Genomic DNA, 576,716 nt, shown 5'->3' on the forward strand with positions numbered 1-576,716 from the left:
AGATTCCTAGACCAAAAGGAACCAGTGTTATCATCTAATATTACCTCCTGTATAATACACGCCATAGAACTTCCCCAGGCATCCTTCAGTTCCTTCTAACCATCCATAGTTGCAAGACAAAATCCTTGGCAGCATCCACTTCTTTTGCACACTATGTGACTTAAATCCATTTAGTGTTCATGTAGTTAGTTAATTTAGTATATTAGGCCTTGTCTACACTACATGGGAAATTCTATCTAAGCTGCACAATTTAAGTTACATGAATAGCGTAACTCAAATCAATGTAGCTTAGATCTACTTACCGCAGGGTCCACACTTTGTGATGTTGACAGGTGATGCTCTCCTATTAAATTTTTTTTTTTTTAAATTGGAGATATACCAATTTCCTAGAACTGGAAGGGACCTTAAAAGGTCATCAAGTCCAGCCCCCTGCCTTCACTAGCAGGACCAATTTTTTCCCCAGATCCTTAAGTGGCCCCTTCAAGGATTGAACTCACAACCCTAGGTTTAGCAGGCTAATGCTCAAACCACTGAGCCATCCCTCCCCCTACTCTTCTCAATCCAGTGGAGTGCAGGAGTCAACAGGAGAGCGATCTACGGTCGATTTAGCAGGTCTTTACTAGGCCCACTAAATCAACATCCAATTCACTGATCGCCACTCGTCAATCCCCCGGTAAGTGTAGACAAGCCCTGAGTCCAGATAGCTTGCAGAGTGAGTGCAAAATGCTACCAAATCAGAATGGTGGTGTTTCACACACAGCCTGCACAATTGTAAATGGTTACACAAGATGCAAGATAATGGAGAATCAGCCCTTTGTCTGTGCAATTAGGAAGTGTGTGTCTGTGTTTTACTTTTTGGGAAGTGTACATTTGCACATGTATGATTTACATGTGTGTGTTCATGCATGTAGTTTTGTGTATGTTTGTGTATACATAAGCATATTCTGTATGTTTGTCCCCAAATTGTACAAAAAATATTCTCACAGCTATCAAATGCTGTTAAGAGACATGTTCTTACAGTTTTGCACAAAATGCAACAATTTTTACTCTGACCTTGAAATTGTCCAGAAGACTCTTTCTTCTGAAGCATAACCATCATTTCAAAATACTAGTTCGTCCTTTATTTGGTGAATTTATCTTTGAGGAAATTGCCAATTTTATACAGAGAGTGGAAAGAGTGCAGAATTTTTGTTAGTAACAAAAGGCAATATTTGAGCCTGGATACAATTAATGTATATTCAAAAATTGTCTTTGCTTTCAAGGATTTTTATTCTATAAAAATACAGATAAGTAATTTTAGCTTCTCTCTCTCTCTCTCTCTCACACACACACACACACATATATTGCTTAATGAAGAAGAGAATCTAAGAGAGCTAATTTTTTACCAGCAGCCCTGAACTGTGATTTTATTTAACATTATTATGTAATTAGGAATGATCTGTCTTAAAAATCACACAAGAAAACCATGACTGTTTACTGTAAGGTTGCATAAGGCAACATGGCTAACCTGTAAAAATGGGATCTATTCCATGGTTCAGGGTCAGTTGTCCAGGATAGAGATTTTCACATGGGTGTAACCAGTGTTGTATGGAGTGGGGTGTTCTAGTGACCTTAGCCTGGGGTGCATAGCGCCTAAATACCTAAGGCAGTTAACTCTACTACATAGGAGGATACTTATCTTTATCCTTGACTGAAGACATAGGAGAAGAGCTCCCTGTCATGGGAGAGCATGATAGGGCTGTCAGATGAGGGGTGCTTTAGCATCCTTGCTGTATATAGAAGAGGAAATGTTTGGACATGCTCCACATGTGCCTGCTAAAGTTAAAAAGGTGTGTATGTTGGGAGTGGGTGCATCTAAACCATTCAACCCCCAGTCCTACCTTGGGTCAGTTATCCATTCTACCCACACAAATGCTACTGATTATATATAACAAAGATAAATGCTACATTGCAGTGCTGTGTTTATTAAATCACTGCATTTGTAGGGAATTCCTTGGCATTGTTTGTCTGTGATATAAATATTTTAAGTCTCTGTCGGTAACTGAAGCTTGTGTGTGTATATTACACAGCGTACTCCCTTATCCGGTTAAGAGAAGCAACAGATGCAAATTGTCTAAACAAACATTTTGTTTCTTCCCCCAGCTGGCTTGATCATCATCACTCCTTCTATCCCAGCCTCCTTTAGTAATTTTTGTTGAGCACATCGTTATTACAGGTGAAGACATTAGCTATGGTCTTCCCCAGTACTAAGAGAAGCTTTCACGAATTCAGCCAACAGTTCCATCCAGTCAAAACCAATGGGTACTCTTATTAAGTCCCCCTTCCTTGAAATTAATCCTAACTATTCATAAGAACAGCCATACTGGGTCAGACCAATGATCTATCTAGCCCAGTATCCTGTCTTCCAACAGTGGCCAATGCCAGGTGCTGCAGAGGGAATGAACAGAACAGGTAATCAAGTGATCCATCCCCTGTCCCCCATTCTCAGCTTCTGGAAAACAGAGTCTAGGGTCACTTCAGAGTATGGTTTTGCATCCTTGCCCATCCTGGCTAATAGCCATTAATGGACCTATCCTCCATTAAGTATTCTAGTTATTTTTTTAAACCTGTTATATTCCCGACCTTCACAACATTCTCTGGCAAAGAGTTTCACAGATTATCTGTGTGTTGTATGAAGAAATACTGCCTTTTGTTTGTTTCAAACCTGCTGCCTACTAATTTCATTGGGTGATCCCTAGTTCTTGTGTTATGAGAAGAAGTAAATAACACATTCTTATTTACTTTCTCCACACCAATCATGATTTTATAGACCTCTATCATATTCCCCCTTAGTCATCTCTTTTCCAAGCTGAAAAGTCCCAGTCTTATTAATCTCTCCCATGGCCGGTGGGTATAATAGGCCAGGGTAGGCTCTGCCTCCCCCGGCGCTACCGTGGCCACCAGATGCCTGGTTGCAGGGTTTAGCAGCCAAGTTTTTGCTTTATTATCACCAGGGCCGGCTCCAGACCCCAGCGCGCCAAGCGCGCGCTTGGGGCGGCGTGCAGCGGGAGGGCGGCAAGCGGCTCCGGTGGACCTCCCGCAGGCGTGCCTGCAGAGGGTCCGCTGGTCCTGCGGCTCCGGTGGACCTCCCGCAGATGTGCCTGCGGGAGGTCCACTGGAGCTGCGGGACCAGCGGACCCTCCGCAGGCACATCTGCAAGAGGTCCACCGGAGCCGCGGGACTGGCGACCGCCAGAGCGCCCCCCACGGTTCCTAGAGCCACCCCTGTTTATGACCCATGCAGGTTCCAGGGCAGCCAAAGAGGCACATACGACCTCCTCAGCCACCCCAGAACCTTCATGGGGCATATCAAAAGCATCTTCTAACAGACACTTTTCCCCTGGTGGTGTTTAGTTCAGGGACAGGAGGCACAGCATGGCTTTGGCAGGGGGGAGGCTCGAGGCTTCGGCTCACCTGGGCTCCTCCTGGCGGGGGTGGGGGTGAGAAGGCTCGGGGCTTCCGCAACTGGGGGTGGCTCTCCAGGTGGGGTGGGCTTGTGGCTTCGGCTGTGGGGTGAGGGTAGGGGGGCTTGGGGATCCGGCTGTGGAGAGGGTGTGGGCAGAAGGGGCAGAGCCAGGGGCTAGCCTACCCAAAGGGGGGCTCCACCCGCCACTCATGATCTCTCCTCATACAGAAGCTGTTCCATACGCGTAATCATTTTTGTTGCCCTTTTCTGTACCTTTTCCAATTCCAATATATCTTTTCTGAGATGGGGCAACCAGATATGCATGCAATATTCAAGATGTGGGCGTACCATGGATTTATACAGAGGCAATATGATATTTTCTGTCTTATCATTTATCCCTTTCTGAATGATTCCCAACATTCTGTTTGCTTTTTTGACTGCAGCTGCACATTGAGTAGATGTTTTCAGAGAACTATACACAATGACTCCAAGAACTCTTTCTTGAGTGGTAACAGCTAATTCAGACCCCATCATTTTATATGTATAATTGGGATTATGTTTTCCAATGTGCATTACTTTGCATTTATCAGCATTGAGTTTCATCTACCATTTTGTTGCCCAGTCACTCAGTTTCTTGAGATCCCTTTGTAATTCTTCAGAGTCTGCTTTGGACTTAACCATCTTGAGTAGTTTTGTATCATCTGAAAATTTTGCCACTGTTTACCCTTTTTTTCCAGATCATTTATGAATATGTTGAATAGGATTGGTCCCAGGTCAGACCCCTAGGGGACATCACTATTTACCTATCTCCATTCTGAAAACTGACCATTTATTCCTACCCTTTGTTTCCTATCTTTTAAACACAGTTACTAATCCATGAGAGGACCTTCCCTCTTATCCCATGACAACTTACTTTGCTTAAGAGCCTTTGGTGAGGGACCTTGTTAAAGGCTCTCTGAAAATCTAAGTACACTATATCCATTGGATCACCCTTGTCCACATACTTGTTGACCCCCTCAAAGAATTCTAGTAGATTGGTGTGGCATGATTTCCCTTTACAAAAAAACATGTTGACTTTTCCCCAACAAGTCACGTTCATCTGTGTGTCTGATAATTCTATTCTTTACTATAGTTTCAACCAGTTTGCCAGGTACTGATGGTAGGTTTACCGGTCTGTAATTGCCGTAATTGCCTTTGGAGCCTTTTTTAAAAGTTGGTGTCACATTAGCTATCCTCCGCTCCAAAAGAAACTAGGCTACCAGCATATTTAATAAATATAAAGTGTGACCATTTTTAAATTATGTTCCATTTATAAATAGTTTATAAAGTGTTATTAAATTATGAATAATGTTTTAATAAATGGTTTAGCAATCATTATAGAATCCAACATGTTAACACTGAAGAGCTCTCTTGAGCAATGACAGTTCTGGTTAGCTCTGGAAAACAGATTTCGAGACAATAGCAGAGGAAGAGAGCACAAGAGAACAAGCTGGCTTCAGACAGGGTTATTCCACCATGAATTCCATTCTCACGGTGCAAGAAGTTTGCAGAAGTGTCAACAATACATTTGCCCCCATACTTTACCTCTGTGAAGTATGAGACCCTTCAATAACAACATGTATATGAATGCAGTATTTCAAGCACGCCTGCTGTTTACATCAAGTTGCTTAGGAACATTTTTTAAAATATGAAAGCCTTGCCCGAAGTCCATTCAAAGGGAGGCAAGGTCCAGATCAGAAGAGGAGTATGGCAGGGCATGATTAGAATAACATTAGATTATGGCTGTACTAGAAGTAGTCTTCAAAGAGCTTGACTCATCAGACAAGGATGTAAACATTAATGGATTATGGCTGAACTATCTGTGATTTGCAGATGATAGCATAGAGAGCAATCAGGAAGAGAGATTTGTCTGAATCACAAGATGACAGAGGTCATTTCAAATGTACATGGTGCACAGGTACTCAATAGCCAAATTCAAGGTGATAGAGTCAAGTAAATGGAAGACTAGGTCTCTCTAAGTTAAATTGATCACAGAGACTGAATGAGATGTTAAAATAGAAAGAAGATTTAGTTCAGGTTGGGTGGCATTCAGCAGCCTAAAACAGTTTTTTGCAGGAAGGATGCCCCTTGCAGAAGTTGTACAGCACATGCATTCTGCCTGGTGTCACCCATGGTGCTGAAACTTGGACACTGAAAAAGAAAATGGAAAAGCCCTTGAAGAGAAGCCTAAGAGGAGGGGAGAAGGCAATGCTGGAGATCACATTGAAGGACTGGAAATCAAATGGGGGTTTAGCAATAAACATAGATATATGATGTCTTTATTTATTAAAAGGAAAGAAAGTGACAATTTGCTGGACACGTCGTGATATAGGCAGACAAAGCATGGTCCAAGAATGTTTTAGAATGGTGTCCTGTGGATTGCAAATGAAACAGTGTGTGGCCAGGAATTTGATGCAGAGATGAGCTGACAAAGTAGGAAGGAGTTGCTTGGAGGGGGAATGGTGCAGGATCAAAGAAAGTGATTCTTAAAAGGGGAGGTTATTGTCTAACAGTGAACTGCAAATGCCTGATTAAAGAAGAAAGTGCACTTGTATCCTTTGTTCTTTACATGCACATTTTCATACAAAGAATGTAGCACTTTAAACTTGAGTTTTTATAACTGTAAAGTAATTGGCTGGAAGAATAGTTTTTGAAGTTAGAGAATCCCAATTTAGCTTATTTGTACATCCTCTATACCTTGGACTATATCATTTTTATGTAGGTCTGATAGACCAGTTTAAGAAATGAAATAGAAGCCTTCTCACACCCATCATTAATTCCAGTTTCTGAATTTTAAGAAGGGGTCAATTCTTGAACCAAATTCAGGATAACAACAGAACACAGCTCTTCTTTTTCCAGTTTCTAAAGAATTTCCCTAATTCCCCTGTATAGCTCTTGCAGACTCAATCTAAGTAGAATCCTCCAAACCGCTCATGCCTGCAGTGATGAATCTGAAAGCAGATTTCCTGTAAAGCTCATCCATGCAACTAGCTTTTCTTCCTCTGGAGTTTTCTGCTGCATTATTCCAGAGGTGTGGCCTCTACCAGTGTTTCCAGAGGGCCAATGTGCCCCAGAAACATGAAATTAAGTAAGCCATGGGTGTTTCATAACATCTCAGTACATATGAAGGAATCTCAACTCTGACTAGCTGCTGAAGAAGTCCCCTCAAAGTTGTGATTAAGAGTAGGGGGTGGGGAGCACTGTAATGGTGGCTGCCTGAGCTGGGGCCAGGATTGAAAGGCCTTTAGAAGGGCAAAAATGGACAATGTGCCTGGAGGAGAAAAAACAATGAGGGACTGAGCAGGTGTGGGAAGTCCTATCAGTAATAAAGAGAGCCGTGGTGGTAGCCAAGGGAATGCCTGAGATAGCTGAAGAGATGCAGATCTCAGGCAGCCATTACAGAAACTGGACCAGTGCCAGCTGTTCATCTGGCAGTAAAACTAAGGCATGGAGGGCAATGGGAAATCCTGGAGGAGTATAGCCACTGGTGAGAATGGAAAGGGCCGAGGTAGGTCAGAGAAATGTCACAAGGAGACAACAATGCTTGGAGTTGGAATAGTCACAGGGACAGAAATGATTACTGGGACTGGAATGGCTGCCATTGAGAAAGCAGCAGAGGAAGCAGCACTCCTGATACTTATTGATACCAGAAGGGTGCAGCAACAGACCTGAGTGGTGCATTAATCCAGAGGAGCGGAGACTAATTGAAATACTCTGAGCTAAGGAACCAGAGGGGATGACCATGGCACTTGAAGATGACAGCAATAAAATGAAAGGTGGGCAGAGAGAGAGATCAAAGAGCCAGCAGTTTGGCATTGCAGGGTCTCTGCCTGAAGCTCAGAAAAAAGCTCTGTTTTAAAGTGTTGCAGAAAGAGGAGAAGCTAAAGATACTGGGAGCTGGGGGTGGAATTCTGTGATGGAGGATGAACCAAGATATGGAATTAGGAGAAGGCCCTGGAGAAGGCAGTAGAGAGCTGGAAAGGATGTCCAGAGTCTATTGCTCCAAAGGTAGAGATTTTGTACAAGCACTTGCTTTTGCTTCTTAGGCCCCCTCCTCCCCACTTTCTTGCTTCCTTCACTTAGGTTGAGGGTATCTTCCACATACCCAGTGAATCATGAAGAAGCTGATGGAGCTATATTACCTGGGTTTACTGGGAGAAGAAAACTGACTCCTTGGTAAAAAAGGGCATTGGTGCATAGGTTAAAAGATAGTGAAGCTCTGGGGCTTAGACACTGAGAAGTGTTCTCTGTGACCCCTTCTGTTCACTTATTTGCAAAGGTTATAACAGTTCCCAGAAACTCAGTGAGGAAAACTGTAGTCACTGTCTCATCCACCACAAGTCTCATGACATCAGCTATTACCGAGGATGACCAAAAAGGGTCATACCTGCAAAATAACGAAGAGGGGCTGGAATACTGTGTGTGAGGAGCTGCTCCCATATGTCTCTGGGTCACCCTATTCCCTCAACTAACCCTCCCATGTCAAGATATTGAAACTGGGGGATGGAGAGGCACAGAAGCAAGCCCTGTATGGTTCTAGCTCCATCAGAGATAGGGTGGTGGTCTCTACTGGGAAAAGAGAGGGAATGTGGTGGCAAAGAGAAAGTGGAGAAAAAGCAGAAAAGCCTCTAGATTAGCTAATGATATTAGCTATAATGCATAAATATAGACAGGCTTGGGGAACATGATGGGAGAGGTCCAGGGTACTTCCAGGCACATATTCTACCAGCAGGTGAGGGAAGGTGAGGTTTGAGGTAAAGGTGAACTGGAATTTGGGGACAGTTTAACAAACCAGGCTGCCCTCACTACAACTGACACTGTGGAACATTGTTTCATGGAACGTCCTTGGTGAAAGGAAGTCAGGGAAGGGCTTGTTAAGATAATGGCCCTTTCTATTTTGTTGGGGAAAATAGGGCCCAAATTCCTCTGATGTGAGAAATAAGGAGTGGGAAAGGGGATGCTTTATTCCTAATTAACATTTCTTTCCCATTCTTATGGAAGGCAAGGTGCAAGGTGTCTCTAGGTAAACATATTCTCACTTGTACTAGTCCTTAGGATGTAGTTCATCACACTCAGGATGAGGTCCCCATAGGACAGTAGGGGATGGACAGTGGGACTTGCCAGGTGTATTTTGTAGCTGGCGACATGTATGAACCCTACAGGGAACGTATGAACCTGCTCCCATTGAACAAAATGGAAGGTTTCCCATTGACTTCAGTGGAAGTAGGGTTTGGGCCTGTATAAAGTGGGAAGACAGTGTGTTCTACTCAGTGCATACGGTGCTGGACCTTAAACCAGCTGACCTGGATTCTAGTCCCAGCTTAGCCACTACTCTGCAGTGTGACCTTGGATGAGACATTTCACCTTTCTGGGCCTCTGTTTCTCCTCCTACTCAGGGTCTGTCTAATCTATTTAATTTAAATTCTCCGGGGCAGGGACTGTCTCACTGTGTTTGTACAGCACAACGAGGCCATGATCTCAACGGAGGCCTCTAGACATTATTGTAAGACAAGGGCCTTTTTTAATAGTTGAGCACTTTGGGTAAGTTACACTGTTTACCATCGCAACCTAAACTAAGTTAACACAATTTGTATAAGACTTACAAGATTTTTAACTTCATTGGTTGTACTAAGTCAGCCACCATTTCTTCACCCATAAATTTCACCTCTCTAAAATCCTCCTCCTCCATCTGCATTACAGGTTCATTCAAAATTTTTAAAATATAACTTGTATGCAAAAAATTAAAAGCAAAATCATCATGTGCACATAACCACATATGAAGCTGCAATAGTTGGCATAGAGAAATAATCTGCCTCTAGTCTCTGTGGAGAAGCAATACCAGTATTTTACAGAGATCTTAGTTTCTACAAACATCATGTCTCTAACAATAGTTCTACTCAATATTCCATCTCCCTTGCATGGTTCTCCTGGAATAGCTAAATAGAAGGATGAGTTTTCACTGTAGGAAAGTGTATTTCATGCACCTTCACAGTTTGTTTTTTTCCAGAAAGGTTTAACGTCAGGGTTATCTGCTCCAATATGGCAAGAAATGTACATTTTGCTTTTTGTATTTTGTAGGAATCTAGTGTTGTCACAAGAAGGTTTATTAACAGGCAGAACATAACCTTACAAATTTTGCATTCATATAAATTGACACAGGATTGTAACAGATGGGGTGTGTTTGGATTTGTTTTTTTTTAACAGCTCTGAGGAAGGTTCTCAGCTAAACTGTATTAGACTATCCATCAGCTCAAGGACTGAAAAGAAAAAAAAAATCCCATTCATTTACAGCTATAGCCATCCAAGTTAAAGCCCCTCTCACTTAACAGCAGCAAGTGGCAAACTTAAGGAAGCAATGGGTCATGGGAAAGGTCCCATTAGATCAGTGGGAGCACACACTAAACAAATACAGCCACATGGATGCACACATTTAAATACTGCCCAAGGGAATATGTGGACATATGTTCAGTGTGGCTGAGAGAAGCAGGCTTTAGGCCTCGAGAAAGCGGTGTTTAAAAAAAAAATTCCATCAATCAGTCCCTGGTCCTGTGAAGTATGAAGATGAAAACTGCAAAGGAAACATGTGCTCTGCTCTCTTCCCCAGCTGCCCCATTAAGCAGCACTGCCCTAGAGACGCTATGATTTCAATTCCAGGCCGCTTAGGCCAGGAGCAGAAAGAAAGAAAGAAAAAGGAGGCTAATATCACTTAGCTTTTCTCTGACCCATTCCCTGCCAATGCTAAGGCAATTTGCTTTACATTAGCCTCACTCTTTTCTAGGGAGCTTGCTGGGTTTATATGATAATGGTGAGGCTGCTAACACTGCAAAGCAAAAATAAAAAAAGAATCTCAAACATGAGAATCTCATAGCGCCCGACCCAGCTGGTGCCAACTAGAATTCGCCATGTGAGGTGATTGTGTCACTTGGGCATTGCCCCTCTTATGAAAATAAGGTAAAATCAAAGTAAAATAAATGTTTTTATCTCTCTATGTGCCACATGCAGCAGTCAATTTAACAGCATAGTGCTCTTCCCTGTTGCAGATCACAGCGCCATGCAGGGATGCTGTATAGGTGCAAATCCTACCTTTAGTGCAGTATTGATGGGGTTCTGCTGCACAAAGATGGGGGGGTAGAGATTATGGGAAGGGAGCAGAGGAGCATGGTCTGGAGCAAAAAAACAACAACAAAAACCCCACCTCTTACTGCACTCAGGGTGCAGAGCAGAAGCTCCCGATTCCCATTTACATCTGGATTCCACTGTTCAGGAGGGCAGCAGTGGGTCACCAGTTTGGCTTGAGTGCAGAAAGCCATCCTCTGAAGAAGCCTGGAGGGTGAGCTGGAGGACGGAATATGGGAGACAGTGGGATACTTGGCTGTCAGTGAAGAGCACAGGCTCTCAGAAGAATAAAAAATAATCATCTGGACCATGCGTGAACCTGGAGACTCATGCTACCCTCCCCACAGGTGCTGTACGACGTAGAGGTTGGTGTCACCCAGGGTATGATGCTTTACCAAGCACTTTCAAACTGCTCAGTCTGAGGGAAGAGAGGTGGTTTAGACGCTTATTTTCTCCACACCCCTTCGCCCATTCTTAGTTAGATGCTTGTGTATTTAGAAACAATAATCAATTGCTAGGACAATTCCATACAGCAACACACCATTTAAGCTCTTTGATTCCTAGACTCCACAGACATGGCCAGGCATGGGCCATGAGCCCCAGATAGTCTGTACACTGGCCCCACACAGAGTTGGGATAGCTGTGCCCTGTCCAAGGGTGCAGAAGAGGCCAGGCTCCAGGAAGCATTCTCCCTTCCTCAGGCATAGTGTCTCCAGGAGATCCCACTAGGGCAACGCCCCTCCTCTGTGCCACCCCCAGCACAACCAGAGCTTGCGAAGCCACAGTTTGGTGCATACACTTGTGTGTGTTGTCAATCATTTGCCAATCAACCTGAACCTAAAATGTACTTATGGTTAGAAAAGTGACTGGGGGGAAAATGGACTCTTCATACACCTCTGATCTACCCCGAGGGTGTATTCAAAATCAGATCTGTTTACTTTCATGACTAGAAATAAGCTTTTCCTCCTCATTCTGCAAAGCCAACACAGCAATGGGAAAGTAAAACGGATTCTGTTCTGACACGCATCAAATTCTAGTTTCAGAATCTTTATCACTGTCAAGGAGGTGGGAAACAGAGAGACCCAAATTTGGTTTTCTGATCCCCGATCGCGTTTTCAGGGCTGACAGTGGAAAAAAATATCCTTCTGTTTGTAAACTGAACACAGTGGAGATGGAATCTTTGAGAGACAGACAATGCACATGCAACACCCAATGTCATTTGTAGTGTCACTTTTTTAGGCTAACCCTGCCTGAGCGTCAGCACGAGCAGAGGTTTGTCCCACAATTGGGTAATATAATTTGAGCTGATTAACAGTGTATCAGTACTGGAAATCTGATACAAACACTCTTGTATTTGTTGTCTTTAATTCCACTGCCTTTTCTCTGGGATCCAACAACCAAAGTTCAGCTTGTTTTCCCCTGGAACACAATGTTTTTGCCTCTGGCTCCAATAAAGTGGAATTGTTTACCTACTCTGTGTTTCCAGATCCTGCAGCCCTAGTGACTTAAGAAAGAATGTGTGGTACATTGGCCAGATCCTTTTTGTTTTACTTCTTATAGCAACTGTGTTCTATTATATTTGTGGCAGATCAATCTATTTTATGCCAGGTAGGAAGAAAGAAGCCTAATCTGATTTGGATGTTCATTGAAAAACCTCCCAAAAGTTTGAATAAGCATCTTCTGTGTTTTTCCTGCAGGCTCACTCCAGTGCACACAACTCTGCTATAAGAGCTAATGTCAGATCTGATTCTGTAAAATCTGACAGGTGATTGAAATCGTACTAAGCCTGAACAGGACTGGAGTTTGCTGAGAAAACATGTGCTGCAATTTGTGATCACTAAGTACAAAGGTCAGATTTCTAGCTTTATGAGGCAATGGCTTGTGAGGAACATGGAGGAAGGGGGAAAATTCCAATGGCAAAAACCAGTGAGATAATGGAAAACAAAGAATATTTTTCACATACACATGTTCAGCTGTCCTCGTGCAACAAAGCTGTGATAGCTCCCTCCAGGGAAAGGGAACTGAAAATTGGTTTAAAAGGGTCAGGGAATAGAGATAGGTTCAGGAGTGTGTGAATTTGATGTTCCAGTGATCTCCGCCGGCAAGTCATCACAGAAGACTTCATCAAATCACCCTAGCAAGTTCCGCACAAGCAAGGAGCGTTCGTTTTAGAAGAAAGCCAGGATTTTTGCCAACCGGCAAACTGTTGCTGAAGGACACAAGGTGAGCAATCCCAGTTTTTTGGCATACATTGCCATGCCGTGCACACCTCCTGTTCAAGTCAATGAGAGCTAAATCCCCACATAACACAGAAAATGTAGGGTTTTGTGTTATTTGACATTCTCCCACTGAAAGAGGAGGGGATTTTTTGTAAAGTGGGAAGGGGAAATGTGCAAGTATTAGCTAGAGAAGATGTACTATATAGATCAGTATTGGACATTATTTACACACATTTATTGTTGATTACTGTAGTTTGAAATAAAATATTCTCAAAAAGTTGTAATACTGGTCTCAGGTAATTAGCTCTCTCAATTCAGGCACACAGCACTCCACCAGCCCCCTATTACCTACTCCCTCACACACAAACAAAAAGCTCTTCAAACAAAACAGAGAGAGAGAGGGAGAGAAGCCTGCATATTATGTCCCTCTTGATCTACAATATGGATCTGTTCCAATCTAGCAGGTAATTAAATGATGAGGCATCCTTTTTCATCCACATTTTATGTTCACAATCAGGTCTTTGGAGTATTTATGTAATTAAATCATGTGATTCCCCAGTAATGAAACTCTTAATTAGCAAAAATATAATTAAACCGGGTTTCTTAAAAACTGAATGTCACAGCACTTTCTAAGGTGGTTTGCTTTCCATACCATTGTGTTAAAATTGAAAAGAAAAAAAAAGGGCTGAAACTAGTTTTAAAAAGTACTCTGATAAATGACTTCTGTCATGCAAAAATCAGCAGAGTACAGCTTTTTAATTTTTGCAGAACAGAAAAAAAACAAGGCCCAAGCAGAGACCTTTGTATGGCAAGTTTCACTCCAGTGATTATTTAGAGTGAAACTACCTTTTCCTAGGCATGCCTATTAAAGCTTCCTGGCAGGGATCTGGCTATCAGAAGGGGAGCCGCTTCTGTCTTGGTTTCTCCCCCACTCAGATCCTCTTTGTGGCAATACACTGCCACCATCTCGCAGGCATCCTACGAGAAGCCCCAGGCAGCTGCTCCTGTCCCAGTGTCCATCCCCCTTCTCCCCCACCCCCACACCTTTAACAACTGTCTTCAGACTCTGCTCTGTTTATTGGTAACCTTATCCACCTGCCATTCACCATGGCTCTCTCCACGCTCCTCTTTTACATCATAGTATCTGTCCTCCTCCTTCCCCTCCCCACTGGCTCCATTTCCACATCCTTGTTACCTTCACCCCTCTACAGCTCCTACCAACAATACCTTCTCCCCTGCCCATCTCCATCCGATCTGTTCCCCTCCCCTGCACCAGCACAAAACCAGATCCCACACCCACACCCTCCTCCTCACCTCTGGTCACATTCGCCTCAATTCTGGTCCTCCCTACTAGTCCATCCTCTCCACCACACAGCCCTTTCCCTGCCACCCGCTCTGCCCTCTCATACCACCATTCCTAACCTCACACCCCTTCTCCACTGTCCTCCAATTCTCTTGCAGTCTTTGGACCACCCACTTGATCACTAAAAAGATCACAGCCATCAATGACATCTTCATAGCTGGCAGAGGCCTAAGTCCCTTTGTCTGACATTGCCTCTCCAGCTGCCCTCCCTTATGGAGGTCTCTCCTTCTCTCACACTCCACATCATGGATCAGACAGGGGTGTTTGGCTTCTCCTCTCCTGTTCCTGCTGCTTCCAATCTTCCCTCCTCCCCATTCCCACTCTTTCTCCTCTTTTGGACATCACTGCATCCAATATTTCTCTCCTCTCCCACTCCATGTTGCTGTCATCTATGGTCCACCCAACTCTTTCCCATCAACCTGCCTCCCCAATTTCAACTCCTGGATCTTTCTTCCTCACCTCACAATTTCCCACACCTGTCTTTGATGACTTCAGCTTCTATGCTGATGACTCATCTGACCCCTTCGCTGCACATTTACTCACCCGCAGCTCTTCATTTGACTGGCAGCCCTGGTTGAATTGTCCCACTCACCAAGAGAGCTGTTCATTTGACTTGATCTTCACCAAGGACTGCTCTCTCGCTCTCTCTCTCTCAACTCTCTGATGCTGAGAATTCCAAAAGACTCTAAGGAAGAACAATGTCCTGTTGACAAAAGCTCTCTAACATATCTTTTCTGAAATTTTATAATGATCTTGTGTCCTCAACCATGCCTGAAATGGCCCTTTGGTGTTCTCTTCCCCCATTTCAGCTTCATGGATCACCTTGTGCACAGGTGGCTTATGACTTTTGAAGTGGGAATGAAGAAGGATGGAGCCCCAGTAGCAGAGCTCTCTGGCTGAAGCTGATCGACTGTAACAAACTTTTTTTTTTAAATCTTGCATGTCATGGCTTTTCAGGAAGCAAAGAAACATTTCTTTGCCTCCATTATGTACAAAGTCTAGATCAGCGTATTTTGTTTCAGGTGGTGAACAGCTTGGAAAATCTAAGATGTTTTCATTTGATGGCTGATTCAAGTGCCTCCTCTTTTAAGGTAATTTCTTCATAACTTTGCAGATAAATCTTTCAGCTTTAGATGGAGCTGTCTGTTTCCTTGACAGCAGGGAAAATTCTTCAGAGGACAAATGCTGCTACTTCTGTGCTTTGTCACTCCCTGAGGTACTGTAATTGCTGGAAACCCTTCCTCCACAACCCATGCTCTGGATCCATATTTGTCCTGGCTTCGAGGAAGAGAGGAGCCCATTGTTGAAGATTATCAATGCCTCCTTGAGGACAGGTTGCTGGCTTATATACAGCCATTGCTCAAGAAACCATCATTTGATGGTGACAATCTATACATCATTGATATTCGCTGATTAATTGGACAAGCAAAGAGCAAAACCATTTGTCATGGCAAGTGTCTAGGAATATTGACCTTGCCTTGTAGACCTGTTGACTTCTTGCAAAATTAGACAGACATATTAAAAACACTTTTTGACTGAAGTTGGGAGTGAGGCCAGCATTTCATATGTGTCTCCTTTCCCACAAATGTGACATCTAGTTTTCTGGGAGTGTGATTTACTCCTTCTCATAACACAAGAACTAGAGGCAACCAAATGAAATTAAGAGGCAGCAGGTTTAAAACAAACAAAAGGAAGTATTTCTTCACACAACGTACAGTCAACCTGTGGAACTCTTTGCCAGAGCAGTTGTGAAGGCCAAGACTATACCAGGGCTTAAAAAAGAACTAGATAAGTTCATGGAGAATAGGTCCATTAATGGCTATTAGCCAGGATGGGCAGGGGTGCAAAACCATGCTCTGAAGTGTCCCTGTTTGTGATTGACTTGTGCTCCGGAGCACGGGTTTGTGACATATTAAAAATGTAATCTAAATTAACTTGAAATGTTCTTCTTATCCATTAAGTGTCTAAACCTTTTTTAGCAACAAAGAATCCTGTGGCACCTTATAGACTAACAGACGTTTAGCAGCATGAGCTTTCGTGGGTGAATACCCACTTCTTCGGATGCAAGTGGTGGAAATTTCCAGGGGCAGGTTTATATATGCAAGCAAGAAGCAAGCTAGAGATAACGAGGTTAGTTCAATCAGGGAGGATGAGGCCCTGTTCTAGCAGTTGAGGTGTGAAAACCAAGGGAGGAGAAACTGGTTCTGTAATTGGCAAGCCATTCACAGTCTTTGTTTAATCCTGAGCTGATGGTGTCAAATTTGCAGATGAACTGGAGCTCAGCAGTTTCTCTTTGAAGTCTGGTCCTGAAGTTTTTTTGCTGCAGGATGGCCACCTTAAGATCTGCTATTGTGTGGCCAGGAAGGTTGAAGTATTCTCCTACAGACGTGTACCCAGAAGCCTCCTACTGCAAGACAAACCCAAGAAAGAAACCAACAGGACTCCACTGGCCATCACATACAGTCCCCAGCTAAAACCCCTCCAGCGCATCATCAGGGATCTACAACCCATCCTGGAGAATGATCCCACACTTTCACAGGCCTTGGGTGGCAGGCCAGTCCTCGCCCACAGACAACCTGCCAACCTGAAGCATATTCTCACCAGTAACTGCACACCGCACCATAGTAACTCTAGCTCAGGAACCAACCCATGCAACAAACCTCGATGCCAACTCTGCCCACATATCTACACCAGCAACACCATCACAGGACCTAACCAGATCAGCCACACCATCACCGGTTCATTCACCTGCACGTCCACCAATGTAATATATGCCATCATATGCCAGCAATGCCCCTCTGCTATGTACATCGGCCAAACTGGACAGTCTCTAAGGAAAAGGATAAATGGACACAAATCAGATATTAGGAATGGCAATATACAAAAACCTGTAGGAGAACACTTCAACCTCCCTGGCCACACAATAGCAGATCTTAAGGTGGCCATCCTGCAGCAAAAAACTTCAGGACCAGACTTCAAAGAGAAACTGCTGAGCTCCAGTTCATCTGCAAATTTGACACCATCAGCTCAGGATTAAACAAAGACTGTGAATGGCTTGCCAATTACAGAACCAGTTTCTCCTCCCTTGGTTTTCACACCTCAACTGCTAGAACAGGGCCTCATCCTCCCTGATTGAACTAACCTCGTTATCTCTAGCTTGCTTCTTGCTTGCATATATAAACCTGCCCCTGGAAATTTCCACCACTTGCATCCGAAGAAGTGGGTATTCACCCACGAAAGCTCATGCTGCTAAACGTCTGTTAGTCTATAAGGTGCCACAGGATTCTTTGTTGCTTTTACAGATCCAGACTAACATGGCTACCCCTCTGATACTTTAAACCTTTTTTGAATCTGCCAAAGTTCTTGACTTCAGTGATCTTGGGACAATGAGTTCCACAAGTTAATTATGCACTGTGCCAATTTTTTTAATCAGTTTTACATATTTCCAATTTCATTGAATGTCCCTTTGCTTGAGGGCAAATAGGTGTGCCCAATTTCCCTTCTCTATACCATGGACCATTTTATTTACCTCTATGTCCTCTCCTTAACTAAACAGATCAAATTTTTCTACTTTCTTCTATGGAAATGTATAGATTCATAGATTATAAAGCCATGCGTCAAAGACATGTTGTTGCCCATCTCTGGACTTCCCATTTCTGCTATATCTTTTGAGACAGGGTGACCTGAACTGAACAGAGTACTCCAGGTGAGGTTATGCTATCCTGTTACAAAGGCACTGCCATATGCTCAGTATTGTTTTCTATCCTAATCTTCAATTTCCTCGATATCCTCTGTGAAGACTGATGCAAAGAAATAATTTAGTTGCTTGCAATGTCCTTGTCCCCCTTCATTGCTCCCATGACTCCCTGCTAATTCAGTGGACCCACCCATTCTTTCACAGACTTCCTACTTGTAATACACGTCAAGAATCTCTTATTATTTATTGTTATGGCACTGGTTATTTGTTCTTCAAGTTCCCGCAAAGCCTTCCTAGTTTCCATCTGAAAGTACACAGGTAGAATATATGCTCCTTATTACTGAATTTACGTGCTCTAGATTTCCATTTTCTGAAGATTATCTGTCCAGTCTGAATAATCTCCTGAGCCTTGTCATTTAGCCATACTAGTTTTGTCTTGCCTTCCATTATCCTTTTGCTTGTTTGTTTGTGTAGGGTTACACATGCTGTATAGCATTTTTAAGCAGCCTCCAAGTAGAATCTAAGGATTTTAATTTCCCACTTTGAGATTAAGGGACTTCTGACACAATGACAATATAGTATTAAATACCCACTTACCTAAAATATACCACATAAACGAATGACCCTTGGGGTTGCTATCCCTCCTGAAATTTGTAGAGCATTCCTTAATTCAACTTTGCTCTTGCCAGTTTATAGCATTGTGTCTCAACGCAACGGATGCCATTAATTTTGAGGCATCCAATATGAAAACAAACCCATTTTATTACATGGGGTTATGTGCAATGTTTTCTGGCAAAGAGGATGTCATGAATAGCTTTTTGAAGTCTAAATGTACAGTAACTGCCTTTAAATCACAAAATACTTGATCCTTATTGACAATTTCCACTTACAAATCTGAGCCCTTTCCATTAATCCTTTCCTCTATTGATTATTTCTTATAGTTCCTCTATCTTGATGTTGTATTTTACATGTGGAGTGACATCTAAGATTTTCTTCTCCACAGAGTCATAGATTCCAAGGCCAGAAGAGACCACTGTGATCATGTTGTCTGACCTCCTGCATAACACAAGCCATAGGACTTCTCTGGATTAATTCCTGTTTGAACTAGAGCAGTGGTTCTCAACCAGGGGTATATGTACACCTGGGGGTACTCAGAGGTCTTCCAGGTGGTACATCAACTCAGCTAGATATTTGTCTAGTTTTACAACAAGCTACATAAAAAGCACTAGTGAAGTCAGTACAAGCTAAGATTTCATACAATTACTTGTTTATACTGCTCTGTATACTATACACTGATAGGTAAGTACAATATTTATATTCCAATTGATTTATTTTATAATTATATGGTAAAAATGAAAAAGCAAGCAGTTTTTCAGTAACAGTGTGCTGTGACACTTTTTGTATTTGTATGTCTGATTTTGTAAGCAAATAATTTTTAAGTGAGGTGAAACTTAGGGGTATGCAAGACAAATCAGACTCTTGAAAGGAATGCAGTAGTCTGGAAAGGTTGAGAGCCACAGAACTAAAGCATATGTTTTAGAAAAACATACAGCCTTCATTTTAAAATTACCAATGATGGAGAATCTACCACAGCTCTTGCTAAGTTGTTCCAGTGGTTAAATATCCCCTCTGTTTAAAATAAAAAGAACAAGGAGTACTTGTGGCACCTTAGAGACTAACATGTGAGCTAAAGCCCACTTCATCAGATGAATGCAATGGAAAATACAGTAGGAAGATTAGATAGATAGATACACAGAGAGAGAGAGAGAGAACGAACATGAAAAAATGAGCGTTACCATACCAACTCTAATGAGACTAATTGATTAAGGTGGGCTATCATCAACAGGAGAAAGAAAAAAACTTCTGTAGGGATAATCAGGATGGCCCATTTCAAACAGTTGACAAGAAGGTGTGAGTAACAGTAGGGGGGAAATTAACATGGGAAAATAGTTTTTAGTTTGTGTAATGACTCATCCACTCCCAGTCTTTATTCAAGCCTAATTTAATGGTGTCCAGTTTGCAAATTAATTCTAGTTCTGCAGTTTCTCATTGGAGTCTGTTTTTGAAGTTTTTTGGTTGAATAATTGCAACTTTTAGGTCTGTAATTGAGTGACCAGGGAGGTTCAAGTGTTCTCCGACAGGTTTTTGAATGTTATAATTCTTGACGTCTGATTTGTGTCCATTTATTCTTTTGCATAGAGACTGTCCGGTTTGGCCAATGTACATGGCAGAGGGGCATTGCTGGCACATGATGGCATGTATCACATTGGTAGATGTGCAGGTGAACAAGCCTCTGATAGTGTGGCTGATGTGATTAGGTCCTATGATAGTATCTCCTAAATAGATATGTGGACAGAGTTGGCAATGGGCTTTGTTGCAAGGATAGGTTCCTGGGTTGGTGTTTTTGTTGGGTGGTTGCTGGTGAGTATTTGCTTCAGGTTGGGGGGCTGTCTAAGCGAGGACTGGCCTGTCTCCCAAGATCTGTGAGAGTGAGGGATCATCCTTCAGGATAGGTTGTAGATCCTTGATGATGCACTGGAAAGGTTTTAGTTGAGGGCTGAAGGTGACGGCTAGTGGCGTTCTGTTTCTTTCTTTCTTGGGCCTGTCCCGTAGTAGGTGACTTCTGGGTACCCTTCTGGCTCTGTCAATCTGTTTCTTCACTTCAGCAGGTGGGTACTGTTGTAAGAATGCTTGATATGCTGTTATCTGCTAAACCAAAGAGCCCTCTCATCAAAATTCTGTTTCCCCAGGTAGATACTTACAGTCTGATCAAACCACCCCTTAAACTTCTCTTTGTTAAGCTAAAGAGATTGAGCTTCTTGAGTCTTTCATTACAAGTGAGGCTATTTTTTTGAAAATTTGAATACATTTAACAGCAGAGGTGCAGGAAAGCAAGGATATGTCATGGAAAGAGAGAGATCAAGGGGCCCAGGGGCTGGGGGAAGGTTGGGTACAAGCCTACTTCACACTTACTCTGCAGTGGCGGCTCCTGTCCGGTGGGATTGGACCCAGCTTCCCACTCTGGGCATTGCAACCTGGCCCACATGGTCACAACGTCACTCAGGTTTGGCACATCCACCCCGCTATAGATGGAGACTGAGGGCTGAAGGGCCAAAATTGATTGGCATTGTGACCTAGCACTCAGGATTACAATGCCATTCACATCTACAGAAGGGCAGACGCACCAAATTTGAGAGGCTCTGCCATCACATAGGCCAGGTTGTAATGCTGCAGCGGGGAAAGGAGCTGCTGCTGCAGGAGTCATGGACTTTATTTAAATTCATAATTATGTGAACACTGATCTCCACCCCAAAAGTAACCTTAATTATAACAGATGTTCTCCAATCATTTAATCGGTCTCGTGGCTCTTTGTACCATCTCCAATTTTTCAACATCCTTTAAAAAATGTGGACATTAGAACTGTATGACATTAGAATACTGTATGCAGTATTCCAGTACTGGCGTCAAAAATGCTGTATACAGGAGGTAAAAACCTATCCCAGCTTCCATTCACTACTCCCATGTTCGTATGTCCAAGGATTGCATTAACCCTTTTTGCCACAGCATTACACTAAGAACATAACATAAGAACGGCCATACTGGGTCAGACCAAAGGTCCATCTAGCCCAGTATCTGTCTACCGACAGTGGCCAATGCCAGGTGCCCCAGAGGGAGTGAACCTAACAGGCAATGATCAAGTTATCTCTTCTCCTGCAATTCATCTCCATCCTCTGACAGAGGCTAGGGACACCATTCCTTACCCATCTTGGCTAATAGCCATTTATGGACTTAACCACCATGAATTTATTCAGATCTCTTTTAAATGCTGTTATACACTGGGAGCGCTTGTTGAGTTGTTAGTCCACTGTGACTCCTACATCCTTTTCAGAGTCACTCCTTTCCACGATACAGTCCCCCATTCTGTAGGAATGGCCTGCAGTCCTTGTTCCTAGATGTGTGACATTGCATTTGTTTGCATTAAACTTGTCTGGACCAGTTACTACTAAGCATTCCAGATCCCTCTGTATGACTCTTCTATCCCTCATTATTTACCATTCCACTCATCTTCGTGTCCTCTGCTAATTTTATCAGTGATTTTATATTTATTACCAGATCTTTGATAAAACAATTGAATAGCATTGGGCCTAGAGCTGATTCCTATGGAACTCCACTGGACACACTCCCCTCCAATAAGGATTCTGCATTGATAACTATTGTTTGATATCTGTCTGTTAGCCAGCTCTTAACCCATTTTGTGTGCTTAGTTGATATTGCCTAGTGCTAGTTTTTCAAACAGAACATCATGCAGTACTAAGTTAAACACCTTGCAAAATCTAAGGAGATTACCTCTGCACAATTGCTTTTTATTTACCATACTTTTAATTTCATCAGAAATGAAATTGGGTTTAACAAGACCTATCGTCCCTAAAATCATGTTGACAGGCATTAACTAAATAAAATCCCCTCATAATATTGATCTTCCTCCTTTATCTGCCCCAAGATCCTCTACCACAATAGAACTTTCTTCATTCACAATCCCTCTCTGATACGTTGGCTGCTTCTACTCATAACAGCCATCCTCCAACGACAACTGAATTCAGTCCAGTCCATTTCCTCTGCTCTGACTCAGTTAAACTGCCTGACCTGGAGAGTCCCTTTGTGTTTTAATCCATCTTGCCTACAGCTCCTTTGCTTTTCCTGTCTCACTTTCCACATGGTGTTAAGCATGTTCCAGTCCATTCTGCTTTTCCAGTGGATGCAAAGTACTTGTGGGCAGGGGTATTTCATTAGTGAAACACAGCTCTATTAAAAATGCCTGAGTTCAGGCTTGAGGGCATAGGCAGTACCAGGTGCTCAGGGAAGCTAGGTAGTGAGAGAGGTGAACTCACCTGGTGAGTAGGGCCTGTGGGTGAGAGCAGAGGAGAGGTATCAGGCAGCTGTAGCTTCTTTTATGCAAGGGATTCTCAGGTGTGTAGCTGAAACAGGGTAGGAAAGGGAGGAAGTTTGTCCGGGAGGGGGAAAATATTAGAACAGCTCCAAAACACTGGTGATAATCCTGTGCACTCTATCTATGGATCTCGAGTTGCCTTTCCAACACACCTGTGAGTTCGGGAGGTCTTATCACTGTTTTGTAGAGGAGGACACTGAAGCACAAAGAGATGAGCATGTGACTTACCTTAAGTCACCCAGGGAATCAGGGGCATGCACAAGGGGGGGCAAGCTGGAGCCTAACCCCCCCCCCATCCCCAATCAGTGGGGGCACAGAACTCCTCCAGGACCAGGGCAGGGAGAGGGAGCTCCTCCAGGAGTTGACTGCTCTTCTGGGGGGGGCCATGAGGCTGGGTGGAAAGGGGAGAGCCAGCTCCTCCAACTGTGTTGGGGGGGTGGGGCGGAGGGAGATGCCAGCTCCTCTGGCCATAGGGGGAGGGGCAACTTTTTATTCCTGTGCATGCCCCTGCAGGGAGTCTGCAGCCAAGCCAGGATAGACCCCAAGTCACCTGACTCCCAGTCCTAAACTTTAACAGCCAGACATTCCTCTCTCCCCTTAAAGGGTTTGGGTTTAGTTTGGTCACATACACAAAGGACAAGGTTCAAAACATTTCTCTTAGCATCAGTTTGCATAGCCCTGCTACTAAATCATTGGCTTACTGGTTATAAAGATACATTTATCTAGCCCCACTTCAAATCACACCCCAGAAGCCACACACAGACTAGTCTCTTACCCTTATCAGTTAGAGCATCTTTAGTAGTGGGAAGGTGCCTCAGAAACTCCTGCACCTGCTGAATTTCAGCCAATATACCCTAGCTGATTTTGAAGTACTACACCACCACTACTAGGAAAACCCCAGTCTGGGCAGAGTAACTATAGAAACTCCCACAATAATTACAGAGCTGGCATGGGGCTGCACAGAAATAGAGAGGAAGCCACATTTATGGTAGCCTGATAATCAATACCCAGGGAGCTAAAGAAAAGGAGGGGCACACCACAACTGCATAGCATGAGGGACTAATCTCTGCTGTCTGGACAAGTGCAGTATTTGCTGTAAAACCAATGGCAGCTGTGGTTTAGTCTCTGTACCACAGGGCGGGGGGGGAAATCATTTGGTTAAATATGCCAGTTACCACATTGCACCTGCTTTTGAGGTATGACCCAAGAGCAGTCTGATCAAGTCAGGAGTTACTTTTACCAGTGTGAAAAAAGGTAATTTATATTGACTTTGGTTTAAGGCTGGGTTTTTAATGTGTGAAGCAGCATATAGCACAAGACAGCTAGATCTGAGTGGAAGAGCAAACATAGCTATGGAAAAAGCAAACTATTCAAGCAATTCTGTTGTGCTCAATCCTCATGCTTCAGGACATAAGCTGATAACCAGGTAGAGTCAGGAAGATATAGACACCCTTATATCCTATTTAGTAGATTATTGAACAATTGGATGCATTATGGGTAGTTAACAGCTTCTCCTGAAGTAGTAAGCATTGGCCACTGTTTGAAACATACTAAACTACATGTGGGGTGTGTGTGTGTATATATATATATATATATATATATATATATATATATATATTAGGGCATGGCAGTTCCTATATCCACAAAATTACCAGCTAACTTCTAATTTCAGAATCTTCAATGCTGCTGCTCTCAGTGCAAAGCAGAAAGAAAAGGAGTTTTATTTGCAGACAGTAGGCAGAGATCATAGTGATGGTGCTCAGACAAATCTTGTTTTGACTTGTAAAAATAAAAAGTAACCCCCAAGACAATAACTTTACAGAGTCACTTTTCTGGCTGTGACCTTTCCCTCACAATGTTGATGACTGATTTTTATAAAATGGTAAATTGGTTATAACTGGGGATCAGACAGAGTGAAATCTCACTGCACACACCTTAATGGAATTCTACTGTTTCTTACCTATTCTACTCGCTATACTAAATTCTCCAATTCTATCTAAGATTTATGCTCCAAAGAAAGATTCCCACAACTTTTGATTTTCAAAAAAAAGAGTCTTACATCTTTCAAAAAGATCACAGTTTAGACACAGGCCAATGATTTACCCCTATCATCAGTCTCCAATTATATGCCCTTTACAGTCAGCCAATAGAAGTCCCAAATAAAAATCTCACTTATGACTGCCAAATTTTGGCACTGAAACTGAAACACAAAACAAACAAACAACCCTCCATCTGAAGATGACAAATCTGCCAGTACTACTAACCAAACTTAAAAGCCTGAGTTTTCAAGAAACCTAGCTACAAGGAGAGCCCAGACAGATGCACGATAGAGTGTAGTAGAAAATTAAAAATGGCAGCATGGGGGAAGGAGCACAAACAGCAAATATGGTGACATTTTTAGGTTTAAGAAATGGGGATGGTTAAAGGCTGCTACTAGCTTCCACAGACTAAATGGAACAGCCATTTCAGCAATGCTGTTTTACACCAGCTGAGAATCATATGGAAACAAGGATGCTAAAGACAAACTATCACTCAAGATGGCCAAAAATCTAGACATCCACTCCTCCTTTTAGCTTTGCCATTATATATGCATGAGTAAAAGGCAATAGTAAAGTTTTCCAGGCAAGGACATTATTTTCCTGCTGACTATGAAAACACCTACCTACCCAGCCAGCCCGCTGATGGTGCTACAAAGACAAAGAAGTTGCTTCTCAAGAAAAGAAATGTTCCTTTTTCATGGGGTAGCTGGCCTCTGTTTCGTACTGACAGTGTTCACAGTAATAGCTTATTTGTTTGTGTTCTAAACTGAAGTGTTGGGGTCACTAAATTCACCTGCATTTTGTACCTTTGCTTAGCTGTGTGGAACAACTCAACACAGAGTTATAATGACCCTGAGAAAGTAGGGAAAGTGGCATGTTTCCCCACAGCTGAACAGAGTAGATAATGCTTTAGCTGCTCTGCATTCTATTATTTTCCTACCCCCATATACCTAGGCTTATTCTCTTGTTTTTATTTTCTGAGACTTGCTTTCTTCCTCCTTAAGCTTCTCCTGCCATAGCCCTCTATTTGCCCTCTCATTCAGTGCCAAGACATTCTGGCTAATCTGATGTCCCTAGAACTATCACTCCTAACATGCCAGCCATTTCCTTGATCACCACCTCCACTCTTTATAACCTTTACTGGTCTATATGCTTTTTCAGCATGCAGCCCTCTCTGGTTACTCAAGTCATTTAAAAAAAAATTTACTTTTTTTTATTTTGCTACAGCACCTATCTTCCCACTGCAGTATTCTCTCTGCTACAAATCCCTTCCAAGCCTCCAGTGTTCTGTATTTATGTGCACCTGCCCAATTAGCACCTAATTAAGAAACACACCTGCAATGGCTTTACTTCTACCCACTGCATGACAGTCATTAACTCTCTATGGTACATTACATTAATGCCATCTTTTTCTCCTAATCTACTGTTATGATAAAAACAAAACAAAAAAAAAACACATTTAGCTGATAGTGAGCCAAATTCTAACCTCAATTACACTGTTGTATTCTGGAGTAGCTCCAATTTACACCTGAACAATTTCTAAGTTTCACTCTGGTGTAATTAAAATCAGAATAATGCCCTGTAGGACATATTATGGTCTTAGTTAAAACCATGCAAGCTGGCCCTGTGTGCCTTACTATTAATGGCATAATTAATGCCCAGTGAAAGACAAAGAGATGCTTTTAGGCAAACCAAGACACGCTTTTTTGAAATATTCTTTTTTTTTACTGAATTTTGAACCCTATCATACGTCTATTTTAAATGTATAAGTAATGCACAAGGACAATAGTCACATGTAGTTATCCTCACTGAAAAAATAAACATCTTCTTTTATTATAAACTTGTGTAAAATTTTAGGGGCCTCAAATTAAGGCTGCATTCAGAGCCCACTCTGATTTTTGGTGGTGTGCCTTCTAAGAGGTGATGTCTGAAGAAAAATTGTAACAGTGGAACCCAGAAGTTGCTCTACCTACCAGATCAGACCAAACCTACCATCTATCCTGCCTCCATCAGTGGCTCATGTTAGATGCTTCTGACAAGGGCAAACAAAGAGAAAAAACAACTCTCCCTCCCTTTGGGTCAGATCTCAGTACCCTTACACCAAGTTCCTTGCTCCCCAAATAGTTCCAATGAAATCAACAGGATTACCCCTGGAGTAAGGTGTACCTCAGTGTGAAAGTATCAGGATCTGTCCTATTGAAGTGAATGACAAACTTCCAGGTTCACAAAGGGACTGAGGCACCTAAACCCCACATTTAGGCTCCTAAATCCCAATTCTAGGTACCACTGTGAGCCACGAAAGCCCTGCCTGGCTGCCTCCTAACCCTGTAGGTGCCGAAACTCACTTTGGCACCTAAGTTTTCAGTGTAAGAGTTCCCTGGGTGCCTATGTTTCTGCCTCGGCATGTGCACGGCTGCCTCACTAGGTGTCTGGATGCCTATCTCTGACCTAACCCCCACTACAATCCACAAACCAGAGGCTGATGCAGGGGTGGGGGATAGACATTTCTGACCATGGTGCTACAGTCATGGGGCTCCCACTGCTCTCTCCTTCTGAAGCCGCTCCACTGTGTGTAAATAATTAAAAGCATCATTAGAGCCAATGGACTGGCCCTGGGGTCCCTCAACTGGGTGCCTTCACCACTAGACTATAGACTCATTCTCACCATATGGCTAAATGATTATTTATCCCATGTGAAACAGCACCAGCAGAAGAGTCTGAGGGAGCCCCATATTAGGGCATCCCATAGCTCAGTGATTAGCACATATCTCCAAGAAGTGGGAGAACCCTGTTCAAACCTCTTCTTCCTCAGGGGGGGAATTGAACCTGAGTCTCCCACTTTTTAAGCTAAGTGCTCTACCCACTAAACTCACCAGTCTAAATTCCCTCCCTCCTCAGGCCATTTTGTGTAGAGTTAAGCAGGCATCTAACTCATTCTCACAAGCAACACCTCAGTTGCCTGATTACAGGCAAAGGGTTCCTAGTTGTGGATCATTCAGCACTGCAACACTTCAGTCCCTTTGTGGATCTGGAATTCAGTGGTAACAGGATCAAGCTGAATGTCCCCAGCAAATTGCAACACAGTACCTCTGTGTCTCTCTATAGGCATTTATGCAGCACATATCATTGTATCTAAGCTAGGTATAGGAGAAATGCCTTCGACACTCCCATGGTAATCAGTTTCTGCCCTGAAGCAGGAGATTTGATTACCTTATCTTATCATGTAGAAATACAAATGTCATAAAACTAGCTGGCCCCTTTTGTGTTTTTAAATCCAGGCAGAGTATTTGATTCTATTTCTATGATGGCCCTGCAGCAATGAATTTTTCAGACTGACCCCACAGGCTACAGAGAAGCATGACCTTTTATTGGTTCTAAATTTGCCCAGTATTCATTTCATACAATACAAACACAAACAGGCTTCCAACGGCATGAACTAGAAACAAGCATTGTCACATTTTCTGATCACTATTTTTTATTCAGCATTAATGTTCAGACAGTTCTCCATGTTAGTCCTCAAATTCAGCAGTTCCCCAGACCCTAAGTCAGTGAGGGAACCAACGTTCTGTCACTAATTAGCTGTGTGGCCTTGGGAAAGTCACTAGGACTCCAATCCTACAAAGACTTACGCATGCACTTAACCTCACAGGCATGAGTGGACCCATTACAAGTTTACTACAGTGGGCCTGTTCACATGCTTGAAGTTAAGTATCTGCGTAGACTTTTGTAGGATATGGGCCTAAGCTACCCGCTTACCCCAAGAGGTGACCTGCCCACGTCGGGATTGAGGCACAATGGTGGGGCAGCGTAGGGACACTCGCACAGGGCTGTGCTGTCCCTGTCCTGTGGATAAACAGGGCACTTCATTGTCTGAAGCTGCCAAACCAGCAGCTTTCGGTTGCATTACATTTACACACACATACCCCTGTATAAAAAGAAGGAAAGAGAGAGACAGCTTTAAGAGGCATGCATCTGACCAAGTGAGTATTCACCCACGAAAGCTCATGCTCTAGTACATCTGTTAGTCTATAAGGTGCCACAGGACTCTTTGCTAGCTTTAAGATTAACACATGCTTGTCTTATCCTGAAACACTGATTTCTGCTCAGCCCCTGGTTAGTATTATTGGTTTGTTGTCACCATTAAAAACCAGTCTGGACCAATTAAAAGGGCATATGTAGGTAGGACACTGTGTTTTAGGACAGAAGGTGAAGCAGCACATCTGCTCTTATTAAAATCTGCACTTTATTCCATAGCACTGCCCCCCAAACACTGCAGCTTACAGTAAGGGTACTACAACACTCGGGAGCAGGACTGCAAAATACTCGGATATTTTTAAATCAGCACAGATCTTTAAAATGACTGCAGGCCAAATACAAATTCTCTTGTTCTGCCCTATCCTACATGTTGGGTTCATTTGAATAATCTCTCTCATCAGTCCCTCTAACACGGAAGGCAAGAGCAGTTTCTTCAGAAAATGAGAGGAAAACAAACCCTGTCCTAAAAATACCCAGCACTGCTTTTTATTTTAAAAAAATGGAAAAAGGCAGGAGCCGAGACAAAAGACAAGATTTGTCTTCAAATAGCAGCACTTAAATGCTAAGCTCCAGCCATGGCAGGTGTTTCCAATCCTTGATGAGCAGGTGCAGTAAACTGGCTATTGGGACTTGCGATGCCCTCCAGCCAGATTAGAGCATTCATTCAGAGAAAGAAAAGGAATGTGCAAAGCCATCAGGGATCTGGCCAAACACCGGGTGACTCTCAAGAAGGCCATTGCCTGTAAAGAGCCCAAGGCCAAAATAATCAGAGCCTCCTCTTTCGGTCCCTGCTTTGCATCTGTCATACCATCTCTCACAAAGAGTAAGGGCACTCGAGCTGGGCTAAACCAGTCACGTTTGCCTTGGGCATCTTTGCATGCAGCGCAAATCGAATTCAGAGAGAGTTACAAATACAATGTAAGGGCCCGATCCTGCAAACACTAAGTCCCAAGCAGTAGCGCTTACTGTGTACTATGGGCCAGATGTTTAAAGGAAGTTAGGTATTTAACTACCTTTAAAAAGCTGTCCCTGTGGGAAATTACTGTAGTAAACACTAGCCCCCATAGTAAGCGGCTCCAGGTCTGGGACTAAGCAGTGCCTAAACCTCCTGTGGGTGCTATATGAGAAGGAATAGTCAGGGGCAGCTCTACCTTTTTGGCCGCCCCAAGCAGTCATGCGCGGGAGGCGCCCCGAGCCGCGGGAGCAGCGGACCTCCCGCGGGCATGACTGCAGAGGGTCCACTGCGGACGGTTCACAGGTCTGGCGGCTCCGCTTGAGCTGCCGCAGGCATGCCTGCGAGGTCCAGCCGAGCCGCGGGACGACCGCCCCCTCCACAGTCATGCCTGCGGCAGGTCCGGTTCTCACAGGGCTCCGGTGGACCTCCCGCAGGCATGACTGCGGCAGGTCAGCCGGCCCAATCTGTCGCCACCCCCCCCCTCCCCGGGAAAGGGCCGCCCCACGCGCGTGCTTGCCGCGTTGGGGTCTGGAGCCGGCCCTGGGAATAGTAATCACAGTAACTCTTGTGATTTTATCATGTTGGGTGTTTTTCTTAAAGCCTCTAGAGGTATGTGATTTTTCGGGGGGGGCGGGGAACTCAGCTGTAAGTAAGTTTCTAACCTTCATGGTTGTGGAGAAAAGCTTGATAACATGAGTGTACCCTAAAAACTCAAAAGGCAAATAAAACACAGGGTTTATTTATTTGTTTTTAGATTTTTCTTTTTAAATGTAAGCCAATGTCCTGATTTTTCAGGGCCTGACTCCTGAGTTTTGAACTCTTGAGGTTGGCAGTACTGTATTCAAGCAATTATAGCACTAGAAATGTCACATTTACAAGGCATAAGGGTAAATGGGGACAAACAGGGGACAAGGACTTTGACAGAAAGTAAATGTTAGCATCAATTTGAGGCACTTTTCTTGCACAGATCTACCAGAGAGCACAGGCTGCTACTACACATACACATGGGCTGGTTCTCTTCTGACTTACAGAGGTTTAGTTCCACTGGCTGCAAAGGAGTTACTCCTGATTTACACCGGTGTGAGAATCAGGCCCTCAGAGACAGACACACATGAATATGTGCACTCTGGCCTTTCATGTGATTGATGTGTTGGTTGGAACTCAGGAGGTATTCTTAGCAATGAGAGAGGGAGACTTAAACTTTTCCTGGAACAATAGGCATTATCTTTCCAACTACATTTATAGAGAGGAGCTAGATTATAAATATCAAATAGATATTGTATTAGTGAAAATGCAGAAATAGGGGAGTGCAGAAACAAGAGATTGAAACAGAGCTGGTCTATGTTTTCTGTAAATATCTATATAGGTGATGGTTGTTTTTTTTTAAACCCATTCATTTGTTTTTCTAATATAGACATATGTAAATAGGGAATCAAGAAAATAGGTTTTGTAGGATTATGTTTTGTTTGCTTGCTTTACATTTTTAAGTGACTGTGAGCTGGCGAATAGGAAGTTTGATAATTTTGAAAAAACTTCTAACAAAATTTTAATTAAAAAAAAAGAGACAGATTGTTAAAATAGTTCCCAATTTTTGTATGCAGTGTTGTTGTCACTGTGTCAGTCCCAGGATATTAGAGAGAATAGGTGGGTGAGGTAATATCTTTTGCTGGATCAATTTCTGTTGGTGAGAGACACAAGCTTTTGAGTCACGCAGATCTCTTCTTCAGGTGCTCCGATGCTTGTAATGGACAGCTGAGGTCTGATTTCCTGAAACTGACCATAACGTGTCTAGTGTGATGATGTCATTACACTCCTGTGCAGCTACACCGTAGCTGCAAGCAACAGCATACTGGTGGCTTCCAGAGTCCCACTCTCAGACATGTACCTCAAACACACAGGCCGGGCTCTTGCACAAAAGAAAGATTCCAATTTTATACTTATCATAAGGCCTAAACAACAAACAAACAAAAACAGGACTTTCAGACCCAGGGTCTACATCTATCATGACTGGCTGACTTGAAGAAGAGCTCTGTGTGGCTCGAAAGCTTGTCTCTCTCACCAACAGAAGTTGGTCGAATAAAAGATATTACCTCACTCACCTTATCTCCCAATTTTTAATCAGCAGCTAACAGCCCATGTACCTAAGCTCTTTTTGTTTAGAGACTATATAACAACAGGACACGCAACCCCACCCTGCCAATCCCTCACCCTTGTTTTCGGAGGATTGTCTCTAGGAGCTAGTGAGTCTTCCAGTATCACTATCCGTTCATTCCTGGTCCCCTTTGTTAAAATGGCCAACAAGGGTATAGATTAATGCCGACTGTACCTAGGAGTTTTGTAATTCTGCCAACTCTCCAATAGTAACAAGACACAAACTACCAATTTATTCAATATAGTCTTTCTGGAAGTCCATGTATTAAATTCCATTACCAGTCCACCCAAGCCCTCCAATCCTGCAGAAATAGTGGTATTTTATCCTGCATGTGCGTGCTTCACACACGCTGCATTGTGGTTTGCAATGTCACTTTACTTTGCACTATCAGTGGAAGATGATGCCTTCACTGTGATTCATTGACTAGAAGAACACCAATCCATTAAAGTTACTAAGTAAAATGAACTATTCTTTTTTTCTTTTTTCCTGGTAGTTGGGCAATTAGGTGGGAAAGCACCCAGATGCTGCTAACGTTGTCAGATGTGTCCAAATTTCTCTCTGCCATCCAATCTCCCTATACAAAGCTATCTTAAACCTATCAGATCCATTCAGTGGAGGATTCTCCCTGTATACAGTAATCCTTCAGCTTCAGAGAGCCCCACGAGTAGCTTCTACGCCATTCCTCCCCTGCCGTGGAATTCATGTCCAGTGAAAAAGGGCCATGGCAAGGTTGTCCCTGCACCCCAACCATTCCCCAGTTCCCAGAACAGCCCTAGGGCTGCTAGGCAGCCAGCAGAGTTTAGAGCAACCTTTAGGCTGCTCTAATCTGCACTGAGAAACAAAGTGAGTGCTGAACTGGTCAGGGCCTAAAGCAGGGATTGGCAACCTTTGGCACGTGACCCATTAGGTTTGGAGCAGCAAACCATGGCCAGTGGGAGCTGCAATCGGCTGAACTTGCAGACACTGCAGGTAAACAAACCATCCCAGCCCACCAGCAGATTTCCCTGATGGGCTGCGTGCCAAAGGTTGCTGATCCCTGGCCTAAAGCCACCTTTGCCTGACCCTTCTCCTCAACTCACACACATAACTAGATCAATGAGTCTAGTCCTGTATACTGACTTGGTGAAGTCAGAGGAGAGTAAGGAATAGTGATTGCCCTGACATTATCACAGTCATATGGAAAATAGAACCTTGTCTTTGTATGTGTCTCTAGAGTAGATGATGGGAGAGACAAATGCATTTGATAAAAAGCTCCATAAAAGGCAGAGGTGACTGAAAATGTCTTGTATTTTCAGCTATCTGCTGTACCTTAGTGTAGTTCCACTGCAATGGGTGACAGTAAATGCATTGGCCAGGTTCCCTGGAAATTAAACTGACTCAGCATACATTCTAGAAGTCACCAAGTGAAAAATCAATTAATCAATGCATGGATCAATCCTTTCCATATGCACAGTTAACATCACTTCCCTCACCTCCTTTTCCACTGCTGTCCCCCAACTCCAGCTTTCAGTTCCTTGCACCCCACAAAGACTTATGTCAAGTAAAATATGCCAGAGGAAGCTTCACTCTCACGGTGCTGTTGTTTACTGATTGTAAACATAATTGTACAAAAACCAACAAAGAAATAAATCCACTGGCAAAGAGGCTGCATCTTCACACTCTCTGCCTGTCCACTCTATTGCTGCTGTCAGAGAAGACACCTCATTAACAGCTTGTAATGAGCATCAATAAACCATGTGCTGGTAAATAATAAATATATGCAGTTATCTGATATGGCAATTACAAGCACAGCTGACATCAGATTGCACAGCTCTGGAATATTATCATTGAATAAGATTTTAGTGGCACCTCATTTCCCCAAGCTTTCATCCTCTGCAGAGATCCTGTGTGCTATTCTTTTATTCTCATATAGAGCCTGCTGTCAAAGGTTAGCCCATGGAATAAATGGCACATTGTACACTAAACACTCTAGCAGGAAATGTGCTATTGTTTGTAATGTTAACCATGCCAGTATATATCAGTCTTCATCTAGGACTCGGTCCTGCAAAGCATTGAGCATGCTGGCCCTGATCCAGCAAAAAGATGAAACATGTGCTTAACTTTAAGCATATCCATAGCCCCATTTCTAGCGAGTAAAGTTAAGCACGGGCATAAGTCTTTGCAGTATCAGGGCCAAAGACCCCAGAAGTGACCTGCAAGCATTAATTCAGCTCCACAACACAGAGGCCTGGAAGAATGATTCTATTCATTTCACAACTGGGGAAACCAAGGCAGGGTAAAATGATGTGAAAGAGGGTGGTGCCGCTGGGAACGCAGAAGTTCTAAGCCCCACTCATTCTCAGCTACGGTTGTCTGTGCTTATTAATTCTCATTCATTTATACTTAATTTATAAATCCCACGTGAGACAAGTAAGTCTTAAAAATCAAACCTGAACTCTGACAGTAAAAACCACTGCAGACTCGCCTGATAATGAGTTGGAGTCTCAGTTTTGAATAGATATGGATTCAACAGGTGAAGTGTGTTTTTTAAGCTGATGAGGGCCCACTAACTAATATTTGTAAAGCACTTGTAGAATGTCAGGTGTTCTATCAGTATAGTACTACCCATGATCAGGAGTGCCGCCAGCTTTTTTGCTGCCCTAGGCGGCGGAAGATCCCGCTCCCGAAATGCCGCCCCCAACAGAGGCGGCGGAAGGTCCGGCCACCGCGGTCGCCGCCCCCCAAATGTTAGCGCCCTAGGCGACCACCTCCTAATGGGTTGGCCGGCCCTGCCCATGATTAATGTAGTATTATCATTGCCCAAATCCAGAGCCCTCTGCCTGGCCCGAGTAGCTGGGATGGGTGCTGAGCTAATATGTGCGGGACAGGGGCCAGCTCACCACTGGGTCTGAACAGGCAGTCCACTCCCAAGTGGCAGTGTAGCACTGTGGAGTCACTCTGTGGAACCTACTACAGCCCAATGGCTAGAGTAGCCACAACAGGCCTCCTATGTGCTCCCTCATGAAGGGTGAGATGGGAGGAACCATAGAGTAGCAGACACTCATGTCTCACCCCTTCCCAATCCTGCTCATGGCCTGCCTCCTCCCAGCCCTTGTGTGCTGCTGTGCTGTGGGCCCTCTATGGAGTCAAGCTCCACCTTCCACAGAGGGTCCTGGAATGGAGTTACTGTGCTGGCTGGGTCTGGTCATGTCTAGCCCCCTCTTCCCCAACCAAGTGTGGCCACTTTTCCGTTTGCATAGTGAAACTGCACCAGTTCTTCTGCCAAGAGGCCTGCAGTGGCTATGGAAGTAGGGGCTGAATTTGACCCTAAAAGCCAAAATACCCCAAAAGAGGCTCTTTTCACTAGCACTACCAGAACTGGCACACAGGGCCAGCACTGTGTGTCTCCTAAGAAAACCTGAACGTCTGAACTTTCTAAAGTTGGCTCATGAGTGGGAAAGAGTCTTTAAAAATTAATCACAGGCACAGCAACTTGCCCTTGCTCCCTGACAGAGACAGAGTCGGGGAGTAAAGAAAACTGGTTATCCTTGCAGCTGTCCGACCATACCAACCCCCAAGAATGGTCTGACATTGCACAAAGGGGATACCATTTTAGATGTCTTCACATCAGACACTAGTAATTCTACACTGTAATAAGAAGGTGGTTTGGGAGGAAAAATGAACAACCAACAGTGGGAATATCTCAGTCTTGCAGCAGTAGATAGCTGGAATCCCCTCTTTCTTTAACTCTTTGGGTGGGCAGCAGAGAAAGATTTGCTAGACCTACCCTGAGTTTATCAGGGCGTTACTAATTTTGAGATGTCCCTACCACCACATATCTTCAGTTGGGAAACCCTAATAAGTGCCGAGTTATGCATACTCCGAGAGCGCAACTGCCAAAGCAAAACAAAAAACAACCCTGGAATGCCGCCCCTGGAATTCTGCCACCCCCAGCATGTGCTTGATTTGCTGGTGCCTAGAGGTGGCCCTGCTGCTGAGTCCTCTGTATCCCAACCAGCTCTGGTCATGGAACCATGAATCAGCTACTTATCCACTCTGTGTCTTATCTGGTGTGGAACACAACCCAGCACCCACTGGTCACAATGGTTTCCAAATAAGCCACCATGCGAGCCCTGTAGTAGAGCAGTAGTTGCAGCACTAATGAAAGGCATTACCTTTTTCTGTGATCGCTCATAACTGTCATATATGCCACGTTTTACTTTCTGAGGGATTCGCTGAGTGTGATTCCAAAGCCCTGAGGATCAGCTAATTTCTCTGCCCCTCAAATTTACATCCAATCTCACTTCATGGTTCACTTAAAGGGCTGGTGCCAGATCCTCTAATCCAGCCAAGCTGCACTGGGAACAAGGCCATTGTGGGGGAGGACAGATGTGACTTTAAGCCACTTTTCCATGCCCTGGATTGTGGAGCTAGTGCGTGCCCAGGCCTGCACACCTAGAGCAGCCTCAGCAGCTGCAGGACCAAGCACCCAAAGTTCCAGCTCACTTCATCTGACTCAAACGTGGCTGGCCTCTGCAAGCTCAGATTTCCATCGGCACTGCCTGCATAGCCCTGAATGATTTTTCTTCAGCCTTAAAAGCAGTGTGTGGAGAAAGTGATTTAAGAGAAACTTAGGCCCTGAAAAAGCGTGATATGCTGCCACTGTGTTTGACAGGCCTGCAAATATTTCCTTTGAGACTTTCAGGAATTATTTATTATAGTAATTATTAATGAATCCGTAAATACTTTTATGATACCCAAAAGTGAATTTCACAGATACAGCCACTGTATCCCATTGCTACTAAGGAGCCAGGAAGGAAACTAAGCAAGTATGATGGGGAAGCAGTTGTATAAATCACTCACAACACCAAAGTGCAGCAGAGCAGGCTCAGAGTTTGCAGCATGAGCTAAAGTCAGCACCGAAGTCAGGAATTTGAGTGAGAGCTCTCATTTCCTCTGCTTCTGTGGGCTAAAGGTGGGCCTTTTGTGTTCCTTAAGAGTAGCTTTTTTGATTACTTGAATTAATCTTCCATAGTCAGACACCCCCGTTTCTGTTTGATCGCATCTCCTCTTAGCTCACTCACCAAGGACTCTTGAGTTCTAAGCATTAAGTTATGTCAATTTCCAAAGCCTCAACACTTTTTCAACAATTGCTTATTGCTGAGGACTTGTAACTGATCATTTCCTTATCGTACATATTCCTCTCTCTCTCTCTCTTTCTAGTTCGCTAGCTCCACAGGACTTGTCCAACTCCTCCTCCCAGCTCTCCCAGTAACCTTTACAGGAAAAAGCAGCCCATTAAATGTGAGGTGTTAACTGCTCTCCTGACCACATATTCCAAGATGTTTCCTGCTCATGTTTCAGGAGCAGCCTGCAATGCTGCAACCCCCACTGGGGCCATTCTGTCAGTCCAGGCATTTAATTAGCTAATTACAACCTGCTGACATGAATACACAGAATATGGTGTTCAAAGAGCAATTTTTTTTCAATTCATTTATTATTAACCCCCAGTAAACATCTGATATGCTCTTCCCCGAGGGGACTGAGTGGTAATTGGTCCCTTGAATGCTGAGTTCTCTTACTAATGGGCCCGAGCTGGAACCAAGTAGCACCATCTGTCAGTGTTTGCACATACATCCCCCTGTGCCTTTCACATTTGGGAAAAGACAAAAAAGGAAGAAGAAAAGTCTCAGACATATTTTGAATGTGGTCAGGCCCAATCTCCTTTGTGTAGCATTCATCACTCACATGTCTGTACCCTGCCCAGGAAGGATCATGCAGCGGTCAGTGGAAAAATCCCTTACAGGATAAGCTGGTTGGGTTGGCTTTTCTTTTTTAATTTCTTCCTTCCACATTCAATCATGCATCTGCATAGTGTTTGAGGTAAGCATGGAAATGACTCTTTGCTCAAGTGCTCTGACTGAAGAGGCGAGACAACAGCGGTGGGCATGTTATGTTTTCTGAAACAAAAATGCCTTAAAAGCACAAAGGGCGAGACAATGGAAACCAGGTGGAAAGTAGTAAGACAGCTGATTCCAAATGAAACTCCTTATCACTAAAGTGACCTGCCTGCACAAGAGCTGCCAAACTAGACTTGATTTATCCACATCTCAGATAATCATTAGTGCCTGGGAAAGGTTGTTATTGGTAGGGTGGTAGTGGTAGCATATACAGGACCCAGCTGAGATAAGGGGCCAGAAACTGCACACACAGAGAGAAAGACAGTCCCTGCCCTGAAGAGCTTACAGTCTAAATACACAAGGCAGACAAAGAGTGGAAAGGGAAACACAGGCATAAAGAGTGGAAGTAGCTAGTGGAGGGGTTCTCAAACGGGGTCATGACCCCTCAGAGGGTCGTGAGGTTATTACGTGTGGATCGCCAGCTGTCAGCCTCCACCCCCAACCCTGCTTCGCCTCTAGCATTTATAATAGTGTTAAATATATATTTATATAAAATTAACTTATAAGGGGGGGGTCACACTCAGAGGCTTGCTGTGTGAAAGGGGTCACGAATACAAAAGTAGTGCAAGGTCACGCAGCAGATCAGTGGATAAGCTGAAACTAGAACGCACCTCTCCTCACATCCACTGCAAGGGTCTCCCCACCAGACCATGGTGTCTCCTCACAGAAGCTCTGGAGCCTGTAGTCCAATAATTACCCACAGAACAAGGTTGGCTGGGTAAATGCTGCTGGAAAACTTCCAATAAAAATTGTTCCACATTTTTTAAAAGCATTCATTTGAGCGGTATTGACATTACTTTGGTATTTGCTTTCTATGAACATCCTAGAAAATAAGTGTATTGGCAAGAATGTTCCCCTAAACAAGGTAATATTGGAAAATATTTAGAGAAAGAAAACTTGGAAACATCTCTCTTGTAAACAGCCATGTATCTGCTTAACCTTATGCATGTGAGGAGTCACATTAAATTCAATGGGAATAAATACACTTGTAAAATTAAGCATGTGAATAATCTCACACATGCTTTAGAAGAGTTATCTGAGGAGATCCCTGAGCTACTAAGGTTGATATTTAGCAAATCTTGAAATGCTGGGGAAGTTCCAGTGGGCTGGAAAAAAAAGCTAAAGTTGTGCTGATATTTTAAAAGGATAAAGGGGATGACATGTGAAACTATAGCCTTGTTAGCTGGACGTCAGTCCCAGCAAAATCATGGAAAGACTAATATGGGACACAATCAGTAAAGAATTAATGAATTGTAGCATAATTAATGCCAATCAACATGGTTTTATGGAAAACAGGTCTTGCCAAACAAACCTGATAAATTTCTGTGACTTTTTTGACTTAATACCACGCCAAATTCTGATTAAAAAAATTAGCACTGTACTAAATCAATGTCACACATTAGATTAAATTGATTAAAAACTGGCTATAATGTACATCTCAATAAATAATTGTAAATAGGGAATCATCATCCAGTGGAGGTGTTTCTAATGGGTTGCACAAGGAACTGTTCTTTGCCCAAAGCTATTCAATATCTTTATCAATGATTGGGAAGAAAATATAAAACCACTGCTGGTGAAGTTGGTATATGACAAGGTCAGTTCTATGGAGTGACCTGGATTGCTTAGTAAGCTGGGCACACACATAACGTGTGTTTTAATATAGCCAAAGGCAAGGTCATGCATCTAGGAATGAAGAATGTATAGGATTGGAGAATATATTTTGGAAAGAAGTGACTCTGAAAGAGACTTAGGGTAATGATGGATAATGAACTTGAACATGAGTTCCCAGTGCACTGTGGCTAAGAAACATGAGCCATGGATGAATAAGCAGATGAATATGGAGTAGAAGTGGAGGGGTGGCATTACCGATATATAAAGCATTAATGAGGCCATTGCTGGAATACTCTGTTCAGTACTGGTATCTTACACTTTTAAAAGGATGATGACAACCTGGAAAGGGTTCAGAAAAGAGCCATAAGAATGATGCAAGGTTTGGAAAACCTCCCTTACAATGAGAGCTTAAGTAAAAGAAGTTCAATCTATTTAGTTTATCCAAGAGAAAGTTAAGAGGTGAATTGATTAGTTTTAAAATACTCATATGGGGAAAAAATTTCTGGTACTAGAAGGCTCTTTAATTTTGCAGACAAAAGTATAACAAGATCCAATGGCTGGAAGCTGAAACTAGACAAATTCACAGTAGACACCAGGCACACATTTTAACAGTGAAAGTAATTAACCATTGGAACAACTCAGGGAGGTGGTAGATTCTCTGTCACATGAAAATATCAGAAGACTAGATGTCTGTCTAAAACAGGGGTAGGCAACCTATGGCACGCGTGCCAAAGGCAGCACACGAGCTGATTTTCAGTGGCACTCACACTGCCTGGGTCCTGGCCACCGGTCTGGGGGGGCTCTGCATTTTAATTTAATTTTAAATGAAGCTTCTTAAACATTTTAAAAACCTTATTTACTTTACATACAACAATAGTTTAGTTATTTATTATAGACTTAGAGAAAGAGACCTTCTAAAAACATTAAAATGTATTACTGGCACACGAAACCTTAAATTAGAGTGAATAAATGAAGACCCGGCACACCACTTCTGAAAGGTTGCCGACCCCTGGTCTAAAAGATAAGCTGTAGCTCAACCAGAAGTTATGAGCTTGATGCAGGAATCACTTGGTGAAATTCTATGGCCTGTGTTATGTAAGAGAACAGACTATGTGATCATAATGGCGCCTTCTGGCCTTAAAACTTTATGAATCCAGGAACTTTTGTCCTCTTGCGAGAAACAGAAGTAGGGGCAATGGGTATCTGGTCTGGAGCACTGTGTCAGTGGTGTGAGCCAGAAGAGTCCCTATTGCCTTAAGGTGAAGCCAAGATGGGACACACTATATGGAAAAAGACTGTGAGGGGTGACCAGCATAGGGGATCACAGGTTACATATATCACAAAGGTTGCTTCAGTTCTCACAAGAATTTGCAAGGGTATTGTAATGAAAATTTACATCTGCCTTTTTTCTTAAATTTTGATTTACCAGAAACTCAGATTGTAGGAAAAACTAGCTTAGCCTGTAGATTTTCAGCAATGTCCTTCAGCAAAATATCACCAAACTCCAAAAGAAAGGGAAAGAGACTCTGGCAGTAGCAGTAAATACTTAGAATGAAAAAAAAAACCATAAAACTTGAGATGTAAAAAGAACAAGCCATCATCAGCCAGTTTCTTCAAAAGCAGGTCCCTGATTCTAGACAGCTTGGTCTGCTGCCATCTCATGCAGATTCTGGGGAGATGATTCGTCGTTATCAACAAGTCATCCTAGGGCTAGTCTACACTTACCAGCCGGGTCGACACGGTGAGTTCGACTTCTCGGAGTTCGAACTATCACGTCTAATGTGGACGCGATAGTTCGAACTCCGGAAGCGCCGCGGTCGACTCCGGAACTCCACCACTGCAAACGGCGGTGGTGGAGTTGACCTTGGAGCCGCAGACTTCGATTCCGCGGCGTCTGGACAGGTGAGTAGTTCAAACTAGGGTACTTCGAATTCAGCTACGCTATTCACGTAGCTGAATTTGCGTACCCTAGTTCGACCCCGCTTCTTAGTGTGGACCAGCCCCTATACAGAATGAGTCAAATGTGGACAACAAACAGGTAATGACATCTTCCCTGGACTCTCAACAAGAATGAGTGAAATTCAGGGTAATACAATCTCTGAAATCCAGGGTCCATAACCCTGGTGCAGAAATGGACACAATGCTCCCATGGATGAGATGCTGAAAAACTATTAACAAATGGGGGCCCGTGAGATTGGGCAGAGATTGTTAGGAATCTGCAGGCAGCCAGTGAAGAGAGCTTTATGGTCCCTTCTACTGCAATGTGCCAAACATTTAAGCACATTTAAAAACATGCTCATGTAACGGTAACTGTATCTTTTAGCTCTTTAAAATGTTTTGGGGCTACAGTCTATATGAAAGACAAAACTCAGACTAGCATTGTATTGTGGTGATACACTGACACTGTGAAAGACTCTCTAAAGGTTAGGAAAAATGTTGGATCTAGAAAAGCCCTGAAAAGGCCAGATGCTTATCTGAACCTTTTGCAGTCTGTCCCTCACTTCCCCACTACTTGGCTGCATTACTCTGAGCACAATCTGCCCTGCCTCCCTGCCATATCATATTTTTATATTTTGCTCAGTGCTACCTGAGATGACTTGGAATCTCAGAATCAGAGAGACCCAATGTGCCAAATTAAGATCCAGATCCAAACAACAAGGCTGTTCAGATCCGGAGTATCGGTCTGGCCCATTATAAAAACAGAATTAGCCACACACTTTAGATCCAGGCTCCAGATGTGAACTGCAGCAAAGTTCAGAGATGTTCACATTTTGGGGAGGGAGGGGGTTGAATCAGGCCCAACTCTACCTAGAAGAGGTAGGTTTAATGTTGATAAACAAGTCTGAATATGGTCAGGTACACCAATGATGCAGGCACCCCTTCTATTGGGAAACTCTTTTTAACCCTTGAGGATTAAGCAGGCAAGTCAGTGAAGGGAATGGTCTTTTCACCCTTGCACTGAATTTTTTTCTTGGTTCTTGTGCATTTTTTCCTGAGGGTCACAGTAAAATTCTCCTTTGAATGTTTTGGGCAAGCTGGCTACCACCCCTCCCATTTTGGCTCCAAATGCCGCTGTCAGCATAAGATGGGTCTTCTTTAATATCTAGCTGCAAAACTTTTCCACTGAATTGTCTCAATACATCAGGGAGCTCAGAAGTTCTATCCTTGCTGGTATTGCAAAAGTTCTTACATTTGTAGTTTAGATTTACTTCTGCAGATGTTCCACACTGTACTCTAGCATCCCACTATTTTTCACAAGCATTCCAGAACTACTTGCAAGAGAATCCTCAGTCCACTGCATGATTTACTTCCTTGGGCCAGGAATTTAGGGTGGTAATACTGCAGCACAAGTGATGTTTCTCAACCTATAAACCAGATCTACAGCATCCAGCTTGTCACCTGAACGGACTGCGTCCGTGCAGAGAGCAGGGTGCCAATTTTTAGAAAGCAGGGTTCTTACAGGTTTAAGGCAATACAGGGCTCTGAATGCATCTCACATGTGAACTCCATGACCCTGCCCCTTTCTGGGTGACAGCAGGTTTCAAAATCAAGATGACTAGGACAGTTCACACCCCTTCAAGCCATTGTTTCAGGCTGTCTGCAGACTCAAACAGGCTTCCGTAACACTTGGTTCACATTTTTGAGCTTTTCTTTGCATCCATCAGGGATAGAGCCTTTTTTTCCACGAAAGCTGAGATTCTGATTTCAGCATGTGACTTTAGGAGCTGGCCCCCTTGTCACAGGCTTATAATGCCCATGTCTTAATCAGGCCCCCAGTAGGTTCCTAATACAAGTGAATATTAAACAGTTCAGCAATTCTCTAGTTGTTTTCTGTAAGTCACATAATGGAGAGGCAGGCTGAGCCTTTCTGATGGAAAAACAAGTCTTTTCTTTTTCTTGCTGTTGCCTTTTTTATGTGGCATTATTCAAACAGGTTGGTGCCTGAAAACTGAGCTCATCATGGCAAGGGCAGTTTAAAAAAAATCATGAATTAGTTATTTTCTACCATGGCTGACTGTATCACTTATCAGCCCTTCAATAGGAGAGTTGGCGCTGCTCTCTTACCATGTGCACACTAATGGCTCGCTCCTCTATTATCTCCTTTGATCAGACACAGGTGGATGACAAGCCTTCTCCTTGTCTGTTGAAATAGGTGCCTGTTGTTGTCAGGGTGATTATATCTAATTACATCCTGGTTAATTATCAAACATGATTAATTATAACAAAGCCACTCTGCTCTGGAGATTGGTGCATCTTCCAGATGTCACACTCCTGTCTGTAGGGTGCAGTTCCCCAGACCTCTTTTCAGTGTGGACAAAGTCATCACTGAGAAATGCAAGTGCACATGATACACGCTAAACAGTCCAGTATTCTTTATTTCCCCCATCCCAGTCTTAGCGATGATCAGTCTAGATCACTTTCTGTGTAATTTGCACTGAAAATACAGGTGTCTTACATTTCTTTAAATGGTCCCATTCACTGATGTCAATGAAGTTGCACCTTCTTGTGCCAGGTCTGAATTTAGTCCTCTCTCTCTGTGTTCCCATTTGCTCTTGCACTTTCTATCTTTTTCTCTCACATAATCTCTGTCCAGCTTTCTCTCTCTCAGACAATCTCACCTCCTTAGTCCATTAACTCATGGTGTGTACAAGAGTACAGGAGGGAGAAAGATGTGTCAAAAGATATAGCAGATATATACATACCTGTCAAAAGATATATACATACCTGTCACCATCCCAAAACAATGTGGAAATCACCCTGAGCACAGGGGACAATGGGCGGTGGTTCATATAATACTGTAGGCCTCCATCCTGTTGGATTCAGACATGACCCTGTTGTTATGTGCATTGGTGATTTGCAGGCTTGATTTCTGAAATGCACCGTGCCTGGGAATGAAACTGCTTGCAATAAAAACAAAAGTATTTGTTAATGTAGAATGAAGGCACCTGCAACAGAAGCTACTGACGGCACATCATCCCAAAGCACCACATTCTTTACTGGCTTCTTGCTGAATACTGAATCAAATTCAGAGTGTCAGTCTCCATGGGGGTGACCACCTCACCCTGAGTGATCGCAACCTTCCACAATAGCTACATTCTCCTGTGAAATTGAACTATGGTCTCATACATGACACTTGAGGGCCGGAGGCAGAGCTGACCCAGGATCTGGGGAGTTCACTTCCAGAAGAGATCAGAATGACCATGAATCTCAGCAATCACAGAGCAGAGTGCAAAACCCACTTCTTCAACCTGGGCATCTCTCACTAACCCCACCAACAGCCCCATCTATAAAAATACAACATCAATTAAAACTGCAGAACGCAGGAGGAGAAACAAACACATGAACACTTCAAGCAAACCGTAAGGCGCTCACACACTGCAGTGAAGGTCACGGCATAGCCACTGGAGCTGGCTGAACATTTTCGACATTTCTCATTTTTCATTGACATTTCAGATTTTGATTAAAAAAATATGTTCATGACCATTTTTGCAAGTTTCCTTGCTAGATGGATACAGCACACTAAGCCCCAATAAGGTCTGGGGCAGGGTGAAGAAACTGTCACCAAAATGCACATGTGAATATGGAATAAGGAGGCAACCAGTGCAGTGGGATCTGGCCTCTGCTGCTGGCAGGTTTCCTTGGCAGTGTGCTGGGACAGTCATAGACAGTGCTTTGAAGTGCCAGACAGCTGTCTGCTGAGCTGAGGCTCTGTAAGTGAGGATCACGGGAGCCCCCCATCACCATATTGTTGCACAGTTGTCTTCTGTGTGTACCCATATGACCGCACTAATGACCTTTATGTCACCTTTCTCTGTTAGGGTCAATGACGTGCAAAGAGCCAGTATACCATTCTGCTGACTGCTAGTCAGTGACCTACCACTGTCTGTGGACACTGTACCGCTGGTCAATACTGCTTAGCAGGTCCACTGTTGCCAAAGTGGCCTCCCTGAGTATCAAATTTTCATCATGCCTTTAACAAATTGCCTAAAAACATACATTAGAACTACCATGCCCGGCTTTAACTGGCACCTCCACTGCAGGCTCTTCTAACTCACAGAAGAGGTTGGATGACTTGATACAGATGCTGTTTTCATTACCCATTAGTCCCCTGTTGGACATGATACTTTGCTTGTGCACGTCACTCAGACACTCCTACACAAGCTGGAGCAGCGCCACAGCTTTTCCATTTTCATGTGCATTGCTTGTCTTTCTCCAGGTCAATTCATAACTTGTGTCTCTTTCAGACTATTTGCACTGGGGGTGCCAATTTGTGCCTTGCAAAAAAATACTTAATTTCATATAACAGTTTACATAAAAGACAGAGTGCTTTGTTCTCCACCTTGGGATTTTACCTCATTGTGATCCCTGCTAAGGCTTCACTTTCCCACAGAATAAAGACCTCGAACTCAGAGGCTGCAAAGACCCATTTAAAGTGGGTGGGTGGGACATAGATTTGTTTCCCTACACCTGACCCTCCTCTTCCCCTTTCAGGCTCTCCCTTCCCCAGCAGATTTACACACACACACAGCCTATGAGCCCTACGTCTACCCCTTCCAAGTCTGAGTGAGTGTTGTTGTGACCAGGAACATGGGGTTGCAGCGCCACTCAGGTTTGGGTGGTGCTGCAAGCCTGTCCGCTAGGCCACAACGCCACTCACTTTAATTTGGCCTGAATGCCCTCTGTCATCACAGTGCCACTCAGGTTCGGCCTGGCCAAAAAGTGGTCAGGCCATGGTCTGGGTTCCCAACCCCACAGCTCCACAGCTTGAATTGCTTACTGACTAATTCCAGTATCATTCTGTCTGCCCTTTGCTGGAGCTTCTGCGTCTGTGTAATACCCCTGCAAGGAGGGGAAGAGAATAGAACTACAGAATACACAGATCATTAATATCACTCAGCTCTTATACAATTTCTTTTTACATTCTCCCTAGATATATATATATATAGGAATTGCCAGACTGGATCAGATCTGAGGTCCGTCTAGTCCTGTTTCTGACATTGCTCAGCACCAGATACCTAGAGGAAAGTACAAAAAACCCACAGTAGCAAGATGTTGGATAATCTACCCCCACTAAAGTCTCATCCGAATCTTTAATAGTTAGAGATTGTTTTAAAACCTGAAGTATTGATGTTTTTATCACTTCCAAAACTCTTTGTTTTCATTAACCTTTATAACTCTGGATATTCTTGTTGTCCATATAAATGCCCTATTTGAATCTTACCATATTCTTGGCATTAATGAAATCCAGTTGTAGTGAATTCCAAAAAATTGTTTCCCTTTATCAGTTTTGAATGTGCTACCTTTAATTTCATTGAATGCCCCCTAGTCCTTGTGTTATGAGATGGGGAGAACCGAAGTTCCCAATCCACCTTCTCTAGACCATTCAGTATTTTGCACATTTTTCTCACGTTTTCTCTTCCTCATCTCCTCTTTACGGTGAACAATCCAATCTTATCAATCTGTCTTCCTATGAGAATTTTTCTGTCCCCTTGATCCTTCTTCTCACCCTTCTCTGAACCTCCTCTAGTTATGCAATGATCCTGTGCAGATGCAATGACCAGTACTGCACACAGTACTGTATTCCAGATGAGTGTACCATTGATTTACATACGATATTAATAATTTATATTTTTCATGTTATTCTCCATCCTGTTCCTTATTTATCCTAACATCTTGGGTTTTGGGGGTGGTTTTTTGACTGGAGCTGCACACTGAGCACAGAGATCCTCAGTTCAGCTGTCCACAGTATTGCCCAGGTCCCTATCCTGAGTCAATGCAGTTAATTTAGATCCCTGAAAGGTGTCTGAGTAGTTCCATTTTTCCCTCTCCAACATGCAATACTTTGCCTTTAATCAAACTGAACTTCATTCACCATTGTGCCAACCATTTACCTAGTATGACTGAATCCCTCTGACATTTCTTAGTTCTCTCTGGACTTCAGTAACTCTGTATTACCTGAAAAATGGGCTTGTTCATGCCACCTTTTTCAGATCATTAATATTAAACAATACTGGACCTAATGCAGAACCATGAGGCACTCTGCTGTTAACCTTTTGCAATGATGAAAATTAGCCATTTATTCCTACTCTTTGATTCCTATCTCAAAGCCAGTTTACACATATGTACAGGACAGTTACGTAGCAAGGTGGTATAAAAAATAATGTTGTTGGCCCTCCCCAAAATCCTAAGGCTGGTCCCATGCATATGGATATGATTACAGTGCATCCAAAGATGGAAGTTCTCTTGAATTCTACTGTATTTAACCCACAAACATCCCCTTCTATTTCTCCATCAGGTTGGGCTTGCCAGTGGTTCTGTGAGCTCCAAGTGCCCATCCCTATGTATAACTGTGACGGGGTGTATCAGCCCCGCAGTGGTACAGCAGGGGTTAACCCTTCTCTCTTAGCTGAGGAGGCCATCCCCCTGCCCCCCCGACTCTGCTGGGCATGCTCCAACTGGAAGCAGGGTATAAAAGCCAGCAGAGCAGCTCAGTCTGGGCTGATCGCCAGTGGGGAAGGAGATGTATCACTAGCTCCTGAGGGAGGACTGCCTGCACTCCCAGATGCAGAGGCCAGCCGGTCGTACATGGGCCCGGACACACTGGCTTTTGATGGCACAGAGAGTGGAGAGACCAGAGAATTCCAGAGACGGACAATCCCAGAGATTCAGGTAGGAAGTAACCCAGGGAGATTTTGCTGGGAAATGGTCACAGAACTGGAGCAAGGCTCAGCATGTTTTGGTTGGAGCCTCGCTGAACTGGTGGCAGGTAACCCCACCACTGATAGGGCCCTGGGTTGGGACCCATTGGAGAGGGCGGGCCCGCGTCCCCCTATCCCAGCCACCACCCACCCCGGGATGGTGACACCACTCACCAGTATTATAGACTCTGGATACTAGGCTGCACTGCCCTGAGAGCAAGGGCCATACCATTGATTTGGGGTCACCTTGCACTGAGAGATTGACTCTGGCCATTGGGCTGCACTGCCCTGACAGGAAGGGCTGTAGTATTGACTCTGGCCATTGGGCCACACATCCCAGAGAACAAGAGCTGTATTACTGACTCTGACTGCTGTGCCGCACTACCCTGCCAGCAGGGGCCGTAGTACTGACTTTAGTCACTAGATCAGACTGCCCTGATAACAGGAACCATATCATTGACTCCGGCCATCAGGCCATATGGCCCTGATCACAAGGGTTGTTGGACTAAGGCCACAGGGCCATGCAGCCCTGAGACCAGGGGCTGCCCTACAGATGCAACAACAGGGTCAGAACGCCCCCACTCCCACCCCCAAAGGGTGACAGGTGTATCAACCCCACAACAATAACACCTCATTATTTTAAGGGAAGAACAGTGTGCAATGTGGCATTGCCCAACTGTGTCAGACCCAAATATGACAACACAGAGAAAGACAGGAGAGGTGCCAAGCATGAATTAAGTCTGCATTCTCTCAGAACAATACCGCCTAATACAGATGTGTCCTGGGGCATACAGAGCTATAGTGATAATTTCACAGAATTAATTTTCCCAAAATTAAAATGGTAACAACACAGAAAAGACGAGGCAAATTACCAACACTAATCAGTCTCCCTCTCTCTCTTCCCTTTCCCCTTGTATGATAATTATGATAATTAACAAGCTAACAAGCTTCTAGTAAAAACAGTTCCAGAATTTCAATGTATAATTAATATTTACATCCATAACAAGTTGTCATTTATAGTACATGTTGATTTTTTAAAAATCAACACTTTATACTCAGGAAAGAAAACCCTCCAGAGAACATGCACAAAAAAGGCAGCCTAAATTCAGATTTTGTGTCCTTATTATTTTATGTGGGGATTTTTTTTATGCCAGAACTTTAGCATCTGGGCTCCTTACAAAATACAAAGACACTCACACACATACAAAAAACATTATGCTACACAAAAAAGATATCCCCAACCTGTCTCAATTTCAGAACACGGCTGCATCCAAATGGGCCTCATGGTGTCAGGCATTGTAGCATATTGTCAAATGCCTGATCCTATCAAGGTACCTTACGTCATTCCTTGGTGACCAGGCTTGGGTGGACAGTCAGATGCAGGTTGCCAAGATAAGGACCCTTCACTAAATAAAGCTCTGCTGCCCATCCAGAAGTGTTCACCCCTAGGAACCAACAGCTGTGGTGTCCCAGCTGTGATGGGGTATAAGGTGAGAGGTAGGCTCTTTAATAAAATAGGGCCTGCAGTTCTTATTCCAGTGGATACCACAGTCAGATACCATGGTGTGGATGGATGGATAGATGGATCATTGGATGGATGGATAGATAAGATATGGACAGATGGATGATAATATCATCCCACAAGTGGCTAGGTGAAATACCACAAAGGGAATCTAAGCATGTCTAGCACCCATAGTGCAAATGAAAGCTTTCTTGTACCATCAGAGAGATATATAAGGGACAATCTTGATGACAGATGCTAATTCAGTAGAACTAAACCCTTTTTCATACCATGTCCCCAATTTCGGCCACTCACAAATGGTTCTCTTCAGAGGCATTCTATTTCCCATAACACCATGTCCTATGGGACTTCAAGGGAGTTGCTGCAGGAACTGGTGCAATGATTTATGGGGCACTCCTCGTTTCTGAGCAGCACTAGTTGCAAGTGATCGAGCAAATCTGTTTCAGCTGAAGACTAGATATAAACAATGGGAACAACGTCACCAGTCTACTAGCCCAGAATATTGCTGGCAAAAACCATTGCCTTTATTTGTTATTACTCATCCTGATATGTGCGTTGGCTGGTTAGCTAACTTGCAGAGTGAGCATTCCCTATAGTCACTATATTTTGCTTCATACAAACCACTCAAAAGGAGTAAAGTGGATTGCTCCCAGTAGGTTGGTCGGACCATGAGAGCGTCAAGTCATGACACAATATGGGAGATCTAAATTTAAAATCAGCAATGATTACATGACTCTAGCTCCCTCCAGTGGAGACCATGTGCTGCAGAGGTGATAAGCTTGGCTGCTGGCTAGTGAGCAGGGTGGAATACAAAGACAAAGAGAAAGAAAAATGAAGGCAGAAGAGAAATTTGAGACCTGGAAAATATAAATATAGAAGGGTGAAACTCTCTCTACAGCAGAGGGAATTAAAGACAGCAAAGGAGATGTTGGTGGCCATACCCTGGAGGTGAAACCCTGGGAGATGCTCAGGAGAAGGTTTAAGTTTTATTGTTATTTAAATTAATATTTTAAGGTAAATCACCAGACGGGGGGAAGTTGGAACTATATCCCGTGTGTGCCCTGTGCTAGGTTAAGAAAGGACTGTACAAGATTGAAAAAGTTTGGCTGTCTCTGTGTACTATGGCTATGCAATTGACCACAAAGGAACTTGAATTAATCAGAATATTTTGCAGCCATAGAGACATGCTCCCATTGAAACATGCACCCACTCCAAATCTCCATTTTCACAATACTTCACACAGAAAGTAAATAAGCCATTCTACTGTCATGTTTCTTCCAATCTACCTACCATAGAGACTCCTGATGATGGCTTTATGGCAGGGCCATTCTGGTGGTGTTTCCCAGGTGACAGACAACCTAGAATTAATACACTAGGATTCAGTTTTAAGATGCAAACCCTGTATCTTTGTTGTACACATCCAACCTGGATGGATGTCTACACACGTACTGATTAAACACTCACAAAGTGTCCAGCCCTAGGAAGAGCTGAGTATTGTATTTCTGCTAAAATGGATTCTTCAGGAGCTGTATCTACTGTGGTTGTTCTAATGTCCTGATCAGCACTGTGGGGAGGGGATCTTTCCAAAATGCTACATCTAGCATTTAAAGAATGATGATCAACATGAGTTTATGGGAAATGAATCAGAGTTTGCCAAAGTTTTTAACAGGGAGGGTAATTAACCATTGGAACAAGTTTCCAAGGATTTGTGGTGGATTCTCCATCACTGGAAATTTTTTAATCAAGAGTAAAATGATATGCTCAGGTTCAACCACAGCTACTGGGCGTGAAGTAGTAATTAATTCAGGAAGCCCAATGGCATGTGTTGTACAGGAGGTATACTAGATGATCACAACAGTCCCTTCTGGCCTTTTAAAACTACGAATCTCTAGTGATGGTACAATCTCTGGCACATTTTTCAGATACATAGGATCCAAAAGTGCTAGAGAGATTTTTCCAGTTATTCTTAGATGTATTCTTGTCTCCTTTGTTATTTTTCTGTTCCTTGAAAGAAACAGGAGTCATGATCAGAACCCAGCTGTTCCCCTCCTCAGTTTTGCCTCTTGCTAGATACATCACCTCAGGCTGTAGCCACTATCCTTCTAGTCAACGTCTGGTTGGAACTCCTTACAAGGCCTGTCAAAGGATTACTATTAAGGGGTGTGCAGTACAATCTCCCACCCCACTCCCAAAGAGTCAGATCAAATTGTCTCCATAGTCTTAGCCTCGTATTGACAAGGAGAGAACACATCTCCCAGTAGCATTGGAACGTGGCTCAGTTTATCTTTCCTTAACAACTGCTTTCTGGTAAAACACTACTTCCTGTTTCATATTTGATTCTTTAAAGCTCAATAATGCAGGGATATCTTGTAGCAGAGGCTATGCACACAAAGGCTTAGTGAGAAAGAAGTGTCCTTAGCTTCCAGCTGGACCCACTAACTCATACTTTAACAGGCGATGATTTTAAAGTTAACCTTTTTATGTCTCTGCTGCCACTGCTGACCGATATCAGGTTAATCTCTAGGCTTTGCCCCACAGTTTGCAATGCGACCTTTATAAACCTCTCTCTTTTTTGTAGCCAGGTAAAGGGGTGTGGATACTCTAGGAGACTGACCAATTCACAAGGGATGTATATTTCTGTTACTGATGCCATTTTAGCAGATGTGTATACATCAGGCTTTCTCTTTAACATCATGCCATAAAATCCCAGTGTGAGGCAACATTCTGTTCCTGTGAGTGTGAGGCAGGAGGTGTAGTGGAACAGAGCAGCAGTGACTCAGAGGAGAGTCCCAAAGACATTTGGCCTGCATGGGGCACAATGGGTCAGAAAGACTGGGAGGAACCATATGCGCTGTAGCACTTCTTGCATCGGCTCCCAAAGGGATCAGTGTGAGCTCCCACTAGTGCTTCTGCCAAAGACAGCAAGTGGGCTGAATGGAGCCAGGGGCCTGGCCACACTCCCAGGATAACTGACTGTGGTCCCGTGGGGCTGTGGAGCACTGCAGGGTGCTGGGTCAGGCCTCCCACCTAGCTCTGCAGGGAATTGCTCTAGGTCTGCATTCTGTAGTGTCTGTGCACAAGTACACTGAGGAAAAGAGGCCCCCTGGCAGTCTCCTGACAAGAGCATTCATGCAGGGCAGGCTAGAATTTTGTCCTCAGTTTGTAGGTGCCAGCGGTTAGTCAGTAGAAGACCTGATTATTTTATCCCTACACAAAAACTTGCTTCAGTGCAGAATAACAGAAAATACTCTACCCCTCCCCGCCTCCCACGTATATTTGTTTTCAATGAGCTAAATCTTTGAGGAAATCCTCTTGGTAAAGCTAGTTAATAAGATTAGATAAATGTCTTTGAAAGCAAAATGCTGATATAAAAATCAGAATAGCAGAGTGCCCAGAGCACCAGCTGGCTTTTCTTTCACTCATTCAAATGCAGCTGGAATGCCCCAGCCTGCTAACATTAAACCTGACAGTGATAAGCAATAAGCAGGGAAACAAGAGCAAGATGCTTCTGGAGGAATTTTCCCTTTGGTGAGAAAGGTGGATTAACTCTAATTCTCAAAGGCAGCTAAACCAAAACATTTGCCTAAATTCAGACATAATTTAAAAACTGATCTGGAAAAATGTGACAGCCCAAAGTAGCTGTGAAATAAGATCTTAAAGTCACAGCCAATGATTTTATTTAATGTTGAAGCTGACTTTTCTTTTAAAGGAAGGTAACTGTTGTACTGTACAATTCAGGGACCAGATTTATTAGATGTAATGATTAAAAGTTGTTTAGTTAAGGACACCAGGTGAGGGAAGGATATTGCAGGCTATGATAGCTCTGTGCACACAAAGGCACACAGTGCTAGGCAGCTTAACCTGCAGGGTGCTGTGTACACAGCAGGCTAAAGAGAGAAACATTAACTAAATCACAAGATTTGGATCATTTATCTTATCGTTGCATGGGGAATAGTTTATCTTTCAAGCAGGCACACCTGCTTTCCTTGTAAAACTTTACTCCTGCCATTCCTGAGAGCGTGTTATTGTTTCTTGTTCAAACATTCCACTGAAGGAATGGGATGGAGCGGTATATGTCAGTGCCGGACAGAGTAGGGCATTCTCCCCCCTCCCCCAACTGATTCTACGGGCATCAGTGCAGATCAGAAGTAGACAAGCTCCAGTACCCATTCAAGTTACCAGCACAAAGGATGGTGGACTGAAATCAAGAGACCTTTACAAAGGTCACAGAGACATTTTTTTCATTTAAGATTCTTACTGATTACATAAAGGGGACAAATAATATTTACATATTAGAGAGGAACCAATAGAGGGAATGTCCAGGGGCCAAAATCTGGATCCCTGTACTAAATCCTGAGCAAATAGGCAGGCAATAGTCAGAGGCAAGAGGAAATGGAAACCTCCTCTTCAGGGCAAAGAACACCAGTACAGCCACTGCTATGGGCAGAGGTAGTAGTTGTTGCACCATCGTACAGCGATTGTGGCCAGTGGCTCTCCATAGTCATGGACTAACTGCTCATGCTCCAGTGCACCCACAACCTCTCTGCCTGTCGCACTGCAGAAAGGGCTGCTACCTTGCAGCATGCAGGTTTGGTCCTGCTCCCTAGCCCTAATGCAGGGCAATCACAGTGGTTCTGTTAGGTGTATAGTGTCCTGCAAAATGGGATACAGGATCTGGCCCTCAGCAACTAACCTCAGTCTTAGCCCTCCAGTCACCCTTGTCTTTTAATCCCCTTTCAACCTGAGTCCACAGAGTGTGCACATGATGTCAAAGCGAGAGGGGCAAAGTAGTTCAGATGAAATGCAAACCACTGTGCCTTTCTCCACAGTCTTCTAGCCTTTCCCAATTTTTACAACCTTTTCTGAGATTCAGAATTGTTGCCCCATTTACCACAACTCCATACTGCCAAGATCTAGCCAAGAATGAGAGTGAAATTGCTAGTTCAGACTATGAGGAAGCTCTTGTGAGATTCCCAGCCTGGCTCTGTAGACTCAAGATGTTCCAGTAGGCATCCAGACCTTAGGGCATTTATCCAAACTCGGAATTCCACCACCTGTGTGAAGTCATCATATGATACAGACATGGGGCTAGATTAGCCACTCTGCTAGGAGACATGAAGGGTGTTCCAGGAGTGCTTCATCTCAGTATATAGGTAAATAGTTAGTTAATAGATAAGGTGCCAGTAGATGACACTCAAAAATATGCAGCAATGATCTTACATTTTGTAGGACCAGTAAAACTTGTTGTGCACTGCAGATGGCTTCCTCTGTGCAGCAGGACTTGGAGGGCCTAGTGGTTGTGTCAAAGAGGTTGTGTCTCTCTGTCAAAGAGGGATCATAACAGTGCCTGGTTCCTGACCTCAGGCTGGGAGTGTTTGGGCCTTCCCCTGTGTAAGGGCCTTTGCCCTTAAGTTTGGCATGGTAGGGAGACCCAGGCCATCCGTCTCCACCAGGTCCCAGCCCAGGACCCTGTGGTAAGTAACACTGGCAGATTCCTCCTCATAGAGAGCCTAAGTCTGTCACTCTGTGCTACTTCCTGCCTATGTGCTCCCTCAGTATGGGGAATGGCTTCTATAGTCCAAGCAGTCAATAGCTTCACAAACAAAGTTCTAAATGAGAAGGTTCCCTGCAAGACCTGCTAGATTTCAGAGTGGGTGGTGGTTAGAGAAGTCACTGCCTGAGGGCATTACCCACTCTGTGGTCTCCTCTCAGGCTCCACCTTCTGTCTGGCTTCCTAGAGAAGGATTCCTCTCTCCTGCAACATGTCCACCACCCTTTGCCTGGGCTTCTGAGCTCCTTTTAAACTGCTCCTCTAGTCAGAACATGCTCGGCAGGCTTGTAGGGGCAGAGCTACCTGGGCCCAGTATTGCCTTTTACCCCCTTTGGGCACAGGGTGGGGTTTGTATACCCCATCACAAGGTCCTTACATCAGCTCTTAACAGGGAGCATCAAAACAGCACAAATCCAAGCCAGACTGGGTGGTAAGCATGCAAAAGAAGAGCACACAAACCGAGGTGGCACCTCCTCCCTCCCTCCAAGTCTATGGACACTCTTCCATGCAAATACTAAACAGGGATCCACCGATTTCAGGGGGAAGTAGCTAGTCAGAAGAGGACAGAGTTAGGAGGTAAGGCTACTTTTTGGAGTATCCTCCCCAAGCAAACCGAGCAGCATTTCCCATGGGGGCAATTCTGCTAGTTTCAGTATTAACTCATTCTCTGTACTTTCGCTCCTTTCATGGATGAAGATAACATTTAGCCACCTGAGACAGAGCTAATGGCAGCCCAACTTCCAAGTCAGCTATGCCACTAGGAGAAAGTGGGGCACAGGGAGTGGCATGAAGGGGCAATCCCTCTGAGTGGATGTCCCCCCACCCCAATATCCACAGGCTGGGGACTGGATTCCTTGCAGATCCTTGGCATGGTCAGAGGGCCATGATCTTTGTTTTGACAGGTTCCCTCCAGAAGCAATATCTAGCATTGTCCATGGCCCTCAATTGCTGTATTTGCTCATTTTTCCACCTTCTGTTTTCTTTTTGCAAGGAAGCAGATGAAATCGTCCTAGGTATCTATAGAGCAGTACACCACCAAAGTTCCTTCATTTGACTTTAGCACAGTTCATGTAAAAGTTATTTTTCCTTAATCAAGGAAATAATATTGCTGAGAGGAGAGTTTGCTGCCTCATTTTTCCAAGAGACGTCTTTGTTCCTATGTGGGAAGTAGTCCATCAAATCCTAACGATAAGTGAATATGAGTCATAATTATTAATTTTTGTTGTTGTACCGTTAGTTATAACCTTGGAAGCCAAAACCAACTGCCAACCAATTGCTTTTCCACCTCTGCGGTCCTTCATACATTTTAACTGTGAGGGAAGTGTTATTTACCTCTTCACCTAACACAAGCACCGGGGGTCACATGATTAAATTAATAGGCAGCAGGTTTAAAACAAACAACAGAAAGTGCTATTTCACACAACGCACAGTCAGCCTTTGGAACTCGTTGCCAGAAGATGTTGGAAATGTTAAAAGTATAACTGGGTTCAAAAAAGAATTAGATAAGATCATGGAGGATAGGTCCACCAATGGCTATTAACCAAGATGGTCAGGGACATAGCCCCATGCTTTGGGTGTCCATAAATCTCCAGCTGCCGGAAGGAGACACTGGACAACAGGGGATGGATCACTCAGTAATTGCCCTGTTCTGTTCATTCCCTCTAAAGCATCTGGCATAGGGAACTGTCAGAAGACAAGATACTGGGCTAGATGGACTATTGGACTGACCCAGAATGGACATTTTTATGTTCTTTTAGGGATTGCCTCATTTTCAGCTGTTCTGTTGCTCATTTTCAGTAGTTCATTTTCAATGTACTTAGCCCTTCTCCTGTAATTTAGTGCTAGTGTGTGATGCTGACTAAAGTCCATAAAACAGACCGCTTGAGAAGCTGCAGTATAATCACCCCACCAATGTGCTTCTGTCTGTTCTGAAGAGACAAGCTGAGGGGCGAAAGGTGGTGGAGAGGACACTAGACAGAGAGTTAAAAGACCTCGGATCTATTCCTGACTATCCCACTGAACTCCTGTGTGACTTTGGGCAAGTTACATCAGCTCCATGCCTCCATTTCCCCTCGCACCCTATCTTTAGATAGTCTCTTTGGGACAAGGATAGTCTCTGGACATGAGTTTGTACAATGCCTAGCACAATGGGACTGTGATCTTCCATTCAGTTCAGATTATTATTTATAATCTCACTTGGGGCTTCTTGTCACTACTACGCTAATGCAAGTAATACATGATAATAATGCAGTCTCAATGTCCATTTAGTTCTTGCCCTCTCTCCTGAGATTGCCAACATCTCTCTTTCTTCAGTATAGTGGCTCAGTTCTAGGTAAGGGTCTGTCATTTTCTCTGGTTTAACAACTTCCATGCTATCTAATATACTTGTATATGGAGCATGCCGAAAACAATGTGCTTTGTACGCACGCAAATGACAAGACAGACTTGAGCCAAAAAAATAAAATAAAATACAAATCAGGTTAAATTGGCCAGTATTTCTTGTTCAAATAATGGATTTAAAATAAATAAATAAAGAAATGAAAATGTTGGATGGCAAAGCTTTAACGCTCACAATGTGATTCTACATGTCAAGCAACCATTGATTAATCTGAATGGAAATTAACACCAAACTGGAAGATAATTGTGCAGCAGCTACGTAAATCTTGGCACCAGAGCACAGGTGCTCGACCACATCTGCCATTGCATATAGTATATAGGCCATTACTCTTAACCAGAAAACACCCTGTCTACTTTTACAGCATAATACTCAAGAGGATACAGAAATGCTATCAATTTGATAGTCATCAGTTCTATAATTGTTCCATAGTCACCTCCCCGGAGATAGGTTTATTATCAGATTCATTTTTTGAGAGGAATAGATATTCCCAACTAGAGAGATAGCACACCCATTAAAATGACACACAGAATAACATAAATTAGAAACTGAATGTAATCCCCTGGATTGATGATTCCAAGGATGCATATTGTCCCTCTCATCCCCCTCTACCCGCCACCCCAGAGAAGAAAAATATTTTGAAAGAAAGTGTAAGGATTGCCTCCTTTTAATGGTCAATAGAGCTGTGAAGTAGAGGGACTTTCTCCTCTGATCCAGGTCCCTAATCATCAAGAAAATCATAAAGTGCAGTAACAGGGTTGACTCATAGGACATTATTAGTTTAGGAACCCTCGATGTTTTAGGAGGGGAGCCAGATTTATTTTACCTTCCTCTCCTGTCTCTTTTTCCCTCCTCTTTCCTCCTCTTCTTTTTTTTTTTTCTGTTTTTTTTTTGTACTATATAAACCAGAAGGCAGGGCATCCAGCTGCTTCCACAGCAGAACAATGTTTGGGCAGAGTCCATGTTGACACAAGTGCATTATATCCGGAAGGGTCAGCTGCATCTATTTTTTTTTCTTTCTTTGCAAACAGGGTAGGAATAAACTGTGCATCTCCGCAACCTCTCTACTGCTCCAAAATTAATGAACATGCCTAATTATCATCGCTCATCATTGAACTATCCAACATGTTGTAGGGTATTAGTATTCTTCCCATTAAAACTAATTAGTAACCCCCCTCTCTTAACACTAATTATGCATAAGATGTGCACTGAGGACAGGTTAGATAATATCTCTCCTTCCTATCTTCTGCTCTTTTGAACAAGTAATATTACTTCAGGGAAGGCTGAAACATGAGGATTCAGGCTAACAAACCCTAGCCTCCTACATAAGGACATCAGCAGGAATCAAACATGTGATCTGGAGCATCCCCAACTCAAGCTGCTAACAGCTTCGTCAAGGGAAACTCCTTCTGCTGTGAGTAAATAGCAAGTGGTGAGAGTGAGTGGGGCCAACCATTAGCGGGCAACACAATCACACACAGTAACCCAATGTATTACTCCAGGACCACAAAGAAGGAACTGAAGCAGGAAATTTGTCATTAACTAAGAGCAAGGCAGCCCCTGTGGCAGCAGAGTGGTGGCGAGCTCAGCTATTGCTGGTTTTACTTACACTGTTTTTTTACCCATTGTTGTTAAAAAAAATACTTTTAAAGAGCTTAATATAAGGGATTTTTAATATCATTAAATATATCTGGCACTCTAACAATGCCTTCTACCCATTTACAGGGAGAACCCAGACCCTGGAAACCTCTTGTATCTAAAAGTCAAGTTCCTCTGCAGCAAACTGGTAGGCCTGAGAGTTTCTACCTCCTGGATGCTAGAATTGTCCAAGCATACACCTTCTTTTCTAGAGCAGGGACATGAGGGAGCTGTCCATAACACCTGAAGCCTTCTGAGCCTCTGCTGAGGGCTAGGGAACCCCATCAGTGAGAACAGATGGGGAGAACCTGTGGCACTCTGACTTCTGCAGAACCCCCATTTGGACTCTGCAAGAGGAGCCCAAGTCCCCACTGGAAATGCCTAAGGAGACAGAGGGAGTGGAATGAGGGGGCAGAGAGTTGGTCCATGTCTGATGACTCCTCAGGGACATGGGCTGGAGAGCACTACCTACCTGAACCCCTCATGTTATCCATGCATTTTTTTCTTGTATAGTGGGGGGTACCCATGGACTTGGGATGCTCCACCTAATCCCCATTTGATAGAGGCCTTGCAGTCTTGGGCCTGGTCTACACTAGGAGTTTATGTCGAATTTAGCAGCATTAATTCGATTTAACCGTGCAACCGTCCACACCAGGAAGCTAATTAGTTCGACCTAGAGGGCTCTTTAGTTCGAATTCGGTACTCCACCCGGCGAGGAGTAGCGCTAAATTCGACATGGCTATGTCGAGTTAGCCTATGTGTGGACGGAAATCGACCTTAGTAGCTCCGGGAGCTATCCCACAGTGCACCACTGTGTTGACGCTCTGGACAGCAGTCCGAGCTCAGATGTTCTGATCAGCCATACAGGAAAAGCCCCGGGAAAATTTGAATTCCTTTTCCTGTCTGGCCATTTTGAATCTCAGTTCCTGGTTGGACATCGGGGCGAGCTCAGCAGCACCGGCAGCGATGCAGAGCTCTCCAGCAGAGGAGTCCATGCAATCTCAGAGTAGAAAGAGGGCCCCAGCATGGACTGACCGGGAAGTCTTGGATCTGATCGCTGTGTGGGGCGATGAGTCTGTGCTTTCGGAGCTGCGCTCCAAAAAACGGAATGCAAAGACCTACGAGAAGGTCTCCAAAGCCATGGCACTCAGAGGATACAGCCGGGATGCAACGCAGTGCCGTGTGAAAATCAAGGACCTGAGACAAGGCTACCAAAAAATCAAAGCGACAAACGGACGCTCCGGAGCCCAGCCCCAGACATGCCGCATCTACAAGGCACTGCATGCCATTCTCGGTGGGTCTGCCACCACTGCCCCACCAGTGACCGTGGACTCTGAGGATGGGATAGTGTCGACGGGCAGTTTCTCGGCGATGTTCACGGATGGGGAAGATGAGGAAGAGTTTGTGGAGGACGAGGCAGGCGACAGCGCTTACAATACTGCTTTCCCCGACAGCCAGGATCTCTTCATCAGCCTCACAGAGATCCCCTACCAACCCTCCCCGGCCGTTAACCCGGACTCTGAATCAGGGGAAGGATCAGTCGGTAAGTGCTATAAACATGTAAACATTTATTTTTTAAAAAACAGGAATAAAAACTATATGAAAAGAAGGTCAATACATATAGGGATCGAACAGAAATCCTCTTGGGACAGTTCCACGAAACTCTCGTAGAGGTACTCGAAAAGCCTCCGCAGGAGGTTCCTGGGGAGAGGTGCCTTATTGGGTGCTCCGTGGAAGCACACTCTTCCGCGCCAGGCCATCCTCAGGTACAGTGGGAGCATTGCCTCAACCAGCATGGCAGCATAGGGCCCTGGTCTGTGCAGGGATTCACGCAGCATGCGCTCTCTGTCTCTCCTAGTGACCCGCCTCAGGGTGATCTCGCTCCGCGACTGCTGCATCTAATTAGGGGAATTACTGTAATGTTACTATTGTGAATGCTTGACTTTTCCTTTGCATAACAATGACCGTCGTTTAACAGCCACGTGGTGGAGGCTGCAGAGGGAAAGCATCCAGGGATCTTTCCCGGGGACAGCCGCGAGGGGCTGGAACAGTGTCAGACTTTATGCTTTCCAGATTGCCTGCAGCAGGAGGGCACTGCTATCCATTAACTGTTAAGCAGCCTAAAGTTTACGGCTTACCAGGCCTGGCTACTACACGGATTCTGCTGTCCTGCCCCGCTTGTCCGATCTCCAGTGCAAGACCCCAGGCAATGAAAGCGAATGCCGAAAATTCGAACTTGTCCTGAGAGCACATGAGATAGGTGCCCTGTATGGTCTTGTTCACAGAAACTGAGTAGACTGTGTTCAGTGTTCGCAAACATGTATCTTTGCAAGGAAATCACTTCCTTTTTCCCATCACACAGCTGCGGCTCTTTCCCGAACTGCCCCGGCATCCCCCTCACAGAGGCTGGCGCAGATTAGGCGGCGAAAGAAAAAGACTCAGGACGAGATGTTCGCTGAACTGATGGCCTGCTCCAGAGCCGAGGCGGCCCAGCAGAGCCAGTGGAGGGAGACCCTCTCTCAGCAGCAGCGCTCACACAGCGTCGGGAGGACAGGTGGCGGCAGGAAGACCAGCAGGCAACTCAACGCTGCTTGGACTAATGAGGAGCAAGCGGACATGCTCCGGCGCCTTGTGGATGTTCTGCAGGACCGCAGGCAGGAGCAGAGAGCCCCCCTGAACTGTATCTGCAACTGCCCTCCCCACCACAAAGTCCTGTCCCCTCACCCAAAATCACAAGAAGGAGGGTGCTAGGGGCCGTGAAAACTGTCACTCCACCCCAGCAGAGCGCTCATGTACCAAACAGCTCTCATTCCCTAAAGTATGAGAACTGCTTCCCTTCCTGGCTCACCCAATCCCAAATCCCAGTTTCATCCCCCAACTGTGTAGTTGAGTATTAAAAATAGTTTGCTGTTCATTACTGTTTCCGTCATGTTTCTTTGCAGAAGACTTTGTGTGAAGGGGAGATAGGGGTTTGTTAATTGCATAGGACAGCCACCATTACCAGGGTACAGACATGGGGGCAGGATCAACAGCAGGTCACACACAGAGTGCAGTCACTAGGCACCCGGGTCACTCTGGGAGGTGTCTGCTGCCCCAGGTCAGTCTGGGAGGTGTATGCTGCCCCAGGGTCCGAGCGCCTGGCATCCACAAATGGCAAGGCAGGCTGCCCTTACCATGCCCTTCCACCCTAGCCATGAACCTCTCCGATGCCCTGAGCCCCAGCCAGAGCCATCATCCCCCTACACCTACTCACCCTTCCCACACACCCCTCAACCCTTCCTGCAAACCCACCCCTTCCTGCACACCCTCCTGTAACCGTCCTCCCCCCAGAGACCGCTGTAGGAGCAGGAGCCTGCCAGTCCTCGAGTGTAGAAGCGGTCTGTACATCACTGCACACCATACCCACCACAGTCTGCGTCCCTGTTTGAACCCTTTAACGCGAATTCGTTAGTAAAGAAAACTTTGTTAATTAAAAATGTTCCAATAACTTTATTTTTAAACGTCTGTTGGAAGGGGGGAAACCTGGTGAACGGGGTATGTAACCACTGAAAAAAGTGAATAGTAACTGAAACAGGAGCAGGTTCAGCTTCTCTGTAAAGAGACTGGACAGTCATAGGTTACCCTGCTCTCTGAGGAACCTAGCTTTCAAAGCCTCCCAGATGCACAGCGCTTCCCGCTGGGCTCTTCTAATGGCACGGGTGTCTGGCTGAGCGTAATCAGCAGCCAGGCGATTTGCCTCAACCTCCCATCCCGCCATAAAGGTCTTCCCCTTGCTCTCACAGAGATTGTGGAGCACACAGCAAGCTGCAATAACAATGGGGATATTGGTTTCGCTGAGATCCGAGCAAGTCAGTAAGCTCCTCCATCTCCCCTTGAGACGTCCGAAAGCACACTCCACCACCATTCTGCACTTGCTCGGCCGGTAGTTGAAGAGCTCCTTGTCACTGTCCAAGGCGCCTGTATAGGGCTTCATGAGCCAGGGCATTAGTGGGTAGGCTGGGTCCCCGAGGATCACTGTAGGCATCTCCACATCCCCAACAGTTATTTTGTGGTCCGGGAAGAAACTACCTTCCTGCAGGCGTCTAAACAGACCAGAGTTCCTGAAAACACGCGCGTCATGAACCTTGCCCGGCCACCCGACGTAGATGTTGGTAAAACGGCCCCTATGGTCCACCAGTGCTTGCAGCACCATTGAAAAGTAGCCCTTTCAGTTAATATACTGGCTGGCCTGGTGGGCCGGTCCCAGGATAGAGATGTGAGTGCCATCTATAGCCCCACCGCAGTTTGGGAATCCCATCGCGGCGAAGCCATCTATGACGACCTGGACGTTTCCCAGGGTCACTACCTTTGAGATCAGTAGGTCAACGATTGCGTGGGCTACTTGCATCACAGCAACCCCCACGGTAGATTTGCCCACGCCAAAGTGGTTCGCTACTGACCGGCAGCTGTCTGGCGTTGCAAATTTCCAGAGGGCTATGGCCACTCGCTTCTGCATACTCAGGGCTGCTCGCATCCGGGTGTCCTGGCGCTTCAGGGCAGGGGCCAGCAAGTCACACAGTTCAAGGAAAGTGCCCTTACGCATCCTGAAGTTTCGCAGCCACTGTGATTCATCCCAGACCTGCAACGCTATGCGGTCCCACCAGTCCATGCTTGTTTCCCGGGTCCAGAATCGCCGTCCCATAGCATGAACGTGACCCATTGCCACCATTGCCCGTGGCGCGGGATCCCATGCTTTGTGAGAGGTCTGTGCCACTCTCACACTTCATGTCCTCACCGCGCTGCCGGAGCCTCCTCGCCCAATTTCTCAGCAGCTGACTGTGGAAGAGGTGGACGATAAGGTGCGAGGAGTTGACAACGGCCATAAGTGCAGCGATGATCGCAGCGGGCTCCATTGTCGCAGTGCTGTGGCATCCGCACTGTCACTGACCAGAAAAGTGCGGTAACAGATTTCCCGCCGGCGCTTTCAGGGAGAGAGGGCGGGAGTGACGGTTGAATGACGACAGTTACCCAAAACCACCCTCGACATATTTTTCCCCCAGCAGGCATTGGGGGCTCTACCCAGCATTCCAATGGGAAGCGGGGACTGTGGGAACTGTGGGATAGCTGCCCAGAATGCACCGCTTCCAATGTCGACGCTTGCCCCATTAGTGTGGACTCACAAAGTCGAATTAGTGTCCTTAGTGTGGATACACAAATTCGAATTCATAAGGTCGAATCCACAAATTCGACCTAAGTTAAATCGAACTACTCTTGTAGTGTAGACATACCCTTGGTGTTGAAACTCACATTAAAGGACTATGCTAGTGAGAGCAGTTATACCAGTCCAGGTCCCCAAGTCCCATAACATGGCAATTCTCTCCTGTGCTCTGATTTAGAGACATCTTGGCAAACATACTGGCTTGCAGCCCAGGAAAGAGCTGGTGGCAGAAAAGGCCAATCTCTTACATATAGGCCATTGCAACAGTCAAAACATTTTGCCTGACCGCCTCGAAAATACCTTCATATTTTCAGCAGAAAGAGTATCCTCTCTGTCTCACCATGTAGGCAACAACTGTGATGGGAGGAGCTGTTCATACAAAGGGGTGCCAACCTTCCTTCTAGCATAGAGATTCATCTTCTGATGCAGAGATAGGGAGGAGCAGCCATTAACCCTAGTTTTGGGAAAACTTTAAACAGCATCAAAGTTGTCATAGTAAGAGAACAGGAAACCTCTTGAACTGTTCTGGATGTTCTAAAAAGGGCATATTTCTTCTACAACATACTGTAGGTGTTTCTGTTGCATTCTACTTTAGAGTACACTTTGGACAGTATTCTCAGAAGTGCCTGACTGATGTAGGAGCATAAGTCCCTTTGGTCTTTAATGGGACGACTATAAGGACACTTAGGCCTAAATCCACAGAGATACTTAGGCTCCTAACTTCCAGATTCCTTAATGCTGACTATAGGTTATATTTTATTAATTATCTGGCATTTGTTACAGATACAGTCAGGCTTAGAAAATGTTTATATTCAGTGATCATATGATTACATAAAAGCAAACTGCATTTAAAAAAAATACCACCACTAATTTTTCTAAACCAGTTCTTAGTATGTTTAATTTTATATAACTAGCCCGACTGCATCTTCGAGTTTCTAGAGTGGCACTGCAGCTCCAAAGACTTGTGCTTCTTTCCTTAGTGCCGGATCATAACAGTTGTCTGTTCTGTATAACACATGTTTACACAGTACATTTACTTCCTGTAGCTACAAAGAAAAGTTAATGAATAACCATTCCTGCACTTCAATTTTGCAGGGTTGTGGGCAGGATCAGTGCATGGGAAAAGAGTTAATGTTCAGCCTCTCTCTGGCACTTGAAAATGTGTGACTGAAGACTAATCCCTTACATAGAAAAGAAAACATGGGAAAAACTGGTGTTGGCTGGTTCTCCCATGCTTTGTTGTAGTAAAACTGTGAGATGCATATACATGGGAGTGGAACAGAAGAGGTATTCAGTGAAGAATACCAGAAGCCATGGACACCCCATGATAGGCAACACATTTGTTGCACTTGTGTACACTCCCTTAGCTTCTTTCCTCCAGAATAAACACATGGAGTCTCATCGTGCCAACTCTTACTACCAGGGATAGTCATCCTGCCAACACTTACTACCAGGTATAGTCCCATCGATTGAAGTCATGGAGGTGGGGAAGCTTTTCAGAAGCCTCCAGGCCTGACAAATTGGAGGTATTTTCATCCTAATCCATCTGTGATTAGAAGCCTGTATGCCAAAACTAATTCCATTTGATAACAGAACTTCATTTACTCTTGGGGTTTCAAAAAGAGATGTCCCAACTTGCTGTGGCACTCCTCCCAAGCATGGACCCTGCATGTTTAGAGTGGAAAAAATAATTTTAAATGGAAGAATTAGATGTTTTGTATGTAACTGTAAAAGCATTGCATAGCAACAAATATGCCAAGTAAACCACTGTGTTAGTTATGTTGTTCTATTTGCTTGAGTTATCTAAAATACCTCTTTCTAAAGCACTGAGTGAATTATGTAAACTTGAAAAGGCAGTACACATGAGGACCAATTCACTCTAAGGGAAATCTAAATAGAATGAGTCAGATGCTCAGCTAGTGTAAATTGTAATTGCTCCATTGCAGCCAATGGGAGCTAGGATATCTTACCCCAACCAAGGATCAGTGCCAGCATCTGTTCTATGGTTTATAAAAAATGGACAAATACCATATACAGACTAGGTGCACTAAACCAAGTTAAGACAAGAATATTTCCTGGTAGGAAGAGAAGGTCCCAATAGTTCTGAAAGGGGTTTGTATCACAGTGTAAAGAAATTGCTTTGTGCAGCTGCAATCCATGCTACCTACTTTTTAACTGCAACCTCAGTGCTACCCGTCATGGGCTTCAAAGGCCACACAATGAATACTTCTTAACAGGGTGGCATATAGGATAGCACATTTCAGTTCTTACTAACAGGTTGAAAAATCATTACTAGTAGCAACAAAGCTGAGATGCAAGAACACAATTTCATACCAAACAGATTCTTTAAAAAAACAAAACCTAATGTTTTCTTGAACACAGATTTATTTAGCTTTTGAGAATAAAGGATTAGTTTTGCTCATGATATAATTCTGACTAATGAAGAATAAACTGGAGTCATTTACTTTTACAATGTCACCAACATACAGTGTAGTTTTTTTATCACATCCCAAATTAGCTTGAATTGCAAAGCTAATAATTGAGCCAATAGAGCCTACTCTTGGAAATGTATTTGTTTTTCTCTGAAGATCTTAACTTTTGGCAAATTTCATAAATCTTGAATGCGTAGTTGTGAGCCTGATGCAACTATCAAATTACTAAAACACTATTTGTGATGCGCCTTTTTAGACAAGTCTTAAGGTTATTTAGAAATCTTTTGAAACGAAGATAGAAAAAACCCAAAATTTTAGCACAAGTGATGATCACAACACGACATTGCTATCTAGTAGATATTACTGCTAATGAGGTTTAGAGATAATGGAGTTTCTTTACTACCAGTCACGGGGAGCAGCTGAGAAAGAGATCTTAGGATGCAATATTATTTCAGTTAACAAATGCTGCCTCCAACTGTTTGCTGTAGTGAACAGCAGATTCCTTTAAAATTCAGTCAGACAATAAATATTGAAGGTAGAGCTGGTAGAATTACATGTTGCTAATAAATTACTGGAGAAATATATCTTTGCATAACAAAATAGCAGTCCCAATCCAAAAGAATTTACGATCTAAGTTTTTAAGCTTTGTCAGTCACTTATCCTTATTTGGGACTATTTGGTCATATGATATAATTTCTGCCCCTCATCCTCTCTCACAAGATTGGAGGATAACAAGTTAATAACAAATAGTGAATAATGAACAGCAAGTATTGTAGGGACTGGCTTTTTGTTATATGTTTGTACTGTGCCTAGCACAATGTGATCCTGATTGGGAACCTTTCGTGTTACTAGAATATATATAACATTTATATGACCGAAGGGTATGAACACTTGACTCAAACTGAATGCTTTCTATCACTTTTTTCAGTATTTGATCCTCAAAGTGTTAAACTTCTATTCCCATGCAAAAACTAAACAGTTTTGTGACTGGCAGCCACATTTATATTGAGACTTGTTCAGTTTTAATATATTTTATTATCTGAAACCTCCCCAACTGGGGGTAGGGAGAGGGAGAGTATCTTGCCCTATCTTGAAGGCAGTGGTCTGGGATGCTCTCATAGGTTTCTCTTCCATTTTTAGGATGGGATTTTCAAAAGCAGGTAAGGGACTGATTTTCTTAGGTGCTTTTGAAAATCCCCATCTTGTACCCATTTGTTACACTTTCTTTGGTATTTGGAGTCAAGCTCCTCAGGGCAGGGACTGTCTGTAATTCCATGTTTGTACAGTGCCTAGCATTGATGGCTATTCATTTTTCTTCAGTGATACACCTCTACCCCAATATAACGTGACCTGATATAATACGAATTCAGATATAAGGCAGTAAAGCAGCACTCCGGGGGGGCAGAGCTGCGCACTCTAGAGGATCAAAGCAAGTTCGATATAACGCGGTTTCACCTATAACACAGTAAGATTTTTTGGCTCCCAAGGACAGTGTTATATCGGGGTAGAGGTGTACTTATTAAATAGGAGTTATGGAAGGACTGCATGAGGAACAGCACTTATGTTAAGCCTATGAAATTATCTGTAAAGGTGCTTGGTAAAAAGCACATTTTCTTAAGTCAAGCTCTGCCTCTCACATTTGTTCAACACCAGCATGAATGTAAGGTCAAGGGAATTTCATAGCTCTAAAGACCAGGGGATTAGAACACTGGTCTATGAATAATCACTCTGATGCATTTTGTGCAATCCCAGGAATTTGAAAAATTACCCAACTTTGTAGCAAAATACAGAGCTGTATGAAGAGGATAGTAGATATTATGCATATCTAATTCTACCCAATTTTCAAACTCACAGCACAGCTTTTTACTCCTGACTAAAACAAATCTTTTCACATTTAAGCTTGAGAACATACTTTGTGAGCTACAGTGTTCTGAGCAACTTTGAAAATATGGCACTGTTAGTGGTATACAGGGAAGCTGTAGTGTTTTGAAAGTCTAGCCCCAGAAGTTATTTAGTTACAAAGTCAGAGTCAGAAAAAAAAAAATCCAGTGTGTTAATATACGCATACACCTTCTGAAGGCCTGCTGTTGTTTCTTCACCTTACTAAATGGTCAGAGCTGAAGTTCCTTCTCTTACCTCAAAGCCCAGCACACAAATTCCAAAGAAGTGTGGCTAGAAGATGGGCGAAGTGTAGGTAGTCATGGCAAAGAGCTAATTAGCATGTTCTTCAAAGCCCATTTGGCTCAAAGGACAGGCACCTGTGCTTTCAGGAAACTAGACTAAGAAAAATAAAACACTTTCTATTTACTCTACCATTCTCATTCTTAGCCTTGCAGAAACCATGAGCCACACATGCAGCCATGAGACCCAACGGAGTAAGGAATAAGTGAATGGCTGACTCAGAACTAGTTGCATTTTCCAAATGAGATCCAAGAATGTCTGTCTAGTGAAGGTCCTACTAGATGCTCCAGAGGTTGGAAGAATGAAGGAGGAGGGCTGTAGTTTGCCACATTCAGTACTGCAAAGTGGTATGCCTGCACCCAATGGCCAAAGTTTTCTCAGACAAGATGTGCAATGTGTAGGTACAACCTGTGTGCATCATTGTAGATAGTACGCCAACAATGATCAGAGAGTCTCTAAAATCTTTGTTATGCGAGTAATAACTACTTTTTATATTTAACAATGAAATGAAGGGACTAAGCCTAGTGGCTTGAACCAGTGTAATGTGAAGTTTCCCACTGCCTGACCCTAGTGGCCAGTTAGATCAGTGATCACAATTCTAACCTACACTATTCGCTGCAATTCTAGACCTGTCTTTTTACACCCATGCCACTAATTTTCGTTTCCTTCTTTGGAACATTCCTAATTTCTATGTCCTTTTGACTATGTGATAATGAAGAGTGAATGTTTAAATGCAAAATTATAAATACCACCTGAGAAATATACTGCTATAGGTACTGTTGAGGAAGAGGTATACTTGTATGTAGCAGGACTGACAAAGCTTGTGTCTCTTCCCTGGACAAACAATATATAAAATGCACAGGAACTAAAATGATAATTGATCCACTAGTTCTCCAACTGGGATTTTCAATGAAGGATCAATAACTCCTAAAAAAATGCAATTCAGATCTTTAATGGTGTTAGCCAGATCCCCCCCTTTGATTGAATTGTGAAAGAAACATTACTTTCTGGATGCACAGAATAATGACACACACTAGTGACAAAAGTTACCAGACAGCCAATGGAGATCTTCATACTTCTATACAACCTAGCAAATGGTTTTAGAATACAAAAGAAAAGGACATCTCTGGAGTGATCTTCAGACTAAACAAGTCAATCTTTTATTGTAATAAGCCTCTTACAGCACTAATATAAAAATACTAAAAAATGGTGACCTGACCAAGAGGCATTTATCTGTTTTACATCCTTTAGGAAAAAAAACATGGATTGATGTTAAAACGGTAGATGGCTTGTTTATTGAATTCATGCAGGCCCCTTTTTCTTTTTTTGGGGGGGGGGCAGAAGAGAGATTTATTTTCATAATTTTTTAAAAACAAAGATAAAAATGAGGTACGCAACATAAGGACATAATATCACCTTTAGGATCAAGATGAACATTTCTGTTTTCTGATTTTTCAATGTACAAAACCAAATTTCTACCCAAACTATGAATAATTAAAGATCGCTATTAGCAGATAAAATGAAAAATTAAACTAACCAAAAAAGGTACCATGACAGTGAGTGTAAAAAATACTCAATATTTATTGCTGAGAACACAAAAATGTTAGTATTTTTGCATGTAAACAGTTGCAAATTCTAGACACAAAAACTTTCTTAAAAAAAAAATCACACACCAAGGTTTGCCCATTTCTGTGCTAATATCAGCAAACAAGGATTTCAGGAAATGCTGTTAACTCAAAATGTTGTAATGTGGTTTTGTTGGTTTTTGTTGTTGTTGTGGGGAGCGGGGGATTTGTATAAGCGCATATGAGAGATAATGGGTCGCATGTGGCCATGGAAAGGACCAAATATTAGCTTCACCACACTGATAGCTTTTTTTCAGTTCAATATTTTTCCCAATACATTTATTTCAGTTGTTTTCCTGGTCATTTTCAGGTACACTATAAAAAAAATTAAAAAAATAAGTTTAAAGTACACATAGTATACTTAAATAATAGATACATTTCAAATCATTTTGAGGTCCATTGTGCACTTGACATTTTCAGGAAGTGCAATTATCCAACTCCAATCAGCAACACTGTCACTACGTGCCAAATTCTGCTTCCAAAGGCATTTTGATGGAAGCTGCACTCAAAGAAAGGAGTAGAAATATTCTAAGAATTTTGGCCACATTAAGTTTTGAGGCATTAAAAAAAAATAATTTTGAGATGTAACAGAAACCAATTGTTTTCAAGACAGCTTCACTTGTGTCGCTAGCTGCATTAATGTTAGCTTTCTCTCGCTGAAAGTCCTAATTTTTATCAAAGCTTTGTGCGTAAGCTCCATGGATTCATCCCATTTGTTTTTCTCCGGGCTTGTGTATGTCACCAAGTTCTCAGTATACTGCAAGATTGACTTTAGAAACCTACAAGAAATAAAAAAAAATATGAAAAAGTCATTCTTAAAAAGACTTTCTGAAAGGAAGACACACCAGACCTTGATGATGCCCAACTTGGGGCTGCTACTTTTTCCTGATTTCCAAGTCTCCCAACTTTCACATGATCATTGCTACATCACTTGTCCTTTACCAATGGCAAGGGTGGGTGGAGAGAAAAAGATAGGGACAAGCAATAATTTTCAGAATTGCAGTTCATAGTGGTGCACAAAAAATGCAATATTATGGGACTATAGAAATATAACAGTATATAGAGGAGTTCTCTCCTACAATTTCCTTTCTTTGGCAACCAAACACTTTACAATGCCTGTGATCTCCAATTAAGTGTAGAGTGGAAATAATGAAGTTGATTACATGCTAAAAATCAAAATAGTTTATTATGTATTATTAATTCTGGCCTTGAATGTGAGACTATCCTCCTATTTGGGCCAATGGGAAGTCTACTAAAAATTGAAACTGTGGCTAGCTGAACCACATGTTGTAAACAAAAGATATTTCAGTTAGCGAGCCCCTCACCAGTCCCCCAAATTGTTACTACAATGACAGGGGAAACAGACTGACTACCTGATGTACCACATGCTGTTAAACCGCAATTTCAATAAGGATACATAATGTAAACCAAAGGTGTTCAAAGGAGGGTGAAGAGAGTCTATATTATTCATTTATTTTAATTAAGCAAATACTATATACACTCACTTTATATACTGCTGATAATCACAAGGATTCTTCTCACAAACAGTATGGATGTTGATTAGTTCCAAAATAATCAACATTAAAATCAGCCGTAACACAGGAGACAGAAATTTAATACTAGAAATAAGCAGAAAATTGTAATAGAGGTTTTTTTTTAATACAAAACTGTTCTTCAGATTTCCTGTTCCACCCTAAAATGGGTATGGGGAGTGAAAGAAAGAATTCTGAAAGATTCATTAGTGAAAAATGGGGCAAAGATCATAGCTATGAAACTCCCGGCTACAGCACAGGAACAAATCTACATGGACACACCCCCAGACGCCCAACCAGGGGTATTCTATTCACTACACAAGAACCATAAACCTGGAAACCCTGGATGCCTCATCATCGCAGGCATCAGCAATCTTACAGCAGGATTATCTGGCTATCTGGACTCTCTCCTCAGACCCTACACTACCACCACTCCCAGCTATCTTCGAGATGCCACGGACTTCCTGAGGAAACTACAACGCATTGGTGATCTTCCTGAACACACCATCCTGGCCACTATGGACGTAGAAGCGCTTTACACCAATATTCCACATGAGGATGGACTACAAGCCGTCAGGAACAGTATCCCTGATGAGGCCACAGCACGCCTAGTGGCTGAGCTTTGAGACTTTGTCCTCACCCACAACTATTTCAGATTTGGGGACAACTTATACCTTCAAGTCAGTGGCACTGCTATGGGTACCCGCATGGCCCCACAGTATGCCAACATTTTTATGGCTGACTTAGAACAATGCTTCCTCAGCTCTTGTCCCCTAGTGCCCCTCCTCTACTTGTGCTACATTGATGACATCTTCATCATATGGACCCACGGAAAGGAGGCCCTTGAAGAATTCCACCTAGATTTCAACAATTTCCACCCCACCATCAACCTCAGCCTGGACCAGTCCACACAAGAGATCCACTTCCTGGACACTACAGTGCAAATAAGCGATGGTCACATAAACACCACCCTATACCGGAAACCTACTGACTGCTATACTTACCTACATGCCTCCAGCTTCCATCCAGGACACAACACATGATCCATTGTCTACAACCAAGCTCTAAGATACAACTGAATTTGCTCCAATCCCTCAGACAGAGACAAACACCTACAAGATCTTTATCAAGCATTCTTAAAACTACAATACCCACCTGGGGAAGTGAGGAAACAGATTGACAGAGCGAGACAGGTACCCAGAAATCACCTACTACAGGACAGGCCCAACAAGGAAAACAGAACACCACTGGCCATCATGTACAGCCCCCAGCTAAAACCTCTCCAGCGCATTAACAACGATCTACAACCTATCCTGGAAAACGATCCCTCACTCTCACAGACCTTGGGAGGCAGGCCAGTCCTCGCTTACAGATAACCCCCCAACCTGAAGCAAATACTCACCAGCAGCTACACACCGCACCACAGAAACACCAACCCAGGAACCAATACTCATAGCAAACTTGATTGCCTACTCTGTCCTCATATCTACTCTAGCAACACCATCAGAGGACCCAACCACATCAGCCACACCATCAAGGGCTCATTCACCTACACATCTACTAATATTATATATGCCATCATGTGCCAGCAATGCCTCTCTGCCATGTACATTGGCCAAACCGGACAGTCCCTATGTAAAAGAATAAATGGACATCAGGAATGGTAACATACAAAAGCCAATAGGTGAACACTTCAATCTCCCTGGACATTCTATAACAGATTTAAAAGTAACTATTCTTGGGGGGGGGGGGAACCTTCAGAAACAGACTTCAAAGAGAAACAGCAGAACTAAAATTCATTTGTAAATTTAACACCATTAATTTGGGCTTGAATAGGGCCTGGGAGTGGCTGGCTCATTACAAAAGCAGCTTTGCCTCTCCTGGAATTGACACCTCCTCATCTATTATTGGGAGTGGACGACATCCACCCTGATCGAATTGGCCCTGTCAACACTGGTTCTCCGCTTGTGAGGTATTCCCCAATGCCTGCATCTGTAACTTTCACTCCATGCATCTGAAGAAGTGAGGTTTTTTGCCCACGAAAGTTTATGCCCAAATAAATCTGTTAGTCTTTAAGGTGCCACCAGACTCCTTGTTGTTTTTATAGCTATGAACAATTTACAAGCAAGAAAAGCGCCATATATTTAAGTTTCCAGAGGAAAAAAAAAAGTGTCAAGATAGGGTTATGGTCAGTGCTGAATTTATAATGAAAGAGGTGCCAGGGCTCAAGCAAGTTTTTTACATTCATAACTGATGCGGCAAGCCCAGAGGTGCCCAGGGCTATGAACTGCCAAGCCTACAGGGACCGGGGCTTAGCCCTGGCAAAATTTAAGTACTGGTTATGGTTGAGAGTACATAATAATTTACATTAATACACATTTTTAGTGACACCATTAAATAAGCATATATATGACTCAGGCATTTGTAATCCCAGATAAAATTAAAATTATTTTTAACTTTTTAGAATTTTCATTTCCCTGACCTCACTCATATTTTTAAAGCTTAATTATAGACCCCAAGCAACACTGCTGGTTAGGTGTTACGTGAATGGAATCCTAGCCATTACCCCTGATCTGGGCCAGCATCCTACTCGATAAAATGAGGAGAGAAGCAGTGATAAGATGGGGATAACTGCTGTAATTCAGTTTTAACAGACTGGAAGTTTCACTTTTTTTCCTCCTTTCCTTTTTTAGTGTTTAGGTTCATCCAAGAGAACAAACTAAAAAAACCAAACATTTAAATTACCTTTTTATTTGGACCCTAATAATTCCAGGCCAGAATAGAGAAAAATGTTAAAGATACCCAAATAAATTATTCTCCTGTTTGAGTTTTACATGCATTAATATACTAGCATATAATGGAAATTAGGGAAGATTCTTAACTCTAAGTAGACCAATGACACACAAACCTAGTTAGCTTTAACATTTTAGAAACAGAATATGGAAGAGTACACATGCAGAGTAAAGGAAAGAAGTGTTCAGTTACTCTGATAAGTCCACTCTTAAATTACCCCTTCACCTCCAAAAAAAGGAAAAAAACATTAACTAACCTGTTTAACATTCGTAGATAGTTATGCCTCTGTCGCGAACGCAGTATCTTGTTTATCCACTTTTTGTATCTCATTTCAGTGCTAGCAATAACTTGATCTGACACTTGATGGCACTGTGTGCTTATCTTACGGAACACAACCAATATTTCCAGTACAGAACGTGGGCAGTACAGGGTACAAATGTGCGTACTACAGAGTTGAACCAGCAGCCTGTAAAACAGAAAATATTTCTGTTTCAGTTTTCGTTAGCAGGGTTTAAAAACTGAAAGATTTCACATCCATTCCAGTGTAGCCTGAGCTAAAAAAATTCTAATCCAGATGTTTTGGAAACAGATTTACTCAGTCTCCTCGTGACTCACCAAAACAAGAATCTTTAGCATGAGTGATTTGTATTCTCTCTCATTACTGTAAGTAATATCATATCACTAGAAGTTTGAAATGTTTCTCATTCCAGGCCAGAGCAGTAAAGAAATAATACCACAATATACAAAACTGGCCAAAAACAAACAAAATATATACGAATGAAACAGGAAGTGTCTGTTTTAAACCTCTCACTAATTATAGTTCAGTTCACAATACAAAAACAAAACAAAACACCATGAGCTAAATAGTAGCAGTATGCCAAGAACTAGTCTTAACATTTCACAGAATATAAATTGTAGTTTCAAAAAAACAAAAAACAAAAACAACAAAATCCTAACAAGCAAGATATTTTGCCATGCCAGACATAATGGTCGTAACTGTAAAAAATCTTAAACAGTATTAAGAAGCCTCCTACTTTAATGCTTTAAAAGGGATTTTACTGCTTGTGAAAAGTGACATTAACAGCAGTGGAAAACAAAAGTCTTCTAACTATAAATTATGTAAACTAAAGGCAACAGAAGAGCCATCTTCAACATGCTATCCTGCCCATAGGCAATGAGCCTGATGCAAATGAGAAGAGAAAGCTGCTTTGTTTTTAAATATATTATTTAAATCAATGGATTCTTTGAGACTGCCAGCAAAGATGCACTTCACATCAGTGGCATTGACGATTGTACTGATTTAGACACTTATCCTGTACAAACCAGGTTAAGTCCATCAGTTCATATTAACGAGCTCACTGAAGAGCCATCACGAGGAAATGACTGTAGGTCACTGCTTCAAATCCAGCCCAGGGCGGTAAAGAAAGATTCTAAGCAAACCCTTAAGCGGGGCTTTTTAAAAATGTGAAATGAAATAAGTTTCAAAATTGAAACTGAAGTAATGTGAGCTATATTTAGACCTCCCAAAATCTCAGAAACAAAAATATATAGCAAATCTCAGCTTCTACTTCAAACACTCAAGAAATGTAAGTTTGGCTAGTAGAGAAGTATGTAGAGGTAGATGAACACTTTAGTGTCATGCACACCTGTAACACCAACCACAGTGCTAAGACTAAAATTTCTAGTGCAGAGTGTTATACAGTACCATAAAGCAGATTGAAGGTAATTTAGTCAAGTTATTGTAATAAATTTCTTGTGCATCTGTAACTATTTTCCTTCCCCACTTCTGAAATACAAGCATGGTTGTTTCTTCAAGTTGCACTAGTGGCAAAGCAAAAAGATTACAACAGCTTTCTGAACCTCTCCCCTTCATTCTGGGGACAGTTCTCTGTTGAATCCTAAAGACTTTTAGACTGAGGAAACTACAGTACCATACAAATACACCTCTCCCCCGATATAACGCTGTCCTCGGGAGCCAAAAAATCTTACCGTGTTATAGGTGAAACTGCGTTATAACGAACGTACTTTGATCCGCAAGAGTGCGCAGTCCCCCCCGCCCCGAGCACTGCTTTACTGCGTTATATCCGAATTCATGTTATATTGGGGTAGAGGTATACATGCGATGGTTCCTTCAACAATGCTGCTCTATAGATAAGGGAAGGAACACTTGTCCAGTGAGCTCTCATTACTGCCCCACATTCCTTTTATTTCCAGAAGTAAATTGTATTAAGGCGTGGACTCAAGGGTGAGGGAACATTAAACTTACTTCTCACTTAGAAGATTATTCATTAGATCATCTAAAATGTAGCAATTCTGGGGCAAATGGTGTTGCAACTGAGAGAGGATTTCTGTAGTCAAAGAAATACAAGGACTACTTTCTGCACTTCTTTCCAACCTTAAAAACAAAGAGAAAAATTACTTTCAGAATCTTTCACAAAAATAAAGACGTGTGTACAGTTTACATCTTAACACAGTCAATTGAAGCAAAAGCTATTTTCTACATGCCCACTACTACCCTGTAATCCTTTGGCTCCTTTCCTTCCATTTTACAAGCAAATTCTTGGGTTCTCCATCTCGAAAGCAACGTCCTTTCAGTCTCTTCAGCCGCCCTATGCATCATCATCCCATCTCCTTACTTTCTTTTCCAGAATCCTGCAGCATGCTAAATACTTCCATTATGTACAGTCAGACTTCCTAGCTTCCATCTCCTCAGGTTCCCTGCCTTCTGTCCCTTCCATATCTCCAAAACTGCCTCATAAAAATCAATAATGGCTACCTCCATGTCAAGTTCAGGAGAATTTCTCATTCCTATTCTTCCTAATCTGTCTGTTTTTATAAGGTCTCCCATCACTGTGGTATCCAAGCTTCTACCATGAGAAGTGATTTAAAAAAATTTTTTTTGGTCTTCACAGCTAATTGCCTCTCCTTCATCCCTACTCCTCTTCAGTCCTCTGGGTTCCCTGTCTACTTTGCTAGCAGCTCCATCAATATCTTAGGGAAGAAGCAGCCACCAATCTGTTGGCATCCTTCAGGCTTCTGTTGCATTCTCTACTTGCATTATAGTCCTAGCAATATGATCATTTGCATAATTTCAGCTCTCACTATGCCAATGACATCAAAGTCTTGTTCTCCACTCTTACACGGCCTTGCAACTGTTTGAGACACCTACTCAAGCATTCCACAATCGTCTCAAACTCCGTTATTTCAAAACAGAAATAAATTCAATAGAAATCTCCATTTTTAGTTTAAATGAAGTTGCCACAGAATTCCAGGCTGCTGTACCAGATTGCTGTAATAGACAGGAAGTCCTGCTGCAGAATTGATGTCCCACTTGCTATGGAGAATACAGGGCCTTATAAGTATGGTTTCAAGGAATGATTTTTTTTAAATGGGTCAGGCATACCCTGGAATTTCTTGAATTTGCTCTTCAGGCACTATAGGAAGCTCAGGCCATGAACTAATGCTCTTCATACACTCCAGCACCTAGGAAGTCAAAATACACCTTAATAAAGCCAAACTTCAATATAAGATATAGCCCATATGAGAGACATTGCAACAGCAACACATTTTACTATTTTAATTTTTAAAAATCTTTGTATCTTGTAAGTCATTCGTTCAGTAGTTACAATTAAGGCATGTATGTTCAAGACATAAGGGTGGAAAGTCCTAAAATAAATGAAAAGTTCATGCCACAATATAAACTTAAATTGCAGCCATTTCTTACTTTCCCCATTGTTTAATATGAAAGAATTAATCAGTACTATTACTGTAATGTACTTCATATCCTCACTAACTTAAAAAGTTTGTATGAAGGAACTGTCTAATACAGACCCAACTCAATAAAGAGAGAGAGAGACTATCAAGCAGTTCAGTGGTTCTCATAATGCGATCTGCAGATTACTCTCAGGGCACTGTGCTCAGTGGGGCACCACTCCGTGCTTCTGTGGCAGGGGTGCCCCTCCTCCCACTGACTTGGTCCACTGCTGCTCGCTCCTCCTTCCCCGCATGGAGCTCCCCTGGCCAAGCTGCTTCAGACCAATTAAAACTACGATTAATCATGACTTTTTTTTTTAAATCTTGTGATGAATCACGATTAATTTTGTTAATCATTTGACACCTCTAATATATAGCAACATCTCCTACTAGTTTTAGTCTAATCCAGGACTTCTATGGTTTCCAAAAGCTTTGTGACCAACTGGAAAAAAAAAAAAAAAAAAAAAAAAAAGTCTCCCTAGGCAAAGGTAGCTGTAGAAGTCATAGAAATGTAGAGCTGGAAGGGACCTCAGGAGGTCACATAGTCCAGTCCCCAGCACCGAGGCAGGGCCAAGGACACCTAGATCATCCCTGGCAGGTATTTGTCTAACCTGTTCTTAAAAGTTTTCAGTGACAGGGATTCTACAATAACCTCTCTTGGGAAGCCTATTCCAGTACTTAATTATCCTTATGGTTAGAAAGCTTTTCCCCAATATCTAACTCGAGCCTCAATCAAGAAAAGAAAAACTGCATGGGTAGATAAAGTTTAACTTCCCTCAAAAGCCTAACAGTTATTCAGGACTATCAAAGCAAAAAGACAACAGTTAAACAATTTTTTAAAGATGTATGGAATGTTTACCCTCCCTGTCATATCTACATACCTGTTTCTTAAGTCGGGCAATTGGATGAAACCGAGAACGGTAGCAACTTGCACAGCTGATCAGTGGTTTAATGGCGGTGTGTTCCTAGTTTACAAAAATAAATGATAAAATATATACTAATTAGAAAAGAAAAAATAAACAGATCCTGATCCTGTAAAGACTTATGCACACGCTTAACTTTAGACATGAGACAGTCTCATTGACTTCAAAAAGGGACTAGTTATATATGTTCAATTAAATGTGTCAAAGTGAAGGATCAAGACACTAATTAGTATATTAGGTATTCAATAATTTTTTTTTAATCAATACAATTTTGTGTAAAAAAAAGCTCCAATCTCCACTGGAATAGGACATGTTGTACCTTGACGCCCTAGTAAAATGAGCTATACCTAATAAACGGAGGTTTGGCTCAGTAGAGCTTACATTAATATATTGAAATTAGGGAAAGTAATCCTAAATATCAATAGGAAATTGGGAGGAACGTGCTTATTGACCATTAACACTGAAATACATGTGTTGGTAGATAACACAACTGGACATGACTCAATACAGTACATGGCCAAAACCACATTTCCATTATTGTACCAAGTTCACATTCATAGTTGTATTTGGTCAGATTTTATCTCCATAACTGATTCAGCCACGCTTTAGTGTGGGCACTTTTAAGTACTTCAATGGAAGATACTGGTACACTGGAGGTAATTCAGAGTTGAGCTACCAGGGAGATAAACGGCAAGGTGGAGAGGACAAAACGATAGTCTTAAATTAAATATATACAGTTTAGGTAAAAAATTAAGCAGTGCAAGTAAAAGGGAAGAAACAAAATATTAACAAGGAGGGGTGAAAAGAACAAACCAGGTTCAATTCAGGAAGGGCAATATTGGGGACAGTTTATCTCTGTTTCATTTCAGTATTACAGAACAATGCTAGGAAAATATTTAAAGCTTAGTGTGGCACCCTCAAAAAGGTGCTGAGAGTTAAAAACAATTTAAAAAGGTGTAGCCCATAAATGGTTTTAAAATCATATTTGGCATCCAAATGATTATACATTGTTCCACTTGCACAATACCAGCTCCTACCTTAAGAGCTGTGAGCTCCTCCACTTCTGAAAATCTGCATAAAAGTGTAACTGAAAATGCAAGTATCTGATTGGCTATTTCTCTTGGAAACTCATTTAAGTTGATCTCTCCATGGCTTAAATGATCTCTTACACGTGGACCCTCTTGATGGTTCAAGAAATCCCAAAGGAATTCCTGTGGAGTCATGTGTGGACAAAACCTTAGTAAATAGCACAATTCTACAGAAACCCTAATAAGCATGCAATTCTTGGGGCACAAAAGGCACTTAGGCCCATATGAAATGGAGCATTTAGAGGGGCAAGAGGAACACCTCTTAAACCCCACTTCTTTAAAAAAAAGGCAATTCTCATTTTGGGAAAGGTCTGAGGAGAGGTAAAGGAAAAAAAGAAAAGAAACCATACCACCAACCCACAATCAACAAAAATAACTGAAAATGACTAAATTTAAGCAAAGACTCCTGAGTCTATGCTTTATAGCTCTGGCAGATAGAGTGGAATTGAGGGTCAGAAACAATGAAGTAGTCTGGCTGGTATGATTAAATGGAATAAAGTCAAGATGTTCATAATAAATAGCCACCTTTCTATAAAAAAAAAAAAGTTAATTCCTGCTGGCAGTGAGTTTCTTGATGCCAGGTAATAAAGCCAACTCCCTAAAAAAACAGATGTTCTCAAGTTAGGTTTCCTTTTCCACTTCAAAATTCTGTGCTGTTTTAGTTAATCTTATATTTATATGCCAAGTATTATTTTGCCTTATTCATACTGAAGCAGGATCAGGGGCATTGGACTGTAAGCTCCTGGGGATGTGATCTTCTTATGTCTAAAGAATCTATTACACTCTTAGCACTATCAATTATAAATGTATTGCTAAATAAAAAGCACTTAATACACTTACCATTGAAGGTTCTCCAAGAATTAGAGGAAGCTGATTGATCTCTTTGTCATTCAGCTGTTTTGTTAGCATCTAGAAAAAAAAGCATTTGAAATTGAAGACAATTTAATGTTGAACAAACCCAAAGTTATAAAGCTAAATGAAAAATACTGACTATAGTAATAAGCATCCATAACATTAAACTAGCACCAAATCTCCAACCCCTGTTTTATTAGCAGTGATGGACAATCTGGGATAACAAAATATTTTGGCTTTTGGAGAGTCAAATAGGAAAGAAATGGATTACTATAGGCTGTTTGCTTCGGTGTACATTTGCATTTATTTCAAACAGGTGATCCTATGCAGATAAAAGAGCATATTTTGTTTTTATTAGTGACAGAAAATAAAGCTGTTTACAAGAAATTAAGTTATTACCCACTCATCAAATAAGTAACAGGGACATACAAAATACTGCACTCTCCAGCTTTGGATTCTGTATTCCATTCTGTGGCAGCTTTTGGGACCAAGCTACTTTCCTGATTTTATGTACTGCAAAACCACTGTGCTTTGGAAATAGATCAATGTTTATGGGGTTAAAAAGAGGACTGAAAGAATTCTAGTTCATAGAAACTCTTGATTCCAAACAAACTTGCTGATCTTGGATCAAAAAAGTACAGTGTAAGTGCTGTATTTTAGTATGGTCACTACCAAATTAGTGGCTCCATGACTTTTCTTCCTTGAAGTAGAATACTGAATATTAACCTCCTATACCTTCCTAAAATATAACAAATCTCATTCAATATAGGCAAGAGAGAGTTTCAACAGTTTAATAAAAAAATTAAAAAAAAGTGTTCTACCACAACTGGGGAAAAATCATCATGTGTGTCCAACATGGTGGGAAAGGCTTTACTGACCATTAGTACTAAAAAGTGAGTGTATATATAGATAAAAACAATAATGGAGTCACAATGTAGATCAATACCAAACATTTCATGTTAGTCATGATCTCTCATTAAAGATTATAATTTATTGTTTGTATCAAGCCCCAAGGACTGGTGAGATAATATCCCTTCTTTGTACATCACTGCTTCAGAATACTGTGTACACTTTGGAGCACTTCAATGGAAAATAAATATTGATATGATGAGGGAAATTCAGAATTGGGATACCAAGAAGATAAAGGACTAGGAGGAAAATACAAAGAAGTGTACACTGAGGAGCTGCCAGGAGTTTATAGATGTTGTAGTGAGTCTTATTTTTCTGTCTCTGCCACCTCAGGTCTGTGAAATCTTTTCTCAACTTAAAGATAATTCCATGAACTTTTTGATTTTCAAAAGACTTCAGCCAGGTCCATTTGTATGATGATAGGCATTAGTATCTTTAAATTTATTTTAGTATATTTAATCATTTCATCTTTCTCTGTGCTTGAATTCTACAAACACTTTACTGTAAAGAAATAACACGTTCAAATATTCCAAAAGATTTTACAGATAACTTACCTCATCAAAAGTAGTATAAAAAGAAGATGACTACAATAGAAAAAAAAATCACAGTAATAATTCCATTTTCAGAAACAAAAAGTGGTGACACCAACTGCATTTACATTTTGAATTTTAATCTAATCACCATGACAAACCAGAGTTGCTATAAATCGGAATCATCCCTTTAAGGTAAGAAAAGAGGTAAGAAAAGAGGTAAAAACAGCATAAGCAGTTTTCCACTCTTAAGTTCTTACATTCAAGTGACAATGCTATACTGTTGTACTTTTCAAACCTCTGTAAACAAATGAGAGCTGTCATGTGACACTCTAAAAGGCATATCAGAGGTCTATAAAAAGATCAAACTATATTGTCCATTTAAAAGCTACTTGTTTAAGTATAATATTAAACTATTTTAGGACATGCTTGAAGCTTGTAATTAGTTATTATAAAGTTACCACGGTCACAAAAAAAACCTACCTCAGCAGTTAGCAGTCTATTTGGACACTTATTAACTGTGGTGAAGAGTAACCTAAGTCCAGTTTCCAGCTGAGGGAGTAACAGTATAACACAGTCAGCATACCTGCAAAATTAGTGGAATGCATGTAAGATTTTAGTTTTTTTCTTTAAACACACACTGATCTTTGTGGAGCTATAACTGTCCATAAGCACTTATTAAAATCTGTATTACAGTGGTACAAGATCAGGGTCAATTGTGCTGGGTGCTGTACAAACATACAATAAATGACAAACCCTGCCCAGAAAATAGCATATAACCTAAATAAAGACACGATGTGACAGGTTGGTGTAGCATGTAATGGGAAGGGAAGACAGACCTATCATTGCATATGATTACACAGATCCGCAAATGTGCAAAGTTTACAGATTTCAATTTTTTTTTCAATTAATTTATTATAATGCTTTGTTTTTTGGTCTCAATTTTCTGTAACTGTCATATAAACTCTTACGCGGACTTCAAAGTCTAGTTTAGAATTCTAGCGGTCACTTGTCTATTGAAGAGGTCGGCTATTCTCTCATACAAGGGTTTCACATAAAAAAGTGTACCGGTAATATTTAATTTTGACTTTATGCTGCATTCTAATGAAAACAGAGTTTAATGCAAATACAAGCAAAACTGAATGCCAGGTCCATGAATTGTACACTTGCATGAGGCCAGTCTAACACGTCTAGATGCCATTAATGCTTCTGGTTCATAAAGCTTTGCAAGCTAACAGATTATTCCACAAATAGTGGATGTCTACAGTAAAAAATCATTTTGAAACAAGGGAAAAAAAATGAAGGAAAATGTAATAGTGCAGTTTTGTTACCTGTGTTGCCTGAAAGCTGTTAGTGCAGCAACCCAAAATGGTAACATTGGCTTTAATACAAAACTGGATATCTTTGCTAGTTCCTCAGTTAAGGAAAGTGCTTCATGATTAATACCTACAAATCAGCAAAAACATTTGTTTAAATTAACAATATATACTGAAATGTAGAGAGTTAGACTTACTAAAGAGGAATTATTCAAAGCGCTTCATTCAAAAATACAAATTATTTCTGCTTAATCTGTAGAGAGATCTAACAGCTATTCAGTTATTTGGTTAAGCCTTTTAACGTCAACTAATAAAGCTGTACAGTTAAAAACATTTACGCTCAAAAATTGAGAAGACTGATAATAAGATGCATTACCGGTGAGCTGTTGTACAAGACAGACTAAAATAACGCATGTTTAAAAACTGGTTGCTGCCTATTGGCAAGACTAGCACTCCACAGCAAGATAGACCTGAGTTCTGTGGCACTATGGTGGAAGTTCTGCATCACCTTCAGATAAATTTATAAAGTGTAGGTTTTATTATTCATTTAATTTCATTAAGAGTCAGTATAGTAACCCCCGGTGATAGTTTAATATTAATTAAATTTTGTGCTGTCCCTACATTTTCATTTTTCTGTGTTCCTCAGATTGTCATTTTTAGGTTTCAGGAGTTGACAACTCATCACGATAAATGCTTCTCAAAGCCATTGTGTCAGGCAACCTGGACACACAGACATCACTGCATTACCTTTACTTAGGTTCACATTATGAAGCTTTTCTCTGTAACCATAAGGACTAGAAATAATTTCCTTTCTAAAAGAAAGCTTAGATTCTGAAGCACAATGATATGGCAAAGGACAAATTCAGAAGCAGCTTAGAATTTCATAATACAGGAGGGCTGAATGTTGGGCTGGATTTTGCCTTCAGAGGCCTCGTCTTGATTCCACCAGCAGAATGAGAGTCCATCTGGAAGTGGGTCAATGTAGCATAAAAGTGTCCATAACCCCCATTAAGCTGAAGGCCTTGGAGCATACTGGTACCACCCACAGAGTGGGAGGTGTTGCCCAAGGTGGGACATAGCTAGGGAATCCAAGAGCTTCCCCTCAGACAGCCTCTACTAGCCGGGTTTCTAGAGAATCCCAGCAAAATAAATAAATAAAAGATGCTCGTCTCTGGCAGAAGCTCCAGGATTGGCAATATACCTTGCCCTCCCTTAGGACTGAATCTCCAGTTGGGTGCAGAATGAAGCCCTTCACAAGCCTACGTGGGTGAATGAAACATTGACTCTGCAGAAAGTTAAAAACTTTGCAGAGGTAAAGTAGGAGATTCTTTATTACACAGTTTGTACTTTCATTATCGACAGATTAGAGCATGTACTACAACCCTTATAAAAAAGCTTAAACTTCATGGGCTTAAATGCCCAATTTATATTTATTTACACATTTATTTACACTCTATTAAGTGTATTAAAATATTTCTGCACTTTACTGTCTTCATTTAACAGCAGTACACACAGATGTCTTAATTAAGGGCTCAACCTAGAACTGTGGAACAGCCATTGTTTCCAACGGTAGTTTTGGATTTACAAAGAATTCAGGAGCCAATCTTAAAATGTTTATTGTTAACAATTAGATACTTGCCTGGAAAAATGTCCAACTCCTTTAAGTTAGTGAAGGCTATATAAGGTCGATGTACTAAAATGGTTTCAGTTTGCAATAGGTATATCTTTAGCAACTGGCCCAATCCTGCAGTTAAAATAAGCAGCATAGAGCAATATCTAGGGGAAATACCACAACATCACAATATGTTAGAAGAGAGAGATTGTACATATATTCCAGAAAAACTGATGTTTGTGGCACAGGGACATTCTGAAGAAATCTCCATGCACAAGATCTTGAGATCATTGCCTTTTTAAAACAACAGATCCAATCTCCCCTCTCTCCCCGTCACCTGAGTGCGACACCTAACATCTGATTGGGTTTTTTTTTAAATTCCTTATGTCTTCTTTCACCTACTTTCTAGCTGTGTCAGTTAGCTATTCGATCTACCCCATTCCCCTACCTTTTGCACTTGCTTATTCCCACCGCTGCTCTAACACACAAGGCATCAGGATTCCCAAAACAGCACTGACTCACTCACTTCCCTATCGGCACAATTAAATATTTTAAACTCAAAGTTTAACACCAAAGCAAAAACAGCTCCTGAATGAATTCCCCACTTGCCCAAACACAAAATGAAACTTGACTAGCCAACTGAGAGCTGGGAAAACCATTGGCCATGGCAGCGTTATTACAAAGCAACAGTTTTAAAAAATAAAATAGTGAAATGCTGCCTGCGCTCTGCTCTGCCTCCATTCAACCACAAATACAGATTCTGTTCACTAGTTTCATTTAGGGTTGAAATACTCAGTTGGAAGTAGATTGATGAAAAACAAGTGTTCAGAAAACCAATAGCCAGAAGACTGTGGAGGAAAATATACCCAGTTTTTAATTTCAAGAGAGAGCGATTGGTTATGCTGAATGTTCCTCTACAGCTTGCAGCCTGACAGGCAAAAAAAGAGACATTTGGAAACACTTCACTGGTAACTTACTTTGCAGGAATTTCTTGAGGGGAAGCAAATCCATGCCACAAAATGTTACGGAGATTTAGACCATATGGAGACCCAATGAATACTCTTAGCACATTCATCTAATTGGGATAGAGGATAATTACTACATAAGGTAATATATATTTCAACTTTTGTATGCCTTTCTACTGCTAGAAAATTTGAGACTATTTTAGCTGATATTAATATCGTCAAGGAGTGTCCTTAAGTTTAGCCCCATCAAGCTGATCGATCATGGATTACAACACAAGCCACAAAAATAATTCACTTGTGATGCATGGCACACTCTAAAAGAAGGGTTTTTCCCCCCCGTTTTGTTTGTACATTACTCAGTTTTTTATGTTAAAAAAAATAGGAGCAGCCAATCTATCACAAAAGTTACAAACTATGCTGGATCAGGATGAACAAACAAATTTTGCTCTATTTTCTAAAGAGTATAAATCGCCAGTAATTTCATATACATCAATACATTAATATAGCTGAAACAGCAGAACTTGGCCCAAGAGTTGGAACTTCTTTAGTCAGGCTGGATTTTCCAGATTCACAGCCACAAGAGGAAAAAAAAAAATCTCAAACTCTGCTGGTTGTTTATTTGTGAAACTTGGATTGCACATACTATCAAAACCCAAAGATCATCCTTATGAAATGTATTTTATATATTGGTTTAAACTACTGTATAAAGGCACAAACACACTAAACTTCTGAAGCAGTATCAAATAACTCATTTCTGTCTTTCCCACTGTCTATTTTTAGAAGTATAAGTTCTTTGAGCAGAAACTGTAACTTCTCTCCTGTTCACATAAAAAGCCTAGCATGATGTAAGCACTACCAGAAAAATACCATCCCCTTTTTTTGGCCAACTGCTCTGCATCACTATGAAAAATACTACTTCTGGGAACTTTAGAAGGCATTTCACAACAACATAGTGGCAAATTCTTTTAAAACTAAGCTGTTCTGATGTGACATCTTCTAGCTTGCATTGGACTATTATAGTTTGTAACTTTGCATTCTAGAAGCCATAGACCTAAAATGTTTAAAATTTCTGTAATGTCTGATGTTAATTTTTACACATGCAGATTTTTGGTTGGAGACTATACAGAATATAAGAGTATTGTACATATACTGTATCATCACCATAAAAACATATTTCCACTTAAGATTAAAATTTTAGCTAACATTCTTGCGCTATTCCCTCCCCCAGTCGACTACTTGTTGTATTAAGTAACATTTGGAAAGGTATTGCAACTGTGTACATACTACAATATTTACAAACTCTCGTTCAACTTAAGTTGTAGTTTGCTTGGAACCTAGACATCTTACAAAAGGACAATGCACCTCACATGCAGTAAGAACTGACTTCAAATACCATATACTCACCACAGATTGTCCAAAGACTGCAGCAAGCTCCTGAGATGCAAGCAAATCTCTTAAAAGGAATGGACAGTCCTTACCAACTAGTAAGAAAACCTAAAAAATTAAAGCAGGATATTGTGAAATAAAGATAGATGGATACGATATATTGGGACATAACTATTTCATTTCTACATCCTACTTAGTTCAACTAATAAAACATTTTTAAAAAACCCTCTACTTTGAAGTTTCATGAGATGATAAAAAGGACACATTGGAATAAGCAACTATCATGAATCAAATCATCTAAATGACAGAATCTTACATAGGTGGTTTCTCTGATTCCAGTGCCACTTTAATTCCAGTACTAGAAAGAAGATAGACAGACACTAACTAGAAATTAAGAGGTAAATTATTTCTACAAAGAGGCAAGAATTTGGTGAGGAAGAGGCATGGCAAGAAGCTTAGTGGAGAGACTGTAGGGTACAAAACAAGTGGTGGGGTGCGGAGAGGCCTCAACAGTGGGTTTAAGCCCATAATCCAATGGCATTTACTGGAAAAGGCTAAGTAAAGCTCATGAATTAGGACATGCATAGCAGATCCTCAACAGAGTCAAATGTAGTCACACAGTCCCATGAAGAGCCACTAACCATCTACAAATCAGATCATATGCCTAATTTATCATTTCTCCAATACTGGAAGCCAAGACTGGATTTTTGATGTAGTAAAGAAATTGAAGAATTCTTCAAACAGAGACCATCTTTTCTCTAGACATTATTCCAGGAATACAGGCCAGGAGTTGTGAACTTTTACTACTGAGAAATTAAATTTTAGGATACAAGGGCAAAAGCCGTGCAACAAAGGCAAATCATCCCTTGTTCTTAAAGGCCTCTTTGGCCAAAAGATAGAACAAAATCGTTCTAAACTAGTGGGCACCATAAAGGGAATTTGCATGAAAAGCAAAGCTAAAGGAGTAAAATTACTTCTGTTTCATGTAGAAATTGACTCTGCAAGCAGCCCAACACTCTACAGTACGCTATAAAATAAGAAACCTGGAGACAAGCTTCCAGTTAGTGAACAGATTTTATTTTCAGGCTCCCAAGGGTCATACAGAGAGAGAGGTTGGGGGGCTTTTAAATCAGAAAAAAAATGTTACTGTTCTAACATCCTTAACTAATTAGTCAGTCTCCTTTAACCTTGTAATTAGGTCAAAAACAGAAGTTACCAGCTGCCATCCAGATTTCAAGGCAGTATATGAGGCTTATATCTTATAGGCTGCCTTATCTATTAACATATACAACAGACTCCTAGTTTCAACTACAGTAAGATCTGCAAGCACATTTCTTAGCTTCTTAAACCAAAACTTCAGCACAACCTTAACTGTTTGCACTTACATCACCTAAGGCTCGCTCCAGACACGATGTTAGTTTCATTAAGCTAAGTGCAATTGCTGTAGCTTCCATGCTATCCAGTGCAGCAAACACTTCAAGGAGTAGCTGTGAGGTTAGAAGAGAGGGGAAAAGTTATGTTTCCCCACTATCAATGCACTAACATAAAAACTGAAGAAAGCTGTCAAACACATAAAAATACGATTAGCTGAAATGAAGTCTCCCAAGTGTTTCTCAGTGATTTCCCCCCCCCCCCGACTCTCATACAAATATATAAAGACTTCTCTGTCCATGAGACCAGATTGCAGAAAAAGTTGGCAAGATCATCACCTACAGAATCATTTTAACTCTGTTCATGCAGTACCCAGCCTTTGATTTCTGACACAGAAAAACAATTCAACAAAAGAAGGACCCTTACAGAGAAGCAAACAAACATATTAGGCTTCACAGAAAAGCAAAAAGACAGTCCTACTCATCCATTGGCACAGGCCAAACACATTTAGTAGATTTTTTGATTGTGATAACATGGATAAATTGTAGCATATTTCAGCATAGTTCTTATCCTATTACTTCATAGGTTGCCAATTAGTTTCAAATTCTGAAAGCTACAGAGGGTAATTTGCTTTGCTGTTTACTTTTGTGTAATCTGGTCCCAAACTCTTCAGACAGCTGCATCATTTAAAATATTTACCGCCAATATTAGTTTTCATACCTCCGTACAGTTTGTCCACTGGAACCACAATGAGTACTGAACTTCAAACTGTTCCATGGTCAGGGATTGTAGATGCAAATGAACAGATTCACATAAAGGTCCTAACAGCTGCACACTTTTTATATAATCCACATTTTGATCTTAAAATTAAAAATAAAAGGGTGGTCAGAGCAGTGAATTTCAAAAGGTCCACTGTCTCAAATCCTATGGAGAATGACACTTGTTCTCATCAGGCTATATGTTTTAAAAATCAAAAGTCCCTCTCACCCTACACAGATTATTCTGCCAGGACAACAGGACACTTGTAGAAGATGGAAAATGAAGGAAGGGTTACAATGGAAAACAAGACAAAAGTACCTATCCTAAATAAGGAAAGGTAAATTAAAAAAAAAAAGTTTTTAAGGTATATAAGCTAAAGGGATTTTTTTAAAGCCCTGTTCCAATGGAAGTTGGAAAAACTCATTCATATGAGAAAAAAAATACTTCCAGATACATGTCTTACCTAACAACCTGAAATACAGGTAGTTGCTTCTCTCTTTCCTACATACTCTAATGAGATTTCCTGTTTGACAGTTATCATGAATGTCATATTCTAATATTTTGCCTCTATGTTTTACAGATAAAAACCAACAACTTTAAATGGTGTGTTTCCCTAACATGGGCTCAGACAATTTCTTAGGTATCTAAACATTGTGTGCTTGCAAAATGCAGGAGTAGAAAGGGAGGCTGAGGTTGCAGAACCTAGTTTTAAGTGATTTCAGAAAGGTCACAGAGATGGGAATAGAACCCAGAACTCCCAGCCCCATGCCTTAACTGCAGGACCATCATTTTTGGAAGGCCAGTACATTCACCCATAAGTATAAAGTGGCAACGTGGCCAAGTGACCTGGAAGAGAGAAGTTGTATGTAACATGGCAATATATAAAGTTGCTCAACAAAATATTTGTTACAAAAATAAATGGTGCACAAGTTAAAGATGTACTTTAGAGGGCCGGGTAGAATATGTTTTATAATGCACTTGCCTATCATCTCTACCAACTCCACTACAGAGACAACTAATATTATCTTGCATAAATGACATGAGAAAATGAATCATAAAACCACCATATGAGTTGGTATAATTGGCAGCCTCTCAAACAGAGGCTGGAATTATAGCTATGCTGGGATTAGGATAGAAGTTTAGTGACAAAGCTGTACAGGTTGCCTGCTACAGGTCGTGCTGACCAGATTCCTAGCTCATGTAAGTTGGTGAAACTCCACTGACTTCAATGGAAAAATGTCTGAGGATATGGCCTAGTACATGTACTTTTTCTTAGCATTATATTATCTCTTCTCTTTAGGATGAAGTTAGCATCCATGGGGGAAAAATACCATGCCCTGAAAGCTGTACTCACATACGTAACTACTACTTAAGACTGAGGCAGACAACATAACTTCTCTCGTTTCTATCATCCCTAGAAGCAAGTGACATCATTTGTGCTGCAGCAGATTTGTCAAATGGAAATTCAGCAGGTTCACCTTGTCGCTCATTTTCCATTGTGGCTAAAGTATTATAAAATGCTTTAGAGAGAAATACTACCTCTATATAACTGGCCTAGGAATCAGCACAGCAGGGAGCAACAATCAAAGGGCAGGTGTCAGAGTGTTTTAGATTTCTTGCAAGAGGGGTATAAAGAAAAATAAGATCATCTGGGTGGGAAATCCATGAGAGGTGATTTTTAAACTTATTCTCTCTGTACCAATTGATTTTTCATCCAGCCACCATGATTTAAAAAAAAAAAAAAATCAGATAGTATTTAAAGTATATATTTTGTGTTTTGGTTTTTACCATTTCAATGGAGTTTTGTATTTACCCTCTTCCCCCAATAAAGATTTAAAGCTCTTTTTAAAAGTGAATTCTATAACACAACCTGTGACGCAGCTGTTGATGTACTATAATGCAATGTCCTAACCATGCTAGGTCTACCTCAAACTGCATTGTGTTTTTGCTTTCAGACACAACACACAATAGATCTAAAGCAAACACTGACCTGATTCACGGTAATGCACAAGCTCTGTGATTGTTCTCCAGCATACGTTACCATTTTCAGACACAATACTATTAACTGAATGGCTGTCTTTTATCTTAAATCCAAGTTTGCAAACCATATAATGCACTGCAGGGGAAAGACAGGTGGTGACTGGGTCAGCTAGTGACATCTGGAACACAAAACAAAGGGTACTTCCTGTTACCAGGTAAAAGAGTATAAAACATGAAAGTCACTACTTAGTGATACTATAATCTAAAGTATGTATTTACAATTGTGTTCAACATGGTGATCCAACTAAAGTCCATTCAATACTATAATCAAGGGCATCATTTCAGAAAAAAATTGGGGGAGGGAGAGAGAGCACGGTTGTGTCAGCATAGGAAAGTTATATGTGATTACATTATGCCCTGGCAGGGGCCAACAAGTGAAGCATATAGATATATGAAAAATCTGGGGGGAGGGCAAACCCCAAGTTCTAGGACAACAACTGCCCCCCTTCCCTCAATAGCAAAGGATTCTGTAATACAAGTTCCCACCACATATGTGAGAGCAACCTAAATAGGCAGAACAACACAGGATGGTGAGGTTGTAGAACTGGGGGTGGGGGGGGGAGGAGGAAAGCAGGGGGGCGCACACAAACTTTTTGGCCCGAGGGCTGCATCGGGTTTCGTAAATTATATGGAGGCCCAGGTAGGTGAGGGGAGTTGTGTCCCGGCCCCCACCTCCTATCTGCCCCCTCTAGGGTTCCTGCCCCATCCAACCTCCCCTGTTCCCTGATGGCCCTTCTGGGACCCCCTGCCCCATCCACACACCCCCACTCCCTGTCCCCTGACTGCCTCCAGAACCCCTGCCACCCCATCCAACCCCCGCTCCTTCCTGACTGCCCCCATTCAACCCATTTCCCCCCCCCCAACCACCATCCACACCTCCGCCCCCTGACCACCACCTTGAACTCCCCTTCCCTCTAGCCAACCCTGCCCTGCTCCCTGTCCTCTTACTGCACTGCCTGGAGCACCAGTGGCTGGCGGTGCTACAGCCAGGCCATGCTGCCGCCGCCACCACCCAGCATAGAGCACCGGGTCAGGCCGGGCTCTGCAGCTGCGCTGCCCCAGGAGCTCACAGCCCCACTACCCAGAGCATTGTGCCAGTGGCGGAGCAAGCGAGCTGAGGCTGCGAGGGAGGAGGGACAGCAAGGGAGAGGCCGGGGGTATTGTATCGACCAGGCAAGGTACTAACAAACTTCAACAGGACTTTATTTTTAAAGTGGAAACCTCTTTACCAAGCTGCTGCTGCACCCCCTGTAACTCTCACTCTGCCTCCTCAACTCCTTCGCCATCCTTCCTGTTTCCTATCCTTTCAGACTCCCAACAGCCAGTGCTCCCAGTTCTAATAATCACAAGCAACATCTAAACACCACAGGGGCTAGCCTCCTGGGCCAGGAGCTCAGGGGCTGGGCAGGATGGTCCCACAGGCCGTAGTTTGCCCACCCCTGTTGTAGAAGGAGAAAAAAGAAATAGTGTATTTGCTTCATCTTCTCACACTTCAGAATAGAACTCCTGAATGGGATCTTTCTTCTGTAAGGTGTGAAGAAAGGAGAATAAAGAAAAGAGCAACCATCCATTTCAACATCTCCTGCTTACCTCCTGGATTTCTGTGGGAATTAATACTGCTTGAAGCATTGTTTACAAGGGGTGAAACCATAGGCCCTGAAGTTCCATTGAGAAAACAAGTCTCTTGCAGGATTTACATGCTCCACAGTGAGGGAAGGGAATGACAAATTATATGCATAAACAGCTTCCAAACCGCTATAAACAGAAAAGTGAAATTATTCCAAAGCAGAAGTATAACTCCAATTAAGTTTAACTTAATAATGAAAGTGCTGAAACTTGTATTGAAGAGTGCACTGAACTATGAAAAATGAGCAGTATGACGGGAAATGAAGTAGTAAATATCCAAATGTCTACCCACAAGTGACCCACATACATTCAGGTTTTACCTGAAAACATATAGATTCACTTGTGATATTTATTTAGATACATCTGGTGCCTATTTTAAGTTCTAAACACCACACGCTTAAAAAAAAAAAATCTGTTTTTTAATCCAACAATTCAAATCCAAGCACACACTCTCTCTCTCTTAGTAGGCTCATCACAAGAAGAAATTAAAAATGCCCTCTTCTGAGCCCCAAGACTCCCACTACTAAGTATCTTATCATCCCCACATATCAACCCACATTTTCCCTAAGTGCTACAAAAACAGAAGTATTTTAATTAGGCTTTCAGAAGGCCTTTAGTAGCATCTTGTGAGAGACCTTGTCAAAGAAACTAGTCATGGACTCAGAAGAATAGTATTACCATGGATGAAAAATGACCAAGACAAAAAACAAAGTAGACAAATGGCCAATTTTCATCATGGCAATAGTTTACCAAGTTTCCATATTATGTCCAGTGTTGGTTAACATATTTATTATGTGGGAAAGGGGGAATAAGGAGTGAGAAAGCAAAGTCTGCAGATAACACAGAGTTAAAATCCAGAGATGACTGAGGAACTTCAGAGGGACTTCACCATACTAGGTAAATGGGAAACATGATGGTAGATGTTTCCACGCAAAAGAATAAATGGACACAAATCTGACATCAGGAATCATAACATTCAAAAACCAGTGGGAGAACGCTTCAACCTCTCTAGCCACTCAGTGACAGACTTGAAGGTGGCAATTTTGCAACAAAAAAACTTCAAAAACAGACTCCAAAGAGAAACTGCTGAACTCGAATTAATATGCAAACTAGATACAATTAACTGTGGCCTAAACAGAGACTGGGAATGGTTGGGTCATTACACTAATTGAATCTATTTCCCTATGTTAAGTTCTCCTCACACCTTCTATGAGCCATCTTAATTATCACTTCAAAAAGTTTTTTTTCCTCCTGCTGATGATAGCTCATCTCAATTGATTAGACTCTTCCTGTTGGTATGCATACTTCCACCTTTTCATGTTCTCTGTATGTATAAATATCTCCTGTCTGTGTGTTCCATTCTATGCATCCGAAGAAGTGAGATGTAACTCACGAAAGCTCATGCTAAAATAAATTTGTTAGTCTTTAAGGTGCCACAAGTACTCCTGTTCTTTTTGCGGATACAGACTAACACGGCTGCTACTCTGAAACCTGTCATGATGGCAGATGAATTTCAATGTTGACAAGAAGAACGTCATGTACATTGGCAGGAAAAGGATTCTGTAATATTTTAGTCTAATCCTGGTTACTGGGCTCAATGCAAGGATAAGTGGATTGGGTTTAGTGCTCCGTGATGTGCAGGTCAGACTAGATTATTAATACAATCTGGTGGTCCATTCTGGCCTTAAACTCTATAATCAGAGGCCTAGAAAAACTCTCCTATGAAGACATTGAAAAGATTAAGATAATTTCCTTTGGTAAGGAAATGAACAAAAGTGGGTCTGATAAAAATATATAAAATAATTAGTAGTGGTGAGAAACTACTAACTAGGAGCTATGTGAGAAAGACCCCACTACCAAAAGGAGACATTCCGGAAAGTGAAAGATGGCAAATTCAAAACTGATAATTAGATTGTGGAACTCACTGTCATGGGATATTGACTCTTACTAAATGTTTGGCCTTAAGAAAGATTGATAACAAAGAATACCGAGTCATAACAATTATTGCAAACAGTTCTAGATGGGATTAAAATCTCATGGTTCATATTTTAAATTGCTCTCTTGCTATTAGGATGAGATTTTCATGGGGACCCATTATTCCACATCTGCTTACTCAGGGCACTGCCCCCCACCCCCCGGCATCTGCTGCTGGCCACTCTCAGAGACAGGATACTGGACTATATGGACAATTAGTCTAATCCAATATGGCAATTCCTATAGTTCTAACTAAATCAGAGAGAAATGTGGCAAACATTTGATTTTGTTTGGGAACAGGGGCAACATTTTAAAATATTTATTAATTATAAAAATTAAACATACAAAACTATTGCCATACACTGTTTTACATATATTGTTTGAGAACTGTACTTACAATTAGTAAATCAACAGGAAACACACACAGGTGATAGAAGTTTACTATGCTGTATATTAACTTCATTATATTTTTCCCTTAGAGAGCCAGGCAATAACAGTTACCAGGCTGAATGATTTTCTGCACGTACTTTAAACAGTAAAAAGTCCACTTCTGCTTGTATAGAGAGTTCTTTCATGTCTGGAGAATAGTTTCAGATAGATGGCCCCTAGAAGTCCAGACTTTTAGTACTTGAAACTAGAATGGAAATTCACATATTGTGCATGGCCAGAAGGGAGAGTATCCAATAAAAATTCCTCCCTCATATAAGAAAAGAGTAAGGAATTGATGCAAGTTTATTTGTGGTTCCAGGCTTTTCTCTAGATGCTTAGGAAGTTATTTTCTCCCCACTCCTCTGTAGACAAAATTTAGGGCAAAGGCAGAAAGTAGCCTGTAAACACCTCCCACCTTGTTTAAAGGTACTTTTGTTCACTCTCATGTATGTGCTTGCCAAGAAAAACTTCTGCTCTTTTCTTTCTTCAGCCCTCCGTCCCAGCATATACCCCAATATATTCACCCCAGAGTTAACCCTGCTTACCCAAGTTTTAACCCAATACTCTTATGATTCATACACAAGAACTTTTTACTTGAGTTTGGAGGTGCTTTCTTCCCCAGCTAGCTAGCACAGCTGAGTTAGAGTCCAAGTTCTACTTTAACTCTGGCTGGAACCCATACACTTTAGAGTGAGGACAAGCAAAATCACAATAGTGCTGCTACTTATCCAATGCTTTCCCATAGTTCCCCCTGAAGGATAGACAAGTTTTCCCACAACTGACCGGGAAAGAATTCTAGAGCACCTTGTTACAAAGAACGATGGCATATGCCGCTGACACACACACTGGCAAGTCCAGAAAGAGCGAGGACACAGTAATTTGGGCATAGCTTTCCAGTGGTGATGCTCACACCCAGGTTAGGGTAAACTGGGCACAAATCACTCTACAGTGTAGATATACCTGGTAAAGCAGTAGGGAGTGGCTGCTTTATCCCAGTCATGCCAACTTTACTGGGCCTTCCACCAGTGCCACTTAATGTCCATCTGAATCTAAGGAAGGACAACCAAACAGACGATAGCACCTCCAAAGGTGTGTTGTTCTAAGAGTGACTCATTCCTTAAATGAGTACATGCATCCGACGAAGTGGGTATTCACCCACAAAAGCTCATACTCCAAAACGTCTGTTAGTCTATAAGGTGCCACAAGACTCTTTGCTGCTTTTACAGATCCAGCCTAACACGGCTACCCCTCTGATACTTCATTCCTTAAAGTAAGCGAGGAAGAAATAAAAGGGCCACTTCCTTGGAAAAGGACAGAATCCTTCAGTATAAGGATATAACTGACCAAAATTCCTCTAAACGTATGGTAAGTTCAGAAGTAATCTATACAGTGGTACTATATTTATTTTCCTGAAACATTAACTTTCTGAACTATTAGTTGACACACCGTTAAAAAGTGTATTTAGCAGACTACATTTTACCTTGTGCATTTTTCCTACACACATTTTATTCATTTTAAGTATATTAAAAATGAAAGCTGCTCCCTATGTTCACTTTAATGTAGTATTTAACAATGTAAATCAAAGTCCGGTTTTCTTGAAGTGACATATACTCCTCACCAAGTCAGGAGCTGCTATGTCTCAAACTAGCCCAGTTTAAGCATGACGGAGCTATCCCGATATGATACATCTTAGGGTTAGACTGTCAGTATCTCAAGGAGTTTAATGTCTGTTTCACCGACACCCAGAGCGCTGAAAAAACGCCTTAGCCACCAGCTACGAAACTAACCCCCGAGGGGGCCCCCGTCCCAGGGAGCGAGGTGGCGGCGCAGCACCGTTGTGGCCGGTGTCACATTGAGGCGCTCCACCCAATAGGGGGCTGAGCACGGCGACGGTTTCCTGGAGGCAGGGGCCGTTATCCCGGCAGCGAGGCTGACGGGGGGTGGCTCCAGCGCGTTACCCCCAGCGGGAAAGGGGCGTCGCTGAACTGCAGCTTCCCGCCCCCGCTCGGGACAGCCAGGGCGGAGGCACCGCCCGCCCCGGCCCGCGCGGAACCAACGCTCCGAAGAGGCGCCGCGCCTCCTCCCGTCCGGACCGCGCGCAGTTACCTCGCCTACTTCCGCCGTCTGACAGCCAGTGACGCTCTGCCGTCCGCGGCCTATGACGACATCACGGCACGTGCGGGAAAGCCTCACCCTGGCGCTGCCCATTGAGCGAGGGCTGCGCAGGGCGAAGCTGGAACTTCTTAGTGGCCGTTGAGTGGCGGTTGGGGGGAAGGCACCGAGCCCGGTCTCCTTCTTCGCAGGGGCGGGACGCCGCGCGTCAGGGTGGACGCGCCATGGACAAACACGCGAAGGCGTCGAAAGTACTTTCGGGGGGGAAGGGGGAGCGGCGTTTAAGCATGTTCGAGAAAGACAACGTGAGCAGCAGGCAGTGCGCAGGCGCGGATTGGGGAGCTGGGCCGCGGTCGGGGAGGGGGATTGCGCACGCGCTTGCACCGGAGTGGCGCAGGTCCTCGCGCTCTGAATGAACATCAGTTGCGATTTGCCTCCTGGGGCGGGGGGGGAGAGGAGAGGGAGTCAATGGGCGTCTCCTGCCTCTGAGCGCAGCGGGGTGGGCGGGGGCTGAGGTTCCTGCACGTGCCTGTCTGCCCAGCTTGCTTCCGGCCCTGCAAAATGTCATGGGCCCCTCCCTGCGGCAGGGAGCCTGGGCTGAGGCAGGGGTCAGTGCGCCCTGACCTCCACCGCCCCCGCTTCCCGCTGGCTGGTGTGTAGGCTGGTCCATTGCTCCTTCTCTTCTTAATTTAGATGCAGCCTTCAGAGTCATTACTGCTCATGGACTGTGCTTGGCTCCTGGTCGCAGGTTGTGACCTGATTCTGGCCAAGGGTTGGGATCCATACGCTGTCTGCTCTGCTTGATCAGTGTTAATCAAAACCTGGTCTTTTATAAGATCCTTCACACTGATCCCTCTCCTGCTGTGTCACCACCCTCTGGGACTTGACACACACTCATGCATCAGGTTGTACCTCACTCAGGAGAGGCCCTAGCCATTTTCCAAACCAGGGAGGAAAACACTATGCCTTCATCCCTGTCCCCACCCACCCCCAGCAGCAGAGCAAAAATGGGAGGGGGGAGGGGAGCAGTACAGCAGCTTGGCACCACTTGAAGTTGGCATCTAGGGCGGCTGCCCAAAAAAATCACCAGATTGGCCTTCAGAAATGTGATGACTTTAAAAAAAAATTATATTGTGTGGTTTTGTGGTCTCTTTTGTTTTTTATTTAAATCTGCGCATCCCCAGGATGTGTGCATGACTGTTAGTGTTGCCCACTGTCCCAAATATTTGGGGTGATCTTGGCCTATGTTGCAGGAACTCTCACTCCCATATCTGCCTGTCTCCTGCCCAGAAATTAATCCTGTCATGCAGTCTCTACCACCCCCCAGCCTCATATCCGCTCTTCCTAGGGTAATTCAGCTTAGGCTTGGGGGGTGCAACAGGATTCCACTTCCCATGCTGGGATGCGGGCAGCTCCAGGGTGGTCCTTATCCCCCTCTGCCCCTTCCTAGGCCAGGTGCTATAGTGGAGAGTGGGAAGAGGAGCAGAGGCACCATTCTGTCTGTTTCTCACAGGTGAAAGAAGCAGAATTGTGATGAACTGCTAGGTTCTTTGCTCCTTCCTGTGAGAATAGCAAGCCATGGTGAAGAGATTCTGTTGGCTTCTAGCAGGGCTGAACTTCACAAGGGGGCTGGAGGTCCTAATATTATTACAAGACAGGCTTCAGAACCCTCTGAAATATTGTGATAGTGATGATGAAATGCTAAGGGAAATTAGAGGGGCTATCAAAATAAATAACTCTAATAGTGGGGGATTTCAATTATCCCCATATTGACTGGGAACATGTCACCTCAGGACGAAATGCAGAGACAAAATTTCTCGATACTTTAAATGACTGCTTCTTGGAGCAGCTGGTACGGGAACCCACAAGGGGAGAGGCAATTCTAGATTTAGTCCGGAGTGGAGCGCAGGAGCTGGTCCAAGAGGTAATAATAACAGGACCGCTTGGAAATAGTGACCATAGTATAATAACATTTAACATCCCTGTGGTGGGAAGAACATCTCAACAGCCCAACACTGTGGCATTTAATTTAAAAAAGGGGAACTATGCAAAAATGAGGGGGTTAGTTAAACAGAAATTAAAAGGTACAGTGACTAAAGTGAAATCCCTGCAAGCTACATGGGTGCTTTTTAAAGACACCATAATAGAAGCCCAACTTCAATGTATACCCCAAATTAAGAAACACAGTAAAAGAACTAAAAAAGAGCCACCGTGGCTTAACAACCATGTAAAAGAAACTAGGGTTTGTAACCTGTCCTTTAAATCGGCTTCTGTACCCAATGACTGGAAGATAGCTAATGTAACGCCAATATTTAAAAAGGGCTCTAGAGGTGATCTCGGCAATTACAGACCGGTAAGTCTAATGTCGGTACCAGGCAAATTAGTCAAAACAATAGTAAAGAATAAAATTGTCAGACACATAGAAGAACATAAATTGTTGGGCAAAAGTCAACATGGTTTCTCTAAAGGGGAATCGTGTCTTACTAATCTATTAGAGTTCTTCGAAGGGGTCAACAAAATGGACAAGTGGGATCCAGTGGACATAGTGTACTTAGATTTCCAGAAAGCCTTTGACAAGGTCCCTCACCAAAAGCTCTTACGTAAATTAAGTTGTCATGGGATAAAAGGGAAGGTCCTTTCATGGATTGAGAACTGGTTAAAAGACAGGGAACAAAGGGTAAGAATTAATGGTAAATTCTCAGAATGGAGAGGGGTAACTAGTGGTGTTCCCCAAGGGTCAGTCCTAGGACCAATCCTATTCAACTTATTCATAAATGATCTGGAGAAAGGGGTAAAAAGTGTGCTGGCAAAGTTTGCAGATGATGCTAAACTGCTCAAGATAGTTAAGATCAGAGCAGACTGTGAAGAACTTCAAAAAGATCTCACAAAAACTAAGTGATTGGGCAATCAAATGGCAAATGAAATATAATGTGGATAAATGTAAAGTAATGCACATTGGAAAAAATAACCCCAACTATACATACAATATGATGGGGTCTAATTTAGCTACAACAAATCAGGAAAAAGATCTTGGAGTCATTGTGGATAGTTCTCTGAAGACATCCACGCAGTGTGCAGAGGCAGTCAAAAAAGCAAACAGGATGTTAGGAATCATTAAAAAGGGATAGAGAATAAGATGGAGAATATATTATTGCCCTTATATAAATTGATGGTACGCCCACATCTTGAATACTGCGTACAGATGTGGTCTCATCTCAAAAAATTTACTGGCACTAGAAAAGGTTCAGAGAAGGGCAACTAAAATGATTAGGGGTTTGGAGAGGGTCCCATATGAGGAGAGATTAAAGAGGCTAGGATTTTTCAGCTTGGAAAAGAGACTAAGGGAGGATATGATAGAGGTATATAAAATTATGAGTGATGTTGAGAAAGTGGATAAGGAAAAGTTATTTACTTATTCCCATAATACAAGAACTAGGGGTCACCAAATGAAATTAATAGGCAGCAGGTTTAAAACAAATAAAAGGAAGTAGTTCTTCACACAGCGCACAGGCAACTTGTGGAACTCTTTACCTGAGGTGGTTGTGAAGGCTAGGACTATAACAGCGTTTAAAAAAGAACTGGATAAATTCATGGAGGTTAAGTCCATTAATGGCTATTAGCCACGATGGGTAAGGAATGGTGTCCCTTGACTCTATTTGTCAGAGGGTGGAGATGGATGGCAGGAGAGAGATCACTTGATCATTACTTGTTAGGTTCACTCCCTCTGGGGCACCTGGCATTGGCCACTGTCGGTAAACAGGATACTGGGCTGGATGGACCTTTGGTCTGACCCAGTATGGCCGTTCTTATGTTCTTGTTACTCAAGAAAAGAATCACAAAAATTAACAATGCTGCAAGCTTCTCTCTTAAGCACCTCAATACCAGCTTCATTCAGTACTTACCCTTGAAGCATGAATCTTCCATAGATTCATAGGGATAGCTCAGTGGTTTGAGCATTGGCCTGCTAAACCTAGGGTTGTGAGTTCAATCCTTGAGGGGGCCACTTAGGGATCTGGAGCAAAAATTGGTCCTGCTAGTGAAGGCAGGTGGCTGGACTTGATGTCCTTTCAAGGTCCCTTCCAGTTCTAGGAGATTGGTATATCTCCAATTATTACCTTCACATTTACCTCACAATGGTACAGTGTCACTGGCTTGTCTTGGAACAAAAGTTCTCTGTGCTCTGGAATCTGTTTCCTGTGGTGATTCTGTTTTCCCAGCCAGTGAGGTTAGAATAGCTCCATACACAACAATGGACTGGTTCTAAATTGGGTCACGTACTTTTGAGAGATGCTCTGGAAGGGACCACACTTAAAATATAATGCAATCAGAGAAAATGATTGCTATAACATTTACTAACACTATTTACAATGCTAAAAGTATAGCAAATATGAAGTAAAATGGTATTAGTAATTGCATTACTAAAAACTACTAGGAGACTTATTTATGGCCATTGAAAAGGTTTTGGTACAGAGAATGATAAAGATAAGACTTAGTAAAACTGGCCCATGGCCAGAGATCTTTAAAAGACTTTAGTTCGCCTCCTCATTCAATGGCCCTTCCAGCATAAGGAGAATTTCTAACAATTTCCCAACATTGGTAACAATAGTTCAGCTCAATTGGTATTAGCATTGTTGGGAGCCTTAGTGTAGGCAGGCCGCTGGCTGCCACTGATATTTTTAACATTGCCTCATGTAACCTACTCAGAACATGTCTAATTGACATGTCATTAAAGATTTCTGTGACCCATCTACACTAGGATTCTCAACATTGCTAATTTTGGAATTGAAATAGTGGGAGATTTTTAGAAAATGTCTTTACCGTAGACAGGGCTGATTTGTGTAAGTGACTTCTCAGAGAAGAATCTGCATAGCTTCCTTTGATTTTATAATCCTAAATGTCCCCTATCCTTTCCTCTCTCCAAGGACTTAAATAAAAGTTTTTGTGAGCCCTTGACTGGACATCTTTATAGGTATTTTGAAAGTACTTAATCTCTTCAGCATATCTGTATGTCCTCCATATTCTTAGATATTTTCATTCACCTCTTAGCATCACAGCCTAGTAGCTGGGACACTTTCTGTTCAAGTGCTTGTTCCATTCTGCTGCCCAATTAAGCAGCTGATGACTCTACCTGCCCTAAACTATCCCTGCAACCAGAAATTGGAGCTAGGGACTGAGGAAACAGCAAAATTGATCTCAAAATAGTCTTTTTTGAACATGTTAAAAATTGAGCTTTACTATAAAAATGTGTTTTCAGAATAGCAACACCATTTGATTAAATTGTTCTTCAAAATATGTTGCACACATGTATTTCGCTCAGGTGTATGCATGCCCAGCACACCACAGCTGGAGAGTTTTCTGTAGTAGTACTGTTGGGAATGCATGTGACCCTGCACATCTTCGTGATCCCTCCTGAGACTATAAAAGGGCAGCAGCACCCTCCCCCCTCAACTCCTTCTCACCACCTGTGGCCCGATTTGGAGCTTCCCAGGCGGTTTACCTGGATGTTTTTTTCATCTGCATAGTTAGCTAGTTTAGCTTTCCCTTTATCTTTTAATAGTTAGCCATTAGTACCAATTAGTTAGTTTATTCTTTTCGTTTCAGTGCTAGGCACTGTTGCTATGTGGTGCTCTCTGGGCTTTAAGCACTGCCCATTTTCTGAAGTGTTTACACAATGCCTCCCGCCCTCCAGATGTGCTGCCTTTTGTGCCTCTGGGAGGGGCACATTAAGGAGAGGTACAGTATTTGCCACAGTTCAATAAAAGAACAGAGATTTGCTGCATCTCAAGCACCATCTGATAGAGCAAGCAATGAGGGGATCACTTGTCTTCTCACATGCTGGCTATCAGTGTGTGTGCAGTTGTCTTGGACAGATCCCCTGGACTCTTCTCCATGGAGAAAGGAGTTCTTCTCCAGAACCTTCCCAGAAAAAGACACATAAGTTAGACTGAGGTCACTCAAAGTTGATGAGTTCTTCAAAAAAGGACTCAGAACATCTTCTGCCTATAATGAGATCCTTGGAGGACTCATCCGATACCCAACATACAGCTGGACTGTCAACCTGTGACTCCCTGGCACCACATTGGGATGACTTTAGTAATGTACTATCGACTCTTTGACTTCTGCAGGACACCTGTTGAGTCTGGGATCAACACACATTGTTTCAGCGCTGACCTTTTTGGCACCGACAACCCCACAAGCTTATGACACAGCAAAGGATTTGCTTTGTCTCTCCCTTCCTGACTCTCCTGTGGTTCAGGAGATGATTGCTTTGTCAGCACCTCCTTTCGTACTGGGCCTGTCTTTGTCATCATCCCCAGTGCAGAAACTATTAGTTATATTGACTACTACCAGCTAAGAAGCATGGTGGGGGCTTGGCTCCTTCTCTGATGCCAACTTTGACACCAGGGCACATAGAGTCTGAAACAACACATTCTCAGCACTGGTACCTTTATGGTCATCTTCCTTGGTACTGACTCCACTTTCTACTTTGGTCCTGGCTATGGGGTCTTTCTCAGCACCACCTCAAGATGCTGTACTATCAACTTCTTGTGAAGCCTTTATGGTACTGACTACCATTCTTACTTCAGTACCAATGTTGTCCTCTTCACAATGGGTGAGATAATTCAAGTTGTCTACTAGTCCCATCAGGCTTTACACCCCCAATGCCTATTGACTATTTTGGTGACTCCTCACAGACTGGTTTGGAGTCTTCCAATAGTTCACCATCTCCTCCCAGGTACAGATGGTCTAGCAGGTAATCCAGATGCCCTGTGCTCTTCCCCAGGGCTGTTTTGGAGCCTCTGGGTTCTCTCATTTGTCCAGAGCCTGATCACTGGTCCAGACTAGAGGAAGATCTTCAGAGCACACAGTAACAAAGCTCCAGGAGTTGCCTGTTTTGGAGATACAGAAAGACACTGTTCTCCCTGCCCAGCCTGTGCATCAGGAGGAACTATTGCCTTTAAGAGTTGATTTTACCATAGGAGGATCCATCTGCTCCTGTTAATCTTTCTACCTCCTTGCCTGATAATTCTGTGATTCCAGACACTTCTCCAGTTCTAGATGACTATATGATCAGGAGCTTCTGAGAAGAATGCTTGCAGCTTTGGGCATTCAAGCAGACCTTTTGCAAGAAAACACAAGCTTTTGGACATTCTACAGGGTTCTGCCCCTGGTTGGGGAGCACTACCTATTAATAAGGCACTGCTAGAACTGGCATAGACCTTATGGCATACACCAGCCTTCTTAGCCCCTGTAGCTATGTGCATGGATAAATGCAAAGATGTGAGTGTTTTTATTCTCATTCTGCACCTAACTCTGTAGTATTGATGTCTGGCAATGAGAGATCATGACCAGGAAGACTTAAGTCAACTCCCAAAGGTAAAGAACCAGGAAACTTAATTTACTTGGGAGAAAAATTTACCACTCCTCCTTTCTTCAAATATTCATAGCAAATCAGCAGGTGGTTTTAGCTAAATATGATTTTGTAAGCTGAAATGCAATGTCTGAGTTTATTGAAAAATTATCTGAAAATTTTAGGGAGGAATTTAAGGCTTTCCTGCCAGAAAGTTACATTGTGACCAGGACTGACTGTACTTGACGCAGCCGATGCTTTTTCTAGAGTGGTGGCCTCTGCAATAACAATGAGGAGAGAGTTCTGGGCATAGCTAGTTTGTTGAATATCAATATCGAAGACTTTCCTTTTGATGGTTGTCCCTTTTTTTGGACAAAACAGATGAGATGTTACATTTATTTGAGGATTCACAAGCTGCCCGTAGCTCATTAGCAGTGTATAATCTAGCCCCCAGGAGACACCAGTACAGGGCTCAGCAGCAGCAACAGAAACTATTATAGACAGCATTTTTACCGTAAGACACAGACTTTTCAAAGAAAAAGCTCAAATCTCAACTAAGGAGGTCATCTAACTCAAGCATTGCATAGATAAGTGGGTCCTAAGCATTGTGGGACTGGAATATTCCATCCAGTTTCTTTCTTTTCCCCAACCTCATTCCTCTGCACACACCCCGTCTTTCTTCAGGGACTCTTCTTGCTAATCAGTGCTTCTTCAAAAGGTTGATACTTTGGTCCATCTGGAAACTGTAGAGGAAGTTCCCCTTCAGAGTTGTGGATAGAATTTTTCTTCACGATAGTTGCCCATTCCCAAGTCAAAGGGTGATCTGAGACCCATTCTAGATCTTTAGAATCTCCATAAGTCCATAAAAATACATAAGATTTCACATGGTCTCTCTAGAATTGATTATTCCTTCCTTAGGTCATAATGGCTGGTTTGCTGCCCTAGATTTATAGGACATTGTAATAGAGTTTATTCACTGCTAGCCACCCCGTCATGACTGGGTGTGGCATAGCAGCTCTTCACTAGGCGATTACCCCTGTTGATGGTCTCTCTGGTGCTGTGGTAGTTTTTCTGCCTGGTAGCTTGTCCAGTGACTCAACCCTTTGACTAGTCCACAGTCTTTAGTTTGGATCACAGTTGTCCCAAACTAAAAGTCCAAAAATGTCTTAACATTAAAATAGAATCTTCTGCCTTCTCTGGGGCTATTTCTCAGACTCTTTCCTGTTTGATTAGAGTCTCTCCCAGGCCTCCCTGCTTGGAGAGCTTTTCCAGTCTCTCCCCATTCCTGAAGAGCTTTTACCCTGTTGATTCAGGGCCCTGCAGGAGTCTCTCCTGATCACTGCAGTCTCTACAGATATAGTAGCAATTTTCTGGGCTTCCCCCTTTATATTGCAACTTACAGCTTTGAGTGTCCTGCCTGTATAGGAATCTTCCTGCAGCTCTGTCCTCATCTGGACTTTATCACTACTTAAGCCTGGCTCCTTTTACTGTAAGAATCTCCTGATTCCTCTCTAGTGGGGCCCATCTGTAATCAGGTTGACTTAGCCCCAGACTTAGCCACCCTATTACAGGTACCTACTTCCATGTGGTGGTTTTGACAAGTCATAGGAAGTTTCTAAAATTTCTGATAAAAGACCAACGTAAGTACTTCCTTTTGGCCGGTCATCGGCCCATGAGTATTCACCAAATGTGTGAGGGTAGTGCTGGAGTGTATACACCTGACCTAATATGCCAGGCTGTGCCTGCGCAGCCATCAGGGGCTGCTGAAGTCAGTCTATTGACTGATCAGATAGCCCTTAGACATGTTGGTCTGTGTACCTGTTGTGGTCCTGGCATCTTTGGAAGAATGGGTGGATCAGAACAATGTGTGCAGGGGCATTCCGTTCTCTTGTCCCCTTGCATCCAAAACATATCACCAATGCATCCCTGATAGGATGGGGTGCTCTCCTGGAGGGTTTACTAACCCAAGCTTTATGAACGGAACAAGAGAGTACCCTTCACATCAATGTGCTCGAACTTCAGGCAATTCACAAGGCCTGTTGCACTTTTCTCCCTCACATTAAGGGATTGTCAGTTCAGATTCTGACTGACACTACAGCTAGGATTTACTACCTAAACAGACAGGCAGGAGCAAGGTCCAGTCAACTTTGTCAAGAAGCTATGAAATAATGGGACTTACGCATCATGGATGACATTACTCTTATTGCCTCCCACTTACTAGGCTCCCAAGACCTCTTGGCTGATCATCTCAGCAGGAGATTTTCACAAAACCATGAGTGGTCTTGGAAGAACAGTGTGCTCAGAACCATTTTTCATGCCTGGCGTATCCAGTCAGTCAGACTATTTGCAACAAAAGACAACAGGAAATGCCATCAGTTTTAGTGTCAAGTGGGTCACAGCCCAGGCTTTTTGAGCCCTGCTTTTCTCCTTCAGTGGGGGCCAAGCCTCATGAACATATTACTCACCATTCCTCTCATCACACAGGTGATTTTTAAATTAAAACAAGACCATACCAAAATAATTGTATAGCTCCAGCACAGTTGTGACAGTGCTGGGTTCTCGGATCTTCACAGCCTCTATTTGACCTCCATTGACTCTGCCTTCATTTCCAGATCTACTGTCCCAAGAACAGTGAATTATTATACCCAGACCTGGACAGCCTGCGTCTTACAGCCTGGGTATTGAGGGGCTAGATTAGGCAGATAAAGATTGTTCATTGGCAGTTCAGGAAGTATTGCATAACACCAGAAACTAATCCACTTTATCTGTTTATTTAGCCAAGTGGAAGTGGTTTTCAGTCTGGTCTATTCCCCATGTTGTACCTGCAACAGAAGCTAGAATACAGGATATTTTATAGTACCTGTTACATCTGAAATCCTCAAGGCTTCCCTAGTTTCCCAGAGGGTCCATTAGGAACGATCTCAGCAATTCATCCATCAGCCCAGGACAGATCAGATTTTTCTAACCCAATAGTTTCCAGATTTTCAAAGAGGATTGTTCGGGTTTTCCCCCAGTGAAGGATGGGTAGTTGCCTTGGGATCTCCACATTGTGCTAGCTGTCCTAATGGGTCCTTATAAGGTTCCTTGAATCTCAGGGGCAGGGTGCCCCACTCAGCAGCAGTGGTGAATCAATGCTCATGCCAGGTGGGTCGATCAGGCATTCGGCTCCACAGCCGAGCAACTGGGCTTCATTTCAACAGCTGTTCTCCAATCCCACACCCCTTGAATAGAACTCCTTGACTTTACCATTCCAAGACCACTGTTTCAGTGGTTTGAGCATTGGCCTGCTAAACCCAGGGTTGTGAGCTCAATCCTTGAGGGGGACATTTAGGGATTGGTCCTGCTTTGAGCAGGGGGTTGGACTAGATGATCTCTTGAGGTCCCTTCCAACCTTAATATTCTATGATTCTAATATATACCCAAATAAATGTATATATCCACATTTACATTTTTGGCAGCTTAAAATGCTGCTGGAAAAAAGTTCAGATTAGTAAATGGAAGGACATTGTTTTCAGCTGAGCCCATGGAACTTTGGTTTCATGGCACCTCCTGGATGAACATAATGTCCAGATCTCATTTTTAGACAACAAACTCTCCTGTCAGTTACACAGATAACTACTATAACTAATACTATTTTGGTTCATGTTTTTTTTTACAAAACTAATACAATATGACAATACAGAGATTAGGAAGTCTAAAATTATTGCCCTATAAATTGTATGCAGTGTTGTAGCTGTGTCACTCCCAGGATATTAGAGAGACAAGGTGGGTGAGCTGTCACCTATTATTGGACCAACTTCTATTGGTGGAAGCTCAAAAACTTGTCTCCCTGCCCTATGAATTAATGTTTAGGGCTGGATTGCTCCCTTCCACAGTAAAATCCCTGAAGGGAATAAAGAGCGAAAAAAACTTGAGGTTCCCCTTGTGGAAAATTTCCTATTTTGTTTAATCAGAGGGTGGGATCTACTTCTCACTCACTGAAGAAGATGCAGGATCTGCTACTAAACCTTTTGAGTCCTGTGGATCCACATTGATGTTGAAGGATCAGTGGGAGGTCAGGGTCATCAGCATGAAGACCTTGTGTCTCAGTGTGAACTTTGTCCCCCTGGGCACCCCACATCCTTCTCCCTGGCTGTGGCTGCCCCTCATTCTTCTTAAAAAAAAGCTCCACACTTTGGAGAGGGCTTTGTGGGAAAGGTAATATAGTTCCAGACTATACAGATTTTTGGGGGAAACTCCCCTTAAACATCTGTAAAGCTACCTCATTGTCCTCCATGAAATCCCTCCTTAAAACTCTCCTTTGTCATGATGCCTACAAAAATGGTTAGCTGGTGTGTTGAGACCAGACCATTGCCTATCCTGCCCACTGTTATTGTCTCATGGATTCCTTGTGCTCCCTGGTTGTGCGTATTCACTTGTCTTTTTTTATATTTTGATTGTAATCTCTTTAGGGCGGGGACTGTCTTTTTGTTCTGTGTTTGTACAGCACCTAGCTCAATAGGGGTCCTGGTCTGTGACAGAAGGCTCCTAGGTGCTACTGCAGTAGAAATACTACTAATAATTACATTTCCTAAGGAATTGACAAGGGGTTAGTCTGGGGATGATGTGTGTCCCTCTTGACCCCATCGATCATGGGGCAGCCCACTCCCTGTTCCCTACCACCTCCTCAGAACAGATCCAAAACACATGTCTGTATGTCTATATCTCCATAGGACGGGGGGTTGATACCATAGTGGCAGCAGACCCACCTTCTGGGTAGGAGAGGTGAGACCTGCACATGGAGAATCCACTCTAATCATGGCTGGGGAAATGTCACTTTCTTACTCAACAAATCTGCTTTATCACTGTGTATACATTCAGGATCATATGCATTCATTGTAGTGACAAAAATATGCTTATATTACTTTTGACTCCTGGTAGAACTGCAAAGTCAACACACCTCTGGGAGACTGATTTTGATTCTATTTTGCCTCTGCATATTAGTATGATTACTTAAGTTTCAACTGTAGTGCCAAATTCTGTCCTCAGTTACTATTGAAGAGAGTGACATTATACTAGTGTAACTGAGGGCAGAATTTGTCTGTGCAGAATCTTTATTAATGATAAAGATGAATAAACAAAAATGATCACTTCTTCACCTTCAGATGCTGTAACAGGTTCCCCGGGGTGCAACCTGGAACTGGGGTATTGTTGAGCCCTCTGGCACCAACCTGGGCTCCCTCTCACACTGTGATGCTGTGACAAGCTGTAAACCTCACCAGGTACTGCACTTACACAGCCATCTACAGGCAAGGACACACCCAGCTGAGTAACATGAATGCTTCTAGCCATGAACTAACAATAGAGAGGCTCCAGCCAATTCCCCCAGCTCCTCAGCCTAGGACCTCAGGGCACTGGTCAGAAGCCTGACCAGTGTAAGTTTATTACCAGTCTGCCCCTCCCTCAATGCAGAGAGGACATGTTCTCCACATTGTACACTGTGCAGATTTCCCAAGCATTTCAGCCAAAACACACTGTTTAAGGTAAAATATAAACCAAAATCTAAGTGATTATAAGTTATAAGCGTACAGATCAAAGTTGGTTACCTAAGAAATAAAAGTAAAATCACAATCTGATAAACTAGATAGGATTTGAATCAAGCAGTGTCTCTCCCTGATGGTATAGTTCCTTAATACACAAGCTGGGATTCTCCTTTCCAGCCTGGGACCACCTCCCCAGTTCAGTCTTTGTCCTCCAGATGTGTTTCCGGGTGTTGAGTTGTGGGAGGGAGTGAGGCCAAGTGATGATGTCACTTCCCCTCTTTTATAATTTCTTCCAGCTTGCTGGAAAGATCCTTTGCTATGATGAGTCAAACAGTCTCCATTGTCTACGTGCTCTCTCTGAGAGGTCTCCATTGTATACAGTTCCTGGGGTAGTCCTTGTGAGTATGGATTCCCCTCAGAGGGCCATCATCAGTGTCTGGCTACTCCATTGTTATATCTGAAAGGCTCGTTGTAGGGGTGTTCCCAACCTCACAGCGTATTTCAGTATCACACATATAGCAAAACTTCATAACTTCCCATACAATGGTAGCATTTATAATCCAACAGGATATTCATGTTCAACAGATCAAGACTTCTACAATGATACCTCACAAGGTATACATTGTACAAAACATAATTATATGACAGTGGTGAATATGAAGGTTTCAGGGTGCTACTTTCAGGCACAGAGTGCCGCAGATCCAAAACTGAGCTTTTAGTTCTTGCAAATAGAAAAAAAAACCACATTTCTGCTTAAACACAACATATAGGCATCTCTGCAGTGCAGTTTGTACAGTAGTTTTTCAGAATATAATCACACAAAAGATCAATAAACAAATCAGTAGTAACGTTTATTATATTGGTATTGTATACAACATCATCAGTACTGAAAATTTTCTACTGGTAACACAGGTGTTTAGATAAGTAACTGGGAATATGCTTTCTAACACTTTTGAAGGATAGTAAAAATGATTTATTGACAGATTGATTGAAGGTTTCTTCTCCCCTGAGTGCCCAATTCTGCCTGCACTAAAGTCAACTGCAAAATTTGCATAGACTTCAGGGGAAGCAGAATCCGAGCTTAGGTGAGAGGATATAAACTTTGGCCCTTTTCCCAGAAGGAGCATCAGATAACTAGCACACTCCTCAATTATACATAACAGAGATGAACAATTCACAGTTTAGTTTTTTTCAGATATCTCCAAAGATGATCCCAAACAAAATTCAAGTCTTTCCCTCTAGCGATACCATTTTGAAGTGTCAGAAAACTTTCAACAATCAAATACCAAAGCATGAGACTAAGCTTTATTTTTTTCTTTTGTTTTAAAAAGTATGCACAGATCGTAAAAGAGAGACTGAGAAGTTCAAGCCATGAAGTTCACGGTACGGAACCAATGGATAATGAATCGTTTGCAGAGTTTGGGAAAAGTGAAATATTTACATTGAAGACTAGCATGGCAAAAATAAGATATGCCAATACATATAAAATGGAGCCATATAGGAAATTCCAGGCTCACTTAGTAAGAAACAAAGCTCAACATATACTAACGGTAGAGTAATATTTGTTTAAATTATCTGTATGTAAGATATTTAATTTTAGTGTAAATGTTAGGCCCCAGTCACTCAAAGACAGCCCTGGGGTTACTACAAAGTTACTATAAATTTAAGCATATCCATAAGTCCATCCACATGCTCATCACAGGCTCTATACTGTAAGATACTGAATGTCTTTTGCAGGGTGCTTGCTGAGCACCAACAGTGAAGGTGGAAGTTGAGGGTTTTCAGCTCTTTACGGGATTGGATCTCTTCTGTTACTAGATTAAAATGGGTCAGAGAACTATCCAAAATAAAATAAATAATAGGAAATTTTGGATTTATTGAATTTTATTCCCCTAATTGGTTCGGGTAACATTTCATGACATGAGAGCGAAGTATTCCTCTGGTGTTATTAACAACAGTCTGATTGCCGTATATGAAACCAAGTTAAATGGTATGAGGGACTCTGCTCTGGAGAATCTCCCCAGGCAGTCTATAGTTGCCAAAGAGCAGGGAAATTATACTATTTACCCTGAAAACTAAGAACTAATCCCATTGACTCTGTAGTGCAGGAGACGTGTTGTGGATATGCAGACCAATGCTCCCTAGGCTATTTTACATGAAATTGAGTCAAAAGGAAAAAAGTACACTTCTGTTCATTTCAAAGAAAATTAAAAAAATTTGTTAAAAATGTTTTAAAGTGAAATATTTCAATATTTTGATGGATAAAGTGTTTTGCAGTAAAAATGATTAACTTTTTATTTGGGGACGTTATCTATTGTTTACAAACATTCCTGTAGTTTACTTCCTTTTTCTTTATAGCTAAAAGTAAGATTTTTTTAGACAAAAGCTTGTTAGGATGGAGATTACAGGTTTTTTTTTAACTCTTTTGATAGCAGCGACTTCAAGAAACCAAGTATAATGGTGTGACTAGTATCGTCTTGTGTAATTCAATCTCAGAAGAAATATTAACAGCTGTCAAGGACATGGGCTTTGATCGCTATAAGTATGTAGTAACAGTCCTAATCTTGCAAAAGACTGGTCAGGCAATAAAAGTGAGTAGACAAATTAATTTACTCATAATATTTTCACAAAATGAGTTAGATGTTTGGGGCCCTATTGTGCCTCTTGGGCATACCACCACATTCAGGGTGGTCCAGATCTGCATTGCTTTAGGGTGAGCTATCCCTTGGAGCTCTGAGGTGCAGAGGAAGCTCAGCTGCTCTGTCTCACTTAATGGACTGCAGCATGTACACCTCACCATGGCTGACTAACACTGCTGGTCAATGTGAAGAGGACACAAGAGGTTTGCCTGAGTAAGTATTACAGATTTAGCTCCAGTGTATGTTTCAGTAGATATTATAAAAATGATAAGGAAAATCACTGAACAACATTTTTTGGCTACCAGATTTTCAGAGCTCTTAAGGTAAATTTTCTCTAAAGAAAAATGAAATGCATTTAATAAATAATAATAAAACATTCAGCTCCTTTTAATTTGCAGTTTTATATACATTCTTACTATTTTAAATAAATTAATATAAACTAGCTGTACCTCTATAATGCTACATATTCATTGTAAAGTTCTACTCTGAAAAATATTTCCTTCAGACTTGTGCTCTTTTAATCATTTATTAGTACTTTGTTCTTTTCTCCCCCATAGATCTCCAGCAGATGGGTCTGGGATGTTGCAAGGGACAACTGGGTTTCAGCTAAATGTGAAACAGAATCCTTCATTTCATTGGCTTTGATAATGGCTTGTTACTATGAGTAGTTTTGTAAAAGCAGCCTCTGTTAACAGCCATCACAATACTCTGTATAATTGTTCAAAAATCTTCATAAAGTTATAGTTATTTTAGAACACTTTCTTTTTTAAGTTAAAAACAGCTGATACATTGAAATGCACATAAATTTAAACAAATTTTACCAATTATTTTCTCTATATATTTTTAAATATATATGGGTGAGTGTGTACTGTATACATCTGTCATAATGCTGTGTTTATGAATTTATGAAAGGTGCTAAGAACACAATTTGCAAGGTGCTGAATGTGGCCTTGCGCATTCTAAAGGGTGGGGTTCCAACAAATTACAAGTGACAATTCCTTTCATAAAAGGGAAATATTCTGCACCTTGAGGTGACTCTGAAACAGAAAAGTAACATTGTATTTACTCTCAGTTGTTGTCATATTCATCAAATTCCACAGCAATAATCTCTTCAGAGATCTAGTAATAAGGGAAGCCACTGTAATGTGGCTTATTTTTAAAAGCTTTTCTTAGATTAAATACATTTTCCCCACTGTAACCAGTTGTTTTTTCTTATGCCTGTTAAACTCTCATTTTTGTATTTTGAAGTTTGGAACATTTCATTTAAGGTCTCAGTCCTGCTCCTGTTGAAGTCAGTGGGAGTGTTGTCACTGACTTCACTGATACCAGGATGGACCCCAAATTACAAACCATCAACTGTTTTATAATCCTTAGTCTAGAGGCTGATATATTGTATTTACTGGATTCAGTGACTTTTTTTCATTTTATCAGATTGGTTCCTAATGACATCAAAGCCAGAAGAGCTGTAAAATCCATTCAGTGACAACCTGAAATCTTAGGAGATGGATATGTAATTGACAGTTAATGACAACAATATATATATATATATATATATATATATATATATATATATATATGGCTAAGACAAAATTTGCCAAGTATTTATAAAGAATGTTAGAACTGCTGCTATATTAACCTAACAATGACTCAAATCTGCTATTATTTCATTGATATTGTTCAAACATAACAATTCAGAAGAAAATAAATAGTATTTGTTTTCAAAATAATACAGATCATGTTTAATTTTCTGTTAAAATGCCTGATGGCTTGGTAATGTAAGGTTGTAGTTAATGCCTTATACCACAAAGCAAGGGTGGCTTTAGTGTCAGGGTTCATGGGTTCAGTTGTACCTGTAGAAATCATCCTGCAGTGCTGGCTCTTGTCCCATGGGGCTGGGCCATATTCCCTGCTCTGGGCATTGTGACATGGTGCTGTGACCCTGTGTACCAGGTTACAATGCCCAGAGCAGGGAGCCATGCCCAGCCCTGTGGGCAGGAACTGCTGCTACTGGACAAGTGTAGTGCTGTCTTGCTCTTCAAGCCCCCTGCCTCCTCTCACCCAGGACTTCCCCTCCCCATTAGGGTTGTGGGGGCAGAGCATGCTGCTGTGAGTGGTCAGTACCCGTCCCCTCTTCAGTTTAGTATAGTGCATGCATTGAATCAGGAGGCTACATCCACCCCTGCTACAAAGCAAATACTCTTACACAGGCAAAGCATCAGAATGGAAATTTCACCTGGACATGGTAACAACTGGCTTCTTCAAGCTTAATAAACTTGGGCTCCAATCCAGTATTCATATGTGTAAATATACATATATAATGTATCATATATAAAGTTCATATCCTGCAAATGCTAACACACATAATAACTTTGCACATGTGAGTGGTCCCACAGAACTCAATGGAACTACTCCCATGAGTAAAGAAAGATACACATGCGCTTAAGACCTTGCAGAATGAGGGCCTTTTCTATAAGTAGGTTTGGCAGAATTCAGTTTTTTATAATTTTGATGGATAATATCACTGTTTATTTTTAAGCTTTTTTCTATTTGCATTTTCACAGTTGCACCCAATTATGGATTTTAAGCATTTTTTATTTGTATTGATTTACATTTTCACAGTTGCAGGAAATTATGGGTTGACAGAAAATAATTATTTAATAACGACAAATGTTGAGATTTAAAAAGTTCAAACTTTATAATTGTAAAAACACAAATTGTCAACATAACGTCAAAATATATAAAGTAAATATCCTTGAATCAAACTTAAGTTCTTAAGCACCATTTTTATTACTTTGCCTTTGTAAATTTCCATTATTGATGGAATTATTTTATGTCAGTTTGTGTGTGTACAGTGAAATCAACATTTACTGAGTAAAAATCTTTCAATGCTATCTATAAGGGTTTATCCATATTTTGTTCTTCATTTGAACAGCTTGAATGGTAATATAAGTCCTACGTTAACATGGAGGAGGTAATCCACCCTTTAATGACTGGAACTGATGTGAAGCTAGAATTCAAACTTTGTACAGTGTATGGCGGGACTATGTGTTCAATAGTTTCTCTATGCAAAACACTGTAGAACAAATTAGCTTCAAAGATTTTTTTTCATAGAAGTGTGGTTTTTTATGGAGAAGAAATTGTGCAGTATGTAAATATATAAAATGTCACTGGTTGACACTTTAATATTCTAAGGCTGTCACCTACTGTAACCTTATGTAATACTGATCCACCCAATCTTGGTGCACAAGTCAATTTCTTGATGTTAGTACATTTCAGTTATTCTTAAAGTTTCTATAAACTTTGAGGAAATGACTTTTTTTTATTTGTTTATGTGTGGCATGAATAAATACAGATTTACAGAGCCTAGCGTGCAAATTTATCGCAATAGATTACAGGGATAAATCATGCATCAAAGCCATGAAATGGGCTACAAATGCAATAAAAATAAGGTGTTCAAATATTTAAGAAATGGGGGAGGGGGCACGGCAGGGGAGGGGCCAAAGACGCTCCTTGCCTGGGGCATCATTTGGGCTAGGGCAGCCCTAAGTGGGGTCCCCTCTCCCACTTGGGCTGAGAGCAGGAGCCCCTCCTCCTGGGGCTGACAATGAGAGCCCCCAGCGGTCCCGGCTGAAAGCAGGAGCTCTGCCTTGCCAGGACTGACAGCCCTCCGGAGCCGGGCTGCCTGGGACTGACAGCAATTTCTAAGTCCACTGCAATTAAGCCTCACGCCTGATCTGGCAATAGAACTCTCGCATGTTAGGCGGGGGAGAACTGGGGCCCGAAGCAAACGAACCAAAATATCCGGACATTTGCGAGTTCTATCAGGAGAGCCCGAGGGAGGTTTAATTTTACTTGGAAATCGAGTCTCTGGCGATACATTCACGACTCCGAGAGTTGGCTTGTCTCGCGCCTGAGACTAGAAAAACCACCAGGGGCCAGTGGGGCTCTGCCGAGGCCAGGGCGCTCCCCGGGGAGCGGAATCGGGGGCTGACAAGAAGTGAGGCGAGGGGACGGCAGGCGGGGGCGGGGGCAGAGGCGAAGCAGGCTGGAGCACCGCGCGGGCGGAGACGCGGTGAGAAGGAGACTCAGGAACAGGCCCCCGGGAGACCCTGGCAGCGGGGCTGCGGGCGAGGGGCGCGCTCCGGGTCCGGCCGGCCGGCAGGTGGCGATACGGGGTAGTACGAGGCGGGCGTGACGCCGGGGACGCTGCGGCTTCTCGCCCCGCCCAGCGGAGGGAGCGGGCGGCGGCCATGGCGGCGGTTTTGTCCCCGCGGGTCTGTGACAGCGACCCGGCCACGCCGGGGGCCCAGTCGCTGAAGGTGAGAGAGGCCGGGCTGGGACCCCCCTCGTCGCGGCTCAGCGGGACTTTCGCAGGGAGCACCGGGGGGCGGCGGGGGCAGAGGGGGGCCCGCAGCGTGTGTGTGTCCGGGGGAGTCAGTCCTGCCCCCCCTCCCCGGTGTTATGGGGGGAGGTGACCCTGCGGGGCGGGGCGGGCAGCCCCTGAGGGAGAATAGGCTGCAGCTCTGCCCCCTCGCGTCCCCCCTGTGCCCCTGGCCCCTCTCCACGCCCCCAGACCCGGCCCGTCCCGGCCCCCAGTCCACGGGCCGTGCCTCAGACTGCGCTGGAGGGAGCCCCCTGCACCGGGCGCTGAGCTGAGCAAGTGCTGGGATACAGAGCCCTGGAGGCCTCTTCGAGTGAACGGGCTACAACAGCTCCTCGGCCTTCTCGCCAGAGGGACCAAGCACGGGTGGGGGGGATAGAGCTCCTGGGTCTCAACCAGGGTTGGGTTCCAGGCCCGAAAGATGCCCAGGTCCAAGGTCTGGGACTGGCCCTGTACAGTCCTGCAGCAGGCCGAAAACGGCACCCGTGGGCCAGGCTAATAGCTTTGCAAAGGGTCTGGGCTTTCCAGTGTTTCCACCATTTGTTTCCTGCTTCTCCCCTTCCCTCAAATTCAGGGGTGACTTTAGCAAATACTGTTTGAAAGTATCTTGGAAAACTCAAGTTTGCAAATGGTCTAAAGGATTGATATTCTTAATACATAGCACCTTTAATAATACACAAGAGGCTAAGTATTATCTCATTTGTATAGATGGGGAAACAAAGGTACATAGAAGATAAGTGACTTATAGTCACACAGGATGTGCATGGCAGAGCTGAGAGTAGATTCATATATTTTAAGTCCAGAAAAGACCATTTTGATCATCTGGTATCATTTGGTCTTCTGTGTAACCTAGGTCATAGGATTTCGGTGAATGAACTCCCTTTTCAAGTCTAATAGCTGTTGTTGAACTAGACCATCTCATCTGGAAAAAAATCCTGTGTTATGAGCTGGATGGAAATTTGTTTTGAGTTGAGTTTAAAACACCATTGAGATTGATAAGTGTAAATTCACCCTTCAGTTAACATAACTGTAAGCATATACCCCCAAATAAGAGAAAAGGAGTGTGTGCATGCACCCCAGAGCTTGTGCTGAGTATTGCTTTAGAGAGAGAGAGATAGTGTGTGTGTTTGTGTGTGTGTGGGGGGGGGGGGCGGCGGCGCAGGCAGAACAGATGGGAAAAACTGGAAAAGAGAGAGAGCGGCTGAAAGCATGGTGGCTGACCTGAAGAAACTGGGGACAGGTTTTTGGTTTGAGGTGCAGAATGAAAAGAGTGCACTTGGTGCGGTGGGCAAAAGAAGCTGTTTCCTCCTTTTTGATTTCTTCTTCATTCAGAGAGACAGATTTTTGTACCTTCTTTAGAAATAAACAAAACTGCATTGAAAAAATATCCATCACTAATTTCTGCTCCCATTTGGAACACCTTGAGGGCCCCAAACTTTGACTAGCTGCTCAGGTTGAAAAGGGGCAACATTCAATATAAAAGTTTCTGGTAATGGCTGATTTCCTGCTCTTAATTTTGCACTTCATTTCTAATCTGAATTTGATACACCTTTGTCTGCTAGATTGAATAATTCTTTTATCAAATTTTTGTTTCCCATGTAGGTACTTATAGACAGTCAACAAATAACCTCTTAATCTTTTTGATAAACTAAATAGATTGAGCCTCTTGAGTCTCATGGTGGAGGCATGTTTTCCAATCTTTTAATCATTCTCATGGCCCTTCTTTGACTCCTCTCCAATTTAGTTCTTTTAGCTACACCATGGCACTGTCAGCTCATGTTCAGCTATTACCCACCATGAACCTCAAGTCTTTTTTTCAGAATCACTGCTTCCCATGATAGAGTCCCCTGTCCGATCTGTATGACCTTGTGTTTGGCTGAAACACAGATCTATTCACTGTCAGCCCAGAGCCATGTCCTATGCATCACACTACATCCTTTTATCTCTTAGGCGATGTCTGCACTACGGACCTTATAGTGGCACAGCTGTACTGCTGCAGCTGCTCCGCTGTAAGGTCTCTAGTGTAGCTGCTCTGCCGGTGGGAGAGAGCTCTCCTGCCGACATAATTAAACCATCCCCAACGAGCTGTCCACACCAGTACTTTTCTCGGTGAAACTTCTTCAGTCAGGGAGGTGTGTTTTCACAGCCCTGACCAACAAAAGTTTTGCTAACAAAAGTGCTAGTGTAGACAAAGCCTTAGTCTCTAACTAGAAGTTTCTGAGATAGCAACTGCTGAAATCATTTTGGGATTAAAAATAATGAAAATGGAGAGGTGAGTAAATAACTCTTTCTCCTTTACTACTCTCAGGGTTCTCAGCAGCCATTTTTGGGGCAATGCCAAATCCAGCATTAGAAAGCATGAATCTAAAAATGAAAGCTTATGCTCAAATAAATTTGTTAGTCTCTAAGGTGCCATGAGTACTCCTGTTCTTTTTGTGGATAGACATCAGTTGTCGGTGTTGGGGGTCCCCTGCCACACTCTCAACTATTGTTGAAAATGGTGTGGTTATGGAGGAGATGGGCTAAAACAATGTTCAGCACAGTTACAGAAATTGTCAGTGTATTATGTCTGTGACCCTAGTATTTAATATGGTGACTCATTACCTCTGCGTTCTCCTTCATTGCTATTTATTTTAGTGCTGAAGCTACATGGCTGATACTCAGTGGTTCCTACTGACGTTTACAGGCTGAATAACAAACAAAACAGGATTTTGATCAACTAATATTATTTTTCCATAGAAATAGTTTTTGTAATAAAACCATAAGATCTGATGGTCTCACAAGTTTCTTTTTCTACTTCCCTATGTTCCTTTTCATGAAAACCACCTCTTTCTGACTCCATCAGCTTGAGACAGTCAATTTAAATTTTTTTTTAAATTGATCTAATTCCACCTGCTAAAAACTTCTTACTAATTTTTTTCCTAATTTAAAAGTTTTTTCTCTTCTTTTTTGCTATGTGAAGACCCACACAAGCAAAAGGGAGAAAAGACTAGACATAAAGAGTTGTCAAATAAACAAAGTAAAACAAAAACAGAGAGGAAGACAGACATGTTTTTTCTAATCTTTTGATTGTATTGATCTTACAAGTGTTATGTAGCTAAAGTAGGGAAAATTAGTTTATAGATCTCCATTGTCTCTGAAAATCCATATGTAAAGTGTTATATTTGAGATTAACATATTAATATAAGTGGAAAGACATTCACTAAACAAGGCCTAATAATTGTACCTGTCATTAATTAATAAACAAATACTAAGTGTAACTGTGGGCTTGACTGTTTTTGACAGGTTAGTTCTTCCATCAGTAATATTTCACAAATGTTATTAAACAAGATGAAGGCTTTTATTTTCTTCCAATGTGACACGGAGTTGCAGCTACTAAGATGGTATATGGCTGATATTCTGTGGTTCCTACATCTGTTTACAGGCTGAATAATAAACTATATGGGATTTCAATCAATTAATATTATAATAATCTTCATTTTTTAGATATAATTGACTTATTCAGTGGATATCCCAACAATAAGACCATTGGTTTCATTGGTCCTTCACTTTGGTAACACCTTAAAATTGTATATTTTTTTCATCCTCCCCCCTCCTCCCCCGTTTTAGGGCATGACCCTCAATTATGAGCAAATCTCATCACAACACACCTTCTAAATATCATCCTTTCTCTTGCCATAGGTCTCTTTAAATCTGACTGGGGAAAGGCACCACCGATAGAGTAACTTCACTTTTGTAACAACTCATTTTGAAGATGACTTCTGCCCTCCCTATATATTTCAACTCCACTGCATCAGTTTTTCTCCCTACATCTTTCTTCATGAAAAGCAGCTCTTTTGTAGTACAGTCAAACCCCACCATAATGCGCCCCGCCATAACGTGAAATCGCATAAACGCGATCGCAGGTTGGCTCCCCTTTAAGGTACAGTATAATACAGTATGGTACTGTACCAATGGTCCCCAAAGCTGCAGCCCTACACCTGCTGGGGACAGAGAATTGCGAGGCTGCTGGCCCCGGTGCTCTCTGTCCCCAGCAGGCACGGGGCCCCAGCTTCTCTCTGGCTTCTCCAAGGCTACGGGCGCCAGTGCTCTCTGTCCCTGGCAGGCGCAGGGTCACAGCTCCTCTTGAAGCGGGAGAGAAGCCGCGGCCCCGCACCTGCCGGGGACAGAGCACCGGCGGAGTTCTCTGTCCCTGACAGGCGGGGAGCCGCGGCTCCTCTTGAAGTGGGAGAGAAGCTGCGGCCCACCACCTGCCGGGGACAGAGAGCACTGGCGCCCGCAGCCCCGGAGTTCTCTGTCCCCGGCGGGGGGGAGAGGAGGGGGAGCGCAGCTCCTCTCCCCTGCTGGGGCACTAGGCACCAGAGGCACTAGGCGGTGCACCTCAATGCACCGCTTTGGGGACCACTGAAGACCTGACTGATTTGAAACCCCACTATACCGCGACCCCGCATTTAGCGCGATGGGATTTTTTGGACCCCGAAGGTCGCGGTATAGCGGGGTTTCACTGTACTATGTTTAAAGCTTTATGTAAACTAGACACAGCTTCTTTTATACTCACATCAGAGAAAATATATTTTTCTATTACTTTAACTCTGTTTATGCAAATCCTCTTTGTCACTGATGATACGTTCCTTGATTTGTAAGTACCCCTCTACCCCGATATAACGCGACCCGATATAACACAAATTCTGATATAATGCGGTAAAGCAGTGCTCTGGAGTGGGGGTAGGGGGCTGCATATTCTGGTGGATCAAAGCAAGTTTGATATAACATGGTTTCACCTATAACACAGTAAGATTTTTTTGGCTCCCAAGGACAGTGTTATATTGAGGTACAGGTGTATCAGTTATAGCAAAGGGTAATGTGTTGTTGCACTGCTCTTGGAGCAGCCCAGGAGGGATACAATATCTTTGAGAGTCATGGTCATGCTCCAAGTTTATTCACTGCTCAGGGGATTGAGTAAACTGTCCCAGATCTTTAGTAGATGATGTACAGACACAGTTACACCTGTAGGCATGTGGGTGCTGCTGGGCAGAGGCAAAGATCTGCCCACTTCCCACCCCTTCCTGCCCACCTGTGTGACAATGGGGGAAACATAGTGCCTCTGCAGAACCTGGTTCCCCATCTGTGCTGCTAAGCATGATGAGTAGCCAGCACAAGGGAGTAAGGAACTGTGCAAGCCAGCCCATGATTTGGCGCAGAGAACCCTTTTGAAATAGCACAGTACTTATAGGGAGCAAGTTTGTTCTAGTCACAGCCACCTTTCACAATCCCAAAATAGTTTATTACATCTTTGTGAGTCTTTACATTGTGATATCCTAATACATTAAGTACATGCAGGACTTCTTGGCTTTATTTTTAATGCTTGCTCTCCATGTTTATTTCAGGATGACACAGAAGAAAATTCAAATGATAGCAGCCAGCCATCAAAAAGACGACGTATGGGCTCGGGGGACAGTTCTCGAAGTTGTGAAACTTCTAGTCAAGATCTTGGGTAATATCACTTTACTGAGGTTTTATATTTTTAAAACACTATTTTGTTGTGTTTTTCCAGAAGTTTTAACATTAGCTCTTCTTTCTCTGCTTATATGTTGCTCATGCATTTCTCTGACCTCTGCAGTGCTGAGGCACGGTGAATTAAAGTGGCATGTGAGCAACTTCCTTGCTTCAACATTGCTTTTAATGTAGTGTAATGGCGTGTTCATTTAATGCAAATTATGCCAAAGTGCGCTTTGGTTATCATAAAGACTGACTTTACTTGTACATTTGATTTTTTTTTTTTTGCATTTTATAATTTTATGGCTTTTTAAATATCTATCTTTCAGTATGCATGCCTGTTTTCTTATTCTTACCTTGTCAAGGATTACACAGTCCTTGATTTCATGTCCAGTGAGTCATTGATAAATACTAGTTTTGTGAAACACTAGTAAAATGAAACACACTGAATGTGTGTAGTTTTGAGATGGGATAGGAGGATAAATTCTAAGGGACTGAACCAACTTTCTACAGGAATGTTGTGTTGACTTAAATGGGAATTAGATCAAGTTCTAGAAGCATGGCATTGTTAACTATTACTTTGAGTATTCTAACACTTTTTATGCAATGTATATTTTTTTAGCAAAATGTACTACTATTATTTCAAGCCCGTTGTTTTTGTGTTTAGCTTTAGCTACTTTCCTGCTGAAAATTTGATAGAATACAAATGGCCACCTGATGAAACTGGAGAATACTATATGCTTCAGGAGCAAGTCAGTGAATACTTGGGTGTGACCTCATTTAAACGAAAATATCCAGGTATCCAGGTTGAAAAGCGTGTGTAAAAAAATCTGTCGATTCAAATGTGTACAAGCTGGCAACTCTCCTCTTTTGGAATATAACATAGATCTTTCAGTTAAGAGGACATAGTCAAGATAAAAATCAAGATTACCCATTTTTCTTTCTCTGTTACTAATAAGTAGCTGAAAATCTGGGCTGAGATTTCAAAAGTGACTAGTGATTTTTGGGTGCCTATGTTGAAATTATGTAAAGGAGCCTGCTTTTCAGAGGATGGGGTGCTTAAGTGACTTCTGTTAATCTTGGCCTTAATTTATTTTTGAGTGTTTGTTGTTATTGGGAACTTTCTGAATTTTGCTCAACTTGGATAGTGAACTAGGTTGGTCAGTTTCAGTTTCCAGTTCTTGCACAATAGTGCACTACATTATTTCCAGGTGGAGGGAAAATATCAGAATACTCAGGGGGATCTGTGCTTCACTTATGTGAGAATTGATGACAGTCTGTCTTCTCCTGCATTAACTACTATAATCCTTACATTAGAATTTGTAAAACACTTTTCAAAACCTTACTTTCTGCCTTTACTATTTGTCAATGTCATTTTAATGCAATTTCTTGGAGGGAAATCTAATTTTTAAACTATTTATAAAAGAAACATTAACATCTTTTTCTATAGTAGTGTAGTACTTTTGTTTGGAATAATTTTGTGTCTGTTAAATGAATATCCCCTTAGATTACATTTTATTAATGTATTTTTTTTCAGACTTTCTATTATTATCCCTGGATTGTACTACTGCTAAACTAAATATTAACTAAAATAGACATTTTATTGTTCAGACTTCCTTTTTCAGCATGTGGAAAAGAAGTTGTAAACTAGTTTTTGGCCTAGTTTGAACTTCTTTTATGATGGATTTGGAAATGTATAACACTACACGGTTTTACTGCTGTTTTGTCCTCTCTTGGAGATTTAGAGAGACGAGATCTGTCTCATAAGGAAAAACTCTACCTCAGAGAACTAAATGTCATCACAGAGACTCAGTGTACTTTAGGTAAGAAAACAAAATGAATTTTCAGCTTTCTGATGCAGTTGGATTAGGCTAGAATATTTGATTCCTGCCTTAAAATGATAGAATCAAGTAATTTTTGACTAGACATTTAAATTGGTTTTGATTGCAATAAGGTTATTTATTTTACCTTTATAATGTAATGTAAAGTTAAGAATGTGTAACATTTTGAGTCTAAGGTCTTCAACAGATTACTAGATCTTTGTTATTTTTACCAGTTCTAATGACTTCATTTGCTAAAGGGGATATTTTATTAATGTAGGCCCTGCTTTTCCAAGCTGATCAAGAGAACCTCTGTGTCGGCATGAAGACCCATTGTCTTAGATGGGGCTTTGTGCAGCTCTAAAGGTCTGCCTATGTTGATCAGCTTGCAGGTTCGAGGTCATGTGAATTAGATTAAAGTACTTGAGTATATTCATATCAGAAGGAAAATCTTAATATTTTCTTCTTTCACTTATAATAAACATTAGGTTGGATTGACGTACTGATTGATTGTCTATCACAGTTCTATTCTCTTTGATATCACAAATCTGTGTAACACTGCATTCTCATTTGATACAGGAAGTTGACTGTTTTATAAAATCACTTTCATTGCTTCCCTGTATTCTGTATCTTTTGATTTGTCATTGGTTTATTTGACATATGACAGAATCTGTAAACAGAATAACAGCTGCATAATATTTTGGGCTGCTGATTTTCCCTAATCTTTTTTTTTTTAAAGCAAAACATGAGGCTTTAGACATACAGCTTCCATTAAATTCAATGAGAACCACACAGCTAACCCCCCTAAAATGTTTTGAAAATGGAGGAGTGGTTCATTTTAGAATTTTTTAAAAAGAGTGTTGTTGCAGCATAATTTCTATGTTCAGTGAAAGGTATTGTGTATGTTAGGCTGTCTGCTTTAATGGCAAACTTTATAGTAGACTACGGGTCAAAATGGTAAATGACTTAAAATTTGTTTTGCAATGTAGTGTTGTTAGTGTTTTTTATCTAATCTAGGTCTAACAGCCTTACGCAGTGATGAAGTGATTGATTTGATGATTAAAGAATATCCTGCCAAACACGCTGAGTATTCTGTAATACTGCAAGAAAAAGAACGCCAGCGAATAACAGATCATTATAAAGAGTACTCTGTAAGTAATCCCTCAGACTTTAATGAACCAGATCTAGAACATACTGGGCATGTGGATTAAGTTCCTTTTGTAATATCTGATTTTTCAAATTTGTCTTGTAAATTAATACAATTATTTTTATTTCAGCAAATGCAACAACAGAACACACAAAAAGTAGAAGCTAGTAAAGTTCCAGAATATATTAAGAAAGCTGCCAAGAAAGCTGCAGAGTTTAACAGCAATTTAAACCGGGAACGAATGGAAGAAAGAAGAGCCTATTTTGATTTACAGACACATGTAGGTTGACTTAAATTTATTGCTTGATAATGACAGGTAGCTCCTTGTTTATTATAGTAAAGATGTCAGTCTTTTTGGTGCTTTTTCGGAAAACATATTGTTGTAACCATTTTTTATCATAATATTGGATTAGAATTAATTTGGGTTAGAAATAAATAGATTTGAATATATACATTTTAAAAAGTTATTTTACCAAATAGAATAGAGCTTTCCACTTTAGTTTTTCTAATATCCTTTACATTAACTAATTGATTTCTCAAGCTGGAAAGACTTCCACGTGAGGAGGAAGCACTATTAGCACTACCTAGTTGAGACATGAGACAAATAAGTGTTGTGGTAGTAGTATATAAACTAGCATAAAGGAGGTCAGGTCATTTGGCTGCTCCTATTACCATTTCTCATAACACAAGAGTGTGGGGACACCTAATGAAATTAAAAGGCAAGAAATTTAAAATTGATAATTACTGATTGTCAAAAAGTTAGCTTGTGATAGTAAATTCTACAAATTATTCTTGATGCAAAAATTTTAGTAGTATTCTAGAAAGGTTTAGACATTTATTCATAAAAATATTTTATATAGTTCAACTGAAAGGATAAAAGTGTGTATCAGTCTTGCTTCAGAATTTAAGCCAAGCGCTACTTGCCAGAGAGCAGTTAAGCAGAAGCTTTCCCCATAGATAAATTATTGCATAATAGTCCATTTGAAGGTTTTAGACTTTTCTAATATTGGCCCCCGTCAGTGACAGGATAGTGGATCTGATCTTTTATGGCTGTTCCTGTGAGATTCTTTTTTGTATATGCTCATCATACCTGATGCTTTTGTACACAAAAGTCTGCTTTCAAAGTTAGAGTTCCTTGTTCTTACTACTCTCTACTATTATGCTGCTCTGGTAAAATTTCATTTTAAAGATGCTCAGTATGAAAACTAATTTATGTTTTACTTTATTTAGCAGCTTGTATGGTAATGTAAATGTAATAAAAGGGTGTCTTTTTTATTTTTCTATCTTATTACAGAGTCATAGTGCCATACAGGAGATTAGGTGTCCATTGTGTTAAATATAGGGCTGTCAAGCAATTAAAAAAAAATCGCTCTATTAAACAACATTAGAGTACCATTTATTTAAATATTTGTGGATGTTTTCTACATTTTCAAATATATTGATTTCAATTACAACACTGAATACAAAGTGTATAGTGCTCACTTTATATTTATTTTTGACTACAAATATTTGCACTGTAAAAAACAAAAATAGTATTCTTCATTTCACCTCATACAAGTAGTCTAGTGAAATCTCTTTATCATGAAAGTTGAACTTACAAATATAGAATTCTATATAAAAAATAACTGCATTCAGAAATAAAACAATGTAAAACTTTAGAGCCTACAAGTCCACTCAGTCCTACTTCAGCCAGTCGCTCAGACAACCAAATTTGGTTACAATTTAGATGAGATAATGCTGCCCGCTTTTGTTTACAATGTCACCTGAAAGTGAGAACAGGCATTCACATGGCACTGTTCTAGCCAGCATTGCAAGATATTTACATGCCAGATGCACTAAAGATTCATATGTCCCTTCATCCTTCAACCACCATTCCAGGGGATGTGCGTCCATGCTGATGATGGGTTCTGCTCGATACGATCCAAAGCAGAGCGGACTGTTGCATGTTCATTTTCATCATCTGAGTCAGATGCCACCAGCAGAAGGTTGATTTTCTTTTTTGGTGGTTTGGGTTCTATAGTTTCTGCATCTGATTGTTGCTTTTTTAAAACTTTTGAAAGCATGCTCCACACCTTGTCCCCCTCAGATTTTGGAAGGCACTTAAACCTTGGGTCCAGTGCTGTAGCTATTTTTAGAAATCTCACATTGGTATTTTCTTTGCGTTTTGTCAAATCTGCTGTGGAAGTGTTATTAAAACGAACATGTGCGGGGTCATCATTCGAGACTGCTGTAACATGAAATATATGGCAGAATGCAGGTAAAACAGAGCCAAAGACATACTGTTCTCCCCCACCGAGTTCAGTCACAAATTTAATTAACACATTATTTTTTAACGAGCATCATCAGCATGGAAGCATATCCTCTGGAATGGTGGCTGAAGCATAAAGAGGCATACGAATGTTTAGCATATCTGGCATGTAAATACCTTACAACGCTGGCTACAAAAGTGCCATGCGAAGCCTGTTCTCACTTTCAGGTGATGTAAATCAGAAGCAGGCAGCAGCATCTCCTGTAAATGTAAACAAACTTGTTTGTCTTAGCGATTGGCTGAACAAGAAGTAGGACTGAGTGAACTTGTAGGCTCTAAATTTTTACACTGTTTTGTTTTTGAGAGCAGTTATGTAACCAAAAAAAATCTGCATTTGTAAGTTACACTTTCAGTATAAAGAGATTGCACTACAGTGCTTGTCTGAGGTTAATTGAAAAATACTGTTTCTTTTGTTTATCATTTTTACAGTGCAAATATTTGCAATAAAAATAATATAAAGTGATCACTGTACACTTTGTATTCTATGTTGTAATAGAAATCAATATATTTGAAAATGTAGAAAAACATCCTAAAATATTTAATAAATTTAAATTGTTCTGTTTAGCAGTGCGATTAATCGCGATTAATTTTTTTGAGTTAGTTGCGTGAGTTAACTGTGATTGACAGCCCTAGTTAAATAGGCATTTATTATTTAGATTTTTATAGAATATTGTTTTGACAGTAGAACTATAAAATATGCTGTATATAATATACGCCCTTAAGTGCTGCAGTGAATCTGGGAAAAATCAGGTGACTGTTCCAGCATAATAAAGGCCGAGTTAAAAAATGTGGAAAAGACAAATGAATTAAAAAAAAAAAAAAAAAAAAGGTTGCTTGTGTGGAAAATGAGATCTTTGTTTTGTATTAAACAATACAGATTATCCAGGTGCCTCAAGGAAAATACAAAATATTACCTACAGAGAGAACAAAGGTTAGTCCTTATCCAGTGGCTCTCATACCAGGCCAGTTCCAGGAGTACTACAAAAGGTACTTAAAAATATATCATAGTTGCTGTCTATATTACATCTACTTGCTTGTATATCCCAGGAAACTAGCTGGGATGAGTAGTAGTGATAATACTTACAAAATAATTTTGAGTGAATTTTATGTCCATGAGGTATGTGAGTCTGACCGACCAAAAGACTGAAGTGGATTCTCCACTGAACAAGTTTGGCAGTGGCAGCAGCAGTGCAAGCTTCTCCACACTGCTGTCAGTGTGCCGCAGCCTTGTTCTAGAGCAGTGATGGGCACCCTGTGGCTCGCGGGCTGCATGCGGCCCGTCGGGGTAATCCGCTGGTGGACTGCGAGACAGTTTGTTTACATTGACCATCCACAGGCAAGGCCACAGGCTGCTGCGGGTGCCCGTGCCTGCAGACAGTCAATGTAAACAAACTGCCTCGCAGCCCACCAGCGGATTACCCTGACGGGCCACAGGTTGCCCACCACTGTTCTAGCGGGACTGATTTGACATGCAACAGAGAGTAGTTCACTCTCTGTGTCCATTCAGTACTAGGGCTCTACAGAGACTGTCAAGAGTATTTGTGGTATGTCTAAATTTTGTATTGCAGGCTTGTGGTCAAATGCTTTCTATGCAGCAATTTTGCATGAATGCAGAGAAACAGTTTTAGGAGGTAGTTTTTCTAAGACTGATCATTGCTAACAGCTAATTTTGATTGATTTTTGCATGGCCTAAGAATTTAAGTGAAATTGGATGTGTGAGAGAGGAGGGAAAGTTTTGATAAACGGACCCCTCTCCCTCCCAAAATGCCTATGCTTCACTGTGTATATAAGCTTTTAAAACCTCTGCCCTGTGGCACGTAGCCTTAATATGTTGTATTGCCCAAGATTAGCCTGGAAATGTTTTCTCCAGAAACTTCCATGTTATATGTAAGGGTTGACTCAATGTGCATCATCTCCAGAGTGAAGCAAATGGAGATGCAGCTTGATTTGGTTATTAGAACAGATAACTGGGAGCCAAGATTTTATTCCTGATTGCCGCTGGATTGCAGTGTGACCATAGGCAAGCCACGTATTCGCAGTAGGCCTCAGTTTCACCATTGGTAAAACAGGAATAGTGGTCACCTTGGTAAAGTGCTTTGAGATCCTCAGATCAAAGTTGCTATATAAATGCAAAATGATTTCCAAAAGGGTGTGGTTTTACAAAAAGGGTTATGTGCACACCTAATGCACCTGTACTTTCCATTCATCTTTTCTAATGCTGACTGAAAGTAAAGATCATTTAAGTGGAATAACTAATGCACAGCAGCCTTCTCAAGTATTTAGTTGCTAGGAATATAGAGTGTATATACCTGCACCATAGACTGTATGTTCCCAATGAAAAAACACTTAAAATGTTAGAAATTGAGGCAATATCTGAAGAATTATAACTTCATTAAAATGTTTGATAGTCTGTGACGTATTAATCCTGTGCCACAGATTTCACGTGCATTAATTTTTTCCCCCCATTTTGCTGAAACAAGCATGCTCATTTCTAAAGGAAGTACATTTCATAATTAACATGTGAAATGTGCACTAAATATAATTGGCATATTTTTGAAATTTCAATCCACATAATTCTGTGTCCCTTACTGCTTTCTTTTGGAGCCTAATTAATAATTGTGAAATGTGTTTTATATTTATATGTGTGTCCATATGGTATTTTATATAATATAAAATAAATAGCCTCTTGGGGATAATAAACATTACTTACTGGAGGTTTCAGTGTATGCATTGTTTGATCTTTGGTGAATATGTGGGTGTAAAATGTTTGGCATAATCCATGGAACAATCTCTTAGATTAACTGTCATAATCATCTTCCAACACAAATATAAATATAGTTAATGTATTAGTCCGCATTAAGATGCTGTTCTGTATTAATTTTGGTTAAAAATAGGGCTGTCAAATGATTAAAAAGATTAATCATGAGATTTAAAAAAAAAAGTCACAATTACTGGCAGTTTTAATTGCACTGTTAAACAATAATAGAATACCATTTATTTAAATATTTTTGGATGTTTTCTACATTTTCAAATATATTAATTTTAATTACAACACAATACAAAGTGTACAGTGCTCACTTTCTATTATTTTTATTACAAATATTTGCTCTGTAAGAAGATAAACAAAAGAAATAGTATTTTTCAATTCACCTCATACAAGTACTATAATGCAATCTCTTTATCATGAAACTGTAACCTACAAATATAGACTTATTATTTTTTTATTAAATAACTGCACTCAAAAGCAAAACAATGTAAAACTTTAGAGCCTACATGTCACTCAGTCCTACTTCTTGTTCAGCTAATAATTAAGACAAACAAGTTTGTTTACATTTATGGGAGATAATGCTGCCCACTTTTTATTTACAATGTCACCTGAAAGTGAAAAGAACAGGAGTACTTGTGGCACCTTAGAGACTAACAAATTTATTTGAACATAAGCTTTCGTGGGCTACAGCCCACTTCATCGGATGCTACAGCCCACGAAAGCTTATGCTCAAATAAATTTGTTAATCTCTAAGGCGCCACAAGTACTCCTGTTCTTTTTATGGATACAGACTAACACAGCTGCTACTCTGAAACCTGGAAGTGAGAACAGGGATTCGCATGACGCTGGTGTAGCCAGATATGCTGAACATTTGTACATGCTTCGATCACCATTCCAGAATACATGCTTCCATGCTGAAGACACTTGCTAAAAAAACTGTGATTAATCGTGCCTAATTTTTTAAATCTAATTAATTTGTTTTGTATAATCATTTGAGTTAACAGCCCTAGTTAAAAATAATTAAACCTATCCTGAGTCTGCCAACTAGAACAAAGCACCTTGAACCAACAAACATGTTAAATCTATCTCTGGGTATTTAGCAGAGTGTTGGTTCTACTTTTACTGTACTCATCTGGGCCCTGATGCTGCGTTAGTATCTGCTAGTATAATCTCTTTGGCTGTGCACATACCTGTTGACTTCAATGGAACTCTACAGTGGCAAAGGGAGTGCTGAATAACAGGTTCCAGTGCAGGATTGAAGTCTTAAAAAGTTCTTTTTCATGCAGCTCCATGTGATGTTGAATAATTTCCTAAAATTTGTCTCTGTGTGAATTCTCAAACAATTGGGGGATCTATTTAGTTGATTGCTCAGACACTAGGATTTCGAGCTTGTTCCAAAGCTCATTAAAATCAGTTGAAAGACTTCATTGTTTTCAGTGGGCTTTGGATCAGGCCTTCATCTATAACAGGGGTCTCAAACTCAAATGACCCCGAGGGCCGCATGAGGACTAGTGCATTGGCCTGAGGGCCGCATCACTGACACGCCCCCTTGCTGCCCCTGGCCCCACCCCCAATCCACCCCTTCCATGAGGCCCCGCCCCTGCCCTGTCTCTTCTCCACCTCCTCCCCTAAGCGCGCGGCTCCCCGCTCCTCCCCCCTCCCTTCTGGAAAGTGCTAAGCGCCACCAACAGCTGTTTGGTGGCTTGGCGGCGGGGCACTTAGGCGGCAGGTCCCAGAACAGAAGGGGCCCCCCACCGCCGAAGACCGGGCTGCGCTTCGGCGGCGCCGGGGCCCTCGTTTCCCCACCCCGGCCGGTCCCGCGTCCCACCCCGGCCCCGGCGGGACTCGCTCTCCCCACCCCTGGCCCGGCCCCGCGGGTCTCGCTTCCCGTCCCCCGGCCCGGCCCCGGCGGGTCCTGCTTCCCTTCCCCCCCCCCACGGCCCGCGGGTCCCGCTTCCCACCCAGGCCCGGCCCGGCCCCGGCGGGTCCCGCTCCCCCCCCCTTACCCGAGCGCGTCTCCGGCGAGGCCTGAGCTTCGTCCCGCTTCAGAGCCGCGTGGTGAGGGGGCGGAGCTGTGAGCTCCACGCCCAGCGAAGGCAGCTGCCCCACCCCCTCCCCACACCGCTCTGAGCGGGGCGGGGTTCAGGCCCCGTTGGAGCTCCCAGCCCCGCCCCCTCCCCACGCGACTCTGAGCGGGGCGGGGCTCAGGCCCCGTTGGAGCTCCCAGCCCCGCCCCCTCCCCACGCGACTCTGAGCGGGGCGGGGCTCAGGCCCCGTTGGAGCTCCCAGCCCCGCCCCCTCACCACGCGGCTCTGAGCGGAGCGGGGCTCAGAGGCCCCGGCGGAGACTCGGCGCTTGATGCGCTGAGGCTCCAGGAGAGGGGCGGAGGCGGGAGCCTCCGCTTTTCTCTTGGGGGCCCCTGCGGAGCCCAGGGCCCGGGGCAAATTGCCCCTTTTGCCCCCCCCTCTGGGCGGCCCTGCGGGAGCTCCGCGGGCCGCAGGGAAGAGCTCCGCGGGCCGCATGTTTGAGACCCCTGGTCTATAAGGTGTGAGGGAACATGCACCTTTTACTGGACTGAGTAGCTGAAGTGTTTTTTTAAAATGTAACCAAATATTGTTTAACATGGAGTAACATTTATGACCAAGGAGAAGAGATGTATTTGTGACCCAGATTTTCAGAATTGTGTACATAATTATAGTTCATGTGCACACAATTGTGGTAATGTTATATGCAATTAAAAATGGGCTTTCAGCTTATCCAGACTTTTCTTTATTTTTCACTGGCAATTAAGTGTTTTTATATTTTGTTGATGGTGTGTGTGGAAGTATATGGTAGTAAACAATTATTTCTTGATTTTAGATACTCCCCAGATGAACTTCGTTATTTGCCATTAAACACAGCCCTTTATGAACCACCTTTGGATCCAGAACTGCCTGCACTGGACAGTGATGGAGATTCGGATGATGCAGAAGAGGGTCGAGGGGACGACAAACGGAAAATCAAAGGCAATTCGGTGAGATAAATTGAAAAGTGATCTTTAACAAAAAAGAGATTCTCTTTCTTCCCCTTCCCTTTGGTCAGTGTCAGTAGTGGCTTCACTTGGATTTTTAACATCTGTGTCCAGTAGAGTTTAGGTTAAAGGAGACCTTTGAGGCAAAAGCAAAAAAAAAAAAAAAGTTTTGGTTTTACCATTTTAATGCTTCTTTTAGATGCCAAATTGGTAGCATATTTCAAACATGCGGTGGGCAATTTATCTGCTTTCTGGCCTGTATCTTTGAAAGACTTGATAGATGTTGAACATCCAGCATATTGGTAAATAGTTTGGTTTTGATAAGTCTTAAATTAAAACAATTTAGAACAAAGGTTAAATGCAGCTTCACCGGTTTTGCATCAGGATCCCGTGGAAAATACTGGAACCCTTGTGCTGTGATGCCAGTCTCTGTGTGAGACATATAGGCATAAAAGGTTACAATAAAACAGGCCATACCATATTTAAATTTCACCTGTGCTCCTGTAGATAGGAAGCCACTAACCCTTGTTGGCATTGGAGCTTAGAAAAGACTAGTTTCTCTCTCTCAAAAAAAGTTGTTTTTATTATAGGACAACTCGTCTGGCAATGTATCTGAAGGTGAATGCGCCAATGACAACCAGGAGGATTCTTTTCAGGGAAGACAAAAACCAAGAGACAAAAGTGCTACTCCAAGAAAAGATGGTTCCAAACGTTCTGTACTGTCCAAATCAGTTCCTGGGTACAAGGTAGAAGAAAAAAGCCCCTGACTCCGCTTCTTTACTGACCAGCCTCTCTCCCTGAAATATTTAACTTTGTTTTTCAAAAATATGGAAGTTCTGCTTGCTGTACTTCACTAGCTGCTCTCCTGTTGTGCTCTCAACTGTTTGCTTCTTTCCTTCCTTTTTTGGCTTTATTTCACTAGGGGTTTTTCTGTTACCCTGGCTATGGAGTGGCTTCTAATTCTGTGTCATAACTGATTTCTGGGCAATTACAGCAAAAAAAATGATGGCTGTTATAAAGAGAATTTTATATTTTCTTGACTGCTTTAATATAGCAGTCAGAATTACCTGTCAGTGTAAAACCAGCATTGAGTATTCGCTGTTTTTGTCCTAGTAGAAGTAGTTAGTATGGCAGCAGATCATGAGACCAGTGCTGTAAAACGCAGCAATATGGCTGAATATATTGTTATAACATGCACTTAAATAGGGCCTTTCATCCTGAAGGATCCCAAAGTATTAGACTATTTATAGGTTTTACTTCACTTACCGATAAGTGCAGCCACCTTTGGGGCGGAATGCAAAACTAACTACAGTTTAAGCAACACTACCCAAACACTTAGGACAGATATGGAGAATAATAATTTATCTAATTCATGTTACAAAAGGAATTTCTGTCGGCAGAATGTTCTTACTCACGCTAAAATTTGGCTATGATAATAAGGCACTTTAACATCTGTAAAGCAGTGATTACCAAACCCAGGATAGAATAATCAATACTAATAATGTAACACTTTCCCATTAGTCAAATGAGGATTAAATATATTTCAAGAGAAATTGGAGTTCATCTGCATGATTTAAATTTTAGTCTATGGAACTTTGTACAGGAACGGGGTCTTGATTGTACACCTTCAAAAATACGTGTGGTCCAATCCTGCTCCCATTGAATTCAGTAAGTTTGCCATTGTCTTCAGTGGGAGCAGGATCAGGCCCACTGTGTGGAAAGATGCTACAGTAAGGAAGGGTTTAAACCATAGTGATTGGGAGTGTTTTCCAAAAGATGCTGTTTTTAAAAAAAAAAAAAAAAAAAAAAAGCAAGAATTTTTTTCTGTGATGTCAAGATCGTATGTTTTGGGAAATCTTGCAGCAGCAAAGGTAATTGTGGGCTGTTAATGGTTTGAATTTTACAATTCAGGAATGTTTGCTAACAATCTAAATTTACTGTTGGTTGATAAAGAAGCTATACATCAAACTTAGAAGTTAGTCATCAACAAGAATTGGACAGCATCAGTTGATTGGAAAAGGTTTCTGTAGATTCTATAATTGCACAATACATATTTTTTGCAGTTTATAACAAAACTATCAAGCTTCGGCCATCTCTCCTCTTTTGAGGAGTTGTTTAAGATAGATGCAAATTATGGATAATTGAACTGTGTAATATAAATATCTTTTTATATATGTAACTTTGCGAATTGCTTATTACAGACCCAAACTCATGCCAATATTTTCAAGACTATGAAATCCAAAGATGAAGCTTGAAAAAGTGTTAGCTTTGTTTAACTTTATATTAGAGATTGTATGCGACTGGTCTGGCAGAAAAAGGAGCTTCATTTAGGTATGAAGACCACAAAGTACAGTATCTGTTTGTTAGTCTGCTCTGTCTAGTGGCCTTTTGAATACATAGAGAGAACGAATGAAACAGAACCATTTCTAAGGTTCTGAACTCCTAAATGTAGAGCTGTACAAGTAATGCAGTACTGCAGTTTGAAAATGGACCCAAATGGCTATTACCCATTAGTTTAAAACTACCGATTATGTTAGTAACAAAGCAATTAGTGCAAGCTAACTTGATAACTTACAGTGCCAAAATATTTGTATGGCACATGTCTTCACAACTTCAGTGTACCAAGCATTACTCAAAGGTGATGCATCAGGCTGTTGATACCTCAGAGGTGATACAGCTGTGCATTTTTTTTAAATGGGAATTTTAAAACATTTTTAATATGCCCCTTACATGAAATATCTTAAAACTGATTAGATGTGAACATTCTTGTTAGAGGTGGCCTACAAAAAGATTGAACAGATATTGATACACCAGAACGTACCTAAATATGAAGGCACTTTAAGCTGAAGGCTATAAACCGATCTTAAATGTCCCTTTAAATTCTGGGGGTTTTGGTAATATTTTTCCTCTGTATTATTCAGTTTGTCCACATTTTATAGGATAATCTTTAGGTTACATTTAATTAAAATTGAAGGATAATTGCTGCAACATCAACATATATAAGTGAATAGCTATAGTCGATACAGTATAAATGATACAATGGAATTCTCATATTTACTTCTGTTTTTAAGCAGGAAAACTGGTGTATTTTGTATGAAGCCATTTTTATTAAGTGTCAGCCTTTTAATTGATATATTATGGTTAGCATGTTTTATGTTTCGTTACATCACAAAGTGTAGTGCGTCTTGGATGTTGCTGCAATTGATGCAGGACTGGCTACTACATTGCACACACAGGGTTCTGTTCTCAGAGTTCAGGAGGTTTTTGCACATAATAAATCTGCCATGTGTTGAGCTACTAGGTCCCCAAAACATTTTGCTTTGGGTTCACTATATATGAAATTTAAATGCCTTGCCCACAGGCAGTAGGACCTCAGAGAAAACTCATGCTTGTCTGAGTGGTTGCAATGCTTGATTTGAGACTCTGAGCTGCAGCACAGCAGCATGGAAGTTAGTTACAGAGTCCCTCTGCCTCACCCTTCATCAAAATAAGATGAAGATGATTTGGAAAATAAAATGGTCAAATGGGATATTATGATTTCCCATACAGGATAGACAGATATTTTCGTAGTGTTCCCTAAAAGCCATTTAATTTCTTTAGGATGGTAGAACTTGAATTGCTTTGAAATGTGAATATCTTGCGTTTTGTTTGGTTTGTTTTTCTTTTCTTTTTTTTTCCCCTGTCTTTTTTTTTTTTTTTTTTTTTTTTGAGTGCTTCCATACCTTGGGGCTCTCTATGTTTTTAATATGCTGTGATTATTTCACATTTTCTAGTGAACACAAGTTAGTGGAGTGGAAGTAGAGGGAAGTATTAACAATAAATACACATAAGTCAGTGTCTAATTTTATAATTATATGTATCAAAGTATTAACTACACATACACTAACACAGGTACAGTAACCGAAAGTTAGTTCACTTTAGTTTCAGTGGAGTGAGAGGGAGTTTGCTGCTGTATATTATGGCAGTATAATATGAATAATTCATAGCTGAAATAGAATTTGGATTAGAGAAGTGCACTTGCTATTTTAGAGAGGTTTGTTTTACTTAGCTATAGGTAAAAGAACACAACAACCACCTTATTCTTAGAATGTAGCAGTAAGCAACAAGAGGGTAAATAAACACAGCAAGACTGAGGTTTAAGTATGTGCCACTATCCTTTTGTTGGGAAGAGCAGGGTATACAAGGTATATATGTAGGAGACATAGAATAGTTAGTTACCAGTAAGAATTTTCTATGTATGCTTTCACTTCCATGATATTTATTTTGTAGAGACATTTGTGAATGTTAGACTTCTTTTACAGTTTTACTATATTTATGTATAAAACAGGTTTGACTATGCTTTTTTAAAATAAATAAGCAAAAAAAGTCTTTATGAATGCCTCTGTCATCTTTTGAAAAGGAAGTTATATGTAAACATCCGGTGGGTTTTGTTTTATTGAAAACTCTTCAGGCCAGACAAGTTAAGCAGACTATAGCCACAAAAGGGGGTTTAGTAACGTCAAACATTTTCAAAGCAGGGCAATGAATTCTGACAGATTAAGAATTGCTGAAGACATTAATTATCTTGCTAAATGTTAGGAAAGAGCTGGCTGGTAAATAACATTTTTGTTTTAAAAGGGGCAGTATTGAATACTTTTTTCTTTTTAATAGCTTTATGTTCCCTGCCATTTTTATTAATACCATCTTAGGTTGAAAATAGTCTACCACTTTTGTTCTCTCTTTCATTTGGCAAGTTTTTTTTTTTTTTTTTAAATAGAGCAAGTCCCATTGTGACTATTTATCAGCAATCCCACAGTTCCTTAGGGAGTACGCTTTTAGTTCAAAATTCCTCCATTGACTAAAGGTTGCTTCTGTACAACAGAACTAAAATATCACTGAGACAGATTTTTAAAAATCTCTGGCAATAGTGGATTTTACATCATTAAGTGCTGTATTTGAATCCAAACCTTCATTAAGATGCAGTAGGTTGAAGTCTGACATTAAAGCTGTTTGAGTGGCCCTTTGATAAACAATTTGATACCTTAATTATATTTTTTCTTTTCCTCTAAGTAAAGCTACTGCTAGCTTATCTTTTGGGTTTGGTCACAAAATTACTACACAAATACTGGGAACCGCACAGCCAATTTAAGCACCTGGGATTTCTTTGCCTTAAATATATGTTATGAACACTCAGTTCCTTTCTTTCTCAGTTCACTCTCTCCTAGCAGTGTTGTAAATGTAGAATTGTAGTGCTTTCTATAGCAACAGCAATCATGACTTTGGATATAGAAGAAAGGAACAGTAAAACTCATTAAAGCAACACAACTAACTTGCCTATTAGACATTTTGGGAGCTTAAACAATACAAATTAAGTGTATTAAATTGTATCTTATTTTGTGGTACTAATTTTAAGCTTCCATTCAGATGGGTTAAGTAATTTTGCATTTCTTAAAGGATATTTATGTTTTCTTGTGTACATGGAAGCTTGTGAATTTGGAGATTCATATAAACATATTCTCCTATTCCTTCTATATTTGAACAAATTTGATTTAGCTTTAAAGGTATAATATAGTGTATGTTATTTGTATTCACTATTAAGGGAAGTGCTAGCTGACAAGCTTGCAGGAGGATCTAGCATACACTTTTGTTCTGGTTTCATTTTTTGTAAAATGATTTACATGTAGCTCACTGCACATACTCTAAATATCAAATTTGTATGCATTTTTCCTAAGATTTTAAAATAACCAGTGTTTGTCAATATCACCTTATGTCTTAAGAGTCACTTCAATCACAGAATACAATTTACATTAGTAATTTACAAAAGTTAAAATGGAGATACCTTAACAAATTTCCTGTTAAATCCATTATAAATTCTTCTGGGATGAATTTATAGCCCTCTTCTACCCTTCCAGCCAAAGGTCACTCCAAATGCTATATGTGGAATTTGTCTGAAGGGTAAGGAGTCCAACAAGAAAGGAAAGACTGAAGCACTTATACACTGCTCCCAATGTGACAACAGTGGTAAGTATCGATATACACTTTAACTGGAATGCTGGGAGTTTTAATTGCCACGTCTTACTACTTTCAGTGGAAATATTTTGTGTAATACTAAATTTGCATTCAAACATTTCAGTCTTCCTAGAAACTGACTTTTTCTCTTTAAAATTTCCTTAATTGTACTTAAGTATGTACTAGAACACATTCACTGCACTGAGTCTCTTAGGTGAGCTAAATTTGATTTTTGTAAAATAGCTATTAAGTTATACTAATTATTTTACAACTTCATTTCTAAAGGTGCTAGTAATAATATTGGTTTTAATCTAGGCCACCCTTCTTGTCTTGATATGACCATGGAGCTTGTTGCTATGATTAAGACCTACCCTTGGCAGTGTATGGAGTGTAAAACATGCATTATATGTGGGCAGCCTCACCATGAAGAAGAAATGATGTTCTGTGATGTATGTGACCGTGGTTATCATACCTTTTGTGTGGGGCTTGGTGCTATCCCTTCAGGTAATGAAACAGAAATTAGTCTTTAAGGGCTGGGGTTTTCTACTGTGTTACAAGATTATACTTCCATAGGGGTGTATGAATTAGTTGACTGTAAACATTAAGTAGCATCTACAGTGTAAGATGGCATTCACTGAATTATCCAAAACAGCAGAAATGAGTTTTTCTAAAAATTTTCTGTATATTTTAGTAATGTACAGAGTATAGGATTGGCAGCTTCACCATTTTACAACACTATGACTGTTCCTGTCAAAACTCGAGTAGCGCTATGGCTCAGAACCCCCCTTTTTCAGGATTCCCACAAGATATTGATTAGCTACCTACGTCCATAAATGAAGAAGGACGTATAAACTTTGCATTTCTCCCTATTGATAGTATAACCTTTGCATTGTTTTAGAAGCTTTAACAACAGTACAAATGCTTTATTAAAGTAGAAGAAAAAAGTGTGTGCTCCACTCCATCTGTGTAAATACACTTGACCCTTTTTTTACGTCACAACTTGCATCTTCAACTAAATAAACCCAGTAACATGCTTAAACTTTAAACTAAAACAAAGCTGGTGCCTTGCACTATGTGCAGTCATTTATACCTACTTTACATTAATATAAAAGATACTGATTTAGTAGCATTTTTCACTCATTTTGCTCCTTTGTAAATGACTGCACAAGGTGTAAGGCAGTGTAGAATCAGAATTAAAGAACTAGATCATTGACTGGAGTAGTCAGTCCGATTGTGTAATACTAAATCCATGTCGCAAAATACAGCTACTGTATTGATGCACGTACCCAGTAAGTTCTGCAATGCTAGCGTTGCTGTAACACTGATAGTCTTGAAAACATTGTGAGCTGCACTAGAGTTGACAGTTGTTCCATTACTGCTGAACTCTCTTCCATTCAAGTTGATTGATTTACACTAGGATCTACATAACTGAGCCATACTAAAGGTAGAACATAAGTAGAAGTAGTTAATATTCCTCTAAAGTAGTCAATCAACAAATTAAGATGCTTTGATCTAATGCACTCAATTTTCCTTGAGTCACAAGTGAAGTATGGGTAGTGTTTATTGTTATCTCAAAACCATCCTACAGTAGCACTGGAGCTTCTTAATTGTTGTGAAGCCCAGTCATGTGATCACAGTCAGTTTGAGATACAGTGAATATGTGGGAATGTATATACCACCACCTGTTCCTACCCAGTATTATTACTCTTATGTACTTACATTGTCTTCAAATTTAAAGGAAGAAATATTAACTTCTAGACATTGGTTTATGTTTTGCATGTTACCAGCACAGGTAGTGCAAAAATAAAAGTATTTACTCATCTTGTAAACTAGTCATGGGTTCTACAGTTAGTTAATATTTTTATTAATGTCAACTTTTCTTTCTTAGGTCGCTGGATTTGTGACTGTTGTCAAAAAGACCCCCCCACACCTAGACGAGGAGGAAGAAGGGGGAAAAACAGCAAAGAGGGCTAAAGGAATAATGTTTGCCTTCCAATACGATTAACTGCACAAATTGAAGTGATAAATTTGGTGCTATTTAACCAACCACTCTGTATATGGAACAAAACCACTTAAGCATCTTTTACCAAATAAAATTTTTATAATTTTGGCTATGAGTTTTCCTATGATGGCAGTAATTGAGCATGTATTCTGTCATAGCAGTTTAGATTGACAACTCAAATTGTTATTCAAGAGGGAAAACTTTCAAAATCTTCTCAAAGAGGCAGCTTATAGCAACACACTTGTATATGCCAATGTTGAATAGCAGTAACTTCTACATGGAGAGAAAGCTACACAAAAGTTTAGGTATTTGCATAGCACTCAATTTTATTCCCCATGATTCAATCAAAGCAAAGCATTCATTTACTTTTAAATAATCAGTGTTGCTTTAATTAAAAAAAAAAGCCATGACTTCGAAGCTTGTAGGAATAATACCTAAAAGTTTCAATGCATTGCCAGAAAATCCAGTTTCCTTTATTATGAACTAGTTTGTCCCTATAACTGAAAATAGCTTGCACCCCAAGAATTAAATGCATATAATTTTCATAAAGATGCATCAACAACCATAAAGAACAGATGATACTATGGAAGTGGCACTAAAATTGTGGTTACACTTAAGAAAAGGGGTATATATATGGAGAGAAACCTTTTCCTGCTTATGATAATGCAGGCTGGGTTGCTTTTAATGAGAAGTGACAATATTGCTTATATATATATTTACAGGTACAAAAATAACTGAATAACTGATTCATAATTCTTTCCCTGACTAGAAAGATCAGCCTCTGCCTGTAGAGAAAATAAAGATGGCAAACTTGATTCAGGTCATGATTTTTAAAAGTGATTAAGTGATTTTGGGTGCTTCAGTTTAAATGCGCAACTTGATACTTTAGAGAGAAGATTGAGAAAGCACTGACCACCTACATTTTGAAAAGTCAGGCTCCTTTAAATTGGATCTAACTAGGCACCTAAAATCACTTGACTTTAATATTTCCTGGTCTTTGTTACACTGCTTTCAAGTTCCAATGGTTGCCAGCATTTTAAAGTGCCACTTGCTCAAGATCTGGTCCCACTGCAAAGAGATTAGAAAATTAGTTCTTTATTTTAAATTGGATGAGGTTGTTAAAACCACCTTTCAGATTTTACAACTTTTTCTTTGTATAAAATTAAGTGTCACTTTAATAGAAAATACAGTGAATTATCAAGGTCCATTTTCTTATGCACCTGTTCAAAGTGATACATTTTAATAAGATTCCCTTTATTGTACATTCACTTTAACCCTGATTTATAAAGAAAACTATGCAAATACTGTGCTTTCTGCTCATTTTACTTCTGGAAGGTAGAAAGGGGGCTTCAATACAAAATTAAATATGGCTTTGCTTTTCCCCTCTTCAGCATAGAAAAAGTAACCTTCAGGTAACTTTACAAAAAAAGAGTACCAATGCTCACAGCAAGCCATTCATGTTCAATGTCATAGGCTATAAGTGCACTCTAGTCCAGTGTATGTCCAGTTGATTATTTTAAAAAAGAATTTCAAGTATTAGTTTCAAAATTCCAATGAGTATAGTCCAAAAAACAGATTCCTCATCCTGAGATTGATCTTCTGGTGAATGAGTACGCTTCTGGCTTGCCTCCATCTCTTCTGGGTTGTAGGAAGCCTCACCAAAGGGATAATCTACAATTGTTCTATCATAATATACTTTCATTTCAAACTCACTCTCCGAGTGAGAGGGATGACCATAGATTCCTATTCCCACTGGGCGGCGGAAGTGGGCTGGTACATAAACAACATCTTGGCCACATGTTACAGACTGTAACTCATATTCATCAAAACTGGGGTGAAGGGTCGTATCAGATACATACAAATCTGCATCGCCTTTTAAACTCTGCATCTGAAGTACTATCTTCCCATCATGATTTAGTCTCAAGTAGCTATAGTTTCCAGCTCCAATCTGACCTTGGACTACATGAAGAAGAATCCATTCATCAGGCACATCCTCTTCCTCAAAGCTATCACCCATAAGTAATGCTTGAGCTGCTAGAAGGATCACCAACGTTTTCTTCCAATGTGCTGCCATAACTCTTATGTTTGACATTAAAAGAACTCTTCCAACATCATGTGTTGTAAATACCCTGTTAATACAGAAGAAATAATTCAGGTTTCAATGTGGTCCACTTTTGGAAAAGATCTCTTGAATTCCTGTCTTTGAAGTACCCAAGTCCCTATAAAATTAACTTAAGTGAAATGTATTCTGAGATATTTTATATGGGACCAATAACTTATCAAAAATGTAAATGTGCTAATGTGAGGTTTAATATACTTGATTTGCTTAACTAGATAAAGCATAAACAGTTTTAAGTAGCAACTGCTCAGCAAACACATTAGCTTGCTGATGTGAACTTATAGTACTGGGTGAATATCTTATTTCAAATTAATAAACTTAACATGTAGGTGGGTGGAAATATATACCTTTTGTCAAAAAAAGGATAAGCTTCAGTAGTGATTTTATGGTTTGGAAAAAGTATTCAATTAAGGCCTTTGTGTTTGAAGAAGTGTAGCTTAGTTTGTATTAGAATAGTTTGGGGCATGTGTCATTTGGTTTTTCATCTAGCTTTAGTAGCATACTGAGGAACAGATCTGGATTTGTGTATAGAAATATATATGGGGACCCCTGCATATTGAGAATTATGATTGATTACATATTTAAGTAAACAAGTTAGTGGATCTATCAAAACATATAAATAGTTTAAGAAATCCTGGAGTTATCCAAATAAATAAAAACTGTTAATGTAACAGCTGAGTTTGTGTACATAAGTGAAATTCAAAGGTATGTTTCTCATAACAAATCCTGTCATACTGAATGTGAGAAGGCCATGTACAAAGTCTGTACAAAGAGGCAACATTTCAGTTCCAAGTCCCATGCCTGGTTTCAGAATATAAAGTTGACCATATCATTTTTTTTGCATTTAAAATTAAGTATTCTAAATCTACCAAGAGTGTCATGTTTCAGCCCCAAAATAAGTTTGTCACCACTCTTGATTTAGACTTTATCGCTTTCATAAAAAAACAAACAGTTATAGTTGAATATTAATGTAAGCAGTTATTTATATTATAGTAGTACCCAAAATGGACTAGGTGCTTTCCACTCATACAGGACAGAGTCCCTGTCTTCAAGAGATTTCAATCAAAGTTCTTGTGCAAATTTCACCTAGCTTTCTAAAAATTAAACATTTATAATTAAATTCGCTGGAAGGGCATATTGAGTGGGGTCCCACATAGATCAGTTCTGGGTCTGATTCTGTTCAATATCTTCACTGATGATTTAGATGATGGCAGAGAGGGTACACCTTTAAAGTTTGTGGATGACACCAAGCTGGGAAGGATTGTAAGTGCTTTGGAGGATAGGAATAAAATTCAAAATGATCTGGAGAAATGGTCTGACGTAAATAGGATGAACTTCAATAAGGACAAATGCAAAGTACCACACTTAGGAAGGAACAATCAGTTGCACGCATACAAAATGGGAAATGACTACCTAGGAAGGAGTACAGTACTGCAAAAGGTTCTGGGGGTCATAGTGGATCACAAACTAAATAGGAGTCAACAGTGTAACACTGCTGCAAAAAAAACCCAAATATTCTGGGATGTATTAGCAGGAGAGTTGTAAGCAAGACACAAGAAGTAATTCTGGTCTACGTCACGCTGATTTGGCCTCAACTGGAGTATTGTGTCCAGTTCTGGGGGGCCACGTTTTAGGAAAAATGCGGACAAGTTGAAGAAAGTCCAGAGAATAGCAACAAAAATGATTAAAGGTCTAGAAAACATGACCTGAGTGAAAATTGAAAAAATTGTTTATTCTAGAGAAGAGAAAACAGAGAGATCATGATAACAGTTTAAGTACATAAAAGGTTGTTACAAGGAGGAGGGAGAAAAATTGTTCTCCTTAGCCTCTGAAGCTAGGACAAAAAGCAGTGGGGTTAAACTGAAGCAATGGCAGTTTAGATTGGACATTAGGAAAAACTTCCTGTCCGGGTGGTTAAGCACTGGAATAAATTGCCCAAAGAGGTTGTGGAATCTCCATCATTGGAGATTTTTAAGAGCAGGTTAGACAAACACCTGTCAGGGATGGTATAGAAATAATACAATAGTCCTGCCATGAGTGCAGGGGACTGGCACAGATGAATTCTTAAGGTCTCTTCCAGTCCTATGATTCTATGATTTATATAGCCCTATAACTTGCAGAATGTTCTGCCCTAACGACTTTTACAATGTAAGGCCAAAATTTTCCCTCATGTACCTTTGCAAAAGAGCGAAAGATGGCACTTGACTGATGAGGCAGACAGTGGATTTGTGAAAAGTGATAAAGGACAGACTGTTTTAGGCAGAAAATTCATGCGTTGAGTACCTAATCCATTTTAATTTGAGAAAGTAGTGGGACATCCATGAGAAGATGAAACAGGGAAGAGATGGAGAAGTAAATGAGAGTATTAAGAGACCATGGGAACAACTGAGGCTGCACCTAGGGGGTCGCTGATGGGAGGATGAAAGAAAAGCTTGCAGAGGGGAGGAAGCCAAAGACACCTCCCCCAGGGAACATGCACTGGACTAGGAGGAGTGGGATCTACCCTGAAGAAGTAGGCAGTAGCCTGCGAGAACTAGGAAAGGCCAGACGAAGCCAGGGTCAGAGGGGGATATAAAAGCTAGACCTGGTGAGTGATACCTGAAGCAATGAAACCGTGACGATACCAAGGACATACCCGCTTTTCTCCGAAAACAAAAGCTTTCAGAGCGGGAGAACCTGCTTTCTGGTTAGCCCACAGGCACTCCCGGGGTTGAGGGAAGAGACGAACGAAACATACGACTGCCCCTGGTTTGCCAGCTCGCTTGACCTCGTTCTGTAGCTCTCGGCACACGCTGAACGGGGCCACGTTTCTCCCCGGCCCCGGGCACCTTCTCTGCTGCGCCCGTCGCCTCCCCGGGAACCTGGGTTCAGCTCTCGCCGGCGTCCCTCGGCTGGGATCGCCGCGGAGCCCAAGGGCCCCGCCCGGTCACGGAGCAGCGGCGATCGGACACCAGGCTCCGGTCGCTGCCTCTGACAGGCGCCAGGCCCGGCCCCGCTCGCCGCCTTAGCCGGGCTGGTCACGGCGGCGCTCACAGGCGCGGCCCCTCCCGAGGAAACAGCCTGAGCCCCGCGCAGGGACGGTCGCTCCCCCGGTCTTCCCGCCCGCCCTGGCCCCCCGCTCACCCCCAGGCCGAGCAGCTCCACCCGCCCCGCTGCCGGCCACCGCGCCGTGCTCCGCGGCGGAGACTCAGCCAGGCCGCGGGCCTCCTGCTCTCGCGAGAGAGCCTGTGTCCAAGGGCGGGCGGGCGATCGCGGTGGGAGGTGGCGCTGTGTTTACCCGCCTCCAGGCGTCCCCATGACAACCGGATGCCGTGAGAGCGTGGCCGCTATTCCGGGCAGCTGCCCCGCCCCCGGCAGACGGTGCTCAGCTGGTTGTGAACCGGAAGTGCAGGTGGCCCCACGGGGAGGAGGGGCAGCCACGCGCCGCGTCGCCCCCGCCCGCCCGGCGCCGGGATGGTGTCCCCCGTCCAGCCCCTGGCGCCGAGCTGGCCTGGCACAGCGGGACGTTCCGCACCTGGAGCTCCCGCGGCCTTGTGCTGCGTCCGGGCCACTCCCGCTCTGAGCCGGCCCCCCTTGCCCCTCTCGGAGCCCAGCCCCGGGTCAGCCCTACCCCCAGGGCGTCCCTGCACTTTGATCTTTGCCGTGGGTCAACGCAGATCAGAAAACAGGTGGTGTTACCACAAGACCGCCACACCCGTGGCAACGGGTCAAAGTTCAAATGTGGGTGCTTGAGATTAGATAACGAAGGCTCCGTGTAATGCACTTTCACTCACCTTGGTTCTCTCTCTGACGCCTACTGGGTGGACCACTATGAGATTCAGGGAGACAAGGTGGGTGAGGTAATAGCTTTCATTGGCCCAAACTCTGTAGGTTAGACAAGCTTTCAAGCACCACGGAGCCCTTCTTCAGGGCTGAGAAAAGAAGGCTCTGTGTCAGGTTTCAGAGTGGTAGCTGCATTAGTCTGTATCAGCAAAAAGAACAAGAAGTACTTGTGGCACCTTAGACACTAACAAATTTATTTGAGCATAAGCTTTCATGGGCTAAAACTCACTTTATTGGATGCATGCAATGGAAAATACAGTAGGAAGATATATATACACAGAGGACATGAAAAAATGGGTGTTGCCGTACCAACGGTACAAACGTAATTGATTACGAGAGTGATCAATTAAGGTGATCTATTAGCAGCAGGAGAAAAAAAAACTTTTGTAGTGATAATCAGGATGGCCTATTTCTGACAGTTGACAAGAAGGTGTGAGTACCATTATGGGGAAGAAATTAGCACGGGGAAATAGTTTTTACTTTGTGTAATGACCCATCTACTCCCAGTCTTTATTCAAGCCTAATTTAATGGTGTCCAGTTTGGAAATTAATTCCAATTCTGCAGTTTCTTGTTGGAGTCTGTTTTGGAAGTTTTTTTGTTGGAGTATTGTGACTTTGAGGTCTGTAATTGAGTGACCAGGGAGGTTGAAGTGTTCTCTGACTAGTTTTTTTAATGTTATAATTCTTGACATCTGATTTGTATTCATTTATTCTTTTGCATAGAGACTGTCCAGTTTGGCCAATGTATATGGCAGAGGGGCATTGCTGGCATTGTGTGGCTCCAAAGCTTGTGTCTCTTACCAACAGAAGTTAGTCAAATAAAATATATTATTTCACCCATCTTGTCTCTCTAATAGTCTGGGACCAACAGGGCTACAGCTACACTGCATATGAGATTTGTGACTCTGCTACTGTCTTCCTGCTAACAGACTTGGTCCTTTGGCTCAAGCAGGAGACAGTGGTGCTTCTAGATTTTTTGGACATCCCACCAGCAATCCCTGCAGATAACCTGACTGATCACCTAAATAAGCCCCAGATTTCCAGAGGTGCTGATGTGATGTCCATGTATATGGAAAGATTTATACATTTACATGTGGAGGCCCTTTGGTTTTCTTCATCTTCAAAGTTCTCTATAGATCGGCTTGAAAGTATTAGATTTTTATTGGTAAATGTTGATTTCACTGTACACATACAAACCAACAAAAATATTTCCATCAACAATAATTTACAGATATGCAAAGTAAGAAAATTGTATTAGTGTTTGATTTAAAATATTTACTGTGTATATTTTAATATATGATGTTGACAAATTGTTTTAACAGTTATAAAACTTTAACTTTTTGAATCTCAACATCTACTGTCATTAAATAATTATGGTTTGTCTCCCCCTATAACTTCCCACAATTATGAAAATTTAAATTAATAAAAGTCTAAAAAATACTTAAAAATAAACATCCATCAAAATTAGAAAAAAAATAAAAATTGAATTCTGCCAAGGCTATCTGCATCCAATTTACTGTTTGTATTAGAGGGAAATCCAAGTTAGCCTCCACCAGCTTACCACAAAGGATCTGATGCTTCAGCTTTTCTCCCCACAATCAGAATTCATCTCTTTTTCCAGTAGCAGGCAAACATTTTCTCTTCACTGCTGCTTATTTCAAATTCACAGAAAAGCCCAGGTGTTCTGCTCTACCTGTCCTATTCCTTGCCAGGGAGGGAGTTGCAGGAGCTGCTGTGCTCTCTGTCCCCTATATGGAGGGAGGGGGGAAAAGTGCTGGGAGTTGGGCAGAAGGATGAAGCTGAGGTTGGCCATGGGAGGCAGAACAGAAGAGGGGAAGAGGGAACAGTCTGCATCCTCATGGTGCTCTCATTAGGAGAACCAAGAGGATTCAGTGAGGGCGATTAGCTGCTCCACTCATTCTATTGCTTACCTGAAGCAGTGAGTGGAGCTCCTGACTCTATTGGCATCCTTTAATGGATAGAATAGTATGTCGGCTCAAGTGTGTGTGCTCTTGTAAACTCTAGTTGCTACAGCCTAAAGAGGAGATAAGCCCTACTACTCTACTGCGCATATGTGAATTTTTCATGGGTTACTACCCGTTATATAACAAAACTTATAGTTCTCATTCTGATGGCCCAGACACTGGTTTTACCCAAGTGTGACTTCACTGATTTCAATGGAATTACTACTGATTTCCTCCAGTGTAATTGAGAGATAAACCGGGCCCTAAATTATTTGTTTTCAACATATATAAATATTAGGTGTAATTTTATCATCCTTAGACATTAGCTAGTCCTTGAGGATGAACTGCCTACATCAATGTGCAGGCACAAAACCATGTGTTCCTGGCAGATCACAACTCACATATTGTTCCTGTTTGTTAATATAACATTAATTGTATAAAAATGGTCACATTTTTAGGTTTGATACAAGTGGTTTTAGTTACAAATATTTGTCCTTTGTTATTTCAATTTTAATGTAGATAATCAAATTTATAAAATTAAATTAGATATGTAAGAATGTCTAGAATACTTAGTGGCTTCTTATTAGGTACTAAGTGGTCTGCTGAAAGAATTATCTGTTTTTTTAAAGAATTTGCATTTCTCAATTCATTTGAGGCAAAGTGACAGTCATCTTCTTTAGATTATTTTCATAGTTTTTCAGTAAGGTATCAGACATTTAAAATGGACTAAAGTCAGTTAAGTGAATACATGTTACAGAAATAAAGACTTTAAATATATTTTTTGCTCTGTATCCAAATAAAGGTGAAAAAATCTGTTAGTAATGTTCCTGGACACTAAAGATTACAGAGTTGATGTAGCAAAGCATAAATATGTTTAAAATATATGCTGTAAATAAATAAGGATATGAAGCCTCTCACCTGTAGGTCACCTGTTTGCAACCAATTCTTTTTTCTATCTGATGATTTTTTGGTCACCTATGAGATAGGAGTCAATCTCAGTTCAGTTCAGAGTGACTGCTGCCCACATCATAAAAAGAGAGGCCATTATATAATTGGCACAATGTAGTGCCCTTGATGGCAGCTTTTAATCCCTACAGACAGTCTTTCCAGTTCAGGATGGAGGGATACTGATGGAGCAGCATGGGGAAGCTTGCACTGCCAGTGTTATCACTGTACCTTCATTGTGGGTGAACAGAAGACTTTGGTTGCCACGATTGTCAAACAAACATCTTTCATGAGCACTAAATGAAATGTGTGCTTGTTTTAATGTAAACGCCTTTTCACATCTGAAGTAATTAATTATATTGGGTCAGATTCTCAGCTGGAGTATATCCTTTAAGACAATGGAGTTAACTCCAGTTTACACCAGCTGAGGATCTGACCCATTATCTCAATGATATAAATAAAATAACTATTTCAGAGAATAATCTAATAAAATGTTAATCATGATCTTGCTATTGCTCCATCATATTATTGATACCTGTATTCCTTGTAAAGTTTCCCTATCTCCCTATATGAATCATAAATATGGAAAGGCATTGCCACTAGAGCACAGTTGCCATCAATATTTTTATCCTTAAATATTCTGTACAGTAATCATTTTGATATATCCATATGATTGAAGAAGATGATCTCTTTTTTCGTGTGCAGGAAGTCAGACTAGATGATCATAATGGTCCCTTCTGACTTTAAAGTCTATGAGTCTATGAAGGCCTGAGTCCAGCTGAACTTTCATTACTTTCCAAACCTTCTCTTTCTAGGAGTCACCCTAGCTGGTGCTGCAGTATGTTTTTTTTAAATGTATGGAATGGAGTAGTGAGGGAGGGGTTCAAAGACAATTGGCTTCATCCAAGGTTGACAATAATGTTTCTCCACTATGGGACAGTTCCTAAAAATTACTTTGGCTTTGCATTACCCACTGAAATCAATGGAAGTTGTAGATGCTCAGCAACTCTGGATTAGGTCCTAATGGCCTGAACTAAAATCCATTAAAATCAATGGAAAGACTCCCATTGACTTCATTGGGCGGTGGATCAGTTCCTCCCTGATTAAGTTAAACAATGTTATAGCTAAGGATACAATTTAGTCACTGGTATTTTTTAGTAAAAGTCATGGACAGGTCATCGGCAATAACCAAAAAGTCATGGGCTGGTGACCTGTCCATGATTTTTACTAAAAATACCCCTAACTAAATCTTTGGTGCTGGGGGGTGCTTCCGGGGATGCTACTGATCCTGGGGGGAGCACTCCGAGTCTGGACCCCGCTGCTGCTGAGGTGGTGGGCAACCTGGGGCCCTCCGGCTGCTGCTGCTGGGGAGGGGACAGCTTAGTATCCCCCAACCTCTGCTGCTGCTCCAGGCAGGGGGTGGCGGCCCTGGCCCTGCAGCCGCTGGGGTGTGTTTGTGTGCAGCCCGGGGTCCTCCGGCTGCCGTTGCTGCTGTGGGTGGGAGGTGGCCTAGGCCCCCGCTGCTGCTGCTAGGGGAGGAGTCATAGCCCAGGTCGCTGCTGCTGCTGCTCCCGGACTGCTGCTCTGGGGCAGCACATGGGACCAGCTACCTGGGGTCGCCCGAGCAGGGGCCTGTCTGCCTGGCCCCAGGGTCACCCCAGCTGCTTGGGCGGCCCTGGGGTCAGTCACACCAGCTACTGCAAAAGTCACTGAGGCCCTGGAAAATCATGGACTCCATGACTTCTGTGAAAGACTCGCAGCCTTAATCATAGCTAAAGAAAGTGAAAGGTGCAAGTAATATCAAATGGTAGGAAGGAATGGGAAGATGCTTGCTACCTAATATCATGCCTACAATAGCTACCCAAACCATATTTACATATGTTTCAAAATTAGCTCTTTATTTTTAGGTACTATGATTCTCTTGCCTAAAGGGCACATTTTAATTTGGATATGGGCGCTTATCTTAACTTGTTGGTGAATAAGCTGTCATAACATTCGTGGCTGCAGCAGTTACGTATGATTTCTTTGTTGTCATCACAATGCTGAAATAAAATGTTTTATCTGGTACTCTCACATGTGAGGCAAATGTAGAACTGAAATAGCAGCAATGTAAACTGTATTCTTACACATTTTTGACCCAAGTGAATGGGGTTCCAAATCTGTCCGGGCACTTTATAGCTGCTGCTCCAACAAGGATCTCATCTTGGTCTGCAAGTTCTGTCTAAGCCCTTTCTGGGCAACCTTCAGCTCTTGTTTTACACCTTATTGGCTTCTTATTAGGTACTAAGTGGTCTGCTGAAAGAATTATCTGTTTTTTTTAAAGAATTTGCATTTCTCAATTCATTTGAGGCAAAGTGACAGTCATCTTGTTTAGATTATTTTCATAGTTTTTCAGTAAGGTATCAGACATTTAAAATGGACTAAAGTCAGTTAAGTGAATACATGTTACAGAAATAAAGACTTTAAATATTTTTTTTTGCTCTGTATCCAAATAAAGGTGAAAAAATCTGTTAGTAATGTTCCTGGACACTAAAGATTACAGAGTTGATGTAGCAAAGCATAAATATGTTTAAAATAAGTTCTAAAAGGACCAGGTCTGGTCTGAGCATGAGCAGTGCTCTCACTGTCCAGAACAGAAAGAGAAGACTGAATTGAGGTTCAGGAGAGGGGACCTGGAGACCCCTGAAGGCACTGACTAAATCCCAGTGAATGCTCAGGGATGGTGAGGAAACTATGGCTGTGAACCAAGTACAGGTGTTTCTCATTTTGCATGACTCTGTATATCTCTTGTGGAGGCAAAATAAATGGTTAGTTTAGCAATCCTCCTGCAAAGGCTGTGTCTTCTTTGCCTCAACTACCACATCTCCCTGAAGGACAAACTGTGAATCAGAGCAGCACCCACAAAGGAGGAGTTCTGGGAAAGGCACAATTAATCTACTGGGGAGTCTTGTGGGGTTCAGGACTGGTCTTGAGGCTAAGGCCAAAGGAAGAGACTGTGAGGGGAGCATACCCAGGCCAAGGGGAGCTAGGAGCACATGGCTCCACTGAGTTCAAACCTAGGCACCCAGTGAGTGCCCGACAAAGGGCAGCTAGAGCAGGTCTGTGGTGTGCTATTGGGCACAGGCTGCTGAGTGCATAGCGGTGCAGTGTGTGTTGCTGTTCAGCTGTGTGGGTTTGGGGCTGTTGTCCGGAGGTCAGTGGGGGGTGCGTGCTGTAGCCATAGGGCGGCTGACTCTCCTGCTCTCCCCCCCCCACCGAGGGGCGAGCGGCAGGGAACCACTCAGGGCTCCTCCCTGCACCGGGCGTGGCCTCGCGCCCTCCCGCTACACCTGGCAGGGGGCCGGGAAAAGGCAGAGCGGTTCGGCGGCATCTCCGCTACCTGAGAAACCGGCCGGCCGGTGCGTTCTGCGCTGGGAGGCACCGCCCTGCTCGCGGCAGGTAGCGGGGGAGGGGGTAGAGCGACGAGAGATAGGAACAGCCTCGGCCTCTCCCCCCAGACTGTGAGTGTCTGCGCCCCCGGCGGAAGTGCACTATCGTTATCGGGCTGTGACGCGTCCTAACGGAACGAACACAGCCCCGCCCGGGGGGCGCTACTTGCCCGTCCGAGGGAATGCGTGAGGGCGTCGAACGGGGCGGTGACAGTGAGTGACGTAGTTGGTTTGCCCACGTGCCCTCAGTCTCCATGGAAACAGCGACACATGGCTATGCCGGGTTTAGCGCCTGTCGCTCTCCCAGCGGTGTGAGCTGCGCAGAGTCACCTGCCGCGGGGCCCGGACCTGGAGCCAACGTTAAACGTCAGTAGGGGAGCAGCGTTCCCCGCTCCCCGTGTGCACAAGGAGCCCTGGGGCCGGGCTGGCCACGGGAGAGAAACGCGCTGAGCGGGCTGGGCTACACCGGGCGTCGGTGAAACTCCTCCAGCCCCAAGCAATGCTCAGTCTCGCGCTGTGCCCGCTGCGGCACGTTAGCGGCGGGTGTCTGTTGGAAGCGCGCACCTGATGCGCCTGCTTTAATTTGGGCCCGAGTGTGAACCTCCCAGTCTGCAGGGTGAAATTGACCGGAGTGTGGCTGGGCGGCTCGAGTCCAGTCCAGCGATCGGCTCCCTTAAGCCTTGTTGTGAGCGTTTAAGTCAGGTATGTCTGAGCCTTGTGCTGGTCATAGGGGTGAATTATTGCACCCATGAAAAGGTCCCTTGAGTTTTAGGAGGACGCCTGTGAAATCTGTTCAGGTAAGTAAGGGCTTGCAGCGCTGGGAAGTAATCTACACAATCATTTGTAAAGAGTAAATCAAAACTAAAAATATTCGTTAAGGCTTTGGTTCTCAATCTCAACCCTTTTGGGCTCATGACCCACTGGTAAACCTGGATGGCCTGTGGCACCCAGTAAGTAGGTTTTGTGCCCTTCTTGCCCACCACCCAAAATCTGGTTTATTAAAGATTTCTTACCCAGGATATATAATATACACACTAATGTAATAAGTACACCATGTGTACGTAGCGGTGGCTTCTGTCCTACAGAGCTGTCTGGGCTTGGCTTGGCTTCCTACTTATTTTGACCTTTGGGGTTACAGCACTGCTCAGGCTTGGCCCAGTCCCCCTAATGAGGACCCAGCAGGGTCAAATTTGTGTGAGTGGTGTCGTGACCTGGTAGATGGGATTGCAATGCTACTTACACATTTGTCCCTGCTGATCCCCCATTATCATGATGGAGGGGCGGCTGGGTCAAACCTGTGGGTGCTGCAACACTTTGAATGGGGAGCCAAGCTTAGCTAGCTCTGTGGGACTGGAGCTACAGGATCTGCCTCTGTGAGGTTAGTATGAGGCAGGCTCTGTATCTTGCCAACTTTGTAATATTTAAAAACCGGACACTCCAACAGGAGTGCCGGAACCTCCCCATAAGAACAGCCATACTGGGTCAGACCAAAGGTCCATCTAGCCTAGTATCCTGTCTTCTAACAGTGGTCAATGCCAGGTACCCCAGCGGGAATAAACAAGTAATCATCAAGTGATCCATTCCCTGTCACTCATTCCCAGTTTCTGGCAAACAGAGGCTAGGGACACCATCCCTGTCCATCCTTGTTAATTGGTCCATCAGTGGCTATCTTCCATGAGTTTATCTAGTTCTTTTATTGAATCGTGTTATAGTCTTGGCCTTCACAACATCCTCTGGCAAAGAATTCCACAGGTTGACTGTGTGCTGTGTGAAGAAATACTTCCTTTTGTTTGTTTTAAATCTGCTGCCTATTAATTTCATTTGGTTCCCCCTAGTTCTTCTGTTATGAGTAGTAAATAACACTTCATTATTTATTTTTCTCCACACCAGTCACAATTTTATAGACCTCTATCGTATCCCCCTTTAGTTGTCTCTTTTCCAAGCTGAGAAGTCCCAGTCTTAATATCTCCTTATACAGAAGCTGTTCCATACCTCTAATAATGTTTGTTGTCCTTTTCTGAACCTTTTCCAATTTCAGTATATCTTTTTTGAGATGGGGTGACCACATCTGCACGTGACGCACTATTCAAGATGTAGCCGTACCATAGATTTAAACAGAAAATATCATATTATCTCTATATATCATCTATCCAGATATCTAACAGAGGGAGTTTGCCTGGGAGGAGTTCCCACAGATTTTTTTGTCTTTCAGGCTTCTATGAGCAGTAAATACAACATCTGAGGAGGTTTCAGAGTGATAGCTGTGTTAGTCTGTATCAGCAAAAACAATGAGGAGTCCTTGTGGCAACTTAGAGACTTAGAAGGAAGACAATATGGATAGTGATCAGCTGTTGTGACTTGCACAGGATGTGCCATATTTGTCCTTCTCCCAGAGGACAGAAGCGACTTGGTCTGTAATGCAAGTCTCCATATTGGAAGAGAAGGTTAAAGGACTAGAGGCCCAAGTATCAACCTTGTGTTGCATCAGAGAAACTGAAGACTTTCTGGATAGAAGTCAGCATTTGGTCCTGCAGGCACAGCATGCTGAAGCATCAGAGAGGGCAGTGCAGAATGGGGAAGAAAATTGGCAGCATGTGACCTCCAGAAGAAGAAAGAGGAGAACCCATGTACCCCCAATGCAGATAGAGGTAAGAAACTGTTTTCAGGCTCTCTGCACAGGTACTACAGCAGAGAATGGTTTGGAAGAGTCATCTGAGGGAAGGATCAGAAGGAGACCCCATTGACCAGAAGGCCTGGGATGCATTGCCTTAGAGATGGGGGTTCCACAACCACCACTCCCAAGAGGAGGAGACGGGTGATGATGATCAGGGACTCCCTCCTAAGGGTGATGGAGTCATCCATCTGCTGTCCAGACTGGGACTCTTGAGAAGTGTGCTGCTTGCCTGGAGCTAAAATTCAGGACGTGACTGAGTGTCTGCTGAGACTGATCAAGCCCTTGGACCGCTACCCCTTCCTACTTCACCAGTGATACTGCCAAAAATGACCTTGAGCAGGTCACTACAGACTACGTGGCTCTGGGAAGAAGGATAAAGAAGTTTGAGGCACAAGTCATGTTCTCGTCCATCCTCTGTGTTGAAGGAGAAGGTCCAGGTAGGGACCATCGAATTGTGGAGGTAAATGCGTGGTTGCGCAGGTGGTCTCGGAGAGAGAGCTTTGGATTCTTTGACCATGGGATGTTGTTCCAGGAAGAAGGATTGCTAGGAAGAGATGGGATCCACCTAACAAAGAGAGGGAAGAGCATCTTCACAGGCAGGCTTGCTAACCTAGTGAGGAGAGCTTTAAAGTAGGTTTGTGATGGAATGGAGACTTAAGCCTTGAGGTAAGTGGGGAAGTGGGATACTGGGAGGAAACACAAGTGGGAGGGTGCAACGGTGGAGGCCTCCTGATTCATACTGAGAAAGTAGGGCAATCGGCTAGCTATCTTAGGTGTGTGTACGTGAACGCAAGAAGCCTGGGAAACAAGCAGGAAGAATTGGAAGTCCTGGCACAGTCAAGGAACTATGATGTGATTGGAATAACAGAGACTTTGTGGGGTAACTCACATGACTGGAGCACTGTCATGGATGGGTATAAACTCTTCAGGAAGGACAGGCAGGGGAGAAAGGTTGAGTTGCACTGTATGTAAGAGAGCAGTATGATTGCTCAGAGCTCCAGTATGAAACCAGAGAAAAGTCTTGAGTCTTTGGGTTAAGTTTAGAAGTGAGAGCAACAAGGGTGATGTTGTGGTGGGCGTCTGCTAACAGCGTTTCTCAAACTGAGGTCTGCAGACCCCTGGGGGTCGTGAGAGTACTCCAGGGGGTCCATGGGCCCCGCTGACCAACTCCTCCCCCTTCCTCACAGTACCTCCTGCTCGCTGCTGAACAGCTGTTCCCTGGTGTGCAGGAGGCTCTGGTAGAGTTGCCTGCCTGGGGCTAAGGCAGGCTCCCTACCTGCCCTGGTTCTGTGTGGCTCCTGGAAGTGGCCGCTAGGTCCCTATGGCCCCTAGGCACATGGGCAGCCAGGGAGTCTCTGCGTCCTGCCCCCGCCCAAGTGCCAGCTCCACGGCTCCCATTGACCCAGGAACCGCGACCAGTGGGTGCTGCAGGGGCAGTGCCTGGGTGCGTGAGGGCAGCATGCGGAGCTTCACTGGCCGCCCATATAGCTAGGGGCCACAGAGACCTGGCAGCCGCTTCCTGGGAGACATGGTAAGCACCTCTGGGACCCCACACCCTGAACACCTTCCGTACCCCAACCCCCTGCCCCAGCCCAGAGTCCCCTCCCACACCTGAACTCTCTCCCAGAACCCGCATCCCAACCCTCAGCCCCAGCCCTGAGCCCGCTCCTGCACCCCAAACCTCTCATCCAGAGCCCACACCACCAGCGGGAGCCCACACCCCAACGGCCTACCCCAGCCCCCTCCCGCATCCAAAACTCCCTCCTGGAGTCCACATCCCCCCCACACCCCAGCCTAGTGAAAGTGAGTGAAGGTGGGGGAGAGTGAACAACAGAAGGAGGGAGGATGGAATGGGCAGGGGATAGGGCCTTGGAGAAGGGCAGGGCAGGGGATCCCTGAAAATTTTTAAATCAGAATGGGGGTCCTTGGGTTGCTAAAGTTTGAGAACCGCTAGACTGTAAGGTGGATAGAAAACTGGCTAGATTGTCGGGCTCAACAGGTAGTGATCAACGGCTCAATGTCTAGTTGGCAGCCGGTTTCAAGCGGAGTGCCCCAGGCGTGAGTCCTGGGGCCAGTTTTGTTCAACATCTTCATTAATGATCTGGATGATGGGATAGGTTGCACTCTCAGCAAGTTCATGGGTGACATTAAGCTGGGAGGAGAGGTAGATATGTTGGAGGGTAGGGATAGGGTCCAGAGGGGCCTAGACAAATTGGAGGATTGGGCCAAAAGAAATCTGATGAGGTTCAACAAGGACAAGTGCAGAGTCCTTCACTTAGGATGGAAGAATCCCATGCACTGCTACAGGCTGGGGACTGACTGTCTCAGCAGCAGTTCTGAAGAAAAGGACGTGGAGATTACAGTGGACGAGAAGCTGGATATGAGTCAACAGCGTGCCCTTGTTGCCAAGAAGGCTAACGGCATATTGGGCTGCATTAGTAGGAGCATTGCCAGCAGATAGAAGGAAGTGATGATTCCCCTCTATTCTGCACTGGTGAGGTCACATCTGGAGTATTGTGTCCAGTTTTTGGCTGCCAACTACAGAAAGGATGTGGACAAATTGGAGAGAGTCCAGTGGAGGGCAACAAAAATGATCAGGGGGCTGGGGCACAAGACTTACGAGGGAACTGGGTTTATTTAGTCTGCAGAAGAGAAGAATGAGGGGGGATTTGATAGTAGCCTTCAACTACTTGAAGGGGGGGTTCCAAAGAGAATGGATCTAGACTGTTCTCAGTGGTGGCAGATGACAGAACAAGGAGCAATGGTTTCAAATTGCAGTGAGGGAGGTCTAGGTTGGATATTAGGAAAAACTATTTCACTAGGAGGGTGGTGAAGCACTGGAATGGGTTACCTAGGGAAGTGGTGGAATCTCCATCCTTACAGGTTTTTAAGGCTCAGTTTGACAAAGCCCTGGCTGGGATGATTTAGTTGGGGTTGGTCTGGATTTAAGCAGGGAGCTGGACTAGGTGACCTCCTGAGGTCTCTTCCATCCCTAATCTTCTATGATTCTATCCCTTTCTTAGTGACTCTCAATGTTCTGTTCACTGTTTTGACTGCTGCTGCACATTGAGTGGATGTTTTCAGAGAACTATCCAGAATGACTCCAAGATCTTTCTTGAGTGGTAACAGCTAATTTAGACCCCATCATTTTACATGTATAGTTGGGATTATGTTTTCCAATGTGCATTACTTTGCATCTGCTACTCTGCTGCCCAATCACCCAGTTTTGAGAGATCCTTTTGTAGCTCTTCGCAGTCTGCCTGAGACGTAACTATCTTGAGTAGTTTTGTATCATCTGCAGATTTTTCCACCTCACAGTTTACCCCTTTTTCCAGATCATTTATGAATGTGTTGAATAGGAATGGTCCCAGTACAGCCCCCTGAAGGGACACCGCTGTTTACCTCTCTCCATTCAGAAAACTGACCGTTTATTTCTACTCTTTGTTTCCTATCTTTTAACCAGTTATGAAACCATGAGAGAACCTTCCCTCTTCTCCTATGACAGCTTACTTTGCATAAGAGCCTTGTCAAAGGCTTTCTGAAAATCTAAGTACACTATATCCACTGGACCCCCCCGGTCCACATGCTTGTTGACTCCCTCAAAGAATTCCAGTAGATTGGTGAGGCATAATTTCCCTTTACAAAAACCACGTTGACTATTCCCCAACAAATTATGTTCATCTATGTGTCTGACAATTTTGTTCTTTACTATAATTTCTACCAGTTTTCCCGGTACTGAAGTCAGGTTTACTGGCCTATAATTGCTGGGATTGCCTCTGGAGCCCTTTTTAAAAATTGGCATCACATTAGCTATCCTCCAGTCATTTGGTACAGAAGCTGATTTAAATGATTAGTTTACAGACTCTAGTTAATAGTGCTGCAATTTCACGTTTGAGTTTCTTCGGAACACTTGGGTGAATACCAAAAGGATGCCTTTTTGCCTCTCACTTATTTTGTTGTCTAGCCACGGTGGCACTTTTTTGGTTCTCTTACTATGTTTTTTAATTTGGGGTATACATTTCAGTTGAGCCTCTATTATGGTGTCTTTAAAAAGTTTCCATGCAGCTTGAAGGGATTTCACTTTTGGCACTGTACCTTTTAATTTCTGTTTCACTAACCTCATTTTTGTGTAGTTCTCTTTTCTGAAATTAAATGCCAGCTCTGCCTCCCCCTCCCCCCCAGACCCCACTCCACATTCGTTCCTCTTCCCTCCCCCCCCCCGTCATTCACTGCTCTCCCCCTCCCACCCCCCCGGGCCCGGGTTGGGAGGGAATCATTTGCAGAGCCGTGGCTGGGAGCTGCAGCCGCCTAACGCAGGTAGGAGCCAGCCCCGGGTGTGTAGGGACTGGTGCAGGTGATGACCCGGTGCCTCCCACACCCACAGTAACCATACTTTGGGTGTCTGGTCAGGAGATTTGACTGGACACTGTCAGGTCCCCTGTTTGACCAGACTTTCTGGTAAAAAAACCGGGCACCTGATCACCCTATCTGTACTTCTTCTCCCTCCCCACAGGCTTCCCAAGTAACCTTTTGATGCATTCTGATTACCCAATTCTGGGTCATGGTCCGCAGGTATATTATCTTATCTAACTTTGCATGCAGAACACTGTCAGATTTTTGGAATTGTTCTTGTAATATTGTCATTCCTTTACAAGACATCGCTAGGCACAATCCTGCAAGATGCAGAAAGCCTCTTTTGTAAAACTGAGTACTCTTTATCTCCAATTGTTCAGGGTATTTGGCACTTTCAGAATTAGGCACAGTGTCCAATAATCTGTCTCTGGGAGTATTCTATACTGGATGATTTGGAAGATGGCAAAATGGAAAAAACAAAAAAATCTTAATGAGAATTTAGTGCTATTCTAATGTGATGTTTATTTCAGATGTATTATGGAAAGCCCAGTGGACCTTTGTTTTACTGAAGAAGGATGTAGCCATGACATAGTTCTTGAGAAACAAGTGTTTAGATCCAAAGTGCCAGAGTCTCATGTTCAACTTGCTTGTAATCTACATTACTGTGCTTTTCCTTTGAATGGAAATGAGCTATGCATCTGGAATACTGGCGATAGCCCAGCTCATCATCAGGTAAAAATCAAAACTTGTGTGTTTTAGATTTTCAGTGTACTATTCTAAAGAGCACTAAAATGGGTGAAAAAAAGAAAAACGTTGGGTTTGGTACATCATGTTTTGCAGTGTAGGCTATTATCCTTACTAGACTCCACATTTTATATCTGGAATGTGGATAATTATTTGTTATTTTGGCAAGCAGGCAGTAAGCCATAATGCAGTTCAGTGAATGGGTTTTAATCGTTAACGAAACTTCAGTTTTGATGAATGAGCATTGCTAATTATTCAGATAAGTGTTAGCTATATATTTTTCCTCTTATTTGCTATGTCTTCATCATCATTGGAAATGACCTATGGACATAAAACATTTTTTATTTGCCAGCCATTGCACTTGGTAGGACATCACCATTCAATCACAGCACTGGCGTTTGGAAGTAAAATCAATCCACTTCTGGTCTGCTCTGCTTCTTGTGACTATGTGATAGTATGGAACCTGGATGAGTGCATAAAGAAAGCACTACAAGGTAAGGCATTTTTATAGAAAAGTTACTCTTGAGTAGCAAGTGGTAAATGCGACTTCTTAAGGCTAGACTCTGCCACCCTTCATCATGATGGAGTAGTACCTTATTCTCTGATTAGTCTTATAGGAATTACCATGGATCAGATCAGCAGTCTTTCTCCTGAGGGAGAGGTTCGCTAGAGTACGCAGGAGGATGTTACATTAATAGCAAAAGGAAAGGGTAGAAAGAGGGAAGATGCGAGTACTCAGCATAACAATGAGATGTTGAGAACAAAATTAATCAAGGAACCAAAGGACATGAAGAGAATAAATTCTTGAATTGCCTGTAGTCTGAACTGAATCCAAACCAATGCAGGGAGCCTGTGTAACAAACAAGAGGAATTGGAATTGCTCATTTATGAGCATAATTTCAATCTAGTTGGTGTTACTGAAACCTAATGGGATGATTCATGCTCATGGCATGTTTAACAAAAATGGCTAGAACCTATTTAGGAAGGTCCAAGTCAGCAAATGGGGGGAGGTGGGGAGGGAGGATGGCACTCTGTCAAAAATAGCATTACCTGTATGAGTTAATTTTTTCCAAGTTACAAGTATCTTGAATGCTTATGGATCAGTGTCCTAACAGACCTCCTCTTAACAGATAAAGAGGAACTGATCATAGAAATAAAAAATATTGGTACCTTAGGTACAAGGGATCATGACTTGATCACATTTATAATGTGCAAGCAAAATAAAGTCCAGACCGTGTGTCTGTGAATGATAATTGAGAGTCATTTAAGAACCCCTTACTGGATGCCCCAAAAGCCACAATCCTACAATCAAGGAAAAAGGCCATAATGGTTAAAAATGTCAATCTGGTACAGAGGGTAAGTGAATGCAACTATATGAAATAAAAAGTAATAACTGAAAGAAAGGGGAAGTTGATAACTTCAGATTTATAAATTGTGCTAGGAATTGTAGCAAATTGCTAAGGGTAGCAAAAGGACACAAGGAGACCTCTATAGCTAGCAAAATTAAGGACAATAAAAAGGAGTTTAAAAAATGTATTTAGGAAAAATAATCCTGACAATGGTATTGATTCATTACTAGATAGAAATGGCAGAATTATCAATAATAATGCAGAAAAGGCAGAAGTGTTTAATAAATATTCTGTTCTATATTTGGGGAGAAAAAATAGTGTCATAGTCTCATCATATGGTGATGCTAAAACTCTTTTCATTCCACTAGTATCTCTAGAGGATGTTAAACAGCAGCTATTAAAGTTTAGACTTTTTTTTTATAGCAGAAGGTCCAGATAACTTGCATCCAAGAGTTTTAAAAGAGCTTGGGCCATTAACATTGATTTCTATTAAGTCTTGGAACACCGGGGAAGTTCCAGAAGACTAAAAGAAAACTAATGTGCTAATTTTTAAAAATGGGTAATTATAGGCCTGTCTGCCTGATATTGAGCTCAGGCAAGATAATAGAGCAACTGATACAGGACTTGATTAATAAATAATTAAAGGAGGGTAATATAATGCAAATCAATACGTGTTTATGGAAAACAGCTGCTGTCAAACTAACTTGATATCCTTTTTGAGGGACAACAGGCCTGGTTGTTAAAGATAATAGGGTTGACGTAACGTAACTTAAGCTTCTGTAAGGTATATGATTTAGTACCACTCAACATTTTGATTAAAAGCTAAAATGATATAAAATGAACATGGTACACATTTAAATGGATTAAAACCTGGCTAACTGATTGGTCTCGCAGTGTAATCATAAATGCGGAATCATCATAGCGGGTGTTTCCAGTGGAGTCCCACAGGGATCAGTTCTGTACTTTTAAAAATATTTTTACCAATGACCTGGAAGAAAACATAAAATCACAATTGGAAAAAAGTCTGCAGATGATATAAAACTTGAAGGAGTGGAAAATAATGAAGAGAACCGGTCACTGATTCAGAGCGATTGGGGTTGTTTGATAAACTGGGCGCAAGCAAACAATATGTGTTTGAATGTGGCTAAATGTATATATCTAAAAACAAAGAATTTAGGCCATACTTTCAGGATGGAGCACTCTGTCCTAGGAAACAGTGACTGTGAAAAAGACTTGGGAGTCATGGTGAATAATCAGCTGAACATGAGGCCCTGTAAGATGTTATGGCCAAAACAGCTAATGCAATGCTGGGATGCAGAAACAGGGGAATCTTGAGTAGGAGTAGAAGAGGTTATTTTATCTCTGTGTTTGGTAATGATACAACTGCTGCTGGAAGATTGTATCCAGTTTTGGTGCCTGCAGTTAAAAAGGATGATGTTAACGTGGAGAGGGTTCAGAGAAGAGCCAAAGAATGAGCAAAGGATTGGAAAACACTCTATAAAAAGAGTCTGACTCAAAGAGCTGAATCTATTTATCCGAAAAAAGAAAAGGTTAAAGAGTGACTTGATTACAGTCTTAGAAATACCTACATGGGGAAACAAATCTTTAATAATGGGCCTTTCAATCTGACAGAGAGAGGAATAACATCATCCAGTGACTAGAAGCTGAAGCGAGACAAATTCAGACTGGACATAAGGCATAGGTTTTTAACAGTGAGAGTAATTAACCACTGGAGTAATTTACAAAATGTAGTACCCATTCAGTTACTAAATTTATAGTTATGCTTTAAATTTAATACTATATTGAAGTGTTTGAATTTTTGTTTTTATGACACGATACTAATCTTATAAAATTACTGTAGGATTAATGCCTCGAGGAATTGTTATAGGAACTCTTTTGGGAATGGTACTTTATGTACGATTTAGTCCAGATGACCAGGCTGTGGCAGTATGTGCTGGAAATCGGATATATATGTTAAATGCAAAGGTGAGTTGTCTTTTCTCTTGAAACTTAGATGTTGAAGATTCTAGAAACATGTTCACTTTCAAATTAAACCATACTAATTAAAAGCAACATGTTTTTCGAAAAACCTAATACATATTGAGCAAAAATATTCATCTGCTCATAAATTACAATTAGCATGGTTTAATGCTTGATATTAGTATATATCCTAGAAAAAAGACAATGTTAAGATGATGTTAAGGTTCAGAATATGTGTCAGTAACTTAAAGGTAGAAAACATTACAGGGATGTTGTAACTATTCCCAAATTAAGCATTATAAACTGAGGAAATTCAGAATTAAGGTTACACTTAAAAGATATCATCATAAAGCTGCCGCAGTTAGTACATTACTCGTGTGGCTACATATTAGGCTCCTTGTGTCGAGGATGCATGTGCTCGCCAGGCATGCTTTTGTCGATGCACAGTGTTGTGCATTGTGGATAGGTATCCCAGCGTGCAACTCATCATTATCCAGTGCAATGTCTTTTGGGAAGTTTTGGCAATGCGCAGTGGAGCAGAAACAAGTCGTGTATGGATGACTGGGAGCAAAGGGTCAACTTCCCAGCATGCAACTTTCTCCATCCCATAATGTCACCCATATCCCATAATTTTTGTGCTTTTTTTTTTTTAAATATCCCATGAACCTGCATGGCCCTCCTCGCTGTTGTCCATCTCTCACAGAAGCATGGAATCTACACAGCTCTGTACTGTTGTCATGAGCATAGCAAGCACTGGACACACAATCCTCAGGTATTTGCAAAGCAGCAAGAAGAAACAAATTAGTGGAAACAGGATGATTTCATGGAGGACAGACTGCTGTGGGACATGGTGAAAATTCAAACTTGTGGGGTGGCATTAATTCATGGAGCAGCTACAGACAGTGGAGATCTGCTTCTGGGCCCAAGAAACGAGTACTGACTCGTGGGATCACATTGTAATGCAGGCTTGGGATGATGAGCAGTGACTTCAGAACTTTTTGGCTGAGCAAGGTCACATTCCTGCATCAGTGTCACACTCACTCCACCTCTCCAGTACAGGGACATCAGAATAAGAGCAGCACTGATAGTGAAGATATGAGTGGCGATCTTACTGTGGAAGCTTGCAATGCTTGCTTGCTACCAGTTAGTGGGAAATCATTTTGGAGTTAGAAAATCGATTGTGCAGGCTGTTGACATGCAAGTATGTGGGGCCATTAGTCGCCTCCTTCTGTGCAGGACTGTGACTCTTGGCAATGTGCAGGATGTAGTGGATGGATTTTCAGCAATGGAGTTCTTGAACTGTGATGGAGTGATAGACAGCATACACATCCCTATTTTAGCAGCAGGCCACCTTGCCCCAGAGTGCATCAACAGAAAGAGCTACTTTTCTATGGTTATGCAAGTGATGGTGGATCACTGAGGATGCTTCACCAACGTTGGCTGGGCAGGAAAGATGTATGATGCTTGCCTCTTTAAGAGCACAGGACTGTTAAAGTTACAAGCAGGGACTTTCTTCCCCGACTGGTGAATTAATGTTGGTGATGTTGAAATGCCAATAGTGATCCTGGGGGCCCAGCCTAACCTTTGTTCCCGTGGTCACCTCAATGGCACCAGGAAAATATTCAACTACCAGCCCAGCAGATGTAGAATGACAATTGAATGTGCTTTTGGTAGATTGAAAAGACAATGACATTGTTTCTTCACAAGACTGGATGTCAGTGAGAGAAATAATCCCAGTGGTTATAGCTGCCTGTTGTGTCCTGCATAATATCTGTGAGGCAAAGGGGAAAAAATTGCCTCTGGGGTGGATGCAGAGGAAGGAGACTCAGTAAGTGCACAAAGGTGGAGCAGCTGTCTACTGAGCTTGAACAACCAGACACAAGGGCTATTAGAAAAGCTCATAAAATTCAGAGAGTCCTTTAAAGAGCACTTTAACAGAGAGCCACAGTAGTGTGTTGTGGTGGACTGTGTTCTACTTGGCCTTGCAGTTTTGGGGTCTGTTAGGAATTGTGTGGTGCTTGGTACACATCTATGACTATAACACTGTCAATGCTCCTATTGATTTTGTGGTGCTTGCTGTACATTTATGATTTGATTATTACGCTGTTTATTCCTGTTCCTGTGAATTGTCACTCTGTACAATAACAACTAAGTGAGTGCTTTCAGTACCACTTGGCACTTTGCAGCATATGTTGTGAACTAATGAAGATAAAATATTTTCCAAATAGAATTTTGAGTAACAAAACAACTGCCAAAAACAAAATTGTGCAATTTTAAAGCAAATACTTTAAAAAATTTAAGTTCTAGTCCATTAATTTATTAAGGGGAAAGAACATCCATGTGCATTTTGGCTGTACATACATCCAATTGTGATTCGTACAGGTCAGTGTATGCGAAGCTGTGGTTGTCCTTACTGTCCCCCAGTGACGAGTGGTAGGGGTAGGGATGTGGCCCCTAATACCGTATGGAATGTTGAAGGTGGTGGAAGTGCTGTAATGGGGTTCTGCATGGACTGGAAAGGTAGATGAGCCTGTGCTTGTTGAATCTGTGGGTCCACAAGAGTCTGCAGCATCTGTGTTTGCTTCCGGCAAAGCCCCATTATGTCTTGGTGCATCTCCTCCTTTTTTCCTTCAGGGACTCCAGGGCCTTTCTCCTGTCTTATTTCCTTCTCCATACAGTCTGCAATATTCATCCTCCAGGCCTTCTGTTCATGATCTGGTGCCGCAGTGGCTTGCAAGATCTCTCTGAACATGTCATCCTGAGTCCTATTCTTTCTCCTTGGGGGCTGGGAGGGATAGCTCAGTGGTTTGAGCATTGGCCTGCTAAACCCGGGTAGTGAGTTCAATCCTTGATGGGGCCATTTAGGGAACTGGGATAAAAATCTGTCTGGGGATTGGTCCTGCTTTGAGCAGGGGGTTGGACTAGATGACCTCCTGAGGTCCCTTCCAACCTTGATACTCTCTATGATTCCTTCTTATCTGGGTAAGACATGCTGCAGGTGCGGAGAGGGATCCCCTCAAGGGTGCAATGACGCAACTGCTAAAGTATCTTTGTCAGTGTAGTCACAACAGAAAGTGAAAGTTAAGATCCAGAACACCCTTCCCTTGCTCCCCTAAAGTTTTAAAGAAGACATGATTATTGACACTTGTCCTTCAAAGTGTTTATGCATGACACCACTTACAGTATCAGCCATGGTTAGTGTGGCCCACCAGGGGCAAGGGAAGTGAGTAGGGATTTGCTTAATTATCTGAAAGTATTTGTATAGGGCAATGGCACTGAATACTGGCACCGTTTTCCACATATGGTGGTGATTTTAGTCAATATATCACTTCTGAGAATAACAAGGGGACAAAAAGGACAGCTGCTGCTGGTGTCCCTTTCATGGATCCATAGGATTGGTGCTACACCCCATCTTTGAAACAGTCTGTAGGAGGAACTCTTTCTGTTTGCCAGACCCCCAAGGGGTCTCATTCTTCCTCCAGGATAGACCATACAGCCTCACCTCTAGGACTCCAGCACTCCTACTTCACACCATGAGTTCTGTTCAGCAAATCCAGCTGTGATAGGCTCCTGTTGGAGACTTGCACACTTCAGGGATTAATGCACCTCCTGAAGCGTTTGTAGTGACATTCAAACAGTGTTGCCAAAACAGTAGGGTTTATTAACTGGAACACGACATAGGAAGCCCTCTAGGTTAGCATAGAGAACTGAAGGTTAAAGCATAGCCCAAGTCTATTCTGGTTACCCCAGAGCCTAGCCATGCTGTAGTGAACCCAATTGTTCAAACTCTGTCTGTCTGTTTCTCAGTCTGACCTCTTTGGTCAGATCCCAGGTGAGAGCCCCCCTCCTTCCAGCAGCCAACCCTTATCCACCCACCTCCCCACTCCTTTGTTCTCAAGCTGGGGGCTGTTGCTCAATTTCGCTGCTGAGAGATGTAGAAATCTATCTCCTTTTGAGTTTCTGGTTGCTAGGTGTCCATTGTCGTCTTGGATTCTCCATTGATATGGGGTTGGCATCAATTCTAAAGGCACTTGGCCTATATGCCACTAGCTTGTTTACTGCAGTGGTGCCTGCCTAAGTTATCACAGACTGGCATGAGAAAGTTTCATACTGCGGAGGAAGAAATAAGGCTGCCATCCCTAGAAACCTTCAGGAGAGAATTGCAGAGTACTTCCATGGAAGTTTCATCAGGCTCTCTCAGGAGGATTCAAGGGACATTGCTATGTACATCAACAAACTACTCGGCATGTCCCCTTCCTCCCCCGGCCTGATTCTACAGGAGAGTAAAAGCAGATAACAATTCTACCTCTTTGTTGTACCACTACCTCTTCTAGTATGAGTAAATTAATGCAAAGTCAGTAGCTGTGTCCTGCTAAGTTGGGGGTGCCATCACTGTAATGGAAATAAACATATATATTTACCTGCAGTTCCTTCACTACAGTCCAATCAGTCCCGACAGTCGAGCACAGGTTAACTTGGCTTATAATGCTTGGTTTTGAGATAATTACAATGTCCCTATAATGTTTTTTACTCCACAGTTACTGATATTTATTCTCAACCATAACTTATTTTTAATACACAGCTTTTTATGTGGGAATTTCCTTATTTTTTTTAATTACTAAAAGTTTCATACACAAATGCTAAACAAAAAACCCAAAGATGAATGCTCCTATGCAGTATCTCTAAGGATCTGAGGATATATAGCAGGGGTCGCCAACCTTTCAGAAGTGGTGTGCCGAGTCTTCATTTATTCATTCTAATTTAAGATTTTGCATGCCAGTAATACATTTTAACCTGTTTAGAAGGTCTCTTTCTATAAGTCTATAATATATAACTAAACTATTGTTGTATGTAAAGTAAATAAAGTTTTTAAAATGTTTAAGACGCTTCCAGGGCTTTGGATCGGAGCCCAGAGCTGGAGCACAGAGCAGCTCTGGAGCAGTGGAGCTGCATGTTTTTGCCTGGAGCTGGAGTGGAGCCGGAGTATACCTCCAAAGCCCTGCAAGCTTAATTTAAAATTAAATTAAAATGCAGAGAGCCCCCGGACCGGTGGCCAGGACCCAGGCAGTGTGAGTGTCAGTGAAAATCATCTTGCGTGCCGCCTTTGGCACACATACCATAGGTTGCCTTCGCCTGATATATAGTATTGGTCTTAAATGATTTTTTTAATTTGAATTTTCCAGGGCAGATACACCATTACCACAAAGTAACTAGAGTGGATCAGCTGGTCACCAGAGAAGCATAAAGCAGCCAAAGCATACTAGTAAATCTTTCCCTTAATTTGCAATTGACTGAATGGCTTGCTGTATTAGTGAGACTGGTGCCTTGTTGCAGTTCTCTCAGGTGTGTTGCCTTAATGTACAGTGGAGTTGAGTCAATGGTTCCATGGGAACCTTTCAAACACTTATGATCAAGCTAGCATGCTGCCCAACTATCACTGCTCTTTAAAGATTCCATGTAATTTAGCAGTAAGAACTGTTGACACATGTCCAGTCTTCCTCATACTACAACCAATATAATCGTTACATGCAAATTAGCTGTACAGGAGATGGTGATTGGTTGAGGTACTTTTTATGTCACAGTGGCCTCTCTTAAGAGTTACTGAGTCTGTGTAGCTTATTTAATCATAGCAGTTAGGTACAACAATCATTAATAGTTTTGTTTAATTACAACCTGACTTCAAATATGCACAGGATTTCAATTAATTGTAACTATATGGAACGTTTCTGTCTGTTTTATTTAAGATATTTTTTGATAAAGAAAAACTGACTCAGATGCTACATTTCTTAAAGGACCCATTTTTAAATAGTTTTAAATCAAAGTAATAGATTTATTTGTAAATTCTCAGAAAAAATATTTTGTATTCAAAGAGTAAGTGTGGTAAGTTTGGCGAGGATACAGTGAATTTTTCATATGAAACAGAGGTTGAATCCCCAATTTAAGTGCAAAATAGAACTCAATTAAAGTTAATGGAATTGCAATGCCTCTATAACTTTTTGTTGTGACCTAGATTAACACTGGAAATAAATGGTAAACAATCATTACATGATTTTGAGAGCAGAATTGGTGCCAAGAAAAATATAACATAGTATCAGCCTTTAAGAAGTTGGGAGGGGGAACGGGAGGAAGGAAAAAAAAATACAGGCATGTTGATTTATTATCATTACTGGGGAAAACATTAGCACAAATAATAAGGGTGTGTAAATCCATTGAGGATAATAACATAGAAATTTATAGATGAACCTGAAAGCATTTTTATACGTTATTATGGTTGGAGAAGGAAATACAATAGACAGTGATTTTTGCCAGGGATACAATGCATTTTGGGATAAGAAAACAAGTGTAAGTGAAATAGTATAATGTGCCCCAGTCTGACATTCTTTTTGTAGTGGTATTTTTTAATTACTTAAGTCAGAACAAATGAAACTTTTATTTTGAAGTTTGATCTACTTTTCTTTCTTGTCCAACTAATTGCAGAATGAGGCTATATTAACTGAGTTGGAAGGCCATCTGGCTCCAGTGACTGCAGCTGAGTTTTGCACCTGGGAGAGAAATATGCTTATATCAGTCTCTGAAGACAGAAGCTTTAAGGTAAGGAAATTATACTCTACTTTTAACACATGTAGTCTATTTGGAGTAAAATGGGCATTTCCCCCTTATTTAACATAAGAATGGCCATACTGGGTCAGATCAGTGGTCCATCCAGCCCAGTATATGATCTTCTAACAGTGGCTGGTGCCAGATGCTTCAGAAGGAATTAATAGAACATGGCAATGTATTTAGACATCCTTCCCCTGTCGTCAAATCCAAGCTTCTGGCAGCCAGAGGTCTAGGGATGTCCAGAGCATGGGACTGAGCACCTGACCATCTTGGCTAATATCCATGGATGGACCTATCCTCCAGGAACTTTGTTTCCCTTCTTTATACTTTTTCCAATTCTAATATATCTTTTTTGATACGGGACGACTTGAAATGCACAAAGTATTGATGGTGTGGCATTATATTTTCTGTCTGATTATTGATACTTTCCCTAATGGATCCTAACATTCTGTTAGCTTTTTTGACTGCCATGGCAAATTGAGCAGATGTTTTCAGAGAACTATCCACAGTGACTGCAAGATCTCCGTCTTGAATGGAAACAGCTAATTTAGACCCGTCATTTTGTATGTGTAGTTGGAATTATGTTTTCTGATGTGCATTACTTAGCTTTTATCAACACTGATATTTAATCAAGATGATATAAAACACATACCCATTGATTCCCTGCTCCTTAGTTGAACTGGTTGGGAATTTCCATCAAAATGATTTTTTTGAAGGGAAAAAATGCAGTTTCCACAAAATCAGAATTTTCCATCAGCAAAATCTAAATGAAATATTTTGCGTCAGGTCAGTTTGACCCTAATTAAAATATTTCAGTGTTTAACTGAACAGAAAAGTTTGGTGTTGACTAGTGTGAAATGATGAAACTGCGTCTTCCTATGCTGCTGCAGTGCCTCATGGGAGTTTTAGTTTGGATGCTTCATATCCCCATTCACTCCTATGGGCAGGTTCCTTGGCCAGACTACATCTTCCATGATGCGCTGTGGTCTGCCCTTTGATCAAGTTACATGATGGGGAAATGTAGTCTGGCTGGGGAGCCCAACCCATAGGGAAAAATTTGAGCATGAGACTGGTTCCACGAGGTACTGTGTTACCTGAGGAAGATGCAGTTTAATGTCAAACTAACTCAAAACATAATGTTCCAAGTCAGTTAAACACACTGAAATAAAGTGTTTCAATGTAGGAATGTCAAAATGTTTCATTTCATTTTGACATTTCTGAATAAAATTCTTTTGTAACTTTTTTGTTCAGTGAACATTTTTGTTGTTTTGACTTATTATTCCAAATTTGGACAAAAACAAATGTTAAAATATTGGGATTTCATGCAGGATGGAAATTCTGATTTTTCATTCAGCTCTAGTCTTTAATTTATCTTGGTGAAAAAAGTGTGTGGGTATGGGTGTGGATGTGGTCCAGATCTTGTGGAAAGGAGTACATTATCAAGAAAATACATCTGCAGAAAAAAATCCCTGTAGTTGTTAGTTAGCTTTTATTTTGGTGTCCATGCACTGCAGTGCAGGGGTGAGCTCCGCACATAGTTCCAGGAAGGTGGCTTTGAACATGTGAAAGTTCCGCAGTCATTGTTCATCATCCCATATCTGCATCACAATCCGATCCCACCACTCAGTCCTTGTATCCTGAGCCCAATAGTAACGGTCCACCATATGAAGCTGCTTAGTGAATGACAACATCAATCTTGAATTGTTTCTTTCCTTGTCACACAGAAGGGCAGGTACCACAGATTCTTTTTCAGATTTGCAGCTCATGAAATACTGCAGGATGAGCCACATTGTGTTCATATTACTCATCACAAGACTGGAGTGTAGTCCAGTATCCATGCTTTCAGAGATGGCAGGTGCATAATTTACAAGGGCCAGTTGAAAAACAGTATGAAACATAGTCAGAAGCCCATGGAATGATGGGATGGAAAAAACTGTGTCATGGGATGGAGAGCCTGCCTCCAAGATGCACTGCGAACCATTCCCAGAACCCTTAGCCATAGGTGCTGAGTTTCTAATCTGCCAGGGGGTGCTCCACCCCTTCTCCCCCAATGCCCCACCCCATCCTGCTTCTTCCCACTCCTGTCCCGACCCGCCTCTTCCCCGCCCAGTTCCACCCCCTCTCCCGAGTGAGCTGCGCCCTCGCTCCTCCCCCCAGCGCCTCCAGAGCTGCAAAACAGCTGATCCATGGCAGGTGGTAGGTGCTGGGAGGGAGGAGGAGGCTCTGATCGGCGGGGCCTGCCAGAGGGCAAGAGGCGCTGGGGGGAGGGGGAGGTTCTGATAGGGGGGCTACCAGTGGGTGCTAAGCTCCCACCATTTTTTTTTCCTGTGGGTGCTCCAGCCCTGGAGCACCCATGCAGTTGGTGCCTATGCTCTTAGCAGCAGAAAGTGGCAATTTGCACAGTGGGATAAATGCCCATGGTGTTCTGCTCTCTCTGTTGGTGCTAGAGCACCACCTGTAGATGTGCTCCGCCAACACAAGGAGTGTTATGTGAACATGCAGAAGCGAGGTAATTACAGTGGTTTGTGATCATCGATGTGATTTAAGTTGACTTAGGCCATGTCTGCGCTACAAATGTAGGTCTGAAATGGAGCAATTGCTCAAGAGGCTTCAGTACAAGTTTATATTTTAAAAATTCATAATTTCTCCCTCCTAATTAAGTCTAACAAATACCTGTAGTGGCAAGTCTTTAATTGTTTTGAGACTGTACTTATATAAAAATAATACTCAAATATTGTAGCTGGAACACTAGCCACAGTTAAGGTTGAACAAGTTTTTCCATTCTAAGTCATTGTTTAGAATTAGTCATAACTTTCTTTTGCTTTTATGTTTTGGATTGAAATTTCCTAGGCTAGTTCTATACCTGAAGAGAATATTTTTTTTGAATGCTTGTAAAACTTTGGCCATTTCAAAGTATGATAACAGAGGAAAACACACTTTGTTCCATTATTAAAACATTCTTGTAACTTTTTGAACAGTTGTGAAATGGCTGGAGATAGCATTTAAATTAGACAAATTAAAAAAGCTGTCACTGAGGCCTGCTCTACACTAGAGAGTTAGGTTGATGTTAGGCACCTTATGTTGACCTAGTAATATCAGTATGCTACAATGTTTCTCCCGCAGACATCACTTGCCTGCTACATCGATTTTAATATCTCCGCCTCTGTGAGAGGCGAGTGCTTAAATTAGGTCGATGCAATGGCAGTGTAGACCCTGCATTGCTCACCTACCAACTGCCCAGTTGAGCATGCCAGCTATATGCTCCAAACTCGCTCCTGCCTGGACTGCACGGGAGGTGGTGGATCTCCTCGGTCCATGAGGAGAAGAGGCTGTGCAGGCACAGCTCCGATCCAGCCATAGAAATGTGAACATTTACGAGCAGATCACTCGGGGCATGGGGGAGAAGGGCTACAAGAGGGACCTGCAGCATGGCGTGTGAAAGCCAAGGAGGTGTGGCAGGTGTACCAAAAGGCAATGGAGGCAAGAAGTCACTCTGGTGTGGTGCTGCTGTAGGCTGAGCTATAGATTATGGATAGGGCTTCATGTCTGTCACAGAGGTCGTGGAATTCACGGATTCACTTAATACTCCATTCAGCTCCTCAATACTTGGGGCTTTCCATTAGGCCATTTATATGTTCAAAGTTCACAAGCCTGAAGCCTTATGCTAACTAAGGAGGCTAATGTCTTTCAGGATACATTTCCTGCCATCATTTCTGAATATAATAAAGCCCTATATGCTACAGTCCTCCCTTTGATAGGTTCGTTAACAATGACTTTATCACATAAGTTTAGAGTCTACCCCTTTGTTTAAAGCCATGCTTTTTACATAACACACTAGATACAAGTAGAGGAGAATTGCACCCTGCCAAATTAGTATATGTGTATATGTGCCTTTGTCATGTAACAAAATTTTGACCCTGTGACCCTGCACTTCATTTGACCAAATAATATATTTTTGATAATTGGTTATTACAATCCTGGACTTTTCAGTATCCAGTATTATTCACTATATGTCAGCCTTCTGATAAGAGCCTCTTACTTGGTTAGCCTGAAAGGCTACCAACGACGATAACGATGGATTCTGTTGGTACCTTCCTTCTGGCCACACAGCGGTGTGTTCATCTCAAACATATTGTATCTGCCAATGTACTGATACCCCTTTTCAGAACAACAGGCCATCGGTGGAATTTTCCCCATTTGGGTGATAAACTACCAGAGGAGGTACATTGATGGATTCATTGTAGACATTGTCTTTTTAAGAAGACCTATTGGATGGATGACCCCAAGTGACCAAACACATCCTTACCAGATTGAACACGACAAAGAGGCTTTGGATGGGAGACACAAGGTTTTGCCATGATGTAATCTTTGCTCACTAATTAAAACTCTTATTTAACTGTGTCACAGACCCCATACCTGATTGGTAGCAGTCTGGCATTACAAGCTTCCACAGAGCGGTCACCACTTACTTCTCTGCTGTCAGTGGAGCTCTCATTTTAGTGTCACTGCGCCAGAGGGCTGGGGTGAGCTCTTTTCACACTTCCAGGAAAGTGGCCTTGCGCATCCCAAAGTTCTGCAGCCAGTGTTCGCCATAACGATGTGATCCTACCAGTCAGTGCTTGTTTCTTTGGACAAGAACTGACACTCCACTGTGTTCAGCTGCTCCATGACTGCCAACAGCAACCAGGAATTGTTTCTTTCCATGGTTTCCAGCAGGGCTATTTGAAAAGAATTGTCATATTCTGCATGGTGACTCCTCTAGCGGCTCTGGAAATACTGCAGAATCAGGCGCGTGGTGTTTGCAATAGTGAAGAACTGCGCGGGATTCATGCTTCAGTAGAGATGGTGAATGCGCGGGTTTGATAGGCTTTTGAAAACAGGCACGAAATATGGGCTGTAGAACAGTGGGATAGCTACCCAAGGTAGCTCTCTGTATCAGTGAAAGCACTGCTGGTGATGATGTGCTCCACCGACACAAGGACCGTAGCATAGACATGCACAACCAACGTATTTTCTGTGGTGGCTGTGTGTTGACTTGACTTAACTGAGTCGACTTAATTTTTCCAGTGTAGACATGCCCCTGAGTGTTCTAGTGAAAATTGTTTTTTGATTTAGCTGAGTTCGGAAACTTTGAAAATTGCCTTTAGCAGTAAAATTTTAACCATAACGTGCTATGTCATTTCTTAAGGAAGCTTGTGACTTGCATTTGTGCATGGCTAGCTTAGGCTTTGTCAGCACCCAAAAGTTGTACTGGTTTTAACTAAATTGTTTTAGAAACTGGTTAAATGCTGCAAGTTCCTTGTGTGGCCACTCCGAAATCAGTTTGAAAGTCTTTATGTTGATTTAGATTAAGGTGATGAGGATCTGACATAAGTTAAATGATATAAAGCATTCTTAAACCCATTTAAATAGTGCTGTCCTCTTGTGTGGATAAAATTTATTTAATCAGTTTCTAAAATGATTTAGTTAAATTTGTCTACACACACGTTTTACCAGGCTTAAACTGTGTAGTGAACAAATGCATCTCATAAGCAGTATGTTGAACAGAACCCTGTCTAGTCACTGCCTTTTTTAATGTCTGTATTTCTCTAGATTCATCACTTGATGTAGATTTATAGTTTATCAGTTTGCAATGTTTTACTTTTTACTTCAGATATAATTTTTTCTTATAATTTTATTTTTCATAATTATCTAAATAAATATTTACATTTTAATGTATGTTTTTCCAAAGGTTTGGGACTATTGTACTGGATTGCTAATATACCAATCAGCAGTGTTAACAGGTATGGTTTTCTTTCTTTGTATGCCTGCCTTTGAAAGGAAAGCATCTTTCACACTAAGAAAAAAATGTGTCCACCTTTGTGGGTTGATATACTCAAAATAGCAGTTAGCCAGTAAGTACTAGGGCCTTAATTTGCAAATCTGAAGTCGGTGGGAACTACAGCATCCCTGAAAATATGGATTTAGTGACAAGTTAGAAATTTTTGGCCTACTTGCATAAAATATAACTTGCCTAACTAAAGGTATTGCATATGCACATTTTATCTGTGTTGGTATTAGTGACATGCTTGAATCAGTGCCGTCTCATTTAGTACATGTAGGTATTTTATGTTATACTAGTCCCCATTATATCTGAGCACCTTGTTCTTGTCATTCCTCAGATGCTATGTATGGCACAAAGGAATCTTCCCATTTTGTGTGCATACTGTAATAGCTTTTACATAAATGCTGTGTTAATATTTTCTTAGGAAAATCACAATACATAGCATTTCCATGTTATTTATGCTCATTTTTATTCTAATTAGGATACACACATGATGAAAAGAGCTATTTTTTGTTTTCTTTTACGATAATTTGAGAAGGCACATTAGCATGTGCTTATGGCCCATTGACTGAATTGGCACCATATTTTTAAATATAAAATCTGATTTATGTGTATTATAAAAATAACTCCATTTTTTTAACAGCATTTCCTTTGCTAAGTCTGTTCATTGATGAAGAAAATAAACAGATTATTACAGGATGTGCTGATGGGCAGGTGAGAATCAAGCAAATTCTGTAAATATTATTTTTTGTCAAAATATCAAAACATTTAGGAACATCCGGTGTATCAGGAAGTGTCACAATTTCTGTATTTGGAATTGTTACAAAGACAACTTTAATTAGCATAATTCACTGCTCTAAACCTTAATTTTGATTACCGATAGCATAGAACTGATCTTTAAAACTAAATGGAAAAACTTTTCTAAATACGTTGGTAAAGCTGTTTAAAATCACATATTGGTAATAGAATATACTGTGTATGCAGACTGAGAAGTTGCAAGTTTCTTTAAAATGAGGTGTGAAAATCAATTAATTTTTTTATTTATTGGCCAATCAGCATAACTTTCAGTCTAAGCTAGAAGTATATGGGCTGGGAATCCTTGCAAATTGAGATCTGTGGTAATCTGTAGTTTAGTCAATCTTTAAGATTGTTTGTTTTTAAAAAACATATTGCTATAGCCATAAAATGCTTTATTCACCCACTGCACCAGTTCAGAGGAGTGTGGAGAAAATGAAAAGCTAGACTGTTGTAGTGTCTAGAAAGAGTAAGCAATAAAGGACATATATGAGCCAATGAGATATCACATGCAAGTTTCCAAAGGTTTCTGTAACATTTTATAATCATTTCAAAAAGATGATGGGGGAGATTTTCAAAGGTACAAACAGCAGTTAGACACCTAACTTCCATTGAAAGTCAATGGGGATTAGGCGTCTAACTGCCTTCTGGCTTTGAAAATCTTTAATCACATGTTAAAACACGAATACATGTGATTGACTCTTTGTGTTATAAATTCTGCACTTGTGATGTTAAAATTTCCTAAAATCTGCTGTTTAAGCAATGAGATGCTCCATTGTGAGGGGTAAATAGTATTAATTTGTTATTTACGCTGATAAACTTGAGACAAAACACTAAATATTAACTCCACACTGTGCATGAGTGTTATCAGTATAAAAAAGCTGATGCTGTGACTGATTCTGTCCTCCTCCTTCAGCTTTGGATCTTCAGTTTGCTCAGTGGACACCAGTACCGTTGTGTGGTACATATAAACTTAAAGAAAGAGCGAGATAAATTCTACAGCAAAACCGGAAAATCTAGACAACAATTAGGTATTGTGATGTTTCTAGAACACTTTTCTATGTTATGCTTTAATTCATATTGTATGCTACTGAATGTATTCTCTTTATAACCACCATTAGTTGAATTCTGCCCTCAGATTTTCATGTACAACTCTCACTGTATTCAATAGGAGTTAAGCCCGTGTATCTAGGAGGACAAAGCTTGCCCTTTGTTTGTGTATATCAAATGCTGTACTTTGTGGATTAGATACTGTTCTGTTTGAAGTCAGTGAGAGGTTTACCAGAGGCTTCAAAGGAGAGCAGAACTGGGTCCTGTTGAGTTATTCATTGCATGTATAACTGGAATAAACATTTGTTAATTCCTCTGAAAGTTTTAAGCATCTTTATTTTTGCTATTTGCTTTTCCTCCCACATCAGTCTCTCTGCGGCATAGTGACTGTTTCCATCTGATAATGACAGGACTAGGTTTCTGAGACCAATCACTCTAAAATAGCAAAATAGAGTGGCGTTGTTCCAGAGAGGGATGAGGTGTTTCTAGTGTGCTGGCTCTGGTATTCCCATCTGCTAGAGCAAAGTCCTCTAAATGCGATCCCTCTTCATGCCAGTACGTTGTGCCACCACTGTGCTAACCTTTTTACTTCTTTATTCCATTTCAGTCACTTTTGATCCATTTCACTAGTCTGATAATAGTCTATGTCTATCTTCTTTAGATCAAATACAGAAGTTTTCTAAGCTGTACAGCACAAATGACATGAGACCAGAAGAAACAGTGGAAACAACATTGCCAGTCCTCAGAATTGAACACTGTGACCAATCAATAAATTTAGGCAAAGAAGAAAAGTTGTAAGTGCAATAAATTATCATTGACTATTTGGCTGAAAACCATGTCCAGCAATTTGATTTTGGCTCTCAAATTACTTTGACTGCAAGCTATTCTAATTTCATGATACAATAGTAACATTAATTGGTTCGTTCAGTGAGATGCAAGCTCTAGTAATTTATTCTTACTTAAGCAGAATATACAAAATTTACAAAATACAAAATTAGCTTCTACTCTGAAAAGTAATTTTTTTTTAAAGAGGTATTGTGAGATTCCATTTTTATGATCTCTCTGTTTCCAAATCAACAGTGCCCTGTTAGATGTAAAAAGTTCTTTTCTTTTTAATGTGCAATCTGCACTGCAAACTCATCTTGGAATCTAAGGTAAAAAAACACATTAATAAATAAAATAAAAACAACAACATTTAAAAAGCATCGATCGTGGCCACTTATAACAGTGGGCATCGTGGCGTCCATGGTCCAGGCTCCCACTAGCATCCCATGCTATCTGCCCCTCCCCCCCCAGTCCCAGCCCTATCCCATATCCCACCCAATGATGCCTGATCCCATTTTCGGGTTGAGATCATGGGTTCTCTTGGGTGGGGAAAAAATCCGCTCCTTGGGCATGTAAAGCTCGCCCCTCCATCCCTTTTCCCCCTTTTAACTGGGCACAAGCAGCAGACATTTTTTTGCCTTTTGAGCTTCATTGCCTTTGCTCATGGTGTTGTGATGCTTTGCTAGAGCCTTCTGTTCTGTCAGACTGAGCATGCAGTGCAGCGCTGCAGCAGTTGTGTGGCAGATGCGCATGCATTTGCAGCAGCTGCCATCATCCATAATGCATGCTATACCATTGCACCATCAGCTACCAGGTAAATTGGTACTAATCCATTTGCTGTCATGCATGCCTGTGCATTCATCCTTTTGCTGGGCGAAAAACTTGCTGGCTGCTCTTAGCCAAAGTCCATCCTCAAAATTCTAAATCTAAAAAAAGAATAATCCTCCCCTGATATAAAAAAGTCAGAAGTGCCTAGAAGAAGACAGAAGAAGAAGGAGAGAGAGACCAAGAGAGCCAGAACCAGAGTCCTGCAGTGTCACCAGGCCATTGTCATGTGCTGAGATGTGCTCCTTGCACACTGTGCTCCCCAGCCTTTTTTTCCACTTCACCTTCATTCCCCCCTGTAGCATTGTCCCCAATGGTGTGTGGAAGATAACATGTGTGATGTAATATAAGACACAAGAATAGATAGAATAGATGCAGCCTCCAGGATATGACAGTGGCAGCCTCCAGCCAGACAGAGGAGTGAGGAGTGTGGAGAGGAGGGGGAGGAGAGGAGGAGGAAGGGCCAGGGGCACTTCTTATCTTTCTCATTTCTTTAGGGGGGGGGGGTGGGGGCTGATGGAGCTCAGCCCCTGTTGCTATGATGATGGATGACAGCAAATCCTACCAGGAAAACCTACCAAAAACCAACCAGGCCCAGGACTGACTGACCGATGCTGATGTTACTAGCCGCATGGTTACCAGCACTGCCCACTGCCTGCCAGCTGATGGATGTGATGATGGCATTATTGCACCATCAGCCACCCATGGCGGGGGGGAGCCCATGTGTAAGGGAGGAGTGATGTGCTGTGCAGTCTGCACCATCCGCAGCATTGCAAACAGTGGTAAAGATACAAAAATAAACAGTCATTTTTTTTGACTTTGTTTGGGAAGTGTGTAAAATTGGGTGCGTGGCCTAAATTGCCCCCCTATGCACTTTTTTTGCTGTTTTGAGTTATTTGGAGCTCAGCCAAGAATGCAAATGCTTTTTTTCAGAATGCTTGGATTGAGTCTCCAGTCCAGAGCATGGTCCCATTTTTTTCTTCTTTTTTTTTTTTGTCACGCACGCTTGCGCCCGCGCGCGCTGCCTGCTCCCTGCCCTGCTATCTGTCTTTTCTAATTTTTTAAATTCTTTTCTGTTTTTTCTGATTCTGCCTGATAGCTGATATTGCCTGCCCTTACCGCCCATCCCATCCGTGTCCGCTCTGTCTTTTTTGCTTTTTTTTTTTTTTTGATTTGCATTTTGATCGCCCGGAGCCACGGAGGCTGGCTGGGCAACAAAAAAAAAAAAAAAAAAAGTTCTTTTCCTTTCTACTACCCCTGACCTGCTGACCCGAGTTTCCCATCAGGGTCCAGCTGCTGCTGCTGCTGCTGCGGATAGCCAGCCCGAGGATCAAGCCAATACCCACCCCACACCCTATATGTCCGATAATATACTATGTTTATACCGATCTCTCGTCTACTCCTCGGAGGACAGAGTTTTAAAGGCCATTAAAATAAATATATGGTGCCTCCTAGTGTGTGCGGTTGTGTTGTGGCGTCGGTTTTTTTTTCCGCTAAACCGGTTTAAACGCCTAGTGTAGACCAGGCTTAAAAGTCATGCTTGGTTCTTTCCTTCTCACGCATTGCTGACAGTGAGAAAAGTTCTCCAGGCCAAACGGTGCCCATGGCAACACTTGTATAATCTCATTGCTGTCAATGGGGCTGTAAAGGTGTAACTCACTGGCCTTGCAGTTGGACTCTATAAACTATTTTGTTGATGTACAAAAAGGAATAGAATCCAGCTGCCTCTCTGATAGTTCTGTTTTCTCTGCCGCGTTACCAGGAGTGAAAGTAAGCTTTTGCTAAATTTCATCTCTAAGGTTTGCAGCAAAGACTCTGAATACAGAGAGGGAGCACATCTGTGGAGTAAGAGGGTGCCTCCTGGACACAGTATGTAGAATTCAACCACACTTAAAGGGCCTGAGGCAAATTGGAAAAAGCAAGACAATAAGTAATAGTCAAGATTGCTACTCAGGTTCTCCCTGTTTATGCCAAAAATGTTCATGGGTCAGATCTGTTGTAACCTTATGTTTCACCTATGCTGCAGTACGTAGGAAAGGTCAAATTAAAGATGAAGAGGCAGCCTAACTTAATTTCTTCTGTCAGTTACAGTCATATTCTTAATGTTTGTAAGTGTAGCTTTTTATTTCATTACCTTTCTTTTTTTTAAAGAACTTTTCCATCGACATCCCACTGAAATTGATTGAAAGTGATTTAATTACTGCTGTGGTTGTACATTGATGTAATTTAGGTTGACTTAATTTTGTAGCGTAGACTTGCCCGGAGGGTATTAAGTTCTAACTAAGCTTGAGGTTTTTTTTATAAAAGAAGTCATATGCCTATTAAAGTCTAAATATATTAGGACAACACTGTAAGCTTTATCAACCAAACTCATGATAGTATCTCAAAACGATATCAGGCGTGACAATCCTATTTTCCATAAAACCGTGTTGACTGGCATTAATTATGCTACCATCCTTTAATTCAACTGTTAGTGTCCCATAGTGGACTTTCCATGATTTTTGCCTTGGATTGATGTCAGACTAATTTGCCTATGATTCCCTGGGTCGTCCCATTTTAAATATTACTATAACATTAGCTTTTTTCCAGTCCTCTTGAACTTATCCAATGTTCAACGATATGTTAAAATTGGCAATAATGATTCAGAGAGCTCTTTGGCTAATTCTTTTAACATTCTTGGGTATAAATTGTCCAGTCCTGCTGATTTAAAAATGCCATGGGAAAAGCATCTCTCTAGCCACAGGGCTTTGCCCTTGCCAAACTTCAAAGATCTGCAGTGAACAATGGAGGTATTACAGCTTCAAAACAAACAAACAAAAAACCCTTACAAGATTATTATTATTATTATTTATTATTTATTTTATTTTTAATGTTAGGCAATCTAAATATAGGGAGTTCTACCAGATTTCCCTATAAGAGCTAATATTACACAGTGGAGGTTTGTTTAGTTGTTGTATTACTTTCACTATACTGGTATAGTTGAAATGGTATAACTTCCCTAATGTGGATGCAGTGGGTAGGTCTATACTTGCAGCACATGCAAAATATAGACATTGCATGCCCAGCTAGAATGTATATAAACAGCAGTGTAGATGGTGAGGTATGGCTTAGGTGAGTAGAATGCCCTACACATCTGAACCTGAGGGTATGTATCCTACATAGCTCTCTATATGCCCAAGCAGTGCCTCCCAGGTCTAGCAGTGGAGTGTTACGTGCCTCCCCCATGCTGGAGCCTTTTCCCACTACTGGAGTCTTTCACGGTGGTGGGGAAAGGCTCCGGCAGCTCCTCGCTGCTAGAGCATTTCCTTATTGCCTCCCCCCTGTTGGAGCATTTCACTGCCACAGAGAGCTACACACTACAGTGAGTGAGGATACAGCCTGCATTTCACTGCGGTGTGTACATACACCACCACAAGTGTAGACAAGGTCACAGTTTTACCAGTATAAAAGCATATGTACCAGTATCGCATATTCTTGTGTGGGAAGGGGAATAAAGTATAGCAATATAAGACACCTTTATACTGTTATAACTGTGTCAATTAAACGGGTTGTACCATTATAACTGTTTCAGTTAAAAGAAAAAAATAATAAAATTACACTCCTAATGAAATAGCTAGACTGGTACAAAGATTGTTTGTGGACCAGGCCTAGGAGACCCCTGCCTCGTCTTTTATTGGTTGATATTCAGGTGACATTGTTCTGGGCATGTATATTGTTTTGAACATGTAAAATGTCTAACTCCCCTATGTAATATGAAAATTGCTGATTAAAGTAATCTATCATATTGAATATCAGGGTATTAAAAACTTCTTATAAAGATTGAGGGCCTAATTCTCCTCTCAAAATCTTTGTAAATCAAGAGTCTGTCAACTGAAGTAATGGAGTTTCACCAGCATGAAACTGGTATGAGATCAAAATCAAGTCCCATATGTACAGTGTTCACTTTTTATAACTGAATAACATAGCTGCTAATTTAAAATCATTTTTTAAAGTAGAAGTCCACACATGCTAAGGACTGAGCAGTAAAAGCATATTTTCTAGCTAGAACATGACAGAAGCATCAAAAACCACAAATAAAATGATATTTTCCTGCTCTAATACTTAAGACAGGATCTGACTGTTTTTAAAAAAGAGAAACTGTACATCTGTGGTGACAATTTGCATACCAAACATTAGTCTCGTGCTTTTCCATTTCTTCACTTCAACTCTTGAGCCCTTATTTCATAAGCAGTACTTAAAACATCTATTGATTTTTATATGGAATAAAATTTTTAAAAAATGTTGATCCGGGTGTTTGTTTATTTTGACGTCAGAACATTGTTAGTCTTTGTCATAAACAAGTTTTTATATTTTTCCTAAGCACATTTCTCATTCTTTGGGATTATTGCCTCGTAGTTCAATTATAGCTCTTTCCATAAGAGTAGTGGCTGAAATTGCAAAAGATCAGTCTGGTCCCTTGCCATCGAGTAGTGGATTTCATTTTATAAAATTTCCAGTGATACTGCCTTAACACACATGTGGACATTCTAGTTTTGTTCTAGCTTTGTTACGCTGGCATTTTCCTTAATTCATGCGAGTTCTCCTCTTCTTCTCATATCCTGATTATGTCCAAAGATATCTTTAGTTAAATTATCTTTGCTGGGTTCACGTTATAGGTGGGTAAAATTAAGGGTATATACAAATATGCATAGTGTTTGCATATATTCTTTTTATATAGAGATTTTACATTGTTCCTCGCAATTATTGCAAAATGCAATAATTTGAAAAAAAAAATTACATTTGTTTAGCACTGTCAAGTGGTGAAATTGTATTCTTTATTTTAAATTCCATTTTAAACCCAGTTTGGTGCTCTTACCGCCCCTCTACCACACACTCTGGTAGTGGCACAAGAAGGGGAATAAACAGAGAGCAAATGCTGATAATTTTTTTTTAAAATAGATAATAACAGGCCAGATTCAGTCATCCTTATTCGTGTTGAGTAGTATTTTACCGAACAAGTAGTCTCAGTAATTGGTGTTAGAACACCGTTCAGTCTTTCAAGTTCTTTCATGGTTGCCTTCTGTTTTTTCCTATAATTTTGAACTGGGTCTTGGAACATCATTTTTTTCCCCCTGACTTTATTACTAAATTTTCACTGATTACATCTTAGACTTTTAATTATTGAAGTATTGGAAAACTGTACAATCTTTTCTCAGCCTTCCTTTTAGGGTCTGATAGAAAACCCATTGATGTCAGTGGAAAGATTCCCTAAGCTGGTTGGCTCTGGATCAGATTCTTAATGAGTGGTGCTGAAGGAACTTATGGTTTACTCTGAAAAGCAAAAGGATAAGTGCAGATCTGACAAAGCACCCAGTCTGGAAGAAACACTGCTATTAAATCTTCAATTTCACGTGTAAAAATGTATGTTAGTGAGGAAGAGAGTGGTCCACAAAGATCCACCAAAAAGATGTGCATTTTGACTGCATTGCTTCGATATTATTGGAAGAATGAGAGAACCTGGAAAAGTTTGGGATTTTACTAAGAAGGGTTTGCAAAATATTTGAGAACTTTCTGCAGGAAAATATTTTCCCCATAGGGTATAGTTCTTGCCCCTATTTTATTTGGCTATTACAATGCAAATATGACAACTTTCTGTACTCCTTAATGGGTCTTGCATTTATTGTGGTTCACTAAAGTGTGTGCAGCAATATTAATACTTAAGAATTATTTGTAAATGTACGTTACATGTACATTGAAAATATCCTAAATATTAAGCAAAAGAATTCAGGAAATTTGGCAGAGCACCTTATAGTTGCTTGGTAAGAACAAATCATGACAGGATACTAGATACAGTATCTGATTTAGGGAGTAATGCCAGGACTATTGGTCACAGGATCAGTGGAGATCAGATAGGTTGTGTACTAGAAAACTGTGTGAAATAGAAACTGGTGGTTGCCTGCTGTTTTATTAACCTCTTATTAGTCTGACAGTAGCATTCACAAATGTCTATTAGGTAAACCTGTTTAGAAACTGAAATTCCTGTTGTGCGAGGAATTCCAAAATGTCTCTATATATTTTTAAGAATCAGAACAACAACAAAAAAAACCCAGACATTTTGAAACTTCCTGCAGAACGAAATCCCCTAATTTGGTTTTAAATAAATTGAAATGACATTTTGTTTTGACATTATCTACATTTTATTTCAATACTGTCAAAATCATTTGGTTTTGACTGTCAATTAGACTTTAGTTATATATGTTTATAATATAAAAGTCAAAATGTTTGAGTATTTTGACATGTCATAATATAAATGCTTATGATTATATTATATATTTTTATATAAATTGCTAACTGGTAATTAGTGCTGTAATGGCTACTTGGTATTCAAATTAGTAATTGATATTCTAATTGTTTTTAATTGGTACTTGGTTTGTTCAACCGGTATTCTACCTGGTCACTTGTAATGGGTCTAACTGGTATTTTGTTTAGTAATTGATAATTTTCTGTTATAGTTGGTATAATATAGAAAAACAGGGAGCTAGACAGCTAGAATTCTGGGGCAGCCTGCCTGCTAGGTGGGCAGCTGGGGTGCCGGGCAGCTGGGGAGCCAGGCAGCATGCCCACTAGGTAGGCAACTGGGGCGCAGGCTAGCTGGGGATCCTAATTTTCTGCCAACCTGCCTACTCAAGTGGGCAGGCCAGCTTGCCAGCCTATCTGGCTTCCACTGAATATGTTGACGGAACTGGCATGTTTCCCTGGAACATTTCAGTTCCATCAAATCAACATTTTCCAGTGGAAAATTTCTGACCGCTTCTACTCTTAGGATGTCACTCCACCAGATGAGAAACGGGCCAGTCATAGTAATCGGAGTAGGAGGAAGTCTTCAAAATGAAAATACATTAGTAGAAATCTTAGAAATACAAAAATATTACCACACTGTAACTGTTATATTTCAGAAATTGTAGTAAATGTTGATTCACCACCATAAAAGAAACAAATACTTTTTCCCATTCAACTTTTCTGTTCGCTTGTACTGTATTATGATTAGTTTGGCTTCTCTCTTTCAGAACCTAAACATTTTGAGCCATTACAGAAAATCATAAATATTTCTGTTCTTCTCAAAGCCTGTCAACTTTTTCTAATTTACTTGTATTTTCAAAAAAATCTCCATTTAACATTGTAATGCCCAGTTTCATTTTTTTGGGATGCAATTTTTCTTTGTTTCTGTGGTGGTGGAATGGGGAATAGATTGCTTGAACAAAGCAGTTTGTGTGTATCTTAAGTAAGAAAAAGGAAAACCTACAGATAACTCTTTTTCTTCTATTTACAATTAGTTTTCCTGCTGTAAATGCCAGATGTTTGTGGATAGGAAGCTCTACTGGTTTGTTCATAATTAACTTGGCAAACTTTGAATTAGAAGCTGTTTTACATTATAAAGGTACGATCACAAAATATTTACAATTTGATATGATTCATAAGTATTTATTTTTTTCCCTCTGATCTGATGTGAATGATATAAGTATTGGTATATAAAAATGGTTGCCAGGGCTCCTTATCAATATGTGGTGTTAATTCACATGCTGTCTCTTTTCCTAGTTGTGCTGATCAGTTGCACTAGCACACTGTTATGTAATGATTAGTAATGAATTTGCATCTAATTTTATAATTTATTTATGATTATTAGACATAAGGGCTTTGTTCATGTTGCACTTCTACTGATGTAAACTGGGAGTATCTTTACTGAAGACAATGGAGTTACACTGGTGTAAAATTAGTACAGAAGTGATTTGCACCCAATATTTTCTGATTTAATTTCCTGTTATAAAAGGGACAATACAATTTTACAATTTTTCTGGTAAAGATTACAGTGGCCTCACCATTAAATTTGCTGGATCATGCGCATTAATGAGGAAGGCAGTTAATGGGAAGGTAAGCACACAATTACTATGTTTGTTTAACAAGTTATTAAGTATTCAGTAACTTTCAGGCGAACAGTGCAAATACTGTTCAATTAGTTTTAAACTTCTCTGCTTTTATTTTCTAAAGTTTTGTGATCAAAATGTTGAAAGCATGCTGAATAAATTTTTGTTTTCCTTGCTGTGAATTGTATAGTACTCTTTACTGAAGGTGGTTGATGATTCTACTGTATAGTCAACGAGTAACTTTAAAATCCCCACCACATATATACTATTATTAGTAACAAAAATCTATTTAGATTTTTGTAGTTTTTGGTATGAACCTCAGACAGTTATGAGGTTCATACCAAATGAGGCAGGTGCAGGTGCTCTGGTGGGGAAGAAGATATAAGAAGTCTTTCTCTCTCTTTCCTAAGCAGGGCCAGCCCACAACATTTTGGCACCTGAGGTGGGGAGCTCAAATGATGCCCCCATACCCCCTCGCTTGAGCCAAAACTTTGAAAGGTCTCAATTCTGCCTATTCTACTCCTCTCCATGGTACTGCTCTGCTACCTACCCCAGTAAAGGAGAACTAACAACTTAAAATTTTTGAACAAGGCATTTTAAGTAACACTTAACTTTCAAATGCCTGAACAGCAAATGTAACTTTTTTTGTCTGCATAGTAAACACTGGCATTTTTATCTGTTTGAATAATCAAAGTGGTGCTTTCTGTGCCTTCTTGGTTGCAAAGATCTGAACTGCTTTCTGAAGGTCCACAGTCTGGGCCAGCTCATGCTCTATTGAGATGGTTGCAAGGCCGACCAGCCTCTCCTGTGTCATTGTGGAGTGTAGATGTGTTTTTATTAGCTTCAGCTTGGAGAAGCTGTGTTCTCCACTGGCAACTGTTACAGGAAGTGTTAGAAGTATGCGCAGAGCAACAAAAGCATTTGGAAAGAGGGTGGTCATCTTATTTGTGCACATATATTCCAGAACAGTCTCTGGAGTTGATCCTGCTGAAATGTATCTTGAAAGGGCCTTCAGTTCATCACCTAAATCACTCGCATCAATATTGCGCATGTCATCATGTGCCAACACTGTCTCTAGTGCCCTGCATTGCTGGTGTAGGTCTTCTTCAGGTATAGTGAGGAGTTTTGGAATATCATACAACATCCCAAATATACTGCTGTGTTCCTTGAGCTGCATGAAACATTCTTCAACTGACTGTATTGCACAATCTAGCACCTGGTTAAAGAATTCAACTTTGAATTGTTGTTTGGGGTCTCTTATGGGATTATCCTGTGCCTCATAATCAAAATGTCGTCTTTGGTGACTCTCTTGTATTCTTGCATGGGTGGGAAAATAGCTTCAGTGTGAAGTTCCTCTTCTGTGCACTCTGCAGAACGTTTTGAAATCCCTCATCTGACCGGTAAGACTGTAGGTATGACTTTGCTTTGTCCAGTTGTTCCATTGCTCCAGATATATCAAGGTCAACACCTTGGAATCTCTTGCTTACAACATTTATTTCAAACAGTATGTCATGCCACAACACTAAGCCACACAGAAATTTGAAGTTATGTATGTTTCTGGTGATTCCATTTCCCTCTGCCACTGTTCTCCCACGAACAGTTCCTGTCATAGCATTATCTTCTATAATGGCAATTATGGCATCATCTATCTTCCCAATTTGGTGTTTGATATGCTTTATCACCTCCACTCGACTTTCCCATCATGTGGCACTCAGTGGTTTCAGTGTCAGAGAGGATGTTCCCGGATGTTGCTTCAAAATTTGCCATTGATGAGTTGTTGCAGAGAAAAATACATAGATGCTTTGAATTACATTAAAAAATTCAGCAGCTTCACTAGAAGCAGATGCTGCATCACTGACCACCAAGTTCAATGAATGAGAACTGCATGGGACAAAAAAAGCTCAAGGGTTTAACTCTGGGATCCGTGTCTGCACTCCTCTGTTCTTTCCTCTCATGTTGGCACCATTATCGTAGCCCTGACCTCTCACGTCAGCTATCGCAATTCCCATATCTTCCAGCTTTTTAAGAAGCACATTTGTCATACCAACTCCTGTAGTATCATCAATGTCAATAAATTCTAGAAAATACTCTCTGACAATCACCATTGCAGGGACATTTTCACTAGGTTCTGTTGTTGTTACAAAATGCACCATTAAAGTCATTTATTTCATCTGGCTGATGTCAGGTGTGCAGTCCAGAATAACAGAGTAATATCTTGCTGACTTCAGATCTGCCACAATCTTCTGTTTGACTTTTGTTGCCCGTAACTGTATGATCTCATTTTGGATTGTTTTTCCAAAGTAGTGGTGTGTGTACATTTCTTGGGTGGTGACTCTTCTTAGATACTCCTGGAGTACAGCATCAAATTCAGCCATCAGCTCCACAATTTTAAGGAAGTTTCCATTGTTTGGCACATACAGCTGATCTGAAGTGCCACGCAGTACTAGGTTTTGGGTAGCAAGCATTCTCACAATGGCAATGAGCCTTTTCAGAACATTTTGCCAGTAAAGAGACTCTGATGCAATCTTCTTTTGATGCTGATCATCTATGGTGGCCTTTAACCTTAGTCTCATATCAAGCTCTTTCCACCTATGGAATGCTCTCTGGTGATTTACTGTCTTCTCATGGCATGCCAGATTTCTAGCCACATTTTTCCAGTGATTTGTTCCTGGAGAACCCAATGTGGCTGGAACGTTAGACTGGAACAGTTTGCAACAAAAACAGTATGCAGCATTCTGGGTTTTTGAGTACATAAGCCATGGCCTCTCCACTTTGTCACCATTGGGGATTTCACACCAGTAATGTGTTGGATGGAAACTTCTATTTTCATTGTCTTTGGGGAACATGAAGTTTTTCACTTGCTGTGGCCCATGCAGTACAAGGAAGTCCCTCAGGTTACTGTTCAAGCGGGTCCACAGTCCTGGATCATCTAGACTTAAGGAACTAAACTCAGCAGCAGCTGTTTCTTGCACCTCCACCACGCTCTTCTCTGATCTACACTTTTCTTCAGGAATTTGCATGGTTACATCCATTTGAGATGGAGATATGAATGTTGCAGTAGCTGCCAGGTCACCTGCATTCTGACTAACTGGAAGATCAGGCATCTCCTCACCATTCACATCCTCAATGGGGCTGGAAGGCTCCCCGTGAACATCTGTGTCTATGTATCTCAGGAAAGCTCCTTCCTGCTTAGATAGAAAAGCTTCCTTTGCTTTCTTTCTTTTTCTGAATGCTGCCCCAGAAGGGTGTTTTCGTCTTTCACTCATGACTGCTGTTCTGTGCCAGCTATAGTGGCTCTCAACACTCAGTTGAAGGGGACAAATAAGCAGGCTGGTAGCAAGGCCTGAGTGAGGGACGATATCATCAGTGTTTTAAGGGCCTCGCTAGCTTCTGCTACTTCAGTTGACTGCCTGTTCTCCTCAAGTGGGTTCAGGGAAGCAGCAGGAAACAGGAAGCAAACTGAGAAGCTGGTGTTAATCAGGCCAGGCTCCTGGGGGTGCTAGAGAGGTACATAAGAGGCTCCTCCTCTCTCTCCCTGCAGCTCCTGCTGCTTTCTGTTATTCCCTCTCACCTTTTCTCCTGCCTGCCTGTTGTGTCTCTTGTGCCCTCCTTCCTCCAGCACAGCTCTCCACCATATCTGTGCATCTAGAGCAGAAAGAATACATATGCACCAGCAGCAGACACAATTTTCTACACTCTGGGTCCTAGTGGCGCCGCCGTCCCCCCCACCCCCCAGTCTGACACCTGATGCGGCCGCCTCAGTTCGCCTCATGGTAAGGCCAGCCCTGTTCCCAAGCAAGCTGCAGGGCAGGATTCCTCCCAATCCTTTTGAGAAAGCTCTGAAAGTTATTTGATAGTGTGGCAGCTTGTGCACCACATCAAGAAAGCATGACCTGTTACTTAGGGCATGTGAGTTTTTCCTGCTGGTATGGCCTATTTGCTGCAGTGCTTGTTGCCCACAGGACTGTGAGCTGAGCCAAGGGCCTTATTCCTACTTAAAAACAAGAGCGTTTTTGTTTTAAAGATGACTTCTGCTCACTCATCCCTTCAGCCCAGGATCTTGATATAAATTGACTTCCTTGAAGACCTGAGGAATTTCCTCCTAGATACACTTCCTTTTCATGCTACTTTTGTGGTATCAGGATTGTAGAGGGAGTTAGAGTTCACACTTCACCCCAGGTATGCAGGCCAGTTTGTGAAGCAATTAAGTTCCTTAACCAGTTTGAACATATGTTTAGGAAGACAATGCTGCCCTCCTGAGTACTGTTTAACCCTTTGTTAGATGGATTAGATCCACCCGAATAAAATCAGTTACTGGTTTATGAGCAGTTTTCGGAATGGCATTGAATAATCCCCCACTTTCTGCTGTCAATAATGTTTATCTAGAGTTATAGCTTAATTTGAAGTGAGGGGAATGTTACATCATGGTCTTGTCACTGCAGGTTTTCTGCTTGCTTACTTCGATGTTTGAAAATACGATTGCTTTGCTGGAGATTAACCTTGCTGCTTTGATGAGATCTCAGCAGAGTGATTTTCTCTTATGTGGAAAGGAGAAGAGGCTTTCAGTTATTGCAAGGTATGGGATGGTTTCAAATATTTGATGGTTCTAGTAGTGTTCCCATAGGTGCTCCACTTCAGATGTGTTTATAGTCCATGAACCTTTGATCAGAGATTTTTTGTTGTAGAGCCCGTTTGGCCCATGCGTGCACCCTACACATCCTCTTGCTCGGCACTAAGACTACATAGGGCTGTGCAGTCAAACCACCCTGAGTTCCTTCTCTGCTGCTTTGTCCTGAGACAGATTGTTAGTGTGCTTTTTCTGTTCAAAACTACAAACTAATTACCCATCCTACTTACCTATACCTAATGAGCTAACTAGCTTGTTTTTTGAAGGGTTAGTCTCAATTCCTTCCCCCCTTCTCCTGAGGAGAAGGGGAGAAACCTTCTCAGATCACTGTTGCTCTGGAGTATGCCAGGCTCTCTAGGCTTCAAACGGTGCCTCTCTTGCCAAAAAGCTCTACCGGTCAGTGCATCCGCTACTTGGAGGAGTCTTATGTCCCTCAAAAGTGCTCTGTTTGCTCTGCTTTCCTAGCTCTGCCTGTAAAGAATTGAAAGATGAGACACTGACTCTTAATGGTGGAACATTCTCTCCATTCAGTATCAGATCCAGACCAAGACCTTCCTCCGGCCATCAGTTATAAGATTGGGGTACTCCATCCATTTTTGCTCCCTTCCTGCTGTCCTCTCCCCTCATCCCCTGTTGCTCATCAGGGACCCCTCTCACGAGTCATTCCTAAATCAGGAAGTTGACTCCCTTCTGCATATAGGAGCGATAGAAAAGTTCCAGTTCAGCACAGAGGGGAGGGGGCTTCTAATCCAACTGTTTCCTGGTCCTGAAAAAAACGGGGGATGGAGACCGGTTTTAAATCTAAGACTCCTAAATAACTTTTTGAAATCTCAAAAATTCAAGATGGTGACTCTCACAGTGATAATTCCATCATTGTAACTGGGGTATTGGTTGTCGACCCTTGATGTTCAGGACACCTATTTTCATATCACCATTCATCCATCTCACAAGCGATTCCTTTGCTTTTTGATGATCAAGATCACTATCAGTATTGAGTGCTCTCATTTGGTCTCTTTTCTGCCCCCAGGGTGTTCTGGAAGATGTTAGCAGGGGTTGCAGCTTACCTCGAACAACTGGGGATAACTATATGTCTGTGTCCTGAACATCAACATAGGTGTCCTGAACATCAAGGGTCTAGATGACTGGGTATTCAAGGACCAATCTTCAGTGAGGTTCTTTCTGCTGTAAGGATGGCAAGGTCCCTGTTCTGTGAGCTAGGATTGCAGATCAACATCAAGAAATCTATTTTGACCCTGGTGCAATGGGTAGAGTTTATAGGGGCCTCCTTAGATGCAATATCAGTCAGGGCTTACCTGCCCACTGTCAGGTTCCTGATGTTAACAGCTTTAATCTCAAAGATTCAAATCAGCCCACAGACATCAATAAGAAATTTTCTTCAACTGCTCAGACACATGGCAGGATGTACCTTTGTGACACTTTGTGCCAGGCTACACCTTCAATGTTTCCAGGGCTGGCTCAGGACTGTTTATACTCCAAACACAGTCTGAGCAAGCTGGTGTTGGTCCCTTGTCAAGTTTGTGATTGTCTCGGTTGGTGGAAAGACCCAAACAAGGTCTGTGTGGGAGTTTCAGGACTACAAGTGAGAGTTGGACTCTCAGATACTCAATCAAATCTTTGACTTGAGGAGTTCCAGATATAGATCATTGCCAACAAGAAGTGCAAATGACTTTGTTTGGCGGGAAGGGTGCTTAGACTATCTCTCACTGGGAGATGCCTTTCTTGTTCTGTGGACAAGAGGCTGTCTCTGATACCTGTGCTTCTGAGGGTGGTAAACAAAATCAAGCATGATAATGGCAAGATCATAGTAATAGTTCTGACATGGCCCAGACAGACCTAATTCACCTAACTGTTTGTCAGGCAACGGCTCCTCTGTCCATTCCTCCTCTTCTCTCTCATGAAGCAAGTCGGCTGTTTCACCCTAACCCGAGGATCCTTCATCTCAAAGATTGGCTTCTCAATGGTTCATGGGAATAGAGACTTCATGTTCTGAGGAGGTACAACAGGTATTATTGAACAGTAGAAAAGATTCCATGAGATATACTTAACTTCACAAGTTGAAGAGGTTCAGCATTTGGTGTGTTCAGAGACATTTTCCACCTGCTCACTCATCCTTCTCAATATTTTGGACTACCTTACAGAGTTTAAAAAGACAAAATTATGTACAAGTTCTATCAGGGTACACCTAGCAATTATAACAGCCTCTCATTCTTCAGTTGAAGGATTTCAGTTTTCGCTCATCCCACAACTGAGAGGTTTCTCAGAGGATTGCAGAACCTTGTCACTCAAGTTAAGGAACCCACTCTAATTTGGGATTTGAATCTGTACTTAAATGCCTTATTAATCTTCCCTTTTGATTCAGTGGCTACCTCTTCCCTTATTAATTCTTCTACGAAGATGGCCGAAGGGTTGGAGAAATAGGGGCTCCAATGGCGGGCCCTCTGTTTATAGTATTTTTCAAGAACAAAGTTTCCTTATGTCCCCGTCTTAAATTTTAATCAAGGTGTCATATGAGCTTCATATTAATCAACTCGTACATCTTCCCATCTTTTCCCCAAAACCTTGTCAGTCCAGGGAGGATGCTTCATTACAAATGTTGGATGTTAGGAAGGCATTAGCCATTTTTCTGGGCGGAATCAGGTAATTTAGGAATTCACTCAGACAGTTTGTGTCCATTGCAGTTAGGTCTGAAGGTTCAGTTTTCACCCAGAGTCTCTTGACTGGGAAACTTCTGATTGTGCTGTATCATGTTACAGATCATCTGACATTCAGCCTCCTTCTAGGGATTTGGTCCATTCCATGAGCTCTCTCTCTAACTCTATGGCCTTGCTCAAATGTATTCCTATTCTGGACATTTTCAAGGCTCCAACTTGAACTTCAGTATATACCCAATATACCCAATATGTTCCTTTTCCAGACATTATGCTGTAGTCCAGTCTTCAAGATTGGATGCTGCCTTTGGGAATGCAGTCTTATCGGTCTTGGATGTGGCGCTGAAGCCCCATCCTCAACCTGAGACTACTGCTCAGTAGTCACCTGAAGTGAAGCCCCCTGAAGAAGGAGAGGTTACTCACCCTGTGCAGTAACTGGAGTTCTTTGAGATGTGTGTCCCCACGGGGGTTCCGCTACGTGCCTCCTTCCCCTTTTGCTTCAGCGATTCCATTGAGGACTTTGCGGTTGAGAAGGAACTGAGGGCATTTTGACTGTAAAGCCCTTTATAGCTTCAGTCCAGGGCACAAGGATGTGTAGGGCAAATGTGTGGGCCGAACAGGTGGTACTACCAAATATCTCAGCTCAGAGGCGCATGGGGTGTAAACACACCTGAAATGGAGTGCCTGTGGGGGAGACACATCTGGAAGAACTCCAGTTACTGCACAGGGTGAGTAACCTCTCATTTTTTCTCAGTGTACAGAACTATGGATTTGTATTCTAAATCTGAAACACACAGATTAAAAAACATTAGAGATTCTATTGTTCCATGATCACATCTTATTAATTTACTCATTTGCCTATCACTGTAAAATGCTGTAGTTTAGCTAATATGTGGGTGAAATCCTGAAGTCCTTGGCAGACCTTCTGCTGGCTTCAGTAGGGCCAGCATTTCACCCATACTGTCTTTGGACTCTGCTCATTTATTTGAATGCTAACTGAAATGAATTGGGTTTTTTAAAAAAAATCTTAGAGCAAGAGCAGGCAAACTTTCTGGCCTGAGAGCCGCATTGGGTTTCGTAAATTGTATGGAGGGCCGATTAGGGGAGGGGGTCCTGGCCCGGCCCCCACCTCCTATCTGCCCCCCTCCCTGGGACTCCTGCCCCATCCAACCCCCCTGTTACCTAATGGCCCCTCTGGGACCCCTGCCCCATCCACACCCCCTGCTCTCATTCCTGATGCGCCCCCCCTGGGACCCCTCCCCGTCCAACCACCCCTTCTCCCTGTCCTGTGACTGCCCCTGGAACCTCTGCCCCTGACTGCCCCCTGCTGCCCCATCCAACCCCACTCCTTCCTGACTGCCCCTGGGATCCCTGCCCCCATTCAACCCCCTGTTCCACCCCCAACCACCATCCACCCCCCTGCTCCCTGCCCCCTTACTGTGCTGCCTGGAGTACCGGTGGCTGGCGGCACTACAGCTGCGCCGTTCGGCTGAAGCCGGGCCACGCCGCCGCCGCCGCCACCACCACACAGCACAAAGCACTGGGTCAGGCTGGGCTCTGCAGCTGCGCTGCCCCAGTAGCGCGCTGCCCCAGGAGCTCACAGCCCCGCCACCCAGAGCATTGCACTGGCGGTGGAGCGAGCAAGCTCAGGCTGCAGGGGAGGGTGACAACAGGGGAGGAGCTGGGGGTGAGCCTCCTGGGCCAGGAGCTTGGGGGCCAGGCAGGGCAGCCCTGCAGGCCATAGTTTGCCCACCCCTGTCTTAGAGTAATGTTTTGGGAGTCCTAATCTTAGGCCAGGTTTGGCTGTGCCTGTGTGGTCCTTGTAACACCATACATTTGGGGTAGACTTAGCATTTTGCAAAGTGCAAATTTAAAGAATGCACAGTTGACTAATTGGTATTTCTCTGTCTCTATCTGATAGCCAAAAATATAACTTATAGTATCCTATTCTAATATGAAGATCGTATTGTGACAGGTCAGATCACAGAAAACCCCTTGGGAACTGACAACTGATGTGCTGGGATGAGCCAGGCACGCTAGCCTGCTACAAACACAGACCCAGGTCTGAACAACTTCCCCCAAAAGCTACAGGCTTAACTGAAAACAGCTTAAGAAGTGTTCCTGTCTCCAGCACTCAGATGCCCAGCTCCCAATGGTGTTCAAACCCCAAATAAATCTGTTTTACCCTGTATTAAGCTTATCCAGGATAAACTCATAAATTGTTCACCCTCTATAACACCGTTAGAGAGAGATGCACAGCTGTTTGACCCCTCCCCCCCAGGTATTAATACATACTCTGGGTTAATTAATAAGTTAAAAAGTGATTTTATTAAATACAAAAAGTAGAATGAGTGGTTCCAAGTAATAACAGACAGAACAAAGTGAATTACTAAGCAAAATAAAATAAAACACACAAGTCTACTCCTAATACAGTAAGAAGATGAATACAGATAAAATCTCACGCTCAGAGATGTTCCAATAAGCCTCTTTTACAAACTAGCCTCCTTCTAGTCTGGGTCTAGCAATCACTCACACCCCGGTAGTTACTGTCCTTTGTTCCAGTTTCTTTCAGGTATCCTTGGGGTGGAGAGGCTGTCTCTTGAGCCAGCTGAAGGCAAAATGGCGGGGTCTCCTAAAGGCTTAAATAGACTTCTCTTGTGGGTGGAGACCCTGTCCTCTCTCCTATGCAGAATCCAGCTCCAAGATGGAGTTTTGGAGTCACATGGGCAAGTCACATGTCCATGCATGACTCAGTTCCTTACAAGTGGCAGCCATTACTTACATGCTACCTTGAACGCCACCAGGTACACTTCTTATGTGGATTGGAATCTTCCAAGGTTCCCTTGTCTGTTAAGTGCTTCTTGATTGGGCACTTAACTTGCAAATTACTTTCTTAAGAAGCTGACCAAATGCCTTACTAAGGCTACTTAAAATCAAACAAGCACATAGCCAATATTCATAACTTCAAGTACAAAAATGATACATGCATACAAATAGGATGAATATATTCAGTAGATCATAACCTTTGCAGAGATATGTTACATGGCATATGTAGCATAAAACATATTCCAGTTATGTCATATATACATTCATAAGCATATTTCCATAAAGCATTATGGGGTGCAATATCACATGTATCTAATCAATTTTGTTGATTTTTATCTTTAGTTGCTCTCTGTTGCCAAATTCTCCATTGTGTACTGAGTCTTTCAAGAAGGAAAGCTGCAAACCTACCAATAAAAAAAAACTTGGTAAGTGTAAACCAATCTTAAGGTGAACACTCAACATACAAATTCTTCATAATATTACCTCGTATAGCTAACTAGTGCTATATCTAGTCAATATATTATTTTCGTTGTCAACTTGTAAGTTGCATTATATTTTCAATTCTATGCTTTATTTAGTGCTACTTTCCTTCCTTAAAATGTAGTATAAGTGGTGTTCTTTAAAAAATTAAACTTTTGAGAACTTTCTGTAGTGAATGTGGAACCTTTGATTATGTGTCATGGCATTCACACCAAGGAGTTAGATAAAAAACATGAAATACTGTTGCTGGCAGATTGCAACATAACACTATTTTATTCCTTGGAATGATAACTTGCAAGATCCCAAGAACAGAGAGACAAAGCAGGCTGGTTCCTAAAACAGAGAGCACAACTCACCTCACCTACTCTAGTTGTCTGCTTGCAAAATTGACTGCTTTTGGGTCTAGTTTTGTACACTTTCCTACAGAGTGGTCTAGTCTACAAGTAGGATGAGGACCCCACCTTGAAATTTGAAGTGAGAGTCTACAATTTAACAGAGTTTTCAGTGCACCACACCTTTTCAGTTTGCACATGTGATTCAAGTTAGTTAGTTTGCTCTTTTTCCAAGGAGATTTACTATAATTTTCAGTATTGTCTTCTTTAAATTTGTATGTATTTATGGTCAGTTTTCTGGTCCTCCTCTTGAATGAGTTGTCTTTTGACAACATTTTTAATGAAAGCAAACCCCATGCAAATGCAGAGCTTACTTGATTGTAAAGATTTCAACTGGTCTACTTCCAATACCCGTAGTAACATATGTAACATAGGATTGTTGGGGCTGCTAGGCTCCCCACTATGTTGCAGGATGCCTCTCATTCCCCAAAGCTCTGTCTGAAGTGGGAATCCTAGCAGCTCTTAGAGCTCCAGCTGGGGAACCAAAGGCTAGCAGACTTTCTGCTGTGGAGCAGCTCAGTGAAATCAACATTCTTGTCATTTTCATGGCTGCTATTCAGTGAATGGCAGTCATAAAATTGACAGGAATGTCAGTTTCACATTTTGTTTCAGGAACACTATAGTGTTTATGAAATGAAGTTTTTGAGAATCTCTGGTTCAATGGGAAATGTTGCTTGCATTCCAAATCAGAATGAAAGCATATTAATAAATACTGAAATACCCAAGTTTTGGCTGGCTGTAGTCACATATGCACTTTAAAGGGTTAAATTTGGCTCACTATCTTTTTTTTGAGTTGACAACATATACAAAATATTTAACTTCGCATTATAAAAATAGTTTTAAGTATTTCAAAATGGTTTTCTGTAAGTCTGCCATCAGTTGTACCCCTGTATTTGGTTACACCCATATAATAATCTTGACTTGGGTGGGCTCCACACATTTTACTGAGAGCAGAATTGGTGCTCTATGCAAATTTTAAACTGTAATATAGTAGCTAGTTAGTAGCTGCTTTATAGTGATTTAATTTCCACGCCTTGACTTCTGTGATTGTTCAGAAATATGTTGGTAAAAGTTTCTCTTTTGGAAAAAAAAAATTCACATGGGAAATGAACATACACAACCACAAAAATGTCACCTTCTATTCTTATAGAAGCACACAAGAGACAACTGTAATGAAATAGGCAACTAAAAAGGAAATGATATTTATGCACTATACTGTTCAAATGTCTTTAAAATTGAGTCAGTTATGCAAAGAAATATTAATAGAAATTATCAATTTTAAAATAATGTAATCATATTACTATTTATAATGACCTTTTAGACAGTAACTTTATGAGGACTCAGACCACATAAAATATCCCATACTTAGTATTAATTTATGATCATATAGTAAAGCTTCCATTATTGGAACTCTAGTTTGAAATACATGTTTTACAAAGTTGGTCATATGGCTAATTGTTCAATTGTTCTGCCAGTTGTTGTTTTAAGTTTTTGCTGTTGCTTCTAATATACTGTACAGAATCATTATTCTTGTACTTCAGGTGTTACTGCTTGTCCCCTTTTGGAATGTTTTTCTATTTAAGATGACAATCAGTTAGTTTATTTTATGTTTAATTTGTACACAATAATTGTCAGTTACTGTAATTCTCAGAAGTTGAACATGCAGACATTATGAAATTCATTTCTTACAAAGGAACACATGTTCAGATGCATTCTTCTATTTTAATAACACAACTTCCAATCCAAGAGAACAAACGCCCACTTTTGATTAATAGGACATACTAAAAGTGTATAATAATATTGTTCAGATGAGGTTGACGTAAGTTTGACCTTTGTGGAATTGATCATTTAAAAAAAATAATTCTGTTAACACTTAATACACTCTCCGAAACATTTTACAGCAACTGGCAAACCATTATTCCAGAACACATTGATACCTGTATGAAGTATTTAAGATGCTTATGACAGGACTCGTGAAACAAAGTTTATATAAAATATTTGGACAACTTGTGCTTTGTACTGGAAGTATTTTTATAATTAATTAATAGTGCTTGTGGTATATCTCTTATAGTTACTCTCTGAATTTATTATACTATTTACGCTGCTATTGGTGTTCTGCATCGATGTAGTTACAGTTTAATACAGTAAGAGTAAGAATTTTTGACAAATATAACATGGTAACAATTCTGGAGGTTTAAAATAGGCTACATTTTCTGATATAGTGAAATCACTGGTTCTGTGTCAGTGTTGTTAAACTGCTCCTGAGCTGAAAATTAGAGTTACCACATGATCCAAAGTTCTTTAAATAGAGGTTTGTAGAAAGTAGGTAACTGCTGAAATGGCATTTGAAGTTAGAGCAGAAGTTATATGTGTCTTAAAAGGCCGAATTCTGTTTCCAGCATCACATATGGTGCTCATTAACTCAATTGGGAGCTGTGTGTGTAGCTGGGGCAGATGTAACCCTAAAGAGTGTAATCCATGTCAGTTCATGAACAGGCGTTAGAAGAAACCAGTCACTCTTCCTTCTCAACTGGAGGAAAAGTGGTGCAAAAATAGCTGTTGGAACTAGTGTATGAGAAATGCAGAAGAAAAAAATATCTAAAGTAGTACAGAGTACATGAATCAACCAGATGAGATAACAGTGGAAAGGAGAACTATTCTGTCTTTGGATAATTGGGTCATCAAAAAAACCCATGTATGATTAAGCCGTTTGCTATTGTATGGGGGATGTATTTGTTGAACCTTGTCATAACATCATAGGACAAAATTGGGATGCCTTTTGTCTCCCATCATTGTATAATTATATATTGCTCAGACTTGTAGTCTATAGAGTTTCTAATAGTCAATAGCATTTGTAATGGAGATGTAAGACATCTGCTTAGGGAGGCTGTTATGTATATAATTTCCCTTTGACTTTAGTGGGAGCAGGTTCATGTGCATTCTTTAAAGTAGACTGATGTCTTACTTTCAGTTAGCTCCATAGCTCTCTGCGAAGAGTGCTTTGTGTGAGCTGTATAATGCTGTCAGGATAGTGAATCCAGCTATGTCTGTGTTCATAATCATTGGCAACTTATGACTTTTGTAGAACATCATCCAAGCAAAGTATATCAGGCTGTCCAGTATATCCTTCAAGAGGGACTAGAGATGAAGGCATAATTTGTATGGTTTGCCCTCACACTTCTAGCAAAAGATCACTGATTTGCCTTGTGACATGAACCCCCTAAGACTCACGAACAGTGTATTAACCTGCTGCCAGATAATATTCTTCCCTGTGCAGGGCTGGTGCAACCATTTAGGCAACCTAGGCGGTCACCTAGGGGGCTGGCATTTGGGGGGGCGCCATTTTCTTCGGCAGCGACCACAGTGGCCGGATCTTCGGCCGCCCTGGTCTCCACCGGCATTTAGGCGGAGGGCGTTGGGGCAGGGGAGTGTGGGGAGGGCCACCTGCAGCAAGTAAGGGGGGCGGCACGCAGGGGAACTCTCCTCCCCAGCTCACCCCTGCCCCGCCTCCTCCCCGAGCACGTCATGGCTGCTTCACTTCTCCCGCCTCCCAGGCTTGTGGTGCCTAAGCTGATTGGCTCCGCAAGCCTGGGAGGCGGGAGAAGTGAAGCAGCCACGGCGTGCTCGTGCTCGTGGGTGGAGCAGGGGTGAGCTGGGGTGGGGTGGGGTGCCTAAGGGCAGAGGGTGGGGAGCTGCCACAAGGGGGGCGCCTCAGGGCGGAAGGGGGGAGCTGCCGCGGGGGTGGGGCAGGGAGGGCGCAAGGTGGAAGTTTCGCATAGGGTACGAAACATCCTTGCACTGGCCCTGTACCTATGAATTTCATCTAGGAGGGGGAGACAGGCTGCTTTTAAGTAAAAGCATCTCATTACTTAAAGTTTTTCAGATACTCGAAGAAAAATTTTGTCATCTCATTGTCCCAGTTGTATAGAGGAGGTGCAGCTACCTCCACAGATATGGCAATTTCTGCAGTATCCTTGGGAGATCTTATTGAGTTCAGATAGCTTTGGAGACCATTGTATTATAAATTCAAACCTTATGTACTATTGTGGGATTGTATATTACTTGTCTAGGGCAGTGATTCTCAAACTTGGTTTGTGGCTTGTTCAGGGTAAGCCCCTGGTGGGCCATGATATGCTTTGTTTACCTGAGCGTAAGCAGGTACGGCCACTCGCAGCTTCCAGTGGCTGCGGTTTGCCGCAGGGCTACAAAACTATAAATCTTCCTGCAATTGAAGGCTTTTATGGAAGCTGGTATCAGAGATACCTATGATCACTTTCAAGTGAATGCTGTAGAAAGTGAAATATTAAATCTAATATTTTATAAAAATTTTTATCTGATCTTTAGCATTTGTTATTTTATTGATTTGTCACATAAACAGCAATATGTAAACAGAAATATAAATTGTATTTTCTCAACTGTCCAGTTACTGATATTCTAGACAGTTAATTTGACCTATCTTCCATAATCATTCTAAATATTTAAAATTGGATAATGTATAACAATTTATATATAAGGAGACAGCAAGTGTTCCATTATCTTAAAGAAATAATTTCCCTCTGACTTGAATTATGGAAATGTAATGTTTAAGAAAATTCTCTACTAAAAGTTCAAGCTATTTTAATGCAGGTACGAAGAGCACAATGAAAGACCAGTCACTGGTTTTCCACAGTAAAATTAAGTCATCAGGTTACACAACAGCACCACAGTGAGTAGAAATGCTATTAAATATATTTTATATGGATGTAATATTACTGTACCTTGTTTCCTTTTTTATTGTATAGAAATACCTTCTGGCAACTGTGGAATAAATGATGAATTGAAAATAAAATAATGGTACAAAATACAGATAAATAGGCTGCTAACGATGTGTTAGAAATTAAATACAGTTTATGAGCAATCTATTGATACTTAATAATACCTCATTTAATCAATAGGGATAGACACATGCAACTTTCATTCGCCGTACTCAGGGGTGAAAGTAACTCTGAAAACTTACTGGTCTGGGGGCCTCGAGCAGAAGGGGTGGGGCTGAGGGAAGTTGGCATCCCCTGGCCCGCACCGCCCAGGGCTCCAGTGACGATTTAAAGGGCCCAGGGCTCTGGCCGCTGCCCTCCCCCCCTCCCCCCATTGGTAGTCCTGCTGGTAGGGACCCGACAGGGCCGCTGACGGGGGAGGGGGGCAACTGGGGGGGCACAAAATAGGCATCAACGTTAAAGCGCTGCCGAGGAAGTGCTTTAAGCAGGGCCCTTGCTTTAAAGTCAGTTGGGTATGAGCCAGTACCAGCGGCCACTTTTTACCGGTATACTGTACCAGCGCACTTTAACCCCTGCTGTACTTCTCTTGCTTCTTTCCTTCTTTTCCACTCGATGACATTCTCTCTCTCTCCTTCAACATGTACTTTTGGTTTCTGTTTTTCTCTGTTAAGTCTATTTAATAAAGAGTGTGCTATAATTCCTTCTTTCCTTTCTTTCTTGTATATGGTTCTTGCTCTCTTACCATCTTTCTCTCTCCTTCCCCTAATTCTCTTTGCTTCTGCCAAGGGAACCAACATCTTTTCCACTCCTCTACACAGCTGAGAGGCAGCTTAAAGGGAATGAGGGAGGAGCACCAGGTGGTGGTAGTAGGGTAACACTGACAGATCCCAGTCGTCAGCAGGTAGGATCGAACCTGGGACTTCTGAAGCTTAATGCATGAGCCTCTACTGCATAAGCTAAAAGCCACTTGGCTCTTAGCTAAGGCTGTAGCAGACTCATTAATCTCGAAGGATCTCGGTGCCACTAGAGGGGACACCACACCCAAGAGGTTTGTGGGTTACAGTAGCACTGCAGAAGCAACTTCCCCGTGGTGCCTGACAGTGCAGGAAGCCCATTAAGGCTGCCCACAGTAGCACTCGGACAACTCAGTTCAAGTTCGTCTGCAGCTATCTTCAGTAATAGCCAGTGCAAAACCTGCCAGTGCTAAACTACTCCTCTGCTGCTGCTTCACAATTGAGGAGATAGTAGGAGGGGAGGTAGCCATCAGGCCTAACACCGATTGTTTCATGTGATAGCATCAGTTTATGCCTAGGGCAACCCTTGCTTTGGGTAAAAAACGGAGGTAGGTTAGAGATGTCATTAGGGCTTCTTTCTCTCTCTCCCCCATTTTCATCAGATGCCAAGTCCTTTAACCTTAAAGGTTATCTTGTTTATATTTCAGGGCACAAGTGTGCCCTTCTCAGACACTTTTGACCATCAACTAGAATCTGTACTCACTGGCACCTACTCATGACAACTACCATTTCCCCCTAGTTTTTCTGTATGGGCAGTAATTTAACTAACATGACATGTTTTAGCCCCATAAAGATTTTTGTGCTCATGTCACAATGTGACCATCCAGGTTAAATAAGTGACTAAGTTAGGTTGCCTGCATGTAACTGAGAGTAGAATTTAGGCCAGTAAAAGTCACTCAGTGTTAAGGTTTGTGTTAAGGTTAGCTCACAAAACATTTATATCCACGCTGGGTGTAAGTTGTACATAAATGTGCAAGATTCTTAGATCCCAGAGCCAATTACGTATGTGCGTGCATGTGTGTAAATATGTGTGTATTGTGTGTGAGTGTATAATATTTGTGTGGATATTCATAAATATGAACAGTTGTGGTAAGATGAAGGAGGAATTATGCTACAATTGTATGGGCCACCAGTTTGGGTCCTTGAAAGAGACTTGGAGAGAAGGGTAACATTGTTTGATTTGGGCTAGGAGGGCTTATGGTTGCTCTGTGAGATGATTGATTGGGGCTGGGAACAATCATATGTGCTAGAAACTTCCATCTCCTATTGGCAACTTTTTCATGTCATCTCCAAATTTGTAGAATGAGCTCTATCCACTTGGTACAGTGACATCCTACCAACTACTTGTGTAAAAAGGCTGCTGTTCAGAAGTAGATATCTCAGGCCTTTATGTTCTTCAAAGTGTAGCACCCATCAAGTGTGTTATTACAAGCAATATTTGGGAGTGAACTAGAAAGTAAGATGATTACAGGGATCTATTCTTCTGTTGTTATGTGTACATATTTCTCACTGTCACTAAAGGAACAACTGTGTGTATGAAGAAGAAAAGAGAATCACTGTTATTTTAAATAAAACACTTATTCCTGAACAATGTTTCAGAAGTGCCTTTATATAGGTATAGCAAAGCCTGTTTTCTTCTTCGCAGAATGACCATGTTTTCTCCAAAGACTAACTTGAAGAAAAATAACAAGATATCCGAGTGGAAGAGCAGTTGCAAACGGTAGGTAATTCAGTGGATTCATTAAAAAAATATTGAAATGATGATAAATAAATGTTTTACTTGAAAAGGTATTTTGTAGATGCCTACCTCATCTATTGGACATTTTTAAATTGGGTATATGATTTGAACTAAAATGCTTCTTAGGTTTGCTATGAGATGCATTTTTTCTGATGTACAGCAGGAAAACTGCTAAATGTTGTACTCTAAAGACATTTTAGGTTACATTCATTAATCTTAAGTAAGTTTTATGTACAAAAGATAACATTTATGTTCTATTTTTAAAATGATGCATTTAACTTAAAAAAGCATATTGGTGCTAAATGTGTTTGGAACCATATTCCCATAAAATGTTTTTAATGTGTAGTTACAGTCTGAAAAGTTACTTAATATGGCTTCATGAGGTTCTGTGCTTATTGTAGCTCAGATGTGTTCAGTTTACAAGTGAAAATATATTTGGCCTGATTCACCACTATGGTACTCCAGTTCTACGCCTGTGTCAGTCCACTGAAATCAAAACTTTTTCCCTCTCGTAAACATATGCAGTCCCATTGACTATAATGAAGCTGCACAGATTTTAGTTAGGGTGGAATTTGACCTGTAGAACCATCATCACTGGCAATGATACACAATCCAGGTCTCAGTGTGATCTTAAAGAGTTGACAGTTTTATGCTGAGTTGTGAAATGGATGTACCACACCCATTTGATCCTAACTGCCAGCCCTGTAAATTCACCCTGGGATCTGGCTTATGCATGTTGCAAAAGCAAAAAATTAAGTGTGACAGTAGTGGTTGCTCTTAGCTTTTCTCTTTTATTAGCATTTCTGAAATGTATAATAGCGTAGTGCTAGATGGTGCACTCCTTAATCACTTTGGAAAGCATTTAGATGAATAGTACTATTGATTTTAAGAAAGACTTGTATAATCTAGTATAGTATCTAATTCCCACTCTGTTGACTCTGTGGTACTAACGAGTAAAAACAAAACAGTTTTTATTTGTGACTGAAATAAGCAGATACAACCCACCAAGAGTATATATATGTTGAGTAAGAAAGTGTTTTTACATCTTCACTTTTCAGAGTAGAACCATATTTTAAGGCACTGTCCTATGTAATTTTGTTATCAGCAAGAAATAATACAACAAACTGATTTTATTTTTTTGGTGTGGGTATCTGAAAAAAGACTTGAACTTGGAATTAATTCATTATTAGGCTACCTGACCAAGGCTGCCATTATAACACTTAACTAGCACATCCATCATACTGTCTGTAAACTGGAAAATACTGGTTCATCTTGAAAGAATTAGTGGTTATTTTTTAATTGGCAAGCAGAATAATGTAAAGATATGCATATGAGAGTCCTAATTCCTGATAACTTTTGCATAATGACTGGTAAATTATTGACATTGATGCAAACAGATACCATACTTGTAACCTTCCTTTCTGATGTTAGTCCGATTCTTCAGTGGGATGTATGAAGGTGAACTTCAGCATCTGCAAGGGGTGCCTCTGAGATTTTGTGCAGGTGCAAGTGTCTGCATGTCTACATCTTATTGCAGGACCAGGGCCTAAAGTGTTATTTCAGTGGTTTTTCTGACCTTTGGCAGGGAACAGTATTCTGCAGATGCTTATTGTGGCTCTGTGGTTTAGCTAAGGCTGAGCTGAGTTTTGCATTAAAAGTACGGATTCACCCTCTGTTTATGTATAGGCTTTGAAGGATTAGATTTTTATTGGCAGATGTTAATAAATACAAACTGAGTAAAAATATTTCAATTGATGATCATTAAAATTCACACATAGGCAAAGTAAGTAAAGTGCTGCTCGAGAACATAGTGGAGTTTGATTTAAGGATATTTACTTTGTATATTTTGACATGTGATGTTGACCATTTGTGTTACTGTTATGAAGATTTAATTTTTTGAGTTTCAACATCTGCTGTCATTAAATAACTATTGTTTGATTCCACCCCACCGTAATTTCCAGTAACTATGAACATTTAAATAATTAAAAATTGAAAAAAATGCTTAAAAATATAAATATCCATCAAAATAATCATGCTGCCAAGTCTAGTTATGTATGGAGAATAACATATCTTCACCTGCTTATATCACATAGTTTTTTGAATGCAGAATGGATTTTCTGAGAATTTACAAGGAAATCCATTAATTAGTTTGAGTTAAATGGATTTAAAAATGGGTTCTTTAAGAAATTTAATACTAGGTGTTCTGAATGAACTCAGTAATGGAATACCAGAGTATTCAAACTTCCCATATAGTTAAAATTATGGAAGTTTTGTGGACAGGCTATATTTGAAAAGATCAAGTTGTAATTCAGTTAAATTACTGTGCATCCAATTGTTATGAACATAGACAGCAGCAGATCAACAGCTCATGTCACTCTTAACTGGGACCATTGTGACTGCAAAGGTAAGTCAAACAATCATAACCCTTCCTTTACAGCCAATTTCCATTCTACAGTGCTATTAGTTGTGGTGAGTCAGGGGTATGAGAGAGATTTAGATCATGGCATGTAAAGAGCTCTCCTTGACAGGTCAGTTGGTCCAGTTGTAACTTTTTTTTTTAAAGATTCCCTGACCCCATGCTACCATCCCCATGACCCTGTGGTCTTGACTCCGCTATGTACTAAGGCAGTAATATTACAGGAGCTGCAGCAAGCAGCTGTAAACCTAGCTTAACTGGTCAGTATGCTTTGGCTGCTCTAGAGGAGTGTGAAGCACTCATAGCATACCAGTGAATCTGACTGTAAAAGTTAAAATAAATAAAATGATCTAATTTAGGGTTGATATTGCATATCTTCAAATCATTAGAAGTACTTGCTTGGTAGCATTCTCTTTAGGATTCTTGTTTATTGTTAATATATACAAATTTTAATATTTCAAAAAAAAATTCCCAGACAAAACTGTTATGATGGAGTTAAGGCTGAGAATAAATATCAATATCTTAAGGGAAAGAAACACGGCTGCTACTCTGAAACCTATAAGAAATACTATAATTACCCCCAAAATCCAGCATTATAAACCCAGGAAATTCAGAGTTAAGCTTAACTTTAAAAAGAAATCCAAACATGTCAATGTATGGAATACACAGTTAAGGCACTCAAAGAACCTTAATTCTTCCCTGTAATGACACCATAAGGGGAAAATATGAAGAAAAAAATTCCAAATAATTTTAATTTGGAACCAGAAGCACTAATATGCATCAATCATAATTGTACAGTTATTGCTTGTTGTGACTACAGGGCAGAATTTAGGTTGTCTGCATACTTCGTGTATTTGCACAACTTCATATTTAGGATTTTTTTAAGTTAACAATAACTCATAATGTACTGGGTTTCAATGCTTGGTTATTGTGGTAATTAAAACATCCCAGTTATGTTTTTTACCCTTAAGTTACTGATATCTATTCTGACTCAACTTTTTCTTACCACAAGTTTTGTCTGGGAATCTAAAAAAGAGGGAACATGTATCGATGAATTATACTTTTAATTTACTCTAACTGTAATAGAAATGTTTAGCATGTAAAGTGAAAATGTACTGTTCTTATGATATTTAACTATGTTTTCCTTAATTTTTTTTTTAAAGAAAAAATAAAGAATATCTATTGGAAAATTCTCCTCCAACTAAATCTGAGAGACAGATATCAGTAGCTAATAAACCAACTTCTATTTGCTGTATTCAGTATTCAGGTATGTATGACCACTGAGATATACTATTGTCCCTGACATCCAGGAATTAAAATAAGGGATGTGGTTTATTTAGGCATCAGCTTTACTTATCTGGGAACTGTCTAGTAATACTTTGTATAGTGTTTGGGTCATTTTTCCTTCCTTAATTGTCTGCACCCGGCGGATGGTTGCCATCAGCCTCTTGCTGGGACCCCAGATCTTCCTTCCTATGAGGGTTGAGGGGTTGGGAAAGGAGGTTGTCTCCTCACTCTACGAGACATTAGCTCAGCTTCTTTAGGGAGATGCCTTCCTCTAAGTTCATTTCCAATTCCAGGTATCAAGGAACTGGATCCCTTTAAAATGAATACCTTCACTGGACATCTGTTTGGGGTAAAAAGGGGTGTTTTAAGGTGTTGAGCACCAAGTAATTATCACAAAGATTACTAAAGATGTATAGTCTAGAGAAACAAGATAGAGTTAGTCAGATCTTGATAATTTTATCTCTTACAGTTCAGGAATGTGTCTCCCACTATTTTAGACTAAGAGGGGACACCACAATTAGAGACAAGCAAAATAATCACAGTTATTAATTATGGCTATTTTATTAAAGAAAGGAAAATTAAACATCAAAAAGACTGAACAAAGCAGAACACAAGCTATAAAGAATGCAGCTGAAATAACCAATCTCTTCTCTATGTCTCTGTGGAGAGCTTTCAACAGAGATTACACCTTGAGTGGGCCCACTTTGGTTTGGACACTCTTCTCGTAAGATAAAACCAAAGTATATTATTCCCCAAATCAGCAGAGAGTCCTGTCTTGGTGTATCAGAGATAGCTAAAACAATTTATAGATGGGCAAAGGAATTTTGTCTAAGGGTTGGTGGATCCTGTCATGGATAATTTAAATAATTTTATAAATCGGTAGACATAAATAATCTTAATTAAATCTTATATGAAACTAAAAAGTATTTAATTCAAATACATGAAAGAAGCCATTCAAGGAGTGATCTTCAGACTGTCAAATTAATTAATATTCAGAATCTATATTCAGATTGAATCCCACCATTTATCTCTTATTAGCAAGGTTGGTTGATATTCCTTCTCCAGGAATATGTAGTCAAAACGATTTGCTATTTAACAGGAGAATGCTTTTGGGAAGATTAGATTTCATAGCTGGTGGGGTAGGTGTATCACAGCATGGATTTGACCTCAAGCTAGGAATGTCTCTTTCCTTTTTTATTCATTAATTTATTTTGGTTTCTGGTTTGCAAACTTTTTTTATACTAATTTACAGTGGGATTTCACATTTTAAGCCCTAAACCATCTTTGCTCTTTCAGAAATATTATTTGGGTTAACCAGTTTTCCCATCCCGCCCCGCTACATCCAGGAAAACATTAAAAGGCTTGATCCTGCCAACATTTGTACACATGAATAACTTTACTCAGATGAGAAGTGCCACAGAACTTCTTAGTGACATTTGCAGGATTAGGCTGTAAAGCTATGGTGGGGTGGACTTGTGCCCATTTGCTTCAGAAGTTATCAGAATACCGACAAAGGAGTCTTGGTGCTCTCATAAGAATGTTTATTTTTTATTCTGGTACCCTAGAAAGGGGGATGTGACATTTATACATAGATACATAGTAATTTTTATAAATCAGGAAGTAGATAAATGTGACTGCTAAATATTTCTGTAACTTTTGTTTAGGATTTTTTGTTTCAATATGTGACATTCTGCCATGTAATGAATGATATTCTCCCCCCCCCCACACATCTTAACTGATTTCCGTAGAAAGGGAAAATGGTAACCAAGTTAGGTGAAAGCTGATTATATATTATGTGCTGTAACATGTTTTTCCCTCTTTCTGATATATTTATGATTTAAAAAAACCCCTATTATATTAGACACACACTCCTCACAACCCATAAATCTGTAGGGAATCTTTTTACAGGGGATGGAGAGCTGTTAGCTTGTGGCCTAGCTGACAAATCTTTACTGGTATTCAATTCCAATCTGACAGGAACACCAGCTGTTTTTTCAGGTAAACTGTTTGTAAATATAGTTTATATGGAGTGGTGCGTTTTCAGTTTAAATAAACTTGTACATTAATTAAAAGATTCCATTCTTGTCACTATATGAAGAATTAAAAAAAAATCTACTACTTCTGAGTGAAGATATAGTAAACTTGTATGTCTGGTTAATATTATTCCAGGCTTGAGTTGGCTTGTGTTTTTCCAGAGTTCCTCAGATCACTGTGAAGATAAACAATAGAAATGTATGACAGGTTTCAGAGTGGTAGCAGTGTTTGTCTGTATCAGCAAAAAGAATGAAGAGTACTTGTGGCACGTGGTACCATGGAGACTAACAAATTTATTTGGGCATAAGCTTTCGTGGACTAAATCCCACTTCATCAGATGCATGGAATGGAAAATACAGTAGGAATCACACACACACACACACACACACACACACACACACACACACACACACACACACACACACACACACACACACACACACACACACACCATGAAAAGATAGGGGTTGCCATACCAACTCTAATGAGACAAATCAATTAAGGTGGGCTATTGTCAGCAGGAGAAAAAACTTTTGTAGTGCTTTGCTAATTTTTGTGCATGTTTTGCTAGCTTCTCCAAATTCTATTTATTATAGGCAACGCTTGATCCTCTGGATCATGGTGTATCCATAAAAGGTCTAGCCAGGTTCCTTATGAGTCAGCTTATGGCTGACAAACCCTATTCTAGAGCGATACTGTTTGTTACAAATTTCACAGATCCATGTCTTGTCTAAGTTGGAGTCCAAGATTACAGTACACTGTGTTCTTCTTTCTCACTTTGCTTCCATCCTCTGGATCAAAGCCGCTTCATGTTGAGCTGCACCCAGTGCCAGATATTCCCTCCAGATTGGACAGGATTCTGCATGCTCCTCCCAGCTTTCTACATTGATGTTGAACAACTTCATATCACTTTTGCACACATTTTGGTACTGCCATAAAGGGGCAGCCCTGCTTTCTAGAGCTGTCTTGAATCTCTTTTTGTAAAAAATATTCTTGGGGATACAGTCTCCTCCCATTCTCCTGACATGACCAAATCATTGGAACCTCCTCCTCTTGTTAGTACAATAGAACCTCAAAGATACAAGCACCAGAGTTCTGGACTTACTGGTCACCGGCTTCAGCCCCGCGGCTCCGTTTCTGGTTTCAGCCTTGTGGGGGGGCGCCAGGACTTGGGGCTTCAGCCCGCAGCCTCATTCCAGGCTTCTTCCCTGCAGGGGGTGCCAGTTTCAGCCCCAGCACTCCCCCCATAGCTAAAGCCCTGAGTCCCAGCATGCCCGCCTCCCCTGGCTGAAAGTGGGAGTGGAAACATGGGGTGACCCGAGTCCTGGCACCCCCCTGGGGCAGAAGCTGGGAACGGAGCGGTGAGGCTGAAGCCTCAGCACTCCCCCCAGCTCTAAAGCCCTGAGCCCTGGTGCTCCTGAGGGTCAGAAGCCCTGACCCCCTCTCTCTCTGTGGCTGCCCCCCCTCCAGTTGCTAAAGTCCATAACGTCTTGTTTGGAGTTATGGAGATTTCAGAGTTACGGACAATCTCCATTCTGGAGGTGTCTGTAACTCTGAGGTTCTACTGTTGTTTACTGTAAGTGTCAGTCCTGCATGCTCTAGCATTTCTGTGTTTGGTATTTTGTCTTCCCACTTTATTTTCAGGATCTTGCACAAGTATCTCATGGAAGCTATTCCAATTCTGTTAGTCAATTCAGTCTGAAGGTCAAGATTCCTACTGATCATAGAACCCAAGTAGCAAAAGCTGTTGACAACGCCAAGAGATTTACTCTCCAGAGTGATGTCAGGTAGCAGTGAATCAGTGTTAGAAAGTCATTAAGTTTTCACTTACATATTTCTGTTTTTGTGATTTTTTTTTTAATTTAAAGGGTTTTTCCTTTCCAATAAAACATTAGATACCATGCAGTTATGCTAAAAACTATGGAATAGGATTTTTTTAATAGTATGCTCCCCTCTTTCTTAAAAACAAGCATTGTCTATAAAGCAAAAGACCAAATAGATATGTTCTTTAAGTCTAGATTGCAGCCGTAACCTCTAATCTAGTGTACACCGAATAATCCCTCTTCATGCTAATTTAAAAGCCTTCTCAAAGGCATATGTATGTTTGTAGTGGAATGGTGCTAGCACCATAATTACAGTTGTGCCAGAATTTTCATTAAAAAATAAGCTTTGATAGGAGGGGGTGTTGTTTCTAACAGAAGGCATTTGTATCTGATGTTTCTTGTCCTCGCTTTTAAGATGATGTAGTCTATTACCTTATTGTATTGTTACAGCTGTCTTTGCCCCATCAATGTTCTCAGCCTTCACCACCTGCCAGTTTACTTCTTACACAAATATTTTTTCTCTTTATCCCTTTCCAGCCTTTATATATGACACACACTGAAAAGATTTGCAAATCTTATCTATCTTCAAATCCTTTCTTAAGATGCATTCAGAACATTGCTATTTGATAATAGCTAGGCAGATGGCAAACTACACTGTGGGCATAGTTAGTCTACCCAAAAATGTGCTTGTTATTGTTTATCCTGTGGCATATGCCTATCTGTGTTATTTACTTCAGCTTTTTATCATTAATCTAGACTGTGAATGCCTTTTGTGCTGGGATGATCTCTTAAATACGTTTATAAAGCCTCTAGTAAAATAGGGCCTGAATCCCTGCTTAGAGCATCTATGTGCTACTGAAATATAAATAATAATAAATAATTAAACATTTCAACTGTATAGCACCAGATCTGTGGTGTTGGTTTTTTTTTTTTTTCCTCCCTTCCCTTCTGCACATTTCAGAATATCAGGAAATCCTGTATTGATTTCCTACTTACTTTCTAACAACTGTGCTGCTATTTGGAGCATCAGATGAATGTTTATAACTTTTTTTGTCATAGGCACTAATTCTCATTGAGAATGCAAATTCATGGCAAGTTTGAACTTCAATTAAAAAAAAAAAAAGGCGGCGGCGGCAGCAGCAGCAGCTAAGTTATTTGAGTGCCAAGAAAGCATCTGGACATATTTTTTGACTGGTCGAAAACACCTTTTTGTACTACATCATTATGGAGGAGCATTACAGCCCCTATATATCAAAATCTGGTTAACTGGAACTCCTTGTTCAAATTAAACTTGTTTTTATCTCCTGTGGTTGGACTACATTCCTATTCAAATTTACCTATAGGTGCCACAGCATTTAGAGCAAGGCGAAGAGTATGCTGGTCAGCTTTAAAAGGGTTACAGGTAGCATGGCTCTTTTGAAGCCAATCACTCTACAAAGCCAGCTATCATGCTATTCAATGTGCCTCAGGATTGGGGAGCCCTGAATGAAGACTCTTTTGAAGCCAGTTGTCCTCTTCTTTACTGTGCTCTGGGGTTCAGGGACCTAAATTGCAGAAAATGTAAGTGTCCTGGATAGCTCCTGCAGTTTTCCAAACCTCAGATTTTCCTAAGGTTTCTCATGTGCCCTGCCATTTTTGGGAAATGGGAGTCGTGGTTTACTGTATTTTTTACTTTTTACACAGATAACTCAAGTACCTGAATAGAACTTTACAAAATTTTAAAAACTAAACAATATAAAACCCCTCCTTTGTTCTGAGAATAAGTACTGGCTTTGAAATTTTACCTGAAGGGGTATGATTGGTTTGGGTATGGAAGTTGTTGCACTGTGATATGGACATAAAATGGAAGTGTCTTCTCTACCTTAATTATTGTGTTGATTTATTATACAAATAATAAAGCAAACAAAACTCAAGATATACAGTATTAGGCAGTTGATAGGTGAAGATGTTATGAGTCCCTGACCTGAAAAGTTTACAATCTAAATACTATAATTTATAAACCAGTTTATATTGATACACTTTATCATTGAAAACCTTAACTACAGTTTTCTCTTGTTACATGCTACAACAGTACAACACCACAAGGTGATTAAAGTAATGTAAAGATCTGTTCCAGGAAGAACTGCAGTTGACTGAATTATAAAAATGTGCACGAGGGGGCAGCATAGGAACTTTAAATGTCAACTGAAATTCAACACATTTCTTATAGGGAAATAAGATTAACAAAACATGATAATTGGCTTTTACGTAACATTTTTCTTTGAATTGTATGCAGTTATTAGCAGGACAAATATATTCTAAATTAGAAATGATCAATTAACTAATCGATTTCTGTATAGTGTGTCTGAATTTTGAACTGCTGTCTTCATAGTAGCTCACTCTTATTTTAACAGCCTCAAACCAAACTAAAAAGGCTGCTTCTTCCATAAACTGTTTGTTGATGAGGGGTTATAGCTCTTGTAAACTACGATCTGCAATCAATAACTATCTCTTTTATGAAATATTTTCTTAATAGTTAGCAGCTGCTGTAGGACTGTGTCTACAGTGGAAGCCACTTATTTCCTTGTGGTTACAATAACAAATTGCTAGCAATAAAAATATAAAATTGTACCATGGTAAGGCCTACATCTTCTCAGAGTTGGAATCTGGAAACCATTTAATAGTATTTAAATGGATATTTTGCCTTCAGGTCAAATTCCATTAAAATATGATACATATACCTAACTATTCATGGTTCTTTTCTTTGATGTAGTATTGCCTATATGCTTTAGTAAAGAAATTTCCTTGAAGGTAAAACTCAAGTCTCCTTTCTGTTGACTTCACAAAGTTAGATTTAGGACTACCGTAATCTGTAGGTGAGGGAAGTTCTTTTGTAATTGTTGATCTTGGTGGTGGTGGTGGTGGTGGTAGAATCAAACCTTGTCTGACAAAGTATCTGGTAGCACTTCAGATGGCTGAGGCAAATGCAAGGGTGCCTAAACCATTTTACAACCATCTTCCAATGCCACACTCCTCCAGGTCACAGATACTGTGCCTTCTTGACCTACTCCTTTCAACTGTCCTCCTAACAGCCCTGTTGACTTCAGCTGGAATTTTTGACACTCAGCACCTCTGATAATCAGGTTCCAAACACCTTATATTAAGCATCCAAACAATGAGGTTCACAACATTTTGAAAATGGAGGCCCTTTGCTTCTAAGCTTTCCATTATTTGGATAACTTTGTAAAAGAGATCCTGATTCAGAGCCCGAAGACCGTAAATGACAATGGAAGTATCACCCTCGAAGAGTTAGAGTTCTTTTTAGGCTGGGACCTTTCATCAGCAAAACTCTTACAGGTCCTAGTGGAACTGCAAAGGTTCAGGAAAGGGAATCAACCATACTACTTATACTCTGGTTTCAGTACTGTACGTTTGGTGGTGTTCAACCTTTTGCTGGAGATAGGGGTGAGTCCTAAGGGTAAGTGGTCATAGAGGCTGATTAATCAGAGAATAGCATTCTCTGACTTTGGAAGCCTGACATTAAAAAGGTTCATTGCAGTTCTGTTTTCTGGGGAAGTTTTGTGCTACAATTTGACTAATATTAGTCTGATCCACTGCTAAATTACCTATCTGAACGGGTTGATTTTAAGCAAACAAACTGTACAGTCTCTTATTTTAGCAACATATTCTGCAAGATTAATTATATATTGGCAATAGTATATTTACAGGCAATTCAGTGTTTCTCATTCACCAAATGAAATTAATAGGCAGCAGGTTTAAAACAAATAAAAGGAAGTTCTTCTTCACGCAGCGCACAGTCAACTTGTGGAACTCCTTACCTGAGGAGGTTGTGAAGGCTAGGACTATAACAATGTTTAAAAGGGGACTGGATAAATTCATGGTGGCTAAGTCCATAAATGGCTATTAGCCAGAATGGGTAAAAATGGTGTCCCTAGCCTCTGTTCGTCAGAGGATGGAGATGGATGGCAGGAGAGAGATCACTTGATCATTGCCTGTTAGATTCACTCCCTCTGGGGCACCTGGCATTGGCCACTGTCGGTAGACAGATACTGGGCTAGATGGACCTTTGGTCTGACCCAGTACGGCCTTTCTTATGTTCTTATTTGCATTTTTCTCTTTAGACACATCACAGTGAAGACCCAATGTCTGAAGCAAATCTATTTTTATTTTTTTTTAAATCAACCCTTGCACAATATGACAATGTGTTGACTCACCCATACCAAAACAATTACTTCATATGACCTGGCTTCACATGCATATTTATGTGGCCAGAGGATTTTCTACAAATGTACCTAATATCAAGAGCTAAAATTGTAAACCTGATTTTCAGTGAGACAAATAAAACTGCTGTTGATCTTATGGAACAAATTGAATCAAACTTCAGAAAGTATTTTATGTTCCAAGACAAATTACCTTTATGAGCTTTTTGAAAATCCTAATGGTATTTTATTTTAAATGCAAAAGAAGTCTGTAGTCTTTAAAAGATAAATCATCAAACTGGTACAATAACCAAGACTTGCTGTAGGCGAAAACTCTGCTCTGCTTAGTTTATCATTATCTCACAAGTAAAGATCTCCAAATGCCCCATTGTTGCTAACGTATATAGAGGCTTGAAAGGATTTCATTTTTATTTTTTCATTAGGTTTGATGGACAGTGGTTTTTACATAGAAGTACTTCTTTAGCGTTAATTGACATTGATATTGCAGGAATTTAAAAATATTCAGATACTAGTTCAAATTTTGAGTAAATAAAAATGACCATGTAAAAATCAACTATGTAATAAAATCAGGAATAAAACATGTATTATTTTATATTATTTTCTCGCTAATTCCCTCATAGCATTGGCAGCAAAATGTGCGCCAGTTGTATAAAATGGAAAAGTAAAAAAATTGTTACAATACTTTTTTAACGTGAATTTGGATTATTAATGAAAGACATTTTTCATCTGTTTTTAGGTGGAGAGAAAAATCAGCAAGGATTGATGTTTACTGATTGAAATCAAACTCTTTGAAGCCTATATCTAAAAACTATTTTTAAAATACTGAATAATTATATCCAATCAATATGTTATCTCTGGATGAATGTGAGAAATAGATTTTCTGATATTTCCATTATTATTTTTGTTAGGTCATGATGGTGCAATTAACTCTGTTGGCTGGAGTCATGACAAGAGGTGGTTAGTTTCTGCATCAGAAGACAGAACATTAAGGATCTGGTCAGTCCGCAATACAGAACCTGCCCTATTTCTGGTAATGAGTAACTCATGTCAGTTAGACACATAGTAGGTCCTGTTCTGCATATTATCAGTACCCAAAACTCTTTTGTTGGGAGCCCAGCTTAGGACACACAGTGCTTGACTCAGTATTACCAACTTCAAGAGATGAAAAATCACAAGTCAGACTACCAAAAATCATCAGATTGGCCCAAAAAATAAAAAGAGATTTAAAATAAAAAAAGATGATATTGGGTTTTTTAGGTTAGTCTCTGGATTTTTGAACTCCCCCTGTCCATCCCCAGGGTGTGTGCATGTGACAATTAGTGTTGCCCACTCTCCCACATGTACTGGATAAGGTGATTTTGGCCCCTGTTTGCAGGAGCTCTCACCCCCACATCTGCCACTCTCCTGCCCAGCAATTAATCCAGCCCCCTCTAAGTTCAGTTCCCTAGCCTCCATCATCATCACCCCATCAGTTCAGGCCCCCTGCCCCACCAACCTCAGTTCATCATCCCAGCACTCACCCCATCTGCCCAGAACCCACCATCAGTACAGCCTCCCCACCTCATCAGCCCCCATCCTCTTCACTTCAGCCCCCGTACAGCTCCCAGGCCATAGTTCAGCCCTTCCAGCCTCACTTCTGGTCCTCTTAGGGTTCTTCACCCTCCTCAGGCCCGGGGTGGCTGTAGTGGGGTCCTCTCTCCCACTTCCCAGGCTGGCAGGGGAGCAGCTTCCCAGAGCAGACTGTCACTCATTTCTAAGTAAAATTAAGCCTCACTCATGATCTTGGTGATAGAACTCTACATCAGGATTTTTTTTCCAGCCATGGCTGATCATGAGAGAGGCTTAATTTTACTTAGAAAGCATGTCTCTCGGGATAAATTTTGTAAGAGTTGGCATGTTGTCTGACTTTGAATTGCTGCGTACTTACAGCTCTGACACCAGTGAGAACGATGGGTACACAGCACCTTTGCAAGTCAGGCCTTGCATGTCTCAAGTTATATAACCAAAAATTGAGGCACCCAAACTTCTGAAAGTTTTGGCTTTACTCACTATATAATTCTTCATACTTTTATTGGCTCTAGTCTGAAATAGCATGTTTAATTTCAGTCTATCCCTGAATTCTGATTTAAAAAAATGGAAGTTTAATATGTTAAACCAGATTATATTAGATTTAACTGAATACAGATGTTATTAACGTGGTGCCAACTAATTTAAACCAAAAAAAAAGAGTAGACCTTGGGATGAGTAAGTATTGAGAATGAAAAAGGCATATCTTTACTCAGTTAACCTGTTATATCTTAGTGCTATAAGTTTCTTGGAAAAATTATATAGTATAGATTCTACTAATAATTATTCACTTTGCATTTCAGGGCAAGGAGATGTTCCATAAATCTATACGCTTTGCACAGTTTTATTACATAGATACATTTATATTGCTGTGTTGTGGAGCTGAATTTCGTCTGTTAAGTTACTATCTTGACACGAGCAAGGATGACCTAAAACGGTTGGTAAACATTTCCATTAATGGAACAGTGGAAGTATTCTATCAGTAGGTGCTTTGTATTATTTTAACAAAAGTAATCTTACATATATCTTTGTCCGGGCATCACAGAATGAAAATGAATCATGTCCCAAAGTTTTTTTGATCAAGAATGTATTATCAGAGGCAAAGATTACTACTACTATTGTCGTTAAACTCCTAAAACTGCTCCTTACATTCTGTTGCCTCGCTGAAATATGTATTTATGCCTTAATTACTTCTCTTTACAGTTATTGCAACTAACTTTTTTATGGTCTTCCTTAAATATTTTCTGAACTTCAGAGGTAGCCAAAATTCATTTGCCAGAGCAGGAAAGCAACCATATCACTTTCACTGGCTTTCTGTCAACACATACAATTCAAATATTGTTTTCTTAGTCTTGAAACTTCTGCATGGATTTCCTCCATTCTGCTATAGGCCTGTTCTACTATATATACCTACTCCTCCCCCATTACCCTGTTTTTCTAGTTCTTGCCTTCTCTTAGTCCTTTTCCCAAGTCTCCCCACTGTTACAGGTCATTCTCTCACTTGAACTGACCCAATTATATGGAAATGCCACTGACTTCCTGTTAATCTTTTAATTTACAACTGAAAGTTCACACCCTCCCAATCTCCCATTACTGCATGTTTCTGTTTTCCGTTCACTGTTGCTAGTTTACAGCAACATTTTTGTGCATCCGTATAATTCAAAAATTTCATCTTTGATCTTTATGGTTTTTATACCACCACTATTCTGCAATTTCCTTTCTATTATTTTTCCTTTCTATTTTTTTAAACTTTTTAAAAAATATTTAGGCAAACTGCTCTTTTTTTTTAAAAAAAAAACCTTTAAGATAATTTATTTTCTTTTATACTGGTACTGTAGATTTTGGGGCGGGGATAGGAAAGAATTAAGGGCAAAAGAGTATGGATATAGTGCTTACTACTGTGAGTTAATAGTAAGCACGTAAGCTCCTAAATTGGGGAAACTGTCATAACTTCATTGGTCCTGTGGCCTTTCTGTAAAATGGGGGTAATACTCCTTACCTACCTTTTGTAAGTCCATTTTTGATCCTCAAATGAGATGCTATAGAAATTCCAATCCTGATGTTTCAGATCCAAATGACTACAGCTTTTTTTTCTAATTCTAAGCTTGTTTAATGAATTGATTTTCTCAGTATTTTTGTGGACTTACTCAGACGCTACAAAGCAATTATGTTGTAGGATAACTGTACGATATCTAGATATCTCTATTTTTGTTCAAATATTTTCCTCTTGATGCTGCAGGAATCCATTAAATCAGTATCACTTAATAGCTAACTCCCAGCACCATGCCATTAGTTTCCTTGGGTTATTTTTTGTAGTGCTAAAAAGGACAAACTTGAAATTGTTGACATTATTAAAAAACCCTAAAATTATTCTGAGGGCCAGTTGTTGTTGTTTTTTTTAAAAAGGTATTTTTAAAAAGTTTAATTTGCTTTGACATTTTCTTTATGGCTTCCCTCCAGTCCATTTTCTGGCATTTTTACTTTTATAAAGCACAGTGTCACTTCTTTTGTTTCTCACAACTCTCACTCCATGCTCTGAGTTTGGAAAAATGCTTGTTGGATCAGATTCAAGAAGTCTAGAAGGAACCATAAAGAATGCTTTAATCCCTTAATTAGAAGAGCATGGTAATGCAGTCTGGATGGCCAATGGATTCTCTCATTTTTTTTAGAGATAAAGACAATACAATAATAAATAGTAATAACAATCTTAATACTTTTCCCATTCTGTGGGGCCTTCCAAACAAGGGTGTCAAAGAGTTCTGCAAGCGTTAAAGAATAAATACCCACTTCACAGGGATATTGTGATAAGTATTTTTTAAATGTGAGAAGTGAGGCAGAGAGAGCCTTCTTTGCAAATGTCACACAAGAGGTTTGTTGCAATCCTAGGAGTAGAATCCAGATGGCTTGACTACTGCATCTATGATTAAATGCAAAATCATCCTTTTCTCAACAACTTCCTTTACACTCTCTCATGTTACGATTTAGTTAAATATCCTCATGTCAGCATACATAACTGCTGGTAAAAGCAGTGAAAATTCGCTATCTTCCATTAATTTTAATTTGTTTTCAGATTGTGATGCTTCACATCCTTACGTGCATTCAGTCCATTTAAAGAACGTGAAGCAGACAAAACTCTTTGCAGTCAGCCTGACATACCTTTTTAACAAGGGAATCAACAGTATGTAAGGAATTCAAAATGAGATAAAAACACTATTCAAATGACTGTGGACTATTAATTTGTATATCAATTATTTTAGCACTTATTCATAGTAACAGTATGTACCTAATAAGTGAACAAACTATGGAACATGTTCTCTGACATTTTAAAATGTCAAGCTGTATTAGAGAGAAGGTGGGTGAGGTAATATCTTTTACTGGACCAACTTCTGTTGGTGGAAGAGACAAGCTTTTGAGCTTCACAAACTTAACAGAAGTTCATCCAATAAAAGATATTATCTCACCCACCTTGTCTCTCTCGTTCTGGGACCAACATGATTACAACAACACTGAAAACAAGCTGTACCAGCACATGCTGTACATGGGTAGGCAGAATTCCATGCTAAGTGTTTCAAGCTAAGAATCAGAGAGGTAGCCGTGTTAGTCTGGTTCTGTAAAAGCAGCAAAGAATCCTGTGGCACCTTATAGACTAACAGACGTTTTGCAGCATGAGCTTTCGTGGGTGAATACCCACTTCGTCAGATGCAAGAGTGGAAATTTCCAGGGGCAGGTAAATATAAGCAAGCAAGAAGCAAGCTAGAGATAACGAGGTTAGATCAATCAGGGAGGATGAGGCCCTGTTCTAGCAGTTGAGGTGTGAAAACCAAGGGAGGAGAAACTGGTTCTGTAGTTGGCAAGCCATTCAGAGTCTTTGTTTAATCCTAAACTGATGGTGTCAAATTTGCAAATGAACTGAAGCTCAGCAGTTTCTCTTAGAAGTCTGGTCCTAAAGTTTTTTTGCTGGAGGATGGCCACCTTAAGATCTGCTATTGTGTGGCCGGGGAGGTTGAAAAACTAAGAGAAACTGCTGAGGTTCAGTTCATTTGCAAATTTGACACCATCAGTTTAGGATTAAACAAAGACTCTGAATGGCTTGCCAACTACAGAACCAGTTTCTCCTCCCTTGGTTTTCACACCTCAACTGCTAGAACAGGGCCTCATCCTCCCTGATTGATCTAACCTCGTTATCTCTAGCTTGCTTCTTGCTTGCTTATATTTACCTGCCCTTGGAAATTTCCACTCTTGCATCTGACGAAGTGGGTATTCACCCACGAAAGCTCATGCTGCAAAACGTCTGTTAGTCTATAAGGTGCCACAGGATTCTTTGCTGTTTTCAAGCTAAGAAAAGTCCTTAAAATGCTGATAAATAGCAAAATGTTGAGTTCAGGTACTTCAGAAGAGTTTATGTTCAACAGGATACCCAGGGGATCACATGGAGTTTTACTGCACAAAAATAAGCTTGTTCTAGCTCTCTACACAGTGCTTATTAGGGTTTGTTGTTATTCAGTACATCAGATTTCTGACTAGCTTGGTAATAGTGCTTAATATTGGTAAATCCAATCCTCCCTTTTGTCATGGCCTTTGTAAAGTTGATTGCTTAACCCTGGATTCCATTTTTCCCCACGTGAATTTGTTTACTATGGATTGCCATTGATTGGATTGGCAAGAGACTTCCTGAAACTAAAACTGAAAGTGTTTGAAAGATGCACTTGTTAAAAATCTAAGCAGTCATCCATGCTAGTAGATAATGCAACATCAAACAGAAAAGATTTAAAACTAGAAGGGCCAAGCAAGTCACTAAATTTGAATATGCAGAGAGATAGCTAAGAATGCATCCCTCTAACGCAGAGAGATGCAGGGCTCTGTTACTAGTCATGTAGGTAATGAAACAGAAGATACTGAAAGGAAAGTCTCTCTTGAGTTAATGGAACATTCAAGAGATGTCTCTGCATGTTCATTTGATGACATTTCAGATTATATCACCAGGAGGCCTGTACCTGATAAAAATATTGAGAGTTTTACATCTGCAGAAAATGGAGAGGGCCTACAGTTGTATTCAAAAGTGAATAGCAAAACTCTGTGGGTGCTGGGTCTAATGATGTAAACCACATGGCACCCAAGAAGTGATGGCAGTGTTTTTTAATCAAAGCAGTGCTAGACCCAGTCACATGCTGAGAGATCTAGGGAAGAAGAAAGCTCCATGAGTGCCTTTGGGGGTGTGAATTGGAGCACAGGCCTCCCACCCTCTCCAAGGTGCTTGAGGGTGAGACCTAACAAACCAGGACTGTGAGATTCAGTTAGACTTGGTTGTGAAATATCTGAATGTAAGTGATAGGCCAAACTATGAAGTGATGCACACAGACTCAGAGCTTTTCCGTTTTACACCCCAGTCTGAGTTCTCTTCACAAGATAAGGAGTTCAATTTACGTGTGTGTGTGTGTGTGTGCGTGTGTGTGTAAAATCCTTTAAAAATATAAAACATCATGTTATTGACTGGGCTAGTTTGAATATGGCTGCCATCTAACCACAGATAGTGTGTGATGATGTGTTCATGGGCATCTCCAAAATAAAGTTTGAAGCAGAGAGGAGGTTGTAAAACGAATTATTATGTAATCAAACATTTTGGTCTAAAAGCTGAAATATACTGCTCAAATATACACTGAAATGCAAGTACAATATTTATATTCCAATTGATTTATAATTATATGGTAAAAATGAGAAAGTAAGACATTTTTCAGTAATAGTGTGCTGTGACACTTCTGTATTTTTTATTTTCTGATTTTGTAAGCAAGTAGTTTTTAAGTGAGGTGAGACTGGGGGTATGCAAGACAAATGAGACTCCTGAAAGGGGTACAGTAGTCTGGAAAGGTTGAGAGCCACTGGTCTACACTACACAGGTTGACATAATGCAGCTTATGTTGACCTAATTATGTTAGTGTCTACACTACAGCCTTCCTCCCGCCAATGTAAGAGCCCTACTACACTGACATAACTCCACCTCCATGAGAGGTGTAAGGCTTATGTTGGTGTAGTTAGGATGATACAGTGTCTGTGTAGATTGGCTGTTGGCAGGAGATGTGAAAGTGATAAGAAAGCCGGGCATCTAAAGCCCAGCTGTCCCCCACTCCCCTGGAGAGCTGGGTGGCTGGATCCCGCTCCTGGTTGGAGCCAGGGCAAGAATGGACCCTGCCAGGAGCTGGGGCAAGAAGCCCGGGCAGCTGGACCCGACTCTTGGCTGGGAACCCAGACAAGAATGGACCCTGCTCTCAGTTGGCAGTCAGGGTGAGACGTCTGAGCAGCTGGACCCCTCTCCCAGCAGGGAACGGGAAGTAGAGGGGGAGGGCAGCCTGCCAGGAGCCTGTGGGGTAGCCAGGCTTCCAGCAGGAAGCTGCCAGAGGAGCTGAGAGACTGGGCTCTCAATTCCCCACACTGCCCCTCGTAGGTTAGTGGAAATGCTCCTGGTGAAGATGTGCACCACTGACCCAAGGAGGGTAGTGTGGACATGCACCACCGCAGTAATTACTGCAGTGGCTGTAAGTTGACCTAATATAGGTCAACTTATGTTTCTAGTGTAGACATACCCTAAGAGGCTGGGGTATGTGGTGGCAGTAAGCTTTAAGCCATGTTTGCGTCATCCTAATCCTGGGCTGCTCTGAGGGGACCATGGTGGCATAATTTAGACCAGTCCTGGGGGGTTCAATTTAAATTATGACAGCATCCCAGGTTGCCTTAAGGGCTGCAGCATTGTGTGCTTGTGATGTGCCTTCTGGCTGTCTTCCACAGTGCCTCCAACAGGTGTATCCTCCCTAAACTTCAACCAAGGCTTTTCGGGCTCCTTTACACCTCTGTGACTGTTTCACCAAACACAAAGTGGGCAGAATGGTGGGAGGTTCTTACTGTTGGACTTAGTTTTAATTTCCTCTGCTCAGTTGTGATGCTGAAACAGAAATATTTTTTCTTTCCTTTTAATGAATTCTTATCCTGCTCTAGGATTATCAGGTGAATAAATTTTTAAATAAAAACACAAAACATTTTGTTCCAAATAAAATACGTATCACTTCCAGAATACCCCTTACTTTATGCAAGGAATACTAAGCTCCTGTGGATCCTTTCTATCTGCTAACTGCAGTCAGTTTTCTGAAGTCACCTCCTCTTTCGTAGTCATATCCCTCATTTTGTATAATCTTCCTTTCCATCTGCAGTCAAGCACTAAAAGGTTTCCTTTCCTTTACTCCTCACAATTGCACTCTGTCATTCCAACCTCCTCATCCCTCCAATCAGTGCTCTGACTAACTCTCCACAAAATCCTATACACCATCACAGCCATTCTTCCCAGAGCAAAGCTAGCATTCTGTCTCTGAAAGTGGAGAGGAAAATATTATATATGGTTCTTCTGTCTGACCACAGTGCCTTCTGAATGTGCTAGGGCCTCTCATTTGGGATGGATTCTTTTCTTTTCTTTTCAATTAACTTCTGTTGCTTTCCCTTCCAATTGTTGGGGAAAGAGTATTCTACTCTTCGAGCCTGATCCAATTCTCATTGGAGTTAATGGAAAGACTCCCATTGATTTCAGTGGGATTTGGAACAGGTCCTTAGTGGGTTATCTCAATTGATTGTTCATGCATGTTGGGGAGGGAAGATATCTGTGCCTGTTTCTCCAGACTCAACTCATGGGATTTGTTGCTTCATGTTTACCACTCTGTCTCATGGAGTACTGAATTCACCTGTGAGCAGTTTTTTACCTGAACCATGGCAGAGCAAACAGAGTGCCTGTTGCTAAAACTTGAAATCTTTTGTCTTAACCCAGTCTGCATTTGGATACATTATGAGACCTCAACCAATTTTTTAAAAAAAACGTTTCAGAATAGATCTCTAGTACCGTGCCGAGGGTCAAACAAGGTAGGGTTTGTTTGTTTTCTCATCCATTTTCTCTTCTCCCTCATACGCAGCACGTGAAAAGCAGCACCATACCTAGTGATATTTCTACTTTCATAATCATTATAATTGGAAGATTTACTCTTAACACCTTCTGGATGGAAGGCTGAATTATTTTGATTTTAAGTAGGTGGAAAGTTGAACATCAGTCCATTAGATCAAAAAGTACTCATGCCTATGTTACGTGTATACATGTTTTTTCCTACTATGAGTCTTCCAACTAAATTGTTCTTTACTGGAAATTTTATATTACTGTGGCTTTGTCTGGTAATAAAAAGGGGATCTTGGCTTCCAACTGTTTCACTAGAAGTTTACTTTTGGTCATAAATTATGACTCTTTTTGCTAAATAGTTCATTTAATTTCATATCTTTTGCAGATATAAACAGAAGAGCATTTGCAAATCAGTACAGAAATTCCCCATGGCTTCTACTGTGGAGATTACTAGCCTTTCAGCAATAAATGATTTCTACTCTTGTATCCTGGGTCGTGGATAATTATTGTTTCTGTACGGTATTTTAGGCTGAATGGCATGGAAATATTCAAGATAAAAAGTTGACATGAACTCTATAGCTAGTATCTTTTTCTACAATTATAATACTAATGTAATTGTTTCATAGTAGTCTTGTTGGACTCCAGCCTAGCATATTAATGTATTTAAATTGTAAATTCTTTGAGGCAGGGACTGTTTTATAATATTATATGTTTGTATATAGCAACTAGCACAGTGAGGCCCTGCTCCATGACTGGAATCCCTAGGAATGACCGCCAAATAAATCAATAATACTTTGAGTAAAATTATTTTTATATTTTTATGAAAGAATTGTTGCCTTAAAAATGTCAGATTCCAAGGCCACAAGGGACCTCTATGAGCATTTAATCTGACCTCCTGTATAACACAGGCCATAGAACTTCCCCATAATAATTCTTAGAGCAGATCTTTTAGAAATATATCCAATCTTGAGTCAAAAATTGTCAGTGATTGATAATCCACCATGACCCTTAGTAAATTATTTCACTGGTTAATTACCCTTAATTTATGTGGACTCAGGAATATTTTACTTATAATCTGATTTCTGACACTGACCTTGCTTAAATCACTTCACAACTGCTTCAGCTTTCCCATCTGTAAAATGGCAGTAATAATACTTCACTACCTCACTGTGGTATTGTGAGAATTAATTTGATGTTTTTAAAATGTTTGGAGGCAACTTCCCCTCCCCCAAAATACTATATAAATGCTGCTATTATATATGCCTGTATAGTGATGTATTCTACAGATCCTATTAGCAAGAATTTAGGATGACCATTTTATGCTTGGCAAAGACACAAGTGAATAATCCTATTCCACACACATGTAGTACTGTATTTAAAAAATCAATTTTCTTGCAGGCTGCTGACATACTTTGGCCTATTTGCTAGTAAGAATCTGGCTGTTGAAATACTTAAGGAGCTTGTTTCAATTGAAGTAGGTATATATTTGTGCCTATTTTTGATCAGTATGGGTATTCTGGTTATGGAAATTTAGTATACTTGATTCATAAATGTAATTTATAAACTAGATCTTGTTAAAACATAGGTATTTTTTTTGCTCTTGTCTCCATTGGATCTGTTTGTGTTGTTTGAACTTTAACTCACAGAGGTTACAGATATTATACTTGCAGCTGGTAGCAACCGAACATTAGAAGTTTTTGACCTCAATGCAGGCTGCAGTGCAGCAGTGATACCAGATGCTCATTCTAGATCAGTCCACCAGATCTGTCAAAATAAGGTAGGTATTTTATTGATTTTTTTTTTAATATTAACATACTCAATAAGGAGCATTCAGAAAACATTAGGTGATTTAAAAAACTTGCTATCTCTCCTGTGCAATGTATTTAGTGTACAATAAGATCAAAAGGCTAGATCGTCACAGCCTTTACTTAGCTGCAAAGAGGAGTAACCAAGATATTCTCTTGCTTCATACTCGGCCCTGCTCAGGTGCACGACAGTGCTCCTCTTCTTACTCAGGGTAGATTGTAACATTACAGTCTAGTCTAACATGAGCTATTTACAGCAACCAAACTCCAAAATTCATTTTCGATGTCACAATGATTTTATAGCTTTCTATTATCCCTATTTGATTTTCTCATTTAGCTTTGCAATACCCTGTTCAATGAAGCTTCTTAAGAGTCTTCCAAATCTATTTATTTCAAAACATTTTAATGCAGATGGATTACATTTACATTGTGTGTGTTTTTTTTATGAGACCCAGATAGATTTTGTGATAGAGGGAACAACTTGAATTAATAGTCTTTTGCTAAGGGCAGTGAAGATAGGTCTGAGTTTCCCATCATTTTCCAGATTATTTGTGCATCCTTAAAATCTATGCTGCCCCGAGCCAAAGTGGTCAGTGAGTTGTAATGAAAGGTACTCCCTACCTTCAGGGCTAAGTATCCTTCCAATTTTCTGCTGCCAACACAGTACTGAGTTAGGCTATGTACACACTACAGCTTAAGTTGGTATAAATTATATCACTCAGGGGAGTGAATAAGCCTCCTTTTGAGTGACATAAATTACACCAACCTAAGTGCCGGTGTGGACAGGGCTACATGAGTGTGAGAGTTTCAGCCACCGACATAGCCTCCACAGCTCTCAGGGGCTGGAGTAATTAAGGCCACAGGAGAGTTCTCTCCCATCGGCTTAGAGCGCCTGCACTAGTAGTGCTACAGTGGTGCAGCTGCAAGCTCTGTAGTATATTTAGCCTTAGTCTCTGCTCTGCTCCTCTCTGTACTAATCTGCTGTTGTGAATACTGGGCCAGCTAAAAGCTTCAACTAAATGTTCGCCTAAATAATAGCAGATTATTACTTTTTTAAAGGTCCAAGCAAGGGTGAAAGTAACTTAAAGGACTTACCGGTACTCCAGAGTCCTTAGGAGGGGCGGGACCTCAGCCGGAAGAAGTGTGGCCTCTACCGGAAGAGGCGGGGCCTTTAAATCCCCAGGCACTTTAAATCAGGATTTAAAGGCCCCGGGGCTGTGGTAGCAGCAGCTGGAGCCCCGGGCCCTTTAAATCACCCCCAGAGCTACCAGCTGCAGAGACGGCTGGGAGCCCTGGGGGTGATTTAAAGGGCCTGGGGCTCCAGCTGCTGCTACCGCAGCGGAGCCCCAGGTCCTTTAAATCACCATGGGAGGGGGCTCCCGGCTTTCCGCTATCCTGGGGCCCCAGCCTCTGGCGGAGCTTTAAAGGGCCCGGGGCTCCAATGCAGTAGTGGCAGTTGGGAGCCCCTGGCCCTTTAAATCACCGCCAGAGCCCTGCCGCCGCTACCCCAGGGCTCCAGCAGTGGGGCTCGAGTGGCGATTTAAAGGGCCCTGGAGGGTAGCGTCAGTGGGAGCCCCAAGCCCTTTAAATTGCTGCCAGGGGAAGCCCATCCGCCCTGATACAGCGCACCGGTTCTTGCCAGTACCCCATACCAGGGCGTACCGGCTTACTTTTACCTCTGGGTCCAAGCTTTTTGTTATTTTGAAGAGTTCTTGTAACAAAACACAACTGCCCATTTTTACAGATACAATAGTTGTCAGTGAGGTTTGAACCATAGACCTTCAGTGCCAAAAGCACCACTTGAACTAAAGGAGAACTTTTACCCAGGAGACAGCAGTAAACTGTATGGCACTGGTCACCAAAGACATCACATACACAGAGGTGATTATATACACATACCTCCTACACTCTGCTGGCTCCCTGTTCTATTATGGGCTCAGTTCAAGTGCCTGATCCTCATTTTCAAAGCCCTTACGCAAAGGCAATTAGTCTATCTACTGGATAGGAAGATGTGGCCCTTCAGGGATACTTCTTTGGGGCCAGAGTAGAGCAGTTTCATTGCAGGTAGTCTGTGATGGTGGAACCCCTTACTACAAGAAATCTGGATATGCCTGACATTTGGAAACAATGCAAAACCCATCTTTTGGGGGAAGGCCTTCCTCCAGTGATGCGGAAAGAATGACCCAGTGACATTTAGTTACCTGTTTAAAAGCAAAACCTGAACCAACCTAAAATCCCTCTGTTTGTGAATAGAAATAGCTACAGAAGCAGACATGTCAGTGGAGGTGTCTGCAAACTGCGTATGTGTGGGAACTGAACTAGTGCCTTGTTCGGTTTCTTGTCCTAAGAAACCAAGTTTAGTTGGGAGTTGGTGGATGGAGGCAAGTAAGTGAGGGAACAGAGCTTTGGAGACTAAGGAAGCATTAATCTTCATCTGCTTTTCCCTCACTGTGAGCCCAGCATCACTTTTGGGACATTTGCAGACCTCACTGTCCATTACAAAAATAATTTTTTCTAATTTAGTTTTTGTAATGGAAAGTAGTCATTGGATCACAAACTGCATCAGAAAGTCAACTGAGTTCATGGAGACTGGAGAAGAGAAAAGGGACCTTACAGGTCCTGGGAACATGAAAAGAAGGAAGTGTTTGATTTATTTTTTTTAATTTATTTATAATATGTATAGCCAAAATTGGGGAGAGAAGATGGTAATTTTCTTTTCCCTACTTTCTCTCTTCTTTCTTCTAGGAAATACTTTTCCTAGTGGAAGGATATTTTAAATAATGCCTCTCCCTCAAGTTGTTTTTTAAAACAATTTTTTATAATAATGAAATGTGGAATAACTGAGACATAGTCTAATAAAAGTAATCAAGTTTGGGGTGTATATTTAGTAGGCTATTGGCATAATTCTCCGATGATTGATTATAGTCACTCTGCATTCAGTCTACCACCACACAATCCAGTCAAGTCACACACTGATGATGATATTAATTCACGCAATAGAGTAGCTTATTTCTACATTAGGCTCCAACTTCTCATTTGCATTTATGCTTCAGCACATGAACTTTCAAATTTATAGTTGGATCAGAGGATTTGGGATTTTTCATTTTTTTAAGAGTTTTGATTCCCTTATAAAACTACAAAGTTTCCTATATAATCTATAACTGAGCATCTTATTGTATTACACTTCAGCGTTTAGAATATTGTTCTAATGTGATCACTTGATATATATATTTTTTTCAACTGTTTTGGTTGTCAGACTGAAAAATCTACATTACACATTATTTTGAATGACTTTATGAATATTTTGTCAGATAAACAAAACCAGGCATGAGCAATGTTGTGAATAAGAGTTTACTAATGTTTTTCCTTAATTTTCTTCCAGAAGTGAGTGATTTAATAAAACAAAGATAATTTTAAATTAATATAGCCCTCCTTCAGTTCTGTGAGTTAATAGTTTAGTACATGTTCTCTGCCATGTACAGCTGGTGTTTGTTTGTCAATATTATGAGTTAAACATTTTTTTCAAGGATTCCTCTTGTGTGACTTGATACTGCTTATTGGATTTAGGATCATTACAGCCCAAATGTAATTACCATAGTGGAAAATAGTTTCAGTAATTTTATTACAAACCCCACTCCTCCAGTTTTCCTCTATTACTTATAACTAAGGCTGCGTTTTAGTTATGGGTATTTAGTAAAAGTCATGGACAGGTCACGGGCAGTAAAAAAAATTAATGTCCATGACCTATCCATGACTTATACTATATACCCCTAACTAAAACTTGGGCTGGGGCACCATAGGGGTGGGGCAGGTGGTGGCGCCCAACCCCTGACCTCTGCTGGTACTGGAGGATTGGGGGGTGGGTGGCGCTTGGCCTGGGAGGTGCTGGGGGGTGTGCGCGGCGGGGCTGGCAGGTTACCACCCAGCTCTGATTGGCGTTTCCCTGCAGCTCCTAAGGGAGGGGCGGTCAGGGGAGCTCTGTGCGCTGCTCCCACCACAAGTGCCACCTCCCATTGGCTGAGAAGCACAGCCAATGGGACTTATGAGGGGTGTCACCTGCGGGTGTGTGCAGTGCATAGAGCCCCCTGGCCCCTCCGCCTAGTAGCTGCAAGGACATGCCAGTGGGAGACAGGGAGCCCCTCCCCAGGTAAGCACCGCCCCACACCCCAACCCTCTGCCCCAGCCTTGACCCCCCTCCCACACATCCAAACTGCTGCTGCTGACCAGGGGCTGCTCACCTCGGGCAGTCCCTGATCTAGCACTAGCCACTGAAGAAGTCATGGAGATTGTGGAAAGTCACAGAATCTGTAACTTCCGTGACAGCCTCGCAGCCTTACTTATAACACAAGTATAAGAACTGATCTTGGTCTGAAACTTCACATGGAAGAGTCAGAGGAGAAAAATGTTTTCAAATCTGATTTAAATAAATTCAGCTGTTTGTTTCTGTGCTAAAGTTGTCTTTTTATGGTTTCTGGTTTTTTGCACTCCCATAAATCACCATTTTTAAATGAAATTTTATAAGCAGTTACTTCATAATCTGGATTTACCAGATTTTTCTATTTTATAGTATTTAAAAACAGTGGCATAGGACTAGATTATCCTCTCCTATGTTTGCTACAGGGAGAATTCAGGCTTCATAAATCACACTGGAAGGGCCCAGAATCTGTCAGATGAAGGGAAATTTATCTGCTAAATAGCATCATTCTTTAAACTCTGAAGTCCGCTGTCATGATTACAGGGCTAGCTGCACCTCTGTGCCCTTTGTGGTCTGAGCGCACACCCTCAAGTATTAGGACTCTTGTCTTTTATTTCCCCGGGGGTTGAATTTTCATAATTCTCCCACTCCTAAACCTGGGCTACAGTATCCTGTGGAAAGAACAGGAAAGAAAATTTATGCTCAAATAAATATGTTAGTCTCTAAGGTGCCACAAGTACTCCTGTTCTTTTTGCGGATACAGACTAACACGGCTGCTACTCTGGGTACGTCTACACTACGGGACTATTCCGAATTTGCATAAACCGGTTTTGTAAAACAGATTTTATAAAATCGATTGCGCGCGGCCACACTAAGCACATTAATTCGGTGGTGTGCGTCCACGGTCCGAGGCTAGCGTCGGCTTCTGGAGCGTTGCACTGTGGGTAGCTATTCCCTAGCTATCCCATAGTTCCCGCAGCCTCCCCCGCCGCCCCTTAGAACTTCCGGGTTGAGATCCCAGTGCCTGATGGGGCAAAAATCATTGTCGCGGGTGGTTCTGGGTAAATGTCGTTAGTCACTCCTTCCTCTGGGAAAGCAACGGCAGACAAGCATTTTGCGCCTTTTTCCCCTGGATTGCCCTGGCAGATGCCATAGCATGGCAATCATGGAGCTTGTTTTGCCTTTTGTGACTCTCACCGTATGTGTACTAGATGCCGCTCACAGAGGCGATTCAGCAGCGCTACACAGAAGCATGCTTTTGCTTTTGTATGACAGCAGAGATGGTTACCAGCCATATTGCACCATCCAAACCCTTCCATAAATTGGAACTAAGATGATCATGGCTACCAGTCCTTTTGTACCATTTGCTGCTGTCATAAGTGCCCTGGCTGCTCTTAGCCAGGGCGCAAAAAAATTGGGAATGACTCCCTGAGTCAATCCCTCCTTTTTGGTATCTAAAAATAGAATCAGTCCTGCCTAGAATATAGGCAAGTGTACTAGATAACCACTGTATCATAGAACCAGAGAGCACAGCTGCTCTGTGTCAGATCCTGCAGAAATTATGATCTGTATGCTATTCACAGGGGGTGCTCCTGTAACAACACCACCTGTTCATTCCGTTCTTACCCCAGCCTTCCTGGGCTACCATACCATTGTCCCCCCACTTGTGTGATGAAGTAATAAAGAATGCAGGAATAAGACATGGTGACTTGTTAGTGAGAAATGAGTGGAAGGCAGCCTCCAGCTGCTATGATAGTCCAGACAGGACATTAAGCAGTGTGTAGGAGAGAAGCCCAGCATCCCTCTGCTAGTCCAGGGGCAACTGAATCTTTTCTTTACACATGAAGGGTGGGGGCTGATGGAGCTCAGCCCCCTGTTGCTATGATGACGATGGTTACCAGCCATATTGCACCATCCACCACCAGAAAAAATTAGGGCCAGGCGCCCTTGATCGACCTGACGGATGCTAGTCAGCATGGTTACTGCCCCATGTGCCAATAGGCTGATGACGAGGACGGTTACCAGTCCTTTTGTACCATCAGCCACCCATGGCAGGGGGGGAGTGATGATGTTGGTGTTGACGGCTGCAGCATCGTGTCTATCTGCAGCATTCAGTAAAGATAGGGTGACATGTAAAAGAGTCAGAGGATTGTTTTCCCTTTCGCTTCTGGGGGTGTGTGTGGGGGGTGAGTAGATTGCCAAGCTATGCCCTGACCCACTGCGGACACTGTGTTTGACCCTAGAAGCATTTGGAGCTCAGCCAAGAATGCAAATACTTTTCGGAGGCTGCAGGAACTGTGGGATAGCTTTAGTCCTCCAGTCCATGAGCGTCCATTTGATTCTTTGACTTTCCGTTACGCTTGTCACGCTGCAGTGCGCTGAGTCCCTGCTATAGCATCTGTCTGGAGATTTTTAAAAAAGGATTCTGAATTTCATCTTCTGTAACGGAGTGCTGATAGAACGGATTTGCCTGCCCTTACAGCGATCACATCCGCATGGTCCGTGCTGGAGCTCTTTTTTTATTTTGATTTCGGACTGCATCGCCACCCGTGCTGATCGGAGCTCCACGCTGGGCAAACAGGAAATATTCAAAAGTTCGCGGGGCTTTTCCTGTCTACCTGACCACTGCATCCGAGTTCAGATTGCGGTCCAGAGCGGTCACTGGTGCACTGTGGGATAGCTCCCGGAGGCCAATGCCGTCAATCAGCGTCCACACTAACCCTAATCCGATATGTTAATACCGATACTAGCGTTACTCCTCTCGTTAGGGAGGAGTACAGAAACCGGTTTAAAGAGCCATTAAAATCGATATAAGGTGCCTCCTAGTGTGGACGGTTGTGGCGTTAAATCGGTTTTACGCTCCTAAAACCGGTTTAAACGCCTAGTGTAGACCAGGCTTCTGAAACCTGTCAGTAGCCTGTGGGTCAACCATGCTTATTTGGAAAGTTAGACTGAGTTCTGGCATCTAAAGTTCTTCCCATCGTGAGTATATGGCCAGTGATGTACAGTGACAAAACAAACTATTGTTTATTTTGCAGGCAGAACAAATCTTTGAGAGAAAAAGGTTTTTAAAACTACAAAGAGTCTATATGCATATCTGTCTTACCTAAAGTCTTAACATCCTCTGGTCATGACCTAGACAGGCCTAGCTTCTTCAGACACTCCCATCAAGGTCCTTTGTCTCAGCCTACTGTTACCTTACTTGAGTGAGAGTGTCCTTTTTAACATGCTTCTTCTGTATTCCCAGGCTTTGACCCTTCTGGTCAAAGCTAGTCCTATAGGCCTAGCAGGAAATCAAGCAGGGTCTTCAGAGCCAATGGATTGTCCCTTAGCAAATTTCAAATGTGTGCTGCGTGGTGGCTTATTTTGAGCCATTCAGTTTTCCCAGGCAGCTCTCTATTGACTTGACTTAAACATCCCAGTAACCAGGTCCATATACAGTATTGATAAATTATCACAGAGAAGCTCCAGATCAGTGAGATTCTTCCACATTAACTTGACATTTGGGTTCTACAATTTTAGGAGGGTTTCACTGAGTAAAGGTAGTGGTTAGGTGTGGCATGACTAAGCTACATTGGATCATCATAACCTGGCAAACTTGCAGGGAAGCATCAGCAGGAAAAAAATCATTCTCATGGATTCATATTCTTTGCTGGCAAGCTTCCATGGAAAGGGTATTAAAGGTGAAGAGCTGTACCATGGGTTAATGTGGAGGAACCCATCCCTCCCTGTAAATGTTTTTCAGACTTTTTTCCAGCCCTGAGATTTTCAGGATCTCTCCATGGAGTTTAGGTCAGTTTTGGGGCTGCAAGGTAACACTCATTGTTCACTCCATAGACAGCCAATTCTGCTCACACCCCTTACTGGATGATTTTTTAGAAATATATGGAATTTTCACAGTCTCTCTTGCTGTGAAGGGGGATTCCTCAGAAGGGACCCTAAATTATTCTGACCCTAAATTACTTATTTTAGGAAAATATCAAAAATCCTCTTACAGTGCGTTTGATCATGGTGTGAGTGCTTGAATACAGCAGCCAAAGTGTTAAGGAGAATCTGAATCTTACAGCCGAATCTACAAAAAATATTTTGTAGTCAGACTTGATAGAGAAACTGACTTCTTATGTCAACAGTCCCTAGATGGATGAAAACTGGACTCTGAAGTGAACTCAGTTATACTGAGAATCAACAGTTTATGGTTTATTTTTTTAATATCAATCTCATGAGATCTTATTTAAATTCACATAAGTAAGTGTGTTAAAGAAACTCATGTGTAATCCTCCCTATTATTGGAAGGTTGAGTTAAATGATGGGTGAGCTTATGTACTATACATGCTGCAATGTCTAGCACATTGGGGTAGATTAAGGATAGCTTTTCATCCTTATTTCTGAATGTCTTTGCTTCTGTGGGTTTAAAATAGTTCCTCAGTGCTACTTTCACATAACTTTTTGTGATTATCTGGAGATGTGGTCTGGTAAAATCCTTAAGTATGCTAAACTCCTTCAGTATTATTTGTAACACATACATGCTTAGACTTTTTCTGGCTTCTCTTTTTGCCCTGTCAGCTGAGTGACTTCAGGTTACTTCAGCAGAGAACACTTTAAAGCTGTGGACAAGTATTCATTTGGGAGAAAAATTAGAGGCACAAAGGCAGACTGTGGTATAGCAAAGAAAACTGAGCTTGTTTTATGGAAAATTGTAAATTAAGCTTCTAAATCAACTTTTTCAGTTACATAAAATACATTAATACTTAAAACTAAACAACTCAGTGGAAAAAGAAGTTATGAAGTCAACTATTTAGTTATCTATGTGTATATTTTAGGGAAAAGTTCTTATAAGAGAGGAATCCTGTACTCGGGAAAATAGCAGGGACCAGGAAATCACTAAAGAAGTTTTTTTGGTAGTGTGCCTACTACCATGTGCATGTTTGCTTATTTATTATGTAGATGCATCACATTATTGTTATGGTTCTGGACCAGTGTAGATGAGCAGCTATTCAGAGTTTGATAGACAGAGCCCTTAGGTTCTTCTTCGAGTGATTGCTCCTATGCATTCCAGTTAGGTGTGCGCGCCGTGCGTGCACGGCATCTCGGAACTTTTTTACCCTAGCAACACCGGCGGGCCGGCTGGCACCCCCTGGAGTGGCACTGCTATGGCGCGAGTTATATACCCCAGCCGGCCCGTCCGCTCCTCAGTTCCTTCTTACCGCCCGTGACGGCCAGTTGGAACTGTGGAGTGCTCTTTGTCCTCCACGACCCTAGCTCTCGCTTCTTGTTTGTACATAGTTAGTTTAGTGATTAGTTTTACAGTTAGTTAGTTAGATAGTTAGTGTTAATAGATAAGGTAAAAGGGGGGGGTTCCCCTTTTGCCTCACCCGGTGCGGGCTCATGCCCAAAGCACCGGGCTTTAAGCCCTGCGCTGCGTGCCAGAGGCCTATGCCCGTCGGAGACCCGCACGACGCCTGCCTCCGTTGCCTGGGCGAAGGGCATAGAACAGATAAGTGTTCGCTCTGTTCTACATTTAAACCGCGGACTCGAAAAGAGCGGGATATCCGCTTGAAGCAGCTCTTGATGGAAGCGTCGCTCCAGCCACCGGCACCATCCGCGCCGGCACCGCGAGCTTCCTCGGTACAGAGCGCACCGGCGGCACCGAGCCGTTCCGGCTCCGCGGCACCGCAGCCTCAGAAAGCGGCTACAAAGTCTCGGCACCGCTCGCTTTCGCCTTCGAAGAAACATAGGCTGGCGAAGGCACTGGCGCAGGCTCGCGCTGAGGACTCGGTGAAAGCGGTTGCGCCGCCTGCGGCCCCCGCGGTGACCGTGCACAAGCCGTGCACCGGACCTTTGACTCCGGCGCCGCCAGGCCCGTCGAGTCTGGCGCCGCCACGCTCCCCGGTACCGTCCGTGGTTGAGTCCCGGCTGCCGTCAACGCCGGAGACATTCTTTTCCGTGCGGGAGCTGATTCAGCTCATAGAGGCACCGAGCCTCCGGCCCCCGGCACCGCCGGTGCGGGCTGTTGTGTCGGCAGGAAAGCCGGCCAGAATGACCCGGCCACCGTCTCTGGACAGGCGACATGGACGACACACCCGGTCCCGGTCTCGTTCCCGGTCCTACGGCAGGTCTCCATCCCGTCGCTCGCGATCTCGGCACCACTCGCCATCGCGGTACCGATCGCCGTCGAAACGTCGGTCGCAGTCCCGGTACCGCTCGTCATCGCGGTACCGGTCATGCTCCCGGCGCCGCACGAGGTCCAGGTCACCATCGCGTCGGCACCGCCAGAGGTTGCCGTCCCGGCACCGTGACTCGCGCTCCCGGCACCGGAGGTCTCAATCCCAGTCGAGCTCCCGGCACCGGTCGAGCTCCCGGCACCGTGATGGACGTCACTCCCGGTCGCCATCCCGGTACCGAGCGGACCAGCATCGCTCTTCGCTGCCATCCGGGGCCGGACTACCTCACTCCGCAGCGCACTCCGTCAGCGCCTCGGCACCTCCATGGCCATCCCGTCCCGCGTCGGTCGCTTCTGGGATGGAGGGCTACGGACTCCTGCCACCCACCCCGCAGGGCCATCCTCAAGGGGCACAGCCGTGGGGCTTCTGGGTTCCATGGGCCCAGTATGAGGCGCAGGGGGTGCCCTTCCCCCCAAGACCCCTCGCGTCCGAGCGCAGGGTTCCAGCGGCGACAATCAGCCGACCGGCCCCTTCGCCGCCTGCTGCGGATGCTATACCACCTGAACCCCAGGGGCATGCGCAGCCCGACGCCCCCGACGAGCACGAGGCGGATCCCTCTTCGGAGGCGGTCATCCAGATCAACAGAGCCAGATGTGTACCCAGAAGCCTCCTACTGCAAGACAAACCCAAGAAAGAAACCAACAGGACTCCACTGGCCATCACATACAGTCCCCAGCTCAAACCCCTCCAACGCATCATCAGGGATCTACAACCCATCCTGGACAATGATCCCAGACTTTCACAGGCCTTGGGTGGCAGGCCAGTCCTCGCCCACAGACAACCTGCCAACCTGAAGCATATTCTCACCAACAACTGCACACCGCACCATAGTAACTCTAGCTCAGGAACCAACCCATGCAACAAACCTCGATGCCAACTCTGCCCACATATCTACACCAGCAACACCATCACAGGACCTAACCAGATCAGCCACACCATCACCGGTTCATTCACCTGCACGTCCACCAATGTAATATATGCCATCATATGCCAGCAATGCCCCTCTGCTATGTACATCGGCCAAACTGGACAGTCTCTAAGGAAAAGGATAAATGGACACAAATCAGACATTAGGAATGGCAATATACAAAAACCTGTAGGAGAACACTTCAACCTCCCTGGCCACACAATAGCAGATTTTAAGGTGGCCATCCTACAGCAAAAAAACTTTAGGACCAGACTTCAAAGAGAAACTGCTGCGCTCCAGTTCATCTGCAAATTTAACACCATCATCTTAGGACTAAACAAAGACTGTGAATGGCTTGCCAATTACAGAACCAGTTTCTCCTCCCTTGGTTTTCACACCTCAGCTGCTGGAACAGGGCCCCATCCTCCCTGATTGATCTAACCTCGTTATCTCTAGCTTGCTTCTTGCTTGCTTATATATACACACCTGCCCCTGGAAATTTCCACTGCTTGCATCCGAAGAAGTGGGTATTCACCCACGAAAGCTCATGCTGCAAAACGTCTGTTAGTCTATAAGGTGCCACAGGATTCTTTGCTGCTTCTATAGAACCAGACTAACACGGCTACCCCTTTGATACTTGACTCCTCTGTTGGTTAGCAACCTTCTAAATTAAGCACTAGTAACCTGCTTCAATATTGATTGAAGTTGGTGGGTACTGGATCAGGGTGTGGTTTTAGTCCTCTACACCTAGAAGTAATATTCAAACCTCTTCTGCTCATGAGCAGAGGATTAGCAAGGTGTGGTATGCATGTGGAAAGTAAGCATGAATGAGGAGACATGAGTTCAAATTCATTTCTCAGCATGCAAATAAAGCATTTATCTATGCATTCCCATTTTTGGCCTTACTCCTAGTTACTAGGTGAGACTAACCTTGTAACCACATAAAAGTACTTTCAAAAATACAAGGCCAGATAATTCCCCTGTGTTCCGTGTCTTACACATCAATTTTTGACATGCTGTTATGTGCATCACTTAACATGTGCTGTGCAATATTCAGCATTTTGGCCCCGATTCAACAAACTTCTTACGCATAGGTGTAACTTTAAGTATGTGAGAAGTCCCTCTGAAGTCAATGGGTCCTATAGCCTCATGGGGACTGTACTATCACTTGAACAAACACATGAAAAATGCAGTTCACAGTAATGTGCCCAAATATAATAGTGCCAGTAAATGTGAAAGTAGATCATTTTTAACCATTGGCTAAATAGATTTTCCTTGCTGGACTTGTGCACTCTTCTGTGCAGATCTAAGAGTGTTCATTCATTCATGGAAGCAATATATTCTGATAGAGAACTCCAGTTTCTGGTAGGTAAGCTGGCATTCTTTGATTAGACACAGGCACCTGGATGTAGTGTTTCCTTTAAAAAAAAAAAAAAGGCAATGCAAAATTAGTCTTGTATGGTGTCTTTAGAAAATACTTCACACAGGCTTACAGTTTGAAAATATAAGCAGCATATGCAGGACTTTATTCAGCAGTGGTAGTAACAACATCTAATAATGGCTGGACATCATAATTCTGTGTCAGGAACACTAGAATATTGGAGAATAGAGAAAAGTTTAAGAGAGTTAGGAGTTAGATTTAAAGGGACATAGTGTTAACAAGCCATAGAGAAGAGAGATGGTTTGAAAAGGGCTTGTCTGATTTTTTTTCTGCTACCTTGCACATTGTGAAATCATTTACACCTGTGTAAAGTAAGTGTGAATTGGGTGTAATACACTACCAAATGACTATATAAGATGCAAGGCAACGGAAAAAATAAGGTCTTATGTGTCTGCCCTGAATTATGGACAGGGGGGAGAGCTTGGACCTAAAATCAATTACCCAGGTTCAGAAATGGAAGGAGGACAGAATTAAAACTAGTGGAATTCAATGAGTTCAGTGAATAGTCTAGAGAATAGGAAGAGATGAGACTGAAGCACAAGGGACATGATGCTGAAAAGGCCCTTGGAGGCTACCAGGGAGATTTTGCAGTGAGTACAGAAATGGACAAGAAGTTAGTGAAGATTTGAAGAGAGGGTTGTGGGACAGGGTGGAATTAGATTTTCCTGTTTCCAGTTATCAGTTGAAAAGAGCTGATGTATTTTGGCCATATTGCAGTTTGGAGATATGAAATAATGTTACAACACCCAAGACAATTGTTGGCTCCATACTCCAGTTGACTTCTGTGATACTGTTAAATCAGCAGCATAGTGCATGTTGGAGCATCCTATGAAGCAGGAGATGGGGATTCTCAGTTTAAGGAGAATTGTACAAGAAAGAGAAGGTGGGGAGGCAATTACAAGTCTATTAAGTGAATGCTGGATGCCTCATTTAACCTTGCCATTTGGGGAATTAATTTGTATTTCTAGAGTTATCATTACTCTATCTGGAGATCACTTTTATGGCAGTGCTCAGTATCCATTGACTAAATATTGGAGTATTTCCCAGTTGTACTCCAGCTCTTGTGAAGAACAGAAGATTCTTGGCAGCTGTTGTATGCAGCCAATTCAAGAACTTGAATGGGTGGTGAGGGGAGTTGCACTGTTTAGTTTTAGTTTCCTGGTAACAAGATTTGTAGCTAGCAAAAAAAGACGAAGGTTTGTCAATATGGATGTTTACAAATGAGAGGAGTTAGACTGGATTTAATTATTTAAAGACATGAAGCCAAATTCAGTCCTGGTGTGAACGAGTGTAACTTCTATTGAAGGCAATGGAAATTACACCAACTTATGCCAGGGCTGAGTTTGGTCCATTGTTTGGTATTGGCCTATCCCTGTATTATAGGGTTTAGCTCTGTAGAGGTGGTTAATCCCTGCATTTTATTTTTTCTTCTATTTCTTTGTTTGCATGTTGATGTAAGTTCTGTTTATAACCCCAAACAAACACCATAACTAAGTTGAAAGTTGCTAAGATATTCCTTGCTTGTTTTGCATTTATATAAAAACATATTTAGTCATTCTATGGCTGTTACACTCTTAGATGGATTATACTTTGGTGGAGAACATTAACATATGTCACCTTTGTATGATTGACCCATCTACAGTGTTTCTCTGAGGCAGAATGTAAAGTATTCAACCCAAGGGCTTGGCAGCATGATAATTCCTTGTGGAAGGGGGCAGGGAGGAGGGAGTTTTATGGTTTGCTGACCCCTACTATGTATAAAGTTTTTGTGGAAAATGGAAAATATGGTCTGAACCTCTCAATAAGGCAGTGTGAGATGCGAAAGTATTCCTGTTCTCACTGCCAGCAGCTGGTATGCTGATCATGTGTTCCATAATTCTTAGCAAGGAGAGCCAAGAGAGGTTCTCTAATGACTACACACTCAGTGGGGTGTTCCATAATTTCTAGCATGAGCTGTTGCTAAGGAACCTCAAGTGTTTCCTTAGCTTCTTTATTAAAAGTTATTTTGCTCAGTGTGTTAGTTCCTGCCAATGGGAGTAGCTGTTTCCCTGTTCTTGTTGCCTTATTAAGGGCTGTTGGTCAGGCTGCAACCTGTCTCTTTGTGTGAAGACCGTGGAAGGACTGTAGTATGGATTTGCTTACAACAGATACTTCCTCCAATTCTAAATTTAGCAAGGGGTACATTTCAGGAAGAGGGTTTTAGAGAGGTGGTCTTGAAGGTTCATGTTCTGAAGAACCTGGAGGGTATGGTGTGTGGCAAACTCATGTGAAGTACATACAAATTGAACCCTGACGGTGTTGCAAAGCCCCAGTTTTATATTTCAGCTCAACGTAGGTAATGTCTGTGTAGATTTTAACTGAATGCATGAAATCTCTAAACACCTGAAGTGCTGCCATCTGAAAGAAATTTCATATGTTACAGGGATCAGCTTTTAGCACTCAGCCGCTTGAAGCTTACAATCTTTTCATGACCACAGCCACTGGTGATGGCATCAAACTGTGGGATTTGAGAACACTGAGGTAAGGCCGGATTACTTACATTAGAACTAAAAATTCAGATATTATCCTTATTCAGAGTCTTCATACTTTCTTAAACAAGTGAGGTATAATTTGTTAATATCTGTACTATGCTCTGAAGATATAAGGCACATGCTAACTATTATATGAAGAAAATGGCTAGCCAGCAGTAGCTACAGTAAACTCAAAAGTAGTTGTTTTTTTTTCTTTATAGTAAATATGCAGGACCTGATGCGTCTCTTCGTTACATAAGTGGTTTTTCTACTATTCCAGTATAAAACTAGTATAATGGAATGCGGAATCAGGCTTGCAATCTTGAGCTTTTTTTTTTTTCTTTTAAAGGATAATCTCAGATTGTTTAGAATATTAACTATTTATACAAAATAAAAGTTACATTTTAGCCCTTGGTTGCCCAGGGAAAGCTCACTAAAGTAGAAGCCATTGAACAGTCAACATTTGTCAACTATTGCCACATATTTACCTCAGATATCACTTATTTCAAATATAAAATAGTATATTGTGCTATGGCAATGACAGTGTTTCCAAAACATCGTGCCAGCCTACCTGTTGTAACAGATCACCATATGAGCTGGTGTTTAAAATGGGAATGGACTTTTATGTAACTAAATTATTATTATGAATCATGTATACTCAGCCAGAAATGTATGTGGTGCTTTCTAAAACCAGACTTCCCCTCCTCCAAAATACAATCTAGCACAAGAAAAGATCTCCTGCTGCCTCTCCCGCAAAAAAATCCCAAACCAAATAAAAAAAAAAGAGGAGGGACAGCGGTTCAGAAAAGGGAAGATTTGGGGAGATCTCTGTTGAGGAGGGTTAGGTAGGAAATATTTCTAAAAGAAAAGGGTTTTAGAGAACTGATTTGAAAGAGAGGGGAGGTGTATGGGTTTTAAGTGATATTCTTGGTTTTCTTGTTTTTGTTTTTATTAAATGTAATGCATGCATTGATTATTAGTTTGGTTTTTTTATTAAGGAATACTTGAAGTTATTTTCAGTTATTTTCACTTTTTTTGTTTGTAAAAGATCTGTTAAGCCCATAGAAGGGCATGTAAGGTCTTGCCAAAATATGGCGCCTTATTACCCACACCAATGTCAAAAAGTAATAAAACTGGAGACTTCTGTGGTTGGAAACTATTATGTTCCTATGTTTTTGTAATCAGCTGGTCTAACTACTATTCTAGAAGAGTAATAAATGAGTTGAGAACTTTTCACAGATCACTTACCTGCCTTTTCCTTTTTAAAATATTAATATAAGCAAAGCTGGTGAATGGTAAAGTAGTTAAAAATAAAAGCTGGGTAATCAATTAAATGTGTCCTGGGGGGAAGGGAATAATTTATTTATGTTCTTGCTTCTTGTTTAGTTTGGCAGGGTCATTATATTCACTGAGTTCATATGGCTAAATTAAAAAAAATTAAAGCAGGTCATTTGTGGCCCATATTTAAAGTACCTGTCTGTAAATATGAACTATAATGCTCACTGGCAGTGACTGTTGCAGTGAAGTTGCAAAAAAGATTGTGTTATCCCCAGCTTTTCACTAGCTTATAACCTTCTAAAATGTTCTCCTGTTCAGATGACATTTTCTGTCCTTGCTCTGCTCACAAATGGAATTTTCTGGAAAAATTGAGTTTTTAGTCTTTTTTTAGTTCACGCAAGGAAGAAAATAGTTTACTCTCCCCTTTCTACCTACTCCAGTAGGTGTTATTCACATAGAGAATTAAAAAATGGCTGAGTTGAGTGTTCTGATTGATCATGGAAGAAGTCTGCGGTAAAGGGGCATTGAACTGTTATGCACTTTACAAATTTTTGGTTTTATGTCCATAAAGCTCATAGTACACAAAACACATGGATTTCCCTCATTTTTTTTCTGTATGAGTGTTACTTTGAACATGTCTCTAACGTATACATTCTTGACCTGGTTTTTCTTGCTTACACCACTAATCCATCTCAACATTTGCATTCCTTTGGAACAGATCATTTACTCAAAGTTTCGTCTTTGTTGCCCAACACTCAATGCAATATATTAAAACTGGATGTACCACTGTTTTATAGATTTTCCCCTTTTAATCGTACTGGTATTTTCTGTCACACTTTTTGATGGGCAAAAAGTGTTTTAAAGACATCCTGAAAGCCAACATGAAGAACATTTATATTGATATAAAACTCATGGGAAACCCAAGCCCTCAACTGACCAAAATGGAAAAGGACCTTGTGGCAAGGATCCCAGTATTTCGAGATCCAAGGAAGACAACAGGAAACGGAGAAATGGGAAAGGAGGAAAGAATGCATTGCAGCCTGAGTCAACAATCTAGGTCTACCCCTTCCACCGGGAAATGTCTGCCCCAACTGTGAAAAGATCTGTGGATCCTGAATTGGTCTCATTAGCCACCTCTGGATCTGCCAGTGATAACTGGCTATCATTTTATGGAAGACAATCATCAAACTCTGAGGGATTACCAGCGATTTTCCTGACACATATTACACCACTTAACGTCCCTCTGTTTGAGCCCAGCGTTAATTATCCTAGCTCTAATTTCATCCTCCATTACCCCAGATTCTGGAACCCAGATACTTGAAACTTTTGCATTTTCAGTATTTATCTGCCCTTCTAGTTCCAAGGATAATTTTTCAGTGTTCACATTATTGAAATGCCATACCATATACTATTTTTTCTCTGTTTATTTTGACCCGATGTCTCTCCAACACATGTCTCCATTTATCAAGATCCTCTTCTAGACTGTCTTTCTGCTCACTGCATAGAATATCATCTGAAGACAGCATTCACCAAGGTGCCTCTTTCTGTATGTTCCTTGTCAGGGTATCCAGGACAAGGATAAAGAAGAAAGGCTCATTGCTGATCTCTGATGCATGCCCATCTTTACTAGCAGTTCATCTGTTTCACCACTAGAAGTTCTCACTATTGACATTGCATCTACATGCATGGCTTGAACAAGCCACACACAAAGTTTTGGTACCACTTTCTCCCTCAGACACCACCATATGACTTCTGGTGGAACCAGGGGTGGCTCTAGGCATTTTGCCGCCCCAAGCACGGCAGGCAGGCTGCCTTTGGCAGCTTGCCTGCGGAGGGTCCGCTGGTCCCGTGGCTATGGCGGACCTCCCGCAGGCCTGCGGGAGGTCCGCCAAAGCCGCAGGACCAGCGGACCCTCCGCAGGCAAGCCGCCGAAGGCAGCCTGCCTGCTGCCCTTGCAGTGCCGGCAGAGCGCCCCCCGTGGCTTGCTGCCCCAAGCACGCGCTTGGCGTGCTCGGGCCTGGAGCCACCCCTGGGTGGAACTCAGTCAAAGGTCTTTTCCAAATCAGTGAACACCATGTGAATATTTTTCCTTTTCTCTCTAAATTTTTCCACTAACTGCTTCAGTGCAAAAATAGCATGTAAATGGGGAAATATACTGTAAGTCTTCATCAGTATGAATAGTGTACTGGAAATGCAGTAATAATTAACGCAACAATAGATCTTTCGCTACCACTCATTTTTGCTTTGTCTGATAGATTTTAAGCGTCTATATAATTATATATAATATATGTTCACAAATCAATGTGACATGTATGCCACAATGTATATCCAATATCCCAATGAGAAAAAGAATTCTGCTATTGTGCATAAACTAAATTGGTACTCTGCATACAGAAAGTTTCTGTATAAGAATGTTTTAATGCTGGTACATTGTTTTGGTGATTCTAGAGGCTACAGCTTGCTGTGAAGACCACAGATTTAATCTTGGCACATAATATTTCAGAAACGTCATTCAAGCCGAATTTAGACATATCAAGTTTAAAAGCAATTCACAAATTAATAGTTAAGGTAGGAAAGTGCAGTCCATTGACTGTGCTGTTTCGACATACAGTAGTTGTAGAGAACTATACACTGCATGTTGTGAAGTAGCAGTACAGAAATTGGCACACAGTGTCCAGAACTCACATAAGAGAGAGAGGAGTTTTGGAGCTTCCTGAGTCAAATGAAGTTGGACCCTTTATGTGTATTAACATTAGCAGAGAATTTAAGCACTGGGCTTGAGTCAAATTGGTCTACTAAACTGTGGCTGGAATATTTGCTGATTGGGTGATCCTAGATTTAAATTTACAGGAGTGTTTTTGTCTCTATCCCAGAAAATTTAAATCTCAAACGGAAAAATTCAAGTTGGTAACTTTACATTCTAACTTTCCAGTTAGAAAACTGGAAAGTTAGAACTTTACATTCTAACTTTCCAGTGTTTCAGATTTATGTTAGTAGATTACTGTATTCCTTTAACATCAATTACTCCTATCTGCCTGCAAAAATGATATTGAAGATTTAATTTCTAGTACTGTATTGGTAACTAGGCAGATATTGATCTGAATTTAGCAAAACTTCACAAAAATAAGTGATTGTAACTACCAACTCTGCAGCTGGTTTAAAAAACTACTTTTTAGCCAGCGTTAATTCAGTTTATTTTAATTCCCTTAAAGGTGTGAACGTCGATTTGAAGGACATATTAACCGCTGCCACCCATGTGGAATAGCTGTCACTCCCTGTGGGCAATTCATAGCCTGTGGATCAGAAGATAAAAGCGTGCGTAATAATATTTTATGACTTTTATTGCAAACTATAGAGCTGCTTCTAATATATGCACAAAAAGTGTCCTTTCATGCATTCTTCTGGGGCCTTAGATAAGAGCAGAAAAACTGAGATCTTGTGTGCGCTCTTTGAATACCAGGGATCCTATTTCACATTCATCAGACTCTGGGCTTCCCCTCATGGTGTTGGCCAAAATGTCGTCGTCTTTTTACTGTTCTGTAAGGCGCTGTGTGCCTGTTGGCTGCATTTTCATTTGGTTGAAGAGAGAGAGAGAGTGAGAGAGTGTCTGTATTAGTTTGAGCACTTTGAGCCTTTGAGATAAACTTTTACTTACCTTTGAAAAATAGTAGATATGTTTTGGATTCCAGATACCTGAAAGAGCATACATATCTGATTCTTGACATCATAAAGATGTATACATTGCATCTGACATACAGTGCATTTTCTTGCATGGCAGAGAAAATAATTTTCTTTTAAATAGTTCACATTCCATCATTTCTCCTTGAAAATGCAACAGACTCTCAGAATTCAGAACAGTTTTTAAAGGCTAATTTATTACATTTTATGCAATGCACGATTCAGAGTTCTCACCACCACTAACAGTGGCTGACACATAGTGCCAGTTATGGCAATTCCTGTGATGTGCATATCTGAACAATAGGAACTGTGTAGAAATTACAAATTCATTTTGCGTAGATTGCCAAACTGCCTTCAAGTGGTGATGACTTTTATTAATGGGTTGGAGATGACGCAGTGACCTAGATGAAAAATGAGAAGGCATTTAGCTGTACTTAGATCCTGTTGGAAATGAATCCCAATGTACAAGTTCAGTTGAGGGTGTTCTTGTTTAAAGATGGTTTCTCTTTTCTCATTGGCTGGTACCATCAGACCCTACTGTCACGTATAATTACTTCTGGTATATGTGCATTTGTTTTAGATGTAGCAGACACTCTCAAATAAAAGCAGACTATAATTTGTACAAGTATTCAAATAATGTAAATTTTGATAGGCTATGCGTTTCTTTGCATAATTTTGACTATACCCTTATGCTTGATAGCAGCCCTTGCTCCATTTCATCACTGATTCACTAGAGGGTAGTTACTTTCCAGCTGGTGATATATACTTTGGGTACTCTGCACCATGTAGGATCAGGTTTCTATTGAACATAAATCTCCTCAAAGCATTTTGGTAGGGAATCTGTTTTACTTTCATCTATACTCTATAAAAAGCAACAAAGAGTCCTGTGGTTAGGCTAAGGTGCCACAGGACTCTTTGTCGCTTTTCGCAGCTCCAGACTAACACGGCTACCCCTCTGATACTATACTTTTTATCGTTAACTCTTTAAGGCTATATGAGTAGGATGAGCAAACATTGATCTTAAATTCAGAAGCAAAAGTAACTGCAATAGCAGACTGTTGTTGAAACCCTGGCTCCTAACACCATATGCAGGCAAGTGTTTTGGTGCCTGGACGATCTGTAGTAATTAAGGTTCTGTTGATATTTCTGTTTTTCAAAATGTTCTTTGAAAAAAAAAAGTCATTTTCAGAAAAGAGGGGCTTTTCCCCTTTAAGATGAAATATAATTTAAATTGGTGCTTTGAAGTTTCAACTGTATGCTCTTGATTTATATATGATATGTAAATTATTCATTGAGACTGATAACTAAGGCCCATGATAGGTAGTATAAAAATACATATGACCAGATTGTAAACCCTGTTCTGCTCCCTTTCTGCCTCAAGTCCTGTTGGGATACTGCTGATATGGGAGAGTCCCCAGTAGGTGTGGAGTCAGCTGAGTTAGCTTCTATGCCTCTCTCCTCACCCTTTGGTGCTAGGGGGGATTTGTTGTGGGTGGTGAGTAAAAGTGGTTAGAGCATGATGCGTTATTCATTCCAGCTACCACAGCTGGCATATGGTCTTTATGGGACTCTGCCAGCTAGTGCATTTCAGTGCAGCCCCTGGGTTGCTCTAATTTGCATCTGGCTCTGGACAGAGAATCATTGAGCTGTTTAGCTTGTTGTCTTTCAACTGGCACTCCTACTCCTATGGTTCTGCTTTACTCATAGGCCAATTGCTAAGAGGTCTTGAATAGGTCAGGAGCCATGAATACAGTGTTATAGCATGCTTTCTCAAGTATAATTTGATATTAGGAAACCTGAATCATTACATCAGGTTTTTAAAAAAAATCATTCATCATATTCTAGGAGTAACAGCAAATGTTTGATGTGCACCTTATTCCTTAACTTTATTATAACCCACTGTTTACTGCAACTCACATTGTTAACAACATAGATCATTGGATAGTGGGATATAAATACTATATATGATGTTTGGCACATTACAGAAACTTGTTAATATCTGTGTGCTTGAGACTGAAAATAAATTAGGGGCTAATCAGTGAAATCTCTGAAAACACTTCAGCTCTTAGCGCTGTTTGTTCATTGCCCGTACATTTATACTTCTATGTTTGACTTAAATCAGTCCCAGCACTGGAATTTTGGATATTAATATTATTGCATTATGTGGGTTTAGATATCATTCATCATTTTTTGTTGAACCAGTTTTTCTTGACGATTCAGAAAGTTTAGAACTCCATTATTTGATTTTTACCAAAGGATCTGAAACTATCCAGTCTAGTAGGATAATATTTTAGTTTTTATCCTTTTAGGAGGACTTCTTTAAAATGTTGAAAGTTAATAAACTTTATAATTTGTACTGTTCTTTTTAAATTTAAAAACAAATCAAAGCACTTGACATTCCAGACATATTGTCAAAGCTAATAACATCCCGACGGTTGTATCGAGCTGTAACTGAAACAGGTTTTCAGAATATCTAAAGCCAGCTACTCTTATAGTCCATATTCTACACTTGAGCATCTGCAGAAGCTGAGGAAATTTTTGTAAGGGTGTAAGAAATACAGCAACATGGGCAAAGACCTTATCTTCAAGCACTGGATTCTGGAAAGAAGTTTATGTAACTTTTTTCTCTGCCCAACAAGTCAGTAATGATGATGTATCTTAAAGCCATCTGTGATTCCATTTATCAAGCACAGTGCTTGCACCTCTTCTTTGAACAAATGTGAACTGAATTTGAAACCAAACGAGCCACTACTGTAATATAATTGAGACATTAATCTTAAACTGTCTTTGTATTCACTTTAAGAGAAGTGTTTGACAAGGAAGAAAATGTGTTGGCAACATTGATTTAAAAGCAAAATTGAAACCATATTTCCACGGGGTGCAGAAACAGATCACTGAATCATGTTACTATAAACAAAGAATTGCAGATGCTATCCTCCTTTCCCCCTTCTTATGAAGTATGTTAGACCTATTTTTTGCTAAGAACAACTCACCACAGCTCCTGTTTGGTTTGAGCAAGAGCTCTGTTTCCTTTTGACTCACTTGGCAGAACTATTACTAGTTAATGATGAGGATTCCAGTGCAGTGGTGTGGAAGCTGTACATGCAGGAGGTCCAGCCCATGGGATGAGGGCCTCTGCTAATTGACCATGTCCTGTCAGAATAAATGCTCTCTGGTGTCAGACAGCAGTTGATAGTGAAGGCAGGATCAGTTCTAACAGAAAAGTTTCCATAGCATGAAAAATATAAGTTCCAGTAACCAGATGCCTGTAGCATCCTGGTCCTGAATTTAGTTAGAATCATGTCCAGTGATTATAGAGCACGCTAAACCAGAAATGTTAATTTTAAAACAGCCTTTTTACTTATGGCTGTCAATTTGATTTTTGTAAATAAATAAATGGATGTGGTAATTTCTTTCAGACCAATCAAATGGATCATTGCAAGTCTCTAAATAGAAAACAATTAAGGGTATGAACCAAAAGCTCCAACCAGTATCAGTGCTCCATTTTGCTGAACTCTGTATAAAAACATTTGCAGAAACATTTGGTGCCCAAAGAGATCACAATCTAAAAGAAGAAGAAAAATCTGAAGTGTATGGGAAATAACTATTTTTAAGCACACATTTCTGAATGCATGTGTGTCCTGGCTTCATTTTCTTATACTGTATTTAATGAGGTTTTAGTTAGCTGACTGGTTTAATTATACAAGAAATTATTTCCGTCAGGTTTCTTTTTCTTTGAATATCTTTGAGTAAATTCCAAGATTGCAGAAATAAAGTGGGGAATGTAGAAATAAAGATTTAGGTCTTTAATTATATTTAGATTCGTTTTTTCCAGGTCTCTTTGAACTATAGAATTTAGGGGGCACAATTTGGCCTCAGTCCTGAAATGCAGCCTGGTAGCATACACCCCTGTGCCCACATGGAGTCTTAGACTCCAGTGGGACTTTGCCTGATTGCAGTGGTTTACATTGACTGCACTGAAGGACTGGAGCTGTTTTTTAGCATGAATGGTTTCAACCTTAATGACCATTATAATTATGTACATGTTGTTGTGTAAAAAGTTCTAGTCGCTTTTTGCATTTTCACTGTGTATTTTACTGTGCTAAAGGATTGCTTATGGTAATGTAGTTTTAAACATGTTCCAAGCAGAGAATCAAATTTTGGGTGCTCCAGAGTTGAGGGTGCAAAATTGGAGAGTGTGTGGAGCCCGTTCTTCCCACTCCAGTGATCATGAACAGGAGGCAGTCATAATACAGCTGCCCACACACCTTGTTCTAGCATCACTATCAGCATGCAGCAGTCCCGACAGAGGGAATTTGTGCAGACTGCTGGTGTAAACATATTTATGATCCCAACACCTTTCCCATCAGCTTGTGGTTGGAGGGCTGTGGTAATGAGAGTGCACGTGATGCTGGAGCCATTATCCGTGTTCTTGGTCTTTATGGGCATAATGCCTCCAGCCACTACCGTGCCTATAACACACATCTTCCCACCACCTAATGCAAGCCTGGCTCTAAGAGTCATAACTTTAGCCAAATTTGTTTCAGACATAAAATTCTGGCTTTGGCATAACATAAAACCTATAGTTTCTTGAAAGCTGACATGTTTAAGCCTAAATGACTACTGAAGTTGCTGTTTTATAGAACTTTAGTTCTAACAACCTGGACATTTTAGTGATGTGCCAACACACATTTACGTGGTTATAATCCTTTTACCCAGCTATAAATCCGGTGCTGTCTCAAAGGTTTCCCCAAATGGATTAGCTTCAAACTGGTAACATAAATTCATTAGTGTTATTGTGTGATGTTTGCTATCTTTGTCTTATGTAATAAAATTCAAAAACCGTTTTATTTTTGTATGCTCTTTCACCAAAGTGTATAACTTTCTAGATATGTATTACTTATATTATCAGTACGTCTTTGTGAAACAATATAATGCTGACTGACTGCTAATTTCATCATCTACTTAACCATATGGTAGCAGTATTTTGGTTCTAAGAATACATACTCTAAAGAAGTCTTTCATTTTGAATAGTTTTTAAATTACTTTTCTTGTATTTCCTCCTTCCACCCCCAATTGGATTTGACATTTACAATACATAGCTATTTTAATAATTCATCATTCAACTTGGGGAATGAATTTTAGCTATAATAAAGTGTTGAGTGCTATTCAGCATTTATCTCCTGAGACTGTCTCCTTGTGAGGAAGGATAGTCCACGGGTTAGAGCACTAGCTTGGGCAATAGAATATCTGGGTTCAATTTTTGCTCTGCCACAAGCATCCTATGTGACCCTAGGCAAATCACTTAATCTATCTGTGCTTCTTCTCCATCTGTACAATGGGAATAATACCTGGGCTAAATACATTCTATAGAGTGTGAGAGACTTATACTACTGTGATACCTAATGCAGATAGAACACCACTCCTAGGCCAATCTCAAATGCATCTATTTAAAGCAGGGGTTCTCAAACTGGGGGTTGGGACCACTCGGGGTTGTGAGGTTATTACATGGGGGGGTCGCCAGCTGTCAGCCTCCACAAAAAACCCTGTGTTTCATCCAGCATTTATAATGGGGTGTTAAATATATAAAAATGTGTTTTTAATTTATGAGGGGGGGTCCGCACTCAGAGACTTGCTATGTAAAAGGGATCACCAGTACAAAAGTTTTGAGAACCACTGATCTAAAGTATATGTATACTTTCTGCCAGGTGGTGACAGCAGCAACAAGGGTCAATATCCAGGGGTTTCTCTTAATATTACAAAACAGAACTGTCTTGAGCCCCATCCAGAAATCTAGAAAAACTAAACACTACACCGGGCACCTGTAAAAGGCAATACTTCCCTACCTGCAAGCACTGAATCTGTGTATAACAAAATAAAACTTTTATTAAGACGAGAGGTAACACAGCATTAATTTGGGAGAACACAACAATGATTCAAAAGCATGTATACAATAAGTAAACACCTACCCCCACAGAATCTTGGGCACATTTTGCCTTAATTTCCCACCTTGCAATATGAAAGTCCAGTGGACAAGTGTCCCTTCAGTATGCCACTCTCCTTTTCCTGCTTTTGCACCCTGCTCACGGTTTGTTAGGTTAGGGTCTAGGTGTGCATTCGGGTGGGTTCACCTCCAACTCCTGAGGGGAAGTGTGTGTGCTCAAGTGATGTTTCCACCTCTGTTCACCGCTGTCATTGCGGCTGTTGGCTGCAATGCTATGTTCTGAGGTTCCACCACCTAACCCAGTTCTTAGTGATTTAACTAGTTATCAGGGAACCTCACTGCTGCTGCCTCCTCTTCATTTTTTCACCATAATTCTATCCCCACACCAAGACTAAGACTCAGCCCCCTAGATCAGCTTATCAGTGATTACAGCGCTAGTCGTCATTAACAAGAAACGAGGATTCTCAATTGAGCCTAATCAACTGTTTGTAAACATTGGAGGGAAAAGGTCCTATGGCATCTAGGACCCTTTAAACAGAGTTCACACCACCATGTAGAAACACCTATTCCCATCCTTTCTGTTGTTCAGATGGGACTGGCATCACTCCCGCCCCCGCACAGTGAGGATCAATTGAGGGTGATTTCTCAATTAGGGCATATTAAGTACAGTTCTTCTGCCTTTTAGTCATACAGTAAAAATAACATTGTATTATCCCTGTGTCCAAGACTTAGGTGAATTTTAACCAAAAACAGTCAAAATTGATCACTTTGGCAAAGCAGGTCTGTCTGCTGATCACCTAGAAGAAACAATAGGTGTGTCTATACAAATGTGGTCTGTTCCTGAGGTCTTTTTCCCCACTTCATCAGTAGATAGCAGGAGAGAGCTCATTCAGACCACTGGCTTACTGAAGACATACAATATTGTCTGACTATATAATGGCTCCTTAAGAACCCGGATGGCCTTCCTGTGGACTGCAGAGACATGAGAAATGACTTTTTTCTTCATGAAGTCCCTTGTCACTAAGACGGAGAAACCCTTGGCACAGATCTCTACGATAAATAGCCTGTAAGTGCCAGAAGCAATTCAGCTTGCTTTTTTTTGGTTTTGTTTTTGTTTTGTTTGGGAAGGATATTTCTCTTTCAGCACTGAGATCTGGGTATATAATAATCTGTGAATGTTGGCACTCCATTTTTCCAGTTTGTAGGGCTTTGAAGGACAGTTTTCTGTCTATATATTATTCACTAAAAGTTCCATTCTGTATAGTAATTGGAAGATTTAGAGGTAGATTTTCTCCGATTCTGTCTTCTTCCTTTCTGGTTACAAGTGGCCTGATCTAACTCCCGTTCAAGGTCAGTAGAAGGACTGCTATTGGCTCGAGTGGAGCTGGATCAGTCTCAAAGTGCTTTGCTATTTTTCTTTTCTTTCTAGAATGAAAGGGATGTTGCTTAATGCATTTTACTATGCTCAGTCTGCTAGAAAAATTCTAACATACACATTGTTCCAGAATCCCAAATGTTTGGTTTTTTTCCCTTAGAGATCAGAATGATTTCTGGCTAATGGTTGGTACTATTTCTGTTAGTTGTTGGTCAACATTTTGCCTTCTTCTGTTTTTAAGATTTGTATTTCAAGTATCTCAATATTCTTCCATTACACTTAGCATGTAAAGGATTTTAACTTTTTGCTTTTTGCAATTTAACTCTCTAACCATAAATAGACTGACAGTGTCCCTCTTCTTTGACGTTTGGTTGACTGAAGTTACTCCATCAATACCAGAGCAACATACCTGTTAAAAATGTCCCTCTCAAATTCTCATAATTACAGAAAATTGCTTAAAGTTGGTTTACTGTGGGTTTTTTGTTGTTGTTGTGGGGTTTTTGTGTTTTTTTTTTTGGTGGGGGATGAAGTGCATCTAAAGTATTTCCTGTTAACGTAAGGTTTAAAATTTATTTATTTTTATTGGCTAAATACCTACTCATGTTGTCTCTTACACACTTGAGTGGTTGCTACCATTTGGGTGACATTGGTGAATACAAACATCTGTTTTTAGTAGCCATCTCTTTCATTTAAGATTGAAATGTTTCTTTAGTAATTTGGAGTTCTGATATCTGAGGTAATCATTTTAATCACCACCTCAGCTACTTCATGATGACAGAATATGAATGGACAGAAGTGTCAGAATAGTTGTGAATATCACACTGTAGATTGGATCCCCAACCCTAAAATCTTTGGAACAAGAAACAAAGGCCCGAGTTCATCAAAAGCATACCATCCAGATTCTTTTCATTTTTCCATCTCTAACAAAATAATTGCAGAGAAAAGATGGTCTTGTGGGTACGCACTGCATTGAGACTTGAGAGATTTGGGTTAGTTTCCTGGCTCTTCTATAGACTTCCTGTGTCATGTTGGGAAAGTTAGTTAATTTCTCTGTGCTTTAGTTCCCATGTGTAATATTGGGATAATGATACTTCTTCTCTCTCACCCCTTGTCCATCTTATCTGTTTAGATTGTAAATTCTTAGACGTAGGGTCTGTCTCCTACTAAATGTTATCATGGCGCTAAGCACAGTGAGACCCCAGTCTCAGTCGGAGTGTCTAAACACAATCATAATACAAAGTAATTGGCCAAATAAAGTCAGGCCAAACCCTCAACTTGATGGCGTTTCTCTATTTCTCTGTCTGTAACATGATAATTTTTGAAGACTACATCTGATCAATTCCAAAATTTCAAGGAATGTTCTAGCTGTCTGAGAAGAACCTTATTGATTTGGTGATCATCAAAAAAACATGATTTCCACTAAAATCAGAAAAGAGTTAATGGAAAATTTGCAAGCAGCTCTACCCTAATCCCTAATCTTCACCCTGTATCCCACTCTCCCATCGCCCACTCCTAAACCTCTTGGCTGTTCCAGTTTTCCTCCCCAACCTGCCCGGAGCTCTGCCCCCCATTTCTCCCCTACCAAGGTCCTCCATTCTTCCCCCTTCCATTCTTCTGGTGATCCCATATGTCAACATACTTTTCACTAGGAGGATGGTGAAGCACTGGAATGGGTTACCTAGGGAGCTGGTGGAATCTCCATTCTTAGAGGTTTTTAAGTCCCAGCTTGACAAAGCCCTGGCTGGGATGATTTAGTGGGTGTTGGTCCTGCTTTGAGCAGGGGATTGGACTAGATGACTTCCTGAGGTCTCTTCCAACCCTAATATTCTATGATTCTATGAACACTGCACTGCTCTTTGTGTCCCCCTACATCCCTCTTTTTAACACCAAGAAGCTGCCCAGTTGAAAGACCTTACATCTGTATTTCCTAATTTTTTGACCTTGCCAGTTACAGTCCTGTCTTGAACCTTTTCAGTTCAGGGTAATGTTTTTTTTAAAGAAGTTTGCATTGGGACAACTCCAGCTTCCTCTAGATCTCTCTGGTTTCTTGGATCCCTATCCATTTGGGTTTGGACATCATTTATGGTACAGAGATGGCATTAATACCCTTGATTCATATATTTCTGGTGACTGACAGAAGTCAAATGTCTATAAGAATTTTATTTGCACTATCAGAAGTTGACTTAATATTGTTGACTATGATGTAATGTTGACTTTTTCATGCAGGATTTGGCAGGGTTGGTGGGATTTTTCTTTGGGGCAAAATTCCTTTCTCTCTCCAAAAAAAATCTGGGGGTCATACTATGGAATTGTTCTTTGGCCTGAAGTCCTCACATCTGGAGTCCCTCAGAGTTCCATTCTATCACTCTTCCAGTATAACGTGTATGGGAGGCTGCTGTAGAGAATCTGAGGCATTTTGGGTTGCAGTGTTATGGGTATGCCAATGATACTCTGACGATAAATGCAGTCTAGGAAGTTCAGGTTCTGTGCCTTTTTTCAGTGGATATTACACAGAGATCTGGATAAAAATGAGATTGTTGAGGATTACCGTGGAAAGGATGGTGGTACTGGTTGATAGATGGAAGAACTGAGGGGGATTGATGGGGATTGTGATGGCCCCATTCCATATATTGGTACAATAAATCTGTTTCTTGCAAAGGAAGGATCACATGCTTGGTTTACTTTTCTACTCCTGACTCTTTGGTTTCCCAGAGAGCAGTGATGGTTTCTAGTACTTTTATGCATCCGGTGTTAGCTAAGAGATTGCTATGTTTCCTTACTAATATGAACCAGGCCTTTGCCACCTCCACATAGAGTTTAGAAGCAGCACAATCTTTTATGATGACTCAAATCTTCAGTTAATTCAGAATGCAATGGTTCACTTGCTCAGTGGAAATGGGTGAGCAGAAGCACAATACACCTGTGCTGCCTGGCTTACTGTTCGATTCTAGGTCAGTTCAAGTTTTTGGCTTAATCTGTGATGCTTTCTGCAGTTGAGGCCTGGCCACCATGGACACTGCACCTTGTTGCATACCACTATGATAGCTGAGAAGTTCGTGTTGGCGGGAAGAAGGGTGTACTTCCCTAGCTAATGTGGAAATTCCCTTTTCTGTTGATCCCACAGGATATGTCTATGTTGCACCACAGCTGACTCATGCCAGCTGACTCAGGCTAAGGGGCTGTTTAATTGCTATGTAGACATTTGGGCTTGGGCTGGAATCCAGGCTCTAGGACTGTGCAAAGTAGGAGAGTCCCAGAGCTCCGGCTGCAGCCAGAGCCCAAAGGTCTACACTGCAATTAAACAGCACCTTAGCGTGAGTGCTAGTCAGCTGGCATGGGCCAGCCACAGGTGTCTAATTACAGTGTAGACCAGGGGTCGGCAACCTTTCAGAAGTGGTGTGCCGAGTCTTCAGTTATTCACTCTGATTTAAGGTTTCGCGTGCCAGTAATACATTTTAACATTTTTTGAAGGTCTCTTTCTATAAGTCTATAATGTATAACTAAACTATTGTATGTAAAGTAAATAATGTTTTTTAAATGTTTAAGAAGCTTCATTTAAAATTAAATTAAAATGCAGAGCCCCCCAGACCGGTGGCCAGAACCCGGGCAGTGTGAGTGCCAGTGAAAATCAGCTTGTGTGCCGCCTTCGGCACGCGTGCCATAGGTTGCCTACCCCTGGTGTAGACATACCTTCAGAGCTCAAGTTTGTGAGTCAGCAGAGCACAAAGCAAAGGTTAACTTTTAAGCATTAACTAATTGTAAAAGTTTGGCTGAAAAGTATATACAACTCATCTCTTAACTAAGGAATCTTTCTTACAGAGAAAGGGCCCAGTTTCAAATGTGGACACAGTGGGTATCATATCAACACTTATGCATGTTAAATGGTTATGCACATAATTACCCATTTTTAATGCCAAGTTATATTATTATTTGGACACTTTTTCATTTGAAAATAAAGCTTAAGTTTGCAGACTGTGTTAAAAAAGAAACATCAGATATTATATTTACCTTAAAGAGCTATGTCATCAGTTGCAGAATTTTATTGAGTTTCATTGCTAGGTATCATCTGTATTTCTAATAATAAACTGCATTATAGTCTCAAACATATTGTGGAAAGGGAAAATCCTGATTTTGAAGCTTTCCTAGGGCAAATTCTTTTCTCTGTGTTAAGTGTTCTAGGTTTCCTGTTACTGAGTCAACTTCAGTATACAAAACAGGAAATAGAATTACTGTATTACTACAATTTTATATTATGGAAAATGAGAGAGAATCTCAGCAGCAGCCAGGAAAGAGGCATTTGCAGGAAACAAAATTTAAAATTTCCTAGATCTTAGCCTAACCACATAGTCCCTCAGGAGAGAGACGGTGGACTTGAGGAGAGTTTTCCAAGAAGAAAACATTAAAACATTAGTTCTGTACTTTGCCAAGCTTAGGAAATATTATAAAAGTAAAACATTTATACTTTTAAAACCACTGCCTAGATACAGCAGTGATTGGTGCAATATAATTCGTATAGGTAGACAGATAAAACTTATATTTGAGGCCTCAAAATTGGCTATCGACTGCTAACTAAAGTAAGGGAAGAAAATGAATCATAAGCTTCTGAGAGAGGAGATTGACAGAAACAAAACTGGAGTTTAAGAGTTCTGCTTATAAATTTTTATTCTCTTGGAAATTTGAAGAACTTTAGCTAGAAATGTATGCTGTGCTGCTCACTTTAAGTATATTGTGGTTTTAGAGATGTTACTGGTTTTGGTGATATTCTTCGGTTATAAGGGGTATTAATTATTTTTTATTTTTCCTATTATGGTTGTACCGACAGAGCTCAAGCAAGGATTAGGGGTTAAGATGACCAGACAGCAAATGTGAAGAATGGGAACGGGGGTGGGGGGTAATAGGAGCCTATATAAGAAAAAGACCCAAAAATCAGGACTGTCCCTATAAAATCTGAACATCTGGTAACCCTAATTAGGGTCCCTTTGTAGGAGGCATTAGTTTAGCAAATAACACAAAGGCTCTGCACTAAACACCTCTAAAACTGTAAGGGATTTTTAAAGCATGCCTACTTTATTTGGTCAGTGTTCTGGTGACATGTCTGATTAGATTGACACTTCCCTCGCCACACCAAAATGTGGACATGTATATAGGAGATCTGGGGACTACAGAATGTGAAGCTGTGCTTATATAGGGTGACCAGATAGCAACTGTGAAAAAATGGGATAGAGGGTGGGGGGTAATAGGTGCCTATATAAGAAAAAGTCCCCAAAAACGGGATTGTCCCTTTAAAACCGGGACATCTGGTCACCCTATGCTTATAGATACTGATGAAATTTGTTTTATTATGCATGGAGCTGGCAGTGACACTTATGATTAAGGTTGCTGAACACTTTCAACTATAACTCCTATAAGGGTCTGGAACCTGGGGTTGTGGTAACTGATGCCTCTGTGTCACCAATGGGAGCCAAGTGAAGCAGCATCCAGTGCTTACTGCAGCAGTAGGCACTGCAGGAAGTACCACTTAAAGAGGCCAGAGTGACAGAACCCAGGGGATGCCTGATTGGGCCACACCAACAATTGAAACCAGGAAGCTGCCCCAGGGAGCCATCTGAGCAACAGTGCAGATGCTGGCTTGCTACAGACCTTGTCTTTTGCCACATCTTACTCCTGACTTCAACCCTGGCCCGGCTTGACCTTGGTACCTGTTTCCTGACTTGAGTTGGTAACTTGTCTCAACTCCTGCCTTTGACCCCAGCCCAGGGGACACTACTGGCCTGGTTATCTCCCTGCTGGCCTTTATGAGCCCCTTTTCAGTTGCTGATAACTTTGTCAAACCTTAACTGCTTGGTTGAAATCTGTTGTCTGCATCAGGCTGATTTATTTTTCTTTTTTTAAATTTCATCTGAAGTGGTTCACTTGTTTCTGAGAATGAGATTTAGAGAAAAACCCATTCTTTTGCTAATGTTAAAAAAAATCTTTACAGCCATTTGGAGAAGCTCTTTCACCTCCATTCTTTGCAGCAGGTTTGAAATTTGGACTTTGAAATTGGCTGGGGAGGGAGGAGGTTGCCCTGAGGTCAGAGAGATGCCTATTATTATCATGTGAAAATCCACCAAGCTTTCAGAAAACTGTTATTTGGTAGAGGCTTACAGCTAATTTTTTCAGAATTCGTCTGACTGAGCAGGGCTGCTGGGGAGACACAGGACTTTTCCCACAGTTGCTGCTTGCGCTGTGGCATTGAGCACCAGAGCTCAACAAAGGGTAGGTCCATACTTACCCGCCGGGTTGACGCAGAGAGTTCGACTTCTCGGAGTTCGAACTATCGCGTCTAATCTAGACGCGATAGTTCGAACTCTGGACGTGCTCCCGTCGACTCCGGAACTCCACCACCGCAAATGGCGGTGGCAGAGTCAACGGGGGAGCCGCGGACTTCGATCCCACGGCGTCAGGACGGGTAAGTCAGTCGAACTAAGGTAGTTCGACTTCAGCTACGCTATTCTCGTAGCTGAAGTCGCGTACCTTAGTTCGCCCCCCACCCCAGTGTAGACCAGGCCTAAGAGAGTTTCTGTCTTGTGCTCTCAGGCAGCATGGAGGAGAGGAGGAAGCAGCTTGATTCAAAGGGAGAGGAATGAGAAGCAGGGTAGACAGCAAGGACAAGAGGGACAAAGCCAAGCTAGGAGCAGTAGGAACAGAGCAGCAGAGGGTCAGTTTGAAAGCACAGAATGTAAGAAATCAAAGTGTACAGAAGCTCTTTTCAAACAAAGGTTTAGCCTATTCAGCACAGTCTTCAAACCTCCTAGCCAAGAAGTATTAAGTAATTTCCCATTTGAATAAACCTGCTTCTCCTCAAAGAAGAACCTTCACCATTTTCCCTCTTTCTCTTGCTGTCTTCACACACAGCCTTAGAGAAGAAAGGACCGATACACATACATTAAGTGCACACATACCCTTTCACGCTCCAGTTTTACTGAAAGTGTTCTGCAAACCTAAAGTAAAAGCAAACACAAATAGGTGTGTGGTTATGGGTGCAGGAAACTTGTTTGGAAACTAATGGCACTAATGATTTTTACTTTTGGCTGACCCTTGAACAAAGATGGAAAGGAAATATCAATATCTACTGAATCAGTATTTTTATTACAAGAAATTAGTTCTAATATGAAAAAAAGGGATTGACTTTGGCTAGAGTCTGTAGCAGACTATAGGCACACATGCATTTTGGGTATTTTGGAATACTTCCTTGCCTGCTCCGATTTCTATTTTATGACATTTGGTTTGCAGAAAATCTGTTCCATTTCTATAGTTGAATTCATATTCAACACTTTTCACAGTCATTGGTGTTATGGTATCATTTATTATTCATTTACTTTTTCTAAAAAAAATAGTGTGTTAAAATCACCTATGTGAAAGTAGTAAGGATAGAGTATTAAAACAGTTTGTGACTTTGAAACTGTGGTAAAACTAGAATTGTGGCAGACTCAAATAGAATTTATTGATGTTGGATTTACTCCATTCCTTAGCAGTGCCTGAATGCAGCTTGTTTAAAAATAAAGGAAATCATATTTAATAATTAAAGTTAAGAATAACTTACTGAAAGGTTCTTCTTGGATCCCACACCAAGTTGAGGGTTTGATTCAAAAGTTCATTGAAAAATTGGAAGCTGTTTCTGTACATTATGTTTGTCCTGGTAATGTGTTTTCTTATTTGTGACAAACTTATTGTGCACATGTTGTAATATTCCTGGTAAAATATATCCCAGTACTTAGTATTGGCTACATGGACACTCAGACAGCGCCACATGTTGTAATGGCTTCCATGTTGAAACAATTAGTGACTTGCTTCAAAAACTGCCTCAATATTAGACACAAGCTATAACCTTCCATAAAAGCTTACTGCACAATAATAGTCTCATGCAGAAAATCCATAAACGGTCTGCAGACTTCAAAAGTGGGTGGCAGAGGACGAAAGTATTGTCTAGAGAAATTCAAGAGGAGTCAGGGCAAGGGCAAATTAATACATACACTATTGTGGAAAAGCAAAGTAAGTTGCTACTGAAACCTTAAAGTTGCATTAACTTACAATCAGCAAATCTTCGCTGTGTTGTGGCAAAATAAAAATGTATTATTGCTGTTTAAGCACAAAGCATACAGGGGTCTTCTGCAGAAATGGGTGTGTGCATGTTTGAGTGGAGTGGGGTTAGACGCAATGGGCTTGAGAGAGTTTGCTGCATGTTTCCATGTGCCATGTCTCCTTTCTGCAGATTCTCCCATATATGTAGCAGTGCAGTGCTTCAGATATTCCTTAATGTAGGGATCAATTGCACCTTCCTGCTGGAAAACCTTCAATGGGAGCCTAAAAGGGAGAACACCTCTGCAAAAATTCAGCTCACTCAGTTTTATCCCCAGTTGATCTGTTGGACTGGGTCAAGATTTTCTTTATAAAACAGACTACAGAAGCAGCGCCCCCACGCCATCCCTTCAGTTCCTGGGATATGTCCTGATTCCGGGATATGAATGAGAGGCCCTATACATTAACACCATCTCCACATTGCTGCCCTTTGCTACGCCATTCTATTTAGATGCTTAACTTTAAGCACCCTCATTTGAAAATTTGTGTCAAGCTCTCTTTTCCATTTGTAAAATGGAAATAATATCCACCTGTGTAGAGAATGATTTGTGATTTTTTGGGGGAAAGAAAAGTGCTAAGTAAGCACTAAATATTAGGTCTGTCAATTAATCGCCATTAACTCACGCAATTAACTAAAAAAAATTACTCACAATCGCACTGTTAAACAATAGAATACCAATGGAAATTTATTAAATATTTTTGGATGTTTCCTACATTTTCAAATATATTGATTTCAGTTACAACACAGAATACAAAGTGTACAGTGCTTACTTTATATTTTTATTACACATATTTGTATTGTAAAAAACAAAAGAAATAGTATTTTTCAATTTAGTACAAGTACTGGTAGTGCAATCTCTTTATCATGAAAGTTGAATTTACAAATGTAGAATTATATACAAAAAAAACTGCATTCAAAAATAAAACAATGTAAAACTTTAGAGCCTACAAATCCACTTAATCCTATTTCAGCCAATCGCTCAGACAAACAAGTTTGTTTATATTGACGGGAGATATTGCTGCCCGCTTCTTGTTTACCCATCATCAGCGTGGACGCATGTTCTTTGGAATGGTGCTTGAAGCATGAAAGGACATACGAAACTTTAGCGCATCTGGCACGTAAATATCTTGCTGCGCCGGCTACAACAGTGCCATGTGAATGCCTGTTTTCACTTTCAGGTGACATTGTAAACAAGAAATGGGCTGCATTATCTCCTGCAAATTGTAACCCAACTTTGTCCGGGTGATTGGCTGAAGTAGGACTGAGTGGACTTGCAGGCTCTAAAATTTTACATTGTTTGTTTTATTTTTAATGCAGTTTCTTTGTACATAATTCTCCATTTGCAAGTTCAACTTTCATGATAAAGAGATTGCACAACAGTACTTGTATTAGGTGAATTGAAAAAATATTTCTTTTGTTTTTTTTACAGTGCAAAAACTTGTGTTGTAATTGAAATCAATATATTTGAAAATGTAGAAAACATCCAAATATATTTAAATAAATGGTATTCTATTATTGTTTAACAATGCAATTAATTGCTATTAATCACAATTAAGCTTTTAATTGCTTGACAGCCCTGCTAAATATATATTATACTTTCAGTTCTGCATAAACAAGAGACACTAAGTTCTACACTGGTTTACCCTGTGCAAACATTTTAAACAATGAGATTAACAAGGTGTAGCACAGAATTTAGCCCAGAAAAGTCTCAAACAATGTATATATTTCTTGAATTCAACTATGAAAGGCACTGCGTGTCAAAGTAATGTATTTGTATAGTTGAAAGGGCTATCCATTTACTGGTTAGCACTAGTCCACAGGATTTATGGAGGTCAACTACCAAGTGATTTATTTATTTCTAGAATATTTAGAAGTAAAATAACCCTGTCAGTGTTACTTTAATACTAACTTTGTCTCTACCCCACCCCCAATCCTCAGGATGAAATTGACAGGTGTTTTAACAAAAAACAGTTCTGCTGATTTTAAGATTTAAAACAAATCTTTACTTCACTTTTGCACTATAGGAAAAGAGTTATAATTATGTAAAACTTTCTGACTGCCAAAATATATAATTTTCCTTCCAGGTTGATGATTAGCTGCAGATATTAAAATATACACCAATTAGGACATAAATGAAAATGTGGCCGCTGATGATATTTAATGGCTATCCTTCAACTTCTGCTTTTGAAACCACAAGATAAATGTGAAAATAAATGCATTTAATAGTTGGATTTCAGGATCCTTTTGTGAAATTTCTGGTTTTGGTAAATTAAAGATTTTAAAACTGAAAAGTCTGTATGATCTGTTTTACTCTGCTTACCTGTTATTTATGAAGGAAAGGAGTATCTGCACACCACAGAAAGTATGGGAGCAAAGACATCTTAAGATGACAACTTCCACAACATAAAATGTAGCTTCATACTGAAGATGTTCTCTGAAAAACCTGATCTTTGTTACTCATGGAAGCTTTGGATAGTCCCAGTCCAATGAATTTGTGAAAACTAGGCTTGAAAGAATTACAGTAGAATCTCAGAGTTACGAACGCCTCGAGAATGGAAGTTGTTTGTAACTCTGAACAAAATGTTATGGTTGTTCTTTCAAAAGTTTACTACTGAACATTGACTTAATAAACTTTGAAACATTACTGTGAAGAAGAAAAATGCTGCTTTCCCTTTGTTTTTTTAGTAGTTTATGTTTAACACAGTACTGTACTGTATTTGCTGCTGATTTTTTTGTCTCTGCTCCTGCCTGACTGTGTACTTCAGGTTCCAAATGAGGTGTGTGGTTGGCTGGTCAGTTCGCAACTCTGGTTCTCATAACTCTGAGGTTCTACTGTAGATTTTTATCTGTGTCAGTAAATGTCAGTTTTACCATACATACAAACTGACATATTTCCATTGATAACAATTGAAATTTACAGATAGGCAAAGAAAAAAATGCTGCTGGAGAACTTGAGTCAAAATCCAGTGATTTAGACTTTTGAGTTAGTCTTGTTACAAATGGACTAGTGAATGAATAGTAAAAACAGGTCTGATTTGTTAATTTAAGGATATTTACTTTATATATTTTGACATGTGATGTTGACAATTTGTGTTTAATGGTTTATAAAGTTGTTGAATCTGTCATTAAACAATGATTTACCCCATAATTTCCCACAGCTGTGAAAAATCAAACCAATAAAACTAAAAATTGCTTAAAAGTAAACATTGACATCAGTCAAAATTCTAAAAAATGAATTCTACCAGGCCTGGTCATAACTTACTGTAAGTCAAATTCTGCCACCCTAACTCATGCTCAGTAGCACCTTGTTCTGTAAATAGTCTCATTGAGTCAAATGGGATTACTCATGGACTTTGTGCCCTTAATTCAACCCTCCTGTGCATATATATTATGAGACCGTCTTTAATGATCACATATTAGTGGCCCCGTGTGTTAATTTTCTGCAAATCATCCAAACCATGTGGTGAGTACAGAATATATCACTTCCCCAGGGGCTTTCCTATGGCATTCATCACTGTAGTATCTGAGTGCTTCTCAAACATTAATGAATTTAATGAGGTGATATTATTTCCCTTTTACAGAGGGTGATTCAGGTATGGTGCGATTAAGCCTGAAATTATCAAGTATCAACTAATTGGGGTGTTCAAGCTGAAACTTTCCAGAAGAAATAAATTCCAACCTGAGGCAGAAGCCTGGCATGGAAAATTTCATCTCTAATGGCTGCAGTTGGGCAAAGTTATAAACCATACAAGACAGGGATTTATGATAGTTAAGGTTGCCTAACACTACCCATGCGCATCACTGCCAGCTCTCTCTCTAATACGTTCATGTAGTTTTAAAGGAGAAGTATGTTCCTTCTTAGCTCAAATCTTGTGAAAGGTGATTTATATGCCGTACAGTGGAATGAGTAGTCTATTCTTGTAACGATGTTTATTAATACAAAGAAAGCTAATGTACAGGATTAACAGCCAATAGTTATCAATACATTATTGGACAATGTTAATGCTTCTATATTTATGGTAGGGATTCATAGACTTTAAGGTCAGAAGGGACCATTGATCATCTAGTCTATCCTCCTGAACATTGCAGGCCACAGAACCTTACCCATTCCTGAAATAGCCCCCTAACCTCTGGCTGAGTTACTGAAGTCCTCAAATCATGGTTTAAAGACTTCAAACTACAGAGAACTCACCATTTAAACTAGTTTAAACCCGCAAGTGACCTGTGCCCCATGCTGCAGAGGAAGGCAACCCTTCCTCCCCCCCACGGGGTCTCAGCCAATCTGACCTGGGAGGAAATTCCTTTCCGACCCCAAATATAGTGATCAGTTAGACACTGAGCATGTGGGCAACACCCACCAGGCAGATACCTGGGAAAGAATTATTTGTAATAACGCGGAGCCCTCCCCATCTAGTGTCCTGTCACCAGCAGTTTGGGAATTTTTACAAATTTTTCAGCCAGAGAAGTGACATTTCGTTTAAGTGCCACATTGGTGCTGCACTGGGGATTGGAGAATAGAGAAGCTGCTCACAGGAACTCTAGATCCCCTGGATGATGCAGCTCTAAGCTCCATTGTAGCTACATGGGAGTGCAGGGCAGTTGTCGGCTGATGCTGAGGGGAGATTATTGCATGAATATACTGAACCACAGCCCCATGTAAAGGGAATGCAGAAGAATAGGATGCATAGATGCTCCAGGCTCTGTACCTGAATTTGGGTGAGGATTTTATTCTCACCAGCATTTCTGTATTTCCCGCATGCAAAGACCTTTTACTCTGGTTTTGAGGGACCAGAATTTTCCTGTGTCCCTACCTAAAAGAGCCTAAATTTGATATTATAATGTCTTTTAAAAAATAAACTAAGTATTGTTACAACAAAGTCTGCCTATTCAGGAAGGCTTTCTTATCCTAGGCTCTGAAATGCTTTCATGAGTTCCATGTTCATCAGCACAATCGCAGAGACATAGTGAAAAAGGAACATTCAATTTTTGGAATTACTGTAAAGCCTACTCAGATTGCTGTTTCACTCATACAGTGTTTTCTCAGATACCATTACAATGTATTTTCTTCTACATTTTCTTTGCTGTATGCTAAATCAGTTTTACTCAATGTTCTGTGTATTCCTTATACATTGTCTTTTTATGTGCTTTGAATATAAATACCAGACAACTGTATGCCACATCTACTTCCTTTCTTCTTACCAGCTGAATGGTACAGTAGAGCAGAATCATGTGTTGGCATCTGATTCCTTAAAATCGTTCTGCATACAAAAATACAGGATTTATTTTCAATACATTTAACTCAATTAAGCAAAACAAAAGAACTAATGTTAGAAGTTTAAGAGCCTGATCCAAATCCCTTTGATGTCAGTCGACTTTAGATTCAGCCCTTAGTGCATTTCTGCTTTGGTACCATTTAATCAGTTAAAAGCTTGCAAACAGTATTTTTTTTTCTACTAAATCTACCTTCTCATGTTTGGCTGACATACATTTCCCTTCCTCATACACTCTCCTGAAACTTGTTTTTTTGGTCAATTCCTTATCAGTGCATTTGTGTCACTAATTATTTAGCCATTCCACGTTATTGAGAACAATGTGTCAGCTGACAGCTGCTAAGAACCATGAACAGAGAGAAGACAATATTGTTTTAATGTGGCTGACAAACAAATAGCAGCTTTTTAATCATAGACATTAAGATGGTAGGGCTTTTTAACACTTTTTATGCAAAAAGTAGATATTTAGATTTTGAAGAACATCTTTATAGAAAAATAACCTGTTTAAGAAAGGTCATACTTGGCATGATTTCAGTGTCTACTTGAAACACATCCATAGACCATTTTCCCTCCCAAGGAAAAAGTTAGAATTGCTCTTTTTCTAACCATTTTTCCATTAGGATACTTTAAAAGGTAACATTTGCTAAATCATTCTTGGTATTATAAAATGTCACATCTATAGAATGTCAGATCTATAGAATTTATATCTGCCTGGCTATTGTGAAGTATTTACTACAGCTAAAACTTGTTAGCCAGAATGCGAATTCCTATCAAGCTATACTTTAAAGTGTTCAGTAGAAGTTGTCTTAAAATGAAAATTTAAATTCTTGTTGTCTTTTAGGCTTACATATATGAGATGCGTTCGAGTACCTTTTCCCATAAATTGGCAGGACACACGGAATCGGTGATCAATGTGGCTTTTAGTCCCTCGTCTCCACAGGTACACTTTTTCTCCTTTTCTTTCTTGTTGTCATTTAAATGTATACAAGCTTCATGGTAAATGCCCTTGATGGCAGTGAAACATTCTCTCTCCCTTGTCCATCTGTATGATCTGAGTGGCATACAATGGATTGTAATTATTATTATGAGTGTTCACATTTATCTTTGTTATACACTAGCATTCATAATGAATTGAGTCTCTCATATAAATAATTTAAACTGATTTGGAAAGAGCTCATCTTCTGTATAGTTTACTTGAATTCAACCTGCCTTCCAGCATCAGTTTATGTAGTCTGAAATGTACTGGTGTTGGAAGTTGAAAAGATAGCAGAGGAGGCAAGACTGAGGCTACTGTTGGCTCTCCGCTTCTCTTTATCCACAGCCCTCCAATAAGTGTTCTCCCTATGTCAATCCTGCTGCTGTTCTTAGCTGTCTTCCGCCTGTGTTTCCTGTGTCGGAGGTAAATGAGGGTGTACCATTAAAGAATTTATGCTCCCCCAGTATTTCTGCTGCTTGTTTTGAGGAGATATATTTTTTGAGAAACAAATTTTGCGAGGCTGAAGGCTATTTTTATTAACCGTAGAGAACATAACTCATGTGACGTGTCAGCAGAACATTTTTAATTCACATTTTACAATTATTCTTGGGTAGGTGCTTGAGGTTGGCAAAGTTCAAGTGGTGGTACTAAACTTCCCCTCCCCCAGATATCAGTTTAAATAGATCTGCTATGCTTAATATATGCAGTATTCCCTTGTACTTTCCTTTACTTATTATAGGCAACATACTGAAATTAAAAAATGGAAACTTTTACTTAGTTATCTACAGCATATGTCAAGAAGTGTAGCTGAAGATACTTTTCTAGAATACTTGCTTTGCAGGTTTTCCATTTCTCATCCTCCTTTCTTCTTTCCTCCTTTTACAGAAGGAGAAATACTGTTTGAAATCTCATTATAAAAGAAGTGACCTTTGAATAGTTTATAGATGGGTTAAAAATAGAGAGACAAAAAGTGAGCATCCTAGGGGGGTTCTAGCTACATTTGTTTCCAGTAATGAGCTGATGCAATAGCAGAGGGAGAAGGGATTTCTTGGAGAAGGGGAGTCCATGCACAGACATCCTTAAAATTGGTTCTAACCATATTGCCGTCCCCCAGTAATATGCTTGCAAAATGTCTTTGTCAGATGTTGTGACTCCTTATCCACAACAAACAAAACACACACACACTTTTTATCTGGTTACATTTTGCCTTTGCAATGTTTAAAAACAAACAAACAAAAAACCAACCAAATATTTATTACAGCAAAGCTAAAGCTTAGTTATAATAACAAACTCCAAGATTATGAAAAGATGGTGCAGCAAGTCTAGGTTAGTGTCAGGATGAAAATAATACTAATGAATTCAATAATACCTGAATTGTACATTTTAATAATTCTGGTAGCATGTTATCCTTCACCAGTTTATCTATAGCAGCAGTTCTCAAACTGTGTGGCAGGACTCCAAAGTGGGTCATGACCCTGTTTTAATGGGGTCACCAGGGCTGGCGTTAGACTTGCTGGGGTCATGTAATCATTTTTGTTGTCAGAAGGGGGTTGCGGTGCATTGAAGTTTGCGAAACCCTGATCTATGATTATGCTCTTAATATAGGAGAAATTTGCATTACAAGAAATTTAAATTGTTTCTGGACTTATTTTCAAGGATTAAAATTGTCCTTTAAACTAAGTGTTTTTGCGGTGCCTAGCATAATGGAGTTTTGATCCTGATTTGGCAAGTGCTACATTAATACAAACTGCTAATGTCTATGGTTAATCTTTGATGGATTGTCTCATTTTTATGTTTGATCCTTTCTATGGAATTTATTGGACTATTTAATGGAGTAATTGTTTAACACTTTCCATTTTTTCTATATACAAATAAATGACTGCAATTCTTATATAGCTAGCCTCGTCCTTTATACTGTACCGCATCAATACTTAGATATCCTTTTTTCTGGGACTCCAGATATCTGGATTTTGTCCTATTCCCAGCTCTGCCACAGACTTCCTGGGGGATCTCAGGCAATTTACATACTTGCTTTGTATGCCTCAGTTACCCGTCATTGAAATGGGAATAATACATCACTCTCTGAGCAGTGTTTCTAGAAAAGTGCTAGTATTTGAGTGCTAGAACAAAGTTAGAGAAATATTAGGGTCATGGATTTTACTTTCTTTATTTTATAATCTGAAGGGGCAAAAAAGATTTATCTGCTAATGCATGACTTAAAGTGCAGGTATAATTGCTATGAATAATTCTGTAATAGATGTAAAGGTGGTATCTGTAGATGAATGTATTATGGAGACAGGTGTCATCACACTTGATGTCTCACCAGTCCATACACTATGCACTTTTGCGTTCTTGAATATGCATGTGCTTCATTTGTAATATGACTATGATGCTTATGATGTAACCTATGGTACAGAGGCTGTTAAGTGGATTTTTATTATTAATTTTGTGTTTAATTCAAACTGTAGTATACAGCGGGAAAAGTGGTACACTGTAAACTATTTGGACCAACTTCAGATCTGCAATAAATGGGTGAATGGCCAAGTTATATAAGCCTTTGAGTAAAGTTGGAACATGCTGGCAGAATCTTAGATTTTAGCAGCTAAATTACCCAAAGATTCTGTCCACACAGCATACTCCAGCTTGGCGTTGAGCTGGACTTTCCCTGCAATTGCAGCTCTGGGCTACTGTGGGTTATACTGGGTGTAAGTCCAGCTAACAGCATGTGAACTGAGTGTAGGGAGCCTATCACTTCTGTGTTCTCAGACTCCCTTCTCACAGGAGCCATAGAAAGCATCATATCAACTTTCTGCTGATCTGCATGCATGAAGTTACCTGTACAGCTGCCAGTTGGGAGACTTGCTTGTGGATTTCTCAGATAGTTGAAATTAGCACTAAAATCACCATACTATTCAGAACTGGCTACAGATAACTTTGGATGTGTCTGAAAAAATGAATTATCCTTTACTAGCTTCTATCACAGTATATTTTTCCTGGTGATCACATCTGGAGATTTCAATTTAGAAAAAAAATCTGTGTGAAAAGTCCATTCTTCTGCTGTACAGGGTCACCAGTGACTGTTCACTTAATCATCAAGTACATGTCATTTTCCCACAAGCAAGCCAGTTTTTGTAAAGTCAGGGAAAATTCTTTTTCAGATTTTTATTTACTGATTTTGGCTTTGATTGGTGTTAAATCAATCTTAGGTTGTCCTTTTATAGACTGCATTTTTTCCAGTATCATAAATAGTACTTTGAGACTCTGCAGTAGCTTGTCAGAGCTTGAATTATGTGGTTTTAGGACATGGGGCCAAATTAATATCTGTGATGCCATTGAAGTGAGTTGAGTTGCACCAGAGAGGCCTTTGACTCAGAATGGTTTATCTCTCTGCAGCCAGTTCAGTTGTCTGCACTAATTTACCAACATGTCAAAACTAGAAGGATGCGTGGTTCATTAGTTTTGAGACAGTTACTCTTTAACCCTTTAAAGAAAAACATACTTTGTGTCTGAGGGGGATACTTGTCCACTTGCTATTTACTTTAAGCTTCTTTCCCAAGAGACTAAACTTCAAAGAGTAAAAAGTGCCACTGAGTTGTAAAAATCCTTTTACAGAGATTATAGAATCCTAGACTCTAAGGCTGGAAGGGACCATCATGATCCTCTAGTCTATCCTTCTGCACATATCAGGCCACAAAACCTCACTTACCCACTCCTGTAATAGACTATAACCTCTGGCTAAGTTACTGAAGTCTTCAAATCATGATTTAAAGATTTCATGTTACAGAGAATTTACCATTTACACTAGTTTAGTTTAAACCCGCAAGTGATCCATGCCTCATGCTGCTGATGGAGATGATTCCCCCCCACCCCCACCCCCAGGATCTCTGCCACTGGTAACCTCCCTCCAGCCTGACAGCTCACCTTTCAGTATGACTCACTGTAGTCTCCCCTTTAACTAATTCCTCATCCACCTTTCAATTCTAATATGAATCCCCATCTTCTCCAATTTAACTAACAATTTCCCATTTGGAACTGTATCAAATGCCATACTGATATCCAGGTAGATTAGATCTACTGCATTTCCTTTGTCTAAAAATCAGTTATCAAAGAAGGAGATCCGGTTGATTTGGCACGATCTATCTTTTGTAAAATCATGTTGTATTTTATCTCAATCACTGCACACCTCTATGTCCTTAGCTACTTTCTCTTTCAAAAATGGTTTCTGCACTTGTAGTTCTGGTTCTCCCATTTTGGAACAGTGAGACATCAAGATGATATGGAAAATTCTTGTGCAGATATTCCATTGTCACCTGAATGGCCAAGATTAGATACAGACTTACAAAAACATGCTTTTTAAGGAACAGAGAGAATATAATAAGTTCTATGCACCTATTCATCCATTCTAGAACCTTCTCTAGCTTAGTTTTTCCCAATAACATGAGCTTCATGTTCCAGTTCAGCTGTTAACACTGGCTGATGAACCAGAGAAGGCTGAGAGAGAGACCATTATATGTTTCTCCCAATCTGGTCTGTCTTTTATGCCAAGTCTCCAGTCCTTCATCCACAATGATTTGAGATCTGTCAAACTCAGCCTTTTTATATCTACTACTTTAGCTGGAGAAGTTGTTTCAGCAGCCCAAAGGTCTTTTTTAGGAAATGTGGGTCTTAGCCAAAGCTTATGTTGCAATTTGGTCAAGAGAGATGCTACCACCTCTGCCTTGCTGAATCCAAAGAAGACAGCTGCATTAAAAAGAAAGAGGCCTATTGTTAAACTTGCAGATGACATGCCATTCAAGATTCAGTACGTTCTCTTCTCATGGCATTGGGCTAAATTCTTCTCTCCCACCTATGCAATCCCATAGACTTCAATGGGGCTTCACTGGTGCATGTGAGAGCAGAATTTGGCCCAGTGTGTCTCTAGACTAAATGTGTACTTCAGCCCAAGTCCTTCTGTCCAATGTAGTCAAATGCAAATAGATACTTCAAATATTGTTAGTAAAGTTTCATTTAAATATAGTAGTAATAAAAGAAAATGCAGCTTATAAAAGTAATCTTTTATCAGCAAAGTTTTTTAAAAAGAATATCAAGATAGTACTTAGACAAGACTTTAGTTATTTAAAATTTATATCACTCATTAGTAAAGTTAGAATGCCACACATCAATAAAAAAAATTAAAAAATTAATGGAATGAGCCTTTAAATTAAAGGCATAACAGAACACCCTACATACTTATAGATTCATAACTGTCCAATTCCCAACTATTAAATGGATTCAGAGATCTATCCAAAGCATAACCATATAAATACAACTTTCTGGAAATCAGGCCCCAGACACGTGAAGTTGGGCATCCAAAACTCGCTGGCTACTTTTGAATATCTTGGCTTTGTGCTTTCTTGAACTACTGGAGGGAGCAGACTTCAGAACTGCAGGCCCTGTCCTGCTGTGGTGGCGCCAGGGACTTGGACCCAAGAACCAATAGTTGGAATGACCCAGCCCATTGGAACTTCCTCAGTGAGACACAGGCAAAGAGGGATTCTCTCTGTTAATTAATTACCAAGCATCTTTATTTGCATATGTAGTTTTTATCTGTTTCTCTACATCAGGGGTTCTCAAATTTCATTGCACCGCAACCTCCTTCTGACAACAAAAATTACTATATGACCTGAGGAGGGGGGACAGAAGCCTGAGCCCTCCCAAGCCCTGCTACCCTGGGGAGGGGGGGTCAAGCTGAAGTCCCAGGGCTTCAGCCCTAAACAGGGGGGCTGTAACCTAAACCCTGCCACCCAGGGCTGAAGCCCTCAGGCTTTGGTTTTGGCGCCGGGCAGTGGGGCTTGGGCAAGTCTAAGTGAGCCCTGGCGACCCCATTAAAATGGGGTCATGACCCACTTTGGGGTCCTGACCCACAGTTCGAGAAATGCTGCTCTACATCTATCAGACACACAAACCGGTGGGAGAACACAAGCTTCTTTTACAGAGCCTAATAGAAAGCACTGACATTGTAGCTCAGTTAGTGTAGGACTTCACATTATGCAGAAGATAAACTTGTTTATGCCAATGAAACTTTTCTAAGCACACATGACAGCTGTGAAAAGGCAGGGGATGATTTTTTTAAAAAAAGCTTTCCATAAGTGAACAAAGCTACACAAGGACAACTTAGTTTAATCAAGGGACTCTGCAATATTACACGTGTTGCCAGCAAGCCACAGCTGTACACCACATGAGTATGGCTAAATGTGATTGCTACTATCAGGGATGTGTAGAAGTTTCTCATTCCATAGCACATTGATAATAAAGTACTTTAGTGTATTTCTTACAAGTTTAGCTATTATACTGAATAGCATTGTAGTTTTAGAAATATTTACCTTGTAATGGTGAGGGAGAATACTATACACTAGACTACACAACTGTTCAGCTTTATAGTGAAAGTCCACTTACAAAAACTCCTGACCCATAGAGAGGCAGGTCACTAGTGGATTGAGGAAGGTGAGGGTTGACTGGGCAAAAGTGAGGGAAGTTTCTAACAGAAGCTAGAGATGTAGGAATAGAATTTGTTGGGGTCCCTGCAGGAAAGGCTGTTGTGGAGAGTGGGGAGTCACACACCTGGCAAGCTGGAGAGAGGGAAGCAATCACAGGGGGAATGCTGTAGAGAGGACTAAACTAACTAAAGGAACTGGAGAGAAAGTACCCACAAATGTGCAGGAAAATAAGAGACTATATTGACTAAGGGATGGAAAATTCTGGTCTTTACAACAGCTTGTAAAATAACATAACACAGTTTGATAAAAATGTGACATCCCTCCCCTCTCTCTCTCTCTCACACATACACAATTCAAAACACCATCTATTTAAAATCTTAACAGTAGCTATTAAGGAGTGTATCACAAAGAAAAGTCCTGCAATTAAAATAAGGCTAGACCAAATACAACGAATACGAGATGGAATAAATCACAACCCATATCTTACAGTCCTTGGAACAGCTCAGCGCAATCTGGGTCTTAGCAAACAGCAGATAAATTATTACAAGAAAAGACAGACAACTTCTGTGTCAAATTAAAGTATCAACTGAAAATGATTCCAACCTTCCAGAAGAGTATCACATAGTCATATAGAACATCTTGGTCCAGCTGCTGGGACACGTCTGAGCTGTGCTCAGCACAGTATGGGAGACGAAGCAAATGTACTGTTAAGTCATCTTTTATGCCTCCTCCCCTGCAATCTTCCAATCCCCATCATAAAGTAGAGTGGCCTCAGGATTGCTATACTTTGTGCCAGCTACCAACAGCCCCCAAGTGCTGACCTGGCAGCCAGGGATGCGTCAGCCATGCCCTTCTTTCTTCCAGACAAACCCCCTTTTATATGGGAGGCTGGGAAGAGTATATGCTGATATTGTGACTGTCACCCAATAATGCCCGCATGACAGGAAAATGCTCACGGGGGCATGTTTCTAGCTGTTTTATTTCTGCAGAGTAGACACCAAGATCTGTCCATATCCATACCTATTCATGTATAATGATGCCATGCCAACCTCAGGAGACTGATTCATCTGCAGGTTTGCTCACAATTAATTAACCAAACCCTAGCTTGACTTTCTACTACCATTGTTAATGTCACGTTATTTCCTATGTGACATCATTTACCTTTAGAATAGAGATGTCTGGTTCATGACCCTAGGCCAGGAGGTTTTGGCTTATACTCACATCTGGGCCTTTGCTCTTAAGGGAGGCATGGTGGGGGGACCCACGTCCCTGTGAGAAGCAACACAGCATTGTTCTCTCTGCACAGAGTGTAAATCTGCTGCCCTGGGCTACTTCCTACCTATATGTTTCTTCAGTTTGGGGTATGGCCCCTATAGTCCAAACTGTCAATAGCTTCCCCAGAGAGTCCAAATGAGCTTGACCTGCTGGCTCTCAAAGGGGTTGTGGTCGGAGAAGGCACTGCTTGAAAGGCTTACCTGCTCTGAAGTCGCCTCTCAGACCCAATCTTCTGTGTGGCTTCCTGGAGAAGGATTCACCTCTCCTATAGCCTGTCCACCACCCTTTGGCTAGGCTTCTGAGTGCCTTTTAATGCTCTTGTACAGCCAGAGCATTCTTGGCAGGCCCAGAGGGGCGGGGCTACCTGGACCCAGTATTACCTTTTATCCCCTCTGGGCCCAGAGTGGGGTTATATACCCCATCATAGGGCCAAATTCAGAGGGGAACTCTAAAGATGTGTGAGTTTTTAAATTACATGTTAAGTAGTATGCAGTGTTGTTATAGTCATGTCAGTCCTAAGATATTAGAGAGACAAGGTGGGTGAGCTAATATTTTTTATTGGACCAACTTCTGTTGGTGAGAGACACAAGCTTTCGAGCTTACCCAGGTCCTGAAGACAACTGGGTTTCAATTAGAAGACTATCTTTACTCTTATGATACCAAATGTCATCAAAGAATATTAAAAACACATGTAATGGCGTAGATTACTTGTCAGAGGGCGAGATCTGTTAGGAAGGAGGCTGGGCCAGTATGTTCAGGATTTCAGGTTAGGACTGTATGCTGCAAAAGATTAAAGAAGAAGCTCTAGGGTGAAACTCTGGTCCTATTCAAATCAACGGAAAAACTGCTGTTGACTTTGGTAAGGCCAGAATTTCACTCCTGATTTCCAGCAAGAGCAATATAGAGGTCTGGCCCATAGCCTATTTGTATAGGGGTATGAGTGGATCTGTAAGAGAATTAAGTGGGAAGAGAATGAGAAACAGACAAATTCTATGAAGTAACTTCTGCCTGAGTAGGAAATAACCTGAGCCAAAAATAAGCTTGTGATTTTTTTTTTGTACATTTTGGCCTAAACTTTATTGTAAATTACAGAATATTTTTAGTTAATTTTGTTAAAGCAACAAAGGACCTTACCCACAAATTAGGTTTTATTATCATTATTTATGTTGTATTACAGATTTAATTTTATTCCATTAACTATCAGTGTGTCAAGAAGCAGGAAGCAATAGCTAAAATGTAATAAACACTAATATTTAGGCTAGACAACATCTGTCACAGAGTAATTTAAAATATCTATTTAAAGGAAACAATATCTGGGAAGTAAAAGAATCCAGGAGTTGAGCACTACTTCTTTTTCTTCCTCTCCCCCTCCCCCACCCCAAAAAGTACTTCTCACAGCTTGGTTGGGGGGCTAAAAATAGCAGTGTAGATGTTTGGGCTGCAGCTGAAGCCTGGGCTCTGAGACCCACACTGGGATCTCAGAACCTGGGCTCCAGTCTGAGCCCAAATGTCTACCCTACAATTTTATAGCCCTATCAGCTGACCTGGGCCAGCTACAGATCTTTTATTGCAGTGTAGACATACCCACAGAGACCATGCACTCCTAGTGTAAGTTAAATTAACCCCCAGCCTTCTCTAGCTCATACTGGAGCTGGTATAAATCAACCCACAAGATCAGGGAGCTTCCTCCAGTTCCCTGAATCTCCCCACACTCTTCTTCACTGACAGAACTCAGACTCAGGGGAGAATCTATGTTGCATTAACGGTGGCTTTTTACATTAAATTTGATATAGTCATAATGAAACACATTGTTTCCTCTACAGTCTAATTGAGGAGCAGTTTTTCACATGAGTAGTGTCATTGAAATCAGTGGAATTACTCACATGAATAACAGATCACCAGCTGGGAGCAAGGGGATCACAGACTAGACCAGTATGTCTAAGAATCCTTGTTGATTAAAAACTTTCCATTTTCTTAACAGCAGTAATTTTTATCTGTGTGTCAGGTAGCAAGATGAAGTTCACCAATAGTGAACGATGCTTTCAGCGGTTCCAAAGTTAATGACATCATGTAGTGATTTCCTTCCTAAATCTCTTTTGTTTCCTAATCCTAGCTGGCACTGAACTCTGTTCTTTGGTTATGTATCTTTTAAGGGGAACTACTTTCCCACATATTATTGAACTCTCAAAGAAATCTGGAAGTCCTTTCCTTGGATCCTCAACCTGAAACACTTAGTCATATTACATCTGAATTACACATGGAATTTTACTGGTTTGAACTTCGATCTGGCCCTCCTAGCTCCAGTAGTAGCTGGCCAGATACAGTAACACTCAATTATGGAATATTCCTTGTAATGTTAGCTATTTAGGAAAACCTCTGTGCCTGTCCCCCTTTTACCACTGTATTTCTATTTATGCATTTTCTTAATCCAGCATATTTTTTGTTAATCATATTCCAGATTGAATCAAACTTTAAAAATAATCATGCACTTCACTGATACCTCAAACATCTAAGTTAGGCAAATTTTGCCTCCAGTGCTGCCTGGTATGTTATCTCTGAAGTGCAAACATGCTTATGCAATATTGGCACTTTAAAAGAATGTTGACAGATTGTGCCACAACAAGGAGAATCAGAATCAGTAAAGATGATGAAAGGGTATGCAGTGAAGATGACCATGAAGTAAATGAGGTATGAGTCTCTACTATTAGTTGGACCTTTTTTACACACTTAACTTAAGAAAAATATTAGTGTATGGCTATACAGTATAGAAAGCATATGGTTATATTAATAGAATTCAGGTGATTAAAATATTCTAAGTAATTAGGGCCAGACTGTTGTTAAACCACCATTATGCCTAAGTAACAACATTAATTTCAATGGAATTACTCCATTTTTCTGTATACGCGTAATGAAGAACATGACCTGGGCCTTAGTGTTTCTAAGTGGTTCTGCATCAGAAAAAAGTAGTGAATTCAACATGTTAATATTCTTGTTAGTCAACCATGGAAAAGTTTTGCAATGTATAGACACGTTTTGAAAATGTAAAGGATCTCAATCTAAGTTTTGGAGATAGGATTGATTAAAAGTTTCTAAAAAAATGTATACACTAAGTTGCCTAAGTTAAAATGATGGCTTTAGTGTGCAGCTTTTTGTGAGAGCCATTGGTAAAACAAATAGTCTTGTATTTTTTATAAAAACATATTAGTAATGAGGAGTTGGGGGAAAATGTACGGTTAGAATTATTATATGTATGGAAAAAGAGAAGAAAACTAAATTTAGCCTACAATAATATTTACATTATCACTTGAAGATGCATAACATGGTCAAAAATCATGTCCTAGATTTGAGATGGAATGTGTGTGTATATATACATTATTTAAATATAAAATATGTATATATTTATGATAAATTTGACTAAGATGCAACAACTGCGGGTCTCTCGCAAATTACTGTTTTACAAACAGAAGATCTGGTCTTCACTTTGACCGTTTAAAACTTTTGGTCTACAAGATCAAAGGAGTCAAATTTTTGTAATGCTTTGTAATCTGCAGCGTTCTTTCCAAACAAAACACCCAAATGTAAATACTGAGGGTACAGTATCTGAAGATAAAGCTTAAATCCAGCTGGTACAGTGAGGCCATATTCCTTTGAGATTTTGACTACATAGACAGGAAGTTGTGGATTAGGCTTTAGTGAGCTATTGCCAAGAAACACTGAGCATATTTTACTTATCTGGAAAATACATTTTGCATCAGATGAGCTGTTATTTTCAGCAACATTCACTTAATGTTAAAATATGAACTAGTTTGCTAACAGTTTCTCACCACCCAAGTTCCAGAGTGGCAGATAATGCATTAATTTTGTTTAGGCAAACTGGGCATATTAGTGTTCATAAAACATATTTACATGATGCTGTTACTCATGTTTATCTCAAATATACTGTTACCCCTTTTGATCCAAGCAGTTAGCCAATATTCGGGGTCTTGTGTGTTGTTCCATTAGGGAGAGAAATTGATGATGGAGTCAAGTATGTCTTTGACACAGTCCTCCTTATTTATAAAGAATGAATTAAAGTCCTGTGTCCCTGTCAAACAACTGGTGAACATTTCTTTGCTGCTTCTTTGAGCGGTGATCACCTATGTGTATTCCACTAAGGGTGTGCATGAGCTCCATGTGCCTGAGACCAGAAGATTTTTCACTAGCAGTGTCCATTGGTCCATACCTGCACCTTGTGCCTCCTCGTGTGCCAAACTGAGGGCATAAGGGGAAGTGCAGACCTATTTCCTTTCTGCTGACCATGGTCACTGATACTCTCAAAAAATCTAGGTAGAGGCCCACACTATCACTGCACCAGAAAAGTCCATTTTAGTTCCAACACAAATTATAAAATTCATTGAAGTTTATTGCATCCAAAACATTCTTCTGCCAGGACATATTCCACATGATGGGAGATTTCATTGCCCAGCTTCAACTGAGCCCTCAGACTACAGTTCTATCCTGCCCAGTCCTTCTAGGCCAGTAGCTCTCAACCTTTCCAGATTATTATACCCCTCTCAGGAGTCTGATTTGTCTTGTGTACCCCAATTTTCACCTCACTTAAAAACTACTTGCTTATAAAAATCAGACATAAAAATACAAAGGTGTCACAGCACACTATTGCTAAAAATGGCTTACTTTCTAATTTTTACCATATAATTATAAAATAAATAGATTGGAATATAAATATTGTACTTACATTTTAGTGTGATATTTGAGCCTGTTTTTCACTTGTGAGCCTTGTCTGAAGTCTGAGCCGCAGGCGGCAGGGCTGAAGCCTGAGCCCTAGGTGGTGGGGCTGAAGCATGTAACTTAGCTTTGTGGATTTCCCTGTGGCACTGGGGCCCTGGCGATTGCCCTGCTTGCCACCTCCTAATGCTGGCCCTGTGTATCTGAGATGTTAGGGGCACAGGGAATGGTGGCTTTCAGAAAGTCAAGGTATGCTCATGATGCCACGCTGTGAGGTGATTGTCAATTCTGATGCACGATTCAATCAGATTGTCCAAACCTAATGGAGGCTTCACCCATGCAAGCTCATCCTTCATCTCCTCATTTAAACCCAGGCAGAAATGGTGATGCTGTGCCGCCTCATTTCACTTGGTGTCACAAACCAAACAACAAAATTCAGCAATGTACGTGGTTACAGGCTGGCCTCCCTGCTATAAGGTCTGAAGGGTTGCTTCAGCGGTCACACACAGTTGGGGTCACCAGAGATAATGGACATAGCCTGTATGAATTCCTCTGTTACAAGAGGGGGACGGACTATTCCAGGAGCAGAGAGGCCCAAGTCAAGGCCTTCCCGGTCAACAAACATAAGATGAGACCCAGATGGGCCAGGTCCATGGGGAATGATTGGGAGCATAGGAGGAACAGGAGCCAACATTGGTTCAGGAATCCCTGAAACTTGTCCCAATCACTGTCAAATTTGTTGGGCAGGGGAATCTTCATCTTCAGGAGGGGCAGAGTAGGAGGAGCCTGCAGAGCAACCTGCGCCTGCAGGGCCACATTCTGTGATTGCAGGGCAGTTACTTGCACCTGCAGGTTCTGGATGGCATCTGTCAGTTCCACTGGGGCCTCAGTAGAGTCCATGCTAGCCTGGAGAGCCCCAGCCTCAATTTTAAGGGCTTCTCAATCTGTCAGTTGACCAGGATGAGGGTGGTCTGGGCATCAGGCCTAATGATTCGGATCAGAGCCATAGTCAGGAGCCAAAGGCATGGGTCAAACCAGAAGGCATAAACCAAATACCAGAATCAAGGGTTGAGCCAAAGTCCCTAACCAGAAGCCAGAGCCAAGAGTCAAACCAGAGGGCAGGATCTTGAGTGAGAAGGGTATCGGGCAAGGAGCGGTTCAAGGCAGAGGCAGGACAGAGGCAAGACTGTGTGGAAGACAGGAGCAGTAGGAACCAGGTAATGCAGGAGTAGGCACAGTGGTGTGTATAAGCTGGAGCTTCGGTAAATATTTTCACCCCCCCTTGGAGTTTTTATAGAATGTTGGGGGTAGTGGGAGGGAGGTTGAAGGTCATGGAGGGCTCCAGGAAATACTCCATAGAATTTAAGCCCTGGGTGTGAGTGTTGAGAAGCCAACAAACTGCTGCTACTGCTGGCTTAAGAGCCAGCCTGCTGGCCTCTGCAGCCAATCAGGTTGTGTGGCTAATCAGGCAGCCTGCTGCAGGCCAGCTGTACTGATGAGACTACCTGGAGACTAGCTCTGCTACAGACCCTGATTCCTGACATCTCATTACAATATAGTAGGTATTGTTATGCTGGAGATTGGGTGAAAGCTCGTTGAAGCTCCAATAGGAATAGGGAGGTTAGTCTACCTCTGTATTTGTCACTGGTGTGACTGCTGCTAGAATATGGTGTCCTGTCTGGTGTCTGCAATTCAAGAAGGATGTTGATAACTTGGAGCGGATTCACAGAAGAGCCATGAGAAATATTTAAGGATTAGAAAACATGCCTTACAGTGGCAGATGCTGAGAGCTCAATCTGTTTATCTTAGAGAGAAGACAAATGAGTGACTTGATTACAGTCTATAAATACCTACATAGGGAACAAATATTTGACAATGGGCTTTTAATTTTCAGAGAAAGTTACAAAATGATACAGTGGTTGGAGGGTAGGCAAATTAAGACTGGAAATAGGGGGCACATTTTAAACAGGGAGGGTAATTAACTATTGGAACAATTTACCCAGGATAGTGGTGGGGTTCTCTATAATTTAAAAATTGCCAATCAAGACTGTTTAAAAAATATATTCTAGGAATTTTTCCAAGGAGGTTCTCTGGCCTGTGTTATACAGGAAGTCTGACTAGATGATCACCATGGTTTCTTCTGGACTTTGAATCTATAAGCTGGTGGCTACAACAACTGCAGTTCATTTAAGAAAAATGTAAAAAGCAGTTAAGCTCCTTTATGGAATACACAACTGAATCAATAGAAACCACTGCCCAAAACACATGCCATATGCAAGGCTGGAGTGAAAGTTGAGTCATGTGATCTGAGGGCTGTTCCCTAAAGTCATGTGTGACAGGGAAGGACAGCATTGCCACAGAATCACACAAAGAAGGCAGCAATGAGGCCCCAGAGACAGCCAGAAGCATTTATAATATGACCCTTAGAAAAAGCTAAGGGAGATCATTTTGGGCCAAGTGCTAGCTAGAAGGAGGAGCTGGCTTGGAACTGTAAAAGAAAGTTACTTGCATTAAGCAACTGGAATTCTTGCCTGATACCCTGCTCACTCTAGTTCCTGGCCTCCAGTTTGACCCTTGGCTCTGGTTTTTGACTAAAGAGTCCAGCTTGACTGTCAACTCTGATATCTGGTTTCTGCTTTCTGGTTTGACCTTTGGCCCTGGCTTCTGTCTACTGACTATGGCTCTGACCCCAACCAAGATGCCTGCTGACTACTCTGGCCTCTAGGCTAGACTGCTCTTGTTCCGGTTGGCTGACATGCCATTGGTACTCTTTGGACTTGGAATACCACTGATTTTGTGTTTCAGGTTCAGAGAAATATTGCTTTACCCCCTAATTAAGTAAAGTTGCATGTGTCACCTAGGAGCGAAGTATTCAGACACACCAAACAAATCATTGGGGATATCTTCCAAGATTATATCCTATCAAAAAATACTGTAATTATATCTTTTTTAACCACTTACATTAAACCATCTGTGCAATCAGAAAGAAATGGAAACAAACCACAATGTATTTTGCACTTCAAAAAGGAAATTACTTTGCAAATATTTCATTACTTCAACAACTGCTTTCTGCTCTGATTTTCAGGTTGTTTTTTTTTAAATGTGAAGTATTTTAATAATTTTTGTATAGTGACTTTGCTTCAGAAGTTTTAACACCACAATTTGTGCTTTTTCTCTTTAAATCAGGTAATGATGGCATGATTTTATATTCCTACTATTGCCAAAAAGAGAAAAAATGCAGCATTTTGGTTACATTTAGAGAATTAAAACTAGTTAATTGCATGTCTTTATGAATCTAGTGATGGGTGAAACAATTCAGATAAAAGAATAGCCCCCAAAGCTTCAAGCTTTTTTAAAACTAAATTTTTAAAGTTTGAAATGTTTGGATATATTTTTTTCACTTCTAGTTTCCATCTGTGATCAAAGCCAACCAGTAGTGTTGGAATACCCCCTAACACTAGCTGTTATTTTGGTGGGAGAAGTGTCAATATTTTGTCCAATTTTGGATACTTGTGAGGTTTAAATTATTTGTTTAAGTTTAGAAGAACAATGCAAAATGTTAGGTTTTTATATAAACCCAAACCTTTGAGGTTCACCTACCAATGATTGGTACAATTAACACAAAAATAATAAAACATTCTGGATCACAACATTATTAGTTAAAATCATATGACAATTTAAAATACACAATATTCCATTTTTATAGACTTACTTTTTTGTAAAAAAAAGTTTCATTAACCTTCTAAAAACCATTAAAATTCTATTAGTTGTATGTTTGACAGGTGTAAAAATCACACTGATTGACAAAAACCCATTTGTGACTTTAGTTCTGAATTTAGAGAGCAGAAAACATCCCCAAATTTTTCAAAGACCATGGGATATTTTGTTTGAGTAAATTCATAAACGTGTTTTTATTTTACCGCTGTGTGCTATCCATCAAATAAAATAAACATTATGATAGAAAACTGAATAAGGTTATACACTTACATCAGGATTCTATTATATCACAAAGAAAACAACTAAAGCTTCACTCATGTAGTTATGATTTCATTAAAAGACCTTCATGTTGTACGTACATATCTTGCAGTCATCTAGTGTAATAGCCCCACCACCCGCTCTCTTTAAACAAGACTGCATAAAAGTTTGCCATCAACTACTTCTTTCCTTTCCTCTACCCCCTAACTGTCTCCACCCTACCAAAAATTTAATTTGCTGTTGTCTGCTGCGAATATATACACCAGTGTCCGATAATGTGAATGAACAGCATAATCTCTGGTTTTATACATAAATAGGACATATGGTTACTTTTAAGAGCCAGGCCTACCTAGTTTTAGAGACTGTCTCTATCAGTTTTACAGCAGTTAGTGGTTTGTCCTGGTTTTTGTAAACCAGAACGGTGTGGTCACCTGAAGGATCCTACTGGCCATCTGAGCTGATGAAATTAATGAAGAACTAACCGTATGTGTCATACAACAAAGGTGCCAAAATGCCCTTCCTGGAGCATTCCTTTGAGCACTCTGAGCTAGACCTCCTCCCACCAACTCTGGTGCAGCTTCACCAGTAGCAGCAACACAGAAACATTTGTGTTCACAGAACTCTGTGTGCACCCATCAACATTTTGACTACGATGTTTCCTATCCCTGCTCAAAGCCAATCTAGATGCCATGGTCGTTAGAACAACAGCAACTACAAACACTTTGTCTATGCTAGTATTTCTGACATTATTACCATTGGTGCAAACTTTAGGGGGGAAATATGATGAAGAAAACGCAGTAGAATCAGGTCCCTATAGAAAGACATTGATTGATGCTGCCCTAAGGTAAACTTTAAAAGGTGAGATGCTAACCCAAACAGTGGTAGCATTGAATAATTGTTCTGTTTGTATTGTTGGAAGCAAAGAATCTGGAGGCTTTGTGTGGCTTGGTATGTATGTACAGTAGGTTTCAAATGAATCTATAATCCCCTTCTGTCAATAAGATTTTAGCCACATTTTATGATGAACTATAATTCTGTTACACTGACATGAAATACTAATTTATGGGTTTAATAGAACATTTTAGGATGAGAATCTGTAATTTTAAAAGTAAACTATGATTATTGCATCTACGGTAAGTCTTAAGAATTTAGTAAAACCCACATTCATTAGATGTTTATATATAGAAAAAATGTCTCATTGGGAAAGCTTGTTATTGTCACTTACTTGCCCCTGTAGTTCATGCAGTGGATGTTGAGTTTGACGCCTCTATTATTTTGTATTAAACTTTGCTGAGATGTTTTTCTACCCCACTTTCATCTGCCACCACAGTTCATTAGGATTTCTCCATTATCTTTTGACAATCACAGAGGCCCAGATTTTCAAAGGTATTTAGGTGCCTACCTCCCACTGAAATCAGTTAGGCACTTAAATACCTTTGGGGATCTGGGCCTGAGTCTTTCATTTTATCCCTCTTCCTTAATGCCTGGCAAATCAATTAAGACGTTAATTATACCATGGTGCATCAGGAGGTATAGCTGGCTAATATTTTAAAGAAGATGTGCACCAGCATATTATTTTCCATACACATTTATTCCTGTAGCTCATTTTTATCTCCAAGAATTTAGATTCATGACCTTCACAAGCTCACAATATTCTCATACAGCCACAGATATGTCAGATAGCTCCATTAGACGTTACTGTCATTGAAGTCAATGAAGATTTTGCCATTGCTATAAATAGGAGCAGAATCCCTGGATCTTTGAGCCAGATTCCCTGCCCATCTGCAACAGAGGGGACCAGTGCTGCTGAAAGCATCATATTTTTACTTGAAAATATGTGGGCTTAGTAGGGGACAATGCCAAGGAGCATGATTGTTGCCCTGCTCTACTCTTCCCAGCTCCACTCCAAAATCCCATGAATCACTGACCCTCCAAAGCTCCAAGAGAGGAGCTTCCATAAGATTGCAGGATTGGAAGGGATGAGGTGCAGAGGTGGCATTCCCTCCTTTCCTTATATGACCAGTAGAAGAGCTCTGCTGGAGCAGAGTCATTTCCACTTGTGGAAGCAGAGGGGGAAGATCTGGGCTTCCGATTGTAAGCTCCCTAGATCAGGGACGTGTCTTGTAAAATTCCAAACAAACAGATAACTATTACTAATAACTTTTCCTTCTGCTGTAATTTAGCCAAAATTATAGATGGATTTATATAGTTTTTAATATTCCCACTAATTTATTTCTATTACTGCAAATTACTGTGAAGTTCAATAGTAGGCAGTACTTGTTCTGTGACCATATAATACATTTTAAAACTTTCAATTAACATTAATAAAGAACAGTTTTAGCATTATAAAATGACCCATTTATAACCATTAACTGGTATGTATAGGACTGATATTAGAGCTGGTCAAAAATTTCCCATGAAACTGTTTTTTGACAGAAAATTGGGTTTTTGACAAAATATGATTTTTCACAAGAAGTGTTTACTTTCTTTGGAAAATTGATATTTTGTCAAAAAACTCAACTGAAAACCAAAAATGTTTTTGGATTTTGGCCAAAACCTGAAATATTTAGATTCAAAATGGTGGTGTGATCATAGGTGCTAGAACTAGAGTGTGGGGGGGAGGGGTGCAGCACCCCCTGGCTTGAAGTGGTTTCCAGTATCTATGGGGTTTACAGTTTGGTTCAATGGCTCTCAGCACCCCTGGTTGCGATGCATCATGGGAGTTTTAATTTGGGTGCCTTATGCTCCTTTTCTCCCTTGTGGGCTGGGCTGGGCTCTCTGGCCAGACTACATCTCCCATGAGGGACTATGGCCTGGGACTCCTTCTATACTTCTTCCCTTCATTAGAAGGGATGAAAGGGTGTTTCTGTATCCATGTAAACTTCCATTAACTTAATTGTAAGTTGTGGATGATCTGTACCTCTGAATATTGAGTCATTAGGTCAGAAAAAGATTCGGGCAAAAACCCACAAACTTTTTGAACTGTTCTAAGAACATGCATTACAAGCATAGTAAGGAGAAATTTTTAAGGAATACAAATCGTCTGCACTTTTTTTAGTGAAAAAACCAGAGCCTTGGGTACTTCTGGTTTTTAGATTCAAATTTGACTTTGTCAATATATCCAAAGATTTTGGAAGTCTCTTTTTCAATCATGTCAAATATATGGTCTTCTTATCAAAGACCTCTCTGTGGACTCTGCATCTCTAAATTGTATTCTGGAACACTTGAATTTCTTGCCTAGATTGGAAATATATTGTAAAAGACTTCAGCCTTTTTTTTTAAAAAAATATTTTTAACAGCTTCTGAAGATTGTGAGTTGGGTACAGGGTTCAAACCTGTTACTCTAAACAGCTGGGTTGTGTGTTTCTCTTGTGATAAAGTAAGTCCACTACACTGTTTATAGTGACTTATTGAAAGTTGGGCATTGGTTTTGCAGCAAAAAATGGTTGTGTGAGTAGAGAGAAAGTGGGTATTCATCCACGAAAGCTCATGCTCCAAAACGTCTGTTAGTCTATAAGGTGCCACAGGACTCTTTGCTGCTTTTACAGATCCAGACTAACACGGCTACCCCTCTGATACTTATATCATAAAGACTTGTGTGGCAAAATGCGGGTTTTAGCTTAGTCTTGAAGGAGCCTGGAAAGCTGGGCTGCCATCTTGAAAAGACATCCAGCTCCCCTTTTGAAGAAAGGAGAATTACTGTGATGTGGAGCTTGTGAAAGTAGGGAAAGAAACGAGGAATCGTAAAGGAATATCTTATATGATTTTATGCAATGTTGTAGCCATGTGGGTCCTAGGATGTTAGAGATAAGGTGGGTATGGTAATATCTTTTATTGGACCAAAGAAGTTGACCATGTATATAACTCCAAATATGCTGAACAACTCTGCTGAGGACTTCAGAAAAACTGAGGAACCACTTGTTGCACTTCACACATTCCAGAAGTGACCATCTCAGACAGGACATCACCACATGCTCCCACACACTGGAAGAAAAACAATCAGGAAACTTACCTGGAAATCTTGTTAGAAACTCAAAAGAACTATTTAAAAAAAACCCTGATGACAGCCATCCAACACTAAAGAAAATATTACCTCAATCACCTTGTCTCTTATAGGATTGTATACATATATTTGTGTGTGTGTGTGTACACATGTATATAATCTACAGGTAACAAATTTAAAACTAACATATCGTGAAGCTTTTTTCTATTCAGAAATTTATAAAAGCTGTGAAATAATCCACCATGCAAAGCTGTTGATGCCAAAACACAAGCTTTCCAAAAACAACTTAGATGGCCATTTCACCTCTCCAGAGACTGAGACTTGATTGGGTAGAAAGGTTTTATTAATTTATCAAAAATGCCTTGTATTCACTGCTGCCAAATGTTCTAACTTGATAGAATTACTTTTTTTTTAAATACTGCAGCAAATGAGAGAGAACCTCATGCCTTATCTCAGACTGCATATGGTCCTTCTTTTAACTCACACAGGCCTCATAACTGACAAGTCAGATAACAATCTGGTTTCTCATAATTATTTTAAGCTAAACTTCAGGGGGCATATGTCTTATCTTATGCTGTTTGTGGTATATCAAAGAAGGGCTGATGCAATGTGAACACAGTTCTAAGCCTCAATTTATTAATGTGTTCATTCAGCAAAAATTTAGATACACACCAAATGGATAACTTCTTTTTCACTTACACTCATACAGCATCATCTGTGGTCTTACAATAGCTACCTGATCCCCATCTTTGTCAGTAAAACAGTATACGTATTTGGGGTATTCCGTATACTTGCATGTTTGTGATATGGATTTTCTTGAGTCCCATTGCAGGCCACTTAAGCTGTTGATCATGGCACCAACCATGAAGATGAGTGGAGGTATTCTTATCTCCCCTTCACACGCTCTTTCCTCCAAGTCCTCTGTCTGTCTCCCCATTTGTCTTTCACCTCTCCCACCCACTTTCGGTTCTTCTCCCTTTAGTCAATTGAAAAAAAAATGGAACCTCCAAGTATCTCATATACAAGAATACTGTAAGAAAAACACTACAGTACAAAAACATTATAGGGAAGGTGAAAAGCATTCTAGTGACACCCCTGGATCATCAATCCAGCCACTTCTATCAATATTAAGGTTCACTTTAAGTACATTTTAAAAAGCTGTCACAGTCTCCATATTCAGAGAGCCTTTTTGTGGTGGTTGAATTAAAAAAAAAATGAAAACTAAAAATGTCACAATGATGGAATATCATACAAGTTGGGGTGATGGAAACTAGAAAGGAAATGATCACATTTTTACTACAGTATGTTTTTTTTTCTTTACCTTAATCTCTACAAATTAACTCAAAATGTAAAAAAGGTCCAATAATCGTTATGTAAAAACTAAGTTTTTGTGTTATAGTGCAGTTGGAAAAAGTTGTTTTATTAGAGCAAGTTATTATCAATGACGAGGAAAAAGTTAGCTAATGCTTTAGTGTGAAAAGCTTAGTTTATATGAAAATCCTACATTTTTGTGTGATTACCATACATTTGCATTAAAGAAAATGTGTGATGGAGTATACAAACCCTACCCTGTGCCCCGAGGGGTTAAAAGGCAATAATGGGGCCAGGCAGCCCTGCCCTTACAGGCCTGCTGAGCATGCTCCAGCAGGAGGAGCAAGTTCAGAGGAGCTCAGAAGTCCAGGCAAGGGGTGATGGTCAGGCTGCAGGAGAGAATCCTTCTCCAGGAAGCCAGTGAGAAGGTAAAGCCTGAGAGGGACCTCAGAGCAGGTAAGGCCTTCTCCTTCAAGAAGCAGCAGGTCTTGCAGGGGCCTGCTTGTTTGGGACTTTGTGAAGTTATTGAGTGTTTGGACTATAGGAGTCACGCCCCAAAGTAAAAGTACACATAGGTAGGAAGTAGCCCCAGATGGCAGATTTAGGTTCTCTAGAGGGAGGAACCTGCCATTGTTACTTCCCACTGGACCCTGAGCTGGAGTCTGGGTCCCCCTATGATGCCCCACTTAAGGGCAAAGGCCCCAGATGCAGTGGGGAGGCCCTAATGTTCCCAGCCTGAGGGCAGGGGCCAGGCACTGTTACTGCCCCTTAAGAAGGGGTTGGAGGTCAGGTGTACTGACCACTAGGCCACCTGGCCCTCCAAGCACCCTATCACAATACGGGTCACTAAAATAGTTTAATTAGATTTATATGACTGAACACATTCTTTGTAATAATAAATAGTGGAATTTTGAAGCAAGATTGCGCAAAGGGTCCAGATTTTAAAACTGAGTTAGTTTTAAAAAAAAAAAGTGTGTGAATCAACACTTCTCTAAAAAGAAACCAGTGACAAAAACCGCACATACTGGAAGTCACTCAAATGTCCAGATTTGCTTTTGCTGACACAGGTACCACACTGCACAAATATCTCTTTGTAACAGGATAGCAGTATTACCTTGCCAGTAAAACCTCATCAAGGTGATGATCTTGCTGGAAAATACGTTGCAGCTGGATAAAAGGAGGGTTGGAGTGGCTGTTTACAGTGAGAGGATCTAGCATGTGGGTGGAGTAGTTTGTGAGGCAAGTACTATAGCATTGCCCAGACCTTTTATTGTTTATTTCTATTTTAATAAAGCCAAGCCTCAGGAATTAGATCAGTTTTAGACCTTACACTGCTTAAGGTAGCGCCTAAGGATTCCTCTAGTGTAGATGAAGTACTAGTTCTGTCAGCCAATTCTATCCCCTTCCCCAGCAGGAAAGGGCATTCTGGGATGGGGGTTGAGTTGGGACCAAAGTACAATGTGTTCCAATACTCCTGGCCAGTAGAGTGATCCTGTGAAGGCCAATATCTGATAGCAAAAGTTAAAGCAGAACTGAGGTTGCTGTAACTTGTACTAAGGTTTGTTTGGGACTACCAATATTTGGAACAATGTTAACGCACTCACCCTATACCCTATGGTGGATAAAGTCCAATATTTTCCATAATCTCTCATTTAAATCCCCATCTCCCAGTATATGTCTTTTCTTTGTTTAGAACTGATTTTTCTGATTTAAGTTTGTTTAGCTTCTTGGTTTGATAAGTGATGCAGAACGGAGGAACCGTTTTTCTTCTTCCTTTGGACACTTCATCACATACTTGCAAATTTTACACCCTGCATGAGGTTTGAGTGGGTTTGGATCACACATTAGCTTTGGGATCTTCTTTGTACCTTTGAAATGGAATGAATAGCTTGTTCAGAAGTCCTGTATCTGGAGAAGTTGGGAAAAATTAAAGAAGGACATTGGTTAGTTTGATCTTTTGTTTTTCTTTTAAAAAAAATTTTAAACACGCTTGCCTGTATTCAGTTTCTCTTATGTAAATCATAGTTTTGTTCTAAATTGGTTATATTGTAGTAGAGACTTTTTTGACAACCTGTTTCTCTAACCTGATTCTCCCATTCATTTAAAACTGTATGAAAAGTGGATGTATTTAAACATTTATTTCTAAATGGCCTTGACCTCCCCAGGAAGGATTAACAACAGCATAATTTCATCAGTGGTTTTTTGGTGCTAACTTCTATTGGTCACTGTTATCTTTAATATTTAACCTATTTAAAATTGAATTTTGTTTTAAGAAAGAAGACTTGCTCTTGTACTCCTTAGTTAGGGGAAAATCCCATTAACTTGTGACAAAGATACCGTGTTATAGCTTTCAAATTCATATGTTATTTATAAATTTGAAAGTACAGTATGGACCCAGCTTAATTAATTCCTTTACTACCATATATAGTCTTGCTGAGAAGGTATTCAGTAGAAATTTGAGGGAAATGTTTTCTACAGCTGTTTTGTAGTAACCGAGGTCTTCAAAGTGTGTATTATCGTACCATATGGCCAACTTTGCTGAGACATGAGAATCCCTTTATTGGTAATTTTTTCACATTGATAATATTGTCAATTACTACCTGCTTGTACATTGCCTACCACAATGGGTGTCCTGATCCTGGTTGGGCCTTTAAGGCTTGACCTTAGTGCAGATGATATAATAATAGTATAGCCTGATGTGTTAGGTATTCCTGTTTCAACTTCAGATGAGAATGGAATGATCAGCAACAAAATTGGATATCCAATAACTTGTCATTTGTAATTAAATGTACACTGCAATATATTGTGCACTTCTATATGTTTGTCTAAATGACAGTAATTCTTTAATGTTTAGCGTTTTTTTAGGGATGATCACTGTGAGATCAACAACCTCAGCCATTAAAAAAGGTAATAATTGGAGATATACCAATCTCCTAGAGCTGGAAGGGACCTTGAAAGGTCATTGAGTCCAGCCCCCTGCCTTCATTAGCAGGACCAATTTTTTGCCCCAGATCCTTAAGTGGCCTCCTTAAGGATTGAACTCACAACCCTGGGTTTAGCAGGCCAATGCTCAAACCACTGAGCTATCTCTACCCCCAAAAAGAATCTAGAAAAGAATGGATTGAGAACATTCAGAATTTCATTAAAATGAAAGGATTCAGACTATATTCATAATGGACCCAGTGATTACATCCTTATTCAGTCCTTGCTTGGATAAAACTCACATTATTATTATTATTATTATTATTATTATTATCTAATTCTTATATATACACACACATTAATGTCATTGGGCAGATTTACAAAGGTATTTATATGCCTAAAGATGCAGATGTGGAAATCTCACTAGGTGCCTATCTGCATCTTTAGACATATAAATATCTTTGTAAATCTGGCCCATTGTCCTTAGTTGTGGGTTTGAACTGAGTATTGGGCACTATATACTTTATAGCCTTTACTAACTAGTCAATAGATGTACTTTTATTAGGAGGAACAGCTTCATTTAAAATAAATATAGAACAATTGTATAAAAATATAAGGAAAATAGGTTAAGGTATTCCATGCCACAGAGTTTTATAAATCATACATGTCTATTGCAGCATATAATCCTTTGTACTATGCCTTGAAAACAAATTTTGTATCTGATCAAATGTTTGAGTATTCCTTATTAGATACAAGTTGGGACAAAAGGTACAAATTAAGCATCCGAAGAAGTGGGTATTCACCCACGAAAGCTCATGCTGCAAAACGTCTGTTAGTCTATAAGGTGCCACAGGATTCTTTGCTGCTTCAAATTAAGCAATGTCCTTCAAAATTTATGACATGTAGTCATTCTGGCTTGTGAAGTAAATTAGAAAAACTACTTGGACTGAGATTAAGAGTAAACGAGAAAATAATCTGAGTCCAACTGAAACTGTATGAACAAGCTAGAAAGGAAAAATTCCATTTGTGGGATCTGACAGAACTTCCACCCAAAATCTTCCAGCAATAGTACAGTATAAGCATATCAAAACAGACCTATTGACTGATCATAACTTTTTGGTGTAATGCTATTACTGTCTGTTTGTGGAGGCAGTTGCCTTGTGGAAATCAATCTGTTAATTTTGCATACCTCACTAAACACACATTTTTGTAGTTACTCAGAAAGAAAGCACATAATCTTTCTAAAACTATGGCAGAGTTCTACCATGCATGGTGATCAGGCCAGAGATCACAGACATTTTGGAAACCAATACAACATTTTAGAAAAGAGCTCACCAGACTAGATGCATTTCTAATCCAAGCACTTTGCTATTAAGTAATTTCCCCAAACATCCCCATAAGATTATGCTCCCACCTATTCATGGCCACCAAAGGGATAGGTAGCCAGTGGCAGGGGCGGCTCTAGACACCAGCGCGCCAAGCAGGCGCTTGGGGCGGCCGTTTCCCGGGGGGCGGCATTTGGCTCCGGTGGAGCTCCCGCCGGCATGCCTGCGGCAGGTCCACCGGAGCCCGGGACAAGCGGACCTGCGGCGGGTCCCCTCTTCCCGCAGCTCCGGTTGAGCTCCCGCAGGCATGACGGCGGGAGCTCAACCGGAGCCGCGGGAAGACGGGACCCGCCGCGGGACCGGGGAAGGGCGGCGCAGCGCTCCGCGCTGCTTGGGGCAGCCGGATTTCTAGAGCCGCCCCTGGCCAGTGGAAGTAGAGTATCTTAGTTGAAAAATGAAACAAATGTGTTGGAAATTTCCTATGATAATACTAATCAAATGTCTGTAAAACAGGTATTAGGACTAGATGGCCCTCTAGTTCCATCTACAACACCTAATATAACTAACTTCTTCCATACTTAAACACTTCAGGGTAAAAAAGTAAAGGCAGTTAGTGCACTGAATTTTCTTCATAAAGTCTGCACAAAATAAAAGTAAACTTGTATGACAGACAGTTTGAGAAATAACCCATCAGAAATCACTGCCATTGGAATGCTGTAAATGTCATATTCAATGGTCACTTCATATTCTTTTCTTTTTCTGTACAGCATGAACTAATTTTTCAAGTATTTAAAGATATAAAATAATATAACACATGAAACAATAATGTATCTAGTTGTGTGACCCCATCATGAAAGTATCTGAATGTTAATTTTATTGTATCAATCTTGCATGTATGTGAGTAGTACTTTTCAGTCTAAAATATCTCAAAATGCTGCATAAACACACACACACACACACACAGAATATAAAGCTGAAATTCAGGAATGTTAGTGCCTCAATTAAGTGATCAGACACTGTGGTGATGAGCACAGTATAAAAGCCTATATAGAATAGCATAATCAGAATGTAATTAACCAAATTTGAATTTAGACAGGAGAGTGTGTATGTAAGAACCCAGATCTTGAGAAAGTTCTGTGAGATTTTAATGATCAGATTTTGGCTAACTTTCCTAATATGTCTATGTGTAAATGTAAAATACCAAATGCAAGAAATAGCTTAGTGAAATATTTGAAAAATAAAGAAATCACAGGACTGTGTTCTAAGTGATGGTATAAAATGGGACTATAGATCATATAAACTTCGGGGGAGTATGACATTAAATATTATTCTTTCACCTGAACAAGTTTCTGTTAGGATTCCATAGATACGTGTTAGAAGGGACTTGAGAATTTCCAATAAATTGTACTCTAAACCAAATGATAGGTTAGGTCTGGCAACATTTTGTTATATCTGGGGCATGTAACTAATTCCTTTTGGTGCTTTTAAAGTAGAGCTAATATTTCTTGCTATTACCTTTTCAACTTCATATAAAATTTATAAATTTCTCTTTACTAAGGACATGGCCTAATAGCCAAGGTGAAAACATATTGCAAAAACATATTTTAGTTGGGGGGAAAATGCCCACAAGTCTCAGTTACCATTTGCAGATTGGCTGATATCAGAACAAATGTGGTGTTGTTTAAGTGCTAATATATTTTTCCAGTAGGCTGTACTGTCTGCTTTAGTTATGTATCTGTCAAGTTTCAGCCTTTTTTTTTCTTTTTTTTTTTTTTAAAGAGAGAAAATGAAGGACAGCTCAGTTCTGTCTCCCATAATAAATTCATGGGGATTTCCAACCTCCTTTGGCCTCTCTGATGCAGTGTCTGTGGTTTTTTAATGTGAAGTATGAACTATTGCTTTTTTTCTTATAAAGCACTCATGAATCCAGAGACAATTAATAAATTGCAGTTATGTGAAAATTTGATGTTCTCTTAAATGAAACTTTTGAGAGTCTTCCATCAATATTGTATGTATTTAGATATGTTACAATAGTTCAGTCAACTGAAGTATTTCCCCCCGCTCTAAGTATGTGCTTGTTCCAAATTTTGGATCCAAATTATCTTTATAGTTGAAGACTGGAACAAATTCTGTCTACAAATGACTCAACTTCAAAATGTTTTGTTTGCATTGCAGAATATGATACACTCTCCACTGGAAAGCTGCTAGCTTGGCTGGCTTACCTAATTTCCCCACTTACTTAGCAGGCATTATGCAGCATTACATAAGAACGGCCATACTGGATCAGACCAAAGGTCCATCTAGCCCAGTATCCTGTCTACCGACAGTGGCCAATGCTATGTACCCCAGAGGGAATGAACAGAACAGGCAATCACCAAGTGATCCATTCCCTGGCACCCGCTCCCAGTCTGTGACAACCAGAGGCTAGGGACACCATCCCTGACCATCCTGTAAAATAGCCATTGATGGACCTATCCTCTGTGAATTTATCTACCTCTTTTTTGAACCCTGTTATAGTCTTGGCCTTCACAACATCCTCTGACAAAGAGTTCCACAGCTTGGTGGTACATTGTGTGAAGAAATATTGCCTATTAATTTCATTTGGTGACCCCTAGTTCTTGTGTTATGAGAAGGAGTAAACAACACTTCCTTATTTACTTTCCAGTAATGATTTTATAGACCTCTATCATATCCCCCCTTAGTTGTCTTTTCCAAGCTGAAAACTCCTAGTCTTATTAATTTCTCCTCATACAGAAACTGTTCCATACCCCTAATCATTTTTTTTGCCCTTTTCTGTACCTTTTCTAATTCCAATATATCTTTTCTTAGATGGGGCGATGACTTCTGCACACAGTATTTAAGATGTGGGCGTACCAGGGATTTATATATAGGCAATATGATATTTTCTGTCTTATTATCTATCCTTTTCTTAATGATTCCTAACATTGTTTGCTTTTTTGACTGCTACTGCACACGGAGTGGATATTTCAAAGAACTATCCACAATGACTCCAAGATCTCTTTCTTGAGTAGTAACAACTAATTTAGTACCCATCATTTTATATGTATAGTTGGATGATATATATATATATATATATATATATATATATATATATATATATATATATATATATCATCCAACTATACATATAAAATGATGGGTACTAAATTAGTATAGTATGGGTACTATATATATATAATATGTTTTCCAATGTGCATTACTTTACATTTATCAACATTGAATTTCATCTGCCATTTTGTTGCCCATTCTCCCAGATTTGTGAGTTCCCTTTGTAACTCTTCACAGTCTGCTTTGGACCTAACTATCTTGAGTAGTATCTTAACTGTTTTAAGTATCTTGAGTATTATCCCATGCTTGTACAGCTTGTTGCTCTTAGATTCTGAAAGATAGCTCTTTAAAAGTTATTGTAAAAATGTTAATAGTATCCCTCAATTAATTTAAGTTCATTGTTTCATTATTCCAATGAGGTCTGCATAGATAAAAACCTGTGATAAAGATCTCTGCATAGAATAAATCTCATATGTAATTAAGCAGGAGATATATAAATGTATTTTAATAGAGTATCCTTTCCTCTTGAAAATATTGAAGATATTCTGTCTCATTTAAGATTGTTGACTTTGCTCTGATCTGCAAAATGTTTTCTTTAGAGGAAGGTAGATTACTCAATAGTAAAATAAACTTTCAGGTTGTGGGGAAAATGAGACAGGAAGAATCTAGAAATAAGACATTCTTGAGCTCCAGCATATTGCATCTGAATGATCCCACGCTTTCACACTTTCTGCAGTTGAGGGATTTGATGTGTATAACACACCAAAGTATAATAATGAATCAATGCCAAACAGCAACAAAAAAGTGTTATCTATTCCTTTCCAGTGGGACAGCAAGTTACTGCATGGACAAACAGATATGTAAGAAAATTTCAGATCTGACAGGAGTCCTTAAAAACAGCTTTATTTTAAAGCAGGGACGTCATTAACTCTTGATGGTACTGTACTGATTTTACAGTCAACACTTGAATAAAGAGGTGAAGTTGTTGTGCAATAGAAAGACCCACATGACTGCCTGCAATGAAGTAGGGAATTCCCCAGTAATGCTAACAATTCTGACCTCCTCCAATAGGGAATGTAAACTAGAAAGCATGGTGGAGCCGGGAAGATAAGAAGCTGCTCTCTTACTCTGAAAGAGTGAGAGTAGCTTCTCAGCTGAAGAAAACCAATTTCATCTATAATTCCAGATTTGGACTAGGGAAGAGAGGCTTTTTTACATAGGTGCTTTGGATGGAGGAACCTTAAAGAGGCAAGAGATTTGTTTATTTCTTCATCTACTCTTGTAAATAAGCTGAATAATAGGCTGGTACCCACTGTGGCTACCCTGGCCTGTCATAGTGCCTTATTGCAGAAGTGAAAAATATTAATAGTCTTGAAGCTCCCAATTCTGTAACCACTGCCTGTTCCATTGAGTTATTTTAGGAGTTTTAATGTACAGTGATACCAAAGAAGAGGTGCCAAAGAAGAGAATATAAAAGGCAATGTTGAAAATCATTTATTTTGGGTTAGCAGAATACTATACATTGGATGGCAAGCTGGTTTAGAAGAGATCATGAAAAATTAAGGATTTGCAGTTGTCATTGGAATTATATTATTTTAATTGTATGCATGAAGGATTAGAATACCTTTTAAAAATAGAGGACAAAAAGATATGAAATCAAGGGAAATTATACACATCTCCAAGGAAATGTTTGTTTTTCATTTTGAATCTTGTGATAGACTAGTACTTAAAAATGATGCATGAACGTTGAGGTGTTGGTAGAAACACCATAGTTGCACAGAGACTTGAATTTAGTGTGGGTTGCATCCTTTTATTATGTTTAAAAAAATTTGTAGCACATCAAACTTGCAATACTACTTGAGATAAAGATGGAATTTTTAGGAAACTTAGAAGTAAAGCTGTTAATTAGTTTTGGTGTTAGAAGCATTTAGAAAATTTTCAAAAGGGGAACTGGCTGGGCTTGGAGAGGAGAGATGTTATGAACTGGGGAGAGTTTACAAGCCTAAGGAGCTAGGATGAAGGGCTGAGTAATTGTTTCCTGAGTTATAATCACATTTTTAAGGCATTTTTAGTTAACTTAGCTTCTGTTATTTCATTGTTAAAACTACTTATATACAGCTATATGGTTTGACAAAGGCAGGTATTGTTCCTGGAATGTGGTGAACCACTGAGAAATCAGAATGGCTGAACTCACATCTCTGTGCATCATCTTTTTGATTAGATAAATTCCTTTTTTGATTAGTATATTTACATGCTTTTAAAATAAATCATAAAGCTGTTCTTTGTAATACTGTATACATTTGCACTCATCCACTGCTCTATACTGCCAAACCACACATTTCTTCCAGACCTTGAGGTCTGAGGGGAACAGGTACATTGAACTGTTCAAGGAGACCAAGCATTTAGAGTTATATTTGTTTAGTATGGGATTGAATCTGTTTGATTACCTTACGGTTGTATCAGAATTCCATTTTTGTTGGTTGATTGCTTAAGATGACTGTCTCTATTGATAGCTTACATTTGTTTATGTAAAACATTAGCATTACTGCTAATAGTGGCTACAATCACTTCCATGTCTTTCTCAGTCAGCCAGTATACTTAGTCATTCTTAGTGGTTTATATTAGCAAATTTTTCTTAACATGTTAGAGAAGATCTACTGGATGAATTCCACCCATGATAAAACTGTATGAAAACAGCCATTTTACTCCTTCCAGTGGTCTGGATCATACTACATGAGTCCATTGTGCATTGTCTAGTTTTGTGTCTGTTTTTATAAAATGCCAACATCACCATAGCAGATAGAGATGGGTTTGAGAAACCAAAGTGGTAAATAATCAGTCAAAATATAATGTTGTAGACCGTTATTAGAGCCGGATCATTAACATTGACAGTTTCCATTTTCAAATGTGTTGGTCATGTATTAATTTCTCAAACTTTCGCCCTTTAGGCTAAAATTTTCCAGGTCTAGTCTTATCCAAAGTGGTGTCTTTCTTTCCAAATTAAAAAAGATATGTTCAGCCACTTTCAAGTAGGAAGTGAGTGAAAAGAGCTGCTTTACTGTTTGTTTAGTTTGCTTGTTTTTGGCTTATCTTGAACAGCTCAAGTAACTCAGCAGTGTGTGGTAGATGCTTGAAATTTGGCAGGCACATAGTCCTTAAGTTGCAGATGTGCCTTTAATTGACTCAGTGAAAATCTATTTTGACTTTGTCAAATGAGGAAGATTTAAATAAAAATACTACGTATACATGCATTAGATCCCTACCTCCTTCATTTCCAAAGTGGGATATTTGTGAAGAAAGTGAGTCGGGGTCCTTGACACATGTGCCTCATATGTTGATGTGCAGTTAAATTAAATGGGGGCCTGTAGCAGGGCAGTTGACTCACCGATTCAGCACCTCCTGCTGGTTGTATCAGGAATTAGCTCTTCCAGCCCAGAGCACCCTCTGCAGGCTCGTGTCTCGCCTGCCGCTGGCCCCCATGTCCCTTCCGGACCCCAGTGCCCTTCTCAATCAGGGTTCTGCCCCCAGCAGTAACCCCTAATCTCAGTCTCCCCACCTAGGGGAATCCACAACCCCCTAGCCCACCTTGCCTCAGTGGTTACTGCCAGTCATCATCTAGCCTGGCTCCTTGGGGCAGACTGCAGTTTGTAAGCCACTCATCATCAGCAAGCGGGGGTTGAATCAGCTGCCTCTGCCTGTATCTGGGCTGCCCCTCTGCAGCCCTAGTACCCTTTTGTGGGCCCTTAGCTTGGCCTGCAGCCTGGGCTTTGCTAGGTTGGAGCTCCCCAACCCTTCCCCAGCACTGCCCCACCCTAGGTACCCTCCTCAGCTTCCTAGGCAGCCAGGCCCTTCTCTCTCATGAAACTAGAGAGAGCATCTGTCTCTTGAGCACCTGGCTCACAGCCCTTTTATAGGGCCAGCTGTGGCCTGATTGGGACATGGCCTCAGCTGTGGCTGCTTCCCCAATCAGCCTTTCCCCGACCACAGCCCTCTCCAGGGCTGCTTTTAACCCCTCCGGGCAGGAGTGGGGTGACTACCCCACTCCAGGGCCTAACATTGAAAAGTAAAGATAAAAATAAATGTTGAACACCAGTTTCGTTCACTTTTCACCTTCCAGTCTGCATGCTGAATGAGGCATGCTGGAATATAGGTTAATAGACAGGGCAGCAGAGGTTCTCCAAGAGCAAGGTAGACAGCCCTCACCGTATTGACTTTGCAACTGTGGGGCAACGTTCTGCTGTGGAGTTGAGAAGTCTTTGGGAATTTTGCTTGATTAAAGATGCCCTTGGTTTCTTTTGACCCATGGAGTCACTGAATGTAGTCTTGACTCAGACTTTGCCACATAGCAGGGCAATGACTTTCTAGGATGGCACTGTTCGCATTTATATAAGTCTTTGGAAGAGAATAAACTTTTCCTTTTCAATTTTCAATGCAGATTATTGTGGTTTAGTACACTAATTGTGGGTTGGTACACTTTCCTTATGTACACACCAGTCAAAGAGTTCATTCGTTAGATAACTATTTTTAAAATCCAAGTATTTGTCATCATATTTTGAAGAAAGCTTCAGTTCTAACTAACAGTGCCAAATGTAAGTGCAGCAAGTAATGCCAAATATCATTAGTATTTCCAACCACATTCAGAAGTGGTTAGATGGCTTTATAATAAAATGTTTCTATTCAGCAAGAGTATTTATCTCAGCTTGAAACTGTTAAAGTTTGGGAAGGTGGGAAAGTAGGAGGCAGTCGAATATCTGAAAATGAACTTGTTGAAATTCAGTCAATTAACATTTTAAATGTGAGGAAAGTTCCTGGTATGCAGGGAAAATACAGCTGCTTCTCAACTCTGGTTTGGAAAACTCATTGAAGATGCAGTTCCATTCCAGTTTTTGTTTCTGTATATGAAGCACAGGATGCTCTATGGCAAAAGCATCTGCCTAAGGGAATTCTAGAATGTCAATAATACAAAAGTTCTATTTTCTATACTTTTAACTTCTTGCTACACAGGAGTACTGTTAGCACTCCTGGGTAGTTGTTCTCATTATAACCATGGCATTGCTGTGTTCTAGCTGGTGCTACTTTTAAATGGGGAGTGGGGAGAGTGTTCCTCATAGTGCCATTCTGGGAACATGTATTTTTAAAACATTAAATTAGTATAGTTCCCTAAATAAAAACACACCATCTGACATACCACTGTAGAGAAAGCTTACAGGCCACTACAATAAGTCAGTGTTCTACTGGTGTTTTTTACATGTATTATGATATCTCATTGCCAGATGAGAAGTTAATTTAGTCCTAATTGTTTCCTGGCGATAGAGCTGAGTAAACATCTTTCCATACCTAGATCCCATGTATGACCTGATACCATAAGAGGTTAGGACACAGGTAGCTAGATCTGGCATGACACTGTGGCAGTGGAATGGCGAGGGTCAGCAATGAGAGATGGTAACATAGGAGAGAAAGCAATATGGAGAAGCATGCAGATGAGAATGCGTTGGGTAGAGGCAGAGAGAGAAGCCCTCCTTGCTGAAAGAAAGTGGGGAAAACCTGAAGAAGAGAAGAGAAAGAGAGGTAAGCGCCACTGGAAGCTTACCCACACCTTAGTCAAATTCCAAGCACCTACACAAGGATGTTTCTTGGCGGCCAGATCCAGCCAGTTTATTACTACTTCTGATACTGGAGTGCCACAAAGTGGCTAGAACATGGCCATGAATTGGGCCCATTATGTCTGTTTACACGTTTGAACAGATTATTTTCCTCTGAGTTCTCTTGGGGCCTGTGCAACAAAATAAGAGGGTGGGTTTTTTTGTTTTTTGTTTTGTTTTCAATAGTAACTCCCCTACATGTGGATCTGCTGGGCTAATGAACTTTTCTGTGATTAAAAAAGCGTTCCAGACTTTGTGAAACCACAGCATATAGCTAAAAACCTCACTTCTCCAGCTCTCCTTTATAGATTGGCTTCATGCTGTAGACCAGGGGTCGGCAACCTTTCAGCAGTGGTGTGCCGAGTCTTCATTTATTCACTCTAATTTAAGGTTTTGTGTGCCAGTAATACATTTTAAATTTTTTAGAAAGTCTCTTTCTATAAGGCCGGTCTACACTACGCGTTTAAACCGAATTTAGCAGCGTTAAACTGATTTAACCCTGCACCCGTCCACACAATGAGGCCCTTTATATCGATATAAAGGGCTCTTTAAACCGATTTCTGTACTCCTCCTCGACGAGAGGAGTAGCGCTGAAATTGGTATTGCCTTGTCGGATTAGGGTTAGTGTGGCCGCAAATCGATGGTATTGGCCTCCGGGCAGTATCCCACAGTGCACCATTGTGACCGCTCTGGAAAGCAATCTGAACTCAGATGCACTGGCCAGGTAGACAGGAAAAGCCCCGCGAACTTTTGAATTTAATTTCCAGTTTGCCCAGTGTGGAGCTCTGATCAGCACGGGTGGCGATGCAGTCCCAAATCCAAAAAGAGCTCCAGCATGGACTGTACGGGAGATACTGGATCTGATCGCTGTATGGGGAGACAAATCTGTTCTATCAGAGCTCCGTTACAGAAGACGAAATGACAAAGCATTTGAAAAAATCTCCAGGCTATGATAGACAGAGGCCACAGCAGGGACTCAGCACAGTGCTGCGTGAGAAGCGTAACGGAAAGCCAAAGAATCAAATGGACACTCATGGAGGGAGGGAGGGGGTACTGAGGACTCCAGCTATCCCACAGTCCCTGCAGTCTCCAAAAAGCATTTGCATTCTTGGCTGAGCTCCAAATGCCCGAAGGGTCAAAAACATTTTCCCGGGTGTTTCAGGGTGTATGTCGTCAATATACACCCTTCCCCCCCAAAAAAAGAAAAGGGAAAAAAAATCATTTCTCGCCTTTTTTCAATGTCACCCTATGTCTACTGCATGCTGCTGGTAGACGGGGTGCTGCAGTGCTGAACACCAGCATCCCCTTCCCAGTGGCAGACGGTACAATATGACTGCTATCCATCGTCATCATCAGCCCGTGAGTGCTCCTGGCTGGCCTCGGTGAGGTCGGCCAGGAGCGCCTGGGTAAAAATGGGAATGAGTCCCGGTCATTCCCAGCAGAAGGTACAGAAGGCTTGGTAACCGTCCTCATCATAGCAACTGGGGGCTGAGCTCCATCAGCCCCCCCTTTCATGTCTAAAGAAAAGATTCTGTACTGCCTGGGCTATCATAGCAGCGGGAGGCTGCCTCCCCCTCATTTTATCTCACTAAAATCAGTGTTTCTTATTCCTGCATTCTTTATTACTTCATCACACAAATGGGGGGACACTGCCATGGTAGCCCAGGAGGGTTGGGGGAGGAGGGAAGCAACGGGTGGGGTTGTTGCAGGGGCACCCCCTAAAATGGCATGAAGCTCATCATTTCTGCGGGATCTCTAGGGCTCTGACACGGAGCGGCTGTGCTCTCTGGTTCTCTAGTACACTTGCCCCATATTCTAGGCAGGACTGACTCTATTTTTAGACAAAACATAAAGAAGGGAATGACCCAGGGAGTCATTCCCATTTTTGTCCATGCGCCCCCGCCCGACCTCAGCGAGGCCAGCCAGGAGTACCCATGACAGCAGCAGATGGTACAAAAGGATTGATAACCGTCATCGCCAATTTCCAAATGCAAACGGTGCAAAATGACTGATAACCATCATCTCATCGCCAATTTACAAGGGTAGACAGTGCAATAGGGATGGTAATCATCTCTGCTACCTTGCAAAGGCAAATTAATGCTGCTGTGTAGCACTGCAGTACTGCCTCTGTCAGCAGCATCCAGTACACATATGGTGACAGTGACAAAAGGCAAAACAGGCTCCATGGTTGCCATGCTATGGCGTCTGCCAGGGCAATCCAGGTGAAAAAGGGTGCGAAATGATTGTCTGCCATTGCTTTCACGGAGGAAGGATTGAGTGACGACATTTACCCAGAATCACCTGCGACACTGTTTTTTCCCCATCATGCATTGGGATCTCAACCCAGAATTCCAATGAGCAGGGGAGACTGCGGGAACTATGGGATAGCTACGGGATAGCTACCCACAGTGCAACGCTCTGGAAATCGACGCTAGCCTCGGTACATGGACGCACACCGCCGAATTAATGTGCTTAGTGTGGCCGCGTGCACTCGACTTTATACAATCTGTTTTAAAAAAACGGTTTCTGTAAAATTGGAATAATCCCGTAGTGTAGACATACCCTAAGTCTATAATATATAACTAAACTATTGTTGTATGTAAAGTAAATAAGGTTTTAAAAATGTTTAAGAAGCTTCATTTAAAATTAAATTAAAATGCAGAGCCCACCTGGACCGGTGGCCAGGACCCGGGCAGTGTGAGTGCCACTGAAAATCAGCTTGTGTGCCGCCTTCGACACGCATGCCATAAGTTGCCTGCCCCTGCTGTAGACAGATTCCCTGGTTGATGTGAGGTCATCTGTGTAGTGAGTGTTAGGATGTCACATCAGAGTAGCAATCAGCAATCCCTAGGCAAAGCTGGATGGACCCAAGAAAAATAAATGTTTTAAATTAACATTTTGCTGAATGCCCATGGAGGCATACAGTTGCATATTGCTGTAGTTGAAGTAATTTGATCAAAATAATTTATGGGTTATAGGTTACTTTAAAATAAAGATATATATATATATATATAAAATCTGCAGAGCAGTTGCTGTGACATCAATAAGTCATCCAAACAAAATATTAAACCCTGAATATGTGAAACTTAAAGAGATGACAGAATTAAAGAATAATAGCTGTCTGTAGCTATGGTCTGCATCCATCACAGTGTGTCTCTTCCAACTTGTAGATCTGTGCTGATCATGCTCCTTTGGGGATAAACAAATAATGATTTCTCCAGGCTTCTCCTTCTCTAAGTCTGAGCAGGAGACAAAATTTTTTGGCTGTGTTATTAAACAACTTTATTCAACATTGACATATTTCATTAGTAACCTTCAAGAATTAATGCTCGGATTGTTTAAGCTAGAAATATACCTTACATGCATTAATGCAAATAATGCCTGACTGGTACTACCATTATAATGCCCTGTAAGCATTTTAGAAAGATTAAAGTTCTTGCTGCGCTTGCTTTTCTATAGTTATTTCCATTATAATTCAAACATCATTGTTTTCACTTCCCCTTCCACATTTACACATTTAGTTTTGCAGCAATGTAAATGACTTTGTGACGGGATTCCTGGGGTGCAGCCTGGGACTGTGGGACCGCGGTGCCCCTTTATCTCTCCAGCCTGGGCTGACTCTCACAATGCTTTGCTGGTGACAAGCAGCAAGCCCCTCCAGGCACTGTTATCACTCAGCACAACAGCATGTGGAGCCTCACACCCAGCTAGATTGCATGAGCCACTCATGAATCATACAGAGAAAGACACCACCCAAAGTCTTGCAGTGCTCAAGATGAGCAGTGCAAATTTATTAATTGGTTCACCACTTCGTTAATGGAAAGTGGATGTGTACACCAGCCTTTGAAAATCTGAGCAACCACCCTTACCAAACACTTCAGGCAAACTCACTGGTAAAGATAAACAGTTAAATTTATTGACTACAAAAGATAGATTTTAAGTCATTATAAGTGATAGGCAAAAAGTCAGAGTTAGTTACCAAAATAAAATAAAATATAAGCACGCAGTCTAAACTCTCAACCCTGTTAGACTGAGCAACATCTGGATTAAGCAGTTTTTCTCACCCCACTGGATGTTGCATTTGATAGTACACAGGTTTCACCCTTGAAACCTGGGCCAGTCCCCTCAGTTGGTGTCTTCAGTCTTCTCTGAGTGTCCTTGCTGCTTGCAGCATAGAGGGGGGCAGGAGAAAGGTAAAGCATGGGCCCCCTGTGTTCTGTTTTATGCCCTTAGTTCATGTGCTTGGAGAACACACGTCCAGGTGTGTCTGCTTGGCATTGCTGAGTCCCCAGGCAAGGTTGAGAAATTCTCCTGGTGTGGCCCTATGCAGGTGAGTCATTGAATTGTAGCTCTTCCCTTGCTGGACACTGGCTGTTGGTTGTTTGACACCTGGCCTGGGCTTTGGTTACTTTCTTTGCTGTTGTCTCTGGGGAGCTAGTATCTGGATGATTCCCCAATGTATAGCATGTTTTAGTGACAGCCATACAACACAATCTCATAACTTCATATGCACTAAAGATATGCATATTTAGATAGAACAGTGACTTTCAGCAGATTATAACCTTTTCCCTGATACCTCACATGCCATGCTTATATGCAATATCACAGTTATATACAAATGAGGAATATGGGGGTTACAAGACACTCCTCCAAGGTGTAGTATGTCACAGACTTCTGTATGTGACCATCAGAGATAGCCGGGTGAAGAGCCTAGGTGACATTTTGCAAACATCCCAAATATTTTAGCTGTATGCATTCATCTGGAAAGGCAAGTTCATCACTTATGAATGGCACAAATATGTATGGATAATGAGACCAGACAGAATGATTGTAGATCATGGATGGGCAAACTTTTTGGCCCGAGGGCCACATCTGGGTATGGAAATTGTATGGCGGGCCATGAATGCTCATGAAATTGGGGGTTGTGGTGCAGGAGGGATAAGGGCTCTGGCTTGGGGTGCAAGCTCTGGGGTGGGGCTGGGGATGAGGGGTTGGGGGTGCAGGAGGGTGCTCTGGGCTTGGAACAAGGGGTTTAGAGGGTGGGAGGGGGATCAGGGCTGAGGTCGGGGGTTGGGGCATTGGAGGGGGTCAGAAGTGCAGGCTTCCAGTGGTGCTTTCCAGAAGCAGCGACAAGTCACTCCTCCGACTCCTATGTGGAGGCGTGGCCAGGCAGCTCTGTGTGCTGCCCTATCTGCAGGTGCTGCCCCTGAAGCTCCCATTGGCCGCAGTTCCCAGCTTGTTGGCATCATCTTACTCCAAGTTTCTTATATTTGGAATGAATTTTTGATGCAGTTGTTTGTATTTACTGATACAGAATACTTTGACAGGTAAAGAGTTGTTTACATAAAGTCCCTAAGCTTTTTGTACAGTTTAATGTTAGTGAATTAATATGAGCTTTTTTTTTTTTAAACTGCACCATTTGCAAAGTGTACATGTTTCAGGGACAGGTGCTGATAGTTTAAAAGCCTTTCAATCTGTCTGTCAATATCGAAAGGAATAAATTGAGTATGGATGTGTATGGATGAAATGTTGGGTGTTGGGAATATTTGTAATTCAGAAATAATTTCATATATAAAGAAATCTCCCATGGAGGTGCTCAGGGCATTAGCACATCAGTGCACAAATCATAAAAACACAAATAAAATCATCATAATTAAAAACTTTTAAACAAGAAAAGCACACAGAGGGGATGCTGGCAAGTAATAAATAAGCATGGTCATGATTTCATTTGCAGAAACCACTTTTTAAATTTTTTTTTTTAAGTGGGGAGGGAGTGGGTAAGATTGATATCAGGTGTTATATAAAACAAGAGATGAAAGGGAAAATATCAGGGAACAACAAAACTGAAAACATTTTATTTTTATAGATCCTTGAGGAAACTGGGGATGGGTGGGAGAGACAGACATTCTGCACTAGCAGAACAATGGAATTAGTATTAGTAATACTGCACCAAATATGATTTAAAAAATTAAGTTGCTTTGCTGTAATAGCCATATGGAAGTATGCTTATGTTTACTGAACTGTGGATTCCCATGCCGTTTTTGTTGTTTGCATATCAACTACCAGTGTATGGTTTGGATTACTACACGAAACGTTAGAGTGTAAATAACAATATCAAATATATTTTAGACACTGGCTCCAATTTTTGTTTACAACATGTCAGCGTTCTGTTTTAATAAGTGAAAATAAATGTAAAAATAAAAAGCGTGTTACTGATGTATTAAAACACAATTCTGATGTAAGTTATGATTGAGGAAAAAACAGGAAAATAATATACTTAATTATCTATGTAATTTTTGTTCTTCAGAATAGCAACTGCTTTTACCAGAATGAAAACTCTGGCTTCAAGAAATTGGTTTTATGAATGATTATAATAGACTATTAATATTTGCTCTAGAGTCTGCTTTTCAGGCCAGGAACTTGTGGGTTGATATCTCCAAATAGGGGGTTATACAATATGTATGTTGAAAAAACCCAAATTTTTTGGGAGGGGCAATCGCTTTCTAAACACACATTTATTTAAAACTCCATCCTTCTATATATGCATCATTTTAAACACTATTTTTTAATGTTCACATATAGGCAAAGGTTTTCTTGCACTCAGTCAATTACAGGATCAGAGCCATAGGGCTTAAACTTGCTTTGAATGAAGTAAGTGGAAATGTTGCCGTCCTCTTCAATGGGAGCAGTATTGGACCCAGAGTTTCCATTGAATTCTTACAATGAGTTGTAGTAGTATTAAACATTTATATTACAGTAGAACCTAAGGCTCCTGATCAGGATTGGGACCCCATTGTGTTAGATGCTGGACAAACACATAAGATCATTTTTTTATTTCATGGAGGAGTTTAAGCTGCTGTTGACTTGTTTTCTTAATTTTCTCAAGAAAACATTAGAAACAAATCTGATGCTATAAACTCAAAGGTATGAAGAAGCAAATATGGCATTTAGGCTCCAGTCCTACAATTGACCCTTGCAGTCATACAAAGTCCCATTGATTTCAGTAGGGTTTCTCCACGTGCTTTACAGGACCATGGGTTTAGGAATAAAATTGGTCCCCGATCCTGCAGTCCTTATTCAAGAAAAGCTCCCATTGTTATGAGCAAGGCTGAAGAACTGGACCCTAAATCGCATATCTTTTGGTTCTTGGTATTTTGCAGGGTTATTAGAGTGTAGAATTAAAAATATTTTCTTTTGTATTTGTAAGCAGAATTGTGGTGGTCTTAGGTCAAATTTAATGCTTGCTTAAATGCTTAATCAAATAACTTAGAGGAACCTTTCTAATGGAAATGTCCGTGTTCATGTAACCAATGTACTGCACACTGAGCGTGTTACTTGTCATGTTGCATTTAAAGGTTTTACCTGGCAATACAAACAGTGCACTCTTCAGGGAAATACATTTTAAGAAAGCTATAATCTCATTTTGCTGTCTGTTTTCCTTTTATGGGCTATGATATTCCAGGAAAATAAGACTGTTCAATGTAAGTTTGTTTTCTCACCTCTGAATATTTTTGTGAAATATATATATAGCATTGATGTAAAAAAATCAGTTTGCCTCCAACTTCAATGATGCAACTTAATGTTTCCTGCCAAACATTATCCATATTGTGACGATTTGGGGAATCTATCTGTGCACAGTTTATGAATCCTGTTTGATATTGGGGATTCTCTGTGTATATGTCAGACTGCAAATTCCAGTTTGAATTCTCTGGTGTCTTTTGTCTCCATGTGGAGTTAAAATGTACAGGAGATAATGGAAATTATTGCACCTGGCACAGCACTAACAATGAAAGGTTGATGAATGGTGATCATCCATTCAAATGAAGTATCCTTGGACAAAGAGATGCTACTACCCAGGGCAAATGAGTTTTTCAAGTCTGAACTCCAGGCGGGAAGTTACTAAGCAGCAGATCATCTGGTGGGGGACTTTGATCACCTGAAGAGGCTGAACAGGGAGTTACCTGACAAAGGGGATTGGAAGTTAGAGAGAGGGTCTTTTGCAGGGCATTTTAGAGAGCGGTTGGGCACTGATTGCAGTGATCAGAGGCAGAGAGACTCCATGATTAGTGAGAGAAGGCATGTGTGAGAAAGGAAGGATCCTGAACATCCTAAAGGACTCTGACTTAAACTCAAGGAACACCTGAAAGAGAGGATACTTAGGTAGGGAAATGCGTACAGGTGTTTTATTGTTTTCTTCAGACCTTTATATGTCTTGTGCTGTCCACAGTGACTTTTTAACCTTTCACAATGCCTGGTGTTTCTGTTTGCTTCCACTGTCATGTGTCCCTGAAGAGGTGAATTGTAACCCAGAGTACCCATGAATGGGAACGGTGGGAAAGGGTGTATTAAAGCAACAGAGGTGTGTTGGGGGGAAGGATCATCACTGGTTGTGGAGGCCTAGGGCAGCTGGACCATGAGATCCTATTTCCATGAAGGGTTAACAGACAGAGCCTAAGGAAAGAGACCATGCCGGAGCCCAATGAGACTTGGGAAGCTTATACCATATGGGTCTAGTGTTGTGGGACCCAAGCGTAGAGCCTGGCGAGTGTCCAGCAGGGTGAGCGTGACCAGGGCTGTGACAAATAGTTTTACTTATTTCTACTGCTTTCTGGTTCAAAGTGTAAGTTTCTGTACATTCAGCATCCAAAATAACAGTGTTGGGAATGGATGCTTTAACAAAAAGGATGTGGTCATGGGGGCTGAGTTAAGTGTATGGTCTGGGGTGTGTAAGACAGCTGTGGTGGTAGTGTTAGTAGTAAGGTTTGTGGTGGAGAAAGTATGGAGGGTATGAATTGCAAGATAGCTCATCATTTCTTTTCTTGTGATGTCTTCCACAGGTATGTCATGTGGATATTGACTGTAACTGTTTCACAGCAAAGTTATATTCTATTCCCCATCCTTGCTTATCTTATAAGCAACTCACTATTCCTAAGCCTTGCACACTGGTAGAGCAGAAAAATAATGCTCTACGCTTAATCTCAGCTTGGAAAGAACTGAAAACTATAGAAAATGAGGGGAAAACTCCAAAAACCCACAAAGATAAAATTGCACACAGTGAGCCAAATTCATTGTTTATGTAACTCTGCTAATTTCAGTGGTGTTACTTCAGGGATGAATATAGCCCAATATGTTAAATAACAGGGTTTTTTTGCCTGATATTGAATGTCAGCAGTTTTAAATGAAAAGTATATCATACAATCAATTGTTAAATATATTTTACAAGTAAGCCAATCTGATATAAATTATTAGATTCTCAGTGACACTTTTGCAACTGTTTGTATTGAAGCTCATGTTCTTTCATCATGGAAGATGGTTCAGATTGTAGCTAATAACTGTAGATCTAATATCTGGTTAGTGAAAGCTATTTGTTCGTAACAGTCTCACAATCCACTCAGCTCTTCATATGGACACTATGGAGATCTCCAACATTGTTCATATTGTGGTCATACCTAAGGAATTTGTCAATCTAGTTTATATAGCTGGGTGGTAATGTCTGTTCTGCTCATTTTCTTTGTGTGATTTATAAACCCAATTTATAGAACCTTGTCCTAGGACATGGTTGCCTTGTAGTGTCAACCCTGCTCAAGCATGGCACTTCTGATGCTGCCTGCGTCAGTTTCTTTCTCTGAAGTGGGGAGGGATAGCTCAGTGGTTTGAGCATTGGCCTGCTAAAACTAGGGTTGTGAGTTCAATCCTTGAGGGGGTCATTTAGCGATCTAGGGCAAAAATCTAGCAGGGGGTTGGACTAGATGATCTCCCAAGGTCCCTTCCAACCCTGATATTCTATGATACAACACACAAATCAGTGCTAGAGATATAGGTTGGCCCTCCAGCCATGTTACAAACAACCTTCACTCCTTCCAGGGTTAAAAAAAAGTTCTTCTGCAATTCATGGTCTTCTCTTCAGCCCACCCTTTGGGCCCCATTCTCAGCTGTTTTCTGGGCTGCCTTTTGAGTCTGTCTCCTGCTCCAGTATCCTGTACTCAGCCCCTAGGCTGGATCCCCTGGAGTACCATTCTCAGCCCCTTCTGGGCTCTGTTTCTTGCATCTTTCCCTGCTTTGGTACAGAGCACTGGTGCCCAGGCTGGTTCTCCTAGAGTACCTGGCCTCCAGCAGACCCTGACTCAGCTAACCCACAGGAGTCTCCTTGCTCCCTGGGGTTCCACATCCCTGACTGATCTTTTTCAGCCCTTTTTATGAGGCCCAACTGATCCCCTTAGTCTCATTCCGTCAGGCTGGGAAGCAGCTAATTAATTCTGCCACAGGTAGGGCTGAATCTATCTTCCCTCAAAAGGAGTCCTTCTTTTCTAAATACATTCTAAAAGTGCTCCATCAGCCTGCCTCAGGCCTTCTACATGACCCACCACAAATCACTATCGAGGGACAGACTTTGGAGACATTCGAGCACTTCTGCTCCTCAGTAGCCAACTTTCTCAAAATGTAAAAATCGACAGTGAGATACAGCACGGGATCCAGTGTGCAAGTACTTCCTTTGGGAAATTGATTAGGTGCGTTTTCACAGACCGTGACCTACGCAGGAAACCAAGATACAGGTCTATAAGACAGTTATTACTATACTCCTTTATGGATGCGAAACCTGGGTGACCTATTGACCGCATAAGAATGGCCATACTGGGTCAGACCAAGGGACCATCTAGGCTAGTATCCTGCCTTCCAACAGTGGCCAATGCCTGGTGCTCCAGAGGGAATGAACAGAGCGGGTATTCATCAAGTAATCCATCCCCTGTCACCCATTCCCAGCTTCTGGCAAACAGAAGCTGGGGCAGGGGTGGACAAACTATGGCCCGAGGGCTGCATCCAGCCCTCCAGATGTTTTAATCCAGCCCTCAAGGGTCGGGGGATTGCCCTGCTCTGCGCGGCTCCTGGAAGTAGCGGCATGTCCCACCTCTGGCTTTGCGTACTGCTCCCACCCGAAGCGCAGCCCCCGCAGCTCCCTTTGGCCGGGAACTGTGGCCAATGGGGGATGCAGGTGTGGTGTCTGCAGACAGGGCAGCATGCAGAGCTGCCTGGCCGCGCCTCTGGATAGGAGCTGGAGCGCGGGACATGCCGATGCTTCTGGGAGCTACTTTAGATAAGTGCCGCCCGAAGCCTGCAACCCTGACCCCTCCCTCGCTCCAACCCCTGCTCCAGCCCTGATCCCCCTCCTGCTTTCTGAACCCCTCGATCCCAGCCCAGAGCTGTACCCACAACCTCTCATCCCCAGAGCCCACACCCCCAGCTGGAGCCCTCACCCCCTCCCGCACCCCAATCCCCATTTTGTGCACATTCATGGCCCGCCATACAATTTCCATATCCAGATGTGGCCCTTATGCCAAAAAGTTTGCCCACCCTGGGCTAGGGACACCATCCCTGCCCATCCTGGCTAACAGCCATTGATGGACCTATCCTCCATGAACTTATTTCGTTCTTTTTTGAACCCTGTTATAGTCTTGGCCTTCACAACATCCTCTGGCAAAGAGTTCCACAGACTGACTGTGCATTGTGAGAAGGAATACTTTCAGAAATGGCAGCTTCATACCTTCATTAAGTGGTGCTTGTCAAGTTTTAGAGGCAGGAGAAGCACTCAAGCACATGCAGAGCTGATCTATGCTGAACGTTTTTTAACCAATCACATTCCATGTGACAAAAGCACATGACTCCAAGAGCATGGATCTGTGAAAGCAATAAAAACAGCGCCCCAATTGCTGATAAGTAGTGTAACCTGACTTTTTCTTATTCAGAGTGCTTTGAAGTTCTCATTTTGGCCTCAGAAGAAATACTCTTCTGTCATTAAGTAGCTTGATGATTTGTTTTATATCCCAACAGTAATTTGCTTCTGCTCTTACTTATTGCCAAGTACCATACTTCATTATATCTAAGAAAAGCTAAAGTTAAATTGTAAGCATCAATTCAGAATAAACTGTGGAGTTTAGTAGTACTTTTGATTCAATGCAATTTCCCTTAACATGCTTCTTCAAGAATGTAGTGATCTAAGTCCTGTGTAATGATTTCTTGTGAAATTATACTTCCATAACTTTGATCATGGAGCTGCAGTAGCAACTTCCTAGTTGAGGTTATAATTCTTCCCCCATCCTCTAAACTAGATATTGTAACAAGCACATGTTTCGGGAAAACTGCACAAAACCACCTCCTTTTTACATGAAAGTTTGCATGTTTAGCCTTATGTCAGAGGAAAATATCTTGAGGATGTTTGAGATCAGTTAAGCCATATTCAATTTGTGTGTCCTAGAGCAAATAATATACTTCCCTTTTTAAAAAGTCTTTCTAAATTAAGTCAGTAATGCATGTTTTCAAATTTTAATCAAAGTTATGTGACGAGTGCATATGAAAACATAGTATGGAGGATCATGCAACAGTGTTAAGGTTGTTCAAAGCTTTTACTATGTAATCCTAGACTTTCAAACATTATCATATTTCATATAGTTTTTTAGCAGAAATTATGGTGTCTTTACAGCCTTATCAGTCTTAACAAAGGTGTTTGGAGATTATATTATGGTTTCTAACTGTTCATGGTTTATTTCTATTACTTGAAGTTATGGCAAAAGTCAACAGAAACACAATGCTAGGAGTGTCCCTCTTATTTGTAGTCTCATCTTCTAGCTTTGGAGGTGGTATCTTTTTCCTTCAAATTTTTCCTTTAAAATCAATCCATTGTCCTCATTCTAGTTGTCTGGAAACTGTTCCCAGACACTTCTTGTAAGTGCTTTATACAAGATATAGTTCCTATCCCAAAGAATTTGCAATCTGGATTTTAGATGTGAAGTGAATGTGGGTGTGTCACAAATCTGTTCATGATAGAGCGCCTCCTGTACGAGCTACATGGGGAGCGCACACCAATCCAATTATCTCCTGCCCTAGCAAGTGTTACAGGACATCTGTCCAGTGGGCTGGCACTCAGCCCTCCAGCTGAGTCTCATCCCCTGTTGGAGTCCCAGGCAAAACAACAACATCATCTGCAGGCAGTAAACAGGGTTAAACAAAAGGAAGGAAAAGAGAAACCTGTAAGCAGCTCCCTCCAGAATACGGGCCTCTCTTACTTCAGAGTGGGCTCTGGGAGTATCACTATCCACTTCAGAGTCCACTTGGGTTCCAGTGGAAGTATCAGTCCTCCCTCCCTTCTGTTCAGGGTACAGGGTAACCAGACAGCAAATGTGAAAAATCGGGACAAGGGGTGGGGGATAATAGGAGCCTATATAAGAAAAAGACCCAAAAATCGGGACTGTCTCTATAAAATCAGGACATCTGGTCACCCTGTCAGGGGCCCTGCACCCTCCTTCTGTGAGGGCAGGGACTCTGCAGCCTGTCAGTCATCTCTTAGGGGCTGGAGAGGCTCAACAGTCTGCTCCCTACCCAGGGTTGCCCAGGTCTGAGAGGAGTTCTCTCCCTTTTGGCTTTTGGCTCCTTTCCTGGCATGATTTATAGGTGTAGAGGGGCATCTGAGCCCAAAGCAGCTCCTTAACCCCTTCCAAGCTAGTGTGGGGTTTATATACCCCATCACAGAGTGACAACGAGTATAAAGAGGATGGGACAAGGAAGGAAAGGGATCACAGCACAAAGCTGAGGGTTACAGCAGTAGCCAATATGGTGTATGAGAATTGTGCTGCAGTTCTAATGGGGAACTGAAAAGTTTATGAAGCAATGCAGTTACTACCAAACTCAGGTCTAAAATATTCAAAATGTGGACATCCTTACAGGGATGTAAGACACTTTAGATTGCATTCAACTCATGCTGAGTTAGAGCTTTTACTTTTGATTGGAAAGTGGCACACATTTGTTGGTATAGACAAATACTTAATCTAATATGATGGTACAATTATCAAATTAGATGAAGATACCCTGGTAAAGACAATTCAAAAACACTTGAACCAAAATGTTCAAACTTGGGTATCTAAACTTAGACATCTTGATCCACATTTAGTCACATAGATAAGTGACCTGGTTTTCAGAGGGGTGGAGCACTGCAACTTGAAGTCAAACGAAGTCAACAGGAGTTGTGAGTGGGCAGCACACCAATTAGGCACTTATTTAAGTGACCTGACTCTGGATCTACATGCCTGACTTTTAGGCACTCAGTTTTGACAACTTTGGTTAGAAGGAACAACAAAAACCTATAAACTTTCACCTGTTAATGATATTATGCCTGTCATTCCCTTAAAAGTAATTAAGGGCTATTGATAGCTGTACTGGTCCTGGTGACCATTGCCAGCTATTGGAAAGAGATGTAATGTAGACACAGGATGATGCACTTAAAATATTTAGTCTAAAAATGTCTTTAGTCTAAAAATTGTTTTTTTTTCATACCCATAAGAATTAAAACACTAAAGAAGACAAAACATTGACATTTTTATTTCAATAAGAATACTTTTAGAAATTATTGTCTGATGTACACGTTTTGTGAATATTTTTTTTGATACCTTAGGTAGTAATCCGAACTGACAACAGCATCATTAGTGGTTTAAGGACAGAACAAATCAATTATACATTTCTCTGCTCTTCCATTTGTAAAACAAGCCATGCATGATTTAAGTATCTTAAAAATACATACATCTTTCTAAACACACAGAAACTTTATGGGTCACTCTTACTCTTTAAGAAGATGGGCTTGATTCTCTGTTCACTTACACCCATTTTTCACTGATGGTAACTCTTCTGATTTCTGTGGAGTTACTTTTGATTTATCCTTATGTTCCTAAGAAGAGAGTCAAGCATCAAAACCTTACTATTAATTTTGATAGATGTGACTTGGTTCCCATTATGGCATTCCTTCAAAAACAAGCTGCGTTGTATCTGTGCCAGAAATTGATATGATGTTAGTACATCCAATGCAATGTCAAACACATTGAAAGTTTGACTAAAATATGAGCAGCATATGCTAATGCTCTAATACACATGTCATAGTGCTAACCATTTAAAAATGAGGGCAGAAGGGTCTGAACATAAGAGTACTATCAAATTTTATAGTAGGAAAATAATTTCTTCATAATGGACTTGATTTAGATTTCACTTAAACCAAAGTTAATTAGGAGTAACAATATAGAAGCCAATGGAGTTATAAGAGTTGAAAACTGGTCTGAGAGATCAGAATCAATGCCAATGACAATCATGGAATTCAAATGACTTTTATAGCATGCATATATCATATATACTTCCAATCTGTTTGGACTTTTTCATCAGAGGGCTATTTACCATTATGTAAGAGTATGAAACTCTCAAAGTTCCTGGCAGTATGTTCAAAATGCATGTTGCAGTGTTAGGTGATCTAAAGCAGGAATAGCAGCCTTTATGGCTAGAACACACCACAAAACTCTGGGGTTGAAATCCTGGCTCCATCATTGTCACTAGCAAAACTCCTTTTGACTTTAGTGGGGCCAGGATTTCACCCATGAAGTCTGACAGACTCCAGCTTTTTACTAGAAGTAAAATTCAGCATCCAAGTTGTTATGAACCCTGTAAAAGATGGAGTTTCACATGAAAATGCTGACAGGGTGTTAATTATAGTGACGTTTCCAGGCAATGCTATAACTTAAGATGCATTATTCAAACAATTGAAAGCTGCAACAGTTGCACTCCTCTTCAGTGGATGAAACATAAAAGCAAGACATTTTTATTTCCTTGATTATAATACCCTAAAGAATAGCCGTATATTTACTGTGTGCTACATTTTATATCACTAAATTGTAAAGAAACAGTACTGATTTGCACTCTTGGTTTTTAGTACAAATTGGTGCACTACTTTGGATTAAATAGATCCAGACTGATTCTTTTTTTCAACTGAACACAGCCTGGGCCATTTCTGACTTTCAAGAAAGTTTGTTTTTAACTTAAAAAAAAATGGCATGGCTCTGCTCCTCCTGGTTTTCTGTTGGGACTGAAAGCAGAACAACCATGAGAGGGGATACTTTCACAGTATGTTCTGTTCTACCAAAACCAGGAAGTCCTGGAAATCTAATGGAAAATCTATTTTTGCTGGATCTCCAAACCAAACAAAATAAACACAAAATCAAAATCAGACCTTTTTCAGTTCTGCTTGCTACTTCTCTTTTCTAGAGAGCAGACAACAGAAGTAATTTGTTTCAAGCATATATGTTGGCAAAATGAACCTCAAAATCAGATGATGGTGGCATTTTTTAAAATGCTAAAACCTAAAAGTAAATCAGGTGTTGTCTGCCAATTGGAAGCAAAATACTCGAGCAGGCTTAATCACCAAGGCCTGGTTCTGGCACCCTTACTTACTCTGAGTAGTATCATTGATTTTAATGGGACTACTCACAGCTATTCATGTTCAGTAGTTCCTTAATCAGTAAAACTGTGGTAAACTCATTTACAGAATTGTGTGTGTGTTGCTGAAACATGAACCATATCCCTGATGGTCCATAGGAAACAACTATATAAAATGAGCCTAAAGGGGAACTCTTCCTGGACAGGCTCAGAAAGGGCTCTAAAAAGCTTGTCTCAGCTGGAAGTAGCTCCAAGTATTTTACAGAGTATAATTATTCTAAGTTTGTCAAAGAAAATGATCTGGACTGGTGGAATAGAGATACTTTCTTCAAGTACTTGTCTATATATATATTTCACTGACAATGCACATGCTCCCCATGTACTCAAGTTTAGATTCTTTTGGCCAGAAGTGTGCTCTGGGGCCACACCTGGGCCCTGAGTGTCCTTACGCCTGCAACTTGGCCATAAAGGGTGGGGTGAGGCCAAACTCTCCTCAGTTCATTCTCATTGCCAGTGATTACAAGTTGGAACTTGCAGTGTCACAGTTTCTTTGCTTGCTGTGCAATGTACCCATTACAGATACTTAGCAGTTAGTCATAATGTTAGTTTTAGATATTTTGATAATGTTTCCTTTCTTATTTAGAGGAAGAGAACCTGTTTGCCTTTTTGCCTGGGAATCTGCCTCAGTACTGGGATCATCATTATGACTGAACACAGATCTCCAAGCTTTAAAAACTGCCCATCATAAGAGACAGTACTGCCTCTTAACAACTGGCACATAAAATGTTTGTGTTTGGGTGAGGGGTACATAACAGATGAATTTTTTTTTTAAAAAAGAGATCCCAAATTGCTAGAGTGTCTTATAGAAGATGTTCCTTCTGGAGAGGTCAATGCATGACTCTCCAGGCCCTGCAGTAGCTGTGGCAGATTTTCCTGAGCATTCATCTTCAAAAAGTGCTCCTGCTGGCCCCTCTGCTCATATATCTGAGACAACCATTCCTGAAGATCCATCCTCCTTAACTGGTAAAACCTGAGGGTATGGGGAGAAAAGAGCACCGGGCCACCAAAGTGAAGAGATCCGGGTCTCCTTCATGTTCAGATAGTGTTCTTCTCTGAATAAAAGGTATATAGCTGTTACCATCCCATATCAGTACTATCTAGGATAAAAATACATAATAAACAGTTATTTAAGTCTATTTAAAAAGCTTTGCATCAATGATTTATTTCCCATTAATAGTTACTGAAAATTATGATAAACAATATCAATCATTTGTATGTTACAGTTGCTTTACAATAAAGTAAACACTTGACCCCCAACACAAAACTATTCCAATTTTTCCCTTTTTATTAATAAAGTTGTTAATTTACAAAAGGAATTTTTTTTTAAAATTTGGCAAATTTTTCACTGTTGTTCCAGGTATCTGAACCAGAAGGATAAAAACACCCTTAAGTAGGAAAAACTGTCACTGCTGACAAAGGTGAAACTTTCAAGAGAGGAAAAAGAGAAAATAGTTTCTTGAAGGGGACTAAGTCACTTTCCATCTACATGGATTGTGGGTTTTGTTTTTGTTTTTTTTGTTTGGTCATCTAGAACAGACATAAGTGACCAACAGAAAGGTATACCTGTTGGTATACTTGTTTTTAATACCTGTCAACTACCTGGAGTAGCTCACAACTGAGTGTGCCAATCTCAGGTCAGATGGTCAGACAACAGGGCAGACACCCAAACTGGTGGTATATTCTATAACTAGATTCCACCAAACTAGTAACAAGCATGCACTTCTGGATTACTATATTAGTCTTGCCATGGAGGCACAGGCAGTCCCCTTAAACTCTCCAGCACATCTTGCCACACAGATAGACTGGACTTTGTAATGAAAGTTACTAAAACCAAAAATCACCACACATCAGGTCACTCCCAACCCCAAAGGACCAATCACTTACCCCAGGTCAATGGATGCTCTTGATCTCACGCCAAAGACAATGCTATAGTCAATTTCTCTAGTAAACTAATTAAAGATTTATTAGCTAAGAAAAAGGAAAGAGTTATTGAGATGGTAAAGCAGGTAAAATACATTAATAGGTCAGTCAGAGTTTGTAGGGCTAAATGATTGCAGAGGTGCAGTAATTTGCTAGTTTTCCATAAATCTTTCAGGGATACCCAAACTGCCTTTGGGGATCTCTGTCCAATCACTCAGAACTCCTCCTGTCAGAATCCATCAGTCCAGAGATACAGTGTCACTCCCACTATTCATTCTTATTTCATTTCAGCCACATGGCTCTTACCTCCTCCTCCTGTAGGTATATTGTCATTGTAAGTGCTATGGCATTTGTGATAGTGGATGCTATTGGGAATCTCCAGACCCTCTGTGCTGGTGCTCCTCACAACTTTGTAATTTCACTGGTCACTTCTGCCTGTTCAAGTGTGACAGAAGAAAAAAAACAAAGTCTGCATCCACTGAAGAAATACTATTTACAGGTCAAAATAATATGTTTCTGGCTTGTAATATTCATTTGTCCCTCTAATATCTGTATGACTAGTATTGGTTAACAACTTGGGAATTAGTAATATGATCTGAGGATGTGTAAAACACTAATTAGTAGGTCTGTTGATTAATTGCAGTTAGCTCACGTGATTAACTAAATAAAATTAATCACGATTAATCACACTGTTAAACAATAGAATACCAATTGAAATGTATTCAATATTTTTTGATGTTTTTCTACATTTTCAAATATTTTGACTTCTATTACAACACTGAATACAAAGTGTATAGTGCTTGCTTTATATTTTTTATTACAAATATTTGCACTGTAAAAATGATAAAACAAAAGAAATAGTATTTTTCAATTCACTTTGTACAAGTACTGTAGTGCAGTCTCTTTATCGTGAAAGCATCTTACAAATGTAGATTTTTTTGTGTGACATAACTGCACTCAAAAACAAAACAATGTAAAACATTAGAGCCTACAAGTCCACTCAGTCCTACTTCTTGTTCAGCCAATCACTAAGATAAACAAGTTTGTTTACATTTACGGGAGATACTGCTGCCTGCTTCTTATTTACATCACCTGAAATTGAGAACAGGCCTTTGCATGGCACTTTTGTAGCTGGCATTGCAAAGTATTTATGTGCCAGATATACTAAATATTCATATGCCCTTTCATGCTTCAGCCACCATTCCAGAGTACAGGCTACCATGCTGATGCTCATTTAAAAAAAATAACACATTAATTAAATTTGTGACTGAACTCCTAGGGGGAGAATTGTATGTCTCCTGTTCTTTTTTACCAGCATTCTACCATATATTTCATGTTATAGCAATCTCGGATGATGACCCAGCACATGTTCATTTTGAGAACACTTTCACAGCAAATTTGACAAAACACAATGTGAGATTTCTAAAAATTGCTACAGCACGGGACCCAAGGTTTAAGAATCTGAAGTGCCGTCCAAAATCTGAGAGGGACAAGGTGTGGAGAATGCTTTCAGAAGTCTTAAAAGAGCAGCACTCAGATGGGGAAACTACAGAATCTGAACCACCAAACAGAAAATCAACCGTCTGCTGGTGGCATCTGACTCAGATGATGAAAATGAACACGCATCGGTCGGTTCTGCTTTGGATTGTTATCGAGCAGAACTGATCATCAGCATGGACGCATGTCCTCTGGAATGGTGGTTGAAGCGTGAAGGGACACATGAATCTTTAGCACAGCTGGCATGTAAATATCTCGAGATGCTGGCAACAACAGTGCCATAAGAACACCAGATCTCACTTTCAGGTGATATTGTAAACAACAAGTGGGCAGCATTATCTCCTGCAAATGTAAACAAACTTGTTTTCTGAGCCACTGGCTGATTGGACTTGTGGGCTGTAAAGTTTTACATTGTTTTGTTTCTGAATGCAGTTATTTCTTTGTACATAATTCTACCTTTGTAAGTTCAACTTTCATGATAAAGAGATTACACTACAGTACTTGGATTAGGTGAATTGAAAAATACAATTTCCTTTTTTTTTTTACAGTGCACATATCTGTAATAAAAATAAATACAAACTGAGCACTGTACACTTTGTATTCTGTGCTGTAATTGAAATCGATATATTTGAAAAATGTAGAAAACATCCAAATATATTTAAATAAATGGTATTGTATTATTGTTTAACAATGTGATTGTGATTAATTTTTTAATTGCTTGACAGCCCTACTAATTAGCCTAAAATTTAAAAGGGAGGGAGCAATCCTAATATATGTTATAACTTCATTTCCGATGCTAAACCAGTCAAAAATGAGTTAGCTTCAAATTAGAAGCTTTAAAGAAAGCTTGGCACCTAGGGATTTCCATTGGCATTTAAGGATAATAGATTTGAAAATAAAAACAGTGGTCAACCTACCTTGGGATTTACAGCACCAATTTGGAATGTGGCAATAAATACAGACCTCAGACCCTTGGCAGTAGGCATCAGATGGTGATGCCAATATACTGTAGTATGGGCAGTAATGGTTGTTAATTTTATTTGCATACTACATTTGGTACACAGTTTAAACTTATTGAGCAGTGACTTTTCAGGTCTGAAAACTGCAGCATTAAGGGCAATGTAGTCCAGAATTTTCTAATTGGGTGCTGTTACATCTGAAGATATGCTCATACAGCAGAATAGAGGTGCATTCTGTCCCTATTTTATCTGAGCATCTGATTCTTTCCAGGTTTAGTTTCCAGCTGGAGCTTCACCAAGCGGATATTTGGTTGTTCCGATGTGTGTGGAGTTCCGACTTGGAAGGTTAACTGAGAGGACGTTTGGTGTTTCGATGTGCAGAGCAGTGAAAAGAGCTAATAAATTCTGAATAGCCTAAAGAAGGCTGAAGTCTTGAGCAAGTGCTCTCCTTTCTGAGCTAGCTGAAAAATTGAGAGAGAAGCAGTGGAATTTACCTAAAAAGAGTCTGAAAATAAACACACACATTTCTGTGACAGATTGTTTATAATACTTCTTGAAGTGGCTGTAAATAGTAACCAATTATTCTGGATTTGGATAATGGCTTTTTTGATTTTTATTGTTCCTTTATATAAAGATTGTGAACAGAAAGGGGAAAAACATGAATTTAATTATGTCCAGAAACTACTATGTTATGTTTTATATTGTTTTAATCCCATTCCCTCCCTCCCTTTTGTCTGCTATTCATAACTACACAGAATAATAATTAAGGAAGTGGGGATGCAGTCCTATATGTCCAGCTTCAAAACATGCTGCTATCGAAGCATGGAATGATCAAGGAGGTTCTTTTAAGCACTGTACATATGCAAAACAAATACTGTATTTGGTAGCAGTGTCATTTATTAATATTCCCCTTGAAAAGTAAAATACCAAATTTTCTTGTTACACTGAGATTACAGGTCTGCAAGGGCTAGCCATGGCAAACCTCTATAGCTGTGGAATCTCTTAAACAAAGGTCTATGGCATAAAAATGTCAATAAGCTATTCTAAAGCAGGGATGTAAAATGTAAGGGTCACATTCAAAAGTGGTGCTACTCGTCTTGGTATATTTGCCACTTGAGTCACAATGGAATTCAGGAAGAATCTAAATTTGCTGTGTCAATAGGTCTGAATTTCAATTGCTGTCTAAATGGCATATTGGTTGTGTATAAGTACCCCAGTAAGACCACTAAAATGCTAATATAAGGCCATGTGGTGATGGCAAACAGAAAATGGTCACTGTAAATGGCAGCAAATTCTGAAAATGTATTCTGTGCATCACACAACTAGCACTAATGGTTTTAATTGTACCTTTCAGTGTAAATCTCAGATCGTGTGTCTATTTTCAGTACTTTATATGGTGCCCATTACTGTGGTATCTGAGCACCTCATCTTCTTTAATATATTTAGCCTCACAGCACCTCTGAGATAAGGCAGTGCTATTATCCCCACATTACAGATGAGTAGGGCCCTTTGGTTTTGGGTTTTATTTTATTTTATTTTTCATAGGAATTTATCAACGTTTATTGCCACAACAAAAACAGCTGAAAATTGGTGCAAAAACTATTAATAATTTTTCTGGATGAATATCGGGGTTTATTTTGGTGGATGGAAGGAGAGGGGGAAAAGTATTCAGTAGATTAATGCTTTGATTAATGGAATTCAATGTGGCTTGCTGCAGAACTAAAACAGAACTCAGAATACAATGCCAATTCTGAGTTTAAGAAAACAATATATCTCTAATCCCCAAATAAAACTTTTCATTTCAATAAACAGTTTACTGTTGTAGACTTAGAACTATTAGCCTATAAATATTTACATTTAATAATTGGGCCCAAGATTTTAAATATTTTAAAATATTTATAAACACTCACTGTTTTATGTGAAGTCCTTCAGTGTAATTTCCAAAACTTTTCCTGCATAGTGTAGCTAGCAGCAGTCTTTTTAAGGAGTCATTTCCAAGGCCCATTCTCCTATGGTCTTGGATGTAGACAAATTTCAAAAATACTCTCTCCACATCAGCTGAGCCAGGTGGGACACTGAGGATGCGAGAAGCAGCACGCCTCAAAGTTGGAAAGTCAGTGTGGTGGATTTTTCAGAATTCAGGAGGAGTGATGGAGCGGTTGTTCAGGGAAGACATTGCCATAGGCATGGAATTCACTTTCCAGTTTTGCACTTCCTTTGTTAGAATCCACAAAGAGTGAGATTTATCAGCTCAGGCCACACTTTTATGATGAGGGTCAAACAGCACAATGACTTTCCAGAATGATGATTCACTGTGAAAAGCTTCAGGGGACATATTGCGAGTGACAGTAGCTTCCTGTTTCTTTGACAGCTTTTCGTAAAACTTTTGAAAGCTTTTTCAAGGTTGTCCTGCTCAGTGACTGGCAACATATGAAAAGTTGGGTGTGTGGGTTTTTTTCCTGGAATCTCCCCAGATGTGCTTTTTTGAGATAGAAATTGTTAACCAGAATGCCATACACCTCTGTATTAGAAAATGTGCTGTATGTTAAAGAATTGTATTCTAATTTCTTCTGTGCTTCATGTAGTGGTTGAAGTGTTTCAGTCAGTAATTGGAGTTTTGTATGAAGGTTTTGTCTAATTTTTTGTGTAGTCACTTGAGATTTCAGCTTTTTGGCTTTTTTCACTGTGGAGCTCTTCATGATGTAAAAGTCGCGTTAAGACACTCCATGCCTTCTGAACATTCTGTGGAGCCAAATACAGACTAAACCACCTTGTTGGTACAACTGGAAATGGAATGCTGCATTCAAACATGATTTCTTCACAGACATCATAGAAGAGGTTTTTGGTTTTACTGGCATGCTTGAAAACTGCACCAGCAGGTTACAAACTTTTTAAAATCAGCCATTTTGGGAACACCTGTTGCATGAGAGACAGCAACGTGCGGCAGGTGAGCTGGGCAAGACAAATGAAGCAATTCAGGTTTTTCATTCAGCTTTACATCTTGTGTGAACTTTCCAAAGTAAGAAGCTGAGTCAGAATTCACTTTTGCTACATCCTTCCAGGTAAGTGCATATTCATTTAAAGTGTTACTGACAGAAGCTGCAACAGTTTGACTGTTTGCTGACTTTACAAACTCCAAATCTGCCAAAATGAGTGCAAGCATCTCTACAATAAATGAAAACAAATCACCACGGTTGAGAACATTTGGCGGTTCATCAAAAATCAAGCACTAACTATATTTCCAGTCAATCTCTCTTTAATTTTGTTGGTCTGAGCAACATCATTCTCCTCCAAATATTTCTTGATCAGATTGATTGAATTTGGCAAGGATTTTGCAGGTGGACAGAAATTTCGTACAAAGGACCATGGCAAGGCCTAGTAGCTGCTCTGAAAAGCAAAGGGCAAATATAAATTCACTTACTACATTGTGTTGATCTTGCTCTTTCTGTTGTGTCTGGATAAATGCTAATTCCAATGTTTGCTTGTTTCTATTTTCACATTCTTGTTTTAGTCTTAAGTGTCATTTGCTCTCCAAATGTTCTTTAATCTGGTCAGCCCGAGTGTCAACTTCAATGACATACCATTTGCAGCACATACACTCAAATTTATCCTTTTCTCCTGTTTTTGTTTTTTAAAAGCTTTCGAATACTTCATTGTGTTCTGAAGTGTATTCTGATACCGATTTTCATTTTCTTCACATTTTACTGTGTCAAATCTTTAAACTAACAGCTTGAAATGTGTATATGGTGGGCATGAGATTCATCAGTACATTCAGATGTGCAGACACTTCAGAGCTTGCGTGCGTGCCTATTTGTTCTCAAACTTTTGTACTGGTGACCCCTTTCAAATAGCAAGCCTCTGAGTGCAACCCCTCCTTATAAATTAAAAACACTTTTTTATATATTTAGCACCATTATAAATGCTGGATGCAAAGCTGGGTTTGGGGTGGAGGCTGACTGCTTGCGACCCCCCAGGTAATAACTTCGTGACCTCCTGAGAACCCCTGGTTTATTGTGTGTATCTTCTAGACTAATACATAGCCTTACTTCAACAGATAGCTTTGTATTTACACATAGACTAATGTATCATCATAATACTTATGTCTCATGCAATGTACTGTATTTTCCTAATACAAGTTATTTTTTAAATATGTGAATGATACAAAAATAGGGTGAAAATCAGAAAAAAAATACTTTTTTGTAAAACCCAGGATTTTTGGGGTAAAAATTAGTGTAAACTGAAAATGAAGGGGCTTACAAATGAGGAAGTGAGACACCGAGCGACACAGTGACTTGCCCAAGGTCATACAGGAATTCTTTGGGGGAACACGAACTTGAACCCAGGTGTCTCAAGTCCTAGGCTAGCGCCCTAGTCATTGGACCATTCTTCCTTAGACAAAAATAAAAGAAACCCTAAAACTTTGAGCGGATCAGAGTGTGATAGGTGTCTGAGAAAAATATATTCAAGGAATTTGAACAGACCAGTTACCATAACACCACAACAAAGATTTGCCTGGCTTCAATGTGCTACATTGATCACTCTTCTTAATTTTAATACGTTGCACGGTCCAAATGCAGCAGCACTTGCTCACTTCTCTTTGAAAAATGTCTTTATGCTTTTGTGACAATGCAATGGCAGACTAGGCCATCCTGAATATGCTTGCTGGCTGCTGCTGTGAATCAATGTTATGCTGTTTCTTACACATGCTGAAAGCAAACAAACTCAAGTTAAACTGCCTCTTCTTCTTCAGACCATCTTCTTGCAGGAGTTCTGAACTATGCCATTGTTTGCAGCTCCTACTGCAGGAGTAGATGTCTGTTGCTTCATGCACCATCACTCCTATATTTAGCCCTAAAACTTGGGCCCAGATCCATAAAGGGATTTAGGTGCCCAATCCCCAGATTTAGGGCACCTATGTCCCTATTTTAGGCTACACTGCAATCCACAGAATTTCTGGTCAGCTGCGGCTAACCCTGTACGCACCTAAAGTCATTTAGTGCCTACATTTTTGCAGTAAAAGTTCCCTAGGTGCCTACATTTCTACTTCCTAGGCATACACACTGCTGCCTCTCCCTAGGCATCCAGACACCTATCTCCCACCTAAGATCCAGAGAGATCCACAAACCAGGGGAAGATAGGTGCTCCTCTGCCTAACTTGTATGCTCAGAGACCACCTACTGGACTAAGCCCCATTCAAAATCTGGCCAGTGATGGTGGTCCCAGTGCCCACCTTATAACTTTTAGCCCAGGGGTTAAGATACTTACCTGGGATGTGGGAGACCAGTCTTCAAATTCCCCCCTCTTCTTGAAGTGGGGAGAGAAGATTTGAACAGGGGTCTTCTACCTCTGAGTGCTCCAACCATTAAGCTATGGGATACTTTGAAGTGGGGCTCCCTCAGTCTTGCCTGTTGAAGCTGTCCCACTGTGGATAAATAAAGAGTCATTGGAATAGGGGGGCTGGACACTGGGTCTCCTACCTCGGTGCCCTGACCACCAGGCTATAGAGTCATTCTAGCATGCGCACGCTGTCTTTTTCTCTCTCTCTCTTTGTCCCAGTGACTCTCAAGTATTTGTACACAGTAGAACAGCTTCAACAGAAGAGATTGAGACTCACACCAGAATAGCTTAGTGCTCAGCACACTCTCATGAGAGGTGGGAGACCCTATTCAAATTCTCCGCCACCACCACCCTGCCCCCAGACAGAGCAAGGAATTGAATCCAGGTTTCCTACATCCCAGGTAAGTTGCACTTACTGTTGAGCTCCCTCACCACCTGCCTGTTTGTGTGTGATGAGACAGGTGCCTCACTCATTCTCACAAAAAATGACTTAGGGTACGTCTACACTACGTGATTATTCCGAATTTGCATAAACCGGTTTTGTAAAACAGAATTTATAAAATCGGGTGGAGCGCGGCCATACTAAGCACATTAAATCGGTGGTGTGCGTCCATGGTCCGTGGCTAGCGTCGATTTCTGGAGCGTTGCACTGTGGGTAGCTATTCCCTAGCTATCCCATAGTTCCCGCAGCCTCCCCTGCCCCTTGGAACTTCCGGGTTGAGATCCCAGTGCCTGATGGGGCAAAAATCATTGTCGCGGGTGGTTCTGGGTAAATGTCGTCAGTCACTCCTTCGTCTGGGAAAGCAACGGCAGACAAGCATTTCGTGCCTTTTTCCCCTGGATTGCCCTGGCAGATGCCATAGCATGGCAATCATGGAGCTTGTTTTGCCGTTTGTGACTCTCACCGTATGTGTACTAGATGCCGCTCACAGAGGCGATTCAGCAGCGCTACACAGAAGCATGTTTTTACTTTTGCATGACAGCAGAGATGGTTACTAGCCATATTGCACCATCCAAACCCTTCCATAAATTGGAACTGAGGATGATCATGGCTACCAGTCCTTTTGTACCATTTGCTGCTAGTGCCCCTGGCCGATCAGCCAGGGGCGCAAAAGCAAAAATTGGGAATGACTCCCTGAGTCAATCCCTCCTTTTTGGTATCTAAAAATAGAATCAGTGCTGCCTAATATAGGCAAGTGTACTAGAGAACCACCGTATCATAGAACCAGAGAGCACAGCTGCTCTGTGTCAGAGCCTGCAGAAATTATGATCTGTATGCTATTCACAGGGGGTGCTCCTGTAACAACCCCACCTGTTGATTCCGTTCTTCCCCCAGCCTTTCTTGGCTACCGTAGCATTGTCCCCCCACTTGTGTGATGAATTAATAAAGAATGCAGGAATAAGACACACTGACTTGTTAGTGAGAAATGAGTGGAAGGCAGCCTCCAGCTGCTATGATAGTCCAGACAGGACATTAAGCAGTGTGTAGGAGAGAAGCCCAGCATCCCACTGCTAGTCCAGGGGCAACTGAATCTTTTCTTTACACATGAAGGGTGGGGGCTGATGGAGCTCAGCCCCCTGTTGCTATGATGAGGATGGTTACCAGCCATATTGCACCATCCATCCACCAGAAAAAATTAGGGCCAATAGGCTGATGACGAGGACGGTTACCAGTCCTTTTGTACCATCAGCTGAGGCTGATGATGAGGATGGATTTCCATCTTTTTGTACCATCAGCCACCCATGGTGGGGGGGGGAGCAAGGATGTTGGTGTTGAGTGCTGCACTATCGCGTCTATCTGCAGCATTCAGTAAAGATAGGGTGACATGTAAAAGAGTCAGAGGATTGTTTTACCTTTCGCTTCTGGGGGTGGGTGGGGGGTGGGTGAGTAGATTGCCAAGCTATGCCCTGACCCGCGGACACTGTGTTTGACCCTAGAAGCATTTGGAGCTCAGCCAAGAATGCAAATACTTTTCGGAGGCTGCAGGAACTGTGGGATAGCTTCAGTCCTCCAGTCCATGAGCATCCATTTGATTCTTTGGCTTTCCGTTACGCTTGTCACGCTGCAGTGCGCTGAGTCCCTGCTATGGCGTCTGTCTGGAGATTTTTAAAAAAGGATTCTGAATTTCATCTTCTGTAACGGAGCGCTGATAGAACGGATTTGCCTGCCCTTACAGCGATCACATCCGCATGGTCCATGCGGGAGCTCTTTTTTTATTTTGATTTCGGACTGCATCGCCACCCGTGCTGATCGGAGCTCCACGCTGGGCAAACAGGAAATATTCAAAAGTTCGCGGGGCTTTTCCTGTTTACCTGACCACTGCATCCGAGTTCAGATTGCAGTCCAGAGCGGTCACTGGTGCACTGTGGGATAGCTCCCGGAGGCCAATACCGTCGGTCAGCGTCCACACTAACCCTAATCTGATATGTTAATACCGATACTAGCGTTACTCCTCTCGTTAGGGAGGAGTACAGAAACCGGTTTAAAGAGCCATTAAAATCGAAATAAGGTGCCTCCTAGTGTGGACGGTTTTGGCGTTAAATCGGTTTTACGCTCCTAAAACCGATTTAAACGCCTAGTGTAGACCAGGCTTTAGCCATTTGATTCCAGGAGAGGGGTTCCTGGTTGTGGATTGCTAGCAGAGATAGGCACCTCCCTGCAGCCTGGATTTAGGTGCCTAATTCTGTGAGAGGGGTGTGGCTTAAGGACACACCCCTCATTAACATTCCCCATTGGCTACCTTAGGTGGGGAGCTGCCTAGCGTGCTGGTTTTTGTGGATTACATTCTAAGGTATTTATCTCTCTCCATTGTATAGGAGCCTAGACACCTAATTTAGGCGTTGTAGATTGCAGTGTTCTGTGATTTTCTAGGTATCTAAAAGGTAGGGGTTGCAATGCTCAGCACCTAAGTTGTAGCACCAAAGTTCCTTTGTGGATCCAGGCCTCGGTGTTTGTAATTTTTGATTATGCCAAGTGTTGATTGCGTGGGAAGAGGATTTGACTTAAAATATCTAGCAAGGTAAATAAACACTATGATAACAGGCAGGCTGGGTTTCTGTAGGGGTTTTTAAACATATACTGTGCCATAGGAGGGCAGAAGTTGGAATCAACTGACTTCTATGGAGTTTTGACCACTTACACCAGCAAAGAATTTGACATTAAAATCCTTAATGTACAGGAATGCATACTCTGTAAGAATCATGCAAAGCTGAAAGACCAAACAGGTGACTTAAATGGTGGTGTAAATTATGCCTCATATGTTGGTATATGTGAATGCAAGTTGACATAAATTATGTATTGAAAAAGCAGAGTATAGGGTAGTAGTCATCATAAAAGCAACCAAGAGGAAGGTGTGTGAAAGAAAGAGGCCGTTGTCAGATAAGGTCACGTTTGCCAAGGTATTCTTCTGAAAGCAGTCTTTTTCCTTACTGTATAGGGAAATATTTTCCTTCTGGTTCAGGAATTCCTACAACCTTATCTGGATTTGGTTTTGATTGACGCTTTAGTTATGGCATATTGCACAAATGTTGTAGCATTCTTGGGTGCATTGGATCACTTTTCCATGGGCCACCACACAGGTATGTCCAAACTCCTGAAATCATAGAAAAATTGAAACTGTTCCTCCATTAAAATTAGGTTTGCAGTGTTCTCACAGCATCTCCCTTTGAGCCCCTCAAAATAATGTCTGTTTACTGTACCTGATGATCCTATTTCTTGTTGCAATTTCTTCTGCCAGAAAATTCAGGGAGCTGCATACCCTTATTCTGTAAGGTACAAGGACCACCTAGATGATCATCCCCTGAACTTTGTAATCCTCATGACACTGGCTGAAGTCAGATTGAAGTTGATTTCTACATTTAATTTGAACCAGGAAATACTGTTGCCTTCTATTTTGTCCTAATCCTCAGAATTGCATCTGGACTGTTCTAGAAAACCTCGTAAAAAGGAAATGAATAAATACGTAAGTTCCATTTTATGCATAGACATCTGGAATGACAAACAGCTATGACTATGATGGAAATTAAGATTCAAAAAGATATACTGTACATACTTTTTCCACCTGGAATCCTGTTGCCTGGTTATCATCCCCTGTTTGAACTGGTTGCTTGGGACATCACCAGGATGATCCATGCTAATAACTTAATGTTGTCATTTGTCTGGTATTTGTTCCTCTTTCCTTGAACAAAGGCAGACAGAATCTAATCGAGAGAGTGCTGCAGTACATTGGCAGGCAATGAGGAGGGTCTACCAGTGGAATTTCTATGCAGTAATTGTAGATACTGTGTTTGGAGGTAAAGGGACTTGAGGAGTTGTGTGTGATCTGTTTGTCTATTGGCTAGATTTCAGCAAGGGCTGTGTGGCTATTAGGGCACCTGAGCAGGTTAGGTGAAAGCAGTCTTTTTCTAGAGTCTCTGTGATGGGGCAGCACTGACCAATGAATCCAAGAATATAAATCATTGTCAAGTAAACTCCTAAGCAGGCAAGCAGAAGAGGCTAACAGGTAAGTTTCTGAGGGAGTTTGCAAGCTAAACTGTAGGGGAAAAAATTTCCTGCATGTATAGCTCTACATACCCAGCAATGGAAAAGTTATTGTAACCTGCAAGGGCTATGCCATGTTCTATTTTTTGTCTGAAGATAGAGACTTCCTATGCACAAAGTACAAATTGATGGCTGTATTGGAAGAAAAAATCTGAGGTCTCAAGGGCAGTGATTGACCTTGTATAGCGTCAGAGAGACAGAAGCGGTCTTGGACAGCCAGCTATGGGCAGCACCTCCACGGATACAGCTGGAGAATGAATTGGTTTCAAGGGAACAGGAGAGAATGGAAAACAGAGAGGAGAACTGACAGTTTGTGACAAAATAAAGAAATGGAAGCAAGAGACATTCTGTACAGCCAGAAGTAGAAGATGGACAGTGTGAGACTGCTGGAGGAAAGAGGACCAGGAGAAATTCACTTCAGGTAGCAATATCTAATCACTTTCAGGTACTCAGTGCAGAAGCTGTGTAGACGGGTTGGACTCACCCCTGCAGCGCCTCCTGCTGGTGACTCCGGGAATTAGCTCTGTCCCAGCGCTGGAGCGCCCTCTGCAGGCCAGTGATCCGCCTGTCTTCAGGCCCCCGTGTCCCTCCCTGGACCCAGTGCCCTTTTATTGGGGGTGCTGCCCCCTGGCAGTAACCCCTTTCTCTCTGGGTCTCCCCTCCTTAGGGAACCCCCACCCTCTATCCCCACCTTGCCTCAGTATTGGCTACTGCCAGTCATTGTCTAGCCCCACACTCTGGGGCAGACTGCAGTATCAGCCTACTCATCACAGGCAAAGGGGTTTGGACCTGCTGCTTTGGCCTACCTCTGGGCTGCCCTCTGCAACCCCCAGTACCAGTTGTTAGCCCTCTGCTAGGCCGCAGCCTGGGGCTTTCTACGCTGGAGCTCCCCAGCCTTTCCCCAGCCCTGCTTCACTCAGATATCCCATCTCAAGCTCCCTGCAGCTAGGCCCTTCTCTCTCTGAAGGCAGAGAGAGACTGTCTGGGCTTCTGGCCTCCAGCTTTTTATAGGGGCCAGCTGTGGCCTCAGTTTGGGGCGTGGCCCCAGCTGCAGCCACTTCCCCAATCAGCCTAGCCTAAAGGCTGTCTTCTCAAGCCTCGGCCCCTTCCCAGGGCTGTTTTTAACCCCTTCAGGGCTGGAGCAGAGGTTCACCCTGCTACAAGTTGCTTATAATGCACAAGAAGATTCCAGCTGAGAGGAGGAACAGGGATCTCCCCAGGATACACTTGAGGATGGATGCTCAGCCTAATCCTTGAGGACATCAAAGATGCTCAAAAGAAGACTGCAGACAGTCTTCATCGGGGACTCAAAGTTACTGAGAGTGGATAAAATGTTCAGTAGGGGACAAAAGAACAGCAGGATGTGGGCTGTCTTTCTGAAGCAAAGACAATACACATCACTGAGAGACTGAATCCTGAGGACAAGGGTCTGTTGGTTATGAAAGATACTGGCATGAATGACACTGCTCTGGAAGACATTTTGCAGATCATTAAAAGCTTCAGGGATCTCAGAAGGGAGCTGAAGGACAGGAAAGTGCAGGTGATCTTGGAAGTAGTTCCTAGTCCACATTTCAGAGACAATAGCACAAGATATCAGAGGTAAAAAATTGGCTAGATAAGTGCTGTAAAATTAGGGAGTTTTGCTGGGGGGCTTTGTGGAACATTGGGCCACCTTCTCTAGTGAGAGGAGGATGTATGGCTTGTACTGCTTTGGTCTCAATGCTCAGTCTTCAGGGTAACCAACTGGAATAACTGACAGCTGAAATTGGTAAAATCGCCGAATACACCCTACTTAAGAAAGATCAAGTGTGTAGAAGAGGTGTGGAGTACAAATTCCTAGCAATGGTTACAGATCTAGTACAAGACAAAGATGTAAAAATTATGTTGAATGCAGAAAAGACAGATGTATTCAATAAATATTTCTGCTCTGTATTCAGAAAGGAAGATGTAATCTCATAGATAGGAAGACATGTTTGGCTGATAAAGGTAACATTGTTGACCTTGTAGCCTTCTTCTGTAGTGCATTTGATTTAGTCCTGCATGACGTTCATTTTTTAAAATTAGCATTGTATAAAATCTGCATCACATATGAAATGAAGTAAGAAGTGGTTAACTGATAGACCTGAAAAAACAATTGTAAATGGGGAATCATCATCCAATAGACGTATTTCTAGTGGGGTCTTGCAGGGATCTGTTCTTGGTCCAATGCTATTCATATCTGTATAAATGATCTGGAAGAAAATATAAAATCATTGCTAGTAATGTTTGCACATGCCACAAAAATTGGTGGAGCAGTAAATAATGACAGGTCAGTCATACAATTTGAACTCGACTGCTTAGTAAATTGAGCTCATTTGAACACAGCCATATACAAGGTCATACATCTAGAAACAAAGGATGTAGATTATACAGGATGGAGGTTATATCCTGGAATATAGGATGGATGAAAAGAACTTAAGGGTCATCACAGATAACCAATAGAGCATGAGTTTCCAATGCAATGTTGTAGTTAGGAGGCTTGAGTACCTGATTAGTGTTCTTACCCAGGTTAGAATGTGTAATTCCCTCCTAAGCAGTGGAATATCTAGAAGGAATAGAAAGATGGTATTCCATTTGTATACAGCCATTACTTAGTGAGACAGGCTACTGGAATACGGTATCCAATTCTGGTGTCCACATGTCAAAAAAGATGTTAAAAATTGGAATGGGTTCAGAAAAGAGCTACGAGGGTTATTTGAGGTCTGGAAAACATACCTTATAGGAATATTCTTAAGAAGTTCATTCTGTTTAGTTTATCCAAGAGAAAGTTAAGAGTTTGACTTGATCATGATCAACAAGTACCTCTGGGGGAGAGATTTATGATAGCAGACAGCTCTTGAATCCAGCGGAAAATGACATAATGAAATCCAGTGTTCGGATGCAAGACAAATTTAAACTGGAAATAAGGCACGGAGTTTTAACAGTGAGGGTAATTAATGATTGGAACAAATTATCTGGGGACATGGTGGATTCTCCATCACTTAACAGTTTTTAAGTGAAGATTAGCTGTCTTTTAAAAATATATGCCAAAGCTCAAACAAACAGTTGTCTTAATGCAGAAATTACTGCGTGAAGTTCTTTGTCCTGTGTTTATGATGGAGGTCAGATGAGGTGATCCTAACAATCCTTTCTGGCCTTAAAATTTATGAATCTGTAAGACCTAGCTTTCAAGTTGTCTGCAGATTTCAGAACTAGTGAAATGTTTGTCCTGAGAAGAATATATTTTGGCAGCACTGCTCGAGTCATATTTCAAAGGCAGAATTGAATACATACTTCACGTTCATCCAGCACAGACATTAATCACTGGCAGGATGTCCTTTGAAATAAAGTGCTTCAGGCAATGTCATCTTTGTCATTTACTCCCCCCCCCATTCCCATATGCAGCCCTAGTGTATAATAAATAATAACACAGTATGCCACACTTTTATATTGTTCCTTTAATCACTTTAGTTACCACAATGATGGACACTGTATAAGAAACTGAAAAGAATAGACTAGAAAATGAAGTATTCAAAAATTATTTGTAAATCTAAACTAATGTACAAATTACGCATAGGGAATTACTACTTCAGAAACAGAAATGTGGTCACCTCTAGAGTGAACTGCAGCAACTGTTTTAACAATTCTCATTAGTTCTGTGCAGCAGGTTAGGTTAGGAAGTGAAGAGTTATTGATCTGTATGAAGCTTCAGGGATCATTTAGGGAGACATCATGGGCCAGATCCTCAGCTGATGTAAGTCAGTGTAGCTCAGTTGAAATCAATGGAGTCAGGCCATTGTACACTAGCTGAGTACCTGGCTAGTGTTCTTACCTAAGTTATATATATACCTGCCTCTGGAAATTTCCACTACATGCATCTGACAAAGTGGGTATTCACCCACGAAAGCTCATGCTCCAATATGTCTGTTAGTCTATAAGGTGCCACAGGACTCTTTGCTGCTTTTACAGATCCAGACTAACACGGCTACCCCTCTGATACTTACCTAAGTTAGAATGTCTGATTCCTTCTCACTGCTTTATCATGGAAAGAATGAATAGGGAAGTGTTATTTATCCTTTCACAGAACACAAGAACTAGGGATCACTCAAATTAATAGGCAACAGGTTTAAAACAAACAAAAGAAATAATTGGGTTAAAAAAAGAATTAGACAAGTTCATGGAATATAGCTCCATCAGAGGCTATTAGCCAAGATGATCAGGGATGCAACCTCCATGCTCTGGATGTCCCTACCGGAATGTCTACACTTCAGTTAAACATGGATGGCTGACCTGTGTCACCTGACTCAGGCTCTCAGGGCTCGGGTTGCAGGGCTGTTTAATTGTGGTGTAGATATTCAGGCTCAGGCTGGAATATGTGTGTTTGTGTTTGTAATGAAGAAATAATCCGAATGAAAGCAATTCTGAATAATTTCAGAAGTACACTGTATCTCCCTAATTTATAGCACACACAATGAGCCTGTCAGGTGTGAAATATCAAAAATAAAATCTGTATTATGCATACCTTCATCTATAGTCAAACAGCTGGAACTTTCTAAAGCCCCAATCTCGAACTTCCACCATCTCCTTTGATGTGGCATCACTATAGAAGGATATTTCTCAAAACCAAAAATGTGGTAACACTGAGCTTCCTTTGCAAACTGCATACTGTATTAGGAAGAATTCCAAGAAAAGTCTCTGAGCCTTGCAGTTAATCTCATGATCACCTTAATTTTTCCAAAATAAAGGACAATTAACATCCTTCCACCATTATGTTCCATCTTTAGCTTTCTTTACTTTAATATGACCCCTCCATTATAGCCTATCAGTGCTGCTGTCAATATCCTGGTTTACTGTACTTCAGCCTGGCCACTATAATTAAATAAGCAGAGAAGGATTATGCTTAATTAAGGCTTCTGTGTTTAGGGAGAAAACATTTAATCTCTTCTTATCCTAAACTATTTGTTTTGTGTAATCTTGAATACCAGTGATGATTCCTATTTATCTGCTGTAGCTCTTCTTTCAAGTTCTTTCAGGTAAACTTTTTTTGCTGAGAAGGGCAATGTTCTGTACTAATTGTATTTATATAGAATGGTTTTAATGTAAATGAAATATACAGTGAATACAAAGAAAGGTATCCTTAATGTTTACTGGAGGAAGTGATCTGTTAGTGGATTGCCCCAGATCCCACTGCTTGCCTGTTGAGGAGATTAAAGTCTATGGCAGTTTCCCCTGAAAATCTTGCTAGTTCAGTGGAGGAATCAAGGTGCTGGAAGCACCCCTCTTAAGATCTTCTTGTGTTAGAGAGGAGACTACACCGATCATCTGCTGATCCACTGGCATAAGCAGGCTTTTCTGAATATCTTTTTCTAAAAGATGCAGTTATCACACATGTGCCATGCCACTCATGCACCTCATGTTCAGCATTCTCTGGCAGGTCTGTGTTGGTTAGTTTTCCTCCCAGCCACCCACCAAATCTGAACTCAGGTAATTACTGTCACAGTTGCCTTCTGAACTTTGGGGCCCCTCTTTTAAATGGGAAAGTCCCAGGATGCACAAATTTGCACCAAAACCCTGCACCTGCACCCAGCAATTGTAGAACCCAGAAGATTACCAATGGAGTCTTGCACGACTGGGTGATGCCATGAGCATGGGTAATATGGGGGAGTGGGAATGCAGAAGAAGCTGTGGGGTGGTGGCATTGGGAGGAAGGAAATGAACAAGCATTAGTGGTCATGGTGATGGGAAGTGAGAGAATTCGAATAGGTCTGGATAAGCATCCAGTCTTTCCTATACTTCCCCAAGCAAAACCTCTGCTGCACCAATTGAAGTTCTCTCCCCTCGTTAATCACATAGTATAGATTAGAGAGACAACGTGGGTGAGGTAATATCTTTTTATTGGACCAACTTCTGTTGATGTGAGAGACAAGCTCTAGAACTTACACAGAGCTCGTCTTTAGGTCTGGGAAACTAATTCAAAGTGTCACTGTTATATAAAAGATTTGAACAGATTGGTTAGCATATGTAGTTAATACGTACAAGGGACCATTCAAGGTGAAGTGGCCCATTAACATGCCTCCAGTCATGGGCAGAGGGAGAAAAGTTGCTGGGGGGTTGGGGGGACGTATTAGTGTGATGTACCAATTGTTGTAATAAGCCATAAATCCAATATCTCTATTCTGTCCATGATTTTGTGTTTAGCAAAGTTATGAATTTAAGTTCCCAGGCTTGTCTTTTGAAAGTTTTGTGCAGGTTTCCTTTGAGGATGAGGACTGATAAGTCAGATATAGAGTGATCGCTTTGTGAAAAATGTTCGCCCACAGATGATAGGGTATTTTGGTCTTTTATCTTTGTCTTTCCTGTGTGAGTTCATTCATTCATTACTTGAGACCAATGGATCACCAATAACAAGATCCTTCAGAGAACTGATCTATAGTCTATGTGGACTACACAGGACGTTTGCAGGCTTCACTGGTTGGGACATAAGCACATGCCTCACGATCGTCTGCCAAAGGCAGTGCTCTATGGCCAACTTAAAAACCGCCTCAACTCAGAGGAAAAACAAAGCTCCGATATAGGTCAAGCAAGGCCTCAAGAAATTCAGCATTCCCACTGACAATTGGGAAAATCCTGCCCACAATCACTCAGTTTGGAGAAGCCAGGTTAAGGCTGGTGCAGTTACCATGGAGAGCCATCAGAGAACCTAGTCTGAGGCCCACAGGTGAGCCAGGAAGCAGAGTATGCTCCAACCTCTGTCTGGCAAGTGGACCTGTAGCCTTTGGGGGAAGGTTTGCCACTCGCACATCAGGCTCTTTTCCCATAGCATTGGTAAGCACCACTGAGGGACCGACTTTGTCACGTCTCCTTTCATCTGTCAAGATGTTGGACAGCCAATGATCATCCGAGAGTGTCGGATTTGTCTGGTTTCACCCACATAGTTGCTATTGGGACATTTAGTGCACTGGAAAAGGTACACCACATGTTGTGATAGGTCTGTGTAGGACCCAGGGATCTTGAAAGGTGTGTTATGGGACGTGCATTGGTGTATGAAACAATTTTTGTAGTGGGGCTGCTGAAAGCCATTGAACAAAACTGTAAACTCTGTAGATGGTGGAAACCACTTTAAGCCGTAGGTGCAGCAGCACCCCTAGTTCTAGCATCCCAGGGCAGTTTTGATCATTCTAGCAATGGAGATATGTCTGCAGACCCTGCCAGAACAATAGATGCAAAACCAGTCATCTCACTTTACCAATTGAGTTTACATCATATCAAAGGACATTGCACATTTGAGTTGCAAGGTTACCTACATTCCACACAAATTTGATATCACCTCACTTTTATTGTTGAAAAACATTTGCATTATCATGAAACTGAAGTGTTAGTTATTTACACTAAAGGTGTGAATCAGACACCATTTTAAGTTTTATGTGTGTGTGGATTGTGCCCCTCATTTGGGTCTGTCACACGTTGTGAGCCTTAATGAGTTGAGAAATATGCCTCTGAATCTTTCCAGACACCTTCAGTTTTTCAGTCCTTATCTTGCCACTTTTCTTCCTGTTAGTGCCCCCATTGCTCCTTTCTTGTTCTGTTCTTTGTTACTGTTACATTTCTGTGCTGACTGCACATGCAAGAATAATGGGAAGTACTCTCTGATCCTCTGTCTACTGAAAGATTTTTGCTAAAGTAGCTTAAGTGTACCTAGAAACCACACACTGGTATAAATTTGAAGAAGTTTTGTTCACAGAACATTCAAGCAAAAGAATCAATGTTTTGTTCAAAATTTGAATGGATTCTAAATATACTTGAGTGTGTTCTCTCAGCCCTAATTTTAATAGCTGCCAGTGTCTGGATTCAGAACCATCCAAGGAGCTGTGGCTTGAACACTCAGTAGCCTTCATGATCTATATTAGTACAAACTGCAATTAACTCTACCAAAATTTAATGAGGTATTTTATTAATTAAAATGTAGGTATACTCTGAAAAAAGAAACATTCTGTCAAAATGTCATCCTGGGCTCCTCTGTCTTTCAGTGATTTCCACAACAAATGTGCTCATTTTATAGTTACTTTTTTTCCTAACTTCTAGCTGTGTAATCTCATCATAGAGTCTGAAAGTCAAGATGGGCTCTTTCTGACACACACATGAATCTGCAATTTTTATTTAATTACAAATTTGTCGATAGAATCCAGGATACACACTTGTAGCTGTATTTTCTGCCTATCCTATGCTTCTAGCAATAAAAAGTGGCAAAAGTATATATTAATCAGTAAAGTTAACAGAGTAAAGTCTCAATACTCACAAATAGTAGGTCTTTTGAGTAAGGTGTCGTTTTTAATATACTGTCTTTTCAGAGTAGAACCATACTTTATGATTTCACTATGTGACCTTACGGTAAAATTTGACTTAGGATAAATTTTTCAAAAGTGTTTATGTGACTTAGGCTTCTAAGTCCCATTTTCATGAGACCCATTGACTTCTAATTAGATTTAGGCTCCTGTATCATTTAGATGCTTTTGAAAATTTTACTCTTAATCCTACTACTGTAATACTAGCCAACTTTTTATGAGATTTGATACAGTAATTTGTATAACTTAAAAAAAATAAATAATTTCCATGCACCAGCCTGGAAGCAGGAAATGGTGAAAATTTCACAAGAAATCATTCTTTTGTGATTTCTGGAACAATGTCCAGCTCAGTAAGTAGCTGGGCACTACAATGATGGGTACCTTTATAGAACTACCTGAAACAGACAAGAAAACATTGCAGACTCAAGGGTTTGGATGAGTTACAATTAATCATGTGGACTTCTGACTGCGCCTACCTGAACTGAACCTCCAAACATGCTGTGGTTTCCTCATTCACTTCTCTTAAAAGGTGCTGTATTGACAGACTTGGATACTGAAATCTGCTTTTTATCAACAGTCCTGGGAGGAGACACACAAAGCAGTGTGCAACATTGACATAAATTGTGCCCCAGATACCCCAGTGGTGGTTGGGGTTTGTGAAGCTACAGAGTCCTAGAAGAGCCACAGCGGGCAGTGTCATATTGTAAGAATTGCCCCTTCTTCTGCCACTGATTGGCCTGTGGAAGGAAAGGGTGGAGGAGAAGCAACTGGGGCCTGGTCTACACTGGTGGGGGGGTCGATGTACGATACACAACTTCAGCTATGAGAATAGCGTAGCTGAAGTCGATGCATCTTATTTCGACTTACCTCCCGTCCTCACGACGTGGGATCGACCCGCGGCTCCCCCCTCGACTCTGCTTCCGCCTCTTGCCCTGGTGGACTTCCGGAGTCGACGGGAGCACATTCGGGGATCGATATATCGCGTCTAGATGAGATGCGATATATCGATCCCCGATAGATCAATCGCTACCTGCCAATCTGGCGGGTAGTCTGGACGTACCCTGGGAGTGTCAAAAGGGAAAGCAGAGGATCATCAGGCATCGGGCAAGGATGCCAAACACCTATCTTCTCTGCAGGAAGCTCCTTTGGCAGCCACTGACTTCTTTTAAAGCTTCCTGCCGACCTAAACTGTCTTCCCACTGCACCTCTTAAAACAAGTGGTGGCAGCACATGTGAAGAGGCAACTATGCACCCAGGGGAGTAGCAGAAGTTGGGGGAAGCCTTTTTTTAATCTACAGCCAGTGTGAGTTGAGAAACCAAGGGACCACTAAGGAGAAGGCAGAGCCATCAAGGACTTGGGAATGGTAGCAGTAAAGAAAAGAGGCAGTGTTGTTAGAGGTATAGAGGGAAGAGGCAAAATGGGTTAGGATGCGAATTTTTGATGAGTGATGAAAAGAATAGAGCATGGAGAGAGGATGTCAAGTCGTGTAGGAAGGCGGACATTACATTTAGTGCTTGGGGACATATAAACGGCATTACATGCCTGAGTGCAAGCTTCCCCTCAGCACCTCTAATGTGCTTCAGTTCTGATCTGGATGCACCACATTCAAGTACAAGAAGAGTTCAGTCTCCATTCCATTCCATCCTTAGCCTGTCTGCTGAGACTTCCAGTGTGGTTGCCAATTGTGAAGTGGGCCTTTGTCTACACTGGCAACTGGAGTGAGGCCACCAAACTCAATTTATATAGGATGCAGTAAAGAGGACAGATGGTAACATCTTTTGCTCTCTTCCAACCTGGATTGGATTCAAACCAGTGAGCAGTCTCTCCAGATCCCCTTTCCAGTTCTTGTGTCAGCCAGTCCCTGCCTACCAGTTGTGCTAATGTACACCAGCTGAGTGGAAATGCCATTTAAATGCCAGTTTTGCAGTAGTTTATCTAAATTAATTCTCTTATGAAAATTAACCAGATCTCACTCAAACATAACTCATGAATACAGACTCCTGATCTCGCTCCAACCCTGTACATTCTTTTTCCATCCCCGTACAAATCATCTTTCAGCTGCTGGCTCAAACTTGGCAGCTCTGTAGTAAATAGTGTTGCATTTTTAGTCATTGTTTATGAAACTATAAGGATTACATGGTGTGGGAGGTGAGGGGGGGGTGGAAAGGGGAGTGCACACATGGAAAAATAATTTTCTTGTTGACATGTGGAAATGCCTGCAGAAGCTTAAACCACGCAATACTTTTTTTCATCTAAGCTGTACAAAATTTAGCCTGACTGGGGAATTTTGAGAACTAGTCTCTAATTCTTTTAAGATCGTTCACATGCTGGGATGAAATTCTCCATCACTGGCTTGTCATATCCTTCAGCAATGGAATGTAAAACTGGAAAACAGCTCAGTTGGATGTCAGACTCAACCTATAGGACGTTTTTTTCAGCCCTGTTTTTGCAAATAAGCCATTTTGCTGCATAAGTAAACATCAGTGTTGATTGAAAGAAACTGTTGGAATTTCAAAATCTTTTTAATCTCAAAAGCTGTGTGGTTTTTGTCAATGAAAATAGAGGAGGTTTATAGAAAGAGTATCAATTCTTTGAAACTGATAAATCTTTCCAGTTTAGGTATACCCTGCAAAATTATTCTAAAACTGTATTATGATGTTTCTTGTTTATTGCCTTTGAATAATTCAGTATCAAGTTCAGTTAGTTTGAAATTGTCTAGCTGCTGGCCTTGAAATTGAAACTGGATTCTTTCTGGTTCATACATCATCACCAGCAATAAGAATTCTTCAGTTAGATTCTATTGTACTGAATGGTTATCTTAATTCTATCTCACACTCCTGGAGCTGATTTGATTCTGCAATGCTGACAAGAGTAAATTATAATAAAAGCATATTATATTATTGTCCTACATCATATAGCATCATACTATTATCACATTCATTACTATAGTACCTAGGAGCCACAGTTACGGCACGTAAGGAGCAGAACACCATGGTGCTAGGCACTAGACAAACACAGAACAAAAAGATACTCCCTTCCCCAAAGAGCTTATAATCAAAGTATAAGACAAGAAATAACAGATGGCTACAGACAGATGGAGAACAGTGAGACATATTGGTCAATGCCATAGGCAGTGGTATGCATTATGTGTATAAAAAAAAATGAGGTCTCCGCCCTGAGGATTTTACAATTTATATTCAACATATGACAACATGGGAGGGTAAAAGGATATGTGGGAGGAGGAGGGCTAGAACTTGTAGATATTTTATATACTTGTCATCGTTCCAATATTCAGATACAGAAGTAGAGAGGGAACCAATGGAGACTTTCAGAAGGGGATGACACTGCTGGAATGGCAGGTAAAGAATATGATTTTAGAAGCAGCATGCTGCATAGATTTAAATGATGTGGTGTGTTTTGAGGTTGCAGCAGTGAAGATGACAGATTAGGGCAGTAGGCATGGAGACAAGGGCAGATTTTGGCCATATTATAAAGGAAGACATAGCAAGAGTTAGCAATAGACGGTATAGAAAGAAAAGGAGAGATTGAGGTCAAATGACAACAAAGATGTGAACTTGGATGACAAAAATAGTGAAATTATTGATGGTGATTGAAGAGGAAGAGAGAAATGAGGATTTCCAAAAGACACTTTATGTTCGCCATGTTTGGTTTGACATTTCATGGCGATGCAATAGAGAGTAGGTCACAGATGAGGAAACTAACAGAAAAAGGCAGGGATGTAGAATAGATAAGGGAGTCTTAGCATAGAGGTGGTGGTTGAAATCATGATAGTGGAAAAGGATGCTGAAGGACAGGGAGAAGAGAAGACAACCAAAGTCAGCCTTGAGCCATGTCACTTGTCCAACCGTGAGACAATAGTGACCTTGGTGAGAGCAATCATGATGGATTGCTTAGAGCACAAGCTACAGTGTGGATTACAGACTGTTAGATGTTTGTCATTCAAATGAGCAGATATGACTCTGGATACACACATGGTGTAGATCTCTTGAATACCAGGTGCCATTTGTACATCACTTTTCTGACCACAGCTGCACTTCAAGGTTCTGTTTATGCAATTGTAGAATGTGCTGTGTACTCTGGTTTTATTACCAAGGAGAGGATGACGGTGAGGAATAAATACAATATAGAGTTCTGAAATGCACATCTTTAAAGTATTTTTTTTTACATAAGTTTGTTCCTTTTTCAGTGTTCTTTCACCCAGAGGAAATCCTTATACTGTATTTAACATCAGTAAAAATTAGTTAATGTGCAAAACATATTTGTTCATATGTACCTTTACTAATAATGAATGCGTTCCTTTGTCATTTGTTACAGCTTTTTCATTCACTCACACCCCCTACCTGTTTGATTTTCTGCATGATTTATATGTATAATTTGGTTTTCCAACTGTGGTAACTGATTTTGCACCAAACTTGAAAATAGCCAGTTGGGGAAAAATCCAAATAAAACTGGAATTTTCAGACTAGCTTGGATTAATTAAACCTGTATCATAAACTGTTTTAAAAATGAATTCTGGACCTCTAGATATTGGAGTAGCTTAAATACATCCTAAATTTATGTAATTCATGTCGGTGCTCATCTAAGCAAACTTCACTCACTGAAAAGAACTCCATTGAAACCATGTGTTCTTTTCTTTTTGAACTACAGCTCACCACAGCCACCTTGGATGGCAAACTCCAGTTGTTTCTACCTTGATGCTTGCCAGCCTGTGGAACGCTGGCCTTGGTGCTCTGGAAATAACAGCTTGCTGAGAGAAAGGAGATTGGCAACTGTGCAAGCCACAAAATATTCCTTTTTAAATTACAGTTGTAGAAATAATGTCACTTACACTGGAAAAATAAGGACAAGATACAGTGTGGTACAATTGTACTCATTCGGGCCTCAGTACAGTAAAGGCTGAAGGATTTATGTCAATGGGGCTACTCACATGCTTAAAGGTAAGCATGCTTAAAGGCTCTATTGGAGTCTCTTATCTGTAGGTTGGTGACACAGTTAAAATAGAAAGTGATCCAGGTTTAAAGCTAAAATTTCTGTGTATAACTAAAGACTTGAAATGTTCCTTTTTTTTTTTTTTTTTAAGGAGAGTTCCTCATTCTTAATGAAGTGACATTAGGAGTCATGTTGGTCCCTTGTTTATATCTATGCAACTCCCATGAGGTTACTGGAAGTAACTTGGGTATAGCAGAATTTGGTCCTCATTACTGAGACAATCTGATTTACATCCATTTTATTGCATTCTGTTATCCCTTGTACCCATTCTGTTAAGTTGTTAGGGATGGGGGAAAGACTCTTATTTTAAAGGCTTTGTCTTCACAGAGCTAACTTGATATTTTAGTTTGGTAATTTACTTACGTTTAGTTTTATTGTGACAGTAGGGGTGTGCCCCATTTCTAGAAATAGAAAATTTGAAAAGTATTGAAGTAGAAAATTAGTTCTGGGAGAAAGCTTTGGAGGTTTTATTTTATTTTATTTTTTACAATCTCTAGCTATATTTGCCCTAATCTTTGAAAATTCTGATGTTGGATGTTGTTTTGAATAATAAACTGGTGTTCGAGTCATTCATCATCTCTGTCTGTTTAAAAATGGGGAACATCTAAGACTGTGGCCTATGTTTATCTGAATTGTGTGATGCTGAGAAAACTTTACCCTTTTATATGGACTGTGGTGCCAAGCCATCCAAACTTACCAGGACAAAGGATCATTAAGTCTTATAAAACTCCGTTACTCTTGTCAGCTCAATTGTCTTTAGCTGGCCAATTACATACAGCTGAACTTGCTTCTCAGACCTTTTCCTACAGGGCCACAAGGGAAAAAAATGGGATTTCTACACTGCCTACACAGATTAATAAAACTCAGCAATGTGACAGATGCACCTTTTAACAGTAAGCTTTTTCAATATCACAAGATAATTGAATTTAAAAAGTGGATGGTACCCCCTTGGTTATATGCACAACACTTATGTTCATTTAGTATAAGAAGGTTGATGTTTTAATTACACAAAAGTCAAGATTCTTTTAAGGTTTCTAGATTCCATTAATTCTGTGCTCTTGCATATAAGCTTTAGCTGCTTCTTGCAGAGCTAAGCCATACACTTACTGTATGCTAGATTCTGACACCCTGACTCTCTCAAATAGTCTCACTGAAGTCAACAGGACTGCTTGTGGAACAAAGTGCTATTCATCATGATTTAGAGTATCAGAATTGGTCCCCATGTTATCTTACATTATATGTGCAATAGTATATTGTAGGCTGCTGGACCTGATCACCAGCCTAGGACAAACAATCGGCCACACCCAATTCCATTTGTATCCCTCTCCTTGGGGCTCAGTTTGTTTTTTAATACACAAATACAAGGAAACGTGGAACAATAACAAGAAGCAACAGTCCTGTTCTTGACACAAATTGTGGGGCGCTCTGGTAGCTTAAGGGGCTTGTCCTCTGCCAGCTTGTCCTCTTGCAGCCTTCTGCTGCAGCCACGGAAGAATGTACTCTCAGCTCTCTCTGGAGCTAGGGACCTCACTTGTATCCTCCAGCTGGGAATCAGACCCAATCACTAGATACTTTCCAGCTGGGTTGGCTGATTCCCAGCACCTGGCTGTTGAGCTTCTCTCTAGAACAGTGCTGGCTGACCCCTGGCCCTAAAAGTGACCGACTGCCCTGTTATATACATAATGACGTGTACAGTGGGCTAGGTTCACTCCAGGGTCTACCAAAGATGACATTAACCAAGGTTCTAGCTGTGGAAACTCCAGGAGGGGATGAAATTCCAGTGGCACAAAGCAGCTACAATCTCCTCTCTACTGGAGGAGCCATAGCTTGCCCGTACAGCTCAGAAGGTTGGTGCTTCTATCTAAGAAGAGTGTGTGGCCAGGGCTGGCGAGGAGTGCTCTAGTTCAATGGCTTCTGCAGGTGGAACTTCTTCGGTGTTCTGTTGCTACTTAAAACTGACTCACATAGCAAATACTGTTAGGGTGGTCTTCTTAATTACCTAGAATAAATCTCCCTGATGTGCAAGGATCTTCAATGACACAGAGCCTTCCTGCACTAACTTTACTGAATCCAGCATAGGACAGATAAAAGGGTTACCAAAATTTTTCAATATAGGTTAAGCAATTATTTTTCCCCAGCCTTGTTCTCAGAAATGGTTGAACTGTTTTGGCTGAAATTTACTAAAAAATACCTCAGCCTGAGGTAGGCATCCAGCATGCAAAATGTCAGCCCACACAGTCAAAGTTTGGTAAATTTATAAGAACCTGAAAATAAGATCTTTATAATATGATGTGTCAGTCAACTTTAATAATAGGCAGCACTGGCAAACTATCCCACGAGTGGGAATATGCAGAAGACACACAAAGAAGAAATGAAGGTTACTTACCTGTAACTGGAGTTCTTTAATGGGGACTCTGCATACTCATGCTCCCTGCCCTCCTAACCTGCTCCTTATGGAGTCCTGATTCTGTAGTTTGATAATCCACTTTAGTGGTTGGAAGGACCTGACCAGTGGTGCCAACTCCCCTTCTATGGCCATGTCCCTTGAGCATGCTCAAGCACTGCGGCAGGAGGGAAGGAGAGGGGTAAGGTGCTCCTAAGGGGCACTACTACTAGAAGATTCCACTGTCCTACAGCACCCAGTTGGCACAAGCCATGAGTGTGAGTATGCAGAGTCCATCTCAAAGAACTCCAGTTACGAGTAAGTAACCTTAATTTTTCCAGTCCAGCAAGTTCTGCTGAATGCCACAGAGGTCCTCTGTTATTCAGCATTTTTTACATACTTTGGTCCTGGTCTTGCAATTGGATCCACGTGGGCAGACCCTTCTTCCTGAATGGCTGTCCAAGCGCACATGATTGGAATCTTTGGAACTAATTCTGATCCTACTTACACCATTGGTTCAGTGGAATTGCACCTAAGTATACGCGATCAGAAACAGGTCATTAGGTTTCAGTCCTGCTCCTGTTTAATTCAGGGGGCCATTGATATGATGACAGCTGGGTGGGCCCTGAATACCATTATAATATGTTCCATACAACTGATGTCTTAAACCAAGGAAGACACACACACAAGGCCACATGACAGTCTGGCATTTGTTCTTCCATAAAAAATAACAGTGCTCCTCTTGTGCTCTCATTTGGCTATAACAACAAGTAGGGAGCCAAAGGGAAAGTACACAGCTACAATTAGTCTACTTAATATTGCACAACTATACATTACAGGATTTTTCTTTTTACCCTCTGATAAGAATGACTGATTTTTAAATATGGTGACTTTCCTGTTCTGGTGTAGTTTTGTAGTAAATAAAATATTTTAAGAGGATTATTCTGGATTCTCTAAATATTAATAGTTATAATTAAGTGTTGTTCTCTGGGTTTACTTTATGCTTTTTTTTTGGCTCTTCCAAGCAGATGGGGACCTGATGGTTTGTCTCTTGACCCACACTTTCCAGTATCATGGCCACCATCTTTCCAGTTGAGGCGGATTAGTCCTTTTGGAGGACATCAGTCTTGCACCTTAACTGGCTGGAGGAACTGTTGTGAAATAGTAATAGTCTTACTATTATTTATTATTTGCATTACCATAGCACCTAGATGCCCTAGTCATGGACCAGAAATCTATTGTGGTACTGTACAAACAGAACAAAAAGATGCTCCCTGCCCCAGAGAAATTACAGTCTAAGTATAGGACAGTACACAACAGATGGAACCAGACAGACCAATGAGTCAGTAGAAGGTAACAATGAGACAATATTGGTTAGCAAGAGAGGCAGTGGTCTCAGCACACCAGCACTCTAATCATTGTCAGGTATTTTGTAGGCATCACAGAAAATAAGAGTTTAAGAACATAAGAACAGCCATATTTAGTCAGACCAAAGGTCCATCTAGCCCAATATCTTGGTTTTCGACAGTGGCCAGTGCCAGGTGCTTCAGAGGGAATGAATAAAACAGGTAATTATCAAGTGATCCATTCCCTGTCGCCCATTCCCAGCTTCTGGCAAACAGAGGCTAGGGACACCTCGAAGGGATTTGAAGGATGATAATGCTGTAGTCTTTATGTGGCCCAATGATTTGAGCATCTTTCAAAGGACAATAACATATCTCATATTGGTCATGTGCTTTTTTTTTGTTTTTGTTTTTGTCAAATGAACCATAGATACCCCTACAACAGGGATTACACCTAGGGAGTTATTTATTACAACAAAGTGTCATGCCAACTGCTGCACATCAGTGTTAAATCACTAAATATTCAACATGAGTATCTTGTCTTTACTAGAAGCCGATATTTCAGTCCACAAGGTGAAGTTTAACTGTAGGTCATTTTCACAGGTTTGACTTATTTTTCATGAAAGTAATTTGTTGCTAAGGAGAAGATGCTTAACCCCACACCTGCACTTACTTGGCAGTGGGGTAAGGCAGGGGTTGTGGTCGGTTATTGGTTGTTTTAAGGGATACATTGCTGCTCTGAATGTGAGGTTGCTGTGAGACCTTCAGATAATCTGGGGTATTTTGGTAAGATGATGGTTCAGAAGAGTGGAGCAGCTCAGTCCCATGCTGACTTGACACATGGGCCATGTCTTCACTGCCAAAAAAGGTGGAGTTTTTTACAGTGGGATAATGAACATGCATTAGTTATGTCACTGTAAAATCCTAGTGGTTCTGTAATTTTTACCTCTGTGTAGCTAGGTGAGGTCACCCGTGGGCAAGGGGTATAGTGTTGACCTTGCCATAAAAGCTAATTGCAAGTTTTTTGCTAACACACGTTAGTTATCCTGCTGTAAAAAGACAAACACCACCACCTGTTTTGGGCAGTGAAAACACGGCCTTGGGTACAAACCCTGTTTGCCTGACTCAGCTGCTAACTTCAGTGATGCTCTGCACATGAGAAAAAGGAGCAGGAGTTGGCCCTTAAATTGGACACATTAGTTAGCATCCAGCAGTTAATTTCAGGTCAATTTGGCACCCATGTGTCGCTGTTGACTTCAATAGAGCTGTCAAGGCTGATTCCCCACTCTGGCACTTTGAGTGTGGAAGGTGGGGGCCCGCAAGGATTCTAAAAATTAATACTGGCCACTCCAGGCTTGTATTAAACTCCCAAGGTTACAGCTTCTCTCTGACCTTGGATGGGTAGATGCTGCCACCACCCAAAAGTAAAAAAATATTCTTTCCTGTGGGGTATCCTCAAGCCCTTTCACCCCTCGTCCGGGGAAGAGCTGAGAAAGAAAACAGGAAATTAGCTGTTGCCCCCAGGTAATTAAACAACATGCACAAACCTCTTAGGACACCAACAATTCAATCCTGTTCTTAAAAAAGGTAAATTTTATTAAAAACAAAAAGAAAGAAAATACATCTGGAACTTAGGCTTTTGCTAGATTTAAAAAACCCACTTACAAAAATTAAACATCAAGAATAACCTTCTAGAGGTCCATCTTAAAGGTTACAAGCAAAACAAAAAGCATTTGGGGTAGCACAGAGGAGTCCACAAGCCAATAAGAAATAAACCTAATCACGTCTTTCTAGACATTTTCTGATTTGTGAGTAGGATTTAGGTATGATCTGATGATTTCCGTACCTGACAAAAAGCGTTTTACAGAATAGTCCCAGCTCTGCTCTGTCTTCTGTCTCCGGAGAACAACAACAAAACAGACCAAGGGAAGTTTTTCCCAATTTTAAAAAGTTCTAGCCTTCCCATTGGCTCTTTTGGTCAGGTTACCACTCCTTTCCTTTTACTTGTGGCCTTTTTAACCCTTTACAGGTAAAGCAAGCAGAAAACAGCTACCAAGAGGGATTTTATAAGCAACTGTCTGGGTGGGTGTCCATAAAAGGGAGCTACCCCCTCCCTTCATTTATCACAAGAGCTATACCTGCTTTGCACTAGTATTAGTGAAGAGAATCAGACCCCTGATATTTTCCAAATGCCATCTAATCCAGCTGCCCCAACAGCACAGTTTGTTCTGTGTTTATTCGCTCTCATGGGATTTGCCATTTACAGAACAGATGAGGAAGAAATAGAATTCTGTTTTCTTCTCAGAGGTGGCATTTTCTCTGTTGCTGGATATTTATGAGCCTTTCATGAAATGGTAACAACGTTCTACCACAAAGGCAGGCAATTCCAGCGGAGCTGCTTCCAGGTTCCCAATTGCTGTTTCTCTCGTTAGCCCTGGCAAATGTGGGGAGCTAGCTATATTCTTCCAAATAGTTCCCGGAACAGTTGAATTAATAGAAGAAAAGAATTACCACAATTCATCAAGAACATAGGACATGCTTCATTCTTCTACGTGTGCATATCTGAAGTGAACGTTGCTTCCATTGTTTCGGACTGCAGAGGAGCCATTTAATAACAATAAAAATGAAGTGTGAGGGTGAACCTGACTTCGCTGTGTCTTGTTTTAATTTTAAAACAATGCAGAATTTCCATGTTCTGAACATTATTAGCCTTCAGTTCTTGTTAATTCAACTATTTCCTTCTTTGTCAACCAGCCTCTTTCATGGAAAAATATGTGCCAGGTCAACTTGATCCCATACAACCATGATTGAAGTTAATGGGATTTTAGCCCGCAGCCAATGCCACTCCGACTGGGCAAAGCTGGAGGCTTTCCACACAAAATACCAGCATCATATATTGGGCATAAAGTGGAACAACTTCATTTGTAACACAGATGTTTGCGGTTGCTCTGGTCTATACACTATTGGGGTCTTTGTCTGCAGCCGGCCTCCTATGCTTTTCAGACATATCACCAGAATGCCGCAAGATGTTCTGGCGAATGCCATTCTCTGGGTGAGCTGGTCTATACTTGGGGAGGGGGGCTGATGTAAGATATGCAACTTCAGCTATGAGAATAGAGTAGCTGAAGTCAACGTATCTTATTTCGACTTACCTCCCATCCTCACGGCGTGGGATCAATGGCCGCAGCTCCCGCATCGACTCCGCTTCCGCCTCTTGCCCTGGTGGAGTTACGGAGTTGACGGGGAGTGTGGCGGGGATTGATTTATCATGTATAGATGAGACGCGATAAATCGATCCCTGATAGATCGATCACTACGCGCCGATCCGGCAGGTAGTGTGGATGTACCTTAGGTAGCTTGTAACATCTGGGATAAAATTCCACCAACCGAGTGTTGGAGGCAGCTCAGAGGCAGATCCCCCTACTGCATGGGTCCATTAAATCTGTTCTGACATTGGACTTTCAGCCTGTTAAGCCTTGTGGCTGCACAGGAACTGACCAAATGGTGAACAATTGCTATGGCTGATCGTTCGGCTAAGCACTGAAGAAGAGGAAGAAGAAGCATAAGGCTCAAGCAATCTGAGCCCCGTTCTGCACTTACGTGGAAGACTCTCTCATGAGGTCAGAGCCATGTTGTCTATTCGTTTTTTTAAGTCACAATGAGGTGCCATGAATGAAGAGGGGAAAATGGATTAAATATAGCCCCAGCTGTAGGTTTCGCTAGTGGATTGATTCAACACTTTCCATTCATTTCTGGGTCTGCAAGCCCCTCCTAGAGCCTGTTTATAAATAGAGCTGCAAAAAGTAAAGGTGCTTAATAATATGGTTGAAATCTTGCTACCATGAGATGCAGAGAGCTGCCAAAATGTTTTGATTGAATGCTTTTTGCTTTCCCAGGGCAGCACCTGCCCCTTAATGTGCCATTTAAGCTCTCCTTTTGGAAGACAAAAATTCTTGCAGGAAGCTTCCATTTCCACAACGCTCAGAGGTGTCTCATTTCACCCGTGTGTGGGCCTAGCTTGGACTCACAGGCAGCTACCAGTTGCTGGGCAGAAACTGTTGACTCTTGGCTATGCTTGCTGCTTGGCTGACCAAAAAGCCACATACCGTGGGAGGATGTTGGTGTCAGGTGGTAAAGGTTCTAGAAAGGCGCTGAAAGTATTCTTGGGATAACTCCAAAAACTTATATACAGTTACTCGGGAGGGAGTTTGGCCCAATAGTCCACAACTGTAGATAAAAAGGCAACCTGAGGAAAGGAAATAGCTACATGAACTAATAAATCTACTCCGGCATATGTGATTTTATACTGCAGAAAGTGCAGTCAGAAAAAAATTGAGGTTCCTTCCCCTTCCCCCCCCAGCTGCAGTCTCCTTGAATAGTGCTCTACATTGTGGTATGTTTCTCTGCTCCACCTTCCACATTCCCTCACACCCATGAAGTCATACCAGTGTGTATATCTCAGAGGACTTAAATAAATGGACCAAACACAATGTAAATGTTGTAACAGGAGGATCTAGTTAATACGGATTATCACCTTCTGTCCTCACAAAGCATTACATTTAAGGTTTCTGTTTAGTTATCTAAAGTCTTTTTTGGTCTATACTGCACTCTGAATTCATTATGCTAAAAGCCATTGAACTGTCTAGAAAATGGAATGTGTATAGTAAGAGGTTTGTAAAAATGTCATTTGAAGCGTCATTTGTCAGTCACTCTGGCAAAGTATGTAATTTATCATGCTTGTTTGTCAGCCTTTTGAACTCTTTTCCGGGCTGCTAGCTTGTATCTTAATTACAATAAGGATAATAATTATTTCATTTTTCAGCTCCCCGTGCAGAGCTCTGTACCATCAGGATAAAATAAGATTCATATGGAACCCAAAGTGGTGATGTGAAAAAGTAAATTTTGGGTGGAGGTGACTGGAAATCTAAGGCACTTTTTTAAAAGCGAGGAGAGAGGGACTGAGACAGATGTCAAGGATGAGGGAGCTTCCCCACCCCACCATCATAAAGTATGTGTACACACACACACACAATATTATTTTTCACAGTCACCTGGTGGGCAAGCTGGATAATGTTTTAAAGTTAATAAATGCCAGAGCTGGACTGGAGCTAATGTACAGACATTGTTGTGTATATTTAATGTAATTAATTAATATTAAATAATACAGCAACTATAAAAAAGTAATTAGGCAAGAGAGTAACCCCCTTCTCTGGGGAAAAACATGCAGGAAGATAGGAAATTCCCTCTTGTGCAGTTTTCTCCAAATTCTTCCATTGTAGGTTGCCAAATCCTGTTCAAGAAGCAAGGGATTCAGTCCCCAAGCTCCACAGATCCCCTCTGTTTCCCTATGGACATAAGGTCCCTGTCCCCTCCCTTCCTGGTACTGGGAGCTGTGCATCCTCAGCACCCTTAAAAATTTGATCAGTTATTTTTAGGTGCATAAATATGAGTTTAAGTGTCTAATATTAGGCATCTAAACTTGACCATTTTGGTCTAACTTACCATCCCAGCGTCACACAGTGTGTCAGAGGCAGCGCCCAGGCTAGAATTCCAGAGTACATAGTTGTAGTTCCATATTCTCACCACTGGAGACACCTATCCTTCTTTGTAGCACTCTTCCTTTCTCTGTCGGGTGGAGTAGCTTGGATGTTGGAAAGATTAAAGGTATTTGTATAGAAAGGATAATTATAATGGAATGAATTGTTTACAAACAGCCCAAATGTGTCCTTGAACTCTTCATTAACATTCTGTAGAAAAACGTCTTAAAATTAAAATCTGTATTTAAAAGCAGGGTTGGAAGAAAGAATATTGTTATCTCTGGGCACTTCCACTCACCTCAGTCTCCTTCTTATTCTCTCAGCCATTCCCCTTGGTGAGTATCTGCTTCTGCTTTTGCAATTTTCCCTTTATTGGAAAAAGGCCTCTCCTGTGCTCGACCTCGGACACTGGACTAGAGTGGGGTGTCCCAGGCTCCATCCTTGCAGATCCCCTATTGTGAGGTCACCTCACCTCAGGCAATGGAACTGTGTGGAAATTCCAAGCTTACAGCCAAATTCTTTGTAAAACCAGGTTCTTATCTGAAGATAGAGAACAAAGATTTTAAACAAAACAAAATATAATTTTCTGATCATATCTAGATTTTACTTTTCTTGACAGTTAATCAGTTTGGCTATTGTAGTTACAGTAACAGTAAGCAATGATAAAACAAACATATCTTCAGACAGAAATGCTTGAATCTGGCCTGCTTTATCTGACCTGGCAGCATTCACCCTCCTCTGTGTTGAGGGGTTTGCTGGGACACTCAACAGAGGAGGGGGACAACCTGCATTTCCCCAGCTGATTTTCTTAACATATTTCCCTATATCCCAAAACAGCTCAATCAGGTCTGGGCAAATTCCATTCTGGGCTATCAAAAGTGAACAGGCTGAAAGTGACAGCTGTTCCACTGATTGGATGGTTGGGCTATTGTGTCTCAATAGCCATACTCATGACCAGGAAAGGTATTTTCTTCTCTCAGAGGGCTTTGTTTGTCTGAGAGTAGTTCTGCTCCCTTAACCCTCCCTTTGTCTATGTGTATTAAAATAGAAACGTGTCTGTTACACATCTAAAATATATTTAGTAAATGGTAACAGTAGAGCTGTCCAGAAAATGAAAATCTCTTCCCATGAAAAAATCAGCATAAAAAAAAAACACTTTTGAAAGTCAATACTGTAATATTTTTCATAGAAAGGGATTTCCATAAAAATTCCATTTCAGGAGAAACAACATGGGTTTTTTGTGTGTAGCTTGCTGGCTGCCCACCTGGTGATCAGGGTGTCCAGCTGTTTTCCTGAGCTTCCGGGGGAGCTAGAAGCTCAGGAACACCAGGGGAATGGACTAACTGGGGAGTGGCCTGCCAGAGACTGTGGAAACCCAAGGAGCCTGGAAGTCAGGATGCTGAGGAGCCTGGGAACTGACTAGTTGGGGAGCGGCCACTAGGCTGCCCGAGTAGCCCAGCAGGCAGGCTGGTGCAGAGCTGGGGAGCCTGTAAATCATTAGAGCCTGGGAGCATTGCATTGAGTTGCCAGCCAAGCTAAGGAGGTAAGTGGGAGAGCTAGCAAGACATCAGAGAGGTTCTATCAAAAACTGCCTGGTTTTCACCACAAGTTTTGATGGAATTGGTGCATTCCTATGGAAGCTTTTGATTGTGTCAAATCAGCATTTTCTGATGGGAAATTCCAAGCCGGTTGTAGTGACATATCATGACATCTCAGCAAGCTCAGAAATGTGCAGACCTGCTTTCAGAGCAGCCAAGCATCTACAACAGGGGTAGGCAACCTATGGCACACGTGCCGAAGGCCGCATGCAAACTGATTTTCAGTGGCACTCACGGTGCTCGGGTCTTGGCCACCGGTCCAGGGGGCTCTGCATTTTAATTTAATTTTAAATGAAGCTTCTTAAACATTTTAAAAACCTTATTTACTTTACATGCAACAATAGTTTAGTTATATATTATAGACTTTTATAGAAAGAGACCTTCTAAAAACGTTAAAATGTATTACCGGCACGCAAAACCTTAAATTAGAGTGAATAAATGAAGACTCAGCACACCACTTCTGAAAGGTTGCCGACCCCGATCTACAACATCCCTTCACTTCAAAATGAGAGTTGTGGCTGCTCTGCACCTCTGATCATCAGGCCCAGATGTGACTCATGCAATTTGCAACTCTAGCTCCTCGAAGCAACAAATTACCCAAACAAAGCTGCTACTCTAGCTCCTATCTAACCAGCACGTTTGCTGTTCTAACCAGTGCATTATCTCCTGTTCCAGTGGTGCTTTAATAGCTTGTCAAAAGTTTGAAGAACTGGATGTTCACAGGTTGGGATCCAGTCAGTCCATTTTTACTTGAATGTGATATTTTGAAGGACTAGGAAAAGATTGCATTCTTCACATTTTATGCCACATAAATCATCGTCTGTTAAATGATTTTCCATTTTTTAATCAAATGCTGCAATCACAAGATGAGGTTATGACTAGACTTGTTGGCAGAAACCCAACAGTAGTATATTCGGATTTCTTCCTGGTGCACAATAATCATACAGGACTTTAGGGTGAGTTCAGAAACAGACTGTGAAAAGTAAATTTGCTCAGTGCAAACTACTGTAGAACTGCCAGACATGGTAGATCACTTTGTGCTGGGGCTGCCTAAAGTTAATAGCAGAATTACATCTTCAAATCATATTTACTTTGCTATGCTAAATAAACCAGAAAGCTGGCATATTTCCCCTTGATTTCAACTAAAGTTTCAAAGTCAATGACCTATTCTTTAGGTCTGTTGATAGTTTGTGTTATTGCAGTATCCCTTTATAATCCAGTAAAGTCACTCCCATGCTGAAAGTAATGTTCTGTTTCAAAATAAGGGATTCTTTTCTAAGGAAGGGGAAAAAAAAACTTCTGTTGTTAGGGCCTAAAATTTGTCCTGCTTTAAAACTGGTATAAGTTGATGGGGAATGTCTTTAAAATTGTTATAGCAGGGCAGCTATGTTAAGATTGTGAAATGTTTTCCATTCTGAAATAAGTGATCCCATCAGAGACATCAACAACTTTCTCACAGTACAGTTAGACTTATCTGACCCAGGCTTAGATTCCATGCTATCTAGAGACTTTGTTCAGATGAAAATTAAAAACCAGCATGCAAAATGACTCATTTTTGTCTGATTTGATCATTTCTCCCACCAAAGAAGCAATATGGGCAGAGATCAATTGGTACTGACGCACATGTGGTATGCAGAAGGTTTCCGACAGCACAAGCACGGACGATGTTTCCTGCATACCATTATGAAGGACTCTGTGTTGCATTTCCAGTGCTGAGTAACTCAGTGGGTGGCTGACAATAATTTGTTTATATCCCAGAAATAGATAATGAAGTTAGGTTTGACGATTAGTGTTTTGTTTTTGATTTTGTTGGGGGTGGATTTTGTGTTTCAGGGATATGAAGCCAAATGTGTGAGTAACTCTGGCAATCAAACAGAGGAGTGCATTTTCCTCATCCTTGGCTGTGCCTTGAAATAAGAAGAATTAACCATATTTCATGTGTTTCCATCTGCAATGGGGTGTACTCTCTCTTTAAGCCTAAAGAGGTGGGGCAGAAGACCCCTTTCTAGGGATGTTGGTGTGAGCACAAGCCAAAACTTGAAGAGAGGAGATGGTCCCAGGGAATTAGCAGTGATCTTCCCAGGACACTGTCACCTTAAGGCCTGGGGTCAGGAGCTCTGTAATACAGGGTGGAACCGGACTCTCCTCTCTCCAGGCCAATCAGGACGAGCTCTCAAGGAGCAAAATGTATATGTCACCTTCCCTTACAGTACAGGGAGTGTGCTGACAGAGGAAGGAAGCCTGAACCAGAAGACCAGGCTTCTGCTGAGCAGGATAAGGGCTCTCTGAAGTGCAGGACATTAGAGATGGGTATGAACTATGGGGTTACTGTGATGAACCTTGCATTTGGGTCACTGAGAACTATTTTGAATTTCAGGGAAGGGCTGGTAATAGCCTGAGAAAGGCTAAAAGGTGTTCCCAAGGCTTTTTTCAAAAGAGGGAGGGCACTGCAGAAACAACAGAGGAACACCTTGCAAATAGCAACCCTGCTGCACTAGCCCATTATTTTACAGCACTTTCTTCCTGGAGTGGTGAAAACCTCTTTAATGCCTCCTTAAAACGTATTGTGACAGACCCAGAGCAGTGGGGTACAGGAGTCTGGTCCTAGAAAGGAAGTGGCGGGGCCCAAGCACCAAGGCCCAAGGACCTCCCCAGCCAGGGGAGAGGATCCACAGGTCCGGGACACTAACTAAATCTAAAAACAACAAAAAAAAAAAAGGAGCGGGAGTGAGGAGGCAGGGAGGAGTCACAGGGAAAGAGATGGGGACACAGAGCAGAGAGAGAACGACAACGCCCACTGCTCGGCCTCAACAGAAAGGAGCAGGAGTCAGTGTCCAGTCTCCAGGAAGTGGGCGAGAAGGCGGGGCGAAGACCTGCCCAAAGACCTCCCCCAGCCTAAGGAGAGGATCCACACAGGACACTAACTACTAACTAATGTGGGACAAAAAAAAAAAAAAAAAGGAGGAGCGGGAGTGAGGTCACAGGGCTAAACGAAGGGAACCAGATGGGGACACCGAGCAGAGAACCCCGGACAACGCCCACTGCTCCTCGAAGGCGTCAAGGGAGCCAGTACAGGAGTCTGGTAGAGGGCAAATATACTGGTCACTGGGTGAGTAGTTTTCTGTTCCCTGAGTGACCAGAGCAGGGGCTGCACTAGAGTAATCAGGAACCTGCTAGAACCAATTAAGGCAGACAGGCTGATTAGAACACCTGCAGCCAATCAAGGCAGACTAATCAGGGCACCTGGGTTTAAAAAGGAGCTCACTTCCATTTGTGGTGGGCATGTGAGGAGCTGGGAACAAGAGGCACAAGGAGCTGAGAGTGAGAGGGTGAGCTGCTGGAGGACTAAGGAGTACAAGCGTTATCAGACACCAGGAGGAAGGTCCTGTGGTGAGCATAAAGAAGGTGTTTGGAGGAGGCCATGGGGAAGTAGCCCAGGGAGGTGTAGCTGTCATGCAGCTGTTACAGGAGGCACTATAGACTGCTGCAATCCACAGGGTGGTGGGTGGAACCCAGAGTAGAGGGTGGGCCCCGGTTCCCCCCAAACCTCCCAACTCCTGATCAGACACAGGAGAAGTTGACCCAGACTGTGGGGAAGATCACTGAGGTGAGCAAGTCTGCCAAATAAGCGCAGGACCCACGAAGGTAGAGGAGGAACTTTGTCACAGTATGGTGTACAAGATGTACAACTGAAGTCCAGTCCCCTGCACTCATGGCAGTACTAAGTATTATTTAGATCATTCCTGACTGGTGTCCAGAATCTCTATGGACAGAAATTCCATGCTTCAATAATCAGTATATACTAGTAAGTCACCAGGATGGTGACAGTGACTGTGAAATGCTCTGAGAGCATAGGCACTGAGTTATATGGGCTCCAGGGGCCCCAGCCCCAGGAATATTCAGGGCTGGGGGCTGTGCTCCACCAATATCTGGAGCTGGATTTCTCCCCTGGCCCTGCCTGGAGCAGGCACCGGCCCCTGGCTGCCACTACCACCACCCCCAGCCCCGGAGCATCCCCGCCCACCCAGTAGCGTAGTGGGGTGGAAGTGGGGAAGCAGCTGCTCCCCTTTGAGCACATTTTACAAAATCAGCACCTTTCCAGGCAGCCAGCACTGGGCTCCGGACTTGGAGTCCGGACCGGGTTTTGCGTGTGGCCGCCAGCTGGCTCTGGGCTCTGCACCGCCCTCCTGCAGCCCCAGCCCTGCTCGCTGGCTCAGGGGCTGCAGGCAGGTCAGCTGGTTGCCGGGCTCCCCGGGGGTGAGGAGGAGGAGGCGCCCATCTGCTTGTCGCAGCTGCCCAATTCCCTGAGCCGGCCGGGGTGGGCTCTGCCAGGAGGGGCGGCAGGGCAGCCTCCCCAAGTGTGGCGGGGGACTGAGGAGCAGCAGCCCCGTGCAGAGCAAGGCAGCCATGCGGCAGGGAAGGGGGCTCTGAAGCTCAGCTGGTGCCCGTGGAGAGGGAAGGAAAAGGGGAGGGGGGGATGTTTTTTTCTCCTGGTCTCTCTTCAGCGGAGGGGGCTGAGGGATCAGCAGGGCCAGGAGGCAAAGGAGCGACTTTGGGTTATTGCCCCCCCCACTTACCCTCCCTCAGTGTTGCACCTGGGGCTGTGAAACGGTGCTTAGTGCAGCTTGTGAAGGGGGTGGGGGTAAAGGTGCTTTAAGGTGCCAGTTGTGTCTCCTCAGTCTCACTGCTGACTAGCTGCAGACCCAGTGCTCAGAACTCAGCAATGTTCTCAGGGACTATGCAGTGCTCTATAGGAGTTTTCAATTACCTGCTAAATGCTTCCACAATGCCACCTTTTCACTCAGCTACATCCTGAATAGTGGGGACTGGGGGCGGGGAAGGGGGGAGTGTAGCAGATGCCAATTTGAGGTGAATAGTCTCTTGGCCAGATTCTACTGCGTTTATGGTGCTTTGTGCCATGGGCTGGAGCAAAGTGGCTGGTGGATAACCAGGAATCTGGTTAATAATTGTTCTCTAAATTCAGCTTTCTTCTTTCTCTCTCTCTGAATTATCACTAATTCAAAATAGTAGCGTGCAAGCTGACTGGATAATGATAATAGCATAATCTCTTGTTATAGCACTGTAAACCCTACTACCTGATTAGTAATTGGATATGTTGGCTGGCACCTTTTTTTACGTGTTCGCTCCCTCTGATGTTAGAACCTGGCTACACCACTGGGGAGGGGAGCTTCCTAGACCTGAGCAGCTGGGGCTTGGGTGAATTTTGTGATACTCTGCCCCTCCCAGTGAGGCTATGGTGAGGGGTGGCAGCAGGGGAGGCCGCACGTGATGGCAACTCCCCCCACCCGGTACCCACCATAGGGGAGGCGAGTAGGCTTTCTGGACCTGAGAGGGATCCTAGGAGCATGTGCAGTGACTGGGGGGGAGAGAAGGGGTCCCTCCCCTGGAGCTTGCTGCTGCCAGGGAGGGTGGAGGGGAGTCCTCTCTGACCCTAGCCCTGGGGCAGCCTGTCTGCACCCCAAGTTCCTTATCCCCAGCCCTGCCCCAGAGTCCTCACCTGACGGGAAAAACACGCTACTTAAATTTGGCGGTCAGTTTAGAGTATCATAGAATATCAGGGTTTGAAGGGACCTCAGGAGGTATCTAGTCCAACCTCCTGCTCAAAGCAGGACCAATTCCCAACTAAATCATCCCAGCCGGGGCTTTGCGGAGTGAGAACTGAGAGGCGACCCAACTGAGAGTGCCAAAGTGCCAAATCAGGACCAATTGCTTAAACAGGGCAGTTAGGCTGGGGTTTTTTCACCTCTAAAACAAACCAAACCAGCCAACCCAGCCACTTGGTCTCACTGTCACACAAACCACACCACCCACACACAAGCCCAGCAGACACTCCAGTCCTCCCAGTATCACCACCCAGTGCACTCCTCCTATAAAACCAACACGAAACAAAAAAAACAATAAAAAAAAAAGAAAAAGATCCCAAAGGACCCAGCCCCAGACCCCAGACCATATACATCATATAAATCAAATCACGCCAATCCTTTTGTTCTAAAAATAATCTATCAAAAAATAAAGGTTTATTTACAAAGGAAGAGGTAGAAGGAGAGGTGAGAGGTGATTTAAACAGTAAAAAAACAAGTACTAGTTCTTAGTTAGTTCAGCAGCAGTGCTGCAGGAGTGCTGCAGGTTTAGATTAAGTGGAAAACATCCCCCCATCCATCCCCCCATCCCTCAGTCCTTGTGCAGAGCTTTGCGTTTGTAGCAAAGTCTCTCCAGAGAGGTCAGAGAGAAAGAAGAAGGAAAGATGAGGCATTAGGCTTATGGCATATTTTATATATTTTCCAGAATCCCTCTTCCTCTTCACTGTGGAATTTTACAGCAAAATAAAATATGGAGAGTCACATGGGCCAGTCCCAGTCCTGCATGCTTTGTGAGTCACAAGCGCTTCTCTCTTCATTCATGGGTTCATTGTCCTTAATGGGTCATTAAATGGGCATCAAATAGCTAGGCAGAGCTAAGCACCAGTCTTGTGCTTCCCCTCCCAGCAGCACAACAAAAAACTAAAATACTGACAGCAGAGCCCCACATTCAAATAACTTCAAAAAAATGATACAGACACACACACAGCATAATTATACCAGAACAACCCATAACCTGGTCTTAGACACCTTATATGACCCCCTTTACTTAGGATTTGGTGCCACTACAGGACCTTGGTTGCAACCCATGTTCTATATGGTCCCCATTTATATCAATAACGTCACACTTTGTCAAGCCAGGCCTTAAAAACCTCTAAAGAAGGAGATTCCACCACCGCCCTAGGTAACCCATTCCAGTGCTTCACCACCCTCCTAGTGAAAAAGTTTTTCCTAATATCCAACCTAAACCTCCCCCACTGCAACTTGAGACCATTACTCTTTGTTCTGTCCTCTGCTACCACTGAGAACAGTCTAGATCCATCCTCTTTGGAACTCCCTTTCAGGTAGTTGAAAGCAGCTATCAAATCCCCACTCATTCTTCTCTTCTGCAGACTAAACAATCCCAGTTCCCTCAGCCTCTCCTCAGAAGTCATGTGCTCCAGCCCCCTAATCATTTTTGTTGCCTTCCACTGGACTTTCTAATTTTTCCACATCCTTCTTTGCAATGTGGGGCCCAAAACTGGACATAGTACTCTAGCTGAGGCCTCACCAATGTTGAATAGAGGAGAATGATCATGTCTCTCAATCTGCTGGCAGTGCCCCTGCTTATACAGTCCAAAATGCTGTTAGCCTTCTTGACAAAGGCCAGAGGAGGGAGTGTCAGTGCCTGTGTGGACTTCCGGGAAGTGCATGGTGTGGAAGGGGATGCTGGGATGCTCTGGAACCACTCCTTCAAAGCCAGTCAGGACTCTGGGGGAGCCTCCTCGCTGAGCATACTGTCTCCAGGGCAAGAAGCTTACACCTTCCTGGGTCTGACCTCAGAGCATTCAGCATGCCCTTCCACACCATGCACTTTCCGCAGTGAGTCTGCCCAGGCGGGGTCCTGGGGCAGCCAGAGGTCCCTGCACCCCAATTCTGCAGTCAGACGTGACTCTCAGCCAGCCAGTAAAACAGAAGGTTTATTAGATGACAGGATCACAGTCTAGAACAGAGCTTGTGGGTACAGAAAACAGGACCCCTCAGTCAGGTCCATCTTGCGGGGTGGGGAGCCCAGACCCAAGTTCTGGGCCTCTCCCCATTTCTCCAGCCAGCTCCAAACTGACACTCCCTCCTCTGACCTTTGTGTCTCGATTCCGGACAAGGAGGCTCCTGATCTCTTTGTCCCCAACACCTTCAGTTGGCACCTTGCAGAGGAAGCTGAGGCACCCACACAGTATTCAGAGAAAATATTAAGAACATTCCCACTTCATCACAACAGGTGCAACAAAATATAATACTGTATATTGAAGTAGGCAAGTGCTGCTTCTGACTTTCCACTTTTAATTGACCCTTGTAATCTTGTGGCACTGACGCGTTGTAGCTTCATTTTATATCGGCTTACAGGGCGGGAGTGGGGGGGGGGGGTGCCACCATTTTGGGCCCCACCAAAAATTATACAAACCTGCCGCCTATGTCTGAGAGATCAGAGAGGCTATAAAAATAGAAAACTCAATAATAATGGGAGATTTCAACTATCGCCATATTGACTGGGTACATGTCATCTCAGGACGGGATGCAGAGAGAAAGTTTCTTGACCGCATAAATGACTGCTTCTTGGAGCAGCTAGTCCTAGAACCCACCAGAGAAGAGGTAATTCCTGATTTAGTCCTAAGTGGAGCACAGGATCTGGTCCAAGAAGTGCATATAGCTCAACTGATTGGTAATAGTGACCATAATATAATTAAATTTAACATCTGGAGGAGGGGCGGGGAGGGGACACACCGAAGAAGCCCACACTGTAGTATTTAACTTCAGAAAGGGGAACTACACAAAAATGAGGACGCTAGTTAAATGGAAATTAAAAGGTACGATCACAAAAATGAAATGCCTGCAAGCTGCATGGAAACTTTAAAAACACCATAATAGAGGCTCAAATTAAATATATACCCCAAATTAAAAAAAAAACCCAACACAGTAAGAGGACCAACAAAGTGCCGCCATAGCTAAACAACAAAGTAAAATAAGCAGTTAGAGGCAAAAAGGCATCCTTTAAAAATTGGAAACTAAATCCTACTGAGGAAAATAGAAAGGAGCATAAACTCTGGTACTCCTTCTGTGACAGGGTGCTATCAGCAACATCCTGATCACTGACCCTGCTACAGCCTGGAGATGTCTGCAGGCCCAGCTGAGGGCAATTATACACTCTCAGGTGGGTGACTGTGAGCACCTGGATGAAAATCACTGGGTTAACAAGGTAATAGGGAAGAATATAAGAGGAGAGGCTCAGGCGGAGCTCTGAGGGTAAGCCTGGGCAGAGGAGTGAGGGCTGCAGGGAATCCTACCCTTGCTGTAAGCCTATATTGCACCACTATCACTATGTAAGAGAGAAATAAATACACACCTTGCTGCAAAATAAACAGCCCGGTGTTTGTTTGTGACAGAGACCAACTGAGCTGGTCAGGCAGTGAGGTTTTCTGGGTAGTGACAGAGGAACCCTGTGATACCTTCACATAACACAAGAACCAGGGGTCACCCAATGAAATTAATAGGCAGCAGGTTTAAAACAAACAATAGGAAGTACTTCTTCGCACAATGCACAGTCAACCTGTGGAACTCATTGCCAGGGGAGGTTGTGAAGGCCAAAACTATAACTAGATAAGTTCATTGAGGATAGGTCCATCAACAGCCATTAGCCAAGATGGTCAGGGATGCAACGCCATGCTCTAGGACCTAGTCTCTGATTGCCAGAAATTGAGAGTAGATAACAGGGGATAGATCACCTGAGTGATGGCATGTTCTCTGAAGCATCTGGCATTGGCCACTGTCAGAAAACAGGATACTATGCTAGGTGGACCATTGGTCTGATCCAGTATGGCCATTCTTATGTTCTTAAATAGCCTTTTAATTACAGTTTTACTCCTTGTGAAAAAGTCATGAATTTAAGAGGAAAAAAAGCAATAGGGTTTGTGACGGTGCTGCCCGTGGGAGCCAGGCCCTCTCACTCTCAGGTGACAAACACAAACCCAGGGTGAACTGCAAACCAAGAAAGGTGGGTGGGACAGTGTACTTAGACCTACCAACCACCAGCCAACAGCTACAGCACCTCACAGTACCTCACTGGTTACTTAGAAGTCAGTTCCCCGCAGTTCCGCAAAGTCCCCAGCCTCAGGCCTCCGTCCAGACACACCAGTGATAATGATGATATATTTCTATCTTACTTCATCAAAATAAAAAAGAATAAAGAAAGGTCCCAAATCCCAGCCACACACCCAGGTCCAATTATAACTTAGATCTATACAAAAAAATACACGCTACCATTAAATTTATTAAAATTTAACTAAATTAAAAAAGAAAAAAGAGAGAGAAGTTGGTTAAAAGATTAATCTACAGACACAGACAGACTTGAATTCAATTCTCAGAGATTGACAACAGAGCAGAGATGAGCTAAGTCCTTTCAATATAGAATAGTAGTCCATAGGTAGTCCATAAATGTCCAGTCAGGTGGCTCCAGTCAAGGATCTCTCATCCCAATCTATGGCTTAAGGTTAAGGTTCTTAAACCCAAAGAGAGATGAGAGAGAGAGATGTGATCGTGTTCCAGGCTTTTTCCAGCCAGCCCTCGGCCTGAGAAATGAAGCAACTAACTCTCCCAAACCAACTCCTCATCCGGCAATTAGCACAGGGTATTTTATCCATTAAACAGTTCAGATACAGGTTAGCACAACCTTCACAGAGACACAATAAATATTTTATTTTTTATCATATAATACTTAATTATTATTAATTTTTTTTCTTTGAATTAAAACTATAGCAATAGACAAGACTTGTTTGCTGACATCACAAGACCTGAGCAAACATCTCCTTCTACCTCTAACCTACTCAGACTAGACTGCATCAAAAAGCTCTAGTCATTACATCTTCCTAACCGTCCTCAAGGTTCACCCATGGGTCAGGTCAGTCTGTGAGTTAATTAACTCTTTCTGTTCCTGTCATCTTTCGATGAGATATTATATCACAATCATAACGTCACAGGGTTCTATAGAAATTATTTTATTTGCTCACTTTCTTATAAGTGACCACCTTCAACATGCCTTATCCCTTCTGCTTAACAATCTGTCTCAACTTCTGTTTAGCTCATACTGCTTCCTTCCTCAGACTGGAGGAAGAGCTCTCTGTAATCTTGAAAGCTTGTACCTACCACCAACAGAAGTTGGTCAGTAAAAGATATTACCTTACCTACCTTGTCTCTCTCGTATCCTGGGACCAACATGGCTACATCACTCTAAAAATAATTAACGCTGATTAGAAGAGATTACTCTTTTAATAGCTTGACAGTTTTTTAAACACTTTCATCTTGAATTTTTTAATCTTTATTTATGATTATAGAAGACACAGGTAAATCCAAGATTGTCACCCTGTGTGTCATAGTGAAGCCTAGAATGACTGTTGAGCCTATGTGATGCAATGGAAACAGCTGCAAGCATGGTTAAGAGCTCTTTTTTGTTCAGAATATCAACAGGTTGAACCATGACTGGGATTTGCAGCTTGTTGTGTCTGAGCGATCAGAGAGGCTATAAAAATAGAAAACTCAATAATAATGGGGGATTTCAACTGTCGCCATATTGACTGGGTACATGTCATCTCAGGATGGGATGCAGAGAGAAAGTTTCTTGACCGCATAAATGACTGCTTCTTGGAGCAGCTAGTCCTAGAACCCACCAGAGAAGAGGTAATTCCTGATTTAGTCCTAAGTGGAGCACCACTTCCCACGCTCCCATTGGCTGGGAACAGCAAACCGCGGCCACTGGGAGCTGAGAGGCTTCCGTGCCTGTGAACGCTCCAGGTAAACAAAACATCCCGGTGCACTAGAGGCTTACCCTAATTGGCCAGGAGCCAAAATTTGCCAACCCCTGAAATATAGGGTCGGCTTATGAAAGGATCATAGAGTTTTTGCTATTTTTACCTCATCATCTTGGGGGGTCAGCTTATAAACAAATGGGCTAATGAATGAGTGTATACGGTAGCCACACAGATTTTAGCTCTTCTTCAATGTATTAATTATGCGTAATTCTCAACAAACATTTTATGCAAACATATTTTATGCTACAATTTGTTTGCAAACTGCTGTGATCATATCTTTGAGTATTTGTTATTTGAGGTGTTTGACTGATAACATGAGTCACATGGTATTGTTTCGACCCTATGATTGGATGAAAAACTCAGTACAAGAAGTAGGCAGCTTTGGGTACAAATAGCGAATACCTGTAATCATGATCAATCTGTTTGTTTGGATGCAAATATGGTATCTGCATGCAGAACAATTGTGCACGTATATCTCTGTGAGAGTTTGCAAGACTCGTTCCCTAATTGAACATGAAGGAATGTGAAGATAACTAAATAAGAAAAAAATCAAAATTGACAAAAATGTTCCTGAATAAGTTCTCACTGTTGGAGCATCTCTAACTGGAATACTATTACTTTGCACTCTACAATGTGTTCTGGTCCATTCTCGAGGTGATTTACAAACCTCAGTTAAGCTTTGTACTGCCCTTAAGAGAGAGGTATTAGCTGTTTTACAGATAGGTAATCTGAGGTCCCAAGAAGTTAAGGTCATAAAACAAATCAGTGGGAATCTGGACTAGAATCCAAAATTCCTGATTCTTGCTCCAACCACTACACAAACTACCTTCCTTTATCATCATTACCCAGGAGGCAGGCTTATGAACTACGAAAGAAGCATGCCACTGGGAGCAAAACATGAAAGGACTTAAAAATCCAACCCTCGGCAAGAGTGGATATTGTACACCATGAGCCAGATTTAGGCAACATGTCAGTAGTTCACAAAAAGCATCTTTTGTTCCTTCCTTTTTCCATTCATCTAAAGCTGGAAACACAGAATGTTGTGTAACATTTCTGAAGTTATTTGGAGCTGGCTGCAGCTGTTTATCATACTGAATAACTATAAACATTTGATTGTCTGACAAGAATTGCACAGGCAGCTTTGCTCCCCGTTGTGAACAGCCCTATTGCTGAACCCCCAACAATACTGTACCATGCGTGCTGGGGCCTGCTTTTCATTTAGAGCTAGCAGAGGGGCAGGAATCCAAGACCAGGTTTTGGCTCTGACATTAAAATCAAACCTATGGTTGAGGCTGTGGATTAATTTGCCCAGAACTGCAGGCAAAGTCTGGAGATCTCCATTTCAGTGTAAAATATTCAAGTGCTAAGACACAGGGCTGGTCTACACTAAAACTGTAAGTCGACCTAAGTTACATTACTTGAGTTACGTAACTTAGGTCAACTTACAGTAGTGTCTACACCACGCGGTGTCAGTGGGAGATTCTCCCGCCAACTTACCTTATGCTTCTTGGGGAGCTGGAGTACAGACGTAGACGGGAACGCGCTCTCCCAGCAATTTAGTGGATCTTCTCCAGACAGGAGCGGCGCCAGGGTTTTTGGTGCCCTGGGGGGGTCCTTCCATGCTCCTGGTCTTTGGGGCACTTCGGCGGCGGGTCCCGGAGTGAGTGAAGGACCCGCCGCAGAATTGCCACTGAAGACCCGGAGTGCAGAAGGACCCCCCCACCGCCGAATTGCCGCCGAGGGTGGCAAAATGCCGCCCCCCAAATCCTGGTGCCCTAGGCGATCGCCTAGGTCGCATAAATGGAAATGCCAGCCCTGTCTCCAGGCCCGCTACATCGACACCGCTGCATCGATCGCAGCAGTGCTGATTTAGCCATAAGTATAGACAAGCCCATAGTCATGTATCAAGTGTAGACTTCTATTGGCAGGCTCTAATACAGTGGCTCTCAAACTTTTGTACTGGTGACCCCTTTCACATAGCAAGTCGCTGAGTTCGACCCCCCCCTTATAAATTAAACACACTTTTTAATATATTTAACACCATTATAAATGTTGGCTGCAAAGCAAGGTTGGGGTGGAGGCTGACAGCTCATGCCCCCCACGTAATAACCTTGCGACCCCCTGAGGGGTCCCGACCCCCAGTTTGAGAAGCCCTGCTCTAATAACAGACAGGCCGGGTCAGGGATTTATAATAATCTTTGCAATGATTTAGGTCACTGGCAACCTGTAGTGACAAAGCAGGTTGTAAACTCTGTAGGTTTCCAAACCCTGTGGAGGGCTGGCGTTTGCAAAATATTTAAAAAAAAAATCATACAATTAGCCAAAGAGAGAAGAACACAAGAGTGCTTTATTTAAGATAACAACAAGGTAGACTATCTGCCACTTCTTAGGTGCTAAAATAAAGAAGCATTGTCATTGATCATACACAGTATGGTATCTACAGCCATCTGTTCCATTAACTAAATCCTGCCTTTACCTGCTAGAGATGTGATGGCTGTGAGGTGACTGCCAGAATCATCCTGCTGGAACAGAGGAGGGTGGGTGGGAGGAATGTGTGGTGATCATTATAAAAGCACACAGATCTACCATGTTGGGACCCAACACAGTAGGCTGATGGGTGTCCAGCAGGGTGTACTTTTACCAGGGCTGTAACTAGAGCTGAGTGAACAATTGTTTTTTCAGTGTGGCCAGAAAACCGAAGAATCAGGGGAAATGTTCGGTTTTGGTTCTGAAAATGTACAGATTTTGATGACAAAGTGGAAAGGGAGAGACAGACACCCACACTCCACCCCATCCCACCGCTGTCTCTTCAGCCCATTGGTTAAGGCATTTGCTTGGGATGTGGGAGATCCAGATTTGAATGTCCACGCTGAAGCAGGGACTTGAATTCAGCTCTCCCTCCTTCTAGCTGAGTGCCCTAATAGCCTATAGTCTGGTGGTTGTTCTGAGCTGGGTTGCTCTCATGCTGTCCCACTTTGTAGAAATATTTAACTATTCATTGTTTCAGGGAGAGAGAGTGAGAATGACTGTATACCTGGTGATTAAGGCCAGCCCCTGGAAGGTAGGAGAAGGTAGCTTCAAATCCCTCCTCTGAACCAGGCAGAGAGGAGATTTGAATCCACTGAGCGAGTGTGTGAAGAGATGTGTACATTTACAGATGCATAAACAGTGACCTGAAATGAACGTTTCCAATGTGCTGACAAGTTCCAAACAGTTCTGGATCCAAGTATTTCCCCTGATTTTTCAGTTTGATGGCCAAACCAAAAACATCAATTGTTTGCACCATTCTATGTGACACCTACTTTAGCTTTAAAGAAGTGCATGTGTTTTGGGGTGACTGGTTTTGTGGTCAAGAGAAGCTGGCAACCTTCATGGCTGAGTGGGACCATTCCAGAGGCAAATTAAGCCAGGATGGGTAAATGGCTTCAGGGATGCCTTTGATACAGCATGCCTTCTTTTATTGTGGTGGTCTCAGTTCTTGGCACTGTGTTTTATTGTACTTTGCTGAACATGTTATGGATTAGAGCAGTTTACTGTACTGGGGATTTTTTCTCTTCCCTATTTGTAACTTTTTGGCATGATCATTAGTTTGTTCTAGTTGGTTTCTTTCACTCTTTCTTTGAAGTGGATTTCAGCTATGCTGTTGACAGTATCTTTGTGATTCAACACCCTCAGCATATACATTTTGTATTTCCTTTGTGCCACTGGCAGCTCCATTACAGGGATGCAGTTGGTATCACTTAGTGGGGTTCTGAGTCATGCACGAATGAAATGATTCCTTTGTCTTTGGAGTTTCTTTCCATTCTGAGCTGCCTATGGTGAATTCCTCCCATGTTGCTGATTGGTTGCAAATGCATGTTTGCCTTAATGGGAATTTTTGTTGTTGTTTTCCTCTCATGATTCAAGGCATATGATGATCTCTTCTGGACCCTTTATGGAGCAGCATTCTCAAAGTATGCAGGAGAAAAAGAATAATTTTACTTTGCACTGATCAACACTGAATTTCATCTGCCATTTTGTTGCCCAGTCACCTTGTTTTGTGAGATCCCTTTGTAACTCTCCAGTATCAGCTTTGGACTTAACTATTATTTCATGTTCATTTTCACTCAATTCACCTTTCAGCCTCATCCCAGCATGCAGGAGGTGCTGGGAGGGAGGGAGAGGAGTTGATCAGTGGGGCTTACAGACCCCCTGGCGTAACCTCCCGGACCCCAGTTTGAGAAATGCTGGCCTACGTGACATGAATTGAGTGAGGTAATGGAATCAACTATATAGCTGACTGAGCCAAGGGGAAATACTATTATTTAGGAGCACAACAAGGGTAGTGTTAATTTACCTAGGTCTTCTTAGGAGCTTTCCAGTATTTCTGGTTCCAGCTAGTCTGTTCTTATGGTATTTCCAACCCTTTGTAGTATTTTGGCACTTGCACAATAAGTCATAACCAGAAAATGCAGACTGGCTCTTCGCACAGACCTCCCCACAACACTGCTGGTTGAGTGGTCCAGCAGCACCTCCCTGGAGCTGGATAATAATCATCATGTCTCCCCGTTATAATTTTTAAGAAAAGGCACAGGTGTTGTAAAATGGAGTCGAGAGAACGTGGTTCTTTTAGCCAGAATTTTATGTTTCTGACCCCTTAGTTGTATGGTCCTCACACCACTGCATTATTTCAGTTTTGTGCTCATATAATCCATTCAAATCAAATCAGAGTAATGGAGTGGTGAATCTTACTGATGGGTTCATTACAAATGCCTAGACATGATGATAATTGTTAAGTCAAAATCTAGAGGGCTTGACTCTATACCTATTAAAATAAATGAAAAAATTCCACTTGATTTAATGTGAGGAAGATCAGGCCCTGAGTTCCCATATTTCACAGAGTTTAAGGACAGAAAGGACCACTGATCATCTAGTTGGACGTCATGTATATTAGAGTCCATTGTATTCACCTAGTAATTCCTTCATTGTGCCCAGCAACTTGTGGTTGAGCTATACTATATCTCCTAGAAAGAGATCCAGTCTTGATTTAAAGGTTCCAAATGGAGGATCCACCACATCCCTTGGTTATCAACTTCAATTGCTAATTACTGATACCATAGAAGACTTGAGTACTATTTCCAGCTTGAATTTTTCCAACTTTCAGTCATTTTTTTCTATGCCTAGAAGAGGAACTAATTGTGGTATTTATGATACTCACAGATATCACAGAAGTGTAAGTGTTGGCTTTTTAAAATAGCAACCCAGGTGGATAAATACATGGAAACATAGAAATACGAAAGTGAATGTTAACCAAGTGTTTTCTGACTTTCAAGCAAGGTTGCTGTAGGTTTGGTTCTAAAAATGGACAAAAATATCAGGGAGACATCGATCCAGACTGGCTTTCCCCACGCAAATTGTTACCCCTTATTTAAGTAGGAGAGTGACCCTCTGTCATTTCAATATAGTCCTGCCCAAAGCCATGGTTGGTTATATTTCTCTCATAAAAGTTCTAAGGGTAAAAATCCTTTATAAAACAGCTTAAAATGGAAATTCAAGCCTATTAAAAATCATATTCACACTATTCAGGATGTATTTCCTCAACAGCATAGGAGTCCAGTCTTGACTGATTCAGTCTCTTATTTCCACCATCTTCATTTAAAATCCTTCCATACTAGATTTTATGTTTAAGGAGCCAAGTAAGTAAGTGGATGACTTGTGGCCAAATTCAAGAGCACTGAATGGCAAAAGCCTTTGAAATCACTACTTTATATCCATTTTCAAGTCTCTGACAAATGATTTTTTTGTGAATTGGAAGGAGACTTGAAAATGTCTCATACAACCCCCAAAGCCCAGGATTACAAGCCAACATTTCAACTGATGACTATTCAGGCAGGTCAGTTCACCTTTTTACAAAGAATAGAATGATGTGTCCCTGGACTAATATTTAATGTGAACAAATTCTTACCACAGAAAAATTTAAATGCAACATTTTGAGATTTGTTTAATTTAAGAGGAGAATTTCTGAAGCATTCAGGTAAGTGGCTTCCTCAAATTTCAATAGTGATTGAAACACAGTTTAAAAGTTTAGCCAGGCTCTGCTAGAAAATCATTCCCTGTCTCAACATTAAACCCTTCCCCCCCTTTCACCTCACAAGTATTTAAATAGTTACAAACCGGCCTTCCTATGCAGACGAAAACAACACATTGAAACCTCGCTGGAACAGTGCAACACCCAAGGTTCATACAAATACCAGAATGAAAGGAGAACTGAAGGCAAAATTAAGGAAAAACATGAATTAATGGAAATTGTAAATCTTAAAAAATCCATCAAAAACTGTGAATAGTCCTAAACAACACAACACAACTAACACCCCAACAATAACAGCAGCATCTTTCATAGATTCTAGACAAGCAAAATCCAAGCCAACAAAATGCTTTCCAGTTTGTAAAAGTTTTTAAAACTGCCAAGGGAGACGTCCTGGCCTTCTGAGCAATGGAGCAAGAGTAAGCTCCAGCAAATCACATGTAAAAAAGCATAAGAGAAGCAGATTTTCCAGGCACTCATTCAGGACAAGAGAGGTCTCCCTTCCAATATCACACAGCATTGAGGGGTGGGAATTGCAGGGGCTCTCCTTTCAAATACCAATGAACCCAAATGGAGGGGAGAGTTCTCCTTTCTCTAATATCAATTCATTGAGTAGAAACTAATGGATATAGAGAACATCATTGTTTTTTACTAGTGGGGGAAGATTCTGGAATATTTGCTCCAAGCACTTTTGCACACAGCCTATATAGAAAAACTCCTATAATCTTTCTATAGAATTTTTAAATAAGTTTATAGAAATGTGTAGCAGGGATAGAATTCTTTGCTGGTTAATGTAATTTCTATTGGACCCTGTTGGTTTAATTTGCATTGCATTCCATAGAATTTTTCCATAAGGGAGTAAATTTTAAGTGCAGTGTACTGGATGATTCCTTAATTTACTCCTTGGAATAACTGACTGGGCTTAATAAATGTCCAAGTGATTTTTTTAAATGTAGCAGTTGCTTCCATACAGGTTTGGTTTGACTGATTAGCACGGTGCTGGTATTCATGTGTCTGTGGATTTTTGCTATGCTGTTTGTGTTTGTATTTATTATCCAGTTTGGAAAAGCCGCACAAATCAATGAATTTACAAAAAATGTCTACACTTGTTCTTTCTACTTTCTGGGATACCCCTCCTTCCCTTTTCCTCATGTTACACATTCTGTTCTTCCCCATTCTTCCCTTCTGGAGGCTTTGGGAAGTTTGATAGGTGCTACTCAGTTTGAGTAAAAGGTTTCTCCTCATGAGACACTATTCAAAAGCAGTGGGAGTATCAGAATCCAGGTGGAGCTTTTTAAGGCACCAAGGAGAGCTAGGTGCCCAAATCCCAATGGCTTTCTAGGGAAGTGGGCACCAAACTCCACTTGTCGATTGGGAAAAAAATCTCCCTCCCTCATGCCTTTTGGGCCAGAGATATGATTTCCCCTCTGACTAATTTGTGACACTCGGGTCCTATCTTTGGCCATAATGCATTTAATTTTTTCTGTATTTCCTTTTGAGTTATCTTGACCTATACAACTGTTTCTGCTTCTACTATTTCTTATGAGATAGTGGCTGGCAGTGACTTAACTATATGTTGTAAGGTGTCATGTGATGCAACTTCATTGCTCTGGTATCCTTTGTAAAGGCTTTATCTGTTATCTAGTTAGATTATAAGGTCTTCAGGGGAGAGCAGTCTCTAAGTACTTGTTTGCGCTATGCCCAGCACAACTGTGTCTTGACTGCCTCTGCGGTCTCTAAGTGGTGCCATAAGACAGCTTTCTAAGGAGTTATTTATTTATGTAGTATTACAGGGTCAATAGCAATGTGGAAAGAACTCTTCAGTCTCAACCCTTTTAAAAAAAAAAGAGCGCTAACAGCAGGAAGATAAATGCTCTAGTGAAGGGTTATTACCCATGTTGTTCCATGTGTTCCTGGAAAAATAGTCATGCATGTAGCTGAAACTCTAGACTGTGGTGTCATACCTGGAATTGTTACATAGACACGTCCATCTAGAGAGGAAGTTACAAAACTAGTGGTCTTACTAATATAATGGCATCCTCACCAGCCATAATAGTATGATAAGGGCACCACAAGTATGTTTAAAACTAACCTGTCCCAACAATAGACATGCAACGGTTCTCCTTTGTGAAGAGACATCTGAATCTCTTAGTTATCTTTAAATTAGTTGTAGCCTCTGAACTCATTATGCAAGCAGACAGCAGGATTTCAGTCAATTGCTCTATCCCCATTGGTTGCCAGGGCTTCCTCATTCCCAACAAGAACAGGTGAAAATTGACAGGTCAGAGAGTCTATAACGTGGAGTCAAAGTTTTGCTTGATGTTAGTAAGGATCTTTGCACAGGCAGTAAGCCCGAGAGTGCATTGTTATGAACAGAAGGAAGGAAGGTGTGTAACGAACCTCATAAATAAGACAATGCCCAGTACTGCCAAAGGTCAGCGCTCTGCCAATCCCAGTGATGTTACCTTGAAGATGAATCTGAAAACAAGCAGTTGGCAAGCCCGTGGGTCACTGCCACTGACTTTAAAAGCATTCTCCATCAGTTCTGTGCTTTGGCTCAGCAATTAGGCCAATGTTTCTGCTGTTAAGAATGAGCTGACTTGAGTTGAATGTTCCTTCCCATGCACTGTGTTTTATATTACTGGACACCATGAGTGACTTGTGTATGCTAGTCCGTAGTCTTCTTTTCAACTTAGCAAAATGGCTAAGTGAATTAAATTATTTTTCCCTTTTGTTGCTTTCATTTTTCCTTCCTGTTTGGCCTTGTTTTCCATTAAAACTTCTCTAGTGAGCCCTATTGGCTATGGTCATGTTCTAGATAACTTATTAACTGCAGGCTTTCAGCTGTTGAACTCCAAGCTGGAAACCAGCTGCCGAGCATGATTGCAGCACAATGTGTTTATCTTTTCCAGGCCACTGAACAAATCAGAATACAACTCAGTGCTTGGGGGTGTGGGTATTTATGCTTTACCTTCTGCTGCTCAGTGACACATTCTTCTTCATTGTAGTCTGCTTCCTTTTGTTTTGTAAAAGCTTCAGGAATAAAGATGGAGAACTCCAACTGAAGTTCTAGTGTGGGCCTTCGTGGCAATGATCCTCTTGATTGCAAGAAAAAGCTTCCATTTCCAGGCAACACTGAGGCTGAGAAATCTCATTTTCCCTCTGATCAGTGAACAGAGAGCCCAGGAAAGAACTGGCTTTCCTCCCCATCGGAAAGAGCATTCATCCCCTTTTATCATGAAATGTCCTGTGCTTGGCTTTTCGTCCTCTCTCTTGATATCTCCATCTGGGTGAGAACATCAGGCTGTGCACTCCTATTTTCCTCTTCTCAAGGAATGAGGGATGTCCACAATGAACACTAGCCCCTCTGGAAAAAGAGATGCAGGTGTGAACATAAGTTGCATGTGTAGATCCTTGAAGGGTAAGAAGATATTGATATCACTGTTTGGTGGGTTCTTAGGCTCCTGGGGTGCACAGGTACCAGGCGGGGAGGAATGGTGGGCAGCCACAGCAGAATCAAGATCATTGAGACAGAAATCTGACCTGGCTGAGTGACTTTAACCAGCACTCACTGATTTCTTTTGTGTCTAACTGCAAACAGTGTTGGTTTTGTTTTTCCTTTTGGTAAAAGGTTTGTCCCTTTCAAAAAAAGAGAATTCTTGGCGCTTCACTTGAGTTTGGAGGACTTATTACAGAAGTTTTTTGAGTTGCATCTAAACTTGATAAACTTGGCAAAGGTTGGGAACACTTAAATGGGGATTGCATTGTTCAGTTTTGCTGTTTTTTGTTTATTTAGGGTTAATGTTTTTGCCCTATTTCGGGGGGCTGCTTAGTCAGCTCTTTAAATAAAAAGTCCATGAATATCTTGGAAGCTGCCTGTGATTTGTGCATGTTCCCTCAATTAAGGGGAGGATTACCAGTCCTCTTCTCCACTTTCCTCTCTCCCTGCTCCAGATTGAGAAATATTCCTCATTCTCTTTTTCTAGTTTGAATATGGATAAGATTGTTCCCTCTGCCCTACTGCCTACTGCCAACTCATCAATCCAGTTGAAACTAGAGCTGGTTGGAAAATAAATTAAAATGTTTTCTTAAAAATACCCTGTAAAATGCATTGGCTTTTCATTGGAAACCAAAAAGTTTTGAAACTATAAATCTTCCATGAAAACTTTAGTTTGCAAAAAAAAAGTGCCATTTTTTGTCAAATATTTTGAATGACAAATTTGTAGTCTCTCTTGTTGAAACATGATTTTTACAGCTCCAAATTGCAAATAACTCCATTGTCATGTGAATTTACCTGAACTACAATAGAAAACTTCACACCTGTGGCATGATCTTATGACAGGGCAAACTCAAAAGGTTTGGAAGGCGAATTCAGATAAGCCCCTAAAGTTTGGATGCTCATTTCAACTATAGCTGAACTGTCCAAACTACTAGAGTCTGCACAAATGGGCAGGCGATCTTGTGAGAACAGAGTTTCTTGAAAGATTTCTGGTATTTCCTGCTTTTGGGCAGGCTGGAAAAAACAGGAGTACGAGAACAGCTAGGACTCCAGGTGGATCCTGGTGAAACCTAATTGATGAATGCTGCTGGTTCTTGTATGTAATAATTGAAAGTCTCAGATTTGTGTCTGTTTTCTTTTCATGGATGGAGACAACATTGTCTGCCAAACAGAGCTGGCCTCTGGAGTCCATCCCAGGATTTGAGACCACAGCAAGGGTCGGTGCTAATTTCCACTTTATTAGACATGCAGATATGTAATGGCAGTTCTACCCTTCTTTTTATAATGGAGACCACGTGCAAAAATGTAACAGGGTTGGAAGACTGTCACTGGCATTTTTTTTACTAGAAACAATTAGCTATCCCCGGTCCTGCTACAGCTGCCCAGGATCAGCATTTGGGATCCATAAATTCCATGGCCATGTGTCCCACCTGCTTTAGAAGAAAGATATCTGACTGCTTGGTGGCTGTGGACAGGCTGCAGTATGTAATAATACCTACGGATTTGTGTTCCCAGGGTTTCCTCTGCTGGCGGATGCTCCTGGAATCAGCCCTCAAGGGTGCAGGGAGGTAGGAGTGCCCCAGAACAGAGGGGTACTTAGTGTGCAAAAGTTACTGCAGACATAGGCTGCATTAAAACTTGGGAATGATTTACCCTGGGTTGCTGGGGGGGAGGGAGAGAGTTTGGGTGAGGTGCACCCCTCATGGTCCAATCCCTGGTTTTCTGATGTAAGCAATGGGAAGTGAGGGATAGAATGTGTTGTGGGGGCAGATGACCTCACCACTGTACAGACATGGGTTAGATTTGTGTTAATTTAAAATCAGTCTCTTTAAGCACTGACTGGTGCCATCAGTTGCCTATTTACTGGATTTCTTGAAACAGAAATGTGCTGGTTATTGCTCAGAGTTTGTTCAATCTATGCTTGAATTTTAACAGTCAATGAGTATGTCCATTTACTGTATTGGTTGTAAGAGTTATTCTGTCAAATGCAGCCCAAGCTGCTGTTTTAAGGCTTTGCAGCAGGTACCCCGAGGTCACAGCCAACAGTGAAAGTGCATGTAGTGTCCAAGATGTGCCAATATCAAGATGTGGATGCAAGTTGCAGGAGACGGTATTTATTTTAGAGAAGGGAAGGTATTAAAGAACATTGCCTTCCATTACAACTAGAGGTTGGGGCTGCAAACTGATGGCCTTGTAACCCCGGGAAATGCAAGTCAAAGAGCCAAATCCTTTCCTAATTGGCACTGCAAGTGGGAGCATAGTCTCTAGCAATTGCATCTGTTCTCTCTTGCAGGAATCCTACAGGCCAGGACAAGAGCCCATTGTGCGGGAATAGGGGAAATAAAAGTGGAGACTCACTCTGCTGATACTCTAAGCGGGAGCTATATGCTGTTGACTGCAGCATTTGTGCAAACTGGGATTAATTTGGTTTCTAGCCAGTAATCCATACCCCCTGGCAGAGATGGCTACCGGGAAAGCACATTTGTTGGCCTTGTCTTCTAGATCATTCTTGAGCACTGTGGAGAGATTCTGTCCTGCTTATTTTCTCAGGGCAGAGATGGGGAGAGCAGTCTGCTCTGCCTTTTTCTTTCCATCATCACTCTAAGCACATCTGGGATAGAATCTAGTCCCCAGGTTTGAACTGTGGTTAGAGCTGCTCAACGTGTTTCAAACTTTGAAATGTATCTGAGAAACGGACTCGTTCACAAATTCTTATGACACATTTCCACCCTCTTTTTTCATAACAGCTCGGCCTGTGGTCCTTACACTAGACATTTCCTATGAAAAATAGAGGGTTGATAGAAAAGCAAATACCTAAGCAAGCAAGTATGGCCAGCTTATCGTTTCTGCTATCTCTCCTTGAACTGCAGGCATCAGGAGCTGTGAAGTTCTTTAATCTGTGTAATTAACTGGAGCTATGCAAATAATATTTACTCATTGAACTTCATTCTTTTTTGTATGCATGCAAACTGTGAAATTCCTGACTCTATTAATTAGCTGAAATCAGCTGCAAATTTCTTAATGAAATTTCCATCAGCAACAAGAATAGCTTGTGAAGTGTTTGTTTCAAACATTCAACCTACAGTGGAGCAGCCACATTTGCTTTTTATTGCTGTTGAAAAGATCAGTATTTAAAATATAAGCTTTCCTTTAAAAGCAAAGGGTCTGCAGTTAATGACAGTGGGCTGTATCCTCAGCTGGTTCAAATTAGTAAGCATGCCTTGATTTACACCAACTGAGGATCTGATCCAGTTAGAGGTTCCCTGCTCCTCTAACACAGGTCATGTTTCTTTTTTTAGTTTGGGTAGTGGGGCATGTTTGTAGTTACAATCCATAGAGTTCCTGGAATCTCAGTATTCTGGGTGGGGGAAGTGATGAAATTATAGTCCCCTGGCTACTTTAAGGGGACCACACCTTATTTGGCTGAAGAATCATTAAAATTCCTTCCATATTCAGAGTTCTATTTTTTGGTCCTCAAGTTTAATTTTTAAATATTTATATTAATGTACATTAAAATACTCTGCTGTATCAATGGAAAAAACTATGGTGAGTTTATGAACTCAAGGACAGGGACCAAGGAGTTAGGGTGATGGGTGATGAAACACTGGTAATCTTCCTATGAAAGCAGATCAAACTCCCTTTATTTGTATCATTTACGAACATCAATTGGAATTGTTTATGGCCAGTGGAATGAAGCAGAAGGGAAGACAGCTTCCTTGGCTGGCCTTTCACAGAGTTTAACAGATTCATGAATCACAAAGGAATAAACACACTCAAGTTCTTAGTCCTGTACTTGTTTTTGAAGACTGTGTAATCAAATTGGCCACTGTGGTTAATTGGACACACTGCTTTATATGCATATATTTCAGCTAATATCTATCTATTTCTGTAGTTTTGCTTTGGGGTTAGTCTGAGTGTTTTCACTTTTCTTTTAATCTTAAGTTTTTGAAAACTCTGAGCTAAGAGTGTGAAGGAAACTGTCTGTAGTTTCCACATGGTACCATTTGGAGGCATAGGAGAGCTGAAGAAATGATTGAGATGCCCAAGCCTAGACCTTCTGTGAAATTCCACATTACAAAAAAAGAGAGAAAAAGATATTAAAATCCGATTCACTGCAAGAGGAGGGAAGAGAGCTTCTCTCCATTACAGCTTCTGTTCTTTAGGACTGTAACTGGTATTTTACTTCATGGCATGCAGGAAGGGATGAGAGTTTCTGGAAGAGAAAACAGACACCTAGGGGAAGTGCTGCTTGAGCTGTCAACATCTGATAGCTTCATTTCAACATCTGGCCACACTGTGCCCCAACTCTCTTGGGATGGATAAAGCAAATTCTGCAGCAGTGAGAATGGGAAAAAGATTGAATCTGGGTAATCCACCCTCTAGCGAAAGAGTTGAAATGAATTGTCTTTGCTACTCCTGATGTATGACAGTTCCATAGATTAGGAGGGTCCCAGACTCAGAGGGAAGTGTACGATGGACAGGAACCTGCACAGAGGGAGTTGTAATGGTATTCTAGTGTTTGATCTGCCTGTCTGGGTAGAAAATGAAGGCAGCCATTAGAATTAAGAAAATGATTGTCAGGGAACACGCCTTACTGGTGTTATACTCAGCACCTGAAAAGAACGTCATTGCAGTGGCCAATAAACATTCCTTCAAGATCTAAATCTGACATTTTTGCATAAGCATGCTTTAGAACGCCCTCTGATTGTTACCTGGTGACTTTCAATAATCTTCTAATAAACATGCAGTAATTTCTCAAGTTTCCTATTAACATATACAGTACTTGAAATTTTCTCTAACAAATATTCCTGACCATGGCCCTTCAGAGATGAAGGATGATTTGTGGGCAAGTCCTCTCTTAGATGGTGCCTCTTGGAGCTATTGTAAAAAAATAAATATTGACATAAGAAATTATCATAAATTCAGTCCCCAAGGTGGTTTTACCACCCTGGCAGAATGAGGAACAGAAGATTGTCACTGTCTTTTGGATGTTTTTTCCCCATGCATGCTAGAAACAAAGATTGAGGTGTTTTCAGTGGGTTGGCAGAGCTTGCTAGTTGAACAACAGAGTCTTCTGGACTACCAATAGAAATTTTTGAGTCCCAAACAGAACCAAGCCAATTAACATTTTCTGATTTGACAAATGTCTGTGATTAAGCCTTAAACATTGCTTCATTGTCCATCTATAATAGATAGCAGCATGGTAGGCTTTGAGAGGCCTACCTTGCTATTGACTGAGGATTTTGAATGAACAACCCTCTCTCTTTTCTGGAAGAGAATAAAGTTTTAAAGGCCCTGTTGTAATCTTAAATGTTACTTGAGCTGTAACTGGATTTCATGCTATGGGAAGAAGTAAAGAAAAATAATATTACACCTTATAATGAAAGCTCTTTGGGTGGGACCAGAGTTCAGGCATCTCTCAAGTGTATTAATATTACCCCAACACACTGCCATAGACAACATGTCTCCAATGTGGCAGTCTGGTGTAACATGATATCTTGTAGACTTTATTAAAAATAAGGCACCAACTGGAGGATAGCTAATGTGACACCAATTTTTAAAAAGGGCTCCAGAGGTGATCTCGGCAATTATAGGCCTGTAAGCCTGACTTCAGTACCTGGCAAACTGGTTGAAATATAATAAAGAACAATATTATCAGACATATAGATTAACATAATTTGTTGAGGAAGAGTCAACATGGTGTTAATAAAGGGAAATCATGCCTCACCAATCTACTTGAATTCTTTGAGGGGGTCAACAAGCATATGGACCCAGGGGATCCAGTGGATATAATGTACTTAGATTTTCAGAAAGCCTTTGACAAGGTCCCTCACCAAAGGCTCTTACGCAAAGTAAGCTGCCACGGGATAAGAGGGAAAGTGCTCTCATGGATTGGTAACTGGTTAAAAGATAGGAAACAAAGGGTAGATATAAATGGTCAGTTTTCAGAATGGAGAGAGGTAAATAGTGGTGTCCCCCAGGGGTCTGTTCTGGGACCAGTCCTATTCAACATGTTAATAAATGATCTGGAAAAAGGGGTAAACAGTGAGGTAGCAAAATTTGCAGATGATACAAAATTACTAAAGATAGTTAAGATCCAGGAAGAATGCAAAGAGCTACAAAAGGATCTCTCAAAACTGGGTGACCGGGCAACAAAATGGCAGATGAAATTTAATGTTGATAAATGCAAAGTAATGCACATTGGAAAACATAATTCCAACTATACATATAAAATGATGGGGTCTAAATTAGCTGTTACCACTCAAGAAAGATCTTGGAGTCATTGTGGATAGTTCTCTGAAAACATCCACTCAATGTGCAGCTGCAGTCAAAAAAGCAAACAATGCTGGGAATAATTAAGAAAGGGATAGATAATAGGACAGAAAATATCATATTGCCGCTATATAAATCCATGGTACACCCACATTTTGAATACTGTGTGCAGATGTGGTCGTCCCATCTCAAAAAAGATATATTGGAAAAGGTTCAGAAAAGGGCAACAAAAATGATTAGGGGTATGGAACAGTTTCTGTATGAGGAGAGATTAATAAGACTGGGACTTTTCCACTTGGAAAAGAGACTGCTAAAGGGAGATATGATTGAGGTCTATAAAATCATGACCAGTGTAGAGAAAGTAGATAAGGAAGTATTGTTTACTACTTCCCATAACACGAGAACTAGAGGTCAACAAATGAAATTAATAGGCAGCAGGTTTAAAACAAATAAAAGGAAGTATTTCTTCACACAACACACAGTCAACTTGTGGAACTCTTTGTCAGAGGACGCTGTGAAGCCCAAGACCATAACAGGGTTCAAAAAAGAACTAGATAAATTCATGGAGGATAGGTCCATCAATGGCTATTAGCCAGGATGGGCAGGAATAGTGTCTCTAACTTCTGCTTGCCAGAAGCTGGGAATGAGCGACAGCGGATGGATCACTTCATGATTTCCTGTTCTGTTCATTCTTTCTGGGGCACCTGGCACTGGCCATTGTTGGAAGACAGGATGCTGGGCTAGATGGACCTTTGGTCTGACCCAGTAGGGACATTCTTATGTTCTTATATGAGCAAGATTTTAAACAGTATTTTAAAATTGCTTAACATTTAGTGAACCCTGAAAGGGAGAATGGAGTAAATGTATTGTGCCAAAGAACTGTGTGTGCAGTGCATGCCTTGCTAAAGTCTGAGACACAGAAATGCCTGACTTGTCATAACTCTGCCAACAGCTATGCAACAGGAACTCCACTGAAGTCAATGGCGTGATTCTGGATTGACCCTGACGTCAAAGACATCAGAATTTCCCTCCTCCATTATGATCTCTTTACTCTGGTATTCTGTTTTAAACAGTTGCTGTTATGTGATGTTTCAGAGGAAGAAACAAACAAATCCCTAATAAACCAGATCAATAACAAACCATTGTACAACAGCTGTATGCAGTAGCAAATCCCTTCCTGACATCTTGGTGCCAATCAACGTATACTCTGAAGCATCAAGGTTGGTTATCCTTCCCGAGGTGCCAAGTTCCAGCCGGAGGATGGAGAGTGACAGGACTTGGTCAGGAGCTGGATTTTGTTTCTCCCACTTTGCTTTGTCTCCTCCTAATCTGTCCATCTCCCCCATTTCCCACCTCCTTCCAGTCTTGCAGGTGGCATGGGAGCACTAACCACTTGGAAAGAACCAGCCCACTTGCTGCCCTCTGTCAGTCTAGTCATAGGATCTCTCAGTGCTACAGTAGCTGGCGTGGAGGCTGTGTACTCACCAGGGGAGTGTTGATGTGTTAAACAGAGCAAGGAACATTTAGGGGAGCAGGAGAATGGTCTCAAATGCAGGATACTCCTACTTCAGACAGGAGTCTTGGCTAATCTGCCTATTTCATTTGTAGCTGAAATATATTACTAGCAGTAATAAAATTATGCACCCCCTTAGAAATCCAGCCACTGGGGCTTTCCTCCTCTTTGTAATAAAAAGATGGAAGGGCTAGAATCCTCAAAACATTACTACACAAATGAACTGCATAAACTAATATATACCAGTCATGAGAGAAGAATGTTTGTGGTGATTAGCTGTGACTGTAGCTAGAAACGCCTATTGAAGAGCTTTTTTTTTTTTAAAAAGAAACCACATAAAACAGTGGCTATTATGGGCCAGATTCTTATCTCATTTATACCAGTAAACTTGGAGTGACCTCAATGGAGGAACTTTACAGCCATATGTAAATGAGATCAGAACTTGGTCCTGTGCTGAGGAAGATCAGAAACACTGCTCTACTGACCCTCTGACAAAATCTGTAGGGCAAGGCAGGATTGTAAGGAAATAGGCAGTAAAATTCTCATAACCCTTTGCAATCAGACATGAGACATCTCTTTCCCATTGTTTGCAGATGGCTCCTATGCTGAGACATCCACTGAAAAGTTTATATAATGTCATGCTGTGGTGCAGATTGCGTCTGATAACTTAGAGTTGCTTTAACTTCCTATCCAGATTCTGCAGTAACTTTGTTTTGCTAAAGAGGCGTGCAAAGTGCTCTGGCTTTGGCTCGACTCATCTTTCGCGTGTGACCACTCTTGTGGAGTGTAAGCGGATACATGGTGAGAGGAGCTTTTAGCTCGTGCGTAGGACTGTGAGGTGGGTTTTGAAGCTGCCCTATTCTCCATAAGATTGGATTTACCTTGATTTGTATTTGAAACGCACAGAAAAGGGACAGCAAAGCTGAACCAAGGGGGAGCTTCAAAGCACAAATGTAAAATGTAACTGGGGGTTACAAAGAATGAGAATAATGACTCCAACGCTGATGGTTAAAACTTGGAGATAGGAAAATGACTAAATATGTGGTCAGAATAGGAATAGCAATTAGAATGTAAAAGCCTGAAGTAAATATTCACCAAGGAGCAAATCCTGCCTCTGCAGCAATGGAGAGCTCTCTGGAAGGGGGAAGCAGTACAGTTGCACTGCATGAAAGGGGAACACTCACCTGCCCTTGCATGGGGTGAGCCTGGAAGACCCTCCACTACTTGAAAGGCTTTGTTAGGGCCTTGAGAGTGGGGTTGGGGCTACTGACGCCTCACAGCTGCTGTACTGACTGTGGAACAGTTCTGCAGTCTTCGTGGGATTCGCCTCAACCCCTTTCCTATTGTGCAGCTCCCCAGTCCATCTACTCCAACTGAATGCTGGACTGCGGTTTTGCCCCCAAATGATTAGGGCAAATGGTAGGTGCAATCTGTCAAACCAGTCAGGGAAGCATATTCTGATGCCTTATGGGGAAGAGAAGGACCTTTCCAGCTAAACAAACTGTTGCTGTGTTAATCTGTTTCTTTTCTCCTTTCAGAGAAAAAAGAAACAGATATGTGAACTCTCAGCACGTGTGACAAATCCAGCAGCTGGAGGCTGAAAACTTTGCTGAACATAAATCACTGCTCAGACGGATTATGTTTTTAATGAAAACTCTCTACTAGTTAGACAAATTATGAAGTGCAAATTATTTGTAGTGCTCTTTGCCATTCCTATTGTTTCTATGCCAGTTGACTGAGGCACTTTGCATGGACATGGAAGCCTGTTAAAACAAGTGGCAGAGGAAAAATAACCCTATTGCTTGGATAGAAATGGATCCATCATATAAAACAAGCCTAGATAATTATGGCCTAATCCCCAGTTTTGCTTAAAAAAAAAATAAAAAATCATGCCGCCCCCCCATGCCACTTTGCTTATTTCTAGTCTCACAGAATGTGCTTTGCAACAGACCAAAGCGCATTTTGTTTAGCTGATGCTTGCCGTGGGTGACTGTGTGCTCCAAGCTGGCAGTACTGCCTAGTGGTAATACTCTAGACTGTCACCTAATGGCGAGAGTCCAAGGGTCACTGTGCCTAGTGGTTACAGCCCACAGTAACATCACCCAACAAGAAGCATCGCAGACCTGGGGGGTCGGGGGGAGAAGGGAACTCAGGCCCACCCCGCTCTCATGGGTTCCAACGCAGGGCTCTTCAAAACAGTAGTCCATATATGGGGTCTAGGGTCTGGTGCCCTTACTCATATTCCCTGGGTCACTTCCTATGTCTGTTGTTATACCTCAATTGGTGTCATGGCTCTGTCTTGGGATCACTCCTGGCTTCCTCCCAGGTTTGTCTCTGGAGCCCCTTGCCCTGGTGCCAGTAAGCCACCACTCTTGGATCCTGCAGTTAAAGGGCTTCCCGTGGCTTGGCTATAAGGCTTGGTCCCAGCAGGTTGGAGTCTTAGTGGCTTCTTGTCAGGAGGTTGCTGCACCTAACTACTCCCCTCCTCAATCAGTCAAGACTGAGCTGAGCTGCTCCCTCCACTGGGAGCATGCCCAGCAGAGGCGAGGGGGCATGGCTTTCTGGATCCACAGTAGCTCCTTAACCCTTGCGTCATCACTTCAGAGTGGATACACCCTGTCGCAATACTCAAATGTATGCATCACAGAAAGATGGGAAAAGCTAGGACTGATGGTCAAAGTATCTGCTGCTAGCTGGGTGTTTGCTGTTGGAATCTCCTACTGATCATCAGTGCTGGTCCTTGGAATGGGGAAAGCTTGGCATGGTTAGTGCTAGGAGTTTGAGGGCCATCTGCAAAGTTAGTGCTTGAGGATGGGAGGAATGGTGGAAGATTTGTCAGTACATCCTGATGCTGTCATTATCAGGAAACATTATTGGATTGTTGATGTGCCATCTTATATTGTTAATGTCAAATACAAAATCACAGTGCTGTGGTACCCTTCAGAATGAGTAGTCCTGAAAGCTGGATTTGCTCGATGTAGAGTAGATCTAAGAGAATGGGGACTGTTCTGGGTGGTGTTCCTTCCCCGATTAACAAGGCAAGGCAAGGGAAAGAACACAATTAGCTATGCTCTCCACACATGGGAGGTGATGAACCGATTGTCTCCTGGCCAGAGGAGGTGGAGCTAAGCCGTATAAGTAGCCTGAGGGAGCTCATTTGGAGGGAGACAGATCTTTCAGACCCCTGGGGTAAGGGTTAACAGGCTGGCTACACTAGAGGAAGAACACTACAGGAGTAAGTTAGGCTCCTGCAGGGGAAGCTCTGAGGAAGGGCCAGCAAGGGAACTACTGTGAAGCCTGCATGGGGTAGAAGTATTATTAGTCTGAAGATTTTGTTTTATTTCAATTTATGCCACCCTGGAAGGGATTTAGGCATTTATATGACTTGGCTGGAGGACCAAGCCACAGAACAACCCAGAGAGGGAGGTGGGAAAAGACACAGGCTGAGAAGGGCCATTGCAGGCCAAGGAAGTGACCACCAGGGATGCGCGAAAGATGGAATCCTCTACAATGCTGTGTCTAGGCATGAGGGGGTGCCCTAGAGGTAGGGTGACCAGATGTCCTGATATTATCAGGATTGCTGTGATATCAGGGGTTTTGTCTTATATAGGAAACTATACCCCCTCCAACCCCCGTCCCCCTATGAAAAAGGTGTCCTGATTTTTTCATACTTACTATCTCGTCACCCTACCTAGAGGTGAAGATGCACACATACACAAGGGATCACTTCAGATGTGGAGATTGCAGTTGCCTGAATGTAGGAATTGTCAGACTGGATCGGACCTGAGCATCCATCTGACCCAGTATCTTGTTTCTCGCAGTCGATGTAGTACTAGATGCTTTAGAGGAAGGTGCAGGAAACCTGGCAGGAGGCAGATGTGGGATAATCTGCCCAACAGGAATGTCTCATCCTAATCCTTAAATGTTAGATTGGTTTGAGGCCTGAAGCATGAGGTTTTATATCCCTTCCAATTTTTTTGGATACACTAGTTATAAATATACAGTCCCCATTTGAATCTTGCTAAGTTCTTGTCACTGGAACACTAAGAAAGAACAAGAGGAGCATGCACAGGCACATAAGGCCAAATTCTGCTCCTAAAGAAGTCAAAGCAAAACTGGCACCAATTTCCCTAGGAGCAGGAGTGGGGACTTAGAAGGAAAAATTGGGATACCACCAATAATGACAGGTCACAAAATGCAAAAAGACTTAGGCTGAGGACTAGGATTCCCTCTCCGGCATTCCAATGGGATGCAATGCTCATTTGTAGCATTATCAGGTTGCAAGATATTGAACTTTAAAAGCATGACACTGATTCATGGAAAACTCTATTTTAGCTCTTTTTTTTAGAAGTCTCAAAATGGTCATCATTCTCCTCCCTCTCCCAGAACTCATAGTGCTAAGTCAACTTGGCTTTTCAGGTGGAGGGATAAGTAAAAGTATCCATGCAATTTTAAAAATTCATTTCCCCCCTGCAACATATGGAACATAAACAAAACACCAGCTCCTTCTGTAACAAACCAGAACTGTATGCACAAACAAACAGTAGTTGTCACAATGATCAACCCCAGAGCCTTTAGCATCAGAAAACACACACTTCTACCACTTGAGCAAAAGGAGATCAAGTAAGAGGGTGGATAGGTGCTGTGGCCAGCCACTAGAAAGTCATAATCATGCCTTCTAGTCTAGTGTATAACAGTTTGAGTGCCACGAAAATGTTTATACCAGAATTGTGATTAGCTCATGTGTCTCTTTCAAGATCCTGATACTGGCTCCTGGTCCAGCAGTCTAAACTTGCTGGAAAGCTGTCAGTTGACTTTCTAGGAATACCCCTTATTTTAAAGGGAATCTGTGGAATGTGTACAGCCTTCAGCCTGCTCCAGATCATACCAGGGAACACAAAGGTACACACAGTTACCTCTCTGCTTGGGGGGGGAGGGGGTCAGAATTAGGCCCACATTATGGTGTATTATTTGCCACTTGGGGGATATGTTCATTCCAAACGCATGCTAATGAAATGATAATACCACATGGTAAGGGCTTCCTTTTCTACATATTGTGTTAAAAACACTCTATTAAGATAATGTTTTTTAGAAGCCAAAGTCAAGCCCTGAAAGTTGGGGAATGCCAGACTTACAGTTGCTCACATGACCTTAATTCTGCCCCCTTGTGCATCCATTCTGTGCACTGAATGAGGCAGGGGATCATGTGGGAAAATAGAATGTGATCATATAATTCCTGTATCATAATTCAGCCCCCTTGTTTGAATGTGGTAAGATTGCACAGGCACCCTCAGTGGTGGCATTTCCTAGCTTTTGAGTTCTTGACTCTGCAACCTAAGTAATGTTCTTTTCATGTCATTTTTTACATGAAATCTCCTAGGTTTAAAAAACAATTGTTAAACTGTAAGGCTCCTCTCTCAAGCATCATGCTCAGGCTTAAACCCTGAACTTCTAACATTGCAGCACAGACTGCTACAGCTTGAACTGCAGGACTAACTACAGTAGTTAGTAGCAAGAAAAAGATGTTGTCCTTGGAGAGGAAATGGGTCACTGGTGCCACACATTGGGTTTTGGTGATTGTCAGGGGGAGCCCAACTGGGTGTGCACTCTCCCCTGTGACCAGGAAGTGGGGAGCTCCTGCCTCATATGGCTTCCCCCAGAAAAGGCTGCTGGTGGCCATGTGGAAACCCCGATGACAACTTCTGCCCCTCATTAATGTCCCAGAGGGGGGACTAGGAGCTGGGGCAGGTGTGCCAAGTCCCAGGGGTGTGGTCAAAGGGGGAGACTAGCTCTCTTTCACTATGAGGGAGGGATAGCTCAGTGGTTTGAGTATTGGCCTCCTGAACCCAGCATTGTGAGCTCAATCCTTGACGGGGCCATTTAGGGAAGTGGGGTAAAAAAATCTGTCTGGGGATTGGTCCTGCTTTGAGCAACAGGTCAGACTAGATAACCTCCTGAGGTCTCTTCCAACCCTGATATTCCATGAATCTATTAAACCCTGCTACTACAGTTACTCTAGCCCCGCAGCGCACCACGCAGGCCCAAGGCGGCGCGGGGCGGGGGGGGGCTGTTGGTGGCCCGCTCCGCGCCGCATGCTGCCGGCGGACCCGGGCCGAGAGACGAGCAGACCTGCCGAGGGCGCGGCGCGCCGCGGCGGCCGCGGCTCTCCCCGGCTCCCGTTGAGCTCCGCCCGGGGCGGCAGGGGGGCGTCCCCCCGCGGTGGACCTGCCGCCAGGCATGCAGCAGGCGCAGGAGCCGAGCAGCGGGAAGAGGACCCGCGTGGGACCGGGGACGGGAAGGCGCGCGGCGCGCCGCGCGCTGCTGGGGCAGTTTACTTTAGAGAGCCCCTGACTCTGGCAGCTCCCAGGTGTTTCCAGTGCAGCATATGCTGCTGCCACTATCTTGGGAGCAATGCAGGGCTCAGCTCTTCAGAACATTCATGAGGGGTTGTTATTTTGGCATGCTGCCAAGATCTTCCCAAGTAATACAAGCGAGAGAAGGGAAATAAACTCTTAAAAAGTTATTATCTCTCTCATACCTCAGCCAAATCTGAACAGAATCTCATGGGAGAAGCAAAAGGCACCAGGGCTCTGACCCTGCTGAATTTCAAAGGCATGCTGTAATCAATGGACATGTTGGACCAAAATCATATCTCATGTGTTTAATTCACATTATTGGTTAACATAAACATTAAATCATGGGCTGACTGAACTGCAAAATATACCAGAGTTAGAATCGGCTCTGCTCCATTGTTCTCTAGTGGGAGACAAATTGTTCCCTTTGTACCACTCAGCAAGCAGATGGTAGCATTTTCGGGTTTTCAAAAGCAAGGAAGTTAGTGTCAAATCTAAAGCTAGAATAATAACAGCAATGTTATGTCCACTTGGCGTAAGACACCTTTGTTTATGCCAGGCTGAGAGAAATTATTGAACTTGTGTCCGCTGAACATTTTGCATATTAGAGTTTTATTAGGGCTACATACATCCCCAGAAAGCTAGCAGAGACAACTTGTAACTTACTAGCAATGCTGTCAGCGCTTTTTCTTTCAGACTATTTTGTGACACTCTGATCCTGGTAGTATTTTCTCCCCCCTGCTTTCTACTTGCTCCCAATGTTAGTTTCCGGCGACACTCTTGGAGTGTGGGGAGGGGTGGGGGCAGGAAGGCAGATTGTGTAACTCCAAGTAAAGAGTTAACAAAGTCACTGGGATTACTCCAGTGGTAGTTGCAATAATACAGCCTTTTGTGATCACCCCCATTTTTTAAAGACTTTTATCCATACTAATACTAGGAAGTGACAAGATTTGAAATTGGAGAATGGCCTCTCTCTTTCTCCCCCTCCCCCCCCATTTCTAGAGAGAGGCTTTCTGCAGTAGAGGCACTTCAGTTCTCTTCCTCTCTTTCCCTTTCTACAGCAGGGGCTCAAATGTGCAGCAAACACTTACTGGTGTTCTACACTTGCCAGGATGCTGTCTCTGATCTTGATGATGAATGGAGGTTTTATTGAACCTTTGTATCCATGATATCGTTGCACTTGCAGTATCTCTCTGAGGAATCCCCATAAATAATCTATAAGAAGATGTTTCCGTAGCTCTCACTTGCCAAGCTCTGCAAAGAAGGTTATTTAATTAGAGATGCTGAGAGATCCAGTAGAGAGACTTCTTTTTGACAACTGACACTTTGAACAGGCTTGCCTTGAAACTGAGAGTTGGCAGCTACACGCTTGAGAACTGGGGATGAATATTGGGGGGAAGAGAGGCTGGCCTGAGAAAATAACAAATCTGAGCTGCTGTTTAGGCAGGAAGTTGTGGGAAAATGTTAATAAATGTTTGTCTTGAATTATTTCTCCACTTGGAAAAATGCCTTAAAATCTTAAGGCTTTAACTTAGAAGTTTTAAGATGGGTCCCAACTAAGAATACAGTAAAGCCTAAGGATTCAGGGCCACTTATAGAACTGTCATTCAGAGTTAAATCTGTACAATCAGTCACTTGCTCTGCTTTTGTAACAAACTTGTGAAGGCTCACTAGTGACTAGTCCACGTGGAGGGTTACAGCCTCCTACTGCCATTTGAAAATGAAGTTACCCTTCTAGCTCAAGTAACAGCAGGCTCATGTGATTGTGTGCTGAAAGTTTTGGGTTCAAATCTTGCAGACAAGTTGTGGTTATTCTGTTCTCTGCAAGCGAATGTTACTACGCTTTTGCTCACTCTGCAGATTCCCTCTTCATAATCTTCAATTGTGGGACTAGCCTTTTCACAATATAGACCAATCAAGGATTTAGAAACTGCTGCTAGATGCTGACTTCTACTGTATGCACATGTAGATATGCAAGGGAAGCCAGAAAGAAAAGAAATATACGTGGCTTGTGTCAAGTAGAAGTAGCTATTAAACTCGACCTTCCATGTTTGTGGTGAACTGTTTTAGCAGCCTATCCATACTGCAGTAATAAGACCTCGGGCTCCAGCTTCCATCTGCAGACAACCAAAAAAACCACTTAAAAGCTCCAGGTCAGCAGTGCAGGGAGAAGCACACTCATGCAAGGTGATGCCACTTTCTCTGCAAGTCACAGAGATTTCAGTCTCTACAACTTCAGCAGAATGGGGATTGTGGACAAATCAGGAGCATGGCCAATGGGTCTATGCATTACAAAAGAGCCAGTGGTCCTCAACTTCATGGGGTATTGGTGGGAGCAGATAGCTGTATCCTTTACTTCTCCTCATGCCTATGTCTACACTATAAGCTGGGCTGTGACTTGTGTATCCATACATTAGCTGTCATTGAGTTAGTGTGAGTAGAAATAACAACGTAGCTGCCGTAGCATCGGTAGTGACAGTGGAGGCATGGCTGAGCTGTGCTGAGTACAAACCTGCCTGAAACCGATAGTATGTACTCAGCATGGGTCAGCCATCCTTCCACTGCCACTACCCATGCTACCACGACTACATTGCTATTTATACTCATGCTAACTTGGTGAGAGCTAGCACAAGTACATGTATATGAACAGGAGAATCATTCCCCTATCTTGTACTGTAGACAACTACAGCCTAGTCAAAGAGGTACCCTGGTCATTTGGGGATGAAGATTTTATTTCTCCTCCAAAAGCTTTGTCCATTTTCCCCAGGATTTCTATGAAGCAAAGTCTTCAGAGTGTTTTACTGCCATGCTAGAATTCTTTTCAAATGTCACAAATTCCCCAAAACCCAAACCATCCAATTATCTTGGGAAGAGAGCCTTTATAAATATACCCAACAAGCTGAATCCATCAGGGAGAGGAACATTACTGATGTGCCATGGACACATGTGCCCTTGGATGGAATAAGCTTTTATATTGTTAGCTAATGTTTCAAATGATTGGGTTAGCATTCATTCCTCTCCACTAAATAACTTGGGTTCCGGAAGCTTCTTTGGAATAGAACACAGTAATTCTAGTAACTGTATATTATGTAGTGTGAATATTGAAAAGCCAGCCATGCATGATGGAAAATACCCCATGAGTTTATTGTGGCTTTTCTCCCACTCAGATTTTTTTCCTTTTGTTACTTGTATGGAGACTCAGATCTTACCCTTATTGACCTGAAAACAGAGTGAATGTGTTATTCTTGCAGGTGTTTGGAAGTAGTAATTCAGGGCTGTAAGATGCAAACAAGACTGTCTGCTACTTTGTTCAATCACTGCTTTGCATCTCAGGCCAAACAAAATGGAAAATGAGGTATAGAATATTTTGAACTGATAGAGATTTTTTTCCCAATAACAGGATTTTTATTAAATGTTGGTTTACATGTAGCCACCCTTACTAGTACGATAACTCTCTGCATTATAAAACGTCATGAAAGTCTCAGTGGATTAGATGCCACACAGGCATCTCTGGTTTGAAGAATATGGCTGTGAGAGTGAATGTGAAAGTGTAAACAAGCAAAACAGGCAGAAAACTACATACTGCAAGTCTCTTTGTGTGTCTGGGGCGTAGATGCCCTCCAGAGAGACTGGACTTTTGACACATCTCTGTGCCTTAATTCATGGTAGGCATCCTGGATGGGGTAGTTCATAGTCTTGGGGTTTTATTAGTATAAGTCATTACTTAGCCATGTTGCTAGATGGGAGGATATAATGAAAAGTCTGTTCATATATTGTTTGGGGGTGATCTCTTGAGAGCCCATCTTCTGTGATTTTATGTGCCTCCATCTTGGCTCTGAGAATAAAAGCAGTTTCTACTAAGCAGATGTGAGCAAGGTAGGGATGGAGTTTCTCCTCCTCTGGAACCTCAACAGATTTATAAATTTTTAAAGCCACAAGGGACTGTTGCAATCATCTCGTCTGATCTCCTATTTAGCAGAGGCCAAATAAATGTTTGTTTTGTAACCTTGCCCTGGATTTGCTGTGTGTCTGTTTCCCTGCTGACACGGCAATCCGCATAAATTCCATAAGAAGTTTAGTTGAATAATGTGAGGGAGATTCTCAGCCTTTGCTCCACTAAAGGGGCAACCAAAGATTTCCCTGTAAGAGGGGAATTCTCTACAACACCCAATACCCTCCTTACTCTGCATTGGCGTTTAGTCAGGACGGGCACAACCCATTAGGCGACCTAGGCAGTCGCCTAGGGTGCTAACATTTGGGGGGTGCCGACCGCATCTTCGGCTGCCCCGGTCATCAGCGGCATTTCGGGGGTGGGACCTTCCGCTGCCTCTGTTGGGGGCAGCATTTCGGGGGTGGGACCTTCCGCCGCCTCTGTTGGGGGTAGCATTTCGGGGGCAGGACCTTCCACCGCCTAGGGCACCAAAAAAGCTGGCGGTGCTCCTGGGTTTAGTTGAGAACAAGCTGAGCATATAGTATTCTGCCAGTGCCTCAGCCCATACAGTGGTCCCCATGGAACTGCTCCAAGTGGTGCAACCTAGAGCAATTCTTAGGTGGCTCTAAAGTTATGCCAGGAAATCACCCAGTCTGGGATTGGAGCAGTGGAAAGGTGGTTTAGAGCTCTCCTTCCCACCCCGTCTCTTCAGCTGCAGTGAGTGTAAACATAGCATAGTTGAGGATCTGACCTGACAGGACTTCCTTCTGCATTCCAAATACACGTTTTCTGATACCTCAAATAATTCATCCTAGAATTTTGTTTCTTTCCATTGGGTGAATGAAAAGGCAGTCTAGCTTTACTGTTCAGGACAAACGTTGGCTCAAAATATGGAAACATAGTTACTAACTCTACATTTGCATGTCCCGTTTAATCTCCTAGTACTGGACTTCAGAGTGGTTTCATATCAGTCCAACCAGGCTCTACAAGATGAATTATCTAACTAATGTTGATTGGAAATCTAGTAAGGGGGCTTTCAGAGTCAGAAGGTAGCCCCATTGATGGTAATATTTTGCACTTTTCTTACCCTCTCCAGAAGCCTATGGAAAGTATGATCTGTTCCTCTACAGTATGTCCATTTTGTATTACTTGCCTACAGTGTGTCACAATTGTGCCGTGTGACTTTGTGAGTAATGCTTACCTCTGCTTCCTGATCTTACAAGTTCTTATGAACTCCTCACCCTGGTGATGATATAGGTAGCCTGTGGATTTGCTTTATAAGGCTCTAACACTTTCAGAGTCTTTATTGGTCAGCCAAAGGCAATCTCCAGCCATTGTAGCTTTCTACATCACATGACCAGGTAGATAACAAATCTTTCTACCATTCATTAACTATTAAATATTTTTACATTGCTACAGGTCTCTTCAAACAGTTGACCCCAAGAACTCCCAGACCTTCATTTAAAGAAAAGAAACAAATAGTTCACCAAATTTCTATAGGGAATTCCTTCAGGAAGATGCCTTATGTTGCCATTAGATGTCTGCAGTTACTTAAACATCACCTTCCTATTTGAGTCATGTAGTACTGGGCCTCTTGAATGTTTTTTTTTATTTCTATGTCAACTCTATTCCTGCTTACTTCATCATATTTCTTTGTTTTAGAATATCTTAACACATTTGTGGTGCTTTACAAATGCAAGGTCACTAGAATTTTTTATCATGGACAAAATTTATTTTTCCCTCGCCTCATTATTGGAAATGGTCAAAGGGTTTTGGCTAAAATTTTCCAGAATAATTCAGTTTGAGGCATATACCTTACTTTGAAAACTTCAGCCCATATGGTTAAACTTTTCAAAGCTATAAGCAACTGAAAACAGGCTCCTATAATGGGAAGAGTCAGGCAACCTTAATAATAGGAGATGCTGCTAGCAATATGGTAAGAACCTGTTGATGCTGCCTAGGAAAACATTTTTTAAAATTCTGTTTAGACCCTATTGTGATTTTTTGCATCCCCTCACCACCTTTTTTAAAAGCTAGTTTGCTCCTGCTAGCACTTCTTCGTGAAGTCATATATAATTATGAACAATGCCACAGTGGGTTGCTGCAGCAATGATCACAAAGTCACAAGCAAGATGATGACTTCATGGCGGGACTAAGCAGCAGGAACTGATGGACTCTAAAGACCATAGGATGACGTTTTTATTCAAATGGTTCATTCAATGTAAAAATATTATATCCTTTCCCTTCTCTTCTCCACCCAGATAAATAGAATGTGTTGTGGGAAATGGTGGAATAACATCAGCTACCAATTTACATGCACATACTTCCTCAGAATATGCAAAATACTTGACTTCCCTACACTTCATGGGGCAACTCTGTGAAAATGTGCACATCACCATCACTAGATGGCGATACAGAACAGTTTGGCTTTAATTTAGGGGCCGTGTAATACTTGCAGTGGTTTAAGATTATTTTATTTGTGAGTTTTATGCGACATTAATTGAAAGAAAGTTCAGTTTAAAGTTGGTGTAGCTTAGGTGTAAGTGAACCAGAGCATTTTCTGTGCTGTTTGGGGGTGAAAATAACACATCCTAACCTGAAAACTGGACTAGAAAGAGAACTCTTCAATAGATTACAAAATACTAAGAGCTGAAGACCCCTTCATTAGGAAACAGAGAGTATCCAGCATTTGGGACAGAGAAGTACAGGAACTGGAGTATACTGAGACTGTAAGATTCAGGACCTCTGCATTCTGGCTGGACTGCATGGCTGCAAGGAAAAACTGAAATCTTGGTTGGGAACAGGCCCAGTGGCACTGGCTGCTATGTGGCCCCCTGAGCCTTTCCTCTGAGGGACCTGCTATGCTATTTTTTATGGAAGTGGGACTGTTGGGAGAGGCCGTGCATAGTACCCAGCATGGGGCAAGGGATGATATTTCCCCCGCTGCATGAGAGCTGGGGAGCTAGCGAAGGGGCTGAGTCCCTCACCCTGAAGAGCTGTCTGACACTCTGAAATTGAGCTGTCAGAAGGGAAGTAGGGGAGCATCAGGCCAATGCTCAATCCCTTCCCAGAGTAATCAGAGGGCAGGTGGGAATGGCAAAGTATCCCATGACCATCTTCAAGTCCTTCCCTCCCTGGCCTTCTCTTCCCCTGTGTCAGCTGTTCCTTGGGGGCTTCCTGCAGCCCCAGATCTTCAGTAGCTTGTTGTGGGGCCTGCACAGGAGGGAGAGGGACAGGACATATAGGGCCATTGTGGGAGGAGGGGGATGTCATTTGCATGAGTTCCATGCCCACTTTCATTGCTTTGTCTCAACGGTGGAGACTGCATAGCCATCAGCTTCTCCCTCCATGGTGGCCTGATCATCCAGACATATTTGGGGCTGCTGTGAAGCTTTTATACACAGGAATAAAAGGATAATATGACTTGCTCCCATGAAAGAGGTGGTCAAGTTTTGGTTCTATGGCTTTATACATTAATTAATTTGCAATCACTTATATACAGCAACCTATATCTTACTGGTGATTTTCTTAATTTGTTTTATTTTGTGGCCTGACAGCATGAAGTAATCTGAACTAGTGTAGTCTGTGAGCCAGACTCCAGATTAATCAGCTGGTTTCAACTCCTACAGTCAGAGGAAGTGGTTTCTGTAGCAATAGGAACCAGGTGACAGCTCCTTTAAAATATTTCCTTTCTTATTCCAGTCTTTTTTGTTACTTAGGATTCCTTACATTTTAGCCTATCTCACCAAACCTGTAAGATGTGTTCTGGAGTGCATGATAACCCAGGGGAAAATATAGTAAATTATCATTGTACATTACCACAGTAAATCAGTGTTTTTTGCAGAAACACAAATATTATTTACTACAGTTAACCTACTATAGTAAGCTCACTATTGGTCAATTCTGGAAGTTCCTATTCAATCTTTACTCAAGCAAAACTTATATGGCTGCACGGGGGTGTTGACAATCTAGCCCTGTTCGATCCCAGTTAATGTATAAAACAATGTAGTATGTACCAGAGACTGTACTAGCTTAGTGGCTGTGTCTTTTTTTATTTCTGTATGTGCTATAAAATTTCAAATATTATATATTGGCATCCCTCTTCTGAGTAATAGCAGATGCAGGTTGGTTTCCTGTTGGAGGAGGACACGATAGCTTAAGAATAACTAGTTTTATTTATACTATAGACACCAGTCCTTGAAAAAGGTGGTCAAACAGCATGTACACAAACCCCTCTTTCAGGAATCTCAGCCAAACCACTACTGCCTGGTTCTCAGGAAGCCCTAAGAATTGACTATGCTTAGAGAGAATAAGGCAGAAGGCAACCTCTTCTGCTGCTTGCAATGGCTCCCCCAAAAGTAATCTGTATCACAAAATGAACAGCAATGCAGCACTTCTTCAAATTCTGAATAGTGATTATATCCTAAGAAAAAGAACCTGTAAAACTATGTAACAGCACCACTGGTAACTTTGCCATAACAGCACAGTGGCATCAGCTTTAAAGCTGAAATATGTACTACTGGGTATATTGCATTAAAGTTTAAGCTGACAGTAATAATTTGAATCATTCTCCCTTTGGGGCCAGAATCTGACATTCTTACTCATGGTATAGGCTCTGCCAATTAATTGGGATGTGATCTTGGATAAATCACTTAATCTCTCTGGGTCAATGTTCTGTTCTGTAAGATTGGGATAATACTTACCAACCTCAGAGGGAAACAGGATACGATAATTAGTTTGCCATTCAAAGCACTTTTCAAGGGTTGGAGTTTTGAAAAGCGCTCAGCACTAGCCTAACTCTGCTTCCATTGAAGTCAATGGGTGCAAGTCATTGATGGTATAGGGAGCAAAGTTAGGTCAATGCCAAGCACTTTTACAACCCCCCCCCCCCCAATATGATAAAAATGCTAAGTATTTTTCAAGTTTTCTCCTTTCCTTCATATGGTTTCCATACTTTCACATGGAGGATGGGAACAAACTGACCTCTTGTATCTGACAGACAGAACTATCATTTTCGACACCCAAATGCACTGATGGTGGGGGCAGGGGGTGTTAAATACATGATTAGATTTTGAAATCTGAGTTCCACCCTATGTACTAGTTGATTTTTGAATAGAAGGGCTAGGAAGTAGAGTTTGGTTGCACTAACCACAGGAAACTATTTTAATGCAATACACAAAAGTGTGTCCCCGTTGCTCTAATTGACCCTCCCCGAAAGCCTGTGAAGTATTTGAAACTAAATGAGGCTTTTGAAGAAGTTGCAATTGACTCAAGAAGGGCAACCCTTTCTGCCCACGTGGAGTCCTATTGAAGTCAGTGGGGCGCTGGGCTGGTGCAAGAATCTGCGTCAGTTGCAGCCTATGAGCACACACCAGCCAGCAGAGCCATACATTCCTGTTCTGGTTTTCTACCAGAGTGTCAAGCTGGCTGCTACCATCCCACAATATTTTTAAGTAGACTACTCTGGTGGCCTGTTCCAACTATGGAATACCACCCAGACTACCAGGCATAAAAGGCTTCTTAAGGAGCATTATTATTTCTTTATTTTATCATGCTGAAATTGTGCCTGGCATTTATCATGTACCACGCTGCTTACAAGTTTATTCCAGGCCCATAGCAGAAGTTCCTGGACACTTCAATCTTCAGTTATTTCTCAGGGATGAAGTGGATTCTTAAAGTGCTTGTACAAAAGTCTGAGATGCCAGTTCAATAGTGAGATATGCAGGAGGGCAGAACGCGTGTCCACAAGAGTGAGGAAAAAGTGCAGGACTTCAAGTGAGAAAAATGGTAGATCAGCTGATCCATATCCAGTACCGGGGTATGTATTGGCTGTCACACCAATATGCATCACCCATCTATGCAGAACTTTCTATGGTTTGTGCTAGTACAAAAGGAGCTAGTAGGGCATGGTGCTGGGCTTCCGAACTCATACATTATATCCCTGATGTCAGTGGGGCAGCTAATGGAGGAAGGTTCAATCCATTCTAAGGGCATCAGAATCTTGCCCAATACTGGGATGTGAGATTCAATAGCAGTGGATCAGCCTGAGCCCAAGTCTAGCTGCCTTCAGGATAGGATGTAAGACTTCACTTTTAGTAGTCATTCCTCTCACAGCTACGCAATAGGATGAGCTAGACAATATGTTGCTGGAAGCAACCAACTAAAAATTACTCATGAGGCTTAAAAATGAGGGGAAGAGGACATGTTCCTCCTATTGACTAAAGGTTGATAAGTCTCAAGTATACTTCTGCCTGGATACTATGTTTTTATTATTTGTATTACCTTAGCACTTAGGAGTCATAACTGCATTAGAAATGCCTAGAATTATAATAAGTAAAGTAATTGGAGTGTTGTTTTTTTCTGTACTTACTGCAGCAACACACTCTCCTTCCAGGTCAAAGCATGGTCTGCTGTGTAAAACCAAAGTTTGTATAGTGATCTGTGACTGCTATCCCTACACCACTCCTGAAAGGGGGGTTGGGCCTGGCCAGCGGATCAACATAGTCATGTGTGCATTGGCCACCTGGCTATAACCCCCAGCCCACCCTAATTGTTGCGTGTCTCTTTCTCTGAGGAAAAAAGTCCTACCATAGAAAAAATCTCTTGTAGGGCCTCTTTGGGTATGTCTGTGCAGCACACGACAGCAAGTTTCACCATGTGGGTTGACAGACTCGGGCATGCTCTAGAAAAAGCTGTGCAGACATTGTGGCTCGGTCTATAACTCTAGCTCTGAAGCCCACCCCCTCTCCCTAAGCTTCGGAGCCCAAATGACTACATAGCTATTTTTAGCAGTGTAACCTGAGCCCGAATCTGTCAACCTGGGCTCTGAGACTCTGCCATGGGTTGCTGCTTGCTGTGTAGACATGCCAGTGTCATGTGTCTTGCCATGTGCCTTGCCTTTTATCCTTCTTAGATACCTATTTGGCCCACATCACCAGGGCTGGCTCCAGGCACCAGCCCAGCAAGCAGGTGCTTGGGGCGGCCAACATAGGGGGGCGGCACCTCCGGCCCTTAGGCGGCGGGTCCCTCACTCCTTCTGGGAGCGAAGGACCAGCCGCCGAATTGCCGAAGATTGAACCGGTGGCGGTAGGGGCGCAGAACGCGATCGCTTTTGTTTGTTTGTTTGTTTTCTTCTTGCTGCTTGGGGCGGCAAAAATCCTGGAGCCGGCCCTGCACATCACCATAATATCTGAGCACCTCAGAACTTTTACTGTATTTATCCTCATAGCTTCCCTGTAAGGCAGAAAGTGTTGTGATCCCTGGTTCACATATGGGGAACTGAGACAAAATAAATGGCTTGTCTAAGGTCACACAGGGAGTCTGTGGCAAAGCAGGGATTTTGAAACCAGGTCTCCCAGCTTCTAGGCTTATATCCTAAGCATTGGATCATCCTTCTGCCCCTCATCTTCCACCAGAAATATTAATTATGTCTATATCACTTCACCTTGGAAAGGATAAGAGACTTTACCATGACTGTTAGCCAGAAGCTGGGAGTGGGCAACAGGGGATGGATCACTTGATGATTACCTGTTCTGTTCATTCCCTCCGAAGCACCTGGCATTGGCCACTGTCGGAAGACAGGATACTGGGCTAGATAGACCTTTGGTCTGATTCAGTACGGCCATTCTTATGACTGCTGAGTGGTTGGTAGTGCTGCAAAGGGTGTTGATGGATGAATGAATAAAGCCAGGGCTGGCCCTAGACCAAATGGCGCCTCGTCAGCCCTCTGACTTTGATCCTGCACATGAGTGACTTTATGCATTTGAGTAGTGCCATTGAACAGGGCTGCTCCCAGTTGCAGGATTGGGACCTTTAGTTATTTTTAAACTAAATCTCTTCATCCATCATTGGGGACTAAATCCAGGCCAAGGCTTATTTTTAAAAAGAAACCATTTATGAATTATCCTGGCATATATGAAAAATTCTTATGTGGTAAAGAAAACTAGACTCTCACCAGCATGACTAAAAAGCGCACACAATTTTTCCAAACATTTTTTTTTAAAAGTACTTTTGAGCTGACAAATGTGCCTGATCCTGAGAATAGGCATTAAAGTGTCTCTTCCACCACTACACTATGGTGTAAAGTTTCTACTGTGAAGTAAAGGTGGATGTGACAATGAATCATCCATGCTGGTGACACCACTTTAGTGAAATGCTCGGGCTTGAACTGGTGGGGGTGTTACATAATGCATTTAAAGTCAAAGCTTGTTCTTGGTGCACAGGCTGAGCAATGGGGAATCTCTGTGTGGGCAGGGCATTGGTGCGGGGGGCGGGGGAGAAATTCTCGCTAGGCAATGGGACAGGAGTGAAGTGTTGTCAGAAGGGGGGATGGCTGGGAATTCTATAGTGGTAGATCCACTTGCTTCATCTCTGTTTTTCCTCAGCCTGCTCTGTGCCCCCAAAGCCTCTGCCTACTAGGGCTTAGTGAGCCCCCACGGAGCACAGCACGGTGGTGCCCAGAAGGTGCAGACCTATGTGTCGGGTTGCAGTATCCTGCTCTCCACTCTCCTTAAATTGCAGTGGTCCCTCTTGCAGTTGTGTGTGGGTGGCGGGGGGTGGTGGTGGATTTTATCCCCGGTGAGTGAATATGTATGAGCAAGTATTTGCTGCTTACTTTTTTAAAGGTACCCCATATTTTTTCCAATACTTCATGTATAGTTTGTTATACTATGGGGGAATTATTTGGACCTTTGACTGACCCACTGCACTGTGTAATCACCAAGTCCGGCTGGGGAAAAGAGCGGTGTAAGGTAACAGCTGATAAAGCAAGGGTTTACTGAGCATTCAAAATGACAGATAGGGTGTAACAGACCATTTTATTTAGGGCACCGTAGGATAGCGGGCAGAGTCTGAATCCCCGTATGTCTTTCAGCTTTATTATGTTGAGGTTGGCAGGGAGATGGCGCACTTTGTTTTTGTGTTTGAGATCATTTGTGTCAACACAACGAGGAGGCAACTAAATACAAAGCATAAAAACTCAGAACCAGGGGAATCTTATCACTTACCTCACTAGATAGACAGGACAGACCCAGAAGGGGAAATAGCTGCACTGCCAAAACAAGTGCCTATGTTCTTACATATTGTCTTTATTATAAATGTAAATACGCTGCAGAAGAATGAAAGCAAATTAACTCCACTGCTGCTACCAGCTTCTCAGCATGAACTCTCACCCACACTCTGTGTATCCAGCATCCGCCTTTCGGCTGTAACACTGTAGAACAGAACTAACAGAAATCACCCTTTGTACCCAGGGACCCCAAGCCAGGGCTCCTCCTCCAGAACTCTCCTAAGCTAGGAAAGGAAAGCTTTTCTGACTGCAGCAGCTAAGCAGCCTATCCTGAAATGTAGTGAGTCACTTACGTATAACGTACCTGCTGCACCCAGGTAGGTTCCAAATACTAATTTCATTTGCCCTATAATTGATGTTCTGGAGAAGCAACACAGGTAAAGATTCTCTCCTTTCACACGGTCCAATCATCATAATGCAGTCTCTCTTCCTAGCTAACTTCATTCTGCAGATAGAGACCCTAATCCGGATCTCCCTTACACCTGTGTGAGTTGGTACTAACTCCATTGCCGTAAATGGACATACACCATTGTAAAACCAGTGTGGGGTCAGCATCTCCTTTATATTCTAAAAACAAGATTGTCGCTGTATTTTTTTTTTGCTATCTCCTCATTTTACATCAGTGTAAATGACAACAGAGTCAGGCCCAATATCTATCATATCAGCTGGGTCAGTGTAATAGAGTTAGTGGCTTACTTTTGTGCCGTTTGGGACAGCCCACAGTCAGGGATACAGAGCCACAGCTCTCCAGGGGAAGCATTGGGGAACATTCTGCCTTGGGGAGGAGGCAGAACGTGTCCCAGAGTTCTGGGCTCAGAGAGGCTGTGTGCCCACTATTATACTCCTTTGAGGGGGGATGAAGCTGTACCCGACAAAGCCAGGACTGCCTGTCCTCTGTGCTGTGCATCCGCAGGGGATGAGGGACAGAGCAGCCCCTGTGCTCACAAGAACTCTCCCTGACTCTTACACAGGCCATGCAAGGAATATGGAGGGGATAGGGTGAGTGAGGAAAGGTTCCTTTTATCACTCCCCAACACAAACTGTGGACCCACATAAAGGCAAGGCAGAATCTGGCCCTTAGTGAATAGGTTCCTTGGGGATGAAAGGTGCTATATAAATGAGAGGGAAATAAGCAAAACCTTTGTTTCTCTTTTTTCCTTTCCCTTAATCCTTTGTTGATGTGGCTAGCTGGATTTTTGCTGTGACTCAGAATTCGGAGACTTAGCAGCAATGAATTTCTCACTGCTACTGCTATGGCCCTAATAGCAAACAGCTGAGTGAAGAACGAGGTCCCAGCTGAAAAACAAGCAGAGCATTCCCTCCCCCTGCTTAGGCTGTTCCTGCAGCAGCAGCAGCAGCAGCAGCTTCAGTGTTATTGTAAGCCCCTGCTGTTGGAAGCCAGTTCTGGGACTGAAAGCCTGGTTATATTTAGATGCCTGCCTCTGTCATTGGGGAATGGCCCATACCATTCTCCCTTTCTATTGCAAGACTGAAGTGTGAGACCCAAGCTGGCCAGATTCAAACTGCATTTTAAAGTGCAGCTTCTGACACCTCACTTTACTTAGTACCCAAACTATGTGGCACAAACAAAACAAAGTAGGCCCAGGTGCAAAGCAGATTTTTTATAAGTGGTGGCTTTCTGAATAAGTGAGGGCATTTTTTTAAAACAGTCAAATGCTTTACCATGACTTCCCGTATTTGAACAGAGTGAAAGTTGGCAGGAGCGCTTTAAATTCCCAGCCTTATGGTCTTTTGAGCTGCTATATAGTAGTTGAAGTTGTGCCAGCCTTTCCATTATAACACCCCTTCTATAACATCTCTTCTCTTTTTCAGAGATTTCAAACATGCTATAAAAATTTGCTGCCGGCTAAAATCTTGGCACATGAAATCCCAGCCCAGGTGTAACTTTTGAAAATGACTATGGGCCAAATCCTGAAGTCTGTTTAGGTCTTGTCTACACTCCGGGGGGAGATCGATCTAAGTTATACAACTTCAGCTACGTGAATAACGTAGCTGAAGTCATGTAACTTAGATCTACCTACCGGAGGGTCCACATTACACAATGTCGACTGGAGACACTCTCCCGTTGACTCCCATTGTGCTTCTCGTTGAGGTGGAGTACAGGAGTCGCCAGGAGAGCAATCGGCAGTCGATTTCGCAGGTCTAGGACCCGCAACATTGAGCGCCGATGCATCGATCACTGTGCGTCAACCCCCTGGATAAGTATAGACAAGTCACTCAGGCAGAACTTGTATTTACTTCAGGGGGAGTTTTTGCATGAGTAAGGACTGGGTAGGGACCAAGGAAAGACGTGAAGATTTGGCAAGCTAGTCACAGCTAATATATGAATGTGTTTGAGATCTATTTGAATGATATTGAAAATTTGGACACAAATTTTCAAAAGTGGCCATTGATTTTTTTGGCTGCCTCAATTTGAGGCATTTTGGACAGGGCCCCTCAGATTAGTGGCCACATTTGAAAGTTTGGGTCAGACTGTCTGTGCATCTATGTGATCAAGATTTTTTAAGTGTGAGATTTTTCCAAGAGAACTAGAGGATTTAGCCAGACAGCTCTCATGGAAATAAGAATTAAAATGCTTTAAACATCTCAATCTGAATGTCCCAAGTTTGGTGCCTAAATATGGATTCAGGAGCCTACACAAGTAGCCTGATTTTCAAAAGTGCTGAGCACTTGGAGCTCCCAATTAACTTAAGAGCTCAATTTTAAGCACTTAGGGTGAAATCCTGGTCTCACTGAAATCTCTGTACATCAGAGAGGCCAGAATTTCACTCCAGCATGTGTGAGTTTGTGTTTTCTAATATAATTTCCTTTTGATGATTTTGATTTCTAAAAGAAACAACATACTTTAAAAGTTTTGTTTCCTTTACGCTTCAACACTGATTTTTTTTTGTAGTGCAAACTTTTGAAACCATAAGTACCATAAAAAGCCTAGAATGTGAAGTCTGTAACATAGGCCCTTACAGGTGAATGAAATCTAAGGAGTTGACCTAGATGATCAGGGGCGGCTCTAGGGATTTTGCCGCCCCAAGCACGGCAGGCAGGCTGCCTCCGGCGGTTTGCCTGCGGAGGGTCCCCTGGTCCCGCGGCTTCGGCGGACCTGCCACAGGCGTGCCTGCGGGAGGTCTGCCGAAGCCGCGGGACCAGGGGACCCTCCGCAGGCAAACCGCCGGAGGCAGCCTGCCTGCCGCCCTTGCGGCGCCGGCAGAGCACCCCCCACAGCTTGCTGCCCCAAGCATGCGCTTGGCGTGCTGGGGCCTGGAGCCGCCCCTGTAGATGATTTTGTTTTAAAGTGATTGTATAGGAGTGGCAATATTTTAACTGTGTCAAGAAAATGTTCTTAAACATGGGCTCAGTGCATTGTGCTCATCAATGTTTAACATTCTAACAACAGTCTGTTTCTATTCTTTTCCCTCAGTCCATTGACTCATCTAGTACTGGCCTCTTCCCTGTCCTTTCACACAGATTTTCCACTATGAGGAGAGACCCATCTTCACTGCACTTCCTGCTACTTGTGAGAGTCTTGCAGTATCTCTGCTTCAAATGTCCCCCTCTTCAAAGAATCTGAAATCTTCTTTCCTCACTTATTCAATTTCTCTCTTCTTTTACTCGTTTGATTTGTCTCTCCAGTTGTATTTAAATCTATAAAGAATTTTGGAATGCAGTTTGTGGCAGATGCTACACAAGATTAGATACTGTATTGCATTACAGACTGTGAACTACATCGTCTGCTGCTGGTTCCCAGTTGTATTTTAATAGGATGAGACATTCTGTCTATCCAGCTGATTTTAAGGTGGTGCAATCATAAGAAATGTAGCCACTCAAAAGCTTCTTTAAGAAAGCAAACAAAGAAAAAAAGTAATTCCCATTCAGAAGTGGGATGTGCCTCATGACTTATCTTCCATGCTTTAAGGCATAAAGAGATCCCCCTGGCTCCTTTAACCCTTTATATTTGTATGTCTCGCTGTATAAATCTATATCCACACAAGTTTCCTAAAGATTAACTCACATTTTCAGCTCTTAGTGCCTAGGTAGTTGAAGGACACAGGTTTCCTCTCTAACTAGTGAATTTACTTCCGTTTATGGTTTTCAGTGAGTTGTTGGGAATATAATACATAGGATTAAATAAGGGAAGGAAAGCCTGTGCTGTGGGATAGTGGTCAAAAGTGTTTAAAAATAACCAAGCGGGAGTTCCAAAAATATTTGTCTTTTGAGAAGAAAAATGAAATAGCAAGTGATGTAATTACAAGGGAGAGATGGAGGACCAGCTCCCTGTTGCTTTTGTGCTTCTGTTCCAAATAATCACTTTGGAATACGTCACAGGAACAACAGGGTTGCTGTAGCCCAGAAATGTTTGTCAAACATTCTCCTCTGGGGAGGAGAACTCCAGTGAACACAGACTCTTTTGCTCTATGAATTGCAATTATGCTTATCAAACCTTTGTACTTTAAAGTTGCTATAACTGGAACAGGTCAAAGTGACTTTGGATCTATGGCTTGTAACCCGTGTAAACATATCAATGTTTTATATCACCTGCTAAAGCTTGTCTGTAACGTCGTCGTTTCCATAGTCGTCCCTTTCTTGAGGAAAAAGAAATCTCTTCCTTCTCCCACATCACTACCACATGTGCCAGCTGGCACCTGATGCCGCTGTTTCTAGTTTCACTGAAGAATAGCATAAAGCAAAAGGTCTAATGTGGTACGCCAAAGCAGTGTTGTTCCAAATTACTGAGAAGTATGAATATTGTTAGAGGGAAAAGCCTCCTTTTCCAACCACCTTTTCACAAGGCATTCAAACTCACTTTTTATATATGACCTGGTAGTAATAGTTTCTACAATTCACTAGGGGGGGGAAAGTGCAACAGAGGGAGGTGGGAGAAGTGTGCGGTATTTGTCCCTCTTACACCTAGAAGACTTTTGAGCATTCTGTGAAAACATAATGGTCGTAAATTGCACTGAAGGCAGAGAGAGGTTTTAAATATAAGATGGACAATTTTCCGAGTTTTGAAATATAAGCTCTATACTCTCTTAGCAGGTTTCTGTTGTTACTAATTTCTTTAACTTTGAAGTTGCCTTGGTGACACCTCCCCTCCCATTCATGATCATGCGGACCATCTCCCTTCCCACTGATGATTTTGTAGGGCCTGAGCAGTGATGTCTGCAGCAATTGCTTACACAGAAATGTTTTTTTTTTTTTGGAAAGGAATTGTAGTTCAGCTGGTGGCTCTCCTTCTGGAAGGTGACTCTTGTTTTTTCTCCTTGTCTCTTAGGCAGCAGTGGCTATTAGTGGCAGTAGCTAGATTCCTCCTCCTCCTCCAGCAGTTGCTTTTAGTTGGATCCAGGCTCTTCTGCTCTGGGTTGCTCTATGTGAACCCAGCTCCCCACATCCCCAAGGGACTGTTCTGGCAGCTAGGGATTGCTGGGTCATAGAGATGCTCTGGCCTCATCATCCCCAAGCCATGCCCCCTACTTTGAGGGGGAGAGCAGAGCAGATGCTGCTATATGGCTCTATCCCATTTGTGGATAGGCTCATATCAGGGAGAATCTGCAGGCAGCCAGATCCACTCTATGCCAGCATACATGCCACAGCATACAACAGGGGCCAAATCTGGCCTCTGATATGAAATTATTGCCTCTTAGGCCGTGTCTAAACATAAGTTTTACCAATTGAAAGGAATCTGTTTAGAAACTGACATAAAATCAGACTAATCCCCTTGTGTACACACTCTTCAATTGGTTAAAGAGAGTCTTGTATCACTTTAACTAAACCCAGTAAGGAATCAAACTAAACTAAATTAATATAAGGCAGTCAAACACATATAAGAGTGTCCATGCTGATTTGGTTGAATCACTACAACTTTTGTATGTAGACAGGTTGAGTTATTTTAAAGAATTCTTCCCTATCTCGGTGTGAAGGTATTTAAGTTACTACAGTCTACATGTATCTGACGAAGAGGGTATTCACCCACGAAAGCTCATGCTCCAATACTTCTGTTAGTCTATAAGGTGCCACAGGACTCTTTGTCACTTTTTACAGTCTAGTGGTTGAGGCTGTTACTCAATGGCTGTTTTAAGTTTGGAATCATCAATTCAGTACTAATTCACGAAAAGCTGTCACTTTGCTGTAATATATGAACCCACTCTTCTGTATAATTGACTGTCTTTACCCACTTTCATTGTAAAGTTCTTTAAACTTAAATAGAATGTAAAGGGAAACAAATTGTACATTTGGCCAAACATCCACAGTAGGAAAAATACACAAAAAGGAAAGGCTTACAGAGATGGGTCTGAGAATCTGGCCCTGACTCTGCCTGCTTTGTGCTACCTCAGCGCTGCAGCTAGAATAATTTAAAGCAGACGTATAAGGTTCTGTTATTTTGCTGGGGCTTTTCCAACACCCATCTGCCTCAGAATCAGATCAGGGTAGTGGAAAGATGGCTTTGAGTCAATTTGCTTCCTGTTCCTCCTTCGTAGTGCCTAATCTGGGTCATGAAATTCATTAGAACGATACATTGGAGTCACACTGATATAAACTGGCATTTAACACATTTCAGAAATATTATCCAGATATTTTATTTGGACTATACTGTGAGCTGCTTTCAATTCTATTATTTCTTCAGTGCTTAAAATGATTCGATGGCTGACTGGAAAACTGATAGGATGATGCCATCAGACATACCGTGCAACAGAAATTCAACTGGCTGAGAGGAAAGAGTTTTTAATATATATATGTAGGACCGGTTTTTTCAAACTCTGTTGTTGTTAAGCTCAAACTCCTGAAAACACAGGTGGGAGGAAAGCTGTCCTTGGTAAAGATTCAAGAGACTCACCCTGCCCCCTTTAAATACTTCAGCAAAACTAGGGGAAACCAGACTTGCCACTTCTGTTATTTCTAAGGTAAGGAACCTTTTCTTAAAGATAAATCAAACAAGAACCAAACCCTTTCAAGCCTTCAATTTACACAATAAATAAGAATACACACCAATTTTCTCCTTTATAAGTCAGCTGAGCTTATTTCATGTTGCAATGTTTCAAAATATTGAGCAAGATTTTAAAAAATGGCTGCCCAAAGTTAGGCTTTCAAGTCTGTTCCCCATGAGCTGGGGTGGGTGAGTGGGAGGGAGGCGAGACTGTGGAGGGGGCAGTATATGGCCCAGTATCCCTATCATTGTACCATACCGGAATAGTTTGGCTTGATATAATAATGGCATCTTTGTCAACTTAATTTGAGTTTTTCGTGGCTGGTTGGAAGAATGCAACCCTTTCCATGTACAGTTTATTCCATGAATGAAGAATCATTTGCTCTGGGCAAATAACTTGAGGATTTTCTTGTTCAAACTAGACACTTGAAAGCTGCACATGCCCTTTTATAGGCAATATATGAAATGTAGTAATAAATTCAAAGAATCCCAAGATAACCTCAACCAGAAGCCAATAAATATTGCACATATTATACATTCAGAACATGCATTAAATGCTAACAATACTAATAACATTACAAAAATAACTCTTGAGAAGGAACAGAAAATCTGTTTCGAAAGACAGCTCTTTCAGGAAAAGAAACATTCCTTTGGTGGTCTCCTCATCCCAGTCCCTGGTAGACACACACGATTTGGCATGATTGGCAGTCTCCTCAGGAATGGAATAAAAGAAGGGTTGTGTAGGTCAGGATGTAGGTGCTATGGTGGAGCTGTATGCTGGGAAAGTTTGCACAGCACCTGCCTCATCTATGGAGGTTCTTGTGCAAATTGTGAGGTTTCTTATTTCAAGAGGATCTTTAAATCACCACCAAAAATGTAAACACAACAGCATTTCTCTCATAGGTGAAGGATATTGTTAGACTTGAAGTTAAAAAATAATTGCAGTAATTTCAGCTGAGTCTCAGGTAGACAGAATACAACTATCAAAGGTGATGCAAAGATTTTGCTGAATCAGTTTCTTACCTTTAAGTGGGAACACATCTGTGACTTAGCTCTCACCCCATCTGGCCCCCCTTTCTGTAAATTGCTTGCACTGTGTGGTCCCTTTCTCCCTCCATGGCTCAGAATACGCCTTCTTCATGTCTCAGCACTCTAGCCAGGTCACTATATAGTCCCCATCACCTCTCCAATCCAGGGTAACAAAGTCCTACTGCACAAGGTGTCCTTATGCAGTCTCAAGCAGTCTTCTGTTCCAGCCCCAGGTCCTGTGCCACCTTGTTAGTGGCTGAATAGGGGAACCCAGGCCCATCTACTACTCCAGGTTCCAGCTCAGGGACCCAATGACTAGAAACCTGAAAGGCATCCCGTCTTGATTTGAAGACACCGATATGGGGGAATCTACCATTTCTCTTGGTAACTTGTTCCAATTCTTAATCACCCTTACTGTTAAATTTGTGTCTTATTTCTAATTTAAGTATTTCTGGCTTCAGCTTCTAGCCACTGGTTCTTGCTCTGCCTTTCTCCGCTAGATTAAAGAGGCCCTTTAGTACACAGTATTTTCTCCCCTGTGAAAGTGCTTCTGCATTGTCATCAACTCACCTCTCAATCTTCTTTGTGTTAAACTGAACAGATTCAGTGCTCTATTGCTCTCTGTCAGGCATTTTCTCCTGCTCCCAAATCATTTGTGTGGCTCTTTTCTGCACCCTATCCAATTTTCAACATCTTTTTAAAAAGTGAACACAATAAGTGTATGCGCTATTCCAGTATATGTCTTCATCTCCCTATTCTTGCTCCCCTGTTCATAGATCCAAGGACTGCATTAGTTCTTTTTGCCACAATATCACACTGGGACCTTGTGTTCAGTTGCTTGTCTACTACGGCTCCTAAGTCCTTCTCAGAGTTACTGCTTTACAGGATATAGTTCCCCATTCTATAGGTAAGGCCTGGATTCCTTGTTCCAAGGTGTATAACTTTACATTTGGCTGTATTAAAACACATTTTGTTTGCATGGGCCCAGTTTACTCTGCATGACTGCTCTATCATCATAATTTACCACTCCACTAATCTTTGTGACTTCTGCAAATTTTATCTGCTGTGATTTTTTATTAACTTCCAGACCATTGATGAAAATGTTGAATAGCATCAGACCTAGAACTGATTTGGAAACCAACACACCCATTCAATGATGACTCCCCAACGACAACTATTTTTTCAGATCTATTCCTCATTCCATTTAAAATGTGCTTTATTGATATTGTATAATGCTAATTTTTTAATCAGAATATTGTGTGGTATAAAATCAAATGCTTTTCAAAAGTCTTTCACATCTGCATAGTTATCTTCATCATCAAACATGTAATCTCAGCAAAGAAGGAAATCAGGTTTGTTGGACAGGACCTATGTTCCATAAAACCATGTTGATTGGCATTGTTATTCCTATCCTTTAACGCTTTAACAGTTGAATCCCATATTAGTTTTTCCTTTGTTTTGCTTTTGCCCAGGGTTGATGTCAGGCTAACAACCCTATAGGCACTTGGGTCATCCCACTTGCCCTTTTTGAATATAGGCACCACGTTAGAACTTTTCTAGTCTTCTGGAATTTCCTTAGAAATTAAGTTATGACAAGATCACAGTTAATCACGGTTTTGCCACAAACTTCGGTCTGGTGGGGGATTTAAATGGAGACTTTTTTCTGAGCAGTGACTGTCTTCAGAAAGAAATCATTTCTTAAGCAGCATAATATTTTCAGTGAAACTACCTTTCTCTTCACTATTTATCTAGATTTTAATACAAACTTCCTGGTAGGCCCCTGTCTGTAATTGGTCGCAGCAAAATGCTGGATCCAAGTACTTCCTAAATATTCAGAGACTTGAATCAGAACTTTGTTGCTCAGATACATCTTTACTAAAAAGGTCCAACTTGAATACTCTTGGGCCAAAATCTGTAGTCCTTGCTTTTGTCCAACTCTATGAGTCAAACAAGGTGATCTTCAGGAGAGGATTACATGAGTTGACACCAGATTTGCATTATTAATTTACTGGACATTTGAACCTGCTTTTGTGTTTGCCATGTGCTCCATTATTTCATTTCTGTGTACTGGAGCAAGGTTAAAGAGAATTAGACCAATACATTCATAATTACCTAGTGATGTGGTGGATTCTCTGTCACTTGAAGTGTTTAAATGAAAACCACATGTTTTTTTGAAAGAGATGCTATCGATTAAGTCAAATAGAAGTGATGGGTTTGATGCAGAAATTACTGGGTGAGAGTCTATTGCCTTTATTATAAAGGAGGCCAGACTAGATTATCATAATTGTTCTTTCTGGCCTTGGAATGTCTGAATCTGTTCTATGTAATAACACCTCTTTCCCAGAAAATGTTACTAGTACAGCAAGGCTTCATAGACAATGCACCAAATTCTGCTTTCCAAAACATTGGTGTAAATAAGGAGTAACCTCTTTTAAGGAAATGGAATTTGTCCCAGCTTACATCAGTTTCACTGAGGGCAGAATTTGGTTCATAGTCACTTATGCCTTTAAGTACTGTTGTTTTGTAAATCTTTCACATGCAAATATAACTATGGCAAAGAGTCCAGATTATTTTGGAGAGAAGTCTTTGGAGTACAGTGCCAGAAAGCTGTTTTCTTTCTGTCACTTTTAGTCTGCCAAAGGAACAATGGGAGCAAGACCTCTCATGACAGCAAATAGTTTTGAAACTTAATATCATCAACCCGATATTGCCTAGAGGAAAAAGGAAAGAAAATGTTTGTACCCAGAAGCTAAGTGATGTGTCAGCAGTCTGCTGGAGTAGATAACAGATTAGGCATATACCACTGTGTCTCTCCAAACATTCAACCCACTACCCCCTTTAAAAAAAGAATACTGCTGACCTAGTAAGAAAAGTCTAATTTATTGTATCCAGTTTTTCTATTGTTTTAACCTCTAAAAGCAAAGTAAATATCAGCCCACCAGACCACTGCTGGGAATTTGAGGTTTAGTACATAAGCTGTGCCCCCAAAAGGAGTGTGTGCTCAAACAAATAGGTGACTGCACCTATAAGACACCAATGCTCATGCAAAGGGAGGAACTGCGTGCAGATAACTGATAATGGCATGCACAAGCACCCACCTGTCTGTGCTGTAACGCAGTTTGCAGGTGCAAATATGCTTTTACATGCAGTGACCTGTTTGTGTGCACATGCATATTTTGCAGGCACTGATTCCTTTAAAATTTCTTTTAGAATAAGAATAAAAACAAAACGTTAAATTCCAGCAGTCTAATCTCCTCCAGCCTGCCTTCTTATTTTGACAGTAGCCTTAGAATAAGCTACTTTGGGGAGTTATAAAGGGCCTGATGTTTAAAAATGCCAAGTATCCAACAACGTCTTTACTAACATTGGATCCTCAGTACCTTTAATGCAACACAGTTGTATGGTTATATATAGTCTGTCTTTCTTGGTGTCTTGTACTTAAGCAGAACAAAGGGCTCCAGCAGCTGCATCTCCATGTTGCTCTGTTCATAAATACGCTAAGGAAAACAAAATAATTTTGTAGTGTTGCTAAAAATAAATTGCCATTCCAAAGCAGCCATTACACTCAATGAAGTACATATATTTCATGCAGCCCACTGAAATGGGAGCTTTTCAGAAGCCGCAGCATACTGGATGTAACCAGAGCTCCCAGATGTTAAGCATTAGATGGGATGTGCCTCAATTTCCCCGCCAAACCTCCCTGTGTTTTTCCATGTAGCTTTGGACCAAGAGGGTCCACTTCCTGACCTCCCACCTCCTCCTGCTTCCCAGTCTTTCTCCTATAGACTCAATTATATGCAGCATTACAGGGAAGTTTTGCTGCCTTTTTGCTTCCATAGCTGAAGAGATTCTGAGATTCTATAAAACTGCAGAGTATCTAATTTTCTGTGTGCTTTTTCCAGTCAAGATGTTCACTATACTTTTGTTAACTGGGTAATTGAGTACAGTTTTCTTGGCTTATGACATTTTTCTGTCTGATTTTTTGTAATCAAAGGATACTTGGCCAATATTGTGCCTACTGTCCCCACAAATGTCCTGAGTTTTGCCATTTCCCTCCTCCTCAGGCCAAGTTGATTTACACCTGCGGCAAGCGATGTTTGTCATCAGTCAGTAACAAGATATGCTGCTTCTGGACAAACAAATCAGCAGCCCTAGATGGGGGCTGAAGAGAAGTAGTTTTGGCGCGAAGCTGTCTTTACATCTGACCCAGAAACAAGAAAAAGATTGAGAGGGGAAAAAAGGACAGTGTAGAAACAGAAGTGATAGAGCTGTACACAAACCCCAATATCCAATAACCCAATTAATGTGTATTCAGAACTCTGGACTCTTTAGCCAATTGCTATGTCAGTGAATCTTTGGATTCAAATGAAGTTCCTCCTCTTACCACATCACCTCAGAAGGGCCCCTTATTTCATTGTGTTATCAATCCCTATCCACTACAGTATTAGTTCCTTATTCAGTAACAAACCTACCAGCCTCCTTTATCTTTAAGAAAACTAAAACTCAAGGCCTGGCAACTCTGTCTGTGTTCTAGGACCACCTGATTGATCTGTCCAAAGTGCACATAGGGCTTCTGTATCAAACACACCTCAGCGTGCCTTGAACGTCTGATCAGGATGCCTCTGGAACACATTCACTGTACACAGAACAGCTGGTTTCTTGTTCCTTTGGTGAAGTTTCTCAAAGGGAAATCAACTTGAAAGGGAGTGATTAGGGTGCACGAAGAGGAAAATCACTCAAGTCTGAGTCTGCTGAGGAAGAAGGAGGCACTTTTTGCAAAATGTTGTGCTCTTTGCTCGCACCTACTGAAAATTTGGCATGGCTCCTCCTCCAAACTTGATCTGTTTTGGGGTTTGGCAAAAGGAGACAACTGCAGCGGGGAGAGGGGGCAAATGAAATGCAGAAAACTGAAGAGAACGGAAGGAGCCATAATTATACTGAAGACATTGAAGAAGCATAACTAGTTGTTTCTAGTGCCTCCCCAATAAATTTAGTTCTGTAGTCCACAGGTCTGTGCTAAATAAGCAGGGCAAATTGCTCAGACCTTAAGGAGATTTCTTATGCCAGAAATGCAGCTGACTGAGAAACTGAATATTTATCTTATCTCTGAAATGCTACTCATATACTGTCTGCTTCGGGTGCTTTTGTATGAAAGGGATATTTAGACATATAGCCAATTATGTTAAAGCCTTAGATTGAACTCCAATCTGTTGGTAGGAATTCACTTAGTCATGCCTTGGAGTAGCTTATGTGCAGAGATAGCAGTTCTGTTTAGAAGCTGTAGCTATTTGGCATGGTTTTACTGTTTTTAGGTTAAGGGCCAGATTCTGATTTCATTTATACCCCTGTAAATCCCTGACTCAGATGTACACTAGTATAATAAAGATCAGAAATTGGCCTATCAAGTATAAAATAATGTTGTGTTTAAAAAATGTCCTTCTTGGAGTTAAAAGAACAGGAGTACTTGTGACACCTTAGAGACTAACACATTTATTTGAGCATAAGCTTTTGTGGGCTACAGGCCACTTCATCGGATGCATGCAGTGGAAAATGCAGTAGGAAGATAAGTAGGAGTTAAATTTCATAGCTCCATTCTGATAGGTGAAGAACATACTTCATGTGTTGATGCTCTTTTATTACTTAACCCCACTTTGAACTCCAGACAGTGTTAAAAAAGACACAATATGGTACTTTGTGAAACTCCTTGTTAGTTTTTAGTGCCTCTTGGTGTTCATGAAAGGTTCTGGCATGGCAGTCCTGCAGAATATATGTCCACAGAACAGGGTTCAGCTCCAGCAGCACCAGTGCAATCTTCCCCACACTGCATTACCAATGCACCCTAATCTTGCTCTAGAAGCACCAGCTCAAGGAATGAGAAAGACTTTCAGTCCTGCCAGGTTCTTTGGCTTCTTTTCTGAGACTTCCAAAAAGGGTGCCAGTTGTGAAGGTGGTTTTGCTCCTTGTACTCTGTGCTGCATATTAGAACTGGAATGCCCATCAATCCATTGCTTAGTGATCTACAATAATCTTGGTTCCCAGGTGTTCTTGGTTACCTCAATGGATTTTTTTTGTCTTTACCTGCTACTATGATATCTCAGTGCAACTCTCAACGCAGTCCTAACTGTGGGTCTGCTGTGGTGCCTCCATGATAATAATAAAGACTAGAATAAGCTGAATTATATTAAGCACAATGGGCTTCTTGACTGTGCAGCAGCATTCCCTGTGAGATGTAATAGACATGTACTCTGGGTGATATACAATGGGAAAACGGTCAGCATCTCAAACGAAAGGGACACCTTTAATCAAAGTGGATTGCATGCCAGATTTTGGTGTTATAGGGAACCGTGGGTCTGAAACATGCTGCAAATGGCTCCTTTCTGCCTGTGGAATTGCATTTCAAAAGTATTAGACAGTTAGTCATCTGCTGGGGAGTTTTCCTTTGCAACACAGACACTGCTAAATGCTAATTGTTTAGAAGTTTAGATCTAGCAAATCATCACATCATACATTTGCTGAAATTTTAGTTAATTGTAAACTTTCTGAAGCATTTGGAAACAAAGTTGTTTGAAACTTTAATTAGCTGAATGGTACATTAAATTTACTCCTAACTGGTATGTAACCTATTGCCTAAATTAGCCTCCCTATCAGATGACTGGAGGATAGCTAATGTAATACCTATTTTTTTAAAAATGCTCCAAAGTCCATCTTGGGAATTACAGACTGGTAAGCCTAACTTAAGTAACAGACAGATTGATTGGAATTATAGTAAAGAACAAAATTATCTGACACATAAATGAACACAATTTGTTGGGGAAGAGTCAACATAGCTTTTGTAAATGGAAATCACATCTCACCAATCTATTAGAATTCTTTGAGGGGGGTCAACAAACATGTGGAATGTGGATACAGTGTATCTGGACTTTCACAAGGTCCCTCACCAAAGGCTCCTAAGCAAAGTAAGGAATCATAGGATAAGAAAGAAAGTCCTTTCATGGACTGGTTAAAAGATAGGAACTGGTTAAAAGATAGGAACTGGTTAAAAGATAGGAAACAAAGTGTAGGAATAAATGGTCAGTTCTCACAATGGAGAGAAGTAAATAGTTGGGTTCCCCAAGAATCTGTACTGTGACCTGTGCTATTCAGCATATTCATAAATGATCTGGAAAAGGGGCTGAACAGTGAGGTAGCAACATTTGCAGACGATATAAAATTACTCAAGATAGTTAAATTCAAATCTGACTGTGAAGATTTACCAAGGGATCTCGGTAAACCAGGTGACTGAATTTCATCTGCCATTTTGTTGCCCAGTGTTGATAAGTGCAAAGTACCGTACATGTGAAGAAAATAATCCCAACTATACATACAAAATGATGGGTTATAAGTTAGCTGATACCACTCAAGTAAGAGATCTTGGAGTCATTGTGGATAATTCTCTGAAACATCTGCTCAATGTGCAGCAGCAGTCAAAAAACCTCACAGAATATTAGGAACCGTTAGGAAAGGGTTAGATAATATGACAATAAATATCATAATGCCTCTCTATAAAGCCATAGTATGCCCACACCTTGAATACCACATGCAGTTGTGGTTGCCCCATATCAAAAAAGATATATTAGAATTGAAAAAGGTGCAGAGAAGGACAACAAAACTGATGAGGGGTATAGAATAGCTTCCATGGGAGGAGAGATTAAAAAGACTGGTATTGTTCAGTAGAAAAGAGACGACAAGAGGCAATAAGATAGAGGCCTATGAAATTATGAATGGTGTGGAGAAAGTGAATAAGGAAGTGTTATTTACCCTGTCACTTAACATAAGAACTAGGGGTCACCTGATTAAATTAATAGGCAGCAGGTTTAAAACAAACAAAAGGCAGTGCTTCACACAGTGCACAGTCAACCTGTGGAACTCGTTGCCAAGGGATGTTCTGATGGCCAAAACTGTAACTGGGTTCACAAAAGAATTAGATAAGTTCATGGATGATAGCTCCATCTATGGCCCAAGGTGGTCAGGGATAAACCCCATTCTTCAGATGTCCCTAAACCTCTGACTGCCAGAAGCTAGGACTGGACAAGAGATGGCTCACTCGATAATTGCCCTATTCTGTTCATTTCTTCTGAAGCATTTGGCACTGGCCACAGTCGGAGACAGGATCCTGAGCTAGATGGACCATTGGTCTGACCCAAGTATGGCTGTTCTTATGTTACATGGGTATTTATTAACTTGAGTTCCACTTGGATTCAGAACATGAATGGGGAATTATTAATTTTGCAAATACCAGGCTATAGGTGCTCAGACCACACATAAAATTATCCTAAAGATTTAACATATGAAAAGTAGAAAATATTTAGCTCATTCACAGAAAATGCAGCTCAGCAAACCAGACAGATACTAGCATAGTCTGGCTTCTGTGATTTCCCCTTCCCACCCCATGCCATAGTTTTTCCTAGCTTAATGCTAAATGTGTCACCTCTTGCTACAGTGTCTGTGATGTTGCACTCCATATGCTTTATGAAAATATGCTTGGAATGTGAATATGATGTAACTTGAATATGCTTTATGCAAAAGGTCTCTTGTACGGTATCGTTATTTATTACAAGCTTATAATCTACTGACTGTGTTCATCCTGTTTCTATGTGTGTCTCATTTTTGTATCTAAAAAAGGAAATATGAAGTTAACTCTGAGGTCCTATTGTAATTATGCAAAGTGTGGGACATTAATGGTGGTTTAGAATCTTGATGGCTCCCATTAACCAGGAAAATTAGTTGCAAATGGTTCGGTTTACTTGTACGCCTTCCTGTGTTCTTGTGAGTCGGGCTGGAAAGAATGGAGGCTTGGAGTCTCACAGGACATGTGACCATGTCATCTAGTACTGGAATCCATCTTAAACCAGGTGCTTTTCCATTTAGAAGGAAGGGTGGGAACCCAGAGAGAGACAAAGGATTCCCGCCTTGTGCCAAAGCTATAAAAGGGGGTGGAACAGAACAAAGGGGGCTGCCATCATGAGAAATCCCCTAGTTACCACCTGAGCTGGCACTAACAAGAACTGTACCGGGGAAAGGATTGAGCCCAGACTAAGAAGGAGTCTAGTCTGTGAAAGAATCTTATTGGAACATCTCTGAGGGTGAGATTTACCTTTATTCAGTTTCTTTAATGTATTGGGCTTACACTTGCATGTTTTGTTTTATTTTGCTTGGTAACTTACTTTGTTCTGTCTGCTATCGCTTAAAACCACTTAAATCCTACTTTTTATACTTAATAAAATCACTTTTGTTTATTATTAAACCCAGAGTAAGTGATTAATACCTGGGGGAACAAACAGCTGTGCATATCTCTCTATCAGTGTTATAGAGGGCAGACAATTTATGAGTTTACCCTGTATAAGCTTTATACAAAGTAAAATGGATTATTTGTGGGTTTGGATCCCATTGGGAGTTGAGTGTCTGGGTGCTGAAAATAAGAAACCTGTTGAGCAGTTTTGGTTAAAGCCTGCAGCTTTGGGGGCGTGGTTCAGACCCTGGGTCTGTGTTGCAGTGGAGTAGCATGCCTGGCTCAACAAAACAGGGTTCTGGAGTCCCAAGCTGGCAGGGAAAATGGGCTCAGAGGTAGTTTCAGCATGTCAGGTGACAGTCTGAAGGGGGCCGCTGTGACTGAACCCATCACAGTGTCTTCCCAGCATCCTTTAATAGTTATACATCTTTGGCAGCAGTTCCTGCTGTCCATGATGGGAACAACCCCCCAAAAGAAGAGATTGTAGAGAGTTTCATGTACAGTAACTGCCCCTTAGTTCTAGTGCTAATGCAGCTGTTCTCAATCAGTCGCAGTATGCCCCATGTCAAATCCTGCACATATCAGATGTGACCTAGATGCGGTTCTGATGGGCATTAACACCTTGAAGCCAGGAATGAGGATTCCCTGGTGCTTCTCTTGTTACTGACAAAATGGCAGGTTTCATAACTAGCACCAACATTGAAGTATGCTGCCGTCTTTCTAATTATCCAAAATTTCAATGTGCTATTTGTGCATTGATGGGTGTAAGGTTATACCTGTTGAAAAAGAAGTTACATGGAATATAAATAGCTATTCAAGACAAAAGCTACTGTATAGCCTGAGGTCTACCAGCTGCTGGACAATATGAAGTTAAATATGTACAAAATATAATGACATAGCTAGTCTCTGCTAGGTTAAAATTAATGAGGTGTGAGCATCAAATATGGTCCCCAAACTGAATATGATAAATGATTTTGACTTTAAGGGGAACGTGTTTTTGACTTTTCTAGTGGCATGCCCCAGTCTTATCTACGCTTTCCGTTTGGCTGGATATAAATGGCACACTGATGCTTTGAACTGTAGGTGATGGATTAGATACTCTTCCCAAAATGCCATGTTTTTCTGTGAAGAATGTAGCTTTCCAGTCTGGAATATGCAGTACAGCATAGTGAGCCTTGAAAAGTGTATTATGCTAATTGCCTTAGTGTGCACTCATATTTATCTTTGTCTAGTTCTGCAATGTAACAGTTCTTGCTCAAGGGGACTGGTTAGGATTAGGTTTTAGCCAATGAGTCCAGCAGTACCTTGCTTCTAAAGTGAATGTATAATATTTTCTCCCTTCTGAGCTATCTGGCATGCAAGAGGCTTGGAAATTAGTGAGGTCTATCATGAGTTTCCGAATCTCTTATGGGAGAAATATTATGGAAAAAGAAAAGCAAAAATTTGCAGCTGTTTTTATCACCTTGGTTTTGGTAGATTGTTGCTGAATGCAACAGTGAAAACTGTTTGGGAGACTTGCAAATCTGCCATTGCTTAAAGCTACAGAAAACCTAGGCTTGTTTCATTGTGATGGAAAAAATTAAATGTCATCTTGCAATTCTTCCTGTATTTATTTATTTATTTTTACTCCATGACCACCAATGCACTAGAACTACTTGTCTGATGCTGGTATCTAGTTGCTACTGTGGGTAACTGTGTTTGCTCCTGATCTTTAAAAATAATGCTGGTATTGTTGGTATAAACTTGGATGAGTCCTGTACATTTTTTAGCCTTTAACAGCCTTGTGGGTGGGGCCTGCCCAGTTGCCCAATGTACTTCCCCTACTGGCCTACCATGGATCCTGCTTCTCTGTCTTCCACCATACAGTGACTGTAGAGGTTATTGCAGTATTTCCTGTGGAGCAGTTTGCCATGGGGAGACAGGGGAGCCCAGCAATGGGGGATATGAACTCTGGGGAAACTGGAGGCAGAACATTTTCAGAACATTTTTTCATTTGGGGTGGGGAATTAGGAGTTCAGAAAATCAGGGAGTTCATGAGAACAGGGATAGAAGTTGGTGGTTCATAAGAAAATGAGATCTGGGGAATTGAGAAAGTGTGGCTGCCAAACAGGAGTTCTACTATAGTATTCCCATTTTACAGCTAGGGAGACTGAGGAAGAGATGCTAGTGTAACTTGCCAAAGGCCAGAGGGCTACCCAATGCGAGATTTATAACTTGAGAGTGTCACAGTTCAGGGGAGCTGCACCTGTACACCCAGCAAGGCTTCCAACTCCCCAGCTGCTGCCTTTCTTGTACAGAGACCTGCATCTCTCTTCCTTCTGAGGGGGGTGGGTATTTCCAAGCTGCACAGTTCCCTGCCTCTACTTGCTTTCTCTTCAGAGACGGTTAACAGTGTGACTGCCCCCAGCTAGAGATACCATGGAGCTCTTTCTCTGCAAGACTATTTTATTCTTAAGATAAAACGCTGCGGAGAAAACTTTAAGAACAAGAGAAGAACTTACGCACGTGCTAATAAGCTTACCAGAGATCACCCCAACTCTAACCTGGGCCCTGGCCGGAGCAGTCCTTCAACACCCCATCCCAGGGGTTTCCTTGTCATTTCCACTTTTATGACAGCTTCAGCTCAGAACAAACACATAGTTGTATGGGGCCCCAGTAGACCCAGCCCTTCCAATACTTCCTTAAGGATTTCGGGACCTCCCTGGACCAGGGGTCCCTTTCCATCGCTGGATCAGGAAGAACGCCCTGAGCCGCTTAAAAACCAGGCTATTTATCCACAAATCCTTTCTTTGTCTGTTGATCCCTGGAGAATCCAGTTTGAAACTAGTGTGTGGACAGCTCTCAAGTGGGGTGGCTTCAAAGAGCTGATAATCGTGTGTGTGTGGGTATGTCTACACTACGGGATTATTCCAATTTTACAGAAACCAGTTTTTTAAAACAGATTGTATAAAGTAGAGTGCACATGGCCACACTAAGCACATTAATTCGGCGGTGTGCGTCCATGTACCGAGGCTAGCGTTGATTTCCGGAGCATTGCACTATGGGTAGCTATCCCATAGTTCCCACAGTCTCCCCCGCCCATTGGAATTCTGGGTTGAGATCTGTGATGGGGCAAGGCCAGATGGCTACAGTAAAGTACTGAGGAACAGGTATGTTAGCCCCAGGCTAAACAAATCCCTAGCACCGTGGTAACCAAATGGCAGTTGCTCCAGGTTAATCAAGGCACCTGGGGCCAATTAAGATCTTTCTAGAAGGCAGTGGAGAGAGCTACACTAATTAGAACACCTACAGCCAATCAAGGCAGGTTAATCAAGGCACCTGGGGCCAATTAAGATCTTTCTAGAAGGCAGTGGAGAGAGCTACACTGATTAGAACACCTGCAGCCAATCAAGGCAGGCTAATCAGGGCACCTGGTTTAAAAAGGGAGCTCACTCCAGTCAGGAGAGGAGGAGCCAGAGGAGAGAAGTGCGTGTGAGGAGCTGGGAGCAAGAGGCACAAGGAGCTGAGACTGAGAGGGTGTGCTGCTGGAGGATTGAGGAATTATCATACAATCAAGCATTATCAGACACCAGGAGGAAGGTCCTGTGGTGAGGATAAAGAAGGTGTTTGGAGGAGGCCATGGGGAAGTAGCCCAGGGAATTGTAGCTGTCATGCAGCTGTTATAAGAGGCACTATAGACAGCTGCAATCCACAGGGCCCTGGGCTGGAACCCGGAGTAGAGGGTGGGCCCGGGTTCCCCCCAAAGCTCCCAACTCCTGATCAGACACAGGAGGAGTTGATCCAGACTGTGGGTTCCACCGGAGGGGAAGATCACTGAGGTGAGCAAATCCGCCAAGAAGCGCAGGACCCACCAAGGTAGAAGAGGGTCTTTGTCACAGATCCCAATGCATGATGGGGCCAAAACAGTGTCGCGGGTGATTCTGGGTAAATGTCGTCACTCAATCCTTCCTCCGTGAAAGCAACGGCAGACAATCATTTCATGCCCTTTTTCCCTGGATTGCCCTGGCAGACGCCATAGCATGGCAACCATGGAGCCCGTTTAGCCTTTTGTCACTGTCACCATATGTGTACTGGATGCTGCTGACAGACGCGGTACTGCAGTGCTACACAGCAGCATTCATTCACCATTGCAAGGTAGCAGAGACGGTTACCAGCCCTATATCACCGTCTGCAATTGGAAATTGGTGATGACGGTTATCAATCCTTTTGTACCATCTGCTGCTGTCATGGGTGCTCCTGGCTGGCCTCGCTGAGGTCGGCCGGGGGCGCATGGACAAAAATGGCAATGAATCCTGTGGCACCTTATAGACCAGCAGACGTTTTGGAGCATGAGCTTTTGTGGGTGAATACCCACTTCGTCGGATGCAAGGCTTGCATCCGACGAAGTGGGTATTCACCCACGAAAGCTCATGCTCCAAAACGTCTGTTAGTCTATAAGGTGCCACAGGATTCTTTGCTGCTTTTACAGATCCAGACTAACACGGCTACCCCTCTGATACAAAAATGGGAATGACTCCCCAGGTCATTCCCTTCTTTATGTTTTGTCTAAAAATAGAGTCAGTCCTGCCTAGAATATGGGGCAAGTATACTAGAGAACCAGAGAGCACAGCCGCTGCGGGTTAGAGCCCCAGATATCCCGCAGAAATGATGAGGTGCATACCATTCTAGGGGGTGCCCCTGCAACAACCCCACCCATTGCTTCCCTCCTCCCACACCCCTCCTGGGCTACTGTGGCAGTGTCCCCCTGTTGGTGTGATGAAGTAATGAAGAATGCAGGAATAAGAAACACTGACTTTTTAGTGAGATAAAATGAGGGGAGGCAGCCTCCCGCTGCTATGATAGTCCAGGCAGTACAGAATCTTCATTAGACATGAAGCGGGGTGGGGGTGAGGCGCTCAGCCTCCAGTTGCTATCATGAGGACGGTTTTCAATCCTTTTGTACCGTCTACCGGGAATGACAGGGAGTCATTCCCATTTTTACCCAGGCGCCCCCGGCCAACCTCACCGAGGCCAGCCAGGAGCACTGACAGGATCATGAGGATGGTTTCCAAGCCTTTTGTACTGTCTGCCATCAGGAAAGGAAGGGGAGGGGATGCTGCTGTACAGCGCCGCAGCACCGCGTCTACCAGCAGCATGCAGTAGACATACGGTGACATTGAAAAAAGGTGAGAAGTGATTTTTTTCTCTTTTCTTTCACGGGGGAGAAAAAGGGGGGTAAATTGACGACATATACCCTGAACCAACCGGGACAATGCTTTTGACCCTTCAGGCATTGGGTGCTCAGCCAAGAATGCAAGTGCTTTTTGGAGACTGCGGGGACTGTGGGATAGCTGGAGTCCTCAGTCCCCCCTCCCTCCCTCCATGAATGTCCATTTGATTCTTTGGCTTTCCGTTACGCTTGTCACGCAGCACTGTGTTGAGTCCCTGCTGTGGCCTCTGTCTGGAGATTTTTTCAAATGCTTTGGCATTTCATCTTCTGGAACGGAGCTCTGACAGAACAGATTTGTCTCCCCATAAAGCGATCAGATACAGTATCTCCCGTACAGTCCATGCTGATCAGCGCTCCACACTGGGCAAACAGGAAATGAAATTCAAAAGTTCACGGGGATTTTCCTGTCTACCTGGCCAGTGCATACAACTCCAGATTGGTGTCCAGAGCAGTCACAATGGTGCACTGTGGGATAGCTCCCGGAGGCCAATACCATCGAATTGCGGCCACACTAACCCTAATCCGAAATGGCAATACCGATTTGAGCGCTACTCCCTTTGTTGGGGAGGAGTACAGAAATCGGTTTTAAGAGCCCTTTATATCGAAATAAAGGGCTTCGTTGTGTGGACGGGTGCAGGGTTAAATCGGTTAATGTTATTAGCACCTACTAGGCCTGCCCTGCACCCACACCCGTACCGGCCCTTAGCCGATATTAAGCGGTTTAACCCTGATATTTCTTCTTCCTGCCCTTTGAGAAAACTCTTAATATTCGGTATTGCTTCCTCATTTAGGAGGGTTACTTTCCATTTTTGCCGCATTGTGCGTGAAATCGTATCCCCCATCGTGTTAGACCGGTATGCCATTTGAGTGCATACTTGTGTTGCCGCCTGTCGTGCAGGAAAACTCGGGCTTGTGACCAGCATTTCCTGAAGCTATCTGAAGCGTTTCAAACTTCACAACATGATGGGAAAGCTCTCTCACACAGCACTTTGACCAACACAGCAGAATCGGCATCGCATGCGCATGACTCATCAGGAGAAAAAAGGCTGCAGTCTGAACCGCATTCCTGAGAGGAGGATTCCGCTAAACAGAATGGATTCCAAAAAAAAAGAATGAAATTCCAAACAAAAAAAAAAGAACTCCAATGCCAAAGAAAAAGGCGAAAACAGATGAAAGTGCAGGGACTCAGTACAAGAAGCCATGAAAAGCAGACCAGAAACAAAAGAAGAAAAGCCGAGAAAGGTCAGAAAAGAAAGAAAAAGAAACCATGCTAAGCTGAAGAGCTGCTGTTTCTAGGGTCCAGTCCACCACTACCCAACCTGCACCAGTGCGTGAATGGGGTCCATCCAAAGCTGGGGTGTGGAGGGATTGGAGAGAGAGAGGGGCCAGGGAGGAGGAGGAAGAGAGAGATGAGCTTGCAGGGCTTTCCAGACAGCCAGGAGCTTTTCAGCCAGGGAGCTTTCTTCCGCTGCAAGAGGCCGACCCTCTCCCCACTCCTCCTCCCAACCCAAGGGCAATTTGAACACCACTCCAAACCCTGGTGACCACATTAAAGCCATAAAAGGTTTAATTTTTTAAGTGTTTTGATTTAGGACTTCTGCTGCGAAAAACAGTGTCACAATGCCTGGAAAGTTTGTTAAATCTGTGGGATGGTCTCAGCCATGTCTGATTCCTGGATGAAGCTGTGGACATCTCTGGGAAGTCCTCCTCTGGCTCTCATCAAAAGCCTTGCAGAAGGTCCTCTGGGGCCTGCACAGGGAAATCCACTTCCAGGGACACAGGGACATCATCCTCCATGCAGCAGGTAATCCTCCATCATGCATACACAAAATGTAGCAACAGGCCATCATCAAATGCCTTGCTGCAGCAGCATCACATCCATTGTTGCATGTAATCAACTATCATGTGTTATTTAAGCTGTATCCATATGTTAGTGATATCATTCATTGTAACCTGTATTGCTAGCAGAGTCTCAATTAAGGGGATAGAGATGGCCATTTCTACTGGGCCTTTTGCCTGTTCTGCAGGACTGGGGGGGAAGGGGAGATTGCCATTCTGTAGGGGCTGTTGCTAGGATGAGACTTGCTGCTACCAGCCACGGAGGGGGGGGGGGGGGGGGGTTGGCGCAGGGGGGGGGGGGCAGGGAGCCACGCGGTGGGGAGGGGGGGTGGGGGGGAGGGTGGGGAGGGAGGAGGGGTGGTTTCAGCTGCTGCATGTTGGGTGGGTGGTTTCTGAACTGGCAGGTCTGAATTGCTTGAGGCAGCACTGAATGGGCTTTGGCTGCAATGCTGAAGAAAAGGCACTGAATATATGAAGGCTGCAGCCATGCAAGCATGGGCTTACTGCCCAGACCTGCTGCTGTGAGCCAAAGAACATCAGAGTTACTCAGGCCTGTGGCAGACTGCAAAAAGCAAGCAGACAAATCAGAGTGATGTAGTATGTGTGAATGTGCTATGTGATGTTAATAAGCAATGATGTTGAGTGTTCTGAATATGTATTGTAATGTTCATTCATACTCTTTTCCTTTCTCTCCCTCTTCTTCCCTTTTTCTCCTCCAATCCTTTTTGCCTCCTCTCTACTCCATCCCCACTCCAAAAGCAGGCAAAAAAAAAAAAAATCCGAGAAAGAAGAGATCCAGAAAGAGAAAAGTGCGGAAAAGATGAAGAAGCATATCTGAATAAGTGGAAGAGTATCAACAGAAGTGAAAGAGGCCAGTGAGCCAGTGAACAGGAGCCAGAGGACGAGAGGACAGAGAAGACAGGGAAGACAGGCAGGAAGCAGAGGTGGCGGCAGGAAGATCAGAGCAGGCAGGGCGTGCAAAGATCAGGCTGCAGGGATGCTGCGTGACATGGCAGGATGATGGCTCAGGCGTGAGGCAGCACTGGGTGCCGCAAGTGCCGCTGCAGCAGACTGCTGGGGCACACACCCACCCACCAGCTGCACCCCACCCCCCCACGCCCCTCCAGCTCCTCCTCCTCCAGATCCCGTCCTCCAGACCTGTAAGACAGCCCAGCGGGCCCTCCTCCCCATTTTTTTGAAATTTCCATTTTTTTTTTTCTCCCTCCTTTCCTCCTCCCTTTTTTCCTTCCTCCTCTCCTCCCCTTCCTCCTTTCTCTCCCTTTTTTCTTAAACTTATCTCTAAATATTTTTTTTATATTGAATACATGTTTTTAAGCGATAAAAAGTTTGGGGGTGGAGGGTGGGTGGGCCTACAGGGAATGAGTCAATCAAGGGGACAGGGGGAGTCTTAAACAAATCAGTCAGTCATGCTGCTCATCTTCACACTCTGAAACTCATTTTTCAAATTCTCTTTTGTTCTCTCCTCTGGCCTTTCAATCACCTGTGCTCTGGCTTGGTGCTCAGCACAGCCTGCAGGTGATTTGTAATCAGCCTCCCACCTCGCCAAAGGTCCCGCCTCAAAGGTCTACTTTGACAGTGGAGAGCAGCAGCAACAACAAAGGGGACAAGCACACAGTCTGATTCTGAGGTCCAGAGCGGTGCACCAATGCTTAAACGCGCAAATGCACATCCACCAAACATTCTGCACTTGCTCAGCTGCTCAGCCTGTAGTTGAACAACTCTGTCCAGCCATGCCATCCAGGGCATCTGGGGTCCCATGAAATGGCAAGGATAACCAAAGCATAACACAGGATTTTTTCTGTCTGGGAAGTCCCCTAATTCCCTTCTGGTAAACAGAGTAGTGTTCTTGTGTTTCTGAGCTGTGCTCGCTGTTCCTGCTGGCATCCACATGGATGTTGGTGAAACGTCCCTTGTGATCCCTTGGTGCTTGCAGCAGCATGCCCCTTGCCCGGTTGTGGTGTATTGTGGTGGTGCCCTGGTGCTGGGTGGTGAGATGGGGATCCATCTATCGTGCCACCACCCTTACCACCCACCCCATATCGCCCCACCCCATTTAGGGAATCCCATCCACATTGACCAAGTCACAACCTTCGTAGCAGCAGCTAGCAATGCAGCTGCGCCTTGCATCACAGCAGCCATCACATTGATCAGTTAGATTGATTGATTCAATTTGATTCCCGACTGACATTGGCTGTCTGGCATTGCAAGCTTCCAGAGGCTTCTTGCCCTTCAACTGTGAGCTGCTCTCATCTTGGTATTGGCGTTTCAGGGGAGAGGGAGAAAGAGCAAGTTTCATGAAAAAGTTTCCATGACATGCAAAACACCAGCCACTGGGAATCGTCCCAAACCTGCAACCCAAAACTGCAAAAACTATGCAGTGTGTGCTTGTGCCCCCCCCCCCCAAGCCCCAATGGCTAGAACTGGCCCCATACCCAGCAGGATCTCCAATCCGCAGCGCAGGGCCGATTCCAGAGATTTTCTGTCCCATGTCCTCATCACTCGTTGCCGTGCTGCGTCGCCGCCGCCGCCTCCCTCCGCCTGGTTTCCTGCCTCTGCGTTGCCGTTTGCTGCATGATAAATGCATTTGATGTTAACGTCATGATGACTGCTCTTGAGCTCAAGCGGGTCCATGCTGTGCTGTGCTGGCGTTTTCCACCAACAACAAAAAAGCAAAACAAAAATCTGCAGAGCTCACGGAAGAGGGTGAGGCTGTACCCAGAAGCAACCACCACAAACCTTCGACAATGTTTTGCCACCAGGCACTCTCCCAGAAGCCCAGCCAGGGAGGGGCGGGGGCGACCTGGGGCTATGGGATGCTGGGCCTACAGGTGGAACTCCAGAAATCAACACCAGCCTCTACCATGCACGCACCGCTAATTAATAATATGTGTTGCACGTGCCACGTGCATCTGACTTTAAACAATCTGGTTTAAAAAACCTTATATAAATTGGTGAGTATAATAGTGTAGACAGCCCCTTCTAGCCCCTTCTACTATAGGAGTTACACAATGCAATACCACAATAATACATAAAATAATAATTACAAAATACAACCCAAACAAAAATAACAAACCTAACTCAGTTAATTCAACAAAAGTTCAAAAGGTCACAATTTTTGTTTGTGGAATTTGGATGTTGCAGGATTCAGGTCTGTCAGTCAGTTGCCTCCAGCCTTCAGTACTATGCTCTGCCCTCTCTGCCACAGCTTTCCAACTCTGACAAAACTTCTTGGAGGGAGTATTTCCTTTTAATTTCTGAGGAGGGAACTTGGGAGAGGAAAAAAAAAGGACTGAAGTGATATGAATTTTATGGGAGTGGATATTAGCCCTTTCTTTTCAAGTGCCAAGAACCATTAATTGTCTTCAGAAAGCAATCAGTGACAAAAATCCTCACTGGCAGTAGAACTGGAGTAGGACTGGACTGATCCTGTCTCTCTCTGATCGATTCTCTCTTTGCCATGATTCCCTATAAAAAAAATAGTGGAACTTAAAGAACTGGAAAGCTGCTACTAATGGATCTAGTCTATCTCTCTAGGAATGGGGTTTGAATTGGGGGGGTTGGAAGTGCTCATTTGTAATGTGCAGATGTGAAGCAGACCTGGACCTGGATCCCAGGCCCTCCATAGAGGGTTGGGTTTGTTCCAGGGGTTTGTCTTAGTCAACTCTCTGATCTTCTCTCTTGAGAGAGAGGGGAACCTGAAAAAAAAACCACACACATTACATTGTGCATTGCAGGGGAGAGGTTTTTTGGGATTCGTGGCATTACTGAACAGCTGTAAGAACATTTCATTCAGACTCCACTCATTAGATATTTATTAGAGTAGAGCAGAAGCAGAGAGATTGATCTGATTTCAAATCAAACAAAAGCAAATTAAAGTACAATATTTTTTTTTTTTTTATTCATATTACACACATCTCTCTCTGTCACAGACTCTCTTTGGGGGGCAATCTCAGTGCAGTAGATATGGTAACTCTATCTAAAAACTTACCCGTGAATCTTCAGTACACAAAAATGAAACTGTTTAACAGGAATACCTTGGACAAATGCTATTTTTGTTTTCATCATCTCCAAAAACTTAAATGTAAGGTTAGTAAATTGTGCCACACTGTTAAAAATAATGGGAAGAAGTGGATGTGTCATGAAGCAATGGTAGGAGCTAGAAGCAGAAGACTAAGGAGGGAACAAGACAATGAGCACTGTTGACTATAATAGTCCAAAATATTATCCATTTCAACAATGCTGTGGAAGGGATTATTATCTAGCAAGCGACAAAGGAGAAAGTCTGGTGGTATTTGTGCAAAGGAGAAGATGGCATAAAAAAATCAACCCAAACTCCCCTGACTCATAAAGAATCTCTACCATTTGGGCCCACATCAATATTAAACACCTCTTAAAGTTTTCTAAGTTTGATTTAGAATAAGCATCTGAAAAGTTTGGAAGCTGATGCTGACCTTCTCCAGATGGCTTGGTTCTGCAAAACTGGGTTGGAAATCTTGCAGGAACAAAGTATAAATCCATAGGATTTTGAGCACTTGCAAATGTACGTCCAGCTAGAACACAGAGTACAGAAGCATGGGAAAAGAAAGAAAAACAGTCAAAATAGGATAATAGTCATATAGAGATGTATGTAAACCCTTATTTTAATCATACCCGTTCCCTTATTCTTAGAAACTTCAAGAGATGAGTAGGACACATAGCCATTGTTCTTATTCACTGCTGATGTGTCACTCACTGCATAGTAGCTTCTTTAAATGTAGTCAGACGTGTAGGAAGATCAAAAACTAAGCAAATGGACTGGGTGCCATAACATTCACCCTTGCAAACATAATGCAGTCCAAGTTCCACCATTATGTCATCAACAGTAAACCCAGAGAGCCAAAGCAAATAGATGACATATCAACTGATAATGTTAGGCTAAATTATAGTCAGGAAAAGTTATTCCAGGCCAGCACACTAATCTAAAATATATTCATTATTTATGTAACGTCAACCAAATATTTGTTCTGTGCTGTCTCTCATGTTAACTGCAGACCTACAAGCTATCAGCTTCTTCCCATTTTCCATTGACTGTTACGTTACTTTGCAATTATATAAATTTTAGCTTTATTTCTCTTGAGCTTTAGCAGTGATTGTTTTAACATACTGTATTGGACTGAATCAGCTCTCCATTATCCCACAACAATCTGTCTTTACACTAGTAAAAATGAGAGCAGAATTTGGTCTGGAGGATTTCAAACAAAATATTTTGACTTCTAACTCCCAATATATCTATTTTCTACCAGAATGTTAGGTTTCATCTGTCTTCATCACCATTCTTTCAAAAAAACAGTTTTAAGAAGCTCTTCAGTTAGATATTCCACATTGTAACGTGGCTGTGCTAAATCAAGAACCAGGAAGTCGGCCAAGCATGTGCTCCCCACTTCCGATATCTTTGTCCCTCCCTTAAATTGTGAAAAGATATTTTTAATTAAAATTACAGCTATTGGGTCCAGTTTTGGTGTATGTTATCTGGACACAACTGCCATTTGGCCAAATGCTGATCTACTTTACACTGCTCTGACTTCATTACAGTCCAGTGTGTTTGTACCAGTGTAACTGCAAGAAGAATTTGTTTCATTGTCTTTAATTGCACATTTGGTAATAGTAATAGGACTTCTCAGGATGGACAGTTTGGTTAATAACTCTCAGTACCACATAAAATGACAGCTTCCATCTTACAAGACACCCTATATTACAGGCACATAGCTTGTTTTCTCTTCTCACTTAATCCTGTAGAATGGGTTTAATGACTCTGAAGTTGGTAGCTGAAGCTAATTGGTAAAAGCTGAGGTTTCTGATGATCACTTAAAGGAAATGATGGAAAGCGATGGCTAAGTAAAGGAAATTTTATGATAACAAAATGGCAGTTGAAAGGCGTGACTGGAATAAGGACAAACAATTAGTTGCAGTTTGTGGGTTTGGCACCAACTAATGGATTTTTGATGTTCACTTATATCCACATCGTATTCCAGCCCCTAATAATTATTAGAGTGAGGATGGAAATTATGTGTGAGCTTGAGTGACTGCTGTGAAGTTATTCTAAAGAAACTAGCTTCTTAATAGCCATGAGTTTAGTTCTTCTGACACAGCTGATTTTTGACCCAGAGATGACACTGTGGAAAGGCATAAACAACATTGACTGGCAACTTTGTTTGCATTCTCACAAGAAAGGTCAATGATGACATGGAAATAGAAACTGAACTACCCTCTTACCAGTAGACGTTAGTGTTAGTATCTCATTAGCTGGGAGGTGAAGGGAAGGTCGCTCTGCTGGTGACCATGTTTTATCTAGAAGACTTCAGTCTCTAGGGATCGCAACAGCACTCAATTTTCTTAGAAAAATAAAAATCACATTATCCATTGGTAACAAAGAATGGAAAATATTGATGGAGTGACCATAAGGCCAGAGTTCGTTTTGCAGACTTGACCAAGAACATTTGGCTGTATCTGTTTTCATGGCACCACTATAAGCGATCCTGACACAAAATGCTATAAGACAGATGGATGGTGCTTTGTCACATGAAACTAATGTCCCCTCACTTCACACCTTACAACAGGGCAACAGATGGGTTTGGGGGGCAGGGCGTGAGGACAGGAAGTGTGATGGGATGTGCATATGTGTGCAGACATCACTTGGGCAGCAAGTGAAAATGAAACAGGGGAGGGGAAGCAGTGAATTAAATGATTGGGTGGATGGAACACTCTAGGTGCAAACTGGCTGATGAAAATTAGACACATTCATTATAAAATGGAGAAGTTTCAATCCTCAGTCCAGAGACTCCTTATGAAGATTATCCAGTGTCACGGTAGAACTCCCCCACTCCCTGCAGGCAGGAGTGTTTCCTGACCCAGGTGCCACAACATACAGGTGGGCCCAGCACACAGATACTAGTACTCAGAATTTACAGTGCCTCCAGCTAAAATGCTGGGGTTTATCGTACTCACACCGCAAAGGTATAAGCTTTATATAACCATCATTTGTTTTCTGGCTACCTAATGTTTGTTTCCAACCAAATTTCTCTTCCCTGGTTGAAAAGCTGTGCCCAAAAATCTTGCTTTGGCTGGTAGCAAAGTTAACTTGTGTAGCCGACATCTGGCGTGGATTTTGGGGACAATTAGTGGGTTGGGTATTTATAAGAAGTAGATTCTGGTATTTGTGGTGGGTATAGTTTGCTATACGTGAAATTTCAGTGCATCTTCACTTACGGGACACTGGCAGACTTGTGCCTTGTGGCTTTCTAAGGATGTGGTTATTTAGTATCAACCAAGAAAGATAATTCATAGTTCTGTGGTGCTTTTCAAAGCAATAATTGCCCAAAATTGCATAAACAAATCAAAACTGTAGAACTATTATGGAACGTCTACTTTCCCACTGGGAGAAGACACTGGAGTATATAGGGGTACAGAGATCCCCTGGGTTCACCAAAAGAATGTCATATAAGATCTCTAATGAAAACCTGTATCACACTGATCATCATAACCATGGCGAGATGTATGTATGGCGAATGTGTGAGGAGTTATGTATATCTACACTACACATTATAGTCTATAATTAAAAACAGGTCACCCAAAGATAGCATGTCCTGAGACAAAGTCTTCCAGATGGGAGGAGTTGGGGGTAGGAGACACTTATCTCTGGGGGGACCATTGTGTATTGTATGTCTATTTACATTATAAGTCAAATGGTAATGAAGAGCTGGAAGAGACTTCGGAAGAAAAATAACAGGAAGAGGTAAAGAGCTGGTGGGAAGGGGAGGAGGGAGCCCTGTCTGGAGGTGAACATCAAAGATCTGTTCTGCTATATTTGAGGGTGTAAAAAGACTCCCTGGCATCCTTCGTCTTGGAAGTAAACTGACAGCAAGTTTGCTTCATGAAAAAGGGTTCTCAGCCAGGCTTGGTTGAAAACACTGAAGAGAACTTTGGGTGAGGAAAACTTCTTTAGAGAAGAGAATAACTGGTTGCTTAAATTTAAGCTTTAAAAATGCATGTTATGATGTTGTTTTATATGCAACCATTTGTTCCCATCTCTTAAATATCTCTTAAATTCAGTGTATCTGAACCTCTAGCCTTTCTTAAATAAATTTCCTTTTATAGCTGAACTCAAGTGCTATGCATAATACGGGAGTGGGGATTTAAGGTGAAACTGGTAAGCTGTGGTATGCTGCTCCTTTGAGAACAGAGGATCTGGGATTTCTGTGAGTATCTGGTGATCAGGGACTGGATACTACGGGGGAATATTTTGAAGGGATCCGGGGCTGGGATGCATCTGTTGTCAACCTGCAAGGCAAACCCAGGGCTGGTATAGCCCAGGGGAGAGTAGCTGAGCAGGCTGGTGGTGCTAGGGAGCTCACACCCAGATAGTACAGGCTCGACTTCCTCACAAGGTGGTAACAAGGTGACTCACAGCCCTGGGTGCCCTGAGAAGTGTCGCATTTCTCTGGTGCTTTTCAAATTATAATCACCCCAAATGCCATACACTAATCAAAACTGTAGAACTGTTGTTCTGGGGTGAAACTTTCTTCCTTAAAAAAAAAAAGATGAATTATCTTGTAATATGGTAGCACCTGAAATCCTCAGCGGAGACTGGGACCCCATTGTGATAGGCAGAGTACAACCATATAGCAAGAGAGAGCTCCTGTCTCAAAGAACTTAGTCTAAGAGCCCAATCCTGCAAATAATTTGGTGTGCTTGCATTGATGCACAGGGATAAGCTTGTTTAATTCAATGGGATGGCTTTGTTTGTAAATTTAAGCATGCATGTAAATGTTTGCAGGGTTGGGGACCAATTAGACAAGAGAGATCAAGGAAGGAGAGGAGAGAGGAAGTATTATCCCTATTTTAGAGAAGCAGAAGAGGGAGACCAAACACACCCCTCTTTTAACCCCATGGTGCTTTTGGTGGGGGATTGATCCTATATAAAATAGTTATTTAAGGACCCTTTCAGCCATCTCTCAGTCGGCTACTGCTGGAAAATAGCTTCATTGCTCGTATGGGCCAGTAACACTTGTAGATAGTCTTGACTGGAGTCATAAAACATGTATTTGTTAGTAAAGTAAGCAAATCTGATTTGGAACACACCCAGGGATCAGATCTGTTCTGTAGCAAGTTACTTCTTGGAACATAACTTTGGAAAGAGGAATAGAAAGATGAAGGAAAACATTCTCCTAGAGGTGAGGGAGGGGAGGAAAAGGAATAAAAGATCATATAGGGTGTAAAACATGTAAAAAAGAGTGGAAGGAGGAGGGCTGGAGAAAGAAATGTACAAAGAAAGCAGAATGCAGGAAACGAGAGATGGCGTCTTACCTTAAGCCCATTGAAGGGTATAGAAAGGCTCTCACTTCTGTAGCCTTTGAGTCAGGCCAATACTGATTGTCAGCATGCAATGGTAGAGAAAATGTCTGATCCAAAATGCTACAGAGCTTGCATATATATTTATTTTTTACTTTGGATGAAGAAAATATTTCTTTTTTATCTAATGCTAAAAAAATGTTTTACTGCTAAATTGATGCAAGTTTTGGAATTCTCCCACACAAATATGACTGCAGCCATGCCCCTGATATAACGAATAGGGTGTCTCAATCTGGATTACAATCCCCACCACTCTGCCTAGATTGAAGAAAGATATTTGTGTGGTTGGCAGCGTTTTCATTATTTGGTTGTTACAGACCTGCGATAGCCATTTAGCAAATTCAATATAAAACTTTTAATTTTATTGTTGCTACCTAAGCAATAGCAGTTAAAGCCTCCAGAGGTGTTTGAACATTAATCTCCGAGCTGTTGTGATCATTACACAGTACTTACATAATAGCAGCAGAGAACTGGAACAAGTAGACAGAGAACGCTATTTCACAATGTTCTTGTCTGTATGAAATCTCTGGAAGAGTCCAATTCTAAGAAAACATTCATCTCTTTGTCTATTGGCTTGGCAACTTAATTCTGCACTAACTGCTGCATTACACATAATGATCTCCCACTCTGTCATGCTATGTGGGAAGGAACGTAAACTTATCCCCCATTGGTTTTTGGATTGCCTCATTTGGTTATTTCTACCGCTTCTTCCCCAGAAAACACTGTCCCTGTCATTAATACAGTTCCTACAAAGCTGAATATGTTTACTTGTAGTAAAAGTATCATATCAATCTTGTTGTTCAGTGTAATACAGTTGTTTGCGCCATTACTGCTGGTGGCTTGCTATTTGAATGTCTCAGTTTGGAGAATGCAAATAGATGAGTCAGGTTCACTGTTTTTACTCATAATTAGATTTGGTCTACACAGAAAAGTTAGACCAACATAGCTACAGTGGTAAGGAGTGTGCAAAAACCACATCCCTGACTGACACAGCTATGCTGACCTAAACCCAAGTGTAGATGCAGCTATATTGATGGAAGAAAACTACATCTATGGAAGCAAACTTCATTCAGAGAGGTGGTGTTCCTAAACTGATGGGGAAAACCTTCCATTGCTGTTGGCTACAGAACTTGCTACAGGTTTATGCCGGCATAGTTCTGGAGTGTAGGTCTAAGTCTGCAGACTGTAGTAAGTTTTGTTTTCTGTGGGTATGTCTGCACTACGGAGAATATACCCAGTATAGCTAGATTCCTGTAGCTAGGGTGTCATAACCCTGTTGTGTAGTCTTAGCGTATACTGATGGAAGGGGTATTTTTGTTGGTGTAGGACCACTACCTCCCCAAGTGATGGTATTTAAGTTGACAGATGCATTCTCCTGTTGACATAGCTGTGTTTACTCTGGGACTAGATAGGTATGGCACTCGAGGGTGTTTTTTCACACCCCTGACATAACTATCTCAATCTAACTTTTAGGTGTAGACCAGGTGTGGTGCTGCATGATTGCAATAGGACCATTTATATCAATGATATTGCCACTGTTAGACAATTGCAAGAGATCTTGTTCAAAGTATGTCATGTAAGTTGTCAGTGAAAAAGCTATGATTCCCTAAGTATGATTATCCTGTTTATATGCTTGTATCATTTTTGTTTCTGAAGTTATGAATATTGGCTATGTACTTCTATCACCATTGTGTTTGTTCCTAGAATAACACCCACAAAATAGTTTAAGTCCAGTCTCGCTAGCACTGTGTGAATGGATTATTCAAGCTTGATTGCCCATTAAGGACACTTCACTCTCACAATGGACCATAGAAGAAACTAATTGGTTTGTGCAAGCCAGCAGTCTATAACATCACTGTTACAAACCTGAGAAAAGAACATTGCCATTATTGAGTGTATATGATCTATGAACTATGTTATCTCTCTTCTTCTTTTCTTTATTAATAAACCTTTAGATTTTAGTTACTAAAGGATTGGCAGCAGAGTATGCATTGGATAAGATCTAAGTTATATATTGACCTGGCTATGTGGCTGATCTCTTGAGATCAGGAGAACTCTTTATTTGATTAAACTGATTTTCAACAATCACTCATCATAAAGTCGAGTGTCTGGGTGGTGAAATAAGGGCTGGAATGGCTAAGGAGACTGCATTTTTTACTTCTTATTAACCAGTGTGGTGAGACAGAAATTTACTTTTGTTATTGGCTTGGTAAATCTAATAATAGAATAACCACCAGTTTGGGTAGAGTCTGCTCTGTTTTTCAGCAGTTTGCCCTGAATCTGGCATCCTCAGCTGTGTCTACACTGCCACTTTCAGTGCTAAAACTTTAGTTGTTCAGGGGTGTGAAAAAACACCCCCCTGAGTGACAAAAGTTTTAGCACTGAAAAGCACCAGTATAGACAGTACTTTATCGCTGGAAGCCGTGCTCCCAGCGATGAAGCTACCACCCCTCGTTCGGTGTGGTTATTTTTTATCACCAGGAGAGCTCTTCCCCGACAATAAACAGGGACTACACTGCTCATGCCAAAGCGCTGCCGCAGCTGCGGCTGTAACATGGGCAGTGTAGACGTATTCCTACTGAGGCATGGAGACACCAGGACTGTCTCATATGCACCTGACCTGACAGTGTCCTTTGAAAACACGAATGTAGTGTACTTTAAATGCACCCAGCATACAGTATTCGGTGAAAGGCTTCACATATTACATATTTGTTTCTAATATATTCATAGAAATTTTGGACATTCAGCTGGGAGAAACTACACTGCAGTTTTGACTCTTAAAAATACTAGAGAAGGCATAAAACGTTGACACAAAATGCAGAAAATATAGGCTACATTCAGACTTCTCTTTACATCTAAATCTTCTCAATGTTTTTCTGAGGTGTCAGCTTCTGTTTAAAGCTGACCAGTCTGGTAAATGTTCAATTAACACTAGATATAGTGTTTATTAGTATCTATTGTATTAAGGTAGCACCTAGAGGCCTTGTAAGTCAGTAGGCAGATATACCAGCTGGGGATGGTAAAATAAAGCCCCAAATTAGACTATATCAAGTCCCTTTCCTCAAGGCTGGCTTTATTAACACAATGCTATTTTGAAACAAGAACAAAGGAACTCAGAATCAGTGCTGCAGACTCTCACAATTTCATCACTAGTCTAATTATATTTTTTTCTTAATGCTTCAGCTCTTGGAGTCATGTGATTTATAGGAGACTCTGTTTTCATGTTATTATAAGGATTCTAGCCCTTGTTGAAGAAGGCTCAAAAATCAGAAGGCAAATAAAAAGAACCCAAAATGTATTTTAAAAATCTCAGGCAAGACAGACAAAAGGAGGGAGAAAGATATACAACCTAAAAGCAGCAGACGTGGAAGTAAGGCACGGACACATTAATTTACTCACACAAGCTCACACAAAGTCTGTGGCAGAGCTAGGAATTGAGCCCAGATCTCTAGAGACCCAGTCCAATGTCTTAACTGCAAAACCCTTCTAAGGTTCGATTAAGGCCTAGCCTTGCATATATTTGTAAGCAGGGCCACCCAAAGGATTCAGGGGGCCTGGGGCAAAGCAATTTTGAGGGCCCCTTCCATAAAAAAAAGTTGCAATACTATAGAATATTATATTCTGCTGGGGGCCCTGTGGGGCCCAGGGCCTGGGGCAAATTGCCCCACTTGCCCCCCCCTCTGGGCAGCCCTGTTTGTAAGGTGTGAAAAGAAGGTGCAAGGAGCATTGCCCTCCCCTTTGTGTTCCTGTGTAAGGGGCAGTCCTTTCCTTATTTCTTATACTCCTGGGGAGCAAGGATTTAGGGTAATAGGTAGCCTAGCACTGACAGTGGCACTAGATATACCAGAGGCTGTAGCAATGGATTCATCGAAGGTGTGGCCACTGCCCTGTCCCCTCCTTTGCTCATCACCCTCCAGAGCTGGGTCAGTGTATGAAGGCGGATGAGATGAGTGAAGTGCATACAACATTATTTGCTAATCATAGAATATCACGGTTGGAAGGGACCTCAGAAGGTCATCTAGTCCAACCCCCTGCTCAAAGCAGGACCAATCCCCAGACAGATTTTTGCCCCAGATCCCCTCAAATGGCCCCCTCAGGGATTGAACTCACAACCCTGGGTTTAGCAGCACTGTGTCTGCCTCAAGCACAGTGCTTCTGGGAATTGTTGCAAGTGCATAGACCCTCGTAAAATCCCTTTCCCCGGCTACTGTGGAACTCCCTCCGGCACAGCCCTGTTACCCAGGTTCTACGTGTGGCGACAGATTTAGACCTTCAGATAGCATGGCAATACACTCATTCTTCTGACCACATTAACATCACTACAATGACAACCCATTATTTATAAAGAGCTTGGATCAGCCATAACGCCATGCTTCGCTTCTGCATGGCCTGAATCTGTGAAAGCCAATGTGTGCGGCTTTCCCTGACCTTAGTAAGGCTTCCACAAAACAGGAATGCAATGTGTTTTTCCCAAATCGGGGCTAAAGCTATCAAGAGATAACATGAATTATTGTTACTCATATCTTAAAAGCCTTAAGGCGAGACTTCCCCCACCCTTCCCCACCAAATTTTGGAATATTTTCTCCTTCTCCCCTCTTATAAGATTTGAATACATTTCCTACAAATTTGTATTTCCCCTCTTTTCTAGTAATACTTTATAAGCATGGCTACTGCTTGGCACTTTTTGGAGGAATCATGCTAGGCCCACAAGTTGCTCAACTTCTTGGAACTCAAGTAATCTGAGGATGGCAAAAAAAGTTCCTAAAATGTGCGGTTAATATTAATCATTAGCTGCATTTTTTCCAACATGACTAATAATCTGTTCAGCCAGCCTTGCATTCTTGCTCACCTAATCCAGACAATGACACTGCATAATAATTCAAAGTGAATGGACTGTGCTTTATAGGTGATCAACACTTCACTGTTCCTAAGCCCCGTCAAATCATCATTTATTTGTGCAGAAAAATGGCATTCCCTTTGCTAATTTCCGTTGGCTATGCATACCTCATAAAGCATGTATTAAAGTGCTCTCAAAGACATACAGGGTCTTCTCTGTCCTCACCAATCATTATGGCTGTAACAATTGTTGGTCTGCACAGCTTTGTTTAAATACTTTTATAATGCTACTGATTCCTTGTAGGGAGATGGGGTGGGGTAAGGAAGTGTTTTTTTAACAATAGATGGCAGAAATAGTGTGAATAGCCAGGTGAAATGGGCTGAATTTGCCAATCAGGGACTGTTGCAAGCCTAGCCAAGGATAGGCATAGAGTAGAAACCCAGCTAAGTCCGAGAGGGGGTGCCCTGATTAACAAATTGCAAGACTTCGAAACCCAAGATTTCATACAATATTACTATTTCTGCAGTGCCAGGAGTGTGCATGGAACTTTACAGACAAACACAGTGGGGCAAATTTAGATGTGCTGTATAGGGGGAGGGGGATGCAAATTACACAACAGGTCAGTGGATCTAAGGGAATACAAGGGAAGCTCGAAACTATCATTCTAAGGGATGGAAGAGGCTACAGGTCACATCACCCCATACTCCCTCTAACTTTATCTCTGTATCTGGTCTATGGTTTTTACCCAAAAGGGCTTAAAGTCTAATATGCCAATACTGTGAGGGGCTGAATGCCTCAATCCAGGAGTTGCTCAGTGCCTTGCGGGATCAGTGTCAGTTAGATCAGACACCATGTGTCAAGGGAAAGATGACAATTGACATGAATGTAAGAATGGGAGGGAGGCAGAAACACTGTAAGATAATGAAGTCACCTGCATTTTTACTGAATGTGGAACCATAGGGTTAGAAGGGCCCGCAAGGGTCATCTAGGCTAACCCCCTGCCAAGATGCAGGATTTGTTGTGTCCAGCCTCCTTTTGAAAACCTAGTATGTGAGTTTCTTTATTAAAAGATAAATGTACTGTAGTTCAGGTGACATGACACAACGGGGGGTGGGTGGGATGAGCGAAGAAAAGGTGATTGAAAGGAGTAGGCTTTGAGGTGAGATTTGAAAGAGGAGAGGGAAGTTACATGGTGTACAGGACAGTCAAATCACAATGCACTGCAAAATAATTCAGATGATTTATTACCAACTTCCCATGAAGACAAAACACATGCTCACTGCATGCTCCTCTGTCCTATCTCTGCATTAGGACTCTACTACAATTGTCACTCTGTCCTGAAAGAGGCAGGAAATTAAAACACCCAGGATGGGGTGGATATTGTCAATACTACACTCCCTTTTTGCTAATGTCATTGCCTCCTCACCAACAACCAGCCCCCTTCAAGTCCATGTAGTGACTATTCCTCTCCTGGCTATAGCTGGGCCATCCAGCCCAACTTAATCCTTGTGGCTAAATGTTTCCACTTACTGAAGTTTTACTGCTTATTGTTTTCTCAAAAAGTAGTTGTCAATGGGGAATCATCATTGATTGGGGAGTGTTTCTAGTGGCATTCCTTAGTGATCAGTGCCAGGCCTAATATTTTTCTGTATTTTCTTCAATGATCTGGATGGAAATGTAAAATCGCATACAGGCTATGTCTACACTTGGACACTGGGATTCCCAGCTCAAGTAGAGACACTCGCACCAGCTCTCATCAAACTATTGCACTAAATATACTGTAGCCATGGTTGCATAGGCAGCAGTTAGTAGTCACACAAGTTAGCTGCCTAATCAACATTCCTATGGGGATCTGGGTGGTTTTGTTCCTGGGGCACCTAGCCCCTACTGTCGCTCATTCTTGCCTGTCTTACCGCAGCTACACTACTATTTTTAGCATGCTACCACAAGTCTGTCTACTTGAGCTGGGAATTAAACCTCCAGCTCCAAGTGTAGATGTAGCCACAGAGTGATCTGGACCACTTGGAAAGCTGGACCTGTTCAAACAAAATATGTTTTAATGCAGTCATATGCAAAGGTATATACATCTAGGAGCAAGGAATGCAGGCCACACCTACAGAAGGGGGGCCTTTATCCTGAAAAGCAGGGAGTCTCAAAAGGATCTAGAGGTCATAGTGGATATGCACCTGAACATGAGCTCCTAGTGGGATGCTGCGGCCAAAAAGGCTAATGCAATCCTTGGATGTGTAAACAGGGGAGAAATGAATAGGAGTAGGGAGGTGATTTTGCCTTTGTATATAGTACTGGTGAGACCAATACTGTAATACTGCATCCATTTCTGGTGTCCACATTTTAAAAAAGATATTGAAAAATTGGCGAGGTTACAGAAAAGAGCCACAAAAGTTATCTGGGGGCTGGAGAAAATGCCTTGAGGAGAGAGACTTAAGGAACCCAATATGTTTAGCTTATCAAAAAGAAGATTGATGGGGTGACTTGATTACAGTGTGTAAGTGCCATCTTGGGGAGAAAATACAGGGTACTAAAGGGCTCTTTAGTCTAGCCGAGAAAGGCATAACAAGAACTAATGGCTGGAAACTGAAACCAGACAAACTCAAATTAGAAATAAGGTACAATTTTTTAACAGAGGGTGATTAATCATTGGAACAAACTATGAGGGAAGTGGAGAATTCTCCATCTCTTGGTGTCTTCAAGACCGGATGCCTTTCTGGAAAATATGCTTTAGCTAAATACAAGTTACTGGGCTTAATACAGGGGTAAATGAGAGAAATGTAATGGTCTATGATATGCAGGAGGTCAGACTAGATGATCTAAAGGTCCTTTCTGGGCTTAAACTTTATGAATGTAATCATCTTTTTCTTTGATATGCAATGAAATATTGGGTTTAGATGTACTTTTGCCACCACACACAACTAAATGCAGTCCCTAGTTCTTGCCAAGTCCTTACACTGTGTCTGTGAAAGAGCTGTATCTCTTCCTGGTACTTAGAATTCCTCATTAAATCAACATAAAATACATTTGGGAAGGGAAAGAAAAGACTGTAACTTTAAGATGCTGTCTACTTGAACTAATCATTGTTACATGAGACTGAATCGACAGAATTTTTTTAAGCTTAATGTTTTGATCCACGTTGAGTTATTTATTGCATAAAATGAGCTAAAACTAAGCCAACCAATCCTAGTTAGTCATAGGGAAATGTCAATAATTTTTAACCAAATGAACATTTATAAGAATAAAAGGCCATTCAGCAAACATACTTGGCCACCAATGACAGGGTTGCCTTGCTCCTTTCTGAGGATAAGCTATTCACTACAAGACTCTCTTTCTATCTCAGGTAAACTTTGTAGATTAAAAATTGGTCAACAGCACAACTTTATTTCTTGCTTTGTAGTTTTTTCCTCTTGTGGTGGGACTTTATTGACAGCTTTTGAAAATCCAAGTAAATTACATCCTCTGGGTTACTTTTTCCTAGTGTTCTATTAACTTAAGAAAGAATGTTATAGGGACACAATTTTCTTGCCCCGAAACAGTGTTTTTATCTCTCTCTCTAAAAGGTGTGTATGTAATTTTTCTTAAATAACACAGAAATGCACCTTCTAAAAACAAACATTAGATTAAACAATATTCATTCCTAAGTGAATCAAAAGTCCTATAAAGAACTGTAATAATAATAATATAATGGTATATATTACCATATATCACATTTCTGTATATCAAAATTAAACTCTTATGGTTCCTATGTTGATTTAAAAATTTCTGGGTGATCTCTGGATTGATAAATACTAAATTCTAATGAGATACTTTCAAGCATAAACTTTATCCATTTGAACACTGAAAGTATGTATTCCTTTGTTCAATATCTCATTGCTTGGAATTTGACTTTATATGGTTATGCTGTACTTAGCTAAGTATAATTGCATTCTGTCTTAAATTAGATTCAAACAGTTGCCTGGTACAAAGGTGACTGTCACCAGACAGTAACTTCCAGGATCACCTGTGGCTCTTAAAAAAAAAATAGGCATCTCAGTGGTGATATCCTAATCTATGGACCTGATCCTGTGACATGCTCAGCATCCTCTACTCTCTCTGAAGAAAATCAGAGTTAAAATAATTGTTAACTCCTCAGAAGCTCACTGGATTGTGTCTCCAGGAATAGTTGCTCTGTTTAGAGATAGGTTACAGTATGGCGCTTTCTCAATAACTCAGCCATTTCACTCCTTATTTCCTTCAGGAGTCTCAGATGAATATCACTGGTCTCTGCCTATCTTAGATTTTTCAGTAGTAACCCATCTCTGTCAGGTTTAAAACATATCCTGTTGTTTACGGACAAGTAATGTGCTTGGTGCAGGAGCTACTACGTAAAAATGTATGGCCTGTGTTTTGCAAGAGGTCAAATTAGGTTATTGTAATGGCCTCTTTTGGCCTTAAAGTCTGCAAATCTACAAGTATCTAAGTATCATCAGTTATTTATTGCATTTGAATTTCTCAAGTTACTCCAAAATATCCAATGCAGAAACTTTAATTTCTGTTGAGTCCTTTTAATGTCTTCACATAAAAAGTCCCCCATTATTCACAGGAAATAACAATGTAAAAAATAACTTGTCTGACACATAAAGAAGATGATCAAGACCCTGGTTCAGGAAAATATCCCTATTCGGGAAAGCATTTAAACCCATGCTTAACTGCAAACACTTGCTTAGGGGTTTAAGCTTGTGGTTAAGTCCTTTTCTGATTCAGAGTCTAATTGCCTTTCCTCTCCTGTGGTGGTCAGGAGGATTCACCGATACACATACATATTCTTTCTGCTGATGTTAATGACTTTTTATTTTGTTAAAATAATTTGCAAAGGACCATCGTACACCAGATTTTCATCTGGTGTAAACCAGACTAGCTGTCTGCAGCTATGGCAATAGATACCATTGGACACTCAGGCCCATCATATGTGCATGAAGCTGAATGGCTTATCACAGCCTAGCGATGCAGGTGAATATGGTTCCCTCTTGAGGAGCCCTCTGAAGGTGGCATAGATTAGATCACAAGGATCCAAAAGCTCAGTAAGGGATGTAAAAGTTGAAACAAAAAAAAAATTACCTCCCTAGCGCCGGTCAAAATATGAAGAAAATATTGCAATTCAGTAACCACCTATGAAAAAGATAAAGAAATGTTTAAGAATAGGGAAGGAAGGGTTAAATAGCTACTGTCATTAATGAAATGTTCCATTTTTGTAGAATATTGAGATGGGTGTATCTAGCATATTAAACAGCAGGACAAATGTATTCTGCTTGGAGACACCTGAAAAGTTTTGTTGCAGTCAAGCAATTAAGCATAAAAATAAATGTGATGCTGCACAATATAGCTTAATTCTGGGGCAAACCATCAGAGAGATCCAGGATCATCTCAATTGGGGCTGGATGAAGTGTCTAAGAAAACTCATACTCTGTTTATAGGCTCACTTTGTACTGTACAAGCTAGACCCAGTGGGTAATAGTTCCATGATTCTGTTTAGAATCTCAGAAATTACTGGCCTCTTACAGTTTCCTTGAGATAATGCAGGCATTTTTGCCTTGGTGTATGGTAATATAATGTGTTTATGTAGCAAGGTGATGTGCTGACCCAATGGCCATGAAACATTGGGAGTGTAAGGGAAAAAAGAGAATTGCACATTAGGGTATGTGTACACTGCAATTAGACACCTGTGACTGGCCCACGCCTGCTGAGTTGGGCTCACAGGGCTGTTTAATTGTAGTGTAGGTGGTCACGCTCAATCTGCAGCCCAAGCTCTGGGACTCTCCCACCTTGCAGGCTACACTTGTGGCTACAGTTCAATTTTTAGTGTGTTGGCTCAGATGAGAGTTAGCATGTGTATGTGTACCAGAGGTGGGAATCACACCCTTACCTCACAGTGTAGATGAAGTCTTTGAGTACTTTACTCCCTGAGTAGTCTCATTGAAATGCAATTCTTGGATGCGTAAATAAGGGAATGTTGAGTCAGAGTAGAGAGATTGTTTTACCTCTGTACTTGGCACTGGTGCAACTGTTGCTGAAATAATGTGTCCAATTCTGGTGTCCACAATTCAAGAAGAATGTTGGAATACTGGAGAGGGGTCAGAGAAGATCCAAGAGACTGATTAAAGGATTTGAAAACATGCCTTGGGGTGTTTTTCACCATTTTTTTTTAATTGGCCAAAAGTCAATTCAAAATACCATTTCGAATTGAAAAGTCAAAACATTTCAACATTTTCTAAATGAAATGTGTTGAAACAAAACAGCTGAATTTAATTTTTCCAAATTGTTGAAATGAAAAGTTTTGACTCTTTCAAAAAGAAGTTTAACCAAAACCTTTTGCTGAATTTACCCTAATTTGACTAATAATTTTGTTACCTGAAAAATGCTTTTTTCAACAACAAAAGAATACTTTTTGAAAAAAATTCACCCAGCTCTCCTCTCAACCCCCTGATATGTACCTGTAACCTTGACTTTCCCTTAAAGTTTTTTGTGTGGGGAATATACTCTGAATTTTCTCTGTATTTACACATCCTTTCAGATCTGAAGAATTAAACCTTCCTTCTCTCAGATCAAAATTTTATTCAGTGTTGGTGACCCCAGCTCTCTACTCCAGGTGTGCATGTGTTGGGACATAAATAATATCCCCTTTGGGAAGCAGCTGTCTATCCAAACTTGGATGCATGAATGCCTGGAGATGTCAAATCTCTTCAAGTTTCGAATCATGATAATTTAAGGGGGAAAAAACTTGCTTAACAAATTCCTTTAAATCAAGCATCATATCTGGCTAGTTGGCAGACATGATATGTTTGGAAATGGCATAGATATTACTGTCTCACCCCTTAGGAAATGTTAGCAGCATATTGAGAGAATTATGTTTAAAAATACACATTAATAAGTGAAAGACAGTAGCTATAACAGTCAGTATGGCTCACTAATTAAGGCCTTGCTTCAGCAAAGCACTTAAGCACATGCGAAAATTTAAGCACATATGTAGTCCCATGGAAACCAATGGGCTTACTCACACACAGGGCCAGCTTTATGAATTGTGGGGACCGATTCGAATACCCGGCAGTGGTCCGGGGCTTTGGCGGCACTCTGGGTCTTCCACGGCACCGAAGGACCCTATGCCACCGAAATGCCGCCGAAGACCCCTGGAGAGGACCCCCCCACTGCTGAAATGCTGCTGAAGACCCCCGGAGCAGACCGCTGCCGGGTGAGTAAAAAAAAAATTTAAAAGGTGCCTAAGGCACGGGGCCCTCTTAGGTGTGGGGCCCGATTCTGGGGAATTGGCCTAAAGCCAGCCCTGCTCACATATTTACATTTAAGCATGTGCTTATGTGCTTTGCTGAACTGGAGCCCGAGAGGAAATATTTGGGCACATGAAGATCTGGTTTAATTAAACTAACCTATACCCATTACTTTTCTACTTTCATGTTGTTGTAGTTAGTCATGTAACCAGATTATGGAATGTATTCCTATTAACATGAAAGATCATGTAAAAATAGGGCCAATTTTTCAAAAACTGGTGTGTGGGCTCCATGCTGCCACCATGCAGCCACCTCTGGAGTGGAATGTGGCAGCACTACAGTACTAAATGGAATGTTTTCGGAAGTGAAATAGAGAAAAAATGAAGAAAACATCTATCTAAAACCACAGGGAACTGGTACAGCTGTTCTTCCAAAGCTCCGTTTCCACTTGGAAAATTTAACACACACATTTAAAGAGTGAGTAAAGCTTGACAAATATTTTCCTATAATGACAAAATATAAAAAATAAGAAACAATAAAATGATGTATGGGGAGATCATATTAAAAAAACATGAAAGGGAAGACCAGATCTGTGATTCCCAGGTCCTGACATTTTTCACCATAGCTTTCTCTCTGGGAGACAGGACTAGTAACAGAATGGAATGGAGTGTGTGTGACCCTCAGGGTGTCTCTACATGGGGAAGTTATCCCAGAGTAAGGTAGGCTGTGGGTTTAAAGCAAAATGGCTATTATGGAATAAGTGTGTCCACATAGGGAACTAAATTTTCCTGTGTAGACAAGCCCTCAGTTTGGATCATATAGAGCTGCAGGAATAATAAAGTCTTTTCCCACAGCTCTCAGGGCATCTCTACACAACATGCGTTACAGCGGCACAACTGTAGTGCTGCAGCTACGCTGTTATAGAATAGATACTGGTTACAATGACGGAAGGGTTTTTTCCATCATTGTAGTAAATTCACCTCCTGGAGAGGTGGTAGCTACGGTTCTTATGTCAATCTAGGTGCAAATACTGCAGGGGTTAAGAGAACCTAACTACGTTGCAAAGGGCATGAAATTTTTCACAGCCCTGAGTGATGTAGCTAGGTTAACCTAAATTTTAGGTGTAGAATAGGCCAAAGTCTGACCAGACAATAGGCATCACCATCAGGATGGCTGTTGTCCCTGGCCATGTGCCCACATTCTACAGTTTGTAAAGGCAGAGAGGTCAGCAATGACTTAGGATGCAATTTGCATGGTAAGTTTCACTGCTCTCAGAGAGGAACATTTTACATACCGTTGCTGTTCTTAGACTCTTCCACAATTCTCCACATCCTCTTTGTTGCATGGAGCTGAGGTCAGAGAGTAGTGGCTGTGCTGGGGAGAGAGGCAGCTACTTGGTGGTGGTAGTGGTGGGGGTGATATTACCATATAGCTGCTTATGCCATTGGTATGATTAATTCAGCCCCATTTCTGTGGTTTTGTCGCAATTTGTCTCCTCTGCAGAGAAGAGTTCTGTATGCCCTGTACTGTAACCAAGGGAGGTTTTGGTTTATATTCTTAAAGCAATAAAATTAGTCTGCAATGTGTAATTTAGGAAATCACTTTGCCCTATGGAGATTCTCAGAGCCTGGACTTCTCAGGTTATTTTCCAACCATGGTGTTGACTGCAAGGCAGTTTGAAGGGAAGATGCATTCCATCTTCAGGAAAAATCAGTAGCTTTAATGTGCAGCCTGAGCTGGACAAAGCAAAGGCAAGTGCTCTGGTTGGAGGCAGGCGGTGGGGAGGGGAATGGGGTGGAGGGAGATGATGATTTACACTCAGAAAGGTTAAACACTTTTCTCCAGACTTAGGAATGTTCTATTTTGTTTTTAGCAATAGACTTCTGAGGGGGAAGATGTATGGTGCAAGAGGATTGTTTCCCCAGGCATGTTATTGGGAAAATATGCCTGTTTTGTCTCTCCAAAATTTTCTTAACAAAACTAAAAATATTTTGCAGCGTTTTCAGGAACTCTGCTTTCCACACTTGCTCTCTTTTTATGGCCTTTTCTCACTGCTTAAGTATTTCATGCTGCCTTCTATTTCCCAGCAATTGTAAGTAGCCATGTAAGTAAAGGAAGCACTGGCCAAAGTAACATTAGCTTCTCCTCTTCATGAAATTGCTTGTGCCTTTATTTACATGTGTTTGGTTGCCTGTGGTGAACACCTGACTGTTATTGCATCTTTCTTCTAAGCATGTGGATTTTATTTTTTTTAAAATGTAAACAGTAAAACCATAACTTTCTCCATAAGTAAGGTACCTATTAATTTTTATATATTTTTTATTTTTCTAATTATATAAGTGACTGTCTCTCTAATGTTTAGTCTACTCTAGACTAACATAATAAGAAAAATGACATAAAACTCTGGCCTCTGATGTACACACCCACTTAACTTACTCCATTAGGAAAGGCTGGATTGGCTTTGCAGCATGCTCTGATCGTTGGTCAATTTAGATTCTTTCATCGGTGCCATCACAGTATTATCTGCATGCAAATGCAGGCTCTGTTGAACCAAAGGGAGAAAGCAAGTTCCAAAGTTGAGGGACCTTCACCCAAAGCACCATGTAAACAGTTCCCAGAAGTGCAAACTGAGGGACTGTCAACTTTAACACCTCAGCACCCCTACATTGTTGGGCTTATTTGATGGCCAAACTTCTGGAGTCTTTCGCTCAACACCTGTCATTGGCAGGATTGATGCCAAGGCACAGATTTTGTTGAGGTTACTGGCACAGCAGTTCTAATTTTCTGGGCTAATGTGAAGGCAAAGGTCTGTACTATGTCACAGGCTCAGGAGGAGATGAATAATTGCCAGCAGGTCTTAATGCTACACATCAATGCTGGGGAATACTCCTTTATATAATGAACAGTGTCATTCGTATTCACAATGGCTGTGACATTATTCAACCAGAATATAAGCCAGGAGTAGGCAACCTATGGCACGTGTGCTGAAGGCAGCACACGAGCTGATTTTCAGTGGCACTCACACTGCCCGGGTCCTGGCCACCGGTCCAGGGAGCTCTGCATTTTAATTTAATTTTAAATGAAGCTTCTTAAACATTTTAAAAACCTTATTTACTTTACATACAACAATAGTTTAGTTAGATATTATAGACTTATAGAAAGAGCCCTTCTAAAAATGTTAAAATGTATTACTGGCACGCGGAACCTTAAATTAGAGTGAATAAATGAAGACTCAGCACAGCACTTCTGAAAGGTTGCCGACCCCTGATATAAGCAATCCTTTCCTACTGGCCAAATGAGAATTTCTCACTGAGAAAAAAGGGGATTTACCAAAGGTCCCATAGGTAAGATCCCTTTTCCCATCTGCTCCATGAAGAGTCATCATTTCAGGAAATCCCAGGCCCACTTGCTCTGCTTTTTAGTTGACCCGTGTCACTTGGCCTACAGCATCCAACCAGGATCTATCAACATGAGTAATTTAAAGAAGCAAACAAATGTAGTCAAAGATATTCTAAAAACAGTACCATAGGAAGGCTCCCTAGGCTAGGAAAAAATCTCACCACCAACATTTGGTTTAGAAGCAGCCAATACACCTAAAGACAGATACAATAAAAAGATATGTCGTGATTTAGTCATTTTCAGCTGTGCAAAGTATGGTAGTGTTTATACACACTTGTTACGCATTGTGCAGCTGTTAATGACTACAATTGGGAGAAGATAGGGAAGCATCCCACAAAAATCCCCATGCCCCCACTCCTTGGCAAATAGTGGCATGGACCTAATGGAAATATTCTGGTGGTTGGAGAGCAGATGAGACTTAGGGCTGTGTTGAAAATGTTTGTGAAATTTTCTACTACCGCCAAATGTTTGTATTTTTATTACATTTTCCCCCAAACTGTATTTTGGCTACAAGCAACATGCAAAACAAGAAAACAGCATTGCTGAAGAATGACCTAAATTTCTGGTTCCAAACGGTTCCGTATCAGTACAAAACCTCTGTAAAAACAGAACCAATTTTGAATTTGCGATGAATTGCAGAAGTGGTCACATTTCATGGTTTTTTAACATTTTCAAACTCCTCTTTTGGAAAGGGTGCCAGGAGAGAAAGTGGACAGATTGGAAAAGCGTGAACTATATAGCCAGTAGTGCCTGCTCCTCACCATACTTCCCCAGAGCACAATATCTACTTCCTTTTCCCTCCTGGCCTGCATTTTATGCTGATGTTCAAGGGGTATCTTACCTTAAAATAAACTTCTGTGACACACCAGATGTAGCAGGTTCATTCACTGGCAAAAGAGAACTAAATTCTTCTCCATTAATATAACTCCAGCTTTATACCGGTGTTACTGAAAAGACTTTGGCCCAGAATCTCCAGAGTAGTACATACCCCACAGCATAGCTGCTGGGGAGGGAAAGTGGTAGAAAATGAAGAAAAAGGAATCGCTTACCTGGGAACCAAGTAATCCAGGGAAACTTGGTCTCCAGAATATTCTCTATTACGGAAAAACAAAATACTGAATAATAATTTGCAGGGAGAATTTAAGTTGGCACACTTTAAAAGTTCCTTCTGGTTGCACAGATATTACAGCTTGTATTCAGTTATAAGCAGGAATGCCAAGAACCAATATTATATATAAAACTGGAAGGAACTTTTTGACCAGCTTCAGGTAGAAAATTGCATCCAAATTGGAATTGGCTATACATCAGGGTTAACATATATCCTTAAAAACAGTACCATGGAGTATGTAACAACAGGATATGATCAGATTCTCAGTTCAGACATTTCACCTGATAGAAGATATTTTCAATGTCCACTAGCATCATGTTCAGGCATTGGTTATTAATGGTAAGTAGATAAAATTAGATGTTTGTGGTTCATTTGGGTTAGGTATTAAGGCAGCAGTGTGAACAGCTCATTGGTGGAGTAGCTTTTGTTGAGAAACAGCTCCGCGTAATAACATGATTTCAGCAGTGTGTTTATCTGAGCCAGTAAGAGAAAGAGTCTTATTTCATTCAACAAAAATCTGAATGGAAAGAATGACATTTAGAACTTCCTTTCCAAGTCTGCACAAATGAAATATAGCATCTTGATTTCTTACACCTGGTATTTCTCAAATCGTAGCAAATAGTTGTTAGGATTATAGTACATACCAGGTTGACTCAGGTGGAATATCAGATCCATCCAAAAATGACATCGCTTTTCCGATGGGTCAGAGAAATATCTTCCTTGAATAGTACATAGCAAAAGAAATCCTGGCAACCATAAGGGGTTCCTATTCTTATACCATTTGTCTTGTTAATGTTCTCTTCACTTCCAATGACTTAACTTGTCTGATGTGCTTGCACCTCTCTCCTACCCCTCCCCCCCCATCACCCTCTCTTTTGCTAGGAACAAATCCACTCTTTAGAATTGCTAAGGTAGATCCACAGTCTTGGGGCTGTGTCTGTGCCATTGGCGCTGAGCCAGCAATCCCTAGAACAGGGGTTTGCAACATTTTCCATATTATGGACCACATGGTTATACAGAGAGAGAGAGAGACCGTCTCCCATCACACTCTGGGCATTCCAGCCTTTGTTATGTCACTGGCTGAGCACCTCTAGCTGATTGGTCTGATGGCCAGGCATAGGAGACCCTGAGGTTACTGGCTCAGGACTTGAGTTTACTAACATGGGGCTGTAGTACCTACCAGAATAGCTAACATGGAAAAATACTGGGGAAGTATTCATGTTTTTAATTATTTTAATGAAATATGTGTTTTGTCTCTTAAGATAGTGTGTTTGTGTGTGTGTGTGTGTATATGTGTGTGTCAGGTGGAAGAACAGTTTCTGTTTCCCATCTGTACTTTCTCTCTCCCCACATTCCCCATCTCTCTCCCCTGGATATGCTTCTCTCTGCCCTGGTCCTCCTCTCTCCTGCATAATCTTCTCTCACTAGAGGCATCAGTCCTTGAGGGTGCCTCATACTTCTTCAATTCCTCCCCTTTTGTAGGTTCAGCTCCTCACAGAGGCAGCTTCTTTGTAATGAAGACCCAAGATACATGTAAAAGGAATTGGAAATGAGGAGGTAGCACCATATGAGCTGCCATTTCTCCTCAGAGCACCGGCAAGTGCTTTGGGCACCACAGTTTGAGGACGGCTGCCCTAGAAAGCAGTGACTATTGGATCTGTGCATATGCTCCTGTGGATCTTAAAATTTAGAATACAGTTACATTAAAGACCAGGGCTTCTTCAACCTTGTTCAAAGTCTTAGGTTGCTCTTCAAGCCCATCGAAGAACAACAGTTAGCCTACCTCTCGCTCTGTGAGCCTCCTTGAACCTGGGAAGGAAGAAGCAGAGAATCAGGTCCCCTGTAGACCACTCCTATACATTGGTAACATTTTGGAAGGTGCTAGGGTATGATAAATACTGCATAAGAACTTTAGAATAGACACTGTGGTGGCACCGCTCTGGTGGCATATTTAGGGTTGTGGTCTGTTTTGCACTTAAGGCAATCTCTTGTTTTTTTTGAAAAGCACAGTGGACCAGATCTTCACCCGGTGTAAATCAGTGGTTCTACTAAAGTGATTGGAACTATGCCAGTTTACACTAGCTGAGAATCTGAATTATTAAGGTCCAAATTTTCATAATTGTTTACATGTGCAAATATATGTGCTTGCACTCCTTGTGATTTAAAAAACAATTACAGTAATCAAATGTGCACATGCCCATTTAGACATCTAACTGCCCAGTCTAAATGTTAATTTTTAGTTATCAGTTGCGCACAATGATTGGCTTTTTCTGAACAGTCTCTGGTTTGCCCAGTAGGACTTGTTCATATATTTTACATTTGTTCTAACAGAGGGCAGCCCTGCATCTGTCAACTTTAAGAAAGTCAAGGTATTTTTGAAAAACCTTAACTACTTTCTCTTAAGAGGGCATCCAGGGTTTAGACAGAATCAGTCACTTCCTAACTGAATTCCAATGTTCAGCTTCAGCATAATGTTAATTGAATCATTGAACTGCAGTTCACTCACCAACAGATTTTTTTTTTATAGTCCCATATACTGTCAGCCCTAAGGCTGTGGGATTCTGCACTGATGTGATACTTGCCCTCCTGTCATAAAATAGTGTTTGCTGAAGTGAAACACATTGTGCCGGGTCATGTAAAGCGGAAGCTCTTATTTTCTTCAGAGACAATGAGATCTGGAATCCCAGCCTCTCGCATTATTGTGAGAAAAGTCTCATCTGGGGAAAGCATAGAAGTTTGTGAATGTCATTTCTGTGTTTCATCATCTTCCCAGCAACGGAATCCTCTCAAAAGTCAAACAACTCACTTCACAAACTGACATGTTTAATGAGAAATAAAATAAACTCGAGGCAGCAGATGTGCTGATTTGAAAGAACATATTTTATTTTATAGGAGACATATCTCTTAAATTCCAACCACTTACCCAGATCCATCATCGTATCACATGGATCTAGGAGGGGAAATGGAATGAATGGCAATTGGGACCAAAGGTGGAGGGAACATAACAAAACCAATCAGAGCCCTACAGTCAGCATGGAAACTGCTCAACCAGTCCTAAATTACTTTGTTAGGTTGAGGGTTTCTTTGTAAACAAAGTACACTAGCAACTTGGGCCCAGATCCTCAAAGGTATTTAGACCCAGTGGGAGATAGGCACCTCAATACCTTTAAGGATCTGGGCTTTGGTAAGTATAAATACCAAAACAAAGGGTGAACAGATAAACCACACAGGGTTAAAGTAATGACAGGTTCTGTATTCTTGGATGTGAAGCTAGGAGGGGAACTGAAGGAGGTTCTGTTCTATTAATACACAAAACACTGTGTGTCAATCAAGGTTGCTTATACACAAAACCTGAAAAGCAAGGGAATGAAAAAAGCCTAGTAACAGTACACACCCTCTACTCCCTCACCACGAGACATGCACATAACCATTTACGTATCTATTAAACTACAGATATGCTCTTGTAATGTTTTCAGAGAAGTTCTACAGCATGTGTTATACAGGGGGTCAGGCTCGGTGGTCACAGTGGTCCCTTCTGTCCTTGGAATCTATGAATTTATGAAGACCATTAACATAAGCACTACACACCACAGAGAATGCACCGCAACTTTGACCTTGCCCCAGCCTCCCAGTACCCTCTGCCTCAAACCTGAGCATGTGTAGTTTCACAGAATTGGGTAGAATGAAGTGTGTGTGTGTGTGTGGTGGGAGAAGAGTCTGTTCTGTTTGTGTGGGTGGAATTGGGGAAGAGATGAAGGAAGACTAGCAGTGGTGCAGAATTAAGGTTGTGATGCATTCCCTATTGTGCGGTGTTCTCTTAGTCGTTATGTATATGTGGTTGGGGGAGTAGAGAGTATGTTAGGTTGGTAGCCTTAACTTTTTAGTTCCTTGCTTTTCAGGTTTTGTGTTAGGTGTAGAGCGAGCCACCTTAACTGACACAAAATGCAGGGCTTTTTGTGCATTAATTTCTGAGATGTTTTAAATAGGATCTTCGAGAAAGCAATGGAGCTCCTTGCGATAGGGTGTACTCTCATGATACTTGTAAACCTCTGTCTGCTCACTCCTATTTCTAACCTTTACCTGCAGTTAGGGACACATGCTCACAAAGATCTGGTTGCTAAATATTTCCCAGTTGCTATTGGAAATCTTTTCACTTGCTGAACAGAGATACTAATTGTGCTGTTTAACAAATGTTTTATCATTTTCCAAATGTCTAGTAAGTATTTGCTTTGCAGGGAAATTTGAATCTGTTTTCATGTAAAATAATGCCAAGAGATCGCTAATTGGCTAGCAAAATATAGGGCATGTTTTGCCATCCTTATTCAAGTGAGCAATCTTTATTCAGACAGTTACTTCCATTTAGGTCGACTATACATATGAGATCAGAGTCAACCTGTGCCTGCAATACCTCACACTCCCCCTTGATAATATGGATAATAATAAATAACAACGACTGGCATCTGGGATGAGTCACTGGGAGTGAAGTGAACCCATCCACTAACAGTGAGCTCAGCACCCGGAGTGAGGAACTGCCTGTGGGGGTGCAGGGACAGCAGTGTCTGAGGTGGCTCAGCCTGCTGGGCTGGGGAGCAGTGGAGTATCTGCTGGGAGTCTGTGCTACTGAGGGAATAAGCGACAGCTTCCTCGATGTGGTAGTGTTGCTGTGTGGCCTTGGAAAGTCTGGAGGTTTGAAAGAAGTGGTGGGTGCAGTGGACCTCAGTCTGGTGCAGGGGTGAAGACTGTGGAAATGAGAGTTTTAGCGGGGAGCTGTCTTCTCTGGGAGCTGTGAAAGGTGGTAGTATCATCTATGTTGGACAGAGGCCTGACTGGTGTGGAGTCTTCCTCCCTGACAGGAATTTGTGAAGCTTAAATAGAACTTTTAAATCGACGGTTGGTTGGCGTTGATTGATTTGGAGAGGAGCTCACCCTTTCCCCTCCATAGGGAGTAGCAATATCACATTGGTGATTGCTGAGTGGTGACTGAGCTGGGAAGGAGCCCTTTCTCCCACTCTGTTGGGAATAGCGGGATGGCCCTAATTTGAAGGCTGAGAGGTCTTCTACTCTTACCCAGTTGTGAGAGGTCTTGAAGTATGTAGGCATTTGCCTTAGAGATTGTTTGCTTCCTGCCAGCTTGACCTGTGTATCCTCATCTATTACAATTAACTGACTTCTTCAAGAAGCAACTTCTCTTCCTCACCACCAAGAGTTTGGCACACGCTAGTTCTATTTTCCTGCTACTTTGAAGTCTGGGGGAAGGAATCCCCTGGAAGTATCTTTATCGACTGAGTATCTTTATAGACTAAGGATCTTATAGACTTAGAACTTATGAATAGTGGAAGCAATATCTACTAACCTGTATCATCAGAGTCAGTGGACTATAATTCTCCTTTTCATGATTCCCAGTTCCCATTGGTTTTATCTTTGTTGAAATCTCTTGTGGAGGAGTTAGAGAGTATTAAGAAATCTCTTTGAATTTAAAATTCTGTTGGGTGGATTACGGGAGGATTGATCTAACTGGCAAGCTAGATTCCCTCCCCCACTGCAGCCCCCCACACAGCTAAATCTAATCTGGAAATAGAAAAATCTAAAATTATAGATAAATTTGACTCAAGGTAGGAATATGCAGAGCTTTATTAATGTTCCTAAAGCTAATTGAAGAGAAGTTGACTCCTCCTCTTATTGGTTTACCATAGACAGGATCTCTGAGGTTTCAAAAATCCTGTCTCTTGATTTAAATACTTCCAGGAATAATTCTCCCTCCCTTAGAAATCCTTCAAATATCTGTGTCAGAAAAAGCTGAAAATTTGGCCTTCTGATACTTGACATAAATGGGTCTCTGTGTTGATTTTTTAGGTTTTCAAGGGGACTGTATTCAGACAGACAGACCCTTACAGATTTTGATCTAAACCAGTTATTGTTTGATAAGGTTAATTACCATTTAACTGTTAAGTTCATAAGGCACCTTTATTCTCAATATGAGCATGAGAGTTGGGAGGTAGAATTTTCTTATTGGCATATAGTTTCTAGAATTTGGAAATAGTTAAGGTCCCAAAGCTCTGAAACATTTAAGGCTTCATTTCTAGAGTAGAAACCACTCTTGCAATATCCTTACTCTAGTCTACAGCACATTCTCAAATAATGTAAAATATAATTCTTTGGGTCTACAAGAAGAGGTTCTTATTATTTAACTTATGAGAATATATTTTAGGGTTTACATCCACTTTTTCCTCAGATACATTCTAGTACTTTTTGTAATATTGATTTAACTGCGTCTCCCATGTTTGATCCTCTGATCTCTTAATCTGGGCCCAATAGCTTTACCATTCCCCTTCCCCCAAATGATGCTATCTTTTATAGGAGCTTTGAGATAGAATTTCAAGAGGACTCCCCTCCACCATTATGTTCACAATCTCCATGTAGATTACTCATCAGAATAATGTGGTATTTGGAGATTAATCAAATTCTTACAATCAGGCAGTTGGATTCATTATTTATATTTGACTAAATTGTCCAATTCCTTTGCCTCCATCCAGAGAGAGTTTTTGCGAGTATAATTTATGTATTTTATCCTCAAATTTATCTGAGTATAAAAATAAGATGAACACTAGAGGGTTTTTTTAAATGTTTGGAAACTTGTGATTTGATTATTTTACACGACACATAGTTAGCTGACTCTGAAATCATTCCAGGTTTTTAATTATTTCTCCAAGGAGGAATTTGATTGTCAAAAAGGAGTTGTACGTCAGGAGGACTTGGCACCTTGGTTTCTTTACACTTGAAAGCCCAAAGTGTTTGGGCATTCAGGCTATATTTTAAATTTTTTCTCCTGAGCTCCAAATTTTAGTATTAAATGTTTATTTTCCCTCCATATCCCCCCCCCCTTTTTATTCTGAGTCATTGTGGGAGTGCCAGGATGAGCAAAATGATATAGTAGGACTTCAATTTCCAATGGCATGTTAATTATTGTGGAAGACTTCGACGCTGAACAGGTCCTCCAATTAACTAAATATCAGGGAAAGAAAATATTGAAGAGGTTTTTTAACTTCCTCCTCAAAACTCTAGAGGTCAGATGGTTAACATCTCTGGACAAAAATTAAAGGCTTTTTTAGATCAATTTAATCTGATACCTGTAAATGGAAGAAGTGGGAGAGATAGAGAAGAGCATTTTACTTATATTACATGGTGATAGTATTATTGATTATATTGTTATCTCTATAATGAATTGGCCCTTCTATAGGCATTTCTCTATATTTTCTTGGCTAGATGGTGACCTCTCGCTATAATTATGGATGAAGTGCCCTTTTCAGAAAGCATTTTATTTCTGCTAGGTGAGGATGCCTTAATTATCCCTTTGGACCAATGTGGTTGTAAAAGACTAAAATGGATCTCAGCCAGTCAGAACAAATTCTCAAAGAGATTGCAGGACTCTGCTGTTAGATTTTTCAGAGACCTAATTATTAATTCTAAGAATTCCTCTCAAATTTGTGAATCATATGTGTTGCTGGGAAGATCTTAAAATAACTTGTCTCTAAACAAATTAATTTTGTTTTTAATTATTCAAAAAATGCTTTCAAATATATGCACACTTGGTGTGATGTGGACTTGTTGGAGAAGTCTGTTCTAGTGCACACAGCTACTAGGGTAAAACACAATCCCACTTCTTATTTACTTTATAATTTAGTAGCTGCCCGAAGAAGATATAAAGGTGTATTATATATAAAACCCAAGACTGTCTTAGTTCCTTGTGGACTTTAATTTAGCAATTAAAACTAAAAAATCTTCCATGTTTTGGAAGATGGTGGCCTTGGGCTTTGGTAGATATACTCCAGTTGAGGAACTGCATATTAATGATGAAGCCTGGATAGCACATTTTGGCTAGGTTTTTAATACTTCCCCTCAATCAGTTGTTTTAAAATCTAATTCTACCATAGTTAATGAAATGAGGAATTCTTTCTTTGATTTACCATTCTGGCCTTCATTACTGGACATTTATTTGAGCCCCATGACTGAAAAAAAAAAATCCCAGGGGATGATTATTTCCCTGCTGAAATTTTTAAGGGAAATCTTGGTTGGTGGTCTCCAGTCTCGACTAAATTGTTTACTGCCATCAATCATGCTGGATAGATTTTGTGTGGCTGGAAGTCTAGTGTGATAGCTCCTATTTTTTAAAAAAGAGGACAGAAAGAATCCTACTTCCAACAGACCTATTAGTTTGTTAGATGTGGCAGAGAAAATTTCTTCCAGATTTTTACTATCTAAACTTGAAATATGGGCTTTAGAGGCTAATTTACTACATGAAGAGGAGTCTGGCTTTAGGGCTGATGGAGTCACAAATTATAATTATTTTATTTTATCCTGTATGATTTATAAATATAGTGTGGTTAAGGGTACTAGATTGTATGGTGCTTTCATAGATCTAAAGATGTCATTTGATTCTATTAACCGAGACAAACTTTGGGTGAAATTAAGAAGCCTGGATATCCAGCTAAGCTTTTTGTATATTTTGGAGGCTCTATACCATGGCAATATGGCTAGGGTAAGATCTAAAGTCGGTGGAGAATGTACTGTTTCCCCTACTTCTAGGGAAGTACACCAGGGAAGCCTTCTAGTGCCTCTTCTTTTTAATTTAATTTAATTTAATTTAATTAATTTAATTAATTTAATTTAATTGATATTTTAAAGAAAGAAAATTTGGCCTTAGAAGTCATTCAAAAAAATTTGTGAGGAGACTTTTTTTATTCTTCCAAATTCTATCCCTGCCTTGTATTTATGTGCCAAGGTGGGTGACTTTTTCTGTTGGTAGTAGATCTTGTATTGCTTTTCTTAAATTATGGTCTAATATCTGTACTGTTCCAGCTTATAGATTGCCCCTCTTTGCCTTCAGGAGATGGAGGAGCAATCTCTGTACTCCTTATTTCAAAGATATAAGACCCTCCAATTTATTATAGCTAGGTTTGGTTTTTCTATTACTCACTTATTGTCGATATCTTTTAATCAATGTAATGAATTACTTAAACAGAGAATGACCGATATTACCCAACCTGAACATCTGGCTATGACTCATTAGTCTAAGTTTGCCTGCTGGTTTTCTACTGTGAAGACAACACGTGTTTTTGACGTATTTGAATGAGTTATCAAATCCTCATTTATGTAAGGCATATACTCAGTTAAGATTCCAAACCATGGAAACTGCTATTCTTAAAGGTAGATATGGAAAATTACTTCACATCTTTGTTTTTCCTGTTGTAAATTTGGAGCATTGATAGATCTACCTCATTAGCTTTTGGACTGTAGAATTTTCCAGCTTCTGACAGCATGCTGGATTTTACCTTTCTTGTATAAAAAGAATTTTTATTACCATCTCAAAATAGAATGTTTTAAGTATTTTTCTCAAATCTCCTGTAGTAAATAAATTGGTGGCAATTTTTGCCCTTTTAGCATTGTGCTGAAGAAGAGAGTTTTTATTAAATCATGATTGACATTTAAATGTATTATCTGAATGTTGCTCTTGTCTTAGATTGTGTATGTTTTTCTTTTGGTATTCACGAAGGACACATCACATGTGATCTAATAATACTGAATTAAATATACAAAAGCATTTTATACCCATTTATGAACTAAGGAGCACAATAGCCCTGTCAGGGAGGTAAGTATTATTGAAAGTAATAAATTATCGTATGTAATAGGGAGGAGTAGAGCTGGTCAAAAATAGGATATATTTTTTTGTGAAAATATTCTCAATTTTTCCTTTTTTTTTAAATAAAAATCACAATAAAAATTAAGTAAAATGGCAAATTTTGAAAATTTTCAACCAGTTCTAGAGCAGAGCGTCAGATGTTCTATGAAAATGTAATTAAGACAGCCGTTAAGAGTTTCTGAAGCAACTGAAAAATTGTCCTCTTTCATTTATAAGAGGTACCATTGTCTGATGATTGTTGGATGGCATATTCATCATAGAACTCAAGAAGTAATTATAAATTGGGAATCATCATTATCATAATTTCTAGTGTGGTCCCACCAGGGTCTTTACTTGGCCCAATGCTATTTAATGTTTTTATCAATGACGTGGAAGAAAAAATAAAATAATTGTTGGTTAAGTTTGTGGATGCCACAAAATGGTGGCGTAATAAGCAATGATAAGGATAGGACAGTTCTACAGATGGTCTGGTCTGTTTGGTAAGCTGGGCTTTCTTGAACAACATGTATTGTAATTCAGCCAAATGAATGGTCATACATCTAGGAACTAAGAATATAGGTCACGCTTACAGAATAGGAGACTATCCTGGAAAGTACTGGCTCTGAAAAGGACTTAAGAGTTAAGATGGGATAACCAACTGAATGTGAGCTCCTATGCAGTGATTAAGAGAGCTAGCATGATTCTTGAATATATAAACAGGGGAATATAGAGTAGAAACAGAGAGGTGGTATTATCAGGGGCGGCTCTACCTTTTTGGCCGCCCCAAGCAGTCATGCGCGGGAGGCGCCCCGGAGCCGCGGGAGCAGCGGACCTCCCGCGGGCATGACTGCAGAGGGTCCGCTGGTTGCGCGGCTCGGCTGGACCTCCCGCGGCTGCGGATGGTTCGCAGGTCTGGCGGCTCCGCTTGAGCTGCCGCAGTCATGCCTGCAGGAGGTCCAGCCGAGCCGCGGGACGAGCGCCCCCTCCGCAGTCATGCCTGCGGCAAGTCCGGTCGTCCCGGGGCTCCGGTGGACCTCCCGCAGGCATGACTGCGGCAGGTCCGCCGGCCCAGCCTGCCGCCCCCCCGGGAAAGGGCCGCCCCACGTGCGTGCTTGCCGCGCTGGGGTCTGGAGCCGGCCCTGGGTATTATTACCTCTCTCTATAGCACTATATAGATCATTACTGGAATACTGTGTTCAGTTCTGGTGTCCACACTTCAAAAAGTATGTTAAAAAATTGAGAAGAGTTCAGTAAAGAGCTACAAGAATGATTCAAGATCTGGAAAACCTATTCTACAGTGAGACAGTTAAGCAGGTCAATCTATTTATATTGTCCAAGAGAAGGTTCAGAGATGATGCGATCATAATTAGGAAGAAGATTTCTGATGATAGAGGGGTCTTTAATTTAGCAGACAGAGGCATAACAAGACATAATGGCTAAGCACTGAAGCTAGACAAATTCAGATTGGAAAGAAAGTGCACAAGCAAGGGTAATTAACAATTCAAACAATTTACTGAGGTGCAGTGGGTTATTTGTTCCTTGAAAACTTTAAATCAGAAGACTGGATGACATTCTAAAAGACAGGGTCTAGCTCAGTCAGAAGTTATTGGACTTGATGCAGGAATTGCTGGGTGACCTATGTTATGCAGGAGGTTTGACTGGGTGATCATAATGGTCCTTTCTGGCCTTGGAATCTATGAAGCTATAAATGTGAATTGAGTTTGGTGGGCTCACTCTAGTTCCTAACAGCAAAGTGTCCTCAGCTTGCACTAGTGCTGCATGTTTATAGTCCTGCCAACAAATCTGAGTCTGACTCAGTCCCCAGTGCAATTTAGAGCAGCTGCAGGCCTGTTCCAAGTTGCTTCTGACTGCAGGTCCCCAATATGCTGTTCCAGCAGCTGGGAATCACCAGATATCATTAGCTCCTTGGCCACATTCCTCCTTCAACCATTTTCCAGGCACACCGCCTGCCCTGGGGACTGAGTGGGAGATGACGGGTCAGCTGTATGCCACATTGCCACATGGGGATTCCCCATACAGTATGGAATCTTCAGGTAGCTGCTTATGTGGGCTTTCTGGCTGCCGACCAAGGGTCTGGCACCATGTTTGATTTGATGCCAAAGGTTTAATGGGCAAGAAGCATGAACTATCCCTAAAAATGTCCCCTCCCAATCAGGATTGAGGTTTGGGGGCAGGTCAGTATGCAGAAGTTGGCTCTCCTCCCTTCTGTGCTTTAAACAGTGAATGCAACAGTAAATGTCAGCTGCCAGGGGCATCAGTCTGGCACCTTTAATGAGCACTAAAGGCACAGGTATGCCTATATGAATCAATAGTGCTCAATAAAACAATCTCCTATATCTGTGCCATATTTTACTGTGTTTTTTGTGGTGTCCTAGACAAAATACAACTGTGAACATACAGCACACTGGATGCGTGTATCAGTGCCAAGGTTATGTGTTAATCCCTCGGGATAAATATTTATTATTTTATGTCACTGGCTAATGTTCAGATTTCTTTTATTTTCATTGGCTAGCCAACACCAATTAGTGAGTGAGGATTAGCTACATTACATTACCCGCCAGGTCTCTTAGAAGCAGTGCGACTGCAAAAACGGTACATGTTTCCATTTATCCATTGCATGTCTGTGACTTGCATTCACCCTGCAACATGCTTCCACCCATTAAAGAAAAGCTGTCACGCTTCTCTCCCTTTTTAGAACACAAATGGAGCCACTCTCCTGTAGTTTTGGCTACAGATCAGCCCTCTTATAAATTATAAGGGTGGAGCATTTCCTCCGGGTCCTTAAATAGTGATTTGGAACCCTATAACTCACCATCACAAAGATGTTTCTAAAACAGAAAAATAAAACAGCCATAACTTTTATTTGCCCCCATAAAATGACAATTTACAAGCTCCCACTGCTTACTAACAACTGTGGTTTCTTGGGCAATGCTACCTTGGTTGATGATATGAAGTAAGTAAAGACTCTTTGGGGCAGATTCACTGTTGCTGGTGCAAGAAGGTGTAATTTATATCTCCCTTCACCAGCCTTGCCCCTGGTGCTGTAGGGGTCATTCACCCTAAGGGAGGGCAGGCAGTGGTAACCACCTTAAATTGTGGCTAGAACAGTGGTGGAAGCTGTCAGGCGCATGGGCTGTTTGCATCCTCAGCTTCCTTGGCTATATCTCTGAGCCAGCCAGTGCAGCTCATTTTATGCTCTGTGATAGCCTCCTGTAGCTCCACCCTTGGTAGAGGTGAGGTTATGGGCATGTTCCATTGTTCTGTACCCCACCTTGGGGTTGCTAGAGCACACTGGACTCCAGCCATGTCTCCAATACACTCCTAGACAAGAGGCTGCTGCAGGGGAGGGGACTGATGTTAAAGCCATCCCTGCCATCTTTCCTCCAACTCTGCTACACTGTGAGCAAAGTATGGGCGTTCTGCTCCCTTTGCACTCCAGGAAGGTTGCAAATGAAATGGAATTGACCTGAGAATGTGGCCCAATAATTTCACACAGATATGATCATAAATACTCTGTAAGATGACAAAAGTGGTTCAGAAAGCCCTCGTTAAAATGAGAGGTCAAGCATTTCCCACAGAAGAAGAACAAACTTGAAGGAATGCACCCGCTGAGAGAGTCAGAGTAATTGCATAGATTAATCAGTGGGATTGCCAGAAATGGTGCATACATTCCTGCCTATTTCCATAAACTAAATGTGCAGCTTTTATTTAGATGGATGACCTGCCTCTTATTCTGTCTTTTTGCCCACTTGGACCATAGTGAGATTTTTGTAAGACCTTGGTGCTCCAAAGGAGTCCTGTTGTCATTGTTTAATTGAAGCATTAACCTCTCTTCACTTTTTCAGTTTAATATATCTTGAATGACCTGGGCTCCCTTTCGAGTTGTGTTACTCTCTTTTACTGCTAGATAATTAGTGCAGTGGGTTGTTTTCCTGGCTATTGTCCAATTGGCTGGGATAGAGTCTGTTGCTCAGATGCTGTGGCTCATTGCCCATACATTGGAATATCACTTGGAAAGACTCTCCTTGTCTGACCCAAGATTTTAGCTAGCAATTTGAAAACATACTGGTTGATTTATTGTCCTCTTCTTGAAGTGTACCTATAATCTTCAGGGCATATATGCCATTATACACAATACGATCAATATCCCAGCTGGTGCAGTTGGTGTGACCTAGCAGCAATAAAGGCCAAGTAATAGGCAAAAAGAAAATGCTGGTACACCAAAAATAAGTGACCATCCCTTAAAATTCAAAATGGTATGTAATGGTATAAACATGCTATTCTGTACACCTGCCATCTGCCTCTTACCATCCTCCTCACACATTTTTTCCACTTTTGTCTAGCTCTCTTGCACTGGGTCTTCTCAACTAGCTCATAGGTCTTGGCTTCACATCTGCAGTACATGACTTCTGACTTGGTGTGATGGGGCAGTGTGGCCCCGCACTGGTACTGCAGGGGTTAACCCTTTCTTCCTAGCAGAGGAAGCCATGCCCCAGAAGCTCTGTTGGGCATGCTCCAACTGGAGAACAGGTATAAAAGCCGGCAGAGCTGCTCAATCTGGGCTGACTGCCGGAGGGGAAGGAGGCATGCTGCCAGCTCCTGAGGAGGGATAGCCTGCGCACTAAGACCCAGAGGCCAGCCAAGCCTGGACGCACCCTGATGCCCAGACGGAGTATGTCACAGGAGGGGAACAGACTGGAGGACCCCCCAAAGCGAAGAACCTGGGATTTATGGTAGGAAGTGACCCAGGGGAACTTTAGAGGCAAATGGCATTAGAGCCGCACAGATGCTCGGCGTGATGCAGGTGGATCCCCGCCGAGCTGGAGGCAAGGGGAACTTGCGACTACCAGGGCCCTGGGTCCCCCTACCACCTCACCCCCCCCACACACACTCCAGAGATTGTATGGACTCTGGCCATTAGGTAGCACTGCTCCAATGCGGGGAGTAATTTATATGGACCCTGGCCACTGGGCCACACTGCCCTGACACTGGGGGTGAGTTATCTGGACTTTGGCCACTAGACTGCACTACCGTGCTCACGAGGGAGATTGTATGGACTCTGGCCATTAGTGCACACTGCTCCAACGCGGGGAGCAATTTATATGGCCCCTGGCCATTGAGCCACACTGCCCTGACACTTAGGGCGAGGTACCTGGATTCCGGCCGCTAGGCCCTCTACCCTGACTGAGGGGTGATTGTGTGGAAGGAGGCCAGCAGGCCACAACCAGCTGCCCACAGAGAAACAGGTGCGTGAACTTGAGAGTGGCAAGGTTCTGACCCCATCACCCCCTGCCACACAGAGGCGGTGTGGTGCCACACTTGGGCATTTGACTAGACTCTCTGACTGTCAAAATAGCTCATAATCTGATGAATTGCGTACTTGGTTGATTCCCTTTCCACTGAATTGATCTCCTATCTAATCAACTGAGTGATACTTAAAGTGAAAGCAACCTCTAACCCTTTTTCCAGATTCTGGCTATTCTCTTGTTAATTAAAACCACCCCTACTTCAGCTTAATTTTTCCTGACTTCAAGGCTGCAGTAAGTTCCAAACTCCTCTGTTTTCCCCCCTATGAAAGCTAACATTTCCTCTGCTCAGGCCATGCTTTCCTTTTCTTTTCCTTATTCAGTATCTCTACTGCAATTTTTCATACCATGTGCATATGATCTATGGGAGAGCCATTATCAAAAGCACTTGTCTCCCTTTAAATCTCTAACAGCAGAGAGAAAAGAGAGAAGTGCAAATAACAATTTAAACCATAGTTTATTCTATGAAGAATTTGCAGCTGGGAATGAAAAATTGAAGCTGATTCAAACAGGAGAGGCCTATATCTAAATTTATTTATAAAGGAGAGCACTTAATTCATAGTGCCACTAGCCTAGACTTTCTGTCCTGTAGAGGAGAGCAGTAGGCACTCTTGAAATGAAAGGAATAGTTTGGGGTTTTTTGCAGAAGGATGAGCTAGAACCAGATTAAAGAGGTACAAACAAGGGGGCCACACTACATATGTAAAAGGTAGATGATGGAAGGATTAACGTGGTACAAGATTAAGCAATATGAATATAAATAAAGTTACACATTCTTAGGCCTTAAGTGAGTGGACACTTTGGATCAGGTTTTCAACTGCATTAAACTGGTGTATCTCAGTTGAATTCAACAGTTGGAATAGTGATGGACAAACCCAGAAAATGTTACACACACACACACACACACACACACACACACACACGCTTACACAAATGTGTTTGCATGAGAACATGTCCAGCTCATCAACATGAGCCCCTGCCCCAAATAGCCACACACTTACCTCCATATAAGCTTTCATACCCAGATGCAAACAAACTACCCTACACCCAATGCATTCTTTCTTAATTTGATGACCTATCAATGAAAATTCAAGGCAAGTGACATACTGAACTGAGGAAAAGAAGGAAACAAAACAGAAACCAGGATTTATTCAACACACATTTTCTTAATATAGATCCCACCCTATTCTTACATAATTGCCTATTATGCAAAGTTTTGTTCCCAAAATATGAACATCCATCTTGATATGATTTCTTCCTCCCACGCCCTCCCATTTTAGCACACTAGTGTTGGTCCATGTGCAACAGGAAAGTGGAGTGATGACTGAAGTGATGTCATTAGTGAGGAATGTCATCATTTGCCATGATATACAATCCCAGTGGAACACTGAGTAAATGGCCAGATTATTAATATCAATAAAACGTGTGTAACTAGTATTATGTCACTGTATATCAGTGTAACATCTTAAAAAAGAACACATGGATAATAATGCGTGTGAGAAAAAAACATATTTGCAGTCTCCTGATAGTCTTGACTGATCCGAAATCAGTAAGATCTCAAATGGGGTAGAATGCAGAATCAACTGCAAAGTTAAAGAATGGTCAATAGCATACAAGAAATGGTAAAGTTCTTATGTGTCATAGTGGAAGCTTTACAAAGAAACATAATAGATCAGGCACAGCAAAAGGGTCAAACTGTAACAAGTGGAGGCTCAGAAACCAAACACTGAGGAAAAGTCATTAAGATACAGTTATCTCCTTATTACTTACAACTCGGCTATAGAGGTTTTTCTAGTTTCTACAGTTTTCCCAATGTCTCATCATGTTGCTATACTAAATTAGTGAGGTAGGGGTTACAATGAAATTAAAATCCTTTCTGGTTGCTTTTCATGAGGGCCCAATAGTTGTTGCAGCAGCATCAGATCAGGAGGAATAAGGCAGATTGTCAGCGAATAGTTCTTCAAGTTTTGAAACATCTTCACTCTTTGCCATGGCTTTTTGTGTTTTGTGAGCATGTATCACTGAGGTTTCCTTACACCAGGGATCGGCAACCTTTGGCCTGCGGCCCACCAGCCCCCACTGGCCGTCCCAGGCCAGTGGGAACCGCGATCAGCCGAACCTGCAGATGCGGCAGGTAAACAAACCTGCCCGGCCCACCAGGGTGTTTACCCTGGCGGGCCGTGTGCCAAAGGTTGCTGATCCCTGTCTTACACAAATGTTTGCAGAAAGCAAATTACCAAATTGGATGCATGAAAATTGTCAGAGGCCAAATTTTTAATTTGTGCATATAAGTATTTGAGAGGGAAGTGCTTGCTTGCTCATCCAATCAAGGAACAGAAACAGATCCATGTGATGTATCTGACCACTCAGAACTAAGTAACAGAGCTTCAATTTTTGTGATCAATACAAAGAAAAGAACTGAAAATGCATTCAAGTAATGAATAAATTAGAGGAAATTATGATCTGCTTGTGGATGTTCTGGGTGCCGAAAAAGAGACAAGCAATTAGAGTAAAACAAATTATTTGCATTTGCTCAACTTTAATCACATAGTCATTATCAAGTCACAGCTGGATGAAGACCTTTCTCCTGTTTGGGGTCCCATATCCATCTGTAGTAGTCTCTTGAATTTTCTTCTTTTATCTCTGTGTCCATCCTTTGGGATATGTTTCTCTCTCTCTCTCTCTGGGATTTCTGTGCATATGGGTAGAAACTAGGTCCCTTGGCTGCTTTTTGTGGTCTTTCCATGTTTTGGAAATGATTTCAATCCTTAGAGCAAGGAAAACATTCTATTAGTACTTCCCTCCCTTCAGTCAATTGTCCCTCTGGATTTTTTTTTAAAAGATGTGAATCCTCTATCTTATCAGTGCTCCATACCTGTTGGGACAGTGGAGTGCCACACTTCCCCAGGACATCCTCTGGGGTGCACAATACACCCTCCTGCATGCACACTAAAATGTGTAGGCCAGGGCAGTGACTGGGTGCTGAGTCTCTGGAGTTAAGTGCATTCCTGGCAGGACATATTGGGAGTACCCTTGTGTCCCCTGGACTCAGGCTCTGCAATTCTGACAGGTCCTTCCATGGAGTGCACAGGAGAGAGGCTCCTTTCAAACTCCCTCCCCTTGTGCACCCATATAAAGTCCCTGCAGAATCTGTCCCTGTATAACTAAATACATGCAGTACAGTTAGGTCTACAGATGGGGTATCCTATCTCAAGAGTAATATGGGTAAGTAGTCTGTTCATTATTTTAATATATACACATACAAAGTGAGACTAGGGGTTTGTCTAGACAGCAAGTTACTATGTGAAAAACTAGGGTGTGAATCTATAGCACGCCAGCTTGCTGCGAAGTAATGCTCCATGTGGACACAGCTACATCTCACTGAAAGTCCTGGAGTACTGCCCTCTGTGTAATCAAAAGCTATTTTCACAGCAAGATTATCCAAATCTCATTTCTTATTGGTTTTTGTTTCCAATGGATGACTTATCAGTTATTGCACATGGTGGAAAGGACCAACTTCCTGGGCCATGTACTGAAGTTCTCACGTAGTTGTCTTCAGTCGTTATCCAGGTAAAACTCCAATTTACCTCAATAAGTTTTGCCTGAGAGTAAGGATTGAATATAACTGGTAAGGATGTAGGTCATTTGGTTTTTACACATAATTATAATATGATTAAATTCCATTTGAGATAGAGAAAGTCAACTAAGTGCTAAAATGAAAACAAAATTAAGATTATGGCTTGAATACTGTATAATGAAGACAGTCTTGTGCATTTCAAAGACTACAATATAGTAATGGACACTGCCATCAACGGATATAATTGAATACAGCACACTGTCTTAATGGTAGAGTGAGGACCTATGTAGCAAAAGTATAATAAAAATGTGAATTGGAATAATAAAACCACTCAAACTAATGGAAAATATGTTGTAGAATCCACAGCAACAATGTGGGATCCATTGAGCCTTTCCAATACGCATATGCATAGCATGCTCTCTCAGCGGGGGAGTATTCCTTATTGTATGCTGAAAATTTTTGGCATCCCTGCTGTGTTCTGTGGTGCAGACTTGGTGGAAAAAAAATATGAAAAATCCAACAAAGAGGATAAGAAAATATTTAACTATTTGTTTGTGGATAAATATTCATTATTATATATACTTTAAGGAAGGGAGACAGGATAGTCTGGAGGTTAAAGCATGGGAGTTGGACTTGGGTGTTCTGAGCTCTGTTCCTGGCTCCTCCAATGACTCATTGTGTGATCTTAGTCAAGTCACTTATGGCTAAATACCCAAAGGAGACTTAGGGTATGGCTACACTTGAGAGTTGCAGCACTGGTCGTCCAGCTGTGCAGGGACAGCGCTGGTGTGTGGCCACACTCACAGCTACCAGTGCTACAGTGTGGCCGCATTTGCAGCGCTGTTGGGAGTGATGCATTGTGGGCAGCTATCCCAGCGTTCAAGTGGCAGCAACGTGCTTTTCAAAAGAGGGGGGTGGGGTGGAGTGTAGTGTGACGGGGAGAGAGAAAGTGGATTTTTGGAGCCAACACTGTGTATCAGCTCCCTGACTTGCAAAATCAGAAACTTTTTTCGACCCCTTACTCTTTAACTGCAAAAGCCTGCAGACCAGATAAGCAGCTGCCGACTCCCTTTCTCGCTGCTGGTCAAGCAAAAAGCAAACACTCAACCCCTGTGAATCACGCAGGGAGGGGGATATCTCATTTGATTGTTCACAGATTGATCACAGCAAACAGGAGCTGTGTTTGTTTTTTTAGATAAGCAGCTCCCGGAGCCCGGAGCCCCATTCACAACAAAACAAAGAGAGGCTGCATAACAAAACACAGGGAATAATTTAGTTAAAAGCATTCTGGGATATCTCCTAATACCCTGGAGGCCAATAACAGCGCTGGTGTGTGGCCACACTTTACAACCAGCGCTGCAGAACCAGCGCTGCAATGCTTATTCCCCAAGCAGACCCAGGTGTACGGCCAACGCTGCAGCCAGGGAGTTGCAGCGCTGGATGTGCCCTGCAGGTGTGGACAGTTACTAATTGCAGCGCTGGAAAGCCTCCACCAGCACTGCAACTCTCAAGTGTAGCCATACCCACAGGCTCTACATTGCAACACCCAACATTTAGGTCCAGTGGAATTCACAGTGCTGAATTCCCTAAACAATGCATGGGGAAAGTTCGGTGCCTAAGAAAGGGATTCACAGAAACCAGCAAAGTGAGCAGAGAGCTGTTGAAGTTAGCCAGTAGGAAATTCTGAGGTGATGGGTGATGCCTCAAAGGGGATTAGGCACCTAATTCTGGGCCGGAGGGTGCTGCCCATCTCTACTCCAGAGTCACAGCTATAAAACCTATGTTGGAGTTAGGTGCGTAAGCCAGGTCAGCCTTTCCTTGCGAAAAGCCAAGGTGTGCCCTCCTCTTAAAATACTTATTCATTGGGCCCGAGAGAGTGAGAGTGATAGCTTAGTGTTTAGCATACATATCTGGGTGACCCAGGTTCCAGTTTCTGCTCTATTGGCTCATTAGGTATTTTATACAAAGTGGAACAGCTCCAACAGGAGAGATTGAGAGAAACTCATTCCAGAGTACCCCATAAACTAGTGGTTAGGGCACTCAGGTGGGAGATGGGAAACCTATGTTATAATCTTTGCTTCAGCTCAGGTAGAGTAAGGAATGGAACCTGGGTCTTCTACATTCTCAGTGAGTGCTCTAGCCACTAGGTTATTGGGTATAACATAATAAGATGGTGTGTGGGTTAGACATGCTCAGAAAAGGCCTACTAGGTGGGGCTCCACAGGTGAGATAGGCAGGGGAGCGCATCATTTGTGAATCCAGTCAAGACTTAAGCATGAACTGGCTGCCAAGCAGTTTGGTGGTGTCAGGACTTAGGTGGCTTTGTGTATGCCCACCAGCAGAAATGTAGGCATAGGGACTTTACTGGCAATTACCTTGGTGCCTAAGTGATTTATGTACCTACAGAGTTAGGCAGCAGCTGAGTAGGGGCTTTGAAGACTAGATTTTGGACTTAGGTGCCTAAAGTGACAATTAGGTGCCTAAATCCCTTTGTGTCTAGCCTTTAGCCCCCACCCCACCCCCACCCTGGTCCAGCAAAGCACTCAGGCATATGTTTAATTTTAAGCACATGAGCAGTCTTGTTGACATCAATGGCATTACTTATGCACTTAAGTGTTTGTTGGCTCGAGGCCTTGATCTGTCTCTGACCCAATTTTCTCATTTGTAAAACAGGAGTAATATGATTTCTTGCTGGCAAGGGTGTGGTTAGGATATGCTAGCTGATGTTTGTAAAGCACATTGTGATCTTCTGCTGGAAGGTGTTATACAAGTTCACAGTATTACTATTTTAACTCACGGGTAGATACATTTAGCTTCCAGAAATAGTTTAGGGAGAGTTGGAAATGGAATACTTCTCCCTATGTGTCAAAGAAAGACAAACATGGAAATCTGCTTAGGTTTGTGACGTTTAGCCTCCCCCTGCTCCTCCGGTACCAGAGGGTAAATTATTCATATACCACACTTAAGTAAAAACAACTTTCATCCTCATCAAGGGAAAAGACCCCTATCATGTAAAATAATCTATTCCAGTAATCCAAAATCCACATTCATCTTTTAACTGGAGTAGCTGCAGAGGGATGTCTGAAGAACACCTCCCCTGCCCCTCAAATATTGCTGGATAGCAGCACAAACTCATTCAGAAACTGTATCACAGTCTGCTCTGTAGTCAGCAATCTTAGTTTTGTGGCCCAGATTGACACTGGATTGTGGAAATTAAATCTCGCTTGACAATCCCCTCCTCCCACATTTTATCTAGTTTATTTGTTCTTATTTTGTAAAGCCAAATAAATTAACATTTTAACACCTAAGCCCCAGATCTGAAATGTGGCAGTGACACTAAAGCATAAATCCTCAGCTGTTGCTGTACCATTTGGAGAGGATGTTTCATATATTAGTAGATTTTTAAAGCCAGAAGGGACCATTAGATCATCTAGTCTGATTTGACAGGCCATACAATTGTACTCAGTTACCAATGTATTGAGTTCAGTTATTTGTTTTTCTGAAATGACCAACAGCTCCAAAGACAATACTTCAATAACCTTTGATCTGGTGAAGATTAAATTGCATGAGCCAGATTAATTCTTGGTATAACAACATGGGACATCAGCGGTATTACACTCTGGATTAATTTCATCCAGGCTGCAGAAGGTTCGTGTTTACCATACCAGGCAGCTCATGCCCTTTAAGATCAATAATAGGAGAGCTGGTGTAGAAGCAGCTCTTTTAAACCTGCTCAGAGCATGTCTAGATGAGATGGTGGTAAAAACACCTCTGCCAAATCTAGAGTAATGCTGTTACTGTTGTTACCCATGGTAGAACTGCAATGGTGAGAAATTTCTCAAAAACCTGTGGTTGCGGACAAGGCTAAAGTCTCAGCCAGCGGATGTTGTGAAGGCCAAGACTATACCACAGTTCAAAAAAGAACTAGATAAGTTCATGGAGGATAGGTCCATCAATGACTATTAGCCAGGAGGGACAGGGATGGTGTCCCTCGCCTCTGTTTGCCAGAAGCTGGGAATAGGCAACAGGGGATGGATCACTTGATGATTACCTGTTCTGTTAATTCCCTCTGAAGCACCGGGCATTGGCCACTGTCAAAGACAAGATACTGGGCTAGATGGACCTTTGGTCTGACCCAGTATGGCAGGAGTAGGCAACCTATGCCACGCATGCCGAAGGTGGCACACAAGCTGATTTTCAGTGGCACTCACGCTGCCCGGGTCCTGGCCACCAGTCTGGGGGGCTCTGCATTTTAATTTAATTTTAAATGAAGCTTCTTAAACATTTTAAAAACCTTATTTACTTTACATACAATAGTTTAGTTATATATTATAGACTTAAGAAAGAGACCTTCTAAAAATGTTAAAATGTATGACTGGCACACAAAACCTTAAATTAGCGTTAATAAATGAAGACTCGGCACACCACTTCTGAAAGGTTGCCAACCCCTGCAGTATAGCCATTTTTATGTCCTGTTAAATTGTGTCTGTGGGCATGTTATTGCATAATTGTCCTTTTTATGGAAGTTTTGCATCCTCCCTTGAAGCATCTGGTATGGACAAATGTTGGAGACTGATGTGGGACTGTGATATAAGATGAGGGAATGCAATATGGTGTAGTGAACAGAGCACTGGACTGGGACTCAGGAAACCTGCATTCTATTCCTAGCGCAGCCACAACTTTCCAGGTGACTTGGGCAAGCTGTTTTAACCTCTCCATATCTCAGTTTCCCCATATGTAAAATGGAGATAATGATTCTGGCTTCCTTTGTAAGCACTTCGAGTACTAAAGATGAAAAAAGGCTATATATAAGAGCTAGGTTTTGTGGTTCTGTGGTTGTTTTTTGTTTATTATATGTCAGATCAATTGTGGCCAATTCCTATCTTTTATGTATTAAGCATGATGCTGAAAATCAAATAAAGTAACCATTGGACCTCAAGAACTCCTATGAAATGCATTGTTTCTGCTTAATACTGGGTCCAATTCTGCAACTTTTACTCAGAAAAGGAGTCCCACTGAAGCCAAAGGAATTACTTTGTGAGTAAGTCCTAATTCATATGAATAAAGGTTGCAGAATCAGGCTCACCGTTATTATGAATTTGTAGTGTGCAGTAAAAAATAAGGTGGAGTGAGACCTGTTTATTCCCTTGGCATTCTAACCATAAGCATAATATCACTGACAGCTAATTAAAAAGCTCTACTTGCATCCAGCGCACTAATGCCATTTCATAATAATACATTTCACAATGGGGCAATATCCTGACTTCACTGAAGTCACTGGGAAAACTGCCATTGGCTTCAGTGGGCCAGGAACTTTATTCACTAATTTTCATGAATATTTTCTGAGGTCGAGGAGTCTAGAATCTAGTCTTAAATTTGCACCTATAGCACCCAGTCCTGTAAGCCCTCCCTGTGTGTACTTCCCATATGTAACAGGTTTTCTCTTCACATTCTTAGGGCCTGATCCAATGATCATTGAAGTCAGTGCAGGAGCCGAAGCATTTTTCTATTCCATTTTCCACCAACCTTTCCATTTTATTTCTATGCTCACAAAACTCCTAAATTGTAAAAAGACCTTGATTTTGTTGCACGTCACATTGTTGCTTGTGTTTTTATTTGTTGTAACCTACTGCCATGTATACTTTCTAATAGGATAACCTTATAAACATGATGAAGCAACTCAAGGGATCTGTCATGGAAAATATTTATTGATCAAATCATTATTAAAATTATCCCCAAAAGAGGAACAAAAATAGCTGAGACACAATAACCACCAAAATGACCTTTAATTGTAATTTATTTTAAACTTACATATTGATTAATTTATTCAATGATAATAAGAGCTGATTCCATCTGGAATGCAGGAAGACATCCAACATAGTGGGAGATACAGTTTTGCCTAAAAGAAAATAGCATGTAATACTGAAATAGATTTAGGATGTCGAAATCAAAATTATTAACTAAATTGGTAGGGCCTTGATTTTTAAAATTGACTAGTTATTTGGAGTGCCTCAATTCACATCTCAAAGGGGTCTGATTTTCAGAGAGCAAGTGCTCAGTGCTCCTCTCTCCCTTTCTTGCTATGAGCATAGGGACTGCATTGTAGAGCCCTTGTACATGACACACAAGGGGACTGGCTTCCTTTAGCACTCATCCACGAGCACTTCCACATAATTACCTGTCACAACATGGCCCATGCTGAGCCAGCCTGAGCAGGATCTAGAGTTTACTTTCTGTGCCTATAGCGCTAACTTCAGCTAACTTCATTTTCCTACTCACCATCTTAAGCATTGTTTAATCTTTGTCCCTCGGAGTCAGTGCAGGACCAGGTCTCCAGCATAGCCCAGTGCACGTCTCTGTGATACCCTGCAGTGATCTGCAGTAATCCATTCTGAATGTCATGATTCTCACCTGATCCAAAATGAAGACGCTCTAATTCTTGGCTGAGCAGAACAAACAAACATAAAACAGCCAATAGAAATAGACGAAGATTTAAAGGGAGAGAAGACCGCTGACTATTCACTCTGTTGTTTGAGAATCAACGTGGATGGTGAGGTGTCTAATAAAAAACCTGTTGCTTAAAGCATGGGGTCTTCTAATCAAAGTGGAGTAGAATAGTAGTCATTGTTTGGAGACCATTTTGAGTTGGTCTTTCAAAACAGAAGCTTGCCCAGGAAGGTTGATCTGTGTACAGATTTTAACTTTCCTGTGAGCGACCCACTTTCAGGGGTGGGTTTAATTAAAAAAGCAGATGATGCCTCCATAATGATCATACGAGATTGGTTGTTGTTGACTTAAATGGGAGCAGGAGCAGGGCAACTACACTGGAGTTGGACTTAGGCTCACATAAGGTAGTGTAGACAATGGAGTGCCAGGCTGGGACTCAAGAGTTTAGCAGAAGCAGCAAAGAATCCTGTGGCACCTTATAGACTAACAGACGTTTTGCAGCATGAGCTTTCGTGGGTGAATACCCACTTCTTCGGATGCAAGAGTTTAGCAGTTACAGATGAGTGTAGAGGCTGGGTCTGCTAATTGGCATTCTGCTAACCCCTGGCTTACATGACAGGACAGACGTACCCTGGATAGCTTAGGAGGTTGTTGACTCAATGGTCTTCAGCAGTGGAGAAGATTCCTGTATATCCAATGTCTTGAAAAGTACCACAGTGCCTCTGGAAAGAGGAATCAATCACCAGCAGCGTCAAAGGTAAACAATGGGAAAAGGAAAGGTGAATTCCTCTGCCACATTATTCAAGGTGCTCAGCTTCATAAAATCAACCAAAATTGTTACTGGAGGTGTGTGTGGGGGGGGAGTGAAAGTGAAGAATTTCCTGCCCGCAGCTCCCCCGGGTGTCCTGGGGAGCATGACTGTGTTTGCACGTTGAGGTATTTTCCCTGCCTTTGTCTCGGCGCTGGATCATGAGCTCGCTGGTGTCACATTGCTCTGCAACTTCCCGGAACGTGCCAGTGTTTCCAGGAGTGAAACATACATTCCCCTACCCCCTTTCTTCGACCCCCGTCCACAGCCTGACACTGGAGCTGGAGAGCTGCGGCTGCTGCTGGCTGGCCTCCAGCCATCCACCGACCCAGCTAATGAGGGCCAGGTTTATTCCGCTAGCACGGCTGCCAATGTAGCTAGGAGGAGGAAAAGAATTTCACGTCAGACACGACTTTCCCTTTTTTTTAAAGTGCATACATTTGGGGTGTGTGTGTGTGAGAGAGATCTGCTGGGATACATACACTATATAATCAGAAATAGCAGTGCAAGCTATTAATAAGCATGTACTAAATAACCTCAGACCGGGCTCTCTAACACACACAGCTATGTGCTGTGTGTGGATAATTACACTGCATATACGCAGCAGATTCATATACTCGACAAAATACTTTAGCCATCTAACCGTTTTCTCTGGAAACACACAACCCACTGCTTCAGTCGTTCACGCCTAGCGCTCATCTTCTCGTAGATCCGGAAAACAAAGGCTCCCGCGTGTGAGGGGACAGGACTGAAGTGTGATGAAAAATAAAACGCCGGGCAGCCGTCAATCGATGTACAACCAGAAAGGCCCCCTTAACCTCGCTCCCTCCCCCCGTTTTTTTGAAGGAGGCGAGAGCTGATTCAGTTGCGCGAGTTCTGTCTTTCTTGCCTTCTGTGTCCAGACAGTCCTTTCTCCAGATCAGTTTCAAGTGCGTTTTAAATGACTGAAGGGGCACCCAATTTTTGCAATGCTCTAAGTCCCCCCCCCGCCCACTTCTTTAGAGACGTGTGTTTACAAATGAATGTTCCGGGTACAACAAGGAAAGGGGGTATTGCCGGGGTGGGAGAGAAGTGTGATTATTGCACGGCGCGATTTCAGGGGCACTGCAGTGCCAGGCTCATTTCTGGCCGGACGGAGAGGGTTTGAGCTAACCGAGGGATGCTCTTTAGTGCAGGGCTAAAGACGTTTAGGGGCGATCAGGGTGAAGGATGCTAGATAACAGGGGCAGGGCTTTGGGTTCTGGTGTCTGCTTCTGTTCATCACATCGAACGCTGCTACAGCTACACTCCGTATTCATCACGTTCACACTCATCAGAGCCGGGGCTGGAGGCGCTACTCCTCTTCCCAGGAGAGGAGGGAAAGGCAGGGCGCTTCTTGTCCTGACAGAAGACTAGGGAAAGTGAGAAAGTGACATCCCTTTTGCTTTGTCTTGCTCCTCCCATGTCCCAATTTAGGACCGTCCCTTGTAGAAAAAGGAGAAGGGCGGAGCGGGATGGTTCTGGGGGGCTGGAGTTGGGATCGCCTTCCAGGTAGACGAGAGCAAATTGTCAGATCAGAAACGGGAATTATGTCATTCCTGCGGAGGAATGAATTCAAAAGCGCTTCCTTGTGTGGCTGATTGACAGCAGTACACGCCAGGGAGAGTATATAAAAGCAGAGAGTAGCCCCTCGCAAGCCACTGGAAGGAATCTCAGCCAGACCACAGCAGATTCCGCAGCCCCGAGGACGCTTGGAGTTTGCACTTCGCTTTTTAAAACAACTCCCGCTCTCTTTCTTTTTGGATTTCATTTGGAGCGTTAACAATAAAAGAGCAGCAGCAGATCCTTTTATGCCGGGTAAGGGGGGACACCTTTTAAGATGTCACAATGCCGCGATTGGCAGAAAACTGCTATTATGAGCGATGGGTGATGGATTTGTCTGTCTGCTTATCTGTCTGTCCTCCATCTCCTCTTAGGTCTGCTTAGCTCAGTAGCAGAGCATCTGTTATTCAATCCATCTTTCTTTTGGACGACCAACTTTTCAGCTGTCACGATAGCTGGGAATTTTGTCCCCTAAATACTTCCTGTTAACAAGTATTCATGAATTGTGCACATACAGTACAGGTTTATTTTTTGCACAAACAGATTATAGGACATCTTTCCTGGTGATGGTTAGTTAGGTAGATAATATGATTAAAGAAGCAGCATTTAGAAATGGGGTGTAAACACGTTTGTTATACTACTGGTCATTGCATCCTATCTACCATAATATGTACATTAGATAGAAAAGGAAATATTTGTAAATGGCTGGTGTTTCATCTGTCAAAATGTACTTGAAGTAGGATTTTTAGCTAACCATCCCAGATTTGCAGATAAATAGTTTTGTAATAATGTCTTGAGCAGCAAACACTTATAGTTTTATATTGAAAGTTTGACTTTGTGTAAAAGATAATGTCCCTGAGGTTGTTTGCATATTTAGGTTAGACATTTTTTAAAGTATCAAGGTAGCATACTGGTATATTGAAATGTATGTGTCTATACAGTGCAGCTGGCAAACTGGGGTTGCACTATTTAACAGACGTGCATACACATACACAAGTTTAGATGAAAATGCAGATATACTGCTTACACATCTATATAACCATACAGGAATACCTAAAGGGAATGCTATCTATCTAAAAGTCAGCACTGAAATAAATTTTGTGTATGTAACTTTCTATAGTGGCATGTTTAAAAGTTGAATAGAACTCATGAAATTCTATTATCTTGCAAATAATTCAGCTATATGTTGTGATTCAAAGTGGACTTAAGATGGAACAGCTAGTATACTGGCTATCCTGTCACTTAAAGCCTTGATGATATCTCATGGAAAAATCTTGAAGAAAATTCTGCTTACATAGCATAGTTTTTCTGTATATCTTTAATTTTTTATTGTTAAGGATATGTGTATGAATACAGGATCTTTATTTTTAAGAATTCACTTGAAATCATCATGCTCTGCATTTGATGTCAAAAATCAAGTCCAGAGCATGCAACTGTGATGTCATAAATGTAAGAGCGTGACCACATATAAGGGATAAGCAGCAGAACTCTTAATCACAAATATCCTGTTTCATCTTAAAATGAACAAACAAGAAAACCACAAACAAACAGGAAGAAAAATACTGTGAATATGTGCTTTTGCATATAAACAGAATTGCTTATGGTCACAGTTGTTTTTTTTTCCAGTACAGTTCCATGAGGCATCTGAAGGTCTTATAGACAAAGACCATTTTCCTAACTGATCGTTTTTGTTTATTCATAGGAGTTATGCTACAGAGGAGCAGGCTGTTGTGGCTAATTGTCTTGCTAACTTTGTGGGCTTCTTCAAATGCTCAGGGTAAGTCCTGAAACTTCTTAACTTCCTGAAGCTTGAGGCATTTGAAAGCAAGCAGAAATTACAGTAATTTGCAAAGCTAAATGTTGACTTTTAAAAATGAGATAGCTAAATCACTGGAGACAATACAGTAATAGCATAATCTAAGGAAAACCTGATTAAAATAAACAAAGTAAGACAAAAACTTTAAGATAAGTTTTATTTCTACTGGCACATTTGGATGATAACATTTACCTATTACTGACAAAAGAAATATAGAAAAATAGTTTTCTCCTACTGAACATTGACCTAAATTTACCTATTCTTAATTGCTAAATGATTCCTTTCTGTAATGTGTATGTAATATGAGACTTAAATGGACTGGGTGGACGGGAGCTGCTTTGTCAGAAATTTAGAAAGAAGAAAATCTCTGTGGATCAAATTCAGGCTGGGTGTAAAAGGGCACAATGCCAGATATTCATTTCCATGTGGCCTCCTGGGCCAAATTCATATCTGGTGTAACTCTATCCTCTTCTTGAGAGTTAACCTTTTGTAACACGGTGTTCATAATTTGATTCTTCTTCGCTGAGAGTTAGAGTAGGTAGCTTGAAATCCTGTCCTTGTAAAAATAAGCATGGTTATGTATATGGAATTTTGTTCACTTTTACTAAGGATTTTTTTTTTACATATAAAGTTACCAAATAGATGAAAGTGCTAAGTAGATGGAAATGCTGTTTATTGTGCCATGCCAAATATAGCACATGTGCTTCTATCTTCCAAGCAGATGGGAGTAATGGGTTTATTTTGCCAAACAGGTAGCAAACATGCTAGTGTCTATCAAATCATTAGAATTATTGGGTGTACTATGCACACTTATTTTCCCTTACACCCATTTTTGTATTCACATTGCTACATGCTATTGACTTTTGCAGATGGTAACAAGGAAGATGAGACGACGTTTGACTTATTTCAAATCAGTAACATAAACCGAAAGACAATTGGAGCAAAATTATTTCGGGGTCCAAATCCCACCGTCCCGGCATATCGTTTCATCCGATTTGACCATATACCTCCATTTAATCCAGAGAAATTCAAACAGATTCTCAAACTCATCCGGAAAAATGAGGGCTTTATTCTTTCTGCCACCCTAAGGCAGGACAGGCAATCCAGAGGTACTATCATTGCTTTAGAGGGCCCTGGCATCTCTCAGAGACAGTTTGAGATTATTTCCAATGGCCGAGCCAATACCCTGGACCTTATCTATTGGGCAGATGGCTCCCAGAATGTGATTTCCTTGGAAGATGTGGACCTAGCAGACTCACAATGGAAGAACCTCACAGTGCAAGTGACAGGGGAGAACTACAGCCTCTATGTTGGTTGTGACCTTATTGACAGCTTCATCCTGGAGGAGCCTTTCTATGAGCAGCTGAAAGAAGAGAACAGTAGAATGTATGTGACAAAGGGGTCCATTCGAGAGAACCATTTCAGGGTAGGTAACGGGAAAGCGTTAGGGTCTGTGATGAGGTAAAGAATTTAGCTACATTTAATATTAGGAGACAATGGGCCCAACTGTACTTTCACATGTACTCCAAAGTCAATGGGGAAGCATGGATAAAAGAACAGAATTTGCTCCGATACATCTTTTAGTTGATTGCTTGGAGTGAATTATATGAATCTTAGTGCTCATGAAAGTGAAGGACTGATACAGCACAGTCGAGAGCCATGCAAAACACACTCCATCCATCTGTATAGGTTTCCCCATGCAATATGTTAACATTCAATAGCCCTTTTTCCCATTTGTGAGGCTTCCCATAGCAGAGTCCCATATTTTGTGGTGAATTTTAGAGGTGGTCAAAAATTTTGCAAGAGAACATTTTCTGTGAGAAAACACCAGATCAGCGAAAGTGAAACGTTTCATGGTAATTTGTCAATTTTAATGAAATTTAATTTTAAAAGAAAATTTTTTAAAAACATTTAGACAAGGTTGAAACATTCCATTTCAAACTTTTCAGAACAGGACATTTTGCTTTTCTACTTTTAAGTGACTTTGTTTCAATTTTTAAAAATTAATTTGATATAAAATAAAATTTTAAAAGTCAAAATTGGAATGAAACATTTTGATTGACCCAAGATTCATTTGTGTGTATGTGTGCGGGGGCGGGCGTGGGATTTTGTTTCAAGGAAAATTCCATTTTTTTTTATTTTGTTCCATTTCAGAATGGAAAACATTCTGAAATTGTGGATTTTCCTGCAAAATGAAAAATCCAGCTCCTGTCCTGCTCTAGTGATTTGTACAAAGTTCTTCAGGGGCTAGGTTGAGCCACCCAATTCTTTATGCCTGAAATCAAACATGAAATCTTGTCTCTGGAGTTGAAAAGCCAGTGCTTGCAACCCACTGTGCTACATAGCCTCTGCTCTGATAATTGGATCTCTAATTGAATTGTATGGAAATAGAGATTTGAACTCACAACAAGACAGCAGCATGAAAACAGCTAATCATATATTACTCTATCATGACTCATTCTGAAAAAAACCACTTGCTTTTGCACTTCATTAGTATAATAAATAATAATGTAACCAAGTTATCAAAGTTAACTTTTAGTATGTATTTCTCTTGGCTTGTATCCTACATTACTTTTGAGTATTTACCTGTGATTAAATCCAACTAATAAACTGGGGAGGTTGATAGGTGGAGAAGAATACATACAAAAACCTCAGTGATATAAATTTAATGCTGAATTGATCTGAAAGTTGTTTTCTTTGATTACAGGGTCTAATTCAAAATATTCATTTAATTTTTGATACTTCAGTAGAGGATGTTCTGCGTAACAAAGGATGTCAGAGGAGCCAGACAAGTACGTATATTTTTTCACACTATCATTGTTTAATTGAATCTGAAAATGAAGAAGCCCAAGGTCCATATATTAACCTCAAACCATGGCATAGGTCCCATTGAAGCCAGTGTGAATTGGAGCAGAGGTAGAACACGTCTCTGGAAGGTTTGGAATTGTTGACAAGCTACTTATGAACATTTTTTGGGAGTGACAAACAATGCAAATTGTTGTAAACAATTAAAATATTGCTGAATAGATATAATCAAAATATTGCTTCTACCAGATAATCTGATTTTTTTTATCCCTGCTGCTCAGATTTAGAATTTTGGTTCTTTGTGTGGGTTGGGGAAAAGCTAATTACCAAGGAGAAAGTTACTGAAAGTTGGAAAGAAAATTTAATATATGTGAAAATATCCATGTACTTCCATGAAGGAATGTTCTCAAATGATTAGAGCAAGGGATTGGGGAAATGTCTACATTACAAATTACTTCATACCTCTGGTTGACATAAATTATGCTGACCTAAGCACCGGTGTGGACATAGCTACCACCTCTCCTGGAGGCAGGAGTTGTTAAACTGACAGGAGAGCTCTCTCTCATCAGCTTAGTGCAGGGATCAGCAACCTGTGGCATGCGGCCCCTCAGGGAAATCCACTGGTGGGCTGGGACGGTTTGTTTACCTGCAGTGTCTGCAGGTTTGGCCGATTACAGCTCCCACTGGCCGCAGTTCGCCGTTTCAGGACAATGGGGGCTGCGGGAAGTGGCATGGGCCAAGGGATGTGCTGGCCGCCCTTCCCGCAGCCCCCATTGGCCTGGAGCAGTGAACCGCAGCCCGTGGGAGCTGTGATCAGCCGGACCTGCAGACGCTGCAGGTAAACAAACCGTCCTGGCCCGCCAGCGGAGTTCCCTGATGGGCCACATGCCAAAGGTTGCCGATCTCTGGCTTAGAGCATCTTCACCAATGGTGTAGCTTCATTGGCGCTGCTGTAGTACAGACACAGCCGAGCAGTCACGTGTCAGGGTTCTAATCCTGACTATTTGACCGGCTCACTGTGTGACCTTAGACAAACTTTAGAAAAGTGAAATTGTTAGGTGCCAAATCTATTAGTGATATCATTGAAAGGGGCTTTGTGACTGAATCCTTGTAGGTTATGATTAAAAAAAAAAATTGTATTGGGCTGTAGAGTAAGTGTGAATAACACTTTAGTCCAGTCAGTAGGGCACTTAGACTCTGTTCTGCTCTTATGTTGGTATAACTGTGTCACTTAGGAGTGTTCCCTCACACCAATGAATATTTCGTTATTTATATGTGGTGGAACAGTTCCATCAAGAGAGGCTGAGAAAGTCTTGCCTTAGAATACCTAGTGGTTAAAGCATTGTGTTGAGAGGGGAGAGACCCAAGTTCAAATCCCTATTCCATATCAGGCAGAGGTGGGAATTGAACCCGCATGCTGGGTGAGTGCTCTAACCACTAGGCTAAAAGTTATGAAGTGGGCACCAACTCTTCCTGTAGCCACTTTGTGTGGGTTAGGTATGTTCCTAGGATGCCTAGCTGATTGACCTTGCATGCACCTCGGGAATTTTTTAAACATTTTATTAAGGCAAACTTATGAAAAAACGTTAACATAGTACATCATACATTACTTATTAAGGATTAGGTTAATATTCAAAGAACCTGGCTAAGGATTTCAGCTTGCTGGCTGGGGAGACCTCGTCCACTGAGTACTCTAAAAAAGGTGACCAAATCTCTAAATTCCTATCCTCTTTTGGCACTTCTCTTGTGTATGAACCTGGTATGACTCTTTTCTACTACAAAGACACTCCATATTTGATTCATTCCACAGGAGAAGTCAAATTTTGCCAATAACGTACAATTCAAAGTCTTCATGCTAACAATAAAAAAATGAAATTAATTTCTCATTCTGTTTATAAGAGAGATCCTGTATTGGAGCATTAAGTAAGAAGCCCAGGGTATTTCTAGGAAGACAGCATTTTGTCATAAGATTAATCTTTTTAATTTCCTCCCTAAACTCTCTAATTCCTGGACATAACCACCATATGTACAAGTATGTTCCCCCTTCCCCACAACGCCTCTAACAGAGCGTCTCCCTAGCAGCAAAAATCTGATGGTTCTTAACTGGAGTCAAAATGCCATTTATACAATAATTTATTAAAATGTTCTTTATGAACCACACAAATTGAAGATATATATCCCCTTTCTCATACAGAGACCTGCTCATCCAGATCAATTTCTTTGTCCAAATCCCTCTCCCATCTTTCCTCTGGGTTGTTTTCTCATCAACATCTTTTTCAATCAGAATTGTACGTATCTTAGAAATTAAAGCTTTTGTTCCAACTTGCTTCTGCATCAACTCCTCAAATATGGTTGAAAGACTAGATAGAGTTGTCTTGTGTCCAGATTTACAATAAAATATTTGGATTGTAAATAATGAAAATACCAACTGTTTATATTATTTACATCACATCTGTTGGTATCATTCAAATCAGTACCCCGAAACAGCCATCCAAATTGAGTAATCTCAGCTGTTACCCACAACAAATAGCCACTTTGAAATTTCCTAAGGATAAATTCCTGATTATTAATGAAAGTAGCTAAGGGAGAAGACCTCAGCAACAGGAATTTTAAAAAATCGTCCAAAGCTGCAGTGGTTTGGATGAACGGGTGATATTTCTTTTTAACCCAACAATTACTATGAATAGCTATATTTATCTGCCAGCTTGTTTGAGTTTTACCCTGTGTTTGGATGGTCTATTGTTAACCCAATCAATCACATCTTTTAATTTCAATCCATAATGATGATAAACCAAATTGAGGAAAGCTAGTCCACCCCACTTTATAGGCTTACACAGAACTATAACACTCACCCTTTGTATTTTCCATTTCCATATACATTTTAATAGTGTATCCGGCCATGTTTTTAATGTCACGTCAGGGATACCAGTAGGGATGCACTGTAACAAAAATAGTAACTTTAAGCGGATGTTAATTTTTACCTGTTTAGGTAAGAGATTTCATATTTGTTCCATTCCTCCAAGTCTTTTATTTCTGTATTCCACAGGGAGGATAATTTGCCTTAAAAAGATTCTTATGTTTCTCTGCAATATTTATTCCTAAATATTTTAACAATTCCTTTGTCTGTTTAAATTTATGTAGCTGACAACAGTTTGTTTTGACCCTCTGGGGAATATTAATTCCTAAAATTTCAGATTGATTGTAGATTATTCTGAAGCCTGATACCTGCCCAAATTCTGGAGTCAATTGTTCTATAAATTTTAATGAGGCTTCTCGATCCTGCAAATACAACAAGGCATCATCAGCATACAAAGCTATTTTGTGTTCTAATTCAGAATGTGTTTTAATGCCCTTTACCAAGGGGCTGTTTCTTCATAGTTGTTGCAAATGGTTTAATTGCCAAAGCAAACAACAAAGGGAATAAGAAGCAGCCCCCAAGGGAATTGTAATGGTGGAAATTTAGGTGCCTAGGGGCTTTGGCAATCTACAGAGCTAGGTGGCAGCTGAGCAGGGGTTTTGAGGACCCTAGTGGTGCCAAAAGTGGCAGCTAGGTACCTAAGTCCATTTGTGGATCTAGCTTTTAGATACTGTACTGATGAGTGTTCTAAACATTTGTAGGCTTGATAGTTGAGTGTCTTACTTTAGGCAGCATAGGCATCAAGGCATACCCTTCTATGGTTTTGGCACATTTCATTTAAGCAGGTTCCTTTGCTCAGGTTAGGTGAGAACTCTACATAAGTAATATTTACACTTCCCACCATTGCTGAATGGCAAAAGGGAGGAGCGAGTAGGAGGGGAAACATCTCATTGCTAATGTTTCCATTCTGAGTAGAGAGCAAATCCAAACGTGTGATCAGTTTTATCCATGGCTCCCTTGTTAGTGGCAGGACATGTGTGGGTGAAGGGACAGGTATGAGAAAGTGTAAATCTTGTTTTGGTTTATGCCATGGTGCATTCAGAGTAAAGCAGAAGGCTGGCATCCAGGATGCCAAAGTTCAGGCATCACTTCCCTCATTCCCCGGCGAAGAGTGAGCTTTGGTAAATATCAAGCCCATGTAGACATCAAGGACCACATTAAACCATCTGATCCATAAGGCAGAGCTCTGAAATTTTAGAGTAATTGATGCAATTAAAAGACTGACGGAACCCTCTTCACCTAGATGAGGATATAATGGCATGATCTGTTGTGCCAATACAGAGCAGATCTCCAGATCTTCTCTATTTGTGTTGGAAGATTACCAAGAAGGGAAATAGTGTCAGCAAAAGTAGATTGGATCATGCCAAAACCCATGGAACCATACTGTAAAGAGAAAGTAGAAGGAAAATTATGACAGTACTGCCTGCTGATACTTAGCTGGAATACCTTGCATACTTCAGCATCTGCAGTTGTATAGTCAACCAGGGAGTTGTTTTGCTACAGGTGTTCCTCCTTTCCCCCAAACCATATCCATCAGCTATGTCTGGGGTCCAAACACAAGAGCTACAAATCAGGTACATTACACAGGTTTGTTTTTTTCACCCTCTCCGGAAGGAGGCAGGTCAATAGACCAATTAATAATGTTCTTTTCTTTTTTTTACAACACTCAATTGAACACAATGGAATGGAAATTCCTCATTCAAATATGTGAGGTGGAGTCACATCATTTTTGTGGCATGCATGTGAGAAACATGAGACATGCCACACGCATGGTTGCAGTTTGCAGCTTCATGGCGCTGCCCATGTAGCTTAATTACCACAGAAGAAAAGCCATTGGTGATATACTGCTCACTGGGCTAACAAGTTTAACACATATCATGCTGTGCTGCATTCCTTAATGCACTGCAACATATTGATGGGGTGTGTGTGTGACATTCTGTATTTCAAATCATCCTAATGATCTGATGTTGAGTAAAGACATGAAAGGGAACACTGGATTGCTATTCAAGCCAAGCCTGTATATGCCTCTTCCAGTTTAAGGTACACCTCTCCCCCGATATAACACTGTCCTCGGGAGCCAAAAAATCTTACCGCGTTATAGGTGAAACCGCGTTATATCAAACTTGCTTTGATCCACCAGAGTGCGCAGCCCCGCCCCCCCGGAGCACTGCTTTACCACGTTATATCCGAATTCGTGTTATATCAGGTCACGTTATATCAGGGTAGAGGTGTATATATTGCTGTTCTGGACCTATTATTATATGGGCATAGGCCACCTTCCCAATGTGAACTTTTGGCCCATATTTGTGACAGGAAGTGATTGTTTCTGCTGCAGTTCTGGGTTAGCACCTCTCACTGATACTGGCAGGGAATTCTGCAAATGTGCAGGGAGCTGCCTGCAAGCTCAGCAGCACTGTTTCTATCCAGGCTGGCTTGTGCTCCTGGCCTTCACCTTGGCTGGATTTCACCCTTCCATTGGAGGTTTGTGAAAAAACAAGGCTTGGGCTTTAACTGAGCATGGTGATACTAGACACTAGAAGTATTTGGTCAAGCCTGGCAGGTTCAAAACTTGTTTGGGGACAATGTAACCTTTTATTTTAAATAGTTTTCAAATAAAGGTGGGAGAGCTGAGAGGGTTGGGAAGTGGGAAGATTGAGAGATGTTTTCCTGGAGCCTGGAGAGAGGCAGGAATGCTTGTTAATCACTTGGACTCCGGAGAGAGGCAGGAGGTGTAGGACATTGGACCAACATGTCCATGGGAACACTGAGCAGGCAGGAGTATAGAATGGCCCTGCTGCTTCCAGGGACTGTTCTGTGTACCCAGGGGTCCTATATTAGCAGTTCTTGTTGCTTCTTGAGTGGAACTACCATGAAGATAGTCTCAACCTTTGTGACCCATGACATTCTTGCAAAACACTTTCTGGGATCTATGAAAATCCATCATGGAGCAAGCTTTCAGATTATACTTCAGGACCTTGGTATTTCAGCACAAATCTAAATAAGGCTATTCTCTATTTAGACAATTGCTGTACTTTCAGATAAGAAAACAATTATGGTAGTTAATCCTTGGTATGGTTTGATGCCAAGACAAATTACTTTAAATTAACAACACACACCTTGATTAAGCCCCAGATGCTAGTCTGTCTGAACATTGACCAAATGTGACTGAAGTATGGATCTGCATTGGGTCTTTTTGGAATTTTAGTTGCCTCTAGATGGTCAGATATCAGCAGTGGCCAAGAAATCTTTGTCCCTTCTACACTTGATTAGCTTGCAACCTATTCTTTAGAATTTGGACCGCGAGTTGCCACAGGTATTCATGCCTGTGTTACTTCCAGATTGGATTACTGCAATCTACACTACTGGAGGCTATATCTAGTGAGCTCTAGCAAACTTCAGCTACTGCAGGATGTGGCTGTCCACTTACTGGGAGGAGTTTCTTGCTGGGAGTGGGTGGCAATGTCTTCCACTTTATTCCTGGGTGCAATTCAAGGAGTTAGTTTTGATCTATGAAATCTTTAATAGCTAGAGGCCTCTATTTTTATTTTTATTATTATTTGTATTATGGTGGCATCTAGGGGATCCAACCCAGTTCAGGTCTCTATTGCGCTAGGTGCTGTACAAGCACATAGGAAGAGAGAATCCATGCTCTCATCTAAATGGACAAGACAGACAAAGGGTAGGAGAAAGGGAATGTGATTATCTCCATTTTACAGGAAGAGAACTGAGTCACAAATAGATTAAATGATTTGCCCAAGAAAGTCTGTGGCAGGGCTAGGATTTTAATCCAGATCCCCCAAGCTTTAGGACAATGCATGAAACACAAGGCTGTCCTTCCTTTCTCCTTTGCTGATTACATGGCAGCTGAGCTGAGGTGCCTGAGCTAACTGACTCCAGATTTAAATGTGAGGGGCCGGCGGTGGAGGGTGGGGGGCAGGGCAGGCATTGTCAATGAAATCCCCTCAACTCTGGGATTACTCCTGTTGCTTTTCTGACAGGGGCCTGAATTTGTTGACTTTCAGGGCAGAGTGCAAGGCCTATATATTTTTAAACCCTTTCTGAGAGGTAGGCTAACTAGAGAGGTGGTCCAGGAGGGAGCTGTTAGGTTGATGAGTGGGGGAGCCTCACTATAATGTGATCATTGTGTGCATTTTTTAAAATGACTTATACATGTGCACAGAGATTTGGAGAGGCATGTTTTAAAAAGCTAAATAAATACATAAAATAAAATCCCACCCATGGCCAGCTCAGAGGAATGAGAGTTGTGTTTGGGAAAAGATGCACGTTTTTACCTTTATATCAACATTTACAGTTTCAGCACCTTTTCCTTCCAAAGCGAGTCATCTAGCCCTTAAGAAATGAGCAGGAAGCCAGCCATATAGAACTGCCTCCCCAGAAATCCCCAGGTGTCTTCTTTCGCTGATTGCCAAGGGGGAGTAGGGAGTATAGATGTAGTGCTTCTAACATAGTTTAGGACTGAACTCTGCTGAGATTACAGATTTAATATTGTTCTTAAAATGCTCAGGTCAAGTCAAATTTCTACATTGGCTTGACAGTATGAAATTAATGATCTGAAAAGTATCACATGGGGAATCAGAGAAGCCTAATGTTTCCACATAGTAAGAAAGTGGCATTCATTTCAAGGAATCAAAAGGCAACCAAAGTAAGAGGAGTCACACCACAGATGATTCTGGCCCATGATGCCACATACATAGTTTCTTTCTGTCCTAGTTGCTAAGATACCAATTTCTTTAAATTTGATAACTGGAAACAATTCAGTGTAGACTATCTTGCAAGGTATTCACAAACCATGGGGTAACTAAGAATAAAATCAGCCTTCCCTCCCCATTTTTTAAATTCCTTTCACCTCATGTGGCTATTGAGCTGATACATTTGTGATGATATGCTGTATTGCAATCACTGGCCGCATTTCTCCTTTGGAACATTTAAGAAAGGGCAGAGTGATCAAATCAGTCTCTCTAAGCTACGTTAGACTCTGGGTCACCTTACTAGATTGCGGTACTGTATTGACACTAAATATGGTGAATGAATCTTTACTGAAAGGCAGGGAAGTAAAGCTTCCCATAAAGCTGAGATCAATATTTGGCTACATCCTGTAGCTGTTACTCACACAAAGCTCCCTTTGAAGTCAAAAGGAGCTTTACCTATGTAAGGAGTGAGTAGACACTGAGTAAGAACCTCAGTGGCGCAGAGGAGGATTTTAGTCCCCGTTTATTATCATTATTGTTTGTTAAAAAATCTACTTTCATTAAATAAAATCTTTCGGCAGAAAGAAAGTCCTCTTGCCTCAAAATGTTTGGAAGAATTATTGCTGCTGTTTTCTGTCATGCTGATCTCCAGCAATTTGCTATGTACAGGGAGAACTTTTAAACTGTGACTTTTAAACTGAGCCGCTCAGCCCACTGCTGGTCTGGGGTCCCGACCGCTGGCCCCGCTCAGCCCGCTGCTGGTCCCGGGTTCTGGCTGCCAGCCCCTCGCCAGCCGGCGTCCCAGCCGCCGGTCCCACTCAGCCTGCTGCTGGCCTAGGTGAACGGAACCCCAAGCCGGCAGTGGGCCGGTGGCATAAGATCAGCATTTTAATTTAATTTTAAATGAAGCTTCTTAAACATTTTGAAAACCTTGTTTACTTTACATACGACAATAGTTTAGTTATATATTATAGACAGAGACCTTCTAAAAAACATTAAACTGTATGACTGGCACGCGAAACCTTAAATTAGAGTGAATAAATGAAGAGTTGGCACACCACTCCTGAAAGGTTGCCGACCCCTGTTCTAACCTTTTCAGTAATTTGGGAAGTAAACTGTAATTGGAAGATATCCTTGGGTTCGATTCAGTATGGCACCATGTTGTTCCCTCATTTACTCAGAGGGGGGAACAAAAAATGCCTGATTCTGTAGTCCTCACACTGGCAAAACTCCAGGTGACTTAAATGGGAATTTTTCTTGCACAAGGACTGCAGGATTATGCCAAAAGCCAGTTTTTGCTGTTGATTTTCAGTGATGATATTTAGCCGTCTCCTTTGTTTCTGCCATAATTTTCACTGCAGTTTAATAACCAAGCCTTGAGTTACTTAGACCTCTCACTAAAGGATATGTGTACACTAGCTAAGGGACCTTGGGATGCTCTGACTATCACTGGCGGAATAAGTAGAAGAACAGAGTTTTCACTGCCACCCGTTAGTTAATGTTGCAGCTCAGCTGGTGTCTTAGTGTTTTTGGCAGTTTCACCTTATGCCTGGTTTCACGGGTGAAACTTTGAATAAGCTTCTTGCTAGTGAACCAAAACCTCTCAGTCACACAAATACACAAATACTGATTGCCATTACAGAGACTAAGGAGAAAAAGAATTAGGTTCAAATACTGCTCCAGCTGAAGATAATGAAAGTTTTGTCATTCTCTTCCACAGAAACAGGCAAGGATGCATACAGTACATCTACACTGTCACCGGGAGCATGCTTCCCGGCACGGATAGATGGATGCACTAGCTTTGCGCTAGCTAGTGCATTAAAATTAGCAGTGCAGCTGAGTTAGCAGCTTGGGCTAGCGGCTTGATTGCAAACCCACCTGGACTCCCTGGGTCTGTACTAGCCCAAGCTGCCACCCATGTTATCCCAGCTATGCTGCTATTTTCAGTGAACTAGCTAGACTCAAGTTAGTGCGTGTCAGTCTACCTGTGCTGGGAAACATGCTTCCAGCTGCAGTGTAGATGTGCCCTAAGGGTCCTTGCCTATTTCTGTTGAAGAGAGTGGCAAAACTTCTAACTTCAGTGGGAGCAGTGTTTGGCCTGAATTATTTTTCTCCATAGTTTTTGCAGTAAAGGAGTTTATTCTAAGTTTCACCCATACAACCAGCCATGAGTTGAAGCTGCAAAAACCACTAATACTACATGAGCTGCAGCATTAACTAACGGATGGCAGTGAACACTCTCTGGTTTTCCACTTATTCCACCAGTGATAGTTGTGGTAACTGGACTCTCTTAGCTAGTTGATGACTTAGGAGAACAGAGCATGGAAAAGAGAGTTTATTGGAGGATATCTATCTCAGGCTAGAGGTAGCTCATTTAATCAGCACTGTATCAAAGGGAGCTGCATGATTTAAGGGATTTTTGATGGGTTACGCAGCTATGTGCTGATTGTGACTGAAAGCTGCTGTATTCTGACAGCTCTCTGGTTGCCTATGTGGAATTGTTGTTGGTCTAAGTTAATTTCCAGTGGATAGTCAAACACCACAGTTTTCACCTTTGTTTTCAGTCTCACCAGAGAGTCCATAAAGTTCAGAGTTTAAATTATTTTTTCAGCCTTAAGTAATGTCCTTCCAGATGATTACTGAAGAACATCGGCAGGTCAGTGTGGGAGAAACACTCACCATATTGTAGGTATTTGGTAGATAAATAGAGGTCTGGTGCGGTAAAGGGGCTGGAAAAGTTACCCAAGCAGAGAAACTATCCAACTATCCAAGTTATCCAAGCAGTATTTCCTTGACGTTGGAGCTGGGATGAATTCCTGGCCAGTACAGCCAGCTATAATTCTCCTCTGGATGTAGAGGATTGTACCAGTGGGGAGAGAGGGTTGACTGGACCACTGTGCTTTTTGGTGATTCTGTGGTACAGAAGTGCCACTAAGGGTCTGTCTACACTGCAATTAAGCAGCTACAGCTAGTCCATGTCAGCTGACTCGAGCTTCCGGAACTTGGGCTATGGGGCTGTTTCATTGCAGTATAGACATTCGGGCTCAGGCTGGAGCCCAGGCTCTGGGACCCCCTGTGTGTGTGGGGGGGTGTCCCAGAGCCCAGGTTCTAACCTGGTCAAGACAGTCTACACTGCAATGAAACATCCCAGTAGCCTGAGTCCCTTGAGCCCAAGGCAGCTGACACCAGCCAGCTGCGGGTGTTTAGGTGCAGTGTACACATACCATAAGAAGCTGTTACCAGTTGGTTTAATTTAGAAGAGTCAGAAGGCTGCTATGAGATGTGCCTGGGGCGGAAGAAGGCCTTGGCCATCCCAGAAATTGGGGGAGCACAAAAGTGGCTTAAAAGCCACCTTGGCCTCTTAGTGGTGGCCTCATTAGTAGAAGAGTCCTGTCTCTGTGACCCAAATGAAAAGGATAGCCCTTATTGTGTCATGAAAAATGAAAAACTTTTCATGGCCTTGAGAGGACTTAATGTGTATGTTTTTATGACATTCTATGTTTTTGTTATCTTTTTTCATAAATGAGTGTTTTACATTGCCAGTAGTGCCTTTAAATGATGACTATGTGAGATGGAGTTGGGCTCTTAATTTTGAAAGGGAGTGTCTATAATTGGAAGCAGCTGACATTCAACCCCTCTTTTATTCTTGGGTATAATTTAGCATGAAGCTGTTCCAAAAGAGCTACAGTTAAACCCTACCTACAGGTGCCAGTCTATAATTCCAGCCGTAAGCTGTAATCAGCAGAAGACTTGTATACACAACTGTTTTTTCCCCTCTCTCCCTACCAGCTGAAGTGAACACTATCAATGAGAGTACTGAAATCCTTCACCTTAACCCTGCTGTCACCACGGAGTATGTTGGCGAACAGACAGAGAAGAAGATGGAGTTCTGTGACCGCTCCTGTGAAGAGCTGGGAACTGTGTTCACTGAGCTCACTGGGTTGCGCATTGTTGTTAACAATTTAGTGGATAACCTTCAAAAAGTGGTAGGTATCTCTGGACTTAAGAATCAAAAGAGACAAAAAGTCAATTATAGAATGTTGTCTTCTCTGTCTCCCTCTGTCACTTTGCTTAAACATCTATAAAGATGGCTAGGTTGTTAGGGGAGGGGAATCCTACATTTTCAAAAGTGACCACAAATGATTTTGCATGCCCGACTATGACACTTCACTTGGGCATGATTTTCAAAGGACAGGTTTAGAACAACATTTCTGAAAATCAGGCCTTTTAAAAATATTTCCCATATGGTAATCAAAATTCAAAGCGCTCAAAATCACTAGTCAAATTTGGCCATATGTGTACTGTATATACATATGTCTGTATGTGCATATCTATGCATGTGTGTGTTATATATAAATATATTATGTTTATATTTATAATGGCCACATATTATAGCTAAGGGGCAAACAAATGCAGGTGAGTTTTATCTTTTTATCTTTCACCACTGCAGTATGATGAAGCGTATAGCTACTTAAAGTCCTAGTTATGAATCATGTTCATACTTCGTAAACAAAGTTTTAATAATTTACTGCATGTCACGGGATTAGAATTATTTTCCCTTCTGAAGATGATGAACTACATTGGGGGGGAAAAAAAGCCTTTTACAGTAGATTTTATTGAGCGCTAGGTAATTATGATCATAATATTAGCTTAAAGAATTGCACTCTGTGGTACAGTAACTGAGTTGTGTTTTTCTTCTTGGCTAAAGTACATGAATGCATAAAAGTGTAAGTTTTCAATCATATATTAAAGTCAGGTGATTGAGTGATAGTTTCTCTGGTTTTTGATTTAAGGCACTTTAGTTATATAATTAATTTATTTGTTTAATCTTTCAGTCTGAGGAGAACCAAATTATGTGGGAATTGATTGGGCCTAACAAATCTCTAAAGAACCAATCGGTCTGCTGGCAGGATGGTCGTGCCTTTGCAGATAATGAAAACTGGGTTGTGGATAGCTGCACCAAATGTACCTGTGAGGTAAGACTATGGAAGGATTCCCCCTATTTCCAAAATGGACAATGGACTGAATCCAGCTTGGCTACTCAATCCTGTTCCAGCATCCAACATTTATTCAGGGCTTGATTGAAAGCTCACTGAAATCAATAAATAGACTCCCCATTGACTTTGATGGGTTTTGGATTAGGTCCTCAGTTTCTAATGGACAATACTGCAGACTTATACTGGTAACTTGCTTGGTTTAAAAATATTTCCTTTTATAAAGATCCAACCTCATTAAACAAAATATTTTTGTCTTTTAAAATGATGACAAGCAAAATCTCTTCAATATATGGGTAGAATTTTCCCTGGATACAAAGATTTGCCTGTATTTGAACATATACATGAGCCAATATGTTGCTTTCTTTTATGTAGAATTCTAAAACCGTGTGCCATCAAATCACTTGCCCAGCGGTGTTTTGTGCCAATCCATCATTTATTGAAGGTGAATGCTGTCCTGTCTGCTTTCATTGTAAGTATTTAACAAAAGGAAAATCCACCTGTTTGGCAGTTTTTAAAAAACCTACTTTATTTAAGGGGTGGTAAAGGAAGAGTTGAAAACCAACTGAGCCAAAGAAAAATCATTATTTAAGCATCAGGATAGTGAGGTTTAACTGCATTTTCTCTGGCTGCACATTCCAATTTCCCATTGTGTATTCTTTGGTTTTCTTTCTTTTTTTTTACTATCTGGTTAAAGTAGACTGCAGTCAGAGTGGATTAGTGTGCCTGCCGTTCCCCTATAGAATGTGTTTGGATTCTAGAGAAAAATGGGAATTTCCTGTGTTTCAGTATAATAATCATTGGAAAGGCAAAAAAGTCTCACAAATTTCTTTTCTCCTTCGGTTGTTTTGAATCTTACAATACTTCACTTATATGGAACAGAATAACAAAAGGATTCTTCCAAGTTAGCACTGCAGTTTGTGGCTTGCATTTGTAGTAAGAATAGTTTTGGAAATATATCTTGTTCTGGGCTGGACAGGTCTATTGCAGAAAAAGAAATTGCAAGACATTTTTAATAGTTTCAGTTTTCTGAAGTGTAATATTTATTGCATCATATTCAGATTTCTTGCCTATTCAGATTATATACAGCACATATTTTCATTGTGCTCTCGATCACATTTATGGTTATGTTGTGTTTAGAGATGGGTCCAAGCCTCACATTTTGTATCTGCATTCCAAAGTATGTAGATGTCTGGAACCAGAGATTGGGTCAGCCCATTATAGCGGCCTGCCCCCAAAATGTGAGGGTGTTCAGATCCAGGTATCTGAGGTGGGCCAATCTCTAACTATGTTTTCTTTTTAAATAAAGTTCTCTATCTTTTCTGTGATAGATTAAAATAAAAATCAGAACCAGAGATCTAACTAGCACAGGATAAGTTCTAACAAAAAGACATGTGAGAACAAAAATCTTATGACAAAGGAATTAACAGTGTTAAGCAGTTTTTGCTTCTTCTGCAGCCAAAGACAGTGAAGATGGTTGGTCTCCATGGTCTGAGTGGACAGAGTGCTCAGTGACATGTGGCTCTGGAACACAGCAGAGAGGAAGGTCATGTGATGTCACCAGCAACACTTGTGTAGGCCCGTCCATCCAGACAAGAACGTGTAGTCTTGGCAAATGTGACAATCGCAGTGAGTGCTGACATCTCTCTCTCCTTATTCATGTTCTCTCTGCTTCTCCCTTTCTAACCATGAAGCAAAAGGAATCCTAGCCTGGATTTCCTATGCACACTTTGATTGCTAGAACTGTATATATTTTAACACTAATTTATGCATTAGTACACTATTATCAAGACATACTGTATTTTTGTTCCTTTACTCACCCATCTAATATTCCTCATCTTTAGTGTCAATCTAATATGCATGTGTACTGGCCAGTCTAGTTTTTGCTCTGTAAAAGGAAAGATACTAACAAGTAGGGCCTCTTGCCTTGAGTCAGCATATATGCAGCACTGGCTACTCTGCAAGGGCAGCTAATAGCTTGTGTGTCATTGAGGCATGATTCTCAGCACAGTCCTTAAGCACAGAAGTGTTTAGGATATGGGGAAGAAATAACTGCATTAAGTAGTTATAGAAAACTTTTGTAAAATACTAAGTGATCTTATATTTATTGTACCTACAAGGCAGACTAAAGGAACACTGGTCATGATCACTTTCAATGACTCCTGAACAACTGTTTAAGACAAGTATTTTCTTATGTACTTACAACACGTTTTTTTAATGATCTGTCCTCTGAACTGAGCTACTCTAACGTCCCCTTCAGTCCTGTGTTGGTGGTTGTGTTTCATATGTAAGATAGTCTCTGATGTCTGAACCCAAATGTTGGCTTTTGTAACAGATAGTAATAAAGGGTGGGACACCTATTGTAAAATGGAGAAAGCTCTGTTGCAGGGCTAGGTTCACAAGTGAATTTCTATTATGCCCCCAGATGGGACAAGCACTTCCTTATGTTGTGTGGTTTTGTTTTTTTCCTCTGTCAGTACGTCAAGATGGTGGCTGGAGTCACTGGTCTCCTTGGTCTTCCTGTTCTGTGACCTGTGGAGTAGGCAACATCACTCGCATCCGTCTCTGCAATTCCCCCATCCCGCAGATGGGTGGGAAAATTTGTAAAGGAAGTGGCCGTGAAACGAAAGAATGTGAGGGAGTCCCATGTCCAAGTAAGTTTGTGGGCTTAACCCCAAATTGAAAGTCAAATAGAACTGTACTGTGTGTTCCAAGAAGCCAGGCTCTAAATCAGGGGTTCTCAATCTTTTTCTTTCTGAAGCCCCCCAACATGCTAGAAAAACTCCATGACCTACCTGTGCCACAACAACTCTTTTTCTGAATATAAAACCAGGGCCGGTGTTAGGGGGTAGCAAGCAGGCTGGGGCCCCATACCATAGGGATCCACATGAAGCTACATTTTTCAGGTTTCGGCTTCAGCCCCAGGTGGCAGGGCTTAGGGCCTCAGGCTTCAGCCCCATGCAGTGGGGCTTTGGCTTTCTACCCTGGGCCCCAGCGAGTATAATGTTGGCCCTACTTGGAGGCCCCCTGAAACCTGCTCTCAGCCCCCTGGGGGGCCCCGGGCCCCTGGTTGAGAACCATTGCTCTAAATTATAATGATAGTGATCCAGGATCTAACATGCAGCCTTGGAGATGGACTAGTATAAATCTATGGTATGTGGTCACTTGGCTCTGTTCCTTTGCTTTGGTTTTTGGGACTGTGGCACTGGATTCAGAAAAGAAAGTTCAGAAGCAGTATGGTCTTGTGGGTTAATCAGGGGAATGGAACTCGGACATCTAGGGTTCTACTTGTGCCCTTGCCACTGACTCAATATGTGGCCTTTGCAAGTCATGTTGGCTCTCAGTGCCTTGGTTTCCTTATTATCATGCTTACCTAGCTCACAGGAATATTTTAAGAAGAGATGGGTAACAATGGTGTTGTCTGAGGCTTTGCAAGCTTCTTAAATTGTTATTTGGGTTTAAAAAATTAAAGTTTGGGAACCTTTCCTTCCTGTAACTTAAAGACATAGTTTCCAAGGATAATTCAAATATACAATAACAAACAAATAAACATGTTTTCTATCTAAAGGGAAACCTATGCTATATATTAGGAACTGAAGTAGAATCCCCCTAAAGCTGGCATAATTATATGCCCTATACATAGTATACACACATAATTTATATTTAAAAAAAAATCTTTCTTCCCCATTGCTTTCTTTTCTCACAGTCAGTTTAGATTTGTTTTTCATTCTGTCCACTTCCTGCTTAATTTCATCCTATTTTTTACAGTATTTTCTCTGTCTGTTCACAGTCTCTCAAGTCTATCATGGAATGTGAACCCAAGTATATTAAAGTGAAAGTTGAACTTCTGAATCCACTGTATATTTGAGTGGATTAAAAAACAGGCAAAATGAATTTACTCATCTCTACCTATGAGGCCAAATTACTATAAGCCCCAGGTGTTTTTTATTTATTGAGAGCCATCAGTGTGCTTGGTGCTGTACAAAGCAAATGGGAAAACACAGTCTGTATTCTGGGAAGTTAGGTCCAGATTCTGTTCTTATACTAATGTAATCCTGGAATAACTATACCAAAATCAGTGAAGTTGCACTAGCATAAAATGTGCATGAAATCAAAAGCAGGCCCTTATAGCCTGAGTTAGTTAGGCAGTGCAGTTTGGAATACGAAATGAGAAGGAAATCTGCAGGTGGTGTATATGTCACTTTATTGTAAAAATGTCATATAAGTTAGCAGACTTACTTTCAAGTTTTGATAAAAGTAGTTTCCTTAAAAAGGGATTTGAATGTAAAACATTGAGGTCATTTGCTAACTATAGAAGGAGATCCCAGAATGCAGTTAATTGCATTGAGCTAGATCTTTATCATCAAATATAAACAAAAGAGTCTCAGCACCAAGTGCACGCTAAGGGTTTTTTCAGCTGTAAATTCTGATTAGAAACAGCTGGTTCAGAATTGGCTGCTAACAAAATGACTTCTCAGAACACCTTTATCATGGAAGAAGTCACAGAGCTCAGAGTTATGCAGGTCATATGCTTGGTGTTCTCCCATGCCATATTTCCATAATAGAATTTGTCTTAATAACAATCTCATCAGTGAATGTTGAAAATCCAGATGCATCAGCCAACATAAACTGCTTCTGATCACTTTAATTGAAAATATACCATATGAAAAGGCATTGCATGCGGTTATGAGTTGTCAACAATAACTAAAATGGCTGAAAAATCCATGTATTTACCTGGAAATATTGTAATCTCAGTTTTCAGTTGTTCAGTTTCATTTTTTCTTCTGGGTACAGTTACAAACTGTTTATAGAGCTATCAGAAGGAGGAGTTACCTTTATACTGCTGAATGTTGTCTACAGTATGTGGCTCATGCTAATTTTCCCCTTTGTCCTGCATGTTCCAGTTAATGGTAGATGGGGTCCCTGGTCTCCATGGTCCGCATGCTCTGTCACCTGTGGAGGAGGGATCCGTGACAGGTCTCGTCTCTGTAACAGCCCAGAGCCACAGTATGGAGGAAAGAAATGTGTGGGAGATGTCCAGCAACATGATATATGCAACAAGAATGATTGCCCAATTGGTGTGTATGCACTGAGTGACCAACAGAGAGCTATGTAGCTTGCAAACTTTGTTATTGCTAGTTATTTATCTCCTGTCACATGGATAGCAACATTAATTGATATTAGAGAGTCTACATGTATGAAATACACTAATTCAGTCCCTGTTTCAGAAAAGCACTTACGTAAATGCTTAAGTCTAATTCACTTCAGTGAAACACTATGCATGTGCAGATTGTTAAGTGTTATCTGGAATAAGAAGATTTCCTGCATCAGGGTCTCAGTATACTATTAGTATAGTCAACTGTTTGTAGCAGTCCATGAACCAAAAAGGAAATGCTTTCATATACAGTTGAACATTCAAATATCTTTAATTGTCAGCATTCCATCATTTTTTATCTATTTCAATGAATGGAGAATGTTTTTCTTTAATACGGGTTACCGTTCTTTACTTTCTGCGCTACTACCCTTATTTACATTTTTGCTTGTGTTTTGACAGATGGGTGTTTGTCAAATCCATGCTTTCCTGGAGCAGAATGCAACAGTTATCCTGATGGGTCTTGGTCATGTGGCCCATGTCCAGCTGGGTACCTTGGTAATGGAACAGTGTGTGAGGATCTTGATGAGGTATGCATTGTTTCAGTTATCAATCAACTTGAAACATTTCCTTGAGGCTATTTATAAAGATTGTATGGTGATTATATAACATGCTAACTTGGTTCTTTCATTTTGCTTCTTTGTTTCTCCGTAGTGTATAGCTGTGCCAGATGTTTGTTTTAAGGTGAATCATGTCCATCGCTGTATGAACGCAAATCCAGGGTTCCACTGCCTGCCCTGCCCTCCACGCTACAAAGGAAATCAGCCTTTCGGGGTGGGCCTGGAGGCTGCCAAGGCAGAAAAGCAAGTAAGTGATGTTGAAGAGGGGTCAATGGTTAGGAATGTGATGGAAACTGAAACCTATCTAAGCATTCTCCATAAAAAACAAATTGTGAAAGAATATTTCATAAATTTGGGCAACAAACAAATATAGCCACAAATAGCTAAGCGCCAGATTTTCAAATGTATTTAAGCAGCTGCAGATGTAGATGGACACCTAGTGGGATTTTCACAAGCTCGTAGGTGACTAACTCTCTTTGAAATCAATGGGAGTTAGGTGGCAGGGTGCTTTTTGAAAAATCACAGTAGGCATCTATCTCTTTCGTAGGTGCCTAAAATACCTTTAAAAATACGGTCCTAAATGTGGATGCAACTTTTCTACTAATACGATGGTGCATTGGGCCTGATTATCCACTGCTTGTCACCTTGTGTAGTCATTTCTACCTGTGCGAAATGAGCGCAAAATGCTACAAGGCCAGAATGGTAGCCTTTTAAATCCAGAGTTTGCAATCCCTTTTCACAGGTGTAAAAGACTACATAAGAGGCAATGCAGTGGAGAGCTAGGATGATTATCTTGATAAATACACCAAAGTAAGGGTATGTCTACACTACGGGATTATTCTGAATTTACATAAACCGGTTTAGTAAAACAGATTGTATAAAATCGAGTGCACACGGCCACACTAAGCACATTAATTCAGTGGTGTGCGTCCACGGTCCGAGGCTAGCATCAATTTCTGGAGTGTTGCACTGTGGGTAGCTATTCGTAGCTATCCCATAGTTCCCGCAGTCTCCCCTGCCCCTTGGAATTCTGGGTTGAGATCCCAGTGCCTGATGGGGCAAAAATCATTGTCACGGGTGGTTCAGGGTAAATGTCGTCAGTCACTCCTTCCTCTGGGAAAGCAATGGCAGACAATCATTTCGCGCCCTTTTTCCCTGGATTGCCCTGGCAGACGCCATAGCATGGCAACCATGGAGCCTGCTTTGCCTTTTGTCACTGTCATCGTGTGTGTACTAGATGCCGCTGACAGAGGCGATTCAGCAGTGCTACACAGCAGCATTCATTGGCTTTTGCATGATAGCAGAGATGGTTATCAGCCGTTCTGTACCGTCTACCATGCCGTTGTAAATTGGCAATGAGATGATGGTTACCAGTCCTTCTGTGCTGTACCTTCTGCTGCTGTCATGGGTGCCCCTGGCTGAGATTGGCCGGGGGCGCAAAAGACAAAAATTGGGAGTGACTCCCTGAGTCAATCCCTCCTTTATGGTATCTAAAAATAGAATCAGTCCTGCCTAGAATATGGGGCAAATGTACTAGAGATCCAGTGTATCAGAGAACCAGAGAGCACACCCGCTCCGTGTCAGATCCCGCAGGAATGATGAGCTGCATGCCATTCACAGGGGGTGCTCCTGCAACAACCCCACCTGTTGCTTCCCTCCTCCCCCAGCCTTCCTCGGCTACCGTTGCAGTGTCCCCCCATTTCTGTGATGAAGTAATAAAGAATGCAGGAATAAGAAACAGTGACTTGTTGGTGAGATGAAATGAGGGGAAGGCAGCCTCCAGCTGCTATGGTAGTCCAGACAGGACATTAAGCAGTGTGGGGGTCAGGAGCTCAGCATCCCGCTGCTATGATAGTCCAGGCAGTACAGAATCTTTTCTTTACACATGAAGGGCGGGGGCTGATGGAGCTCAGCCCCCTGTTGCTATGATGAAGACGGTTACCAGCCGTTCTGTACCGTCTACTGGGAATGACCAGGAGGCCAGTCAGGAGCACTCATGGTCTGATGATGAGGATGGATACCAGTCCTTCTGTACTATACCATCTGCCACAAGGCTGATGATGACGATGATGGATATCAGTCATATTGCACCATCAGCCACCAAGGAGGGAGGGCGAGGATGCTACAGTTCAGTGCCGCAGCATTGTGTCTACCAGCAGCATTCATTAGACATAGGGTGACATTTAAAAGAGTCAAGAGATGAATTTTTTCCCTTTTCCTTCTGGGGGTGGGTGAGGGGGGTAAATTGACGAGCTATGCTCTGAACCACCGTGGACAATGGGTTTGACCCTACAGGCATTGGGAGCTCAGCCAAGAATGCAAATGCTTTTCGGAGACTGCAGGAACTGTGGGATAGCTTGAGTCCTCAGTCCCCCCTCCTTCCCTCCATGAGCATCCATTTGATTCTTTGGCTTTCCGTTACGCTTGTCACGCAGCACTGTGCTGAGTCCCTGCTGTGGCCTCTGTCTGGAGATTTTTTAAAAATGCTTTGGAATTTCGTCTTCTGTAACGGAGCTCTGATAGAACAGATTTGTCTGCCCATACAGCGATCACATCCGTACGGTCCATGCTGGAGCTCTTTTTGGATTTGGGACTGCATCGCCACCCGTGCAGATCAGAGCTCCACGCTGGGCAAGCAGGAAATGATATTCAAAAGTTCACGGGGCTTTTCCTGTCTACCTGGCCACTGCATCCGAGTTCAGATTGCTGTCCAGAGCGGTCAGTGGTGCACTGTGGGATACCGCCCGGAGGCCAATACCGTCGATTTGCGGCCACACTAACCCTAATCCGATATGGTAATACCGATATTAGCACTACTCCTCTTGTTGGGGAGGAGTACAGAAACCGGTTTAAAGAGCCCTTTATATCGATATAAAGGGCCTCTTAGTGTGGACGGGTGTGGCGTTAAATCGGTTTAATGCTCCTAAAACCGGTTTAAACGCGTAGTGTAGACCAGGCCTAAGTCATCAAACATCTGTCTGAAGATCTCACTTTTCTAAATGCCAGTAGGTCAAGATGTATGTGTGTGGGGAAGGGTGAGGCAAAGGAGAGGAAATGACACAGAGGAATGTTATCTCATAGAAAACTAAGGCAACTTCTTTAAAACAGCTGCCATGAGACTTCATCAGTCTCTTCTTTTTGAGCCATGTTGTAGTTAGCTCAACATGTGAAGTCTAAATATACAACACCTGTTAAAATTAAGGCACTCAAAACTTACCAGGAAAAACAAAAGAAATAAGAAGAAAGTGACAGTAAACTTGCTGACAGGATATTTGTTTGTCTCTCTGGTTTAAGAAAAAAATGACTACACACCAGCTGGTAGACTTAGACCATTATATCCTGAAGACCAGTACTCTAAAGGAAATGGGTGTGTGCAGTTTTTCCTGTCCATAATGAGAATTAATGGCTCCTAGGGGAATGCAGACGTAATTCCAAAAAACGTAAACTAATTGTTTAAATTTATTTATTGAGTAATGTCCATTTTTACCTGTGGTTATGCTTTTTTTTTTTTTGTATTGCCAGTTATCTACAATTGTGAACTGACAAAATAAAATGTATGGCTTAGACCAACATTTTTTTTTAAAAAGTGCCTAAATTGAGACATCGAAATAAGTGGCCTGGGTTTCAAAAGTGCTGAGGACCTAGAAGCTCCTACTGATGTCATTAAGTTTGAATGAATACGATCTGTTCTTGTAGGTGTGTGAACCTGAAAATCCATGCCTAGATATGACACACAGCTGCCACAAATCTGCAGAGTGCATCTATCTGGGCCATTTCAGTGACCCAATGTACAAGTGTGAATGTAGAACAGGATATGCTGGTGATGGACGCATCTGCGGTGAAGATTCTGACCTGGATGGCTGGCCCAATAGCAACCTGGTCTGTGCTGCCAATGCTACTTACCATTGCATGAAGGTAAGCAAGAAGGGGCAATAAAAAGTTATGTCACAATCAATTTTCTTTTTTTAATAGCTAAGGATATTTCTTTTCATTATAAAACTGGTGATGGTTTCTATGCAGACTTGAACTGTTAAGGTATCCACTCTTTCTATGAGATAGTATAGAATGTATATTCACTTACACCTTAATGGAGTCTTGTATTTCACTGGCTCACAATTATCCTATTCTGTAAAACACTTCATAGGAAAAAGAGGGATCACTCCTGAATCACTTCTTATCCCAAACTGTCCAGTCCCCTCCCCTTTGTAGCAGAATTATTTTTCTGTTCTGGGAGGTGTTCTGGGGACCACTAGGAAGAGTTCCATGGACCATCATTTGAGAATTACTCAAGCATTACTTGCATGAAAAGCTCTTCTCTAAAGAGTTATCTAAGAAGACTGAAACTATGCAGTCACCAAGATTCAGCAGGAGCTTGTGTACTGGTAGCCAGATATTAATAATGTTCTACGACAGAATGCTGGTTCTGTGGGGTATTATGCCAAAAGTGTGCGGCCCCATGCAACTCCATCCCCACTTGTGACCTAGCACACCTCACTCCACAACAAAGGAGGCAATAGGATTACAATGCTCTGGTATTGCTGATTGAGGGGCAGATGGAGCAGGGCTGCTGAGATAGTAGAAAAAGGGTAGATGGTGGTTAGGATAGGTGTGTCTGGGACCATGGGTGAACTTGGCCTCAGCTCAGAAAGGTCCTTAAGCATGTACTCAACTTTAAGCACTTGAGCAGTCCCACTGAAATCACTGCACTATTGACATGCTTACAGTTAAGCATGTGCTTAAGCACTTTGCTGAGTTAGTCTTTATGCGACAACATTGGCTGCATAGGCCTACAGATGGCACTGTTTTCTTTTGATTGCTTTTTTTCAGTTCTAAACATGACCTTCTTAGATTTCTGCTCCCGCCCCATATTAAAAAAAACATAGGTCCTTAATTTTACTTGAGAATGCAACCAACCTGTCCCAAGCAATGGCATCCTCTTCTAGCAGTCTAACAGTGGCAACAAAACCAAAAGAACCATGTCAAATTCTGAACTAGCGTAATGGGCAAACAAATGAGAAACTTTACACAGAGACTAACAGTGTTTGAGCTAAGAGTGTTAAATGGGGCAAAAAGTCATCCAGGTGTAACTACATTGAAGTCAACGGCATTACACCAGGAATGAATTTGGGCCAATGCCTTATTAACAGAAAGGGTGTATTAGATAGACCCTTGCTGAACACTAGTCTCAGATGCTGAACTTTCTCACGCTGCCTGCTGTCGGCTCATTGTAGAACTGGCCAACTCAGCATTTGCAGTTCATATATTCTTTTTGGCTGCTGTCATCAGGACATGCAACATGTTGACTCAAGATGCAACACAAAAGATCTGCTTTCATTAAGAACATAACATGTTGAACACATTTAGAGGAGACTGTTCCCAAAGGTTCAGTCCTGTCTTTCTGTAAGACATACATTAATTTTATAGAAACAAATGCTTGATTAAAGAGGTCTATTTAAAAAATAGAAAATATTCTCAGGCAGTAGCACTCATTAGAAATTATTCTAGTTTAGTAATTTTCTAAAAAAAAAAAAAAGATATCCTTCCCCTACTCTGTGAAAGTGATTGAAAAATAACTTATTGTCTAAATTTAATATATTGAATTTAAATTTACTTTTAGTTCTCTCAAAATTTTCAGATATAGACATTTTTTCCTCCAGAATTCCTGTACTGAAAAATGAAACATTAGCCTAAATATGATACTTTGGAGTCTAACTTTGGGTCAGGCATTAAGGGTTCATCTGTATATACAAAAAAAAGGAGTACTACAAGTTCATTTTGAGTCCTAAAGAGGTTCATTTTGATTTTGATAATTATCCAAAAACTATAATGCTTTTTCCTCAGCTTATCTAGATGAACAGAATCTCTTGAGCTTGAAAATTTGGGCTGGAAATGTCATGAGAATAGATTTTTCCCTGAGATTTCAACATTTTCTTTGCTGATCCTGGACTCAAATATATGTGCTATAAGAACAATATTTCTGCAGTGCTTTGGCATGTCCAGTTTTGGTTTCAAGCAGAAGTGGAAAGGTGAAAATAAGTGAAAACAGCAGAGAGAACAATTTATAACCCCAGAAAAGGTTTTGGTGTAGGAAATAGACAATGGTTTGAGTGGCTTTTTACATTTTCACCCATTCTTTATCCCAAGGCAGAATGATGACCCAAGATAAGGCATAAATTTGTAACAGTGAGAGTAATTAACCATTGGAACAATTTACCAAGTATTGTGGTGGATTCTCCATCACTGACAATTAGATGTTTTTCTAAAAGATCTTCTCTAGTAATTATTCTGGGAAGTTCTATGGCCTGTGTTATACAGGAGGTCTGACTAGATCATCACAATGGTTTCTTCTGGCCTTGGAATCTATGAATCTATTTCTCCACTAACTATACTATTTTAAAAGAAAATAGCAGTTAAAATGTTGGATCACTGTTTCACTTTTTTATGCTTATATTTCCAATTTAGAAAGCCCAAGTAGTTATTGTAAGAGATATTAGGTACTTCAGCCACCAAATCTTGCTCTTCTTTGCACCATTTTAATGCCATTGGGGTACATTCATGCAACCCCACTGAATTAAATAGGATTCTATGACTATAAATGAGAACAGAATTTGCCTCCATGTGTTAATCAGAGTAATTGCTTTCTTGAACCAAAGTTTTTGAAAATCTGTACTTATTTTTTTTTGCCTAATCCAGAAAACTGTTCACTTGGAATAATCACCCTTTCCTCAGTTCTGATCTTCAATGCGAAATAAAAAAGGATACATTTGCCTTTTATTTTCAAAAGTCTTGGAAATCTAACAGTGCAAAAGGACACATGTCTCAAAACTACAGCCCCATGTCTATGTCTTTGTTGCATTAACTTTCCATATGGTAGATTACATCTGAAGATCATCCTTTTAGCTTTCAACTTCATTCTTCTGGTTAAAGGCAGCCAAAGCCAGCCACGTTACGTTGCAGTCTTCAAAGTTCCTTCATGAGCTGTCCATAAGGAGCTGACACTGTGTGTGTGTGTTTTTTCCTATCAGATGCTCTCAGTTAAAACACACTGCAAACATTTTTTCTAACAGAAGGAAGTTGGGGAATGTGATTTGCAACTTCATTTAATTTATTTTACAGCATGAAAACTGGATGAACTAATATTTTTGCCAACAAACAAACACAAAGTCTTTAAAACGTACTTGTGACCAATTTTCTCAGCTTTGTGTTTTATAGCCTCTTGTGGGCTATATCGTCTTCAAGCCTATGTAACAAGCCTGTGACATAACATAAATATAATGTACTGATTTTTCTGGACAGGATAACTGCCCCCATCTGCCTAATTCTGGACAGGAAGACTTTGATAAGGATGGCAAAGGTGATGCCTGTGATGAAGATGATGACAATGATGGGGTAGAGGATGACAAAGTATGAGATTTTATTTAATGGTTGATTTTTTTAAAATGTCTTTTATCATTTTAATGCAACTCCCTGTGATAGGGTGGGGGGTCCCTGTCCAGTGCGGGGTGAGTACACCCTGTCTCTCAAGCCACCTTCTGCCTCTAGGCAGTGAGGCCTAAGAGTTTAAGTCCACCAACTGGCTCTTTGCTGTAGGGCTGTGTGGCCTAGGAGTCAGGTCTATAGAAGTCCTCTGACTCCCTGGGGTGTAAGGCCTAGATGCCAGAGTTACTAGCAATACCCTGGCTCCCAGGGCAGTGAGGCCTAAAGGCCAGCATCAATAGCACTACCCTGACTCATAGGGTAGTGAGGCATAGTGGCCAGAGTCAATAGGGTTGGGCTGCCTCCCAGGGAGGTAGCAGCCAGGATAGGGAGTCCCGGGCCCTCCCTGCTCCACTGGGTCTCAGCCCAAGGCCATAGTAGTGATGAATAGACTCACCACTTAGTCAGCGAGGATCCGCCTGAAACACTCTGACTGCTGTAGGGACAATGACTAGTCCCTCCCTGGGCTACTTCCTACTGTGACTCCTGCAGTCCTGGCCTATGTGTCTTTGGGGTCTCTGTCCTCGAGTTGTGCTGATCCTGGGGGCTCCGACCTCCGATTGGCATCCTCAGGTACCTGGGTGTCTGCCTGAGTCTCTGTGTCTCCGGCTCCCACAGTCTGGGTCCCCAGCAGCTCCTGGGCTGGAGCCTGCAGCATGCATCCTTCCTCTCCAGCAGCTAGCCCAGACTGAGCTGGGCTGCTCCCTCTTATACAGGTGTTACATTTCGGGCATGCCCAGGAAGGACATGGGGGCTTGGCTTCTCAGCCCACAGTCAGGAGTTAAGCCTTCCCTGTGCAGTGCGGGGTAAATGCACCCTGTCACACTCCCTTACAAGAAATAATTAAGGACTGCGTGGATCAGATCCTCAGTTGCATTAGGGTAGCTTTGAACTGCCCTGTCTTATCTCAATTACCCTTGGGGAGTACAGCCTAGTGCAGAGCAGAGTAGGATTGCAGGAGCGCAAAGAGGACCTAATGCCCCTTTTAAGTCTCCGCCCTATCCCGTACTGTGCTGAGTGCTCTGTGGCATCATCTTAGGGTTTTGGTATATTGACTAGAGCAGGAGCTGGTCCTCTGGTTTAAATAAAAAGTGACATTTGATTGCTCTGTCTGCACTGGGGAGAATGTAACAACAAAAGGGAAAAATGAGGTGTAGTCTGCTGTGTGCCTTCATGTTCTGGATCTGACCCATGCAGTCTGTAATTGGAAACTTTAAAAAAAAGTTGAACAAGCATTTAATCAATATGGTAACAAATCAATAACATTTATTTTGCATGTGCAGTTACAGAAATTATTGCCTTCAGTTACATGCAGTTAGTTGACACTGAAGTGAGTATCCTTATCTCTCAGGCACATTTATTTTTTTGTTACCATATGGCAGTATTTGATAAAATAGGACATATTTTGCCTTTCCTTTATATCTTTTCCTAGAACGTCCAAAATAGTGAAGTCTGGCTGTTGCATTAGGACAGTAATTTGTCTTCATGGAAAATGCTCGCACAACAACAAAATAGTGCAAAATATTCTCCAGTGACTTCTCTTAAGGTTCTGAGAGACCTAGTCTCCTCTCCACACACATATGTTGGGCCTGATCCTCCACTGCCTTGCACATTAGGTAGTCATTTACTTTTGTACAAAATGGGTGTAATATGCCTACCAATCTGCATTAGTATTTGGCACCCGTTTCGCAGAGGTGTAAATAGCTACACAAGGGAAAGGGCTAAGCTCATCAGTGGAAGGCACACTTGTATATCAATTTATATGTCTTAGTTTCATTTTCACTTTCATTTCTTCCTAAGCGGAATATGAGGGATGGGAGGGTCGGGAAATACTTCTTGATAAATGAAAAAGTGCCTCGAACCAAGCTGTGATTTATATTCTTAAATCCTTTGCTTCTGCTTGCTAGGACAATTGCCCTCTTCTGTTCAACCCCCGTCAGTTTGATTATGACAAGGATGAAGTTGGTGACCGCTGTGATAATTGCCCATATGTGCACAACCCTGCTCAGATTGACACTGATAATAATGGAGAGGGTGACTCATGTGCTGTGGATATTGATGGTGATGGTATGTTCTTATTCGCTAAACCAAACAGCAACTGGTTACTATTCCAGACCTAATACTTATGGACAATGGGTGGGCTGGTTGCATTTGTCTGTAAGATAAAATCAGTTCCACCTGATATTTTACAGTCAGAAATATAGAAAAAGAAAGGGAAGACCAACGTCCACCAATCCCCAGACTCTGCATTGAACACAGGACATTAATTATAGACTCATAGACTTTAAAGACAGAAGGGACCATCATGATCATCTTGTCTGACTTCCTGCACATTGCAGGCCACAGGACCTCACCCACCATTCCTGTAATAGGCCCATAACTTCAGCTTGTATTGCTGAAGTCTTCAAATCTTATGTGAAAATAATGTGAAATGTACCCACATGAATGTAATAGATCACCCATGCCCAATGTTCTAGGTAAATCACACTTCCCCAGCCAGGGCCGGCTCTAACATTTTTGCTGCCCCAAGCGAAAACAAAGAGCGCCGCCCCGCCCCCGAGCGTCGTGTCGCCCCACCCCTGAGCGTCGCGTCGCCCAAGTCCCCGCCCCCTGAGCGTCGTGTCACACCGCCAAAGTCCCCAACCCCCCCCAACGCTGTGCCACTGAAGCCCGCCCCTGCCGAGCACTGCACCGCCCAAGTCCCCACCCCCCCAGCACAGAGCCACGCTTCTCAAGCCCTGCCTCCCCCCAGCGCCGCCTGGCCGAACCAAAAAAAACAAAAACAAACCCCAAGTGCCGCCCCGTCCCAAGGTGCCGCCCCAGGCCCTTGCAAATATCCCTCAGAGGAGGAGAAGAATTTCTTCCTGACTCCAAAATAATCAGGATGCAATATTCTACTTTTGTTTCCTGTTTGGAAATAAGAGAAAAAAAAGTTATCAGTTAAGGCAATATCTAGAGGATATTAATCTGGGCCAGTTAAAATCAGAATTGACCTGGATAATCATACAAAGCTCAAGCCAATCCAAACTCAAACATCCTCTGTGTTTTAATTTGCTTATTTCTACACACCTCTCTAGTCTTGGTTTTGGCTAGAAATGGAAGCAAAAACATTGAAATGTCTTCAGAAAGCTTGTTCTTGAAGCATTTCTAACATGGTTGAATCCCAGAAGTGTTAGAAATAATAGAAAAAAGTCTGGTCTTGGATTTGCTTCATTAATCATGCAACCTTTGGACACTTATCTGAATTGAACCTCTTAACCTTTTGAAGTTCTCCCATCATTCACAACATCAGATTCTTACTAGAGCTCATGGGACTTCTCCATGTGCAATGAGTGGAAAACATAACCCTGTATCTTTGGCTGAGACTCCGTATTTCAAAGTTTATATAAAGCTCCAGAAACCATATAATTGAATAGATGATCCTAGTGTTATCTTCTGGCACTTGTGCCAACACTGTCTTAACTTTTTTTTGTCACCATGATATAATTTTGGAAGGAGAGGACAATTTGTTGCAAAATGAGAAGGAAGGGTGTTTGCTGAATATTTGGCAACACTGTACAATTAATTATATATATATGTTATAATAAGATGAGCTAATTTACCACTAAAGCATATGCTCATGCAATGAATTGCTATATAGAATTCCTCAGGAATTCCGTTGTGATTAGGGTGACCAGACAGCAAATGTGAAAAATCGGGACAGGAGTAGGGGGTAATAGAAGCTTATATAAGAAAAAGACCCCAAAACCGGGACTGTCCCTATAAAATTGGGACATCTGGTCATCCTAATTGTGCTATAATATTTATTGCAGAGCATTACTCAAAAAATCTGGGTAGGTAGTTCCAACTCTAAGCAATAAAAATCCAAGTAATTTAAAATGAAAAACTTTTTTTCTACTTTTTTAGCAATACACATTTTCTTTAGGCTCGCAAATATAAAAGGCCAAATTCTTCAAAGCCCATGCAGTCCTTACATATGTAAAACTTCCATTGAAATATATCTGGGAGTTTTTACATTAGTAAGGAAAGCAGGATTCGGCGCACAGTATGAAATTACAGTAGAACCTCAGTTACGAACACATCAGGAATGGAGGTTGTTCGTATGAACAAAACGTTATGGTTGTTCTTACAAAAGTTTACAACTGAACATTGACTTACTACAGCTTTGAAACTTTACTATGCAGAAGAAAAATGCCCCTGTTAATCATCGTAATTTAAATGAAACAAGCATAGAAACAGTTTCCTTACCTGTCAAATCATTTTTTAACTTTCCTTTTACTTTTTTAGTAGTTTATGTTTAACAGAGTACAGTACTGTATTTGCTTTTTTAATTTTTGGTCTCTGCTGCTGCCTGATTGCATACTTCTGGTTCCAGATGAGGTGTGTGGTTGACCTGTCAGTTTGTAACTCTGGGGTTTGTAACTCTGAGGTTCTACTGTACACCAATTCCTCAGTGGCTCTTTCATTTCTTATTGTGATGTGGTGGTATAATAAAACTGAAGCAGCTTTAATGGAATGGCATGAATAAAACTCACTTCTGACAGAGGATCAGCATAGGGCTATGAACCTCTTAAGAGCCACTTAAACCCTCAAAATAGGGCTTCAATGGAATTTAAGTGGGGGCCTGACCTCTGCAATGGTATATCTTACTGTATGTGAACCAGCTATGCTAGATTTCTTATCTGCTTTAGTCACATTATTTTTTTTACCCTCACAGACATTTTTAATGAACGAGATAACTGTCCATACGTTTACAACACTGACCAGAGAGATACAGATGGGGATGGAGTAGGTGATCATTGTGATAACTGTCCATTGGTGCACAATCCCGATCAGGTAAACACTAAGCTCATTTGTGGGTGGGAGGATTTACTCTTGATGTGGGAAATCTGAAAGCAACCTTCTAACTGCTTGTATTAATGCTGATCTCAGAGTAGGAGAGAAAGAGAGAGAAAATGTTTAAGGAACTAAACTAAATTATTATTATTATTGTTATGATAATTTGCATTAGAGTCAAGCATAGAGACCTCTACCAAGATCAGGGCCCCATTGAGCTAGGCACTGTACAGACACATAGTAAAGGGCAGTCCCTGCCCCAGAGAACGTATCACTTAAATAGTCAAGAGGTGGGAGGGGAAAGAGTGACAGAGAAGCTAATTAACTCACCCAGGGACTCAGATCAGCAACAGAACCAGAAATGGAGTCCAGGTCTCCTGACTCTCAGTCCAGTGCCCGGCCCATTAGACCATCTTGCCCTCCTTTATAGTCTTTAGCTAGCTGATTGCTCTGTGGGGGTGTGGGAGATACAGCACAGACTCATTGGGTAAAAGGCCAGGAAGCTCTTCTATTATCACAGGATACAGAATAATTTAAATGATATAATTTTAAAAGTCTGATATCCCACAAGCCACCAGTGCAAAATGCGGCCTAAATTCACTTCTGAACTGGAGGGGCCCATTTCTCCTATCACAGGACATCAGTAACTGCAATTGATTTCAGTGACAGTTACTCCGACCTGTGGTAGGAGAATCATTCCCCTTCCTTCACAGAAGAGACATATTAATGCATGGAAAAGAAAAGGCCATATTTTGCCTTTTTTTTGTTTCCACATAAAACATAAAGGCCCATTATGGCAATGATACACACTGTTTCGTGACAATTCTCTTCTGCCTGCAATCCACCCACTTCACATGAAAAGAAAACTGCCCTGATCGGAAACATAATATATGAACAGCTCTTTTATGATATTCATGGTAAATCGCAGGTTCTGGTATGAACTGAAAGCAAAAGTTATGAAAAATAGTTTTGCAAGTTTTCAATGATCTAACACTGAATGTTGCCTTGGTTCAGGTGAATGCCTTGGAATTTATAATTATGCAAAGTTATTGCACTTAGCTTCACCTCAGGGCTTATAATAACTAAACTTAATTGAGACCAATAGCAGCCACTCATACTTTAAGAACCTTATCTGGGCAAGACAGTTCATATGAGCGCTACACAGCTTGCACAGACTTCAATAATATGAGGTAACACACTCTCATGAGGGGCTATCGGGCCAGCTGAAATGCATGATATCATATATGCATCTATTTTGTGTTTGCAATGTTAATTATGTTCCAGGAAAGAATTTTATCATATTGCACTGTTTTATTAAATTATTACATCTGATTTTTGTCCTGCAATGTATCTAATGAATACTCTAGTGTCCATCCCAGATTTTTAAATTGTTATAACAGTTGCAGTCAAACCCCAAACAGCTGGCTTTAAGACTGAAAAGTTAGATGTGAATTGACCATCCTTCTTTTGCACCTTTAACATTTTATATATATATATATGTGTGTGTGTATATATGTATATATATATATATATATATATAAAACCCTCCTCTTCAATGTAGGCATTAAACTTCCTTATATGAGAAAAACCCACAGCCCTGATTTTCAGGTCTGGCCAAGTGCCGCTCCGTGCAGAGCCCAAGGGGTTTGGGGCCAAGATGTCATTAACCCCACCTTTGCACTCCCTGTATCCTGTGCCATTTGGAGAACAATTTGGCTCCCACTGCAAGTTAGAGAAGCCTTAGGTCTGCTTTGAACTTCACTTGGCTCTCCATGGCTCCAAGGGTCCACGTGGCAACAAAAATTGCCAGAATGCAGTGGCACTCCAGGCAAACCTCCTATCCTGGCCACACCCCTGGCACAACCCTTATGATGCGTGCAATGAAGGCTCTATGGGTATGTCTACAGTGCAGTTAAAACTCCTCAGCTGGCCCATGCCCTGTGAGGGTTCTTGAACCCGGACTCCAGCCTGAACCTAAATATCTACACCACAGTTAAACAGCCCCTTAGCCCAAGCCCTGCAAGCCAGAGTCAGCTGGTATGGGCTAGTCATGGGTTTTTAACTGCAGCGTAGACATACCCTATGATGCACAGAGAACTCCTTTGCATCAGGGTTATTTCCTGTGGGCTAGATCTGAACAAGGTACAGCAGTGTAAAGGGGAGGTATCAGACCTGTGAATTAGGACCAGTAGGTTCCAACCAATAATCGTAAACTAAGAGGCATGTAGGAAAATGTTTGCCCCAGTTTTGGTAAGAACTTCATTGACATTCTTCATATTAGAGTGAAAAAAATTGAAGTTTTATTACATTTCTACTTCATATAAATTTGTCACCACAATATAGGAACTCTTTAGGAAGTTACTGAAAGAGAAATGTAGAGAATAAGGAAACATGTCATCTCAATTTTGTGCTTTGTAACAATCAAGATGCCAATGTTGTTGCCTGTTTTTTTTTCTGTAGACTGACATAGATAATGACCTAGTTGGTGACCAGTGTGACAATAATGAGGACATAGATGAAGATGGTCACCAGAACAACCAAGATAACTGCCCCTACATCCCCAATTCTAACCAGGCTGACCATGATAAGGATGGCAAAGGGGATGCATGTGATTCTGACGATGACAATGATGGTGTTCCTGATGACAGGGACAATTGTCGGCTCATGTTCAACCCTGACCAAAAGGACTCTGATGGTAAGAACCAAGTAGAGTGGGTTTGATTCAGTTTTAAGTACATGAAGAATTGGTGCATGTATAGAGCAATGTGAAGGATATTTTTCCCGAAGGATAAAAGAAATAAGACATTTCAGACCAAATTGAGCCCAGAGGTAACAGGCCTAATATCATTGACCTCAGTGAAGTTTCTCCTGCTTATGCCATGTCTGAACTTGGAACATTGTATTAATGCATTAAAGGGCATCAAACTAGAACTGGTCAAACATATAATATAATTTTGATTAAAATGTGATTGTTATTTAAAAAATCAAATTTTCTGGGACATAGTTTGTTTCCTTTTCAAATGTTAATTTTTTTATGAAATATTAAACTAGAATTTTTTAATTAAAAAAACTGTTTTGGTTTTTGAAAACCAACACAGTTGAAAATGTTGGTATTCAACTTCAGTTTTTTATTGAAAGAACCAAAATATTCCATAACATTTAAAAAATGAGAAATATTCATTTATTTGTAAATATATATGGAAAATATTTGCCATTTTTCAACCAACTCTACTAAAAATTGTTTCACAGAGGAAACACTTTAGGTATGTGTTGATCATGTGCACTAGACTGTTACATAAATGGATGCAGTATTTTCCTTCATTTCTTGCCCTGAATTATTGTGCTGTAGTCCTGGTCACTGTTAAACAGCTGTAATAGTCTACCACATAGATAGTTGCAGTTCAGTGGTTAATGAAGTGTTACCAATATATATATAACATATAAAACATTTTTGTGATTCTTTAGGATAAAAACTGCTATACACGTTTGATATATCTATGAGTAATGACCCACAAAATAAATACATATGAGCAATTTCTTAGTTACACAAGTGTAAATGAAATTGCTGGAGTTAATCCACATTGATGCTGGTGTAACTGAAAGCAAAATTTAGTTCATATGTTCATAGTGACAATACGTTTACAGTGGACCAGTTCTCGATTGCTGCTCTGGTTACTTTGCACTGTATAGCTGGCAGTTATAGCCCCCTGAGGATTCTAACTGCACTGGGAAATCCTTGGGTGATATAGAACAGTGATAGCAGTTCCCACACCACCTCTCCTCCCAGTATCCTGGTGTAAGGGGGGCATGGCTAGGATAAAGAGGGAATGACTTATACAACTCTGTGCCCTGCCAATCTCTGTAATTGCCCCATAGCCCTTGGACTGATGTAACTTCTATGAGGACCTCTGTAGTCCAAGGGTGACTTGGGGATCTGGGCAGTATAGTTCCGTTAAAGCCAGCTTTTGCTCCTCCTGGTCTTGTGCCAAGCGTAGCGCAGCTGGGCTATGGAGGTCTAGGCCAGCATATGTGTAAATGCACTTCTGTGAAGACTGTCCAACAGAATCAGTAGTACAGGTTGACTTGCTCTTCATCATCATCAATGGCAGAAGAAATGTTGTTCAACTTTGGCAAAAGCCAGACTATAACTAAAAGCAAAGATGTTCATGTGCTCTCAAGTATGTGAGCCACACAGTTTTAAGTTGCAGACCTGGATAGAGTTTGTGGATGACATGGCTGGTTGGACAAATGCTTTCAATATCATTTGAAACAAAATCAACTCTGTCAGCAATCAGGACCACTGGGAACTTCAGCAACATATGCATTGAATAATTAAAATCCTCGTATGGATTCAAGAATTGCTTCTTTGATATTGGCAAGGGGAATAAAGTTGGAAATGCATAGTTTTTATCTTAAGTGTTAAGATAAACAAGTGCGGGAGTGCACAGTCGGTCAGAATTTGGAATTCTACTTGGCTGTCAGACAGTGGAATGTGGAACCATTTTCCCACCAAGCTGAACTGCAGAAAGTCTTTGAGTCTTTGGTTGTTTCCTAAGGTTCATTCTCCTTCTTTCCGTCAGAAAGCCCATGCTTGAAGAATACATTGGTGATCAAGTGCACTAAAGACATTTTACATCTGCCTCTGATATAAGTCCTTGTTGGTGGCAGGATGGTACACTACATAGACTACTGGTCTCTTCCAGTGTTCTAATTCCTATGTGAACAGCTGTTGATTTATATAAATAGAGAAAGAGAGAGGTACAAAATGCTAACAATTTTTGCCTGTGTATGTGTTCTGCTTGTAGGTGATGGCAGAGGTGATATCTGCAAAGATGATTTTGACAATGACAGTGTCCCAGATATTTATGACGTGTGCCCCGAAAATATTGACATCAGTGAAACTGACTTCAGAAAGTTCCAGATGGTCCCCCTGGATCCAAAGGGAACAGCTCAAATTGACCCCAACTGGGTTATTCGCCACCAGGGCAAAGAACTGGTGCAGACTGCCAACTCTGATCCTGGCATAGCAGTAGGTGAGTATCAAAAGAGAATAAAATTATCTGGATTCTTTGGAACAGTGCTGGCTGAAACACATACAGATAATACACAGCCCCAGTACTTATGACAGATATAGTGCTGTTTATCTTCAAAGCACTTTACGTTAACTACAACACTCTCTTCAACACCCCATTAGGTAGGTAAGTATAATTATTCCCATTTTACAGATAGGGAAAATGAGACAGAAGGTTTAAAATACACAGAGTCACTGTCAGAGCTGGGATTAGGACTCTGAATTTTTCATAGTGACCTGAGTGTTCAAGCTGCTAGACCACACTTCTATTATACTTTGTGTAGCACATCAAACAACTGCATAGTCTTGTTTCTCTTTTCATATAGAAGCCCAAAATAGCATAGATTTGTTCATTTACTCAAATGGGAGTGTATATCCTGAGTGTCTGAGAGTGCCTGTGTGTATATACTTGTCAGAGTTTTTTTTCCTATTGCTGTTGCCACAACTCTCTGCTCAGCTGATGAAGAAAAAGGATTCTGTATTGAGGTTGTATATGAGAAAAAAAGACTATTGAGCTACTTGATTCCATTTCCTTTTGGAATGTCAGCTGCTATATGTTAGACCTACCTACAATAACTCCCACGTGCATTTTATAGAGCTCATTCTGATAGGTAAGAGGGAACATAGTTGTTTCACTGATCTGAATAAATCAGGACTGAGGAAGGCTTGCAAACGTACATCACATTAGTTGTTCTTCCTGCCAAATGCCTCCTCCTTGCTCCCAACTGGTATAGTAAGGGATCCTAATGTAAGACACTTTAAAACTTAGTTTTTTCTTTAAAAGGGCTATCAAGTCATGTTTCTGTAACAGCAGTATTACAAGAGGGAAAGGGACAGAGAAATGCAAAGACTACACAGAAACAAAGGTAAAAAGAGAGGATGATATCATCTTATCCTCATCCTGGTTTAAGGAATGAGACAGAACAGATATATAAGTACTATATAAACAGTACATATGACCTCATTCTCTCTCTCTCAACCCTTCACCCCCCCCCAAAACCCTAAAAAGCCCAAAGCAACAGAAATGCTATAACAGTCTGCTTTCAAGCATTCTGAATTTGCACCGCATGGAGGAACTTAATATCTTGCACATTTAATCCTCTACCAGGTTTCGATGAGTTCACCTCTGTTGACTTCAGTGGCACATTCTATGTTAACACAGACCGTGATGACGACTATGCCGGGTTTGTGTTTGGTTATCAGTCCAGCAGTCGATTTTATGTCCTGATGTGGAAGCAAGTCACACAGACCTACTGGGAGGACAAGCCCACCAGGGCTTATGGTTATTCAGGGGTATCACTCAAAGTAGTGAACTCCACGACTGGCACTGGTGAGCACTTGAGAAATGCTCTCTGGCACACTGGAAACACTCCTGGACAGGTAAGAGAATCAAGTCTTCATACCACTGAGGGCTGACCAATATGGTAAAAAGGGGGCTGACACAAAAACCGGTTGCCAGTTAAAAAAGGGCACTGAGGGTCAGTATGCCAATAAGAGTAGGGAAAATAGTAAATGACTTTTCAATGTTATTTTAATTTTTGGATAAAATTGCCAGCCTTTTTAGATGGTTTTGTTGTTATTTATTTGTACTGTTTTCAAAGTAATGCAAAATATACGTAGATAAAAGAGAATGTACAAAGTAGTTAAAAAGAACCTGCAAAATCAAAGGACAAGGAGAACAGTTAATTCTTCCAGCTTGGAGATAGTATTGGTGTTACAATGGGCTTTATTCTCTTCAGAGGGGCGTTTAAACACCTACCTTTGGGACCTCACATATATTTGATGTTTATATTTCTGAACGTGGCTGTGTTCAGAAAGTTTGCCACAAACTCCCAGCTCTTGCAATAACTTCACATGGTGGCCCCTATGGCCCTAAGGAAGCCCACTGAAGTCAGTGGGGTACCACACAAGCACAGGGATCCAACTGCATACAGTTCACACCAGGGTCTGGGCCTTCCTGGAGAATTTTATTGTGCCAGAGATTTGGAACAATATACAATAAATATTGGGCCAGTCTTGCAGTAGCTCTTACTCAGCTAATTAGTCCCATTTCTTTCAATGTAGCTACTCACATAGGTATGTGTAGCAGGATCAGTTCTGTAGGGTGAACGTTGTGTGAGAGTGTGTGTGTCTGAACATGTACAGAACTCAGACAAAATATATTCCCAGATCTCCACTCCCCTTTACTTTCCTTGCACTTTTTCATCAATTATCAACATTTTCATCAAGTGGTCTGGAAATAAATATAAAATTACTGCTGATAAAATTTTTGGATGACACAAGGCTTACCAGAGTGGTAAATAATGATGAAGACAGGCCAGTCATACAGCGTGATCTGGATCGCTTGATAAGCTGGGCCCATTCAAAAAAGAAATGTAGGCCATACTTACAGAATGGCACCTATATTCTGGAAAGTAGTGATTCTGAAAAGGATCTAGGGCTCAGAGTGGACAAGCAACTGAACATGAGCCCTTAGTGCGATGCTGTGACAAAAAGAGCTCATGTATAAACAGGGAAATAGTGAATAGGAGGAGGGAGGTTACATCTGTATGCAGCATTGGTGAGACCTGTTCTGGAATGCTGCATCCAGTTCTAGTGCCCATATTTCAAAAAGGACACTAAAAAATTAGAGAGGGTGAAGTAAAAAGCCAAAAAATGCTTTGAGTAATAAATAAAATGCCTTGGAGGGAGAGACTTAAAGAGCTCAATCTGTTTAATTTATAAAAGAGAAGACTAAGAGGTGACTTGATTACAGTGTCTAATACCTTCATGGGGAAGGTTGGAGAGAATTCTATGCACTAAAGGATTCTTTAATCTAGCAGAGAAAGGCCTAACAAGAACCAATGGCTAGAAGTTGAAGCCAGACAAATTCAAATGAGAAATTAGGTATAATTTTTTGACAGTGAGGGTGAAACAAACTAGCAAGGGAAGTGGTGGATTCTCCAGCTCTAAAAGCAGCAAAGAGTCCTGTGGCACCTTATAGACTAACAGACGTATTGGAGCATGAGCTTTCATGGGTGAATACCCACTTCGTCGGATCCATCTCTAATATCTTCACATCTTCTGGGAAGATATTCTTTAGCACAAGATACTCTTTAACACAAGTTAGTGGGCTCAATACAGTGGTAACTGAGTGAAATTTTATGGCCTCTGATATACAGGAAGTCAAACTAGAAGATCTAATTGTCCCTTCTGGCCTTAAAGTCTATTAACCCATGAATTAATCTACTTGTCTGAGAGTAACTGATGTATAACTGAAGATGGCAATTTTCATGTTACTTAAAATAGGTGACCAGAGTGTGGGGGGAATGTCGTTCAGTATCACTAAATTTTAAAGTAATTTTTAGTTTGGTGATACGAAGAAAATAGGCTGTGATCAGATATCCAGTTGCTGTAGTACAAACCTTTTCTAATGAAGCATTTGTATTCCTACTATAGGTACGTACCTTGTGGCATGACCCCAAGAATGTTGGCTGGAAAGATTATACTGCCTACAGGTGGCAGTTGATTCACAGGCCTAAAACAGGATTAATAAAGTAAGCGGTATTTCAATGCCTACAAATTTCCTAATAATATAGCTTTAGTTTCTAATGAAGTAGTGGCTTTTAATGGTTTGTTTGTTAATTCCAGTGCTGATGATTCATTCATGGCAGAGTTTCTCTATTTTTGGAACATTTTATTAAATTTTAAATAACTTCTCTCTCTCCTCACACATACACATCAGATGTGTTCAGTTTCATTAGGACTGTTCAGAATTTACATAAACTAAATATTATTAAATAAAAATATCTTGAATTCTTACTAAATAACTGTTTGTAAAGTAGCCAAGAAAGAGAAATTCCAAAACAATACGCAAAGTGAGATTAAAACTTGACATTTTTTTCCTATCTAGTTCAGCATTCTGTCTCTGACAGTGGCTTACACCAGGTACTCCAGAAACAGCTGTAAACACCTGTGTAATGCACACAAAATTGCACTGCTAAGTGTTACATTATGAAGGATATCTTTTCCTTACCCTAATTGGTTATCTTATGCCTTTTAAACATGAGGATTGACAGTGCAGATAATTTTTAACCTGCAGTAAATACTGTAACTGTATATTACATTTTTATTGGGGAAATTATCTCTTGCCTCTTTAGACCTGAATAGCCCAGGACTCATCAGGACTAATACAGTTTTGTTCTGTTGCATGATGTAAGGAGTAGAAAGGATTTGGGGACAACATGGGTCATCCATTACATTAGAAAGAATAAAGGACAGTTTATCTATGTAATATAAGCCATCCTGCTTTAGCGCATAGGCCAGTGATTAATTGACAAGGGATAGAAAGATACTCCTGTTATGGGCAGGTTATTTCACAGTTGTGCACTCACTATGGTGTTTCTTGCACTTTCCTCTGAAGGGGCTGGTACTGGCCACTGTCAGACAGGATACTGCTCTAGCGGGCCCATTGCCCTAATCTAATGTGGCAGGTCCTATGGTCCTTGTACATGAAGCTCCTTCATCCTACTGGGAATTCTAATAGAAAAAGAAAAATTAACTAGGTTTTTGAATAGTCATTAAAATATATTTATTTGTGAGGAGGTAACAGACTTGCCGTGAGTCAATTAAATGATGTGTATATTTCTCAAGCTAACTTCTGAGCATAAAGAGGCATGTGGCTAATCAACATTAAGAACATGACACTCCCTCTTGACAGTCCAGAAGACTTAGCTGTAATAAAACAAGGATTTGGGAAATTCTTTGCAGATGATGTTCATCAAATTACTCATGGAACAGCACCAGGGCTTCCAATAAATGGGCTATGACTACCAGACAGGCTCAGGGAAGGTATAACAGAGGAATGACCCATGTAATAAACTTCTACTACATGCCACCTAGTGTTAGAATTCAACATCATATCATCACCTGACAGCTGCTATTACATGTCTCAACCTTGAAAAGTTCTGTTGATTCACTATACTCATCTAAAACATGTCTTTCTTTACAGAGTTTTAGTATATGAAGGAAAACAGGTCATGGTAGACTCTGGACCAATCTATGATAAGACCTTTGCTGGTGGACGATTAGGTCTTTTTGTCTTCTCTCAAGAAATGGTCTACTTCTCTGACCTCAAATATGAATGCAGAGGTTAGTTTTTTCAGTGAACTAGGCAATTATGAAAGTTTTATTTATGCCCCAATTACTTCAATCTCCCAGCTAAACATGAGGGCAGTGGTTTTCAAATTGTGGGTCATGACCCAGAAGTGAGTTTCAAAATGGAAGGCACTGGGTTGCGGGGGCTCTGGTCAGCACTGCTGACCGGGCCATTAGAAGTCCCATTGGTGGTGCTGCCTGGATAAGGCAAGCTAGTCCCTACCTGTTCTGATACTGCACTGCACCCCGGAAGCAGCGAGTAGCAGGTCCGGGAACTGGCCAATGGGAGCTGAGGTGGGCGGTGCCTGTGGGTGAGAGCCTCGTGGAACCACTTGCATGCCTCTTCCTAGGAGCCGGACCTACTGCTGGCTGCTTCCGGGGCGCAGCATGGTCCTCAGTGCCAGGACAGGCAGGAAGCCTGCCTCTGCACCCCCGTTGCGCCGCTGACTGAGAGCTGCCCAACATAAGCCCAGGTGCCAATCCCCTGCCCCAGCCCTGAGACCCCCCAAACCTGGAGCCCCTTCCTGCACCCCAAGCCCTTCACCCCGGCCCCACCCCAGAGCCTTCACCCCCAGTCCACAGCCCCGACCCCCTCCCACACCTCAACCCCCTGCTACAGCCCTGAACCCCTCCCATACCCCAAACCCCTCATCCTCAGCTCCATTGCATCGCAGGCATCAACAATTTTCTTCAACTGGGTCACCAGAAAAAAAGTTTGAAAACCACTGAACTAGGGAGAAAAGATGGAAATAGAAAGTATCTTCCAGTTGTTGAATGGAATCCTTAATCTATCAATCATTCTGAAATAACTCAATCAATTCTTAGCTATGAATGAAACAAGAGGGAGTTTATTTTGAGTTGATCAACATGCTGTCCTGAAACAAGTGGACTTAAGCATGTGCTTAACTGCTTTCCTGAATCAGGGCATGACTGTATAACATACAGCAATAATCCCGATAAATTTCAGCCAGAAGGCATGTTCCAAAGCCATAAGGGACCACAACATAATTTAGACACTGATTCATTAAAAGCTTGGATCCCACTAGTCTTAATGTAAATCTGAATAACCACAAACACATGTTTAATACAATCTGCCTGGAAAAAAAGGATGGAATTATCTGAGGGAGAGAATTGTTTGGAACTGTGTGAGTATATCCAGCGCATTAGTGTGTGTTGCATGTGTGATGGTCACCTTCATGCCTGACACACTGGGAGTGAAGCCGGGAATCTCTAGAGCTAAAAGTGTGAACTGCTACAGCTTGAGCTAAAGAGCCAATGTTACCTAGCTGGGAGATGTAACAACTCATATCCTCTGTTGATCAAAGCAGGACTTGTAACATGTGTTCAGTAGTGGGTTACTCGTGCACTTGCAGACTTGTGGGTAGCCCTTCTTTAAGGAGGCATTAAGGATTCAGTGGCTATTTTCAATTCCCATTTTATAGAAGTGTAGGACTGGAGGGGACCTCACTAGGTCATCTTGTCCAGTCCCCTGGACTCAAGGCAGGATTAAATAATACCTAGAGCATTCCTCACAGGTGTTTGCCTAACCTAGTCTTAAAAACTTCCAAATATGGTGATTCATGCATTCTCCATTTAAAAAAAAATAATGAAACCATCCACAATGTTTTTAATAGTTCTATGTTTTCACATTTATAAGAACAGAAAAAGTAATCTTTGTATTATGCAGGCTGCTTCCCTTTTACTATAGCACATTTGAGTTCTTGTTCCATTTTTACTGTATTCCAAACCAAATATGCCTCTGCACCAATTAATATCCGTTTCTCTTTTACTTTAGATTTCTGAGCTATGGTTGCTGCATTACCAGCAAAGTACTGTAGATGCTGTGCAACCTAGACACCTCAGTACATCCTGGTACTCCCAACTTCTCTTTCTGTGTACCTCCTCCTCCTCCGGCCTTCTGTTCAACTGACCTTGTACGTCCCTGCTGCCAAGAGTGGCTTAGCCAAACCTACGCTCAAGTGCCTTCTGAAAACTAGGACTAATGGGACCTAAATGTGAGCGTCCAACCCACCACTGAAGCAAAAGCAGATTGATACATTAGAACATTTTTGTAGAGTGAAAACTTAGCAAGACTTGTTTGTTTTTTTACAAAGGAATGATGTTTACATATAAAGTGTAATTACTTAATGTATTTATATATATATGGAGAAAAAGGGGATGAGTATCATCCATTGTCTTAAACTAAGTGGAAAAAAAGTGTTAAAACCACTTTTTTATGCCTAGGGTTGACAATTCCCTTGCTCCGATCAGGGCTGGACCTCGGTAACACAAAAACTCTGAGCCTAATTTCAGTAAAATAACAAAGGGACCACACCAACAATATCTAGCCTAATAATGAAGAAGCCATTGGAGAATAATATGAAGATGGCTTGATGCAAAAAGATCTTTCAGCTGATAAGAATGCTTTTACTAACTCTTCAAAAATACTTTTTAAGATTAGAAGTTGCTGAAACTTCAGATTTTTAGTTTCAAATAATGTCTAACTAGAAATAACAATGCATGTTATTTGTATGGACTTAAATAAGGACAAATACAATTGAACCAGCACTTAAACTTGAACATAAGAAAGCATAGAAATTCAGTTAAGCACATAAGGCCATCCACTGTGGCTTTTATAAAATGGTTTCCAGTTGGCCAGTGTACATCTTTTTTTGCATTCCCTCTTGCTAAACATATTTCATGACCGTCTGGAACAAGTTGAATCTGAACCACTTTTCCATCTCTGCTGCAAAAAGCACTTTGACATCCTGAATCCTGATCTAGGATTATGAAAAGGTAGTCACGCTACCATTACCTAATTTGGTAATTTGGAAATTAAGGTTCCAGTTATAAATATTTTGTTAATATTTATCATGATTACACATACTGCTACCTTCTCTGATAATTTATTTTTAAAGCATGTCATACAGTGCATTAGTAATGCAGTATTAACAAATAATGCTAGAACAAACTGTTAAAGCATATCACAACATGAAGATATCATTGAAGCAATGTACACATTTGTTTAAACATGCGGTTTTATGTCATTACAATCCAGCATGTTCTAAAGTAGCACATGATTTAATAAGTAATAATGAGGAATTTATAAAGGGAACCTTAATATATATATACTGTTATCCTAATTTTAGTATTTTGTATTGTTACCTAAGTCTGCTGTATATAGAACTGTTTTATTTTTTAAATAATGCTGAAGGGATACCAGTGTTTATTCTAACCAGATACAACAGTTATTCAGTTATACAATAGTATGCAAGTATTTAACACTTTTTTGTTTTGTTTAAGATGTATGAGCTTTGTTCACAAAAAAACTCTTGCTGGTGTAATTTTAATCACAGATGAGGTTTACTAAGGGAATAATACAGTATCTCTTGCCTTATCATAGGGCATGGTGAGCCAAATGTTGACTCAGCTCTTTTTTTTCCTTTTAAATAGATTTTACTGCTATATTCATTAGAAAGAATACACAGTTTGGAGCTTTATTGCACATTTTACAATCTCTTCATATTAACAAACCCTTTTTTTTAAAAAAAAAATCCTCCTTATGAGGTTTTTTTGAGTTTGTTGCAATTCATACTTCTGTTGTTTCAAATTGTATCCCCAAGTCCCAGTGAGAAAGTGGGGAGACTTCATTAAATGTAATGATTGTGATGGACGTGTAGGGTTTTTTGGTTTGGTTTTGTGAAAGCATAACATCAGTGTGGGGATGAAGATGTTAATATTTAGATTGTACCATAATTTTCCTATTCTATGTAAATTATTTATGAAGGTTTTCTTTTTTCTTTTTCTTTTTTTCTTTGCAAGGGTGTGTGTGCATGTGAGAGAAAAAAGGAGGGAGAGAATGAGATCAATGAAACTTCACATTGTTTTGCCAAAGATTGTAAATAATTATTTATTTGTTTACACAGACAAAATTCACCATTTAACATCCTGCTTCATTTAGTCAGATCATCATTTTTTATATTTTAACAATTAATGATAGGAAATAAACTGTAAAAAGGTTTTATAAAAAAAAAATCTCCTTACCTTTTTTATAGTTAAAAATGTTTCTTAAAAAAGAAAGAGAGAGTGAGCTACCAGGCCCTGAAACTCTCTCGTATCTAAACAAACCTGTTGCTTGGTTATAAATCATTTCATGTCAAATGGACCTGTTGGTTAGTTACAAATCATTGAGAATATTTTAAGGATGTAACAGCAGGCTTCCTGGTCTCATTGAAAAGAGCCATAATTCCACTTGAGCCACTTAATCTCTTGTTGAACCACCCAAAATTGTTTTATTTCTGACACTATAAATGAGAAATTCACTCCTGCTTCTTGTCATTGCCAGACAAATGCACAGGTTTCTGCACTGGATCTTGGCCAGTGTAACTGAACAGATGTATAGTCTGGTCCTGTAATCCTTACTTCTGCACATCCTATTGAAGTCAATGGGATATATTAGTGTGAATAACGATTACCCACACAATCAAGGGTTTCAGGAATGAGCGCTTTGGGATGGTTCACGCAGAACAAGAATTGAGAAAAAAATTCTCAAAACAACATGCCAATGCTTTGTTAGATGATAAGCTGCAATCATTTGGAGATGGGGCAGGTGAATTGGTTTAGAAAAAACAAGAACACTCATCATGCCAAAACTTTGCGAAATGAACCTGAACCAAACATTTCTTTAAATGTTCTAATAGGCCTGCACACCCCCAACTTTAATTTTCATGTGCCTTTCCAATTTGGTGTTCCAATGGGGATTGGAAACAAAAGTTTGTTCAGGTGACACTTCTAGATATGATCTGAAGCAGGGCCGGCTCTGGCTTTTTTGCTGCCCCAAGCAAAAAAAAACAAAACCTGTGGGACGGGCGGATCCAGGGTGCAAACTTTTGTCTTGCAGGACTCCCTGTGCTGCAGATGTGCCCTGGGCAGTGGAGTGCGCGCCCCAGCTAGCAGGGGGGGAGGGAGTAGGGGGAGAGAGAGAAGGGGGGTGGCCAGGGTTTCCTGCAGCCAGGGTGCTCACCACTCAGCCCCTCCCACCGCACTGCCTATCGGGAGGGCTCCGTGCTGCTCCAGTCGGCGGGAAGGGAAGGATGCTGCAGACCTGGCACTGGCTGGGGCAGACAGAACGCGCAGCCGGCTCCCAGCAGGGCATTCCCCTCCTCCGCACCCCCCCCCCCCTACAGGGTGGCCAGAGCAGCGAACGAAAAAAAAAGGAAAAAAAAGGGTGGCCATACTGCCCTAGGGTTGGACGGAATGCTGCCCCTTAGAATCTGCCACCCCAAGGACGAGCTTGCTTGACTGGTGCCTGGAGCCGGCCCTGATCTGAAGTATGAGAAACGTCACACAAGAAAGCCCTAGAATCTTTTGCTGAAACCCCAAAAGCTTTCGAAAGCATATCTGAACTGATTCCACTCCAGGCTTGTGGAGAGTTATCCATCACTAGCTTTGACTGCCATTTGGGGTGCAGAGGCAAAGGCTGTTTTGATATACTGTGGCAGATAGCCTCAGAGAAAGGAAAAGTCTAATAACAACAGCATGGCAAAAATACTGGGTCTCTGAAGAAAATAGGGATGAAAATGCCTGAAAAGAAGGTACTGCTGCGAGTTAATGCGTTCATATAAAACAATAACATACTCTAACCTCCTGTCGTATTTTTAGCTAAATTAGAACTGAGGCTCTTGAAGAAGTTCAGAAACATTTGGTTAACATTTGAAAAAAACCCAATTTAATTTTTGCAGCATCTGGACTTCTTTTTTCAAGATGCAAATGGAAAGAGAAGTGTTGAAAGAGACCAAAAGGCCGACTGTTTCTTCAGTGTGGGGAGCAGTGGGCCAGTGAGTAGACTTGAGGTCTGGTTCTGCCACTGATTTGTTTTGTCCAATGTCACACATCACTTACAGTCTCTGGGCCTCAGTTGCCCTGTGTATAGAACAGGAATGATAAAATTTGCCCTCCATTGCAAAGTGCTTTGAGATCTGTGGGTGAAAAGTGCTATATAAGTGCCATGTATGATTATTTCTGGACCAACCAAACCAATCAGTACTGAAAATCCCATGAAAGCAAGTTGTGACATGATTTCCAGACCAATTTGGCAGCAGTTTAGCTATTTTAGATAAGCTATAACTAGCCCTCTGTCCAGCATCAGGTTAAAATATCTACAAGGGTTTTCATCCATGAGGAAGACAAAAGCAAGAGTCAGACCTGTGAACTCTCATGTTAAACAGCCTGAAAAGCAGCATAAGTAATGTTAAATCTGTGTCTACCATAGGTGTTGGAAGATGGAGTGCTGGAGGTGCTATCGCAACCCCTGGCTTGAAGTGGTTTCCCTCAGATACAGGGTTTACAGTTTGGTTCAATGGCTCTCAGCACCCCCACTATATAAATTGTTCCAGCACCTCTGATGTCTACTGCTTGCTAGTTTCATTCTGGGCCAGCAGTTGAGCAGAATGTAAGTCAGTGAGTCAAATCCTGATCTTGGTGAACTCAGTCAGAGTTTTGCTGTTAAATTCAATGGGATCTGGGTTAGGTTCAGTGTTCAATTTGCACAGCAAAAGTCAGTAAAAGAAAAGCTAATGCTCACATGGGAACATCTGCTGTACAAAGCCATTTGAAAAATAAATAACTATGTAATAACTTGGCAGAGATTTGTTCCCAACATGGAGGGGACCACCCCAGTAGAGCAGGAAGGGAGACCTTGAAACAAACGGAACATAGAACCACTCAAACCAAAGGGCCGTCGGATTCAGTATCCTGTCTCTTGACAGGGGCCAAAATCAAATACTTCAGCAGAAGGTGTAAAACCCATATGATTAAAAATTATACATTAACATGCCTATGGAGGAAATGTTCTTCTCAGCCCCATGCATTAAAGGCTATTGGTTGGCTTATGTCCTGAAGCATGAGTGTTGTTTACTTTAGCAAGCTAATATAATTGTAGATAGTCTTATTATTCCTGTTCGTGTCTAATTTATTTGAATGCCACTTCTCAGCCTCAGTAAACTCCAACAGTGAGTCCCACAGTTTGATCATGCATGACATAAAATATATCAGTTGTAAATGTATTACCTTTTCCTTTCATTGGATGGCCTTTTTTTTCTTGCCTTATGAGAGAAGTTAAATAATATATACCTGTATCATGTCAGTTCTGAATTGTTTCCTTCCCAAACCAATTTGTTCTTTATACAGCTATGTAACTAGGAGGAGATGCTATCATTCTCTGTGTGTGTGGGGGGGGCACCCTGCCTGCTGAGGCGGGAAAGCTTTACAACAGCTGCCATTTTGGATTTCAGTACAGATACAGAGAAACTCACTATAATCACCCGCTCACTCTCACATGGAGACCCTGTAGTTTGTTGTTTTTCTTAATCTGAAATAAATAATCTAGACTGAAAAATACTTGTTTTATCTGCCCCCAACATTGTCTCCTCCTAATTTCTATCTGGTAGCAATTGATTTAAACCCTGAAACATGAGGCTTAATATCCCTTCCATTTAGTTTATTGGCATTAACTAGAGCAGCACTAGACATTCTTGTTATTTATATAAATGTCCAATCCCTTGAATCTTGCCAAATGTTTGGCCTCAATGACATTTTGTAGTAGGGAGTTCAACACTCTTATTATGTGTTGTCTGGAAAAATTATTTCCTATCAGTTTTGAATTTGCCACCTTTGAATTTAATTGCCTGCCCATTTGTTTTTGTATTGTGAGACATGGAGAACAGAAGGTTCCATGCTACCTTTGCTGTCCCATTCAGTATATTATAAACTTTTATCGTGTCCCTCATTATTTTTCTCCTTTCTTCCTACAAGAACTTTTCTATGCCTCTAATCGTTTTATTACCCTTACCTGAATCCATTCTATTTCCGCAATATTCTTTCGGGGGGTTGGAGCACATAATATTCTAGATGAGACAATATTATTGATCTATCTAAGGGTAATATAATGTTATTTTCCATCCTGTCCCTTATACATCGTATCTTCTTGTTTGCTTTCCAGACTGCAGCTGCACATTGAGCAGACACCTTCATTCAGTCATGTACAATTTTGCCCTTTCCTGAATTGATACAGTTAATTTAGAACCCTGTAAGGCAGGGGTAGGCAACCTATGGCACGGGTGCCGAAGGCAGCATGTGAGCTGATTTTCAGTGGCACTCACTCTGCCCGGGTCCTGGCCACCGGTCCGGGGGGGCTCTGCATTTTAATTTAATTTTAAACGAAGCTTCTTAAGCATTTTAAAAACCTTATTTACTTTACATACAACAATAGTTTAGTTATATATTATAGACTTATAGAAAGAGACCTTCTAAAAATGTTAAAATGTATCACTGGCACGCAAAACCTTAAATCAGAGTGAATAAATGAAGACTCGGCACACCACTTCTGAAAGGTTGCCGACCCCTGCTGTAAGGTGTATGAGTCATACAAATATTTCTTTCCAATGTGTATTGCATGTGGGAGTGGGGTCATAGTGCAGGGGTGGGGCCACAGGGCAGCGTCACATGGGGCCTTATGTCACAGTGTGCATAGGGATTGCCTTACTTCACCCTTGAAATATTTGTTCTGGTGAGGTCCTTTTCTATTGCTGGGAATTCAAGCTCAGCTATTTTTGCCTTTAATCTTCTTGTACTAGCATATAGACATGTGTAGACGTTATTCCTGGGTGTACTTTCTTAACATAACATGCTTATCTGCACCATTATCATTTTGAATTGTACCTCAATGACTTCAACTTCTGCTTCCTGCAGTGCTGTTGTAATTCTTTCCTCTACTGCTAGATGCATAGTTTCTCGTGTTACTGACATCCCTAGCAGATGGCTTTGTCTGACCTAAATGCTTCTCAGAATCCGTCAGCCTTTTCCTTACCACCTAGTTTAAATAATCCCCAAAATCTTCCCAATTTTCTGTGCCAGAAATCTGGCTCCACTTTATTTAAAATGGAGTCCACTCTTTCTGTAAAGAATCTTCCTCAAAGGATTCCCCAGTGCCTCATAAATTTGCATCCCTCCCTCCTAAACCATCTTCTTATCCATAGATTGAGACCCTGTAGTTGCACCTGTTCTCTGCATGAAGCCAGAAGCATTTCAGGGGAAAGCGACCCAAGAAAAAGAAAGGGACAACTAGAATGTGATAAATAAGAATGGGAGAGAGACTGTAAGAAAAAGATGAATGCTATAATTTCCCTGTATTAAAGTGGTGATATGCAACAGGCAGAAACAACCACTTCTCGGGAACACTGTCCTTTGCATTTGCATGGTCTCTGCTAAGCCTTCTTAGTGCAAAGTTTCTCTCTTACAAGAACTTTTCCCCCCAGCATGCCTTTCTTTAGCTGGCCCTTTAAATTTGGCAGAGCCAAACAGCTACATCCTCATACGACCATTCTTTAACTGGCTGCTGCTTGTGGCATCTTTCTCCCTTCCAGCTGATAAATATTCTTAACACCTATAATGTTTTGCCTTTTTTTCCCTATGGAAAAAAATCAAATTTCTCCAAAAATTTGAGGCACGAATGAAAAATATTGTTACTGTAAGCCTGTATGGAATAGGATTTTTTGCTTTGGTGAAAAATCCTTCCCCCTCCCCCCCGCTAATTAAATATGATGAGCTCAAAGAGTGGGATACTTGAGTCCCACTACCTGGAGCCCTTGAATGGGTCTGCTGAAGACCAAAAGAAAGGGAGTCTTCCCTGCTGCTGAGCAGCCTGCTCAACAACCAGGGACAATGCCGTAGCCTCTACCCATCAGGGAGCATGGGAAGCTGAGGGTCATATAGCTCCTCAAAAGGCTGGGGGGGTGGGAGAGGAGGCAGGACCATGGTCCACTCCTCCCCTGTCCTCCTTTTACTGGCCTACAGAGTGCCTGGCATACGCAGTGCAGAGCAGGCTGGATTATCCTAGTAAGATGGAGTAATGTGTGTGTACCTTTCCCTACAATCACTCACCAAACCCTTCCAGAAGAAACGCAGTTCCTAACTCCCCTTTCCCGCCTGCCTTTCAAGGCTGTGACTGGTAGTACACAGCCAAACCCCCCAGTGTGGGTGACGACACAGGTTAGCTTAAATGAGGTGTAAAACTAAACAGCTGTACAGCTTTTCCCTTGAAATTGGGTGGGTTGGCAGTTTGAATTAAATAAATAAAAGCTGTGAAACTTACAGCAGATGGAGACACAGTTAGGAATACATTCTTGTAGAGTCTCTCCCTCCCCCAAAAAGTTGCCTAAATGTGTGCTGGTTTATTGCATGAGTGCCATTTTTCTTAACTGTCCCTTTTTCTCCTTCAGTCTCATAATGTTTGGATTTATATCCTCCATAGCTAAGGAAGAACTACATGCTGCAATGCATCCATATAGAAAGTATGTAAACCCAGAAACCCCCACACCTTATGGGCCAGACTCTATCTGAATAAGTCCCATGAAATCCCAAGGACCTCCAGTGATTTCAATGGACTCAGACGACGCCCATATCAGCGCAACTAAGATCAGAATCTGGCTCATAAAATCCAGAAGTTTCTGCTTTACTGTATAAAATCAAACCATCCATGTTGGTACATGGTATATTGTGGAGCAGTACCCAGGCAATACTTTTTAGTTGTCATGGGGCTTCTGTAATGCCTTTTCTTCTTCAGTGAGAAAAAGGAGAGAAGTTCTTATCTGCCATAGCTGTCTGTTCTCTGTACCTGCCCTGTTCTCCAAGGATGCTTTTCTCTGCCTATCCAGCCAGCGTCTGCTATTTTATTAAGTGAAGTGGGGTGGGTACTGTATAATGTATCAGAAACTAACGCTCATATTTGCCACATCCGTGTGTTTCAATCACAAATAATCTGGGTGGAAAGTGGTTTTCCTTTCCTCATACCACCCCCAAAAGTTAAGATTTTGAAAAATGTCCCTGTCTGCAATCAGGACAAAAAGTTGAAATCTCAAAGATTTTCACAAATAAAAAGACCGGGGTGGGGGAGGAAGGTGAGGAAAGAAAGAAAAGACAGGTTTGGGTCACTCGAACACTTCATTTAGATAATTGTGAAATGTTTCATTTCAATTTTGACCTTATGTTTACATGTGTTTTTTTAACTATTAATTAACTTCCATTTCACAACAAAAAGTCATTTGAACCAATTTCAGAAATTGTCTTTAAACAATTTTCAAAACAGGAAATTTGTCTAAACTGACCCTTCCCTACAAAAAATTTTGATTTTGACAAATTGGCATTTTCTGCCTTCTGACCCTCCAAAAAACCCAAAACAAACCCAAAGTTTTGTTGAAAAATTCCCACCCATCTCTAATTAGAAACACATAACAAAACCATTATTAGGTTTTATCAAAATCTGCTGTGACATACTTTGACCATGTAATAATAGTCTAATGCATGATGGGTGACTCCATTTAGGTGAAGAAGAACTAAGTCTTTAGAAACATTTACAACTTAAGCTACAGTATACTTTTCAGCCAACCAACCAACCAATCTATCTATCTATCTACTTGTATATATCCCTGTAATATCCATAAACAAAAAAGATTATCTTCTCTTTATAAACACGTTAGTCCCGTTCCAACATCTGTGGAGTATTCTTGAGCTATCTTTATCTTTGCTGAACCCATCCGTGTCAGAATAGGATACTGGAGAGTCACACACTGCAAATCACGCTTTAAATCTTAGTAACGGCTGTAACAGTGAGTCTCGGAAATTGTTTATAGTCATTTAGATTATGTACTCACTGAGTAACTTCTAATAGATACATTCTGAGCACTCCCTTTGTGAGTCAATTTCCGCTCTTTAAATCATACTGACATAAAGAAAAATTAAGATGGCTTGTGTGGGAGGCAGAAATCAGCAGTCACATCAGTTCCTGACATGGATATTTTGACCAAACATCTTTTTCAAATCTTTGGAGAAAACAAAATGAAATATTTTCCTGAACTGAGGACTGTTATTCATAACATCATCTGTCTCCAGAGGGCTTCCATTTCAGTTGTAGGCCATGGATCTCACTGAGCCCATCTCCTAACTGTGTAGTGAACACAATTGTCTGTCCAGTGTCTTTGCTATTGCAGTCTTTAAAGAGGCATCAAACATCAATCAAGATGGAGAGGGTGGAGAAGAATCTTCCTATCATTAATAAAGAATAATTCTTAGGAAGGAACAGAACAGACTCAGAATGCTTTCATGTAACATTCTAGAATGCACTAATCATTCATTCATGTGTTTAAAGAGCTAGGTATCTAACTTTTTATAAGATGATTAGGCAAAGGGGAAAACAACACATGATTTATTTTTATAACAACTAGCATTGAGATGGGCAGGCAAGCAAAGAGCCTGAAGGGAACACTAAAAAGAAAAAGACATAACAATAGAAGAGAATGATTTTTAGTGGGGAAAAATGAGAAAAATCAAGACAACACTTAATCTTTATTCAATATTTATCATCAATATATCACAACAGAGTTCACACCTACCTTGCTAGGAAGTTTCATTTATAAATGGAGGATACTCTAACAGGATTGTTATTTACACAGTCCACAACCCATTATTTATTCAACAGAGTCCAATTTCTGGACTTCATTTATAGATGTTATTTATACTTTTCTGGATTGCTTCAAGAATATTAAAACACTCAAGTGTAAATACAATCCTTATTCTCTCAGGGAGGTCACCTGATATCCTCTCTCCCATTGAAAGTGCTGCCTGTCACTTAAAATATACATGATACCAACATTCTTAATTAAATGGAAAGAAACAAGGTCATTCTCACTTATAGCCAAGACGGTTAAAGTTCTCTATTCTATCTAAACCCTTATATATGCCCCATCAGTGTAGGATGTGAAAACCTTACAGTCACTCGGGAATTTATTCTCACAATACTCTGAGGTAGGAAAGTGCTATTATCTCCAGTTTACACATGGGAACTGCAGCAGAGCACGACTCAATCACTTTCCCCAGGTTACAGAGCAAATCAGTGGCTGACAGAAATTGAAAAAAGCTTCCTGAACTCCAGGCCAGTGTCTTTACTACAAGGCCATCCTTTCAAAGCAAAGAGCCACAAGCCCTCTCACAGGGTGTGACAGAGTACTGAGAGATGAAGCTTGAGCCAGCACTCTGGTCACTATTAGCAGCCATTAGGTTCCCTCAGAGAAGGCCTAATTGGTCATGGGATGTGTCTGGCTTAGGAAGTTAATGAGCTAATTCGTGCATTAATAGGCAAGTGGTTAAAAAGAACACAGGTAGGAACGGGGAGAGAAAAAAGAAGTGCTAAGAGTGCCTGACAAGGGGGTGGGTCTGTGAGCAGAGAATCCTCAACTCACTTTCTTCCCCCTGGGAGAAGGGACAAGAAGGCTGGAAAACAGTGCAATGGTGTGGATGCAGTGATATGTATTTGTGGAGGGACTTAGACACTGCAAATAAAGTACATGCTGGTGTTCTCAAGTAAGAGCTGTACGTGTGTGTGTAAGCGATGATGGAATGTTAGGTGTGCCCTTTCACACTGGGGTAATATGAAAGGTTTATTTCCCCTATATTCCCCCCCTAGAAATGAATTCAATCCTCATGAAATGATTGCTGATGGATACCCAGTCTCAAAAGTGATCTTCTTTGAGCACCTCTAGGTTTCCTTAATCTCATATTGGGTTAGTCTCAGCCAACCACAGGGGCCTCGTGTAACGTTAGGTCAAAAGGGCAACATGTTGGACTCTGTTCCTCTCCCAGTGAAGTTAATGGCAAAGCTCCCATTAACGTCAATAAGAGCAGGACTGTACCCAATACAATTTGTATGGCCCAGCCTTTCAAAATTAGTCTCTAATTTTGGGACACCCTGAATTAGAGACATCCCCAAATTAGAGACTACTTAAAAAACATCTGCCTGGGTACATCCTACATTATCTGTGATTATCTCTAAGAAAAATACTCTCATTTTTATCTTATTTTGCTAAAGCAGGTGGTGGTGGTGGGGGGAGTACGTTACATTTACTATATTTCATGTTACAATAAAGTTGGGTGAATAGTGGAGGAAATTATGCAGAATAACTTGACGAGTATAGGAAAATCTGTCAAATTATTTGGTGACTATTATTCATTTACCTCCAGTGGTAATAGTTAATTTAGCGAAGTTTCCAGCAATAATCTCCCCTCCTGTGCCATTGACTTAACAGTATTCCATATAAAATCATTTTATCTATATTTTTGCTTCATTTCCTTTCCTGGTAATAAATTTTCTAAATTAAAAGCTGAAATTATTCTAAATTGGATGGAGGAGCTAAAGTGTTCCCATGTTTTTATTATAGTCATGTAGCTTGTAAGTGAAGGTGCTAAACTGAACCTGGTGTTTTTTAGAGTATTAACAAGAATGGTCATCACTTTGACATAGTGCTGTTTTGTATCTACCTACCATTTTCCTCAGCAAACTTCTGTAGGCAAACTCCCTTCACAGTTTCTCACTAGCCCATCCTTTGTCCTGCATCATTAACATTTGCTTTATTTTGGGTATTTGATTATGATTCTGACCACCCCAGCTCAGTTCCACTCACAAAGGATTTAAAAAAATGAAATCAAAAGCAAAAAAAAATCCTCACTGCACAATCTCAATCAGCAAAAATACAGCCTCTGGTGTTTCATTTTATTCAAAAGTTCTGTGCAAAAACTCAGTACACCATGCATTAGTCCATCTGCAATACATAGCTAATAGGCTGTCATGGGCTACAGCTCTGAAGGCCATTCACCCTTTGTTATGCAACACAGAATAGAAAATATCAATGTTAGCATTATTTTGCTAGAGCTATTGGAAAGCCAGGCAGCAATCTACCCCATGGTGTCATGTAACATAGCATATGTGGACTAGTGGAACTACTGTATTAAAAACCAAACCAAACCATAGCAATCTTGTTCAAAGTTCGTTCCAAGGCTCAGTCTTTGCTAAAACGTAGAGTCTAATTGTATGCAGAGATCATCAACCATGATCAGAACTATCTAAGATGCCTGGCACACTCCTCTACAGGGCTTCTGCTCAATGCATCAGATTCCAGGTGTTAGTCTTTCATTTTTACTGCATATTCTTAAATTAGATGATTAAAACAGAAGACCAAGTTCCTGTTTCATTTGTGCAGAGGCTTTAATGTCAGGCTTAAAAGGCTACACACACACACACACACACACACACACACAATTTCATAAGTGCAGACACGGGAGGAAGCTTTTATAAAAGCAGTTCTCATTTTCCTGCTTTTCTTGGTATGTTTTATTTTATATGATCATCTCATTGGAAAGAAACCAGGGAACTGGTGTATTTTCAGACTTTTGAAATTCCATGGGCTCTGCTACAGTACAGAGACCTGCAGCTGTGGCAGGTCATTGGAAGGCATTGCCTCCTCACTGCAGGCAGCTGAGTTGGTTTCTGGAAAAGGAGGGTTTTTTCAGCTCCTTGCTTCTCTGGCCTTCCGCTGTTAATGAATGGTGCAGTTGGCTCCTCTGATATTCTGCTTTCAATAACTTGCCACAGAATAAAGCATGGAATGGTGGCCACTGCTCTGCTTAATAGCATCAGAGCTTCCTTCTACAATGATTAATACCGCAATTTGTGGCAGTTAGATAGGCTCTATGAAGATATTTCCTCAAGGAGATAAAGGGGATACCGCGAAGTGAGTAGAGTGTGCAGACAGAGCTATGCAACATATGCAATAATTACACTGTGTCGGCTGTGGTGGAAGAAAGTTTGGCTTGAGATCTCACTACTGCTTTCCCCCAATAGCTCCAAACTCAGATTCAGCCTGATTTTTATGGTTAACCTCCCTATCTCTCTAAATGGATCAAGCTGTAACCTTGGAGCCTGACACCCCAATGTGTCAAAATGTGATATACACACATTTTTCAACGCAGGCACATCTTGCTGATTACTGTTATTACTGATCATTTGTATAGCACAGGTGTTGTGTGTGATACCTTTAATAAACTGTGGGTGCAAAAGTATGGGTCCATTTTATAGTTGGTGCCAAATTACCCCTGCAAAAAAGGAGGCTGGCACTGAAAAAGTGACTCTGTGTAACCATCCTGGGTCCTGCTGGACTTTCTGAAACACACATAGACTCTGGAGTTAAGAAGCTGGGGCATGCACTGTCAAGGTGTTCTTCAGCACTTCCACACATATCTTATCAGTCCTCTGCCACACATACCTGCACAAACAAAATCCAGATTTGTGTGGAGTTTGGAGTTCCTAAGCCTCACAGGGCCTCCTTCGGAGCCTTGGCAGAACCAGCTGGGTTCAAGGATTTTCAAGAGTCCACACACTTTGTTTCCATAGATTTACAGAAGCATGCATTTTTCTTCAAGTCACAAGATGAACCAATTATACTGAAAGATTAAGAAGTCTGACTTTGAAGAAACTTTGGTGCTGTCAGGAAACCAAGATAAGATAACTAGGACACCTGCAATATGGGATGTAATCTAATCCACATATTTGGTGGAGAATAAATAGTTCCATGCAGCACTAAGGAAATTTCTAGACAATGGAGTCATAGATGCAAACTTACTGGAAAAAGAAAAGCTGACAGAGAATCTTGTGTGTCACCTGGATATTTCTGGTCCAAAGATACACAAAGTTCTGTGCCAATAGCTTGACTTCCTCACAGCTGTGAAACAGAATGCATTTTATGAGAGGCCCCCTTCCATGAGGGATGGACATGGTGAGGAGCCAGGCTGCTGCCAAACACAAGGTGGGATGGTGCGGCAAGGAAAGACTATGTAGGTCCCCTGCCTTTTCCACTCAAGGAGCAGCAATAAGGCATCCTCCCTCCACAATCCCTGGGAGGGTGGAAATGGCTGAGAACACATCACCAGACATTGTCACCCCCTCCCCCATTCTTACAGCTAGAATGAGGCTGCATGTTTTCATGTTGGAGTGGGTAAGGTGGAAGGAAGGCACTTAGTGGGAGTAAGGGCTGTGAAGGAAATTGACTGGCGGATGGAGATAGGAGAGGGAGCTGGTTGTTACAGGAGTGGAAAGTGGGGAGAAATTGTACTGTCTGTATCTGTTTGTCTTGTCTTTAGCTTTAATCTCTTCTGAGCAGGGGCTATCATTGTGCCTAGCCTAATGGGGCCTTGGCTCTGGTTGAGGCATTTAGGATGTCACTATTGGTGTATTGCTACCAGAATACAAATGTCAATTAAAATAATAATAATAAGTAATAACTTTAGGGATGCTTCCTTCAACTCCAGGAAGGAAGGAGGGACATAAAGTTGTCAGGCTTTGACCCAGGCAGCAAGGAGGAATTGGGAAACTTACCATCTTGCTATATTTTGTAATTTAAGGATTGTATTAACACAAGCAATCCTTTGTCTTTCTTTCTTTCTTTCTTTCTTTCAGGCTAAAGAATGCTGTGATTACAACACACTGCATGCTGGACCAGAAAGGAGAAATGTGAAGTGCAGAGATTTAGATGCCTTAAAATTTCTGGATGTTTTTTGGTTTTTTTCTAAGAGGCAAACAGAGAGGGGAAATGACTTTCCTATGCTCATACATCAGGTCAATGCACAGCCAAGAATAGAATCCAGGTCTCCTGACTTCTAGTTCAGTGTCCTATCAAATTAGAATCTCAATTAAGCTCTCAAGCAGGATATGAAAAGGCAAAAGGAGGAATAAGTTTACATATTCAGGCTATCAACATGTAAGCTCCTTGAAACTTGGACTGTATCTTCTTCTATGTTTTTGTAACTGATGATTTACTCACCAACTAATATTGCTGATAGAGCTAACAGTATTGAAATTGGGAAACAAAGTAAAAATAGGCTTATAAAGAGGACTGGCTTTAGAAATGTGTTACCTTTTATATTCACTTTCTTATATATTCCATTAAGAGCCGGATTAATCAATTGACTTGAAATAACCAGGACAGGGAGGGTTTTAAAAATATTTTGTGACTGGCATCAGCTATCCCTAACCCTAATCCATCCCCTGCCATAATGCAGGTTTTTTTCCAACTGCATATTCTCAATGGCTTTGCCATGTCTCATTTGAAATTATTTAAACAAAAGGGTTTCTATCACTTACTGTGGGAGATGATTACAAAGTCTACTAGAGCTTACTTTTAGGACTTTCCCCCTGCTATTTAGCCTTAACTTTATTTGGTTCATGTTCATCCCATTATTTCTATTTTCATCTCCTTAAACCACCCTAATATTTTATTTCCCTCTTTAGTGTTTAAACTCAGAAAAGGAGACTCTGGAAAAAACAAACCAGAAAATTGTTGATGATTTTGAAATTATATAACTGTCTATGATTTCTGGGTTTTTTTCCCACTTTACTGGTAGGAAAAGATTTTAAATTTGAAGCAAAGAAACTACTCTGTTTATTTCTGGAGAGTTTGGACTTATCCGGAGTCCTGCTTTTGGAACAGATTTACCTAAAAATATTATAAAAAGCTGACAAGACTCTGTCTACTCAATACATATCTGTTGATCCTACCCTGGCATTTAAATACACTGGAATTTAATCTCTGAGCAATACTTTCTGATACTTTCTGATATTGGGTAAAAGGCTAGTTGTGTCACACATTAGCACTTGTTATGGCTGAAAGGCATAATGGAATTTCTCAGATATTGACACATGGGTGTCTAAAGAGTAAACATGCCCCCTTTTGTTTCATAAGATTATTGCCAAGAAGCTGATTATGCATTCTGGAGTCTCATTTTATATAATTATTTTAGTCTTCCATGGTGGTTTGTCTTTGACTGTAATTAGGGTTGGGTTTGAACCAAAGCCCTGGATTTGAACATTCCACTGTTCAAACACATTCAGAAATATTGACGCTCATCTTGTTAGTGCCAACATTTTAGTTGGGATTTTTGTTATTGATGGGGAAAGGAAGTCAGAGGTCTGGTTTGTAAAAACATCCCATTGGGAAGGGCTGAGTTTTGTAGACTTGATAGAAGTAAATTTTACAGAAGAGATTTAAAGGAGGAGATGGTTGAGGCATGGTGGACAGGGTTGAGGAGGTGGTCCCAAATGCAGAAGACTCTGTGGAAGAAGGCATTGAGGTCAGAGAGCGACAAAGTCCTGAAGGTGGCAGAGAAGCAGGTTGTTTGGGCAGAGTGATGTGTGCAAGCAGGGGAGCAGAGATAAGCAAGACAGAGGGAGTGAGGCCAGGTTGTACAGAACCATTGAAGTGAGGCCAAAGACCTTGAACTGAATGTGGTAAGTGCACGGAGGTCAATAAAGGGATTTTGAGTGAGGATGTCAAGTCAACTTTAATATAATAGAGTAAAAAAATGAAATAATAGCCTCTGAGTGTTGTTCAGTGAAGATCTCTGTGGGGCATGATGAACCTAGTCTTGTACCTCTGAGCCTTTTTTTCTACTGAATCAAGTCCAGTACTGCTGATGAAATGTGGTTGAAGGGAACTGTTTAGCAAAAAAAGCAATGGGATTTGTATTCACTGGATAAATTGTGGCAACCTCCCTACTATGTGCCTAAAGTTCAAGTTAAGCATAATTGTCACTAAGCAAATGATAAATACATTGAGTTGGAGTTCCAGCTATGTTAGGGATGTCACCGTGAATTCCCCAGTTTACTATTTGATAAATCTATTCCTGATTATGAGTGAAAAACAATGTGTTTGATCTGTGACTAGAGAGCATTATTTCCCCTGCCCTCTTCCACTGTCCTCCCATTCTTTTCACATCTCACTGGACTGCATCTTCTACAGCCTGGGTATGGAGTAGGCCAATTCTGATGCTGTCAATAGGACCCCATTGAGCAGGTGACGAGTCACTGAAGTACTGTTACTCAGAAGGGAAACTTTCTGGACTGGAGCTTAGAATTAGTGCTGTCTGCCAACCTCAGAGGAAAAAGTTCTGCTAATAAGCTCGGCTGAGTGGCACTGGCAGCCTGTCCATCGTTTCATCAGATCAATCAGACACCAAGAAACAGTTCCAGCAAAATGATCCAAAGTAAATATTATGATTTTAAGAGGGATAAATGACACAAGAAGCCAAAGAAGTTCTTGAAGAAACAGAGCTGCTATACAGACCACCTACTGTACCAATTAAACAGCTGCATTATGTACAAGCTGAAGGTGATGATGTCATGAAGAGTAGAAGAGCCCAGCAGGAAAAGAGTTGCCATATTCTTAAACCTGACTTCAAAAAGAAATGAAATGGGATTTCAGAAATTTTGGCCCAAATAATATATAAAAAAATTCTTAGGCAAAATTACCAAAAGAGGATTTTTAAAAAAGGATTATTTTATTGTGATGTATATTGAATCTGATCTATTTTCATTGTATAACAAACAAGTATTCCTGTACTGCATGCAGAACTGAGGTTTAGTATATGTTTTATAATGTGTATAGAGAAAGTCAGATACATAAATATGGCTCATTAGTGTAGTATACTTTAAGTTTAGTGAAATCTACCATAATGTTTAAATTTGTATCCAAATCACCCGCTAAAGTGAAGGTTAGGTTTTTAATGTTCCTCTTCTCTCTCTCTATCTCTCTCTCTCATACACACACACACACATGCACACCTGGGATTTCATTGGATTCAGGAAAGTCTCGTCAAGTTCAGGGCTGTCCTGCAAATTTCTTTCTCACCTCTAAGCCATGAGGATCTCAGGCGATCTGCAGCTTCTTTATTTTTAAGATTCCATATTAATTTAAAAAAAAATGGACAGGAAAGCAAACAAAATACAAGACAATGAGCAAGACATTTAAATGAATACAAGGGTATGTCTACACTACGGGATTATTCCAAATTTACATAAACCGGTTTTGTAAAACAGATTGTATAAAGTCGATTGCACGCAGCCACACAATGCACAGTAATTCGGCGGTGTGTGTCCATGGTCCGAGGCTAGCATCGATTTCCAGAGCGTTGCACTGTGGGTAGGTATCCCGAAGCTATCCCATAGTTCCTGCAGTCTCCCCCACCCCTTGGAATTCTGGGTTGAGATCCCAGTGACTGATGGGGCAAAAATCATTGTCGCGGGTGGTTCTGGGCACAGCCTCACCCCTCCCTCCGTGAAAGCAGCAGACAACCGTTTCACGCCTTTTTTCCTGGGTGAACTGTGCAGACGCCATAACACAGCAAGCATGGACCCTGCTCAGCTCAATACCGCAATCGTGGACGTTTTAAACACCTCGCGCATTCTCGTGCAGTCTATGGTGAACCAGGACCTGCAAAGCCAGGCGAGGAGGAGGCGGCTACGGCAGTGCGGCGACGAGAATGATGAGGACATGGGCACAGAATTCTCTCAAACCGCGGGCCCCTGCGCTTTGGAGATCCTGATGGTAATGGGGAAGGTTCTAGCCATTGAACGCCAATTTTGGGCCCGGGAAACAAGCACTGACTGGTGGGACCGCATTGTGTTGCAGGTTTGGGACGATTCCCAGTGGCTGCGAAACTTTCGCATGCGTAAGGGCACTTTCATGGAACTTTGTGACTTGCTTTCCCCTGCCCTGAAATGCCATAATACCAAGATGAGATCAGCCCTCACAGTGGAGAAGCGAGTGGCAATAGCCCTGTGGAAGCTTGCAACGCCAGACAGCTACTGGTCAGTCGGGAATCAATTTGGAGTTGGAAAATCTACTGTGGGGGCTGCTGTGATGCAAGTAGCCAAAGCATTCACTAAACTGCTGCTACGAAAGGTTGTGACTCTGGGCAACGTGCAGGCCATAGTGGATGGTTTTGCTGCAATGGGATTCCCTAACTGGGGGGGGGCAATAGATGGAACCCATATCCCTATATTGGCACCGGAGCACCAGGGCACCCAGTACGTAAACCGCAAGGGGTACTTTTCCATGGTGCTGCAAGCACTGGTGGATCACAAGGGACGTTTCACCAACATCCACGTGGGATGGCCAGGGAGGGTTCATGACGCTCGCGTCTTCAGAAGCACTACTCTGTTTAAACGGCTGCAGCAAGGGAATTACTTCCCAGACCAGAAAATAACAGTTGGGGATGTTGAAATGCCTGTAGTTATCCTGGGGGACTCAGCCTACCCCTTGATGCCATGGCTCATGAAACCATACACAGGCAGCCTGGACAGTGGTCAGGAGCTGTTCAACTACAGGCTGAGCAAGTGCAGAATGGTGGTAGAATGTGCCTTTGGCCGTTTAAAGGCGCGCTGGCGCACATTACTGACTCACTCAGACCTCAGCCAAACCAATGTCCCCTATGTTATTGCTGCTTGCTGTGTTCTCCACAATCTCTGTGAGAGTAAGGGGGAGACCTTTATGGCGGGGTGGGAGGCTGAGGCAAATCACCTGGCCACTGATTATGCGCAGCCAGACACCAGGGAGATTAGAAGAGCACACCAGGAAGTGGTGCGCATCAGAGAAGCTTTGAAAACGAGCTTCATCAATGGCCAGGGTAGGGTGTGACTGCTGTGCTTGTTGATGAACACCCACTCCCCTTGATTGACTCATTCCCTGTAAGCAACCCACCCTCCCCCTTCGATTACAGCTGGCTTATGGAAATAAAGTCACTATAGTTTAAAAATCATGTATTCTTTATTAATTCATTATAAAAAGAGGGAGAGAACTGAGAAGGTAGCCCGGATGTGGTTTGGGAGGAGGATAGTAGGGATGGAAAAGCCCACTAAAAAAAATTCACAGTAATGACAGCCTTCTGGTTGGGCTGTCCACGGGGGTGGAGTGGGTGGGTGCACGGAGCCTCCCCCCACACGTTCTTACACGTCTGGGTGAGGAGGATGTGGAACATGGTGAGGGGGGAGGGTGGTTATACAGGGGCTGCAGCGGCACTCTGTGATCCTGCTGCCATTCCTGAAGCTCCACCATACGCCGGAGCATGTCAGTTTGATCACGCAGCAGCCCCAGAGTTGCATCCCGCCACCGCTGATCTTCCTGCCGCCACCTCTGATCTTCCTGCCAATCTTCCTGCCGCCACCTCTCATCTCGGGTGTCCCTCCTGTCCTCACGTTCACTGGCATCTTTCCTGTAATTTGATACCACCTCCTTCCACTCATTCAGATGAGCTCTTTCTTTGCGGGTTACTTCCATTATATCCGAGAGCATCTCATCTCGTGTCTTCTTTTTCCTCCGCCTTATCTGGGCTAGCCTTTGGGATGGAGTAGGGAGGCTTGAAAAATTTGCAGCTGCATAAGGGAGGGAAAAAAGGGAGAGAAGTATTTAAAAAGATACATTTTACAGAACAATGGTTATACTCTTTCACAGTGAACAGCACTATTCACCTTACACAGCACATGTGATTTCACTACAAGGTCACATTTTTCATCTTAATATTGAGTGCCTGCGGCTCTGGTGTTACAGATCTCACAGACACAGGTCCGGGCATCAGAATTCAGCTTGCATGCGGCCATGGTAAACCACTGTCTTTCGGCTTCAGCAGTGCTTTACCCCTCCCCCCACCGCATGGCTGGTACCATGAAAGCTCACTGCTAATCACCCCCCTTCCTCCCCCCCCACCGCGCTAACCAAACACAAAAAAGCTCATCGGTATTTCACTCCTCCCCTCCCCCCACTTGGCTAGGTGTAGGAAAGGAATTTTTTTTAAGCTGCATTCCACGAACCCCGTAGGAAAATGGCCATCTCTGTCCCCTTAATTAAATTCCTGAATTTCAACCAGGTTCCCCTGAACGATATCACTCTGCTGAGGCTAACACAGTGAGATAAAGAACGGATGTTTCTTGAATGCCAGCAATCACCGGGACCATACACAGCTATGCTTTGCCATGCAATGATACCCGATTACTTGCTACATGCATGGCATGGTAAAGTGTCCTACCATGGTGGACGGAACAAGGCTGCCTTGCCCAGAAACCTTCTGCAAAGGCTTTTGGAGTACCTCCAGGAGTGCTTCATGGAGATATCCCTGGAGGATTTCTGCTCAATCCCCAGACATGTTAACAAACTTTTCTAAGTAACTTTACTGGCTGCGAATGCATCCCAAGTCCTCAGGGCAAATCAATCATTAAAAAACGCTTGCTTAAAAAACAATGTTTGATATTTACAAAGGTACACTCACCAGAGGTCCCTTCCATGGCTTCATTGTCTGGGATAGTGGCTTGGGAGGGCTGGGAGGGTAATTCCGTCTGGATCAGAAAAAGCTCCTGGCTGTTGGGGCTAACGGAGTGCTGTGTGCTCTCTGCAAGGTCATCCTCGTCACCTTCCTCATCGTAATCTTCCCCAGCCGCATAATCCTCAGCCAAGGCTGAGATTACAACCCCCACCTCGGAATCCACGGACAGGGGTGGGGTAGTGGTGGCGCAGCCCTCTAAAATTGCGTGCAGCTCAGCGTAGAAGCAGCATGTTTTTGGCCCTGCACCGGACCTTCCGTTTGCTTCTTTTGTTTGCTGGTAGGCTTGTCTGAGCTCCTTAACTTTCACTCTGCACTGCACTGAGTCCCTGCTGTGGCCTTTTTCCATCATAGCCTTGGAAATTCTTTCAAATACTTTTTCATTTTGTCTTTTCGAATGCAGTTCTGTTAGCACTGAATCCTCTCCCCATATAGCGATCAGATACAGTACCTCCCATGGAGTCCACGCTGGAGCTCTTTTTCGATTCTCAGGAGACTGCATTGTTACCTGTGCAGATGAGCTGTGCATGGTCACCTGTGCTGATGAGCTCTCCACGCTGGGCAAGCAGGAAATGAATTTCAAAAGTTCGCGGGGCTTTTCCTGTGTACCTGGCCAGTGCATCCGAGTTCAGAATGCTGTCCAGAGCGGTCACAGCGGTGCACTATGGGATACCGCCCGGAGGCCAATACCTTTGATTTGCGGCCACACTAACCCTAATCCGATATGGTAATCCCGATATTAGCGCTACTCCTCTTGTCGGGGAGGAGTACAGAAACTGGTTTAAAGAGCCCTTTATATCGATATAAAGGGCCTCGTGGTGTGGAAGGGTGCAGCGTTAAATCGGTTTAACGCTGCTAAAATCGGTTTAAAAGCCTAGTGTAGACCAGGCCCAACAAGTGTTATTACTGACAGCAGGAGTAAGGCGCAGTCCTGCAGTTGCCAGCTGACCCCTCTGCTTTCCCTTTCACTGCTGCTTTTGCTGGATCTAAAAAAGGAAGGAGGAACAAGGAGGAGGAAGCAGAGGTGAGGCCAGAAGGTGAAGGGGAGGGCCAGTACTGTCCCCAGTCAGTCCTCCCCACACGACTATATAGCAACCTCAAGGTCCTTTCAGGACCAAACTACCCCCCCGACAGCACCCACCAATTCTAGACACCCCAGCATTCTCAGACACCTTCCATTATCTCCCTCCTATGCCAGAGGCCTCTAGCAAGTACCATTCCAAGAGCCCAGACAAACCCTAGTACCCACCCATTTACCCCAGACATCCCAGTATCCATATATCCCAGCAACCCTATACACCAGTATATGTCAGGTTGTCCACCGCAGCTATACAGCCTCTAGCACACACCTACCGCAGCACAGCTGCCAAGTTTTGTGCAGCTCTGTGTCTTGTTGTGACAACTAGGCCTACACATTCACCCGAATTGTGAGCTCAACTGTAAAAAAGTATGTAAACCCACATAAGATGTTACAATAACCTATCATAATACATGTTGATGGGAAAAGGTATGAAAGGGAGATGAGTAACTGAATTAGTCTAAACAAAAAAGGTCAACTTGATATGATTCAAGGACTGTGTTGAAATTATGCTTGTTAAAAACAGGAGGAGATGTGCAGCTGGAAGCTAATGAGCCAAAATTGGTATGTCAGATATTTGGCCTAATCGGTGGATGAAATAATGAAGGGATGGGCCAGAGCAGTGGTTCTCAAACTAGGGCCGCCGCTTGTTCAGGGAAAGCCCCTGGTGGGCTGAGCTGGTTTGTTTATCTGCTGTGTCCGCAGGTTTGGACGATTGCGGCTCCCACTGGCCGTGGTTTGCCACTCCAGGCCAATGGGGGCTGCAGGAAGGGTGGTCAGCACATCCCTTGGCCAGTGGGAACCATGATTGGACGAACCTGCGGACGCGGCAGGTAAACAAACCGGCCTGGCCCGCCAGGAGCTTTCCCTATACAAGAGGAGGCCCAAGTTTGAGAACCACTGGGCTAGTCCACCTGTCACTCCCTTTTTGGGTCCTTAATCAAAAGAGTTTTTTGTGGGGAAAGTACAAAAGAACGAAAAGATGAACACACAGAAAGAACAGACATAGGCTACTGGAAGGATTTTCACCATCTTGGCTGCCAACCCTCACCATTTCATGGGACCCCAGGCTTTTACTATCCTGATCCCGAGAAATGTTCTGACCAGAACGAGGCAGAGAGACAGGGACCAAGTTGACATTGCCACCTCTGGTGGCTCCAATTGAATCCCAAACATCAAACAGTTATTACCATCTAAGAGACTGTCAAATAAGAGGGCTTCTCCTTCTAAGATTGGACTTAACTACAGCAGCAATGACATCTTCCAGAGCTTGGGATCCAGCCTGACTCAGAACATCTACACTGCAATTAAACAGCCTTGTAGCCTGTGCCCAGCGAGCCTGAGTCAGCTGACATTGGCCAGCCATGGGTGTTTAACTGCAGAGCAGACATAACTCATATGTAGCATAAGCCCTCTCTATTAAGTCCTCATACTTAAAGAAGGAGATAATCTCTTGGGGTTCCTCATGGAAATTATAGTAGCATAAATGTAAAAGGTTGCAGACCAGTTCTCAAGAGTTTGAGGCACCTTTGGTCTGTGGGGTTTGGCCTCCTCTTTTTTGTCCTTTTCTACCCCTTCCTCTGTCTGCTTTTCCCTGAATAGCAAGGTAAATAAATCCACAATTTCCTCTTTCGACAGATGTTTCCTGAATATGTGATCAGATCCCACATAAGCTCTAGTGGCATTAGTTGTCATGTCTCCAGCCTGAGTTTTGGTAGGAATGCTGCCACCTGGAGATGGGGTGTGTGTATACTTCCCTAACTGTGCCATATTCCATAGCAGGATATCAACCTTATACTAAACCTATGACCCAAGCGTTATTCCCTTGTCTGACGGGGCCATTCCTGCCCAACCTATGTCACTGATTTTTCCAGATCACTCTGTATCTCTTGAGAGGGGTGTCACAGGGAGGTGTGACCCTGGGCCACCATCCTTGCATATCAACATTCGCAATCCCGCACTTCATTATCTGTGCACTGCTAGCAAATCCCCTACCCCCAAGCATGCCCACTATTGGAGTAGAAGTCCCCTTAAGGAGATGGGCTCTGGAATCCATAGTTGTTCAATTCCTTTGCATCTTGACAATGTGGTCTGAAGATGTGAGTAACTCTACTGGAACAGAGCCAAAAGAGGGTCCACATGGGCTCTCCCCCTTCCAGGTTAAATCCTGGGACCTGGGGAATGCCAGCCAATTAGCGTCGCATACCCGCCAGCTGGCCAATGGATGGAGCTACTTGATATCCTTAGTGTTCCCACACTTGCTGCTGGGACTCATCACCGGCCCCATCAAGTTTCCCCACCCATTGAGGTAGGTGGGTGGCATACCTAAAGAAACTCAGTTGGTCAATCATAATAGATTTTAAAAAAGTCTACTACTGAAACAAATCAACCCAAATTTCACACTACTCTTGTCTAAATAAACAAGACAGGCAGCTAGGTTCAGAATTTTCCCAAACCTTACACTGAATACCTTTGGTCAGGAAATCGTGCATGAAGTAACTTTTAGGTATTTCATGGTTTCAGCTATGTTATATGGTTCGATTGTATTATAGCACAGTACAGCATTTTGGGCAAAACCAGGATGCTCAGAGCTGCATGGATGGTGTGAAATTTTTAAGACACTTCAAATCTTAGAAATCAGTTCAAGGCAAGAATGAAGATTCACATCAACGCTTATCAGCAGTTTGAACCAACGAGGTTCTCCTAACTCTGAGTTTAAGACAGAAGAACCTCGCTATGCTCTAAAATCTAAAATCACCTCTTTTCCTACCCTACCCTGGCTCAATACTATGAATTATTTTCTAGCTAGAGAAAAAGCAATACTGCTGGATGAGTTTCTACTACTTATTGGCCAGGTATTAAACTGACCCACACCATGCTGAAGTTCAGCTTTAACTCTGCTGACTCCCATTGGAAAGAGCTTTAGATCCTTTAAGACTGACTGCTAATCAAACGTGCCAATTCCTGCAAGTTCCCATTCCTTTTCTTTTTTGGTAGTTCAGTTCTCTCACGTAGTAATACCAACTTTTCATTTAACCAGTCATTACTAACTCCCTTTCCTCCGGCTCCTTTAAACCTTACTGTCTCCCAAGTGCACAGCATCAGCAAATAAAGGCCTCGATCCTGCAACTACATCTCCCTGCACAGACCCCAATGCACCTGTGCTGAGCTCTACTGAAGGGGTTCTGTGTGAAAACAGGACTCTGTCTATCTGGATGCAGCTGTAGGATCATGGACTAATTCAGGGGTTCTCACAACACATTTTTTGGTGGCCATTCTGACAAACCTGTCTCTCTGTCCCTGCCTCCCGTGGCCCTTCAGTGAGAACCTGCCCTGGGGACGGTGGGTTGGGAACTCACTGGCCACCTGTGATGTCCCTGGCTCCCTGTGCCCCAGCCAGGTGGAGCAGTAGAGAAGCCTAGAGGAGCATCACAGTGACTGAATGCAGCAGCCACCTCCACTGACAAGAGCTGCCTGCAGCACTGGGCACACTAGCCCCACGTGTCTCCAGAGGCGCTGCCAGGAGTCCCTGAAGAGGCTGCACAGTGCAGTGCACCGATACCTGCTGGCGGTGCCAGCGCAAACACCAAGGCAGTGCATGTTGCTGCCCTTGGTAACAGCTATTCAGGAGCAACAGCTGGGCGCTTCAGAGAAGGACCGCTGCTTTGTCCCCCCACAATCTCTGCCCATGCTTTGGAGGCTGTCATGGCCATAAAAAAAATCAGCTGGTGGCCGCATTTGAGAAACGCTGGCCTAATTTAACCATGTAAGTGTAAATGTTTCTGAAACAGTAGTGGACAAAAACGTATATTTCACTTGGTATGAATTTTTCACATATTTCAATAAATTCTCAGGTAACCGATGACATAACTTTTATGGTTCTGGTCTAAATTATTAATAATTACATTTATTACTTTACAAAGCTTTTCAACCTTATTGCTCGTATTGCTTCCCCTTGATATAGCAGTGAAGGCATACTGCTCAATATGGAACTTTGCAATCATTTCCATGGCATGAGGTTGTGATGTCAGAACGATAGGGTTATGCCATTACTCAAGAATTAGGGAGAAGGAGAAGCTAGTCTGCAAGAGAGAAAAATCTTGTGAAACAACAGATATAAATAGTTAAATAACAAACATGTGAAAGGTGAATTCAATGACAGCAATGGGAAATGTAAAATTACTGCCCAGTAGTATATTGCATTCTGGGAGGCACTCATTTTTTCCACCCCTGGGTCATTATATTTTAAACTATTGTTATAGGCAAAAAATGAATCTTCAGAATGACACTTGTGGCCTTCCACATGGCTCATCTTAGTAACTTCCATATCAAAGCAGTTTAAATACAAACCAAAAGATCATTTTTTTATTTGCCTTCAGTTCTAACCCAACCTCTTTTTAGAAAGTTAACCTAAGTTCTTTCTGTCTCTTAACCATAGTTTGCATTTACAGCTTTCAGTACACTGCACAAACATTACACAAGCAGTCTTTACAACACCCCCATGAGGTAGGTAGATAGGTATTTATTATTATCCACATTCTTAGAGATGGGGAAAGGGTAAGTCAATTATCAAAAAATGGTTCTTTAGCAGAGTCAAGATGAGAAATCAGGTGTTCTTGATTAGTTGGTTCTTAGTCAGTTTAGTAGGAAGCTACGCTATATCACTGTAATGAATGTTCAGTAATCAAACATATTGATTTCTTGTAATTTGATTGTACGTGGCTATCGCATCCCTCAGATACTTATACAAAAGCTTAAGAATATATACAAATAAAATTCCAAAATACAGAATGCGAACTACCTGCACTTTTGTACACTGTCAGTAAATAACATCAACCTAATCCCAATAATACACCACCATCTGTTCTCCATCCCTCAGCCCTTCCTCTCTTCAACTGCTTGCCAAAAATGTCACATGATCCAATACGCTCATGATGGAGTTCGTAGCAGTTAGCGTGGTCATGTCAATGTTACAAGGAAGTTCGGGCCATCAGTGAGTCCAAGAGCTGTATCAACTACTCTGCAGTGTTAATAATAATAAACATTTAATTTTGTCAGTAAAGTAAACAGAGGTAATGCAAAGACACAAACTGGTATGTTGCATAGGAGAGTGATGTATTGTAAACACATTTTAAATTGTGTTCTCTATCAAGCAAATAGCAAAATGGTTCTGTTTTCCACAGGTCCCTGGTCTAGTTAGTGTAAGCTTTAACCCTGGTCCCATTTTCTTATCATAGAAGAGGTAGCCCATCTTATTCCACAGCACACCATTTTCAGCAAGCCGTGCGACTGCATTCTTTCCTGTGTTAGAAATGTGCTTGGCACAATGATGCCAGGGAGCCAGGTTTGCTTCCAGTGGCATTTAAAGTAACTGTTGTGTAAGATCTTTAATAGACCCTATGCAGAGTGGAGGATTAGTGTAGCAGAATTCCACCACCCCTCCAACTCCCAACATGGGACGCACAGAGCTCTGCTGGGCAGCTACTCCAGCAGGGAGTTCCCTTCTGACAGAAAATGCTCTGTGGGGCATCTGTGGCCAGATTATGGGCCATTTATACCACCTCAGTGTGTCAAAGAATCTATAACTGTATGGAGAATCTGAGCCATACCCTTCATAATGAAGAAAATAAGAGCACTGACCATTAATTAATTTCAAGCCCACATTAAATGAAGCACATAGCTATATTCTTTATCTTTGTTATCTTAGGAATTGTACACAATATGATCCTTTTAAGATTCCATAGCTATATTAATTCATGACAAAAGAGGATCAGATAAACTACAGTCAGACTGTTGTTCTATCTATCTAATCTATCTATCTAAACTATCATTTGTTTTATTTACTTATTTTTGAATTCACTTTTGATGAACCTTTCAGAATGAAATAGTATTGTGGGTTTTTTTTAAATACAAGGTTGAGGAAAGAGGCAAGAATGTTTATAGCTCACATTTCTGTAATTGTTTTGTCTGGGTCAAAATGATCTGCCAAAGAGTGGGAGAAAAATTCCTTAGCAATGAAAACTGTAAGGAAAGTTTTGAGTTAGGTGTGATTGTGTTTTTGCAAAATCGCACGGAAGAGATGAAGATAAAGATCTTGATTCCCCAATCTGATATATCAGTTTTAATGACTGATTATTATTACTTGTATAACGGTAGCACCTAGAGGCTCCAGTCAAGATCAGGATTGCACTGAGAGAGGCATAGCATGCAAGTCATGGAAAGTGATAGTACCACACTACTCAGTGCTGGTTAGGCCTCAGCTGGCATACTGTGTCTAGTTTTGATCACCAATGTATAGAAAGGATGTAGAGAAACTGGAAAGGATCCAGCAGCAAGTGACAAAGATGATCAGAGGGATGGAATGCAAGTCATATGAGCAAAGGCTGAAGGAACTGGATAAGTTTAGTTTATAAAAGAGGAAATTAAGGGGAGACATGATAGCAAACTTCAAATACTTGAAAGGCTGCCATAAAAATGATGGAGAAAAGTTGTTCTCTCCTGCCACAGAGGGCAGGACAAGAGGCAATGGGTTCAAACTTTCAAACTACAGCACAGCAGATTTAGATTAAATCTCAGGAAAAACGTCCTAACTGTAAGAACAGTAGGCCAATGGAACAAACTGCCTAGGGAAGCTATGGAGGCTCCTTCACTAGAGGTTTTCAAAAAGAGGCTGGATAGCCATCTATCTTGGATGGTTTAGACACAACAAATCCTGTATCGTGGCAGAGGGTTAGAACAGATGATCCTTGTGGGCCTGTCTAACCCGATGACTCTATGATTTCATGATTGCGTAAGGGTCCCATATAAACAGGGGGGATAGCTCAGTGGTTTGAGTATTGGCCTGCTAAACCCAGGGTTATAAGTTTAATCCCTGAGGGGGCCACTTAGGGATCTGGGGCAAAATCAGTACTTGGTCTTGCTAGTGAAGGCAGAGGGCTGGACTCAATGGCCTTTCAAGGTCCTTCCAGTTCTGTGAAATAGGTATATCTCCATATATTCACATAGCAACAGCCAACCCTTGCTGTGAAGAGTCTGCATCTTAAATGCACAAGACAGACATAGGGAAGAAGAAAGGAATACAACACACAATCAGAGTGTTAGTTTGCAAGCATCATGTTATTTCCAAATGTTTTGGGGTGATTTGGGCTTTTCTTTCTTTCTTTCTTTCTTTCTTTCTTTCTTTCTTTCTTTCTTTCTTTCTATTTTGGGTGGGTTTATTTACTTTATATATCTATATAGATATTGAATGTAGCATAGGGCAAAAGTGGGTGAGGAGGGAAGATAGGAAGGGATTAGCTAAAAGGAAGGGATAGGAGACAACTGAGGCAAGGATGGAGGAACATGGCAAGGAAGTAGAATGAGGCTGAAATGAAGAGACTGAGGGAGGAGGGAGGAAGGGGCTGGAACCAGCAGCCAATCAGCAGAGGGGAAAGAATATTTACAGCAAACACTGTAGAATGCATAATCTGATGACATCACCTGTTTATGAAGATCCCCGTTGAAGCTCCTTCTGCAGTATTTCCAGCCAGGTTGAATCTTTAGCTGGCTCCATCCTGGAGTTTGTCTTTTCCCCAAGCCCATATAGGTGAAGGGATTGGTGGAGCCACATAGGTCTCCGTGTTCACAAAGGGAGTCAGTCTTGCCTGCATGGTTCTGAGCCTGAAAGGTGCTGGGCTGGGTTGAGGGATAACTCTTGCTGGGTGTCATTTTCCCATCCATAGTGCTGCAGTACCTCCTAAAACTGCTCCTGCAGGATGGGCACCTAAGTAGGTAATGGACTTAGATCACCAAATCATTTCACTCCGACAAACATCTAGCCTTTAGCTTCCACTTTCTCCCTTGCATTGGTGAAATTGTTCTGTTTAAAAACTTAAAACTCTATTTGTTTTCTTAGGTTTGAAAAATAACTAACTTGTTGGAGTTTCTCCTTTGATTTTTGGAGATGAGGGCTCCTTCCCCACCCACATTTTACTCTTCCTCATTTCTACACCTTTATTCTTTAGGACAGATCTTCAGTTGGTATAAATGTCCATAGCTGAACTGACTTCAGTGGATGCAAGCTGATTTATATCACCTAAGGATTTGGCCTGCCTCCAGATTAAAATCATAATCCTGTAAGGAGTCTTTAAAGCAAACCTTTAGTTTATCTTTACTTTTAAATTGGCAGCCCCCTGAAATTGCTGCTGCGTTGGAAGCTGCTAGCATGCATGGGACTGGTGGCAGCTATAACAGTGAAGAGCAGAACATGACACCAGTCCAATAAATGATTTATTTTCCAACTGGATTTCAAAGTAGTACACATTTCTGCACCTGTCAAATACCTGCACCCATCTCCAGGGGCGGCTCATGCCAACCAGGGGAAAACTGCACATGGCCTTGGCTTTGTATGCTTTAAATTTCTGGATCTGAAATACATGTAAAAGAAAAGTCTTGTGAGGACTTTGTTCCTCACTGGGTGGGATTCTATTGCTGTTGACTCCTACTTTGTTCAGGAGAGAGCTGACTTCAAATCCTAACAAGGGATACCTTATTTAATTATGGTAAGTTTATTTAAATAAGTATAGCACAGATAATAAAATATCAGGGTTGGAAGGGCTAAGGAAGTCACCTAGTCCAACCCCTTGCTCAAAGGGGGGCCAATCCCCAGACAGATTTTTGCCTAAAATCCCTCTCTGAAGGATTGAGCTTACACCCATGGGTTTAGCAGAACAATGCTTAAACCACTGAGCTATCCCTCCCCCAGCTTTCCTTGTAGAATTCGAGTTCAGAGGCTGTGTGGCACCATGTTTCTTATGTAGGCCTTATGTGAGCCAGATACAAGCTTGGGGTGGGGTAGGAGACAAGACATGTTAGAGAGAGGATGGAGTTGGTCAGCTGCCATGTTTGGGGGTGGTGTTCAGGAAATGAATATTGATTCTCTTTATCCTCATGGAAATTAGTGAGATAAGTCAATGTATGATAGAACCAACCTGAGTAGCTATATGATTTTTATGTATAAATGTTTTTCAGTTCTAATCTTTAATTCATAGGTGCTGGAACTAGGGGTGCTGGGGGGGTGGGGTGGCAGCTCCCCCTGGCTTGAAGTGGTTTCCATTATATACAGGGTTTGCAGTTTTGTTCAATGCCTTTCAATATCCCCACTACAAAAAACGGTTACAGCACCCCTGCTTTAACTACCATGTTGCTTCCATTTCTATAGTGGAAACTCTCCACATCAAACGCAGATGATCTTATGGGTCTTTCTGCTGCCACGCACTGTGCAAGAGTTGGCAAGAAAGTCCTGAATTCCCAGTCTGCTGGCTTGTATCCCACAGCAGCAGGAAGTCTCAGATTTTTACACAGACGAGAATTTTTGACTGAAATGATTTCCAGGAGCTACAGTATGGGAACTGTGTAACAGAGAAAAAATCAAAGGGGATAAGTTAAACCAGCTACACTGTACATGGTCACAGTCAGTGTTACAACAGAAAAACAAGTATTTTCTTTCCTAGCACTAGTTACTCCAGGTATGGAGACAGAAATCATTCCCTCCACTGTAAATCTTTGTGTAACTTAACACCATTTTCCTTGGAAAAGGCTTAGCCTTTCTGAAAGGTTCTACAGCAGCAACCTGAAGCAAGCAAGGCAGGGAGCTGTTTGTAGCTTCACACTTTTGGGAGGTCTAACACTAGGCTAAAAGAGTGCATCAGTACGCCCACAGAGCATCAGCCTGATTCTCGGTTTTGCCTGTGGTAAAGGATGGAAGGTAATTCACTGCACACACATACCACATAAACAACATGATACAATTTAGGGCATAGGTCCAAGGCTTTAGCCTCCAACATGCACCTATTATTTTTCAGCATTTGACCTAAACTCTTGTTTGAAGCCCCTCCTATTATAGGGATGGCTCTGCAGAGTTGTCAATGAGTCCAGCAGAGCCAGCAGCAACCCCCAGAGCAGCTATTATTATTTTCCATGTAGAAGCACTGCCTTTTTTGGTCGGTGGGATTTTTGGGGGAAGTTATCCAAGTCTGTCCTGAAATACAGAGGATCCCTTATTTTTTCTCCTTTTGCTCTCTCTGCCCAAAGAGGCCTGGACATAGCACCCAATAGGGACCATGAATTGTTCCTTGTGGCAGTCAGAGGCCTGGGCTACACTGGATCGATCTAAGATGCAACTTCAGCTATGAGAATAGCATAGCTGAAGTCGATATATCTTAGATCGACTTAGATTGACTTACTTCTCGTCCTCGCGGCGCGGGATCGATGGCTGCCACTCCCCCGTCGACTCCACTTCTGCCTCTCGCCCTGGTGGAGTTCCGGAGTTGATGGGGAGAGCATTCAGGGATCGATTTATTGCATCTAGATGAGATGCGATACATCGATCCCTGATAGATCGATCACTACCCGCCGATCCGGCGGATAGTGAAGACATACCCAGAGAAAGTGGCTACAGACTGGGGATGAGAACTGGACTTCAAAAACTAGTGCAGAGCCTCCAGGATGATAATGAATAGGTGGCCTACAAAAATATTTGAGAATGGAGAGTAAATACATAGGAGCAATAGGGAAATTCTCATAATATGGGGATAATACTTCTATTAATTTTATAATGTTCCATGTTCAAAAGCCCATGGGTGTCATAACAAAAATAGAACTAAAAACAAGTCCTGAAAAGCCAAATGCAGCATGTCCTAATGAAACAAACAGCAAAACTAACGGAATCAAGTGCCAAAATACCCCACACAATGCACCCTCAATTATACAATCAATAACATTCTATTGTATGTTCCCAGTACCACCCATGCAACTCAGATCCAAATTTGGCAACACATCTTCCCCGTATTCCTATTGTAACATTTCTCACTGACTCCTAGATTAAATCTCATAATGTTTAAGTCAACACATGTCTCACTGGTCTCTGAGACAAGCAAAACTGATGGATTTAATAAATGTTCAAATCGCAGAGCCAGAGATCCATCTTTAGGAAGAAAGAGAAATAAGGAAGAATTCTGAGGTATGACATGACTGAATAAGTAAATGAGAAACAGTTCAAAGAAACTGTGAGGTGCATATAGTTACAGACACATACAGAGAAGCAAATGGAGAATTTAGTGTAGAACAATATTAATATGCACAAAACATGTAAATTATACCACAATCAGACAAAAATACAATCCATTACCCCAGAAACATAATGTGCTAGATCTTTCTAATGACCAGTGAGTGCAGGCATGTAGAATTTACTATATTCCTTATAATTGTAAAATGCTGGCATGCTGTGCCTGGGGATATTAAAGTGCTTCCGGGTGAAAATGATTGCTGCACACACAAGCGGGTGGTTGTGAATGGATAAATGGTACTGTGGCATGCTCTCCATATGATATGCATCCTTTATGGGTGTCAGAGTCCTATATTAAAGCAACGATAGGAAGCTTGAAAGAATACACTCAGTGCAAACAGCAGATACAATGTGAGGAAGGTACATGGGAGGCAAGGACAGAGGGGACGTCCCTTCATCTATTGTGTGCTCGTTTGCATTCAGTTTCTCATTCTAGTGGTGTTAGGGTGACCAGATCACAAGTGTGAAATATCAGGACACATTGGGCAAGTGGGGAGGGAATGGGGAGACAGACAGACCACAGGTGCACAGCCCAGACCGGAGCCAGAGGCACACTGGTCCGCCTGGCCCTGTGCTACCAGCGTGCCCCTTCTGGCTGGGAGCGGGCCCATGCTGAGCCACACAGCTCCCCTGCTCAGCGCCCCCTGGATCCACTCTGGCCAGAGCCCCCCACAACCCTTCCACCACAAATGCACAGTGCTGTGCATACACACCTCGCCCAGCGCACCCCTGCACATAGCCCCACCACAGCTGCCCAGCACCCGACACAGAACCCCCCACTCACTAGTTTTCCAATACACACAGATTTCCCTTCCCTCTCTTCCTTCCTCCCTCTCAGTGCCCTTCCCCACAGCCCCACCACCACAACTACACAATGCCCCACACAGACCCGCACTGCCCAGTGCCCTGACATACACAGATCTCCCCCACTGCCCGGCACCCCCCAACATGCCGCACTGTCTAGCACCCCAAAACACACAAACCTCCCCCACTGTCCAGCGCCTTCCACCCCCTCACAGCCCAGCGCCCTCCACACACACACTCCATCATGCCCTGCCTCCTTCCCTGGCTGCACTCACCAACCCCGCTGGGAGGTCTCTGGCACCTAGGGTCAGAGTGGCGAGGGGGGTCTCCAGACTCTCCACATGCTGCGCCCGCCACAAGTGCGAGCTCTTTGGCTCCCATTGGCCAGGAAAAGCATTTGGTAAATAGACACTGACCCACCAATACATATATTTCATAGTCTAACTCCATAATCTTTCTGTTACTTGCTACTTTACCTATGTGGTAGCTAGCCATGTGCAGTGTGGACTAGTTCTCTGTGTCAGATGTTCTATTTAGACACCTCTTTAGTGTGACCTAGGTATTGCATGGCTTATTGCAGGCTGCTCCATCTTTCCAATCCTGGATCTGGCATACTGGACAAAGACAGTACATGAGATGGGGTGCATCCCATGGCTGCCATTCAACTGCTGGAATTCCCTGCTGGGTCTGGCATAACCAGTACCAACTGGCTGTCCTGGTAACCAGGGTAGCCTAAAATTGTTACCTCTATTAGCCAAAATAAAAGTAGCCAAAATTCGAGGCTCTGCAGGTTGTTTCTGTTAGGAGAATAAAATAAAGATGAGTCTCTTTGATGCAACCCTGTCTATTTATACAGAATGCACAAAGTGCTGTCTCCCTGAACACAGCAGGAATTAAACAATTAAACAGCAGAAGACTGTTGCTTTGCTCACTGCTTCAAGCCCCTTTTTAGCCAGCACTCAGCCCCAAAGTTATTTCTCAGCGCTTTTTTTTTCAGAGCCAGTGTGTCTGCATCTGTGTCTGGGGCTTATTTCCTGTCATTTCTCCCAACATATCTCTCTCTCTCTCTCTCTCTCACTCTCTCTCTCTCTCTTGCCAAAATGCTGACACCCTAACCAACCAATCCCAGACAGAAAGAAAAGAAAATTTAACTGCTGACATGCTGAGACCACTCCCTATCATGCTGACCAGTACATCCTCATTAGAAACGTCCACACTTCAAGCTGGGGGGGGGGTGTAATTACCAGCTTGAGAAGGAAATTGCATTATTTATCAAATTTACTATTTGCCAAAAAAAAAAGAAAATCACCCATCTCTAGTCCCTGTCCCAATGAGCTTACAATCTAAGTAAGAGACCAGAGACAACAGATGGATACAGACAGATTGATGGGGGAGTACAAGGAAACAATGACTATGTTTACATCTGGAACTGGGAGTGTAAAGACCTGTGCATTTATGAAACAGGCGTATGTCATAATGAAATCCCAGCCTCTTATTAGCTCACCCTCTAGCTTGGCTATACAGACATTTTATTCAAATTCCCAATATCTAATTTTCAAACCCAATTTTCCAGTGGGTGAAAGTTCCTCAGTCACTGTCTCCATTTGAGATCAGTTAGGATTCCCTACTCTCTTTTAGCATATCTGGTCTAATAACTGTAATGTCTGAGTCAGTAGCTAGTATTCTTGTGCGAGTCACAGATCCTATTACGTGTTCAATAGCTAACCCCCCATTAGTATTGTTTAACTGCCCCTTACCTATTCACAAACTGTAGGGCTGATCCTTGTACCTCTGAATTTTGCCCCTTCAACTCCTGAATTGGGAGAGGGACTTTCATTATGCATTTATGATGCTTTTTGCTGGCCAGCTTTATATTTATAATAATCCTTCTTTTAGTGGCCATTTTTTTCACAGTACCAGCATTTCCTGGACTGCTTCCCTTAATTTTTGCATTATTGCCAATTTCCCTTTTTTGCAAACTGAATTTATCACTTTTTCTAATTGTTTCAAAATATCACGCACCCGATTAGAATCCTCTTTTTTATCATACTGTCTCCCAGACCCAGTCATACTTCCTGGGTGCCTCATCCAAACTCAGTGCTCCACCACCTGACTCCTTATCCTTGTCTCTTTGTCCAGCCAGTCCCAGTTTTCCTCCCACACACTGGCTCCTCATCAGATCTGTCTTATCACACCCCACCTCACCTCTATCCCACCACCCCACTGGTTCTCAGTCCCAGTCTTCTTGTCCTGCACCGCATCTACAGGCTTCTACTCCTCTCCATCTCATTTCTCTCCCTGACTTACAGTACCAGGCTCCACAACATCCCAATTCCCAGTCCCAGTTTCCCTCTCCCTCCCTGCCTGGTGCCAGTTCAATTTTTTGCACAGGTACACACCCAGGTTCCTAGTCCTAATCTATTCTCTTCTCCACATGCAAGTGTGCCTCTTTTCTCCTTTGCATTCAGATCAGGCAGCTCCCACCTCCAGGCTGCGTAGGCACAGCAAGGGTGTAACTGACAGCAAAGAGAGACTGGCTCTCTGCTCTCAGTTCAGGTGCCTGGATCTAGCATGGCCCACAGCAACCCAGATCTGCAATTGCAGGGAAAGTCCTGCTCCACTCCAGGCTGCAGCCTGCTGTGTGAAGACAGAATCTTTGGCGAATTTAGCTGCTAAAATCTAAAATCTAAGATGTCTCTATTGAGCATGTGTGAACTTTTAAAGGGCATATAACTTGGCCGAATTTGGGTGGATTTTCATGGGGATGGCAAAAGGCATAAAGATGACGCCTACCCCTGCTAAATTTCAAGTAAAGGTCACCAGAATTTTTTAACATGGGAAAAACAACATATTTTCCCCTTGCCTCATTCTCAGAAATAGTTGAACTGTTTTGGCTGAAATTTTCCAGAAAAATTCAGCCTGAGGCAGATACCCAGAGTGGAAAGTTTCAGCCTGAGTGGTTAAAGTCTGGAAAAGTTATAAGCAACTGAAACCAGAATCTCATAATGGGCAATGTCAGGAAACTTTAATAATAGGCAGCTCTGCCAGCCCCACCCATAATCTGGGGAGTCTGAACAATGAACTGGACTTCAACTCCATCTGGACTATAGAATTGAAGATCATGCCATAGGTCTTTGGAAAGTTAATTTTCTATAGATTTTAATAGTCTTGGATTTGATGATCTCAGTGTCACATCACAAGGAGCTTGGTTCCCTATAAAGGCAATATGCAGGCAAGAACATATTTTTTAACATTTGCTAAAACATTATTAATTTGCAGTAGAAAAATGTAATTTTATATAAATTGTTCTTAACTACATTATATAGACTAATGTATTGGATAAGGTATCTTTGATACTTTAAGAGCTAATGAACTCGCTATGTCTCTGAGCCACTGTAAGTATATATAATAAAGTATTAATAATCTGTACAGATGATGGTTAATATAACAAACGGGAAAAGATTGCTTGTTGCTATGATGACGAAGTTGTCTTTGTTATTTAATTGCAAAAGAAAAACCAAAAACGTTTAAATAATGTCTTTGATGGAACATATGACTTGTCTTAATTTTAAATGAAACAAATAATCCTTTGGCTAGCTGTTTAATGATCTCCTGTTTATACAGTATACTTTGCTGTTTTCCACCTCGTATAGTGAAGAAGTAGTTTGTTTATCTTTTTACATGCTGTACTTGTTAAGTGGGATGCGTTTTGCTGTGCACAAAAATTAGACTGATTTTGTCATTGTCCCTGCTTCAGAGCTGTTTTAAATCACTCAGAATATTTATTATTTTCTGCATGGGTAAAGTATTTCCACTTTTGCAACAACAAAAATTCCAGTATTTCAGGCAGTGCACAATATGAGTCTGAACTACATTTTGCTATATATCGGTAGAGGCAGTAGACTATTAAACTATTACTAGTGGGGTCATAGAGATTTTGACAAGCGCTACGTAGTCACAAAATTATTAATGAAATAGAAAAATGTAATAAATTTTGTCACAAATAATAATTGGTCTGAAAATTCATAGTGGATGGGCATTATTCATTGTTTGCTCTTCATTACTGGCTTATTCTCCTCTTTAAATAGTTTCAGTCATCCAGTCAGGGAGCAGAAACAGCACCATTTGATTTATGGGACCAGCCACACAACATGAATAGTAAACAGATGAAGCAACCAATTTCTGGGTAACCCAGAGTTTGAAAATTATTCTATTTTCATATCCAGTTCACATGAATCTTGGGGCATTCACTGGTGGCCAGGGCCATTCACAGAGAGGCTCTGTGCCTCGGCACTGTTTCCGGAGACCAGTGCATCCCTACGCTGGAACACTACACAATCAAAAGTAGCACAGTCTATATAAATTTTCTGGGGATTACCCACATAGCTGGTGGGGAGACAATACAGGACTCCCCCACCCCAACTTTCTCCTCCTGCCCTCTGCCTGCCTCCTTCCCACAGGTAAATTTCCAATCAGCAGTCAATGGAATGATGTGACAGACAGTTGGTCCTCATCTTCCCCTTGGACAGAAGATTGATACACAGAAGTTTCCTTTGATTATGGATCACTAGGGCACAACCCGGCTGAGGAGTTCTAAATAAAAAGTGGAATAAAAAGTTTCCCTAAATGTTCAGCAACATCAATTCTGTTGTTGCAGAGAAACTGCTAATTTACTTTACTATTACTGTTCCCTTCCCAAATTTAAAAATAAACTAAAATATGAACTATTGCATGTGTGGAGAGATTAAGTCAGTTTTGCAGAGTCTGGAATTAAAATAACAGCTGCAGTGGGCACATGGACTCCTTTATTTACCAACCAATCTGAGAACTGTGCAAAAAGTCCTGATAACAGGGCCTCATAAATGGAAGATGTGGCACCAGTTTGTCTTTTTCCAGAACACTTCAAGGCCCTTAGTGATCATCCATGCAGTATAAATATAATTTTCCAGAAAACCATAGGATTCCCCTTTTGTTGATCAAGGTCCTGGGTGCTGGGGACATAGGTGGGGGATTCTGGGTGCTGATGGGAAGCATTAAGGCTGGTAGATCTTGGGTTGGAAGTAATGGGTAGGGTTGCTGGATCTTTGTTGAAGGGCTTGTGGTAATGCTGGGGGTTGGATGTGGAGCTGGTAGGAAGCGAGGGATGTGATGGAACTGCTGGATGGGATGCTGGTAGAGCTTCGAGATGTAGGAGGATG

General features: G+C 41.6%; 6 protein-coding genes and 7 long non-coding RNA genes across 41 annotated transcripts; 5 read left to right on the top strand and 8 right to left on the bottom strand.

The window, feature by feature from the left end:
- Window positions 1-21,704: 21,704 nt before the first annotated feature.
- Window positions 21,705-23,726, bottom strand: LOC120399992. The gene is made up of 3 exons (XR_005595447.1): window positions 23,602-23,726; window positions 22,768-22,854; window positions 21,705-21,827 (listed from the first exon to the last, which is right to left on the bottom strand). It is a non-coding gene; the product is annotated as an uncharacterized LOC120399992 (long non-coding RNA).
- A 46,769-nt stretch (window positions 23,727-70,495) lies between these two features.
- On the bottom strand, window positions 70,496-98,863 carry ERMARD (ER membrane associated RNA degradation). 6 transcript variants are annotated; one of them, XM_039531230.1, is made up of 19 exons: window positions 98,762-98,827; window positions 94,217-94,381; window positions 92,577-92,745; window positions 90,548-90,687; window positions 89,842-89,943; window positions 88,475-88,564; window positions 87,083-87,180; window positions 86,133-86,269; window positions 84,509-84,623; window positions 83,661-83,763; window positions 83,202-83,231; window positions 81,727-81,795; window positions 80,836-81,009; window positions 79,757-79,840; window positions 78,526-78,605; window positions 77,389-77,517; window positions 75,379-75,588; window positions 72,303-72,416; window positions 70,496-71,576 (listed from the first exon to the last, which is right to left on the bottom strand). In XM_039531230.1, exons 2-19 carry the CDS (start codon window positions 94,253-94,255, stop codon window positions 71,402-71,404), a joined length of 2,058 nt encoding a protein of 685 aa, XP_039387164.1. In that variant the 5' UTR covers window positions 94,256-94,381; window positions 98,762-98,827; the 3' UTR covers window positions 70,496-71,401. The 6 variants fall into 6 exon arrangements, with proteins under 6 accessions (XP_039387164.1, XP_039387165.1, XP_039387160.1 ...); XM_039531231.1 differs by lacking the exon at window positions 98,762-98,827 and adding an exon at window positions 98,443-98,755; XM_039531226.1 differs by lacking the exon at window positions 94,217-94,381 and having other exon boundaries at window positions 98,762-98,863.
- A 76-nt stretch (window positions 98,864-98,939) lies between these two features.
- Window positions 98,940-117,638, top strand: DYNLT2 (dynein light chain Tctex-type 2). Of its 2 annotated transcripts, none has more exons than XM_039531234.1 (4): window positions 98,940-99,072; window positions 112,972-113,190; window positions 114,073-114,231; window positions 114,837-117,638. In XM_039531234.1, exons 1-4 carry the CDS (start codon window positions 98,992-98,994, stop codon window positions 114,945-114,947), a joined length of 570 nt encoding a protein of 189 aa, XP_039387168.1. In that variant the 5' UTR covers window positions 98,940-98,991; the 3' UTR covers window positions 114,948-117,638. The 2 variants fall into 2 exon arrangements, with proteins under 2 accessions (XP_039387168.1, XP_039387169.1); XM_039531235.1 differs by having other exon boundaries at window positions 114,076-114,231.
- A 790-nt stretch (window positions 117,639-118,428) lies between these two features.
- Window positions 118,429-143,306, top strand: PHF10 (PHD finger protein 10). 3 transcript variants are annotated; one of them, XM_039528801.1, is made up of 13 exons: window positions 118,523-118,598; window positions 122,342-122,582; window positions 124,048-124,154; window positions 124,824-124,954; window positions 125,896-125,979; window positions 126,994-127,127; window positions 127,254-127,403; window positions 130,309-130,418; window positions 135,058-135,211; window positions 135,799-135,954; window positions 141,100-141,208; window positions 141,512-141,700; window positions 143,085-143,306. In XM_039528801.1, the coding sequence occupies exons 3-13, from the start codon at window positions 124,102-124,104 to the stop codon at window positions 143,168-143,170; spliced, it is 1,356 nt and encodes a 451-aa protein (XP_039384735.1). In that variant the 5' UTR covers window positions 118,523-118,598; window positions 122,342-122,582; window positions 124,048-124,101; the 3' UTR covers window positions 143,171-143,306. The 3 variants fall into 3 exon arrangements, with proteins under 3 accessions (XP_039384733.1, XP_039384734.1, XP_039384735.1); XM_039528799.1 differs by lacking the exon at window positions 122,342-122,582 and having other exon boundaries at window positions 118,429-118,598; XM_039528800.1 differs by lacking the exon at window positions 122,342-122,582 and having other exon boundaries at window positions 118,430-118,598; window positions 125,902-125,979.
- Window positions 143,307-144,277: 971 nt separating this feature from the next.
- On the bottom strand, window positions 144,278-152,238 carry C3H6orf120 (chromosome 3 C6orf120 homolog). 8 transcript variants are annotated; one of them, XM_039528805.1, is made up of 3 exons: window positions 152,022-152,238; window positions 149,091-149,278; window positions 144,278-145,327 (listed from the first exon to the last, which is right to left on the bottom strand). In XM_039528805.1, exon 3 carries the CDS (start codon window positions 145,288-145,290, stop codon window positions 144,715-144,717), a length of 576 nt encoding a protein of 191 aa, XP_039384739.1. In that variant the 5' UTR covers window positions 145,291-145,327; window positions 149,091-149,278; window positions 152,022-152,238; the 3' UTR covers window positions 144,278-144,714. The 8 variants fall into 8 exon arrangements, with proteins under 8 accessions (XP_039384739.1, XP_039384741.1, XP_039384742.1 ...); XM_039528807.1 differs by lacking the exon at window positions 149,091-149,278; XM_039528808.1 differs by lacking the exons at window positions 149,091-149,278; window positions 152,022-152,238 and adding an exon at window positions 148,832-148,853.
- A 2,958-nt stretch (window positions 152,239-155,196) lies between these two features.
- Window positions 155,197-352,883, top strand: WDR27 (WD repeat domain 27). 14 transcript variants are annotated; one of them, XR_005595768.1, is made up of 26 exons: window positions 155,586-156,178; window positions 163,034-163,235; window positions 163,600-163,741; window positions 166,458-166,582; window positions 173,054-173,167; window positions 178,908-178,959; window positions 179,644-179,714; window positions 180,712-180,826; window positions 181,507-181,639; window positions 189,809-189,912; window positions 190,336-190,403; window positions 194,839-194,972; window positions 200,861-200,943; window positions 206,017-206,095; window positions 208,584-208,658; window positions 212,256-212,359; window positions 214,288-214,377; window positions 221,365-221,486; window positions 222,826-222,959; window positions 230,332-230,429; window positions 231,602-231,723; window positions 246,938-247,035; window positions 251,516-251,618; window positions 273,534-273,632; window positions 350,600-350,663; window positions 351,973-352,883. XR_005595768.1 is itself a non-coding variant. In XM_039528789.1 (25 exons), exons 2-25 carry the CDS (start codon window positions 163,041-163,043, stop codon window positions 338,303-338,305), a joined length of 2,625 nt encoding a protein of 874 aa, XP_039384723.1. In that variant the 5' UTR covers window positions 155,197-155,548; window positions 163,034-163,040; the 3' UTR covers window position 338,306. The 14 variants fall into 14 exon arrangements, 11 of the variants coding, with proteins under 11 accessions (XP_039384723.1, XP_039384722.1, XP_039384721.1 ...); XM_039528789.1 differs by lacking the exons at window positions 155,586-156,178; window positions 350,600-350,663; window positions 351,973-352,883 and adding exons at window positions 155,197-155,548; window positions 338,141-338,306; XM_039528788.1 differs by lacking the exons at window positions 350,600-350,663; window positions 351,973-352,883 and adding an exon at window positions 338,141-338,306 and having other exon boundaries at window positions 155,584-156,273.
- On the bottom strand, window positions 326,729-333,766 carry LOC120400363. The gene is made up of 3 exons (XR_005595774.1): window positions 333,555-333,766; window positions 330,977-332,453; window positions 326,729-327,045 (listed from the first exon to the last, which is right to left on the bottom strand). It is a non-coding gene; the product is annotated as an uncharacterized LOC120400363 (long non-coding RNA).
- Window positions 337,716-339,470, bottom strand: LOC120400361. Its single transcript, XR_005595772.1, has 3 exons — window positions 338,456-339,470; window positions 338,103-338,339; window positions 337,716-337,996 (listed from the first exon to the last, which is right to left on the bottom strand). It is a non-coding gene; the product is annotated as an uncharacterized LOC120400361 (long non-coding RNA).
- A 6,424-nt stretch (window positions 352,884-359,307) lies between the features above and the next one.
- Window positions 359,308-362,110, bottom strand: LOC120400360. The gene is made up of 3 exons (XR_005595771.1): window positions 361,876-362,110; window positions 361,543-361,681; window positions 359,308-360,286 (listed from the first exon to the last, which is right to left on the bottom strand). It is a non-coding gene; the product is annotated as an uncharacterized LOC120400360 (long non-coding RNA).
- On the top strand, window positions 361,618-391,499 carry LOC120400362. The gene is made up of 3 exons (XR_005595773.1): window positions 361,618-361,704; window positions 361,832-361,912; window positions 391,401-391,499. It is a non-coding gene; the product is annotated as an uncharacterized LOC120400362 (long non-coding RNA).
- Window positions 391,500-422,649: 31,150 nt separating this feature from the next.
- LOC120402142 lies at window positions 422,650-441,940 on the bottom strand. The gene is made up of 3 exons (XR_005597013.1): window positions 441,868-441,940; window positions 440,067-440,165; window positions 422,650-422,775 (listed from the first exon to the last, which is right to left on the bottom strand). It is a non-coding gene; the product is annotated as an uncharacterized LOC120402142 (long non-coding RNA).
- A 13,965-nt stretch (window positions 441,941-455,905) lies between these two features.
- Window positions 455,906-462,528, bottom strand: LOC120402143. The gene is made up of 3 exons (XR_005597014.1): window positions 462,262-462,528; window positions 458,405-458,636; window positions 455,906-455,951 (listed from the first exon to the last, which is right to left on the bottom strand). It is a non-coding gene; the product is annotated as an uncharacterized LOC120402143 (long non-coding RNA).
- A 26,617-nt stretch (window positions 462,529-489,145) lies between these two features.
- On the top strand, window positions 489,146-538,174 carry THBS2 (thrombospondin 2). Its single transcript, XM_039532816.1, has 22 exons — window positions 489,146-489,288; window positions 490,736-490,810; window positions 491,719-492,275; window positions 493,557-493,641; window positions 505,070-505,266; window positions 506,116-506,256; window positions 506,650-506,746; window positions 507,733-507,903; window positions 508,752-508,928; window positions 511,179-511,352; window positions 511,829-511,956; window positions 512,081-512,233; window positions 515,683-515,901; window positions 519,283-519,390; window positions 521,370-521,529; window positions 524,180-524,298; window positions 526,759-526,993; window positions 529,104-529,331; window positions 530,478-530,749; window positions 532,808-532,905; window positions 534,360-534,499; window positions 536,301-538,174. Exons 1-22 carry the CDS (start codon window positions 489,282-489,284, stop codon window positions 536,306-536,308), a joined length of 3,549 nt encoding a protein of 1,182 aa, XP_039388750.1. The 5' UTR covers window positions 489,146-489,281; the 3' UTR covers window positions 536,309-538,174.
- The last annotated feature ends 38,542 nt before the right edge of the window (window positions 538,175-576,716 follow it).

Source organism: Mauremys reevesii, linkage group 3 (genome assembly GCF_016161935.1).
Source record: "Mauremys reevesii isolate NIE-2019 linkage group 3, ASM1616193v1, whole genome shotgun sequence".
In the NCBI taxonomy this organism is placed as follows: domain Eukaryota; kingdom Metazoa; phylum Chordata; order Testudines; family Geoemydidae; genus Mauremys; species Mauremys reevesii.

Bases quoted from the DNA above. Each gene is read 5' to 3' on its own strand.
- ERMARD (XM_039531226.1), bottom strand. From the start codon at position 98,863: ATGGGCAGCGCCAGGGTGAGGCTTTCCCGCACGTGCCGTGATGTCGTC. The intron at 84,624-86,132 runs GCAAGTATCTAA...GCTGATTTGTAG, and splicing joins GGAGTTGGACATTTTTCCAG to GTATTAATCATGAAGCACTT. The intron at 72,417-75,378 runs GTTAGTTAATGT...GCTTATTTCTAG, and splicing joins TATCTACGAATGTTAAACAG to TATTAAATTTCTGTCTCCTG.
- DYNLT2 (XM_039531234.1), top strand. From the start codon at position 98,992: ATGGACAAACACGCGAAGGCGTCGAAAGTACTTTCGGGGGGGAAGGGG. The intron at 113,191-114,072 runs GTAGAGTAATAT...CTCTTTTGATAG, and splicing joins AAGCTCAACATATACTAACG to CAGCGACTTCAAGAAACCAA. The intron at 114,232-114,836 runs GTGAGTAGACAA...TCTCCCCCATAG, and splicing joins AGACTGGTCAGGCAATAAAA to ATCTCCAGCAGATGGGTCTG.
- PHF10 (XM_039528799.1), top strand. From the start codon at position 118,530: ATGGCGGCGGTTTTGTCCCCGCGGGTCTGTGACAGCGACCCGGCCACG. The intron at 135,955-141,099 runs GTAGAAGAAAAA...CTACCCTTCCAG, and splicing joins AATCAGTTCCTGGGTACAAG to CCAAAGGTCACTCCAAATGC. The intron at 141,701-143,084 runs GTAATGAAACAG...TTTCTTTCTTAG, and splicing joins GCTTGGTGCTATCCCTTCAG to GTCGCTGGATTTGTGACTGT.
- C3H6orf120 (XM_039528802.1), bottom strand. From the start codon at position 147,950: ATGTCCTTGGTATCGTCACGGTTTCATTGCTTCAG. The intron at 145,328-147,915 runs GTATCACTCACC...CTGTATTAACAG, and splicing joins TCACGGTTTCATTGCTTCAG to GGTATTTACAACACATGATG.
- WDR27 (XM_039528789.1), top strand. From the start codon at position 163,041: ATGGAAAGCCCAGTGGACCTTTGTTTTACTGAAGAAGGATGTAGCCAT. The intron at 173,168-178,907 runs GTAAGGAAATTA...GTTTTTCCAAAG, and splicing joins CTGAAGACAGAAGCTTTAAG to GTTTGGGACTATTGTACTGG. The intron at 206,096-208,583 runs GTGAGTAGAAAT...TCTTCTTCGCAG, and splicing joins GGTTACACAACAGCACCACA to AATGACCATGTTTTCTCCAA.
- THBS2 (XM_039532816.1), top strand. The intron at 506,747-507,732 runs GTAAGTATTTAA...CTTCTTCTGCAG, and splicing joins CTGTCCTGTCTGCTTTCATT to CCAAAGACAGTGAAGATGGT. The intron at 512,234-515,682 runs GTAAGTGATGTT...CTGTTCTTGTAG, and splicing joins CTGCCAAGGCAGAAAAGCAA to GTGTGTGAACCTGAAAATCC.